At 35.3% G+C, this 505,316-nt stretch overlaps 5 protein-coding genes across 13 annotated transcripts; all 5 read right to left on the reverse strand.

Moving 5' to 3' along the window:
- Nucleotides 1-12,017: 12,017 nt before the first annotated feature.
- On the reverse strand, nucleotides 12,018-287,110 carry rut (adenylate cyclase rutabaga). Its single transcript, XM_089634981.1, has 20 exons — nucleotides 286,746-287,110; nucleotides 194,943-195,034; nucleotides 72,343-72,935; nucleotides 48,354-48,503; nucleotides 46,223-46,341; nucleotides 45,568-45,679; nucleotides 42,803-42,930; nucleotides 40,531-40,689; nucleotides 36,923-37,067; nucleotides 35,721-35,891; nucleotides 27,708-27,926; nucleotides 24,314-24,499; nucleotides 23,528-23,806; nucleotides 22,873-23,132; nucleotides 22,167-22,407; nucleotides 18,172-18,333; nucleotides 17,052-17,265; nucleotides 15,242-16,952; nucleotides 14,477-14,561; nucleotides 12,018-14,374 (listed from the first exon to the last, which is right to left on the reverse strand). The coding sequence occupies exons 3-20, from the start codon at nucleotides 72,895-72,897 to the stop codon at nucleotides 13,958-13,960; spliced, it is 5,313 nt and encodes a 1,770-aa protein (XP_089491107.1). The 5' UTR covers nucleotides 72,898-72,935; nucleotides 194,943-195,034; nucleotides 286,746-287,110; the 3' UTR covers nucleotides 12,018-13,957.
- Nucleotides 287,111-304,778: 17,668 nt separating this feature from the next.
- Nucleotides 304,779-408,976, reverse strand: Tlk (Tousled-like kinase). 9 transcript variants are annotated; one of them, XM_089634992.1, is made up of 14 exons: nucleotides 408,625-408,976; nucleotides 397,602-397,661; nucleotides 349,289-349,374; nucleotides 319,537-319,624; nucleotides 314,185-314,519; nucleotides 312,024-312,323; nucleotides 311,521-311,726; nucleotides 310,393-310,705; nucleotides 309,782-309,933; nucleotides 309,534-309,677; nucleotides 309,219-309,366; nucleotides 308,187-308,437; nucleotides 307,334-307,553; nucleotides 304,779-305,809 (listed from the first exon to the last, which is right to left on the reverse strand). In XM_089634992.1, the coding sequence occupies exons 2-14, from the start codon at nucleotides 397,627-397,629 to the stop codon at nucleotides 305,552-305,554; spliced, it is 2,529 nt and encodes an 842-aa protein (XP_089491118.1). In that variant the 5' UTR covers nucleotides 397,630-397,661; nucleotides 408,625-408,976; the 3' UTR covers nucleotides 304,779-305,551. The 9 variants fall into 9 exon arrangements, with proteins under 9 accessions (XP_089491118.1, XP_089491115.1, XP_089491113.1 ...); XM_089634989.1 differs by lacking the exons at nucleotides 397,602-397,661; nucleotides 408,625-408,976 and adding exons at nucleotides 360,470-360,851; nucleotides 363,933-364,239; XM_089634987.1 differs by lacking the exons at nucleotides 397,602-397,661; nucleotides 408,625-408,976 and adding exons at nucleotides 360,470-361,067; nucleotides 363,933-364,239.
- On the reverse strand, nucleotides 349,399-352,254 carry LOC149421667 (uncharacterized). Its single transcript, XM_089634684.1, has 3 exons — nucleotides 352,128-352,254; nucleotides 351,490-351,722; nucleotides 349,399-350,759 (listed from the first exon to the last, which is right to left on the reverse strand). Exons 1-3 carry the CDS (start codon nucleotides 352,252-352,254, stop codon nucleotides 349,737-349,739), a joined length of 1,383 nt encoding a protein of 460 aa, XP_089490810.1. The 3' UTR covers nucleotides 349,399-349,736.
- Nucleotides 408,977-410,031: 1,055 nt separating the features above from the next.
- Nucleotides 410,032-424,849, reverse strand: LOC149421668 (late secretory pathway protein AVL9 homolog). Its single transcript, XM_089634983.1, has 7 exons — nucleotides 424,690-424,849; nucleotides 421,420-421,617; nucleotides 418,746-418,962; nucleotides 415,826-416,015; nucleotides 415,026-415,741; nucleotides 414,752-414,935; nucleotides 410,032-414,087 (listed from the first exon to the last, which is right to left on the reverse strand). The coding sequence occupies exons 1-7, from the start codon at nucleotides 424,756-424,758 to the stop codon at nucleotides 413,625-413,627; spliced, it is 2,037 nt and encodes a 678-aa protein (XP_089491109.1). The 5' UTR covers nucleotides 424,759-424,849; the 3' UTR covers nucleotides 410,032-413,624.
- A 4,649-nt stretch (nucleotides 424,850-429,498) lies between these two features.
- On the reverse strand, nucleotides 429,499-463,228 carry pav (kinesin family member pavarotti). Its single transcript, XM_089634477.1, has 17 exons — nucleotides 463,082-463,228; nucleotides 461,875-462,121; nucleotides 455,340-455,448; nucleotides 451,043-451,235; nucleotides 450,641-450,796; nucleotides 450,426-450,504; nucleotides 450,226-450,345; nucleotides 448,118-448,235; nucleotides 447,339-447,562; nucleotides 442,521-442,669; nucleotides 440,440-440,615; nucleotides 439,371-439,579; nucleotides 437,101-437,247; nucleotides 436,382-436,546; nucleotides 434,631-434,795; nucleotides 434,407-434,493; nucleotides 429,499-431,892 (listed from the first exon to the last, which is right to left on the reverse strand). Exons 1-17 carry the CDS (start codon nucleotides 463,090-463,092, stop codon nucleotides 431,731-431,733), a joined length of 2,517 nt encoding a protein of 838 aa, XP_089490603.1. The 5' UTR covers nucleotides 463,093-463,228; the 3' UTR covers nucleotides 429,499-431,730.
- Nucleotides 463,229-505,316: the final 42,088 nt, after the last annotated feature.

The raw sequence follows: 505,316 nt of genomic DNA on the forward strand, positions 1-505,316 counted from the left end.
AGAATTCCATTGAACGTAATTTAGTTTACAATTCGGCATCTTTAAATAGAATACAAGGACAATACAGGTGATGCTGATTACAACAAAAACAACAAATTGAGCAACAATCGATATACCGCCATACGCGCACCTGCGAAGTGAAAGACTACAGGAATTATGAAGTTACCTACAGACTTTTTCACCGGCAAATCCCGCGGAGTAAAAGCGAACATTCCGAATATCTATGAAGGCTAACCTTGAGTAGTATTGTGATATCCTATTGTACAGAGGAATGCCACCAGATAGCGAGTAGTATCCGAATAATACGCAGTAATAGGCCAACTTATTTTTATAGAGGAATGCGTGTTTTTTGTTTAAAAATAATCTTTAATAGTTTCAAAGTACCTATAAATAATTATTATCGACATAGATTTTTTTTTACATTAACATCACACAAAAGGATTTGGGGATGCTGTGTGGAGGAAAGGAAGGAGAGGTAATGTGTCCAGGAGTGACGGACGTATGCGACTCAATTCGGCGCAAGGCTATGGAGAGTTGATGACCAGTTGGAGAGGTCAAAGGGTCTCCCCAAAACCAGCCTCTCCCGATCAGGCGATCGGCAGGCGCATCTTGAACACATCTCACCCGATGAACCCGAGCACCCCTGCTAAAACGCCAAACGTAGCGAACCACTTGGGGTGACCTATGTCAGAGGTGTCGGTTATCCAGTAAATGGCACTCGGGACGGCGGTACCCAAACCCGCCTCCCAAATTGAATATTGTTTATCGGTCATTTTGTTACAAAGACACTATTAGAATAACTGGTTTAACGGTGGGCATTAGATTTTTTGTAATGGTTAACTTTTTTAGCAATTTTTTCAACAACAAAAATAAAAACAGTGGTGCATTGAATTCTGAAAATACCCGATGGCTAAATGAAAGACCAAATTATTTATAGTAATGTCATAAGACAAGGAGTTAACCAAACTTCCTTCCCGTAGGTATCCATTTAAATAAATAATAGCATTGACTCCTTGTAGGCGACATTCGTATAATTCACACTAATGCTACAATGTGGGACAAATATCTTACAAACAGGTGCCTTTGATATATTTCGACATCCTAATAATTATTAGATATTTACATATAATCGCATGACACATCTTAAACTTTTGTGAACGTAAATGTACTTCCTTAACATAACTCCACGTAAACGTCACGTAAACATAATATCGTAAACTTAACTTGGTAGTAGGTAGTTAGGTAGGTACCAAAGTACCTACCGCTATGAAGGTAATATAACCAAGAAGTTGCCAGTCAAGTCAATAGGTACCTGCTTATAACTAATGATATGACCTATATATTATCGATTTGCAATCACATGCTCCGCTCCCGCTTAAACATCTAATATTAATGCACCGGCACCGACGTACATAATGTCGCTGCTTTCCTCTTTGATACATTTGTAGGTTTTACTAATAATATAATCAATAAAAGAAAAGTTTCTTGTCTGTACACTCGTGCCTTCCTATCTATAGAAAATACGAATAAGAGCCTCTTTCAGGGATAAAAAGGAAGCAGGTTGAAGCAGGTTCCTCGGTTGCAGTATAGGTAGAGTAGGTTAAGTATATTTACTTAATAATAATAACGTACAGAAGAATTTTACTTCATTTTCATTGAATGATAATGAATTATATAAATTAACTACGGTGACATTATTATTTTAATACTGCCATTCTTTATTAATAGTTTAAAACAGATTTGACTTGTAGATACTAAGTAGTTACATGTCATGTTAATAATTAGACTGTCAATAAATTCTACATAATGGCTACACTCTATAACCAGGAGTGGGGAACCTGTGGCCCGCCTACCGGCGTAACTTCTACTTAGGCCCGAAAGGTCCCGGCCTAGAGTCCCAACCTTGGGGTGAGGTTCCAAAGCCAGGAACCGATTTATTTAAATGTTAAATCCACACAGTAGGCCCCGAAAAAGGTTCCTTAAGGCTTACTGTTTCATCTTCGGGGATGCTGTGAAAATGGTACACGTTGAGGACACAGGACTAAAATTATGTATCAAATTTTCCATACGGCGCCAACGTCGAAGAGGCCCCGGCTAGGTTCCAAAATTATACATGTTGAGGGTTTCACATTTTTGAGTAAGTAAAAAATGTTGCGTGGTTTGAAGTCGCGACGCCTGGATGGGAATTCGATGCATTTGTCCACTCGGCTACTAGACGGTAGAAGCTGATATATTTTAAAGGTTTCCGTTATAAACAATACCAAAATATTTTCGTTTAAGAAAGTATAAAGAATTTGGGGTTTATTGGGATACCAACTGTCCGAGAAATAAAAATGGAAAGTATTTAATGGTTTGAGCTTTGCCCTAGAAATTTGTTTTTCGTAAAATTTTGCACAATTGACGTTCAAAATACGACTAAAATTACAGTATACCAGTCTACATCTGATTTCAAAAAACTCTGCATAATGCCTTAAAACATAAAGACCAAAAGCTCTACGCTCAACAAAACTCAAAGCACAAAGCTCAATGCTCAAAACTCAACAAAGCACAAAACTCTAGTGCAAAGCTCTAAACTCCAAGATCAAAGCCCAAACAAAACGTCTGCAAACGTCATCCGCTAATTGAGGAGCATTTTCACTAAGAGTAATATCTACCATAACTTTTTTTTGAATTCTTATTTCTACGAAATGGCTAATTCAGACTTTCAAAAATTACCCCATCATTTTTTTTACCTAGGTATTAATTATGCATTTTTGTACGGACGTATCAATGACAGGTGTTATATTTTTCAAAATTCGCCATTTCTGGCTACTTTTTAAATAAAAATGGTTTTTCACAAATACATTGAGTTTTCTTATTATTCGTCATGTCTAACAGTTAATTGAATTCACATTTAAGATTATCATAAAATATTAACCCCAGTGATTATTCACTTAAAGTGCCGTATGGATAAAACGTTTTTGTAGATAGAGAACTTGGTGAAAATACTCCTTAATTTTAATTTAATTTTTTTCCACATTTTATGTAATAATTCATTAGCTATTATTTTTATTTTTCAAGAAATGTTACATAGGAAACCTTGATTTATCTACCTTTATTTATTGATTAGTTGCCAACATCTAAATTCACTCAAATTGCTTTGCATGTGAAATGTATTATTACCGTATCGGTGAATGGTAGGCAATTGAAAATTACGTTTTAAATTATAACTGAATTCATTATGTTCATATCACTGGTGTTAACCCACTGAATTACAAAGCGATTAAATTAATTTTGGATGATTTTTGGCATTGTTTACATTTCCAATAATTTGTAGCCTGTATTGATGTAGCCAGAGGGGTCACGAGGGATTGTTCGGGAAGGATGGGTGAATACATCACTTGTAAATATATAATAATAGAATCACATACCTTGGTTTTCCTCGTATCTGCTGGAGGAGATGTTGGCCAGGGGCGGCAGAGCGGGGGCGGGGGAAAACGGGGTGGGGTGGTTGGGTTGCAGCCAGAAAGAGCGGGGCAAGGCGCGCAGCTTCATCGGGAGAGGCTCTGACATACAATATTATATATAAATAATGTATGTATACGGTGCCTGGAAACTCGTAGTAAACTAGTGAATCTACATACTTCACACAGATAATCCTAAAAAACGTTTCAACATCTAAAGGGTTAAAACAACTTTTGGAGCCGGTCCATAAATCTCCTTGCGACCGAATATATTTTTTTTATTGTAATACGAGTTTCCAGACACTGTGTATATATATGTAGGTACTTAGGTAGATAATTACTGAAGGTACACAGCTACGTAATGTATAGATTAAAATTTTATAGCTAATACATTTTACCAATAATAATAATAGGATAGTTTGTGTGGCGCCGTTTTCGTGAAAATAACCCCAGGTGTTAGTGTTTCACAATTTAATATGAGTTCCTAGGCTCTATCTAATTTTATGATTTACAAACAGATACAGAAAAAATTCTTACCCAACAGGTCACTTTAGATAAACCAAGCAGGGCTTAAATGTAATGAGCATCACTGCCGAAAGTACTTTTTATGTTTTAATAATGAGGGTGAACTAGATCCTCTTACCTGAAAAGCTCTAAGGCCGCTAGCATAATATTTTTTTTCCATTAATTTGGTGCTGCTTATGCCTACATATTGTATTTTTACCTAGTTAGAATGTTGAATAAAGATTCGACACCAGTGGCGGATCGTGTTTTGGGTATGATAGAGTGTTAAGTTTGAAAAATTAGATATTATTTATGTTGTTCAGTCCAAAACGATTTTATATTTATTTTCGAAAATTCAGATTTTTGCAAAAATATTTTCAGGAAATCTCATTTTTGCAGAGACGATGTCTTGAAATCATCATACCATAAACGGAATTTTCGAAAAATAACGTTTTCGGCTACAATAACATCAATAATGCCATTTTATTTAAATATTAGCACTCTAGTACACCTAAAAGTCATGAGTGACCAATCGTGACATCATTAAAATTGAATTATTATTTAAGTTTGCCAATTCCGGGTTTATTTCAAATTGTCTCAATAGTACAATAGTTTCTGTAATAGTCAATGGTTGTACTGTCACGTGGACCCATCGAAGGACTTTAAAAATATTACGGTCTCACTCTACCTACCTTTCTTATTTTTTATTTTGGTCCCCAAATCCTTCAAGTGTGGAATCTGAATTTTGATGGGCGAGAGTTTCATGATGTTTGACTGCGCGCTGTTACTTTTAAACTTCGGGCCGTTTCTTTCGCGGAAAAACTTCCCCCCTTTGCGGGAAAAATCCACCGCCACCTCATTTTCATTTCCCGCTTGCAAATTCAATACCAAATCTCGCCGGCTTCTCTTGTGTCGAACATTATTATTATTGTTACTATCAGAATCTTCATTATTTGAGTTATCAAAATAATTCGAGTTCTTAGAATCGTCGTCGTCCAAAAGTTCACAATCGGAGGTTTTCCGGGATTTGGCGGGAAAGTTCGTTTCCGACGAATCCATCGCAGCCATTTTTTTTTCGGGATTTGTTGTCTCTCGCATGTCGCTTCATATTAATTTTAAATCGATTTAGCGAGGACGATTGTTTGATGCATGTGTAGGTACTTTACACTTCGGTTAACTCGGCGGGGGAGGCCAGCGAAGACTGTCATGTTTCAAGAAGAACCGACCTGTCGATATTGAATTTATGTCGTAGTCATGGAGACGAAATGGGCAACAGGACCGGCCAATGCTATTTTATTCCAGCGGTGATAGTTTCAAGGCACTCATTGGGTCATTCGTTCATTAGGTAGGTACCTACTGCTATAATGGTACCTATATGTCCGTCAATATAAATAGGCCACTGTCACGATCCTGTTCTAATGCAACCGATACACGTTATGCAATTCCCTATTTTTATTCAAGAACAAAAAATAATGGAGGTATATTTGTATATTTTACACGGTGTTTGGAAACTAGTAGTAAAAGAAGGAAACTAGTGAATATACACCACATAGAGAAAAACTTTTTTTTCCTATTATATATAAAAAATACGAAAAAATATATCTATGTATATTTTTTTCGACAAATGGTTAAAACTTATTTTGGGAGCCGGGTCTACGCTCCGAGCCCTGAGCCAAACGACGCCTGGCGTTAGTGAAAACCTCAAGGGCGCTGGGTTTGGTTAATATCAGCGCCTTGTAAAGTTGGCGCCGATCCGATTGCGCCTGCACAGAAACGGCCCTGGGGGGGGGTGGGGGGGCAACTGCCCCAACCCCCTAGGCAAATTGATAAACAACAACAGCAAAAAAAAATTTAAAAAAAGCATAAGGAACTAAAAAGACGTTAATGGTCTCTGACATTATTCGAGATTGATGGGGCCGATAATAATAATTTTAAACTTTTTTAACAGTTTAAAAATAAAAAATAAATTATGTGAATACCGCACAAGAGTCCCAACTGCCCCCAACCGTCTGGAACCAGTGAGACAATTCAGGTATCTTTTGAGGCTGAAGGTAGTGTGGAGGGACAGGAGATGGGAAAGAGGAAGGTGGGGAAGTACCTACCTGGCTGTTCAGATATGGTCACCGTCCACCGAACACGACTAAAGTCATTTGAAGCAACATTTCACTTTTTAGTTCAGTGCCAGATACAGATGTAAGTCGTTGTCTCGGACAAGATTCACAAAATATTTCACATTTTTATTTAAGATGAACATGTTCCTTGTGCAATGATGGCGGATTTGAATTTTAAGCAATACAAAAATAATTCCGTTTAAGAAAATATTAAAGGATTTTGGTCTAAATATTGATGAAAAATAAAAATCGAAAGCCTTTATTGATTTGCTCTTTGTACAAAAATTACCTACAAAATTCTCCACATGCGGCGCTTTTACCATGTGTGTGTGAGTATAATTATTCACATTTCACTCCATTTACCCACACAACATAGATATCTACCCATCAACCAACCCAATAGGAGATACCATAGAAAAGAATTTCATCTGCGGTGCTTTTCTGTATCTTTGTGAGACTTATAACTAATTTTTCACTACCTTCGCATATCACTTACACAAGTTCTGGATGCCATAGTTCCACAAGCTCCGAGGTTATCGAGGAATTGACACTAATGTGCCATATTCGCAATTCTTCTTCGTATTCCCAATATTTTTTGCGACTTTGTACCTTTTGGTTCTAGACCATTTAGCATGTGTACTTTCTCTCTTCCACTTGCCTGAAATTGTATATTGCGTATTTGAATTTCATAATCATGGTGAATAACAGTTTTGTATTGAAATATAGGCACAAATTGGGCTTATATTTGGAGAAAAGAAAACTGATCCCATGCCCAAAAAATTTATCAAAATCCTATGTGACTTCAGCTACTCATGATGCAGGAGGAACACTTGATGTAATCATTTCCCGAGTCGGGTCTCCCACGAATAGAACTCACGTGACTGACATTGGACAATCGGATCATCGTCTCGTCACATCCGTGTTTGCCTTCGATCTTCCAAAATTGGAGTTCAAATCCTTTATCTCCAGAAATTGGAGAAAGAACTGAAAACCTCGCCGCTCAGTATAAGGAAAAGTTTTCTGAAAACCAGGTAGAAGAGTTAGTAATTCTTTATAATTCTACGCTACTGGCATTACTTGACAAAAATGCGCCTTTCACAGAGAAGTTCTGCCGCATTCGAAATGGCTGCAAATGGTTCGATGCTGAATGTCTCAAGAAGAAAAGAGAAATGCGGAAATTTGAGAGGTTTTACAGACGAAACCTGACTTTCAGCAATCGGCAACTTTGGACTGCGAAGCAAAATGCTTACAAGGAAGAAGTAACGCAGAAAAAATCTAACTTTTGGTGTGAGCAAATTGAGGCAGAAAAGGACCCTCGAAAACTGTGACAAAATATAAAAACTTTATGTGGAGAGAGCAACATCAAGGTAAAGTCGAAAAGTTTCGGGCCCTCAGTGGGGTAGGATTGCCTTCTGTAGCAGCAACAAGTCCGCTCTCTGGTAACTTTACTACTTTTGCAGCAGTAACAGAAGAAGATGTCATACGTGCTGTGAATTCTTGCAAGCAAACAAGCAATGCGCGCAAGACCCCATACCAACCTGGCTCTTGAAAAAACCGCACCTATAATTACCGCAATTATCCAGGAGTCTCTAGTAAATTCACTTGTACCGGGAACACTTAAAAAATCAATTATAACCCCAATACTAAAAAAACAAAATCTTGATACTGATAATACAGATAATCACAGGCCAATATCCAACCTACCATTCCTATCAAAACTGCTTGAGAAAATTGTTGCCAAACAATTAGTGGGGTACTTGAACTCCGCTGGTCTGTTTGCCAAAAATCAATCCGCTTATCGACGATTTCATTCAATGGAAACTGTTCTTTTGCGGGTTGTTTCAGACTTGATAATCGGGATGGAAGCAGGTATGTTGGGTTTGATATCTGTTCTTGACATGAGTGCGGCATTTGACACAGTAGATCATAGTATTTTATTAAATGTGCTTGAAACCGAATTTGGCGTTCGAGGTGATGCACTCCAATGGATGACATCGTACCTGTCTGGACGAGTAGCCTCAGTAACTTTCAATATACATCACCTGAAACTCCCATCGAGTTTGGAGTTCCCCAGGGTTCTATCCTGGGCCCCATTCTCTTCATTCTCTACACGAATCGTCTTGAACAACTCATTCACTCAGCTGGCTTTGAATCACAAGGCTACGCAGATGTTCGTTTGATTTCTAGTTTTGTTCTCCGGACGAAAAAGACGTCCTTAAAAACGAGGTGGTTAGCCTCATTAACACAGTCTCAAGTTGGATGTCTTTCAATAAACTTAAACTAAAACTGACAAAGACAGAATTTATGTGGATAGCTTTTCCTTGAATCAAGTACAATCCGTATTCAGGATACAGATATAATCCTTTCTGCAGAAATAAAATTTCTGGGTTTCACTATGGGCAATAGTCTTTCTCTTGAATCGCAAATTTCAAAATGCTATGAGTTCTGGTTTTTTCCATCTAAGGCAGATAAAATCAATCAGGAGATGCCTTCCCTCTGATGAAGTAAAGTCACTCATAAATTCTTTCCTCGTCTCACGTATGGACTATTGCAATAGTGCATATGCCGGCCTACCCCAAAAACAAATCAATAGAATCCAGTCAGTTTTTAATGCTGCGGTTAGAATGATTTTTGATGAATCTAAGTATTGTTGTATAACCCCACTTCTAAGGGATCGCCTTCACTGGCTTCGATGCCCTGAAAGAATAGAGTTTAAGATCTGCTTAATGACCTTCAAAGCGTTGCAAGGAATGGCGCCAGCCTATATATCGGAACTATGTGTCCGACAAAACTTAAGCAATAGACAGCTTACTCAAAGATCAGCAGATCTATATGTTAGTAATCGTCTAATCGAACTTTCTCGGTCAAATCGAGCCGTTTACTATGATCGCTCTTTTAGTGTAACAGCTCATCTAAAATAGACTTCTCTCAGCTCTTACTAATCTCCAGAATTTGGCTGAATTTAAACGGGCTTTAAAAACAAAATTATTTAAAAAATCTTACCATTCATAAATCTTAACTTCTTTGCAATATTTTATAATAAGCCATATTCTAAAACTTCCGGTAATTGTTTGGTTTCGGTTGCCTCCTTGTTCTACCATTTTAAAATGTCTGCTCAGAAGATTCTCATTTCAGAGGACAAACTGCCTCCTGTTTTATATTATGTTTTAGTTTTAATATTCTTGTTTTGTCCTGTCCTGCTGTTATCGTTATTCTAAGTTTTGTCATCACTTTGTATATATGTATTTAGTGCTATAATATTAGATATGTATTGGGTAACGCCCACTGTAGGAATAATTTTAAGAACATGACCACTAATACTGACTTACTGTTTTTAAGTTTGTTATAGTTAAGCGCACTTGAAGTGAAATGACACTAAAGTGCGCTATATAAATGCCATGTTATTATTATTATTATTATCACGAAACACGTCCCAAGGTACTTCTTGTGTTATTTATCTTTATTCAATGTTGAAAATAAAAGCTCAGAAAAAAAGAAATTTCACTACAAAATCGACTCCAAATGTGATGCAGTTTCCCGCCTGTAAACTGAGTTTCCGGACACAATGTATAATAGAGAATAGGCTTTATTGCAATAAACATTACGAAAACACCCAGGAGCAAATAAAAGAATCATCAATATTAAATTTGTGTAGTAGCTCCACCACGAAGTGCTAACAAAAAATAATATTGAATAGAAAGAGATAAACTTGATTTTATATAAATTTCTTTCTTATGTTTATATTTACGCATTTATAAACAATTAGATTCGTAAAAAAAACACAAAATTGTGGGTTTTTGGAAAATATTTCTATTATTCTAACCATGATTTGATATCTGCCTATCTATTTTACACCATGAAATTGTCTTTTTCTGAGTTTTATTATTCAGTTCGTCATCAGACTCCATAAATATTTATGTGTTTTTGTTAATTATTTTCAAACAACCAGATATGTAAGTAGGTACCCACTTATTTTCAAATAATTACTGACAATATTTTTTTTACATGCAATAATTGAATACATTACCTACCTTCGGTTATATTGAAATTTTAAAAGTAACAATAAGAGATACTGAAATATGTTTGTGATAAATCGGCGGGTAGTTTTATTTTTTAAACTTTATTGACAATATAAATTAGAAGTAACCGGTTGCATCTCAAAATAATCTGTTTTATGATTACGAATTCTCTGACCAAACTTTAGTGCTACATTCTGTCTGATCTAAAAGAATAATTTTAATTGTTTTTCTATCTAAATTTCAATCATAAAGGGAAATTTATTGACTGTCAGTTAAAAATCATCACAAGTGACTAACCCATATCAAATTTAAACAAATTCGTTATGGAAAAGGATTACGAGGGTAATAATGTATTATATTTATATTCCTAATGTTCTTATTGATTTTTTTTTTCTTCCTAACTTACCACCAGCATACTTCATGTTCTTCTCATTAGAATTAAAATTCAACTGGAATAATAAAATACCGGAAAGAATATACTCCAACTCATTTGATACCCTACTCTAACCTATTGATAAATTATATTGTCAAAGCAGATATTATTTAATCATAACTAGCTGATATGTACCCGGCGTTAGTGGGGGTTATCCTTACGAGATAGATATAAACCATCATTTTTCTGTAGGCCTTTTTAAAATATACAATTCCTTAGTACATTATTTGGATGTATCTCATAAGGTTTAGCCAGCGTTAGCAATGTAAGCACCCGAAAATATATATTTTTTATGACTTGATTACCAAATATTGACTTTTCTCTATTTTCTATAAATATAATATGCTTGTATTATATATATAAACCTTTCGGAAGAAATTATATAAATGATAGTGAAAACCCTATCAAAATCCTTGGCTTAGTTTAGAAGAACTAAGCGCACATACAGATGCGGATAGTGACTTTGTTTTATACTATTGAGAGATAATATTGTTTTTAAAATCTTTTTGCAGAGTATTCCGTTTCTCGGAGGGATTTGTTTGAAATCTGGCACAAGGAATGTGACAACAAACAGAAGGGTGACAGTGTATACGATTACGTGTTGAGAAAGTTTAAGCTTGAAAATAGTGACGAAGACATTAAAGTTTGCCTGAAGCAAACAACTGTACAGTTTTGTTACGACCTCATGAGAAAATGGATGTCCAGCCAAAAGGTCATCGGAATGTTTTTATTGAAAAATGACCGGTGGTTAGAACTAAATTTAGTTCTTCCAGAAAAAGTTTGCCGAGGCATCGCCGTGGAGTACGAAAAGTTGTTATCTGCCGAACGACTGAAAAGACTATCCGGGGAGAGCATTAAATTATTGCTAAAGGCCAAAACAAGCCAAGAACTGGCTTTTGGGACTGAAGTTAGTTTACAGTCATTGGCTGAAGTGAAGAAACAGTCGGAGAGGACTCAAAGCAGAATTCAATCGGTGGTTGCAGCCCCAACAGAGACGCAAAAGAGCCGTCTAGATACACTAGCCGAGGTGGCCTCTCAGTTGCGCTTGGAATCTGACGAGCCCATTTCTTACACTCCCGAGGAAGCCTACGCCCTGTGTGTGGAGGGAAACTTGACCAAGCGGCAATATCAGGGAATTCGCTACTACGCACAACAGCACAATTTGTATGTGTACCCTTCCTACCGGTTGGTGAAAGCCGCCCAAAAGAGAGCAGAATCAAAAAGTAAAGAGACTCAAAAATAATTCGGTGGTAAAAATCGTTTGTCGAGAAAATTATTGTATAGTTATTAATAAAAATAATTTGTATGTGACGTGTCATTTAATTCATAATATTTTGTATCATAATTCAATCATCTTTGTGATTTTTTTCTTTCAGGTGATAACAATTTTGACTTTATAAAACTTTAATTTGGTTTTAGTAATTTATAAACTACCATGACATAATGTATATTATTATTATTATAAATAAAATATAATGTGTTTAATAAAGACAAGGATAAAGATGGATATTGCTTTTATTATAAACAACAATATTATTTAACAGAGTTCGAATTGAATAAATAAAGATTCAATATAATAATTTTGACAGAAACATAGTATAATGATGTGGTACATTTACATAAATTGAATAAGTAAAAAAGCGAGTTGCCTAAGGTAATCTATCACAAACAAAGAATTAATTTTAATAAAACAAACTAATCTAGTTTATGCTACTCGATACTTTAATATGTAGAATGTTGTTCCTAGAACATAACAGGACAAGTTCAGTTACATTCAGAGACAACACATTTCAATATTACGTTTGGCAATATATAAATACAAAAACATAATCGAAATATAAACACCAAATAATTAACACAATACATTTATTTTGTATGCCCAGCATCGTAATCGAGAATTGCACAGTATTAAATAAATACAATATCATTTGCCATCGCAAAACCAAATATCAGACCTACGGGGTATCACAATACAGACACAGTATCGTACATTAGATGAAATACGCTTCCCAATAGATATGCACACACTATTACAATAAATATAAAAGTTCCCAAATTACCCGTCAATCCGCCTTAATCGTACAACAAAAATATATATATTATACAAATACTTTAGACAGTCGGAACAAATAGATTAATACTATGCTGCCCAGAACTGAGAACGGATTTACGGATGCCTCGTCAGAATATCATGTATCTAGTGTCTAGTAGAGTAACTACTCAATTGTTATCGTACTTCCTAATTTGTTTGATATGACTTTCTGTCAGGGATTATTTTCATGCAACAGTTTAAAAAATACTGTTTGAAGTATAGACTATTCATAAAAATTTAAAAGATCTGACAAAATAAAAACATCAATTTATTTTTAAATTGTTAGCTAAACTGTTTTAGTACAAATTAGTTTCTTGTGGCACTTTCTAGGAAAGGCGAACAATGTAATTAATATGTGAGGAAAGTGTTTGTATTCTTATTTAAACAATAATTAATATCTAAAGCACCTTATAATTGTAGAGATCACTGCAAATTTCCTCATTTTCCTTTTGTCATTCCAGTGTTGCCCTCAATTAATTCATCAACACTATGTTCATTTTAAGTATAATAAATATCCATTGGCATTAAACTAAAGAAAATGGTAATTTGAAAATACGCCATTTTAATAGGTTAAGTTGGGAGTAAATCAATGATCTCATCGTTATTAAAAGTAGTTTTTGATCTATGTAAATAAATAAATAATATAATCTCAATAAATAATAAATATATTGTAATACTTTATTTATACTGATTTTAAGTTGTTAAGTAGAGCCACAGACTGTGATGGTATTGTACATAATATTGTACATATAACTTTATTAGTCAAAGTCACCTGTCATGGTGCACATATTGACTAATATTCTCACTACTATGACCAACATAAGAAGTTCCCGTGCTTGTTGAAATTACAAGTTTTACAGTAAGATTCTATATTAATCCAATTGGTTGCAATATTAAGTACATTTGACCCCTATTACTCTCAGCCACATTTATAAATACATACCAACAATTTTTGTAAAATGTTAAACTGTGATATATTTGAGCGATAAGATTTCACTTCGAAGAATATGTTTGACAGATGACGCAAATTTAATTAAACATTTTAAATTCTTATTCAAATCACATCAATTTAGTAAAAAGGTAATAAATATTCAGTGCACTCCATCAGTCATAGTGTATGGCATCCTCGAATAACAATACATAATTAAAATACTTAACCTTTTTACACAAGAACATACGCAAGTATCTATCTACATTGCCTTCCACTGTATAACAGCCGTATGGCGGGATTCATTTATACAAGTCATCCAAAACTTCACAACAATCTTAAGTATACTTATCTACAACTGAAGCTCAGCTTAAACTATGGCGGTGAAACAGTTAAGGTCGGTGCGGAGACACGTGATCACAGCTAATTACGCATCACTGTCTCCGTCCGTGGTGTTGTGGTTGGGTTGGCCAAAGTTCCTGGTGATGGACTCACTCATGGTGCGGATATTGGCGAGGTAACGGTTGGCAGGCTCGTCAGAGTCATACAGTCCACTCAAGGACTCCAGGGAGACCAGGGCTTCAGAGTCTAGGAGGCGAGAAGAAGCTCTAGAAGACACGCTGGCATCTTCCCTGTCGAAGTAGCAAGAGTTCACATCACTGAGCGCCCCCTCTGCGTCCGTGAGGCCCGCCTCGTTCAGCATGGACACATTCTCTAGGGCCGGGTCGTCAGTGATGTAGCCCGTGCTCTCTGCGGGACCGTTGTCTCCCTCTGCCTCGGAGCAAGATGAGCTCCACTCGGACTGGCTCTCACCAAATATTACTCTGTCATTCAGCCCACCACCCTAGAGGTTTAAACCATTCATTATGAGTAAGTACATATTGGAAACTTAAAATGCAACACATCACAGTATAACTTCATTACACATTCATGATTTTTCATTTACCTGATGTCGCTGGTTGTGTGCATGGGAGTGGCAGTCTTCAATTATTTCATTGGATGACTCATTATCCGTCTTGTCACAAGAATAACTGCAAAAAAAGACAAATGTGATGAAATGAACAACAATTCATCGATACAAATAATTGAATCCTATAATTTCTATCCCCGCTATATCCGATTTTTTGACAAAATGATCTGAGTATGACATCTTGTTCACATTTTTGCGAGCAACAAGAGGAGCCTAAAATTGAGTTTCAAAACCCTCCTTATCACGACCAAAAACCATGTTAAAACTGCGAGTGAGAAACCAAATCCGCTATATCATACAGAAAGTTACTATCAAAACGCGCTATATCGGATTCAATCAATCACAAGCAGTTATTTTGCCAAAATACAATATGGCCGCCGCTCTGACGCCACGCTCGTGTGTCAAAATGATCTACGCGTGTGTTTCTAAACCCGCCATGTCAGCTCAGTTGACTTTCAAAAGACTCTATATCACGAATATATATATGAAGTGAGTATCAAAATCCGCTTTATCCATTTTATTTATCGAAATTACTTAATTATTGCTAGACATATATAGAAAAATAAATGCTTTTCGAAATTCTATTACTCCAATTCATTATATAAAAAATTGTAATGCAATTACTTATGTACGCTAGAGATGTGACAGTTTTTTGCGGTTTTCTCCAAATCAATGAAAGTTGATATAGCGGGTATAGAAATTACACGACTCAATTGTACTTTGAACAATAAAGTGGCGTACCTTCTGTGTACATTATTCAGAGTATTATCAGGTGACGGAAGAGTAACTACAACATCAGTGGGCAAGACTCCAGGGAACTCCAGGTTGGGTCTCATGGGAGACTTAACAGAACCGTTAGCCGTTATTTGACTCACTTGCCCGACAATGAGACCATTGCACGCCCCATTCCTCTGAGGACTCGTCAGTTCATCCTGCTGCCTCGCTAACTCCGTGATGGCAGCCAGACCAACTGCGTGCATGGGACTACTATTGTTATTACAATTCCTCAGTGGATCCAAGTCCAACCTTAACTCTTTCCGTTCTGGTTTTGGCGGAATATTCTTGAGTAAATTTTGATCATCTATTAATTTTTGTATTTCTCTTTCGAATGGCGGAACGAATGCGATGTCGTGAGGACTTCTCTTAATATAGTTTTCTCTACTTTCGTGGTTTAATATTTTAACATTGGCAGATGTCATAGGTGAGTGCTTATTGTTACTTCCTGAACTAGAGTAGGAGTGGGTGCGCTGAGGTTGGTGAATAGGGACAACATCTTTTTTGTCAGTTTGGCTGCACCCGTCTCTTTTTGATGACAATTCACTATGGTTCATAGTCGCTTTGGAGGAGGTGTCATCTTCTCTACTCGACGTCATGATACCATTACTGAGGAGTCTGTCATCGCAGGGGGAAGTCTTCAGCATGATGGCCTTTTGTCTCAGGCGATCATTACCATTACTGTTGGGAGCTTTGTTTTGTCGACTGATATATTCGAAGCTTGCACAACTCTCTCCACAGTTGGGGGTGGTCTCCACAGGGTCCACCATGACCCCGGCGGGGAACAGCCAGGGGGCGGGCAGGGGGGCGGCCAGAGATGCGCGAGGGGGGGAAGGAGAAGCATCAGTTGTGCGCGAGTAGCTCTCATCGGAAGAACTTATACTAGGAGAGCGAGTAAGAGAGCTCAATTCATCAGCAGATGAATGTATTCTAGGACTTCTCGAAGAAGCTCCGGGCAGACTCTCGGAGGAACGGTGTCGCTGCAGACCTCTTGGCTTAGCTCTCCTGCGGGCAGGCGAAGCGGGGGCTCGGGGAGGGGGAGGGCGGGGCTGTGGTCGGGGCCAGGGGGGCACCATGGCCCGGGGCGGAGGAGGCCAGCGAGGGCCTGGTTGGTGCGGGGGAAGAGGTGGGGGCTGAGATTCTTCATCGTACACCGGTTTCTTGTTGGTGTTTTTTCTATTCCTACTTCCTTTATTACTATTACTAAGACTGCTGGGCTTGAGTCCTGTGGGTAACAGAGGGTCATTCTCTCCATGCCCGTTTCCATTAGCTCCTTGCTGGAGAGGAGTCTCCCGTAAGGAAGGCATGCGAGGAGGAGCCGCTGCTCTCCTTCCAGCGGCCCCAGGAGGTATCATGGCTAGAGGAGTAGGGACTCCTCCGTAAGCTCCCGGAGCCCCTGGGGGTACAGTTGGACTGTGCCCCAGGCTATTATGTGCTAACCTGTCTGTTAGGAAGAATGTAGTCATTTCTCCTTTGCCTTTAACTTTGACCTTCCCCCGACAAGAGAACTGATAAGGCATATCTTTGAGCACCTGGTACACCTCCTCAGTGACCTGGGTGTGATTGGGCAACCCAGTGGAATCCATTCGAGAAGCAACATTCACTGTGTTTCCCCAAATATCATACTGCGGTTTTCTAGCTCCAATTACGCCAGCAACGACTGGTCCTACGTTAATACCTGCAAAGTTAAGTTATGTTAGCAATAAAGCTTTATACAATAATTGAATTTTTAAAGATTAATTTACATTATCAAAAGGAGAAAAATGATTATGCGCACCAACTCTCAGCATGAAATTGTTGTATGAATTATCATTAATATCCTTAAGTTTATCCCTCATGGCGAAGACAAATTCCACCAGGGTAGCTAAATACTTCTTGGAAGTAACTTCATCAGTCATGCGCTTTTCCGGCATCAAGCCAACGGCCGCCATGTACGTAGAGCCCACAGTTTTTATCTTATCTATAGCACTGAAGCGATCTTCACCCAACAGCTGTGAAACAAAAACCAAATTCATTAATAAACAATCATTTCATTACAATACTTATTCTATTGTAGTAAATCAAATCGTGTTTTCTCAAACTGAATTGAGAGATTATAATTACAATAAAGTAAGGATTGATATGATTACTGCCTAACATGTAGTTAATTGTGCAGGTGGTATCTTCATTTTGCAAATGTCATTAATTATTGGCATGATTATCATTCAAGTTGCTCTTTTTCTCCTGTACACATTCTTACTCTGCATCTGAATTTTCTCTAAAAGAGATAGTATTTAATCTATTCCGTTTTCGAGTATTTTTATAATTTGCAATAACTATAATCAATATTTATAGCCATTTTATTTTTTTCATTTGCGTTAGATTAAAAGTGGACAAGTGGACATTACATTAAAAAAATCATATAAACCAAATCATATTTAAGGATGTAAGTAAAAAAAAATCTTTTTTGAATTATTTTTAAATCTGCCTAATTACCAATTTCTTATTTTTACCGGCTTTAGTTTTTCCTCTTTATATGAAGAACTCTTCAAGACCCACACTCAAAAATCCTTTCCTGCAGCCCCTACCTGAACCTGCCTCACAACGCTGCCCAACCGGATGGGGATATTGTTCCCCTGTCTTTACACTGTACAGACAGGGATGCTCTTATGAGGTGTAACATAAAAAATTGCACATGATAATGTCCAACCACTTTAGTCAAGAGCAAATTTGATAAATCCGCTTAAATAATTTAATATGCACCTCAAATAAATCGCTATAAGTTAAGGAATATCATTTATGCAACTCGGATGCCATCACTTTTTGTTTTTAAAATTAAATAAAGTTTAAAAAAAAAATACTTGGGCCGGATGGTTTAATGAGGAACAATTTGCTATAAAAGTATCGCAATCACAAACCTCATCAAAGTCGGCAATGATCTCGTTTAGCAAACGCAGACATTCCATCCCCTGGTTGTTGCCGTCCAGCTCCATGTAGAACTCGTGGTAGTTGGTGATGGAAGCAAACACCACGCCCACCCGGCTGTAGGACTGGTGATACAGATCCTGGGACAAGGTGTTCTGTAGCCGCAGAAACAAAACAAGCAAAACACCCAATGAGCATGCACCAAACCTACGGGGTACTTAGTCACGGATGTGGATGGAACTAGGGAGATTTTAGAACAACTAACCCCACACTGTGTTACTGTTACTTGGAGCTAGCGGGAACACTGAGCTTGTTACTTGATGACTTATCGTGGCTTGATGTGGTGAACTTATTATATTGATTGTTCCTTGTAACCCATTTGTACTATTAAATATTAACCTGTTCACTTATTTTATATAATTCTTTTCTTAAGCAAATAGCAGGGATGTGCAGTCTATAGAGGTTGAAAAACCGTACATGCCCCAAAAAAATAAAAAGGAAAGTAAATTACCATAATTTTATGAAAAAAATGTGTTAATTTTCAATAAATTAACACATCTTTTTTATGAATTTATTTTCCTTCTTTTCTTGGAGCGTGCATGGTTTCACTGTATCTGCCATTAAACATAACTAAAGCCATTTCATAGCCTTACGAAAATTTTAGAAAATACTGAGAGTAAATTCCACTCTAGAATGAGGTGCTAATATGTATTTTATCCCACCTATAGAATGGAATTCCACCACGAATTATCAGTATCATAAATATAAATAGTAAAATAAAAAATATATAAAAATCAAATGTTATTTTATTTGCTTACTCAAACTCTCCTAGAGCCAAGCAACTTGCTGGTCTTCCAAGGAGCTTGTAAAATGTGTTCTGGCTAGTGGTGAATACATTCAAAGGGTCTAGTGACCCCTTTTTTATGCATAATAATTACGTTGATAAAATGCATTTCAAATTGAAATATTATCAGCAAGTTTTGGAAGTCTTAAAGAAAGTAGGCGTACAAATGGGTCGCATTAGATCTTTCATCACATGAACGATGATGAAAATTCAATAATGATTTAAATCCTTAGGTAAAAAATATGTATTATGTAATATTTACAAATGACTATGTAATGGTTTGGTGAGTATTAATAAAAACATGACATAAAGATTAAATTAATGATTAATATTATTTAGCAAAAACAATGGCATTATAAACAAGTGATCAAAATTAGATTAGTTAAAGTGAATACAATAACAACCAATGAAAAATACAATTCAAAAATAAAGAAACAATTAATGAATATTAAAAAGTATGATAAAATTTGAAGACTTGTTTTGAAAAAGTATAAAAAATGGATCTCTGATATTTTATCTACACATATGTATATCCGTCTCCTAAATAAATCTATATGTGAACTTAGAAAATACTGATGACTATTCTATCACAACAAATCAACCTATTGGTATGGTTATGTAATACTAACTATGTACAAGGCTAATACTGATGACTATTCTATCACAACAAATCAACCTATTGGTATGGTTATGTAATACTAACTATGTACAAGGCTAATACTGATGACTATTCTATCACAACAAATCAACCTATTGGTATGGTTATGTAATACTAACTACAAGGCTACTTCCCCTGCATCACGATAAGGTTTACAGCTAAAATTTTGTTGAACTAATAATCTCAATGTTTAAAATTGATCTAAAATCAAATTTTATTTAATTTACAATAATGTGATAACTGCTTATCATGAAACAATTCTACAGCCTGATATACATCTACACATTAATATATTGTAAACATTTCTAAAAAGTTGAATATATTTATCCTAAGAGATACTGATAAAACCCAATGATTCTAAAATTTATTTGATTGCGGGCCCCTATAGTGAAATAAATATGGACATTCACAGAAAAATATTCACATTAAACCTTTTTTTATTGTGGGTATACATACATCTTAATTTTTTGAAGATTATATTGCTCTTTTATAAGTTTATATTGCTCTAAAACTTTGAATGGATCAACTGGACGTTGTTTAATCAAAATTTTAGGGAATGCGACTCCTCAAAAGGTTTAAAATTAAAATAATTTTTTAGTTGTTTTACTTTGGTTTTCACCTAACTAGGTTATTAGAGAGACCTACACAACAGCATAATGTGTAGTTCGTAGAGTTTGTAAAACTGTTTTTGTGGTTTTCACCTAACTAGGTTATTAGAGAGACCTACACAACAGCATAATGTGTAGTTCGTAGAGTTTGTAAAACTGTTTTTGTGGTTTTCACCTAACTAGGTTATTAGAGAGACCTACACAACAGCATAATGTGTAGTTCGTAGAGTTTGTAAAACTGTTTTTGTGGTTTTCACCTAACTAGGTTATTAGAGAGACCTACACAACAGCATAATGTGTAGTTCGTAGAGTTTGTAAAACTGTTTTTGTGGTTTTCACCTAACTAGGTTATTAGAGAGACCTACACAACAGCATAATGTGTAGTTCGTAGAGTTTGTAAAACTGTTTTTGTCGTTTTACTTCGGTTTTCACCTAATTATGTTATTAGAGAGATCTGCACAATAGCATAATTTGTAGTCCATAGAGTTTGTAAAACTATTTAGGTTCCAAAAAGCAGAAAAATAAATTTGATGAACTTGTGAAACAAGAATGAAAACTTATGGTATAAATATGCATCTAACACATAATTTTTGGAAAAATAGTTTTACAGCCCCTATCTATTATCTGTTTTACTTTTGAGTTTTTCTTCCACCTGTCGTTGTGTTTAGGGTTCTAAGACTTTTCAATGTAACCAATTTTGTCATCATTAGCTTTGGTTGGGGTGGTTTACAGAAATTCAAATGTAACATTGTCATCAAATGGAAAATCAGCGCCATTTTATTTTTCGACATTTGAAATGCCCCAATTAAATGCACATTCTAGGTCCATTTCAGCTTTTGTTATAAGTCGTGTTGTTATACTTGAGCACGATTTGATAGAAAGCTGAAACAGACCTAGAATAGGCACTTTACGGGGAATAGCACTGATTTACCTGATGATTAACACACTTCAGCCAAGAAAAGTATTTCTACTCGTTCGGTCGATTGATGCTTAACGCCTGAAAGGGTAGTTCTACCTTTTGCGCCGGCCTCATTTCAATGACAGAAAATACGGAATTATTCAATGATTTTATATGAATGTAATATACCAATCTCTTTGTGAAGGTCCCAACTATAGGTACATAATTACCGAATCGTAATGCAAGTCTTCTATTAATATTTATCTTCGTGCCTTTCGTTTACATCGATATTTCAATAAAAGAATAGTATATTATTAGTTATTATAATAATTCGATTCCTGGAATGAGGGTTTTTATGTCCGTGAAACCTGATTTGAATCCCTTTCTCTGTTCCGCACCCACTCAACTCCTATATGCAAGCGAGCGAGAGATGTTGGGCGTATTTAAAGAAAGCAGGAATGGGCAAATACCGATAGGCGGACCGTAATAAACATTTATTTATTGTTATTAAGTTTAATTTGTAGAACTCCATTTTATTTTTATTTTTTATATATTCAATAATATTGTTATTGGGTTTATAAAAACAGTTTATTCTTAAACAAGTTCTGCTGTGTAATTATTATTACGCGTGACAGCTGTTTCGAAAAAAAAAAAAAAAAAAAAAAAGTAATAAACATATTACATGGTTAATTGAGTTGCATTTCAAATAATATTCGATTTTCGTTTAGCACTATTATAGCTTGGGTATGCTGAGTTACAGTAAAATATTTGAATCATTTTTGAAGATATATCAATTTAAAACAAATAAAAGAAATTCGCGCGGGACTATTATTTTCGCCCGAAGACAGCGTAGCGCCAGCACAACAAATCAAAAAATACCTGCCAGAAATGTGTTAATTTGATGACAATGTTGCATTTGAATTTGAGTAAAATACCGGAACCTAGAGCTATGTATTAATAATCACAATATTTAGACTAACCATGTTGGTGCGGAACTGATTGTCGAGGAAGTGCGTAGCCACATGAGCAGGAAGCAGGTTGAACAGGATGCGCTTGTTGCTGGTCTGCAGCGCATCCATGTCGCGCTTCTCCTGGCGCGCCTGCGCCTGCCACAGGAAGTCCAGGCGCGCCGTCCATTCCACCTGACGTGCGTGCAACACCACGCCTAGTGCCAGTCCTACCACTTCCACGCACGACACCACTCCCGACGGCACTATGGAGCTGGAATACATACATGGTTTGCAGTTAGATGAGAAACGTAAAAGATAAGAAATAAATAAAACGAAATAGGAAAAAGGACTCAATATTTTGGAAACTGATTGTTAAAAAAAAAAGAGTCAACAAAAAGACTGAACTATTACTTTTCATGTAAATGAAATTGGGACACTGCGTATGAAAGCCCATCCTCTTGTAGAAATCCAAATTAATAACTTCCAATGTCCAATAATCCAATGAGGAGAAAGTAACTTATATTTCTGAGCTCTTTAATCAACAACTATGCTCCTTATTAACTCATAATAGGATTGAAATGATTGTCACCGTTATTGACTGCGTGGTCCTGACATCATAACAATAACATAAGTACAAAGGTTGTAGACCAAAGGCTCGGCGGCTATTAGAAGTGCGACCATGATGTGCATTGATATTGTGTACAGAACATGAAAGTGGGCATGTTGCAAAACTAACCCCACGATCCTGTCGTAGCACTCAAAGAGGTGGTTGTGCGTGCCCTGCATCAGCACCAGGTAGCCGGTAGTCATGGCGGCCAGCAGCGCGCCCTTAATGAGGATGGGCAGGCGCAGAAACACGGCCACGCCCAGCAGGGATAGGCAGCACGACAGGGAGATGTACAGCGGGACGGGGCAGGCGCGGTGATCCGACCACGCGTACTGCTGCGATACTAGGGTGGAGTTCTGCTCGCAGGATTCCACGCGGCGACAGGTGAACTGGAAATATATTAGTAGTGTAAATTTAAAGAATAAAAGAAAGCATAATGCACCACAATGGTTTCAATACAATCCTTTCAACTCCAAGATGAGGTTCCTAACCACCAGGTTATCAAACACCTCTAATCATCATCCATTCCATTCTTCTAAACATTCGTCCACTTCATCCTTGGTGTGCCATTGGGCTGCTTTCTCTAAGGCATCCACTTGGTAATGATGTTCTGTACTCTGTCATGGAACAAATGGACAGCCCATTGCAGTCTTTGGAACCTACAGAATCTTACAATTATTTCTTGGTCAATAGGATTATTCTTATTTGGAGAGAAGGAACATATTTGGAACATACTGAAACTAGTGGAACATTTTGGAATAATGTGTAATAAGTGTCAACTCACCACATTGACCTGCGCCACCGTATAGATCAGCACTATGGTAAAAGCGGTGACGGCATGCCGCAGTGGAAAGGAGCGTCCCAAATCCCATAGCAGCCAGCGTAGACGCACGGCGAGCAGGAGGGCGAGCACGCCGGCCAGCCACGCGAAGGCAGTCAGGAACAGCAGAAGAAGGATGGTGGTGCGCGGCAGCACGGCAGCCTGCAGCAGTCCCACAGACACCAGCACCACCAGGCCGCACGACAGAGAGCCCACCCAGCCGCCGTCTATGTCCGCATGGTACTGGAAACAATGTAAACACATATAAATTTGTGAAAGGAAAAAGGGGATTAGTCAAATCATCGTAATTTGAGTTGTTTAAGTGTTCAAAATTGCCCCTTATTTGCATACTCGCTGTACTCGAAAAAATAACAAAGATTTACTCCAAATTCCCGTAATGCGTACTACTTTCAGTCTATTGATAAATTTAAAGGTCTTCAAAACTTATTTTTTATCTTTTAAAATAAGTTTGTGGTACATTTTTTTGACTAAAACATCTTTTTTCTAATAGACGATGTACTAAAGGGGTGATATGATAAAATTTTGTATTTGAAAAACACTCTAAGGACAGAAGGTTCAACATACTCATTTTATTAGAGTTATCTTCACTCATCCTCAAGCCTTCCTATCTTGTACTACAAAAGCAGCCTTCATCAACCAAGTCACTCTTTCCACAGAGCCTGTAGTAGCTTTCCCTAGCTTTAGGATATAAATATGAATTATTTTATTTTATTCTGTTGCAGTAGTTACCTGAGCCTCCTTGTTGGTATCTTTAAAGCACAGTGTTGCCAGGTTGACATGGGTGGACTTCTCTCTGTCTACGCTCCTCGCCTCGATGGCCTGAGCGAGGTATTTGTTCACTCGGTTGGAGGGCTGGTGATAAACCGACGAGTGTCTTTTCTTTAGCGGCCTCTTAAACTTTTCCGTTACCTTATTCTGTAAATCAAATGGCATCACTCTTAGACAACAGAATGAAAGGTGTAAAGAAAGGATAATCCACTGAATCGATTCATTTCATTTTAGAAATGGGTAACAAAACATTTAATTGAAAATTTGTTTCATTTCTAGGGTAGCAGCTAAACTTGTATGTCACTTATGTAAGTTATGGCAAAATTACCAATGATATGTCATTGTAAGTTACTTACCATAATTTGTAGCAACTTATAAGTTGTGAGTGGCGTGAGTTTTTGAAAGATCTAATTATGTTCGTGCGACCTTTCAGTCTTCTCACTGTTTATAAAATTAGTTTAATAAGTTGAGACGCTTACGGTAAGTTCACAATAGCGCTTAGACGCTCCGATTCTAAAAATTAAATGGCGTGTTTTCATAGGATTTTCTTTCCCATAAAAACTGTTACGTAAATCATTAATACCATTTCTTAATTAATTATTTTCCTAACTAAACTTCAACAATTTACATTTATTTAATCAACCAGCCTCGGTTAACTTGTAAATAGAAATTTAATTAATTTCTAACATCACATTTCTTAGTCTATCGGTTTGCTATCACAAATTAACTTGGATATGTAAACGCACATGTAAGTCACTTCTCAAAAACTTATGTAAGTTTTAAATTTAACTTACAAGTGTGAAGCTCAATAAAATATAATTTTCAATTATAATAAGAAAATTGTCGCAATACTCCGAAAATGAATATCCAAGTGTAAAATTAACAAGATTTATATTTGACATATTGTATTGGACATTCAAGTCTGCCGTGGTCGTCAAATGCCGTCAAATGTGGTGTTATTTGTATATAATATATACTAGTCAAATAGATATATATTTTAGAAACAAATTTGTTTTATTCCGAAAAAAATTATTTTGATTATTATTTGTTGATATACGGAAAAAAAATGACTGCATGAAAAAAAACCATTTCAGGACAGGTATGTAAAAAAAAAAGACGCAAGGCCTCACTTTTTGATTATATTTCAAGACTAATTATTGCTGGATGAAATCGCTTTGTTGGCCGGTAGTTTGGAGACCGTTTAGAATCGAACCTTTGCTTGAAATTACTTTAGCCGTGTTTGATAATCAGATCTGAATAGCCAGGTACTTCCTTACCCTCCTATATCCCATCACACTTTCAGGAATGCCGAAGTCTTGCTGGCTCCGGTTAGCATTGGAGCAGTTGAGACTCTAGTGCGATATTTACAGTTTTTTTTTTTTAAATAAACTTTTTGCAGATTTAAGTGGAAAGAATGCTAATAATACAAAAACAAGCATAATTTTGTGACATTAAGGATAATTTTTATGCTGAATGAATATGAAATACTACTGTTTTAAAATGCTATGACTTGATATGAAATAAAGTTTTAATTTTAAACAGTTTGATGTTGTGACAAGTTTTTGATCGATTCAGTAGACTCCTCCTTTACAAAGGAAACGACAAACAGATTATATGTTAGTGACAATAAAACATGCTCGTTGCCCAGTTGTGCACATTCCGTGGAATAGCTAAAACCACATCAGCTCTTAGTCAGCGCAAGCTTCTGCCCAACATGCTCAGGCAAAGACAGCCAGAAGCATTCCAACAAAACCCATGCTATTAGTAAAGATCGTTAATATTCACAAGTTTATTAGTGTTATTGACAAATGCAGCAAATATAAAGATTAAAAAGTTAGGTTACAGCTGAAAGTAAGTATAAATAACGAAATTGCATGTGAGAGAATCGTAAACCTGATGATTGTGATATAGATCATTTTTCTCACAATGATTTCATTGCTCCGCATTCGATTCCAAATTTAAACATATAAAAATGATTAGACAATAAATTCAAAATGAATAATGTATTGTAAATTACAATTTAATTTTACTACACATAAAAAGAGGTAATTATACAGAAAATAAGGACACGCTTATTTATTTTATTAAAATCGATCGTTCACTTGGCGGCCATTGATGAAAAAGTTTTACGGTTACTTCTTTTGCTTCTCTTATTTAACCCAAAATATGAATCTATGATCCCAAAATAGGTTCTTAGTTTTAGTTTAATTTAAAAAAAAAAACAACTTTATTAAAAAAAAAACTATTTTAATAATGTTAAAATATCTCAAATTATCTGTTTTTTTTAACGAAATAGCTACTAAAATGCATTATTTTCATTTATACAATCCGATACAAAGTGTTTTTAAAATAAAATGTGCGTTTTAAGTGTGTCCCTGTTTTCTGGATATTTACCAGATTAGGAACAAATAACGTTGGATAAGGAAGGAAGGGTTTTGGAAATATGATGAAATGAGAATATTTTTACAAACAGACATACAACATTTAGTTCATGTAATGGAATTGTCACTTCAACCAATTGATATGTCATATAAATAGAACAGAGACATTCAGTCAAAGCCACTGGGTCTTACGCAATTACTTATTGACAATAATTATGAACAAAACATTTAGACAACATCAACGAATTTCTCACATAAATATGTATAAAAAGCTGAAGCATTAATAGGAGATAGATGGTTTAAAAAGTCAAAACATATTGTAAAATGTACACTCATAAAGGAAACAGATTCAGGTGAAAACACAACACACGAATTTAGTAAAATAATCTCATGATTGGTCTCTTTTCTGCCCATCAAAGTGAGTGAAGAATATACTCATAATACATCTTGAAAAGAAATAAGACTATTTAAATTGTACATTGAGTCAACACAGTTTGACTAGTTAAACGGGAAACTTAGGGTACCCCTTTAATAAGAGGGAACTAAGGAATGGATATATGTAATGTATGATTGTGTATGGTGAGTCTGTGTGTGATGACTAAATGTTGTGGAATTGGCTGTGACCATTGTTGAGTAATGTGTTATTGTATATTATAAGATTAAGTTACTAAATTCATTGCTCAAGATAGAAAATTCGAAGAGATTAAGAGGCTATAATAAATTAGACGCATTTTAAAGAGGCAAAACAAAACCATAACATTTTCAAAATCGAAAATACTAGTGAGTAAAATAATTTTTGTAAATAATGTCAATATTTTATACAAAACCAGAAGTGAGAGACAAACCGCAATAAAATAAGACAAAACGAAAACCATCCCACATTCAAAACGGGAAGAAAGAATAATATTAAAAAAGTGAAATAAAAATAAAACAAATTGAATAAAACCCGACGGCGACGTTGGTTGGGTCGTTACATTTGTGGTTTGATAGTAAAGTGTCGACGATGAGTGTGCAATGGATGCGTAATTGGCCATGGTGGCATCGAAGGTGGCGGGGGCCGGGACGGAGGGCGTGCAGTCGGGGGTTGTGGGGGCGGGGCGGGGGGGCAGCAGACTCACGGCCCTCAGTTGCAGCACCGCCTCCGCACTGCCGCTGCCGGGCTCCGCATGCAGCGCCCTCTGCAGGTCCAGCACCTGCGCCGCGTCGCAACAACAACACAAGCACCGCAAGTTAAACACTGACCACTGCACCCTACCTGACCAACAAACCTGCTCGACTATGATCTAGATGGCCTTCAAGGAGAAATGTGAAACCAGGAGAATAAAGGCAAGAACACACTGGGCCGACGTTCGCAACATGAGCAACGCATTAAGACACCTGAACTACTCTATATTTTAGAAACGCACTTGTCATATGCAATGCAAACCTAGGCTCCCATCGCAACGCCGATCTGGACTCTTCAGATCGGCGTTGTATCAGCGATCGGCTTTCTACCACTGCTTACTTGCTCCAGGCGCCCTTTGCCCCAAGGCACAACTACATCAGATTCTACTTCCTTTACTACAATATCCAACTATCCAAACATTTGCCTTTGCCCAAGGTATTCTTGTCACTTAATAATAATCTTAGTAAGTCATCCTCAGATTCAATTTCAGAATCACAAGACATGACAAAGCTACGAATTGCGTCCACTGAGAAGTGAAACACATAAACATAATCTAATAAATAAATGTCAAATCAACTGACGCGCCTGCACGTCATGTACGAGAGAACTAGAGACCACTTGTCAATGGTCATACGCGTTGCGTGCACAGTACACACCTGGGAACCATTTCGCAAAAATTGCTTGCATAGGCCCAGCATCTCCTTACCTTTATATTCTGCTTACACGAGAGTGCGCATTGATGTTACTCCTTATACTGCAGGTTGAACGCGGCCAACTTTGCAAAAGATTCTATCAAATAGACAAAACATTCGTTACCACGGCAGATAATTAAATAACCCCATGCATTTATCCGTTGTAATGGATATTTTATATCTCCATTCACTATTCATATTATCCGTAGTCTAGTTTTAATAAAGTAGATCTTGGAATGAATGGAATAGAATGGTGATCGGAAAAAAAAGAACACTTTAGTAAAATTGTAAAAAGCCAGAATGGGTAAAAAAAAAACATGTTTAACTACGTTGGGTTAGGTAATAGGCTAGTTTTATCACTTTTCAGATGTGTTCTGATTTGTCACTGTTCTATTTTATCATGGATCCATTCTACCATTACAGTATCAGTATCCTCCGACAAGTAAATTTGTGTTGGCAGGTATGGTACTTGTTCCTGATATAGGAAGGACGGATTAACTCTGTCACCCCAAATGGTTACGGGTAGATTACCAGTTGACGTGACATTAAAAGATAAGTTAGCAACAATAAATTCTAGAATTCTGCTGGTTGATGGATTCTAGCTGGCTGCAGACAGCAAACACAAAAATTAACAAGCGTTCATGGTTGTATATTCATGGAAACCAACACTCTGCTTGTCACTTTTTAATTTAATAAAATCAAAACAATTTGATTCATCATTACTGAAAGTGAGAGATGTCAGTTCATTTTATAGAATGAATTATATCCTGAACATTTATACACTAACGATAATGATGCTTGAGAATACATAAATCACCGCACAAGTCATAATTAATTATATTTTCCAAAATCTGTGAATAGTCCTCATACAAAATCATTACAGTCTTTTCATCTCTCCTGGAAAGTTGTTAAAAAAGAATTGCACGTAGATGGATTCACATTAAAGGTTAGTAGTTATTTCCTATATTATTTTTGGTTACATTTTCACACTTCCCGGAGATTTCCAGAATTAAAATATTACATAATAATATTGAATAGCATACATTTGTATTTAAAAAAAAAACTAACACGCTTCAATGGCGACCTTATTGTACTAGATAAATAAAGGCGAGAAATTGAAGAAGAATTGCAATTAAAAAATTTCCCTTTTCGTTTTATAACTATAAGATCTAGAAGTTGTAGTTGTGAATAATTTATTTTCTCAAGAAATACATAAAAATTCCTAGAGAACTTCAAGGAGAATTTTCTTAACTTTTAAATTCTTGAGCTTTTTCGTGGATTGTCTGAACAACTCTCAAACATAACCTCTAGTTTATGTCTAGGTCAAGTCAGCGGGGATTGCATTGCTTTGAGGATATTATTGATAATTATTATCATTGAAGTCACAGAAGATAATAGGCTAATAATTTAGAAGTGCAAAAATATTATTCTAAAATTAAGTTACTGTAGGTTAAATTAACCAACAATTTTTCAATAATGAAATATAACAAATACATAATAGATATTACGAGTGATGCAACGATTCTTACATCGACGATTATAATCAGTGGCGATTTTCTCTAAATTGCGTTTGTGCAGTGAACTCTCGTAAGAAAATAAAATAATCTTGAATGTATTATAATTTTACCACATTTAAACAGCACGCTATTCAAATTCCGTGCTAAAAAATCCATCCGTCTGTGATAATACTGCCCGAGAGCGAGTCCGAAATTAATCCAATTACGCACGTCATGAAATCATCGACTATGGGACTTTCTGTTCTAAGAAATAGTTCATACAAAATGCACTAGTAACGCTTCAGCGGAAAACTATGCGTGTGTGCAAACCTTAGGAATTTATTTTCTGCCCGGGGGCGGAGCGACTATGAGATTTGTTAACACCAAATTTGTATGGCACAGTATTTTTTCAAGAATAAATAGATTGTTTTCTGTGATTATCGCGTTTAAGTTATTAAAATAAGATAATTACTGAAAATGTCACTTTTTATTTAAAAAAACGTACAGTTTCTTACGTAAATTGTAATTTTTGTATTTAAAACAATTTTTTATAATCAGCGACATTCCTTATCCACAGATGCCTTAATTAATCGCCTAATAATATCTTGTTAATCTCTGGTGCAGTGATATGATGGAAATTCCTTTAGATCTAGGGAGAAATGTATAATTATGGAAAAGACCAAGATAAGATTTATAGATGCTATAATTTTTTCTCCCTTTTTCAATTTCCGACTGAACTCCCAATGAATTAATTTACGAACCAAAATCAAAATGAAAAATTTTGACAATCGTAAAGATAATCAGACTAATTTTATTTATGGTTCAAAGATTCTTATAAACTACACATACGATGAATCAGAATCGCAATCGTTGCATCACTAAATATAACTACAAACACCCAGATCTGAATGGAAATACATATATTCATAATTTACGATTAAGTTGATGGGGATCAATCCCGATGATTCAGCGATCAACAAATAATTGACCGTCAAGATTTAGTAAAAAAGACTGCAGGCTATAGAACTTATTATAAATACATAGAAGTTTTTCTTCAGGATGGTCTTCACCTAATAATATAATACAATTAAGTACAAGAAGAATAATATGGTGTATGGTGCATAAAAGAATACCGTGTGAACATTGAGACAGTAATTAGTCACAGGCTTAAGAGTCTAAAGATTACGTGTGATACAACAATCAGTGCAAGTTACAAAAATAGGTAGACTTATGCTCGGAAGATAGACAACATCTTAACATCATTCTACCGGTCATCAACATCAAGCAGTCGGCAATTTCCAGAAGTGCTCCCAATTATAGGCACAGGCTTTACTGTTTTAAAATAATCCATCTATTAATATCCAGATTCTCCAAATATATAGTGCAACAATGGAGGGGTGAGAAAGTGGCATAACTCAAAATACCTCTAATGAAATAAAATATGGTTTTAGCACCACTATTTATTAATATTTTAGATGCTGACAAGGGAAAATTCGCATTCTGTAAGGATAAGAAATTATTCTTAAGGCGATGCACTACGTCGTGTAATATTTTAAGTCGAGCCGCTATCAATAACACCCCTTCCGTAGATGGCGATAAGGTTTAAATTCCCGCTTAACACCATTTGCCTGTTTTGATTTATGCAAGAAAAAAACATGGCCAAAAAGTGCCTTTTATTTTATTTTGTGGATGTTCAGGCATAATTTTTTTTTTTTTATCATTTTATAAATACCTTAATTTGCCACATTATACAATAAAATCATAACCGAAAATGGGTTCGTAAGTAGGAGATTTGAACTTTAAAGCAGTTTTCATAGGCCTTATACATTATTTTTTTCTGGGCTTTTAAAAAAGACTTATCTAAAGAATACTCGATTATTTCAAAGGCCAAGATGTATTCTCCTCGCAGTATTCAATTAAAGCATCTGAAACATTTCTAGGTGACCAAACTTTCAAACCAAAAACACATGATTTTGCATTAATACGTAGTGCATCGCCTTAACCTTCAAATTACTAACAACTTTTTAGTTAATTATGGTTCCAGTTCTCTCGGATGACAACGAAAGAGTAATTAATTTTAAGGTTAAGGACAATTCCTTATCCTTAAGTAGAACCGGAATCGCCTTTCTGATTTCACTTGTACCTATCCTTGAGATGGTCTGATGTTCTATAGGGAACCCACTTGCACAGTGCGGGTGTTAACTATGTGACCTAAATTTTAAGTTTAGAATTACAAAATTCAATATTTTGTTTGTGTGAGAGCACTATGTAACAATACACGTATCTATGCGTCATTAGAGCTGTATGATATTACGTAACTACAACCCTTGAAACCTGCTTGGCAACCACAATATTTAAGTAGTACTGTTAATGTCAAAACAAAGTTACTTTATTTCATTTATAATGTATCACCGGATATTTGCATTCTAAAATGAAAATAAAATTATTTTTGAGTTTTACAAAACATTGGAAATTTTAAATCCAGTGTAAACTTTTGTCCAATTAATTTAGACTTTTTTTTAGTTTAATATATTGTTTTAGTTTTGCTATAATATTTTTTTAGTCTCCTTCAATTAAAGAAAATTTATTTACCAACGCTGGTGTTGTTATACCTTTATTGCTGTAGTTGGTTAGGTTGTTCAAATGATAATATCATAGTTATCCATAAATAGCACAATGTTTGCCCTTGAGGTGATTTCTCACGAAAACGGCGCTATATAAATTAGCCAAATATTATGGTATAACCAAGTTGTAAAATCATTTCAATCACAGTTCACTTAAGGAAAATATTAAGTTAAATTAAAAACTATAAATTTTGAGTGGGAGTCAGTGATGTTAAAATCAAACATTTAACAGAAATACAAACTGTTGAAATTAAAAAATCCAACATTGTCAAAAATGTTTAAAATTTAACACAGCTCTTCAACTTTCAATAAGAAAAGATATTTATTTTGATTATTTGCATTGTGCCAATGGGCATAAAAAAAATAATTTTATTGAACAACGTTCCTTATGATAGATATAGAGCCATTTTTATAAGGTCCATCAAATTTAGCAACAAACATCACAACACCCAGATCCAGTAGTGCCCATAATATATTAAATGATAAATCCATGTTAATATTTAAATGTGTTGTGCGGGAATCGAATTAGCAGCCTCCCAACTCCAAGTGGAATGTGAAGACTACTGAGCTATGTAAGTCATAAGGTAAATTAGCGTGTTATTACTTTTCTGTAAAAACGGTACATCTTTTTCAGATACTAGACAGTGATTTATTGTAGTTTGTGATAGTCCAGTAGGACCAATCCTTCAAATGCGGCGTTCTTATTTTGTTGAATTAAACTGAAGAAAATTGTGTTGCTCAATATAAACCATATGTACCAAATAAAACTTAAAATACAAACATGTTGTAAAATTGGTATAACTTTTTTGAAATTCAGATGGCGGTGTCATATGAGCATGTATCCACAATAACCATTATGAAAAAAAAATGGTTATACAGTGTTCAATTTTATTAAAAAGAAACTAAAAAAAATGATAACAAAACCAAAACATAACATTTTGAATGTGAGAATTATTTCTATATTGTATGGAGATAGGAACATGATTTTTACATCATAAATTTCAGTGTAGAATTGATTTAGGTTATATTGTAGGTAAAAATAAATATTTATTATTGCCAATTAAAACAAAAAAGAGTATAATTTTGAAACAAGGAATGCAAACTAAGCAAAGTGCTACAATGCAACATTGACCCATGCTTTTAGTTTACACAGTTTTACAACATCCAACAACACTAACATCATTACAACAAAGTGCAGAAAAGAGTGGACTTGCGTAGAAAGAAAGGAAAATAAAGTTTTTTCTTACTAAAAAAATGTGACTATTTTTGCATATAAAGATAATATACCCCGTTGATAATGTTTTAAACATATGAAATTCTATAAGAACCTATAGAATACATACATGTTGACTGGTAGTTTATGGGAAATATTGAAGTTTAATATGTATATGTTAAACAAGCAAAAAAGTTAATGTGAACACGATCTTCGTTTATACAGGTGTAACAGCACGTATCCAAAGGATTTTAAACAGCGATTCCTGAGCATATTTGAAATAAAAAATGCAGACATCATTCTGCTGTCCAACGGCATTTTTTCTGAATAATTGGATACAGCCGAGCAGGCCACGGTCATGAGATATACACTCCGTGGCGATGAGTGATAGGAACATAATTTTTTGTTTTTGATTGAAAAAAATATCATTAGACAGCAAAATGACATGTACATTTTTTTCTCCAAATATGCCCGGGAATCGCTGGTTAAAATCATTCGGGTACATTCTGTTACACCCTGTATATTTGTTGGTGGAAAGATAAGTTAGGCCACCTAGGAATTGTGGAACCGGAGTTCTGAAAAGAAATGCTCAAAGTGAACCGTTTTGTAGCCAGAGGAACTTTCAATCTCCTGCTTGTCATTTGGCTTGATATAATACAGAGTAACTACGTTAGGAAAAATCATTGAAACTCACTTAACTTTTTTGCTGATGTTTGTAGGTGTGTCTATTATTAGTCCTTCAATAATACACATTTACTACCGACCCCCTTGTATTTTCTGTCTACTAAATAAATTACAGTTACACAAATATAAAATAGTATTTAATTCCTTCTCGAGTATTATTATCTAGTTATTGAGAATCCTTTTCCTATTAAAACTACCTAAAAGATTTAAAATAAGACAGTTTCATTAAAAAGGAGTAAAAACTGTTTGATAAAAATAATTATTAATATTCTGAAAACATAAAAATAAAACAATATAATTTTAAAAAAAAATTGAGAAACGATGTCCAGCTTGGTAACCTTAATAACAAGAAAATATATAACATAAATCACAAAACATAATCAGTTGTATTTACAGATATGAAGGCATTATGTAAAACTGAAGAAGACCTGCTTACTAAAATGATTAACATTTTCAAACAACTATTCTACTTACTATAATATCACCCTTCACACAATGCTTTAAAATATATATTTCAAATACTCAAAATTTGTTCCTACTACCCACACCACTAGTTTCTTGTTGATTATTACCAGAAGACGGAGGAATTTATCTGAACTGAATAAGTCTAAAAAAAGTAGTAAGGAAATGACTGAATCATATCCAACCAAGTATGAAACATGCTAAGGTTGCTTTGTTTCAACCTCCGTCATATTTCATTGATTGACCAGATCGACGATCAGTGCCATTCTGAATTTTTCACATTTGAACGGTCCCTGTTAAATGTTGATTCTCGACGCAACAAATTTTCAACACTGATCAAATTGAGATCAACCGTCGAGCACAACAGCAAGACCGTTATTATTGACGGCTGATTACAATTTTATCAAAAGCTGAAACGGGCTGAGAATCGGCATTTAACGGTGACACCGTTAAAATTTTTAAACGGCGCTGATTGTCAATCAAAATAGTTTTATATATTATTATTGTGGCTTTGAAGGAAAGTAGTATATTTATTGTAATCAAAAATAAAAAAGACAAATTTGTCACTTTTTGTTTTTAATATAATTAGTATTCTTCCGGTATCAAACAACAGAAATATAATGTGAAATGGATTGGGAAAGGATATTTTACCTTCCTAGCAGCATTGGCCTTCAAGTCCTGCGGAGAGGCGGCCATATTGGAGAAGGGCACGTCCACATTGAACTTGATTGAGTGGAGGAGCTGCACTACTACGTTGGACACATTCTTAAATGACAGTTTTCTCTTGGCAGCGTTGCCCCCCATATTACCACCCAGGCAAATCTACAAAAGAAAACAAAGTATTGTTATAATTTTTATTATTTTAATCAAAATCAAATGTCCATTTTCCATGGAATGCTTATTTTATGAATCGTAAATGTATCATATAAATGACCATGGGACTTTCATGTTTCCTTAATAAATATTCTTATATATGAATAAGAATGATTGATTAACCTTAAAAACTTATTTAACCTTTTCACAGCATTCCTGAGGTTTACAGGATAACAGTTGTATGTGGCACTTTTTATGACATTCATACATTTTCTATGAAAATTAATGCATATATACGAGGGCACAGTTTTAACACCCACATATATGTGCCCGTAGCGACGAAGAGGTAATCACTATTTCTTATTAATTGAATAAATAAATACAATTTTGTGGGGAGTGTCGCAATAATAAGAAAATTATGAAAACCTAACAAACAAAAACAACTTTCTAATACATACTAAAAAAATACCACAATTAAAATAGCCAATTTATTTTAAAACATTTGAAAGTATGTTGCAATAAACCATTTGGATTAGTTAAGTTTTATCATATGGTAAAAATTATTACCAAAATAATAAACTGTTGAAAATTTATTAAATTACAAATTTTAATTATGTACATATTGGTCAATAACCTGAAAAAGGAATTTTACAAATGGAAAAATATTTATATTTCTTGAACCTACACTGAATAGAGAAAAATACACAAGCAAAAGCAAATTTTAGGAAAAACATATTTAATAAATTTTTATTTTACTACTTTACTTTTCATTGCTAGCCATTTCAATATATGTAATCTATCCCATCTCGGTTCCATGATATTTCATCAAAATTACAATTAAACACACCCTTAAAAGGTGATATATAGTCATTAAAAGTGATGAAACAAAAACTAGGTTAAAGTTACCTATCTAACCTTTCATCACTTTTCATGACTTTATATCACTTTTTGTAGGTGTGTTGAACTATCATTTTGATGAGATACCCGGTCACCGCGACAACCACATAGATTACGTTAATGAATATTTTCTTCAGCAATACCTTTCTCCTCCTTGGCGGTGGCACTATGAAGTATGTGGTAACGCTGTGATCCCGGAGATAGGCATTCCTGGAGCCACCCTGGCCCGCCTCCACCTCGTAGGCGCCCCCCAAGTACTCCAGGGTGGCCTGCGTTATGTGCACCCTCCTGTAATAGATATACACAAACACAAGTTTGAATAAGGGAAGCATAGCTTTTTAGAGACGTGTTCCTGGTGCATTAAAGGGTGTTTGTATAGATTTATATATTTACAGTAATGTTAAGTAACATGTCGATGGCCCTCGACCAGGTAAAATGGGACAGAGATACTGGGACAGTAGTCGCGAAAGCATGATATCTATGAGACGTATTCCTGGTGCATTAAAGGGTGTTTGTATAGATTTATATATTTACAGTAATGTTAAGTAACATGTCGATGGCCCTCGACCACGTAAAATGGGACAGAGATACTGGGACAGTAGTCCCGAAAGCATGATATCTATAGTACGACAGAGATACTGGGACAGTAGTCGAGGAAGCATGATATCTATGAGACGTGTTCCTGGTGCATTAAAGGGTGTTTGTATAGATTTATATATTTACAGTAATGTTAAGTAACATGTCGATGGCCCTCGACCAGGTAAAATGGGACAGAGATACTGGGACAGTAGTCCCGAAAGCATGATATCTATAGTACGACAGAGATACTGGGACAGTAGTCGAGGAAGCATGTATCTATGGCCAAAATTGCCTAGTGTGCCTTTTGGTACACGGTACATCAAAAACTTTACGGAACAAACTAAGGAGGACTCATAAAAGTTTTTCCATATCCTTTTGTATTAAATTGAGCTATATGATTTAAACAATGTTAGAAAGTAATAAATAACAAAATTGCTCTATTTTTAAATAAAAATTAGAATATTATTAATTACATATGTCTGTGTGTAATATTAAAATCTGTAAGAGTCTTTCATGTGCTTTCAAAAAATTTATTTCATCTTCGTTCGGGAAACTTTCAAAAGGGAATCTATTGAAAAATTAAGACAAGATAATTTAGTAATATACTGACCCAGGTTCCCCTCCAGCCTCCATGTTGTTGGCCAGAGTGACATCGTTGCTCCACACGTCGTACTGCCACTTCCTCAGGCCCAGCACTCCGCACAGCACCCGGCCCGAGTGGATGCCCACACGCATGTTCAACTGCACGTCAGTTGCTTCCACCACAGAACTGATAATTTAGTAATATACCGACCCAGGTTCCCCTCCAGCCTCCATGTTGTTGGCCAGAGTGACATCGTTGCTCCACACGTCGTACTGCCACTTCCTCAGGCCCAGCACTCCGCACAGCACCCGGCCCGAGTGGATGCCCACACGCATGTTCAACTGCACGTCAGTTGCTTCCACCACAGAACTGATAATTTAGTAATATACCGACCCAGGTTCCCCTCCAGCCTCCATGTTGTTGGCCAGAGTGACATCGTTGCTCCACACGTCGTACTGCCACTTCCTCAGGCCCAGCACTCCGCACAGCACCCGGCCCGAGTGGATGCCCACACGCATGTTCAACTGCACGTCAGTTGCTTCCACCACAGAACTGATAATCTAGTAATATACCGACCCAGGTTCCCCTCCAGCCTCCATGTTGTTGGCCAGAGTGACATCGTTGCTCCACACGTCGTACTGCCACTTCCTCAGGCCCAGCACTCCGCACAGCACCCGGCCCGAGTGGATGCCCACACGCATGTTCAACTGCACGTCAGTTGCTTCCACCACAGAACTGATAATTTAGTAATATACCGACCCAGGTTCCCCTCCAGCCTCCATGTTGTTGGCCAGAGTGACATCGTTGCTCCACACGTCGTACTGCCACTTCCTCAGGCCCAGCACTCCGCACAGCACCCGGCCCGAGTGGATGCCCACACGCATGTTCAACTGCACGTCAGTTGCTTCCACCACAGAACTGATAATTTAGTAATATACCGACCCAGGTTCCCCTCCAGCCTCCATGTTGTTGGCCAGAGTGACATCGTTGCTCCACACGTCGTACTGCCACTTCCTCAGGCCCAGCACTCCGCACAGCACCCGGCCCGAGTGGATGCCCACACGCATGTTCAACTGCACGTCAGTTGCTTCCACCACAGAACTGATAATTTAGTAATATACCGACCCAGGTTCCCCTCCAGCCTCCATGTTGTTGGCCAGAGTGACATCGTTGCTCCACACGTCGTACTGCCACTTCCTCAGGCCCAGCACTCCGCACAGCACCCGGCCCGAGTGGATGCCCACACGCATGTTCAACTGCACGTCAGTTGCTTCCACCACAGAACTGATAATTTAGTAATATACCGACCCAGGTTCCCCTCCAGCCTCCATGTTGTTGGCCAGAGTGACATCGTTGCTCCACACGTCGTACTGCCACTTCCTCAGGCCCAGCACTCCGCACAGCACCCGGCCCGAGTGGATGCCCACACGCATGTTCAACTGCACGTCAGTTGCTTCCACCACAGAACTGATAATTTAGTAATATACTGACCCAGGTTCCCCTCCAGCCTCCATGTTGTTGGCCAGAGTGACATCGTTGCTCCACACGTCGTACTGCCACTTCCTCAGGCCCAGCACTCCGCACAGCACCCGGCCCGAGTGGATGCCCACACGCATGTTCAACTGCACGTCAGTTGCTTCCACCACAGAACTGATAATTTAGTAATATACTGACCCAGGTTCCCCTCCAGCCTCCATGTTGTTGGCCAGAGTGACATCGTTGCTCCACACGTCGTACTGCCACTTCCTCAGGCCCAGCACTCCGCACAGCACCCGGCCCGAGTGGATGCCCACACGCATGTTCAACTGCACGTCAGTTGCTTCCACCACAGAACTGATAATTTAGTAATATACTGACCCAGGTTCCCCTCCAGCCTCCATGTTGTTGGCCAGAGTGACATCGTTGCTCCACACGTCGTACTGCCACTTCCTCAGGCCCAGCACTCCGCACAGCACCCGGCCCGAGTGGATGCCCACACGCATGTTCAACTGCACGTCAGTTGCTTCCACCACAGAACTGATAATTTAGTAATATACTGACCCAGGTTCCCCTCCAGCCTCCATGTTGTTGGCCAGAGTGACATCGTTGCTCCACACGTCGTACTGCCACTTCCTCAGGCCCAGCACTCCGCACAGCACCCGGCCCGAGTGGATGCCCACACGCATGTTCAACTGCACGTCAGTTGCTTCCACCACAGAACTGATAATTTAGTAATATACTGACCCAGGTTCCCCTCCAGCCTCCATGTTGTTGGCCAGAGTGACATCGTTGCTCCACACGTCGTACTGCCACTTCCTCAGGCCCAGCACTCCGCACAGCACCCGGCCCGAGTGGATGCCCACACGCATGTTCAACTGCACGTCAGTTGCTTCCACCACAGAACTGATAATTTAGTAATATACTGACCCAGGTTCCCCTCCAGCCTCCATGTTGTTGGCCAGAGTGACATCGTTGCTCCACACGTCGTACTGCCACTTCCTCAGGCCCAGCACTCCGCACAGCACCCGGCCCGAGTGGATGCCCACACGCATGTTCAACTGCACGTCAGTTGCTTCCACCACAGAACTGATAATTTAGTAATATACTGACCCAGGTTCCCCTCCAGCCTCCATGTTGTTGGCCAGAGTGACATCGTTGCTCCACACGTCGTACTGCCACTTCCTCAGGCCCAGTACTCCGCACAGCACCCGGCCCGAGTGGATGCCCACACGCATGTTCAACTGCACGTCAGTTGCTTCCACCACAGAACTGAACAAAATAACGCAAAACATATTTATATATTGACAGAAAATTCACTGAGCCTTCTACTGAATTCTAATGCAACCAAAAAAATCAAAATTGGTAAGCTTAAATAAATAAATATTACGTTGAAAGCATAGAATAAAGAATAACCCAATAAGTTTACTGCAGACAAAGATTATGCCCTTCAAAAGTATTACATAATATCCTAGACGTTCAAATTGATAGACCAGCCTATCAGGGAAAAGGAAACAAAACAAATTACGCAGAGCGAAGAGGTGACGTGACCTTCTCCAATTCCGTGAATTTTTAATAAATGAATCTCACAGTATACAGGCAACTCACATTGTAATAATTACTATTTAGTCCTGGAAAATAAAATTTCCTTAAGAAATACTAGTCCTTTTTAGAATGGCGGGCAAGTTGCTGGCTGTGTAAAGAACTTGACTACAAATCCCAAATTGGGTAAACAAAAATTCGGGTTAAAATTGAATATTTTGTTACACTATTTAGTTAGACACTTTTACAAATGTGTTATAATTTACCCACCTCACTCATTTTTTAGCGGTTCAGTTAAAAACGAACATTCATATTCTGCAGAGAAAAGTCCTGCAAACCTTTGCCTTACTTTACTTCTCTGCGCGGGTCTGGTTATTTCAATGTGATCTCGTCGTTGGTTAACTTACGACTGATGTCCTAGTTTTATTCAAAGCGCCCATATTTAATGTTAGGGCAGGTCTATCAATTTGGATGTCTATGGTTACATCAAGGAAATCTTAAATATAGTTTCTACATATTCATAGCTTTAAGCTGTGAGTAGTCTATATCACTGCACCGATAAAGAAATCCCAAAAATTCCGCAAACACGTACGGGTTATTTAAATATTGTCGTAATGCAAGCACAGTATTAGCAGAAACGCTAAATAAACATTGAAAGTTTGATCAAGTAGTCTTAATTATTTTACATGTTTAAAACCTTTTAAATTTGCAAAGCAAACCAAATGAATGTGAGACACTAGCACGACCTTCTTTTTAAATGTGAATGCCGAACAAGAGTGAGAACTGTCCAGAGCCAGCAGAATTATAGGTATTTTATGTGGTTAAATGGTATGGGGAAGGGAAGGAGATGGGGTAAAGGAAGGTTGGGAAGTACGTTACTATTCAGATCTAGTCACCATACACGGCTAAAGTCATTTCAAGCAACATTTCAATTCTGAATGGTGGTCAATACTGAGGGCAATACTGAGGGCAATACTGAGGGTATATACCACTCTGGATAATCTACTGCGAATTTTCGATTTATGTATGTAACCGTGAGTGTAACAGAAATTTTCTAATGTTTACAGAAAGTCAACCTAATTGCAAGGTCAGGAATAATTCTAATTTAGACTTAAAAAAAAAGTTATCCAATATATCTTGGACAAATGAGTTTTTCTTATAAAGATCCGTTGCTTTATAATATGCTTAGTGAACATATACAAACTATAGGTACGTTCAAATTATTCAAGAAAATGGTCAAAAGCTCTATACTAGATATATATAATACGAGATATATACTATACTATACGAGAGTGGTGATTTTGGATCAAACATGTTGTCGCTTATGTCATAAACTAGCTGACATGTACCCTGTGTTGCTGGTGGTTATCTTAAGGAGGTAGATACCATCGCAGACTTTCTGTATGTCTTTTCAAGATATACAATCCCGTAGAACATTATTTTGATGTATCTCATAAGGTTTAGTGAGCGTTAGCAATGTAAACAGCCGAAAATGTATTTTTTTTAAAACATGATTGCAAAACTTCGATGTTTCTCTACTTTTTATATGTATGATATACATGTATTATATATTTATATATAAACCTTCCGGAAGAAATTCTCTAAATGATAGTGATAATTCTGTCAAAATCCATTGCGTAGTTTAAGATAGTAAAGATGTCACCAGCATGACGGATATTTCAATAAAAAATTGACTAATGACCAATGTCGTTGCATAATACGCTATACCTACCAGCATTGCATGGAATGAGTATAGTGTGGATTTAACAAATATTACAAAAGATTTTATCACTACAGCATAAAAACAAAGATATTATAATTATTGTGATTGATTGAAACTTACGCAATGGCGTCAATCATGTCGAGCCCCATCTCAACACAGCACTTGGCGTGATCAGATCTCGGCTCCGGCAGTCCGGACACGCAATAGTAACAGTCTCCCAGGATCTTTATCCTGAGACAGTGGTTATCCTGGAAAACACAGATTAAAATTCAACCCTCTAAATAATTCATGACACACAAAAGTCAAGGTATTCCTAAAATCACTTAAGGGCTCACATACCCCTGCGCACGCTGAAAATCGAGTAAATCTGTATAAATAAAAATGTTCGTTCAAAATCTTAAATCTTCAAAAGATATTCACCGATTGCTTTGAAATTTTGACACAATGTTGCATTCCAATACGCGTGTATAAACAAACCTATATTATATTGATGTCACCTGGTAAAAACATGCTTTTTTTAAAACAGCGCCATCTGTTGGACCTAAAAGTAACTCGCGCCTTTTTTCTCTCTCTGCACAGACAGACTGAGCCACAGCAACGCGTGGCGGTATTCAGATATTATTATTGATTTCACATTTTTTATTAACTTTTTAACAATAAGAATTTTTTTTTCGAGAGACACCTCCTTGTCGACATCATAAACTTCTCCAAAAATTATCCAATCTGCAAAAATAAAAAAATAATCTCAGTCTACATACGTATACGTATATAGTCTGACGGAGGGTATTTTCTTTTTTAAAATAAGGAAAAAAAATTGTGTTCAATAATTTATAAAAAAAAAACTGGGTGTGTCAAGCCTACGCAAGACAGAAGTGAAACTTCTAGTATTCCTCTCTCTCTATTTTCATTTCATCATCTCTATTTTCTCTCTTAGGTTAGTTTGAAAATTAGAGGTTAAATAATTCAACGACGAAGCATGGATTTGCTTTTTCTAATATTTTCTTATAGATGAATGACGTTCGATTAATGTATAGTTCCAAAAATTTTCAATTTATTTTTTCTGTAAATTATTACATATTATCAAAATAAATAAATTAATTAAATAAATGTAATACAATTATCATAATATACGGATTAGATAATAATTTTAATCCAACACAATAACGCAAAGCGCGCTCTAGCGGAGTAATGTTTTATCACAGTGAGATAAGTGTTTTTATTATTTTGCAATATTATTTTCTTTTAAAAAATGTTCTGACCTACTAAAAAATAAGATATTGAATGAAAAAGGCGTTAAAAACAAAAAAATAATGTGCGATGGCCGAGAATCGAACTCGGATCAACTGCTTGGAAGGCAACTATGCTGACCATTACACCACCAACGCCAGTTGTCGGGATGAGCTAAGAAGCATTTATATGTTACTTCAAAACTTTGAAAATTATTACATATTATCAAAATAAATAAATTAATTAAATAAATGTAATACAATTATCATAATATACGGATTAGATAATAATTTTAATCCAACACAATAACGCAAAGCGCGCTCTAGCGGAGTAATGTTTTATCACAGTGAGATAAGTGTTTTTATTATTTTGCAATATTATTTTCTTTTAAAAAATGTTCTGACCTACTAAAAAATAAGATATTGAATGAAAAAGGCGTTAAAAACAAAAAAATAATGTGCGATGGCCGAGAACCGAACTCGGATCAACTGCTTGGAAGGCAACTATGCTGACCATTACACCACCAACGCCAGTTGTCGAGATGAGCTAAGAAGCATTTATATGTTACTTCAAAACTTTGACTAGATCAAATGAACTTTAATCGGTGGTGGGGGTACCCGCATTTTCGTTTCGATCGTGACTCGGTTTTACTCCGTCCCCGAAAATTCATTACGCGCCTAAAGAAGTTTCACTTCAAAATTGTCCAACCAAAAAATTAAAAACAAAACCTCATCAGACTATGACTGCCATAATATTTCACAAAATTCTTTTTATTTTTGCAGTTTCGATAATTTTTGGTGAAGTTATGATGTCGCAAGGTATTCATCACTAGTCCATTTACACCAGTAAAAAAATAATGTTAATATTAAAAGATTTTTTTTCTTCTTATGGTTGAAAAGTTAATAAAAATGTGAAATCAACATTTTTTTTTGTTCTCCATATAACCTTTATAATCATTTTTAAAATTTCGGTTTTCAGCATGCGGTGGGGTATGTGAGCCCTTAAAATAGATAGGTATGTATGGAAATTTTAGATTAACATATTATTTTTAGGCAATAATTACTAGCCTGAAACCCTATATAAATTGAAAAAATACAAATGAAGTATAATATGTCTCAACGCCATCTACTAGAAGATTTAGCATTATCAATGCCTTTCTTATAAAATAGATAGGGTTGTTTTCTAGTGAAATTCTAAAAAGCAATAATTTTTTAAAGAAAAAGACCAGTACATATTGAATAATTTGGCAGGTTATGAACAAACCGACGTAGCGCATTTGGTAGAGCACCTGACCGGCAATCAGAAGGCTGTGGGTTCAATTCCCGTTGGCGGCATGTACTTTTTCTCTGAAGGTTTTTTCAATTTATGTAGGTGTTTCAGGCTAATAATTATTGCTTAAAAATAATATGTTATCCTTTGTGTTAAGCAAAAGCTATGCTTAAACATTAGTTTATCATTAAAAATTATTTTAGAATTTGGGGATTTATATTGAAAGTTAAAATAAGATTAGTTTAAAAAGACCAAAATAAAACTCATTAGCAAATCGGAAAGCATTGATTTTGACTTTGAATATTAAAATTATGTAATAAACTTGGCGGCCTATTTTAAAAATGGAGTTATGTATTCAGGCAGTGAAATAATGTGGGTGTTTAACTTACATTTGCCAGCTGGTCAAATCTACCGAACAGTTCATTTAATAATCTAACTAATTCTTGTGCACTGCATTGCGACGCCAGGACGGTGAATCCAACAATGTCCGCAAACAAAATACTGAAAATTAAAAAATGTGTATTTAATATCAAAGTTTACAGTTGAAGTCAAAAAATTAGTAGCTACAACATAATATTATGAAGGTTGGGGAGTTTGAAACTCCATTACTTTTGATTAGCGCCATCTTGAAAAGTTGACTTTTTATGTTTTATTTCTTCAGAAATTTTATTACCACATAATAATTTTGATTTATAATAGATTAGACTCTCTCCTAATAAAGCCGATGCTTGTGCTTAGGACAGGAGAACTTATATATTACAACTACTTGTGTATATTATGAGTCCCCATTAAATGCCGATCTTGGCTCATTTCAGCTTTTGATCAAATTGTGATCAGTAGTCAAGCATAATGGTAATGTTTTTATGCTTGCAAGCTGGTCACAATCGAAAGCTGAAACGGGCTGAGAATTTGTAAAAAAACTCTAAACGGCACTGAATGTCGATTTGACGGCCATCAAAATTAATGTGATGGAGTTTGAAAACTTCAACCTATACAAACAATTTTTAAATAATATTAAGTATTTCAAGTGTTGTATTTTTTTACCTGACTTGCTCGTGCTTTTGAATGTAAATTTTGTGAAATTGTCCTTCAACGGGTGAAATGATATCATTCTTCATCTCCATTGCGACATGCTGGGGCAACACCGACAGTAGTAAGCGTTCCTGAAAAACGGGAACAAATTATCAGTTGGAGGATAAAATCACAAGTGCATTCTTCTGCCCCAAGTAGAAGGGTTTAAACCAGAGGTTCCCAAACTTTTTTGCCCCGTAGACCACTTGCGATAATCATTTATTTTTTTCGTAAAAAAAATCCCTTCGCTTGCCTGCCCTACAACCGGGTGGCGATATAGTTTCTCTGTTTTTGCATTGTGCAGACAGGGGCGCCCTTGTGAGGTATTACACCAAATGAAAATGGAGCATGATAAGCAACGGGAATTTCTTTCTGTAGCTGGCCCTATATAACTGCCCCTTAAGTTCTTTGTTAGCGCTTATTCTTCGATTCCGATCAGTTCTTCTTGTCATATGATATCCGATTCTTCAACATTCCATTTCCACAGTCAAAATGTCCTCAAACTTAGTTTTTAAGTCCGTGTGAAGTACATCTAAATGTTGAACGTCAAAACAAGTTGGGGAACTAGGAAAATTCGCGGCTTCCAATGTGCAATGTTTTGGTTCAATATATTAATTCTGACGAATAAAGGAACGTAGACTCTATTTATATACCTCAATAAACAACTTTACGATATATAAACATACAAATATCAAATAAGTAATTTCTCATTATTATTCTCGTAAACTGTGTTATTTGTGTTAGGTGTAATGTGTCATTTACGGAACTACTAAATATTGAGTTGAGGTAAATGGGGGTCCGCTCGTATGTACCCCCATTTGAATCTCATGGACCCCCAAATTTTTTTCTCGCTGACATAGACCACCAGCAAGCTGATGTCGACCCCTGGGGGTCCATATAGACCACTTTGGGAACCTCTGGTTTAAACATACAAATATCTTATAAAATGGTTCTACTTTATTTAGAGGCACGTGAACATGCCTTTATGGGTTTCCATTATTTTACATTAGGGTAGGCAAAAAAATAATATTAAAACATACTAATTGTGGTCTAAGTGTAAGTGATTGTAACTCTGGTTCAATAAACTCTGATTTTATTTTGAATTTAAGAGCCATTTTCAAAATTGAAACTGATTGTGTCAATAATTCAGACAGGCGATAAAGTACCTACCTATAACATAACATTTGAACAGAAAACTATTTTAATCGTAATATTCAAAATTGGAACTGACGTGCCAAGAATTCAGGCAAGCAATAAAGTACCCACCTAAAATAATAATAATTCCTTATTTGAAATGTGTATTTCTTCTGTGTAAATTTCTTACGGTTAATCTTGACTAATAAAGTGAGATTTCGTTATTTTTCAAGGGTCTACGCTTCTTAGCTAACATGCAATTATTATCAATCCTACAATTATAACATCCCAACTTTTTTTTTACAGGTGCTAGTTGTATAATATTGATGTTATTTTTTGTAAATATTATCCAATTTTACTTCATTAATTTTTTGTTTTAAATCTTAGAGCATGGCGCAAAACTTGGAAGGGATCAGATATGATGATGTCAATGCGAAATATTAAAAAATAGTCTGCTCCAAATCAACGTACATATTCATGTGTATTGCCTATTTCAAATAAACAATAAATAACTGCTTGCGAAATTCTGCAAACGGTGCATTTAAATAGCAATTTATTGCAATAACAATGTAGTTGTACATCCTCTGACATTTCGATTTCAAGTACCATTGCAACATCCAATGTTTTGCCTGGCAATAAACATAAAGCTGGGTGTAGCAGTGGCGTAAAGAGTTTTTATTCAGGGTAGGCAAAATGAAAACTGAAATATTTGATAAATGTTGTTTTTTTTTTTAAATTCCTTCGCTACCACAGTTTCACGGGTTAAGTAATTTTGATAATTTTTTCCAATAAATCACGATTAATGAAGAATGACAATAGTTCAATCGAAAGGTAAAATTCTGATAGTCTTTTGGAAGGCAATGATCCTGAGGCAAATATTTTTTTAAACATACTTTCAGTTTTACAAAAATATCCTGTGATTCTTAACAGGTCTGCGGTAGTTATGAATAAGATATATGTGTGTAATTACCAGCTTCTCGTTCTCGTCTTCCATCTCCAGGCGGGCGGCGATGCAGTTCCGGGTGTCCAGGAAGGCCCGGCGCTGTGCGTGCTCCATGAGGTTGTGCATGAGGATGCCCACAACGTTCACGCACACGAACACCAGCACGTTGGCTACCATCTGCAATAACAATTACAACAAAATCTTGTGAACTTTCAGTGCCGTTAAAATTATTTACGAGACTATGTTTTTTTTGTGGATAATACTGGACAAATGACAAAAAAATGACTAGCTCCGCGATCGATGGGTAAAAGCTCTTGACTAGCAATCAGGAGACCGCGCGGTCAAATCCCGGCGTGCTCAAGTAAATTTTACTTGATTAATTTTTGTTATTTCACAATTTATTAATAATATAATATAAGTGGAAGATACTCTCAGTATCGCCCTGCTGTAAGACCAGCATTCAGAATTGAAACGCCGTTTAAAATGACTTTAGTCATCTTTGGTGACTAGATCTGAATAGCCCGGAGGGCACTTCCCCACCTTCCTCATCCCCGTCTCCTTCCCCACCCCTATACCCTCAACCTAACAACATACCCCTATTGGGGATGCCATAGTCTCACTGGCTCCCATCGGTTGGGACTCTTGTGCTATATTCACATAAAAATAAAATTAAATAAAAAAAATTGTGAGGCTGAATGCAGTGAGAAGATGATAGAGAAGGTTGATAAGTACCTAGATATTCAGATTTGATTACCAAACATGGCTAAAGCCATTTCAACTATATAACAAATAAACACACATATTTAAAAAGGCAAGTTATAAACTGGAAGTTTAACCTTTCAGCATATTTCTGGAAAAATTATATATAATAAAAAAAGATTTTTACTAATTATAAATTTGTAATGTGGTAGATACCTACTCTTAGTATAGTTCTGATAAAAGATAACTAGAATCGGTTAAATGGCTTTAGCTTTGTTTAGTGGCAAGCTCTGAATAGCAAGGTACTTCCCAGCTTCACCATTTCAGCCTTAAAACATAACCCAATTAGGTATGCCATAGTACTACTGGTTTCAAATGGTACTTTTGTGCGGTATTCCCAGATTTTTTAAAAAGAAAATTCTAATTTACACATGAGTAATTTTTTTTAAAATTTCAAAGAGCAAAAAAACGTTTATTGCGCAATGTTAGTGGAATGCGAAATAAGGCATTTATTTTTAATGAGACCTATAATTCTTCAGTAGACGCATTGACAAAAAAGGATATAATGAGACCTATATTTCTTCAGTAGACGCATTTGACAAAAAAGGATATAATAAGACCTATAATTCTTCAGTAGAAGGATTTGACAAAAGAGGATATAATAAGACCTACAATTCTTCAGTAGAAGCATTTGACAAAAGAGGATATAATAAGACCTATAATTCTTCAGTAGACGCATTGACAAAAAAGGATATAATAAGACCTATAATTTTTCAGTAGAAGCATTTGACAAAAGAGGATATAATAAGACCTATAATTCTTCAGTAGAAGCATTTGACAAAAGAGAATGTAAAAAGCATTTGACAAAAAACGATATAATAAGACCTATAACTCTTCAGTAGACGCATTTCACAAAAAAAGATATAATAAGACCTATAATTCTTCATTATACGCATTTGGCAAAAAAGGATATAATAAGACCTATAATTCTTCAGTAGACGCATTTCACAAAAAAAGATATAATAAGACCTATAATTCTTCATTATACGCATTTGACAAAAAAGGATATAATAAGACCTATAATTCTTCAGTGGAAGAATAGATAAAAAAAATATAATAAGACCTAGAATTCTTCAGTACATAGAAGCATTTCACAAAAAAGGATTTATTCATATACATGAATGATAGGAACATTTTCGAATTTAAGAATGAACAAAGAATTTCCTATAATTTACGTAAACGACAAGAGCTTCAAATATTTACTTAGTTTAGGGTTGCCATCTCTAAAATTTGGCAACCAGGACAAGAGGCGTGAAAACCCCGGATTTTAGAGCCCATAACCCGGACATGTCAACAGGTTTTTTTAAACACAATCAGTGTAATAAAAACAGTTTAAAATGTCATAAATCACCTTTTTATTTATTTTCAGACCTTAAAATTGAATTTTGTCACATTTTATCATAATTTTAAATGTACCTAACAAAACAGAATCTTATTTACAGTTTGTTACACATTGTTTTCATAATCAGTTAGAATTTTTTCATTCTTAAAATAATACAAAAATTGTTAATATACTGTTATGAAAACTAAGCCTTAATAAAATATTAAACTTAACAAAATTCAATTAAATTTTTAAACAAAAATCATAAAAATACTGAGACCATTTTAGTATTCAGTCTTACAATTTTTGAGGTAACTCTTTTAACTGAATAATAATTATTTTCTTTAAATTTGTATCAGCAGCCATTTACACAACAAAATACCTCTTAACATAATATGAACTAAATTCAGTCTTCTTAAATCTTAAGCAACAAAACTGACCCTTTTTAAAGTTTAGACTTACTGGAATGTAAGTTACATTATTAATTTTTTAAAACATATAATATCCAAAACTATTCTCATTTATATCACCTTAAATTTTAATCAACAGCCATATTACCTTAAGACGGGCATTAACCTGGTATGGTTGTAAAAAAAACATAACAATTTTAATTTCAAGAAATCTATGAAATAATAAAAAAATAAAATTCTACATTTCTTTTACGTAATAAAAACAATCATTACTTTAACTACAAAAATGAATAAAAATTATAGCACTTGTAAGTACGAGGCATATCCAGAAAGTAAGTGTACTGAATTTTTGTAGGTTACAATTTTCTTTAATGAAACATAAAAATTACATGGTTACCGAAGTACATATGTAAGCTATTTTTCGACATAGTAGCCATTCCTCTCAATGCAGGTGGTGAAGCGGGGTATCAAATTTTTGATGCCTTCCTCGAAGTAGTTTCCCGCCAACCCCTTCGTCCACTTTTCCACCTCCCCCTTTACCTCCTCGTCTGTTGAAAACCTTTTTCCACCCATGTACAGCTTCAGGGAGGTAAAGAGATAAAAATCTGAAGGTGCTAGGTCAGGGGAATGCGCGGGTGGTTTAGAAATCCCATTTAAACGAAGCAAGCAGTTCCTTCGTTGCGTTGGCCGTGTGTGGTCTGGCATTGTCGTGCAGCATGCTGACTCCCTTTGTCAGCATGCCTCTCCTCTTGTTTTGAATCGCCTTCCGCAATTTTTTTAGGGTCTCCCAGTATCTTGCAGAGTTGATGGTCTCCCCTTGAGGCAGATATTCAATCAAAATTATGCCTTGACAGTCCCAAAACACGGATGCCATAATTTTCTTAGCTGAAATTGTGGTTTTGAACTTTTTGGCGGAGGGTGAAGAGGTGAAAACCATTTTTAAACTTGCGATACCACTTGCACATACTCGTACGTTTCATAGCTTTATCACCATATGCAGTTTTCACCAAATTATAAACCTCAAACCGAGGTTTTCCCTTCCAAACGTGATAACGGATGACGCCGCGTATTTCGCACTTGGCGGGAGATTGTATTGACATTTTTCACGAAACGTGTTGTCGCGTCGACACTTCTCAACGTACTGACCTTGAACCGGTCTCGTTGCGGAGGGGAAGAGTCAGGCTACATGTAAGTGTAGCCAAAATGTCGAAAATAAAATTCATTCGGTCGTGAGAGCCTCAGTACACTTACTTTCTGGATACGCCTCGTACATTATTTGATAATCTAGCTATTGAAGATTTTTCCTCAGCCTCTTGCCTTTTTACTTTTCAGTTTTTTTTGTATTTATCACTCTTTCCGATAGCTTTTAGAATATCTTCCCTTTTTAAAAGGAATTTGTAGAAACCAATGCAGCTGTATTCTTGGAAATTGAATTTAATTTTAATTACTGGCGAGATTGTTTCTACATTTAGTAAATTTCTTTCTTTTGTCCATTGTTGTGAAATCAATGAGAATATTCTCTCCACATTGGCAAACCATTGGCAAACCCGGACTACAAATGAAACCCCGCCCGGATGCTCCCCGGACGCCTTCTAAACTAGGACAAATCCGGGGAAACCCGGACGGATGGCAACCCTAACTTAGTTGTGTCATATTAAAGTTCATTGTTTCAGTACAGTTTTGAAGCTTACATAATCAAATATTTATCCACCATAGAGTTTTTTGACAATACACACAAAACCGTGTTTACGTTTACCAAAATAACACTGAAAGGTTTCATTCAAGTACAGTGGGTGGCCAAATTATTAGTTACACTAGAGATTTGTCTTATTATTTAAGAATTAACAGCTCTTAATGCACATATAAAATTATTGCTAATTTTATTTATAAACTTGATAGAAAAATTAAGAGAACTAGAAACTGAGGAGAAAACCGATTCATTGCACCTCGAAATGATCGACAAATTCGTGTCATTTGCCTGGAAAACAGGATAAAATGTATCAAGAAGTCGCGCTAGTTAGGAGTGCGAAGGACGTAAATTATAAAAGAAGATTGCTAAATTGCTTAACAGGCGTCGTATCGTAGAAATGGGGTAACCATAACTGACGCCCAGGGAGGTTCTACTAAATAATACAATATTTTTCAAAACATTTTGTATTGCGCTTTCTCTCAAATACATATGATTTAAAATAAAAGAATCTATTTTTAATTGTACAAGAAATAACTAACCTAAAAAAAAAACAAATTAAGGTCCCATTATTAAAAATATTATCCTGCTTCAAACTGATAATGTAATTTTTGAACATTTTGTAAATAATAATTTGGCCACCCACTGTAGGTACCTACCTAATAAATTATGAATAATGCAATAACTAATAACCTCCGCTACCTGTCCATCGTCCACACCATAAATAATATAGACAAATGATGCTCACTAGGTGGGTTTATAATATAATATGTTTAGTTTTAATCATCTGCAATCAGCATATAAAATATGTATACATAATTATTATAGCAAGTGGAAGCAAACATTACACAGCAGGAAAATTAACACCTAATTGATGTTCAATTTAAACATGATTTACGTAAATGAACTCACTCTATTAGGTAATACCGGACAACCAATTATTACTTCAACATCGATTATAATATTTTTAAATTAATTTTATCTTCGTATTTCCATATTAAACGACGATTTCTATGATAATTGATTAAAACCAGCAACTGATACCGACATGCGGGAAAAACTGGAAAAGTTTTGTACTGAAATATCAAAACACATAGTTCTTATTAACTTCACGTCTACCGCTGCAAGTGTGCCAAATATGTGAAAATGAAATAGGTACTTTTATTTAATTGAATTAAAAGGGTATTGCTGTGATCAGTGCCAACGGTGGATTTAATGTGGGGGAGGGGGGTTCAATTCAAAAGTGCTCCTAGTCCAAAGGGTATTGCTGTGATCAGTGCCAACGGTGGATTTAATGTGGGGGAGGGGGTTGAATCCTAAAGTACTCCTAGTCCAAAATATATTGCTGTGATCAGTGCCAACGGTGGATTTAATGTGGGGGAGGGGGGTTCAATTCAAAAGTGCTCCTAGTCCAAAGGGTATTGCTGTGATCAGTGCCAACGGTGGATTTAATGTGGGGGAGGGGGTTGAATCCTAAAGTACTCCTAGTCCAAAAGGTATTGCTGTGATCAGTGCCAACGGTGGATTTAATGTGGGGGAGGGGGGTTCAATTCAAAAGTGCTCCTAGTCCAAAGGGTATTGCTGTGATCAGTGCCAACGGTGGATTTAATGTGGGGGAGGGGGTTGAATCCTAAAGTACTCCTAGTCCAAAAGATATTGCTGTGATCAGTGCCAACGGTGGATTTAATGTGGTGGAGGGGGGTTCAATTCAAAAGTGCTCCTAGTCCAAAGGGTATTGCTGTGATCAGTGCCAACGGTGGATTTAATGTGGGGGAGGGGGTTGAATCCTAAAGTGCTCCTAGTCCAAAAGGTATTGCTGTGATCAGTGCCAACAGTGAATTTAATGTGGGGGAGGGGGTTCAATCCTAAAGTACTCCTAGTCCAAAAGGTATTAGGGGGGGGTTCAATTCTAAAGTGTTCGTTAGTCCAAAAAGATTTTGTTATTATTAACTTCCAAAACTATCTTAGTAACAAAGGTATTTATAATTTTAGCATATCGTCTGAATTGGTAAAACACTTCTCGCCACATTTTTGGGAATGTTACTTTTCAGTGGTTTAATAATATAGAACAGTCTTCAATGGTAAAGTAATTCTAGTTGATTAAGGCATTTTTAATATGAGGGTAATGAATCCTAAAATCTCTCATAATTATTAAAAATAGAATTGCAATATTTTACATCAACATTTTAAAACACAAATAATCACTTTCAATTAAACTTCAAGATTTTTAATTGATTTTACGAATCCATGAACGTTGGTCTTATAGTCTCCTGTAAAGTTTTCATTTTGTGGCTTGAAGTGTTTTACCTATTTAGAGTGGATTTGATATTTTGTCGTGATCTGGGTATCTCGATCAGTCGATTGATGAATTCTCATCTTACCCGAGCATGACTGTAGATCACCAACGAATAAATAAAAGTTCACAACGACTAAGTGATCTTTATTTATTCAATGTGAACTGTTGTTTATAAGTTAGCGATCTGCAGTCATGCTCGGGAATTCCTTTCTCGATCGACCGTGCAAGATTTGAGTACATGGTAAAAAAATATGTTTAGATCTTATTTTCTCAAAAACAACTTTGATGGACTTGGTTCACTTTAAAACTGTGCCACTCATAAATTAATGACAAAACGTATGGTTCACATTTTAATAGTGTCGGCCGATAAATCTAAAGATTTTTTTCCTATCAAATCATATTACATGAGGAAATGAAAATAAATGAAATATATCTACATGAGGAAAAATAATAATACCTAAGTTATAGTTAGAGTGAAAGATACTATCAGTATCGCCCTGGTGTAAGACCATTATTCAAAATTGAAACGTAGCTTGAAATGGCTTTAGCCGTGTTAGGCGACCAGATCTGAAAAGCCACCTTCCTCTTCACCATCTCCCCCCTCTCCTCACTACTATCAGCCTCATAACAGACCCCAATTGGGGATGCCATAGTCTTACTGACTCCAAAAAGTTGGGAGCAGTTGGGACTCTTGTACGGTCTAACATAAAAACAAAAAAAGTGATCATTACCATTGGTTAGTATCCACTGGTTAGTGGCTGAGTGCTCCCAAGCATCGAGGTTTCGATCAGGTATAATGGGTTCAATATTTTGCTAGCTAAGTCCTTCATCATTACACAGGCATCAATTTTAGCTTATAATAATGACAGTAGAAGGAATTCAAACAAATTATTAGTAACCTAGAAATCTTTATATTTCTAACAAAAAGATTCACCGAAGCAAAAACAATAAAACAACACTTGTTAAATTTTAATTAAATTTAATGTAAGCAAGTACATTTTTATTAAGGTTTCTTAAATAACTGTAAATGTTTAGTAATAGATATTTACAGAAACATTAGCCTTTTCTTAAAAATTTATATTCATCAAATCAACGCAGGTCAAAATGGAAGACTTTGAGAAGGGTTTAAAAATATTCACAAGGCACGATGAAAAATATTATTACGGTAGGCAAAAACCATTATTATCATCGCGTTTAATGTATTTGGGCGCTGTAATCTTCCCTGATTAGCTGTAGTTAACCCTTAATTATGCAGAAAGGGGTAGTCAGTATTCTGCGGTACAACAATTAAATTATGCGAAATACGACACTGGAATTCAGTTCAGCCGCTTTTTTAATAATTCTTCCAAGAAATATCTACGAAGTTTACATTTTAATTATTTTTTAAGTCGATCAGAAGAAGATTGTTAAAAATCATTAACCTGATCTTCGTAAAACATTAAAATTGAAGGTAAAACTACCGTCGGAAAGTATTTACGCACCAATTATTAGATATTAACTAGCCGTTCTTGGTTGCTGTACTTGTGCTTGGTTCTTTTTAGTAGTTTGCATTTATATTTTTATTGGGTAATTTATATTTTTATTTGTATTGTACTCAAGCGAAGCGATAAGAAAACCTTCAATTTATCTAAAGGTAATTTTTTGGTATTCAAAATAGTGATTTTCGCACGGACTGGCGAAAGATCGCGTCAAATGCAGCAACAGAAATCATAGTTAATGCATTATTCATTATTTCATATGATTTTTTCATTAACTTTTTTACCAAGCAAAGCATCGTAAGCGTCAAATAAAAGAGTACATTCTTAAAATGCGTCGCGAGCTTGTTAAAAATAAATAGAAATAAGCGCAGTAAGAATTAATAAATACCTTCCAACAGAATTAAGAAATATTAAAAATATACACGGAGTTCGGAAACTCCTAGTACAAGCGTGTAAATTGTTAAATATTTTTATTTTTATTTGAGGTTTAGTTTTCTAGTAAATCGAGTCCGAAGTTGGAATTTTATTATGTTAAATTTTGAAAAAAAAAAAACGTTCGCTGGGGGGTTAATATCGACTTTTTACGGACTTTTAAAATGCTTCAAGGCGTAGATCGAAAAAAGTTTCGTTTTGATTCTATATGTGATGTAGATTCACCAGATTTCAGAAGAGGGAAAAACTGAGAGTATCTCCAGTCTATGTATTTTTCGTAAAAAAAAACTAATTTTTGATAAAAATTTTTTTTTGAAAAATTTAATTTATCTAAAAAAGGATAAGAGTTTTTTTTGTGAAAAGATTAAAATATTACATCAGAAGAACATGATGTAGAATTTCATAGCGAAGTTTATAAGTACGATTTAGCTAGCAAGGTTAAATGAAAAAAAAATCACTTTTAGCTAACCAAACAAGAGGAATACAAAGTTACAGAAGGTCCTAAACCCTCTTCATGGAGAGAGTGTGAACTCAGATTTACAGAAAGTTCTAAACACTCCTCATGGAGAGAGTGTGAACTCGGATATAAAGAAGATCCTAAACACTCTCATGGAGAGAGTGTGAACTAGGATTATACAAGAAAATATGTCTCCTATAATGAGAGCGTTTGTGATAGTGGGTCCAAAACAGCGTACTGTTTTATTTGGGGAGAAGCAGATGGAAAAAGAGGACGCAACGAAATTTGCACAGTTACATACAAGTAGGTATCTGAAAATTAATGACGCCGCAAATTTTTGTTGCATTTAACAGCGTTGTGCAGGACAAAATAGGAATAGTGCTACGCTAGCCATGATTTCCTATTTTTTGATAGTGCCCTATTTACGAGTATTAACGAAATAACTATCAATTACATTTTGCCAGAACACACAATGGTGTCGATGGGCTTGGTGCCTGCTGCAATCGAGAAATTTATTGATATATAGAATGACATAATATCAAACGCCACAACCGATTCCAAGAAATTACGATGCACGCGATGTCTCATGAAGATTTATTGGATTTGAAGTCATTTTCATCGTGTTTTCAGCAAAATTTAAGAAAATTGATTACGAAGTGCAAACATCAAAGAATCCTCAAAAATCATAATCAAGTATAGATTCTTTACTGATAGTAGGTGCAACGTAATCAACCTTGATCTTTTGAAACGATCACATGCAGGTATTTTAACGATACAAAAAAGACACAAAAGTTATTTCTACCCATGCATACGTGTTTGGAGTGAACATTTTCCACAAAACACATAAGAATATTATTATTTTTACTAGTTCGAGCTCTACAAATTATTTTATTTTAATTTTTATAAGCAATTACCTATTTGTAAATTAAATTGAATAAGAATAACAAAGGAGTAATAAATAAATATCTTAATTATTATTTAACTAATTAAAACTACTATAAAAGTCCATATCTTACTCTTATTATTATTTCCTTCAAATCTTGAAACTGTATTATTGATAAATCTTGCCTATTTCTTACTTATCCCTTTGGTTTTGCAAATATATTATTTACTTACTTACATGATTCCATATAATTGAGCTAGGATTCACTCACCAAACACAAGAGCCTCATCTCTTTATGGTGAGGAAAAGCTATTATTATTTACCTTTATAACACTGTATAATATGTATAAATTGTATATTTATTGTAAAAAACATACAAATATTAAATAAATAAATAAATAAAAAATAAAAAACTTCCTTCGAAAACTACATTAATTTGTGCCGAACAAAACATCCAAAATTATATCATAAGCATACGAAGCATTGACGTGGAACTCTAGAAGGGGCAAAAGTACTTTAAATTGAGAAAATTATCATGTTTTAACCAAATCTTATTTTATGTTAATAATTAATATAAATAAGTTTTTAATTTTAAGTTAATTTACTAAACACAAACTCAAATATTTAGAAAAAACTGCTGTAAAATGCAATTTTTACGCTTGCGATCTTATGCCGTAAAAAGCTCGATATAATAATAATCATACAATGCATTTCTTCATTACAAGCACCTGCTAAACATCCAAAGCAGTTTAAATTCAATGAATTACGTTAATAATTGTCTAAAGTTGTGATAAATCGTTTGAGTCGGCAATTTAAGCATTTCGGTTTATTAATAAACTAAAACAAGAAATCAAAACAGGGAGATATTTCATTTGATCTATAGTAGAAGTGTTAATTCAACAGAAAAGAACAACAATTGAATTGTACAGCAAAGGATGCAGTGAACTTACAAAAAATACAGCGAGGTTGAACTCAATTATTGTAAAATAAATGCTCTGATTGTCCAAGAGTCTCGACCCTCGTTGAAAATCTAGCGAGTGACTAGAGAGCGTAATAGACGTTTAACAGCTCCGGAAGATGCCATAGAAACGTAAATCGAGGCAAATCCGGAGTGAAATAAAGGCGACTGAATGCATGTGATTACGGGAGGATTACCGTGAGAAAAGCATTATTGCGTCAGAGTGTAGGAAGAAGTGCTTACATGGAACACGTTGTAAGCAATGTGAACTGGACGTTTAGAGAAAAGTGTAGTGAAGTTACGAATTCAAATTAGAAGTTTTAAGTTCAAAGCTTAAAGTTAGTCCGGGTGTTAGATAAACAGCGGCTCTTTATCAAAATAAATATTCCTCCTTCGTTAAAGTTTTACGATGATAATAATATGGAGATTTCAGAATGGGTTTGTATGTATGAGGTATTCTCGATTACTCAATACTGGATTCCCCCACAATATTTTCGAATCAGTAAGTAGCATGATTTGTATCATTGGTAGATACAACCTTATAACTATAACATACCAATATTTTCAATCCCCCGCCAAATCATTGGGTAAAGGGTGAAGGTATAGGTTGTAGATTCGTAACGTTAGAACCGTACCCTCTAATCAAGTGAGAGGGCGACTATTGTTACGTTTAATACAAATATGAATGAATTGCAAAATTACGATAATGGAAAAGAATAAATTTAAATATGTGCCTATTTTGCGGAATCATAATAAAAATCTGTCGCAATAAATAAGCTCCCATAAAATGACAAAACTGCTCTACTAGGGTAAATAAATGAGTCAGCCGTCGTAAAATTTTTAAACTACGCACACAATATAATAAAATGTCAGACATACGAAGTGGCCGTTAGGCGTCGAGTAATTTTAGTCTCCCCTCGGAGTCGCAAAATGTGTAAAGGTTAGGCAGGTATTCAATATGAAGTGCTAAATTGTGTCAACCAAGGCGACACTTATTTGTCTGGGGGTGAAAACATCCACCGCATTGACACCGCGAGGCGTAGATCGGTATTATAATGAAACAATCATTTCTCGGAATCTGTAATTTACAGTTAGTCTGAGTACCACAATGTAGACATCGACTGTAAACAATATATTTACATATCTGTCTTATTTATTTCTCATTCCGACTGATCGAAGTAATACGATACAATTATTAATTAACTGTACGGCGCGGCGGTGGCTTGAAAATGGTGTGGTAAACAGTGTGCTGAGGAGACAAAACAGAGTGGAATAACGCAGCATTACTATCTTGTATTTATGTGATGACAATTTGCGATTTGTTTGCGAATTTGGCAGCCACCTCTGGTCTGGAGCCCCAAAATACCTAAAAAATCCATGACTGTGTAGAAGCGGGCGGTCCGTTGGATAGATTCCTATCTTAACAAACGGATTGCAAACTTTAGATCACAGGCGTCAGATAGGTATTCTACCGGTATTACAATGGAAGATGATCCGATGAACTAGGGTCATTGATCCCTTCGGCACCGGTGCATAGTCGGGAAACACCCCAAACGCGCACCCGATGTATAGTACACGGTTGGAATTTGTCACATGCGAACGGGTTGTTTCTACGATGATTTGCCGGCCTCTGTGTTTCCTCTCTTGTACAACATGGGTCTATTCAAGACTCACGTTCACTATTTCCTCTCCTCAAAAAGCATCCCCAAAGATGACATAAAACATTTTTTTTTTTAAATCTATATACAATGTAGTTTTCAATTAAACATGTTTGTATCATACAAGAGAATGTGTAATGTGCTGCACGCTAGGAGTTCTCCGGTGTTGTGGAAAATTTACAAGGTAAGTTGCTTAATTTTATAGGAAATTAAATGAAAAGACTTGCTTTCCTAATTGGAATTCACATTCTAAGGAAATGGAAAATCGTTATAAATTTGTATTACCTTATGTATATTAAAACCATAGAAGTACTGGTTGATTATATTCATTTGTTCATATTAAACTCATTTGTGCTTGTTTGTTATATGAGGCTTATACTGCTTTTTACATATTTATAATTATACAATTATGTAATTTAACCAACTTATCTTTATTGTTAATTTATCATCAACATTATTCATACTGTTTACCATTGTACCATGTTATTGCAAAAATGTTGTCATTATGTACCTGCTGACAAACTACATAAGTAGTTTAGCAGGTTTTGAATGTTCATAAATAAAAAAAATGCGACAATATTAGAATTTTTATGAACACATGTTCCGACATCCTCATAAAACATTCGTGTTTTACTGATAATTTTTAAAGAAATATGTCAAATCATTCGTTAAAGGTCTGCAATCCCGTTTTTAATAAAAATTCGAATAATTTGACAAGATTTTTAATAAATTAGCAATATTTTATATCAGTAAGTTTTCTCCGTGCATGATGTATATAAGTTTTTAGTTGAATCTTTGCTAATCAAATAAATGCACGATAACTAGAAACTTCTTTGAAAGTCATACAAATCGAGAAAAAAACTTCACCTGTAAAACTGTAAGGCAGCTGAACAATGTGTTCTAAACAATGTTTTTTTTAGTTGGAAAAGAAACGTAGGAATATCGACGCTAAATGAATAAAAGTGAATTACTGACAAGTAACTAATTGTATATGAGCACGATTAAATGATTCTTAAACATCTTCATTGGTATTACTGTGAATACTAGCGCAGACCCATGAAAAATCATATCATATCCATGGATATTATAATTGAATATTTGCAGACCCTTACCACAAAATTACGAAAACTGAATTTACGTGTCAAGATTACGACCCTAAACTACAAACTTAACCTTTTCAGCCTGAGAGTAGCATTCTTCTATTACGTATAATACATCCTAATCACACTCTGATAATCCTAATCAAATCTGTCTCTTACTGAGGGACGAATCACATTTAGGAACATAAATTCTGATCAAATCCTTGTATTGTCGTATCGCCCAACATGATGTTTGCTTTTCCTCTCCTAAACACGTACATTAAAGAACATATATACATATTTTTTAAATAAATACCGTCATTAATAATGGCATTTCCAATTACATGTGAACTGATTATGTCCTTTGCGTGCGAACTGTATCTAAATTTCTCTAATAAACAATAAACAGTATTAATTTCAAGTGACCTCCCAATTAAGTATGGTCCTGTATATTATCTGCTTCTACAAAATATAAATAAATAATAATAAGATTATATATATATATATATATATACAACGCAGCATCACGTTCATTAATCAAATGCATTGTATATATAGTTCTGTTAGCCACAAGTTGGTAATAGTTTGACTGTCCATATTCAGTAATAAGAAATATCATTGTGGACATATACTACATATTTGTTTAGCGCCCTTTAGGCGCTAAAAAAATGTGCTACGTTGTACAAGTTATCCGAATATTATTATTAGTTATTATTTTAATTAAAAAGCACAGTTGGTAATTTTATTGTAAACTTAAAATTTTTCCACTTGAACACTCAATTCTTGATAAAATTTTCGGAAATAAATTATTTTCTGAAAATTCAATTTGACTTTCAATCATTCCGTTTGAGTTAATCAACAACTACATTTCCCGTCGAAACTTGGTACAAAAGAAAATCTAACTGGAAAATTTTTCGTTAATTGAAGTTGAAACAATTTTTTGTCCATAGCCCCTTTCGGTTGAAGGCCGTTATTCATTTTAAGTAATCAAATTTAAATCGTTTTTGTTTTGCGATTACTTTTAAAATTATTAATTAACTAGCGCAGACCCGTGAAAAATCACGGGATATTATAATTCCAATTTTAAAAAAAGTTTAAAATATTATACTGTAGGTAGGTTATCGCTTGTTTGAAATATTCTTCATACAATCAATTCCATTTTTGAAAATGACACTAAAATTCAAAGCAAATTTGAGTTCATTGAATGTTAATAATTTCACACAGGAATAACGCACACCACAGATAACCGAAATTATTTTGCAAACATGCTATATATTATTTTTAATGTGTTAATTGTGAAATATGATAAATTGATCAAATAAAGTGTACATGCGCTCGCCGGGATTTGACCCCGCGACTTCCCGCTTGCTGGTCGAGAGTCCTTACCCGTTGATGTCTTTCGGAATTGCACGAACGCTCGGTCTAAACATTTTCACGGGATTGAGTAAGTAATCCTTTGCAAAGGGTACATTTTTAATTAACCTGTCGTTGAGACCCCGACCCCGAGAGGCATTTTATTTTGCTGTTTTCCCGCTTTCTTCAGACATCTACCTACCTACCTATATTTAAATTATCTCTCTCTTTTTTATTATTTGCCAGGTAAAATTCAATGAACATGTTAAGGAAGCCGTGAAATCGTAGTGGAAAAGTGTGATTTTACGGCAATTGAATGCATCCAGGAGCAGTACCGCACCTTTTTTCATAGCATTGATTGCATTCATTCGTTCCCCCGCGCGGTGCATCGTACGCGTCGTGTGCAATTTGTGCATGGCGCTGTATGGCGGGTCAGCCAGCCGCTTAATGCTTGGCTCATTTAGATGTCACGCTCTAATATTCTTTTGGATACCACACTCACCCACAGTCACACGGGTATACGTATACAGGCATACGGGTGCACATGTAGTGTCAGGTGGCCAATTCCACCCCACTCACTCCCGTTAACCCCGGCAAGCTTTTCCCGTCAAATTTAACTGTTTATCAATATGAGAACTATTTTTTGACGCATTTAATCGTGCCTATAGTTATTTGTATGTAAGCTGTATACAGTGGTTTTGGCTACTGGATACATTGTTTTATGAAGTTTACTTTTTATGTTTTTAATTCGTGTAACTAACTAATGCAAAATTAATTAGGGTCATTCTATTTTTAAATCATTTTTTTGTGAAATATCATCTCTAAGGGCGATTTATAAAGCTAGAAAATAACTACAAACAGTATTTAAATTGCCTGAACAATATTTAAGCATTAGTAGATCAGGCGGGTTTTATAAAATAGATTTTTTTTATATATTTATAGTTCTGTCCAGTGGCGGCTGGTGGTCAAAATATGTGGGGGTTCACCGGATTACAACATTAAGTCATAAAATAAATTAAATAAAGGTAAATACCTATTTATAAAGAAGTTCTATTCTCTGCTCCTTTTGTTTAGCGAAGACCTCTATCAATGCTAAACACTGATAGTGAGTTCAGTCTGTCCTGGCTCAACGTGTTTAAAAAAGATTTTATTCTTTTTAACTTTGAGAAACATCTTAAGCTTTCAAATGAGGTCATTCCAAAGGTCATGAATGGTGCACAAAAGTTTTAGTAATTTCACAGTCTCGGGAAAGTCTTCTAATAAACAAGTACTATAAAAAAGTTGTAAAATTGATAAAGCGCCGTTAGCTTTTGAAAAATCGTCGCAGGCGTAAATTGCACAGAGTTCACCTTTTACTGAACTTTATTTAGGAAGTCATACGTTTTAAGCGTCACATTGAAATCATGTTCTGGGAAATTTGACCTGTATCGATTTTTATTAAATAGCTCATTATGGTGTTTAACTTAGGGACGGTAGCCTGAATCCAATTGCATTCTTATGTCAACTTTTCCTAAAACCTCTAAGACGATGCCATACGTAGTAATGCAAAATCATGTGTTTTTGGTTTGAAAATTTGGTCGCCTAGAAATGTTTCAGATGCTTTAATTAAATACTGTGAGTAGAATACATCTAGGCCTTTGAAATAATCGAGAAATTTTTAGATAAGTCATTTTATAAGCCCAGAAAAAATAAAGTAAAGGGCTTTGAAAACTGCTTTAAAGTTCAAAATCTCCTACTTACGAACCCATTTTCTTTTATGATTTTATTGTATAATGTGGTAAATTAAGTTATTTATAAAATGATCGAAGAAAAAATATATATTTATGCCTGAACATCCACAAAATAAAATAAAAGGCACTTTTTGGCCATGTTTTTTTCTTGCATAAATCAAAACAGGTGGATGGTGTTAAGCGGGAATTTAAACCTTATCGCCATCTACGTAAGGGTTGTTATTGATAGCGGCTCAATTCAAAATATTACACGACGTAGTGCATCGCCTTAAGCTCAAAACTTTTTGTAAATGTAAATGACAAGAATTATGTTTTTTGATTTTTTCAGAAAGGTGAGTTACATCAGCAACACCGCTGATTGTCCAAACTGAATCAATATCGTAAATTAAACACGGAAAATAAAATAAACTATTCAATTGATCACATGCACAGAGCTACGAAGCTTTGTTATACATTGTTTTGTTAAATGATCGAGTAAACTTCTTCGATCCAGATTTGCACTCTTGTTTTATTATCAGTTCAGGTTTTAGGTGGACCGGCATTTTTTATTATCACTTTGTTTTCAAAACTCGACCTATTGTTCTTAATGTATTCCACATTCAAACTCATTCTTAATTTATACGTTGAACAAACACAAAAGTAATCATAAATTAGTACAACCTGCAATTGATATGCCTTATTAATAATTGATATACAAGATCGATATAACCTGCAATTAAACTTCAAAACTTTCGCAGAGTAAGAAAAGTTTTAAATTCAATATACAATGCCCGGCAACTGCGAGTACTGACTAAACTGATAATAAGTAATCTGACCATCACTCATCTCTTAATGACATGTTTTATCATGTATGCTTGTATCGAAGAAGCGGAACATTCGCTGAAAAATAGCAGATGGTAAATTGAAACCACGATATCGACAATAATATCAAACATACGCGTTTTAGTTTAACTTTCTACTGAATAAACCGTTCCTTCTGATGTGGTGGTAAAACCCCGAACGCCGTCCTTGATAAGGTATTATTTGCAAAGAATAGTATGAACTGGTATATACCCACGCTTTCGACTGTTCCACAGAATATGCGACAAAGCAGTTAAATTTTGGATCGCAATCGAAAACGAACTGCTACGAACATAGGCACAAGTCAAAGTCGGTCTGCAAGTTAAGCGCGCTTTAATAAGTAGGTACCTTTTGTATGAGATATTATAACCGAACCGAGTTTCGTATTGTGATTAGCCATGTCGGAAATCTTGTTGGTTGTTCGGCGCTCGGGAGCACATATTAGCTGGCCGCCACTGGTTCTGTCACAGTACGCTATACGCAACACGCGTTTTTTGGTCGTTTCCTATATATATATAGGAAACGACCTATATCACCCTATCGCTCGCAATACAATCCCATACAGTTCTGTAAGTATATCGTGGCGATGATGATATGCCGTGATAAGCTAGGCAGGTGATATTTGAAAATGATGCCGTAGGCAGGAGAGGGGGTCAGATCAATTAGGGAGCTGCCGTGGTCAAATGATATTCCGCGGCAGCTCCTCAATTGATCTGTAGCTTCGTGTGATACTAAAACAATTACTTAAATTGTTTTGGTCCTTCCAAAAAACCTCACGATGTCACCGGAGACAACTCTAAATAATGTCAGCGATCACTGTTAAAGTAAGTCAAGTGCGTACCTTAACACCCTGTATATTAATTCGGTATACATGGATTATTAATAGTAATCATTATGTCATTATTTTTTCATTTATAATGTCGGTATTATCAGTAAGCACTCAAACAAACCCATCAGGGTTAATATCGATTAGAAACAGTCGTTCACTAATTTACGAACTTAAAGGTTTAAGTTTAACAACTAGACCATCGAAGCAAGTTATCTCGGCAGATAAATGGGAGCAGATTACTAATTAACGTACCTACTACAATCTCAGCCTTTGTTGGCGATATTTACTCCGTATTATATATACTGTTGGGGTTTTAGTACCCAATCAGACAGCATTAGAAACAATCGCTTATTAAGTGCCAAGTTCGGCCCCGGAGGTAATGCAGTGTAATACATTTGCTGATGCTGACGAGGGTTGTTAAGGGTCGTTGTTTAGGTAAATGGCAGTATCAGGTACTAATTGGCTTCATCACTGGGTGGATTTGACTTGCATACTAGATCTCATCTCTGTAGCGTATATTCAACTAGGAAGCCGTGAAAGTCGATCCTAGACTAGGATACACGGAGAAAAATGAGTATTGCTAAATTATTAATCATATTATATATAGTATATTATCACGATGTCGGAACACGTGTTCATGAAAAACTACATATTTTCGCATTTTGTCACGATATATTATCAGATTTTCGATGTCGGAATATATACGTTATTCGTAATATATTCGCAATTTTCTAAAAGTTTATCAGGAAACCTGTTAATTCATTTGTAATTCCTGCAATCCTGTTTTTAACTGGATTACCAATAATTTGAAAAGATTCTTAATAAATTAGGAATTAGGAATCACCAGTCCAATAGACGTCAATCATATCAACTTACGTTAGACGGTTAGACCTAACCTGGTTACTTGAATACTATAGAATACAACAACATTTATTTGTCTACATCAATAAGCCGTTCTTCACGCTCATACGGCGGTGGGTGGTGATTATTCATATTCATCCAAGAAAAAATCCTAATAAAGTTGAAAAAGGTCAATGAATTTATGCAACAAAAAAATTGTTGTCATTTTCTAACCAAATATTATCCTCTTTTCGCTGATTGATGAGTATTTTAAAAATATTTTATTGAGTGCGTTATTTCAAAGTTTAATGTGTATATGCATAACGAGTATGTAATTAAATGTTGAAATTTAGTAAGATCGTTAATATCGATTAGAAACAGGCTGATTATATTCTGAGGCTAATAATATTCTGAGGCTAATAATATTCTGAGGCTAATTCATAAGGCTGATTATATTCATAAGATAGAAGGTGGGGTGATTTTGTTCGAACTCTTTATCATTTAGGTTGCATTAATTTCCTTGCATGAAGGAAAATTTATATTAGCCCAGATACCAGATACAAGCAACCCGCTGCCAGGTACAGCGGGCGTGGGCGCAGGCTACGGGCTGCGGGCTACGGCTACGGGCTACGGCTACGGGCTACCGGCTACAGGTTACGGGGTATAGGCTACGGCGGCAGCGACAAAGCGTTGAGCACAAGCTTCCTGTCCAGTGGGCTGGAAAGGTACCAGGGCACAGCATCAAAGGGGGTCGATAATAATAAAATAATGTTATCAGAGCACACTTTCGCGTGCCGAACGAGCCGGACAAGGTTACGGGGTGCTTTAATTGAATACCCCCCTCCCCCGCAGTAAGAGATAAAGCGAAAAATTACCGACTAAAAAAAAATTGAGAAATTTAGATTTTAAGAAAAATATCAGATAAGCATAAGTATAATATCACGATCCGTTTGGCGAGTTTTGACGATATGTAAAAACAACATTCTGAAACATCGATTTAATTATTGAAAGCTAAGACAAGACGCCATATCATTTTTGGTAAAAATCTACTGAGGTACGTACAAAATTTGTTGGGCAAAACCGGGCAGTGAAGGTAGTTTAGTCATGAATCATTGGAAATCAGATAAACCCTAAATATTAGTTACAACGAAATTTATAACCGATACATTTTATGAATATTAATTTATTAAGAATCGTGTCAAATTATTGGCAATCCGGTTAAAACGGGATTGCAGGCCGTTTCCTGATAAACTATTAGTAAACTCGTGAAAATCGTGTTCATGTACCTGTATTTGACTTAATAATGTATAATTGTGTTTTCGAGTGGGCCATGTACATTGCATGCAGAATTGGCGAATGAGAATTGAGAATTGGCGCTGTTTTCTGAGTTGAAGTATTTTGACTTCAAACAAGACTTCAAATCAGAAAACAGAATTAGCTATATGTACATATATAAGATAACAGACAAGTTGGTTGTAGTTTTAAATTTAAAAAAATCAATTTATTACGCCCTCCCCCGTCTCTGACCGCGAACCTTCACATCGCCTCCCCTTGCACGGGTCGCGTAACAGTAACAAGCCCCTTACGAAACTATAAAATGGCTTACCAAAATGATAATGCCGAGTAACTCAATATGAATAATTTGATTTTCAGTTGAACGACTCACAACCCGCATTATCAATTATTTTGTATTGGGAAGATTTTTTCCTCAAATACCCTATTTACGGTAATCTGGGAATACAGTGTAAGCATGCAGGAATGCCAAGAATCAATAAATACCATACTTGCTTACAGTAATCTGGGAATACAGTGTAAGCATGCGGGAATGCCATAGAATCAATAAATACCATACTTACAGTAATCTGGGAATACGGTAAAGATTGCGGGAATGCCGTGGAATCAATAAATACCCTACTTACAGTAATCTGAGAATACAGTGTAAGCATGCAGGAATGCCATAGAATCAATAAATACCCTCCTTAAAGTAATCTGGGAATACGGTATAAGATTGCGGGAATGCCGTGGAATCAATAATCACCCTACTTACAGTAATCTGGGAATACGGTATAAGATTGCGGGAATGCCGTGGAATCAATAATCACCCTACTTACAGTAATCTGGGAATACGGTATGAGATTGCGGGAATGCCGTGGAATCAATAATCACCCTACTTACAGTAATCTGGGAATACGGTATAAGATTGCGGGAATGCCGTGGAATCAATAATCACCCTACTTACAGTAATCTGGGAATACGGTATAAGATTGCGGGAATGCCGTGGAATCAATAATCACCCTACTTACAGTAATCTGGGAATACAGTGTAAGTATGCGGGAATGCGATATGTGGGAATGCCATGGAATCAATAAACACCCATTTGTATGGTTCTACAACATCGATTTGACGAATAACTGTGAAACGAATAGATCCCAATGACAAGCGTGCCTTGGAATAACGTCTTCATGTCAAATCAAATTATTTAAAGTACATTCTCTTCAAGAACATTAAACGCTATCTGTCTGAGGAGTTCGTGTCGAGTGAACATATTTCCTTCCGCTGGTTATGGCTCTACTTGTGCAGCGCGAAGGTTCCCGGGCCGCTTGCCAAATTGTCTTGGCAACCAGATAAACATTTAATTGCCAATCTTCGTCTTAACGCGGGATTATTTGTGTAAAACAAACCGACTGGTCGATAATTTATGGAAATAATAAATTACTTTCTACTCTATTCAGTAAATCAAAGACAAAAATCTACTTCAAAGTGAATTATGAATGCGAACGAAATAATTATGCTTCCTACAAGCGACGGCTCGCTCTGTCGGCAGAATTCAATATTGATGTAAATAATCCTTCGGTAATCCTGTTTAGCGTCACAGGAATATACGATTCCTGCATTATATCTATATTACCGGATATAAAATTCATATTCAAAAAAATACTTATTGCACAAAAAGAGTACAAAGGGTATAACTTATAGGTTACATCCTATTTCTTCCAGCTAACCCAATATAGACCGGTCGGTGGCTAAGTTGACATCGCGTTTGGGTCCCACCCAGGCGTAGTGTGTTCAATTCATCGGCTGGCTAAGTCCTCCATCACAAAACAAGCAAATTTTTCCGATTTCTGTGGTAGTAGTAGAAGATTTTCAAACATTGTCAGGTTATTCGTAACCCGGGAATGTTTGTGTTTTCTTTTATTAAAAAAAAATTATATAGCGCTCTCATTCCATATTCTTAATTAATAATGTCGTAAATGGCTTCTAAAAACAACACAAACACGTCTCTGTTTATTAAACCGTGCTGATATAATATGTTGTTTTTCCGAGGAAAACCTCGTAATTAAGCACTCGGCTAAAAAGAAAAGTGAATGAATGGAGGTAAGACAAAAGCGACGCTTGTGAAAGCACTCGACACGCGTAAAGGTTTTCATGGCGGGCGAAAAAGAGGTTTCTTTCACCAAACAAAGAACATTGACTACAAGGGCTTTTTTTTCTACACAGAGCGTTTTTGTGTGTTTTTCTCAAGCTAAACATTTTTTATGAAATTATCGTGGCACAAATCAATAAATATGATAATTGTTACAACTGCCTTTCTGGGGTGAGAAATGTAAATAATATGTTTCAATTAATTAGTCCCGTGTAAAATAATATATATTACACAGGCAAGAGGTAATTACCTAATGAACGGGATGTGCTCAAAGCTCAAATCAATTTGAACAGAATGTGACCGAGTCAGATTACATTATGCCGTAGGGATCGATATGCGGGAAATATTATAATTAGAGAGTGTAGGTAGATAGATATTAAGGTCTGGAATGCATGTCCGATTATCTGATCAGATTATCGGATCGGACGAACAAAACACACGTCCGATTTTTTGTGGTCTCAGTCGTTTTCGATCTTTCTAGCGAAACATTACAATCAGAACAAAATATAATCTACGGTGCAATTTATTTATTCACAGACTTCCTCCCAGGCCAAGTCTTTTATTTCCTATCATGGTCTCCCTTAACATAGGCATTGATACTTGCTTATTGTTTTCAACATAAATTAATTTGTACAACTCCATTTTGATTTGTTCTTTTATATACCTATTCAATAATATTATCATACAATTTGTAAAGACATTATGAATTTTGATAATGCTTTCAGAAGACGAAATAGCTGTCACGCGTAAAAATAATTATACAGCAGAACTTGTTAATACATAAATTGAATAATAATATTATTATATAGGCATTGATATTTTTGTACTGCAGTGAGTTAGATGTGAATATTCATTTGCAAAACTAATGAGTCGGGAGAAAAAATCGTACTTGTTTCCAAGTCGGACGTCCGATTCGATAGTCGGATCGAAATCGATCGGATGTTGTATGGACGGTTTAAAACAAATGTATGACGAAAAGGCCTTCCGATAGTCTTTTATGTATACATTGTTATGGGTAAGTTGTTTATTTATTATTATTCCCGATTTTAATCCAACGTTTCACCAACATTATAATATAATCATTCATGCATTCAAAAACAAACATCTATGTAAAATCAAAAAGTGAATGAAATAAATCTACTTCAATGTGCATTGTATTGCTGTGAAATGGGGTGTTTGATCATCGTTAAGGTCAAATATATTTACTACAAGATACTATGGTCAGCATTTCAACCTTTTTTAGTTTCAACATTTCATAATGCTTGGTAGGACAGTTTTGTAAACAAAACATTACACAAGAAATGGTAAATCAAGCTAGGTGTGCCAATTTTTTTGAAATGGGTCAATAACACAACACAGCATATTAAGCTGACATAGTAACAAGTCGATTACCGAAAATAATGAACAATTATTATAAAGCTTTTACTTGCCGTGTCAGCGAATATTAGACTATATAATGATATTTCATTCAAGGAGAGGTTTAGTACGTAGTGAAATCGCCATGAATAATACAAGTAGACAAAGTTGTCCGTGCAACATCCTGATGTTTCAATCATTTTTACAACAAAGAACACTGCCTGACCTGTTGCCAAGCCAGATGTGGGAACTCCGTGGGCAGCAAGAGGAAAACGGCGGCGAGCGTGTGGCCCAGCGGCAGCAGGAAGCCGACCAAGGCGGCCAGCCAGCCGCGCAGGGGCAACATGCCGTAGGCGACGAACACGGCGAACACGACGTGCCACGCTCCCTGCGCGCCCGCCGTGCCTCGGGAGGCGCCCCCGGCGGCCACCCCGGCGGCGCAGAAGGCGGCCCCGCTCAGCACGACGCCCCGGCACGCCCAGGAGAGGCGCGAGTCGCGCGTGGGGCGGGCGTGCACGAGGGCCAGCAGGGCGGCGCAGCCAGCGCAGTGGACCGCGTAATAGATATTCTGCGCAGTGGGCGCCCGCGCGTAGGCCGCGCCCAGGGCGGACAGCGCGCCGGCGATGAGCGCAAACAGCGCCAGCGCCGTGGAGACGGAGGCGCGCTGCAGCTTGAGGGCGTAGCGCCGGTAGAGGCCCTCCAGCTCGTCGTTCTCGAAGCGCTGCCGGTCCAGCAGCCGGCCGAGCGTGCGGGACCCCATCGCCTTCACAGCGTGGTCCATGGCGCTACGGACCGCGCCCCGACCACCAACACAACATTCTGGAACAAAACAAAACGCAATTTTACCAAAGTGTTTGGAAGAAAAAAGAAAACCAATGGAACTCGCAGTCCATTATTTTTTCACCATAGCAAATTTTTACGCTGAATTTGAAATATTTTTTTCTCTCATGTTATTTTATAAAATATTTACAGCTTTTACACATTAAAAAACGTAATCACCCTTAAACTGTTTTATTTTATACAGTGAGAAATTTTCAAGTATTTCCTTATCCATTTTTATTTATGTTTTTTTTCATTATCTCCACACATTAGGCCCTGGGGACAAAATTCCCTCCTGGCCTAGGTCATCTGTGTGGAGGGTTTTTAGTGAAAGGAAGGAGAGAAAGTTCTGGGAAAGAAAAAGGTATGAGGGATGGGTAGGAATCTGGGGGTCAATGTGTCCAGGAGTGTCGGACGTATGAATCCATCCCTCCCACTGCGGTGCAAGGCGATGGGTCGAGAGAGACCGGCTGGAGAAGTCAAAAGGTCTCCCTCAACCAGTCTCTCCCGATCCGACCCGCCACGTAGTAGATGGTCAAGCGCATCCGTCGCCAAGACCTAGACAAACCTCACCTCATGAACCCGGGCATCCCTGCTCAAGTCACGAAACGTAGCGAACCACGGTTCCATGCTAACTCAACACAGTGACTATTCAACACACTTTTAAAAAGTGATATAAAGTCATTAAAAACCATAATTTTTTTTTAACCTAACCTAACCTTCTTAACCCGGTTAATAAAGTTTTTGATGTGATGAATTATCATTTTGATGATTTATGCGGTCACCGTACGCTACGTATAAACCGGATGAAATTTCCGGGAGCCGAGCTGCGAATTGTGGGAATGGAACGATGCATTTATGTATTTGTTTAATGGTACGTGGAAGGTTATTATACCTATACTTTAATATCCACGATCACTGCAGTTTGTGATTCACGTTGTACGTGACGAAAGTTTGAGTATGTTGTTCATGTTAACAGAGAGTGCTTGAATAATAAATCATCTTGCTGAGGCACGCGCGATACCCTGCAGACGAAAATTAGCAAAGAACACCACCCCTAACCTCCACACTTACACACAACTTCAAGGGTTACCAGTACCACACACAGGATAATTATATGTACATTGCTACCCTCCACTGTATTTAGTACGATAAGTAAAGTTCCATCTGCAACTAAAACCACGCGATTACACGACCAACTATACACATGAAAGTAAATTAGTAAAGTTATGTACAAATAAAGGCAACTCAAGTTACACGAGGAAGCATACTTATTAGTACAAGTGTTTTCACTTTTGCATTATAACAAGGCGTGTTTTACTTCAATACTTGTACTCAGGCGACACGTCGCGCGTCGTGTCGTTAATCTCAAACAGTCTCCCGGGAAAAGACTAACAAGGAAAATTCCGGTTTCAGAACATATAAACATAATCAACTTGTTTCTCGTTGTTTTTTTGTTAAATTTATTTAATTAGCATTGGGACTAGGTCATCAGTTTTAAAGAATGGTGTCACTGCCTGGAAAATATTATTCAATAAAAAGGAATGTTTGAACGTTTTGACGGAAAAGAGTCGAGGAGAGTATTTGCAAAATGTATTTATTCAGCTCAAATATTCGCAATATGATTAATATTCAATTGTTGTAGGAAAACTCACGCCTTTCCTAATAAACCTGTATTCAATTTTACACAACTTATAAACAACCATTTACGATACAAGTACATTAATGACTGTTTATCAGTTGTGTCAAATTTTAAACACCTTTATAATAAGTAGGGCCCTGAGATTGTAAATATGCTTTTACAATAAAATGAGTGAGGGGTTATAACTTCGAAGTTACACAGTTTATACTTTAAATTTAAATAGTTTCTCCGGGAATATATGAAAATGATAAAATTATTCGTGTATTTCGTGGCTACCGACGAGAAAATGTGACGGTTTAATTAATATTTAAGACTTTGAAAACAATTTGACGGGATCCAGTAAAAACACTTATTTTATAGGATTCCATGATCTCCCAAACAAAAGCAAAAACAAGCTACCTACTCGTAAAACCTTCGTGTCTGTTTTTGTTCTAATGTTGTTCTAAACTCAGTCAAGACTAATTATTTTATTTGCGAAAGAGCTATTTAAGTACAAAATGTAGCTAGTTAATAAGATTATAAAAGTCACATCAGTGAAGTTTCAAACGATTAAAAAAAAAAATTGTGAAAAAAATAAAATTGAAAAAATATTATTTTTTTACATTAGCTCCACACAGTAGGCCCTCAGGGAATAAAAATCCTCAGAGCCTATGACATCTTTGGGGATGCTGTGCGGAAGGTCTTTTTTGGGAAATGTAGGAGAGAAAGTTATGGGAAGGAAAAGGGTATGAGGGGTGGGTAGGAATCTAGTAGGTCCAGGAGTGACGGACGTATGAATCCATCCCGGCCACCGCGGTGCAAGGCGAAGGGTCGAGAGAGAGTCCGGCTAGAGAGGTCAAAATTTCTCCCTCAACCGCCATGCCGTAGGTGGGCAAACGCATCCGCCGCCAAGGCCTAGACAAACCTCACCCCGTGAACCCGGGCACCCCTGCTAACTCACCAAACGTAGCATACCACTTGTGGTGACCCATTGCATAGGTATATTTAATTAGAAAACAACGTGGATCAACAGTAAACGAGGAAAATAATACATATCATCCAACAATTGTTGGTCATTAAGGAGATAATATCAACAGTAAACGAGGAAAATAATAAATTTCCAATAATTAATAATTAGTCACTGAGATGTATTTTTGAGATTTTAAAACCATTAAAATTATAATATGAAATAATACCTCATAATTCAATGAGTTTAGATTGTTTAATAACATGCCATAAATAAATAAAATACTAACTTGGCTAAAATTATGATATGATTTAGAATTTGTTTATCAGGGTAGAAAAAATCAAAATTACCAGGCCTATAAAAATGCTTTCACTAATTAATTTATTAATTTACTGGACAATTTGTATAGCGCCGTTTTTGTGAGATATCACCTAAGGGGCGCTTTACAGTTGATACACAGCAGGAATTACAAAAAATATAAATATTACAAAAATAAAGTGAAGTTAAGTTAAGTAAAATGAAGAACAGGAACAGGTGACACGAAGATAGAAGATGGAAACTCTGCAGCAAGAATCCTAGGTGGTGAAGAAACTGGACCAGCTGCTGCAGCGAGAGGGTCCACCAACAGTGCCAGCACGAGGTTCGTCATCCGTCCAGGTATGCGTCTGCAGCTAATAAAGCGCTGACACAATATTTTCACATGGATACCAGACCTTGGCAGCACCGCTGTGCCGTTCGACGAAGACAAAAGATGGAGACTCTGCAGCAAAAATCCTAGGTGGTGAAGAAACTGGACCAGCTGCTGCAGCAAGAGAGTCCACCGCGTCCACCAACAGTGCCAGCACGAGGTTTGTCACCCGTCCAGGTGTGTGATCTCGGATTTATTACTCACGAAAGGGTTATCTCTAAATTTTTTATTGCATCGTCTAAAAAATGTTGTTAAAAATATATGAAAATGTAAAAAAAATTGGACCAGGGATCACAAAAAAGACAAATTGGCTTGATACGTAGAAATCATCAGTGTCTAATAAAATATCTTTGTGTTTGTGTTTATTGGATGTTCTTCAGTTAATGTCGGTCCAAGAATGGGAATATATTATCACATAGCTAAGCTAAACATAACGGGATATTTTTTTATAAAACAAGGTTTGCTCACCGTAAAAGAATATAAAGGGAAACCCGCTGTTGAAATTCTGACGAATATAAAAGAGCAACTTGCATCCCAAAGTATTTTACCTTTAGATAGCTACAACAAAATCATTGATTATGATGATTAGATGAAAAAGTTTTGGGACCGTACGTTATGTACATAGGTATCTACCGACTAAAATTAAGAATTTAATAAAATTTGCTAAAACTAGTAGGTAATATAAAAAAATGTATTCTTAAAAGTTACAACTATCTGATTTTAACAAAATTATAGAAAAACAATTTAAATTAGAAAACGCAAAAAATGTTTTATACGGTTTCATGTGTAGACGGAAATACTCATATATTGACCGTTACGGGAAAAGTACCTGCCTACGTGTAAACTCGCCGTAACAACCTAAACTCGATCGTAGCCTGCCGTAACTTAACTGTTTCCGTCCATGCGGGATCGACCTATCCGTAAATTCTAAACCTACGCGGCGGGCAGGAGCCATATGAGGTGTCAAAGTGTTAATGTCAATGCACGCTATGTGCGTAGCAGCCAGCAAACAACTAAAAATAAGCAGCTTGCCACTGGCAACCAGCAACTCGAAAATAACTAGTAACTAGAAAGAAGCAACTAGCAACTAGCGACGAGCAACTAGCAACTAGCGACGAGCAACTAGCAACTAGCAACTATCAACTAGCAACGAGCAACTAGCCACTAGAAACTAGCAAGTAGCAACCAATAACTAGCAACCACTGATTAACTAGCAACTAGCCACTAGCCTGCTAAAGGGAAGGCCTACACGTGGGGCCCGATCCACTGAGGTCATAATGGTTTTGCCTTGGTCACTGAAATGTATTAGCCACGTTACCGCGTGCAGTCTCGTGTCAACAACGGCCCATGCAGAGAAATACAGACGACATAAATTACATTGTCAGCACGTAACCAATGTGTTTATAAACGTTTTTGTAATTGTGGGCAATTTTAGTTGTTTTTATATTGTTAGCGGCAAGGGGAAAAGTATGTAGGTACCAACATTATTCATACCGCATGGTGTAAAACGAGCAACTCGTTTAATATACGTGTAAACACCCTTCAACGGGTTTATATTATCCAGAAAATGTTTTCTTGAAGGGATGCAGTTTTCCTCACTTTCAAATTTTCTGCTTTCTCGTTCATAGAGAGAAGAGTGCACCTCTTCAAAACAGTTCTTCGTCACCGCATGGGAAGCCTATAGAGCAAACTACGCCAATTCAAAAAGTTGTTACCCTCGGAAACCACATTCCCCTATCTGACATTTTTCCATCCTCAAAGATAGATCCCGATGTTTAGGCAGAGTATTGGCACATTGCTAATCATTCCAAGGAAGTCTGCTATGCCTCAATACAATACAAAGGACTATCTCATCAAAACCGCGGTTTCAACAATTCCCCCATTTTTCCGAATGAGAATTGAACATTGTTCCGCTCCTGCTCACCTTAAAAAAATTCATGTGCTAGACTCCTCAGATTGTACATTCTTGGTAACTTTAGATCACATATTTTTTGGATGTCCATCTTTAAACGAATATCTTCTCTTCTATCAAGGTATCTATTGAAGGTATCTTTGTAGGTATTGCAATGTACTACAATTGCTGAAATAAATAATTACTATTGTCCGCAATACTTGCATATAGAACAAAATGTGCCGAAAGAAAAAAAACTGCCCCGCGGATGTGCACGAAAGGGGTGTAAACGTGCCCTTATTCCCCTTGCCCTGACACGGCTCTAATCACACGAGGCAGGCAGTCAGCGGGCCAATATATCACCGATTAGTATCGAACGCCACACCGCCATCCACCGCCTCGCAATACTTTCTTTACATACTTTGTCAGCGGTGGCAAAGTTGAGCGCGGGTTTCGGACTTTAATTGAAATTTGTGGCTAAGGTCCTTCCGCTTCGCAACCGCCATGTATCGCGATTAAGTCACGCGAGTTTTTCTTATTTATCGAAAAACGTTTTTCCGACTTGTAAAAATGTTAGTATTTTGTAAGATAAAAGTATTGAAAACTGCGGTTGTTAAAAAGGTAAAGCAACAACCCTAATAATTCAAAGGCATAAAAAGTAGTATGGGTAGGTACCTAACTACTGATAAATAATTTAACTGTGAATGCAATTAGAATTATCTGAAATTTTGACGAAACAATAAAAATTATCGAATGAAACTATTCAAATAACTCAAGTAGAATTTTAACAATTCCGAAAATACATAAAATATTCTCACGTATACGGTTCGCTATTCTTCCCTGAAATTAACTTAAATTTGTGAAATTTCATAATAAGACGATTGTGAATTGAGGCGCTTCTTCCTAAAAAAACCTTTAGCTTAAAGTGCCCACATTTTACTAATCTACTCGTATTACATACGTATTCAAGTTTTTTTTATCTAGAATATATATATTTGCATATCAATATGAGAAAAGTCTCGATACAATATTCAATTACTGTTAAAGATATCTTTTAAATGAAACGGCTGCCATTCATGTAATCCGAGTATAACGCCTGGGGATAAAAAAAATAAATTTTCCATCTGCCAGCGATACAAGTATCATTCGATGCGAGAATCGAGAATACCATCTCCACAATGTAGATATTATGTACTTTCGCAGGTCATTGTTTCGTCAACATATTCCTTCAATGCCAAACAAACTCACCATAATGAATGGTTTTAGCTGTTCTATGATATAATCGGAAACTCAGAGACTTGACTATAATCGTACTAGCGGGTAGGTATTGTATCGAAACATTTCGAACAACTCTCACAAATAATAAGCTATCAACACAAATTGATTAGTTTTCAAGAGTTTCTCGATGTCTTTTGAGAGCTGATGGCTGGCGTGTACTTGAAACTTGAAACGTCAGGTTTCGCACAATAAAAAGGCAGCCACAGTAATAATAACAAAGAATGCTTCATCCAGGCTTATCTCATAAAAAACTACACTATTGCATATTATTCCTCAGTTGTATAAAGTATACAGCCACAGAAATGGATTGAAAGATAATAATATTTATGTTGCGACAATCATTGGGATTTGAATAGTGATAAAACATGTAGGATAACGAATTCAATTGTTATCAAATGACCGTCAAAGCTTTCATGACAAAATTGATAATTCAATTAAAAAGAAAACGATTAAAATAATACTCAACACGGTGGGTACTTACTTCACAACACCGAAGTTTAAAATCAATAAACTTTAAAAGGAACATTTTCCTGAAATGTTTTATCGTCAACAAGAAAAAAATACACTTCGAAGCACAGACGTTCAAAATTTACTCGCCGACATTGATCAGGATTGCCTTTATTTCGGGTGTTTTACTGATAGAAATCAAAAAGCCCGATAATATCCGATTTAGAATGTCGATGTCAATTCGTTTGGAATAGATTAAAAGCGAAATGGCAATATTTAGCGTAAAAACACAGAGACGAAGGGTGGTGGCTCTCCGTGACACGAGTTAGTTCACTCTAAGTCGTATGGGAACTGGGTAGTGGGTACTGTGATGAACGCAAATCGCAGGTTCAGTGGCTATAAACATTTAGGAGACCAGTGAACCAGTAAATCGGTACCACATACGGCACAAATAGGCCGTGTAATCTGAACGGTACGGAGAAGGAAGCCGCGCAAGATTTATCACACATACGGATCGATTTTATGGGAAACACCACTGAATAGATGATAATACACAGACCTTTAATTAGAAATGTGTTCCATAGATTTAAATGAAAACAAATGTCACCGTTTACATAGGTAACGTACTCACTTTTGACAATTATATCGAGACAGTCAGGGTCAGCCCAATCCAGATGCAGTTGGAACAGACCGCTCTGAGCGCCGACTTGCCAAGGCGCCAAGGAGTCAAAAAGTAAAGTCGGTGATATTAGGTATAACAACTATACTAACCACAGCATCCTTGAGGGTTTTATTAGCGCAGGGCGCCGTTTAGCTCGGTCCCGGCCACAGACGGTTAATGAACATTGCGTTCTAATTCTCTCTTACACTGCCTGATATCGTTTTAGAAGTTCTATTTCGTTTTGAACTTGTACAGAGAGACCTGAAAATTTGACATTTAAAAGAAGATTGGTCTGAATTTTGAACGCCCATATCGCATATCTTGCGTTCTTCTTTATCATCTGAGAAACACTAGATTATCTAAAGAGCGGTCAGGGAAGGCTTGTAATCATGAAAGAGAAAAGTGAACATGGGTCAAGTTAATGGAGCAAATTAAATGTAATTTCGTGAGTTATTTCCTATTGGCAGTGTCCCGCTTTATATCCGAAATTCAGTTTATTTTGAAATAAAGGAAAGTGTAGATTATAAATAATACATAATTACTAAATGCGACAAACAACGGCAACCACCAAATGCGACGGCGTCAGTTTCGGGTAGCTGTCAGGATTACCCAGATTAGAGCAAACCTCCCGAGAGGAGAGGGTACCAGGAAATTTGATGCAGAATAAGCACAATTCATAGAACTCAACATTTTTTTTTATTTTTATATTTACTCCACACAGGAGGCCCTGAAGAAAATAATTTCCCTCAGGGCCTATGTCATCTTTGGGGATGCTGTGTGGAGGGTCTTTTTGTGGAGAGGAAGGAGTGAACATGGGTCTTGAAGAGTCCCATGTTGTAGGAGGGAGGAAACACAGAGGCCGGCAGTTCGTTCCACAGCCGAGCTGTTGAACTTAAGAACGAATCGTAGAAGCGACCCGTTCTCATGTGACAAGTGTCAACTGTGTACAAATGTTGGGCGCGCGTTTGGCGTGTATCCCGACTACGCACCGGTGCCGAAGGGATCAATGACGCTAGTTCTTCAGAGCATCTTCCATTGTAATACCGATAGAACAAGGACAGCATACCTACCTGACGCCTGTGCTCTAAAGATTGCAGTCCGTTTGTTAAGATTGGGGAATCTATCAAACGGACCGCCCGTTTCTGCACAGAGTCAAGGGTTTTTTTCAGGTATTTTGGGGCTCCAGACCAGAGATGGCTGCCAAATTCGACAGTAGGGCGCACTTGCGATTTGTACAGGGTGAGCAGTTGTGTACTATTAAAGTATCTGCGGGCCCTGTACAGTACGCCCAGCTTCTGAGAGGCCAACTTTACTCTAGCTTCGATGGAGCCCCCGTACCTGAGCTGGTCACTTATAGTTACACCAAGCATATCAATGGAAGGCCTGTTCGGAAGATTGCTTCCGTTGAAGGAGACTAGATTATCATTTGGATCCCTTTTAGACGTAATCAGACAGGATTGGGTCTTTGAAACATTAAATTCGACGAGATTATTTTTACCCCAGGAGGAAATACTCTCGAGATAACCGTCCATTCTCTGCTTCAAAGCCCTCCGAGCCGTTGGAGTTTGTGTGCCCTTTGGGGGCTTGTCAAACAAAAAGCTATCATGAACTGTACTGTCATCCGCGTAACAATGAATCGGTGCACATGTCAAAAGGTCATTGATGTGCAACAAAAACAAAGTTGGAGACAGAACCGATCCCTGTGGGACGCCAGCATTTATGGAGTGCGAGGAAGAGCAACCGCCTGAATCGACCTATCCCTTAAAAAGTCAGCAATCCACGTACACAGGGATGCGGGAAGTCCGTAAGAATGCAATTTGTTGACAAGTCCTCGGTGCCAGACCCGGTCAAAGGCCTTGGATATGTCTAGTGCGACCGTTTGGGTCTCACCGTGACGTTCCAGGCACCGCCCCCAAACATGCGTCACATACGCGAGAAGATCACCGCACGAGCGGTTCCGCCGGAATCCGTATTGACGGTCGTTGATAATTTTGTTCTTCTCGAGGTATGTGAGCAGTTTGTCGTTGATCACACGTTCCATCACTTTGGACAGAACTGATGTGATCGCTATGGGGCGGTAGTTGGCCGGGTTGGAGCGGTCACCTTTCTTGGGAATAGGGTGAATTACCGCTTTTTTCCAACCAGAGGGCACAGTGCCACACTTCAGGGACATTTTGAAGAGCTTTGTCAAAACTGGAACTATTTCCGCAGCACACCTCTGCAATACCAGGGCAGGTATTCCATCAGGTCCACTAGCTTTGTTAACATCGAGCCCCCGTATGACGTGGAGTACATCCCGATGCCGGATCCTCAGCTTTTTCATATAGAAGCCGCAGTGAGGAACCGACGGCGGAACAGCACCCCCGTCGTCGAGGGTCGAGTTTTCCGCAAACATTTTCCCTAAAAGGTTTGCCTTTTCGGTGGCGGTGTTTGCTAGTGAGCCGTCAGGTCTGGTAAGAGGTGGCAAACTGGGTTTGCAAAAATTTCGACCTATTGAGCCCGCAAGCGACCAGAATGCTCTGCTGCCATGCGGGCAGGCAGCCAGCTTTTTGCTGATCTGCAGGTGGTGTTCGAATTTTGACCTATTGATGATTCTCTTGCATTCCTTTGCCGATTTGTTGTATGCTGATCTGCTTTCGGGCGTTCGAGATGTGTTGTAGGCTCGGTAAGCCGCGTTTTTTCGTCGAACTGCTTCGGAGCATTGTCGACTGAACCACGGCTTTGAGCCCACACCAGTTTCTTTAGTAGTCGATTGTATGAAGCCATCCATCGCCGAATTGATGACTTCACCAATCTCCTGGGCACATCTTGAAGGGTCCGAAGTCCGAAAACAAACAGCTGACCACGGAAAAGCATTGAAATGGGCCCGCATACCGAACCAATCTGCTGACCTATAGTGCCACACTTTTCTCATCAGCCTCTCATTGGTTGGTCTGAGGCTAACGGGGATTGATGTCGTCACTAGGCAGTGGTCAGATGATCCCAGAGGCGCTGTGACGTCAATCTTATAACCGTGTGGCACAGTAGTTAAGAATAGGTCTAACAGATTGGAGCGGTGAGTCTGGAAATCAGGAACCCTTGTAGGCTCCTGAACCAATTGCTCTAATCCGTAGCAAATGGCAAAGGATTCCGCCTGTCGGCCAGCCGAGTCCGTTGGGCCTGAGAACTTCAACCATGGTTCGTTATGAACGTTGAAGTCCCCCAGAACAACAAACTCGGCCGAAGGATAGCGGGGCAAGAGATCATCAATAGTATCGCTCAAATGTTTGAAGAGCTCGGAAGTGTCTGATTCGCTATGGTTCGGTGAGCGGTATAGACATGCGTAGAATCTTGCCGTACTGGCAAGATTGACGCGCACCCACATTACGTCGAATCTGGAGTTTTCCAGACTCAATAGTCGCACACAGTTGACGTCAGCTCGACTATAGAGGCAGACTCCTCCTTTCAGTCGGAATTTGCTTGCGAGGGTAAAGCCCGGGCAGTCCAGATAGGAGGAGTCTGGCGGCTCGGCTATCTGAGTTTCGGATAGGAAAAGAAGGTTGGGACGTTGGGACAAAAGATGGTGATGGACGGAATTTAAATTTGTGTGCAGGCCGCGAATGTTGGCAAAATTTACCAACAGTTTTGGCCCGCACCGGGGACGCCTGCTACTCGCCGCTGTAAAGATGTTAAGTTTGTTTTTATGTATATTCATGATTTTAATTTTTTTTTTTTTTTTTTTTTTTTAAGGGTATGAAGTGAAAGGAAGGTCTGGAATGGAAAGGTATGAGGGGTGGGTAGGAATATGGGGTTCAGGATGTCCAGGAGTGATGAGCGTTTGGTTCCAGCCCACCCACTGCGGTGCTAGGCGATAGGCTGGGAGAGTCCGGCTGGAGAGGCGTTCCAATGCGCCCCAAACGCTGCTGCTGGGTCCCCTCCGGTCACAAACCGGCACAACAGCAGTGGCGGGGTTTTTTCACTCGCTGATGGGGCAGCCCACCCTTAGTCGTGAGCCTGAGGGTCGGGCCCCTGTACTATCGAGCGGCCCGGACAGCGGTAACCGGTTGTAAAGGGTCTCCCTCAACCAGCATCTCCCAACCGGCCCGCCACGCAGAAGGTGGGCCGACGCACCCGCCACCAAGACCTGGGCAAACCTTAGCCCATGAACCCGGGCACCCCTGCTAAGTCACCAAACGTAGCGAACCACTTGGGGTGACCTGTGGCAGAGGTGTTGGTCATCCAATAAATGGTTCCCAGGGCGGCGGTACCCATTCCCGCCTACCAAATTGAGAACATGCTCTGTTAAACGCTATTATGAACCGCATATGATATAGTCGTGACTGATACAGGGCAGTTCCGGGGTGCTGCCTGGGTTAACCAGATCATAGCAAACCTCACATAGGAGAGGAGAGGGTACCAGAAGAAGATTTGATGCAGAATAAGCATCATTCATAAAATTAGAAATTATGGACACATTACATAATTTCAAGAGAAAGTTTCGTCATAAAACTACCCTTGAATGTTGGCATTTCGTGCAGTAAAGCAGGGGCGTGTTGCCGAGAGAGCGCGGGCCCGGGCGGTGCTGCCATGCAAGGTAACGAGTGGCGTACCAGCCGGGGGCGGATTCGATTATTCCAATGGCGCTTGCATTTCAGGATCGAGCTATTTTATCGCCGACATCATCTGCACTCAAACCAACGAGGGAAGGTTAGATTATTATTTAGAGGCACAAGATTTGAAATAGTTCACGGTCTCGCGGGCAATGAAATTACGGAGCACGTCTCCATAAAGAGTTAAGGTTAATAGAAATACGATTTTAGACTCACGAATTCAATTTCACACTTAACATAAAATGGATATAAAATATGTAAAGTTCAACGAGGAAAGCAAACAGAAACATATCATGTTTGTATAATAATGAAATATTGGGCAATTAATACATATGATAACAATTTAAGGTAAACCAGAGACTCCATTATATTATTTTACGAACGGGCTTTCTCTCGGGGTCATCTCCATTATCGGGAAATAACAATAACTACCCCAATGAAATTCTGGGATGGTTCTTTGATAATTAACTTATAATGATGAAAGTAAATTATTTACCAAAAACATACATTATACTTTCTATAATTTTTATGCTATCCGCTGTTTAATACTGTTTTTTCTCTCGTTTTAGAAATATTATAATATATGCTTAAATGCACTTTTATACCTACCACGTATCATATTCATTTTTGTTATATAAACATTTAAAACTTTTTATCGTTCTCTGTATGCACTAAATCACGTAAACGGTAAAATTATTGTTCACTGTATGAACTAAATCATGTAAACTGTAAAAGTATTGTTCTCTGTATGCACTAAATCATGTTAACTATAAAAGTATTGTTCTCTGTATGCACTAAGCCACGTAAACTGTAAAAGTATTGTTCTCTATATGCACTAAATCATGTAAACTATAAAAGTATTGTTCTCTGTATGCACTAAACCATGTAAACTGTAAAAGTATTGTTCTCTGTATGCACTAAATCATGTAAACTGTAAAAGTATTGTTCTCTGTATGCACTAAATCATGTAAACTGTAAAAGTATGTAAAATGCCATAAGGGCATTGATGATTGTTAATAATAATAAATAATAATACGGGAATATTTGCAACTTGTACAAGTAATATATCACTTGAAATGGCTTTAGCTGTGTTAAGTATCAGATATGAATAGCCAAAATTATATGCTTGCTTCCTATTATTATTATTTTGTATGTGAGTTTTATTGTATCATTTTTGTAATTTTCTTTTATTTGCCCTTTTTCTTATTGTATAATTTAATGCAAATATTGGAATGATTTCATCAATATAAATTCAATTAATTCCCGCTAAATTCAACTATTCTAATCGTTTACTATCAATCCTTCTAACTAGTAACGTAGGCAAGGTACACGCTAGAACACACCGACTTTATCCTGCCACAAAATATGGATTATTAGTTAAGTATTATTGCTATAAAAAGGCAACCTTTATGAAGCCAGGTATTGACAACTGGCCTGGAAATAATTGGCACTTCTTTGAGACGACAGATTGGCCATTACGGTAGTTTAACAAATAGCTTGTCACTGTCACTGTCAGATGCTTATCTAAGTGGCAACAGAGAATTTCGATACAAAAACAGGCGCCGCTTGACTCTATTCGGAAAATACGGAAATCGTCAGGGTGTTCGTTTTTTCCAGTTTCTGTAGTCTCAACGCTATTTCTGAAATACATATACAGGGTGTCCGGAAACTCGTAGTACAAGCGGGAAACTGGTGAATCTACATCACATTTGGAGTCGATTTTGTAGTATATTTTTTTTTTTATTTGAGCTTTCGTTATCGAGTAAATCGAGTTTGAAGTTGATTTTTTTTTTTTTTTTAATCAAATTCTTATAAATTATTACTGAAGATCAAAGTACCCAACTAATTAAAACTATTTGAAAGTAAAACAAATGAAGAAACTCGGATTTGAAGCATTATTTTGAAATCACCCTTCATTTAACTCGGTGTAATCATAAAATATTTCTGCTCTGCAGGGTTAAAACATCTGTTATTCAACCCTAAACACCAGAAAAAACTTTAACCCTAAAATGGCCGAAAAATATATATATATTTTTTTTTTGAAAATGCTCAAATCAAAAAACTTTATGTTTTTTTGGGTTCCCCATGTGGTGTAGATTCTCCAGTTTCCCGCTTGTACTACGAGTTTCCGGACACCGTGTATATACTTTTATAACATGAAACCATTGTGTTATTTTTCTTACATAGTAAAATTAATATTTCGAATTTCCATAGCGCATGATGGAGGTGTTAGAGCGAACTGAAAATAGTTACGTTGACCTAAAAACTGTACCAATAATGCTAATTTCAAGACGAAAAAAATCACCGTCAGTTTTTTCAGCTTTTAAAATAAAAAGATTTACGGCTTTGGGGTAGATTTTGTTTCTAAGGGGAAGAATAACATTTTTTATTGAAAATTATGAATCTAATCAATTACAAGGAGTTAAATGAGATATCCACCTTTTTCGGGAATCATGATCATTATATTATAAGAAGGTTGCAGTTGCTAGACTTAACCATCAATGATTAGTATCAACAAACCACGAATCTAATACCTGTAGTTATTAATAAAATTCTAATTATAACTACAAAAAGATCCAACTTTGACCTTGAAAAGTAACAGAGAAGCCGGCTAATATATAAAATAAGAATATGTGCAAGTGCTGTGTGCACCCAAAACTGGACGCAAGACGATCAAAATCAACCAAAGAAGATTAAAAAAAGCAATTCCTTCATTTAATATAATCCTAAATAATTATTCGCTAAACCACTCGAGTAACCATTACTTAACCCTTCAGGCCTGGGAAGGATATTACTAGCCACAAACATTATATTCCATTAAAGCCTCTGAAGGACAGATCTAAACGGGGCGTCCACACATTTTAAAAGTATTTTAACATTTTTTTCTACATTTTAGATAGGTGATTTGTTTAATAATATAATTTGTTTTATAATATAATAATTATTCTTCTTGGTCTGTATCAAATATCTATACGTAATTACATTGACAAAAATAAATAAAAAATGCCAAAGTGCATGATTACGAATTGGCGGGATTTTTTCATTGACAGTTGAAAGTTAATTTTTTTTTTGTATGAACGGCATAAAAATTGAAGTGACAGTTTTCTTACTAATTACCCACACAAAAGGAATGTGTTTTATAAACATCAAATTCTTACAAAATTATGGACGTTCCGAGTCAAAATGTCTCGGTAAGTTTTTTGTTAACATTTTCATGTTTGATATCAAAAATATATTTCAAATATAAAAATTGCAATGGTAATTTTATCCAGTTTCTAAAATGGTATTTCTTTTAACGACAACTTCAAAAATAAGCAATGTGTAGCACATTTTAGATATCTCGGGAGCATTCCGAAATCCCATGAAATTTCACAATGTCGTTGAGACTTAAAATTATTTTAAAACCTGAAGGGTTAAGCAGGTTTCAAGCGATACGCAATACCCACGAAAAGAGGTGCATACAAAAAATCCATTCTAACATGCGACGCAGCTAATAGGTACAGCGACATTATACACGTTACGTATAGGGGATACATAAGTTATGTAGATATGAGAAGTGAAGCCTATAAAGCCTGAACATAGGTTGTAGATGGCACTTCATGCAATGTTAGGCGAACGATCCTTTTCCGCTGACAGTGCCAGTTAGGGGGTTTCAAGGTAGCGTACTTCTCTCTGCTAACTGGGGAAAATATTTATAACGAGAGGCTAGCGTAGATGCCGAAAGCTTTATTCCCCGATCAAAGTAGGCACTTCAATATAAAACTTTTAATAAAATATTTGTGTGTGTTAAACAGAAAACCAAGTGTTGATAAATCAGATGATTTTTTGATTTGGTTACATTGCACAACTACATAGTATTATTGTGTGTGTATTTTTTTATATAGACTCTTTTGTTACCGAAATAAGATATTTGAAGATACTTGGTGATCTGCGAGATACTACATATGTGAAATGCGAAAACAACAATATTACTACGCTAAAGTATTATGCAAACAAAACGTTCAATGTGAAAGGACATCCTCGAATTTATTATACGAAATAAGGGTAGAATAGGTATACAAGAGTTTTTATCTGAAATAACAATATTTCCGCAAACATCCGTAGTATGTAGGAACAATGCTCGGCACAATAACAATATCATATTATAAAGGCAGAAAGGTTATGCGTTACCACGAGACGATCAATGTCAAACATCCGTAGTATGTAGGAACAATGCTCGGCACAATAACAATATCATATTATAAAGGCAGAAAGGTTATGCGTTACCACGAGACGATCAATGTCAAACATCCGTAATATGTAGGAACAATGCTCGGCACAATAACAATATCATATTATAAAGGCAGAAAGGTTATGCGTTACCACGAGACGATCAATGTCAAACATCCGTAGTATGTAGGAACAATGCTCGGCACAATAACAATTTCATATTATAAAGGCAGAAAGGTTATGCGTTACCACGAGACGATCAATGTCAAACATCCGTAGTATGTAGGAACAATACTCGGCACAATAACAATATCATATTATAAAGGCAGAAAGGTTATGCGTTACCACGAGACGATCAATGTCAACATCCGCAGTATGTAGGAACAATACTCGGCACAATAACAATATCATATTATAAAGGCAGATAGGTAAGGCGTTACCCCGAGACGATCAATTTTAATGGTCGAAAGTGCAAAATAAAGTTTATGAAATCGTTTATAACTATTAATAATATATCTAGCGCTTGGACTGACGAAAATATTGACACATCAATTGAAAACTTCGTTTACAGAGCGCATAAGGCCGAAGTCACAGGCAAATTAGCAATGACAAATCCTGTAATCGTGATTAATTACAAAACAACAAACTAAGAACAAAATCAAGTGTTCGATCTAGAATAAAAACTACTAAAGAGCGCTTTTAAATTTATAATTTGTGAAAATCTAAAAGTATTTCTATAAAAAGTAGGACGTAAAATGATCACACATTAAGTAAATCGATTATTGAATGTATGTTAAATTCCCGATAAAGATGAGAGATGAACAAAGAACATTAAAATCTCCCTGAAGGACAATGTGTAAGTGTGAACTATGAACCTGAAACCTGAACTAACCTACGCAAGCTTACACTGAAAACGTACAAACAAATAAGTATTTATCTAACACCTAACTAAGCCGAATAAAGTAGGCTTCATAAGGCAAAACATATTTAAACGAGGAGTTAATCCGATACTTGATTCGAGTTGGCAAAAACAATGACGCCTTGTAAATAATTTAACACACATAAGTACGAATAAAGTACTTAACCCTTTAGAAGCCTCCCTTTGTTTAATTTCTTATATGCTGCTATTCTTGAGTGCCGTGAAACTGTGACCGCATGAAAATCGTAGAAAAGTTGTAAAATAGCGGAGATTCGCAATAGCTTGTAAATAAATACATAATACAATGGCGGCACGCCAATTTAATATGTTTTGTTACATTGTGGATCAGAAAACTGATATGCAATTTAATATATAATATAGATAAACTTAAACAGTGAATCGTTGAAGTGTTTCGTTTTGTTATCTAACGTTGTTGTCGAAAAATTAGCTTTTACTAGTTTAAATATTCTTAATGAAAATCTAATGGACTAGTGCCCCTCCAAAATAATAATGATTATTCATACGTGTCATGTATGTGTATGTGTATGTCGTGTAGTCTAATTACGATAGGTATACATAATAATCTTCCGATGAATTATTCAGGATACCTGCAAAAACATACTTAAAAATATACATCGGTAAACAAATTATGGGATTTCATACAGTGATCGTTGTTTTCATTTCTGGCCCAAATTGTGGAGAACGATAGATCGTTGTTCGACAGCCAAAGGGTTAAAAAGGCTAAGACAAAGTTGTCTAGCCAAATGTGCGCAGGATAATAAATTATGTTCAAGGGAAGGTTTGTCCCCTCCCCATGCCACAGTAATCTGCTTACCTACCCCTTAACCAGCCTTCAGAGCCCTGCTATGCCTGAGGGGGTTGTGGTAATGATTAACTCGCATTCTGGCGTATTACCATCGTTTAGCCGGAAAACCCGGCACATATGCGTAAACTGTCTGAACGCGAGGTAAGAATCACAAACTGCGAAGCTAATTTGCCGAGATCAACAATTTGCGAATAGAGGTGTTTTATTGTCTTTTAAAAAATTATTAAGAAAGCTATACACGAGGAGAATTTATTTTATATTTACCAAGTGAATGATTATTAATTATGACAGAAAAAAACTTTTATACCAACAAAGTTATTAACCCTTGGAATGCCAGGGATAAAATGCCAATCCCCCCCCCCCGCCTGACACTATTTTCATAGTAACTTACTTGTTTTTTGCAAAATGATTTTATTGTAAATTGTACAGACTTACCAAATAACGTGTTTATATATTTATATAAAAAATATGTATCTATACATTCCTCCGGGTTTTCCCGGAATAGCTAATTATATTCAGAAAAATGTTTTTTTTCTCTCTAATGTTATAAAAAATATAATACAGGATGTCCGGGGGTAAAGTGCGCTAACTTCGGAGGTGATTCGACATGATAGTAGAAGTAAAAAAGTTAGGGAACTTTACCCCCTGACAATCTGTGTAATGAAGACGTACGAAAAAATTCTTGAGTTTCATCATATTTTCCAGCTAAATCAGGGTTTTTTTATTTTTTTTATTTTAGGCATTTATTTAGGCACCAAAAAAAAAAAAACCCTGATTTAGCTGGAAAATATGATGAAACTCAAGAATCTTCACAATAAAAATAAGTTACATGAGGATTTCCTGTAAATAAATAAGTACGATGATATTTTAAATAGTAAATATGAAATTTGACATGGAATTTTGCAACGCGCTTTTACAGATAAAATAAACATATTTGCAAGTGACGAACATAATAATATTGAGATATATTATTTCCTTGCCAAAAATGCTAGGAGCATTTTTAAGGTTCAGAATACCATAAAATGCAAGTGCGGAGAGCTACCCACACTAGGGGTTAAGCGAATATTTCACGGTTATGAATCTTAACGATCAATAAAATATTTTCAGGTCCGAGTTTATAGTGCATAGTTATATAAAACAACAACAAAACAGACGCTTACTCCGGCGGCATTAATTTGTACTGTATCAGCAATTTTAACAACGAATGTTAACTCGTGTCTAGCGAGGGCTATTACTAAATGTTCAATAAAGAACAAAAAATAATAAAGACTCCACATAGGATATTCACGCAGGTATTTCATATTATTAAAAAAAATTGACACAAAAATGATTTGAAACTCTAGTTTCGTAATCTCGGGCTCGAAAAGTCGAAAACCAAAATATATTTGGTTACATTGATTTTTAAAAATACTGGATTTGAATTTGACCCATGATTAATATTTTATATGTAATTTTATTCATTCGCACATTTTATATATGAGGCAGATGATAACTGTTTAAGAGATATAATAAATTAAACGCGAATATGCATCCAGGTAGTATGGCAGGATTAATTCATTTTATGACTGGCTATTAAAAAATATTCTTGATAATTTTCAATCTTCTTCCACACACACGTATCATTAAAAGGAATAAAAATTTCACCAAAAAATGCCACCTGTAATAAAGGCTTTATAATTTGTACTGAACGTATTTGAAAGAGATCACATAATAAAATGACATTTTATTGATGTATTTAAATCTGGGTTCAAGTTTTTGTGAAATTTTGACAGACTTTACATTCGAAGTTATTAGCGAGAGGAATTATTGCTCACGAAACGATCGATCGGTTAAGGAATATGAATTTTAAATGATAAAAAATCAAAACCAGAAGTTTTATTTAAAGTAAGGCAAACATTCCCGGGTTACGAATAATAACAACCGCACTGAGCCAAATCCCAATTGGGGACCGACATTTATTTCGTATATTAACTGCTGTAATGTCATCCAATTTCAGAGAAATGCGCATATGTCCGCGTGTGTAAGCGTGGTCACCACCAAAAGTTGATAGAATGCATTGTCACTGTCAACGAATCTATCTGCTGAGTTTCAACTCGATCGGATGTCGGGAAGTTGGTTAAGGTTAATTTCCGCTTCCAATATTTGCATTAATTAATTACAGAAAAAATGAAATCGAATGGTGGTTGAACATTTTTAAACTCATTCGAAACATTCACAAATTTATTTAAAAAAAAATAATCGGTCCTTAAAAACTAAAAAAAAAACAACGTGAATTTGAGGTCGAAAACGTACAAAGATTTAGAAGGTCTTGCATCACTGATGAAACATGTTTAGATTGTTTGAAAATCAATTTGGCGGTAGGTACTCGAAATCGTGAAATATGTTGGTAGTTAATATTATTCGATTATTAAAATGTTTCGAAAAGGTATACCTCAATCTCGCTCATCACTGTGTGTACCTCGTTTATTTACGAATCCATTCAAATAGAATCTATGAATTTATTTGAGAATATTTACCGAAGAGAAAAAATGTTCGCATAAAATACGGTAAAATTTGTGAAGCGAAATCCTTGTATGTACATTGTACATACCTTGAAAATAAATCGTCTCTCCTTCAGAAATATTGTAGCAATGTTTGCGAAGAGAATAAATTCGTCAAAAGGATTTAAAATGAATACAACCGGTTTGATTTACCCCGTAGAGGCAGATGATAGAGGAATGTAACTCGAATCCTAAAGCAGCCCGGGAAAGTTTCCTTTCCGACGGAGAGGAACGAGATAGTGTTACTGAAACTTTGCGCATTTTCAATTGCACTGATGTGAAGCCCTAGAAAAATAGTATGACTTTATACTACGCCAACGACTGCTATCAATAGACGCTAACACTGTATTTCTGTAGTAGAGTTACAGAGTTGATAGTTGCCGTACGTGCCTCGCCCCACACGGTGGCACGCAACGCATTCAACGTTTATTCTTGTCATGCAGATATGTGCTTTTAGGTTTTATGTTATTTTTAGTCGAGTTTACATGTACGAATACGAATAAACGATTAACTTGAAAAATATGAAGATTCCGGGTTATTAATAAATAACGTGATTTTTTTTGATTTCGTCCTACTTTTCTACTCTTACAAGCGGAAATTTTGCTTCTGCTATGATGAACTTTTAGAACACCCAGCTTCTTACCGGTTATACCAACTTATATAATAATAAGTAGGTACATACCAATATAACGGTGAAATTAATTTGAACTAAATTACGAAGAATCATTAAACATTAAATTTGTAAAGTAATTAGTTATCATCTCTTTTATTGAAAAGATAACTCAATGGACACTATCTATGTTTTAACATCGCGATGCGTGCACATACGCAGAAAAGAGGAAATATAATTAGGATTATAACTTTGGTCATTATGTCAAATCCCACATGCTCCAGAATTGAGAGAGATGTACTCTCACTGACATGATAACAAAAGCCCAATTGTTTAAGTAATAATCCCTAAAAAACTGCAAAAAACAGAATGTTCTGTTGTGAAAATGCAAATAGAGATACACTGAGGGATCAAAATATTAATTTGAAAATCAGAGACACAATTACATTCAACAAAATAAAAGTATTATTTTTGTCGGTTCCATGATAACTCAACACAGCGACAATTCGACACACCTTTAAAAAGTGATATAAAGTCATTAGAAACGATTTAAACCTAACCTACATAACCCAGTTAATAAATTTTTTGTTTCTTCACTTTCCATGACTTTATATAACTTTTTAAAGATGTGATGAATTATCATTTTGATGATTTTTCCGGTCACCATTTTTGTCAACCCACAATAAACAAACATTTCAGGTAGAGCTATATTTGAAGCGATGCAATACGTAGTAATGCAAAATCATGTGTTTTTGGTTTGAAAATTTGGTCGCATAGAAATGTTTCAGATGCTTTAATTAAATACTGCGAGTAGAATACATCTTGGCCTTTGAAATAATCGAGTATTTTAGGATAAGTCAGTAAATGTATAAGGCCTATGAAAACTGCTTTAAAGTTCAAAATCTCCTACTTACGAACCCATTTTCGGTTATGATTTTATTGTATAATGTGGCAAATTAAGTTATTTATGTTAAGTTATTTATTTGAACATCCACAAAATAAAATAAAAGGCACTTTTTGGACATGTTTTTTTCTTGCATAAATCAAAACAGGCGGATGGTGTTAAGCGGGAATTTAAACCTTATCGACATCTACGTAAGGGTTATTATTGATAGCGGCTCAATTTAAAATATTACACGACGTAGTGCATCGCCTTAAGTTTCATTATTTAAAAAAAATGCAATAATCAGCTTTTCTATGTTTTTATGTAGCGCAGTAATTATATCATTTCTTCGGGGTGAATATATAAACCACTAGTTCCATGCAAAAACTTTCGGCAGATACTACGTTACTCAGATAAAAACATAATACAAAATTTTGCTGGCATAAAGCATCGTAATTGTTCGTTTCATCATTCCGAACGTGCATTTCGGTTACGGTTCAATAACAACATAATTGAAAAGTTCAGTAGCAGATGAGATAACCGTGCACACACAGAAGTAATGAGGTGTCTAGTGGAGACGATACCTGGAGGTATGGGACGTGAACGGTAAACGGAGAGCCAAGAGAGAATAAAGGGAATAAATCGAATTCCCCGTGAAAAGTTTCCTCCTCTGGGAGTTATCATATTCCTGCAGAGTGCAGAGTGAGAAGGGTATTAAATTACATCCCAGAGACTGAATCACTAAAATTAAAAGGTAATAAACTTAATCAACATTCAGGAACCGCTCCCAGGAAACATAGGATAACTTTATATCTTTAAGCTATAGGCAACTTAATAAGCGCGTTAAACCCGGAAATACAGCATCTACAGTGAAATGAACAAAAACACAGTTAAAATTTTATATAAAGCGTATCACTTGAGATCCTTTCAATTTTTTATGCTAAATAAGCCTTCACGTTAGCGTCCAGAATTTCTACAAAAGCGAACCTTTTTTAAAGTTTATAAAATATGAATTTATAATTTGTGTATCCTCAAGCACGTTAACTAAACTCCTACACTCGAAACTATAAACCTCAATGTGTGTACTCAACTGAGGGATAAGCAAAGAGCATTAAATATGACGAATTTAAAATCTAATTGAATATGCAAATTATTGAATCAATTAAAACGTATGTTCCATTAGGTTGGTGACCTAAGAGTTTATAACTTAAAATGTAATTTTATAAGTCCCCTGCGTTATAGTAATTATAATAAATCTTAATTTGATTTATCATAACACGGGCATTAGCCTAGTAGTTGAAAATTGTAATATTTAAAAATCGATAAAATAAAATAAAAGAAAAAAAAACAAAAAAAAAACATTAAAATTTCTTCAAGTATCAAAATTCTGGTTGAAGGGGTGGAAAAGGGGAATGGGGTGGTTTTTAGAAATCTCAGTGACTTTCTTCTTGTTTTGAAAGTTAAGTATGGAAAATTTAATCAATTTCGAAATAAAACTATAGATTTATATACAAAACCGTGCGAGGCGGATCGCCCGCCCTCTACGTATGCTCTTCCTTATAATAATAAATTCAGATACACGATATATACTCGTATATAGATAGATAGACATTGAGAAAAGTCATATTTAAGTATTAAATTTAATATTCTTCTTCAAAACCTGTATTTGAAGATATTCACTGACCTCTTATCATACATGCGCTCCGAGTACCCAAAATCTTACGTGATCCCATATCTGGCTTGCGTTGTGCCCAAATCCGGCCAAAATGCAAAAATGTTTATTCCGTTGCAAACACTTCATTTTTTCACATTATGTCAGAGACGGAAATCAGCTATAAGTATGTGTATAGTTACTGAATAAAAATGAAAAGTATTATTATCAATCAAATCTTAAAATGCATTATGTACCTCTGCATTGGTGTCGTACAAACATAATAACGGATTTCCAACCAAAATTCTTCCAACATAAAAATCATTATTTAAAACATGAAGCAAATGCTATTTTACAAATATTTGTGCAAGAAACTAAATATGTATAATTTTATGTTATTATTATAAAAGCTGAATTATCTCGTCAATTAATTTAGTTATACACGAGACAAGAATAATTTGAAGCGAAAAAACAGGTTTCACTTTTTTACCTCCAATTACCTCCCACACTCTAACTAAAACTACCGAATCCGGTCTACGCGCACCGCTTATCGCGTTCTAATAGTAGAACACGTTTTGACGAGACAGGTATGCAATAGGGCTTCTAATTGTATAGCTCTATGTATAATTTCAGAAAAATGTTAAACAATAAACAATTGTTATTTTTAAAATATACAGATGATTTGATATTGCTAACTGAGATTTGCTTTGATTTTCAAAATTGGAACAGTGTCAGAATTATTCAGACAAACTATAATATACCAAAATTAATAAATAATTCTATATTTGATTTGTGTCATATTTATTTGAGTTTCTATTGTTTAAATTTTTATAGAGGTCGTAATTTTTCAAGTTTACTAACGGTGTTTATTCGAAATGTAAATTTCAATACTCTAAGGTTACAAAAAAGTTGCCAAAATTTAAATTCATATTCATTAAAGTCAAATGTTTAAAAATTTATTTCTCGGTAAGTAAAAAATTGTCACCTAAAACCCTACTAAGTCATCCTTACACGTCCCACGCCGATCTGGGCAGCCCTGATCGGCGCAGCGATGAAAGCGTGAGTTTGCGTTGTGAGAAGTGTGTTTCTAAAGAAAATTTTCTGTGAATAGTCCAGATATCTTAATGCGTTGCTTACGTGGCGTACGTCGACCCAGTGTGTTTTTTTTGAAAGGCAAATATTTTTTTATAAATAATATCCCATGATATTCACGAGTCTGCGCTAAGGTATAATGTTTAATTAAAAGAAGAAAAAAACACACACACACTCCTGGCTGCTACTGGACAGAGCTGTGTAAGGATAGGTTTCATAATTATTTTAAAATAAAAACTCACCGAGAGACAACAATAATAAGTCATGTATGAAAAAAATTTTAAATCTCAAATCATATCTGTCATGTGTGTAGTTAATTTTTCGTCTGCAATGATTCTTTATATCGAAAAATAATAAGTCATGCTTCAATCGTTCCCGTAACATTTCATTTCGTTTCACAGGAGCCTGAATTACCGTTATGCCAGAGATATCGTATTTTGAAGAGATTGAATTTCATGAAGGTCACACATCACTCGACGCGTTACCTAAGCAAAGGCGAAAGACGCATCTCGATAACAAGATTGCGAATTGTGTTATGCTTCCGTGATGCGAATCGTTGATACTCCCAAATACTGGGAACATACATCCCATGGGAACAGAGAGAAGCATTGTAAAATATATGGTAGAATTATTATATAAATTAATGTGGTTCGGAGTCTCAACACTGCGCTTTCTTATTGAACAATTGAAAATATATGAAAAATAAACAATGGGGTCTAGTTTTAGAGATAAATCTTTATTAAATTTCGTTAGGAATGATTAAAATAACGCTGCAAGTTGAAAATATTTCTAACTTGAATTTCTAATTACAGACAGAAAAAACTAGGCAAATTTCATGATGCCAAAACTCTCCGTTAAAGTCTTTTTCTCTTAGATTAGCTAGTTAGTTAGTAACAGACTTTCTGCTTTATTGTTAAAATTATAATGTTGGTTATCTCTAGTATGTTTCTAGAAATATTATTTCAAAACTGAATGCTAGGGCCCATCAAAAGTACCAATAGCTATGTAGACATCACGTGACATATTCTATTTTACATTGCCTCAAAATGGTGTTTACTTTTGGAAATATTGACAAACTCAATAGAATTTATAGATATTAAATAAACCATGTTGCGTCAAAACACTAACATAAAAATATATCAAATCATGGCTAAAATACACCGAAATAGATATATTTTCCTTATAAGTCAAAAGTCGTCTGTTATAGTAGTATTTACTTACATCAGTTTTGTTTTTTTTATTTCACCAATTGAACAATATTTATGTACTTTCATAAAACTTCTTCTTTTTAAAAAAACATTAGTAGGTACCTTATTTTTATGTCTCTGTATGTTCTTTAAAACTTCCACTGTCAATGAGTAATTTTATATTATTTTTCACTGATATAATGATAATGTCAACTTTTATGTTATTTTTTGTTTTCGCTTCATTATTGTTTCTCTTTTTATAACATAATTTTATATTATTTATCTTCAAAGAAAATGTACACCTTATAATAATAATAATAATAATTGGATGACTTGTATAGCGCCGTTTTTGTGCAAAATCACCTCAAGGGCGCTGATTTCATGTTTTATTCTTGCTATGGAATTGTGATAAAAATTGAGTCTTTGCCTGTGGGATTTTTTGCTACACACTCCACTGTAATTTTATTTATATAACTGTTCATTATGGACATATGTATAAAAATATTCAATAAAATAAAGGACGGGTTGAAGGTTTGGACGGCTGACGCTTGGAAGTATAAAAATATTACATTTCAATGGGTCAAATGGCAGGCCAATTAGTTGGAATGATTAAAATGCACAAATTTTATTTCACAGGGTCAATGTTTAGTCACATAATAAAAATTATGTTGTGTTGTGTTGTAACGTTTACAGATAAGTAATATAAGATTTTTATGTAAAATTCAGCATGGCGTACGTAAAATTAAAAGACAGAAATTTTATTTTACGGAGTCATGGTTTATTTTCCAGAGAGAAAATAGCTATAAAGTATAATAAAAGTTATGTTGTGTTGTAAAGATTAAAGATAAGTTAGGATAGGGAGGGTAGTATATGTAAAACTTAACATGGCATGCGTATAAGATTAAAATGCAGAAATTTAATTTCACGGAGTCATGGTATAGTTACCGGGCGAAAAAAGCTATAAATTACAATCAAAAGTTATGTTGTGTTGTATGAATTACACATAGATTTGTGTTAAGGAGGAATTTAATGTAAAACTCAATATAGCATGTATAATGTCCCGAACTATTCACGAGCCAATGCATTCTCGCTATAGGTACATATTTCACAAAATATCATGTTCCAGCGATGCTGACCTTTAAAAAAAATAATCAGGCAGAAGGGCCGGACAAAGGATGAGGAATTGCGAGGGGTCAAAACATGGTGGATTTATTACGTAATATCATTCCGAATAAGCCTTCGCGATAACGTACTAAATTTCCGCAAGAGCGAACCCTTTGTTACCCTTTTAAGAATTTTTATGTCCACATAAACTATGAACAATTAGTTAACTCGGCTTGGGGATAAGCAAAGAGCTCTCAACGAGATATAGATCTAATATGTATGTATAATGAAATATACATATTTTTAATAATAAAACACATTTTACGTTAGTTCATGGTTGGTCTTGGTGATAAAAACCTAAAAAAGAGAATAACACTTATGTTGGGTTTTGTGAATTAAGTACAGATAAATTTGGAAAAAAAGCAAAGAGGACGATTTTTTAAAACTTAAAAGTTTTTTTTATCGAACGGTCATGAGCTACGGTCGTTAAGTTCGCATTATATTGCGGCTTACAACTAAGGTGTTTGAAAATAAATATATTCGACCTTACTTTCTTTGTAAGTATAATTTTTTTCAATTGCCGATAAGAATAAAAAAAATAAATATCGAGCGAAACAAGGTACCAAAGTAAATATTTATATTATAAACTAATAAGCAGAAAGATTTCGATGGGGTGTAGTTACTTAGGTATATACTATTTAAAGTACTATCTACAGAAAGCTGGAGGTATCAATTCTGTCCCATTTATTACGCAAATCTCAATGAAAGCAGAAAAACACTTTTTTAATTAATTCAGAAGCCCTTGGTGAAATATTAATGAATCGACTGCTTTATTCCGCATCAACATCAAAAGAAACATTTTTGTTTTCTGTAATCCAAATTAAAATGTTATAATTCAACACGGGGTGTCGCAGGATTCAAAGCTGCTTCCCAAATTCAATAAAAGGTCTTTGGAAAGGCAAATGGTATAAAGCTAGACTAGTGATGCACAACCGGCGGCCCGTGAGACCATTTCATGCGAAATAAAAATCAACACTTTACTATTATTGATTTGACCTTGGTTCTAGAAAAAAAAATCGCTTGCTCTGTGCAATCCATAATATGTTAAAAGGGTTACGTTTTATAAGAAAGTGAGTTTTGATATTTCTTACGTAATAGCTACCGTTGGGTTTTCCGGGTGCTTTAAAATATGTAACGGTTTCCTTTCTGTTGCACAAAAATACGAAAGTATTGCGACAAACTCGACATCTAAAATCAGTATCAATATCATGTAAGTATCGCGAAAAACTTATCTGTCATAAATATTTTGATCCAGCCTCACAAAATAATTACAGGCATTTTTATCTTTAAAAGTTCAGATTAATATAAATGAACAGCATTTTGTTTGACGATGATTGTGTGTGGGTACTATGATAACTGTATTAAAAGGTTTACCGTTTTACTAAATAGAAAAACAAAGATACCCGACAAAATTTTGTTTGAAAACACGGACATTTTTAAAATCTACGCTAGCGACAACACTGACTGCAAAATTAACCACGACAAGCTGTAGGTAGTAGTAACCAGAGATGTGCTTTATTTCAAATAAATGCATTTAAAATGGAAATGCAAAATGCAAAATAGGTATTTTCCATTTTGCATTTTAAATGCTTTTCTAAAAACCATTTTGCATTTTGCATTTTAAATGCTTTTTTCAATGCATTTTCCATTTTAAATGCTTTTTTGCAACATTCTTCCTACTATCTCCACTCATATTTTTTTCATAAGCCCCAAATATCAGTCGTTCCTCAGCCTCGCTATGAGAGATAATTTACATTTGTCAAGTTGCTCCCTGGTAGGAGCCCTGGCAATTGAGTGATACCATTACAAAAAATACTAATTATTATTTTTTTAGTAAACTAATGTTTAAGACAAGATTTTTTATGCATAGCATAAAGGGTAACAATTATTTTATAAGCAATAATTATTAGCCTGAAACACTCATCCACATTGAAAAATCTCCTGATAAAAGATACATGACGCCAACTATAATAAAGCCAAACCAAAATAAAGTTCTTTGTTTCATTTTTTTTTTTTTAAATAAATTTAAAATAAATCAAATTTAATAATGTTGTAATAATTATTAAATTCTGCAAGTATTTCTGTTATTTTTACAGTTCTTAATGTGACAGCTGTTTCGGCTTTTGAGGCCATTATCAAACTGTTTGATAGTGACAGTTTGATAATGGCCTCAAAAGCCGAAACAGCTGTCACATTAAAAACTGTAAAAATAACAGAAATACTTGCAGAACTTAATAATTATTATAACATTATTAAATTTGATTTATTTTAAATTTATTTAAAAAATTAAATGGAGTTCTACGAATTAAACACCAAAACAATAAATAAAATTGGTTGTTTCAGGTGAAAAAATGTAACGAGCAGTAATTGTTGAATGAAACACTAGTATATATTGAATTATTTCGCGGACAAGAGATAAGCCGCCATAGCTCAGTGGTCAGAGCTGTCGACCGGAAATCGAAAGGACACGGGTTCAAGTCCCGTTGGCGTCATGTATCTTTTATCAGGAGATTTTTCAATGTGGATGAGTGTTTCAGGCTAATAATTATTGCTTATAAAATAATTGTTATAAAAAATACTGATTCAAATACTGAACATGGGGCCATGACGCTGTAATATTAAATGTTAGATGGCAGTTTCTACGTTTTTACGTTGGCAACATTAGTCCCGCACAAATTTTTTGTGGTTTCATAATCCGTAGTCGTGGTGTTTTTGGATTTACCATCATGTAATATGTTTGTTCTACATTGATGTCCATTATTAAATGACGAAATTGTTTAAAAATTCTATAATTAATTTGATTGTTTGACCTGAGAAACCATTTTGCATTTGCAATGCATTTTGAAAATAGGTATTTTGCATTTTGCATTTTAAATGCTTTTCTAAAAACCATTTTGCATTTTGCATTTTCAAATGGAAAAGTTTTGACCCATTTCCATTTTGCATTTCAAATGGTTTTGGGTACCCATTTTGCACATCTCTGGTAGTAACCTACCACCTGCGCACCGCTAACAAATTTAACATAGATAACTGGCCCTCTAACTGAAAAGGTTATGCATCACTGAGTTAGACCTATGAAGACATTCATGGTTTAGAGCAGTCATACTCAACCTGCGGCCCGCGGGCCGCATGCGGCCCGCCGAGCTATTTTGTGCGGCCCTCAATACATTTAATATCAGGAACATTTACAAAATCTGGCATTCTATATCACGTTAATTTGAGATTAATTGCGACTTTGATGTACAGACATTGAAACCCGAAGAGGATAGTATAAGTATAATATACTATCTATATAATATTACTGCACACGCTAGATCTCTAAAAAACAAATATTTGACAGACAAATATGCGCGCAAATAATTTTGCTCGTGGCAATACATAAATTTTTGACAGTTCCAAAGCTAAATGGTTATCAGTGTTACTACCAAGGAAAATTTCTTGCGGCTAGAAATTTTCGACAATGGAATTCCGTACCTACCCCCCCCCCCCTCCATGGATCTCGAAAAATTGTTGTGGGGAATTACACATGATGTTTTTGGCTGTGCGGAATTTTTTTTTCATAGAAGTTCTGTAACAACCCCCCCCCCATGGATTTTAAATATTTTGTGGGGAGCACTCATTTTGAACTTTTATCGTGGCGAATTATTATTTTACAGAAATTCTCTAACAACCCCCCCCTCACGGATTTCAATTATATTTTGTGGGGAATTATTATGTTTTACAGAAATTCTCTAACCACCCCCCCCATGGATTTCGAATAATAAAATGGGGAATCAAGCTCACACCGTTTTGGCAACACTGATCAGTAGCGGCCCGCGTAGCTTTACAAACATATGAATGTGGCCCGCAGAAGAAAAAGGTTGAGTATCACTGGTTTAGAGACAGTTTTTTAATGTATTTTTTTTATTAATTTGTCAAGTTTAGGTTATTATTTTATTATTATTAAGTTAATATCAACGTATTAATCTTATGAGGGATATTAACCAATTAAAATATGTCCATAATGACGTTAAAAGAAAGATACCTACGTGCTTTCAACATGTTCCGCCAGTCCCAATTATCTACAAGCAACATTCTTCAGCGGTTTCACTACTAATTGGCCTAATGGAAAAAAATATTACTCCTGTGTATTTCTACTCCTACTCCTTATAATTTGCAGTAAGTAATTGAGATAGAAGCTAAAACAAATAAAAGTTGTTTCTCAGTATAAATAATAAACTGTTTTGATCGTCATTTAATTCACCAATACCTGTTTCAATAAATATCAAAGAAGTCAATGTACGGTGCTTTATCATCAATATTATATTTAAATATTGAAGACAATATTAGTGATTTCTAAACGAAAATCTGAAACAGAAAAATCAGAAAAGGAAACGGTCACATCTGGGACTCGAACCTAGGACCCTTGTCTTTCCGGGACAGTGAACCAACTGAGCTAATGGGACCCTATTCCCCTAGGTCACTTTTAACTGTATCATACTTCGAATAAGAACTACTAACATTGTCTTCATTTTTTCACCGCACATTTTTATTGGCAACTATCTTTATGTATGATCGCAAGATTCAACCAGAACTAAATGCAAACCAGACAGCGTCTTTTTAGATAAACCTATCTTATTTTTTATTTTTAATGTGCGACATCTGTTGACTTTTCTGCAAGTCTAGAATGAATATTTATTTTTCGGAATAACTTAATTGAGTAAAACCTCAAATTGTAATATTTAAGTATTGAAGACAATATTAGTGATTTCTAAACGAAAATCTGAAACAGAAAAATCAGAAAAGTTGGTAGAGCACTGTCCCGGAAAGACAAGGGTCCTGGGTTCGAGTCCCAGATGTGACCGTTTCCTTTTCTGATTTTTCTGTTTCAGATTTTCGTTTAGAAATCACTAATATTGTCTTCAATATTTAAATATTACAATTTGAGGTTTTACTCAATAAAGTTATTCCGAAAAATAAATATTATATTTTGCTACCGTGAAGTAATATCGCGTAAGTCTTTCATGAAGAAAATGAACACGGTTTAAAACGTTAAGCTGCCAAATTCTCAGAGTGAAGTGAGTTAATATTTTCTTCCCGTCATATCTGACGTCTTGACAAGAGAAGTAATATTGGGAGATAACTTTTTACTTACATTATTTTAACACAGTATCGAACTGATAACAATATAAGGGAATTCTAAAACTCGCACGCTTATTTCAAATTCAAGGGCCCTTCAAACCGCTTTATGCAAAATGAGGAAAGTTACCACATCCCTCCATCTTTCTATTTGAAAAATAAACCCTTGTTAAATTTTATCTCGCAAATATTTCAAGGCGTGTGAAACTTCGTCGTATAATATCTGCGTTGAATCGAGCAACCCACATTGTGTAACAACTTTTAGTCGTATTTTAGAGCAGATCAAAAAAATCAGATAAATTTGTAAATTCACACGCAACCAGACATCGGGTCGGCCCCAAAGGCAAGAGATCCCATCATCCATCTACGAGGCAAGTATTAAATGGATGGAAAGATCGCATCGATCATCGTCGTATGACTGTCAAAAATTTTAATACACCTCCTACAGCTAACTTTGCTCTGTCAGACGTCATCTCGTGAAAAATGTTATACATTAGAAAAAGTTACACAATACTGAAAAAACATACCTAATGGAAAATGAAGCTAATCATAAATTGTTCAAAGACCACATTGCTAAGATGAGATTGGGTAGTGAAGCTAGCCGATTCAAGGTTAAGACTATTATGAGATGTGTTCAAATACTTCCAGAGTGGGTACTTAGTAGTTAGTACGTCAGAGTAAGTCGAGAAGTAACCGATGTGCGATGTAGCAGTCATCAGCTTTGAATTATTATGGTAAAGTCCATCATTTTCGGCTTAAGAGGCCGCTGACCGGTACTCGGCATTAAATGAATGTTACGATAACTCGGAAGCCAACAATGAGCTCAACGAGTAATGACCACAATATTATAAACAATGGAGGATTTCACGAAGTCGCAAAAATGCATGTAAGAAGTTTATTAAAGTGCATGCAGCGGATTGTACCGGGGAATGTGACTTTTGAAAAACACGTTAAGCTTATTAGAATAATTATACTGGTGAATGCGGTTAATTTGACTCTTTGCCAATGCAATTAAATGAAGAGCAATGGACTCGCAATGATACAATAATGAGATCAAGACAACAAAATGATTATTGAACTTTACTCTTGTTACTATCCACCATACACATAAATGGTAAATACAGTGATTTCGTACTAGTTAGTTAATAAGTACGTTTCCAGCAGGGGTAGGTACAGAGGACGGACCGCCAAACATCTCAGTCTTGGTACACATTCCTTGCGTCATACATATTCTTCTGTTATTCCGACTCTTGAACATGGCCCGACTCGGGTGTCCCCGACTTCTTCTATCATTCACGTTCGCATCATATATTATCCTCACACTCCCTTCTTCATTCATTCGCTCTACATGTCCAAACCGTCCAAGCATCCCTTTCTTAATCTTACTCATCACGCTTACATCAGCCTTGTATTATTTGCGGATATCTCAGTTCTACAGCATTCAGTCTACTTTAGTTATTCCTCTGCCAGTTCCATGCCTCACTGCCATACATCAGGGTAGGTACCAGCACTCCATTGTGGACTGCTAGCTTTGCTTCTTTGGACAATTTTATGTTAGCGCCAACCGCTTTCAACTTATTTATATTACGATATAAAAATAATTGGCTAAATTCATTTTTTTTACATTAACTCCACTCAGGAGGCCCCGAGGAAAATTATTTTCCTCGGGGCCTGTGCCATCTTTTTTGATGCTGTATGGAGGGACTTTTTGAGGAGAGGAAGAAGTAAACGAGGGTCTTGAAGATACCCTTTTTGTAGGAGAGAGGAAACACAGAAGCCGGCAAATTGTTTCACAGCCGAGCTGTTAAACTTGGAATGAGTCGTAGAAACGACCCGTTCTCATGTGACAGATGTCAACCGTTTGGCGCGTTTCCTAACTATGCACCGGTCCCGATTGGATCAATGACTTTGAGCAATGGCGAATGGAATGGCGATAGAACAAGGACGATATTCCCACCCGACGCCTGTACTCTAAAGTTTGCAAAATCAAATGCGATGTTTTACGATGTGGTTTAACGCATCAAATTCACAATATCACATAATCGTATATAGAGTTAAAACACAAAAATTGGTCGCAAGAGCACACACAAAATCACATCATGTATAGGCCGCGGTTTACTCTCATTTTTATCGATCGCTTTCTCTAAGTTCCTTAACGTAAAATACATAATATATTGCCTACATTCATAAAGGTACGAGAGATGATATAATGTTACAATGCTAAAGGAAGTAGTTAATAAACCAGATTTTTAAGTGGAAAACTAGATTCAACCAATTGATATTATTATGGAACACTACAATTGATTGCTTAGGTACACTTAACTATTTTCTTAAGACCTAGTTATACATTTATTCACATAATAATATAATATAGATAGATAAATTACATCACTGGATGACAGAAAATGTGCTTAAGATGTAAAATGATAGGTCTGATATGAATTACATCTGATAGATTTCGTCAAGCGGAGATCTCACATCAAAGACGAGAAATTGATTAATATCGAATTCTAAGAAAATAATATTGATTTGCCTTTACCCAACGTCAATCACGTTATGAGTATTTATAATATAATATTACGGTGAACAATTATTTATTCAATTAAACTTTATCATTTCACTTTACAGAAAATCGAGGCGTTGTAAAAAACATATAGGTAATACCAAGGTTCCTACCACATCGCAAAATCAGGTAATTTTATAATTTACAACACGTTTAATTATTTAGCTAGAAGGAATCTCGTTAGCAAATCTGGAAAATGTGTCGGTTTAGAAAAGCGGTTTTTTACAACTATGAATTAATGGTTCAATACGAGAAATTTCATATATAAGTGTAGAAATTAAGTCACAAAGACGCTTCAAAAAATTTTATAAGACAAAGAACAAATAATATTTTTTAATATTTGCAAAAAATCTCTAATTACCATTTTCAATTATTCATGAATCAAAACAGAAACTTTTTACTTTAACGATTTTACAAATGTCTTAAAAGCATTAACACGATACATGGTACGATCGGTGGCCGAGTTGACATCGCGCTTGGGTCCCACCCAGGCGTAGTGCGTTCAATTCCTCGGCTGGCTAAGTCCTCCATCACAACACAAGCAAAATTTTCAGCTTACTGTGGTGGTAGTAGGAGATTTTCAAATATTGTCAGGTTATTTGTAATTTGTAACCCGGGAATGTTTGTCTTTCTTGAAAAAAAATGTGACAAACTTCTTTAATATATCTTGCTATTTAACGAATTAAACATAATCCCTTATCAAAGAAACCATAATATAGGCACATCAACGTGTCTGCTTTTCGTGGGTTAAGAATAAGTTTTAGATGTATTGTAAAGTGTCCTTTATGTAATAGAAATCAGTTAAAAAGTTTATACCAGATATAAAATGTAATTTTTTTAATAACTAAATAAAAAAAAATAAAAAAAATAGGTGGCGTCTTTCAGATGTACGAAAATTTTTCACATCTTTTTTTTTGCTCGTATTTTAAAAGTTCAACACCATAAGTTTGGTATCATGAACCCATACCCTTGAAACTAGACAATTTCACTACGAAAACATATTTTTTGTTCCCAGTTAGGACGGCTTGTTTCACAGAATTTGAATAATAATTCATCAAATTGCAAAATTAAAATTTAAGTTCTGTTATTATTTCATCATGGGCCGATTGTTTCACAGAAAGTGGATAGCAACAAAACTTAAATTTTTTTTTCATTGATGAGCTTTCGAATTCAACTACGTAATACTTAGAAGTCGGGATTTATTTCAATGCGAAAATTCTGGTCCTAACTACCATATGTATTCCTCATTGCCCAGAATAGTTAGGGAGGGAAATAATTATACCGAGTCAGTGGACATCTTTAAATTATCACTTAACAAATACAGTTTAGTTATAAATAATTAATTTGTACAGTATTATTATATAATTTTTTATTAGTCATACATAAAAGCCCCTATAAAGGGCGTTAATAAAGTAGTAAATAAATAAATAGGACTTTCACAGAACTTGAATATTAACGTTGAAATTTGTGGATTATTCAAATTCTGTGAAACAAGCCGACCTTTATATTCATTTGTAATACATTTTCATGCCAACTTATTATAAAATCAGAGTTTTTAAATGAAATGCCTACATCTGCAAAAATAACTCTCAAAATCTTAAAATGAAGAACATTTATTTTCAATTACCTAATTCATAATATAAAGCGAGGGTCTCCACAATTATTTCGTAAAGTATTTTTTTTGTACAGTAAAACGGAAAAAGTATGATCCCTTCAAAAACAGTATTGTTTAACTGAAAAGAAAACACGCGGCGAAAGAGAATTATCCCGAAATGTCGTCTATCAAACGGTTTACAGGGGAATAACTCAAATATGATTAAACAACGACGAATTATATCTCGATTCTTGTTTGAAAATGAGTACTAAATTAGCAAAGTTTACAACCGCTCCGGGAACATTAAACAAGAATTTAACGCCAGCCGTAAATTGAAGAAAAGTGACAACTTTCCCGGCGTACGAGTAGGTACAGCAGTTTAGCACAGCTAGAATCGTAAATATAACCATTTTACTAAAATTACACCTTTGAGTACAAAAACTTGTACGTTTCCTTACAATTCTGCTAGAAGTGATAACGGTGAATGGAAGGCTAGTATTTCTCCGTGTGTGCAATTGAGGTGAAGTCATGCTTATATTATTTGACGACAGAATGAAAAGAAAAATAATATTTATAACGTGTTATTTGTTATGGCACACAGTGCAGTTGTGTGTACGTGTGACGGCTATTATTCAACAAAACGAACAATATGTATAATTTCATTATTTAATACTAAGAGGCAGGGCTGAGCTGTTTTCAATAGATACGTGTGTACCTGTGCAAATAGTTGAATGTACATTATTCGTATTGTTAGTGTACGGACCGTGAACGCTTCAACGATATTCGTTGGTAAACAGAGACTAAACATACGCAAATACTGAAATGAAAACATAATAGCTTAGAGCAATTTATTGATGTGAAAAAATATGTACAAACCCAGTTTTTAAGGAGCTTAATGTGTAGGTACACTTTGGTAAATAAACGGAGCGTTTTAAACAGCAGGACCGTCGCACTTGATAATCTGTTATACCGCGCTACGGAAGATAGCAAATTTCAAGTACCTAGCGTAAACAAACAGAAAGGTAATCTCGGGGTGGCTTATGCCGGCAGAAGGGTGAAGGGCAGAGCGTCGAATGGAATAGCACTGGCCTAGTTTCGAAAAGAATGAGTATCGCCAGGTTGCAAAATATTAAGGATTTTTTTAAATTTTAGAGTTTACTTGGGGAAGTGATTCTTGTTTGAGAAGGACAAGTACCTACTTAAAGCGCGTTATTGAAATTACCTAGAACTGAACTACATGGTCCGCGAATAAAGAACCTAACTTCTTCTACGTTCATATACATGATTTTCCGATAAGAGGTGTTATTTAGATATTCAATCGTAAAAGATCAATGGTTTCGTTGCTTGTGTGGCACGTAGCGCCGACTTGTTGAAAGTAAACGTTGTCCAGAACAATACCATCCAATTCCGGCCATAAAAAATCATTAATCATCTCTCGATAGCGCAATCCATTCACCGTAACTGTTGCTCCAGCCTCATTTTCGAAAAAGTAAGGTCCAATGACTCCGCCGGACCATAAACCGCACCAAACAGTCACACGTTGAGGATAGAGAGGCTTTTCAACAATAACACTTGGGTTTTCCGAGCCCCAGATGCGACAATTTTGCTTGTTGACGAGCCACCGAGGTGGAAATGATTTGCATTTGATTCACTCAAGTGAATTTTAATAATTTTAATTTTTTTTTTTTTTTATAGTGAATACCTCACAAGAGTCCCAACTGCTCCCGTCTGGAGCCAGTGAGACTATGGCATCCCCAATTGGGGGATGTTGTGAGGCTGAAGGTAAGTGGGGAAGGGAAAGAGGAAGGTGGGGAAGTACCTGGCTATTCAGATCTAGTCACTAAACACGGCTAAAGCCATTTGGAGCAACGTTTCAATTCTGAATGGTGGTCTTACACCAGGGCGATACTGGTAGTATCTTCCACTCTGGAACGTGCCGCAAATATACTATATATTATTTTAATTAATTAATTGTGAAATAACACAAATTAATCAAATAAAATTTATTTGCGCACGCCGGGTTCGAACCCGCGACCTTCGGAATGGCAGTCCAATGCGTTACCACTGGACTATGCCGGCCGTCAAAATGTTAATGCGTTGTTGAAGCGTGTATCGTTCCATTTTTATTAATGGCGTAGTTTCTACTTGTCAAGTGTCAAAAATTGACTGCTTACCTGAAAATAACACCTCTTATTGGAAAACCCTGTAATATTTCCTTCCGTTGAATCTAATTTTGCCACTATTAAAGTGTCAGAAAATAGTATCTAGACGTAAAACAATAACTCAATCACTACTAAAATGGGTTATTTCCAAAAGATGGTTGATCGAGGACTCTGGAGCTACAGCAGAACTTTAATGAGGTTTGTACACATTGAGGTGTGTGGGTCATTGCTCTAGAATGGCGTGCCATTCCGTTGCAATGGGAATTTGCCAACAATATTATGTTGCGCGCACAAACATTTCGCGAGGACGTGAAATAGGAATAAGAGAAAACGTAAACACTACAACTGCACTGACTCGCATATTGCTGCAGCACGAAACTGCAGAGAATCATATGAGATTCACGTGGCGGAACTAGCAAGGATCCAGAAAGCCCGCTAAGTTCTAAGAGAATGCTGTAGGTACAGTAGATCCTTGTCTGAGACAAAGTTGAATGGTAAGTCAGGAACTTTCTATTACTTTCCACGATAATTGTTGCTTTTCAACCGATCACTTAATACCTACAAATTATGATTTTTTTTTCATTACTTGCTGTCCATTCAGTTCGTGTAAGGTGACTAAATACGAAACTAGACAGTTTTTAAAAAACACAAATTTAATTATTTTATATTATGCTTCGCTATTACTAATTTGTTTCTCGGGCGTCTCCGAATTCTTCCACCATTCACTAATGTATAGCACAGTATCCCTGTTTAAAAACTAAAAAATACATAATAATACATCGACTTTAATTTGATTCCGTATCTTCTCTGATATATATCGAAAGTATATATAGTACACCAAAAAATATATATTTTCAACGATATCGGTACACTAACTAATCTTCGAGTTTTGCGAGCATAAACATACGTAGGCTGATTTTTTATATATTAAGATGAAAAACACACTTCGTAATACACCACTTAAATTGAATTAATAAATGACAGCCAACCAAGTTTCACTTATCACAAGCTACGTCAGGGCATTTATTAACTAATCATAATTACGTAGATACAGAAAATATATATAAGAAAATAATACAATGATAGAATAAGACAAATAGAGAAGAAGACACTTTATTGGTGATAGAAAGAGACACAAATAGAAAAGACAAATTATTATAAGAGGGGTAGGCAAAGGGAGGGGAAAACAGTTCCAGCGGAGGTTAACGGAACAAATTAAATACGGGACTATCAGTTAAATTTATGTGATAATTAATTATGTTGAGTTATTTTTGACAGCTCTCTGAATTTCTAGGACTTTAAATTATTTAACGTATTTCTGATTTCATTTTTAGTAATATTTCAGTTCCAGAATTTTTATCCAAGGAGTGATCGGTTTATATTAAATGATTGGCGAATTCAGAAAAATCATTATTATTAAAGCATTGTAGAAGTTCTTTTACTTTTATTTTGAGGTTAATTTTTATACTAAAATATTGCATTTCACCTTTTCATGGACGGCTTTTTAATGTTTCCCTTCAGTCATGGGCGGATTTCGTTGAAAAGCTCTTGATGCATAGCCAAAGGACCGGCAAAGCGGTAAAGTTTACGTTTGAAACTTGTGTTTGCTTTTCAAGTTTCACAAGTTTGTTTGTATTAAAAATAAAAAAACAAAACCGCATTGCGGTTGGAACACCAAATGCATTTTAGAAACGTGTATGAAATTCTCATTGTGGATATTATTTAAAGCTTAGTGAAACGGCTGTCGTCTTCTTTAGAAGCCATATGAATTTAATCGATTGAATTTACTAAATGGATCTGAAGTGTGCAGGAATTCGGAAAAGAAAAAGAAAATACGTGTCCTGAAGATTTTTCAAAACGGCAACGCGAAAGCAAGGTCAAAGAAAAACTACTGAATATATCTCAACTAGGCCCAAATAAATCATGTAATGACATTTTATTACCAGTTCTGAAGAATATCTTTATAAATATAAACCTTTTACAAAACATTATAAAATATAAACATTGTAACAAACCAAAAATAAATAATGAAAAAAAAACCAACAAAATATTTTTTTTGGATTTTCAGTGGGATAGTAACAGATAAAATAAATATAGATTTTACATACATTTTTATTGTTTATTTACGTTGAAAAACAAATACGAGTAACCTAGTAAAGAAAACTTGTTCTAAAAGCATTATCTTTAACGTAGTAAGAAATTATTTCTTTAGAAAATTAAACATTGCAGTGGCAAGTTGGCCTCGTGTGGAACATAATATGAAAGATCCAAACGAACTTTCGCAGACCCTAAATGGAAAGCATGAGACATTGGAAACATGGGGAAAAGTTTCATATGACAAATATCACGATTTAAATTACTTTTTGATTATTTTTTTACAGGGAGAAAAAACTTAAGTGTCGTGTGGATTTTGTGTAACAAGCGAAAAGTAAAACTGGCTATTGGGTAGAAAAAATATACCTATGTGGCCTATTAGTATGTTCAAGTTCATGCGAAAATTCTTGCAGATAATATGTAAAAAAATAATGTTGATGAATTTGTCAGAACATTTTCATTTTAGCGCTTGTCATAAATTGACAGTAATGAGGCGGTGCTTTGGAGGATCGGTAGGGCAGGCGACTCTAGTAGACTAAAGGGAGAAAGAACTCTTTACATTGGCGGGTTACATCATAAATATAATAGAGCCGCAGAAGTGACAGCTTGTCGCTTGAATAGAAGACTTCCCGTTTCAGCGACAATCAACATGTTTCTTAAGCTTTTGTGTTGTCGGTTGCCTAAAGTGATGGAGTGACGATCTCAGTCGATTCAAAAAGGCGTTTTATTTACCCAAAGAGCGCTGTAGATTATTCAGAAAGGCAGCAAAGAAAAAACTCGAATGTTGACAATTTTATTCAATTGCTTCTAAGCGACACTTCAATAAATGTGGGAAATATATACCTACGCAAATTACCTCCATTATCTAAGATACGTACCACGAAATAAACCCTGTTACAACATGGACGCACTATTTAATTACTTAGCGTAGTTAAACAGTATTCACTAATTGAATGGGGATAATGTCTCGTTATGTACAGACTACAGACAGTCTGAATACATTCTTTTACCAAAGGCTCGCCGTATTTGCTCCATTAAATGACGTCACATTAGGGGGCGAGTGATGTGGAAGGTGTGGTTTGTTTATTTTTCAGTCATGTTTTAAAACATATCCTTTACCCAAAGAACGGAGGCAATTATCATCAAGGATAATCTCTGAAATAGAAATTCACAGCCCGAAGGTAAGAAAAACTACAGAGAAAACAGAACATATCCCTGTACATGTATCTACTCAAGTCCACAGAATAAATGTTTTTGATTTATTTTTATTACTATAAATAAAGATGCATAATTTTTAACGCTTATTAAAAATAAATGCGGTTAAAAAACATGAAGCGTAAAAAAATTTATAAAAGGATTCGTTCCACAGCAAAAAACGGTTTTAAAGTTGTAGGAAATAAATCAAGAAGGTAAGCCCACCGTTTATTTATATTCAGCTAGTTTTCAGGAAAATGTTACAGATAAAAAACGCAAAAAAAATCAATCTTTCCACTTGAAGTATTTTTAATTTCATTATGTCATATTTTTTTGTTGCGAGTTTTGTTCTTTTTTTTGTTCCCTGAAGTGAAGCTTATATGAATAATTATCTGAAAGTTCAATATAATTGTTTAACTATATAACTGCTTTCATGAAAATCTCGATGAAATATTGCGTTTATACAACATTGCTGTGTAAAATTATAACGGTATGTAAACGTTATTTAAGTTCATGAATTTTCATTGAACATTCTCTAGCGATTAAATCACATCAGCTATTCCATCTCAGAAAAGGTTTAGTGTAAAATTGCCTCATATCATTAGGGGATTAAACGTTCTTCCTTTGCATATCTAAGTTCTCCTCAATTTAAATGTCCGCTTCTTCGCTTATTCTAAGAAAATGAATGAAACAACTTAAGACTTTATAATTATAGTAAACAAAATTACTGAAGGAAATTCATTCAAAATCATAAGAGCTGAGATTTACATAATCATTAATTTACAGCACAAAGGGGCTTGAGAACTTTGAGATGTGACAAGTTTTCAGTGAGATAATTGTGTAAGCAGTTGTTAACAAAGAACAAACGCTTGCATTGAAGTAGGAAAAAACCATAAACACGAGAACAAATAATAATGTTCTGTACATCTGCCCGCGCACACAGACACCAAACGTCTGCTTCAAACAAATAGCTACTAGTGACTAATAAATCCTACTACAGCTACCATGAATTTTATGTTGTATAAAAAACTAAAGCACTCTACAGTAGCAATAAAAAATGAGAAATTTAAAACATGTACGTTAGCTTACGATGTACAGAATTGTTAAACACTCACGATTCAAGATACACAACTTCGAAGCTCTAGTATCAGAAGCTTTTGAAAAATAAAATTTAGTAAAGTAATGTAACTAGGATTAGTGTGGAATACACCCGCAGGATCCCTAATAAGATGTGGTTTTACGCTGCGGAAAGCTTGCACATTTACATGAACTAATACCTACACAGTGAAGGGATGATTTATTCAGACCATGCGTTGTTACCAACAAAAGAAATGGCTTTTGAAATGAAAAACTCATAAAATAGCGACCCAGACATATTCCTTAAACCGTCTGGGGTGGCTTGAAGAGATTTTGGGGCCGAATACTTAACAAGCTACCGGAGTTAACGTGGTCACCAATATATTTTCGTCTGAGCAATTCAAACTTTCAATAATATTAAACAATTTTACTTGACTAATATTTTTTAATAAGCACGGCAAAGTCCGATTCGAGAAGTCTTTTAAACTAATAATAGATAGATTTTTTTATGTACATTGAAGCGGTATTTATGGAAAACTGACCATTCCTATATAATAATATTATCTGAGATTACAAGATTTTTGTTTTAGTTTGTCATTTTTTGTAATATGTACTTCGTGTTTTAATTGTAATTTAATTTACATCTTTTATTTACACCACTGTTATTAGGTGGTATATATTTGTATTCTAATGTAAAAGCCAAGCAGGTTAATCATAAATAAATAATATTATTTCTAGAACTGCGTATTAAACCTCCGCGGTGTGATTGAATTATTTACGGTCATATGGACATGCAGTGACCTAAAAATTGAGCTTATAAGTTCAGCCACCCACGTGACCCAAATCTTGAGGCAGATTGAGATTAATAGAATATGAAAATCTCGTCACTGGAAAGTGGGGATGGTTTTTAATGCGACAATAAACTCTAATAACAGGGGTTTGCTCGACGCTCACATTTTAAATATTTTTGATAAACGTATTACTAAAATCTCAAATGTTTCTAGAGAAGGATTCCTATGGGTGTAAAATATTTTTTATTTGAAATTAATAAAACAGGACCTTAATCTTTAAATATTTTATGTACAACGGTTTGAAAATTTTATAAAACGTTTTTCAACTATAAAATTAGCGGTGAGCACCAGATTTAATTTTTCTAGACGATGAATTAGTAACCTGCCGAGGGATCCCTCTAGAAACATTTAAAGATTATAGTAATACGTTAATCAGAAAAAATTAAAATAAACCCTACGGGAAGATCGATTTTCTAGGCCTGCCTTCTAGGTATGCCTTCTAGGGCAAAGTCGACCGTAGGTCCGTCCATTAAACCGGGCCGCGCCTCGAATATTGTTTTTACATGACTTCATAACTTATGTAGTTAAGATTCCCACTATATTTTAGAGATTTGATAGGATAAATTCAACAGCAGGTCTGTCCAATATACCAGGGCCGCGTGTCGCATATTTTTGTGCACTGCTGCTTCACTTACGTCGCGTCGCACAGTGGGCTGAAAATCGCCTTTCATAGACATAGAGACTTGAATTTTCAAGGGTATTTTTTTGGCTAGATTTCGTACGAAGCAATTGCGTGTACAAATGAAGGAGTTATCAATTTTTTAAGAAAAAATTGTATGGCACTGACATTAAAAATGAGGCTATCTCTGGAATCATAAGGTTGGCCATTCTATCCTTACACACAGATATACTACTATTTATTTGTAATTTTTTGACATACTTCGTATTGTGGCGCAACGTGCGATTTTTTTTAAAAAAATCCTCAAGTTGAAAAAAAAACTTTTTTATGTTGATGATTCATTTTAATGCTTAAATGCTTTACATATGAGTAGGCTTGCAGTGTTAAAATATTGTTAACTAGACAAATCATACAAGATGCATTTAAGCATTACATGTGACCATAATCAAGTAGATACGATAAATACGCACATGACTCGCGTAACTAAAAAAGAAGTATTGCAAAGGCTTTACAAATTTTTACAGTAAAAGATAATATCGAAACACGTAGATGAACAGATTTTGTAAATTGTAAGTTGTATTATAATTTATGAAGCATTGTCAAATTCAGATAACTATAAAAAAACGTAATAATTTTGTTTGTTCCGTAATTTTCAATTGTTCAATAAGGAAAAGTGTGTTGAAAGACACTGAACGAGAAAAATACTAGTCCTGGTAAAACTGGTCAGACATGCGTACCGTGATTAGAACATTTGAACGGCTTCATCAATAAATATTAAATTACGAAAGTTTAATTCGTCTCAAAATATGTATTATCTACACCGGAAAGCAGAAAAAAATCGCAAACTCTCTTGCGGTCACAATAAAATAAATTATTCAAAACAAACACATCATAGCTCCCGGATACGGGACTGAACATCAACACGCCTTGAATAAAATCACTATTAGCACTGTCAGCGATTTACTATCTAAACATTAGCTTTAATCAGTATATGTGTAAGGACATATAAATGCGCAGATTAACTGCTGGGTTACTGATAAATATTATAAATGCTGTGATATATGTTAAGGCAGAACTTAGTATTTAAGAATTCTTGATTTTTAATGAAACAAAGAAAGGGTAAACATATCTATCTTAATTAGTGACGCCAGAACTTTTAGTATTAACTCTACGCAGGAGGCTCTGGGGGAGAAATTCTCCATCGGGACCTGTATCATCTTTGCTAATGCTGTGTGGAGAAAAATAAGCATGTGGTGGTTATTTTAAATTGCAGATAATCTCGGAAGCTTTGCTAGGTAATAGGTATAATGTTTTAGTATCATAATAAATATAATTATATACATCTAATGCGATATTTTTTAAGTTCTGCTGTTAACGTGTGACAACTGTTTCGCAATCAGAAAGCGTTATCAAACAGACAATGTCTTCGGGTTACCCGAAGACATCGTATTCACGGGCATTTCAATATATAGTGAAAATGTAAATATATATTATTAAATATGATGTACGTAGGTATACATTTAAAGACGCGTATTCCAAAATCGGTGGACAAGAGCGGAACTTGTTCGCAGTTTATATCGACAGTATTATGCTACGTATACGTACGGGAGCTGAACTGCCGAACTGAACATCAACTTATGGAAAACTCCTTTCCCGTAATTAGTGGCCAGGTTCGCGTTTAAGTTCGCAAATGTATACGTACCATAAGAACGAGTTGTTTTTCCGGCGTGTTCTCTTTGTGGAATAATCTGCCGGTCTACCGGCATTCGCCTTTTCCCTGATTTAATCCAACCCTCTCAAAGACACGCATTAAAAACCGCTTCCCTAACTCGTCTTACAATCGGGGGTCGATATATTTATGAGTTATCCCATAAAAAAGGTCAAGGAAATAAAAAAGGTTCATATTTTCTAAAAGTACCAAACAAAAACAAGCTGTGTAGACTTCGGAAGCTAACAACTATTCATAGAGTAAATAGAATGTGGAGATAAAACTGTTGAGGCAATATAACTTTTTAAGTTTTAGAGTGACATAAACACTAAATAATATAACTTACAAAAATAATAAGTGAACATTCATGAACTCTTGTTTTAATCATTAAAATCACAAAATAAAGAATAATAATAGAAGTGCCCTCCATACAAATTTATCCGTGGCCGATGGAACACCAAAAACTTTGTGGCCCCGGCCCAATGTTATTGTTTTTGTCCGATGTTTTGAAAACATTTGGTCACTGAAGACCCGACTTGCCTGACATCGTAGATCTCCGTCGCATTTGAATTCCGTAAACACAGTTTTGGAATAGGCAAATATTTGGACGAAATACAAGAAACGCTTCTTGTGTTATTCTTTAAAGTACGATTATAACCAACTATTTTAATAATTCAATAACTTCGAACATATCTAATGCATAGATGTTTTTAAAGTGAATACCGCACAAGAATACCAGCCAACCCTGCTAACCGGAGCCCAGTGAGACTATGACATCCCCAATTGCGGTAAGTTGAGAGGCCATAGAGCAGGGGGAAGGGAAGGAGGTAGGATGGAGAGGAAGGTGGGAAGTACCTGAATATTCAGATCTGTTCATCAAGCTAAACGACTTAAGCCATTTCAATTCTGAACGGTGGTCATTCACTGAAATACTGAGAGTATCTACCACTCTGGAACGTGTCGCAAGTTATATATTAATTTATTTGAATATAACCTAGCTTAAATGTGAAATAACAAAATTTAATTGAATTAAATTTACTTGCACGCGCCGGGATTTGAAATCGCACAACTTCCATTGTTCGGATTCATAGTCCAGGATCTTACCCCTCGACCACGGAGGCCTTTAATATATACAGGGTGTATCGGCACGTACCCGACAAACTTTAACCAGCTATTCCTTAGCACATTTGGAGTAAAAAATGTTATGGGCACTTTGCTGTCCGGTAACATTTTTTTTTAATAAAAAATTTACTATTCATATTTTCACCACATGTCACCAATGTTTTATCCTTTGTCAAAGTTTGAAAACCCGTCTGGCAATATTTTGTTCGAGTTTCGTTGAATAATGTACGTACGTACCTACGTTGGCGCGCTTTTACAATCACAACGAAATGGCACGGCACCATTCGTCTCATTTTTAACTATTATTATTTAGTGTGTACGAAAGAGCGAGGACACTTTTTGACACACTTGCTAATAACAGCTGTTGAACCCGAGAAACAATTCCAATGACAGTGACGGAGTGTGGATTTTTGATTTTATTATTGTTTTTATTTGAAAAAAAAAGTTACCGGACAGCAAAGTGCCCATAACATTTTTTACTCCAAATGTGCTAAGGAATACCTGGTTAAAGTTTGTCGGGTACGTGCCGATACACCCTGTATATATATATACATCTGACGTACACTTCACATTTAGGCGCCAAATATATGGTGTAACTATATACAATCATTAATAGTCTTAAGAATTCGCCGGCTAATAAATGGCTTATAATGAATAGCTTAAGCGGCGATTAATAACGACACAATAAGACGTACCTACTTTTTGGCTGTCAGTTGGACACGTTTATTACCAGACGATAGATAATATCTAAACGATACACTTACTCATATCCCTCGCCAAGAAAAACTAGCACAAAACTTCGACAAGAAAAGAGCTTTTGAATAATGCTGTTATAAAAGTTGTCTAGCTAAGCAGGGAGGGATGTTATTGGATACTTATTCAAGTTTTTGTGATGGTAACACGAAAGATGAACGATAGATTCATAATAAATTGCAGAAAAGAAATTCTCTCAAATGAAAATCTTCGAGGAATAATTTATAGAATGTGACAAACGTGGACCTGAACATTCGAATTTTAAGTTTTAAAGTTCTTTATCGGAGAATAAAATATAAGCAAACATTAATGGCGTGTGAATATATTTGATGTCTTGTTGCTCGTAATTTATACCGTGAATAATAATACTTCGAGAACGAATCGGGGTAGAGAGAATCATAATTATATTAAAGAACTGAAAAAAGCGCAATCATTCATGAAGGTGAAGTGATATGCAAATGGCAGGTGTCAGCAACAGGCACTCGACCGAACGTGGTGCGGCATAATGCATTTTGGCAGCCGCAACCCGCAGAGGTGTCGACCCGAAACGAGAACAAACACACAAAAGGGCAAGTTGAAGAGAGGCTTCACACAAAAAGTAACAGCTTCTTAATCAAAACTGAAAGAAAAATCATGAAATAAAATACTTTTACTATAAAATCCAACTTAAAGTTATGAAAAATTGAGCGGTATACATGCCAAAATGTTTCATTGAGAAATGCTCGCAATTATAAAGAAGGAAAACTCATCTACACTTTAGTTTCCCATGAATAAAATTAACGTTTCTTAAGAGGAAGCTACAAGCCAAAAATATGTATATTCTTGGTATACCTTATATTGTAGGTAATAGGCATTAAAATCGCTTGACAAACGGAATCTGGAACCGTTTGATTTCAAGCCTAAAACTGGTTTTTATTTATTTTGTAAATAATTTTATAAGAAAGCAAAAAAGTTAATCAATCACAGATAATCTTAGCTATAATACTGTATTTCTTTAAAGTTGTTTCCTTTACGCGTTCATAAATTTCTATTGAAGAAATATTCTTTTTAGTAGTTTACATTTATATTTTTTATTGAGTAACTTATTTTTTTTATTTGTATCGATAAGCGAAACGATAGTAAATCCTTCAATTTATCTAAAGCATATTTTTGGTATTCATTATATACACCAATTCGTCATAAAGATTAATGAAAATAGTGATTTAGCATTAAGCGTAATGAATTCGTAACATAATGAATGAAGAATGGATTAAGTCGGGTTATGGCAAGACGAAGCGATGCGGAAAAGCGAGGCGAGGGGAGGAGCAGAAAAGTCGTTAAACATTTACGACCTAAAGAAACTATCGTTCCTCCAGCAACAGACACACATGTGAACTGACTCAACTGACCAAAGATTAAACTTTAACGATATTGGGTGTATCCACAATCCACAATCCACATTGAGACATTTCAATTTAAGTGATCGGATAAAAGTTTTTTTTCGCTGAAAACTTTTATCTGCCGAGATATATAAATAATAAATACCTGGAAGGAGAAAAATACTTTTCGGAGATTACGTGAGATGAATGAACACTGGAGCCTGTGCGAAAGTTTGGAGCAGTTGCCGGAGGAGTACTTACCTGTTAACAAAGAGAAATACATTACAACAATTTATTTTATTTGGGACATTAACAAAAATAACACAAGTATAACTTTTTTACTATCTTCCGATCTCGATACAAACATGTTGTGCTATAAATTAACAATAACAGGTAAATGATAAGGAAAACATATGAAACAATCATAATAAGTTAATAACATATGAACCGCAGTATTTTTGTGAAAACAAATATCAAGGGCGCTTCACAACTTAGTTAAATGAACCAAATAAACTAGACGTTCTAACCCAAAAAAAGTTACAACCGTCCGCCCATAAATGAAAGATTACAGAGACAATACAACAATGTACATGTAGTTATCTAATGACCAAAGCTGAACAAATCTCTTCCGATATTGATATACGTAATATATGTATATAGAGTCCACATTTACGCGAACTTCACCACTGCCTGAATTTTTTTGAAATTTATAAATTTATTCGATTTTTTTATTATTTGTAAATTTCTTTTTTGCATGTATTGAATGTAATTTCTTAAATGTACTAAATTTTAAGTTTGTAGTGTATTAAAATTTATTAAAAAAATATCATTAGATATTAATGATAACATTTTATGAATGCATTATGATTAAGCCTTGCATTTGTGCCCGTAAGAATGATATATTTTCTTAGTAATATAAATCTTAAGTTTTGATTGATTAAACAGGTTGCTTACCTAATAAATAACTTGTCTTAATTTACAACTTATGAATTACATATTACGTAAGCAAGTAATAACGTTTTCAAAAGCTGATTTACTAAAAATATAATTTACACCTAACAATCTGCATATCCCTCAGATTGGTAGCAATACATTTTCGTGAAACTGCACAGACCGAGTACAGTACAAAATACTTAAAATTTATTCGAACGGGGACCTTGGGTCATCATATAAATAAAATATTATACCAAAAGTTGAGTCAATCAGTACGGTGAATTTGGTTCCCTCGATTCCAGCTCTGACAAGAATCTGGGGGTTTTGGGAGTGAAATGAAGCGGCCAACGATTAAATAATTACAGAGAATATACTGTTTTGGACCAACGGATACGGCGATATACCCCGATAGCACGACCAGTGATATCTCCATTCGCCTTTAGACCGAGACTGTTCGTCTAATCGATACGCCGAATCGAGATCTGCTGACCTCAAAGTAAGATGTTTATCGCTTACCCATTCATTCCCAGCAATTATTGGAATTTAATTTAACAACTGATGGATGGCAATCCCTTTAGAAATAACTGAGTTATTTAACTTCATTTAAATTTTACTTATGAGAAACGCCAACAAAAACCTTTTGTTATTTGTAGTTAAATATGAAAAACGGCAAAAAAGTTCAACTTTAATGTTAGGAGCCAATAAAACTATAGCAACCCCGTTTGGAGGGTTGAAGTTATAGGAGGTGGGGGTGGATAGGAGAAATGGTGAAGGGAAGTGTACCCGGCTATACAGTTCGGTCATAAAAAATAGCTAAAGCCTTTTCCGAAACCTTTTAGTTCTGAAGGACGAAGTATCGTTCACTGCGATAAGATAAGATGCAATAAGATGCAAAATCACAATAATATTATTTAATTTACCGTAAAAACATTTGTTTTCCATACACCAGCTTTCGAACCAATAAATAGTCGAAGAGCTTACCGCTCTTCCATGAAATAGTCTTCAGTTGGAAGAAAAATGATACACAAAATAAATTTAAAAAAAACCTACGTAACAATTTCAGCTAAATTCTTTTCCATTGTAATGCTAGAACTTGATCGTATAGTTTTTATGGTTTGTGTAATGCCAGGGCTACAAGAGAGAGAAGTTCTGCCGTAAGCGATTGAATAAACACGGGGTACTATAATACCACAAAATCGGGCTGATATCAGGCCAAGACATCCCTTGACCGACTAATCGATAATACCCTCAAAACCTTCTTGAGAAACGTCACTCATAATCAGTGGCGGTTTTCTCTAAAGTGCGTTTGTGCGGCGAACCCCCATTAAAAAGATGAGAAAATAAAACAAACTTGTTTTATAATAATATAAGCACATTATAGATAGCACGCAATTAAAATTTCGCCTTCAAAACCAGCGCCACCGAAAAATACGATACATATTCCAAGTTTGTGCGAGTTAAAATCCGCGCCAAACTCTTCATACAAAAGAATTTTAGCCGGTACAGACTCTATGACGGTGACTTATACAAAATTTGGTCTTTCTTTGCAAAAATAAGACAAATTGTGTGCGTCGATCACGCGGTGTGATATCACGTGACCTCCGAACATTGACGAATGTAACCGAAGAAACCCGAGAACTTCGCGGAATGACTGGCTGACGTTTGACCTTTGAACCATAGGGAAGCAAGTGTTATTTTTTATGTTATATTATTATGTTATATTTATGGTATTTAACTTTGTAGTCATTTTTGTACATATTTTTGTTTTCTTGTTTCTGCATTTCTCCAACCGTTTGCTTATGGCATTTTTAAATCTACTACCTATTGAAGTAGACCGATTTTGATTTCTGTTTTCGTATTTTTTTTTTTAGATAAGTCGTTATATTCCGCGAAAGTTTCGGAAAACGCCCCATTGTCGTCGCTAGTTATGCAATTTTGTGTTTTGTCTTCTCCAGTATTCTTTCGGATTTCAAATTGAAAGCGTTTGCGTATATGTTTATTTATGCGTTTGCGTTTATTGATTGTCGCGAATATTTTGTCATAATTTTTTTATACAATGGCGGAATACAGTGTTGTCTATATAAAAAATAATGCCAATACTTATGAAAAAAGGTTGGAAATTAAAAATAAAGGGCCTCCGCGTCCTTACCTCTCATTAAAGCAGGTTTGTGCCGCGAAAAGCGAGAAATTCACTCGAGTTTTTAAACGTGAGTGGTACGCGAGGTGTACTTGGGTATGTGGTTGCGAGGAAACCAATCGGTTATTTTGCTTCCCCTGTTTAGTTTTTGGAGGCGACCCATCGTGGTGTAAAATTGGAGTAAACGATCTTTCCTTTATTAATAATTATAAATATAATTTAATTCCTATAAAACTTTTCTCATTATCTAATAATTGTCTAGTGTAAAGTGATTTAAAAACAATAATATGTAGGTACCCCTCCCACTAACTTTATTTATGTTGTGTGACTGCTGCCGTATTCGACTATTTGACGAAGGACAACAGTAAGTAAATTTTAATTAGATATGTTTATCTTCTCTTGAATTTCTGAACCCCCTGTTAAAAAGACCACGAACCGCCACTGCTCATAATATCTAATGGTTTCTAAAAATAAATGGGCTCAAGTTTTAGGATGGCCAAACTGAGACTAGAATATGATATTCATACAAAAGGTAATGTAATAAATTGAATAATTTTATTTAGGACCAGATTATGGAGAAGCTATTGAAAATTATAAAGTCGGGGACGTCCGAGGAAGACAAGGCATGATCAAGTAAATCAATCGCTTGAGTCGGATCATTTCAAGAGTCAGAATGTCAGAAGAGTATGCGTGAGATGCTGTATGAATGTGAATGTAGCAAGGAGTGTGTTCCGAGACAGAGTTGTGTGGCAGCATATCCTCTCTGCCAAGATACGGCGATGGTTAGTTATGAACACTGAATATTGCTAATTTATTAAAAATCTCGGAACACGTGTTCAAGCAACTGCATTTGCCTTGATAATATACAGTGACGAAATGTGGAAATATTAGGATTTTTACGAAGAGAAATACGAATGTTGCTAATAAAATATAAGTACTTTCAGAATATATCGAAACACGTGTTGGCCCTCTTGCGTAAATATAACGATTTTTATGAACACGTGTTCCAACGTCGCGTGAATATCTACATTCCCTTTTTAATAAAAGTTTAACATGAAACCTATCAATACATTCCTTTAGGGCCTGCACTCCCGTTTTTAACGAGATAACGGGTAATTTGAAGAGATTTTTAATAAATTAGCAATATTTTGTATCACCAAGTTTTCTCCGTGTACGAACACGTGTTCCAAAATTGTGATAACACATACGTATTTTACTAAAAATTTTACTAGGGAAACTACCCGATAGTTCGAAAGATTTTTTTAATCGTAAATTAAAAATAAATAAAATTCTAACAAAAGAATCTCATAATTCGTAAGGCGTTTTGCTTTTAATTTGAAATTATTTACAATATACTGTAACGACCGTAGGTCTGAGACTATGGAATAATAGAGAACGTAAGCCCGTGATGAGTACGACGTATGATATAAAAGCCAGTACGTGACAGTTAGCCCGTCGGTAAGACTCTGCGCAAAATTAAGCTCGCTATAGTAAGGTAACAGTCTGCAGCGCAATTCAGTGTGGGAATATTGCGCAACATTCGGTTTATATCAATTGCTTATCGACCCGTGGGACGACGGGCTTCATTCTCTACCATTTTGACCGTGATACCAGTTATACTATATATAACTATTATAAGCTGTAGTACCCTTAGATTAAATATACCATTCCTAAGAGAAAGTCCAGTTATATTCAATTTTTCAATTAAGTCCTAAATCCTGTATCTAAATTTCGCCAATAAACAATTAGATAATATTAATTAAGCGTTAATCTCAAGTGACCTACCAGGTAAGTATTGTATTGTATATTTTCTCCATAAATATATAGTAATAACATAGATCACTGTAGAAATGTATTATAAGTTTGTACAGCGCCCTTGAGGTGATTTTGCACAAAAACGGCGCTATACAAGTCATCCAATTATTATTATTATTATACTTTAAATACAATATCTTATCGTCTCAGAGCCTAATAGAATTTATTTTACTTTCAATGTACAAAAGCACATCACCATACATACTAGTAGGAACTAAGTAACAAATAAAGTTAGATGAAAGAAGTGTGTATAAAAAGATTGAAAAAAAAATAACCGGGAATACTAATTAGGACGGGTTATTTCATAGAATTTGAAAAATTCAAATTTCGTAGCTGATTTTCAAGTTTTTAAAGGTTCTATTCAAGATCTGTTATTATATCGTTTCTAGCCAGATGTTTCATAAAACGAAAATAATAACAGAACTTGAATTGAACCCTCACAAAAATAGAAAATTGACTTTGAAATTTGATGAAATGTTTAAATTCTACGAAAAAACCCGTCCTTATTTTTACTAAAGTCATAAAAAGTTTAAATAAATCATATTATTAACACAAAGCAGAAAATCTATGCGCTGAAGCAGTAAAAAGTCTCGAACGGTGAACCACGGGGGCAATGAAATTTATACAGCTTTGTCTGGAATTTCCTGGTAGCAAATTGGAAATTTATTTTTAGCTCTCAACGTTATTTCGATAGAGCTTTGAAATATCCTTTTAAATATTTTAAGAAAATAGCCATAATTTTCAATTATTAAATAAGAAAAAAATCGTTGAAACTCGAACGAAGCCGGAAAAATATGAATATCTCAAAAAAGTAAAGCGTATTCAATTGTACATTGATCTCAAACAGCTGCTTAGCCGTTTTTAATGATTAAATCAATCTCGAAGATTCTGCTAAAACAGCTTTTGATTAATTATTGCTACCTAGTGATAAATACAATTAATATTGAAGCATTCAGTCGTTTACGGATACTTGGATAAGTTTATGAAAATCAATTTAAAATTTTCCTCATTGAACTGATGTTGCCCGTCTCTATTTACATCATTGAACTGATGTTGCCCGTCTCTATTTACCTCATTCAACTGATGTTGCCCATCTCTATTTACGTCATTGAACTGATGTTGTTCATCTCTATTTATCTCATTGAACTGATGTTGTCCGTCTCTATTTACCTCATTGAACTAATAATGCCAGTCTTTATTTACCTCATTGTACTGATAATGCCCATCTCTATTTACCTAATTGAACTTGTATCATACGTATCCAGAATATCCAGCATTTTTCAATGAAATTCATATTTACGTAAAAACTGCAAAAACACTCAAACCCCGAAACCGCTTGATACCGTATCGCCGACACAATTAAAAATCTTTACATCGCAATTACTCTATCAAATGATATGCTATATGTGATTAATCAAGAGAATTACATAGTGATATAGTAGCAGATCTTGAAACACATCAGAAAATAAACATCCACCACCTCACTCGGAGCCACCACCAGTCAACGAAATGACCACCGCTAAGGAACCGACTCAGTATTTACGTTGATCCCCCTCCACTACCACCAGAGGGAATTCCAAGATGGCCGACGCCTCCAACCAATCACAGCACAGCATAGTTCATTGATATTTTAATCAAACAATGATTACAAATTCAAAAGTGACAATTTGTGAAAACATCGGACTCAATTTACTGGAAAATGGTCGTAAATATAACCACGGAACAAATATCAACATCAATAAATGATTATATGCTAACATAACAAGATGAAAAATCACACCTTAATATATTTATTGCTCTTTGGGAAATGTTCGAACCAAAGATATCTAACTTCAAACCCAATATGAAAATTTGTATATTTTGTTATAAAATAAATAAACTAGACTTGAGGTGATGGTTTAGGTAAATTGAACTGACTTGGTTAAAGGTATCACATCACAATATGTATTACATTCCTCTCAGCAAGCTAACTACTGAGAGGAAAAATACCTAACCAATTTACTCCTCACTAAAGAGGAGAACCTCCTCCGGGAGGGCCCGATTTGAATTTGTTCTATAAATAGAGAACCGAATTCTATGCAAAGTCAGTTCAACAACAACTACCTCTGAAAGGGAATCCTCTCTACTGAAGAACCATCACCAAGTCTCCAAGAAATATTTTCAAGTGTTTTACTTAGTACTAAATTCAGTTTTGCCAGTAATAAATTCTTTTCTTCAGCTCAGATTTGGAAATACATTCCTTTCTGAACTCGGCTTCAAACTTCACTCCAAACTTTCACCACACTCGCCGAGACGGAAACGTTGACAAGTGTACCCGGCCTCCTATGCATATACAGTAATTGTACGGACGGTTAATTGTCTCGTACAGAACTGATGTTGCCCGTCTCTATTTACCTCATTGAACTGATGTTGCCCGTCTCTATTAACCTCATTGAATTGATGTTACCCGTCTCTATTTACCTGAATGAACTGATGTTGCCCGTCTCTATTAACCTCATTGAATTGATGTTACCCGTCTCTATTTACCTGAATGAACTGATGTTGCCCGTCTCTATTTACCTCATTGAACTGATGTTGCCCGCCTCTATTCAAATATCTACTGGATCTCCCCAGTGGGACAGGTACAGTAAATAAAACAGTGTAATAATTACAAAAACTAATCACTAATGGCCTTACTAATTAAGGCTTTTAAATTTTATTAGTAAGGGGTAATTATTTATCATTGTGTATGCACGGACTACATATTTGAATAAGTTTTTCAATCCATTCATACATCATGAATTTTGCAATTAGTAAAGTTATCATTCAAAAACCATAATAAGGTGTGCCCATTGAGGATAGCGAACACAAATGATACTATTGTCCTGACTTTCCTGTCTCCGTCAATCCGATCTACATATCTAAACCGCCTAAGCGACATTTATACAACAATAAATATCACTGACAGCTGTCGAGTTTTTTCTGTGTCTTACTAGAAACTTATAAATAGAACAAAAAAAAACAGTGTTTTTAAACAAGTTTCAGTATACTGCAACATAATTTAGTGCACTACGTTTATTTATTAATAATCATTTCGAAATCATCGTAAATATTCACCATTATTATAAAATTTATAAATCAATTTGTTTAATAATCAATTGTGCACAGTGTTCCCTACGTCTCGCTCTAACAAGTAACAGGATAAGGTATTCTCTCCCTCGCACTTACTGGATAACACTTGTGGACGCTCCCGCTACCTACTTGAGTTAATTACCTGTACATTGCGAGCAGGGTTGTCACTCATATTATTTTCTTATAAAAAAAAAAATTTAAATTTAACTTTCGAAATGAATAATAATGAAGCAATTGCTTTCCTAAACAAAGCTAAGGAGGAGATTAATAGCATCCACAATGCCATTACCGATCCTGTCTTAAAAATAACAAAAGACCAAATGGCAAAAATACTCAGTAAACTTTCTAATCTATCTGGAACTATGCAAGACCTAGGAGTAACTGTTGGAGTTCTTGAAGGAAAAGTTATGACATTCGAAAAAATCATTGAAAAGAAAGTATTACCACAGGAAACAACGCCAATTTGTGAGGTGCTCGCTGAGATAGAGGAACGCAAGACCCGCTCGAAGAACATAATTTTACTCAACGTCCCCGAGTGTAATTCGAACTCAACTACAGTGAGCGTCTTGGAGGATGGAAAAAAGGTATTAGCAGCTATTAGTGAAATTAATAGCGAGTTCAATCTAGAAGATGTGAAAATTTACAGGCTCGGAAGTAAAATTCCAAACAAAACCAGGCCAATTAAATTAGAATTTGATGAAGTCAAACAGGCGAAACTAATACTCTTTAACAAAACTACTCTGTCCAATGGAATTATAATCAAACCTGACAGGACACTACAACAAAGAAATCACTTAACTGACCTCTGGAAGGAATTAGAAGAGAGGAAAGAAAAGGGCGAAGTCGATTTACGAATCAAACATTTCAACGGAATTCCCAAAATCATCAAAACCCAAGCAAAAAACTAAAAAACAAACAGAACAGATTTTCTAGACTTACAGGATATTATCAAAATGTACGGGGAATGCGTACAAAATTGCACCAACTTAAAACTAACTCCCCAATCTTCTCACACGATATTCTGTTTTTAACTGAAACATGGTTAAATGCTGATATCAGCTCGTCAGAATTAGGCCTACATCAATATACCACATATCGTTCTGATCGAAATTCTATTACGAGCAAAAAGTCTAACGGAGGAGGTGTGATGCTGTGCGTATCCAAGAATATATCATCTACTAAATTACCGGTAAAACACAAAAGTGTTGAACAAATTTTTGTATTGCTCAATATACCTAATGGAAAAATTATTATTGGCTGTGTCTATATCCCACCTGCATCGGATTTGCAAACGTATAAAAATCACAATGAGGACATAGAAGTACTCAAATTCAAATATCCTAAAGCAAAATTCATTATTGCTGGTGATTATAACCTTCCTAACTGGACCAGCCAAGATGACAACGGACCTGCTACAAACCAAGCCGATTTACAGTGTGCTAAATGTAGTGAAATTCGTGATATGTCTTTATTTTTGGGACTAACTCAATCAAACAAGATTTTCAACTTTAACAATCGAATGTTGGATTTAGTGTTTTCAAGTGATTCGAAAATAGTGGTTGAGCTATCCGACGAATTATTATTACCATTAGATCAACACCACCCACCGTTGGACATTATCATAACAAATAGGCCTTTAACATCTTCAAAAAAAACAAGTGTCCCATCGTATAACTTTTCCAAAGCTGAATACCATCATATTACGGAGTACCTTGCCCAAACAGATTGGTCCTTTTTAGATGAGGAAAATAATATAAATGATCAATTAGAATACTTTTACTCGATTTTAAATACCTCTATAGAACAATTTGTTCCCAAGGTTAGCTTTACATCATCTAATTATCCGAAATGGTTTACAAGGGAACTAACTAATTTAATTAATAAAAAAAAAATGTATCCACAGAAAATATAAACATACCAGAAATTCTAACGATTATATAGCATTTACTAAACTACGAAAACAATGTAAAGAATTATCAATAAAGTGCTATAGTGACTATGTTAACGTAATTGAAAATGAGGTACATCATCACAATGTGAAAAAATTCTGGAATTTTACTAAATCTCAACGAAAAGACAACTGTGGATATCCTAATAGCATGTTCTTTAAAGAAAAATGTGCCGACAGTATTGAGGGTATAGTTAATCTTTTTGCTGACTCATTTAAAAGTGTCTACGACAAAGATATTCCCATCAAAGCAGTCTCCAGTACGTCAGTGGAAGAGTCATTAAACCTAAGTCAATGTTTCATAAAATTAGATTCCATAGAAAGAAGCATAAAAGCACTAGATAGTAATAAATCTGCTGGACCGGATGGTATTCCTCCCATATTTTTAATAACTTGCATTGATAGTTTGATATATCCCTTACATAAACTTTTTAACAAATCCTTAGCGTCTGGCTGTTTTCCGGCTCTGTGGAAAAAGAGTTATTTAACGCCCATTCATAAAAAAGGCGACAAAAGCGATATATCTAACTACAGACCTATTTGTATTATGTCTGCTTTACCCAAACTTTTCGAGTCATTAGTATTAGATACCATTGTAAAACCTATCAACAATATTATTGTTCCTAACCAACATGGCTTTATCAGAGGTCGATCTACCTTAAGTAATTTAACTATCTACAATAATTACATATCTGAATCGCTCAGTCTGAAACAACAAGTGGATTCTATATACACCGATTTCAGTAAAGCATTTGATAAGGTTCGACATCATATTCTTATATCCAAACTCCGACTGTTAGGCATCAAAGGTAGTTTATTGACATGGATTATTAGTTACCTCAGTAATAGAGTTCTTTGTGTCAGGATTAATTTTATAGAATCCTATGTATTCGAGGCCACAAGTGGTGTCCCGCAAGGGTCCCACCTTGGCCCAATATTATTCTTAATATTCATTAATGACATTGTAAACATATTTAAAGATGTACAAGTCCTACTTTTTGCAGATGATCTAAAATTGTTTAAAAGAATACGAAATATATATGATTGCCTAATTTTACAAGCTAATTTAGATAAATTTTTTAAATGGTGCGAACAAAATATGTTATTTTTGAACATTGAGAAATGTCAAGTAATACGATTTTCCAGAACTCATTCTCATATCTTACATGAATATAATTTAAATAATGTTAAATTAACACCAGTATCACAAATTCGTGACTTGGGAGTTATATTCGAATCAAACTTAACATTCACAGCGCATATAGATGATATAACTAATAAGGCTTTAAAGATTCTTGGCTTCCTTTGTAGAACCCTAACTGATTTTAAGTCATTGGATTGCATGAAAACACTCTACATTTCACTAGTTAGAAGCCAAGTGGAATATAATTCACCTATTTGGTCTCCTTTCTATAAAGTACACTCTAACAAATTAGAACGGGTTCAACACAAATTTCTTAGGTACTTAAATTTCAAGCTTAAAATTCCAATAGAAAACATTAATTATGTAAATTTGATGAATGGACTTAATTTAATTACGCTGTCTGACAGAAGAACCATTTCAGACCTAATTTTATTATACAGAGTCATGAACAACCTTATTGACAGCCCTGCCATCGTTGCTGCTATTAAACTCTATGTACCGACAAGAAATACTAGACAAAATACAACATTCTTTTGCGACACATATAAAACCAACTATCAGTCAAACTCACTTACCAATAGGATGCATGATTTGGGCAACAAGTTTGGTGGTATTATAGATATATTCCATGATTCCCTTTATAATCTTAAATTCAAATTAAACCAACACTTTGTGGAATCATACAAATTATTGTAATAGATTTAACGATTAGATATGTTATTGTAATGTTTTATATTATATTTTGTTCTTTGTTATTGTTAAATATTATGTTGTTTAAAATGTTTCTTTACGCCATATTCTTCAAAAACTACTTGTATATTTTTTTAAATTTCTTCACTTTTATAACTCTTAGTATAAATTCTAACTCGATAACTTATGTAAAACTTATTTATAATCTATGTAAAAGCCCCTATGGGCGTATAACAACAACAATAAACAATTTCTTAATCTTATTCACTACGCTAACATCGGCCTATCGAATTTCCACATTTTTTGTAATACAGTCTTACATCGTTTTACCACAGATACAAGATATTCATCTTAAATAACAATAATAATTTGATGATTTGTATAGCGCCGTTTTTGTAAAAAAAATCACCTCAAGGGCGCTGAACTCTAAGGACGGGTTGTTTCGGAGAATTTGAACAATTCATCAAATTTCAACGTTCATTTTCGGATTCTGTGAAAGACTTATTCAAGTTCTGTTTTTATATCATTGTAGGCTAGTTGCTTGACAAAACTGAAATAAAAACAGGACTTTGAAAAATCTTTCACAGAACTTGAAAATAAACGTTGAAATTTGATGAATTGTTCAGATTCTCCGAAACAACCCGTCCTTAGTGTCAAAACAATATGAACAGTGAGAAATAATATAATTATGTACCTACTTTACCACTTCCAGCGTTGTCATTTTTGCGGAAGTTGAATTTAAGTTTTTCAATGAGACATTTAGTCAGAGACATCTAAATTGCATAAAATAACGCGATAATTGCGCGTTCGCCGCGGGGGGCGGGACGATTTTGGCGTAGAAATAAAAAATTTTAGGTTGTCCTGCGTCTTTATCTCTTTTTTTAAATTTATTTAATATATCACGTGGTAAAAACATCCCTATTTTGTAAAATAATAATCTGGCAACGCTGGTGCACTTCAGTTGAAATGCAAGTTCGTCGAGGTTGAATGCGTCTCGAATCCCGTGAAACGGATTACCTTAACTGCGAGTAGATCTCCATCTAGATTCTATTCGCCGATGCACACTCGGATATTTCCCGGGAACAAAACAATGGGTTAGAGACATTGTCTACTCAAATGGCGATATATTATTCTACAGAAACCTTTCCTATATTGAAAATTAAACTCTGTTGTTAAATAATCACTTTGAGAGTAGAGAGAGCTTTCATAAACCAGTGAAGAGCCAAAAAAACAAGTTGGTTCACAAAACCTCGCGGAGTAAAAATTAGACAAACTCCTACGTAAAAAAACTCAAGAAATCGAAATTCGAGACCAATGTTTTCAGAGAATCATATCCATAAATAAATAATAAAGTTGACACTTAAGCTGGCCACAGACAGCTGCGCACGGTAAAGCAAGTCCACGGCCACGATTGACATGAGAGCTACGTGGCTTGATACAGCGAAGTTGCCCACAAATTGCTAGCTGAACTACGCCACGAAAACGCCCAGTTTCATCTCAGCAGTCAAGGCGGGAGCGGTGTGCGGGGGGAGAAAAATGCCTGTCGTAACCGGCGAGGCCGCCGTGGGCTTCGCTCGACCGACGCATCCGCTGTATCCTACGCGTATGCATATGACGTCACATACCCACGTAGCCGTGCGTAGCGTGCGCGTGGCCCGATATATGTGGATATGTATGGCAGCTCATAGTGAACGAAGCTAAAGCCACGTGTGAAACGTAGCTGTGCGTACCTGTCTGTGGCCTGCCTTATTCCAGGCCTCGCCAGTCGAACCAAAAATGAAGCATATTATTTTATTAAATTTTCGTGATGTCTTCTGTGACTTTTAGATTTTTATTAGTTTTCACTTTTTAGACAGTTTTAATCACATTCATAAATAAATAATACAGTAGAAACCCTTTTACAGATAACTCGCAGTAGGTACCTATATGCATTCTGTGACAATAACACAAATTCAAATACTCTGTATCCAACATAAACCCTTGCATGATCAGCCACGGGAAATCTGTAAATACCAGATTATTATTAGGTCACCAACAGATCAGTATAAGGTATACATATTATTAATTTCGCTCCTTTGCATCTGTCCATGGAAAGATTTGCATGATTGAAATTATTTTTCGTCAAACAGTGTCAATTTGCTTTTTACGAAACACAGTATAAGAATTTCATCGTGGTCGCAGCGTGGTATTTCCCGGAAAGCACAAACGATTGATGGCACTTGTCATTGGAGAGAGAGAGAGAGAGAAAGCGAGCTTTCAGCGTGCTGCTCTTTTAGTGCAATGGACGAACTTTGTTCCCCCTGATTGAGCTTTGTGAGTGACTTTATATCGCTTGCTATAAAATTGGCGTTCCACCAATTGTATTGTGAATACCAACAGGTATTTTTATGACTCTCTAATTTTTGTAAGCTCATGGCAAAATGCATTAATGGCACATTATGATAGCATGTTTAATTTTAATTGAAAAATTCGTTTGTGTAACTTTCACGATTTACCCACAAACGCAGTAATTTTTATCATCTTAAATTCACAGGAAAAACACGTCTGTGAATATATTGGCTGGCACAATAAATGTTTTTTTGTGAGTGATACCTATCATAAAAGCGCCCAAGAGGTGATTTTTCACAAAAACGGAGCTAGGAAATTTATCAAAATATTATTATTATTAATCTTCCCACTGTCCGGTGCCTTATGGTACCAGCAATAGGGTAATGCTCTGAGGTGGTATAATAGAGGGAAGATAAATGTAAATGGTGGTTACTCAGCAGGGCGACACTGAAATTATAAGTTTATACAAAATTCTACATACACTCAAATTGTGTATATAATAAGCGAAAAACCTTGGTAAAATATACAAATCTACACTTCGCACGGTATTGAAGTCGTAACCTCTGGTACGAGACACGTTTCTTGTTTGAATTAGGCAACTCCTTAAAAGATATTATATTTTATTAAAATAAAAACTAAGAAAAACTTTAATTTCATTACATCGTTGCTCCTCCTAGTTTGGTCTTAACGAAACATCCCCACGGGACGGAAACACGAGTACATCCTTATAATAATATTTCCGAGAAACATGAAAGCAAAGCAATGAAGATAATTAAGTCGTGAACATAAAAGTAAACGGAAAAAAGAGCCTGTCGGGATAAATCTGTAAAAGTTTGCCAACATGAGCCGACATTAATTGAGCTGAGCGCTTTATGATCAGCAATAATTCTGCCCCAATGTATCAACCAATAATAATAGAGACAGCTGCGATCCGCAAACAGATAGACGCCATTTATCTGTTCAAAAGAAATACCACTAATCATGCGGGTGCGTGGTTTATCTCTTGCTGCGGCTTCATTCACCGGCAGTAGGCAGTAGGCAGTATGCATCCAGACCTGTAACCCTGGCCGTGGCCAATGTGAGAGGCCAGCGCCTAGGGCCAACGGAACTGCGAAGATAAATAATAATACAAATCAATTCCGAGTTATCCCGCCCGGGTGGTACTTGCCACTCTGAAATTGCAAATATCACAGCAGAAATGAAATATAAATATAAACTAAATACGAGTGTTTATTTTAACCGAATGTTCGAGTTTCAATATTTCGTGGAATTATTCTCAGGCTGCTGCCCTTTGTGCTCGTGAAATATACAAGGCATGACATTTCCTTTCATTCGAACTGTGAATATAAATAATTGTTCATGGCTTGTTTCGCGTAACCTTTCCCTTTACAAAATCGGAATAATTGAAATGGAGTAAACTGGCAGTGCGAACATAATATTAGAAACTTCATTTAAACAATTATTGAATTTCAAAGAAAATTCTATTACAAAATTGTTAGTTAATTCACAAACTTTAAGAATATGTTTTAAATACAATAATTTCAGTTTTACATTGCCATATTATTTGCCTTGATTAAGTTCCAGTGCGAACATTACCTTTGGTGATGTAGGTATATTATTTATTATTTTTTGGTAAACTAATGTTTAAGACAAGATTTTTTATGTATAGCACGAAGGGTAACAATTATTTTACAAGCAATAATTATTCGGCTGAAACACTCATCCACATTGAAAAATCTCCTGTACTAGTGTTTCATTCAACAATTACTGCTTGTTACATCATGGTGAAAAAATGTAACAAGCAGTAATTGTTGAATGAAACACTAGTATATATTGAATTATTTCGCGGATAAGAGATAAGCCGCCATAGCTCAGTGGTCAGAGCTGTCGACCGGAAATCGAAGGGACACGGGTTCGAGTCCCGTTGGCGTCATGTATCTTTTATCAGGAGATTTTTCAATGTGGATGAGTGTTTCAGGCGAATAATTATTGCTTGTAAAATAATTGTTAGGTATATTATGTTAAGTAACTGAGCAAAAATAGATAGGTAAGACAAAGATTAAAAGACAAAACTGTAAGACAAACGATTAAAAAAACAAATCAAAAACTGGCTTAAAGGAATCAAAAGATCAGGAAATTACAACATTTAGAAAAAATGGCATTGGATCTAAAAGAGACAGTATTTAAATTAGATAAACAATATTAATATACAAAAAAATTATAAAAAGCACTTTCAACTTAATTAATACAAGAAAAAACTATACATGCCGTGGGAGATGGTAAAAATGCATTAAAGTTCCATTTTTTTTCAATCAAAGTTAAGTTTGCAGGTTAGGAAATACGCATAAATTGTTAAAATAACCCAAACTAACACCATAAAAACCTATTTTGTGCATATTTACTTAATCCCCCGACTTACATAGTTGTCTCCATTGGATATTTAAGTGTTTTTAAAGAGTATCTTATCAGTGGTGGTCGGTGACTTTTTGTAGAAGGGATGCTGGACATCAAATGTTTATACTCGTACTTACTACATACTTGGTATCAAATATGCACATCTAGACGCTAGCCAACGAACAATATACAATTAAGTACAGTCTAAAATTATCTCCATAAATCCATTAAGCTCCATAACTCAATATTTCCAGTATCCAGAATAAGTTTTTTTTTGCAAATGGCCGAGACACAAAACTTTTTCGCATTAATGATTCAATTATACAAACACACAATTCACTATTATCAGTTAGAACACGTTGGCGAAGTAATAATAATAATAATAAAAACATTTATTTGCCAATAGATAAATTTAACATATTTTTTAACATAAATTCTATTGACAAAAAGGTCACTGCTCAGCTATGCATTCCGGATCTCTCCGGGAATGCAGCTGGTATCCATCTTATTTTGGGTATTAATTTTATTTATTAAAATTATGATTAAAAAGTAAATCGCAGGTTAATAATATTCAATAAGGATTCGACTACAGTATTCACGCTCAAAGCAAATTGTCAAAGCAGGGCGCGCATACAATCCAATGGATTAGTAATAGAGTATACGATTCTGTGCATTATACATATGAGCATTAAAGACGGTTTTTGTATTTTTTAATTTTTTTTTTTTAAATAAATTTAAAACAACTCAAATTTAATAATGTTATAATAATTATTAAGTTCTGCAAGTATTTCTGTTATTTTTACAGTTTTTAATGTGACAGCTGTTTCGGCTTTTGAGGCCATTTGATAATTTGATAATTATCAAATTATCAAAAGATAATTATAATTATAAGATAATTTGATAATTATCAAATTATCAAAAGATAATTATCAAATGGCCTCAAAAGCCGAAACAGCTGTCACATTAAAAACTGTAAAAATAACAGAAATACTTGCAGAACTTAATAATTATTATAACATTATTAAATTTGAGTTATTTTAAATTTATTTAAAAAAAAATAAATGGAGTTCTACAAATTAAACACCAAAACAATAAATAAACGGTTTTTGTACGTTGGATGCTGTCATTGATATCGTATAAAGTTGACGAAGATATTGGCTTGCGGGTCTCAGTGCGCATGCGCAGAAAGAACGTATGTACTAGCATTCTTGGATACGGTTTACAGATCACACCACAGTATTATTGCTTGTATACGTGTGTGGGCCTGTTCACACTTCCGTTTTAAAAACGGAGGCGGGTCCCGTTTTAAAATCGGATGCCCTAGCGGCTGTAGTGGATGTATGGAGCTGTTCACACTTGTCCGACACGATTTTAAAACGGATCCGGCATTTTTTGTCGGATGGATCGCCAGCGCAACGCGTCCGTTTTAAAATCGTGTCGGAACTCGCTCGTTCATAGTTTTGTATGGAGCTGTTCACACTTGCTGCCTAGTCGTTCCGGCAGAGTCCCCACCACACCCCGACCCCTCACTGCCCGCTCCCAGTCGCAAGGAAGCAGGCACGCTACGTGGTTGTATTTGGTTATTTTGTTATGTAAATAAATTAAAACTATAATAATGGATAAGGAAATAAATCGCGAAAATTTAATCCCACTGGTCGAAGAAAGAGTTGTGCTGTGGGATAAAACGACAGAAGGGTTTAAAAATAATTCATTAAAATTATCTGACTTGGCGAGAAGTGTGCTGTTTCTTCATGCCGGATTTTGATAAATTAGAAGAAAAACAAAGAAAAGATTTTGGTAAATTATCAATTTGTTTCAAAATATATATATTTTTTATTTTTTAAAGTTTGCACACTGCATAGAAGAGCGTATTAGTTTAATAATCACATAATAAAAAATATTTGAGTTGTTATTGTTTTCTTACCTTAAAAATATCGATAGAATTTCTTCAGGACAAATGCACTCTCTCAATTTTATATTTTGATATGTTAAGCTCTGTGAAACTTGTTCCAGTAGATGGTTAAAGGAAGTGAAAGACATTCTAAAATAATTAAAGAACTTTAGTTCATCACTTCTCAACTCATCAATCAACACTTGGAAAGTTCCTACAGAAAATCTTTCAGCTATGATTGGGTGAACCCAAAATTTTCTTTTAACTTTTTTCTTTCTTTTTAATAAATACCACATGACAACAAGAGCTTCATCGTCGTCCATTGCGCACGATTGTCTATTGAAGAATGAGCAAATAAAACTTTTTGGTTGAATCGACAATTATTTTTTTTCGTAGAGTAGGATTCGATTTAAACGGATCCGTTTTTTAAACGGAGGTGTGAACAGGGCCATATGGCCAGAGATATGCAAAATGGGTACCCAAAACCATTTGAAATGCAAAATAGAAATGGGTCAAAAGTTTTCCATTTGAAAATGCAAAATGCAAAATGCAAAATACCTATTTTCAAAATGCATTGAAAATGCAAAATGGTTTCTCAGGTCAAACAATTAAAATAATTATACAATTTTTAAACATTTCATTTTCAATTCATTTAATAATGGACATCGATGTAGAACAAACATATCATGATGGTAAATCCAAAAACACCACGACTACAGATTATGAAACAACAAAAAAATCGCGCGGTACTAATGTTGCCAACGTAAAAACATAGAAACTGCTATCTAACATTTAATATTATAGTGTCATGGCTCCATGTTCAGTATTTGAATCAGTATTTTTTGTAATGGTATCACTCAATTGCCGGCTCCTACCAAGGAGCAACTTGACAAATGTAAATTATCTCTTATAGCGAGGTTGAGGACCGACTGATATTTGGGGCTTATGAAAAAAAAATGAGTGGAGAAAGTAGGAAGAATGTTGCAAAAAAGCATTTAAAATGCAAAATGGTTTTTAGACAAGCATTTAAAATGCAAAATGGCAAATAACCATTTTGCATTTTGCATTTCCATTTAAAATGAATTTATTTGAAATAAAGCACATCTCTGCATCCGATTTTAAAACGGGACCGACGGGAAGTGGGAATGGGCTCGTACGCGTTTCACAGTATTTGAGAATGTCTGTGTATTTAGACTCGCCCGCGCTGTTTGTATCGTGTCGTTCGTTGTGCGTAATATGCACGTATATCATCATACAATATACATGATATTTGTATGATTTTTTACAGCCCCGTTTTTGTAAAAAAAATCACATTAAGGTCGCTGTAGAAATATTAAAATATTTAAATTGCAGTATTACTATTTACGGCTAGAAGTCCAAATCTTTTTACTATAAAATACAAGGGACATCCAAAGCATGTATGGACGGACGGCGCCTGTATCTTACATTACCTTACCTTAATTAAACGTACTCCGCCTCACCACAGGACCCCTAGTGAGGAGAACTAAGAAAAACATTAAGAATTATCTTTTATCCTAATAATTTGTAAATATGTAACAAAAAATACACACATGTGTATCGATATTAAATTTAAAGAAAATCTACATGAATTTCAGCGTCCATATACAATTTTGGAACAGAGATACGGTAATGTATATCATTAAAATCGCAAATCTTTCTAAGAATTATTTTTTAACAAAGAAATTCATAAAATATTTCAAAAACATTTACGGTTAAAAGTCGGAAATTGGGTAAACAAAAGTAAAAACAACATAAAATAAAATTACACTCAATTGTGTGAAACTCGAATGTTCTCCGAGAATAATAAACACGTGCAACAAGAAACAAGAACATCGGTAAACTCATAAAAGGCATTCACACAATCAAAGCAGGAATCTAAAAGAAAATCTGTATTTAATTTCGCTGTTTTTACAATGAAAACATAACAGACACTGTCCCTTTCCACGAATTAATCAAGATCATCCCATTGTGTTAGAGAATGTTTCAGCACGCGAACCATGAATCAAAAGAATTATTGCCGAAATAAAACAGTGTCTGCAATAAAAACACATGGTCGGTCGCTTCCCGAAATCTATGTGGTCAAAGTTGACCAGTGAAAAACACTCTCACTTTTCATTTAGCAATCATTTAGATAATTACGTTCATTGTTTAAGACACTATATACAAAATATCACATATTTATGTCATGTTTGGTTTATCTGCGGATGTTAAATAAGAGAGTAATCGAGTAAAAGGATAGTGACAAGATACCTTCATAATTAATAACGTACCTGAGTATACATTGGTTTGCCTGGCTCGCGGCCAGGGGCAAACCCATCCCGGCAGTATGTAAAACGTGGGTACCAACGAAAGGCAACATAAAGTACAAGTTATTTTCAACCCTTTTCCACAGCGTTCAAAGAACTCCTTTGACTTCATAAGTTGGGTACATTCTCATACAAAAATGTTATCAACGCAAAATTCTACTAGGAGACACACACCCGTCTGACGAACAGATTTCATTTTCAACCTAAGAGAAATTTAATTTAAGTCGATTTTTCATTAAAAAGGGTCAAGTTTTGTAATGCACTTCCTATCCTATTGATTATTCACGGAGAGATTGTAGTTTAGAGCAGTCGCCCCGACGGTAGAAGGTCCCGAGTTTAAATTTCGGTAGCTGCGATAATTTGTAGTTATTGATGGTTTTTAAAATGGGCATACTTTAATAATTTTAGTACACAGATATGTATGAATATCAGAGATGTGCTTTATTTCAAATAAATCCATTTCAAATGGAAAAGCAAAATGCAAAATGGGTATTTTCCATTTTGCATTTTAAATGCTTTTCTCAATGCATTTTCCATTTTAAATGCTTTTTTGCCACATTCTTCGTGCTATCTCCACTCATTTTTTTTTTCATAAGCCCCAAATATCAGTCGGTCCTTAACCTCGCTATGAGAGATAATTTACATTTGTCACGTTGCTCCCTGGTAGGAGCCCTGGAAATTGAGTGATACCATTACAAAAAATACTGATTCAAATACTGAACATGGGGCCATGACGCTGTAATATTAAATGTTAGATAGCAGTTTCTATGTTTTTACGTTGGCAACATTAGTCCCGCGCAAATTTTTTGTGGTTCATAATCTGTAATCGTGGCATTTTTTGATTTACCATCATGTAATATGTTTGTTCTACATTGATGTCCATTATTAAATGACGAAACTGTTTAAAAATTCTATAATTATTTTAATTGTTTGACCTGAGAAACCATTTTGCATTTTGAAAATAGGTATTTTGCATTTGAAATGCTTTTCTAAAAACCATTTTGCATTTTGCATTTTCAAATGGAAAAGTTTTGACCCATTTCCATTTTGCATTTCAAATGGTTTTGGGTACCCATTTTGCACATCTCTGATGAATATTTTATGAATTTATGTTGTCATTCAAAAATATTGCTATCGATAATATTGCATGTAGATATTTTTCAAATTTAATTTAATAAATATTTTTGTAGCCACAAGACAAATAAGGGTATTTATAAATTTATGTATTATCCCCTACGTTGTAAAACATCTCAGGAAAGCGTTTGAAAACCATTGGCGAAATTCCGCAACGTGGATATAAGATAACAATATGCCCCCAAAGCCACGCAGGAGGAAAGAATGAAAAATGGAAATAGTTTTAATGGCAGAGCGGGAGATAAGGACGGGAGGGGTGGAGGAAGACAGGAAAGAAGAGGACCGCACGGGCCGCTCACGACCATGGAGAGTCGTGCGCATAGGCTGCGGAGACGCCGCTACGAGACTGGTAGGACTAAAACCACCCCAAGCCAGGCCAGGACACTGATTTAAATCACCATCTTATTTATGTTTTAACGAAGCAGGTATACATGGTAGAATGGCTTATAACTGGTTTTAACATTATTCGCATTAGGAGGATCTTACAGAAATTAGAGGAAGCATTTGGTTTGAATTCCGATATAAAAAATTGGCTGGTATCCTATTTATCCAATCGCTTACAAGCCGTGAGGGTTGGAAATAAATTGTCCAACTTCGCAACACTTTCTTCAGGGGTACCCCAGGGATCCGTTTTGGGTCCACTTCTCTTCATCCTTTTTACAAATGATGTCGCCAAAATAATCGAGTCATTTGATCTCTTGTCTCACTGCTACGCAGAAGATCAGCAAGTTTATTTTTACTGCGCTACAAATTAAATCAACAGTCTCAAGATCCGTATAACTGAATTTCTAGAAGCAATAACTCGTTGGATGTCTTCAAACAAGCTGAAGCTCAATCCATCTAAGACTGAGTTTCTCTGGGCAGCCACAAACAAACGTCAACATTTCATAGACAATTCACCTATTACCATTTCCAGCAGCGATATCATCCCAAAAACAACAGTCAAACTTCTCGGTGTCAATTTAGATTCAGACTTTTCGTTTAAAAGTCAAATAAATAGGACTGTAAGCACCGGTTTTTTTCACCTAAGACAACTCAAGTCTGTCCGAAGAAACCTTCCTTCAGAAGCAACAAAACTACTTATCAACTCTTACGTAGTCTCACGTCTCGATTACTGCAACGGCATTTATGCCAGCCTTCCAAAATATCAAATTGACAAACTTCAATCAGTGTTTAATGCAGCAGCACGGCTTATAACCGGGGTTTCAAAATATTCGCACATTTCAGAACACCTTCGTAACCTTCACTGGCTCAAGTGCCCTGAAAGAATCCAGTACAAACTGTGCTGGATGGTGTTTAAATCCATCAATGAAATGGCCCCACCCTACATCTCTGAACTATGCTTCCCGGAAAACACTGGTCTGAGGCAGTCAACGCTTAGATCAGCAACATCAGCAGCTGTAGGCAGACTGATAGAACCTATGCGCAATCCAAATACTAAGTTTGGTGATCGCGCTTTCGGAGTATCTGGGCCGAAGGCTTGGAATAAACTCCCTCCGGAACTAAGATCCATAACAAGTCCAACAGAAATCAGGTCTAAACTAAAAACTTACCTTTTTAAGCTGTCGTACCCTTAAATTAAATATACCAATCCTAGGAGAAAGTCCAGTTATATTCAATTTTTCAATTAAGTCCTAAATCCTGTATCTAAATTTCGCCAATAAACAATTAGATAATGTTAATTAAGTGTTAATCTCAAGTGACCTACCAGGTAAGTATTGTACTGTATATTTTCTCCATAAATAGTTAAGTAATTACATAGATCACTGTAGAAATGTATTATAAGTTTGTACAGCGCCCTTGAGGTGTTTTTGCACAAAAACGGCGCTATACAAGTCATCCAAGTATTATTATTATTATTATTAAATAAGAGGCCAATTTTATTCCGTATCCTGGCCTGGCTTGAGGTGGTTTCGACGGGACTAGATATCAAGCTGCATTCGTGCCGAGAATCATGTCCAATAATTGCAACACAGGACATCATCGCATACAAGAAATGGAAATTAGAAAAGGATTTAAGACCTTAACGACGTAAGTGAAGAAGCCAAGCACGAATATGTGAATTGGGCCTGGTGTATTGGACAGACCTGCGGTTGAATTTGCCCAAGAAAATCTCTAAAATAAAGTGTGAATCTTAAGGCGATGCCATACGTAGTAATGCAAAATCATGTGTTTTTGGTTTGAAAATTTGGTCGCCTAGAAATTTTTCAGATGCTTTAATTAAATACTGCGTGTAGAATTTTAGATAAATCTTTTTATAAGCCCATAAAAAAATAATGTAAAGGCCTATGAAAACTGCTTTAAAGTTCAAAATCTCCTACTTACGAACGAACCCATTTTCGGTTATGATTTTATTGTAGAATGTGGAAAAATAAGTTATTTATAAAATTATATAAAAAAATAAATATTTATGCCTGAACATCCACAAAATAAAATAAAAGGCACTTTTAGGCCAAGTTTTTTTCTTGCATAATTCAAAACAGGCGGATGGCGTTAAGCGGGAATTTAAACCTTATCTCATCTTGTTATTGATAGCGGCTCAATTTAAAATATTACACGACGTAGTGCATCGCCTTAACGACATAATGCTTGAATAACACCTGCCGAGTGCTTGGCCGAGACAGTTCTTTCGGCCGAACGCTAGGCTGATCAGTAGCCAGTACTCGGTCTAGTAACGGGCGCGTAATTCAGGCGGATAGAAACGGGGCCCAATGACTCGGTCGAGTGAGAACCCCCTCCACCTGTATACTCAACTCGGCACTTTACTCACTCTCCACTCGGTCAGTGTGATCGGCGAGAGTGAGTCAGTGAAAGAAGGAAAAATATTAATATTTTGAATTTTTTTAGGAATGTTTGATGTGTTGTTCCTACGGCCGAATTGTCCTAGCAAGCCTAGAAAATTGATCTTTCCGTAGAGTTTATTTCTGATTAACGTATTACTAAAATCTCAGATGTCTCTAGAGAGATCCCTCGGGAAATTACTAATTCAACGTCTAGAAAAATTAAAATTTTGAGCTTACCTCTAATTTTATAGTTTAACTTAATCATAGACATATGAATATTAGTAGACCTGCCCTAAGTGATTAAAAGCGTATTATCCCCACTCCCCATACCGTTTCCATTGGAGCCGGCTGTGCTCACGTATGGCCTCAAGTGAAATTTGAAAACGTGACGTCATCATTCTTGTGCGAACTATGGTCGAGGCATCATCGGTTCATTTTACGAAATAACACGGCAAAATGTTGACTTGTGCTATGAAAACTTGTAAAAATAGATGTGAAAAAGAGAATAAACCCAATTGTCGTATTACATTCCATATATAAGCATTATTTTACTTTATTTTAAGCATATTCACATCGTATAATATGGATCAGTTGTAGAAACATATACTATCACATCGAGAAACGTCTGGACGCGAAACACAAAGCTGGTTGGTTGCTGGGAAGTAAATTATGAACATTTATAAAAGTGTCTTAACTAAATACTTAAACGAAATATTCGACTCTGAAAATAGAACCGAAATTTTTTGCCGAATTTGGACTTCGCAAATTTGTTCATAACGTGGCGAGTAATTTGCGCTCCCATGTAAAATTGTCTATTCATTCAAAAGCAGATTTTACTTTTAAGAACTAAATGGTGATATTATAATGCGAGATGCCTATTTACTGTCAGATTGATTTATTGACGAATCACAGTCAGCTTTACCCCCTTCGTTCTTCAACAGTTGATTTTACCCCTCCCCATTATCTTCTCGTCTATTAATTCCTATGTCTGTGAACTTAATAAAATTTTCAAACCGTTTTACATAAAATATGTTAATGTTAAAGTTCTGTTTTTTATTTCTTCGCAGGGGTAAGCAGTGGGGATAGACCGCCACGCTACTCTGTCTTGGCACACGTTCCCTGTTTCATTCTCATTCACAGACACCTAGATACCATTATTCCATAACTACTCAAGTACGTTTATGATTCACTTGATCGTATCATGTATTCATTTATCTTCTTCTTCTTTAATTAAATTAATCGTCATATTTTCTCCATTCTACATTCTCTGTTCAACAACAAAAAATGCTGTAATTAAAGCTGCCAACTGGCGAACTGTTATGTTGTGAGATATTTTTTCTTTTAATGCTTACTCAGCACTTATTCAGAAACGCGAGGAAAAACCTATATTGTGAATACAATTCCAGTTTCACATCATAATATTGTACTTGTTTATAATATCCAGGGAAAAAGTGACACTTTATATCCTGTATACGTTAGCAAAACGAAACAGAGATAAACGTGGTAAATAAAAATAATAATAAAAAAAAAAAACTCCCATCATGTGGCTTCACAGCCAGTCAACGTACCACGACCTTAATAAAGAAATTAATCCCTGTTAATCTATCACAACACCTACCATATTACCACCATTCGTACGATGATTTTTTTAAAGTATTATTATGTAAAAGATCGACCTCCCACGATGCTGCTTAACCTCTCAGACCTCTGGCATATTGAGCGTTATATTTGATAATAATATGCTGTTAAAAAGTCGGAGAATTTGTGTGTATTTCAGTTTCTCAATAAAATCTAAAAAAATGTGATATTTCTAAAGATTTCCGAAAACCAAAAACTGTTTTTGAAAGGTACTTCTATACGTGAATATAAAGCGTGTTTTCTCTTTCTCGCACCGTTTAGATTATATTTTTAACCATAACAGTAAGGGAGACACAAAGATTTCTATGAGATCATAAGAGCTGTTCAAAAATCACTTCGCAATCAACATAAAGACTGCAAAAGTTTAGATTCGAGTTGGTACTGATAAAAAATATCTTTAACTGGGCTACTAAAGAACCGGCAACGTTGCATTTCAATCGACTGACACGTGAAATACACGTTAGAGGTATTTCAGAAATATACTATGAAAGTGATTTTTTTTTTAAACATAAATGTTTTACGTACATGCAGGTAAACATAAATTGCGTCCTTGAGGTGATTTTTCACCAAAACGGAGCTATAAAAATTATCCATTATTATAGAAATCATCGTTTATATGGCGCTAAAATCTGCTTCAAAGTATCATTTTTAAGGTTGTTATTCTCTGGGAATTATTATATAAACGAGATAAACAGTAAAGTGACAGGTTTCTTTCAGATTCCCCAAATAAGAGGAAGGTGTTTTCAAAATGTTGCATTCAGTACAATTTTTCGACGTTTGGAGTAAAAATATTTGTGTGTTTTTATCAATTTTATTCTTGTTTCAAATTAAAATATTCCAATTTATAAATATCAAAGTATATTTCAAATACAAAAATCTATAATATAATTTTATCTAGTTTCTTAAAATGGCATTTGATTTTACGACTCTTCAAAGAGAATAAATAAATAGCACAATTAAAATACTTAGGAAATACTCCGAAATTCGATGAGAATTTCAAGTTTATACAATACGAAAACAACCCTCTTTGGCTTTGTAAACAATGCGTATTTTTTTCCATGAACTATTTTATGTCAGTTTCTATATTAGTAATGTTTTCACATACACGGTCGTTCATCAATTGAATAAAATGCGTATGATAAAATAAAAATATGATGTGTTTTATTAATTATCACAACGCTAGGAATAAAAAGTGGGTGTGTCAAGCCTACGCAAGACAGAAGTGAAACTTCTAGTTTCAGCTGATGCTTGGCGTGGCGCAGTTCGCTGGTGTCTGAGAGAGAGGAAAGAAGAGAAGAGAGAGAACGTTCGTGAGCGGCTCCCCCACCTCAACAAGGTTTCACTTCAAAAATGCCACAGCCGAGAATCGAACCTCGCTTAACTGATTGAAAGCCAACCACGCTGAGCACCAACTGTAAGCAAAGCCGCATAAATTGATTATATTATGTAGGTTCTGAAAATATGAGAGCTTGTTATGTTTTATAATGTTACCTACATCACACCCAAAATATAATATATTTTTAAAAATAATGTACAATGTACAGAAATAGAATCCCACACAAGATCGCGTAGTGCGCTCTAGCGAACGGATATTTTATCAGAGGGAGATAGTTTTAATTTTTTTTTCTGTAAATTATTACATATTATCAAAATAAATAAATTAATTAAATAAATGTAATACAATTATCATAATATACGGATTAGATAATAATTTTAATCCAACACAATAACGCAAAGCGCGCTCTAGCGGAGTAATGTTTTATCACAGTGAGATAAGTGTTTTTATTATTTTGCAATATTATTTTCTTTTAAAAAATGTTCTGACCTACTAAAAAATAAGATATTGAATGAAAAAGGCGTTAAAAACAAAAAAATAATGTGCGATGGCCGAGAATCGAACTCGGATCAACTGCTTGGAAGGCAACTATGCTGACCATTACACCACCAACGCCAGTTGTCGGGATGAGCTAAGAAGCATTTATATGTTACTTCAAAACTTTGACTAGATCAAATGAACTTTAATCGGTGGTGGGGGTACCCGCATTTTCGTTTCGGTCATGAGTCGGTTTTACTCCGGTCCTCGAAATTGCATGACGCGCGTAAAGAAGTTTCACTTCAATATGTTATGCAGGACCGGCATGAAATCAAACGAAAAAAAGGAAACAAATTGCACATAATACATCAAAAAAATTAGTAGAGGGAGCAATACCTTTGTTGTTTTACACACTTATAATGGCTCCTTATTACTTATGCATTTAATTTATCATGCTATAGTAGATAATCTAATATATCATGCTATAGTATATGTCTTGTACTATAAGTTATATTTTATAAAAGCCGAAAGTCGTTAATGATACAAATAATACTTCAAGTAAATAGTACAAATAATACAAAATAAATACTTAAAAAAGTTTAAGAAGCAAACAGCACAGAAATTAATTGGCCGATAAAAATGCGAAGCAACTTTGTGATATAAAAAGAAAGGTGAGATGTAATGACACATGAGTTTATTCCGTTCAGATTAAACCTCTAATCAATAAGTTCAAAAAGTACAAAATTTCTTATATATATATATATATACATACATATATATATGAGACTTATAATAACAGAAAGTAATCACCAAAATCAGAATGGCCATAATTTCACTCTTCATAGGCACATAAACCCACATTTACAGGAATATTCAAAATACGTCAAAGCTTTGTTTGAACTTTTACTTAATTGTACTTGTACTTGTATCCGCCGTATTTGCGAGTCATTCTCAACGTTTATTTATAATTAGTTTGCTTTGGATGATTGACACGGAAAGAAAATTAGCAAAATCGTAAGAATTACAGACAAACTTCTGTTTTTTATTGGTTTAATATTTTTACGAGAAAAACTTTTTTTTATATTTGCTCGAACCGTTACAAATTACTTTTAGTATTTGATATATTCAATGATGGCAACAAATCATATTTCGACGAAATGGCCCGAGGCATCGGACTTTTAAAAATGTATTCTTATGTAATTTATTTTCACCGTTCCGAAATTGGAGTGAGCACGCACAAAAAAGTCGGGAAAAAATGGAACACCGAAAGCTAAAAGTGTTTAGGGTGTTACATAAAGGTCATCCCGCGAGAGCGCGAGGAGACACTGGGAGTACATGCTGCAGACTGGGACAGAGACCGCCAGCCGGATCAATCTAACAATCTACTAAACTAACTATGTCTGGAGGAAAACTACCGGTTTTATTGGACCCTTGTATATACGTTGATAGGGTAAATACAGATGAAAAGCTATAGCACCGCTTCGAGGAATATGGAATAAATCTCCGGATAAACTAAACAAAGAAATGTCAAGCGAAAATTAATCACAAAACCTCCAGATAAAGATATTTATTTCTTGAACTTCAACGCTGAACCAAAGTAGAAATGTATGGTTTCAAACCGCAAATAGAATAGCGTCTATTGAAGTGTTAGTAGTTAACACCCTAATTAAGCACAGCGCTAACTGCGGCCACCATGCTCGCAACACGCAACGAATCACAAACAGATGAAAGAGTCTCGTGTAAGCAAAGCCATCGCAGGCTTCAGGGGTATTATTAAATCAGCCCGCATTATCAGGATTAAGGACTGTCAGAGGCTTTGCAGGAGTGGATTCCCAGTAGCTATAGATGGCGGAATACGAATGTGCATTAGCTGAAAGCAGATAGTCAGGAAACGTTAACGACGGGAGACAGCGGAGGGCAAGCCATAATAATTAATGGCGGTTCAATGCGGCAAGAGGCTGCAATATTAACTTTCAAACCATTACGACAAAGTTGCTTAGTATTGACTGAACTTGCATATAAATGTAGAACATTATTTAGTCAAATTTCCGTACTATCTATACTTCTAAATACGCTCAAATCATCGAAATAACGCACCGTTTCAACATAATTAGTACAAGAAACAACTCTTTAAGTAGTGGGAGATGAAAAAAACATACACAAAGTAGGTTCTTAGTTGGGGTTATTTAAACCTGCAGGCATTTAAATATTTTAACCCATATTATTTTAACGACGGTGAAATTTCTCATGTTTTTTATTTTTCATTTTTCATTATTTTATATTTTTGAAGTTGTAAAAATAAAAACTAGATACAATTAACTTTCATATATTTGTATTTGAAGTAAACATTAATACTTCTAAATAATTTTAATATGAAACATGAAATGTTAACAGAAAACATACCGAAAGCATTTGACGTCCATAATTTTGAAAGAATTCGATATTTAAGAAAACAAATTCCTTTTGTGTAGGGAATTAGTATGAAAACCGTCATTTCACTTTTTATGCCGTTTAAACAATAAAAAATATATAATTAATTATCAAACTCTTAACGAAAAAATCCCGCCAATTTGTAATCATACAAGTTTTAGGATGTTGTCGATGGAATCAAGAATAAAGATTTGAGGCACACTGATAAGAATAATTATTTCTCTTTCCAACGACGAATAAATCACATATCTGCGCATTATAGCTGAAAATATTTAAAAAAAAAAAAACTTTTTTGTAAGATCATTCCTTCAGAGGCTCTGATGGAATATTATGTTTGTGGATAGTAATGAACTTCCAAAGCTTGAAGGATTAAATAATAAGAATAATCTATTCCAAAAAGTATGCAGGGGTAGTTAAATGCAACACATCCCATATTTTAGAGTAATGAAATAGACAATAATCAAATAATTTGTGCGCTTTTAAATTTAAATGGAATTTTCGGCAAACTTCAACAAAGCGTCAAAACACAAGAAATTAGAAATTTAATACATCTTTTAGCATCTTCCCCGACGTAAATTGTTTCTTGTAGTAATTAAATTGAAGTGTTATTTTAATAATTTGTTTGTAAATTATGTGTAAGCGGAGTAAAGAAATTTTACTCATCATTTATACCGTGTAATCCAAGTTTATTTTTACACACAATGTAAATGAATGCGTTTTACTTCGAATCACAAGGTTACCGCCAGGAGAAGTAACTATTCATATTGAATGATCAAATTAAAGTAGGTACACATAGTCACAATGTTACCTACAATGTAGGGTTTGATCGATGGTCAACAGTCAAGATTGATCACTTACTCACGGTTGATGGTAAAAGCAATGTCTACAATAATGTACACACATTATGTGCATAATGAATCCAATAAATCATTATCATTTATCTCAATCAAGGATCACGAGCTCAGCACTTACACCCTTTGGCCAATCGTGATCTATTCTGTACGATTTAATTCCTCGTTATGATTTAATTCAAAACTGCATTCCTCTATAATGTCCAAAATAAATAGTAAGCAGTTTACAGTGCACACTTGAAGGGTTTAAAATAATTTATTCAAAATACATATTTGCTATGTTAGCTTAGAATCTATCGAACTTTATAGGTCGTTTACTATGATCGCTCTTTTCGTGTAACAGGCCAGCTCATCTGGAAGACTTCCCTCAGCTCTTACTAATCTCCAGAATTTGGCTGAATTTAAACGGGCTTTGAAAACAAAATTATTTAAAAAATCTTACCATTCATAAATCTTCACTTCTTTTCAATATTTTATAATAAGCCATATTTTAAAACTTATGGTAATTGTTTTGTTTCGTTTGCCTCCTTATTGTACCTTTATAAAATGTCTGTTCAGAAGATTCTCATTTCTGAGCACAAACTGCCTAATGTTTTATATTATGTTTTAGTTTTAATGTTCTTGTTTTGTCCTGTCCTGCTGTTATTGTTATTCTAAGTCTTTTCATCACTTTGTATAAATAGTATATAATATATAATATTAGATCTGTATTGGGTAAGGCACGCTGTAGGAATAATTTAAAGAACATGACCACTAATAATAAAATTACCGTTTTTAAGTTTGTTATAGTAAAGCGCACTTGAAGTGAAATGACACTAAACTGCGCTATATAAAGGCCATGTTATTATTATTATCTACTTGAACCCTATGACCTATCATGATCTATTCTGTACCATTCAGGGCCTCGTTATATTTAGACAATACAAAACTGAATTCCTCTACAATTTCCGAAAGAAGTGCTCAGCAAACATTCATACTGCAGACCGGATGGATTTTTGAAGGAAATTATTAGCTTAACACATTCGCTCCCAGGAGTTTTCGTTATCATTAAAATTACATATGGTTGCATCCATGAGAATGATTGGCACTGAACCAGTTAACCCTTTGGCATATCATGATAGGTATATTCTGTACCATTCCTTTGCAGCTTCTAAAACAATTAAATAGTGAACCTTCAGCGGAGACTTGATGAATTTCAAATTATATGAAGTGAGTTTAATAGAAATTCATGTAATGGTAATATACCCTTTTGCCTATCATGGTATATTCTATACTACTCCAGGACCTTACTACCATTCATAAATACATAGAAAGCTGCATTTATTTACACTGAAAACTTTCACTATGAAAACTTGATGGATTTCAAATAACATGAATTGCAAGAAATGCAAGTTTAATCATGCTAGGCAGCGGGCTTACCAGACAGAGTTAAAATGCCAGAGCGCGTTTCCTTTTGAAGGGGGGCATCAGTATGCAAGCCGTGAAGCTTGAAATTTTAGAGTTTATTAATAATTCGCAATCACCGTGCACATCCTGTTGCTAGTGAACACTGAGCAATGCAGTGGCGTCTTGGGGCCGCGGCCGGCGGACCCGTAGTCCCCAGTCTGCACACCCAATTACTGGTCACTGGCTCGTGTCACGGTCCGGCTTGAATGGGCCAATACAAGTCGGGATCAAGATACGTTGTCGTGTTAGCTTAGTGGTACACACAGATACGTGCTGTTATAAATCTGTGTTCAAACGACATTGATTTAATTACGGAACTATTTGTATAAAAGTAGGTGCATTTGACGGCCTCGAATATGTTTACGGATTTGACTTGCAGTCGGGATCGCTGCCGCAGTGTAAAAATATTACATTGATAGGATTTTTTAAATTTACTTATAAAGATTCCGCAATACGCCGCTACAGCGTTTCATATAGTTATACGAGGAAGAGGGTCTATTTTGATTAGGTTAAAATTTGTTCCAAACCTTAAAAACACTATTAATTTCATATTTCGCGTTTTGTTGTTAACTTCGCGTTTCTTCAGATGACATTTGTAATGTCATTGACCCGGTCTGTTTTGAATTATATCGAAATCCGACCAATCCGATTATGCGTTCGGTATTTCGTTTGGTAAACCGATATTTTGATTTATTTATTTATTTTTTTATTGTTTATTTGCAAAAACAGTATGAACCAGAACATTGCAATATCGATAATTAACATTTACAAAAAAGTGAATAACAAATAGGTACATTTACAAGTGGGACAAAGAAAAAAGTTTCAAATTTAGATTTACAATTTTAAGTATTGAATAATAATATTTCACGTTTAAATACGTTGTAGGACATGTGGAAAATATCCACATTTCCTGCGAGGCAGTTAATTAACCTAGTGATTCTTCCCAAGGGCATCACCATTGGTAAGTTAGTTCTGCACCTAGGAAGAATCAAAAGCCTGTGTTGGCGGCCTCGCGCGAAATTATCCGGGACATAAAATCCTATTTTAGCCAGAATGTCTGGTATTGATACTAAACCGTTTAGTAGCTTATACGCCATCAGGAGTAATGCAACATCCCTTCTGGAACTAAGGCTGCATATACCCAGCATTCCCGAGATAAATGCTGTTGGAAACAGCCATGGGTAATAACCAAACTCTCTCATGTAGAGGTATCGTAAAAACTTTTTTTGTATCTTCTCGACCATTAGTACATAGACAGTGTCCTCTGGCCCCCATACCTGAGATCCATTCTCGAGAATGCTACGCACTAAGCTAAAGTAAAGCAGCCTTATTACTGCAAGGTTGGTCAAGTCTTTCGAATTGTGTATGACAAAACCCAACATCTTAGTGGCTGATTTACAGATCTTTTCAATATGAGCGTGAAATGTTAAGCGAATGTCGTACACAATTCCCAAGTCCTTGCAAGTCACCATGTGCTTCAGTGACGTATCTTTCATTTTGTAATTAAAATATATGGTCTTGTGTGCCCTTGTAAAGCACATCACTGAACATTTTTGGAAGTTGAACCCAAGTTTGTTATCAATACTCCAGTCAATAATTGCATCGATATCTTCCTGGAGCTTTCTACAGTCTTCTATCGATCTTATTCTCAGAAAGAGTTTGATGTCATCGGCAAAAAGTAGAAAACGGACGAATTTAATCTTTCCCTGAATATTGTTTATAAAAATTAAAAACAATAGGGGTCCTAAATTGGATCCCTGCGGCACACCAGAATTTGTAGGATATGCATTAGAGTTGAACTCACCATAGGACACGAATTGTTCTCTTTCACTCAAATAGTTACAAAAGAGTTTCAATAAGTTTTCCGAAAAACCAATTTCTTCGAGCCTATTTAGAAGCACTAAGTGATCAACTCTATCGAAAGCCTTTGCAAAGTCATGGTAAGATGCGTCAACTTGCTCGTTGTTATCGAGTGCTCTCGACAAGTAATCTGTAAATACCATTAAATTTGTAGTGGTTGATCGGCCATGTCTAAATCCATGTTGTTGTTCGATCAAGAATGGTTCAACTTTGGTATAAACATATTTATGGATAATTATTTCCAATAGTTTAGCAGGTGCGGAGAGAATCGCTATAGGACGGTAGTTGGTTGTTTGATACTTGTCGCCATCTTTGTGTAAAGGGGTGACTTTCGACAGCTTCCATAATTTAGGAAAAATTCCGTTTTTAACCGTAAGATTAAATATATATAGAAGTGGCTTACATAATGGTTCAGAACATCCCTTAATAATAAAGGGTGGAATGAAATCAGGACCATACGATGTTTTTGGTTTCAATTTCTTTCGATTTAAAATATTCCTCTGATAGTGCAAATGGATTTAATGCTTTTTTACATTTTCCCTGCGCGACCGATCGATAGTTGTCAAATCAACCAGATTATTAACAAAGTACGCAATCTCCGTTTTACTACGTCGTAATACGTTCCCATACCTGGGGGTCGGGCGGACTACTAATAATGCCGTACAAGGGCAGTACACATGCGCTTAATTATGAGTAATGTTTTCTACCAACCCGTTTTATCCCTCCGTACTATCTATTATGAAAAAGACGGAATATATTCGAATATATGCGCTCAGCCTAGGAGAAGTTATGAGATGTGTAAATTGATTGATAAATAAATAATAAAAATCAAAAGAAAAATAAATATTTTTAAAGGCTTCCGCCAGACAGGCAAGCAACGGGCAATCTGTACGTGATCTGAGATATTTAATATTGTAGAACACTCTACTTTAGGAGAAATATTTGCATATTAATGACATGTATATATTGCATAATAATGATAACGGAATGGGATACTTCCGTTTTTGCAAGTGATAAAATGGTAGCTTAATATTAGCATACTGCCAATCCCTGCGGCAAAACCAATACAAACACGTTCGCGTTCAATTATGGAGAGCTATTTCTAAGTAACGCATTTCTTTCGTGTATTATCATTACCACTTGACAAAGACATAAAAAATAAATAAAACCAAAATATACCGATTACACAAAACACAACATTACAAAACAGAAAGGTGACTTTTAAATTATCGTCAGAATTCAGCGCTTTCACAAAACGTTACTACTAACGAGTACGGTGTTATTTAAGATATGATTAGGGACATCAACAACAAAGCAAATAGGATGTCTTATTGATTTAACACGAGATAGATATATGCGTGGGAAAATCCTCTATTCAAATGTAATCAGGATCGCGGTTTGAACTCAATTAACTTTCATCAATCAATACCCCACGCACCAATCACAAGCAAATCCGATCAATTCTGTTATTGGATTAGATGTAATAAATATGCCATAATAAAACACAAATAACCCCATCAGGCACTCATTGATAAACACTAATTTACAATAAATTCCCAACATCAGCAATAAATCAAACAAACTTAACGGAGCAATACAATAAAAATAAAACATTTACATGCGAGTGTCCTTTGATTAATCTTTGTATATAAATTATTGATGACTCGCTATCGAGGAAGCTGTGTATATTTTAAAGCTGAAAAACTGCACTAAACAAAAAACATTAGTCGCGTCTCACTCTTTATGGGAAGTTAACACGTCCAGTGCTGAGCCCGTAGCAGGTACGGGCGATACAAAGTTCGCGGGATGCGCTGCCCGTACAAGGTACGGGCATCTTATAACTTAGAGAAATGATAATAAAAAAAAAACGTTAGCACAAACGGATTGTGTATATAATACCCTCAGCATGTAGGATAACATCAGTATACATCTATATGTTGCGCGGGTCGGTCGCTATTGTTTTTTTTTCTACCGTAGTACCGTTGTGGCGAGTTTACACGCGACTTTTTCTATATGTTTCACACAACTACAGTGAATTATATGTGTGTGCGGTAATTGTGATTGTTATTGACTTTATACAAAGTGTCTCCTTGTTTATAAGTATTTTTTATTAGACTTTTCGTTATTATTTTTTGTGTGTTCGGACTTTTGAATCAAAATATTGTGTTTTAGACTACAAGTAATTTATATTGAATTCATTTACTATAAAGTGTTTTTATTATTATTTTTGTGTTGGACTTTTGATATTTTTTTGTGTTATACATACCTTGAAATATGGATCAGCCATCAACATCCAAAAGAGCTAGGCTAGATGACGACTTTAGCGACACCGATAGTGATTTTGACGATTCGGGAAGCGACTTAGAGATCTTCCCCGAATCGGATGAAGATGACTTGGAAGACATGGATAACGATGAATCGGATGAAGATGACATTATCCAGCCAGTACCGGAAGCATCACCACTGCCTCCAAACCAACCATCAATGTCCGAACCAAGACAGTGGTCAAATTCACCCAAACCATCACATCACATCCCATTTACCGGTCTATCTGGCATAAATTTTATGGAAGCTGGAAGAAAACCGATCAACTTTTTCAATGAGATGGTCATCAAACAAACAAACGATTATGCGGTAGAGGTGTTATCAAAGTCGAAAGGTGATAAAAGCCGAATCACAAGGTGGAGGGACCTAACAATCGAGGAGTTCAGGAAGTTTTTAGGGCTTATTTTCCACATGGGAACTATTAGGATGAATCGCCTAAACGACTATTGGAAGAAAAATCATTTATTCAACCTGCCGACATTTTCTCAATACATGGCTCGAGATAGGTTTCTACTTATCCTTAGAGTGCTTCACTTCAATAGTAATGAGGAAGAATCAACAAGTTTAGGAAAAATTCAGCCACTCATCGATTTTTTCAATGATAGGATGGAGATTATATATACTCCTAGTAAAAATCTTTCCATCGATGAATCGCTGGTGCTCTGGAGAGGGAGACTATTGATCCGTCAATACATGAAAGGGAAAAAAGCGAAATATGGCATAAAACTGTATATGTTGGGTCAGTCAAATGGATTGGCCCTAAAATAATTGTTTATGGTGGTGCAGCAGACATCGAACTCGGTGGTAAAGACCACACCAACAAAGTGGTGAAGAAATTGATGGAAGGAAAGACTGGAGTCGGGCACAGTTTATACATGGACAATTTCTATAATAGCGTTCCATTGACGGAGCATTTATTAGAAAACAAAACATTTGTTACTGGGACCCTCAGATCAAACCGGAAGGACACACCGAAGGAAGTTACTGAAAAAAAATTAAAAACCGGAGAGTCTACCAACATGTTTACAAATAAAGGGATATGCGTCACAAAATGGAAGGATCGACGTGAAATTGTGACGATATCTTCCGAATTCGATGGGCAATTGACGAAAACTACCAATCGTCGAGGAAAGGAGGTTTGTAAGCCAAAAATGATTATTGAATACAACAAACACATGAGCGGCGTAGATTTTCACGACCAAATGCTTGTCTACTACCCATGTCGTCGAAAAACTTTGAGGTGGTATAAGAAACTGGGAATTCACATTTTCCAATCAATGCTAATAAATGCTTACTATCTGTACAATGCACAAAGTGAGCGTAAGAAAAGTCTATATGATTTTAGACTGGAAGTAATCGATAATTTACTTGGTCCTCTTTCTGCCATTCCTCGTCCACTAGTGTCAAATATAAGACATTTGCCAGCCCTATGCGAAAGAAACGACAAAGGAAAAGTAAAAAAAAGGCAATGCAAATATTGCTGGGAAAAAAATCGAAAACGGAACGATTCTAATTATTGCTGCAAGGAATGTCCACAGATGCCTGGATTTTGTATCGAACCCTGCTTTAGGAATTACCATGATGAAAATAATCTATAAAAACCCCATTGTTTCATTTCAAACCGATAATTACCTGTCCATTGCTTTAGGAATTACCATGATTAAAATAATCTATAAAAACCCTATTGTTTCATTTCAAACCGATAATTACCTGTTCACTGCTTCAGGAATTACCATGATGAAAATTATCTAGAAAAACCCCATTGTTTCATTTCAAACCGATAATTACCTGTTCACGATGGTTTTGCCTGCACTTTCTCTTTTTATAACAATACTATATAATTACCCTTTTTAGGCGGTCAAAATCAATTACCTGTTCACTGCTTTAGGAATTACCATGATGAAAATAATCTAGAAAAACCCCATTGTTTCATTTCAAACCGATAATTACCTGTTCACGATGGTTTTGCCTGCACTTTCTCTTTTTATAACAAATTTTAATTTCTCTGTTATAACAATACTATATAATTACCCTTTTTAGGCGGTCAAAATCAATTTGTTATAACTATACTATATATGACAAACTGCATGAACGTGGTGAAATCAAAGATTGTGTGTAAGGACAGGGTAGTCTGGCGTTCTGTTTTCCCTGTTTACCCCCGTAGTAGTAGTAAAAAAATCAATCTTGAGTTTACTAATAATTTATAAAAATATAATTTCTTGATGAGTAAATAAATAATAATACAGTAAGTGTCTCGTGTAAACTCACCATTACGCAATGTCGCCTACTATTTTGTCCTGCCAATTACATAACAACTGGAGAGTATGTAGCGCTGTCAGGCAGTGGAATTGGTAGGTGTGATCCCCAATAATAAACAAAACATGCAAAAGTCCCAATTTTTTTCGGATTAGGGAAGTAGTCCCGTTATGAAAATTTCGTATTTTATCAGCACAGTTGGTTTACGCCATATTAAAATAACGCAGTGAAAGTGTTAATACATTATTATAATTTATAGACTTCATTCACACACGGAGGTCGGCGTAAGTACAATGTCGAAAACGCGCTAAGTTGTTTAAACTTCAAGCCGAATTGCGAGAATAAATAATTTAAAATAATAATTTAGGTGGTTTCTCTGTTCAATGATTTCTAGAGCTGGGATTTGCTTTTAATTTCCAAAATTGTAACTGACTGTGGGAACGATTCAGACAAGCGATAAAGCAGGTTAAGTAGTTAATTCATAATTTAATATCTGAAACGTGTATTTATTTTGTTTAAATTATTTAGAGATGTTGTAATTTTTCAAGTTAACTAACGGTGTTCATGCGAAAGGTAAATTTCTGATCGTCTCATCTTCTGAAGGGCAATGATCCTGAGGGTATTATTTTTTTATAAATAAATTGAGCTTCACAAATTCTACGCAGTATTCTATATTTTATTTTATTATTATTTATGTACATAGCGGGAGGGTGGCGTGGATCTGACGTTTATACAAATATACAGTTTTATTCCGAGATTGATGAAATTTTACTTGACCTACAAAAAAAAGAGGAAGGTCACTGTCAATATGATATTTAAAAACTCAGCGTAAAGGACTTGAGCTAATAATTAATAATTCACATTATTTACACTTTGAATAGATCGAACATTGTGGTTTATTATGATGACAGTTTCGGATAGGATTATTCTGGCAAACTTAGCCCGTAAAGTAAAGATACCCGCTAACTTTAAAGCCAAAAGTATCGGTAATTCCGAGTTCAGAAGGACCAGGGGGTAAGTTTTCCTATAGTGAGGCTAAACGTGCTCATCCGAAAGGTCAAACAGTTTTGAGCAACATTTAGCCACACTCGCAGAGCCTACAATAGGTCACCATAAAGGACACCAGTTTACATAAGAACGACTTGGCCGAAACTAATTGCTCGCGAATTAGGTACGCCCGGAAACGAGAGATTCTAAAACTTTAGTCGTTAAATAGTAGTATAGAATAAAGCAGGTCGGCCTGCCAACAGTTCGATTAGATAACTGAACTTCCCAATTTGCCCACTATGTCAGTTAAGAAGTTTGAAGTGACTCCCACTAGGAAATGGTTTTAAACAGAGTGCTAAATTTGGTAAGGTGAAGATATAGGTCAGATCCAATTCACCCAAAGAGTAAAATACGTTCTACAAAAAACCCAATTCACTCCGCGAAAATGTTACAAGTGCCATTCTAACTGTTTTCTGGAAACCCTTTACCACTAAAAGTAGTTGAAAACATAAAGGGGGTTCACTCTTCATCTATTAATAATTGTATTCTATAATATTGTACGAGTTCCTACAAATTAATAAATGGTTAATCTTTTTTTTCTATGCATGTATTTGCGCAGTACCCTAATATGTATTAATTATGGTTTCATGATAACTCAACACAGTGACAATTCAACATACAGGTGATATTTCGGACGAGGATTCGGACAATTCTGAAGAATACTTTAGATCTGGGAAAGAAGCTCTAAGCGATGTCCAGATGGCGCTGGAGGAATTGCAGGACACTTTAGCTGAAAAGCAATGTAAGGTAAGCAAGGAGCAGCAACTAAAAATTGCCAGAAACATAACCTACGTAATTGGTGCTGTATCACAACTTACATTGGACAGAGAAAAACTGAGAGCTGATCTGACTACTGCCCAGGCTGGTTTGAAAGTGGCCCAGGCGGAAAAACGTTCGGTTGAGGACTGCAACCGTCACCTCGCGGAGAAAATTCAGCAGCTAGAGGCGGACCTAGGACCTGTGATGCGACGTGTCGCTGAAGCTACTGAGGCGACCATGTCATTTGCGGACATCACCAAAATAAAAACTAAAGATGCGACTCCATTGCCGATCACTCGTACAGGACAAGCAGTAGGACCTACAAAGCCTACTATATGCGTTTTTCCTAAGCTGGATAGCATTAAAGACAGCGAGGAAACAAAACAAAATGTAAGAAAAACTTTAAAGCCCTCAGCTTTAGGTGTCCGAGTAACCGGCATGAGAAACATACGAAATAAGGGAGTAGCGATTCATACTGCCAGTGTTGAAGACCAACAAAAATTATTAATTGCGCTCACTAATACGAATTCAAGTACTTTAAGCGCACGACTACCAGCAAAAAGACATCCCAAGGTAATATTTTTCAATGTACCTAGAGAGTTATCCGATGAGAGCTTCCTGAATAGCGCTTTAGCTGGAATTCCAAACATGGAGCAAATGGACACTGGAGAGATGATTTCGAATTGCCGACTCAGCCATTTGGCTGGCGCTCGATCTGGCTCAACCTGTCATCGAGTGTATGAGGTTCCGGCTAAGCTACGTCATCTGTTAGTAGAACAGGAACGGGTATTCGTGGATTGGACGGTGTGCCGTGTACGAGATTTTATAGGGCTTACTGTGTGCTCTAATTGCCAGATGACTGGACATTCATTCAAATTTTGTAAGGAAAAACCAAGATGCGCTCACTGCGCCAAGGAAGGACACGGACGTGAATCGTGCCCAAGCGCTGAAGCCAAGCCGGTATGTGCAACATGCACGAGGTTCGGTAAGGCCGCGGACCACCCGACGGGAGACAAGGAATGCCCAGCTTATCAAGCAGCACTATCCAGGGACTTGGCAACCATCGACTATGGCTTTAAATAATTATATAGAAGATGACTGTGAAGTGGACTTTATAAGAACAAACAATTTGAATCAATGGGTAAAAATGAAACGTAAAAGTGAGATAGGAGATTTAATTTGCATCCAAGTTAATATTAGATCAATATGTAAATATTGGGATGTATTACATGTATACTTAAATAGTTGCTGGGAGTTTGTAGACATTTTAATGCTATGCGAAACTTCCATACAAACTGACCTTATTGATTTATATGAGATACCGGGCTACACATGCTATAACTATTGCCGCACTAACAAGTCAGGTGGGGGCATTCTACTATATGTTCGGAATAATATTGTATTCAAACAAAAACAACTAGAATCGTTTTATTTTGAAAATGTATTCGGTGTAATTACTCTTCCAAATAAAGAAAATATTAGTATTTTAGCAATATATCGACCGCCGAATCTTAGCAAACAATCATTTATTGGGGAAATAACATCTGTTTTGACAAGTTTCATAGATCCTCTCGATAATGTTTTGTTCTTTGGGGATGTTAATCTAAATTTGATGAATTACCAAGATCCTGCTGTAATCTCATATGAAAATATTCTAGCTAGCAATTACTTAATCAAGTGTATAGACGGCGTGACTAGAGAAGCAATTGTAGACGGACGCGTTACACGCTCATGCATCGATCACATTTATGTTAGGTACAATAACGGGCATAAACAAGTGGACGCGTTATCAGCGTGCGTATGCGAGATTGCTATAGCAGATCATTACATGGTCGCAGTTAATATTAAATATGACGAGCAAAAGGAACCTTTAAACATTGCGAAGGAGATTATTGTTTTGTCCCAAAAACGTATAGACAGCCAAATACATAAAATAAATTGGAATTCCTTACTTGATGAACAAGACAGTATTACACTGTACCAAAAAATTAAAAACAATTTTATTAACCTATACGAAAAATGCACAGTATCATTCCTGAAAAAACCGAATAAAAGACCAAACAGGATCAAAAATTGGATAACTACTGATATTTTAGAGAAAATTAAAAAAAGAGATTTGCTATTTCGAAGGTGGAAGAATTCACCAACCAATAAAAATTACGAAAATGAATACAAGGCCTTTCGAAATAATGTTAACAAACTAATTACTAAACAAAAATCATATTTTTTTAAAGATAAATTTAAAACATGTTTCAATAATACTAAAAAAACGTGGGATGAGATAAATAAAATTTTAGGAAGAAAAACTAAAAGCAATTGTGATGAAGTCATCTCGCGATATGTGATAAAAGATCAGACAGTGGAAAGTGTAACTAACCAATATGTGAATTATTTTTCAGATACTATATGTCATATGTTGCACAAGTGTGATTTTAAAGCATCTAATATTGATACAGTAGAATTACCTCACAGTATGTACCTACCTAAAGCAACTATCACGGAGATAACAAATATTGTTAAAAAAATTAAAAACTCAAAAACTGCTGCAATGGATAGTATAAGAATGCACGACATAAAAAAACATATAAATATTTTAGCCCCAATTATTACGCACTTAGTAAATAGACTTATTATTCAAGCAGAAATACCTGATGATCTAAAGTGTGCTATAATTAGACCTATTTACAAAGGTGGAGTACACTCAGAGATAGGAAACTATCGACCTATCAGTATCTTGCCTGCACTTGAAAAAATCTTTGAAAAATATATTTCTTTAAAATTAAACAAATACTTACAGAAATTTTCCATTATAGACAAAAATCAATATGGCTTTCAAAAGAAAAAGAGTACTGAAATATTATTACAGGATTTCTCGAATTATGTAAATAATGAATTAAATAAAAAAAATGCATGTTTTAGTATTATTTATCGATAATTCCAAGGCGTTTGACACAATTAATCCGCAAAAATTATTAAATATTCTAGAAGCAATAGGAATCAGAGGAAATCTACTAAATTTATTTAAAAATTATCTATCTAATAGACATATCTGTGTAAAAATATTTGAAAAACTGAGTGGGAAAAAAAAATGTACGCCGGTGTCCCGCAGGGGTCAATTTTGGGACCCACCCTCTATATAATATTTGTATCAATAATGAGTAAACTATTCTCACATGTTAAACACTTTGTATATGCTGACGACACGGCACTGGTCATATCGGATGAACAATTATATATTGCGATTAAATATATGCAAGAAGACTTTATATCTCTGATTAAATGGTGTCATGACGTAGGATTAATTATAAATACAAAAAAAACTAAACTCATGCACATAAGATCTCCACATGCAAAAGTTTCCATCATGCCTGAAATAATTTCTCATAACTTTACCTGCATCCATCAAAATATTGTGCAGCCCTGCTCATGCGAAACGATTGAGCTAGTAAACGAATATGTTTATTTGGGCGTGACTGTTGATTGCTACTTTAAATGGGACATACAAATACACAAAATTTGTAAACGGCTGCGGGCGATAGTGGGTAGAATATACAAATTGAAGTGTTTCGTTCCTGTGAATACCTTAAGAATTATTTACATGTCACTCGCGGAATCAACTTTAAGATATGGAATAACCACTTGGGGACATTCTTGCAAAACAAATTTAAATTACGCACAATCAATACAAAATTCTATCGTTAAATTACTAGTTAAAAAAAATATTTTTTCGCAAAGACGAAACATTTCACTTTTGTATCAAAATTTAACAGTTTTGCCGGTGCAGGCCTTATTGTGGTATAAAATATTAATTCAGCACATATCTGACTCTGAGTATAAGAGGAAAGTTGAACATGGGCACAATACTAGGTTCACAAAGAATGAAGGCATGCTTGTACCTAAACATAATAATAAATACGGACAGCGAACCCTTGAGTATAATGTGCCTAAAATATATAATATGCTACCTGGTAATATTAAGAAATGCGAATTTCCAAATAGAGTCAGATATTTGCTGAAAACGTGGCTACTAAGTAGAAATAATTTGTATTAGGCGATTTAATGTGTAAGTTTATTGTTATTGTATAAATTAAGGTCTAAGTTGTAATCTGTAAAAAGTTGTAATAAAAATCCTGTTTGACAAACTACTTAACTGTAGTTTAACGGGATATATATGAAATAAATAAAAAAAAAAAAAAAAAAAAAAAAAAACTTTTAAAAAGTGATTATAAGTCATTATAAACGATGATTTTTTTTTAACCTAACCTAACCTAACCTACTTAACCAAGATAATAAAGTTTTTGTTTCATGACTTTCCATGACTTTATATAACATCTTAAAGATGTGATGAATTATCATTGTGATGATTTATCCGGTCACCATTAATTATATAAAGAAAAGTGGAATAGTTTTATTCCGACATTGATGAAATTTTGCACACTCAAAACAGAAATAAGGTCATTGTCTACATGAGATTTCTAAAAACCACCACTTTCTAACTCCTTAAGAGTATACACTATACAAGCCAAAAATGTGTATAATCACTAAAATAGGTAATAGGAATAAAACGGACGGAGGCATAACGGAGTCTAGAAATGGTAGATTTTAGCGAAAAAGTGATTTTTATTCATTTTGTAAAAAGTTTTCCAAGAAAGAAAAAAGTAAATCAAGGGAAACTGTCACAGATATTCATTCTTAGCCATAAAATTGTATTTTGGTTGTAAGTGGTTTCTCATATGCGTTCATACATTTCTAATGAAAAAATGCATGTTTTAATATTTTATATTTTTTTATAAAGAAATAAACAATATTATTTTTATTTTACTCAAGCGAAATGATAGAAAAGCTTTAATTTATTCAAAGCATATTTTTTGGTATTCATAATGTAAACCGATTCTTGGTAAAGTTTAATCAAAATTAGTGACTTCACATTAAGCTTCGGCTTAAAGCAGGTTTTTTATAATACTTAATAAAATTTTGGACAGTTGGCGTTCAAAATAAGAGTAGTATTACTGTCTACGAGTGATTTCGAATTGTGTGAACCCCGGGCAACGCCAGGGACTTCAGCTAGTATATAAATAATTATATATATATAGGTATACCATAAACTACATAGGCCGGAATAAAATCCCTATTATTACAAATGTTTTATCAACCTTTTACGAATGATTTTTAAGATACACACATGATACCGGAATAAGGGATTAACTAAAGAAAGTGTACAGAATTACTAGATTTACAACGTACAGAGATAAGAAAACAGAGGTTCTAATATACATTTTCCAACGAAGTTAGTTACCCTTCACAGCTTTAATACTGTAATGAATCCATAAATAATAAATTAGAGAAAACTCGGCAAATTGCACCATTAATCTTGCCGGTTAAGGTATTAACGAAATCTGTAAGAAGACATTACGCCCTAAGGAAATCGGGGATTAGGACTTCCACTAGAAATTCATAAAGCATTAATAGTAATTAAAACACAGAAATAACCATCATTCCAAATATCTACTTCATTACGAGCATAAAAAATTATTTTTATTCCCGACTGTATTTAACATATTTATAACAACCAAATTCTCAGTAATATAAAGGTCAATTTTGTGGCAACGTATAAAACACGGAGATATAGTTTTACTGTATGACTTCGATTAGTTTCAGTGCCGGCAACCCGGGCATTTTTAATATTTATTATTACAAGGTTTTCTTTAGCCGCCTCACTAGACAAAGTCTGTTTTGAGGTGGGTAGACAAAACTTCATTTGTAAATGCCAATGAAATAATATCATAATAACAACTTTATTACTTTAAAACCCAACATATATTAATTAGCCTGGTTTGAAAGCTATCTTACTGGAAGACAACAAATTTTTAGAATAAAATCCTGCCTGTCGGAAAAAATTAATGCAACAAGTGGAGTTCCACAGGGTTCACACCTTAGACCAATCTTATTTATCTTGTTTATAAATGATCTTGCAAAAAATTTCTTGATTATTACTTTTTGCTGATGACCTCAAAATTATAGAACTATTCAAAATATTTACCATTGCAACATTCTTTAATATCAAGAAATTATTAATTTGGTGTAATGAAAATAGACTTTACTTAAGGCGAAGCTTAATCACTATTTTGATCAATCTTTATGACGAGTTGTACATTATGAATACCAAAAAATATGCTTCAGATAAACTGAAGGTTTTCCTATCGTTTCGGTTGGGTATAATACAAATAAAAAAATATTACTCAATAAAAAATTTAAATGTAAATCACAAAAATAATTTTTTTCAATAGAAATGTATGAACGCGAAAAGGAAACAACTTTAAAAAAAAACAGTATTATAGCTAAGATTATCTGTTACAGTTTCACTTAGTTTCGCTTATATGTAGCTAAGATTATCTGTTACTGATTAACTTTTTCGCTTTCTTATAAAATTATTTACAAAATAAATAAAAACCAGTTTTGTGCTTGAAATCGAACGTTTCTAGACTCCGTTTGTCAAGCGATTTTAATGCCTATTACCTACAATATAAGGCATACCAAGAATATACATATTTTTGGCTTGTAGCTTTCTCTTAAATATCTCAAAATGTCAAATAGTTAGATTTTCTTGAGTAAAAAATCCAGTGATTTTTGGTTAAAACATAGATAACACTGCTCTTTTCAGTCAAATCTTTCATTTGTTAACCACATAACAGAAATCTCTAATAAGGGTTTTAAAATGTTGTGATTTATAACTAGGCTAACCAAAAATTTTAACAGTATAAAGTGTATTAAATTGTTATATTTTGCCTATGTAAGAAGTGAACTTGAGTACAATTTTCCTGTCTGGAACCCACATTATAATATACATGTAAAAGCTGTAGAAAGAATACAAACCAATTCTTACGTTTTATAAATTTTATAAAATGGGTATTCCAGCAATTATGTTGAACTACAACACTCTGTCAAATTATATGAATATGCTCAATTTGTCAGACAGAAGAAATTTCACTGACTTGGTATTTCTATATAAAATTCTAAATGATTTAGTTGATAGTCCGGTATTGCTAGAATTGATAAGCTTTCGGATTCCACAACGTAATACTAGAAGTCAGTATTTATTTCAGTGCAGAAATTCCGGGACTCACTACCATATGTATTCCTCTTTTCCCAGAATACTAATGGACGGAAACAATTATACCAAGTCAGTGGACATCTTCAATTTATCTTAAAACAAATATAAAATGTTGTTAATGAAGCAATTCAGTTATGTACAATAAATAATGTATATTTCTTAATATTCATATGTAAAAGCCCCAAAAAAGGGCGTAATTAATAAATATTTATGCATGTAATATCACTATCATCGTCACTATAGTCTGAATCTTCTTCAAAAACAATTAGCGATATTTGTAATCACATTTTAACTCTGCCGTTGATGAATAAAAAAATATTTATTTCCAATCCAGTGCCACCAAGCGCATTAGTAGTGATGCAGCATTTCTCAAGTATTCCACTATTTTCTTCAAAGCCTTGGAAGCGTTTTTTCGTCAATTTTGCAATTTTTGATGTCATTTCATTTTTGATCTAGCCATAAATTCTCAACGAATTTTCACGTCGATTGTAAGACGCCATTAATTATATATAAGATGCACCGAGAATTCTGATACACAAAACCGATGCAATACAGTATTTTAGTAAAGTTAAATTTTCATTCCCACTTTGTTTGTATATAACTTCGCTTCGTTTATTGCTTCTTGTCTTCGAATCGCTCGGCAGGTGGGAAGTCATTACTCAATCTGCACTCAGCCAGAATAATCAAGGTAAGTACTGTAAAATCTCAAATTGTTGATTACTTCGGAATTCCTGTAATATACAAATAATCCAATCATTATTATTATGTGCGTGTGCTGTAATAATTAAAGTAAACGCTGCCCACAACATGACACTAAGTATTAATTATCAACACAATTGGCTCAATTAACTGCAGCTTAGTTATTATTTCTATTTGCGCCAGTTAAGGACAGCAATTTCATTTGTCGATAGCAGTAGAGCTTTTTCGGTTTACGATACTACTTAAAGATAAGTAATTTAAAATCCCTACGGAACAAAATGATATCCATTCGGTGTCGAAAAAACTTGTCGGCGAAATATTGTCTACCTCTCGGGTAATTTGACTCGACTTTGTCATTATATCGAATGATGTCTGCCTTCTTAAACACTTTCGGAATATTGGATTTCTCTCTAAAGTCGATTATTGGAAGACTTCCAAATGGATTTTTAAATCTTGCTTTGAAGGAAAGACGAGAGATAAGTTTCCGATTTAGTGATAACAAACGAGGATGGCAAACCCGTGTTGTAATATGAAAGCATTGGGACGTTTCAGTCGCTGAGCACAGGTTTCAGTCAGGAGAGAGCTGAAAAACTTGTAAAAAGATCTCGCGAATACCTTCGAGTGATTGGATTTTTTCTTTTTCGACACAGTTTTCCACTTTTACACGCACTCGCAAATATAATAAGCCTGAAACAAGTTGTTTACCATGAATTTAAAAAAAAACAATACTGCTAGTAGATCTTGGAACTCTCAACGGGGAAACGTGTATTGGTAAACAAAATTGTTTATGAAAGTATAAACACAAAAAACTCTACCATCTGAGCAGTGGCGACTGAGGACAAGTGACATTTTTGAGCTAGAGGAAAGCTAATATTGAAGAAAACGTCATAATTAATATCGTTACCTAAAACCAACAAAAAAATATTTTTGAAGCAAGGCACAGGATTCCTCAGAATTTTTATAAAAAATGAACCGTTTAAAACAACAACGGAAATAGATCGTGAGACTGCACACGAATATTTATCGTTTAGAGTCAATTTTTTATAGATGGCCGCTAATTTTTGGAAAAACATCTCGTAAATCAATATCAGTAACATTCGATCTTGTTGATGAATGGTGTTAATAGTGAAATGACAGCAATGAAAGTCAGAGTCAAACAATTATCTTAATGAGCGATACGCGTAAAAGAGGTGCGTTAAATTTCATCTAAATTATAATTCATAGCATTTTCCAGCCACCGGTGATTTGGGGCCCGAGGTGAGCGCGACCATTAGGAGATTGATAAGCCCGGTGTCTCCTCACTCCTCAGTCACGGTGGCAAGGGGAGAGGGTTGCTTGTGAAATTAATAAAGGCGAGGATAGCCCAAGGGTGGCCGAGGGCCGGGGGTTGGCGAGACACATTTAAAATATCACATTACGTCGTACGTAATTCAATTACCCAAAGTGAATAATTTTGTCATAATACTGGCAGTGATCAAATAACACAATAAATACAAGCGATAAGTCGCTTAATGAACATCATATGTGTTGATGCCTGATGGCAGAACTCAAATGATACGATTAAAATCTGCACTTCGAGAATATGTAATTGGATTGCGTAACTCTCCAAATCCAATAAAATTGTTGCCAGTAGGTCCTTCCTTAATTAATTGAGCTTGGAAATGATTTATCCCGTACTACCACTGAATAGATAATATACACTAGAAATGCCTTCCAAGTAGATTTGTTGTATAGAAACCATGTTCGAGTCCATTTAGCACGAGCTCTGTCTGCCTTACTTACCTGACATCGTATATCGCCATTCCATTTGAAATTTAAATTTCATTATGCTGAAGGAACGAACAAATTTATTTAAGCTTTAAGCAAAGAATAGACAGACTCTTGTATAACGAAACACGACCACATCACATTTCTTGTGTATTATTTTTTTTTTTTTTATTAATTTTATTTTAGTAATTTATACATTAAAGTTTACAAATGACTAATTAATTTTTACATATTAATATTCTATGTTTTTTCTTGTTTTATTATATGAGGAAGTACTAGGCTAAAGCAAAGGCTAATGCTATTATAGTTATTTAGATGTGCGTACATTAAACATTCGGTTGTCTGTGATGATGTGCGTGATGTAAAATATTCCTGCGTTTAATTATTCACGTTGAATGAACTTTTAATTTACAAACTGATTGAGTAGGTACCAAAATTATTTTATTTCATGAATATTTGAAATGCGTATTTGTTTTGTTTAAAATTTTGACAGATCTGAATCACTAATGATTATTAAAGTTCACTAACTCATTTGATAGGTAAATTTCGGATAGTCTCTGTAATTATTTTCTTAATGATGGGCCATGATTCTGAGGGTGACCGGATAAATCATAAAAATGATAATTCATCACATTTTTAAAAAGTTATATAAAGTCATGGAAAGTGATGAAAAAAAACTTTATTATCTGGATTAAGTAGGTTAGGTTAGGTTAACTTTTTTTTGTTCATCGTTTCTAATTACTTTATATCACTTTTTAAATGTGTGTTGAATTGTCACTGTGTTGAGTTATCATGGAACCAATTCTGAGGCAAATATTTTTTTAAATACTTCACAAATTCTACAATCCGTGATTTTTCATGAGTCTGCGCTGCTCTTATATAATTTAGGTACCTATTCAACCAGTTTGTAAATTAAAAGTTCATTGAACGTGAATAATGCACATTTAGGAGGGGTTAATTCGGAGAAATTGAACAATTCATCAAATTTCAACGTTCATTTTCGGGTTCTGTGAAAGTCTTATTCAAGTTCTGTTATTATATAACTATAGGCTAATAGCTTGAAAGAATTGAAATTATAACAGAAGTTGGAGAAATCTTTCACAGAACTTGAAAATTAACTTTGAAATTTTAAGATTTTTCAAATTCTCCGAAACAACCCGTCGTTAATTTACAAGTTCATTATTCACGTTCAATTGAGTAGGTACCAAAATTATATAAGAGCAGGGCAGACTCATAACGACATTGTTTTGTAAGCAATGCCGTTTTATCTTATTTTGTAGGCAAAATTGATTAGCTTATTATTTTGTAGGCAAAATTTATAAGATAAGATCGTTATGAATCTGTGCTGCTCTTATATAATTTGCTACGCACGTGCGAGAATCTTTATACGTAACGGTATGTGACATAATGACATTATTTTGTAGGCAAAATTGATAAGCTAAGTAGTTTTATCTTAGAGGTTCTAGTCACAATGATGTGAAGAGAAGACAAAGAGGAGATTAATGACGCCTGAAATGTTAAAGTTACTTTACGTCATTAGTAAGGAGAATACTGCGAGACAGGTGGTACCGCAGCCTCCCACTCCCGGCTCCCAAAGCCACCCCCCCCCCCCCCTACAGTTACGAGAGGTTTTTCATGGAGAACAATAGAAGAATTAGATCGCATAACAGTCGCGTATGAAGAAGCCTTCATTGGTTTAGCAGTAATCCAGCATAATGATTATTGTTTTAAATCCTCAGGTCTCGGCAATATTTTGACAGAAGGTCGGACAATTTCCGCTTGTAATAAATTCCATGTAATGGAATATTTCTGAACGTATCCGAAAACAAAAAAAACTGTTTTTGAAAGGTGATAAAATACGCTTTCAAATATTATTATTTGTTTTTTTCAAATTGCATTCGGAATCTTTGGTTTCATAGGGGTGAACATTTTTAATCTTCTGTGGTTAACTTCTAGATTTGAATATATAGCGTGGTGTTCTCTTTATAATTCTGTTTAGATTATATTTCTCACCATGACAATAAGGAAGATAAAACGATTTCTGTGAGACCATGTGAGTTGTTCCCAAAAGCGAAACAATTAGCTGAATATTGTCTACAATGCCCAAAATATATATTTTCCCGAAATGGTCTATTTACAAAAAAATAGCTTTATGTATAAAATAATTGATCTACTTGACGATCCTCTCAGCAAAACTAGGCTTGCACAGAGACATGATTTTTTCATTGCATCAAAAATTTATAATTCACTATCCAAGTCCAAAGAAATGAAAAGTGTAAAAATATGTCGACATAAAGAACATAAAAAAATGTTATGAAAACGTGGATTACAACCAATGATACTAATATTTACCTGCTGTAACTTCCGTAGGTACAAATTATTAATCTTTAATTTAACATGTTTTTTATGGTAATTCTGTAAATACGATATCTATTTTATTCTTCTAATATTATAATGTACATTTAAATAAAGCCAATATGCATATGTGTATATCTTAATATATAAAAAAATCACGTGTCACTGCGTTCGCACACGCTAATCTGCGAAACCGCCCAATCGATTTCGATGAAATTTTGTGAGTGTGTATGGTTGGTTTCAGCTTGAAACATAGGATAGTTTTGGATATGTGGCGCTATTGTCGAGATCTAGAGCTATCAGTTTTCTTATCAAAAAATACAGACAACCACAAATTTAACTTCGCTACATAGAAGGCGATCTGTGGCAGGACAACATCTGCCAGGGCTCACTAGTATTTAAATAATGCACATCCTCATATATAATATAATAGGCCTTAACTATTCCAGGTTTATCCACGCATTGGCATTGCCTTTATGGGATTTTTTGTTAACTAACTATAAACATATTCTTTGTCAAGTAATTTTTTTTTCTCTCCATAGTAATTTTTTTTTGTTTTAAAGTTCACTGCGGGATGCAGCGCAGCTATTCTGGGAAGGGTTTCCGCTTTTTGTCAATTCGGTACCGAATGTAATATTTACGGCGAAAATGGCAAAATGTCAGCAATGCAAAATTAATCGATACAATCACAATACTTCGCCAAACATACTGGTAGTTAATATTTAAATATACAAAGTACCACATCAGTATTTAGAAAAAAGATTTTTAAAAATGAAAAACCATTTTTACATTTTACAAGTTTACCGGTTGCGGGCTATGAAAAGGATCAGATTGAATAGTGAAATAAAAATGAGCAAATTTTCACAATAATGCAGAAATAAAATATTATAATAGAGAATGAATGTACTACGAGTTGGCTCTGAGAAAGGTTTTCTTTATAATTTATTTTCGAATATGACTTTCTGAAGAGATGAGAAACACAAAAGTTTACTCTATATTTCTCTAGGGATGCCTGACTTAACATTGATAAATGAAGCAACAACTTTTTTCCAATATTTAATTTATACACCGGATAGGCGAGTTCGGGAAATGGTGCTGGTGGTTTCGAATTCCCCGAACTAGAAGGAGAGGCCAACAAATGTATTATCAAAATAAAAGGTCGAATATGTGCTTAGACGAAGTCAATTTATTTTTCGTGCTGACTGTTTGAACACGAGCCGAGATCGTCGCATCAGTGGATATGGATAACGTTACGGGAAAATAAAATGAAAGGGATCGCCGAAACGGGGTGAAGATCAGATAAAAGGGTTCATTAGAGTCAAGCTAACCTTCGAGCAGAAATACTGACGGCCTCCGTTGTCGAGTGGTAATTCTAAAAATTAATTAATTAAAAATAATATATGGTAATATATTTGCAGCACGTTCCAGAGTGGAAAAGGCTCTAATTGTCGTCCTGGTGAAAATTGAAAAATCATATAAATCTGAATACCTTAACTGTATTTCATCCCATTATTATTAGCAACTTGAGTAACAGCAAATATGGGAATGATCGTAGAAGTTCCGGATAAGGTGAAAAAATAAAGCGTGAAAAGGTTATAGCATAGTGATCCCTGTCAGGGAAAGTTCTCGGGAAGCTTTACTAAAACTTCCCCAAAGAGCTCTCCTGTCAGAAGAAGACGGAACTATAGATCTCAGTCCGGAAATAGATGCTAATCGCGTTGCTCATAATGCTCATTCAAGAAGAAGCACTCCATTTCATTTAACTTCGTCTAAATACAGAAAACGTAATAAGAACGTTGTGAATACAACAATATTAAGTTAGAGATGCGTTCAACGTATCTGTTATAATTGTGCACGGAGAAATATATTTATTATTAGCTAATTTATTAAGAATCTCTTCAATTTATCAATTTTTGATAATCCGGTTAAAAACTGGATTGCAGACCTTTAACGAATGTATTAAGAGGTTTGCTGATATTTTATAGTAAATTTCGAATATATTATCACGATGCCGGAAAACGTGTTCGAAGACGTTCGAATTAGAAGTTAGGTCTATAATTAGAGAATTAAAAAGGAAGGTGTTTACCAGATGTGTTACCAGAAAACAAACCTATTAAAGTTTCTATTCTCATTAATTTTTATTATATGTTTATCCTGACGAAGAAACCATTGGTTTAGAAACATGTCAATTATTTTGATTAAATAGTGGTGAATACAAAGTTAATTATTTCGCCTAAATTAAAATGACGCCACAAAGTGAATTTGTAATAATTGAAAAAAATGCTCTTGTTTATTGCGAATTGCGTGTGATCTGGGGTTCATTAATTGAAATAAACAATGTAGTGATTTAAACGAGAGAAATCATTTTAGAAAAACTAAAAGCCTCTCGGATTCACCCGGTCAAGATTTGCAAATTAAAAAAATAAATCATAAAACATTAAAAAACGAAGTTACAATAACATTAATTCGTACTACGTTTGTCTAACTAAATATGTTTATTTTAGTTAAATTAGATAAATAAAATTTATAAAAAATAAAACTTATTGTTTTTAAATTGCATGTACGTCTGTCTGTAATAAGTCTTTCATCTGCTTTCAACAACAGCATTTCATATTTGATAACTTGATAAGATTGTGTTAAGAACATTTTACTTTTTTAAATCTTATAGTGATTTTTCAATAATTATATTTTTTTAAAAGAAAGACAAAAATTCTCGGGCTACGAATAACCTGACAATATTTTAAAATCTCCTATTACGAACAAAGTAAGCGGAAACTGTTAAAGTTGTTAAACTGTCAAACTGTCAAAGTAAGCGGAAACTGACAGTTTGATAATGCCTTCAGAGGGCGAAACAGCTGTCACGCGTAATAATAATTACACAGCAGAACTTGTTTAAAAATAAACTGTTTTTATAAACCCAATAACAAAATTATTGAATATGGAGGACTTAGCCAGTTGAGGAATTGAACACACTACGCCTGGGTGGGAGCCTAACGCGATGTTAACTCAGCCACCGAGCGGTATGTTTAAATATTTCATATTATAGTTTATAACTATTATTTCAAGGGAGTTTGCTTTTATTATACTCAGATTTTGTAAATAATCAGATTTTAAAAGCAGAAAAGCACACCAATACGCATCATGGGATTCCTGAGCAATATTTCTATAACCATTTCATCAAAGACATGTTCTTAAATCTAATATAACCAAGATAGGAAGACAAAATGTCTCCAGGCGATATCGTATCTAATATATTCCATGTAAAAACGTAGTTTCAGCTGGGAAACGGTGAACCGGTGAACGTAGCAAAATTCTCGAGAATTAGTTACATAAATCATAAGGACTTTGTTTTGAAACAAAATATTTCCGGAAACCGAAAAATGAACCTCATATCGTTGAAAATCCTTATATCAACGACCTTTTAAAAAATATGCTCCGAATGGTACATTTAACGACAACTGAGGAAATCCGCATCGAAAGCAGGCTTTGACAATTTGCACAATGAGTTCTTAAGTTGAGAACAGTTATTGCATTATTTCTTCTCTCCAAATAATAATCTATTCGAGCTTTAAATTGGTTTATATTAGTAGCACATACGACAAAATGTGGAAGTTTGTTCCATGAATCCAATATTTTATTTGCAAGCGTTTCCCAGGATTGGAAGCAAAAAGTGTTTTGTTAAGTTTGTTTCATGAATCGACTATTCCATTTGTAAGCAAGTGTTTCCCAGGATTGGAAGCAAAAGGTGTTTTGTAAAGTTTGTTCTATGAATCCACTATTCCATTTGTAAGCAAGTGTTTCCCAGTATTGGAAGCAAAAGGTGTTTTGTAAAGTTTGTTCCATGAATCCACTATTCTATTTGTAATCAAGTGGCAGGATTGGAAGCAAAAGGTGTTTTGTAAAGTTTGTTCCATGAATCCACTATTCCATTTGTAAGCAAGTGTTTCCTAGGATTGGAAGCAAAAGGTGTTTTGTAAAATTCGTTCCATGAATCCACTATTCCATTTGTAAGCAAGTGTTTCCCAGGATTGGAAGCAAAAGGTGTCTTGTGAATATTTTTGGGTGTCCACAGAGATTTATATTTTGGTTGGTGGTGAAGATTCCTTGGGTGCCAGGGCAACTATGTCCAGATAAAATTTTGAAAGTCTCGATCATGCCACCCCTTTCGCTTCTCTCTTCTAACGTTGGTAATCTTACTTAGTTCCTTGTGTCTATCTTCATATTGCCTTTGAAAGCTCTTGGTGTTTTTGTAAATCGTCCACATATAAATTTCATATTTGAAAAGCATATTCGATGGATAAAATCCAATGGCATGTATTCAAGAAATAATAGTGACGTAAAGAAACGGCGAAATTACAAAACGTCCAAAATACCGCACAAGTGGGAATATAAAGTCGGCTGGCTGTCTGGCTGGCAGGCTGACTAGGAGTTTATTCGCAAACACGATGGTGGCAAGGTAAACACCAATAACCGAAGTGAACTCGCGCTCCACGGAGCTGGAAGCGGGCGAGAGAGGAAAGAAAAGCGGAGGTTTCACGTTGGGACCTTACTTAATTTTCACAGGCCTTTTTTTTAAAGAAAATCTGCAGAACTTTAAATTGATCATGTTTGTGTAACCAATATTCATTCTGCGCTCAATTATAATGTGAAAAACCATGTGTGTTTTCTTTTATAAAATATATGTTAAAAAACGTTAAGTGATACATTTTTTTTATTTTTGCAATCAAAATTTTAATATTTAAAAAACTATATGTTTTTTCTAATAATAAAATATGAAAGCGTATCATCTTTCAAAAACAACAAAAGTAACTAAAATTAATGATAAGAGAAAAATAATTGGACAAATGTTTTACAAACGTTATTGTCAACTCGCTTTTTTGTCGTTTCATATAAAGTTTCATCAGATTTTTTCAAATTGTGGTGCTTTTTAAAATATCCAAAAACTTTGAATATAAACATTATTTGTAGAAGTTTCATGTACACGCACGAACATTTAGGTTCTGCATGTACAAGTAGTTTTTGTAGACGAGTACCGTGTACTTATTTGATCCCCGCCGGCGTAACATCTATGTGTAAGTTTTAGATTACGGACATTACTTACGGAGAGCGGAGATCTGGGCGTGAGAAGAAGCTGTGACAAATGGGATTATTTTCACACCAGAGCGGAGCGCAGGACGAGAGGAGACGAAATTATCAACCCCTTCACACTTTACATGGCAGGTCGATTGAAATTCATGGTCACGGCTACTGAAGCTATACAAATAAATATATTTAAAAAAAAACTGATAATGATTTATATTGTTTACTAAGATATTTATTACAAATCCAGAAAGAGTCTACTTCAAATAATATAATATATCTAACTAACATCCACGGTTCTGAGATTCTGTGTTAATTTAAGCTTGAACTCTAAAATGGTTTATGGTGGATAAATTTTGTGTAAGTATAGAAATGAAAAAAAAAACTGCTAACCGACCGTCCATTACCTTTTTTTAAAAATAAAGACAAACTTTCCGTGGTTACGAATAACCTGACAATATTATATATTATATTGTCGAACTATCTTGTAGGTAAATGGCACTTGTGCCGTTAATTTTAAATAAATAAATATTTGAAAACTACAATTATCACACTAAAGAGCTAAAGCTTAAATTTTGCTTGTGTCGTGGTGGAGATCACAGCCAGGCGATGAATTGAACTCATGACGCAGACGTCTAGGTTCCCAAGCCGGCGCATTTGCCAACTCAGCCACTGGACCGATCATTATTGCAGTAACGTCGATAATTGAAGCCTTGAATGTACTTATTAAGTTTCAAACTGTAATATGTTTTTAACTATATTTCAATTCGATGGGAATGATACCCAAATCCCTCGGGTCAGAAGTCGAGCAATCAAATTGAAATTTAATTAGTTAAGTTAAGTGATACAAAGTTACCTCACCAAAGTTAATTTGCAAATATCATTTGAATGACGTCCGAGGGGTATTCAAAGTTTTCATTCCAACTCGGAAGTTTTGTTTTCTGAAGATTTCTAAAAAGAACATCTCAGAGAAGTGCTTGTGTAAACATTTTTCAAGAAACACGCGCAAAGGGTTTGCTTTTATAAGTAGAAAATTAATATCCGGTACGATTTGATACACGCTGAAGTAAAATTAATAACCGGAATATTGTGGAAATGGGAAAAACGTCTGGATCTGAAAATCTGAAATATTTTTCAGGCAAATTGTTGACGTTAAAAATCAAATTAAGATTAAACTCAGGGAAAACTTAATAGAAATATTTAATACCCCGACATAAAGCATTTTTAAAATTTAGAAAACTTCAAAGCGCCAATCGTCCGATAATTCAACCCGATGTTTTAGTGTTTCGTTCTTATAATTTTAAGAATCTAAAACTACATTACGCCCGACTAAAAATGATGAAATTCGTAAAAAAAACGTGAAAGGATAACTATTCACAAATTAAAACGAGTCCCGTGAAATGCACACATCGACCCTAGTCCTCCCTAGGATCCTAAGTCCTCCGATGCCATAAAATGTTCAAATGTTACCAAACGCAATAAAAAAAATAATTATCCCATGTTATGTAAGTTTTTAGATTCTCACGGCCAAAAGCATTTTTGTTGTTTGTTTTTGGGGTGTTATGCCGTGTTGCGCTAACTCCTTCTTTAGCCGACGTTTCGGACAGCGTTGCAGTGTCCATCATCAGGGCAGATCCGGTAGATCCGAAGATGTGTCACACATCTTCGGATCTACCGGATCTGCCCTGATGATGGACACTGCAACGCTGTCCGAAACGTCGGCTAAAGAAGGAGTTAGCGCAACACGGCATAACACCCCAAAAACAAACAACAAAAATCCCATGTTATGTTTAAAAGAAGTATTGCCACTAAACTCATTTCAACTCTTAACCAGTTCCGGAAAAACCATTCCTTCGTCAGAACAAGAGTATCAATAAATGAAGACGAATTGTTTCTGTTTTTATAATTGTTGTGCAATCTAATAAAGTTAAGAGTTAATCATATTTCAAATTACTTAATGCCTTTTACGAACATAACATTTACTTTACAAAGCTTTGAATTAAATTCATTATTGTTTATCGTAATCTTTAATGTCAACGCTCAGACAAGTTTTGGAGGCAAATTTTTACCATTATAATAACAATATTATCTTGGACGAAATCTCGATTCAAATAATTACATTTTCTTTTTCCTCTTCATATTTAATGAAGTAGTTGCACCTTTCAATGAACGTGCTCTTAGTGCGATCAATCTAAAATAAACAATTATCTTTTGTAGAAGCGTCATAATTAAGTTAAACATGTTCTAGTACCTTTCTTTCTATATCAACCTCATAAATCTTCATCACCATCTTAATCATATGTTGTTGTTGACTCTACAAATTATACCACCGAGGATTAAAATAAGTGTTGATGCTAATATAAAACGAATTTAACGAGCAAACAGGTATTTCAGTACAGTTTTATTTCGGGACGACTATTTGGGAACCGGCATTGGGCCAACTTAAACAGATTGTGATGTACGTTGATCTGTCGGTACGAGATAATGAAAATAAATCAACGAGTACGCCTTCCTTAGAGACAGATAGCGTAATGAATGTTATAAAATGCGATTGACGTGTAAACAGAGCGTCGGAACTAGTAATGAACACATTGAATGAAAGCAAATGGTATTAGAGCAGAGAAAATCTTATTATTAAATTAATGTCATCGTCCAACGATAACGATGTCGCGACTTCCATTCACTGGGTTGTTTCCAACGGAGAGATTTAAGAGTGTTATTGTGTGAACAACGTTTAACAGAAATAAACTCTTTATCGATTTTAAAAACTTATCCATCATGTGTGACAACCACGTTTTAAAATTACTATGCACGGATATTTTTTTGTTTTAAACCCAGCGAAATTATTTCCCTCAAAGCTTTTAATATCATCTTTGTTGCCGTGTAGGGTAAATGTGCATGTTCAATGTGGGCCAACAATAAGATCCTGCATTCATGTCTCCATGTATGAAATTGAGGTCCTTAGTTAGGATGGTCCTATATTGTTTGCAGGGCCTCCGATATGGAGAAACCTTTATTACTTGTTACAAAAGTAACTCAATTTCATAGAGGGGATCGTCCCCACGACCTGTTTTGCGAGCTTCGCAAGAAACCGGGGTTTATTCACCAAGTAGTGAACAAAGTGTTTTAAGCAGGCCTCAGTGAGTATAATCTCGAAACCGAGTTATAAAGTAGTAATAGTTTTAAGGGCTGTTGAGGTAATATCATTTGACGCCAACCCCACATATCGAAAGAGTGTTCTTTCATTCCCATTTTCTATTACAGTGTCCATGTCTCCACGCCATACAGTAAGACAGAGAAAACCAAACAGAATGTCTTTCGCGTAGTCGCTTGTCATAATCCCTTAGAGCGTTTGTTAGAGTGAGATATTGTCGTCTTAGTTATGTTGAAGTTTCAGACACTCTTATTTAACATGGTCGATGGGTATTGCCATGCCTACCTCGTTATTTGCTAAGGTGTCTTTCTTATTTTTGTAGGTTGACTATTACGGAGCCGCCAATATAAATACATAAACGATAAAGTGAGACGGTAGGCAAATAAACAAGATTTATAGAAATCTATTCGATTTCATGATAGTATCATTTGTATGAGAGCTTTTTGTGGAAACAAAGTTATTGGCGAGTTACAATAAAACAATTAAATTAGAAATTTCCTGAAATGTTTCTTGTATGAAATGACCGAACTAACAATGGCGATGGGCGGAAACTGGAAAGTCGGGAGGCCATCCACACAAAGGCGCCGCCTTCACTACAAGTCACTGGACCACCGAGAGGAACCCGCTAAGACCCAGACGGGGCCATGTGTGAAATAATACTCAATCACTGACGAACGTTGGTACAGCAGTACAATCCAAATGTATCTATTTATAGATCTACCACGAACGGATGTGTATTATGTAACTATAGATTATAATAAATTAGAAGGTGCAGGAGGGGTACTGTAATGCAGAACCATTCAACTTACATTACATTGGGGATATTACAAATCTGAAAAATAAAATTACCCTCAAGAGAGAAAAAAAGTTCAATTCAAAGACTAATGTTAGTTCGATTTAAAAATCTTTTTCTAAAGTGTTTCCGGAGAGATCGTATCGTTTCTCGAAGATGGGCCGAAAAGATGTGCGACAACCTAAACAAAAATAAAACTACAGTATTATCTTAATGGTATTCAAAGAAGATGGGAATATGTGAACTGTTTGCGTGGTCACGTAAAAAGTAAAAGCTTCGGCATTTGAAAATTCTCGGTATTTCACCGATTACTTCCAAGTAATATTTCATTAGAATATAGTTGGATGATCAAAGCCGAATCTTCTGAAGGTATAAGCAGAAAGTGAATGTAATCTGTCTAATGATCTTAATACACAATATAGTAGAATACCTTGAAGCGAAAGAGTAATTTACATACATGTAGGGCGTGCCTTGGAGCCTTTCCAATACGAAGTTTTCTAACATCGTTGTACCGCTAATGAACTTGTTAAAATTTTCAGTAGTCATTCCATTATCAAGGAAAACACGGAAAGAGCCAAAGGGTGAATTAAGTAAAACCATTATTTTTGTACAAACATAATTTTATAAAAAATATACATGCAATATGCTTCATGATATCAACTTCATTAAAGTTTATTTTTTAAATCAAAAACTCTTATTCACATGTTATATCGGATTTAAGAAAACTCTATCGCCATACTGCTAACATGGAATGCTATATATATCATACATCAACCACCATTATTGCCTTTGTAATCATGCCTGTGATTTGATTTAGTGTCACGTCCTGAAGTTATAATACCCTAAACATCTAATACTATGAAAATGAGGGATGGGTCAGCGGAAATTGAATGAATGATTCAATACACACGTATATATGCTTTACATAATATAAACTTCATATAATATATACTTCATATAATATGTACTTCGTATGTACACGGAGAAAAACGATCCTGTTAAAAAAGTGATAGCATGCTAATTTCTTGAAAAAATATTAGTCATTTAGAATATATCGAGAACACGTGTTCTTTTTCTAATAAATATCATGTATATCAGTATGTCAACATTTGTTTTAAACTGATACTTTGTTAGAAACTCTGTCAATTTATTCGTTAAAGGCGTGCAGCCCAGTTATTAACAGGTAAACGAAAAATTTGACGAGATTTTGAATAAATTAACAGTATTTCATATCAGTAAGTTTTCTCTGTGTATATTTCTTAGTGGAAATCGAACTGAGTTGTACGAGCCTTTATTTAAATCGGATACAGTTTGGGTACAAACAATGAATGCCTTTTTATTGGAAAGTCTATTATATATACTTGTACGTATTTATAATAACGCTCTATTTTAATTAATTACTTGTGCTCTATAACACGCCGCTCATCATTAAAACCGTAACTGATTAACCAAATAATTAGAACCTAAAATGACTTAACCGCATTATACAGAGAAAACATGAAACCATGTTTATTATTTACTCGCCTCAAAATTGCTACATCTACTACTTCGATTACAATGAAACTAGCCGGGGATTTATTATTACATAATGTTAATTATGAATTTGCACAAAAATCAATTATCAAAATTTTGTACAATAACATCAAAAGTTACCCCTACAAACAATTGTTTCAAGAAAGTGCTATTTTGGACCTAATGGTAAGTATACATTTGCGAACTGAAACGGGAACCGAGCCACGTATTACAGAAAAGGAACGAAGCAACTGCAAGCGGCGTTTCGCGTCATGTGCGGTTGCTTCGTTCCTTTCCCGTAAGTTGAGGTTCAGTTCGGCAGTTCGGCTCGTGTATACGTAGCATTAGACAAACCTTTAACATTCAATGTCTAAAAAATATTTACACGCGTCCAAACAATTTCACAAAAGTTCTAGCCAAAGACATGGCACTTGTGCTTATGCAGTACCCCGTTGCAAAACCAGATAAGCCCAGAGGCATATTAATTTGACTACCCCTAAAATATACAACACACTGATTACAATTTTTGATGAAACCAAAACAATAAAAAATAAGAAACATATCAAATCTTGGTTAAAATGTACCGGAATAGATACGTTTTTTTCTTAAAAATTAAGTCAAAATAATTAATTAGTCATTTGTATTCTTACTTTTTGTTTAAAACTTCTACTGAAAATATGATTTTTTTCTTTAGATTTAATCTGTCATTTTATGTTTTGATAACTCATTTTTTTTATATTTATCTTCAAGAAAATGTACACTTTAATTTTATGCTTCATGCTTAAACCATGAAATGTTATAATAACTGCTATAATACCCACGCGTATACCCTTTGTAGGATTTTTTAGAGGACGTACTACTTTGTATTGTTATTTGTATAACTATTCCAATGTTGTATTAAAACATTCAATAAAAAATCTATTCCTAGTTTGGGAAAATGATAACCTTTTGTGAAAAGATACTTTTCAATAAAGTGGAAGACTCGATCGAGGTGGTTAAAACGTGGCAACTGCCTCGCGACTCCAACTCACACCTGACCACTCACCGCTCACCACTCACCACCACACCCACTTGAAAACACGGTGCAGATTCCGCACATTCAATGGGAATTAATTACATAAATTAATATAAGAAATACGAAAAAAAAATAGCCAACTTACGTTACGTAAATCCCCTCGGTATAGCTACAGTGAAGCTTTCACGGAAACAACGTACACATCATTCGTGTACGATGATAATAGAAACATAATTATATAAGCAGGGTGTAAAAAAGAAGTGATCGAATGAATAATAAATCTTAGATGAAAATAGCACAGCTGTTTGCCCCAGTGGCCGAAAGCTTTTAGAATATTTTTATGATGAGAAAGAAATAAAAGTATGCATTATATTTACTAATATTGTAGTAGCGTCAAATGCAGGTTTTCCGATAGACAAGGTCCATAACATAACAGTAAAAGATTTAGCTCGGGTTTTGTAAATAAAAATAAACAAGTTGATTTGAGTTACATTACATACATTATAATATACAAATACGGATTTAATAAATAAAATTCAGAAATTTTTTATGATTCGGAGTGGAATATTATTTCATTATTCTCAGATGAGAGATCACAAATTAGAATCAACGATCTAAATAATGAGGTTCAATCTCCCAACCTAATTGCTCTTCCTAATTTACCTGTCACCCCTCATTTCCTTTGACCACACAACTTTCCCCAAATGGGGGATGCCATAGTTCCACTAGAACTAGACTCTTATGTAGTCATTATAAAAACACAACATTGATGATGACTATTTCAAAGGCCTTTCTCGTATCTGACCCTAGCGAGAGAATCGGTTCCCACTGCTCCGTAAATACAAGTCCTTCTATCAATAGAATTGGATCGATGGCTCCGGTAGGCGGTGTGTGATTGTGCCGCCATTCACGCATTCCTTCAGGTGAAGTTCACAGGGCAGAGCCTGTGTAATGCGCAAGTAAGAAAGACTGATCATGGTCAACACTAATGTTCCATGGATGCGTTGGTTTTTTCTCTCCTCACTGTAATACTTTATGTACAAACATAAATTTTATTTATTATTATGAAAATGTTGATTGTTTGCCATCTGTTTTTTTTTTTAAACTTTTTTATTGCTTTTGCTACTTACCTTTTTATTATTTGGTGTGAGAATAATAATTACTAATTTTTAAAAGTGTTTTTAATCTTATATTATATGTATAGAGAATATAGCTTCTTTTCATTCTAGGTGTTTTTATTTATAAATTTTAGGATTGTTATATTGTTAAAGACGAGGCAGTTGACTGTGAACTTATATATTTTGTGCCGTATAGTGGGAAATCAAGATCACATATTTTTTGTTGCTAACCCTCTCTGAACAAATATCCTCTCTTCTATCAAGCTTTATCTAAAATAGCCCCACCACCGTTCAACATCTTATTTATTCTAAGTCTGAATTCGACTCTAATATTACATATAATGTTGAAATTTGCCAATTTAAATTAATATATAAATTCACCTTCCCTCTCATGATAGCCTAGAACACTATATAAGGGTGAAACCCAGATACATTTAAAAATAAAATCCTGCGTAGAGGGTGGCAAGATCCTCGAGCCTGCACCACCTGCAGTTACTTATATACTGTAGTTACTTGTAATAAAATATCCACTGTTGTTTTATTTATCCGTCACTGATAGATGTATTACGCTACGTATAAACAGGACAACATTATGGCGGTGACCGGATAAATCATCAAAATAATAATTCATCACATCTTTAAAAAGTTATATAAAGTCATGGAAAGTTATGAAACAAAAACTTTATTAACTGGGTAGGTTAAAGTAGGTTAGGTTAGGTTAAAAAAATAATTTTTCCACCGTTTTCAATGACTTTATATCACTTTTTAAAAGTGTGTTGAATAGTCACCGTGTTGAGTTAGCATGGAACCCATTTCAGCGTGTCAAGTCAATTCAAGTCTAGGCTCGCGGAAATTTTGTCCTGTTTATACGCACCCTTATACATTTGTGCTATATCTTACTAAATTTATATTTTCAGTTATCATCAATCAAGTCTTACCTTTATTTTTCATCATTGCTCATACATGTACAAATACTATTTAACCTTCAATATTGTGATACTAATTCTTGCTGTGCAGGGACAATCGAGGATCCTAGATTCGTTCAATATAAATGTAGTTTCGTTTAGTAAAAAAATTATAGTCCTTGTGAGAGCTCTGAAGAAGTAACTATCAGTTACTTATAACGGGCGGGAATGCGGTGGCTCTCCTCGAGGGCGGAGCCCGGGGCCCTAGACTTTCTCAGAGATCACGACATAAATTATTAAAATTTCTTCAATAATTGTAAAATTACTTTGGCACCATTTTATTATAAATAATAATAAATCATCCAGTTTTTAATATATCCACATGTTTCTAAATAAATGGTCCCGAAATAGTTGGTAGGTATACCTACTAAAATTAAAATGACATAGGTATAAGTATGGACAGAAACAAAACGGTTAAAATAAAGGGTGGGAGAGGATTAGAGGGAGGGGGTGTATCAATGTGAAAACAAAATTAGGAGGTGGCTATTGGCAAAAAGAAATTTGATTATTAGTAACATTTAATTTGCTGCTAACACTTTTTTTCTAAATTTTCTAATTTAGACATATAATTGTAATTTAACTATCTGATATTTATCTAACTGGTTTTTGAAATGTTAAATTATTAACTCTTATTTATAGTAAAATCATGATTTTTTTCCACATGGTGATTGGCGAATCCATTTGTTATAAGGGTCCCTACAGCCATTGGTTCCGAACCATGTTGATATATTATAAAGAGTGGTTAAAAAAATGTGTTTCGTTATTATTTGTATCATATTTCCCCCAGCATATGAAATAAGAAGAACACAACGTATTTAAAAAAAATCGAAATAATTTATACATTATTATCGGCTCTGCAAGATCTACAACGTTTTGTGATGTTTATTATTAAGTTTAATGGACCTTACAAAATGGCTCGACAGCCGTGCGATAAGGAATGTTGATAAGGAAATGAATAAGTGCCAAACTGTTCAGATCTACTAGAGCTACTCACTATGCACGCCTTTTCCAGTAAAGTTTCGTTTCCGAATAGTGATATCTCAGTGATAAAAATGAGAACATCTTCCACTCTGACGTAAATTCGTACCTACGTAGGTAAGTATCATTATTGGACTATTTTCGAGTAAACCATTACCTAAGTAATCGGTTACACAAAAAATAATATGACTAGCTGACCTGTAGTCGGCGTTGCTTGACTTTTCTCTAATTTCTATAAATATAAAATGCATGTTTTATATATACAGGGTGTCCGGAAACTCGTAGTACAAGCGGGAAACTGGTGAATCTACATCACATTTGGAGTCGATTTTGTAGTATTTTTTTTTATTTGAGCTTTCGTTATCGAGTAAATCGAGTTTGAAGTTGATTTTTTTTTTTTAATCAAATTCTTATAAATTATTACTGAAGATCAAAGTACCCAACTATTTAAAACTATTTGAAAGTAAAACAAATGAAGAAACTCGGATTTGAAGCATTATTTTGAAATCACCCTTCATTTAACCCGGTGTAATCATAAAATATTTCTGCTCTGCAGGGTTAAAACATCTGTTATTCAACCCTAAACACCAGAAAAAACTTTAACCCTAAAATAGCCGAAAAGTATTTTTTTTTTGTTTTTTTTTTTTTTGAAAATGCTCAAATCAAAAAACTTTATGTTTTTTTGGGTTCCCCATGTGGTGTAGATTCTCCAGTTTCCCGCTTGTACTACGAGTTTCCGGACACCGTGTATAAATCTTCCGGAAGACATTATCAATATGGATAACACATGAAGCACTTTTTCGCAGGGTCCTGGAATATAGATACATTATTTAGGCCCCTTCTGAACAAAACCATATCCTAGACATATAACTAATAATATACAAGTAATACATACTATCCATTCCTGGATCGACTCTTATTTTTAACAGGAGTGTTTGATTTCAACACCTTAAAAGCCACCGAAAAATAGTTTAAGAGGAAGCTACAAGCCAAAAATATGTATATTCTTGGTATACCTTATATCGTAGGTAATAGGCATTAAAATCGCTTGAAAAACGGAGTCTAGAAACGTTCGATTTCAAGCACAAAACTGGTTTTTATTGTAAATAATTTTATAAGAAAGCAAAAAGTTAATCAAGTGAAACTGTCACAGATAATCTTAGATAGAATACAGTATTTTTTTAAAGTTGTTTCCTTTACGCCTTCATACATTTCTATTGAAAAAATATTTTTTTAGTAGTTTAAATTCATATTTTTTATTTGTATTCTACTCAAGCGAAACGATAGGAAAACCTTCAATTTATCTAAAGCATACTTTTTGGTATTCATAATGTACACCAATTAGTTATAAAGATTAATCAAAATAATGATTTGGCATTAAGCTTCGCCTTAAAACGTTTTTTTTAAGTTAATCTCAGGAAGTATTTTGAAAGAGGTTAGCTATTATGTGTCTGACCAGTACACTCGTGGGAGATCCCAGGCACTTGTTTTGATGCTCCGAAAGCGAGAACTTCTGTCTACCAGAACGCACCAATAAACAGAGCGACTCAACTGCTTAACGATTCTGCATTGATCCTCAACATTTTCAAAGTCACTTACAGACAGTTCAGCAACTATCTTTTAAAGCAGGTCACAAAATAAACCTGCCCCAACGATATTTTTATAGTAATATGTATAACCGTTTTATGGAAAATGTGAAGAAATGAATCAATAAATGTCTTAGATTTATCATTCTGATATTTAGGTACATATTACAAAAAAGCTTGAATTTTTGGGTGGCTGGCTCAAAACATTGAAGACAATTGAAGATTTAAATTTGTCGCGACTATCCGAATATCCTAAAGTATTCTTTTTTAAAACAGAGCGGAAACAATTAAATATTACGATTATAGAATCACTTCTGATGCTGATTGTTTGATTGTTGATTTGTCGGACGAGTCATTGAAAATATTTTTTTGAACCGAGAAATGAATCCAATTAGAGATTTACTATATTTAAAAAGTTTTCCCTTACACTTTTTGTCAAAATCTTTAGGTTTGATAGTGACAGGCTAAGATGATATTATTCCTTTGCCACTAACAATACCCTGTTCACACATCATCGTATTTTTTACGTATTCAATGAAAAAAAATTTGGTAAGTTTCTGTAAGGTTATAAAGTAAAAATAAACATGAGGTAAATAGAAGTACAAAGCATTTCGTTTGTGGGTATATATTAATATTGACGTTTTAAATTTTGTTTTCAATACCCTATTAAAGTATTTTCACTATTTTAAAATACCTAACGATAAAAACGAAATAATGAATGCGCGATCGACTCTGTAATACGTAATCGATCGATCGTTTGGACAACCCTGCTGTAGAGTGTAGTGGTATTTTAATGTGAGAGTTCTCCCACCTCCAACTACAGGCAAAAGTTGCCGGAATGATAATATTAGTTCTAGTAAACGGGTAAGCATCAAATAGACTGGATGATACTAGACAAAACCAATGGAATTTGCATATCTTACTAGAGGTTGGGCCGAACAAGAACTAACCGGATAATCCCATTTAAGATGTCAACACAATAAATACACTTGGGTTCATCATTATTAAAGGAATTTGAAAAAAAATTGGTACCGCCGCCCCAGAAACCATTTATTGGATAACCAACACCCCTGTTCAAAGGTCACCCGAAGTGGATTGCTACGAAAAGATGGCCGGGTTCATGAGGTGAGGTTTGTCTGGATCTTGACGGCGGATGCGTTTGCCCACCTACTGCGTGGCGGGTCGGATCGGGAGACTGGTTTAGGGAGACCTTTTAACCTCTCTATCCGGTCTCTCTGTCGACCCATCGCTTTGCACCGCAGTGGGAGGGATGGATTCATACGTCCAACATTCCTGAACACATTAACCCTCAGATTCCTACCCATCCCTCATACCTTTTTCCTTCCCAGAACTTTCTCTCCTTCCTTTCCCTGAAAAGACGAAAGATGACATAGGCCCTGAGGAAATACGTAGGTACCCATAAACATTATTTCGATGCATCACGCATCATAAATCAGATAAAATGAAAAATCCGTAGTAAAAACAGTAAAAAAATATAATAAAAACACATAAATTTGTTTTTGACCACGATAGTTTTATTTTCACTCTACCGGTTTCGGAAGATCCCTTCCTTCGTCAGGAGAATATTTAAAACTGATCTACGCTCTGTTCCCGTCCAGTCCAGTATCTATCGTAAACAGGGAACAGAGCGTAGATCAGTTTTAAATATTCTCCTGACGAAGGAAGGGATCTTCCGAAACCGGTAGAGTGAAAATAAAACTATCGTGGTCAAAAACAAATTTATGTGTTTTTATTATAAATTATGATGAGCCACAAAGTGAATGCTTTTTACAATTAAGTAAAAAAATATCTCTGGCTAAAATGTTAATCCCAAAAAGATGAACTAACATTCACTCTGTCGTACAATGTCTTTCTGAGGCTACAGCGACTTCTTGTACCATTCACGTTTGCGTCATATTTTCTCTTTTCTTTGTTCATCCTAACTACACGCCATAAAAAGATGACTAGAATATTTGGAACAGTAACTCTATTTTCTGAAAAAAATAAAATGAGGGCGTCGATGTAAACAAAATGACAATTACACGTATACAAAACATACCAGATCTCAAAATATCAATTTGACCTAAAATAATAATAATAATAATAATGTATTAGATATGTGAATTTATTCATAAAAATACAAAAATCAGTCATTTAAAATACATGTAGGATTAAGAAAGATTTTTTAAATATTTATATTGAGGGATCAGTAGGATTTATAGGTCCAATTAGCTAAGCGCCCTTGAGGCGATTTTCTCACGAAAACAGCGCTATATAAATAATCCAATCATTATTATTAGAAGTTCTACCGAGCCGAACCCTCTGATATGAAAATATCTGGGGTTGGTGAATTATTTTCCTATTTGATCTCCGGTGAGTTGACGTGTTGTTCTTGTATTGTTTTGTATTTATTATGCTTATATAATGCACATGCATAATGTGGATTGACTAGATGATCATTTGTGGAAAAGTGTGTGGAAGGGTTTAGTTTTTCCTGTGGGGAAGATTTAACCCGGACATAAAGTCGGAAAAATATAAAAATAAAATATTGCTATATGTGATACATATTTGGATTCTACGCCACAGTTATACACTATTGACTAATAATGTAATATTACTATACGTGATTCATATTTGTATTCCACGCTACAATTATACACTATTGACTAATAATGTAATATTACTATACGTGATTCATATTTGTATTCCACGCCACAGTCATACACTACTTACTAATAATGTAATATTACTATACGTGATTCTATTTGTATTCCTATTTGTATTCCACGTCACAGTTATACACTATTTACTAATAATGTAATATTACTATACGTGATTCCTATTTGTATTCCACGTCACAGTTATACACTATTTACTAATAATGTAATATTACTATACGTGATTCCTATTTGTATTCCACGTCACAGTTATACACTATTTACTAATAATGTAATATTACTATACGTGATGCATATTTGTATAACACGCCATAGATATACACTATTTACTCGTTAAAAACGAATAGAATTAGAGTTATACAGCACAGAATAGAGCAAACGAAACATAGAAGCCCATCAAACCTTGAAACGACAACATAAAATCTCGAAAGCATTTTAAAATTGCACTCGCGAGTCCCACTAACAATCTTCATTCAACACAACGGCTGTCGTTATTTTCTTCCAAAGCGATTCTGAAATAGGATTGCTCGACTAAATTTTCTACTTGCTTTTATTTCTTTCTTTTGCTAAACAACAAACAATAATAATTATCGTATTCGGTGTTTGAGAAAATAAAGTACCTATGTCGTATTTATATTCCGAAATCGAAAAACGTTGAATTCTTAGAAGGAAAACAAGCAGTAATAATATTATGTACTTACAATATTTTTGGTACGCCAGCCGCGCCACTCCCGGAGCCAGGGGGGTGAGGTCAGATTAGGGTGATTGTTTTACACCGCCTTACACGATCAACCTGAAAAAAACTAATTCACTTAGTCCTTGTACATTCATTGTGGAATTTATACAAACGTCGAATAACCCTGTCAAAATCTGGGAATATATCTATCGTTAAATTAAGAAGAACATTCAAACATGAAAGTTTTTCCTAGAGATGAATAGAGATAACTTGATTAGTTTCCATTAGGTTTGTTTATACGTTTTGGCTTGGGCAAGGAACTAGAATCACAATGAAAAACAGTCTCCTTGAAGTATGCTTTTTTAATGAGTTCTCAGTAGGGAGCCGATTTATCTCCCTACTAGAGTCGATTTAAATTAAGACAATTTAGCGGTTGCTATTTTAACCCTTCCCCCATCACTCGTTTCGTATTTTTGTACGTGTACATTAAAATCAACATGATATCTCAGGCTGCATATAAACAGGACAAAAATCCGCGACCCTAACCACGAATTATTCGCGCGGTTGGCGGTTGCTTCGTTCCATTCCCATATTTGGTGGTTGGACTCGCGCATTTTTTCACCTATTTATACGCAGCCTAACGCGATTACAAATATATTGGTACAGATCTGACTTAATAGGATATTCGAAGACTTTCCGAGGAGAACGAGAGATGTAAACGTTTTGAGAGAGACAAAAATTCAAAATTCAAAAAAATATTTATTGCACAAAAATACAGAGTACAAAGGGTGTAGCTTATAGGTTACATCATATTTCTTCCAGCTAACCCAACAAATACACATTATATTACATAACCCAACAATTAGATGTTAACAAATGTATGTTAATAAAAAATAAAAATAAAACAGAGGTATTTAATTTATCTAAGGTATTCCTTTAAAGTGTAGTGACATTTGTTTAAAAGAAATGTTTTTAGGGATGATTTAAATTTAAGTATGTCAGTTATTTGTTTGATGCTACGTGGAAGGTTGTTATATACTTTAATGGCCATGTAGTGTGGTCCTTTTTGAAATATAGTTTTGTTTGCTTTTGGGATTAATAAGTTTTCTGTGAAAGTGTGGAAAAAATGTTAACATTACACTCGTAAGATAAATAAGAAAGGGTACCTACTGATTGTCGGAAAAAAAACAGTAATAATATTTATTTATGAAACATGAAAATCTCGACTACAGAAAACTTTGATCCAGAGAATAAAAGATAAAAAATACATACTTGGTGAAATCCTTTTATTTTATAGCAATAATACATAATCGCCGATGTGTTAAAACTCGTTTTGGCGACATTCAACGAAAGGTTGTTTTATGTACGTAGATAGGTTGGTACATGCCTACGTTTACTTAATTGAACAATCAAAGCATTATTAGCAATGTAACTAACGAAAGGCCAATCGCGCCACGATTATATGTATTATTTACAAAACGGATTAACGAGTTCATATTCATTACTAATGCAAAAATACCGGGACATTAAAATTATCATTACCAACACCAATTACTATTTCTTACTTTAATTGCAAACCACACAGAATAGGACCATTGCAGAATCAGATTAATGAGCGGATAATTTTATGGTAAAACGGTTTAAGCGTTCATTATTGAACTTGTTTGAGATTATAATACAGAAGAAGCGACTAGAAGTCGTAAGGAAATATTTTTTGTCAAAAGCCTTTCTTAGTTTCAAATAAATAGTAACACGGTAGAAATAAAACAATTCGTTCTTTCGGACATGCTTTGAGATTTGCAAGTCCAAAATATTATTATAATAGTGATTTTATTTTATTTTTGAGGTATTATTCGATTGAGGTCATTACTTTGGATTTGTTCCTGAAGACTTGCGAAGACCCAAAACGCATAGAGCATGCTTGATTACGGATTTGTTTCTGAATTTATGGGAAGACCGAAAAACTTCATTACAGAGGCAATATTACTATTATGGCTGAATGATTTAGATGTTGAAACACTGTTTATATAATTTCTTTGAAAACTTTCATGTTTCATTTTTCACTACTGCATTACCATTACTTCAAAATTACTTGTATACCTACTTATTATTATATTTAAAATAAAAATAAAAATTTAATCAGAAAACTTTATGTTTAATTTCTTAAGGCGAAGCTTAATGCTAAATCACTATTTTCATTAATATTTATAACGAATTGGTGTACATTATGAATATCGAAAAAAATGCATTACATAAATTGAAGGTTTTCCTATCGTCTCGCTTGAGTAGAAAACAAATAAAATAATAAATTACTCAATAAAATGTAAACTATTAAAAAATATATTTTTTCAATAGAAATGTATAGGTAGGTACTATGAACCGAGAAACCTGGTCCGTCATCAATAGGTGAAGGTTCTCCCATAGCCGCTGTGCCCACATGATGCACAGATGGGGACTTAAAGAGTCGGCGATGTGTGAATGTGGTACGGTGCCGACCACCGAACATGTGGTCAACGAATGCCCGCTCCATTCATTCCCCGGCGGGATTGATGTGGTTCACATGGCCTCTATTCATATTCTAGGGCCTGAGGCCCTAGAATAGCTCGCAGACCTAGATGTCCCCCTCTAGGGAAAGAAGAAGACAGAGAAACCATTAAAAAAATGATTGAAATAAACTTCGCCTTCATCCAATCCAATATGTTGGTCGACTACTTAACTTCATAATTTATTAAATTCCCTCTTCCCTTTATACAAGGAAAAAAACATATTATATTTATAAATCCCGTCCCAGCTTTTAAGTGAAAGTAGTTCCAATAAAACACTAAAATAAAATATTACCAGAAATATTTGAAAAAACTAGCCCGATTGATAGTTTAATATTTGAAAAAAAAAGGTTATATAAATCAGACATAGGCACTAAAACGACAATAATTGAACTGGTGTTACATACACGAATCATATCTTAATAATTTTTTTTGTATATTCAAAATTTAAACCCAAATAATTGTTGTTTTTAGGTGATTAATTTCGACTTCACATCAGGGGGCTTACTCTGTATCTTTCGGGTTAACAAACCAGTAAGTTCGTGGTTTAACCTTTCCTTGCCGGTGCTGTCAACTGAGTGAACATCGTCTCTAATTAATTAAATATCTCTCTAAATATACTAAACACAGAGTTCAAATTTTATTTATTCCTCCGCAATACATTTATGTAGTGCATTAAGTAATTACAATAAATAAATATTTACCGAGTATATAGCACCGGACGACAAGGGTTAATACGCGTTTGTGACGTAGCTAAACCGGCGGCAGGAAAGTTTCGAAAGATACAGAGTACGCCCCATGGTAGGTACATGATTTTATTACTTTCGTTCAGTTAAGGTTTACGTAAAATGAATATAATATAAAATTATGTACATTGGCTAATTTTTTACCTGACATTTGAAAACATAACCTCATAAACAAGGGTTGCGACATTGAAAAAAAAATTTAATCGAGGTGGAAATGGTTGTATTTTTACACTTTCGTACACTTTAAATTAAAAGCGAATAAATTTAAGAGTAAATTAAGTCTCATTTTAATAAATTTTAAATTAAATATCCCTGTCGAAGACTTAAAATACTATTTCTTATTAAATACTCTAAAAATACATACATTAGAAGATAGACGTAAAATAAACGATTTAACGTTCTTATTCAAAATACTTAACTCTAAATTCGACTGTTGTGAACTCCTGCAACTTATAAACATACATACACCCACAGTAACAACACGACAAAATACAATATTCTACAGCAGCACACATAAGCGTAACTACATTGCCCAGTCTCCGATACAACGACTTCACACCATGGGAAATCATTACTTGGGTGATGTTGACATATTCAATATCAACTTGGCAAGTTTTGTGGATCATTTAAAACATTTATTTCATCAATACTCCTAAACACATCATGTAAACCTACAAATAGCTGTAATTTTCTGTTTTTGTTTCTTGTGTTTGTATGACTTGTTGCATAGCTTTTATCAAATGTAATATATATATTTTTTTTTTGTAACTTTTAAAGTGTCTGTCAAATTAAAATTATGTATACTACCAACCATGTAAAAGCCCTCTGGGCGTTAAATAAATAAATAAATAAAAAGTCTCGATTTTCCCATACAAAATCCACTACTACACAGACTACTGACCTGTAAAAAGTCAAAATTCATTCTATATGACGTCACACCCGACACGCGATACATTTCGTGCTTCTTGGCAGGCTTTTAAAAATTAAAATCCATGTTAATTAATTTAACTACAAATTCTTAATTTATAAACGAGATAAGTATAACAGATGAGGACCATTGCAATGCAAATGAAAAACAATTATGTATACAAGTTTTAATCGTTAGTGCAATTAAGTATATTCTTGTCCTCCTCGACTCAACAGCGTACATTAAATTCAACTGTGAGCGACATAATTTACAAAGAACATGATGCCTGAACGTTGTACGGCAGTTCCCAGTGCAAAGAAAATTTTGCCTATATATTAAAACGGATATTTAACAAACATCGCCATTGGGACGTGCCTTATTTAAAACAGCTCTGCGTTGTGTAAATACAATAGAACACGGTGTTGTCACTGCTAAGATTGTTCGTCCCTATGAGGTCACTGTGTGAGTAGGTATGTAAATGTTACTGTAAATGCCAGAAATTTGGTCAATATTGAGTTTGCCGTAATATAAAATGGAAGTGTTTAAAAGTTTTAACTATGTATGATACATGCTAGTACAGGAAGGTGCCCACAATCTTCTTGTTTTTAAGACGAATAAAATGATTTTAATTTTATTCTTGCATGGTGAAAAAATATAATTTGAAGATGTGAATCATGCAATCAAAACATCTGTAAGGTAATCCCCACCGTTCTCTATACACTGCTGCAAACGATTTCTGAAGCTCCTCTCTATATCTTTATTGTATTATCTATTACGACATAATATCATTATTCTGTAAAACTCATAGGTTCTACATACTCGTATTTGCATTAGCTAAATTTACTTCATGATTAGTGTTGCACTATATTATCATATCATTACTACGTGAAAGCTCTTGCATATAATATTGTATATAATATTGTATATAAATGATTTTAAAATTAAATTACGTTCTTTCATAAACCAAAAATTAATTTGTCTATCAGCAATGCTTAAGAAAAATTATTCGCCTTGAAAAAAAGTAAATTTCTATGCCGCTTAACTATTTGGGATGTTGATAAAAGCATTTCGGTAAATATAGAATTTACCGTTAAAACCTTCTACAGCAACCAAGGACAGAATAATCATCAGCAGATACAATTTTGATGTGAATCAATAGGGGCCCAAAGATAATCTTAACGTAACTATTTCGGTTAATTGTTAGGATTTTCCGGTAAAACCATACATTTACCAATATTTGACCTTTTGCAGTATCATAACGTACCTACACAAAAACCACAAACCGCTTTATCAGCAGATACAATTTTATCGTGTCCCAGAGATAATCATTACGTTACATAACAATTAAGGTAAATTTTAGGATTTTTAGCTTTTACAGTTAATTAAACGTATACCTATACACACGCCACTAAGTGTGTTCCAAAGATAACTCACCCTTAGCATTTCGGACTTTCACACAACCATTTCAAAAACCTATGATATACCAATATTCGGGCTTTTGCAGTAACATAAACACAAACCACGGACTAATTCATCAGCAGATACAAACAACTTTAGCGTGTCCCAAAGATAGCTCGGGCCGTGTTAAAAAAGTACATCTATATTAATCGCCATATTATAATGACACCGCTGGCATACCAGAAACCAGAATATGAAATAAATTTGGCTTAACACCAAGACGCCAGGTGGTCTGAAAACGTTCTACTATATTTGTAAGATGGCAACTGAAACTCAGACTTTTAACTTGTAAAGTTGGGGTATTTAATCCTCTGTCACATTGTATTATGAGTTTTAATTTAAAGCATATTTAATTGGATGCCTATCTTGAGTTTTACAACCACCTTCAAATCTGATTTCAGTGAGACTATGGAATCTCCAATATGGGGTATACCGCGAGGATGGAGGGTGAAAAATGGAAAGATATCGACGCAAATCATTCTTAACCTTTTACATATAAGTCTTTTTTCTTGGCTGTTTAGATCCGGTCACCAACCACTGCCAGTGCCATTTCAAGCAACGTTCTATTCTGAATGGTGGTCGGTCACCTGGGCCTCGATTCTTGACGAAGTCATTCCACTCGTTGTTAGTGGCGTATAGATTCAAGAATAAGAATGTCGACCAATGTACTTTCTTATGAGGGTGATTGCGAGCGGCCTGGATTGGGGAATCGATACCCAGGGCGGGTACTGAGAGTCGCTAACACTCTTTAAATCAAATTGTTAACAGTTCTAAAGCTGTTGAAGCATGTACATTAGACTTGACAGTTGATCAACATTCATCAAACGTTGAATACGGCCGAGAATCGCCATTTAAGGGGAACCGTTCAAATTTAAAACAAAAATCTAAATGACGCTGATCGTCAATTGAATGAACACGGAGAATAATGAGTATTGCTAAATTATTAAAAAATCTCTTCAAATTATTGGTAATCCGGTTAAAAACGGGATTTCAGACCGCTTCCTGATAAACTTTTAGTAAATTCTCAATGAAGAAATGCGAAAATGTATTTTACTAAAGTTTATTAGAAAACATATCAATTCATTCGTTAAGGGGCTGCAATCCCATTTTATACAGATTAAGAACAATTTGAAGAGATTCTTAATAAATTATCATTATTATCAATATTCAATATAAGTCATTTTTCTCCGTGTCGAATGCAGTAATCTGACCATAACAAGCGCCGACGTTAGTGTGATATGGCGGGTTTAGCTCCGACACTGCAAAGTGTGCGACGTACGATATGAACAAGTGCAGGCAAGTATTAGGCTGGCCGCATAAATACGTTTTTCGTATTCGATTTCCGAATTCGTTTTCCGTATTCGGACATCCGAATGCACGGAATCAGTAGAAAATACATTAACTGCCGCACACGTTCGTTTTAGTTCCGAACGGAACAAATTCCTTACGCACGTTCCGAATGCGAGCCGGCGCGTTCGGAGAAACCGAATGGAAAAAACCTAATGACGTCATGTGGAACGCAGCTATTGCATACAGTTTGTTTGTGCCGACGCAAACGCACGGAAATTTCCGTTCGCAATACAGTGTTGCCAACGGATCTTATTGTTGTTGTTATTGTTGTTGTTATACGCCCATAGGGGCTTTTACATAGATTATAAATAAGTTTTACATAAGTTATCGAGTTAGAATTTATACTAAGAGTTATAAAAGTGAAGAATTTTAAAAAAATATACAAGTAGTTTTTGAAGAATATGGCGTAAAGAAACATTTTAAACAACATAATATTTAACAATAACAAAGAACAAAATATAATATAAAACATTACAATAACATATCTAATCGTTAAATCTATTACAATAATTTGTATGATTCCACAAAGTGTTGGTTTAATTTGAATTTAAGATTATAAAGGGAATCATGGAATATATCTATAATACCACCAAACTTGTTGCCCAAATCATGCATCCTATTGGTAAGTGAGTTTGACTGATAGTTGGTTTTATATGTGTCGCAAAAGAATGTTGTATTTTGTCTAGTATTTCTTGTCGGTACATAGAGTTTAATAGCAGCAACGATGGCAGGGCTGTCAATAAGGTTGTTCATGACTCTGTATAATAAAATTAGGTCTGAAATGGTTCTTCTGTCAGACAGCGTAATTAAATTAAGTCCATTCATCAAATTTACATAATTAATGTTTTCTATTGGAATTTTAAGCTTGAAATTTAAGTACCTAAGAAATTTGTGTTGAACCCGTTCTAATTTGTTAGAGTGTACTTTATAGAAAGGAGACCAAATAGGTGAATTATATTCCACTTGGCTTCTAACTAGTGAAATGTAGAGTGTTTTCATGCAATCCAATGACTTAAAATCAGTTAGGGTTCTACAAAGGAAGCCAAGAATCTTTAAAGCCTTATTAGTTATATCATCTATATGCGCTGTGAATGTTAAGTTTGATTCGAATATAACTCCCAAGTCACGAATTTGTGATACTGGTGTTAATTTAACATTATTTAAATTATATTCATGTAAGATATGAGAATGAGTTCTGGAAAATCGTATTACTTGACATTTCTCAATGTTCAAAAATAACATATTTTGTTCGCACCATTTAAAAAATTTATCTAAATTAGCTTGTAAAATTAGGCAATCATATATATTTCGTATTCTTTTAAACAATTTTAGATCATCTGCAAAAAGTAGGACTTGTACATCTTTAAATATGTTTACAATGTCATTAATGAATATTAAGAATAATATTGGGCCAAGGTGGGACCCTTGCGGGACACCACTTGTGGCCTCGAATACATAGGATTCTATAAAATTAATCCTGACACAAAGAACTCTATTACTGAGGTAACTAATAATCCATGTCAATAAACTACCTTTGATGCCTAACAGTCGGAGTTTGGATATAAGAATATGATGTCGAACCTTATCAAATGCTTTACTGAAATCGGTGTATATAGAATCCACTTGTTGTTTCAGACTGAGCGATTCAGATATGTAATTATTGTAGATAGTTAAATTACTTAAGGTAGATCGACCTCTGATAAAGCCATGTTGGTTAGGAACAATAATATTGTTGATAGGTTTTACAATGGTATCTAATACTAATGACTCGAAAAGTTTGGGTAAAGCAGACATAATACAAATAGGTCTGTAGTTAGATATATCGCTTTTGTCGCCTTTTTATGAATGGGCGTTAAATAACTCTTTTTCCACAGAGCCGGAAAACAGCCAGACGCTAAGGATTTGTTAAAAAGTTTATGTAAGGGATATATCAAACTATCAATGCAAGTTATTAAAAATATGGGAGGAATACCATCCGGTCCAGCAGATTTATTACTATCTAGTGCTTTTATGCTTCTTTCTATGGAATCTAATTTTATGAAACATTGACTTAGGTTTAATGACTCTTCCACTGACGTACTGGAGACTGCTTTGATGGGAATATCTTTGTCGTAGACACTTTTAAATGAGTCAGCAAAAAGATTAACTATACCCTCAATACTGTCGGCACATTTTTCTTTAAAGAACATGCTATTAGGATATCCACAGTTGTCTTTTCGTTGAGATTTAGTAAAATTCCAGAATTTTTTCACATTGTGATGATGTACCTCATTTTCAATTACGTTAACATAGTCACTATAGCACTTTATTGATAATTCTTTACATTGTTTTCGTAGTTTAGTAAATGCTATATAATCGTTAGAATTTCTGGTATGTTTATATTTTCTGTGGATACATTTTTTTTTATTGATTAAATTAGTTAGTTCCCTTGTAAACCATTTCGGATAATTAGATGATGTAAAGCTAACCTTGGGAACAAATTGTTCTATAGAGGTATTTAAAATCGAGTAAAAGTATTCTAATTGATCATTTATATTATTTTCCTCATCTAAAAAGGACCAATCTGTTTGGGCAAGGTACTCCGTAATATGATGGTATTCAGCTTTGGAAAAGTTATACGATGGGACACTTGTTTTTTTTGAAGATGTTAAAGGCCTATTTGTTATGATAATGTCCAACGGTGGGTGGTGTTGATCTAATGGTAATAATAATTCGTCGGATAGCTCAACCACTATTTTCGAATCACTTGAAAACACTAAATCCAACATTCGATTGTTAAAGTTGAAAATCTTGTTTGATTGAGTTAGTCCCAAAAATAAAGACATATCACGAATTTCACTACATTTAGCACACTGTAAATCGGCTTGGTTTGTAGCAGGTCCGTTGTCATCTTGGCTGGTCCAGTTAGGAAGGTTATAATCACCAGCAATAATGAATTTTGCTTTAGGATATTTGAATTTGAGTACTTCTATGTCCTCATTGTGATTTTTATACGTTTGCAAATCCGATGCAGGTGGGATATAGACACAGCCAATAATAATTTTTCCATTAGGTATATTGAGCAATACAAAAATTTGTTCAACACTTTTGTGTTTTACCGGTAATTTAGTAGATGATATATTCTTGGATACGCACAGCATCACACCTCCTCCGTTAGACTTTTTGCTCGTAATAGAATTTCGATCAGAACGATATGTGGTATATTGATGTAGGCCTAATTCTGACGAGCTGATATCAGCATTTAACCATGTTTCAGTTAAAAACAGAATATCGTGTGAGAAGATTGGGGAGTTAGTTTTAAGTTGGTGCAATTTTGTACGCATTCCCCGTACATTTTGATAATATCCTGTAAGTCTAGAAAATCTGTTCTGTTTGTTTTTTAGTTTTTTGCTTGGGTTTTGATGATTTTGGGAATTCCGTTGAAATGTTTGATTCGTAAATCGACTTCGCCCTTTTCTTTCCTCTCTTCTAATTCCTTCCAGAGGTCAGTTAAGTGATTTCTTTGTTGTAGTGTCCTGTCAGGTTTGATTATAATTCCATTGGACAGAGTAGTTTTGTTAAAGAGTATTAGTTTCGCCTGTTTGACTTCATCAAATTCTAATTTAATTGGCCTGGTTTTGTTTGGAATTTTACTTCCGAGCCTGTAAATTTTCACATCTTCTAGATTGAACTCGCTATTAATTTCACTAATAGCTGCTAATACCTTTTTTCCATCCTCCAAGACGCTCACTGTAGTTGAGTTCGAATTACACTCGGGGACGTTGAGTAAAATTATGTTCTTCGAGCGGGTCTTGCGTTCCTCTATCTCAGCGAGCACCTCACAAATTGGCGTTGTTTCCTGTGGTAATACTTTCTTTTCAATGATTTTTTCGAATGTCATAACTTTTCCTTCAAGAACTCCAACAGTTACTCCTAGGTCTTGCATAGTTCCAGATAGATTAGAAAGTTTACTGAGTATTTTTGCCATTTGGTCTTTTGTTATTTTTAAGACAGGATCGGTAATGGCATTGTGGATGCTATTAATCTCCTCCTTAGCTTTGTTTAGGAAAGCAATTGCTTCATTATTATTCATTTCGAAAGTTAAATTTAAATTTTTTTTTTTATAAGAAAATAATATGAGTGACAACCCTGCTCGCAATGTACAGGTAATTAACTCAAGTAGGTAGCGGGAGCGTCCACAGGTGTTATCCAGTAAGTGCGAGGGAGAGAATACCTTATCCTGTTACTTGTTAGAGCGAGACGTAGGGAACACTGTGCACAATTGATTATTAAACAAATTGATTTATAAATTTTATAATAATGGTGAATATTTACGATGATTTCGAAATGATTATTAATAAATAAACGTAGTGCACTAAATTATGTTGCAGTATACTGAAACTTGTTTAAAAACACTGTTTTTTTTTGTTCTATTTATAAGTTTCTAGTAAGACACAGAAAAAACTCGACAGCTGTCAGTGATATTTATTGTTGTATATTTATTGTTGTATATTTATTGTTGTATATCTTGACCTAATATCGCCGTTTCTCATACATAAGGTAGCGTAAAGTAGCCGAATTTGCTGTTAGGTGGGACATGTTTAAAATTGATGTTTTTTAGCTTAATTGGCGACCAGTCGCCTTTTAGATTTTTTCGGCGCCGATTCTCGCTCTGAGTAGCCTAAATGGCGATATATCGCCGTTGTTGGCAACACTGGTACTGACGTTTATACATTCCGAATGAAGAAAAACGAACGTTTGCGCTAGTCTCACGGAATTCCGAATACGGAAAACGAATTCGGAAATCGAATACGAAAAACGTATGTATGCGGCCAGCCTTAAGAATTACTATTACGGTGACAAAAATTGATTTCGTTAAACCTTTAATTTTTTAGTTGGCTGGGAACCGCCAAAGCGCGGTGTGTGGACACTGCTTGGACAGGACTTGACGTTTGACCTAGAGCCACTATTGTTGGGTAACGCACGTGATATCATTGCTCATTAATTTTATCAATTTGATTCACAAAAGCCGGTTCTATAGTTTTTTTAACCTCACATACTACAAACGGTGCAACAATGTGAAACACTGGTTTATTTTGGAGAAAGTTATCAAACACGGGGGCCAAAATAATAAATTATCTATATCAGGTATTCAAGTCGCCATAGTTATCATTCTAAATGCGACTAACAACGAAAAACATAAAATTTTAACTACCAAACCCCATGAAATATATATTAATTTATTTATTCACGCCTTAAGACTCTTACATGTATACATTTTTATAGATGAGTTGTTCAGGATTACAATAAGAAGTGTGTAGTACATAACGTAATAAGCTGAGTATGAACAATATAAGCAGGTACAATACAAGTTACCATAGAGAGTTAAGTTGTACAAAAGATTTCAGTAATCTTACTATATAAAATTTCAGCCCGCGTATGTTTGTGTTCGCAAAACTCGAAAAGTGGTCGACCGATTTCGCTGAAAATTTTGTACTTATTAGTGCCTGGAGTGTTGAGAGATTGGTTTGAATGGTAGAAGAAGTAGGGGACGCCCTAGGAATACTTAACTCAATATCTTACGCACCTTAATGAGAAGATACGCAGTCGAATTAAAGACGATGTAATGAAGTTTTTCAATAACATTGTGGTATACAGAAGCGAATGGTGGAAAAAGTCGGAAATACCCGAGAAAGATGTGAGCAATAGCGAAGCATTGCGGGGTTTACTAGTTGGCTGTTTTACAGAACATAGCTTTTTTTTTTTTTTATAGTGAATACCTCACAAGAGTCCCAACTGCTCCCGTCTGGAGCCAGTGAGACTATGGCATCCCCAATTGGGGGATGTTGTGAGGCTGAAGGTAAGTGGGGAAGGGAAAGAGGAAGGTGGGGAAGTACCTGGCTATTCAGATCTAGTCACTAAACACGGCTAAAGCCATTTGGAGCAACGTTTCAATTCTGAATGGTGGTCTTACACCAGGGCAATACTGGTAGTATTTTCCACTCTGGAACGTGCCGCAAATAATAATAATAGCTAAATTAATAAAGCGATAAAAGGTGCACATGAGGAAGTATGAGAGATATAATTATGTATCGAAAGTTGTAAAATGGAGTTTGATAAGTGTATAATAGAATAGTAATTTAATGGTTTATCAAAAGTTGTAAAATGGAGTTTGATAAGTGTATAATAGAATAGTGATATAATGGTGTATCGAAAGTAGTAAAATGGAGTTTTATAAGTTTATAATAGAATAGTAATATAATGGTATATCGAAAGTTATAATATGTAGTTTGATAAGTGTATAATAGAATAGTAATATAATGGTGTATCGAAAGTAGTAAAATGGAGTTTTATAAGTTCATAATAGAATAGTAATATAATGGTATATCGAAAGTTATAATATGTAGTTTGATAAGTGTATAATAGAATAGTAATATAATGGTGTATCGAAAGTTGTAAAATGGAGTTTATAATAGAATAGTAATATAATAACGTAGTTAAAGTAAGTTTGTAATTTAAAGGCATATAATATAATTTGTTCATAGTGCACGTTCCTAAAACCATTTTTCACAAAATAAATCCTACCGACAATTTGACAAAATAAGGTAGGTAACACAATAAAAGGTGCCGATCGGTTAATATTGTTTATTTAAATCTAAGCGTAACAAGTCCTTACTTTAGTCACAACAGATATTGATTTTGGAGGGCGAAACGAATAAAAATAATTTCAAAAGCAAATTTTCTTTTTCGGATGCGTTCAGAAATATTCCATTTATTTGGATTTTATTGCAAAGCGGAAATACTCCGACCTTCTAACAGAATATGCCAGAGGCGTGAGGGTGAAATTTGATTAAATGTCACATTAGGTACGATGTTAAATAAAATACATAATTCTGCAAAATGAACCTAAAAACTATAAATACATCTTACTATATGAATGAACGGAAGTTAATTGCACCCCGTGAATGCAGTTACAAGATACGTGCTGGAAACCTTGAACAAAGCAATTAACTTAAACCAAGAGCCATATAAAAGCTTCTCGAATATTCTCGATAGACGGAATTTGGACGGAATTGAGTGCATTGTTAATTAATCCAATAATATGCACCCCCATCCGAGATGAAAAGGCTCGAGATAAAGCAGATCTCGGGAGCGGAGAACAAATTTATTCACCGCTTATATTATTATAATTGAATTCCTCGGAGCACTCACGGAGATTTGTGTCGGCGCTGAGGCTTCAACATTTCGGCACGGAGACCAGGCAGACACAAACTACAAGGTGGCTTCCTACAGAATATTCCAGAAGCAATCTGTTGTTCCAAGCCCAACACTGAACGGAGAATTTACATAGATTAGCCGATTAATTCATCTCAACTCCAGCTTTACGCGTCATTAAATCAACTCGACAAATAAAACAAACAGATTAGAAATAAATAAATGATTAGTGACCTACAAAAATAAACTATATATTTATGGTTGTATTTATATGAAAAGTCAATAACATTAATGTGTGAGTTATGTAATCTGTTTGAATAGCAAAAGGTTGGATCCATAGACATCCAAATTGATAGACTTGCCCTAACATAAAATCTGAGTATCATTTCGACGAGCTAAAGGCAAACCATGTGAACATATCGTTGGCACCAGCAGGGTTCGAAAGTACTTTCAATAAACTACGACATTAGTCGTACGTTGATCGCCGCAGAACGCACATTGAAATAACCGCACCCTGCGCAGAAAAGTAAAGTTAGTTAAAGTAACGACTTGCAGAGTATTGTTAAAATTTTCTGCGCAGGATCTGAATGTTCATTTTTAACCGAACCACCTAGCGAAGCCACTCTAAAAATAAGTAAGGTGGATAAATTATAACACATTCACAAAATTAGTACATGAATTAAGAAAGATGGCTACCTACAGACATTTGACATATTTTTACACTTTTGCTGTCTGAATTCGAGCTATTGATTTTATGCAACCATATTGACTTTGTGAGATTGGGCTTGCGACATGTCTTCAGCAGAAATATTTTAGGCATTTATAGAATACAGTTCCTTTAAATTTGAATACTCGATGTGTTAGAAAATTTATCACATGTTTAATAAAATGAGATATAGTTGCGAAGAAAAAAACAATGATGACGTTTTTTGCCAGGTTTAAATATGAGAGAAAAAATCTTATATTTTCTACGAATCTCTTTTATAACAACAGATTAAGAATGGCGTTCGAAAAATCGCGTACGAGTGACAGCAACGCTTTTCTCTGTGGACCCATGTAGCTGGCACCGGTAATTAAAATAACACTCTCGTCACCAATGAAAAATAAACGTTATTTTCACAAATGTGAATAATAAAATATTCATAAAATTCAAAGCTCACTCGTTTGTAATTCTTTAAAAAAATCTCGCTAAAAACACAATTAGCGCGAGAGAGAGAGAGAGAGAGAGAGAGAGAGAGGGGACAAAATTGTACTTACATAATATAATACGATACTATTAGTTACAGATAATAGATATTAAAAAATCTTCGTTTCTTTGTCAAAAAGAAATTATTGTAAGCCATTACAATGAGATAGGCGACACGTTACCCTTTACGCATCATGGCTTGGCCTATTTCAGCAAATCGCTCGCCATACACTACCAATGGGTATGTATGGCGAGCGATTTGCTGAAACAGGCTAAGCCACGAAACTATAAAGCGCTCATAGCGTGGTCTGTCACAGGCTTAAAGCACATGTCCACTAACCATATACTGCCACGGTTATAAAAAGTTTATATGTTTCATATCTACGCAGACTACTTGTAGAATATTGTACGAGTATTTTGCCTTTTGCTTTATTAATAAACTGGCTGTACTCCGCTACACGTTTCTGTGGCTTAGACTGTCTGTGCAGATAGAGAAACAATGGCGCGTGTTGCTTTTATGTCGTGAAGGAATATTTAGACATTTCAAACATTTTTATTTTTAAAATATTTTAGGCTAATAAATGTGGTAGGCTCCGGATGAGAATTATATTGTCTATATTCGCACCACTTTTGAGTTTCTTCTATCCTCGTGTGACTATCTAGTGTGTAACGTAGAACAATTGCACGCCAAAAAATTGTCTAAATATTAGCATATCTATGGTCAAATAGTAGACCAATTTGTTTCATACAAAAGCCCGAAGTTATCGATCTAATGAATGGTTTATGTATGGTCCAACGTACAGGTAGGCATCTATATGATATATGTTCAACTTTGGTTATTTTAAAAGGGACGAGCTTTCTTAAAAGAATACATTAGTTCCTAACACTATTTAAGGCGATGCACTACGTAGTAATGCAAAATCATGTGTTTTTCGTTTGAAAATTTGGTCTCCTAGAAATGTTTCAGATGCTTTAATTAAATACTGCGAGTAGAATACATCTTGGCCTTTGAAATAAGAGAGTATTTTTTAGATAAATCTTTTAATAAGCCCAGAAAAAAATAATGTATAAGGCCTGTGAAAACTCCTTTAAAGTTCAAAATCTCCTACTTACGAACTCATTTTCGGTTATGGTTTTATTGTATAATGTGGCAAATTAAGATATTTATAAAATTATCGGAAAAAATTGAATATTTATGCCTGAACATCCATAAAATAAAATAAAAGACAGTTTTTGGCCATGTTTTTTTCTTGCATAAATCAAAACAAGCGGATGGTGTTAAGCGGGAATTTAAACCTTATCGCCATCTACGTAAGGGGTGTTATTGATAGCGGCTTGATTTAAAATAATACACGACGTAGTGCATCGCCTTAAAAGAAGGTTTTCACTATATCGTTTATTTTTTTATATCGCTAAATTCAATTACGACAATGTGACCGTAAATAGGTACATTTATAGATAAGTGCGTGCCACGATTAACCTGTGTTTAAAGAAAGAAAAAAATGGTATAATTTTGTTCGTATTTAAATCTAACTTTTAATATTTTTATTTCTATTTTCTAAAATATCTTTTCATCAATCAGTTTACTCTTTATTTTTTATTTCTAATATGTTTCTAGAATAATACGAGTATCTATTTTTTGTCTTTTTTACCATAACATGTACTTTTCCCTTACGTTTTATTATTTGTTCTACAAAATATTATTTTGTTATTCTTACATAAATCATGTACGACTACCACGATACCAGCATGAGCCTAAAATGGTAGTTGATAAAATTGACCAAAATTGTAATATTTTAAAGTTTATAAAAAAAATTAATAAAACAAATGTGTATTCGAATGCAAAGTTATATCAAAATAAAACAAATGTGTATTCGAATGCAAAGTTATATCAAAATAAAACAAATGTGTATTCGAATGCAAAGTTATATCAAAATAAAACAAATGTGTATTCGAATGCAAAGTTATATCAAAATAAAACAAATGTGTATTCGAATGCAAAGTTATATCAAAATAAAACAAATGTGTATTCGAATGCAAAGTTATATAAAATAAAACAAATGTGTATTCGAATGCAAAGTTATATCAAAATAAAACAAATGTGTATTCGAATGCAAAGTTTTATCAAAATTTCAAAGCAATCGGTGAAGAACTTTAGTAGTTTAAGATTTTGAACAAACGCTCATTTACATTTTTATTTATATTATAGTGTCCGGGGGTAAAGTGAGCTAACTTCGGGAGGTGATTCTACATGATGGTAGAAGCTTTTTTCCGAAAACTTTTTTCGAAATTCCAATGATCATTTTCCTGCACAAAAATATTTTTCCATAGAAGAATATTTATTTTCACATACAAAAAAATCATCTTTTTTACATATAAACTTCCTTAAAACATTAGAATTTCGAAAAAAGTTAACTGTCTTTTTTACTTCTAAAATCACGAAGAAAGCGCACTCAACATAGAAGAAAAATTTACGAAGAATTTTTTCTTTTAGAATGGTAAAAAAAATTGTTTCACACAATTGGCTATATTACAAATATTTTATAAACCCCGGTACGTTTTTTTACTGTTAAATTCCTGATGGTTTGTTTGTAGCGAAATCAACGTGTGTATAATTATTTAAATAGCAAACATCATTATGCGATAAATAGCGTCAACATTAATTAGGATCTGATCAGGAAATACATATTATTTAACAGATTGAAATTCAACGGTTTTAAATCAAGTTTAAATTAAAACACAAATAATACGGAGGACTGGCTTGCAAACAATTTGGACATCAAATACTAAAAATGTGATGAATATCGTACTGATTTTTTTTTTTAAGTCAAACATTCCCGGGTTACGAATAACCTGACAATATTTGAAAATCTCATACTACCACCACACTAAGCGGAAAATGTTGCTTGTATTATGATGGAGGACTTAGCCAGCCGAGGAATTGAACACACTACGCCTAAGTAGGACACAAACGCGATGTCAACTCAGCCACCGACCGGTCAAAACTAAAACTAAAGATTGAAACGTAAATAGAAACTGACAAAATGGTCCATGGAAAGATACATACATTGCTTATCCATATGATTGTTTATCTGTTGTAAAAAACTGGAAATAATAATAATTTCAAATCGAATTTTGGAATTTTTCCAAGGTATTTTAAAGGTTATATACAAAAATTTCTATACTTGGAAGATGTCGTAAAAACAAATACCATTTTAGAAACTAGATAAATTTACCTTTTAAATTTGAAATATAAGTCAACATTTAAAAATTGCTGTATTTTATTTTCAAACATACCAAAATTGGAATAAAGGCTTATCACAATCATTTTTTTAATTAACACGTCGAAAAATTTCAGAGAATTATACATTCCAAAATAACAGTCATTTTAATTAAGGAATTTTCAATAAAACTGGATCTTCACTTTTTATCTCGTTCATACAAGTAAAAATAATAATAATTACCAGAGGATAACAAAAAAATCAGACATTTTGGATTCATTTTGGCACAATATTTAAATAGATTAAAAAAAATGTATTTTCACACGTACGAAAATATGCATTTGTCATTTATGTTATTAAAAAAATCACTTTCATGAACAACAGTAACAATCAAGTAAAAAAACCTGGCTTTTTCCGATAACATGAACTAAATTCACAAATTGACATAATTGATGGATTAAAACTCATAAAAATAATAGTAAATATATTGAATTACAGTAATATAATAGTGATTTGGTCATTAGAATCATATTATAATTATAAATTAAAACATGCTTTGAATCACATATATCAAACCACAAAGCAAAACTGTCATATTGCTCATTCTCGGAAAAATACGCCGGTCTGCTAATTCTAATATAGAAATTTTTTATTAGTTTTAAGCTATAGATATGAATAAAAATGTAAATGTTGGTTTGTTCAAAATCTTAAATTTCCGAAAGTTATTATATAGATGTCACCTGTAACAGGTAAAAAACATAAATTTTTAAAATTTTTAAACAGCGCCATCCATTGGACGCAAAAGCAACACGCGCTACTGTTTCTCTATCTGCACAGACAGACTGAGACAAGCAACGCGCGGCGGGGTACAGCTAGTTCGAAATAGAAATTGTACAGTCTTTGTACAATGTACAATGTGTAAAAAAAACACCGTTTGACTGTTGTGAAGTGCTTTTTTTAATAGTAAGCTTGCTTATCTCTTATTTTAAAATTGTAGAAAAGGATTAAAAATTGCGCATTTTTCAAGAAATCAAGAAATGTTATGATTAAATAACTATTCCTAAAAAAATATATAAAATAACGAAAATAAAACACGAAACTACGAAAATAAAACACGAAAACTAATTTCAATTAATTTTCGCACACTATTAAAAACGATTGCTTACATAAGCAGGAGATTTATTTATCAGATTTTAATTAACGCAAAATTAACAATCCGTTGACAGAATTTTAATTGAAATCTACGCAACCCTTTTAACGAGGAGTTTTTAGACTCTCGGCAAATGCTGCCAAAAGCATCGGTTACAAACACATTGCTTTTGAGTTGCATTCAGAAAAAAAATAAAGATTTTTATTGAACCGGAATATCACAAGGGGCTTTTTCTTCAAGGCAAGAACTCATTTGGCAAAAGCGTTAATTAATTTTGTGAAACGATAAGGAAACGTTAAATAAATTGCGTAAATCATTCAGGGAAGACAATACATTTAAAATGAATGACATTTCAAACAAAATAATACTAATATAAATAAAAATGTAAATCTTTGTTTGTTTAAAATCTTAAATCTTAGAAAGTTTTTCACCGATTGCTTTGAAATTTTGACACAACATTGCATTCGAATACGCATTTGTTTATAGCTAGATGTCACCTAAGACAGGTAAAATAATGATTTTAAAAAAAACAGCGCCGTCTGTGAGAGGTAAAGGTAAAAAGCGCTATTGTTTCTCTATCTGCACGGACAGATTGCGTCACAGTAACGCGTGGCGAGGTATTGCTAGTAATACTAATACATAAATTAGCTTCCTTCTAAGAAAGATTATGCGATAAACTTAAGCTAATATTATTCCGAAAATATAGTCTAAATGAAGAGAATAATAATATACATGTTTGAAATCATAAAAAACATCTTCTCACCAGGCGATATTAATGGTAAGATTTCCAGAAAATAATGCACATAGGTTCAACAACATGTGTTCCTTTCAGTAAGCTGCGCACTTAACACACAGAAGGAGAAAATGAAACTGAAATAGCATCAACAGCTTGTTCGGATGGTATCGTAAAATTAAACGAGACAGACGCGAATAATTGTTCAATTGAATTAGGTGATACACGTTTACAATAAAATAAAGACAAAATTATTTCTCTTATGAAACGCTAACGCAAACGCTATCAGCAAGCTGAATTTGCAAAAAAATAAAAACAGAACGTCATCTGCAAAGAAAATGTACTAAATAAAGGCAGTAGCACTACGTGCCGTCTCCACAAACCATCAGGTACCGGTGCGATGTATTCAAAGTACACAGACTTCCAATTGAATAAGAAATATTATTTTTCAACGAGAACAAACACCCACTCAGACGGAATGTAAGAGTTTACACGGGGAAAAGTTCAACTCAATTTCAATTTTACGTTTTCTATCGGCGGATATGGAAAACATTATCGGGTGAGTGAGTTACAGGGTAGATGTAAGTGCGGGCTCTTTGGTTTCCCTCGGGAAAATCAAAGACGGGGAATGGCCGGCAGCTATTTGTCATGAGTGATGGCAAATATATCCACAGTTTCCCACCTGGCCGTTCCGCAGAGATTGACATTCACACCGGCCTATCGGTAACATAATAATATACCGTGGAGTTGAACGGAATATGTTCGCGTGTCAAAAGAAAACGCAGATATAGAATAAAAAGTAGTGAGACGGGTGGCTCTAAAATGACAAATAAAAATAGATATGAAACCCTAAATCAAAAGTATCACACTCTCAAAAAAATGCTCTTTGTAGTAATAACTTGATGTCATTTAGGCGAAACCTTAAAAGTCTTATTTCCTAACAGTTTTCAAATACGAAATAAAACCTCAATTCACAGATTCATCAAATTTAAAAGTAAATTTTCAAGTTATGTGAAAATCCTATTCACGTTCTGTCTGTAAAACATCTTAAATTTCTTAGTCCAAATGTAGTTATTGTTTTGGGCTTCAGTAGGTTCTTCTTATTTTGATTTATGTCGCGTGTTTTCTGTGTTTTGAGTATTTTCGTAATATTTGCTGATTTTGTTTTTAAAGAGGTTTGTTTTAGCGTAAATTTGTCGAACATTTAGTACTTAGAGTTTGTTACACTCGGATGAAGGGTAATATTTGAAAATGTTCATGATATTCGACGTTTTGGTGTCGAGCTTGATATAATAATATTATTTAAAGGTACACAAGGCTGATACATTACATTGGATATTCACCGTTTCAAATTCCTTTCAAACGTTTTGGCTCCGACAAGGCCTCGGTACGGACTAACGCCTAGTTCTACACAATGTCGCTGTGCCAGATGGATGTTCTCAGAGGATACATAAGGAATGGAATCTATTGATTTGTTGCCTCTGTCTAAGACACCGAGAACGAGAGGTCGGAGGAAACAATGGCCCGTAAATCAGTCACATCTCGCCGTGGGTTAAACACGCTACACATGTTTCCATTTATATAAATATCAAACTTGCCATTGTTTGATATTCGCAATGTAATGCGTTCAGCCTTAAATAGTCCATTAAATTCGCTACATGGGAAGTCTTATATTGCCGGTAAAGATTTATTGCTCGATTAAGCTTGCTCTAATTAATCAATTACCCAAATACTAATACTAACGTGCGATGTAGTTGTTTTGAGGGTACTTAACTAAACATTTAACACCACAGGTCTCGGGCGTATTCTGTCAGAAGGTTGGAGTATTTCCGCTTTGCAATAAAATCAAAATAAATGGAATATTTCCGAAAACTGAAAACTGTTTTGGAAAGTGATAAAATAAGTTTTCAAATTTTGTTATTAGAAATAAATGTTACATTTTTGAAATATTAAAATTTATAATGCAAACATAAAAAAAAAATTAAATGGCAGACTTAATGATTTTTTAACTAAAATTACTGATTAATTAAAAAATATATAAAAACTCAATTATTTTTTTAGACAAGTGTATAACAAACGTTAGTGTTTCCCTTTCTGTCGTTTAATATATAAGGAGTTGAAAAAAAAACTTTCTCTTTCTGGACCGTTTAGATCATTTTTCTCACCACAACCGTAAGGAAGACAGAACGATTTTTGTGAACAATGTGAGTTGTTCCCAAAAGCCAAGAAATTAGTTTGAAGAATTAAGGCTATTTTGACATGATCTCCCCCAAACCAGCGGCAATGATCCTAAGATGGTAATTAGGAAATCATCGCAATCGTTACTAAGACGAAAGAGCATCAGGAGGAGGAGGACTGCCGATATGATTTGTGTAATGTACTTGGCCAGTTTGGGGAGTTTGGCAAAAAGCCGATGGGGGCGGGGGCACGGAGCGCCATACTACACCTACATAATATGTATTACTGCTGCTGCATACTCCACGTACATTGTATAACAAACACCCACTGCCTGCTGTTGGCAAACAGGTAAATTATTTGACATATTCTTTAAATAGTAAACTTTAAGAACTATGTCATTGAACGTTTACAGGTATTTTATTGCGCTACATGGCGGCGATCGTGTGTTTATAGTGATAAACAGCTATGCCTCGTTATCGAAACTTTTCAAATAATGGATGATATGATAAAAAGGGTTATGATTTTATGATTCTTAAAAAACTTCACAAACAGCATATTATTAAAAACGACATAGGTTACAGGTTGTTCGGGGGTAAAGTGGACACATTTCGGGAGGTGATTCTACAAGATAGTACAAGTAAAGGTACAAAAGTTGAATTGTTTGTATGGAGAAAATAATATTATTTTTGTATGGGAAAAAACAAAAGAATTTCGAAAAAGTCATTTATCTTTTTTATTTCTACCTTCATATAGAAACACCTCTCGAAGCTCGTGCTCTTTACCCTTGGACACCCTGTATAGAATAGAAAATTGCCCTACATAAATGACTTCTGCCTTACAGCAAAAATTTAGGTAAAATCTACCATTAACGATATATTTTTTACTTTTTTTTTTAACATTCCTTTCTTTGTAAAATATATTTGTATACAGTATGTTACATGCTTTTCGACTACCACACTAGACACATGTCCGTATTACTATTCATTATTAAATAGGTAAGTAATAATATAGGGTATATTTATAGGGTCTACGCGTGTTCGACATTTAATGCCCTTTCCCGAATGCATGCTTTGCAGTTACCATCCATAACATTTGAAATATCCATCCATAAAGGTTAAACTGTGAACTGATTTTTACGTCAATTTTTGTCGATGTCATATTTTAACTCAGAATTGACAATATCATCTTTAACCAATCTTCCTTTCTATTTTGTGTGATTACTAACTTCTACGCGAATGTATTTGTAACCTAGATAGTGTTCAGGATTATATAGTTTATTATACTAAGCTTAGTTACTAGGCTATAATATAATTATTTTTTTAAAGGATTTGGTCACAAAAATTATAATCTGCAAAATCGCCAGTGAAGGGTGTGAATTTTCTGTCAAGTGTGAAGAGTTAATCAATAAATATGAATAATTGTTTAAATATTACAATTACATTCATGGGGATTTAAAGTTTTTGTTTTTGTTTATGTTTTTTGTTTCAGATGACACACGTACACTTCACTTTGACTTTGGTTCAAGATTTTGTTTATGATAGCCTGCGATAAGCGAGCCCTATAGGTTTGAGACAGAGGTATGAAATCGTCGGATCACGACAATAGAAAATATTGTAATTTTTTTTTTGTAAGATGGACAATAAGTAACGTTGTAGGTACCTACTAGAAAATAAATGGTTTCATAGGAACTCATACTTTTTATTTTAAAATATATCAAAGTATATCAAGAATTCTACAAACTAATGAAAAATCAATTTATTACACCTGATTTTAAACAACACAAATGCAAAACCATTATATTTACCAAGCCATAAAACAAATCAATCATCTCCTTTCTGAATTAGAATAAATAAATTAAATTTAACAATTTTTCAAAAAAAACATTACATTAAGGACGGGTTGTTTCGGAGAATCTGACTAATTCATCAAATTTCAACGTTCATTTTCAAGTTCTGTGAAAGATTTTTTCATGTTCTGTTTTTATTTCAGTTTTATCAAGCAACTAACCTACAATGATATAAAAACAGAACTTGAATAAGTCTTTCACAGAACCCGAAAATGAACGTTGAAATTTGATGAATTGTTCAGATTCTCCGAAACAACCCGTCCTAAGAAAAATATATTTCATTTTATAATATACAAGCAAAGTAAGATTCGTGGCTCCATTATCTGGAACAAGAGTTTCTCTTTTCTGATAAGGTATACATGACAAAATATGACTTAATAATATTTTGTAAACTATATGTGTACAATGTAACTGTGGCGGCAAGCTACCAGAATAATTCGTGGTGCAACTTAGAACGTTCGAGAATTTCAGTATGGGCAGCACGCACTGCACCTGGAACGTTCTAGACTCGCATCGAAGGCGCACCGATCTACCTATGACTGCTGAAACATTCTCGGCTCTAGCAAGCGTGCGTTTCTATAGAAACGAGCCACTCGGTCTACAACAACCCAACGACTCCGCGGTCCATCTACAGGTTTGCGCGCAGGTTTGCCTGTCTACCGCGTCCGCCGTCGAGAACCGAACATCGATCACTGGAGCATCAGGAAGACCCGTGGTCTTCACCACCAGTGATGAACATCACCCGCTTAGCCTAGTCTCCGCTTGCGCAGCGTCGTTCTACCGACTACATCGCCACGACCACACTCCACCATCATTCACCTCAGCTTCTACGGTGTTGAGATCGGCCTAGTGGAGTCGCCATCGATTATCCCCTCCTCCACGGTGTCGAGTAATCGGCTTGGAGGATTGGCCATCGATTATCCCCACCTCCGCGGTGTCGAGCAATCGACCTGGAGGAGTTCATCATCCGGTCTCTCCGTTGAGGACGGATTCAAATCCCACCGTGACGTGACCTATATGTATCCCGTCGTGATGCACACCGGCACAATTACACTGGCTACTTTAATAAAGACACTGTGATACCAACCACACCTTTCATTTGTCTCTACCTACCGTCATCCACGTAACACATGTTCTTTTTATTGTAATAAAACAATTTAAAAAAAACATACATTAGTAAACCACAGGTTCGCCTAGTGAAACAGGTTAAATGCAACTTAAATATTACAATATTAATTAAAATAAAGAGACAATACTACTCTTTACTTATTTTGCCAAAAGAACACAATTTATAAAATAAAAATAAAATTACATACGTACAGAATGTTAAAAAAAGTTAAATAAAGAGAACCCACAAAGGCACTGCCTGTGCGTATTGTCCAAAATTAATAAACAAATAAAATATTAAAATACAACATCAAGTTGTAATTACTGTGCCATTATACTTTTTTCTATTACTGTTCTTATATATCTAATTTTACCTTAAATAGTATTATGTATAAATATAATCCTGTTATGTTTGTGATGATAAATAAATAAAATGTGTAAAAAAATACGAGATAGCAAAATTGTGATTTTTATTTCATTTTATTTATGTTACCTTAAAAGCACCATTTGCCTAATGATACTTCTTAATGTATGAACGTTGGAAGAACAAAACACAATAGTCAAATTTTCCAAAAAGCTGCTTTGTTCATAAGGAGTTACAACCATTAGATGCATAAAATATGTGAGGTGAAGATATACCTCTTCTAACGACATTATAAATTCATTACGTTTACCCTATCTTCTCTCCGGATGTTCTACGGTCTTTATTCACCCATATTTGCATACCTCGAATAAAACCTAAGCTTAACGTTTACATATATTAACACCTTAACAAGCATTACGAAAGCATGGTTATCAATACATATAAAAGTAACGAGGATTAAATAAGAGTACACGTGCTTATGCAGCTTCTATTGATCTTTGCTTCTTAGTAAACCATCTACCGAAACTCCAAGTTAGACGACAGGCTCGTCAAAATTGTGAAACTAACTCATTTGGTTTAATTTGTTTTGTACGTAAAGTTGTAGACCTTTCAAATTGTAATAGTTCGAGCTACGTGTCATAGACGGCGACGGCTATAGAGCGACAGATTGTAGAGGCTATAGAGTTATCCGACAGGTGTCGGCAAAGATATTAGAAGAACGAGATATGCTATGTTGGCCGCCGGACCGTAGCCGGAGTACTACCTAATTAGGGTACTTTGAACGGTATCGGGACGTGTACGCACAGAAATCTGTTCTATGTATTAGTGCGGATACCTTAGCGCAAGCGAAGGTGTGCAGTAGTATTGGTGAACAAAACCGGCGACACTCGGCAAAACAATTCCACTCAGTACGAACTGCTCATAGCACATCTCGTTCTTCTAATATCTTTGGGTGTCGGTAATATAGGGTCGCTCCTCAAGAGTGGGTACCAAGGTAAGAGGAGCCTTTAGGTTTCGAGAATCAGAGATTTGGGAGCATTATAGAGAGAATTTTGACCTCCAGGCCATCCTACACACTCGTTTTTGGTTATAAGAAATTTTAGTCTAAATTAAAGACACAGCATTTTGTTGCGAAAGAGTTATTATTTGAAGAACCATACACAACAATATTATCCAACCCCTTATATCACCGACATGAAGGTAATTTGATGGGACCCACCCTTTCCCAACGGCTGTGTAAGGAAACTGATTGTTTAACCTTCTTAGTCGCACACGTCAGGACTCTAATTTTTTTTTTTGTAAAAAGAAGCAAAATTTATTTTAAAACGATTCTAGACCCTCCAATGTCCCTGCATGCATGATTGTTAGTACGAAATAATGTATGCATACTTACATTAATAGTAACACAAAATAAGAACTCATCTGAAATGTGTTCGCCTTGTAGTTTGGCATCTAAAATTAAATAATAAAGAAGGAGAATGAAGGTAAGAAGATTAAAAACCTCCCGGTAACGGAAATCTTTCTGCGGAGCTCTTCGGCTTTTGCATCCTGTGTGTGTCATCTAGCGTTTCCGCCATACGATAAAACAATATTTATACCTAAGCGCAACGGATGAAAAGAAGAATGTCCGTAAAGAATGTCCGTAGTTCCGTAAACACTAAAAACATGCGCTGAAAGCATTATTATAGTGCGAACTGTGTGTAAACCGTAACGTCAGTGTTAACAGAGCAATTTTGTTTACTTGTAGTGTATCGTTAGAGAAAGCAATGGGCTCTTGACCAATATCATTATATACAAAAGGTCAATTGTGAACGGAGGAGAATGCAAGTAATAATAGAATTGTAAACAGATATTTATGAATTAGAAAATGCATAAATAAAGCGATACCTTTCATAAATAAGAGATATTTCGTCTTTAGTCAGTAACCTTTTAAGGAATGCAAAACCGACGTTTATTCTATTAGCATAATCTACTTAGACCGACAATTTACCAACAAAGCAAGAAAACTTTAAAAAGGCGCACTCTTAATAAGATTATAACTTCTGTGAAATTTTCCAATCCGTTACATCTTAAAGTCAACGAAAATCGAACAAAAAGCCAACTACACTGAAGCAAATACGTGCATGTTCTTCTTCAATTATCGCGCTCGATAACAGGTACCTATGTATCGAGAAAATTAAAAAAAAAAAACAATGGACCTAGACTAATAGTTACATTAACATTTAAACACCAACGGAAAATGCTTTTTTTTGTCGTAAAGTCAAACATAACAAGATTGAAAGCGTATGTGAAAATGTTTTGCGCAGGAAATGTGGAAGGTTTCACTGAAATATTTATTTAAAACTGACTTGAAAATCACAACACATCGCAACAGTTTTTACGTTCGCATGTGAGTTATAGCTTTAATTATATAAAAATCAAGATACATACCTGAATGATTTTATCCACAGATTTGTATGCGAATATAAAAATTACATTGTTCTTATTACCACTCGTTCGGAACTGTGTAAAATTTCGTAACTATCCGGTGTTCCTATCGCTTCACGAGAGAACGCCCGGGGATTCTTTCGTGCCGGTCTGCGGCACTCGTTACCAGTCTCTGGCCAACGCGTCTTATCTTATCTCGAGACGAATAAAATCTCAGCGAGGGCGGGGCGCCACAAAAGGAGTTCCACAAGGGCGGTATTCGGGACCACGAGACACGGTGGTTAGTGGCAACACGCCCTGCACCGCCAGACAAAGGTAGTCAAGAGTGTCCATACAAACAGAGGGTAGTCAACATGTGTGGGCGGTGGAGAGAGTAAAACAGGTGGAAAGTCACGGTCAATTACGTTTATGACTCCCTTCGAAAGGGCGAGCAATCCAAAATATCTTCAATATGTAAACATGCCCTTTCTTTCCGATATTATTTTAGTAACATTTGTTCGGTATACAAACATTTCTATTTCGTGCAAGTAAAGCGTTTTTAATTATTATCAATATAAACGAATGGCAAACCGCACCAGGATCGTTATATTATTTACAAAACGGATTAACGAGTTCATACTCACTCATTAGTCAATTCATTACAGTCATTACCTAAGCCAAAGAACATGCCTGCACAGTATAAATATTACATATGCTGTGATATTCAACGTACGTTATAGCAATTTAGATCCAACGATCTATTGTTTGCACCTATGTTTAAAAAATATTTCCATAGCAAAAATACCTTCCGAAATCATAATATTACTAGCGCAGACATGTAAAATTCACGGTATATTATACTTAGGACCGGTTGTTTCGGAGAATTTGATCAATTCATCAAATTTCAACGTTAATTTGCGAGTTCTGTGAAAGTCCTATTCAAGTTCTGATATTATATCATTATAGGCTAGTTGCTTGACAGAACTGAAATAATAACAGAACTAGAAAATATCTTTCACAGAACTCGCAAATTAACGTTGAAATTTGAAGAATTGTTCAAATTTTCCGAAACAACCCGTCCTTAGAAATTTGTGAAGCTGAAAGTATTCATTAAGATTGTATTTGCCTCGGGATCATTACGAAAAAACACGCCATTTTGAATGAATTGATAAAATAATTTCGGTTAGTTTGAATTGTTCCCACAATCAATTCCAATTTTGAAAATCAAAGTAAATCCCACTTCTAAAGCACCCACTACCACTACCCGTGTTGAATATAGACACGGAGACACCACCGAATTTCTTATTTATAAATCACATAAATATGGTCACACACGTTATTAATACATCAAAGGCCTTACTTAAAAAAAACATTAACTTTACACAACAATAAACGCTCATTAATGTATAGTTTATCAACTGTGTAAAATTTAAAACAAGTTTATTAGTTAGAAGGCAAACGTTTTAAGCCGTTAATGAGTACGAACATTTATCCAAAAAGTATTACCAGTTCTGCATTTCGGAATAAGTATATCCCCACGCGCTGTAGTAAAGTTATCAGGCATATATGAAAGGTTTTTTCTAAACATCAAGCGGAAAATTTCGATATTTGTGAGAGAGAATTAAATATATTTTAGCCCACGTGCTCTGGAAATGAATTTTTAAATTAAATAAATTTAAGTAATAAAATATTTCACTGTCACTAATGTTTCCCACAGAGGTCTCACGTTGAGCCTTGGTACAAAGTTCAGGCTGAACATATGTCAAAGTTTCCATTTGAATAATTGAAAAGACAGGTGCAGCAATGAAGCCTGTCTAATTCTGTGTAGCAAACGGAAACCTTGCATGGAAAATGAAAATTTCATGTCCATCAAACGCCCTTATACGACATAGGGAAATAATTTGTTGCTACAGGGTTGATTTTCCGTGACCCCGGATATGAAGGACACCAATGGTAAAACGATAATAATGTACAATATCATCTAACCATCTAGTAATCACGCAGATTCGATCTCGAATGCTTTCTCATTCCCACATCGCTTCGGCTCTTACCAATTAGGACGAGAGATGCTACTAGGCTTATAGATGTGATCCCTGGAAGGATGTCACAGCTGTGATGACCGATAAGAGGACATGTTTTTTGCGCTAGCTACCTAATTTATGCCACCTCTGGCAGGTCTGACCCTAGCGATAATTAGTAAACAGTCAACTTTGGGAGTTAAGTTAATCTAGAGGGAGAAAATACTCATTGAAACAATTTTGGTAAAACAAAGGGTTAAGAGAACGTATGACGTTCCTTTGGAAGGAACGATGCAGGTATGATCTGTTTCCTCAGTGAACCCATATAAAGTAGTTGTAAGTTTAAAATAATCCTATCATCTTAGTTTATTTTATTGTTTTTTATTATAATCATGCGAAAACTGTATTACTACTAACTGTCTTTAATTGTTTTGTAACATTTTGTAATTCCTTATAATGTTTATTTTTTTATATTTCTTTGACATTTATAAATGTATTGTATAGGTGAAAATATTGAATCAACGACTAGAAGTAATGGAATATTATTGGTCTAATATTGTAAATAATTGCTGTTTATGCTAAATATATAAATGACTGTTTGTATCCTAAAAAAAACTATATTTATAGCTATATTACAAGTTATATGAAAAAATCCACAGTGTATCCTTAAATATATTTAATATATAAAATGTTATTTAATATATAAATTTCTATAACATATTAAATAACAGAATAAAACGGGTTTTGAATAATTTTCGGAGCTTACTTTGCGATTTTTTTTCTATCGAGGGAATTTCATATAATTACCGTTTCGGCATTACAAATATATAAATACTTTCTTGAAAAACCACACTTTTTTGGAACATAAAGAGTTAACGAGAATATTGTTAGAAATCGGTAGAAAATGGGTATGCGGGAGCTACTCCAATAATAAGCAATGTATCGTAAATAATTCTATTCAGTCCCTACATAAATAACAAAGCGGAAAAAATGAATGAATTATGATCCTGTATAAAAAAATAATGAAGTTTATATTATTTATGTGATTGTAGAACCTTTAAATTATTGATGTGATTGTAGAACATTTAATTATTGATGTGATTGTAGAACATTTAAATTCATTTTTAAAGCTTTTCAGCTGCGTACTAAGATTCATGAAAGAACTTTTTTAACAAGCTTATATTTTACATACTTCACTTTAAAATAATATTTCCCACAAGTTGAAATACATTTCGAAGGTACTACTATAGTAGGTAGTAGTTTATTCATATGAAGAAGAAACTTTGTGATGTGACATTATAGTTTAAAATAAAACAATAATCTTTTATACATATAGCAGACCAGGTTTAGCAAATTAGTTTTATCGGGGCAGTATAAAACTAAAATAAATAGTAGTTACTCCTTACAATAAAACAAATAGCTAAAAACAATGGATATGACTCTGATTTAATTGATAAAATTCTTATAATGACTCACCAACTATTATTAATAATAATAATTTAAATTCCCAATGACGCAGAGTTTTGTTTTTAAGTAAATTCTCTTACCTTTGCACAACTAAACTTCCTTCAGAAATAAGGCCGGCCTTCTATACTAATAATAAGTTATCAAAACTTTTAATTAATTGTAAAGATAAAGAAGATATATTAAGCCACTCTGGTATCTAAAAACTTAATTGCAACGATTGCCCGGCAATATATACTGGGAAAACTGCGCATAACATAAATATTAGAGTAAAAGAACACGTCAGGTGTTTAACAAGTACTGGTTATTCAGAATTTACTGCACATTTAATTAATACTAACCATACTTTTGATAAAAATACAGGAGTCAAAATTATACGTAAAAATAAAATCGGAATACGCCTTAATCATTTAGAAGCTTTAGAAGTAGTAAAATCAAATAAAAGTATTTGCCCAATTTTAAATAAACAGTTAAAACTATTCAGCAGTCCGATTTTAAAGTTGTTCCCTTTCTCCCTATGTAACCCCCACTCTTCCCTTACCCCTCTACCTACTTGTCTCTGATTCCCCCCACCCCTTCTCTCAAATGCTTTCTCTTTCTGTTTTTCGTTTACCTCATAAAATTCCTCTGTACTGTAATTTAGTGTATATATTTATTGACCTGAAGAAGGTTGGGAATAACCGAAACCGGTCAACGCATATAATAAAATAAAGTGGTTTAAAACAAAAAACTTTTTTATTTCGTAGTAGTTTTTCCTTCAAAAAATTCAGCCACGCTATTTAATCGTGAATTACATTTATATCTTTATTAAATTTACTGGAACTAAGAAATTTACACGAACTAAATTATAGAACTAAAATTTAAGGGATCTAGAAAATTTGTAATTTCCAAATTGTGTGTATTTTATACACACATGTTCAAAACAAATGAATCAACATAGTAAACATAGAGTTTCAACAGCTTTCAAGAATTTTGCAATAAAACTTTTTAGGTATTTATGTTCAATTTTGAGCTAGTAAAAATTTTAGTACCTAGGAACATATTTCTATAAAAATGAATTGGAAAGTTTTCCGGATATAGTCAAGATGAAAATATTTCAATAAATCCAACCTGAAACTAAATCACGCCCACTTCTTTAAATTATTGGGTCAAAACTTAGGTAATAATTTCTAACATGCCCTTGATTTGAGGACATTATAATTAATTTTTACCATGTAACTACGAGTCGCTATAAATTCTAGTAGGTATGCCCTTGATTTGAGGACATTGTAATTAAGTTTTACCATGTAACTACGAGTCGCTATAAATTCTAGTAGGTATGCCCTTGATTTAAGGACATTGTAATTAAGTTTTACCATGTAACTACGAGTCGCTATAAATTCCCTTGGGCATTCCATTGTCCCATTTGACAACCGGCCGAATTAAGAAATTTCCAAGTCTATAACTCGCTCCCGCCGCCTCTGGAAATAGCCCACCCGTATCCAAGAATAGCCATTCTGAGCGGGCTCCATGTGCGTATCTTCTAACAGACGCTTCCTGATGTTTTGTTTACCTAAGCACAAATCTAATCAGTGTGATTACTACACATAAACATTTTCCACAAGATTATACAATATTAGAAAAGCTGCAAAAAGAGACAAACATTTTTAAAAAATGAAAGAGAGAAAGAAGCGTCAGATGTTGAAATTCTATTCAAAAGTAAATAACATGGATCAGATGAAATTAATAAACAAAGATATTTTTATAGAAACAAAAACTGCTAATCTTAAATAAAAATCAGCTGGAATTCAAAAGATTAACACCACAGCAATAATATTGAATAAGAACATCGAAGTGTATCGTAGAACTATTGAGGGGTAAGGGGGACTGCGGGCGGGTGTTCAAAACTAATTGCAAACAAGTTTGAACCCACTGCACAAATACATTAAAAAATCTTCAATTCAATGGGAATCTTGCTAAACAAGATTCATATTAGAGCCAAAAATAACTATCACATGGAAATAAAAACTGTCAGTCTTCCTTGAAAAATCTCCGGCATGGAAAAATTCTTAGTTCTTACACAAATAATGGGAGTACAAAAGCAACATAATTTTCCAAGAAATTTTAATAATCTCGAAATAGGCACTGCCCGCAAATAGCTGATTATTCTGCCTAAGAAAAATTGAGCCTAACGTGCAATTTCTAAAGTTATTCTTCTTCTTGTGTCCACAGTTTAGCGGAACAAGTTAACTAACTAACTAACTAACCATCACGCCGTTTCCCCGCAGGGGCAGAGAAAACGGACCGCCAAACAACTCGGTCATGGCACACACTCCTTGCCTCATTCACATTCATACATCGTCTCACACATACTCTTCTATTGTTCTAACTCTTGACATGGCCCGACTCAAGTATCTGATTCACTTGGTCGTGTCATGTCTTCCTCGGGCGTCCCCGACTTCTGCTACCATTCACATTTGCATCGTATATTCTGCTTACACTCCTTTCTTCGCCCATTCGCTCTACATGCCCAAACCATCTAAGCGTCCCTTTCTTGATCTTACTCATTACGCTTACATCAGCCTTGCACTCTTTGCGGATCTCCACATTCCTCACACGATCACACATGGTTTTACCACACATACGCCTCAGGGATCTCATTTCAACAGCATTCAATCTACTTTCATCCTTTCTTTGCCAGTTCCATGCCTCACTTCCATACATCAAGGTAGGTACCAGCACTCCATTGTGGACTGCTAACTTCGCTTCTTTGGGCAATTTTTTGCTAGCGCCAACTGCGTTCAGTCCTCCAAAAATAAAATAATAGTAAAAAATAGGCAATTAATTTAAAGAAAAGAAGAAATAAACAACAAGAAAGAAAAAAACAAAGATATACAATAAGCATTAACCCATGGAAGGAATTTACAAAAAAAAAGTGGGTGTGTCAAGCCTACGCAAGACAGAAGTGAAACTTCTAGTATTCCTCTCTCTCTATTTTCATTTCATCATCTCTATTTTCTCTCTTAGGTTAGTTTGAAAATTAGAGGTTAAATAATTCAACGACGAAGCATGGATTTGCTTTTTCTAATATTTTCTTATAGATGAATGACGTTCGATTAATGTATAGTTCCAAAAATTTTCAATTTATTCACAAGTATACAATATTACATAAATAACAATATTACAATTAAAAATTACAAAGAAATTACAATGACAATTTACCAATCATGTGCCATTTTCATTGTCAATTTCATGAATATCATTTCCTAATGTCGTGATAATTGGGTTATGGTAACTAAAGTGCGAGATATATACATGAGCACTTAAATCCTTAATGAATCGTGCAAAAACTGCATCGATTGTTGTCCCGTGTCGGGAGAGAACGTTCGTGAGCGGCTCCCCCACCTCAACAAGCGCATATGGTGAGAGAGGGACAGTGAACGGTGAGCGGTGGTGGGGGTACCCGCATTTTCGTGTCGATCCTGACTCGGTTTTACTCCGTCCCCGAATTACGCGCCTAAAGAAGTTTCACTTCAAAAATACAAAATTTGTTGAAAAGCACATGCAGCATGGATGTATTTTTTCAAGTAACGAGATTAGTAGAAGAACGGGTAATCATATTATATTATAAAGTAACCGTTTATACATACTTACGTAAAAAAAAATGTGTGCAAAAGTAGTTCTATTATTTTTACGGGAATAACGCACAAGAGTCCCAAAAGCTAGCAACCTCCTGGAGCCAGTGAGACTATGGCATCCCCAATTGGGGTATGTTGTGAGGATGAAGGTATTGGGGAGGGGAAGGAGATGGGGAAGATGAAGGTGGGGAGTATCTGGCTATTCAGATCTGGTTACCAATCACGGCTAAAGCCATTTTTTTATTAATTTTTTTTATTGGCAATTTTTTTGAAACATACAGGCACATATATAATTATACAAAACATAAGACAGTAACAAAAAAAATCCCACAAAGGTGAAGCCTGTGCGTGGGCATTATAAGTTATATATTCAAAACAGTGGTGGTTACATTATCTATGGTTTAAATGAAAAAAAAAATATGAATAAAGAAAAAAAAATATAGTTAGATTAATATGATTTTATTGGAGTTTTTGCGTATTTAATAAAAAAACAGTTAAAAGAAGTTAACTTTTTTTTAATCTAGATGAAAATAGCATCTTTTAGGTATCATATTAGTAGTATAAATTATTGAAAAATTCTCTCACTTCAAGATACTTTTTTACCCAGCTTTTGACATTTATTTTATACGAGTTTAGGTTTTGGCACATCTTGATGGAACTCGGCAAGGAATTAAACAATTTTTGGCCAATATAGTTAATGTGTCTTTGGGCTAGCCTAGTTTTGCAGTGAGGCACTGTGTACAAGCATATGTTGTGTCTCTGGCTAGAACGATTTGGATTTTTACAGAAATTATAAGGAACGTTATAATGTCTGCTGTTAAACTGTATATTATATTTAATTAATCAATTGCGAAATACCAGGAATTCATTGAGTAAAATTTTCTTGCGCACGCCGGGATGAACCCGCGACCTTCGAATTGCTAGCAGAGAGCCTTACCGCTCGACCACGGAGGCCGTCAAAATGAATTGTATTAATATTATTTGAACTGATTCTATACCTAACCGAATTCATAATAATTAGAAGAAGCTATCTAAATTATAGATCGGCCTCTTCTGTGGTGATTCTCTTTAGTATGGAGCACAAAAAACGAGAACAATGTAAGACATATTACAAGGCAAAATTAATAAGTAGGGCTGAACAAATTTGTGATTCGTATTTCGCAGGGTTGCGTTTCGGAAATAATATGTGGTAACATTTTATTGCCAGTCATGCTGACCGAGGCTCTTGACCGAGACCAGTAGTAAAAGAAGGCCCCCTTCAAGTTGACTATTGATCGAGGGGATCAATTAGAGCCTTGGATATATGTAAACATTTTGCCGACAACCAACGTAGATATGGGGAGATAGGGCGCATTACTAGACAATAACAAGGATTAAAGAAGCTCTGTTGCAAGCTTACTGTGAAAAACAGTTTTGTCTTCACTAGGGAGAAGGTGTGATTCTAGGCAGATTAACTAAAACTTGAAACAGTAGTGTAATTTAAAATAAAAATCGCATAACTTGCAATGTAATTTCGACAATGTGTACAATTGTAATTTCGACAATTTAATTAAAAAGAATAATTTCGGTGGTGTGTCTCAGTGTACAGGTTCAGTGACCGTAGAAATGGGATTGATTTTTAAAATTGCAATTAATTATGGGAACGATTCAGAAAACTAGATATCAAATTATTAAATCAATTAATAAATCTTTATCTGAAATGTGTATTTCTTTTGTTAAAATATTTGACAGACATCATTTTTCATGCTTACTAAAGGCGTTCATTCTAAAGATAAATCCTGATCGTCTTAAGAAAAACGATGATCTTGAAGCAAATATTTTATTTATAAATAATTTCAGCTTCACAAATCCTACAATAACAATATCCCGTGATTTTTCAAGGGTCTGCAAGAAAAAAAGTAATAATATTGATATATCTGAAATCGGTACTGTTTATTTTTTTATATTTATGCTGAAATTTTATTATTACTCGTACGTTACATTCTAAGAAGAGTTAGAATGTAACGTACGAGTAATGTAACCAGGGAAGAATGAGAATGTAACTACAATTACATGTACAATTCTGTAGATGTGGGTATAATACCTACCACCAACAGAATAAAAAGAATATTTTATAAACAACGCACGTAAAACCAGAAAAAACGATAGCTTTACAAAGACGAAAGAGACAATGAGATTTCAAAATTCTTCGAAAACAGGATCAGAAAATCTTTTCTAGTCGTGGAATACTAATTTTTAAGTTTATAAAACATGGCGAATATTATACTGTTGGTTGTTACTTAACTAAAAAGTTGAAGGGTGTAAAGCCAGAAAAGTTGGTCTTCTCCGCCCGCGTGTCGAAAGTTCTTCCGGGGTTAGAACTTTTTGTTCCGCCGCAGAACTTGGAGAATGTTGGGACGTTAGCCGACGGCTTTCCCGCTCCAGCAACAGGAAGGAGAAGGGGAGGAGACGGGACAACAACAGCAATAACAGTAGAAGAAATAACATGACTAGAGGTTCCTAACGGGTGATGATGCTCGGCCACAGTATTGTGTACAAAGAAACCTGCCGAAGAAGACAAGACACTGATTAAAACAATAGAGTTAGTCAAAGCAGGTGAACTGAAAAGAAACTACATGCCAAGCAACCTGTTCCTCCAACGGTTCGACAAGCAAATGACTCGGTACAAAGACTTGTGTTTGCGCCTTTGCAATCTAAATCGATGTTTTTAGAAAACCACGATTGAAGGTATTTAAAAATATATTTTGTCGAGAATTTATAACTTTTACATTTACATGAACCTTTTTATAATTTATCTTTTAAATGTTGGTATGTATATAATTTAAAATAATTTAATTAGGTATTTATAATTATTGTCAGAATACACAGTTTGACTCACATGTTATATATTGTCTACAAATCTACACTTTCTAGTTCTACAGTATTGCGAAAAGTTATATTTCTTCATTTAACCATAATAAAATCTTTTTGATCACAAACTTGATTAAATGGTAACTGCATAGGTAACTCCGAGCAATCGTAACTCTTATACAAATAATGCCAAGAGTTTTATTTCTTATCTTAGGATTAATTAGATACCTACCTATAATGGGCCTTATTAATAAACGTGTTTTAAATTTAAATATCCATTATTGTACAGTAAATTTTTGTTTATCAGTTGGGTAAAATTTAAAACAAGTTTATTGGTAAGGGGTCTAAGTTTAATCTGTTTAAATAACATTGATACCAGATGTTTCATTTCAAATTGTTTTAAGGGAGAAAAAATATATTGGTAGAAAACAGTCACATCGTGGCTTCACATATGAATTAAATGACGTTAATAACTTTGTAGATAACTACGAATATATTTGATTTATTATGACCGACCGGTTTCGCTTAGTACCACCATCAAGCAGGGTACAGAATTAAACTAATAATGAAATACATAGTAATTTTATATATGAAGAAGATGCTATGTAATTTTATTAGTTTATTTTTGTACCTCGATAATTAGCGCATTTACTTATTGAAAAGGTTCTTTTGTAAGGGTCATAGAAATAAAAATAAGTATTATAAACAAAAGGGTATTCAATCGTGGAGCGAAAGCGATCTTGGGAAGTATAAACAACATTAACGACGTCAAAACAATTCAAAATTTCTCAGAAAATTGCGTGAGATAAAACTTTTCTAATTATATGCGAAACAATACATAAACAAGTACGTTGACTATAAACAAAAGCAGCATTATTTGTATTCCAAAACTTTCTTGGACTTTTCTGCGACGTAACTTGGAAGATGTCATGTTAGACGTAAATAAATCAAAAGGTGAGAAAACTTTTATTAATCGAAGCGACACAATGATTAGGTAGAAAACAGGTATTTGTTACTCAATATATATAATATACAAGATTCTATAAACATAAAATAATATTTAAATATTGAAGACAATATTAGTGATTTCTAAACGAAAATCTGAAACAGAAAAATCAGAAAAGGAAACGGTCACATCTGGGACTCGAACCCAGGACCCTTGTCTTTCCGGGACAGTGCTCTACCGACTGAGCTAATGGGACCCTATTCCCCTCGGTCACTTTTAACTGTATCATACTTCGAATAAGAACCACTAACATTGTCTTCATTTTTTCCACCGCACATTTTTATTGGCAACTATCTTTATGTATGATCGCAAGATTCAACCCGAACTAAATGCAATCCAGACAGCGTCTTTTTAGATAAACCTATCTTATTTTTTTATTTTTAATGTGCGACATCTGTTGACTTTTCTGCAAGTCTAGAATAAATATTTATTTTTCGGAATAACTTTATTGAGTAAAACCTCAAATTGTAATATTTAAATATTGAAGACAATATTAGTGATTTCTAAACGAAAATCTGAAACAGAAAAATCAGAAAAGGAAACGGTCACATCTGGGACTCGATGTGACCGTTCCAGATGTGACCGTTTCCTTTTCTGATTTTTCTGTTTCAGATTTTCGTTTAGAAATCACTAATATTGTCTTCAATATTTAAATATTACAATTTGAGGTTTTACTCAATAAAGTTATTCCGAAAAATAAATAAAATAATATGTATATACATATTATGTGAATACCGCACAACAGTCCCAAACTGCTCCCAACCGCTTGGAACCAGTAAGACTGTGGCACTAACATAACTAACTGTATGAAACAATAAATAAATAAAAAGAAATTGCGCTAAAATCGACCGTTTCTAAACTCCATTTGGGAAGCGATTTTTATGTCTATTACCTATATTCGTGGTGATATAAGGCACACTAAAAATATACACATTTTTGGCTTGTGTGTTCCCTTTAAAAATAAATCCTATCTTGTCAAACACTTACAAAAGCTCTTATAACTCCAGCTATTTGGTGTACCTAACCTATTTCCCATTTTGACTGCTTGTATGTGTATAATAAATATGTGTAATATGTATAATAAATGGAGATACTTCCGTAAAGCAATCGCTAAACCGGTCCAAGTTCAAACACATCCAAGCGCATAAATAAATCGAGATGATAACTCAAATTTATCAGACGAATTCCGCGAGACGACATTAAAATATGAAACGAGGTGGAGATTATAAATGGAAGGCCAGTGGTCGTGGTGTCCGCCGTTACTAACTTCTCCCTTCTCGTACAAATGCATTTCAGACATTTCAGAGTGTTACTTATAAAAGTTCTCAGTTATTTCAGGACCGAGTTCCGTTTTAAGACTAGAGTAGTGAGCGCTAGATTTGCGCCAAGACGTCATATGTAAAGTCTTACATCAGAGATTAAGGAAAATCCTTGGCAGCGCGAATAAAAATAGCACGTCACTTGCTAAAAGTTACAATCTAAGAAATCTCTCCTCCCCATACCCACCAGACCAAGTCACCAGTATCTTCTCAGCTTCATTAGCCTGCCGTCAAGTGTCACTACGGGAGAAAGATTAGAATAACCCATTTTACGCCTTCATTTGTCGCTACTTGTTATTTTGAAAACTATGTGAAATACTTAAATCTCTCGCATCTAGGATAAAGGAAGAAATGTATACAGAATTAAGTAAGTCTGAAGTGATGGTATTTGAAAGAGATAATATTTAAAAAAAAACTGTTTTATAGATGGGAGCAGTCAATGTTTGGAGTAAGTAGACAAATTTATGTACATTGGAATCATGTTCACAAGAAACGGGAAAGCCAATAAGGACATCGATAGAAGGGTTAAATGCAGGAAGTTCAATTAACGAAGGAGTGAATGCAGTAGACGCTAATGAAGTTGTCAAAGGCAGCGAGGATTGTTGTTCACAATGAAGATATGAAACCTTATGTATTATGTGAGGGGAGAGAAGGACGAAGAAAGACTGAATCCAGCAGATCTGAGATCCCTTATGATAGGTTTATGAGAGAAAAACATGAGCGTCTGTACGAAGGCCGTTGTTATCCTTATTATAATTTAAAAGGGATGAGATTAGGATTAGATGATTTGGAGATGTCGAACGGAAGGAAGGAAAAGGGAGTGCCGGGAGAAAATATGATGCACAAGTTAATGGAAGGAAATGTCAAAGACGATACGTATACATGGTATCAAAATAATCAAATAGGTACAGGATGCAGAAGTCATGTCAATGATATCAAATTAATCAAATATGTATAGGTCATCCATTTCCAAATAAAATATTAGTCTATTCAGAATATATCGGAACACGCGTTGATGCAATCGTGCTTAATATTTATATAAGACGAAATGCGACAGTATTATTATTTTATGAACGTTCCGCCGTCCTCATAACACATTCGTGTACTGATATTGTGTACTGAATGAAGCAACGAGTGTACCAATGTCAAGACAGAGTTGTCTGGCGTTCCATCCTCTGCATAACCATATAGATAAATGGTTTGGTGATTAGTAAGTATAAAAAAGAAACATTCGCTTGCAGCATTTTGTTAAATTGAAGGTTCCTTGTCGACAGAGATAACCGATAGAGGCAGACGAAAACACTATTTGCTAAACAAGATAAGGTACTGGTGGCACTTAATTTAGTTTTTACACAACGAATATTTGATACAGTTTGTAAATAAAACGATTCATAAGTTTCAGAATGAAACATAAACGAAGCAAGCACAAAAACCGGCGGGGTTTTTATTATGCTTCGCTTAAGGATTCTATTAGAATGAATTCGCGTGCCAAAATACACAATGGGAAGTACGTGAGTTCTGGCTGCAGTTTGCATGAAAGCCACAGTGTAAAAGCGCATCGTGGGCTACCAGCTGTACTAACTAAACAACGCACCTGCAGCTGAGTGGGAGCGGCTAACGCTACACCACGACGCGTTATCGGAAAACTCACTTATTTACCTGCATTAGGCCACTTATGGGTGTTTCAACATCCGGCCTGTAACATTCTTTCACGAGTAATAGTTTCAGACTTGTAACCGAATAACGTTTGTTGTTTACCGAGATTTGAATGCACAATAATGTATGCCTAGGTGAATAATGATTGAAGTGAAGAATGAAGAACCAAAAAACTAAAGCATTATAATATAATATTATCTTTTCATTTTTATTCCATGGCGTGGTGTATGCAGGTTTATCTCAGATAGTAATTGGATAATTTGCAATTTCAAGGGCGCTGTACAACTTATTATGAGTTCCTAGGCTCTACCTAATTACATTATGTACATACAGATACAGAAAACATACCTACCTGGCAGGTCATTTCCGATAAACACACTTGTTTTATAAAGTTGAAGCTCGCAGAGCACACTATATTAAAAACACTGAATATTACATGATTAGATCGTTGGCTATTTTACCCTCCATTACTATTGATATTAAATTTATTAGAATATTAGTGGTAAAAGTAGCGTTTTTATTTTATTTAGCGGACGGGAGAATTTTTATGAAATGACAATAAAAAGCTGACATATTCTTAGTCGTTACCCTTTAGTTATTCACAATGTCGCGGGCTGTGAAGGTGAAAGGTTTTTGACTTAATGGATATATATGGCTGTCTGAAAAGGACAGTTTTAAGTTTAGCTCTAAATTCTGTCGAGTCTGTGATCATTCTTAAATCATGTGGCAGGCCATACATGTAGGTCCTGACACTTTGAAAGTACGCTTACCGAAAGTATCCGATGTCCGCTTTGGTTCCACCTTCCGATAACTGATGATGCTGCTGACCTAAGAGTTGACTGTCGCGAATTGACATTTTTTGGCAGGATAGAGGAAGACGAAATGTTATTTTATATTTTCATATAAAAGCTATTTTTGTTTGAAAAATTTCATCAATTTGATCTTAGCGCTCTAGCATAAAAAGTCCCCAGTAAAGTTGCCACGGAAACTAAGAGCAGAGATCATCGGAGAATAGAAAAATAACAATGAGAATTTATTTTGTCTTTGTCTTCTTTTTTGGGTGTCGTATTCATAATCATTCACCGATATGATGTTCATACAATGGAAAAGAAAACGAGCGTGAAATCGTTCCTAAAATAAATCCTGTATGTATTACTAAACCAAAAATCTTGGGCGCGAGCAAAAACAATAATCGGATTTACATTTAAATCGCTAAATTACGGTGGTCCGCAAAAAACAAATTCGCATGATGATTTCGAACGAGTGTTCGAGTCGCTGCATCAAGGCCAATTGGCAATATTCATATGTATTATTGCGTGGAGTAGTGACCCACAATATGGCCCGGGCTAACATTGGACTTGAAAATCGTGATTCGAGCGAGTGTTCGAGTGCTTCGAGTGTTCCGCCGCCAAAGCAAATGCATTACCGATCAGCCAACGCATGGACGTGTGACGAGCATTCAGCTATTTCGCCGTAAACTGTAGCGAATGTACTCTTCACTGTTCGCTGTTCATATAGCCAGATAGTATTGTTACATTGGCAGTATTCTCGAAGGGTTACTACAATCGAATGTTTAAAGGGCGAGGTTAAGGGGAACGGCTGAGCGGTATTTTTCATACGAAACTTGTTAAGGTCAAAATACTCAACCAAAAGATTTTTCTATCAAAAGGTATAGAAAATATTGTGTTTTAAATTATAAAATGTAGGCCATTACAGAAATCATTTTTTCATGATTTAAGAGGCAACTTTGGAAATTATTTGTGAGTTAATGACTAATTATAAAGAAAATATGTTGTACTCCATTTACTATACGAATAGGATGAAATATAAATTTGAGGGGCGTAAATTTATATTACAAATGATCGATTTACGTTGTTACACAAATTTGTCTTATACAAATGATAATTTAAAAAACTTTTTACGGTTTTATTTTTTTTAAATAGTAGGAAGGGAAGTTTTTAATAATTGGAATTAACTCACAAAAAAAGCAAAAGTTAAATCTAAAATCGTGCAAAATTAAATTCTACAAAAATATAGAATTTAATAATTAATTAATTTCAAAGACAAATAAATAAAATATCACATATACGTACTAGATATATCCTATACCTTTTGATTGAAAGAAAAATCGGTTTGGTTTCGGTCTCAAATCAAATTTAAGTTTTGTGTGAAAAAGCCCCTGCAGCCGGAGAATTTGTTTTGTAAATAAATATTGGTTAACCTCAAATCTGGATTTTAAAAATGAACAAAAACATAATTATGTAAGAAACTTGAGTAAACCAACCTACCTACTTGAATGAAACTCTGGTAATATTCTTCGTGTCCATCTGACGAAAAAAATATTCATCTCACGAAGGCCGGCACCGTGGTGATCTATACCAGTGCTCCGCAACCGGTGTGCCGTGGCACACTGGTGTGCCGTGAGCCGGACACAGGTGTGCCGCGGTCAAATTCAATGTATTTGACATTTTACAATATATCATTACGTATTTAATACACAATGACAAAATATTTTCTATTTTTGATTGTCTGCCGATACTCTTAAAAGACGTATTCACAATATATTAGGAACACTGATTAGAAAACTGTTATTGGCTGAAAAATTTGCGCTTCAGATCGAAACAACCGATATTAAAAATAAAGCACAGTTGATAGCTATTATATGTTTCGTTGACGAGGACTTTATTGAAAAACATTATTTTTTTGTAAGGAGGTTCAAAACGAACTACCGGTGAAAAAATTTTTCAAGTAACCGATGATTTCTTCAAAATGTATAATTTAAATAGAGCAATTGCATTGCTGTTTGCACGGATGGCGCTGCGGCAATGACGGGTAGTAAAAAGGGTTTTGTCCCTCGTGTAAAACAAAAAATCCAACGTTACAATTTACACACTGCTGCATACATCGCGAAGCATTGATGGTCAAAAATTTACCAGAGGAAATTTTGAACACGATGATTGAATGCATTAAAATCGTAGACATAATTAAATCAAGATCCCTAAACTCGCGAATCTTTGGAATACTCTCTGCAGAAATGGGAGCCGAATATGAATCCTTATTGTTTTATACTGAAATTCGTTGGCTATCCCGAGGCAAAGTTTTGGCTAGATTGTTTGAGCTTCATCACGAGGTGTGTGAGTTCCTTTTAAATCAAAATATGCCCAAACTATATCAGCAGCTCAATGATAATTACTGGATAGCCAAACTTGCATACATGGCTGATATATTCGAGCATTTGATGAACTTAATAACGAACTTTGGCAGAAAGAGTTGCAAAAAGGATGTTTGGAAATGTACCAAAGGACCAACATAGTACGCCCCTGAGGTGATAACTCACAAAAGCGGCGCTATAAAAATTGTCCAATATTTATTTATTTACAATTGAAAACAAACAATTAACTGTGGATCTGGCCCAAAAACATTTAAATATGCTTCAGCAGAAATTTGGTCAGTATTTTTATTCCATTATTACGGAAAAATACGATTGGATTCGAAATCCTTTTGCAACCAATGCAATAAATTCTACAGAAGCACTGCCTCTGCAAATTCGAGAGGAATTTACAGATTGAAATAATGACATGATATAAAAACTCCACTTCTCCGAAGATCCATTAGATGTTTTCTGGATTTATGTTAAAAAAGAATATCCTTGCATTTCCGTCAAAGCATTCTTAGCACTACTTCCATTTTCAACGACATATTTATGTGAGCAAATTTTTTCAACGCTTGTATTAATTAAAAATGATAAGCGGTCATGCTTAAAAGGTCTTGACCAAGAACTTCGGGTTGCGCTGTCAAAAATCGAGCCGAATATAAAACTTTTGTGTTCATTGAAACAAGCGCAGGTTAATTTAACAATTAATCGCTCATTAATTTATTATTATTTTATAATAATTATTAAGATTGCGTAAAAATAAATATGTTATAGTTATATGTGTGTATGTATACCTTTCAAATAAAAAAACAAGAGTTTATTGTAAAATTTGTGTATCAATTTCACACCTATATATTTTAGCTTTCGGTGTGCCGCGGAATTCTAGGAAGAAATTTGGTGTGTCGTAGGTGAGAAAAGGTTGCGGAGCACTGATCTATACTACGGATATATGTATTTTCGACGAATAGGACAGTATCCTGATATTTTTTATCTCATTTACAAAAAATAACAAAGCCACAAATTTTAAAAATAGAATTCTAAAAAATTGAAACAATGTTTTTTGTACATAGATGTTTTCTGTGAATTTGAAATCATTGCATTGAGAGAGCAAAGAAGATAAGTATAAAGATAAGCTGGAAATAGAGAGAGTAGAGTTCCGAGTGAGCGTCTATTTGGAACTCAACTTGTTATTAGACTGGTGAATGTCCAATCCAGAAAACACAGTTTATTACCACCTTATATTACCGCATCACCAAGTCAACAACCCTGGTTAGGGTCATAAAGTACAGAAGATTAACTCCAACATTTGAAACAGGGTTCTGTACTTTTACTATGAAGAGGAAATGAAGCAAATAATATTATGTAATATATTTACCACCCCCCAGTTTTCTGGAAACAAGTTATTGAACCAAGAGGGATCATGATTTACGGGCAATTTGCAGAAGCCTGAAAGGAAGTCTGTAATAGTTAGCCATATTCTATTACACGTCCTGAATATCAGAGGATTATTCAATTAATAGATCCCTAATAATTAATACAATTTAGCTTATCCTTGCATCAAAATTTCTATCTTGCACGGCTACATATTTTAGATTTCAGCGCTGGATAGGGAAGATATTTTATACAGCATTAATTTATGCCCAAAGGCAGACACGATAATTAGTTGGTTACCATGATAATAGATTGCTGAATATATGAAAAGGTATGCTAATGAGAAATACGCTGAAAATAGACTTTCGTGCGTAATCCGTCAGAGTAACACTTACGGTAATAAATATACTGTCAAATGTGTAAACACAATCCTTGCAAAAGATAATATTATCAGAAATTACAATGAGTCAAGGGTTCAAATAGACGGTTTCCACTAATAAATACAGCACGTGATGCTTTATCTCGTGTATCGAATAGATTCAAAATTAATACTAAATTCCTAATTTTACCCAGCTTTAAAGATAATTAAGTAATATAAGTCAAGTTTAAATGGTAATGTATGCAACTTGAAAAATAAACAAAAGTTTTACATAAATTTTATGTAAAAATTAAAAATTCATTCTTCCACCTTTCTTAGTATACGTAATCGAGGACAGTTAGAGATACAGAGAGAAAAAACATAAAACTGTAATAATATAAAGAGATTTTAATTAGGTCGGCGTGTTGGCTGCATAGTTAACAGGTCTAGATTTCGATGACGCTTCGTGAATTCGTGACATGCATTCAACCCTGAATAAAAAACGTCCGCTGTATTTGGGCAGTATTAGTTTTACCTGTAATTAATGGAGACTTGTCGGGACGAAGATCCATAACTCCAGGAAGGAAAACCATTATAATTATTCCGTCGTAGCTGTCAGCCGCGATATTCCATTGTTATGCCAACTGTCTTTTTAGATTAGCGGCCCACTTTCTTACCGTGACACACAATGGTTACAAGTTACAATAATAATAACTTAACTCGATCCAAAGATAAAATGCACTTAGGATTGTGTTCAAACACGAATCAGATTTCTTCACTGTTCAAACAATAAATAATTATATGCGGGCGCGACTTGTGAGTCGAATTGTGTAACACACAAATAGTGATATGAACTTAAAAATATACAGAGAATATTCATTTTCAACAATAAGAAAAATATACTTTGGATCAAATTTTCACATTGCGAACGAAAAACTTCTAAGTTGGCAGGTATAATTGCTACTACCAAAGGAATACAATATATTATGTACCCTCGAGAGCAGTCCGTAACAACTCATAAGAACTGCGCTCCACACGTAACGAAAGTTTCGAAGCCATGCGGTAAAAGGAGAGCATATATCTACCTTCACTAATCTTACACTGATTGGTTAACTTTAGTAAAGGGACCTTCTATTTGGCGCCCACAAATTATTTTTTACTGTGAATACCGCACAAGAGTTCCAACAATTTGGGAGCAATCACAGTATAGGTACGGCCGCCTCGGGAACCATTTATTGGTTAGCCAACACCTCCGTCATAGGTCACCCAAAGTGGTTCGCTATGGGCCGGATCGGAGAGACTGGTTGATGGAGACCTTTAGACCTCTCCAGAAAGACTCTCTCGACCCGTCGCCTTGCACCGCAGTTGGAGGGATGGATGCATACATCCATCACTCCTAGACACACTGACCCCCAGATTCTACCAACCCATCATACCTTCTTCCTTCCCACAACTTCTTCTCCTTCATTTCCCTAAAAAAAACCTCCACACAGCATCCACAAACATGACTCCTGTATAGAGCTAATGTGAAAAAAAACTGCCTGGAGCCGGTAGGACAATGGCCTCCTGAATTTGGGTATGTTATTATTGTACAGTAAACAAAACATAGTGACACAGAAAGCACATTCAATTTTACGCTCAACATTATTCTTCAGTTAAAAGTGTATTTAACAAGTGAAACTTACAATATAACAAGACATTAGGTGGATACAAGTTCTAATACAAATTTACAAGTTTTTAAAACTAAAACTAATCGAACATTGTTAATATTAATACTAGTTTGAAATTGATTTAAATTATTGTCGCCCAAGCTATTACCTACCGCGCGATTCGGCTGCTAGTACCAAGTACTTCAATTTAACTCTACCATAAATCCAGGCTGACCCATCTTCCACTTTTAAAAAAAAAAATTATATTTATATATAAACATTAAATATTATCATGGATTCTCAGGATTACATAAGTCTAGCGAGAAACGCAGTAGAGGCTTTAACAGAATTAATAATTGACCCAAGTACCAAACTAAACAAGGAGCAAATTGCCAAAATGGTTCCCAAAACCAACGCCATTCTAGGAACCATTGCACAGATGGCTGCTAAAATGGCTACTCTTGAGGGTGAACTCACAGCCAATAAAACATTAATAAACAAACCAAACTTTGAGTTCAATTCAATAGTTTCTACATGTGAAGCGGCCGACGAGCTCGAAGAGAGAAAAAACAGAGCTAAAAACCTTATAATAATAAATGTACCAGAAAGCTCAAAAGCAAACCAAATTGATAAAATCAAGGATGATAATCTACAAATAACTAAAATTCTGAACAAAATAGATAACAACATTGAATCAAACTCCATTAACACTTTCCGTCTTGGAGCACTGAGGCCTGATAAATCAAGACCCATAAAAGTTATCTTAAGAAGTTCGTCAGAGGCAATGAATATTCTCCGTAAAAAAAACTTTTGTTTAACCAACTCCCCTATCAAAATTTTTTCCGATCAAACACCAAACCAAAGGAAATACTTGTCGGACCTACGCCAAACAATGGAAAGTCGGATACAGGAGGGTGAAGTCGGGCTAACAATAAAATTTATCAATAACAAGCCGACAATAGTGAAGATTTATCCAAAAAACTCAAACCCATCAAAGGATACGGCCAAAACATCAGAGGCTGCCGTACCAAACTCTTAGAATTGCAAACTACTCTTCCATTACTCCAAAACATTGATGTATTTCTTCTAACTGAAACCTGGCTTGATCCTGATATTCATACTGAGGAACTTGGATTTTCATCTTACAACACCTACCGCCTTGATAGAAATCCAGCAACTAGTACCAAAACCAGAGGAGGAGGAGTTCTCATATCCATTTCAAAATCAATGCCATCCACTCGATTACTATGTAAACATTTAGACGTGGAACAGGTATTCGTATTATTAAAAAATAAATCAAGTAAAATTCTTCTGGGATGTGTCTACATTCCTCCTGGATCCAACATTACAGTCTACAGAAACCACATTGATGACGTCGAAACCTTTAAAAATAAATATCCGGATGCCAGAACAATTTTATTTGGCGACTATAATACCCCTAGCATTGATTGGACGAATAAAGACTCTTGTAACAACTTTAGCCTGCCAGAAAACGCTCGCGAATTAATTGATATGACAAACTTACTCTCGCTACATCAAGTCAATAAAGTCTACAATAACAATAATCGACTGTTGGATTTAGTGTTCTCCAGTGATCTCTCAATTCATGTTGTTAAATCAGTTGACGAGCTCCTCCCCCTAGACTGCCACCACCCCGCTGTAAGCATAAACATTATGACAAGTAACTCACTAGACGACACAACTATTCTGCCTAACCTTACTTATAATTTTTCTAAGGCTGACTATCCTAACATGAAACATTATCTTGCTAATGAAGACTGGTCATTTCTTCACCTCAACAATAACAATAATATTAATCACAATATGGAATTGTTTTACACAATTATTAATAGGGCCATTGAAAAATATGTACCACTTTCACACTTCAAAGAAGCAAAGTTCCCAAAATGGTTCACTGGAGAGTTAATTAACTTAGTAATATGTAAAAAAATTGCCCACAAAAACTTTAAAGAATCGAAATCCCTAAGCGACTACAAGATATTTCAGAACTATAGATCTCAATGTAAAAAAATGTCTAAAATATCGTATATTAAATACATAAATGGAATCGAAAATTCTATACCTTCCAACATTCAGAACTTTTTTAATCATGTTAACTCTCTAAGAAAAAACAAACAAGGCTTACCCATCTCAATGCATTTCAAAGAACAGAGTAGTACTGATATGAAAGTAAAGGTTAACTATTTTGCTGACTATTTCAAAAGTGTTTATGACGAAGATATCCCAGACAATTACATCCCACCTTCATCCATTAACGAGACCATACATATCCCTGCCATACATATCAATATAAACGACGTTAAAACTAAGATTAAATCCCTAGACAAAAACAAGAAGGCCGGACCTGATAATGTGCATCCCAGTATCCTTATAAATTGTATTGATTTACTGGCTGAGCCGATTTGCTTATTGTTTAATCATTCCCTTGATACAGGTTGCTTCCCTAACATTTGGAAACGTTGTTATCTGACACCTATATTCAAAAAGGGCAATAAATGTGATATAACCAACTATAGACCAATATGTAAGCTATCCGTAATACCGAAACTTTTTGAAAAACTATTACTTGATAAAATTTCACCTTATATTAACCACCTCATTGTTCCGAATCAACATGGATTTTTGTCGGGCAGATCAACTTTGACAAATCTCTCATTATATGAAAACTATATATCCAACGCATTAGCTAATAGAACTCAAGTCGATTCCATATATACGGACTTTATTAAGGCATTTGACAAAGTTTGCCATAAAATTCTCCTCGTCAAACTATGTAAGCTCGGTATCGATGGAAAACTTTTAGACTGGTTCGCAAGCTATCTAACTGATAGAGTTCTACTAGTAAAAATCAATTCATTCCTTTCCAACCAATTTATAGCTACAAGTGGTGTACCGCAGGGGTCTCATTTAGGCCCAATATTGTTTTTACTGTTTATAAACGATATTGTTAATATATTTGATAACGATATAAATGTATTACTTTTTGCAGACGATTTAAAAATATTTAAAAAAGTAAAAACCGTAGAAGATTGTATCAGTCTACAAAATAACTTAAACAGGTTAGTTAATTGGTGCACTCTAAATAAACTATATCTCAATATAAATAAGTGCCATTCAATAAGATTTTACAAAATAAGTCAACCAATTATTTATTCATATGAACTTAATAACTCAACCCTTACCTTTGTTGAAGAAATTAATGACCTGGGCATCATTTTCGACTCTAAGTTAAACTTTATATCTCACATAAACTCAATTAACAATAAGGGAATGAAAATGCTTGGATTCATTCTTCGAAACTCCAGAGGCTTCAGAAATATTTCAACCTTGAAAATTTTGTATACATCTTTAGTTCGAAGTCAAGTCGAATATAACTCCTCGATCTGGTCCCCACATTATAAAATACATTCAGATTCAATAGAAAAAATTCAACACAAATTCCTAAGACACATTAACTTTAAACTCGGTATTCCCATTGAAATTATAAACTATAATTACTTAATGAAAAAATTAAATTTATTAAAACTCTCAGATCGAAGAATTATATCCGACTTAATATTTATGTTCAAAATTGTAAATGGTAGTGTAGACAGCCTTGATTTAATTAACCTCATTGAATTTCATGTACCCGAGCTACTCGCTCTAAAACCCTCTTTAATTGTAACAATTCTAAGACTGAACATTTCAAACACTCGCTTGTACCTAGATTACATGAAATTAGTAATAGGTACGCAGATGTAGCGGATCTGTTTAACTGCACAGAAGCTAGGTACAAAAAAGTCTTAATATCATATCTTTTAAATCATGGCCAATAAAATGTAAGTCTACTCATACTTACGTAAAAAGTCAAATAAATATGTATATAAATGAACTGTCTGGGGCAACTGAGGAAACTTGGGTCAATAAAAATAGTCAATAAGGTGAACCAACGGCTTGATTGGCACTTAACTACTTTCAACCAAAACCTGAATATAAATGCAAACATTTTAGCTATTGTAATATATTATATCATGTATCTATACTATCATATATTTCAATCAATACTAATCTAACCTAGTCTACCTATAAGTTTTGCATGTACTTGTGTCTCTAACTTTTTATATCCATCTAGAGTTTCTGTTAATTGTATATTTTCTGATGTCACTGTTTATAATCTACTGTATATGGTATATTTTATACCGTTGATATTAAAATAAATAAATGTTGTTAGGCAGAAAGAACTGGGAAGGAGAAATAGAGGGGGAGAGAAAGATTGAGAAGTACCTGGAGATTCGCAACGTTTCGATTCTGACCATCGGACGAAGAGGGTTATTATTAGTCACAGTGTACAGAATATTTTGAGGATTAGCCTATTATAGATCCCCATTTCAAAATCTTGGTCGTGACTGTGCTAGCGTACATGCTACAGCTTTACATTCCAAACCTAAGAATGAAGAAAACATAACAGCGATCCTCTGTAGTTTTAGGTCTTTATTTTAACAGACACTAATTAAATTTGCTAAGCATTATTTGCATTGCAGTAGCATCAATCAAAGAAGGAGCAGAATGACGATGCAGAAGACAAGTATGGTTTGGCCATTGAGGGCGATCCCAAACACAAGAACTACATTCTACCTGATTACTACTGTAGGTGATGCGGAGATGTTTGAGTTCGTATGAAACAGTCGCAGCCGATGCTGTGTGTAGCTGACTAGCATTTGCACGTCAAACTGGTTTAATCCCACAGAGATTGCCATCGAAGCCTACATCGGGCTTCTGAAATGATCGATCTGAATATGTGGATATCGTCAAATTGTTATTAGCACTTTACTAGCGTAATTGCGAAAACACAGGGTGGAACACTTGGGTTTGGTTAGATACATGTATTTAAAGATGAACCATGACCGATTTAGTTCTTTTATACAAATAAGTTATGATGCACCTGACTTAACATAATGTTCCGAGTATCAACTCGTAACACGAGACTTCAAGAGTTGTTATTTGTTAATTCGTCAAAACTACATACTTCATACCCCAGTCCAAAGGCTAAGGCTTGGGAATAAATTTAGTTATTTCAGACTGTGTGCCAACAATAATAATCTGAATATCTAATAAGTAGCAACAACATTGTGTATATTTATAATTAGTATTAATATTATATTTACATATTTAAATTGTAATTGAACATGTAAATTCTGTTGGCAAACTGCTTAATTATGGTTTAACGGAAAGAAACTTTAAAGAACAATAAAAAAATCGATGTTTATTTATTCCATTTAGAAATTAGTTACATTTTTTTCAGTTCAATGATAACTTAATACAATGACAATTCAACACACTTTGAAAAGGTGATATAAAGTCATAAGAGCGACGAAAAAACTAACATATAAACCTAACTTACATAACTAATTAACCTGGTTTTTGGTTTATAACCTGTTCGTGGCTTTTTAAAGGTGTTAAATTGTCATTTTGATGAGTTATACCGTTTTTTCACTAGCAATAATAATTAATATAACTCACATTTTAAGTTGATTTTCACGCTTTACTTTACTTTTAATGATGATTTTTACATATGCAAACATACATTATAATACACGAATATAATTAACACTAAATATGTAAAATTTAAAAGAGCGTAAATAAAACAGAATGCGAGAGGTTTAATTGCTATCTCGCGAATAGTCTCCAGCTGGACAACTCAACACACTTTTTATAAGTGATATAAAATCATGAAAAGTGATGAAAAAATGTTCAATAGGTTAAAATGTTAATTTTGTCATCGCTTTTAATGAATTTATATCACTTTTCAAAGTTATATTGATTTGTCACTGTGTTGAGTTGTCATGATAATAAATTATGTACTAAATATCAAATATTTTTTAGTGTAATTCACAATCTTCAAAATAATGCCATTAATAAACATGAAATAATAAAAATCTACCCGTAATAAAATATCGTTATACTTATATTCCCTCACTACCGTGTTAGAAACCAATGAGAATCAAGGTATTGAGTAAAAATCAAAATAATAATTTGTATAGCGCCGTTTTTGTGAAAATTCACCTCAAGGATCATCTACCTGGTAAGACTAGAGATAAAGGAAGAAGAAGAAAAGTGCGGTTAAGATTACGGTAGCTCTTCAATTTAAAGTATAGAGTAAGTTTTTCCATTGAAGAAAAATGATAGTAGAGATTTCGAGCAGTTTAAAAAACTGCCATATTATGAAAACAACACTAAATGTAATTAAGGTCCTACAATGGAACCGGAAAATTCAGAAGGCATTGTGCTATGTACATTGTGTACGGGTCTGGAAACGACTCCACGGCATAGGTCCTCTAATTATGCAATTCACGGGATGTCGACTAGCCTTTTTACTAGCTGCTAAATTTATAATTATGCAATTCAGAAAGCAGCGAAAAATGCAGCAAATATGAAGTAATGTAATTGAAATTTAAATACGTGGTTTGAACCAACCTTCATCGAAGCTCAAGCAGATAATATGCAAGTTTTTTTCTTTTTTTTTCTTCTTATTTTTGATCATTATTTCCGTCGTGTTTTTATACTATCATTAATGTATTCAAATACATGTCTACACATCTCACTATCACCGAATTAGTCACAAGCACATTATGTAAAAACATATCATAAACACATCAAACGCAAAAGAAAAATCAACGGCAAGCCTTGGCCATTGAAATTTGAACAGGCTGTTTATTTAGCGAATCATTTATCAGTCATTTATTGAGAGAAGAAAGGAGTGTAAGAACGATATATGATGCAAATTCGAATGGTAGCAGAAGTCGGGGACGCCCGAGGAAGACATGGCACGATCAAGTCAATCATACACTCGAGTCGGGCAATGTCAATAACAGAAGAGTATGTATGAATGTGAATGAGGCAAGAAGTGTGTGCCAAGACCGAGTTGTTTGACGGTCCGCCCTCTCTGCCTACCCCTGCGGATAAACGGCGTGATGATTAGTTATTTATGTCTATGTAATATTATGATGTAGGTACTTTAACTGCTGCACTAACCTAATTTGTATACAATACTGCCGCAAGGTGTTGCGAAAGGTAAATAAATATAAAAGGTAGATCAACTGGGTGTTATTTTAAGGTGGAAATAATATTATTGTTAGGAATTAATTTACACACAAATATTAAAATGTATATAATATCAGGTGAATAACCTACTAACGTCCCGAATCCCGGGGGGTGCAAGTTCCTTCTAAACTTGTCCAATACGTCTAACAAACTGAGCAAAACTCGTGTCGATATCATGTTAATCGAATGGAAAACTAATCGCGGAGAGAAATTATTAGGCTAATGTGTGCAGAGGCGTGATGGAGCGAGGCTTGGTACTTTGTTTACATTTAGGGTTCGAAATTCAGTTAGGACAAAACTTCCTCGAAGGGTTTCGAAGGCAAACTGGCATTAGTAAATGAAAGCATAAAAAATACTACGAGTACCTTGTTGCAATGTGCATTTTGTCCATTACCTCAGAATGCTTTTATTTATTATCTTGCAATGGAGATGAATATAGTGCATTTATCTATGGTGATAAAAGGTGGAAAAACATTTTGATCTTTCATTTTTCCTGGTGCCTTCTCACTACTATTCTCCCGTCGTCCTGGGTCTCTAGCTCCTTCAGAGGGCGAAAACACCCACTTTAAGAATTCTAGATCTAAACCTCAGATCATGAAAACAGAACAGAGTGGAAGGTACTTAAAATATCGGCTTAATGAAAGACCGCCATTCGGAATCAAAACGTTGCTTTAAATGGCTCTAGCCATGTTTGGTGACCAAATCTTCCCAACCTTCCTCTTTCCGTACTTTCCCTCCTCAGCCTCTCAACATATCGCAATTAGGGATGCTATAGTCCCACTGGATGTAAAAGTGAGAAGCAGTTGGGATTCCTGTGCGTTATTTACATTGTAAAAATCTGTGAAGTATATCGGTCAAAAATAGTCATGAATAAAATTAGAGACTTGTGACTTGCGGTACACGATGTACGAGAAAAAAACAATGACGACATGTCCTAATAATGGGAGCAAAATAATTATTAATATTCACGTACAGTCCAGTATTCTTCCGAGCAATGACTATCAAATTAATCAATGAGAGAGGCTGGCTTTTCGCTATGAATATCAATAGGTACCCTGAAGGTTTTCCAGATGACCTTCAATATATATTCTTGACATGCCATCATCATAACTGACGCACTTCGAGGTGTACAGTTACATGACTAATTACAGTATTTATTGCGACAGTAAATACACTCCCAAAATGTATCTGCTCCGCTTGAATAAAATCCAATTTGTCGATATCTAGTGGGTTTTTGAGGGTAAACGGGTAAACACAGAACGACATGTATGTAATTAGTGATTTGACACCACATCGTCATTTGCTGGAAAGTGCAGACTGCCGAACCCGTTGGTATTTGAATATTATTAATGTTTACCCTGTTTGTCAATGTGTCGGATTAGATAAGTTATCAATCCAGCGAAAATAACGTTGAGAGTATTATTTCGTAAGTTACAAAAAAAACTTGGTATCTACATATTATGTTGATGGTAAAACCCAGCAAAAAATACACAGGAAACTTGTCAAGCTCACTGTAATAATACAGTTATATCATTAGTTATGCCAGTAGTTATCCGAATTTAATCGTTGAAATATTTATTTTAGTCTATTGAGGGGTTTATTAAACGTGGTAATCCGTTAACAAATTATAAAATAATACAAAAAAAAAACAGAAACAAATAAGCAACAGACTAACTTTCTTACACTATCAAAATCTGAATGTTGTACTAATGAAACTTAACTCACAAGACTGACTTATTTAGAGCTTAGTAAATTCCACTAATAATTTCCAGCGACGCTACCACGCAACTCCTTCCTTTCAAGAGAAATGATAGTAGACTATTCGCAACGGTTTATATTTCAGTTTAATAATAAAGATCATATTAAACACAGACTACGTTTTTAGGATAATATAATTTTTCGTGAGTGTATACGAATGACGCAATCAGTAAAAAAATGTGCGAAATATCTCTTGTTTCTAATGTTTCCGACTCATAAGATAATGTATGGAAAATAAAATAGTGATAGGGGATAATAATTCATTTTGTCTGTCGCTTTCAGAATTGGGACTGTAGTCACAAAGGAAACTCGAAGTTTTAAATTCAAAAAGCTCGACTCCCATTCGGTCGGAAGATAGTAATGAAATGTGTCACATAGCAATAATTGGCAATCGTCTTTGGCACGGAAACAAACAATATCTATTTGCTCGTGAAAGCTCGAGTCCGTGAGATTAGGAGAAAACGTTCAACGTGTTGCGATCATCCGTTTATTATATAGCCTGCCCATGTAGCCGTACAACTGAAGCATGTCTGGAAATTTATTACTAAATGTATGTAACGCAAATAGTACAAGTAGAGAACACATTACTTTCTACGAAACCCACAGCAAATTAGAAGTAGTTACGGACACTATCATTAGTTTAAATTAAAATATAACAAAATACACTCATGGGCCGTCAATGGGTGGAATTTTTTCCTTTTTAAATATCATTCTCTCAGAAATGTCCAACGTTTCACATAACTTCAATGTTAGATTTCAAATTCAATAACACTTTTAGTCCTCTACCGAGGTTCGAAATTCTGAAGTTTGAAGTTGCTGTACATATCATTTTCCCCCGACTGCACAGATAAGAATGATCTGTAATCAGCTCACCACAGTAGCAAAACCGAGGACTCGATCACACGTGACACAATGAAAGACATGAAAAATATTACAATGTTTATTGATTTTGGAATTATCAAGAATATTTCTTATTTTCTCAATAAATTCTAGACAACGGAAAATCTTCTCACATCGAGATGTGAGAAGATTTTAGATTTTATCGAGATAAGCATGTTGAATACTATGTAAAAGATGATTCCCAGAGAAGTGACAAAGAATAAGGAACTGATTTATTTGCGAATCTCATTGGAATAAGTCCCAGAGCAAGACGTGGGATGGTAGTAAATAAAATCCGCTTAAATTTAACGACAGCTCCGTTATTAATATTTCATTCGTAAAAGCGATATATATTGGTTTCCCGGGCGGCGTAATCAAATATTAAGTTTACGATCATTGAAAATGTATTATAATTTAAACGATTCATAATAATCCGCTACACACGCTTTTACCTCGAAATCTGGTTCTTATAATGATGACTTATTGTGACATTCGGGTCCAATAATCCAATTCACTTAAAAGTAATAAATTTATTTATGCAAGTGTTTATTTATGTGATGATGTGCTTTACGACAACAGGTGTGTTCGGTCATTTTAGTCAGAGAGAAATATAGCAGTAAAAATATTCTCCACAAGCGACCACAACGACATAGAAAAACCGTATAACATTTTCTACGTGAACACGCTTATACACGTAGTTCGAAAACTGGTAGTGACTACAACAGATAACGTGAACATCTGCAGCGCTTACAGGATACAAATAATCATACGAAACTTGGAATTGAGCATTTGTACTTTTAAAAAACAAATCAAACACCACGCTAACGAAAACAAAACACGTTAAATGTTAGTTATAAGATGTAAGTGGTTGAGTTGGCATCGCGTTTTAGTCCCATCCAGGCGTCGTGAGTACAATTCCTCGTCTGGCTAAGTCCTCCATCACGATACAAGCAAAACATTTTCGGCTTACTGCGGTGGTAAAAGGATATTTTAAAATATTGTTTGGTTATTCGTAACCGGGAATGTTAATTTCTTTAAAAAAGACCCCACAGAAAAAAGACCCCTGAAAAGAAGAGTGATCTAAACCGATTTGGAACAAAAATGATTTGGCCAATTTACATGCGACCTTTCAACTTCTAGGCCTCAGACAGCTTAACGAAATCGAATATCAATCTATTCAATAAAGAATTGAGATTAATTATATTAAAATTTTATCGATTTCAACAAGTAAGTAAAACTAAAGCTTACTTCGGGCACATGGACTCTCCCACAACACTTGTCTCTTCGGTGCGATGGGGTAATGTGTCAAACTATTTCCCGTTTGTCGGTCATCACGCGGCTTTCATACAAATGCTGGGAGTTTTGCGACAAAAGTGCACAAACGCCAACGCTAAAAGAGTGCCGCACCGTTAATGCGCGCCAGCACTTATCAAAGGAGAAACATTCATGACAAAACATTTCATAGCGGCATGCGACCATTTCCGGTAAGATTCTTCACGGGTCAGAAAATGTGACCCATAACAAGGATAACACGCAAAACAAAAATTCAATTTAGGTAACAGATTTAAAAAAAAACATTATTTTAATGTAATAAATCTGATTTATCATGAATATATATTGATTTACGGTATCGTAACGTCGATGTATAAATGTTGTTGAATTATTATTTATCGATATTGGCATTTATGTTCTGTCACAATCATATGACTTTGATTGATTGATCATCACAATATAGGGATGTGGAAATTGCTCGGCATGCAGTTGCAAGGAATTCCTTCCATTCATAGTTGACATTTGAGAATTAAAGTATCTTGAAAGCGAATTCGCATCAATAAATAATTTCATAAGAGATCCATGGAAAGACTATACCAGAATGCATACCGCACGATGTTCTAACTTCCTTAGGTACCGCAGTGCCTCCTCTTATGTTCACGGGAGGGTAAGTTCCTGGATTTGCAACTCTTAAGAACCAGGGTGGCAGAACTGAAAGAAAGCATCAACAACTCCAGAAATATTCTTATCATTGAGTCCCGTCTGACTTCAGGATCGAGTATCGAAGAACATTGAAGAAAGATATTGGCCACACCAATCTTCTATCCGATGTACTAATAACGCTAGCATATAGCTCATTAGATACTTTTTTAGATAATAATATTTTTATATCTTTATTATTCTCTTATGATACTACATTCTCTCTATCTACGAGTATGATCTTACTGTAATTATGTATGTATTTATTATATTCTATATGGCCTATGGGATGTGTGGGGATGCACTAACCTCTCCACATTCCGGAATAAAGACCATTATTATTTATAAATTGATAAATCATGGAATTTTGTGAATTGTCTTGTAAAATTATTATTACAGTGATTGCGCCTATAAAGGACGTTGTGTATTTTCGTTCGACTGTATTCTTATGGGCAGTACCACCAATCCCAATCGGTTTACAATTTCCAAGAAGCTTTTAAGGAAAGGGATGTCGGTAAAATGTTTATTTATTTGCAGTTCTTTCAAATAGTAATACTTGGATTAAAAAAACAATATTTAGAACTCTTTTTATGTAACATTTTACACACAACACTCTAAATTTCCACTAGGTTTCATTTATGTATGTGGAAATTCTCTCAATGTGTAATTTCGTCCATGTGTAATTCCGTCCGCGTGTAATTCTGGCAGTGTAATTTAGTCCTGAAATATTAAACGTGTGCATATAATATTGTGTTACCGGTGAATGTTTATAAAAGAAATGATAGACAATGAAATCAAAGTTCGAAGCGGAAAAATAAACTTGATTTTATATTTTGCTGGTTGATTTAGGTTTTAGGTTGATTTAGATTTTAATCCTTATATCGCTTATTCAATAGAATATATATTACACCTTGGTAAGTATAAATTTAAAATCATAAATCACATAATATGTAGATTGCAATTGAAGAATAAGCTTATTTAACACATAACGGGAGATATCTTCGTCTTTGACACGATGGATGTCAAGAATTATTTGTGTTGGGAAGTTGTCAACAAAATGTTTTGAAAGATGATTTTGCATATTGTTCTTAGACTGCTTACTCACACTGGACCTTCAGGAAGCAGTCGTTCCTCTGCTGCATTCACAATAATCACGGCTTGATTACTTCACTGGCATCTGCCCAACTCTTTCCTCAACTAAATTCGGGATTAACTGAAGAAGGTTTTCACGTTTATCACAGAAGAAGATCCTTTGATTGTCCTATCCATTTATATTTTTTTGGTAGGTACTTTATTCACGTCTTCTACGTTTATACAATGGCGTTATACGAATGAAGCGATCCAGTGGGAAGAATAATTAATAGATAAGAAGAAAACTAAGGAAACGCTATCATGAAGGATGAATTTACCGAGCTACGTGACAATCGGCAGCATGGCATAAGAGTACAGCTTATCCCAAGCAGATGAGAAGGCATCTTGCAGCGGATGGACAATGCAGACTGTCTGATGATGAAATCGGAATTGCTATTTGCCCAAACACGGCGCGCAATACCAATGCAAACAAGTCTTCATAAAAACTGGCCCAACAACAACAAACATAAGCAATGACTAAGTCGCACAACATACGGCGGAGATTCAAAACAGTTTTTGTTGTTGTTTCTATTACATTAATGAGGTTTTATTTTTGTAGGCGGTTCTATAATTAAAAATAAAGATATTTTTACGCTCATTTAGAATATACGAGTATAATACAGTGTCCGCGGGTAAAGCGCGCTAACTTCGGGAGGTGATTCTACATGATGGTACAAATAAAAAAGATTTATAACTTAGAAATTCCAACGTTTTAAGGTACTCCTAGGAAGTGGCGGATCGTGACTTTTGGGCGTACTAGAGTGTTGTTGTAGCTGAAAACGATTTTATTATTTTTTTTTCGAAAATTCGATTTTTTGTATTAAAATTTTCTTGAAATTTCAGTTTGGCCGCACGGATTAGAACACCTAAAACCTACGAGCCGCTACTGCTCCTAGGTTTTAGGTAAAAAAGTTCCATTTTTTTGTATGGGAAAATAAATATTCTTCTATGGAAAAACATTTTTGTATGGGAATTTAGAAACCTCCCGAAAATAGCGCACTTTACCCCCGGACACCTGTATATAATTACATAATTTTTAAAATACCAATGGTTCCTTAGTAGTTTTCCTTCCTAAACTTTCGCATTCCTTTCTATCAAAACAACACTTGTGCTTTTTACATTTTAGGGTAAACCTACCGCGAATGTGCCTAATCATTATCGTTATAAAATATTCCAAATTCCTGTTTATCACTTATGAGTAATTAATACGTGACAATATTAAATGTCTCAGCGTTTAGCACAACAAAGGGGGTAAATATAACATAATATTATAATGGCTCAGTAAACTGTACCTTAAATTATTAAGTTTAAGATAGTTAAGCAGACTTAGTTCTATTGTTACTTTTTGGGGAAATCTGCCCATTATATTTCGACGATTTATTACAAACAGACCCAGTTTGTTCAGATCTTGTGGTACAGTTTGACGCGCGCTGGGAGGCCGTGTTCCGCTCTCTGCCTGATCCTATCCTCATTTCACCATCACGTCTGAGGAACCACCGCCGTTACAGCTATCGGAGATAGCAACATCATAGCAATAAACGTAAAAGGAAATACAACCATTACTTTGTCTATGTACAAATTCATAGTAAGTCTGCCAACGAGAGAGAGGTCTCATATCAATGCTCACCTTTGTTGAGCTATACAACCAACACATCTTTTGATACTTCTTAGATCCTTTCCAGTAATTCCGTCTAAACAGTGATTCCTTGGCGCATTACTGCCTTTTTTAAACTTGGTTTAGCTATTAGAAGACAACGGTAATATTACATCGTAGTCCTTTATATTATAATTAATAGTTTTACAAAAAGCTCTAAAAGAATCAATGATTGCGAACAAGTATGATTTACGTGATAACAGCCTAAATTTTTTTTATAATTCCAAAAAATATCCTAAAAACAGTATTTTATACAGACAACAAACGCACAGAAATAGAACCTAACTTCCTTATTTGCACTTAGATAAGATTGGACCATGTTTGTAATCATTGGAATAAGGCATTAAGAAATATCTATAATAATATATCTTGAATATCTCCAACCAGATTTGTAAACGGATAATAACCGTTCTATTTCATTTACTTCGAGAAGAAATGCGGAAAAAGGGAACAAGTTTTGGAAATACATACGTATGGAAATATATTATATAAAAAGGGGTGATTCTTTATTCAATGGGGACATATCCCCTTTATTACCACGTACGTCCCATATCCGTATGAATCAACTGAGTTGTTTTTGTCGGTCATGGGAAGAAAACATCGCATTAGGAGAAAGATATGGTGTAGTCCAGGTGTGGCGAACCTAGGGCACGCGTGCCCGAGATGGCACGTTTGATCATTTGGATGGCACACTAACGATTTAAGTTAATTTTTTTTTTTAATTTTTAAGTTTAAAAAATATTTTTTTTTGATTTGACCAGTTGTTTCAAAAATATCTGAACAATCGTTCATATTCTTCTTTTCTTTTCAAATGTAACAGTCATTCTGTTGATTTTTTTCAAACCAGAATTGGGTTGTTTCAACTCAAATTTATGTTACGTTACATTTGAAAATTCCATTCAATGTTCCCCGCCGAAACTGACAATTTTTCCAGAGAAATCGATAGGAATATTTTTTTTACGCTTGCAACTTGATTGGTTTATTTATGAGATTGAATGATTTGTTGAGTGTTTGGAAGAATTTAGACTTTTTTTAATAAATGAGAATCTCATTGAAAAATATAATGAGTTACTAGGCCTCGAATAGCTTTCAAAATTAATGTTTTTTACTGATTTGTGCTTACATTTAAATGAATTAAATTGCAAGGCGTTAACAAAACAATTATTGTTATGTTTGATTTAATCAAAGCATTTCAAGCTAAATTACAAATTTTTGGTCGTGGCGTTGTATCTAACACCTTCAAATATTTCCCAAACACAAAAAAACTTTTTGCAGAAGAAAAGCCAGATCAAATCAAATTAACACAAGAATTTTATGTAGTTATTCAATCGATATTCAACTAGTTTTCTTCAAGATTCAAACAGATCAGGAGATTTGAAAAGATATCAAAATTTATTTTATATCCGGATACACTATCAGCAGATGACCTCAATTTGGAGATTTTCGAGTGGCTAAATCTAGAATATTTTGAGTTCGCTATGGAAACAAAAAATTGTTGATTTGAGAAATGATTTGGAAATAATTGAAAGCGATCGATTAACGAACATAAATAATAAAAATGCAGAAGAAGAAATAATGAGAACTTGGAAAGCTATTCCAGAAATATTTAGCGATTTAAAAAAACTAGCGAGAGCAATATTATCAATTTTCTCTTCTACATATTTTTGTGAGTCATTATATTCAGAAATGAATTTCATAAAATGTGATTCAAGAACGAGAATGACTGATGAATCCAGTTGGTCGTGTGTGTTACTAAAAGTGACGAAATATGATCCAGAAATTAAGAATTTGTCATCGAATGTACAACAGCAAAAATCTCATTGATAAATAACTAATATGTACATTTATTGATTATGACTTTATTTTTATGAAACTCTATTGTAATTTTTAAGCTTATTAATAAAAATATTTATTATTTTTATTTTATCTATTTGGTTAATTTTTTTTACAGCTTGGGCACGCCACACAATCTAGAAATAATATTTGAGGATTTTTGGCACGCGGGCCCAAAAAGGTTCGCCACACCTGGTGTAGTCGATTCTTGACAGGAAAACAAAGCAAAAATAATTATTACCAAAATCAAAACGACCATAGATAGAATTAACGTATCTCTGATTATCAATAAAATAACATATCGTCGCATTAATTCGTAGAATGCGTAACTCCCAAATGTAAAATTTTACAGGAGGCACAAAAAACCTCGTAGTGAAAAAAAATGGAAGACGGCTTATTCTTTTTATTTATGTTTCGAACATATAATATATTTGGAAATTTATTTTCAATCATTAAACTTTTGTAAGTTAAGGCTTTCTATTTCAAATCGGAGTTAGGAAGTTTACGTAAAAACCGAGAATGGAGATACGCATTTTACAAAAGATACATACTTTTCTGCGAACAGTTTTATGAACAACCTAGCGGAAAATTTGGGAGATAGGAATTTTACATTTACAAAATAAAACACAACAATGTATGTGAATGTCGAGGCAGTCTATTTAGATGCATTTTAATGATTTTAATGATGCGGAACGTTATCGTTAAAGGAGTGGTAAATCCTTTTCTAATGTCTGTTTTAAGTCTGTAAATGCTGGTACTTTTCCTTCCTTAAGGGATTAAATCTGACTCTCAAGTGAAATCTTCAAACTCTGGAGATCATTACAGATTCGGCGACGGTTTTGTGCTGGGTGAGATCTACACTGACCGGGAGTAGTCGTGTCAGAGATTATCGTTAAGTGACGCTTGGAGTTGATGAAGGAGATTGTAGAAGAATTTGATCTGACATTGTCGATCACCCTTGTTGTCCTGTAGAAATAAAACTGATGTACTTACTAGGGTTTGCAAGACCCGGGCAAAGAGTAGCCATGACAGGAAACGTTGTGAAAGAGACTCCTCAGAGTGTGAAGATAGGTGGGAGAGACTTGAAAGTGGAACTGGTGAGCAAAAATGTGCTTTAAGCGTAGAAACTCTTCATGCTCAGCATCACTTTGGAGTAAAGTGAACGCTTCATCTTGCCCGGCTGGTCGATCCCGAGGCGAGAAGAAAGGACGTCGATAGATGCGTGCGTTCCTGCGTACAATGCAGGACAATTGACCCTCCACCATCATCCCATGAAGCGGGTAATCTTAATGTTGTGACAACCTGGAGTCGCTTGGCAGTTGATGTTACTCATTTCGGTAGGAAATGTTTACTCACATTTATCGATTGCGGTCCAAGTAGATTTGCCGTGTGGCGGGAAATCGAGTCAGATAATGCACCTTCGATTATCAGACATTTGGAAGAAGTGTTTCGGGAAAGAGGCCCGACCAAAGTAGTTCTCATGGACAATGGTACTGCATTTTGTTCCTACAGTGTTACAGATAAGTGTAAGAGATGGAATGTTCGTCAAAGATTTTGCGCGGCATACCGACCAGGTGGAAACGGTATAGTTGAACGACATCATCAAACAATAAAGAGAACTGCAGCCAGAAGTGGAAGCGATCCCCTGCAGGCAGTGTTTCGGTACAATCTTTGGCTGCAAAAAGTCAGGATGATCGAGGTATTGCGCTGTCTAGTATAGTTCACACTTCACACTCGTGGAGACACCCTTCTGCGCAAGTGAATATAGAAGAGGAAGTATTGACTGAGCTCTAAGTGGGCGATCTTCTTGCGGTTAAACCAGTAGATGGGAGATGCACATCGTGCATGGAAGGGTGACAGGACTTACTTCAGTCAACAACATCGAAGTAGATGGCATACCAAGACATGTGCTTGACCCGCGGAAGATGCCTGACAGAGAACGGACTGTGTCTGAGGAGAGACGAGATGGAATTGCCGCACGTTCCACCGTAAATATTTTGGGTTTGTTTGAAGAGGACAGTGAAGAACCGGATTCGGATATGCATCAGGAGGAGATCCACTTGCAAAGAGATGGTGACCTTGAAGAAGAGATAATCACAGAACAAGGACCTATTAGGTATTTACGAAACCGCAGAGGCACATAAAACAAGAGAGCTACGGCAGAGCGTCACACGGTGCAGAAGACGTCAGTTTAGACTACAGATACAAAACACTATTCGTGACTTCACAATTAAAATTAAGGTTATAAAATGTTCAAAATTGATTAATCAACTTATCTCAGTTAATTTCACGGTAAAACTATTACACCGTAAATAAATTTCCTCAGTCAAAAAGACAACAAGCGTGCACGGCTCACCGGCCAATACTGAATTAAGGAGTTACGAAGTATTCGCGAGTAAAAATGGCACCATAATTTTACGCAGTTTTCTACTTTGTGTTTATCTAAAAGGTTAATTTTTTTTGAAATTTTCGAGTTTTACTAGTCGATGCGGGTCTAATTTTAACACCAGATGGCATTAAAAACGTATTTTCGAAAAATTTGGAGTTACGCAGTCTACGAATTAATGCGACGATATATCATTATCGGCCAGTTGTTTCACTCAACTGAAACCATAAACTTTAATAGAATCTTTATAGAACTTGAAAATTAACTTTGATGAATTGTTAAAATTCCGTGTAACAACGTAACAACCCGCCCTAAATATTTATGAATCTCAGTTACTCTAAGCATTTTAAATCATCACTCAGTTATCAACATGAAATTAATCATATTTCATCCAAGAGTTCATTATTGAATTAAAAATCTACATGAATTAATTGAATTTGCACACATTTATGACAGTAATAGCTTCAGCAATGTGTCCCTCCTACGCAAAATAAATAATAGCTGGTGTAATAATATCTGGCAGATCGGCCTGATAGGAAGTATCACATCGCCAAATAATTACCAGCGTATAATCTGCGTAGCGTATCTCCATTCATTCAGACAACAGCGATTTACCATAATGTGTATGGAGTATGGAGACAATATTAACAATACAGATTGATCAGATTAGAATAGCTTGTATTCAGTACGAGACATGATGTGGGTCTGAAATAGGCGATCCATTCATCGTGTCTTTATCTGTAACATTGCATTACTGTCTTCTACATTCAATTCTATATTTTATCTTATAAAAGGGTTCTGAAATATCTATCGCTCGTAAGAAGACAATAATTATTGTTTAGGTTTTCCAGTACAATTACAATCAGAGTGAAGAACTACTTCTGAATTCAAAATACTTACTATATAACTATTAAAATTCCGACATCCCATTTCTACGCGATTATAACTTTTACGTTCGGCACAAAAAAAAATCACAGTTTAGAAATTGCTAACGCCAGAAATGCTATGAATGGTTTATCTGTAAATTAAATACGGGTGTAGTTAGGAAAATTTACAAGGTTTCCAGTAGAAAAGTTCCTAAGGCTGTAGGCTTATAAGTCCCATATGAAATACGTACTGGAATTTTAGGTAAAACGTTCAAAAAGCTTTCACTGATTTTCGAAATGAACATTACATTTTGGTACGTATTTCAAAGAATTTAAAAGATTTCAGTTTCTGATTTTGATTTTTGGAAACCTTATAAATTTTCCTTACTACCCGACTACAAAGTGATCTGTTCGGGGCCATTTTTAATGGTTTGACAGGTTACATAATTTGATTGTATTAGTTAGTATTTGCTTATGAAGCAACAACGCATGGCCATTTTTAGTGCTTTGATAGGTTACATAATTTGATTCTATTAGTTAGTACTTGCTTATGAAGCAACAACGCAGGACCATTTTTAGTGCTTTGTGATAGGTTATATAATTTGATTTTATTAGTTAGTACTTAGTTAAAACAACGCAGGGGCATTTTTAGTGATTTGATAGGTTATATAATTTGATTCTATTAGTTAGTACTTGCTTATGAAGCAACAACGCAGGACCATTTTTAGTGCTTTGTGATAGGTTATATAATTTGATTTTATTAGTTAGTACTTAGTTACAACAACGCAGGGGCATTTTTAGTAATTTGATAGGTTATATAATTTGATTCTATTAGTTAGTACTTGCTTATGAAGCAACAACGCAGGACCATTTTCAGTGCTTTGTGATAGGTTATATAATTTGATTGTATTAGTTAGTACTTAGTTACAACAACGCAGGGGCATTTTTAGTACTTTGATAGGTTATATAATTTGATTGTATTAGTTATTATTTAGTTACAACAACGCAGGGTCATTATTAGTGATTTGATAGGTTATATAATTTGATTACATTATTACTTATTATTTGCTCATGAAGCAACAATATACGTAGGTATAGGTAAGCGTTTAGGTATAAAATGAAAGAAATAACTCGCATTCCAGGTAATTTATCAACCAGGTAAATAAAACTGTTGATCAACAAACAAAGTTGACTAATAGGTCAGTTACCCTGTTACAGTGCGAAAAATAATTATATATAAGTTCTTATTGGTGGTAAGTTGAAAGAAAATTTTGTATATTTTTTTGTAATTTTACTAATTATTGTAAAGCGCCATCGCGGTAATTATTCACAAAGACAGCGCAATATTAGTAATTCATTGATTGTTTCAATAATTCCTATAATCAATACGAATTTGCAATATATCCGAGATGTATGACTTATTCTACATAAGTGGGCACACCTGCAACAATCTCAAGTATCGATATGATGTGGCTAGCTTCATCTACATATTATCATAATGTAGTTTAATTTCTACTATAAAACCTAGAATCGCGTAGGACGATGATTTTATACGGCAGAACGAGTTATCGTGAATTATTGGCAGGCCGAAGAAATCACAATAGCAGGTTTACCCAAAGCCATACTGATCAGTTGTAACCTCTCCCTCTTTCTTATAAACAAATGTGGAACAGAGAGAGAGGGGTTGAGGGTTTAAGTTTTGAGAGGCAGGTAATATCTCTGACAATGTAGGTAATATAAATGTTATAATATGTAACAGCAGAGGGACATTTAAAAAGCGGTATAATAAGCGGAATTGGGCGGCAGTTTCAATTCTTTATGACAAAACCGACACACTTTACACGTGGTGCTGTTACATAAATGCTACGTGTTTATAGTACAGCATGTGACATGTGACAGAACCTATACGAGTACAACCTATAAGACATGATGGTTCGACAGACGCCATTCGCATTCCGGTAGGTAATTCATTGTTCTGTGTATTTTGTTAGAACGCATTGTTATTTTTTTAACACCGCGCAAGAGTTGAAACTGCTCCGAACCGCCTGGAGCCAGTGAGACTATGGCATCCCCATTGGGTATGGGTATGCTGTGTGGTTGAAGGTGGTGGAGAGGGGGGGGAGGAGATTGTGGAGGTAGGGAAGTGGCTGGCTATTTGGATCAGGTCACCAGACACGGCCAAAGTTGTTATATTATTCGTATGAAATTTATCAACAGCGAGGCGTAAATTTTCCTGTTTTAAATTATATCATCTTTACTATCCGGCTTCATCCTATATTTGGATTGAAAAATACCACGTTTACATTACAAATGAAATGGCTGCGAGGTGAAAACAGTTGCGTTGACTAAGGGGGCAAATTTCATGACGCCAGAGCTCACCGTTCTAGAGATTTTGCTGTATCATACAAATAGATGTTCGTGCTTTGGTTACGATCTTGTTTCGCGTTCAGCGATATTTTTTTACCAAAGTCACCAGTGCAAGGCTGACGTAAGCTTAATGAGTAAGATCAAGAAAGGGACGCTTAGATGGTTTGGGCATGTAGAGTGAATGAGCGAAGAAAGGACTGTGAAAAGGAGAATATACGATGCAAATGTGAATGGTAGCAGAAGTCTGGGACGCCCGAGGAAGACATGGCACGACCAAGTGAATCAGATATTTGAGTCGGGCCATGTCAAGAGTCAGAATAGTAGAAGAGTATAAATGAGACGAAGTATGAATGTGAATGAGGCAAGGAGTGTGTGTCAAGACCGAGTTGTTTGGCGGTCCTTCCTCTCTGCCTACCCCTGCGGAGAAACGGCGATCATTGCAAAATTTGTATTGCAAGGGTAATTTTTTTAAATTAATTAAAACAATTTTAGGTATATTATTACTATTAAAAGAAAAATCAAAAAAATAACCGCACGACATACCGCGAGCGTAGTGTTGTTAAATCGCCGGGAACAAAACACTCTGTCTCACCCCTCAGAGCTGCGCGGGGTTTAGGGCGGCGCCGGGTAAGTCCTTTGTGGACATTGCAATCACAGACCCCTCCCCCCTCCTCACCATAACTGCTCTAGCTAAATAAAACTTTCCGGACTAGTGTTGTGTGTGCTAGCTTAGAACTATGGAGCTGAGAACTGAGAGAGTGCTAATTATTAAGAATATAAAGAGCTATTACCCCAAAATGGCAACACTCGAATGTTGGTCAAGCTGGAGATGAAATGGTTTAAATAAACATAAAACAGATTTTTTTGAAATTACACTTCTTACGGCGGATTTGCGAAACTTTGTCGATGTCAATTTATGTTAGAAAAAGCAAAGTTTTACTAAAAATTTTACTGACGAGTGCCTTAAAGTAAATTTTTTATTGTAAATCGATTTTACAGAAAGCACTACTAATTACATTCATTACAAAAGGGGTTGTTACTAAATTCAGTTAATTATAACGTTATTTTCATCATTTTTTATCGTTTTCTATTCTTTCCAGCTGTAGGCATTACTTTTTTCTTAAAACTAGCGACTCGTATGCTTGGTGCACAAAATTTGTAAGTATATCCGTGTACGAATGGCCTTAAACTCTTTAATTTCCTACTTGTACTCATTTTTCATAACTTCAACTTGTGTTTTTAAAGTCTGCGAATGATGTTTTCTAGAAACTGAATTGTAAAAACGTCTGTGAAAACTTTTTTCCGAGAAGTTGCAGGAGTTCCGATAGTAATGATACTGATAACCGCGGATTTGGATGTTGTGTCATGATTGTTTAATAAAAGTCATTCGTAATTTATTACTTAAAGAAAAAGAAATGAAAGAGCAAAATGTGACAGTATTTACAAACAAGACTATTATTGCAATAGGTTATTATAAATGTTATATTATATAAAATTACGTGTGTCTTCTATCTTCTTGATTTTAACACTGACTCCACTACACAGGAGGCCTTGAGATTTTTCACAGGACCTGCATCATATTTAGGGATGCTGAACGGAGGATCTCTTTAAGAAGCGGAAAATCAAAATCAGGCACGTTTTCATAGTCGAGTTATACACTTTTGCTGTACAGCACGAAAACGACATTTTCTTTAGCGGAAAAATATGAACCGTATACAAAAACGTGTTTTTAACCAGTCCATCGGTTTCAAATGAATTAAGAACCCTCCTCATTTTACTCCTCCATAAATTCACCAATTAATTATCAGCTCGAAGATATCGGTAGCTTTTAAAACTTCATATCTCAAGAACTGTTGAGGTGATATTTTACAAAAATGGATCAATATCATAGACATATTAATTCCTATGTCTGTGATCAATATAAACAAATCAAGTATTCAAAATAATAAACATTGTATTAACAACTTTTTATACTTTATCGGAGTTTATTTAAAACTAAATCAAAGTCTGATGAGGTGATCATAGCTCACAATACTGTTGTATCTAAACAATACAAAATGGGTAAAACGAAGTGTTTGTTATTTTTAATTAAATATGTGCGCCCCAGTGGGCTTTTATATGAAATTAATGTATTAGACAGTTGTGTTAACTATTTGTTGTACATAGTAGGTAACATTGGTATAGCGAGTACATGATTTATATAATTAGTAAAGTTACGAAGTGTGACGCATGCATTAAAAACATGTGAAATAATAATATATAAAACGAACTTCTTTAAAATAAGATTAGCAAAACAAATTAAAGAAACAACCTGTGTAAAATTTAAAATAAATTATGAAACGGTATATATTATAGGGAAACATTCAGATATATTCACTACGGTACGGAGTGATAAACTCGTACTTTTCAGAAAAGTATTTATGAAGATGCGTTTAATCTCTAATACGGAATTTATAAATATTTCGACAATATTCCCAAATCCATTGTTATAGGCGTGTGAGCCTGATACTTTATTTTGAAATTGTCACAGAAGAAGGTAGCATTTTCTATTGTATTTCTGGTCCATACAGCTATACCAAATAGGCGAAATATACTCTACCTGGCTTCTTACTAAAAAAGTGTTAAAGTAAACACTTAATTAAAAGTCGACTAATGCAATACCCTCTCTGATTATTTCATCTCCGGTCCTGGGCTTTGGGTACATGGCGGTGGTAGTGGCTGTGGGGCGAAGGAAGGAAGTCATTAGAAGTCTCTCACTGACGATATCTCGCGCATCCTCTGATGTGGGAAATGGAAGAGAACCACTCCATCCGAGCCATTCATGATTTTATTTTTAAAATCTCAAGAGCTGAAACCTTTACAATAGAATCCTCACTTAATCTAATCGTTATTAAGCCCTTCAACACGAACAACCCTGAAATACGACCTAGACTTCTTTCTTTGAAATCTTAAAAAGAGATAATTCACATATAATATAATTATAAAATATTATCTTTACGCTTGTAAAATAATTATATACAAATGTTCATAATATAAATCTATGTACCTACACGATGAGAAGAAGCAAAGATACAAAAAAATAATAATTGGACAAACAAAACATGTGGTTAGTAAATGTTGTCGAATTATTAAAGATACAATTTATTTTGAATCAAATTTTCAACGAGTTTTTTATCAATTTTCTTTTACCTGCCTCGTACTTTCCTCATTGAATATTCATATGAATTCTTCGAAAATTCTAAATATCCCTTAGAGAATATTTGAAGCATTACATTTCAAGAGATAAAATATGAATGGTAATCTAAAGCTTCCTCACATTTTAAATTCGAACGAGACTCTGCTTGGATTCCGAGAAGAATAAAATATAAAGTTCTCAAATTTCCGACAAACTGAGGGGAAAAGCGTGTTACCGGGAGAACGATATCAAATACTGATGATGACGAATAAATTATACAATCATTATTTAAAGGAGCTTTAAATGTTTATAATTTATTACACGATAAGGTTTATACATAGCGTTGGATGAAAAAAATTAAACGATATTACTGTTGTAATTCAATTTATTTGATATTGAATTGTTTTCCTTTCGCGCTGGAGTTAATTAAGTCCATAATTATTATTAAAAGTTACATCCGAAAAAAAAAATGCAAGAGCCACGAACTTAATCCAAATTAGTCACCGAAGCAGTAGATATGGAGTTAATACAATAACACTAATTATTTACTTAAGAATTGCAAGGCGCTGAGCTATTTACCTCACAGTCAAATAATCAAATAATAAGGCTATAAAACTATACAATTCACTTCCAACACAATATAAAACATCTAATCTTACGAAATAAAAATAAAAAAGGAACTGGCTACAATCCTTTTAATATTTAATTTTGTTATATTTCACAGTTGTTTTTGTTAAAACTATGTAAAAATCGATGTTATATTTTAATTTTTAGTAACCAACTCCACTGTATTGTTAATATTATATAACTTTACAATTGAAAAAGTCCTCCACAACACAGGTGAACTACTAGCGTGGAGGACAATATACTATATCTTTGTAATACTAATATATTTAAGAGGTAATTTTTTTTTTAAATTTACATACTGATTGACAAGACAAGTATTGTATGCCGAATATTAAATTATCTCCATTAAATTCGTCACTAGAATAAACAGATTTACTGTATGATAAAATAGTGGGTTAATCCCCCGCGAGGGTAAACGAATTATTTTAGTTCTTGAAATGATATCTGTTTAGATTTAATTTCTTAACACATATTGGAAAACTGCTGCGGTGGCTCTAAGATTTAAATATTGGGTATGAATTTCGAAAACATATTCTTAATCAAGCCAACTAGCCAAAAACACATTGGGCACACGTGTAAAATGGTTACATGACGAAATTAACAATATTACACTGTCAAAATTAGACTTGGACGAAATTAAACATGGAGAGAATTCCTCCTGCTGAAATCACACAAGTCAAAAAAAATAATGGCCTGACTAGCATCCGGCATCGTACTGCTTTATTCAGTTTTCTTTAAAAGAAGCCAGGTCAGCTTGCCACATGATAAGGACCAGTCTAGCTTACGATGTCATACGGCCTTGCTCAGTTTTCTTTAAAAGAAGCCAGGTCAGCTTGCCACATGATAAGGACCAGTCTAGCTTACGATGTCATACGGCCTTGCTCAGTTTTCTTGGTATCAAGCTCTTCCCCGTCTGATAAGGTTACATGTTATAAGGGCCTGACTAGCTCTCGACATTTTAAAGCCTTACCCAGCTTTCTTAATAAAAAAAAGCTCTTTCCCGCTGTTTTAGGGGTCAGATCAGCTCACATATAATAAGGGACTGTCAAACTTACGGATTCCCTAATAATCTTCATGACTATTGCCTACATTATGAAGCTATGGCCAGCTTGGAGTGTTAAAAAGCCCTGATTAGACAAATCGTCAACCTTAATTCTGTGCCAAACAATAAAACATGTCATTGTTACCAGATGTGTTTGTGATACAGTGTGTGTAGGTATAGTAAATGTGATGTGTACAAGTAATTAATACTGGCGATTCGAGCAATAAAAGCTCCGGCATCTTGTTGACGGCTCGTATAATAAATAATATAAAAATATGCTCAGCCAACTCGCGAAGCAATCAAAACTATTATTAAATACATTTAACATAAAATGGTGCGTTATCTATGAGAAAGTTACACAAAACCAAAATGTTGTGTAAAATCCAACAAAAAACAATTCTATTTACAATTAGTATCCTTGCATATTTTCAAACATTGTTGGGTTATTCGTAACCCGGGAATGTTTGTCTTTCTTTTTAAAAAATTAATTAAAAAAAAAAAAAAAATTAATTAAAAAATTAATATAGCGACATGATGATTGAAATGGGAGACTTTATCAAAAGTCAACTCGTAAATGCTGCCTTTCAGCGTTATTGGCATTTTGAAAGATCACGACATAGGCTCACGTTGACAGTAGAGAGCATAGATATACCACTCACATAGACAGTAGTTTGGTTTTACAACGAAAAAAGAAGCACTTTCCTCTATTAAAGCTACTGACAATAGTGTAATATTGGTGATATCTAGGATAATAAATAAATAAATAAATTCTTTATTCCAGGATGTGGGGAAGTTAGTCCAATCCCACACATCCCATAGAGGATATAAGAACAGATAGTATTTACATATAGGTAGTAAAATAAATAAAAAGAGATTAAAAAAAAAAAATTAAATTGAATTAATAAATAATAATTGGATAACAATTTATATACGGATTATGTTCCAAGCCGCGCAAAGCTCGACCTTCCAACAAAACCGAGCTTAAAATCACCCTTAAGGTGATTTTACACAAAAAACGGCGCTATACAAATCATCCAAATATTATTATTACTACATATCGGGCCTGTGTCAAATTCAACAGCGAACCATACCTCACTAACACGCTTACACATATTATTATTATTATTCTCGGCTTATTCTCGAACGTGGGCTAAGAATGTTGAAAATGATACGGATGAACAGAATAATATACTAGGAGGAATTCATCGAGTGAATTGTCTCAAAGGCAATAGTAAAAGGCAACCCGGCGGAATAGTTACATTCAATGGAAATGGAAGGGAAAAAGGTAAACCAAAGTTAAAATAGGAATATTAATGATCATTATGACTTATGACTTATGAAATATTGGCATACAGAGCTCCGGGCCAAAAAGGCCCCTTTCTCTTTCATCGTGATTTTAAATATTGGTTGTAGGATAATTTTAGTTTAATTTTGATTGTTTTTTTAAAATATTTTTGCAAGGAAACATGGCTACAATATGGGGGATTTAAGGTTTACGGAGGATTTGTTTGGGTTTTTTAAAGAAACGGCGTAGTAGTGGATTAGTAGGAAAATCTTAACTATTGAGTTTTTTTAGTGTAATCTTATTTTATTACCTACTCGAAACCAAATGTTGACAAAATCTATGTTAGTATAATATAAGATTATTTATAAAGCAAAAACTGTACATTTTATAGTGTCACGATAGTGATCATTGGAATCAAGAAATTGACAACTTTCCGATTTACAATTTCAAGGTCAACGAGTTAAGCGACGTCATCCCCGCCATGAGCTATGAAGCTTTGAAATATCAATTTAATCAAAAAATAATACAAGATGCCAAATTATTCCAATAATTACGGCCTCCCGTAAGGCTCTCGACTAGCAAGCCGGAGGTCGCGGTTCAAATTTTATTAATTTTTGTTATTTCGCAATTTACTCATTTAAAATCAAGAGTGGAAGATACTCCCAGTATCGCCTTGGTAAGACCTCAGTAAGACCAAGATTCATAGTTGAAACGCTGCTTGAAATGGCTTTGGCCGTGTTTGGTGATCAGATCAGAATAGCCAGGTACTTCCCCACCTTCATCCTCCCCATCTCCTCCCCCTCCCCACTATCTTCAGCCGCACAACATACTCCGATTTGGGATGCCGTAGTATCACTGGCTCCAGACGGTTGGGAGCAGCTATGTGACTCTTGTATGACAAATATTTAACATAGCATTACATAAAAATATAAATAAAAAATAATAATAAAAAGTTGACACTAATAATTGTGAAGTCGGGTTGTAACTACCTGTATCGTATAATCTTAACACGAAAATGTATAAAACTTCAGGTCGGGTGTGAAAACAGTTAATTTGGTAAAAAAAAAACTATATTTTGCTAAGGAAGGTGAGAATCCAAGGTTTTTGTGCACAGAAAGCTGTTAACAAATATATATTTTTTGTTTTCCTACATCGGTTGTTAGGTATGAAAACATTGAAAGAACCACAACTATAAATTTGAATTTTTTGACTTTTCTGTCTTCTCAACCAGACCTACGAATTATAAACAGATGTTATGTTTTACCTACTTTAAGCTCTCAAAGAAAATATCACTTACAGACAACAAAGGCAGTTTCAAGTAGAGCGCATTGTTTTGAGCTTCTAATTAACGTTTAAATGGCTTAGCTCCCATCAGCCTTGCAACAAATTGAATAGCTACAAAAAACAAGCACTTACGACTTACGACCGTACTAACGATTTGATGCTAGGTGCAAAAAACTATTAGCAGTTGGTACGATGAGAAGTTGAACGTATTTTGGTTTTGCAAGTTACCGTTTAATAAGCTCGCATGAATCGCTGATGTCGAATAGAAAACCGGGAGCTTCGGTTTCGCTATTTGCGGCTTGATAATCCCATGGACTTACAATCAATCGATACAGAGCTTCTCTGCCTTGTGCTCAAAACACCGTACAATAATGTTTATCAAAGGCTAACTTTGGCTCGGCACAAGTCGGCTCGAAATACGTGGTTTAATTAAATGCACACTGAGATTTCAGAATTAATCAGAATACGATGACAATGTGTACCAACGGATTCCATACTTCCCCTTGTGTTGCTAAGTTCAATAGTTCTTGGTATCCGATAATAAATCTAATGGCTACATCAAGGCAAAAATACATCTTAAATTATAGTGTAGGTATTACCAGCTATCAGAGGATTGGAGTTGGCGACACGGTATCACATCTACACACATAATCACACACTTCACAATCTTTACACATCTGCACTGATGATGGACACTGTAATGCTGTACGAAACGTTTATTGGCTACGGCATAATACTGTCTACACCTGTTTTCGAAAAACTCTGCGGAAGTACAAAGATTTCTTATAAATCAAAATCTGCTTTGACGGTAGAAATTTTCACCGCATAGGTGTTTTTCAATTTTCAATCGCATAAATACAATATTTGAAATCGACCCGCTAACAATAACACTCCTTATGTATATGGCGATAAGGTTTAAATTCCCGTTTAACACACGCCGCTACCGATTTTGATTTACACAAGAAAAAAACATCGTCAAAAAGTACGTTTATTTTATTTTGCGAAGTACAGGCACAAATATTTAAATATTTTACGATAATTTTCTTATGAAATTATTTTACCATATTATACAATAAAACCATAAACGAAAAGGGGTTCGTAAGAAGGAGATTTTAAACTTTAGAGCATTTTTGTAGGTCTGATACTTTTTTTCTGGGCTTATTAAAAGACTCAAGAAAATTCTTTGAATGGCAAAGATGTGTTCTACTCGAAATATTTAATTAAAGCATCTAAATATTTCTAAGCGACCAAAATTTTCAAACCAAAAACACATGATTTTGCAATTACTTAGTAGTGGTTCGCCATAAGACGCTATGTACATTGTGCAACATAAAAACATATTTGGACCAAACAGCATATTATATCAGCGTCGCCAGCGACACGAACGAGAATAGGATTCCGGATGCTTTTACTGTGCGGGGGAACTATTCGTTGCGAGGAAATATCGCGCTGATAATATGACATTAACAATATTGAAATTGTGCGTCTACATCCAAAGAAAGATTAAGATACAGTTTATTTCTATTTACGTTTGGTAACAGTATATAAAGGTAGTGTTATTCGTTTATTGCCTGATTTTGTTAAACCAACATAGTATAAAAACATAAATGCTTAAAAATATAATGTTGTGTTTCCATAACCAAAATATAATAAGTAAAATTAAATATTTATACACGTTTTTCAAGAATTATCCAACAAAACATACACTCACATAGAAATGTGTGTTTGCATGTTTGTGTCTGTGAAAAAAATAAAATAAAACTAACTTTCTACTGCAACACATAAATACTTGTTACACTTAATCACAAACACGTTAACACCTCAGCACAGGTTCTCCTAGTGAGGTGTTCACGTAACATACAATATTACCCACACACAGTTTTACCTCATCAATCTATTTTTTGTACTTTTTTTTCTGTACTACAATATAAACCACTGTATTCATTTGTAAAATGTGTATTCAAGAATAAACATAAATAAATAAAGAGCACCCGCATATCGAAGGGTAACTCATAGCTTGACAGTTAATTGCGAATGAAGATTGTACTGCGAATGAAAGATGAATGCTACTGGGTGAGAATTTCAATGGGTGTCTTTTTTATATGAATGCGGCACAAGAGACCCAACCGCTCCCAACCATCTGGAGCCAATGAGACTATGGCATCCCCAATTGGGGTATTTTGTGAGCTTGAAGGTAGGGGGGAGAGGAAGGAAATGGGGGAGGAAGGTGGAAAGTACCTGGCTATTCAAGTCTGGTCATCAAAGACGGCTAAAGCCAATTCAAGAAACTTGTCAATTCTGAATGGACTTACATCAGGGCGTCACTGAGAGTATCTTCCACTCTGGAACGTGTAAATATACTATAATATATTTATGTATTATTTTAAATAAAGAAATTGTGAATTAATACAAATTAATCAAACAAAATTTACTTGCGCACGTCGGGATTTGAACTTGCGACCTCCGGATTGCTAGTCGAGAGGCTTACTATACCTCGACCGCGAAGGCCGTCAAAAGGCCGTCTGTCTCCGTGCTAAATGTAACTAAAACTAAGTTCATGGTGTTAGGTAAAAAAACTAAACGAACTTGTTACCCTAAACAGACTATCAAAATATTCAAGAAGTAAAAGAAATTATTTTTTTGGGAATTATAATCAATAAAAAATTTAAACTGAAACGTTAAGGCGATGCACCACGTCGTGTAATACTTCAAATTGAGCCGCTATCAATAACAACCCTTACGTAGATGGCGATAAGGTTTAAATTCCCGCTTAACACCATCCGCCTGTTTTGATTTGTGCAAGAAAAAAACATGGTCAAAAAGTGCTTTTTATTTTATTTTGTGGATGTATAAGCATAAATATTTTTTTTTTTTTTATCAATTTATAAATAACTTAATTTGCCACATTATACAATAAAATCATAACCGAAAATGGGTTCGTAAGTAGGAGATTTTGAACTTTAAAGCAGTTTTCATAGGCCTTTACATTCTTTTTTTCTGGGCTTATAAAAAGACTTATCTAATAAATACTCGATTATTTCAAATGCCAAGATGTACCTATTATACTCGCAGTATTTAATTAAAGCATCTGAAACATTTCTAGGCGACCAAATTTTCAAACTAAAAACACATGATTTTGCATTACTACGTATGGCATCGCCTTAAAAAAAATTGGAAAAAAAGTTAACTTCTTAAGTATAAAGGGAATATTAGAAATTAGACCTTAAAACAAGATAATTGGTCTACAAAACCATTGTAGCATTGAATTACTGCACAAGTGTCATTAAACTTTAATTAGTAGAAGTTTCTATTTATAATTTCAAATTAAAAATATAAAATTGGAGTTTATAAGAAAATTGTTCGAAAGATTATTATCAGGACGGATGTGAACGGAACCGAATGAATGAGCGAAAATAGAGTACAAATCAGACGTTGAATTGGAAGTCACGCGAGCTTTCGTCAGGACGGCGAGATGAAATATTAGTTCACTTATAATAAAATGGCCATTGACCATAAACAATCCACCGCGCCTTACAAGACGGCACGCGGCAGGCAGCGGCGGCGGCAATGGTGCACACTTTAATCCGGACCAACAAATGACCAATGCGCCACAGGCTATCGATGTAAAATCGATCGAATATCGTGTTTTAGCCAAAAGTCTAAACTACAGTCATGTATGTCCCTATGCGGGAAACGATTCGAAACAAAGCGGCAAATAAGCGGAGCATAAACTGGTAAATATTCACCGTCAAAAGCATATAACCCAATCCAGCTGGATCAAAACCAATTTATCGGTTCTCTGGATTAAAAGCGTACCTTTTCCGAAATGCAATGGTTTGGCTTCATCTAATACCAATCGCCGTGAAACAACTAATCACAGAGACCATATTATTTATTGGCAATAAAACGTATCAAACACAAAAGTTAAATTTTCCGCCTGATCTAAGCCTGATTAGCGAGCGAGCAAATAGTAATATGTGATAAAGGTTCTCAGTTCGTACGTACTACGGCTTTTCCGTGGAACCTTCGCCCTCCTCCCTGTGACACATCCATATTGACCCGAATTGCACAGGGATTGGTTCAACCTTAAAGGTCCCTGGGCTATAAATCAACCGGAACGCTGTCACCAAACAATGTCCCATTCCCTGTTTGAATTATTCTCCTATAGGAGTATAATACACGGAGGAAGTTGATTCAGACTATTGTAGCACTAAATAACTTAATTCTCTTCTGAAACTGACATTCAAAACCAAAAGTATCCTACCTATTTTAAGTACAAAAGCAAAAACGGCAACGGATTTTTTTACCTTCGTAATATAAAATATATTATTTTGTTAAATACATTATTAAATACGCATTTGAAAAGTTCCGGTATGATCAGTTATCCATATTATCCGTGATGAGTCAGAAAAATAAATATACTTGTGAATAAAACATGTTCTATAGCGAGACAATTCAATTTGTCGTGGTAGTAATTTCTTTAAAATTTTTCCGGTTCGTTTCAAAGAAAACCTCCGACCAAAATCAGATGACGAACGGAAGATAAAGAGAACGAGCCGACCTCCGGATAATTGCATTCTCAGGCCCAGACAGAATCTTAAAAATGCTCATGCTAACACTTTTCCTGGGAAAACGGAAATATGTTATTTCGAGACTCCCCGCATCCTGACAATGTATATTTTTTTAAATAAATTGTATCTGCTATGAAACATAAAACTTAAGGTGATGGGTAAGTTATTGAAAGTTTCCACTATTTGCTGATGAATACAGAATCTATGAAGGCGCCTACTATCTACGGCGGAAATGAGATAGTAGATGCAAATATAAAAAAATTGCATTATAAAAAAGATCTCGGTTTATGGCCTCTATTCAACAACGAATCGTCAAATAAAGACGAAGGTCATAAAACAGATGATACGCATACCATACCTATTCATTATCCTAAAAATTACTACCTTTATCGTCTCGGTTTTTCAAGTGGACGAAGAGGCTGATTACAAACCGAGAAACATCTAGGTCAACGAACTTGCAGTTAGCGACCAAATAAAATTATTCTAGTTACCAAGCAGGAACAGTTCGCATGGAAATACGAAATACGAATCACGCGTGTGATAACAGGTCTTTGAATTCAATAATTAATTGATTGATGACCGAATCGGGATTAAAAATGACTCCATTCAACACAATTTTCCAAATCGACCTGGTTTCTCTGGCACCATGGCCAGTGGCCACGTGCTCAAGTGATGTAATAATGCACAATTACACAATATCGCCAGTTCTGGATGCAAATATTAAACCGAGCAAGAAAACTCAGTTAGATCCCTCGGCAATGATCATATCCCGTAAAGCTTAAGGTTCGTTTCTACTAAGTTCTGTTAAATTTATTGGCGTGTTTTGATCACGGCTTAGCTCCCTTTTGACACCGTATTTGTTACAATTGGAGATGGACACGACGGCGACGCGGCGCTGACATGAATACAAAAACAGTTTTATTGACTAGTTGCATACAGCATTAATCATGCGAGCCCAAGGCGATTCGTTTGTCGCCGAGTTAACGTAATGCTACACCTGAAAATGTTGCCGATTTGTAATCAATGCAACAATAGTAAGAAGTAATAATGTGATATACATATGCAACAACTGTGAACATTGTGTATGTTAACCAGTTACGGAGACAATATCAATAATTATTATCGCTGTTGACTGGCTAATAAATTTATTCAAACAATTGATTAAATTCGTATTAACTAGTAATGCGTAAATAATGAACTAATCAACATCTCAGAGGTAGATTTTCACACAGCCAAGTTTATTTATATGAACTTTATTCACGTATTAAAGCGATGTTGTTAAGTGACTCATAATATATTTAGTTTGACATTGAAAAATACACGAATATTCATAGAAAAATAATAAAAACACAAGTGATACTCAGGAGAAAAGAACAGGTTACTAAAAACAGTGCAAAAAATACATTATTTATAGGCGCCTACCGATAAATAATTTGCATCAAATAAACGTGTCGTAATATTATTAGTATCAGTTGCTTCAACTTGTAGTGTTATGTTTTCGTTTTGATATAGACTAGAAAACGCATTTACAAATAATATGAAATAGCATAACTAGAAAAGTTGGTGATAATATTCTACTTTATCTTATCAGATAATTTCAATTAATTTGCGAGGAGTGTTAAGAAAGCCATTGATAAAACTAATTTTGAAGTTATCATGACTTAATAAATGTAGTAAAATCCTTCGCAACGCCAATATAAAGAGAAGATAACCTTCAACTTCTCGCTAATGAAATAGTACTGTATTCTGTATAAATGTATGTAATTATTAATGAAAGCGCATGCTAAGAATGCTATGTTTTGTGGATAAAATCATACCTCTGTGGCCGAACCCAATCTGTACAAGCGGGCGGTAAAAACTCTCCCTACGTGACCCTGACTTCTGGAGTCCCCCAGGGTTCAGTCTTGGGGCCCCTAATTTTTATTCTGTTCATCAACGATGTTGCCAAAATTATAGATTCATTCGGACTTCTTTCCCATTGCTATGCTGACGATCAGCAAATCTATTTCTACTGTGCACCGAATGAGAAAGACAAATTAAAAGATATTACTGTTAAATGCATTGGTGCCATAACAGAGTGGATGTCTTCGAACAAACTTAGACTAAATCCATCCAAAACAGAATTTCTCTGGACAGCAACAAAAAAGCGCCAGTCAATGTTAGACAAAACTCCTCTCATTACTTCTGGCTGCAACATCATCCCTAAAAATGGCATTAAACTCCTAGGTGTTCATCTAGACTATTGCAGCATATTTTGGGAGGTCACTGCCCAAATGACCCTCATAGAATAGCCGCCACTGCTCCCAGTACTGCTTGATTAGAAACTAAAATAAAAATTACATAAATTAATTAAATAAATTACCCTAATTGCCATATTACCACTGGCTTCGGGCAACTGAAGATTTCATATGGTATTCACATATAAATGTAGAAAGTTGTGCTTTGAGGCGTCACTTACAAGGAACGAATTATAGTTAGGTACAGTCACGGTGCAGCCACATTCGATGTGCGTGTATGATTCACAAAAAATCCATAAAAGGTTTTTTGCCCTGGTACAATGTGAAGGAGGTGTGACAAACAACCGCATTTTGTCTCTGTAGCATCGCAGTGCAAACTGCACAGTGACATTGGGCCAGTGTTTGCGGTCCGTGATACGAGCGAGCAGGGAATCGATTCTACAATCCAAGCCGCTCGCAATCGCCGTCGAAAGTACATAAACTGCTCGAAGTTCTTAATTTTGAGTCTCTTTGAAGGCATACGCCAAACGTCAAAAGTCATTCCACTCAAACAACAATCGGAATGACGTCGTAGAGAATCGAGGCCCAGATAAGCGCGGCTACTGCACAGCTCTGCTTTGCGGTGAGATTACCCGGGAAGCGGACAGAACATTTGCACTTCCGCGGAAAAGTGAATGATCAACGAGGGATTTTTTATTGATACTTGGTATATGATTTCCTGCTTTTTTCTTGTAATATAAATATAGACATAGAAAATCGAGACAACTTAACCTAGCCTGAAAATTTGACATTTTAATTCTAAAAACGCTTTTTCACGCGAATAACGCGAAATTTCGTATTATTCACGGAATTTTCTGGAATTTTAGAATAAGGAAGTAATAATATATCACACATTCTAAATATATCTATCTATGTCTACGGTTTTGACATGATTGAAAATATTTTTTTAATGTGAATGCCGCCCAAGAGTCCCAACTGCTCGCAAGCATCTGGAGTCAGTGAGACTATGGCATCCTCAATTGGGGTATGTTTTGAGGCTGAAGGGGAAGGGAAGGAGATGGTGAAGAGGTTGGTGGGGAAGTACCTACTTTGTATTCTGTTGTCGTGTCAGTTTTTTTTTAAATAGATATCAATGCGGATTATTTAACGTCGATATTCTGTTTAAATCTTCTCTGCCTACGCTCTCCGTTAAAACTTTAATTTCAACCGAGGCGAAGTCAGTTAAAAAGTTAAAACCTTCGAAAACAGATTTGGTAAGTTTGGCCTTGGGATTTGGGGATTATTTTGAACTTTTTAATATCGATACTAAACAACATTAGATAACTAATAATACACAGGATACAACTTAGTAAGTAATTTGGGAGGCGGGTTTGGGTACGGCCGCCCCTGGAACCATTTACTGGATAACCAACACCTCTGCCATGGGCCACCCCAAGTGGCAAGCTACGTTTGGTGTTTTAGCAGGGGAGCCCAACTTGATCGGGTGAGCTGTGTTCAGTATGCGCTTGCACACCCGGTGGGTGGCGGGCCAGATCGGGAGAGGCTGGTTTTGGGAGACCCTTTGACCTCTCCAGCTGGTATCTCGACCCATCGCCTTGCGCCGCAGTGGGAGAGATATATTCATACGTCCGTCGCTCCTGGACACACTGATCCCTAGATTCCTACCCAACCCTCGTACCTTTTACCTTCCCAGAACTTCTCTCCTTCCTTTCATCAAAAAGACCCGCCACACAGCATCCCCAAAGATGACATAGACTCTGTGAATGAAATTATTTCCCTCGGGGCCTCCTGTGAGCGGTTAATGTACAAAAAACCCAGTCTGAACGTTTCGGAATATCATAATTAGGTAGGTTTGTTACCGTAAGGTGCTTTTTACGGATTTTTATTACCGATCGACATTACGATTCGATATAAATCTAATCCGGATCGACGAAGGTTTAGGACGGGTTGTTTCGGAGAATTTGAACAATTCATCAAATTTCAACGTTCATTTTCGGGTTCTGCGAAAGTTCTATCCAAGTTCTGTTATTGTATAATTATATGCTAGTTGCTTGACAGAACTGAAATAAAAACAGAATTTGAAAATGAACGTTGAAATTTGATGAATTGTTCAAATACTCCGAAACAACCCGCCCTTAATGTGCATCCCTTTATAACACATTATTATAAATATTATGTTACGTGGTGTTTAGGTTCTAGTTCTAGCGACTACAAAAATAGGTTCAGTATAATAATATTTAAGCTGATTTTTAATTGCGCAGTTCATTTCAAGACAAACGGCCCTAATTAACGTACCAAAGCAAACATAAAATATGTAAAATGAATTAAAAAACTCGGTGCAGTAAGACATAAGGTGAGGATGTAGTGTCTGTTTTACCGGTATTTCAATTACACAGCTGGGAAACACGTCAAACTCGCGCCCAACATTTTAAATAAAAATTAATTGGAATTAATGGCGAGTTTATTAAGAATGTCTTATATTATATTGATATTTGGTCGATGGATCTCTCTGATAGATTCATTACACATCACTATTTTGGGCGGAAAGAAATGGCACAACGGAGCTCTAAGTGACAGAACTATACTTCTGCCAAAGCGTATTTTAAGAGATTGATTATTGAGGCTCACATTTTAAATCAATCCGACGAATAACTGTAATATCTTTTTGATAGCAATACCCACGGATGTGAGTTTATATTTAAGATGAATAAAAAAGTACTTTACCATTGAAATATTTTACGTCAAATGGTTTGAAAATTTTATAAAACGTTTTCAAACTCAAAAATTAGCGGTAAGCACCAATTTTTTTCTGGGCGATGAATTAGTAACTTCCCGAGGTATTTAATTAGGAACGACAGAGATTTTAGTAACACTTTTATCAGAATTAATTAAAATGAATCCCGCGGAAAGATTAATTTTCTAGGCTTGCTTAGGCAAATTCGACCGTAGGTCAGTCCAATACGTCGGGCCGCGCGCCGAATATTTTTGTACATGACTTCTTCACTTACGTTGATAAGATTCCCATTCTATATTAGAGTATTTGCTAGAGCAAAATCGACCGTAGGTCCGTCCGATGCGCTAGAGCCGTGTGTCGCATATTTTTGTACACGCCTTCTTCACTTACGTCGTTATGTCATCTTAACCGATGCAACGTTGTATCTTCACACCACTCCGACGCGGCTACAATACCTCGACACCTCACGTAATGCGGAAGGGTAGGGGGCAGGCATCCGAGGAGGTAACGCGTGGCCGCGTCTCACCATAGCGTGGTGTAATATCCCATACGTGTATGAGGGAGGCTTGAGTACAGGGCGGGATATGCACTGTGCAGACAGAAGACAGACTATCCCAGTATTCACTGTAGGCCAAACAAAAACAAAACGTTCGCCAGACGGAGAGCCGAAACAGGTTTCCGATAGGCAGAGATGCCCGACCGCAATCAAAATAGGTTTTAGAATAATGCTGACCGACCATGGTGGCTGTTGGCGGGGGGGGGGAGGTGACCAGACGTTTCGATCCAGACAGAACAAGGAACTGCTATATTGAGCTCTATTGTATTTTTTTCTAGAGGATTTTTGATTTTTTCTGCGGTCGATAACGATTCGCACCAACAATATTATATGCACCCACATTCCACAATACTTCCGAGTTAAACTCAGATATAGAGCAGTTTCTGCTTTCAGGAAAATTTGCGATATTTGCTGAATATATATTTACATTTTTTCTTGATTAATATTTTGTGACACTGATTTTTGCTACGAGTGTATTTAAGAAAATAGTGAGCCAAGCCGGGTCTCCTGCGATATTCTTCGCTCAAACATTGAACAAATGTTTGAGCAAACATTAAAAATTAGGGCGTTGCCATAAACATTTAATTTGTGTATTTATACACAATGTTTTTGCTCACCGAGGTCGATGGAAAACATTTTATTAATTTTTAACATTTGTTCAATGTTCTGAAAACATTTTGTCGGAGGAGACCCGGCTATACACCAAACCAATCACGACATCAAGGTTTTTATTTTTTTATTTCTATTTTATTTACAGTTAAAGTATTACAAATACATACAAAATTAATATAAAAAATTCCTTATAGATATACGTAAGTAGATTTTACATAAGTAATGTTATATTAAATTAAGAATGATGTACAGTGTAATAAAATATTATATTGTTTCTGCTTTTGCAGGTAGTATTGTTGTGCATTGATTGTATTATTAGGTTTAATAATGTTATAAGATAAAAAAAATACAGATTGATGGTGTATGCAAATGACTAAAATGTTTTTTTTTAACAAATTGCTTTACCTATTTTTATGGATATTCACACACCTAAATGAAATGCTTTTAATTTTATTCTACGTTAATGCCAGTTGGCAGCGGGGCGCAACGGGTCACGGTCAATAAATAAGGAATAAAATTAAGAAGTGCTTTATTATACGCAAGTACTTTATAAAGTAGGTACCTAATTAAACCACGAAATTTCAGTTCCTACCATGAGTTTCAAAATTAACGAAAACAGTGTTCTATAGGTACAAATGAACGTAGGTGTGCCCGGGAAAAAAGATCCGAACAATATATTTTTTTAGTGATTATTATATTAAAATAGTAAATACGAGTGAAGATGTTATATAATGTTATGTACTTATACATTATATTTATTGTAATAAACTAATTTCTTCAGAGAATCATCTCCATAAATGGTACCTACGTAACTGTAAGTTGCAGTTACAATGCAGGGTTTGCAGTTCCCACCTTTCCCACACTTTCCCAACAAAACAGACAGTGCAGTTTTGAAGTGCCATTAAAAACGGCGCAACTTACAGAAAAGGAGTTTATTATATTTTATTCGGTACATCATATCATGCCGTTTTATGCATCAGGTCCTGAAGATGACATCAGAAAGCGATATATTGATGAAGGCAATTTCTGAAGTTTTCGGACACATTTTGGCACATCTCGACGGCTATGGCGACGATTTCCTCCCGAATTCGATCCTTGAGTTCTTCCAAGGTATGGGGCCGATGTTTAAAAACATTTTCCTTCAGGTAGCCTTACAGGGAGAAGTCGCAAATTGCAGCAGGAAGGCCCGCTGGGTGGCGACGAAAGTACGACAACGTGCGGACGGCGAATCCGGGCCAAACCATGGTAACGACTGAAAATGGCACGACCCTCCCGACACAATGAAACCCCTCCCAGGTTAATACCCCCACCATACGGGATGTACCGGCCCTTCACAACTGCACTGTCTGTTTTGCTGCACCGTGTATATTCTATAGTCTATTTCATAGACTCATAGTCGAAGTCGATTCAACTTTGGTGTTCTATCGCATAAAAAGCCTGTTGTCACTGCTGGAATCGCAGCTTAATTTAAATCAAATACCTACCTAGCTGGTTTGTAGGTACTCACCTTCCTAAAGTCGCTTACAAAATAATGCATTACTATATCATGAATAGTGCGCAAATGCGTCATCTATTGGAACACAAAACATCTGAAACTTTTCAGTCAGTTTTCACATTATAACTAAATAATATTATATCGACAGTTTTCAGGAAAAAACCTTCAAAATAAAAATTTTACAGGAGAAAAGAAAAACTACTTTCAAAAGTGAGCCTCCTTGTTGAGTTTCCTTGCTAAATCATCTCACCTTTTACGCTCTTTTTATACGTAGGTACATATTTTATGTTTATTTTTTTTTTTAATAGAAAAATCTATGTAAAACGACAAAGAATGATGAGACTGCGTTACCGCCTTTATCCTAAACACAGTCGATATTATATGTTTGTGTGTAAATCATTATTGATAAATTCAGGTTCAGTAACTACAGGTAAGTGTGTTTCCGTACATGTATTTAATAAGATAAAGTCTAGTAAGTAAACCTAGTCAATAAAATTTGTACTGCGCCCTTTTCACAAAAATCGAATATGCAATAGTTCCAGTGTGAAAGATACTCTCAGGATCGCCCTGGTGTAAGACCACCGTTCAGAATTGAAACGTTTCCTGAAATGGCTTTAGCCGTATTTGGTGACCAAATTTGAATAACCAGGTACTCCCCCACCTTCCTCTTCCCCATCCCACTACCTTCAGCCTTACAACATACCCCAATTGGGAATGCCATAGTCTCACTGGCTCCAGACGGTTGGGAGCAGTTGGGACTCTTCTGCGGTATTCATATTAAAAAAAATATTAAGTAATAATGATTTATTGAATACACCTACCTAGATAAATAAATATTTAACAAAAACAAAGCATAGATTTATATGGGTACTATAAATTTCAAATCTGAAAAAAATGAATACCTCGTTGAAAAAATAACTATTATTCTCGAATTTACATGAAGTAAAATAGATGCAAGTTAAGGCGATGTAAATTATTACACGGGTAAGAAACGTAACTGCCCGTATCCATAATATTGGTAAACAAACCTGAAAATTTGCACGGATCACGACACATTTCATGTTTTTATAAAGAAAAAATAAGTTATTGCAAATAACCTATAATAAAATATATTATACGTACTACATATTTACTTTACAGCGTGAATAACAGATAATATATGTACATTCATATTTTAGTTAGAATCTGAAAATAATAATAAAAGGCAAAAAATCGATAAGTAACCCGAGCAAATAAAATAGTGGTTAACAATAATAATACGAAGCGTTTTTAACTTTTCAAATCAACCTAAATAATGAAATACAATACATCATAAATTTCGGATAATAACAGACCACTCACCAAATTGATCAAACAAAACAAAGCAATGGAGAACATACAGTTATAAAATCAAATTTCTATTATAATACTTACGGTTGGTTTAAAACGAGTAACGTAGAGCTCTGTCGCCAAGATCCTTTATTTTTTTGTAAATAAGTTTAATAATATCACTCACAACACAATTAAATAAATAACTCCAAAATGTAACCTCAGAACTGAAATGCTTTTCGGTACACAACACCCATCGATGTATTCTATGTTGACACAAAATGTCAAACGACCAAAATAAATTATATTATATATTATCCTAAACACTACACAAAAACTTACAACTAAGATACGTTTTTGTGAAGTTATTGGTCAAAATGAAGTATGTTTTCTTTTAAAAATATCACTTGAAATTGTGAATACAATTTTTCTACCAACGAATAAGAAATCATCAACCTCCCGCCGTTCAATGCTCGATCTTAATAACCATAGATTTAAGTTTCTCGTAGATAGAAAATCTACATGCATAGACGACCATCAGATGTAGACAGTAAAAAATAACTGAAAGTTAGGAACTCATCTTTTATAAGGTAGGAACTTGCTCTTCGATAATTATTATTTACTAAACAGCATTGCCACTCCCTGTAAAACTAAAGGGAAATACGTATAAATTGTTAAAATGAGCTTTCAAATCTGAAAACTAATGTAAAAACTAATGTAAAAACTCGGTCTTGGCACACACTTCTTGTCTCATTCACATTCATACCTCGTATCATGCATTCTCTTCTATTATTCTGACTCTTGACATGACCCGACTCAAGTATCTGATTTACTTGATCGTATAATGATATAATCGATGGCGAATTCACCAGGCCGATGCTCAACAACGTAGAAACGGAGATGAACGGAAGTCGAGTGTGGTAATGGCGATGAAATCGGTAGCTCGACGCCAAGCGGGCGGAGACCAGACTGAGAGATGATGTTCATCACTGAAGCACTTGAAGACCACGGGTCTTCTTGATGCTCCAGTGAAATGATGTTCGGTTCTCGGTGTCGGACGTTGAGAGCACGGTGGGCTCGTGGCGCGGCTGACGACGCACGTATTTGCTATTGTAGCTCATCATTGTTGCAGCTGAACATGCGCTTTGTAAAGCCAGTAGATCGGTACGCCTTCATTGTTAATCTAGGTTCAAGGTGAGATGCGCACTGCACACGTAGAGGCTGGTTTGGGTCGACCCTTAACCTCTCCAACTGGTCTCTCGAATTATTCTTGTAGCTTGTCACAACACAAACAATTATCTGTGTATAGAAACCACAGTGACATTATGTAGCCTTGCTTAAAACGTTTTCTAAAGTCAAACCACCCCGTAAAACCTCTGTTGCTTACGGAGACGCAATTACCTGTGTGAGATTCGCATTTATTCCATACTTAGACAACACCTTCCATAACTTTTTACTGTTTACTCGGTTGTATGCTTTTTGTAGATGTACAAAGGCACAGAAAAGTTTCTGGTTTTTTGCCAGAAACTTCTCAGTGAGCATACGCAATGAGAAAATCTGGTACATTCGCCCCCTTCCACTCATAAAAGCACCTTGCACATCCCATATTTTATCTTTTGTTAACATTCTTACCCTTTCAACCAACATTCTACCATATTTGCTTGCTAACTGAATTTAGCAGGCTAATAGCCCTATGATTCCCACATTCACCTTTACCTTTGTATAAGGCGTTAACCCTCCTACAAACATTAGAGAGAGTTTTACGGCTATCGTATTGTCGAAAACAACTGCCTTACCATTCTTCATATATGCTGATTTCGATAACATTCAACCCAGTAATCTGAAAGTATGTTGCCTGTTGTATGCTGATGATGCGGTGCTGATTGCTAATAGTATGGATGATCTAAAGTCTCTCGTGTCTAGGATGAAAGAAGTATGCATGAAGAATGAGTTAATGATGAATGTAAGTAAGACTAAAGTAATGGTGTTTAAAAGAGAGAGTACGAAAACAGTGTGCAATATAGTTGTGAATGAGGAATACTTGGAGCAGGTGGATGAGTTTGTGTATTTAGGAAGTATGTTTACGAGAGATGGGAAGGCTGACAGAGATATTGATAGAAGGGTAAATGCAGGTAACTCCATTAATGGAGGACTAAACGCAGTTGGCGCTAACAAAAAATTGTCCAATGAAGCGAAGTTAGCAGTCCACAATGGAGTTCTGGTACCTACCCTGATGTATGGAAGTGAGGCATGGAACTGGCAAAGAAATAATGAAAGTAGATTGAATGCTGTTGAAATGAGATCCCTGAGGCGTATGTGTGATAAAACCACGTATGATTGTGTGAGAAATGTGGAGATCCGCAAAGAGTTCAAGGCTGATGTAAGCGTAATGAGTAAGATTAAGAAAGGGACGCATAGATGGTTTGGGAATGTGGAGTCGGGGACGCCCGAGGAAGACATGGCAAGATCAAGTGAATCAGATACTCAAGTCATGCCATGTCTAGAGTCAGCATAATAGAAGAGTTTATACGAGACGATGTATGAATGTGAATGAGGCAAGAAGTGTGTGCCAAGACCGAGTTGTTTGGCGGTCTGTCCTCTCTGCCTACCCCTGTGGAGAAACGGCGTGATCTTTATTTAGTTAGTTTCACCCCATCCTCATTTATACCTGATTAACCGCTGGAATCACTGTCACTTGGGTCACTTTCGAAAACTTCCTCAAAATATTTCATCCATCTCTCTTTTATTTCTTCCTCATTCGTCTACATTTTTCCATCTTTTGATTTTATCACTATCATTCTTCCGTTTTCTGGACCACTCTGAACCATTTGACCCCCTTCCAAAACAGTTTAATGTTTTCTTCGAAATGGTCTGTCATTTTGATTCCCTCTTCCTCTTTCAGGCGTTTCTTTCGTTCTTTCACTCCAACTCTTACTCTTTTCTTGCATCCCTCATACACTTCCATTGCTGAATCCCTCTCCTTGCTAGAAGCACTGCCGGCTGCTATCAGACATAAACATGCTTTTTTCTTCTCCAGTGCTTTAATCTTCATCCCACTATGCATCACCTTTCTTCGTACCTTGCGTACTTATTCGACACACCTCTCTATTTGTTCTTCGATTCAATGTTTCGTCTATGCTTAGACCGTCCATTTCCTTCTCATTCAATCTCATATCTTCACAATTCACATTCCTTCTACTTACTACATACATACTCTACATACTTACTTCTCATATTATCGTTTTCTAGTTTCTATATTTTGCCTCTTGTTGGAGTTTTGACTGTCTTTACTTCAGAGTGCCAACGTCGAAAGAGGTTTACTCTCGACACTACCAACATAATAACAATTAATAGGCAAACAAGACACAAGGATGTTTCTCAGTTACGCTTCGCAAGGGAATTGTCAAGATATATAGGTGTACACATATTTATGCATATGTGTATACCTCTGAGTCCAACTGCACCCTACTTACATTAGCCGGTGAGTCTTTGGCATCCCCCAAATGATGTGTGTTGTTAGGCTGGAGGGTATGGGAAGGGGAAGGAGATGGGAGAGAGGAAGGAGGAGGAGTACCTCGTAACGTTTTCACATATTCCCATCAATTTACTATTGATCTGTGGAGGAATGAAATAAAAAGATAATTACAAATTAAGCTTTTTATTAACAAAGGTGAAACATACTTGTGTTTTAAAACTGAGACACTTCGTAAACAAGACTCTATATTTGATTAAATGAATCTAGCTCAGGGCGTGTACAAGGTTCCGAGAATCGCTTGTAAGTTGATGACTTCACTTCGTGACATGTGACATTATTAACGTGAAGTACTAACCTTAAAAGAAATAGTCGGGCGTCATGTGTGTCATATGATTGACATCACAGTAAGAGTAAATATAACATAGAATTAAGATAACAGTAAAATGAAACTAGATAACTCCTTTTATGTGTCGACTGAAGATTCACCCATCCGTCCTTCTCTGCAATCAATTCTTCTGTTGTTTGTCCGCTGAGCACTGCTTGCTTCAGTTGCCGGCTGATGGTGCTGCTCTCTTTCCTTTCATACGAGCGGCTACACTCTCGCTAAAGCAAGGCGCTCGATGAGGTCAACATCCAGTATAAGTAATTATTAAAATCAACATTCAAATTACCGGGATTGCAAATATAACTGCTACAACCTGGCTATTCAGATCTGGTATCCAAACATGGCTAAAGCCATTTCAAGAAACGTTTCGATTCTGAAAGGTGGTCTTTTACCAAGTCGATACTGAGAGTATCTACCACTCCGAATCGTGCTGCAAGTATAATAATACTATATTATGTTATTTTTCTATGACTAAATCTATATATAAAAATATAAGAATTTAAGTTTACAAATTAAATTTACTTACGCATGTGAGGTTTCGAACCCACGACCTCTGGATTCGTAGTCGAGGAACTTCCCCCTTGGTAAGGTCTGTAAACATATGCACTAATACATACAGTCCTATGTTGGTCAACTCAAATTTTGCTGGCTTATGTTATCAAACTGTCTGATTTGTATCAATGTTTATTGATAGCTAGGAAACTATAAACACCTAATAATCATATAAATACTTGAATATTCCCGAGAATGGATATGTAAAAACTGGCAAACTGGAAACATTTGAAAAACATTGATTGTTAGGAAACTATAAACACCTCAATAAACATCTAAATACTTGAATATACCCGAGAATGTGAATATAAAAACTGGCAACAAATGTTTTATCACAACATAAGTGCATAGTGGGAAAAAGGATTTTGTTCATTCAATATATAAGGACTTATGCATATATTATATATAGTATTATGGTGACAAAGGAGGAATCATTAAATAATTTGCTCAAACAAATAGAACCAATGGACCTTTTGAAATTCCCATGGTAACGTCACGGCAACGATACAAAAAGCCTAAAATGTACAGTAATGTAATCCTTTGCATAGAGCCCAGCAGCATTTGCTGAAATGCTGACCGTTAGATCCGCCCCTGGGGGTCAGTGTGTCCAGGAGTGATGGGTGTATGAATCAATGCGAGGCAATGGGTCTAGTCTCTTTCTCAACCGGCCTCCTCCGATCCACCCTACCACACAGGTTGGTCCTGGAAGACCTGGAACAACCTCACCCCATGAATCCAGGCACCCCTGCTAAGGCACCGAATTTGATAGTCTAATTCCTCCATTAGTCCTCTGTTTTGTTTGCTCTTTGGGTGGTTAAATTCAATCTAATTCATCAACGGTAACAAATCAACAAAAAAATATAGTAAGTCAGTATTATATTATTATACATGTAATAATCATGGTTTACCTATAGGCATACTAATTTTTATTTGTGACATCTGTGCATACTAGAAAAGGATGATTATGATAACTGTGCAGTATTGCACCCCATAATCAGCAATCCATTATGCCATCTCTAAATAGTATAAACCAAAGTCACTATCAGTATGTTCGCTTCGTTCTTTTAAATTACAGATTGTATTTTGATAGGGTTTTCACTATCATTTAGAGAATTTCTTCCAGAAGGAAGAATATTATATTTGTAAAAAGTAGAGAAAAGTCTCCGAGCAAAGCTGGGTACACTTTAGCTGGTTATGAAATAAGATAGGTGGGGAGTTACCACACAACATAAATACATTTAAAAATAAAAAATTTAGCGTTCTAGCGATCAAAAAATAAATATTCAAGAACTGCACAAAGTTGGAATTTAGTTTTTAATTTCAAACACTTTTCATTAAAAAATAAAGCTATTATATTAAAGGATACTAACTAAGGCGCCCTATAGTTGATTTTCCCACGAAAATGGCACTATATTAATGATCCAATAATAATAATTATTATTTAGTCAATCATTGTAACTGTTTTATTTTATTTTTTCTTCAATAATTGAAAAATCACTTTGTGCCTTCATTTTAATTATCTGAAAATAGAGTACTTTGTGTACACTACTATAATCATAAAGGATCGACATGTTTTAAAACCAATGGTTTCTTAGTCGGGATAAACATATAATTTCGACATTATAGTGACTTGTTTTTTGGAGTATTATGCAGTGTTACGCTAACTCCTTCTTTAGCCAACGTTTCGGACAGCATTACAGTGTCCATCATCAGGGCAGATGTGTAAAGATTGTGGTGAAGTGTGTGCTTATGTAGGTGTCTAACCGTGTCGCTAACTCCAATCCTCTAAGAGCTGGTAATACATTATAATTCAAGATGGTTTTGGAGTATTATGCAGTGTTACGCTAATTCCTTCTTTAGCCAACGTTTCGGACAGCATTACAGTGTCCATCATCAGGGCAGATGTGTAAAGATTGTGGTGAAGTGTGTGCTTATGTAGGTGTCTAACCGTGTCGCTAACTCCAATCCTCTAAGAGCTGGTAATACATTATAATTCAAGATGGTTTTGGAGTATTATGCAGTGTTACGCTAACTCCTTCTTTAGCCAACGTTTCGGACAGCATTACAGTGTCCATCATCAGGGCAGATGTGTAAAGATTGTGGTGAAGTGTGTGCTTATGTAGGTGTCTAACCGTGTCGCTAACTCCAATCCTCTAAGAGCTGGTAATACATTATAATTCAAGATGGTTTTGGAGTATTATGCAGTGTTACGCTAATTCCTTCTTTAGCCAACGTTTCGGACAGCATTACAGTGTCCATCATCAGGGCAGATGTGTAAAGATTGTGGTGAAGTGTGTGCTTATGTAGGTGTCTAACCGTGTCGCTAACTCCAATCCTCTAAGAGCTGGTAATACATTATAATTCAAGATGGTTTTGGAGTATTATGCAGTGTTACGCTAACTCCTTCTTTAGCCAACGTTTCGGACAGCATTACAGTGTCCATCATCAGGGCAGATGTGTAAAGATTGTGGTGAAGTGTGTGCTTATGTAGGTGTCTAACCGTGTCGCTAACTCCAATCCTCTAAGAGCTGGTAATACATTATAATTCAAGATGGTTTTGGCTTTTACTTTTTTGAAGCCCTTAATTATCGGATACCAAGAACGATTGAGCCTCGTCGGATTTATTGATATTAATGGAATTTTTATGAATTTCAATCGCCTCCATAATTAGGCGTGCTCTATGTGTTTTGTGTCTTCCCAGGATTTCAGAAATAAATTCAAAGTTTCAATTATATTAAAGGATACTAAACAGATGTTTTAGCTCAGACATGATACAATTATTATCTAAAATTATGCTTTGCACATACCTACATGTATTATTTTGTATATTTAAAAACTAGAGAAATTATTTTTCTCTACTGGCGAGTCCATGTTTTTGCTATGCGAATCCCGGTCCTACTAAGTATCATATACATGGAAACAATTTAATTAAAACCAATCCAAATTAAAGCAAACGCTTTAACTTCTCAAATGCCAAAAGTTGTATCCGTTGAGCATCGGCATATCCAATTGGTAATTTTCAAACAATACTTTCTGTTTCTGAGATTTTTACCTTTGGCACACTTCGGAGGCATTAGATCGCAGGAGCTTGGCATTTCCAAGTGTGAATGGCATTTTGAACATATTAGTAAAAATGAATAAAGAAACCCCCAATATTAATTAATTTTAAAAGATAGACAAAATTCCCGGCTAAAAATAACCTGACAATATTGAAATAATCGAAACAGCCATTTTTTAGTTGTTAAATCAAAATAAAACTAAATCTAATACCAGAAAAAATTTAATATTATATTTCATGACCCGCAAAACAATTGTTTTCGATGCAAACTTTAGATCAAAGGTTCTCAAACTTTTTTGCCCCGTAGACCACTTGCCAAATTTTTTTTTTTCCATAGACTCACCTGCTGAATATTGAATTTTCCTAAAACTATTAACGTCCCATGTGATAATCACTTATTTTTTTTGTAAAAAGATTCCCTTCCCTTGCCTGCCCTACAACCGGGTGGCGATATAGTTCCTCTGTTTTTGCATTGTGCAGACAGGGGCGCCCTTGTGAGGTATTACACCAAATGAAAATGGAGCAGGATAAGCAACAGGAATTTCTTTCTGTAGCTGGCCCTACAGAACTGCCCCTTAAGTTCTTTGTTAGCGCTTATTCCGATCTGTTCTTCTTGTCATATGATATACGATTCTTCAACTTTCTATTTCCACAGTCAAAATGTCCTCAAACTTAGTTTTGAAGTCTGTATGAAGTACATCTAAATGTTGAACGTCATTATTACCCTGGAAGTTTTTCAAAAACAATTTGGGGAACTAGGAATATTCGCGGCTTCCAATGTGCTATGTTTTGGGATAATCAATATATTAATTCTGACGAGAAAAGGAACGTAGACTCTATTTATATACCTCAATAAACTACTTTACGATATATAAACATACAAATATCAAATAAGTAATTTCTCAGTCTATTATTAGTATTACGTAAACTATGTTATTTGTGTTAGGTGTATTGTGTCATTTACGGAACTCCTAAATATTGAGTTGAGGTAAATGGGGGTCCGCTCGTATGTACCCCCATTTGAATCTCGTGAACCCCCAAATTTTTTTCTCGCTGACATAGACCCCCAGCGAGCCGATATCGACACCTGGGGGTCCATATAGACCACTTTGGGAACCTCTGCTTTAGATGATTTCTATTTTATTTATCACAAAAAAAAATATGTTTTAAATAAATAATATATTTTCTGTAAAATAATAAATAATATTGTTACAATGTTTAAAAAAATTGCATAAAAAATATTTACAGTACCTGTAAAAATTGCTTAAAGTTCGATTATATCCTTTATTATTAATGGATACTAACACCCCGCCTCCTCTAGCTTTATTACATTCATTTCTATCATTTCTGTATACGCTCGAATTTTAATAATCTTCTGACGCCCTAATATATATATAGACCACTACCGTAGTAAGTTGAAACTATGAAGAAGATTTTCCGGTGCCACCATGATTTTGATGGGAGACTATAATCTACCTAATGTTGTATGGGACCCAGATACCAACAAAACTTATTGCACGGACAACATCAATCAAAGTTCTCACAAAAAAATCGAGATGTAAAATTTTTTAAGTCTCCGGCAGTTAAACTATGTATACAACGTTAACTCTCGTCTTCTCAATCTAGTATTTATCAATTCTTCTTCTGTAAAAGTATCCGCATATGCTGATACTATTCTTCCAATCGATAAGTATCACCCCCCACTAACAATTGAATGTTACAGCTGAATAACAATAAAAAATCCATCTTCATCAACAACATTTAACTTTTTCAAAGCAGATTTTCATCAAATTACTAATCTTTTATCTTCTGGTGATTGGAGCTTTTTGGATCTTGGAAAAAACATCAATGAAATGGTAGATAAATTTTACTTAATCTAAACAATGATGTTGATATGTTTGTAACCATTTCTAAAATCACAGAGCATAACCCAAAATGGTTTTGTAAAGATATTATCAAAATAATCAGAGATAAAAAAATTGCTCATAAAGTGTACAAATCATCACGCGATCCTAAATATGACGCTAAATTATGTGAAGTAAGAACAACTACTAAAAAGATGTCTAAGTTATGTTACCTAAAGTGCATTGAAAACTGCAAAGAAATGGCGGCTGCTAATCTTCAGAACATTTACAAATTTTCAAAAATGCTCAATAGTAATGAATCTGGCATTCCCTCTAACGTGTATTTAGATAATAAAATGACCGATAATCCCCAAGAAGTTGTTGATCTCTTCATAGATTTCTTCAGTAAAGTCTATGAAACTGCAAATAATAATGATATTCGCATATGCATATGAAGAAAGTGATATTAGAACTAAATTAAAATCCCTTGATCTTAACAAATCGGCTGGTCCTGATAACATTCCTCCAATTTCCGCAAAAATGGAAAACAAGCTTCTTGTCTCCAATCTTTAAAAAAGGTAATAAATCGGATATCTCTAACTATAGACCTAAATGTATGCAGTCGTCAATCCAGAAATTATTTGAATCTGCTCTGCACTCTAAACTCTCGCCTGAGATTAATTAAATAATTTCGCACCGTCAACATGGTTTCACGGCAAATAGATCTACTCTAACGAACCTTCTGATTTACCAGGAATATTTGTTTAGTACAATGAACAAACGTCTTCAAACAGACGTAGTGTACACTGACTTTAGCAAGGCTTTTGATAAAGTCTCAAAAATTAAAAACGCTTGGAATATTTTGAGATGGTTTGAAAGTTATCTGCACCAAATAAAAATATCAATTCACACTTTTCACACCAGTTTGAAGTCTTCACCGGCTATCCACAGGGGTCTCATTTGGAACCAATATTGTTTTCCTTGTTTATCAACAAAACAACTACTGTTTTTGATGGAGTTATGATAGTCCTATTTGCTGATGATCTTAAAATTTACACAACTATTACTAATCTCAGTGAATGTTATGTATTACAATTAAATATTACAAGGTTACAAGAGTGGTGCACCCGTAATGAACTATTCCTAAATATTGAAAAATGTCAAATGTTAACTTTTGCCCGTATCAAAAATCCCATCATGCATCAATATACCATCAATAACATTATCGAGCAAATTAAGGACCTTGGAATTATTTTTGATAGCAAAATTAACTTTTGTTCCTCAAGGTCATGAAATGTTAGGGGTTTATTTTGAGAACGGTGAAAGATTTTAAATTAATTCATTCATTTAAATTACTATTCACTGGGTTGGTGAGAAGCAATCTAGAGTATAATTTGACAATCTGGGCCCCATTGTATAAGATTCACTAACTAAAAATCGAGAGAGTGCAGCATAAATTTCTAAGATTTATTATTAAAAAATTAGGAATTCCAGTCTATGATTTTAATTACACCTATTTAATGGACTTACTAAACTTAACCGACTTATCATCAAGGCGCACAATGACTGATTTAGTACGTCGAAAATAGCGAATGGCAGATTAGACGCCATGGATTTAACGAACCTTATTACTTTTCGTGTACCCAAGACAAGACAGACCGCTCTCTATAATGTTGCAAAGTCTGCTAACAATTATTTCGAAAATTCGCCCATTCAGAAGCTACACAGACTAGGTAATAATTATAGTTAATCGATGTTTACCGCCACCAATCAGTGACCAAACTAAAAAACCAATATATTAGAATATTTGTAACTGATCCATAACAATTCTTTTTTCTTACACATTTACTTTATCTTTATTTAAATTTTTCTATGTTCCATAAAACACCCAATCGGGCATAATAAATGTTTGTTGATTACATATTTGCTTTACAACAAACTGTTCATGTTTATTCCTGTACTATTGCTAAGCTGTGTTCTGTTTAATGCCCAATCTGGCATTATAAAGGTTTGCTAAATACTAACTTGCCAATACACATTTCATATTTATTTTACTAACATCAACATTGATATTAAATATTGTTCCGCTACTACTCTCATAGTACCTTAAGTACCTATCTTATACTCTTATTATTATTTATTAAACAACTACTACTTGAATGTACAACAACTCTCAACGATAACTAGTATTGTGCCTGCTTATATTCACCCTCCCCAATAAAGACTCCATTGAAATGCTTATAGTAAGTATATCAGACCGGCTCAAATATCGGGGCTCTAGTGAAGCCCAACTAAATCTGGCTTCAAAGAAACTGTCGTCTTGTATAGAGCTAGCAGATTCTTCAATAGTAACCAGCTGCTAACCTTATACAAATCTCAAGTACACCCAACAATTGAATATGGGAGCCACCTCTGGGCTGGAGCTCCACAATACATGATAAACCTATTTGATTCTGTGCAAAGGAGGGCGGTCCATCTGATTGACAATCCATTGTCAACAGACCGATTGCCATCTCTAATGGACAGATGCAATGTGGGCATGCTGAGTCTGTTCTACAGGTATTTTATTGGAGCCTGCTCAAAGGAGCTAGCAGCATAATATAATAATGATAAGTGTTTTATTATCTCTTTTTTTTCTAACAAAAAGATATGTATAATGATATCCTCCCTGTGATCTCCTGTGCTGATGATTTCATTTACATATGATTAAAATTTAGTAGTATGGATAATATAAAGTAATTATAAATGTATTGAATATGTAGTGTTTTTTCTGAAATAATATTAAATATTTTACACGGTTCAGTTGAGTGGTTTCAGTTTCAGTCTGTATTTGATGTCAGTATATTTTCTATTTCTGATCTCCTTATGTTTTGTATTCTGCTTTTTATTTGAGATTGAAGGCTGCTGCCACACGCAAAGCTCACATCAAAAGTTAATGTACAGCGCATCATCTTTTCTACCGACACACGACGCTATCAAATATTTATTCCTATGGTAGGAGAGGGGGTCAGTTGAATTCGAGAGCGGCCGAGGAACATAATTTCATCTGTCAAAGTGACAACTTTACTTACTGACAGCTTGAGCGCGTTTTCGAAATGGATGATACTTGTCGCCTATTGCTGGATCTGTTGGACAGCTCATCCTCAGATGATGATGCCGCCAACTATATAATTATAAATGCTATTTATAAACTTTTTAGATTTTAAACAATCTGCGCATAAATAGCGCATTTTCACATAACCTGACATAACCTCTCCGTCGAATCAGGAAATTCGCAGTTCGCACGCCAATCGACGAAAGCGACATATAATAAATTATTGTAAAATAAGTTCACGTCGATTTCCAAAAATGTCGAAGGCAAAGGCGGCAAGGACCAACACCAGGGCAGGGAATGAGAAGAGAGCACGAGAGCTGACGAGAGCAAACCAGATTACCCAGGAAAACAATTGAAAACAATCAACAAACGAACAAACTAGAAGCTTCTCTATGTAGGTATCAGGCCGTCCAACTTTATCAAAAAACCGAATGATATTACCATATAAACATACTGAGATTAAAAATATGATTAATTTTGAAAGGGCGAAAATTTGTTTACTTCAAATTCAAATATTGATTATATTTATATTTTAAATATATGTGAAGTATGTTTGCCAAATAAAGTTTTTTTTTTGTTTCTAAATTTACTAGCACACATGACGATATGAGCTAACATAATAAATAAGAAATACATTATTAGGCTGCTTATATCATGGCTGTCAAAGGGAACACGGAACTTAGTTGGTAGCTCCGTAATTAAAATGACCCCCTCTCCTTTTTACGGCGGAGAGGGGGACGCATAACTTTTCAAATATCGCGTCGGGAGCGGTTACGTAAAATAAATTCGGTTAGCGAAGTTCAGAACCACACTTATAGCGCGTTATCTTTTTACGTGTGTCGGGTCTGTATGGGATTGTATGGCGAGCGCTATTGTGCTTTATATTATCTGTTGATGTGAGCTTTGCGTGTGGCAGCACCATAAATGTTAAAATATTGTTGTGAGTTTTGAATAAGAGTGGGATTTTGTTGTAGAGTTTAGTTTTTTCTGCCCGAATGTTGTATTTGCTTGTTGGATATGTTTTTGACCCTGAGATCTAGTGTTTCTAATGTGTTAGTTGTTATTTCTTGTGTTTTGTATTTATGAATGTAAAGGAGTATTGTTTTAGAATAGAGTTGTTTGTGATGATGTTAAATTTGTTGAAGTTTTCGTCAGTGGGTCTTACAGTCAGGGTCTTACGATGTCAGTGCATCTTACAGGGACTTTCAGAATAATTTTCATTATGGCTTTTTGGGTTTTAATTAGTGATTTTAAGAAATTGTAATTTGCACTTCCCCATAGGATAATACCATATTCTAAGAGCGATTGGTAAAGAACTATTTAGATCTTTATTATATCTTTTTACTAAGGACATTCCTGATAGTTTTGAAGAAACAACTTAGTTTTTTAATTTTATTATTTAAATAGTTAATATGTTCAGTCCATTTTAAATTTTGATCTATTTTCCCATGTTGTTGAATCCAATTGATCCTCGGTTCACTGGTGCACGTGCGTGAGGGGAACACCCGTTCATAGTTGATGTTGGCTTCATGAGAACGGGCCGCTTCTTCCACTCGTTTTTGTATAAGACGGCTCATATGTGGAACGAGTTACCGGCATATATTTTTCCTCCGTCATAATCAGGGCCTCTTCAATACCCGCATAAATTCCTTCCTACAGCCCCTACCTTAACCCGCCTCACAACACTACCCAACTGGGTGGTGACATAGTTCCCCTGCCTTTACACTGTACAGACAGAGGTGACCTCAGACAGTGAAAAAAACAACAACAACATCAACGATGTCCAAACTTTTCGTAAACGTGTAGGCAGACCAGAAAAAAGTCATATTAACGGTTAGTGGTCACATTATTTTTTTACAACATCCACTGAGTCCTAGAACCAAAGGCGTAAAATATTATGGTCCACCTTAACCAGAATCGTGTTCCTATGAACGTTTTGAGATACGTTTTGTCATACATATCCACGCAGCTCGTCTTTCCATATAGATTCGTTAAGGAAAATAGGACTTTTCATACTTATTTTAATGGGCAGATCTGGTCACCAAACATGGCTAAAGCCATTTCAAGCAACGTTTCAATTCTGAATAGTGGTCTTACACCAGGGGGAAACTGGAAGTATCTTCCACTGTGGAACGTGCCGCAAAATTCTATATTATTTTAAATGAATAAATTGTGGAATAACACAAATTAATCAAACAAAATTTATTTGAGTAAGACGGGATTTTAACCCTCGACCTCCGGATTGCTAGTTGAGAGCCTTACCCCTCTACCACGGAGGTCGTCATACAATAGGTATACCGGTTAGAGTAATTACGGGACGGGGTACTGAGAGAAAACCCACTCCACGAGTTGCAATTTGCCTATCAACCAGGTAAGTCGGTCGACGCGGCACTGCACAGGTTGGTGTACAAACTGGAGTAGGAGCATGCGACCGGGGAACTGGCAGTAGGACTCTTTCTGGAAATAGAGGGAGCATTCAACTGCACCACTTTCAAATCCATCGATGAAGCGGCAGAAAGGCTTGGACTCGATAAAACCAACAGGGGGTTGCTGAAGAACATGCTCTTAGGCCGGATACTTGCAGTGACAGGGTGAGGTGAACATCAGAGTATTTGTGACACGATGGTGACCACAAGGAGGGGTTTTATCATCCTTGCTGTGGAGCCTAGTGGTGGATAACCTCATCCTAAACTCAACAATAGGGGCCTGCATACACAAGGGTATGCGGATGACATCGCGACCATAATAAGGTGTTGGGATGCAGACACAATCAGAGGCCTTATACAGTCAACACTGGCAACAGTGAAAGAGTGGTGTGAATAAACAAGGCTGTCAGTCAACCCAGACAAGACAGAACTGGTAATCTTTACTCGCAAAAGGAAATTAGAGGGATGGAGCAATCCAACCTTCAATGGAAAGGAGCTAGAACCCTCAGACACGGTTAAATACCTCAGCGTCGTCATAGATGCCAAACTAAGCTGGAAAAACCAGGTGGAAACTGTAGGCAAAAAGACCTGTGCTTTAATGTGGACAACTAAGCGAATCTACGGCAGAATGGGGTCTCGAACCTAAAACAATGCAACCAAGGATCGTGCATGCAGCCTTGAATGAGGCAGAACGCCAAACAAGCCGAATACTTCTTCAGACAACAATTTAGAGTGATCAAGACACCTCGTATAATGGTCAACATTTATAGCACCATAGGAAAAATAGAAAAAAAAACTACGATAACACTATTATGTGGTCAACTTGTATCTCAACAACAGTAGACCTCGCGTCCAACAAGCTATTTTTCCAAATTTTTCTTATTTAACCACTCAGAACATTAGAACGTCAAAAGACGTAAATATGATAATAGCGGTCAAGACATTAGAACGTCTTTTCACGTAAACGCGCGAGATTTTACAAAAATCGATTTATTTCCATCATTAGTATACGGATTGCCATGATTTAAAAAACAGAGTATCGATAATGAATAACGCTACGCGTCTGTATTCTAGAATATCTATGGAACGTAGAAGTGCATTATCTAAGCCGATTGAATCTGTCATCTTGTTCGTTCATAATTTATTGTGTTTCTAAATAATTTATTAAAAATATTTTAGTTTGGACGGTTAATATTTTGAGGTGACTAATAGTTTTTAATTATATTTCTTCAATATATAAAGTGTTATTTCTTTATGATACTCAGAAAAAAGTAAATTTTTCACAGCTTTGAAATAATGGTAAGCGATTCTTACATATTTTTGACGTTTTCATAAAATGTATATTTAGAAACGCAAATATTTACGTATAACAACACAATGCGATAGTGGATTTCATAATCTTTCCAAAACATTTTTTAGAATGAGGCTACGTTTCCCAAAACGTGAGTTATGAAGCTTTTAGCAAAACTCGTAAATAACACAAAAATTATCACGTTTTGACAGTTCTCAAAGGAACACATAGTAAATAAATGTCTTTGTCTGAGAGGTTAATAAATCAAAACTAAATTTCCTCTGAAAAGATTTGTATGTAGGTACATAAATACCTGCCTATACACCAAACATTTTATGTAACATTTTTATTTCAAAGAAGGTATTTGGACAATTTGTCCATTGTCGATTTTGTGGCGATACACCAATTACATTTGGAAAAAATAATGAACAAATAGAAAACATCATTATTTTAGTCTTTTCCATTACATACTAGAGGGTACAATCAATAATATATCTTTCTTAGTTCACACGTCGGAAGTATGCTTTGTGCTTCCCCATCACCTATGAAATATTATTTCAATCTTTGTGTCAAGTTGTGTGTGTTGTTTTCCTTTATTTGTTTAAAACCAAATGTCAATCTCGAATGAGAAGAGATTGACATTAAAGACAAAGTGAGCTTGTTGTTGCCATGTAATGAAATTTTTTAGTACCAATTGAATAAATTTCTAGAATATTACGCACCAAGCTGTATTCCATACCATCCATAAATCTTGATCCAGCTAACAAAGTGAGATGCAGTTCGTTAGCAAATATGTACAGAATTTGATAGAAGGCGAGTAGATTATTATTTCACTTTGAAATCTCTACAAGTTCTGTTTCCAAGCTATTAAATACCTTGTACCCCTCATCCTTCAGGGCAAATATATAAATGCATACATTCTGTGTGCACTTCACCTTGATTTTCAGTCCATTTTTAATCTAGTTTTTAGTTTCAGCAATAAAAATTCATAAGTCTAAGGTCATAATCAGACTAGTGCAGGCTAACCATGTGTTCCTTCACATAAACTAAAGTTTTTTTGTTCTTATATATTTAAATTATTCATTAGACCAGTTAGTGGCTGAGGTGGCAAATGCTTCAGGTTCTCATCCAGGCTTCATGGGTTCGATTCCTCCGCTAGAAAAGACCTCCACCATTGCGCAAGCAACATCTCTAGGAGTTTTTGAAACATTTTCAAGCTATTCTTAATCCAGGAATATTTGAAGTGTGGTGACGCAATATGAATGCACAGGGGTTGTTTTTTTAAACATGATTTATTTTATGTTCTTTCGATATCTTATGTACATTCAGCATGCTTGTTAAAAATTATTCAGAGTCTGATATTAATAAATTAAAATTATTAGGTACTTAAAATGGAAAAAAAAAATTATAATTTTTGTTTTTCCTAGATTGAGATGAACATGGGATGTATTTGCATTGTAACAAGAGATTTAATGTATCTTTGAGAAAACAGCAAATCAATTTAAAAGAGGGAAAGAAAGGAATAAATAATCAAAGTAATATTAATTTAATAGTATTTGATTCAATTTTCTTTCAAATTAGTTATAACGGGAAATATCATATATATATATATATGTATAATATATAAAACAATATATAGTGACAATACAGACCGAGTTCAAGATGATAACAAGAGAAGTGATTGTTCAAGGCTATGGATTAAAAAGTTTAAAACCTTCCCACAAAAGTAGTAGCCAATGTACTCGAAGACATAATGGAGAATTTACAATGTAAAAGAAACAACAGAATCCGTCATAATGAAATGAATAGTTTCATATGAAGATGATTGATTGATTCAGACAGCGCAAGTATCAGCGATGGGAGCTTCTTGTTGCGTTAGTACAATTCCTACTTTTTACATAATTTATATAATTGTAAATGTAATGTAAGGGATCTTACTATCTGTTAATATTTTGTATAACATTCAACAAAAAAAGATAATTTATTAAGTGCAAAATAAAATAAAAAGACACATTCTCTGATCAGACTTATATATTCTTAAAACACCGAAGCTGTAACAACGATGGATTGGCTTATATAACAACTGGGCCTGTGAGAAGCAGGCCATCCGTACAACAGTTACAGTTACTGTCTAACCAGCTCTTCTGCTCTTCTTAGCCCAAATTAATAAAATAACACACTACTATGATACAAAGCAAGGTCACTTCATAAAATAACTTATCAGTTTCTACTCATATGTAAAATTATACATATCCGTAAACATATACATTCACACGCCGGTGTCCATGTATACATGTACAATACATATTTTATAGGGTAAGATATTACGATTACACGAGTCTATTCGCACACGAGAGCCGTTTCCGGATGGCGACTTTAATGAGAACTGATTCCACCAGCGGCGGGCAGTCAAGCGGGAAGCAGCCAAGAGAAAACTGGTAATGAGGAAAGGAGATAGGAATATTTGACTTGGACTTAAAACTATCTATGTACACCTCTCGAGGAACTAAACACTGCCGCTCGTCGACGAGTCCGCGAAACTATCACAATTCACATAACTATCCCAGCACTTGGTTGTCTTCTAGCAAACAGTACAGTACACAGGTCCCAACTAACATTCCGAGCAAAACAAACTAGTCCAACCAAAGTACATCAGTCTGTCGGCACACTGCGGAAATATCCAACAAATAGTCAACAACGGTCAACGGGAGACCGAGAGAAGGACCGGGGGGGTCCAATCAACAGGTGCGCGGCAGAAAGGGCGGGGGCGGCCGCCGCCGTCGGTTCTAGGAGCTGCTGGAGGCGTTCATTCCCGAGCCAAACATGGCGGCGTTGAAGCTCTGCGGGTTGTGCTGCGCCGGCGTGTGGTGCGAGGGCTGCGCGTGGTGCTGCGCGTGGTGCGGGCCCGCGCCCCCTCCTGCCGCTCCGCCCACGCCCCCGCGACCGTGCTTGGGCACGGGCGGCTGCAGGTACTCGTGGCGGGCCAGGCTGAACACGTCAATGCGTTCCTCCTTGCGGTATGCTAGACATGCGCGGATGAAGCTCTGCAAATATTCAACAAACAAGCATTGTTACTTTATTTTATCAACCTTATTTAAGGGACTGTTTCATATAATTCATCAGCGGCTATCCCTGCATGCTGATGTCTCACAATATATGATCCATATAGTTCTCTACTTAAACAAATAAATTTTGACTGTGGTAAAGATTGCATTGATATGTTGAAAGGGTTAAGGAAAAAATTTTGCAGTCATGACTTGTAGTATGAAAATGAAAAAAATCCAGCTGAATAAATCCTTTAGTGGTAGTGTAACAACATTAACATAGTTATTTTAATAAATATATAAAATCTTCATTCAGGTTATGAATGCCCTGAAACTATGTCACCCAATGCCCAGTGAAGTCCATACAACTTAATAATAACATAAATAAATTTGATTTAGGGGGTATTTCACCTTCCTCTTTTTTATTATTATTTTATTTATTAAGTCCGTATAACAATAATATCAGATAAGTGAGCAGAGTTTTCTACTATCCTTTTTTTATTAAAAGAAAGGCAGAACAGAATATGTTGCTTGTGTTGTGATGGAGGACGCGATCCCAACTTAGCCATCGACCAGTCAAATACCTATTGCGAGTATTTATTTGTTTATTTATTAACCTATCACGCAGCAAGAGTTACTCATGAAAATTGCGACACGGCGCTCTGCATGTTTTAGTGTGCTTTTGTCAGTCATTGGGAGACTGCATTGAGTGCGGTGTATTTCATTAGGCCCGTGTCTTGATATTTATTGTTTATCATGTTAAAATAAATACACCCTAAAGTGAATCGACATTTTACACCATGTCGGATATTAGTTCTACTGCGGACGATATATCAAATGACAGCGACACTACGAACGACGAGACCTAAGAAAGATTTTACAAATTTTTTTTGACAAAAGTTTTTAAAAAAACATGTCACAATATTTTTGAAATTCCTGGACTTAAGAAGAGCTCCTTCTTCTGATACAAAACCAAGAGCCGATTTAAAAATTATTTTTCCTTTTGCTACTTCTTGAAAATATTGTTGTAAGAAACCGATCATTATGCTGCACAATTTTTTGAACACAGGAATTTGAAACCGAATTCACGGGCGAAAAAGTGGACACCAACTACTGTGAATGAAATAAAAGCATTCATTGCCGTCTTACTGGAAATGGGCATAGCAAGACGAGCCACAATTCAACCTCATATGTACTCGCTATAAAAAGGGACTGCATGGACTTGCGCGGGTAAACACCATTGCGAAGAGACATCATTTTATATTTTATGTAGTTGTAAATTGGTAGTTCTTTACTTGTTTAATAACAAAAAGAAACACGAAAATTTGTTGATATTTGTAATTTAATACCATACTTTTTAATCTAAAAACTGTAACAATTTAAAAACATACTTGCAAAATAATAATAGCATTTAAACGGTTAATGTATGTTATCTTATGGATAAACTATCAAGAGGATGGTGAAGTACTCTCATTTAGAGAAATGAAATACAATAAATAAAAAGTTGTATGAGTAGTATCTTACCTTAGCTTCATTACTAACGGTGGGTTTATTAGCAAATTGTACTTCGGTGGCTTTGAGAATGGTATTTTCTTCCAGAATGGTAGCCTGGCTCTGATTGTGACCAAAAGGCTTCTTGCCGTAGAGGCATTGGTAGAATATGACACCTACGCTCCAGACATCCACCTTGCTGCTGATCTTAGGGGGGTTCTTACCAACCACAAAACATTCAGGTGGGAGGTACCTGAAACCAAAACAACAAACAAACAAACATTAACTTTACTCATTTATTCACATTCACATTCATAGGTGTGGATGTCAACCATACTCACAACTTGTTGTATGAAAAAATAATATGATTAAATTGGTTATGTGGCTTTTCACATTCCCAGTCCCAATTGCCCAGAACCAGTGGGGAATTTGACTGCACATCTAATTTGGGATATAATGTGGAAGGAAGATTGACAAGTATCAGGCTATTCAGACCTGGTTTCTAAATACATACTTGAAACATTGCTTGAAATGACAATACCCATGTTAAAGTCCCTATCCCCAATTGGGTGCCAGTCACATTGCTGCAAGCAAGAAACTTTACGAAACACTACAAATTCCGAGGTCATGGGTTCAAATCCCGGTGAGCCAGTAAATTTTATTTAATTAATTTGTGTTGCTTCAGAATGAATTCATTCAAAATAAAATATACAATATTTGCTACACATTCTTGAGAGGAAAATATTATATAAGTTTCGCTCTGGTGAATGACCAGATCTGAATAATCAGGTACTTACTTCCCCATCTCAGCACAGTTGGGACTCTTGTGAGATATTCACGCTAAATAAATTAAAAATGAAATCAGTTATACACAAAGTATCTTTACCAGTAAGTTCCCGCTCCTTGACTTGTTAGATCCATGCCGTGATCAGGATTGTAATTCTCTTCGTCCATTACTTTGCTAAGACCAAAGTCGGTTATTTTGATTTCCCCGCAGACATTTCCCTCAGTAAGGAGAATGTTGCCCGGTTTCAGGTCGTAATGGATCACAGGAGGTTTGATTTCATTTAAATATTTCAAGGCCGAAACTACTTGCATAACAATAGAGCGCGCTTCTCTCTCGGGAATAGTCTTATGCTGAAATTAAAGAAACGGTTTCATTACAAAGAAGATTCTTCCAACAAAGCCCGGTCCTTGTATGGGTCTATCAACCTTCATCGACTTCATCACAGTACTCACACAGATACATAACTAACATAAAGCGTGTTTCGTTTAGACTTTAGAATTATTTTGGCATGCTGAATATTGTTTTATTTCATTGTTATTAAAATAGTTTATCTGAATGAGATAATCTTTAGGACTGAATTCAAATGCGTAATAAACAATGACAAGGTATGAGCTCATAAAATATTCTAACACAGTGAACATATAAACTTGCTGACCCTTTTCCGCTAGTCACAATAAGTAGGCGTAAACGAGACAAAGGACATCGCTCATAACTATTGAAAACATATCTATACTGACATATGTGCATGTATTATCAGCATCAGCCATTGTATATATCCTATATTTATTAGTAGTCACATAGTCCAATGAATAAAAGAGATGGAAAGTAAAATAAACAAATAAATCTATTAATAACAATGTGAACTTAAAATAATGAAAACAGATTATTTCACTTGTGATATCATGCACCTGATCGAACTGGAACTATATGAACACAACACACTGTAAGCTTCCTAACAATATTCTTGTACAAGCAGCGTACACACTTTTTTTCCTCTTCTGCTAGTGACAGTAAGCAGGTGTAAACAAGATAAAGGGCTGTTCAATGCTAAGCTTTTTTATTGCAGTCAAATCTCGCTGCGTTACCTAAACAGATCATTAGTTGATGATTGAAACAATAAAACATACATACCTGTTTCAAATAGAAGTCAAGATCATGTCCGTCACAGTATTCTAGTACTGTACAAAAAGAATTGGCATCTATTTCAAATACATCGTACAACTTCACTACCCGCGGATGATCTAGGGCTTTATGAATGTTATACTCCCTAAGTGCATGCCTGGAAGAAGAAACATCATACATTTTAATAAACCAGTACTCAATTTCACCAAGTTCAAACAACCAGTTTGTTATTTCAGAAAACGAATCTTATGATTTATGACAATTTAGTTTTGTAGGCTGTTAGTCAGATGGCTATTACAGCAAATAGATAGCAGAGAAACATACTTGATATAATTGGCTTTCTTATCTTCTTTCCAATCTTTATTTAACTGATGAACCTTGCAGGCAGTGTACCGTTGTTCCCGCAAGTCAAAAGCTTTGTGAACCTCACTAAACCCTCCCTTCCCTAGGAGCATTAGCAAAAGATATCTGGAAATACAATATACATTAATGATGGATTCTTGGTCACAGGACATAATCGGTGAGATATCTTTGTTGTTATTAGTGAAAAGTATGAACAATCAATGACTTGCCTATCAGATAAGACTGGGTGAGCACTGAATCTACTTTGGTCCTCATTGTGGATGCGCTTCAGTTCTCGGATATGCAAATTTCTTTCTCTTTCTAGTTTTTCCATCTCTAGTTGTAGGTCGGCATCCTCTTTCTTTAAAGCACTTTGCCGAAGCTAGAACACAAATAATAAGTCGGTAACAGGTGTCGATTGAAGTGTGAATTTGCCACTTGTGCGCTAATGAGCACGGTAAAGTGATATTCCATGTGCGAATAGAGAAATAAATATGTCACTTTGTTGGAAGATGGTTTGTTCTAACCAAACAAGTCTTTTATGCAATGTTTTTAATAAATACTTTTCATCTTTTCTGCATGCTACAACTATTTACTGAAGTGTAACTTTAAAGGCTGGAAGGTGAAGTTGATTTTCTTAAAGAGGTGTTTAAGGTTAATTTATATGAAAATACTGAATTTAAAAGCGAATTATGTTTTATTTATAGTTTAGTTTATTTCTTTCTTAGTACAACGTTCAAGCTGTTGATTTTGGAACAAATTTAGCAGTGGAAGAATTTACCGGATCTACCACCCGGTACCACTAAGTGGGAGAGTGAGTTATAGAAGCAAGTAGGCTCACCTTGAGTATTTCATCAGCCTCGTAATACTCCTGCCAGGAGAAGGTGGGTAACGGGTCAGGCTTGAGGAAGGTGGGGGGCTCGGTGCCATTGTGCAACGTGGGCTGCTGCGTGGTGGCCCCGCCGGCACCCACGACCCCTGCCCCCGTTCCCCCGGCGGCGCCTCCGCCTACCGTGGTGGCCCCCCCGGCCCCCGTGCTGTTGTTCCGCTTGCCCCGCCCTGTGCCACCCTCGGCATTCGATGGCCTCTTCTTTACTAATAACTTTTTCTGTCTATCAATTTCTTCCTTCTCAGCTGTTATCTCTTCTTGTCTCCTGGAAACATAAGTAACAAATTATTTAGCATTACAATCCTTTTTAGAGGTAACCTTTAAAGTCACATATTGTTTGACATTTTCAAACATTGACACAGTTGTGTACTGACATTGTGAATTTGATATAATAGAGTCATAAAGTTTCAAATTTATGGAGAACATAATATTACGAACATTATACCCATCAATGTAACTTATCATTGAAGAAGAAGATAATACTTATAAATGCAAATGAAATATGAAACAGAACAAGACACAAAAAAATAAAAAGGTAACGATAATGAGAATCAAACCCTTGATCTCTGTCATACCGGGACAAGGCGAGTTAAAAACAAGTGGTTAGAGGCATTCGACCGGTCGGTGGCTGAGTTGACATCGCGTTTGGGTCCCACTCAAGCATAGTGTGTTCAATTCCTCAGCTGGCTAAATCTTCTTTCCACTTACTGTTGTGGTAGTAGAAGATTTTCAAAAATTGTCAGGTTATTCGTAACCTCTTAAGTAACGTATTTCTTTTAAATAAATTTTAAAATTTCATTTAAATTTATTAGCATTATCTTCGTCTTCAACGATATATTATAAGAAATGTTTATGAGTTTATCTAGAGAAATCAAAAGGTTAAATAATATTAGTACGATAAAAGTACATAATGCCCTTGAGGTGATTTTCTCACAAAAAGGGCACTATTTTTATTACATAAAGATTATGGATTGCCAACCTCGATGAAATCAAAATGCATTAATATAACAAGTTTTGTTTGTAACGTTGAGATGATTGAAAGTGGGAGAAATATTACTAGATATTGCCACGAAAGCCTACCTCGTCAATTCTTGAAATGCATATCCATCAGTCCAATTTTCTTGAAATGTAGCCCCAACTCGTTGCGTAACAAACTGTCCTAATCGTAACCTATTCTGCATACACCTCTGCCGTGCTTCTTTTTTCTCTATTGTACTTTTTTCATTTAATAACTTCTTTACAACATCGATGCATTTGTTGATGTGAGACTTGTGTTGTTCTATTACCTGAAAGATAACAAAAAAAAAATCAAACAGTGATACAGATATATCTCCTAGAAACACTTGAAGACAGGACAATAAAAGATAGAGAGAGATCCTCAAAAGAGATATAGAACTGATAGATTCTGGATGTAAAAATACAAGGCAGGAGGTCTACATAATCCATGGTGCTCTATTGGTCAGTGAAATGAATGCTCGAGTAGGTAACATTCAATTGCTGCATGTTTATTCACATCTCTCCATTAGGTAAATGTGGCCACCTATGTATATTATGTGGAATATTGAATGTTTGAGAAGACTTACTTTCTGCTGTGAAGAGACCTGATGCCTCAGCTCTTCGGATGCGCGGTTCAACTCGTCTATCTTATTGTTCCGCACCTCCAGGTCCGAGGAGGCCTGCGTCTCAAACTCCTGTATCCTCTGACACGTAAGTTCCGTCTGGGAGAACTTGTGCACCGTGGAGGTAGAGAGGCCCCGCACTAGGGTGCCCCCGGAACCGCCCAAAGAGCCCACTCCCACCACGCCCCCTCCTACGGTGGAGTTGCCCTTGAAGAACTCGCTGCCACCTCCCGTGGGCATAAGGCTGGAGGGAGAAGGAGGATACTGAAGAAGAAAAAGAGAAACTAAGTTGTAAATATTACATCATTCATTTATTGAAATTGTTATTAAAACCGATGCCAGATTACTGGAATGTATGGAAAACCATCAAATAAAATCATGAAAATATGTAATTATTACTGCGCTTTTAAATAAGATTATAGTATTATGTATTTCGAATACCTACATATTTAAAAACAAAAAAAAAAAGTTTAATGAGTAGAAGCAAAATAATGTTTTTTCCAAACACATTATTTGTTGTTTACCAAAATAATCTCATACTGATAATTTCGATCTAAAATTTAAACCTTATTGATCAGACAGTGCTGGATTAGTGAGAATCTACCATATACAGGGTGTAACAGCATGTACCCGAAGGATTTTAACCAGAGATTCCTGAGCTTATTTGAAATAAAAAAGTATATGCCATTTTGCCTTCCGATGATATTTATTTTCGAATAAAAACAAAAAAAAAGCTTCTATCACATGTCGCCACTGATCACACTGCTACTAGGGAATGCAATCTCATTCTCGCGAGATCTCGGCCTTTTTTAGCGAGATTGATCTCGGACGAAAAAAGGGCAAGATCTCGCGAGTTTAACGAGATTGCACTCGAGCATAAAAACGTCTTATTCGAAGCGCGACTGAGGGCTCGTACACGTTAACACGATACGAAGTCGTATCGTGCTACGGAGAGAGACAGAGCTAGTGCTAGACACGGACGGAGTTGCGATCCAGGTAGCAATCGCGGGACGAGGTGTCTCTCAGATTCGTTCGTGCGTGCGATTGGTCGAAAATTAAGCCGGGCGGCGCCGTGCAGACTGCAGCGTTATCAGCGCGCACTTGTTTACTTGTTTTGTTTACAGTTGTTGCTATCTAACGTGTTACGTGTTTGAGTTTGATTTCATTCGAGTATTTTTTTAGTTATTTATGCAAAAAATGTTTCTTACGTGATTTACGAGTGGAATGACGAACGATGTCGGCGAATATAGTTTATAAAGACGCAAGAGTATTTCATTGCAAGAAGAACTTCAGGAAACATTGACTGCTGCGTTCAAAAAACCTAGATACAGAAAACTAACTACGAATTCTCTGGAGGCATTGATCAAAAAGGAAATGAATTTATACGAGTCCGGGGGGTCAAAAGGCGAACTTTTACAGTTGGTGGATAACTGCCTGAGATCTGTGGTTCCAACTAGCGTTGAATCCGAAAGGGCCTTCTCAGCGGCTGGTTATCTGGCCAACAAAATAAGAAGCCGTTTAGCAGACGATTCTTTGGACATTTTGTGCTTCTTAAGGAGCTATTTTCAAAATAATTCGTAATAATGGCTTGTGATTTGAACTGAACAAATTTTTCATTTGATTGGTATATTCTGTTAATTGATGTGTAATTTCTAATAGTCTATTCGTGAAAATAAATGTTTATCTTATAATACTTATAGTTTTTATTATTTTTTTCCTAATTTATTCAAATATTGTGATTATTTGCAAAAATAAACACACAAGACTGCCAATCTCGCGAGATCTCGAAATTGCCGAGATCTCGCGGTACTAGATTCATAAACTCGCGGGATCTCGCTTGAGCCCCAATCTCGCGAGATTTGCATTCCCTAACTGCCACACCTCATGACAGGATCACTTGATAGGCGGTCTCTCTTCTCTATTACAGTGAAGCTGGAACATCAAGCAAAATGTCATCTAAATTTGTTACTCTAAGTAAGCTCAGGAATCGCTGGTTAAAATCCTATGTGTAAAAATATATGTATGTACACCCTGTACAGGTTCATTGATTAAAATCTTTTGAAGCTAAACAAATAGTGCAATAGGGAATAGATAGTACAATAGGTATGGAAGACATTAGTCTCACCATTGGGTAATTTCCTTGCTGCGGCGAGGGGCTCTTGGCACCCCCGTGCCGCACGGGGCTGCTGGAAGGGTGCTTGTTAAAGTAGTCGCGGATCTTGCCGCCGTCGGCCGCGGCGCCGGAGGTGTTGACCCTCGGCTTGGTGGGCCCCCCGGGTGTGCCGCCACCACTCTCTTCCCCTTTCCGCTTGCGCTTCCTATCTGGGGGCAGCCCCACCATAGTTGGCGCGCCGCCCGTAAGGGGCGCCCCAGGGGCCCCGCTGGCGCCCACACTGCCTGACCGCAGCACCCCTTTCTCAGGTGTCAGAGAATCCACTTCCTTGTCACTGTGGGAGGAACCTGGAATTATACAAAGACAAAACTTAGTAACATAACTAGCTAACCATCACATCATTTCTCCGCAGGGGTAGGCAGATAGAATAGACTTCACTCAACTCTTTCTTGGCACACACACTTTTTTATATTCACATTCATACATACTCTTGTTATTCTGACAGACACAGCTCAAGTATTTAATTCAGTTGATTGTGTCATGTTTTCCTCAGCGTCCTTGACATCTTCTACTATTCAATTCACCTTTTACGACTTTCTCCGTTCGTTCACTTTACATGTCCAAACCATTCACATAGTATTATTAAATAATTCATGCAAAGTCAAATCTGCAATATCCTTGATATTGGTGTAAGAGCTCTCTCATAGGTGGCACTAGATATTAGCCTATTAGGTTACCCATAAATGGCATTTAGCAGTCTATATTGTAGAGACCGAGACCGATAATAAATAAGGGTCGGGGTCCACATCATTCCAACCGCCTGCTAAATAAGATATCAGACCCCATTATCAATCTATCACATTTAAGTTCCAAGTGTTTTGTTGGGCCGGAGTTTTATTTAATAAAAGGGTTTGTGAGAAAATTCGGAGATAAAACAAAATCATTGAAAGAAATTTATTCTCAACTGATAATTCGAGCAAAGTTAAATCAATGAATTATGTATAACTTTTTTTACATAAAAAAATGTAAGAAAGTTGTAAAGGTGTTTCAATCCATAAAAAGTCACATTAAAATGGAATTCCACCATGAATTAAAGGTTTCAAAATTAGAAATAATAAAATCATTCAAATATGCCTAACCCTAGCTTGCTTTATGAATGCAGAATATTGAATATTCTGATTAGCACAATCAAGATTTAGTCGAGCTGAAGACAAGTACAAATATGCCTAACCCTAGCTTGCTTTATGAATGCAGAATATTGAATATTCTGATTAGCACAATCAGGATTTAGTCGAGCTGAAGACAAGTACAAATATGCCTAACCCTAGCTTGCTTTATGAATGCAGAATATTGAATATTCTGATTAGCACAATCAGGATTTAGTCGAGCTGAAGACAAGTACAAATCAGTGGCGGCCAGCTAATATGTGCTCCCGAGCGCCGAACAACCAACAAGATTTCCGACATGACTAATCACAATACGAAACTCGGTTCGGTTATAATATCTCATTCAAAAGGTACCTACTTATTAAGCGCGCTTAACTTGCAGACCGACTTTGACTTGTTCCTATGTTCGTAGCAGTTCGTTTTCGCTTGCGATCCAAAATTTAACTGCTTTGTCGCATATTCTGTGGAACAGTCGAAAGCGTGGGTATATACCAGTTCATACTATTCTTTGCAAATAATACCATATCTTGGACGGCGTTCGGGGTTTTACCACCACATCAGAAGGAACGGTTTATTCAGTAGAAAGTTAAACTAAAACGCGTATGTTTAATGTTATTGTCGATATCGTGGTTTCAATTTACCATCTGCTATTTTCAGCGAATGTTTCGCTTCTTCGATACAAGCATTTAAGATAAAATTTGTCATTAAGAGATGAGTGATGGTCAGATTACTTATTATCAGTTTAGTCAGTACTCGCCGTTGCCGGGCACGGTCTGTTGAATTAAAAAAAATTCTTACTCTGTGAAAGTTTTTAAGTTTAATTGCAGGTTATATCGATCTTGTATATCAATTATTAATAAGGTATATCAATTGCAGGTTATACTAATTTATGATTACTTTTGTGTTTGTTCAAAGTATAAATTAAGAATGTGAAATACATTAAGAACAATAGGTCGAGTTTTGAAAACAAAGTGACAATAAAAAATGCCGGTCCACCTAAAATCTGAACTGATAATAAAACAAGAGTGAAAATCTGGATCGAAGAAGTTTACTCGATCATTTGACAAAACAATGTATAACAAAGCTACGTAGCTCTGTGCATGTGATCAATTGAATAGTTTATTTTGTTTTACGTGTTTAATTTACGATGTCGATTCAGTTTGGACAATCAGCGGTGTTACTGATGTAACTCACCTTTCTTAAAAAATCTAAAAACATAATTCTTGTCATTTACATTTACAAAAAGTTTTGAGCTTAAAGGTTTTAGGAAAAGTTGACATCAGAATGCAATTGAATTCAGGCTACCGTGCCTAAGTTAAACACCATAATGAGCTATTTAATAAAAATCGATACAGGTCAAATTTCCCAGAACATGATTTCAATGTGACGTTTAAAACGTATGACTTCCTAAATAAAGTTCAGTAAAAGTGAACTCTGTGCAATTTACGCCCGCGACGATTTTTCAAAAGCTAACGGCGCTTTATCAATTTTACAAATTTTTTATAGTACTTGTTTATTAGAAGACTTTCCCGAGACTGTGAAATTACTAAAACTTTTGTGCACCATTCATGACCTTTGGAATGACCTCAGTTGAAAGCTAAAGATGTTTCTCAACGTTAAAAAGAATAAAATCTTTTTTAAACACGTTGAGCCAGGACAGACTGAACGCACTATCAGTGTTAAGCATTGATAGAGGTCTTCGCTAAACAAAAGGAGCAGAGAATAGAACTTCTTTATAAATAGGTACGTACCTTTATTTAATTTATTTTATGACTTAATGTTGTAATCCGGTGAACCCCCATATATTTTGACCACCGGCCGCCACTGGTACAAATATGCCTAACCCTAGCTTGCTTTATGAATGGAGAATGTTGAATATTCTGATTAGCACAATCAGGATTTAGTCGAGCTGAAGACAAGTACAAATATGCCTAACCCTAGCTTGCTTTATGAATGCAGAATGTTGAATATTCTGATTAGCACAATCAGGATTTAGTCGAGCTGAAGACAAGTACAAATATGCCTAACCCTAGCTTGCTTTATGAATGGAGAATGTTGAATATTCTGATTAGCACAATCAGGATTTAGTCGAGCTGAAGACAAGTACAAATATGCCTAACCCTAGCTTGCTTTATGAATGGAGAATGTTGAATATTCTGATTAGCACAATCAGGATTTAGTCGAGCTGAAGACAAGTACAAATATGCCTAACCCTAGCTTGCTTTATGAATGCAGAATATTGAATATTCTGATTAGCACAATCATCAATTCCCCTTACACACAGCAAAAACATGGCGTTTAAACATTTTATATTGTGTTGTAGGCTGTACCTGTCGACCACATTCACATTATTTCGATGGCTGTCAGTTTAATAGTCTTGTAATTATTAGTTTTATTACTACACTATTAACTTTGCTAATGCATCGTAAAATAAGGCAGAAAAATCTCGATTGCATAAAATGTTATGTAAATGTAATCCTTTAAATTCAAAATTTTTAAATACATTGTCATATTTCTCTTTTGTTATTTACTCATTTATGCTCGTTATACATACATTTACATAATTTATATAATATACTCATAAACAGCGCAATACATAAGTATGACTGACACAAACATATTTAAAATTATTGTACAAGAAAAAATTTAATTTAATAGGCAGTAACATAAAAGTAGCAATACAATTTGACACCTTCAACCATTGGCCTAACACTCATTTGCACATCCAGATTTAAACAAAATCAGCTATACTAGAAGAAAAAAAACGTATTACATCAACAACATTTGAGTACACTGGACTCCGTTTTTATTCGGTGGATACATACCATGTAATACCGTGTAAAAAAAGTATACCAAAATAAAAAAATAATGGTGGATAGGTTTCCTTGTTAAAAATAAAATAATTATTTTAATTTTTGAAAACTTAATAATACACTTTAAGTTAAAAATAGAGGTAGTCCAGCAAAGCTGCCACAGCGCTGCTTGTCTGCCAGTTCTCCCTTAACATTTTGTCTTGTCATTAATTAAAGTGTTTTGTTCTGTTTCATGTTTCCTTTAGATTTATTAGTATTATCTTATTCTTTAATGATATAAAATTAATTTTTGTTCTATCTTTTTCTTCATTTTATTTAAGAAATTACTTTATAAAAATCGTAATCGTAAGATTATTCACTATCACTATAAGATAATAGACAAACGTGTTCACACATTTGATACAACATCGTTTTCATCACTCGAAATATCCTGAGCCTGTGGATTATTTCTTTTAAAATTTTCGGGTTTACTGGATTTAAACAAAAATTCCGTTATCGATTGTTGTGACTGTTTTTTGCGAGTTCTTTGTATGACTCTTAGTAACGAACGGTACAAGAGGTCAAATCACATTGAAACTGTAGAGCTCGTTCTACGTTGTGATCTTTTGTTATAAAATGATTTCAAAGTTTATTAACCAGTTGCAGGTTTTCAGTTGCTATTTGCGCCTCGCTTTCCGCATAACGGCTCTTAATAAGCACGAGTCATGCCCATCACTTGTCATCACCCAACTATAAGATAATCTTCCTAAATGTTCCTATTAAGCTTATATGTTCAATATTTAAAGAAAATAACCCTGACTATGGGTCGGCATTTCAGTATACCTACTGAGGATTGTTATGAGTCAGATTGCGTTGTCAGAGAACACACTCGACTAATGTAAATATCACTTCTAAGCAGAGCATAAAAATCAACTGAAATACCGGCCCTATGTTCGATAAGTACAAGCTACAATGTGAAGTATAATCTTCCTCAACTCTGTGACCACTGTTTATAAAGCTCATTTTTGAGTGTTGAGTTAGGATGTAGCAAATTGAATAAAAATATCCTTAGCGTTTGGATATTTTAAAACAATAATAGAATTACGAAACAAACCCACCCATGGGACGCGAACAAATCGCAAATGTAACACAGATAATAGTATAATGTAAAAAAATGATGACAGTTGTTGTTTTGACACGCGCGCCATACTTTCCATCCCCACGAGTCTGACAGTTGGTAGTGGTGGTAGTAGCTAGTAGGCAGCGCGCTGCGGCCGGACAAAGAAACAAGATGGCGCCACCGGCGCGGTGGCGACCGGTAACAGGGCAGGGACCGCCAACCAACTAACTCGCAATAACTGGATTATTTATTATTATTATTAGTAAACGCTAAATAAATGTCTTACCGGTGCTCATATTAGAGTCTTGGCTATGAATCGGCTGAGCTGCGTTGACTGTCGCCTGGGGTGCCATCTGCAAGGCTCCAGCTGCCATCTGAAATAAACAAAAAATATTATTATTACGTTTTCGCAAATCAAAACATGCACGGAATAGGTAAGAGGCTTTGCTAATTTTAGCAAGGGGGATAAAACAATGGAATCGCGAACGTACCAAAGCCGACTGAAGTACGAATGTTATCGACAGTTTACGGTGATTCACGAGGTTGCCACCGTAAAATTGTGCCGATTTTAGCTGCGCCATGTATAGCCGGACTGTCAGGCTATCGCGGAGCCCGGGCGAGCCGGAGGAGATAAGCCGTAAACGATAATTTTATGAATTGAGCCATTGCGCCTGAACCTGCCCCTGTCCCGTCACCGCAGCACGCCGGCGTATTTGCAAAAAGCGGGCCTTTCGGCCGTCGCTGCCTGCGCGGACGCTCCGTTCAAGGTCGCGTCGCGGGGAGGAAGGCATTCGGCACCCGCCACTCGGCACTCGGCAGTCGAGGATACTTCTCGAGTCCGCACTGAAAATGGCGGAGTTAAGTTTCACCTCTGGATTGGTACATTGCAATAGGCGTGATGCGGATGCGGGGTTCACACGAGAAGTCGCGGCCAGAGGTAGTGGTGGTAGTGACTGCATAGTATAGTATAGCATAGCTCCAGCACACCGACACCGGCCAGTATATTGGTGGATGATCACCAGCCGAGGACCGCGAGGAGTATGGAAAGGAGAAGGAGAGGGGCAGGGGGCACATTACGCGATAAATTAAATCGTCCAGTGGTAACTATTTGAGAGCGTCGCGGCATTGTTAGCAGAGGAGCTCCGCCGAGCTGTGATTCTCTCTCGGACGGGGGTCAATGATCACGACTGTATTACAATGGAAACAGAATCGGCACATTCCGATGCTCTGCGGCGTTTGTTCTCTGTTCACTGTCGATCGACTTATACACTTCATTTCAAACAATAATTATATACGTAATATTTTATAAATCACTTATTTTTTAAGCGAAAATTAAATGTTCGACGTAATCAAAACCTGTCCTTGACAAATCATATGTTAATAATATTTTATTGTGACGATCATTTTGCGAATATTTGGACATAAACATGCATAACCCTGGATAATTTTTATTATCATTACGTGAGTGCATCGACAAAAATATTCACTGGCAGCATTTTAAAAGCATTCATATAGGGAAGGAAAAAATAATAAATGCCTTTACGTGGGCAGCTCCGATAGAACATAAGAACTAACATTAAAATCGACGTGATATTTAGCTTAGGAAGGCTTTGGCAGTCGCAAACATTGACCGAGGAAATCGGAGCTAAAGTAGAATGGGTGAGTCGAGAGGCATAACGGGCTCAAGCTCAGTCTCACACGGGGTTCACAGCGGGTCAACAGCCCGAGAGGCTGTAGTACTTGTACTTGTACTTGGTACTTGTGTACTCGCCGTAGTCTACAGACACCAGTACCACAGGCCACAGGAGGACTGACACAGCACAGCAAGGCACAGGTGGCAGGCGTTAGCGACAGGCCTCTCCCTACACCCACACCTACTTCGCTCGCTCCCTAGTCACCAATCACTAACGCTACTTGGAACGCGTTACGTTACAGGACTAAATCCTAGGACATTTTACAGGATGGTCAGATCCCAAAATTACATAACAATATCAAACTTATCCAGAGCAGCTCTGACCGCGAATACACGGAACATTCTACTTCGCCCACACGATTGAACTTCATTTTTCATAGAATTTTATTTGGATTACTTCTTACTACCTTCCGGGAAAAATTAGTACAAAACGAAATGTGGAATTAAATTCAAGAGGAGAATGACTAGGGCTACCAGTTTATTTCTAGGAAATTATACCAATAAAATATCATTCCTGGTATCATTCCTGATATCATTCCAGGTTTTTATTGGTTTTCCCGGTTTGCGGCCTCCCTGTTATAACACCGAGCAAGGAAAGTGTCACAGTATAGTCTTCCCGTGTCTATAGAAGAGTAAATCGAAAAGTAAAAGATATTAAAACCAATATTATTAATTTCCTGGCGCAATTATTAATTGCTTTTTTATAACGGAGAATTTAAATTTGACTCTTTCAATTATCCGTTATAAAAAATATCGTAACGGAGATAATAAAATAAAAATATGATAATTAATATTATTGTAGACAATAATCACTATATCCAAATATCGTCAAATTCCTTTATTACAAAATTAGCTTTACGCCGCCATGCTTTGTTGTGGTTCAGTCAAATATTCCTGTGTTACGAATAACCTGACAATCATTTGAAAATCTCCTCACAGTAAGCGGAAATTGTTGCTTGTGTCGTGATGGAGGGCTTAACCAGCCGAGTAATTAAACACGCTTGGGTGAGACCCAGACGCGATGTCAACTCAGCCACTGACCTTTCTACATAGAATACATGCGCAAGTCACATCCAACGTAGATATTGTTTTGACGTTCCATTTGATATCGATCATTTCAGCAGATTGTGATTGTTCTGTACGATAGAAAATAAGGGGAAAATAAAATGTGACCGGTTCCGTTCTATACTATTTAAACTGCCTTGAAGTATGTCTTTTACAGTTTGACAGATTGCCGTACGAATACGATACGTAGAAATTTCATGTTTTATTAAACTCAAATTCAAGGGTAATAAATAAAATGAAAATTCTTAATTGACTTTTTAAAAAAAATGTTATAAATGAGGTAGATAACGATTGATTCTTAAGTGTAAACAATATTGTTATTTTAAATTATAGTAATGATTTCTAATTCAATGTAGTGCGATTTTATATTTTAAATATAAAATAACATTTTCAACAATACTTTTTGTCAATCCGTCTTGCCAATATGAATACATAAAGCTTACACAACTTAAAAATGAATTACGACCCTTTTTTCCTATAAACAAACCCTAAAATCGTATTAAAAAAAAATTGAGAGGGGGTGTAGAGTAATTAAAATATTGTGGTTGTATGTGTTTTTGGATGTGAAAGCTGAACAAAAAAATGATAAATCGTTGAAAAAATAAATAATAATTTAGATCTCGACAACAGAGCCACCTATCGGGTCCAAAACTATCCGATGTTTCAAGCTGGAACCAAACACATACAATCACAAAATTTAATTGAAATCGGATGGGCGGTTTCGGATATTAGCGTGTACGAACAAAGTGACAGGAGATTTTTATATATGATGTATAGATTATTTATCAAAAAGATTATAACTGTTCCATGGGATAATCCAAAACACCATGGATATACCAGGTACTAATGTCGTTTGACACATAACAAAAGACTAGATCATTAGATTCTACATTACAATTGTAATGTATAAGGATACGTAAAAACTCTTCAAGAAGCGAGCCATGACATGAGCTAGAGAAATGAGGCAGTTAGGTGGATGGATGGATTTCCTATTGATCAAATGAAACGTAACGAAGTAAAAAAAAAAACAAGGCATACAAATTCCCACACGCTAACGTTTGATTAGAGTGAGTTCCTACTGGGTAATGGGTACCGGTCTGGCGAAGAAAGGCAACACTGCCGCGGACATGGACACAGTTCCTCTCAGCGGCTTAGCAATCGCGCTGAAAAATTGCGACAAGTGAAAATGGTGCGCGGGGAAACGGCGCATAATGTGGCGGTTGTTGGATGCGACACCGCCACTGCCTGTGTCTGTTGTGCCTGTACCTCTACTGCCTGTGCCTACGCCTGCACTCGACCATCTCCAATCTCCACCGCTGTGGACAGGCACTCGTTCTAGGTTTTCTGCTCTACATTCACTCCAATAGAGCAAGCTAACTGCTGCACAAAATGGCGGCCCGCCGAGATATGCCGATGGATTGACGGACTGTCCCGCCCAGCCGACAATATCCTGCCAAACGCCAGACCGAATGCATCCATCGCGTGCTCCGTGCTCGGCTCATTATAGGTACATTAACATAAAACAATTCAAGCTGCTAATGCCGAACTGCTGAGCCGATTGCGAACTCGGCCCGAACGTTCACTAAACTAAATTCTATATTATTCGATAGACTAGACCGAATCGCAAGCTGAATCACATTGCGTGAAATTTAGATCATAAACAACTGGAAAATAAAATGACTAGGTAAACGATGGCAAATAGAAAGTCGATCGAGAGGCACGTGGCATATCAATTAGAATAAATCGGCTACGAAAGATTTTCAAACGATCACGTTGATCGATTCAAGTCCGAGCGAGAAGAAAATCAATACGAATTGGGCGTTGGAATGTGTAAGTAGGTAGGTATTCAGATTACCATAAATAGTAAATGAGCCGTTAGTTGGGTGTTACTGTGTGCGCGATATACATATATTTATTATAGTAGACTGGCGAAGGTAAATGTTACGTGTTATATATGTATACTAGATAGTTGGTGTGTTGGATATGCGACGCGTGGAAAAGAAGAGGCTGTCCGGGGAATTGAACGAAAGGGTACTGGTACTCCATATTGATTATTCTCTGGTTGGCAGCCGACAGTGCCGACACCCCGCCCGCCGAGTGGCTAAGGCCTGCTTCGCAATTTCCTATTCGCCTCGCAGGACCCCGCTACTTCACTACTTCACGTTCCACTGCTTTGTGCCTTGTGCCTTGTAGCTTGCTCGCGCTCGGTACTCGGTATCGGAACAGCCAGCAAGCATTCCCTGTTCCCTGTTCCCTGCGCTTCCTTACTTCAATCCGAGCGTATTATTTATTATGTGGAAAGCCCAGACGAATAATAAATTTAAAAAAAAAAATTATAAATAAATACAACATTTATACACCACACGGTTATTTTAGAAAAGACGAAAGATATCTAGGTAAATTTCTAAATGTTATACAGATTAACAAATATTGACAAGAATTTTTTTGTGTTATTGACAAAATATTTATGTTTATTAGCTTGAAAAAAACAACATCACTATTGAACGTTCTTGAAAAGAGAATGTATCGGAGGCTCTCTACTAACCCATGACCTATGAACGACGCGGCATTTCGAGTAAATACGCGAAAGCGAACAAAAACAACCTCACAAACAATAACAATAATAACGTAACTGAAAGTTCGGAGTACCTAGTACGATTTCAAAGTAAAAGTTAGAAAACACCAAGTGATAAATTTACACACCAACCAGCGATCATATATTGTTATGACACTTAGGAAAGAGTCCCGGCCAGGTATAGGTGGGATGTAGATGTGTAGGTGGGCAACTCACCTTCATTATACATACGGGCGATCGGATTTACAAAACATTCAGCAAACGGCGAAACGCGCCTGTCAACCAGTTTCCTAGGGCACGGAATGAGCATACTTCGCGGTCGGATGCGTCCTCCGCCATTGTGGGCTTTATTACAAGTGGCGGAGGCTGCTGGTTGCTTTCATCCAGTGCACATTGCACATTGCTTTGCAGTCTGCCCGGCCAGGTATAAAATAATTGGCCTACCCTAAACATCGGCCGGGGACCATTCCCGATAACTAATGCGATCACGAAGCGGCGAACTTACGACGCGCTATTCATTACAAACAGGTCTGGGCACAATGCATTTGCAGTGCGTTTTGTGTAACGAGACAGCTTCGGAAATTTGATTGCAGACCTTGGAATCTTTATTGAATTAAAAACAGAAGTCTGCGACAAAAAGTGAAAGATTTTAAGCCATTTATATTTATACATATATTTTATTTGGGGGTGCGAACGGAACAGGGGTTTAGTCAAACCTAGCTGACGTGCACCCGGTGTTGCTCGCCTTTTCTCCAGAGGCGGTCCCTGCCTTAGTGCATTTGTGCACTGCACTGCCAAACATCGATATACGTCAGAAATGTAAAATCGTATATCCACTTACGAAGAATTCCCGCCAGATCATTATAATATTCTTACCAATCAAAGTTTGTACTAGACTCCCGCGCATGCGAAAAACAATGTAATATAGGTATCAACCCGTGCATATTTCGCTTTGCCGAGGCATGCCATGTACCTTCTATAGGCACTATCTCTAGAGGCCGGAACCGTGAAATGAGCGAGACAGGTAGAGACCCATAACGGCTGTTGATGTGTTAGAGCAGTGGAGATAGAAGGTGGTCGGTGCATTATCGGCGCATGCGCCGAAATATCCTGATCTTTATCAAATACCTTAAACATGCGTAAAACGTTTGGAATGCATTAGTTAGGATTGACAGATTTCGAACTAATTAACAATGTTATAATATTCTAGCGTTACCGGCGCGATCTACATATCTGCAAACTTGACAGTATTCAGTTTTGGCGATTGACGCGGCGTTTTAACGGTTTTTGCGAGTTTTGCTCTGCAAAAAGCTTTTTAAAAATGAGTGCTGATGAAAACATTTCGGTTAACATTGATTTTATCAAAAGTAACCAAAGTTCATTTACTCCCAACAAACTAGAGATGATTTTGCGAATGCTGACGGAGCAATATCAATTTTACAATTATTTCACAAGTGTAACTTGGTGGAGTGTTTTAATAGTGAAACTGTTAAAAATAATTTGTACTATTCCGATGACAAAACTGTCGAGTGCGAAAGGTGTTTTTCTACGTTGAAACGTGTAAAAACATTTCTGAGGAATACTATGTCCCAAGATCGTCTCAATGATGATCTCGTCTATACCAGACTTTAATAATCTTGTACCTAATTGAAGAATTTTCTCAAATGAAAGAGCGACGAATGGATTTTCTCTACAAATGAAGTATTTGTACTGGGTATGTAGTTCCCTTTAAATCACTTTATTTTCCTATTTTACATGTTACCATTATTTGTGAAATGCACTGCTGGCAAATTCTGTCACGAGCCGCCTCTGCTTTTCTCTACTTTCTTTAAATATTTATAATATGCATGTATACATGGTGTATCGGCAAGTACCCGACAAACCTTAACCAGCTATTCCTCAGCACATTTGGAGTAAAAATTTTTATGGGCGCTTTGCTGTCCGGTAACATTTTTTTTCCATTAAAAACAAAAAATAAATAAAAAAATCCACACTCCGTCACTGTCATTTGCCTTGTTTCTCGCGTTCAACAGCTGTTATTAGCAAGTGCGTCAAAAAGTGTCCTCGCTCTTTCGTACACACTAAATAATAATAGTTAAAAATGAGACGAATGGTGCTGTGCCATTTCGTTGTGATTATAAAAGCGCGCCAACGTAGGTACGTACGTACATTATTCAACGAAACACGAACAAAATATTGCCAGACGGGTTTTCAAACTTTGACAAAGGATAAAACATTGGTGACATGTGGTGAAAATATATAAATTAATTTTTTGAAATAATTTAAATAATTTTTGAATAATAAATTTTTTATAAATAAAGTGCCCACAACATTTTTTACTCCAAATGTGCTAAGGAATAGCTGGTTAAAGTTTGTCGGGTACGTGCCGATACACCCTGTATTGTATATAATCCTTCCGGAAGAAATTCTCTAGATGGTAGTGAAAACCCCATCAAAATCCGTCGCGTACACAGACATATGAATATATAGACTAGAAATTAAAGGTGAGGGGTAAAATCAACTGTTGAAGAACGAAGGGGGTAAAGCTGACTGTGATTCGTCAATAAATCAATCTGACAGTATATAGGCATCTCGCATTATAATATCACCATTTAGTTCTTAAAAGTAAAATCTGCTTTTGAATGAATAGACATTTTTACATGGGAGCGCAAATTACTCGCCACGTTATGAACAAATTTGCGAAGTCCAAATTCGGCAAAGTAAGGCAGCTTCTGTATTCAGAGTCGTAGTTAGTTTCAGAGTATTTAGTTAAGACACTTTTATAAATGTTCATAATTTACTTCCCAGCAACCAACCAGCTTTGTGTTTCGCGTCCAGACGTTTCTCGATGTGATAGTAACAACTGATTCATATTATACGATGTGAATATGCTTAAAATAAAATAAAATAATGCTTATATATGGAATGTAATACGACAATTGGGTTTATTCTCTTTTTTCGCATCTATTTTTACCAGTTTTCATAGCACAAACCACTATTTTGCCGTGTTATTTCATAAAATGCCTCGACCATAGCTCGACGCTAGTTCGAACAAGAATGATGACGTCACATTCTCAAGATTCACGGGAAGCCATACGCGAGCCCAGCCGGCTCCAATGGAACCAGTATAGGGAGTGGGGAATAATACGCTTTTAATCACTTAGGGCAGGTCTACAAATATTCATATGTCTATGGTCGCGTAGTTTAAAAGAACTAAGCGCACAAACAGACGGATATATATATTACACAAATTAAAGAATAACTTTGTTTTAAACCACTTTATTACATTTATAGACGTCGACCGGTTTCGGTTGAACTCAACCTTCATCAGGACAGTACAAATATAAACTAAAATATAATACAGAGGAAGATTATTAGGTAAACAATAAAGAAAGAGAAAGTATATAAATGTGAGGGAGAGAGCATCAGGGCAGCGGAGTAGGTAGTGGGGTCGGGGAGGGGTGGGAATTACCCAGGGAGAAAGGAAACATCTTTAAAATAGGGCTTTTAGTGAGTTCTATCTGTTTGTTTAAAATTGGGTAATTATTTTTATTTTTACTTGCTTTTGAGATTTCCAATGATTCTAGATTATTGAGACGTATTCCTATTTTATTTTTATGTAGTATTTGAACTCCTGTCGTTCTATTAAATGTATGATTAGTGTTAATTAGGTGTTCGGCGAATTCTGAAAAACCGGTATTATTTAAACACCTGACATGTTCTTTTACTCGAATATTTACATTACGCGCGGTTTTACCAATATATATTGCCGGGCAATCGTTGCAATTAAGTTTGTAGATCCCAGAGTGGCTAAACGTATCTTCTTTATCTTTACAATTATTTAAAAATTTGGCTAAGTTATTATTAGTATAGAAGGCCGGCCTAATTTCTGATGGAAGTTTAGATGTGCAAAGGGAAGAGAATTTACTTATGAACAAAATTCTACGCCATTGGGTAGTTAAATTATTATTATTAATAGTTGGTAGAGCATTATATAGAAATTTATTTGTTGCGATTCGGCGAAGTTTTTTTGAAAGGATTTTATCAATAAGATCAGAGTGATAACCGTTGTTATTAGCTATTTGTTTTATTGTAAGGAGTTCGTTAGAAAAATTATTATTAGATAATGGGATGGTTACTAGCCGGTGGATCATGCTGTGAAAGGAGGAATGTTTATGTGAGATAGGGTGGTTGGAGGTGTTATGGATTACGGTGTCCGTAAATGTAGGTTTTCTAAAAATGTTGAAGTTAATTCTATTTTTAACGATAGACAAAGAAAGATCGAGAAAGTTTAAGCTGGAATTTATGCCCATCTCTAATGTGAACTGGATTTGTGAGTGGAAGGAATTAAGGAGTGTCAGGAAAGTGTTTAACTGGCGCTCTGTGCCCGTCCAAATACAAAAAATGTCATCCACATAACGTTTCCACAAGAGAATATTTTTTAATAATGGGGATTTACATGCAAATATTTTATTTTCTATATTATCCATAAAGATATCAGCTAGTACAGGGCTAGTAGGAGCGCCCATTGGTAGACCAGATCGTTGTTGGAAAACAACATCATTAAATTTAAAGTAATTTTGGTTTAAACACAGGTTAAAAAGGCGAGTAAGATCGTTAGAGAAGTCATTAGGTAAATTGGAACTATTTAGTAAGTTAGCTATTAAAGATTTACATTCTATTATAGGTATATTAGGGAACAAATTGACAACATCAAAAGAAATAAGTTTAGAATTAGCTGGGAGTACTAGATCCTTCAAATCGTTCACTAGTTCCATAGAGTTCTTAATTGTGTATTTGGGGAAAAACACATTGGCATTATTGAATACATTGGTTACAAATGAGGCTAATTTAAAAGTAGGGGAATTACAGCAGGAAACAACGGGTCTAATGGGGCTATTGTGTTTATGAATTTTTAGGAATCCATATAGTCTAGGTATTTTAGGATTTTTAGTCTGAAATTTAACTTGATCATATGATGAATCCACGAATATTGGGTTTTTACAGTCTTTTAAAGCATTTTTCACATTTTGTTGGAATTTATTAGTGGGGTCAGAAGGCAATATTTCAAAAGCATCATTATTTAAAAAATCTTCAATTTTGCAGTTATATTCTGCTCTGGGCATAATTATTACAGTATTGCCTTTATCTGCCCTTGTTATCACTAGGTTATCATTCTTTAACTTATTTCGAACAGCTCTTGCGTGGAGGGTTTCCGAATTAAAAGAAGGGAGATTTGTGGGTATCAATTCCTTTAGCCTTTCTGCACTTTTGTATAGGAATGTACTTGGAGCCTTATGTAGCGCGGTTTCGACATCTACTGCAACATTTTCAATGGCGTCATTATAGTCACGTTTGGTATAGTGAAGGTTGTATTTCAATCCCTTTGCCAAGAGAGACATCTCCTGTGGGTGAAACTGTGTGGACGAAAGATTTTTTACGCGGTCGTAAAATTTTTTTGGTGGTATTAATACAGTTGTTTTATTTATAGATTTTTTTTGGTCACAAAGAGTTTTTAATTTCTTTTCTAGGTTTATACGTTTTTCAAAACCTTTACTAGACACATAATTTCTCACTTTATCGTCAAATAAGTCCCATTCCACTGGGTGTAAATCATGTACTAGTTCACTATGTAGGATTTTTATTTTTAGTTTAATATTATTACGGTGTTTGTAGGCACTTTTTAAATCTTCTTTCAACCATGCCATTTTGGCTTGGTATATGGAAGACGAATCGATGGAAGTTTTATTAGAACCATTTTTAAAATTTGAATTTAAGTAATTAGGAAAAACTTTTAACTTGATGCACTGTTGGTAAAAATTGATATTAATAGATAATACTCTGTACTTAATAGAATATATTTTATACAATTTTGCTTTTTCAGTCGTACTCACTGATATTAAATTATTGAAGGAAGCAAACACTTTGTGGCTTGACATTATTACACAAATTAAAGAATAACTTTGTTTTAAACCACTTTATTAAGGATATATATATATTTTTTTTTATGTGACACCTCACAAGAGTGTCCCTGCCTGTGCAGTGTACAGACAGGGGAACTATGTCACCACCCGGTTGGGCGGCGTTGTGAGGCGGAATAAGGTAGGGGCTGTAGGAAGGGATTTGTTAATGCGGGCCTTGAAGAGGCTCCACATACGAGCCGACTTACACAAAAACGAGTCGTAAAAACGGCCCGTTCTCATGAAGCCAACGTCAACCGTGAACGGGTGTTCAGTTCGTGTCCGTCGAGTTTCGCGCACGTGCACCGGTGCATCAGGAATCAATGCTGCTAGCTCCTTGGAGCAGGCTCCATTGAAATACCTGTAGAACAGACACAGCATGCCTACATTGCGTCTATGCATTAGAGAAGGCAATCGGTCTGTTAACAACGGATTGTCAATCAGACGGATCGCTCTCCTTTGCACAGATTCAAGCAGGTTTATCAAGTATTTTGGGGCACCAGCCCAAAGGTGGCTCCCAAATTCAATAGTTGGGCGGACTTGAGACTTGTACAGGGTCAGCAGCTGGTCACTGTTGAAGAATCTCCTAGCCCTGTACAAGACGCCCAACTTTTTGGAGGCCTGATTTACTCGGGCTTCTATGGATCCCCGATACTTGAGCTGGTCTGATATAGTAACTCCAAGCATTTCAATGGAGTCTTTATTGGGGAGAGTGCTCCCATCAAATTGCACCAGACAGTCATTGATCTCCCTCATTGCCGAAATCAGACACGCTTGGGTTTTTGAGACGTTGAAACTGACCAAGTTGGCCTTACCCCAGGCACGAATCATCTCGAGGTGGTGGTCAATTTTTTGCTTCAAAACTTCCCGAGCTGTTCGGACATCATAGGTGGAAGGGGGCCTGTCAAAAAGATAATCCTCGTGAACGGTGCTGTCATCAGCGTAGCAGTGAATTGGTGCACATTCAACGAGATCGTTGATGTGCAATAAAAACAGCGTCGGAGACAGCACAGATCCTTGTGGCACCCCCGGATTGATTTGGTGCGGTGAGGAAGAAGAGCCGTCAACCACGGTTTGAATTGTTCTTCCCCTCAGAAAGTCCGCAATCCAACTATGCAGGGTTGGGTGGATCCCAATACGATGGTAACTTCCTGATAAGCGCCCGGTGCCAGACTCTGTCAAAGGCTTTGGAGATATTCAACCCAACGGTTTGAGTTTCACCAAAACGTTCCATGTACCGCCCCCAAATATGCGTCACATATCCGAGTAGATCGCCACACGATCGGTTTCGACGAAATCCATATTGTCGATCGCTTAGGATATTGTTATTCTCGAGACATGTGAGCAATTTGTTGTTAACCACCCTTTCTAATATCTTCGAGAGTATGGAAGTGATGGCTATGGGGCGGTAGTTAGAAGGGTCGGAGCGGTCCCCCTTTTTTGGGATTGGGTGGACGATTGCCTTTTTCCAAAGATCTGGCACCTTTCCACATTTGAGAGAGAGCCTAAATAATTTCGCGAGCACTGGAGTCATTTCTGCAGAACACCTCTTGAGGACCAAGGCAGGTATTCCGTCCGGCCCACTGGCTTTGTCGACTTTCAGCTCGTTCAAGACTCGGAGAACCTCTCTGTTCCGGATCTTCGGTTCCTCCATTTGAAAACCGCAGTGCGGAATGGAAGGGGGAGTCTCTCCGTTATCCTGAAGAGTTGAGTTTTCCGCGAAAATTTTGCCTAATAATTCAGCTTTCTCGCGGGCCGAGTTAGCCAGCCGACCATCAGGCTTGGTCAGAGGTGGGAAAGTGGTTCTGCAGAAATTTCTTCCAATCGAGCTAGCGAGTGACCAGAAAGCACGGCTACCAGTGGATAGCAACTTTATTTTAGTACTAGCTAACGTGTACCCAGCTTTGCTGGGGGGTTATCTTTAGGAGATAGACATATACCATCGCGTAATTTTCTGTAGGCCTTTTTAAGATATACAATTCTGTAGTACATTATTTGGATGTATCTCATAAGGTTTAGCCAGCGTTAGCAATATAAGCCGCCCGAAAATATGTTTTTACGACTCGATTAAAATAACATCGACTTTTCTCTACTTTCTATAAATACAATATGCGCGTATTGTTTATACAAACCTTCAGTAAGAAACTCTCTAAATTATGAAATCCCAATCAAAATACGTTGCGTAGTTTAGAAGAACTAAGCGCACAAGCAGACAGAAGCGGATACCGACTTTATTTTATACTATTTAGAGACTAGCTGTACCCCGCCACACGTTGGTGTAGCTCAGTCTGTCTGTGCAGATAGAGAAACAATAGCTATATGTATAAAAAGACACGCCTATCCGAATGCAAAGTTGTGTCAAAATTTCAAAGCAATCGGTGAAAAACTAAGGATTAGTTAGGATTTTGAACAAACGAACATTTACATTTTTTATTTATATAGATAGATAGATAATAGATAAGTTAACGAAATGATTAATTCATAACATAATGTGGACTCGACCTTTAGTCATTGCTCCATGTTTTCAAATTAAGGCGATGCCATACCTAGTAAAGCAAAATCATGCGTTTTTGGTTTGAAAATTTTGTCGCCTAGAAATGTTTCAGATGATTTAATTAAATACTGCGAGTAGAATACATCTTGGCCTTTGAAATAATCGAGTATTTTTTTAAATAAGTCTTTTTATAAGCCCAGAAAAAAATAATGTAAAGGCCTATGAAAACTGCTTTAAAGACCAAAATCTCTTCCTTACGAACCCCTTTTCGGTTATGATTTTATTGTATAATGTGGAAAATTAAGTTATTTATAAAATGATCGAAAAAAATTAAATATTTATGCCTGAACATCCACAAAATAAAATAAAAGGCACTTTTTGGCCATGTTTTTTTTCTTGCATAAATCAAAACAGGCGGATGGTGTTAAGCGGGAATTTAAACCTTATCGCCATCTACGTAAGGGTTGTTATTGATGGCGGCTCAATTTAAAATATTACACGACGTAGTGCATCGCCTTAAATAATATTTATGTTATATAATTTTAATATGTATATACTGTAAGTATGTGTATACCGTTTATGTTACATCTGATTTATCATTGAAACTGAAAATATTGCTAATTTATTAAAAATCAGGTCAAATTTTTCGTTTTCCTGTTAAAAACAGAACTCTTAACGAATTTATTGACAGCTTTCCTAACTAAGTATTAGTAAAACGCAAATGTGTTAATGAGGACGGCGGAACACGAGTTCGTGAAAATATAAATATTGTCGTATTTCCTTATTATATTTATCAGGAAAAGAAAAGCTGCATGAACACGTGTTCCGATATATTCTGAATGGACCAATATTTTATCATAAAATGGATTAACATCACGTTTTTAACAGGATTTCAATAAATCAGCAAATACTCATTGTTCTGAGTGTAGCTCAAAACATTTTTTAGAAATCATGCCAATTTTACTTTAACACAGAGATATATATTATTGTGGAGAGCATTATACAGTAATGATTACATTATTTATGGAGGGGTTCAATTATTCATAAATATGTTAAATCAATATTACCAGGCATGGATTAACAGCTTATGTTTGTAACACCAACTGCTTATTAAAAGACACCTTTGGACCCATTTTATTACCGTCAATAAAATATTAATTATTGAAATTATTAAATTCACGTATTGTGAAGAATAAAATGATTTATATTAGTTAAATAAATAAAAGTACAAAATATTTACAATAGCTATTAGCAAGCAGAGAGACAATATTGGTTTTAGCTGATCCATCGTTTTTAGATCATATCAAAAGATTGACAACATTTAATAATAATAATGTAATATTTTGAAAGATTTTTAAAGCGCCATTTTTGTGAAAAAAAAACACCTGAAGGGTGCTATACAAATATATAAAATATTTCGACAATGCTCCATCTTATCATTCCAAGTGTAATTATTGATTATTATTAGGATAAGATAGCATTATTCCTTCTACCTAATTAGGAGAGAGGTGATTTGTCAACTTCCAGCAGACAAAGAAAAAATATTCAATTATTATGATGATTTGAGCACATTGGGGTACGTATACATTTGCGAACCGTACCACGAATTACGGGAAAGGAACAAAGCTACTGCAAGCGGTGTTTCACGCCATTTACGGTTGCTCAATTTCTTTCTCATAAGTTGAGGTTCAGTTCGGCAGTTCGGCTCGCGGACGTATACGTAGCATTAAGTGAACCAGATTCTTGGGTCGGGCCATGTCAGAATAATAGATGATGTATGAATGAGTATGAAACGATGGGAATGAGGCAAGGAGTGTTTGCCGAGAACAAGTTGTTTGGCGGTCCGTCCTCTCTGCTCACCCCTGCGGAAACGGCGTGATGGTTAGTTAGTTAGTCACTACAGATACCAGGCCATTAAGCTTTACAATTCACTTCCTTCACATCCAAAACATCTACACTTGCACAGTACAAAATACACATATTATGGAACTGGTTGCAATCCTCCTAAAAAATTCGCATTTTATTTTATATATTTTTTACTGTGTTGGAAGTTCCTTAAATTACTACAATATATTTATTTTTTTATAATATTAAACACACATGTCCTATTTTAAATTTTAATTGTACCTACATAAATTATTAATGCAAGTCTTCCTCGTTAAAATTAACCAAATGTCCTCCACAACACAGATGAACTGCTGGCGTGGAGGACATTATAATACTACCTTGCAAAATAAAATGTCCTTCCACATCGCAGATGAGCTCCTGGAGTGGAGGACATTATAATATTATACTACCTTGAAAAATAATAACATGAAATGAAATAATTATATGATAAACGTATCTCAAATAGTAATTACAAAATAAACACAATGAAAATTAAAGCATTGAATCTATTATTTATGATAAAATAGGTAGCAGAAGTGAGGCAACATCGCAATCACCTCCACGGCCGTCATCAGCTATCAGCTGCATCTACTAATAATAATATTTAAAGTACGATCAATAATAATTCCTACATTTATGGGAACATGCAATAGATACTCGTATATCGTATATAGACATGATACAGCTTACATTGTTATCGCATACGAACATTGTCGGAACTCGAAACCAGTAATGATAACGATAATTCATGCATAATATTTTCATATTTTTGTAAGAATTTTATCAACTATGTTTTAAGATAGCATCATTTATTATTATTGCGAAATGTTTACCTAATTTGGCGATTACACGATAATATTGATAATATGTATTTAATATTACATATTGTCTAATATTACATATTCTCGACACATCAGTTCCAATTTTGAAAATGACAATAATTAAAATAATTTTCTGTTAAAATATTATATTACATGAAGTACTTTATCAGTTCCAATTTTGAAAATGACACTTAAATTCAAAGAAAATCCGAGTTTATTGAACCAGAAAAAATAAAAATAAAAATATTGTTATTGAAATACATGTTTGAATGTAAATTTTAATTTCGCAATGCATGGCTACCCCACGAGAAACTGTGGAGATTTTAGACTTCTAAAAACACATTTGTCGGGAACCCGAAATAATCTCTATTTTAAAGGATTTAAGATATTTAATGAACTACCAACAGATGTTAAAGAAGCTAAAAGTCTTGCTGCTTTTCATGGATTATGCCTAAATAATAAAAAGAATAAGTTTTAATGAGTAAGTGTCCTTAATGTCGCAGAAATAAGTTGTTAAAAGGTTTATACCAAATATAAAAATGTAATTCTTTATAACTAAATAAAAAAACATTAAAAAAAGAGTTAGACATACACAAAAGTGAAATAAGTACTTTTGATGATGACGCAGAAATGTAGAAATTATTTACAACTAGCATTTACCCGCGACTTCATTGGCGCTGTTGGGGAGAAATTAATGAACAAAGAATTTTCGCACAGGAATTAACGTTTTTCCGGAATGAAAAGTAGCTTAAATATTCCCAGTCCTCCAACCACCCAATGCAAAAAATATGTCACTTCCCAGTCCTTCAACCACCCAATGCAAAAATATGTCACTTCCCAGTCCTTCAACCACCCAATGCAAAAATATGTCACTTCCCAGTCCTTCAACCACCCAATGCAAAAAATATGTCACTTCCCAGTCGTTCAACCACCCAATGCAAAAATATGTCACTTCCCAGTCCTTCAACCACCCAATGAAAAAATATGTCACTTCCCAGTCCTTCAACCACCCAATGCAAAAATATGTCACTTCCCAGTCCTTCAACCACCCAATGCAAAAAATCACATCGGCGTGAAAGAAGAACGGACAAACACTTTTATGTAATAATAATAATCTTCGTATATATTTATTTATTTATACATTTTAGGAAAAGTTGACAGCAAATCTTTAATTATACAATGATACAATAATAATATAATTAATTATGCCAATTATGAACTTTCCACTGATAAATAGTTAATGGTAAGGTGTACAATGTCATAGAGATGTTCTCTTAAATTAATTTCTTGATTAGTTAGAAAATATTAAAATAAAGGAGGGTGGGGGGGAGGAGGGAGATATAGGATAAGGATTAAGAGGCAAAGGACGGAAATATATAGGAATTGAACTTCTAGTTTGAGTTTTGTTGATTATTGAGTTTTTGTTTTATGTCGCATAAAGTCGAGTTAAAAATGTCAATATGGTAATAATTTAAGTAAAATGAATGTGTGGATCTGTAGATAAATGAGTTTTGTTTGGAATTGGTCTTACAATGAGGGAGATTAAAATAGATTAAGATATAAATCGGTTCCATGATAACTCAACACAGTGACAATTCAACACACTTTTAAAAAGTGATGTCATTAGAAACGATGAAAAAAATTTTTTTTTAACCTAACCTACTTAATAAAGTTTTTGTTTCATCACTTTCCATGACTTTATATAACTTTTTAAAGATGTGATGATTTATCCGGTCACCATATAAATCACGTGTCACTGTGTTCGTACACGCTAATCTAAGATACCGCCCAACCGATTTCAATGAAATTTTGTGAATGTGTATGGTTGGTTCCAGCTTGAAATATAGGATTTTTTGGACCAAAAGAAATTTTTTTTTTTCTTTTCAGTTTTCTCATACAAAAATACAACAACCACCTATTTTAACTTCCCTACATAGGAGGCGGTCTGTAGCAGGACAACGTCTTATATAATATAAAATGTATTCCAAATGGTTGAGTTAAAACTGTTTTGTAATCTATAGAAAAATTCAGTCTGCGTATGTAGTAGTCAACCGATATCGCTGAAAATGTTAAAGTTTGTTGTTATGTGCTAGGAGTGTTTAGAGATGTTTGAATGGTAGACGCCCGAGGAATAATTTAACGCAATATCTCTGCACCATAATGAGAGATATGGAGTCGAATTTTAGTCGATGTAATGTAGTTTTTAACAGTAAAATTATGGTATACAGTAGTGAATGGTGGAACAAGACATTATCAACAGCGAATGATTGCGGGGAACCACTGTATATATAATGTACAATGCCCTATCTTAATACTAACTATAGACTAGAAAAACTATTATAACAACTTATAGTAACAGATTACTTTCGTCCACCGGTTCGTCGATCACTAATACAAGTCTGTACAATAAGTTTGACCAATGAACGTGAAGCTGCATTAAAACTTACCTATATTTGATATTTTACTATTTATTTTTAATTCTGTACAGGCAAATAATATGTATATACTATAGGACCATACTAACCTGGGAGGTCACTTGAGATTAACACTGTTTATTGTTTATTAGAAAAAAAAGATACAGTTCGTAGGCAGAAGGCACAATCTAGCACACGTGTTATTGGTAATTCTATTATTTAATCCTGGTATTTATTTTTTGTATATATAATGAACGTGTTCCAGAAAGGAAAAGCAAATTTTAAGATAGTCGATACAAGGATTTTATTAGAATCATCTTCCTAAAGTGATTAGTACCTCGGTAAGAGCAGATTTAGATGTATAATGTTAATCCAATAAGAAAAGTGTGATTAATATATATTATAGGCAATAAAAGATTTAATTCAAATTATAGGTACTCTCCGGTAGGTATAATTAATTTAAGGTTATGAGAGCCTAAAAAGTTTTTTAGTTTGGAATTTTGTTGGGCTTGTTATGCACCTTAGTTCAGGAGGGAGATTCCAAGCTTTACGGTCGTTGTGCCCAAATTTTAGATCGATCAATCTGAGGCTCAATTAAGCCAAGCCATTTTATTCAGTAACGCTCGATTCGCTTGTTTCCAAACATCTTTATCGTTGATAATCTTAATTGGCCCCGCCCACTTACATAGACAATAAAATTAAAATTAAAAAAAGACATCAAAGTAAAAACTTTCAATGTTAAATTAATACAGAGGAGTGAATTTTTACTTATTATTAATACAGATAATTTGTTTTCAGTACCGGAATACATAAACCTACTTTACATATTTTTAACAAACGCATGTATATTAAAAATAAAACATTATCTTGACTTTTACTAATGCTGCGAAAGCGCGAAAATACATTAGTACAAATTTGAAGATTGATGTTTCTCCTCCGTGTGTTAACATGAAACTAAGCAACTTGGACAAAATAAAAACCAAAAAGTAGCAAGAACTTCACGCAGAATGGGAAAATTCATATTATGGAGTTTAAACATCATCCGGCATTTTTGACAATCGTTGTCATTCAATTTTGGCTGTCGCCGCCTGTGTAACTCGATATTATCGTTCATTACGTTCATCCATTCCGCAATATCTATTATAAATATTATCATTAATATCTTCATCTTCACTGTCCATATTAATTGGATACTAAAAAAAATAATAAAATTGGCAATACGAAAAAAAATGCGTGAACCAAATGACGTTCGACATTTCGCTGTCATTTTTAACTCTTTTAACACTTTTACTGAGCCAGAGGTTAATCCAGCTGTTTGGTTCCTCTAGCTTGATGAGAGAGTTGCACTGGGAAGAGCGTAATTGTGCATTTGAGGAATGTTGAGCCAAAATTTTGGTTCAACAGTTGATCAGTATGATTGGGAACAACGGCCGTTAGTCCCAGATACTAAAGATACTAATCTCCCTACATCGAATTTGGCTTGCGCATGGGTTCCACCAGTCTGCCTATAGCTGATGATGGATCAATCAATCAACAATCCAGCATAATTTATACTGGATTCTTTCAGGGCACTTGATCCAGTGAAGGTTGCGAAGGTGTGCAAATATGTGCGAATATTCGATATTTTGGAAGGCTGGCGGCGTCAGTATGTAATCATAGACAGTTAAAGCGTAAAATAAGAGTTGATTAGAAGTCTTGTTACCTCTATGGAAATGTTTCTTCGGACCGACTTGAATTGTCTTAGGGAAACAAAAACCGGTGCTCCCAGTCCAATTTATTGGACTTTTAAGCGAGAAGTCAGAATCTAGATTAACACAAGTTAGCATAAAATAACACAAGATAAGCATAAAATAAAGTCGCAAAGGGGATTCTCCAAGTAAAGATGCAATATCCGTGATCGTTGTAACAAGTTTGACCGTAGATAAATAATACTGAATGTGGTGCATTATGAACCGGTTTGAACAACTGGCTGACTGGCTGAGCGCTGCGCTCAACCTTATCAGTAAAGTTAGCTTAATGTACACACATTTTAACAATGATAACAACCAGCTGTCGAAAGATTGTATCGTTACTGTGAAATAATTATCGCGTGCATCCTTTATGTTACAAACAAATTTAAATATATGTCCGTGATAAAAGGCTAATAATAATAAAAATCTAAAAATTCCAGATATCAGGGAAAATTTATAAGAATACCAGTTTATTGAACAATTCCAAATAATACGCAATGTCTTCATTGTGTTCAAAATCTGAACACAAATAAAAAATGCACAATAAGGCAATTTTTAAATTTATGCAAAGTGATATTTTACAAAAAATGTGAAATTATTGACAGAACGAATTTTTCCACCAAAATACAAAAAAAAAACATTTTGCAAGATTTCTACATTATTACAACCAAAAAGTGCAATCATTGTCGTTGTATGTTTGGAGAACATTTTCAAAGTACATTTTTTGTTAATAACTGTTGGCCGTTAGAAAAAAAACTCTGTTTGGCTTTATTATTTTGTCTCTAGAGAGATATTTTTTCATGATAATTTAAACCATATTTGTGATTCCTTAAGGCGAAGCTTAATGCCAAATCACTATTTTGATTAATCTTTATAACGAATTGGTGTACATTATGAATACTAAAAAATATGCTTTAGATAAATTGAAGGTTTTCCTGTCGTTTCGCTTGGGTAGAATACAAATAAACAAATAATTATCTCAATAAAAAATATAAATGTAAACTTCTAAAAAAAAATTTTTTCAATAGAAATGTATGAACACATAAAGAAAACAACTTTTAAAAAATACAGTACCTATTATAGATAAGATTATCTGTGATAGTTTCACTTAATTAACTTTTTTGATTTCTTATAAAATTATTTACAAAATAAATAAAAACCAGTTTTGTGCTTGAAATCGAACGTTTCTAGACTCCGTTTGTCAAGCGATTTGAATGCCTATTACCTACAATATAAGGTATACCAAGAATATACACATTTTTGGCTTGTAGCTTCCTCTTAAAAAATGTATATCACTTTTGATTATATTACTTCGGATATCAATTCGATATTTTCAAACCCTGGTTGAAGTGTTATTTTTATCCCCGGATCGCAGTGATTCTATTTACTGTGCCCTTTCACAACCACTACCACTGCATCGGCGTCAAGCCGCCTCGTTTTGTAATTGTTGATATTTAAAAAATATGTATAGAAGTGATTTCGTTTTATTATCAGCAGGCAGCATTTTAAAAGAGCACATTCAAAAAATTAAAATAATAAATTGTATATAATAATAAATAGACGGACGCTAATAACATGTTATATATTTATTTTATATTATATTAATAATAATCTTCATTTATTATCCCAGCTTTGTATTAAAAAAAATACTAGAACAAAAAGCAATCACAGACAGTTCTGACTAAAATAATAGTGTTAATCCTTGACATAATATTTGACGTGCGTAGGTGGTTTTAAAAAGATATTACTGACCAGCATCATTGATTCTAAATATAAAACATCTCGCATAATATTTCAAGCAAGTAACAAAAATCGAGCGCTGAAAATGTGCCGCGCAGAGGCGAAAGTTCGAGCGTCGGGAAAAGGGAGAGATTTTCCGAAGAAGTTAAAGCAAGCGACGCGCGAAGGCGGATCGCTTAAAAATCAATGGGGCCTTCGGGCGGGCGGCACTGGGTCAGCCGGGCGGGCGAGGGGGCGAGTGGCGCGGAGGGCGGCCCCGAGCGGACCTTGCAATGCCACACACTCACGAGGGGCCATCGCACCGCCGCCACACCACCGCCCCCCGCCCGCTCAGCTGGTGCGCTGTTGCCGCTCTACTCCCTCTGTCTCGTCCCTCCGTCCCGCGCCCCGCACCCGCACCGCTCTCCGGCATTAGAGTGCGAGATTCGGGGCGAGGTGGACGCGTACGCCGAGCCGCTCCGCCCGCGTTGACGGCTCTGCGTATTCAGTTACGAAACCCGTGCGGAAAATGCGACGTACAAGAATCGCTACAAATTGAGCGGTCGTATTTTATGAATGCTTAATGCCAGTTATCTGCAGAGATGATTGGTCAATAGTAAATAGTGTCATTCGGCTGGATTATGCGCCGCGGAGAGAGCAGCAACGACGGAGGGCGGTGAGCGGCAGCAGTGAGCAGGTACTGGGTACTGACTACTGAGGCGGGAAGATCGCCGAGTCCTCGAGCCCGTGTTACGATGAGTTCCGTGTCGGTTTAGTTGCTCGGCTCAGTTCCGATTACTAGAAAGTTTTGTTCGGGTAAACCGAGGTGCTTGCTTGCTGCACGGATGATGATAGTGTGCCGAGTATTGATCCGGCGGTATGGAAATTACACGGCGGAATGAAAGGATTGTGCGTTACAAGTTACAATGTTGCTGTTCAAAATGGTCACCGGTGGTATGTCTGTGGAAAAGCATTATAATGATGTAATTACCTCGTTGCGTTTCTTTGCGTGTAAATAAATGAGTCCGCCACCATTCGAAGTGTTCCGTTTTTTTTCTTCATATTAACATGTTATTTTTATAATATAAATATGTTGTTTTGATCTTGGTTCATTTTAAATTTAAAGTTACACCATGATCACTTCCATTATAGTACGATGAAACCAATTAAACATGTTTACTGATGCAATTTGAATATCGTTAGCGGTAACGATGTGCATTGTTCACGACTGTAATCGACGTAGTGATGTTACTCCCGGTCGGTTAAGGCTGGTACCTCCAGTTCCAGGTCGGGGTGCAGGAGTGACGGGACAGGGGGCCTCGGGTGCCGGGAGCCCTTGGGGCCGGGAGCCCTTGGGGCCGGGGGAACACATGGCGCACACATCGCGCACAACTCGCACAACCCAACCGCTGCACCCACCTACTTACTAGTTCGATCACCTCCTAGCCCTGTTTCCGTTCGCGCTCAATAACTACATCCAACAAACAGTGTACCTACATTCAATAGCCATTACGTAAATACCATCGCGAAAAAAACGGCAACAAACGCGAGTGGCGCGCGAACTGCTTCGGCGTTAATAGTAAATTTTATTACCGCCATAATAACCCGCGGATTCGCTTACAGGTTAACCGCTCGAGCAATAGTGCCGGGAAACGTCGCTAAGTGCTCTCGCGATAGATAATATTTGGTGACGACACGATTTAAAATTTTCCTGTTTGCTACTACTAGATGGTGTATTGTGTGCGACAGGCGATAGGGCCGCGAATCTGAAATCCGAGATCTGGCATCGCCGCGACTCGCGGTTGTGAACCCCAACAGTAATACCGTTCATTGCCAGCGGTGTAATATCTTTCCGCGAACAGAACGAGCGAGCGTTCTGTTTTACTTTTCTGCGGTCATTTCAGTTTGTTTTACGAGCGCATTAATATGTGTACGGGCACAGATTGTGTTGAGCATTGAGCACTTGGCTGTGCTGTGCTGTGCGAAAGTGCTCGACAAACTAACTTCACCACCTTACTACTCTAACTGCTCACTGCCCCGGGGCTTATCTGTGTGACCCGACACAGCACTCGCTACGTCGCTACATTCTCTACACGGATAAGATGGCGTGCCTTGCTGAATTCAATACTTTAAATTCACGCTAAAGATTGTATCAATTAAATATCAAAGCGTACTGCCAATATCAGTCAACACAGAGAAACAATGACGACGACGTTCATTGTTTATTATGACCAGTATAATATAATACCTTTCTATAATGTTTTTATTTATTTATTAAAACTCAGGACCGAGGAGTTTTGTCTTCTTGAGGAATCACAACAAACGAAAACGATTTCACTACAGGCTTTTTTGTTTGTTTAGTACATAGATGTATTGAATGATAAGCGTCTGCTTGTATTGGAAGGTGATCGAAAAAATTATAAAAGAACAAGGTAAAATCACGAAAATAAATGTGACACTCAAGGTTATTCAATTTAAAAAAAACCTGTTATGTACATAATCGATAATTGGTGTTTATTTTGCGGAATATTTGTATTGCTAGTTGACGACAGTATTAAGCATACTATTAGATCCAGGCACTTTGTACGTTTTGTTGACAACAATTTATATTAATATTGTGAGTGTTATCTGTTAAGCGAAGCATTCCGAGATAGTAGTGCGTTATTTTCGTATCAATAAAGATGTGAATACTGCTTTGTCAATAGAAATAATCAAACCAATTCATTGTAATCCGCCAACGTAATAATTACACTATCTGAAAGTCTATGAGCGAGTTCTCAATGCGTGACGTGACAAAACTTCAAAAACAAGATTACCACATTCTTTATCAAACTTGCAGAAAAACAATACGAAGGTTACAAAACGCAAACTTGTCAGCTCGGTCAAACTAAAAACAAATAGTCGCATTGGACAACCATCCAGTCTCTTCAACTCCATGCCCAACACATACTACTCCAGACAAATATTAGCATAATATTAATTAGTTTTTTTTTCTATATATGTTTACTACTGATATTATTTTTCTTCATTTTTCAATTCTTCTCTTTTATAACATTCAGTTTTACAGGTTTGCAACAAACATGAATAATTGTAGGCATATACGAATGTACATACTTACTTTTATATTTGAAGCTTTGCTTTATATACAATATCAGGTGTTATTATTTGGATTTGATGTTAATCATAGTATTAGTATTTGAATGATTTTTTAAAATATAGTATGCTATTATCCATGTATCCTGTTACACTCACATACATAAATAGACAATTCCTTGTAAAAGCCAGATAGGGCGTTAATGAATAATGAATAATGAATAATAAATAAATATAATATTATTGTTTAAAATACACTATGAACATTGTGACCACTATTGTGCCTTATTCTGTAATAAGAGTGCGACCAAGACAAAAAAGCTACTATGCATAATATTATTATTTATTGTGTGTTCGGGCAACGCGAAAACCGCAAAGTTGAACGTGTGTCATTATGTACGAATGTGCGAGTTGTTGGTTGGTTGCCGTTCACTTGAATTGTTCGATTACAAACAGACACACTTGTAAGGATAGTCTGTGTGGCATGTAGAAATTGATTTAATGAGCTGTGTCGATTGAGACCAAAATAGCCCGTGGAGAGCTGTTAGAGGAGTGTGGCACCGCCAAACTCAACAACTTGAAGGATTCTTTTTTTGGTAGAGGAAGATGTTACTGAATTGGGAGCGGTGTCCAACAATCTCTGTGACTGCTATTTTAAGGTTAAACGCAACGCTCGTTGTATTCTACGTGTTCACAGATGGCGTTAATTAATTAATTTTGTTTAAATACGCTTTTGCAAGGTATTGCTTTACAGTATTAAGACAAATTATTTGTTTGCGCCCTCATATACGCAATATGAATATGAATAAATAGTTTTGTCCATATAAAAACTCAATTCTATCGAGAAAGGCATACAAATACAATATTGGATTGAATCATCGGTAAAATATTGTATTTGTGTGCCTTTCTCGAAAGAATTAAGTCTTTAAACGAACAAAACCATTGATTCATATTCATATTGCGTATATACGGGCGCAAACAAATGATTTGTCTTAATATTGTAAAGCAATACCTTGCAAAAGCGTATTTAAACAAAATTAATTTATTAACGCCATCTGTGAACACGTAGAATACAACGAGCGTTGCGTTTAACCTTAAACAAAGATCGGTATTATGTTAAAAAAAAGTTTAGTTTTTTTAATCTCAAAGTAATGCTCGTAATCTATAAAATGATTGCTTATCGGAAAATAAAAGAGCTAGTGCGTTAAAACTTTAAGGAAAAATAACAACAAAATTTACAGGGCCAGAGGAATTTGGTTTTACAAATACTATTTTTTTGTATCATCTACGAGTTTCTAAGCAAAATGAGTATGCTTCAGAGACTATTAGAAGCACATACCATTTTATTATTAGTAGTGGTAGTTGGTTAGAGATCTGATGCTCACCCGTATCTTGTTCAATGTGAGGTGAAACTGGTTAATAAGACCAAGTTAATCGGAAGAATATCGTTGATTTTATTCCGAGCATGAAATTGGAGAGTCTACCTCCGAGAGGCAACGGCGGCATTCCGTCTCCCTCTGTCTTATCAACAATGGCAACTGTGTATATTGAGGAGCACGAGAATACCGACTTCATAGTAGGCACATAACTGGCGTGTATATTCTTAGGTCCACTTTGTATCGATGTAGGCTATTGCACTCGGCATGTTCACTGTTCACGTCGCCGAGCATTGATAGCGAGGAACTGGTGCATTCCAAACGTTTAAAACTCACTTTTCTCTCGGTCGGCGTATGTTCAAGCCTGTCTGGTCTGTTTCATTTTGTATCATTACATTAATATAATAATAAGAAACACGTCGAATACTAAATACACTTTTCACGTGGGAAGTAATAAATATGCATTTTTTTATATTTTAGGTGCACTGTACATTTACATGTTATATCCGACCGCATCAATTAATAAGGGATTATTAAAATTGAATGAAGTTTCTACATATTTTATACAAGTCATAGATATTACGTGCGCATTGAATTCTATGCCAGTCTTCGTCCTCGGTCGAGTGAAAGAGGACGAGGAGCAAATGAGCCGTTCCATGTTCCATTGTGGCCTGCAATGTGTGCGGTGTCCTGTTCCTGCTCACGTTCCCTGGCAGCCAGGCGGATGGCGGTTTGTTTTCTCCTCGGGTCCGTTCGCACCCGGCGGCAACGCTGCGCCGTCGGACATCTTCGCGAATGGAAAATTTCACCCTATCGATCGCGGAAACTCCGAGGCCCGTCTCCGCTGCATGCCATTTTGGAACGCTGCGCGACCAAATAAAACAATTGCCGACTGCAAAAACATCGCGTGCACACTCATGTCATATTATACACAGGCGAACATTACAAGGCGTTGCATTCATTTCATGTGGCAGAGAACAACCATATTATTATTGCTCGTCAATTCACATCACATTCGTAGTACACCGCCGTTCGGGTAAGAGGTAAAACAAACATTTAAATATCAGTCGATTCGAATACCGCCAAATATGCATTGATTACGAAAAATTACAAGTAAATTAATAATAGAATGTTAGAGGGGCTAAAGTGACTTGCATTACCATTATATTACCAGCTTGCGTCGAATTCAGTAGTATTATTATTGGATATCAATAAACGGCACATAGTTGAACTGAAACCAGTGTTCGAAACTGGTTAGAGGTTAGATAGACAGGTTTTCTACCTTAGTTGTACGAAATACTATACCTCCGCCGAACACAACCTATTTGCTTCGCTCTGCACCAAGCCAAATATGCATCACGTAAAAAACACTCGTAACATGCAAATTAATTCACACAAGGCTATTCGAATATTATTTTTAAATGGTATCAAACAGAGCGATAAAATAATTGGATAGGTGCGTAGTATTTTATTTAGAACTAATTCGGCTTGGTATTTATTCGTCACCCTACATTAACAAATCAATATCTCTGAAACAATATAATTTTCAGATATCTCAAAATAAATTTTGTACGTTGTGAAACCAAATAGGTAGATGATAAAAAAGTTGAAAAGGAACGCAAATCTTAGGGCAATATATGGCAAATATTGGGTACGACGAAAGATACTATGATAAGTTTTACATATATTATATATAATAATAAAATACATATAATATATAAAAAAATTATATTATATTATATTACATATAATAATATTAGGCTAATTTATATAGCACCGCTTTCGTGAAAAACCAATACATATGTGTATATATATATATATTACATATGATAAATATATGTATATTATCTTTGGGTACGAGCGTCGAATGACGTCAGGAAATAGTTTCCTAGGTGATTAAAATAATAATATTCATGAAATTTGCCTTCGAACGTTTTTTGTGTATTTTTTAGTTCATATAAACCAATAAAGTCATGTTGTCAGAATACATAACGTAGGAAAAGAGGTCCAGGGTATATATTTAATTACCTCCGCAACACTTCCTAAAAATAAAACCAAGGTTATAATAGTTTCGACAAAAAAGATGAGGGTCGGAAGCCGGAATGAAAGAAAGAATGTTCACAAGAAAATAATGAATACTGAGTGCTCCGACAAATAATATTATTATTCAAGTTTAACATGTTGACAGCAGCAAATAAACTCATCGAGTAGGTGCTATAAATATTTAATGTCGTTTACGAAATTACCGGATGGGAGATTGAAGCGCTATCCGACAATACAAATAATTTATATTTATTTTGGCAAACAGTCTGCAAAGAAGCTGGCACGTGATCTATGGCAGTCTTATCTTTTATTTACATCTACAAACTCTTACCTGCAAATCCGGCAGTGTAATGAATGAAGGATGAATGGATAGCAATAATAATTTAAGGACCCTTCTAGAAAAGTTAGCTAACGCCGGGTTTGTTACCTGCCCACCACCTGCGCGGAATCAGACAAAGGGAATTTTACGGTGGGACGGTATTTTGTGAGTGCGAAGCGAGAGGGAATACGTAAAAAACACGGTCAACAAGGGTACATCAGAAACCGATGTTTTAATCCTAAAATAAAGTGATCATTCTAAAAGCAACTGCCTCGCAGTGTTAGCAAGCACGCCGTGTATTTTAGGAACACAAACTCTGAAACACGACGAATCTGGTTAGTCGGAAGCTTGCGTGTATTGCTGCACGGCAACTGATGATTATGCATCTCTTAATCTTGTATTAGGATAAGGGACCGATGAAGAAATAATGCGTTCCGAGTGTCAAATGGATGATCTAATACTTACACTCCTCGTCAAGCTCTTTGTTATGGATCGTCAAATGAGTAATCGATAGTTTATTTAATTAACACAAATAATAATTAATTATTACACGCTGACGTCAAATTATTTCACATCCGGATGATTCACGACGTAAAAATATTGTTTAAGAATGGATGAATTTGATGGCGTTTGATTTGACTCTCAGTGCATCTGAGCTCGGTATTTTGTACGGCCAACTGCTGCAGAGGAAACGGAAATGAGGGATATGATCATGAACATTAATCAAATGGGGTTGCTCACAAAGTTTGTATAGGTCGTGCTGGCTGGGAATTGGGAGGGAACGAATGAAATGCATATGAAAGATAGCACAATGGCTGTATGTGTGTAAGGGAGTGAGTGTTGTCTGACCTTGGCTCCGAGGAAGCGCGCCTCCAGCAACTCCTGCTTGCGGGGGTCGATCGCCGTCTGGAAGTGCTCCATCTTGACTCCAGCGCCTGCAACCAACCAACATTCACAACTGTCAATCGCTGTTGCCAAATGGATCGTCTTAAACCATATAGAACTAAGTCAAAAAACTTACATTTGAGAAAACGATGGTTTTGCGTTTGGTAATGCTGTGTAAATACCACCATCACTATGGAACTAAATTGTGACCTAAATTTAAGATAAAGGCTTAGATTGAGTTTTGAACATATATTTATTATTCCAGCATATTTAACATATCAATTAAAAATCATTTAAAAAAGTTAGTTCACTCTGGTTGAATACTTCGGTAAGTTAGTTCAAAGTTAGTGCACTCTGGCTGGTTATATTATGTGACTAATCTCTTCCATTGCATACATTAAGTGAACTAAGTTCATTCTTCGAAAAACTCGTCGTCTGAAGCAAGTTCTAGGCCATCAACATCTTCATCACTTGCATTTCCTGATTCTTCTTTTGTACGCAATGCTTCAAAAAATGGGTGATGAATCGGTGGAACATACTTTAATAGTGACATTATGTCATTCTTCTTTGCTTGTGCGATTCGATTTCCTGCAGGGTACAGTTGGGTTAAAACTACCTTGCTAACATTGAATGGTTTTCCCCGGAGTCGCTTATTGAGGTTCACTTCATAGAATTCAACTGCATCGTTGAGAGTGTACTTGAACTTCAAAATGCCTGGTCTTGATTTCACAACACATATTAAACGCATTTTTAACCATTCTACTTTCATTTTTTTGTTAGCGACAGTGGTTTTTTTCCTGTTTGTGAGAAATGATAAAATCGGTTTGGTAGAGACAAAATTTTCAGGGATCATCGTCGAGACTTCAAAGGATTGCTTTCGTGGTCGACATTCACGAATAATAGCGTTGTAATCTTCCACGGAATACACATTTTTGTGATACTTTAGATGTTTTTCAATGTCCCCAAAATCGCTGTCGTTAGGAAGGAAGCTATGTCCTGGCACTGGAAATTTGTGTTCTATAATGTCGATTGGGTTGTCATCTCTCTGAACAATGTACATTATTGCTGCTGCCATCTTGATGTTCCGGTTTTGTCCACCGCAAGAGTCGGACCAGAGCACAAGGTGGTTGGAATTAATTTCGTTAGATGCTAAGTATTTTAGAAGACATGATGCAATTTCGTTTGGCCCACGAGAAGCAAGTCCTTCGTGCCAAACATGCATAGTAGCCTTATCATTCTTGCATTCATGCATTCCTAGGTTATAAACTGAGAGCTGACGCTTATAATATGCTTCACCTGTAGATATCTTGGGTATTGGCAAAGTTTTCTGTAGGTCGAAAGTCAGCATTTCAATTTCTCCTTTTTTTGCAAGCACTATATCATTTTTTTTTGGAAGTCTGCGTAGCTTCAACACGGGCGTGGTGAAGAGCAAGGTCTGCTTTCAACTTGTTCATTTTGTCTTTGTCTTTGTCTTGTTCTGACAAAGGTTTTCCTTCTTCTGCCCTTATTTGCACATTAAGGCTATCACAAGTCTTGCATGTATCCTTCTGTGGTGTCTTGAACTTGAGATTAAAAGATCTACGAAAAACTCTCTCGTATGATGATTGACTTACTGGCTTATTGTTTTTGAATTTGCAATCATCGCAATACAACCTGTACATCATGCATAGGTTTAACCCTGGCTGCAGATACTTGCAATTGGGGTTTTTGATACGCGTGTAGTGACTGATGTAGCGAGGAAAGCTTTTAATGTGGTCGTGAACGAGTTTTTCAGTGGCAGCATCAAGTTTATTTCCTGGCACATGGCGCCCCCTGTTATCGGTTAACTTTCCGGATCTACCTTTTACAAGAGCTCGATGCACACGAGCACTGTCAATCCGTAAGGTATTCAAAAACATCAGTTTGCACACCTGAATGTCCTTTTGGTCCCCCTTTAAATAATACGCCCTTGACTCTTGTCTTCTAGATGCCAATCCTTTCACACCAACTCGTTGTTTCACACTGGTAGTCTTCACAGAACCAGCAAGAAATGCAGTTTGGGAATCCCAAGACCCGTGCACATAAAATCTGTCATAACATGCCTTTTTGTTGGCAGTACTTAGAAAATTGTAGCACTTACGTCTACAAGTGCATTTATAATCGATAAAAGGTTTGCCCGTCATAACCTTTCCTTTGGATGAAGTGTATTCTTCTGCCGAATTTCGGTGCTTTTTCCTTAAATTTTTTCGCCACTGCGCAGCATCAGCATACTTGCTTTTCACTTTTTTTGCCCCTTCGTGTAAAACGGCATTAGTTGGCAGTGGCAATGCGTTTCCCTCCGGGGAAGAAGTCTCACTATTTTCCGCATTTTCGGTGAGTTCACGTTCCGCATGAGGAGAATTTTCAGCGCAAATGCGATCTGAAAAACAAAATAATTATTATGAATGGCGAATTTCACTTATTTTAGTCTTTAATTCAACCCTACACTATCTCTAACCATCAAATACAGCAGCCTTCTGTATCATGTTGCTTCAAGTTTCCCCTACATTGATTCAACCATACTGAACTAACTTTTAAAGTGTGAATTTTATTGCACTTAACCTGAGCTTTCCAAAATTATTATTCAACTTATAAATGCTTAATAATAAACACAATCTGCAGTACTCAACAAAAACATGATTTTTTATTTATTTATCAAAATATTGAAAGTTATCATGATTTTGCTACTTAGTTTACTTTGGTTGAAGACTGGAGTGGCTAAGAACGATCCCAGTTCAAAATAACATTTATTTCCAAATACTAGTAATTATTCAAATAGACTTACCTTCTGAATCACTAGGAACATAAGTTTTATCATTGTCATCTGACAATTCACTGAAATCTGACATGGAACACTCTGAAAAGTCATCATTTCTGCTGACCGACGCGCGACCTGTCATGTAGGAAGCCATGTTGGATACTGAGTTAGTTTAGTGTGGCTTGAGAACTAATGGAAGAATGCTCGTTTCTGATTGGTTCACCGTGCTAAAAAACTATCTATGATTGGTCAATCAACATGGTTCTCTCTGGCAAAGGTAGATTATGATTTGGAGCCCTCATTTCAAGCACTAACTCAAAAACTGCAAAAAGTGAGTTAGTTCACTATGGTTTCAGACGATCCAAATGTGGTCTTACGTCTTACGGTGAGCGTGAGGGATGACTCATCCATCCACTCACTCAAGTTCGTACCTGCCCATTGGTTCATTCGGGACCATATCAAAATAATCTAAAAGACAACATTGCTTAATAATAACATCTAATAATTACAGGACAATGAAGGACACACCAATTTACTAACATAAATATAGTTCATTAGACCCAATTCTGACGCATACGGTGTAGAAGAAAGCAATTAGGATAAAGATTACTAGGAATTGATCGCTAGCACAAGCCAGACGGTTATGGCGTCCGTGTACGCACTTTCGCTGATTCTCCCTAGCGGCACATCGCCGCCCATACATCCTAGCCGCCCACCCGCCTTTACCCGACTTCAGCCATTTGCAAACTGTAATAACATAAGCACTGTACAACAAACAGTTTACACTGGGTATGGGTCGTACAGTACAGAACAAGAGTAGTCTTGTATGCGTATGCATATTGTAGGTACACATACACGTATAGCTCTCCGTCTGGTATTGGTTGCTAGTATGCTTGCCGGAGCTGAGTACTTGGTGTTGGTTTGGTTCCTACTTAACTTCAGTGCGGCGCTCTCCGACCGCCCGTTTCTCGCCGCTCATATGATATTGTAACACATCGATTTTTGCTTACACAAGTGGAGAGATGTTGTTACTTGAATGGCTTCGTTTAATTATTATCAATATTTTTAGTGTTATACTAAGGCTCGGGTAGCGTCTAATATAATAATCCAACTTATTACAATACCATACCATTCGACTACCATAATACTGACATGTGTCTAGTGTGGTAGTCTAAAAGCATGTAAAAACTGTATTCAATATATTTTATGAATAAAGAAAAAAAAAAGCTTGTTTACTAAGCGGTAAAGCGCAGCGATTGGTGTTTGCGTACATTTATCTTTCAATTAAAGATAAATAAATGGTGACATTGGCGATCGCCAAATAATATAACCTTGGGGGTTTATACGTCACGAATAGCTGGAGATAAACAAGGTTTACGTATAATATGGAGTTGTAAGAACGACACAATTAACATGTAGAAACAATAAATAAATCTTACCTTTGATAATAGTCATTGTTACACTCGTGTTTGACATTCAACTACGGGATATATTTTTGCACAACTTTGAACACACAAGACCGGCACCACAGCGCATATATCGGAATGTTACAACACAGAGACATCTGAAGGTTTCGACGAAAGCGAGCTATGTGGATTGTGGATACAAACAAACAAGAGATGGAGTCATGTAAATAAATGATTATTATTCGAGTTACTATACGTGGGCAGTGATAAACTGATCGAGAAAACACCTACGGAGAACGCGCTATCGCTGCCGGCCGTCAATCCGTCTCACTCTCGGCGCGTACGGTGCACGGCTACAGCTACAAAGTACAGGCGGATAATATACCGACTAGTAAGTGACTACTAATTCACTACTGGCTACTGTCGAGGCGGTTATACCATTTTCCATTCCATTGTATACGCAAAGAGGTACCTACCGAAGTGTTCGGCGAATCGAAAATAAGCTCGGAATTAATTTTAGATCGCCAACATAACATTTAGCTATCTGTGGAAATGCAGCGCAACTATGTGAAGCGAATTAATTAAATGCGAGATACACATGGCAACGTCGATGGAATGACGCCTGGCTCGTTTGTTGGGCGGATTGACGTATTCAAAGTTTTCTTCAAAGCGGTTGAGGTCAGGTAAATTTTACGGAAATTTGGGGTCAGCTGGCTACTGGCTACTGCCTACAAAAAGCGACCGGTTGTTTTAAAAGCGGCCGACATGTTGTTTCCCACTCGCCGTGACGTTTCATGACGAGGACGATGCAAACATCTATATTTAAGTGATGATTAACACTGACTGGAACGTGGCAAAAGCGGATAAACTCATGGCACACGGCAGTAACATAATGCCGTTTCACCGACCATCCAACAACACCGAGTGGTTGTGGATATATCGAGACAGACAAAATGGGGTTACTCTGTCTCTTCTCCATTGAAGAATTCTTCCAACTAAAACAAATACATTCGATAAAGCATTATGAATTTCTAATGTACTTTTTAAGATTATAAATGCTAAGGTATTAAGTTAACACTCTTAAGATAAGATAATTAATTAAATTGGGTTTTTGTCACATACAATCTAAAATGTTCTTCAAGGTTCTGCGATTCAATTCACTAAAATAATTATTTGGGTTAGTGTCTATCTCACAGTGGATATTATTCCACCATATCACTTGCAGCAATTTGTTAACTTTCTTCGAGTGATCTCAAGGCCATTTCAATGTGTGTTTGGTCTATGACTTATCTACTACAGTCCGTATTTTAGCTAGTTGCTTGGAACAATGGTTCTTCCAACCTCATTTCGAATGCATTAATCATTAAATTTACCCTTTGGAATATTCGCTGGCCTAAAAAAGCAGCCACTCTACGTTAAATACCTAAATCCCGGTCACTTGCTCAAAGCCAAAACATTAAAATATAATACAAATTAAAAGGTGAATTTATTTACTAGCGCTGAACAGGAATCGAACCCGCAACCCCATGACTCGATGTTAAATGCGAGGACGACTACAGTATGAAAGCAATGGCCGAAAAGTGGCGGTATTAGCGAGTACATCCATTCGTAATATGTAAACGTACTAACGAACGGATCATTACTACAGTATACAATAACTTAATACAATACTTCGTGCGATTGAATATAAAGGATAATATCGCAATTTGCAAAATGACAACAGGTTTAAAGAGTAAAGTCCTCGTGTGTTCACAAAGAAAATAGCGAACGACAAAAGACATACTAGATCCACCCCCTCCCCCCTTCTCCATAAACAAAACTTATAACTTAATTTTATAATCACTAATAATTCAGACACTTCGAGTGAAACCTTTTATTGATTCAGTTTGTATATATATTTACCATAGCTTAAAAAATTGTTAACTGTTGATTTTCAAAAAAAATTGTTTCAGGTGCCATTTGACTCGGATCCGGGGCTAGTTTGTCTATTTTACAAGAGCAATCTTGCATTTTTAGCATCAATGAAGCTGCCTTTAAAAGGCAAGCTCTATTATTACAAGTATAGTTGATGTACCCACTGTTTATATTTATGTAAGAATTTTTATGAACAAATGTATTTTTAAAACGAATTAAAATGAACAATTTTGTAATGTTTTTAAAATGAATAAATTAAATTATTGATAATGATAAGATTGATAAGTTTTGATTCGTGTGGCTGAAGTGTTTTTTTCAATAAACGTTTTGGTTTTGCAATAGTCAATGACAATGGCGGATGTACCACATCCGCCAAATATGAATTAGCTCTCCGTGGGTATTTGGTTACCAGTGAAATAGCATGAATATTGCAAAGCCACTGATATCGCACTATCGTTCTTCTATCACTTTTATTATAGTATATTTGAATGGCGTTGGTCATATTATTATATTGTTGTTGTGTCGAGTTACTGATAATAGTATTTATTTATAGAATAATGTACAAGTCAGGACGCTAAGTTGGTATAACATAATAATGTAAACATGTTTCATTATTTAAGTTTCCCATTGTATCCATATACAGGGTTTTCCAATAAGAGGTGTTATTTTGATATAAAAAAAATAATAATTAAATAATTAAAAAAATTCCATCGTAAAAGATCAATGGTTTCGTTGCTTGTGTGGCACGTAGCGCCGTCTTGTTGAAAGTAAACGTTGTCCAGTTCAATACCATCCAATTCCGGCCATAAAAAATCATTAATTATCTCTCGATAGCGCAATCCATTCACCGTAACTGTTGCTCCAGCCTCATTTTCGAAAAAGTAAGGTCCAATGACTCCGCCGGACCATAAACCGCAGCAAACAGTCACACGTTAAGGATAGAGAGGCTGTTCAACAATAACTCTTGGGTTTTCCGAGCCCCAGATGCGACAATTTTGCCTGTTGACGAAGCCACCGAGGTGGAAATGGGCCTCATTACTCAAGATGATTTGCATTTGAAGCTGCTGCCACACGCAAAGCTCACATCAAAAGTTAATGTACAGCGCATCATCTTTTCTACCGACACACGACGCTATCAAATATTTCTTCCTATGGTAGGAGAGGGGGTCAGTTGAATTCGAGAGCGGCCGAGGAACATAATTTCATCTGTCAAAGTGACAACTTTACTTACTGACAGCTTGAGCACGTTTTCGAAATGGATGATACTTGTCGCCTATTGCTGGATCTGTTGGACAGCTCATCCTCAGATGATGATGCCGCCAACTATATAATTATAAATGCTATTTATAAACTTTTTAGATTTTAAACAATCTGCGCGTAAATAGCGCATTTTCACATAAACTGACATAACCTCTCCGTCGAATCAGGAAATTCGCAGTTCGCACGCCGATCGACGAAAGCGACATATAATAAATTATTGTAAAATAAGCTCAACTTTCGTTCAAGCCGTCCAACTTTTATCAAAAAACCGAATGATATTACCATATAAACATACTGAGATTAAAAATATGATTAATTTTGAAAGGGCGAAAATTTGTTTACTTCAAATTCAAATATTGATTATATTTATATTTTAAATATATGTTAAGTATGTTTGCCAAATAAAGTTTATTTTTATGTTTCTAAATTTACTAGCACACATGACGATATGAGCTAACATAATTAAATAAGAAATGCATTATTAGGCTGCTTATGTCATGGCTGTCAAAGGGAACACGGAACTTAGTTGGTAGCTCCGTAATTAAAATGACCCCCTCTCCTTTTTACGGCGGAGAGGGGGACGCATAACTTTTCAAATATCGCGTCGGGAGCGGTTACGTAAAATAAATTCGGTTAGCGAAGTTCAGAACCACACTTATAGCGCGTTATCTTTTTACGTGTGTCGGGTCTGTATGGGATTGTATGGCGAGCGCTATTGTGCTTTATATTATCTGTTGATGTGAGCTTTGCGTGTGGCAGCAGCTTGATTCACTCAAGTGAATTTTAATAATTTCAATGCGTTGTTGAAGCGTGTATCGTTCCATTTTTATTAATGGCGTAGTTTCTACTTGTCAAATGTCAAAAAATGACAGCTTCAAAAGTAACATCTACCGAAATAGCGGGCTATTCAAAATAACACCTCTTATTGGAAAACCCTGTACATTACAGTTTGACTGCTGTAATGTTATTGAATTTCGGAGAAATACGTGTGTCCGCGTGGGTATGTGCGTGATTGCCACCAACTTGATAATAATATATTTTAATAAATTTCAGTATGTAAAGAAATAATAAATGTCAGCGTCCCACAAGGATCGGTTCTGCAAGCAGCGTTGTTTTTGTTACATTTTTTTAGTACAGCGCCCTTGAGGTGATTTTGCACAAAAACGGCGCTATACAAGTCATCCAAATATTATTATTAATAACCCGCATCAAGGCATAATAATAATTGTGAAATTAAGAAGTTCACGAACAGAAAACGGCATTATCCAGAGAAAGCTGACAATACTGAATATTATTGACTTTATTTTATAGATGCCGACCTATTTAAGCAGCCGCATTTCCAATTTCTACCGATTTATAACAAGTTTCTCTTTAACCCTATGTTTTCAAGTTGCAAAAAAGGTATTTTTTAGATAATATCTACACGTTTGTTATGCCGAAACGTTAATTATATGAAAATCCCTCGATAGTAAAAAATCTCAAAGTAAGCTACGAAAATTATTAAAAACAAGTTTTGTTCTGTTATTTAATATGTTATAGGCATGAAAAATTACCAGTGTATCTTTGAATGCAACTAAAGCATTTGTCGATAGATCTAACTATTTGAAACGAGTCGTGTTTTATAAAATATTTTCACCATTTTCGCTTAACCTTTAACTATGGACGTCGGGTCTCAGAGGCCCAACCCTTTCTTCAATTTCTCGGAATAAACACCTTCCCCGCGAGTGCCATCCCCGCGCGTATCAGTAGCTTCAGTTTTAGTTGTATTATGACCAAGGAGGGAGAAGGTCGCGTCGTCCGGCACTTATTACGTGAGTAATAATCATTTAAAATTTGATCAGGGCCTGGGAGACCCGTTGACTATAATTTCCATACAAATATACTCGGGCCTATGTGACCCGTCTACTATAATTTTCTTACATTTTAGTATTATAATCTTTTTTAATTTGTTCTAGATTTAAGTGGAGTAAATGCTTAGGTCTTGTTCAATCAGGAACAGGAAAAGAAAATAGAAAGAGGTGATTTTTTGAAAACTTTAGCGCGGTCTCTAGTCCTGCCACATGCTCAAAGACGAGTTTTATGCACAAAGTTGCCTAGAGAATTGAGGTTGACAATTACTTGAATATTAGGTGCAGATGTGCCCCCAGCGGCAATACAGGCTGAAGAAGTTGGTCCTAAAAATCGTAAAAGATGTAGATTTTGCCCATCAAAGCTCTCTAGAAAGACAACCCATGCCTGTATTAACTGCAAGAAGCCAGTTTGTCTTCAGTGTTCCAAGCCTCTATGTTCTGAGTGCCAGTAATTTTACATAAGTTTTATCCTTGTGAGAATTTTTATTTTATTTCTTTCAGAAGTTTTTTTTGTGACTTTTTGTTACTGTTTCTTTTATTAGCTAGGAAAAATTATTGGTTTTGATTTTTGTAATACCTACTATAATTAAGGAGCCTTAATATGATCTCAAGTCAATTAAGACTGAAAACTGACTAGGTTTGTTAAATTTGGAGATAATTATTAAAATATGAATAAAAGTTGATTATTTTTATTACTCGATCTTTTATTTATAAATACTTTATACATATAAACTCCTTGCTAAAGTCAGATTGGTCCAGGTTTGAAAATTAGAAGAATTTTATGAAGGGGTCTGTGTGACCCGACGTCCATGGGAGTGTGATTTTTTTTTCACGTCCATAGTTAAAGGTTAAGTATTATCGATTTTTAATATTTCCGCGCTCCCTCTAACATTCGCATTTACACATCTCCCTTTCAAACCATCTTTGAACGCTTACTACGGGGCCTTAACTGGGCATAGCGAAGTCCTATTTTAACTAGACCATTTGGCATTTCATCTATCTGTAATTTTTTTGTTACGTTCCGGTTCTGGTTCGATACTATCCTTTTCTCCATCCAGTATTGTATTGAATGATTGTGGTTTCTACTAAGAGCTGTCATATCGGAATAACCAATATCATAGTACCTACCAGCCGTAACAACTTTTGAAAAAGAGATTTTTGATTACAAAGGTTTCGATTACAATAAAATAAGATAAGATTAGAAACATACTTTTTGGTCTACTTAACTGTTCACAGAACCACGAGTTTGATTAGTCACGAATAAATAGTCATTTCTCTACCCAGCTTCACTCGGGTTTCAATATATAATACGGGCTTATGTTATGTAAAATTATGTACAAAACATAATATTATGAATAAAGAAAAAAAAACTATTTTTATTATTGAACAATTTAAAAATATATGATAAGTTGTAGATGTATAGGTTCATCGTATAGAAATAAATATTCTGCTTTATTATTCTATATTGCGCATACACAATTATTCTGCCGCGGTAAGCAAAAACACAGTGTCTCCCTTGAAACTCTTGAGGAAACACTGTATTAATATCATTTCGCTGATAAAGCTTTCGGTCGAATATCAAGTCTCTAATCGATCATTCGAGTCAGTATATTATTAAATGAATACATTCGAAGTAATGTGCGATAAGATATTGTCTTATACTGCTTATAAAAAAAAAATAAAAACCTATGTAGGTAGGTACTTAACTGATGTTTTCTAGTGTGTATATCTATTTTAGGCCGAATACAGTAACCGGTCGCACCTCTACTAACGACAAAATATGGGAATCTTCATTATAGTAGGCAATTGGTGACCATGGAATATTTGGAATGCAGCAGTGTAATTAGTTGATTGTCTCTAGGCTCTACATAAAGGAGTGATGACCGCAAAGAGAGTAGAGAATGAATGCAAGCAGTTAACAGAAGGAAAGTGTCCGTACCTCGGTCCACCGCGCCGAGGGCGGGCCGGCGGCGCAGCGCGAGGTGCATGGCGCGCGGCGAGGGCGGGGGCGGGGGCGCCGGGCCGGCGGGGGCGCGCTGCAGCCGCCGGCCGCCCTCGCCCGTCACCGCCTGACCGCCACCGCCCGAGCTGGGGACGACCGCGATGGCTGCCGGGCTGCCGAGGGCGGGCACTCCGACGGCCGCCGAGAGGACCCACACACCACCAACACCCACACCCGCACAACCACCGCTCAGCAGGAGAAGAATGTCTACGGTAATCGTCAAACACTAAACCCGTTCGTCACAACCACAACTCACTAAGATAACAACACACACTTGATTCCTTTGTTGGAATCAAACCAGTTTGAGGCTATCCGGAATCTATAGAGAAAAGGCCATTAGTTTAGTCTTTATGTTCACTGTTTAATGTTGCCCCGCAGCCCATTCACCGCTCTAAGCCGAGTCACGTCTCTAGGGACTAATGTTGACTGTTGTTGAGCGTACAATTGAGCCGACAGAGTTGACGTACGGTATCGTATATTTTTCACATATTAGACAGGCATCGAGCTGGCAATGCTGTAATGGCGAATAGAGATACTGAAACAAACGATAAAAAGTATAACAGGCCGCTTTCACGTACGTCCGTTCCGCCTATTGTGTATTTCTTAATGTCTATTTGTACGATATTTTAATATACAGAAAAAGCGCATCGTCGAAGGCCTGGAGACTCCATGATATAGCTATTTTAAGTGTCGTCATAGGTTAAATATGGCAGGGCGAACAAAACCAAAAGATTAAGGCTAAGTATTTCAGTTCTCATCGACGTGGCCTGACGGTTCAAATTTGATTGCACGGATTGCGCTAACCGACTATCAGGTTTAGTAGCAGTGCTCGCTACTCGCTACATTCATGCCGTAGCCTTATCGACTGTAAACAAACCAGAGGGGGGGCGAGGGGGGGTGTGGCGGCCCCCGCGCGCCATCCCGCGGCGAGGCGGAGAAGCGCATCAGCTGTTCGGGGCGTTACACACTGACAACACCGATACACACACCGTGGACGCGGACCGTAGCCGTCACCGGCCCGTCATCCACCGTCTCCGTCCCGACAGCCGATAAGGCAGGAAACCGTGACAGCTCGGCACAAGGTGTGCTACAAACTTAACTGTCGTGTTCTTCTCCAAACAAGAATAGAAAATAAAACTTTATGAAGTCTCGGAATCACTAACCAGTCTAATTAAACTATTTTAAATTTAGTTTCAATATATATATATTTTATGAAAACGATTACCAAGTTTTTAGAAAATTAATTAACTTTGTCGCAGTAATTATACTACAGTGTGTCGGGCGGATTAGATTTGGATTTAGTAGATTTTGTTGAAAGACCTAATAACATTGTAAAAAATAAATACTTGCAGCATTGCTGAGTTCGGCCCGATGATTAAACAATAAAGCACTATATTAACTGTATATTAAGAATCTTGAACAAATTTAATAATGCTTAACAACCATTAGACAAATAGATTTAGAAATCGACTCACTTTGAAACGCTTCGCAATTTGAAACAAAATTGATTGCAGAAGATTCATAAATTATGAAATAGATTGCAATGTTCTGTTTAACAATAAAGAAAAAACCCGGAAAACAAATTAAACCATCTTAAATTACGACAACGGAATTTGAGAGGCTTTTATGGGAGCTATAAATCGGTACATAACACAGAACTGTATTTGTTTTAAAGCGTGAATTTTAAAAATACGGCTTTGAGAAGAAAGAAAAACACTAAACACATAAGCTGTATGCACAACGATTGTAAGAACACAGTGCTTCGGCCGGGCGCGAACGGTCTAGGTAGAAATACGCCCTTATAAACCTTACATAAAGATACATGCACAGTTCTATACACACAATGCACACACTGCAGCCCACTCTACATGCAGTTTGTATCATCCGAATCAAATATTGATCCGGTGCACTACAAAGATCACAGTTTCTTCCTCCTTTATGGCTGATGCTGCATGCAACAGGTAATATGCCGGATATTTTACGAGATCGTTAAATTTATATGCGAACATTAAACCGGTCATCAAACTACAGCGGAACGTCAACAATTTGTGTACTAAACGACTTTCAATTAATTTTGAGTTTACAATCAATAAAACAAAAACACTAATTTGGTTTTACAGGAACAGTTGCTCCGCTTTCTACGTACAATGTACAATGGTAACCATACATGTCCAACTTGCAAAAACAAATGAAATGACTGCACAACACCCGTGTTCATTGCGTCCGCACTCGACCACTTCGCTGTGTTGTCAAATACATTAGGGAAATAATTGATACCTATTCAAAGTCCTCGCAAAATAGACGTAACTGGCAACAAAGCTAAATGTTTAAAATTAAATAATTGAAGATGTCCTTTGAAAAAACTGTTTTCTGGGTCTACATTGCATTGCGTTCTTTTTTGTGTGAAACTGGTTGCACTCAGCCAAAATTTCTTCAGAAAACAATAAGATTGCAGAACAAGACTTTTGATATTGAATATAATAAGCCTAATCTGTAGCAATATGCACATTTACAAACTATCAGATGAGTCTTAAATATAAAATGTAACATTCAACCACGTGAAAATGGAGTGTTAATATTACTTTTATAATATAAAAACGATGAAGGCGAACTAGTGAACTTCAAGGGACACCTTCAATGATAGTACGCAACAATTGCAGTAGAGTAGGATGAACTAATTTAAGAGCGTGCAAAGGTAGAGTGGTTTATTTATGGTCAGAACTCGGAAGGAAGTCAATCGGAACACTCGTTATACAAAGCACTACCCTTGAAACAATACAAATAAACGTCATTGAATGAGAGGTGCAAGGCGCAACGAGTGGGTTGGGGCGTAGTGAGGAGAGCTAAATAATGCAGTAACACTTAGTTGCTAACTCGCAGCGGAATCGACAAAAATATTGATCGTATCACTTCACATTCGCGCTAGTTCGCGCGGGATTATGTTGGTAAGGGGTCGGAATAAGAACAAAAACCCGGCGCGGAACCGGTTCTGGTGCATCGCGGGCCCGTTTAGTGGCACTTGACCGCGCTTAACGAGCTGCACTCTCTGGTCATTCCGGCACTCTGAACCAACCAACTCGCATTCCCCATTCCCGCCATTTACAGCCAGACTAAGATTACACTCATGCTTTCATTGTTACTTTATAACTCTATTGAGTGAACAGTTTGAACAGGCTTTCACACCTACATGAGGAATAATCGGCAGTTAATACTAAAAATATATATTTTGGGGTATTTATTATGAATGAAACTTAATTGCTCTGGGAATTTTTCACAATACGTTAATCACTGAAAAAAAAAATACTTTCATCAAATTTAAAATAAGTATGTACCATGAAAAACGTCAAAACACATCTGTATGTAAACGAAGATATTGCGTAATCGAAAAGATTTACTATACTTTTTTCTTTCACCCGACTTTTAAAACAAACTTGCGATTTCACTGTGGCAACAATAATACCAAATGAAACTGTTTTTATATATGTTGTCAATTAAAATGATATTTTATTATAGGGTGTCGAATGGGAGAAACAATGTGCGTCGCGTCACAGATCCGCATAGTTCACATAGGATTTAGTAAATCACAGGCGGTTCGGGATGATCGCTCGGCGTGAATGTCTGTCTGTTGATAGCAGACTCGAACGCGGACCACGGGCACGGGACGGAACACGACACGACACGACGCGGACTCAATGCACACGGGCTGCGCGGCGGGCGGACGGCGCCGCACTGTGGATGTAGCGGCTATAGGGCGGGGGGAGGTGTGGGAGGGCGGCCGCCCACCGCCGGCGGGGAGGCGCACGCCGCCTCGGATGTGAAGCGGCGGCGGCGGCGTTTTATCAGGTGGCCGCCATAGGAGACGCGCGAAATGTTTGCAAACCGCCCGTCGTTGTCAGGGTTTGCAAAAATCAGAAAGCATGTTTTAATTTAAAATATATATATTTCCCGGCTTCTTAATTTCCTTTGTAGCTATGCAGATAGAAGTACAGCTTCTTCTAGTGAAGTGATATGAGAAGTAAAATAAATAATAGGTAATCTTCGTGAGAAAAACGCGTGCACGAAGTCCATTGGGAGGGAGAAATATGAGACGAGATGACGAGAGGAGAGACCCCGTTATGTGTCTTTGAAAAAAAATGTGTATAAAAATTATTGAAGGTCTAAAACTACCCCTGTAGGCAAGATTATTTCATCCTAGGGAGCATTGATTTAACCAAAACTTATTGATAATAGGCCAATTGCATCACATAAAAAAAAACGGTTCAGGAAAAAAATATTTTAAGACCCGTGTCTTAATTTAATTTTTATTATTAACGTACTTTTAAACTATTTTGAAATTTCAATCCGCGAAATCGGGCCATTTTTTATAAACCGGAAGGAATTAACATATTTTTTATGGATGCGAATAAAATAATTAATTACCAAAAAATCATTTAAAAAAAATTACGAATTCCAAACGACCGGCAGAGAGGAATAACGAGGCGTACCAAAAATACTACAACTCTTAAAATTATTTTTTTCCTCGATCATTATAATTTTCAACGTCATTTTTAGACATTACTTGATTAACTTAACGATTTTACTTAATCCAAATATTTTACAGTGAAATCAACTTGTCAATCATTAAAAAAATACTTTCTGCCCAAGACAGAAAAGAGAAAATTTGGGCATAGTCGGAATTTTTTAAATCTCCTCCAAAGTTACCTAGCCGATAGATACTGCCTTGTCGATATTAGAGAGAACCTAAGCGGCTTTGGACAAAGCACTCGTGGAGTGCCACAGGGCTCGATTCTTGGGCCTCTACTTTTCTTACTGTATACATCAATGATATAACTAAATATGGCATCTCAAAAACTTCAATTTTACGCTGATGATATTGTGATTTACTATGGTTAAAATCTGAGGTAATTGAAGCTCTAATAAATAAAGATATCGCAAAGCTAGTTAAATGGCTGTGAATAAATAAATTAGGTCACCATGTTTCGGGGAAAAGATAACATGAGCATGAATATCATACTTGGAAATGAAAAGCTACAAAATATTGAAGTAACGGGTTACTTGTTAACTCTAACCTGTCGTGGAACTAACCATGTTGAGTACGTAAAATCCAAAATTCCCCGACAACCGGTGTACTCTATCGAATTCAAGATGTGCTCCCCACATTTCTACTGCGTGCCACATATTATGGTATGATTCACAATCAACACCCACCTGAGTGTTATATAGTTAGTATCTGAGGCACCATTACCAAGAAACCAATTTCTAAAATACACGTTATCCTAAATAGAGCCGTAAGGAGTATATATCATCTACCATGGGATACACATGTCAAAGAAACTCGCAGACACAAATACTTTCTTCTACGATTCTGCCAAAATATAACATCACAACTTCTAAATATAATTCAACAGTCTTCACGCACAAACACCAAACCAACATTTAATTCCGACATACACCAGCACAAAACACGATCACAAAATCAAATACACATCATCTACTTACACGACTAAATTTGGAATTAACTCCTTATATCGCATATACGCAGTATAACGCATTACTATCTAGTAACTTCCAGTAACAAACAAAAAATATTGGCAAAAGCTCTAAAAAGATATTTCCTAAGCAGCTTTATCGACCAATGACCCAATCTTCCTTTGGAACTCCTGTATTTCTTCCATTGTATTTATGAAACATTTTTCTATGAACTGTGTTTCTGCCGAGTCCGTTTTAAAATGTATGTACACTCTTTATTGAACTCCCATTTAAATTTGTATTGCTAAGAATTTTATGGGAAACTGTATCAAAGGCTAAAATTAACTTTTTTTTTCTTTAAAAGCGTTAGTTGTAAAATTTTCATAGATAATTAAATTGGAAAAAGTACTCCTACCTGACATAAATCCAAACTGATGAGGAGATATTACAGGCTTTATTTGTGTAATTAGTTTGTCCAGTATAAAGATTTCAGAGAGTTTAGGTAGGGTGGATTGAATACATATCGGTCTGTAAATACAGAAATCACTTTTGTCATCCTTTTTTAAAATTGGAGTCAATTAACTGATTTGTTTTAAGGGGATTATTAAATGAATATGCAATTTTAACGGTGAACAGAATTAGTCTTTATTTCTAAGTATGATTCTTTTCATAGCACTTCAACAATAGTAAGACAATGTAATAAACTTTAACAATCACTTAATGAGTTCACTGAGGAAGGATGAACTTTGGGTGAAACGTAATACGTTCCTTTAACTCTTTGTTTTACCAAAAGGGATTATTAAAAAAAAAAAAAAATTAAAAGATAGACAAACATTCCCGGGTTACGAATAACCTGACAATATTTGAAAATCTCCTACTACCACCACAGAAAGCGGAAAATGTTGCTTGTGTTGTGATGGAGGACTTAGCCAGCCGAGGAATTGAACACGCTACGCCTGGGTGGGACCCAAGCGCGATGTCAACTCGGCCACCGACCGGTTGATTCGAAAAGCATTTTCTCTCTAAGGGTTAGCTGAACTCTTGATGTCGACATTTTAAGCAGCGTCGCTTGGGTCGGACCTACCAGACGTGGCCGAAGTTCGGTAACTTGTTCCCCACAATAGTTTCAATGAGTATATTATACGAGTAGTATAGGTAAGCTGAACTCCGAAACACAGTTTACGAAGCGTCTCTTGGGTCAGACATGTCAGAGGTTCATTGAAGTAGCGCATTACATTTACATAATAATAATAATAATTGGATGACTTGTATAGCGCCGTTTTTGTGCAAAATCACCTCAAGGGCGCTGTACAAATTTATAATACATTTCTACAGTAATCCATGTTATTAATAACTATTTATGGAGATACAGTACAATACTTACCTGGTAGGTCACTTAAGATTAACACTTAATTAACATTATCTAATGGTTTATTAGCGAAATTTAGATACAGGATTTAGGACATAATTGGAAAATTGAATATAACTGGACTTTCTCTTAGGAATGGTATATTTAATTAAAGGGTATGACACCTTAAAAAGGTAAGTTTTTAGTTTAGACCTGAATTATGTTGGACTTGTTATGGATCTCTGTTCCGGAGGGAGTTTATTCCAAGCCTTCGGCCCAGATACTCCGAAAGCGCGATCACCAAACTTAGTATTTGGCTTGCACTTAGGTTCTATCAGTCTGCCTACAGCTTCTGATCTAAGAGTTGACTGCCTCAGACCAGTGTTTTCCGGAACGCATAGTTCAAAGATGTGGTGGGGCCATTTCATTGATGGATTTAAACACCATGCAGCACAGTTTGTACTGGATTCTTTCAGGGCACTTGAGCCAGTGAAGGTTACGCAGGTGTTCTGAAATGTGCGAATATTTTGAAACCCCGGTTGCTGCTGCATTAAACACTGATTGAAGTTTGTCAATTTGATATTTTGGAAGGCTGGCATAAATGCCGTTGCAGTCATCGAGACGTGAGACTACGTAAGAGTTAATGAGTAGTTGTGTTGCTTCTGTAGGAAGGTTTCTTCGGACAGACTTGAGTTGTCTTAGGTGAAAAAAACCGGTGCTTACAGTCCTATTTATTTGACTTTTAAACGTAAAGTCTGAATCTAAATTGACACCGAAAAGTTTGACTGTTGTTTTTGGGATGATATCGCTGCCAGAAATAGTAATAGGTGAATCGTCTATGAAATGTTGACGTTTGTTTGTGGCCGCCCAGAGAAACTCAGTCTGATGGATTAAGCTTCAGCTTGTTTGAGACATTTTTTTTTCTTTAAAAGAAAGACAAACATTCCCGGGTTACGAATAACTTGACAATATTTAAAAATCTCCTACTCCCACCACAGAAAGCTGAAAATGTTGCTTGTGTTGTGATGCAGGACTTAGCCAGCCGAGGAATTGAACACACTACGCCTGGGTGGGACCCAAGCGCGATGTCAACTCGGCCACCGACCGGTCCAACGAGTTATCCAATGAGTCATCCAACGAGTTATTGCTTCTAGACATTCAGTTATACGTATCTTGAGACTATTGATTTCGTTTGGAGCGCAGTAAAAATAAACTAGCTGATCGTCAGCGTAGCAGTGAGGCAAGAGATCAAATGACTCGATTATTTTGGCGACATCATTTGTAAAAAGGATGAAGAGAAGTGGACCCAAAACGGATCCCTGGGGTACCCCTGAAGAAAGTGTTGCGAAGTTGGACAATTTATTTCCAACCCTCACGGCTTGTAAGCGATTGGATAAATAGGATACCAGCCAATTTTTGATGTCGGAATTCAAACCAAATGTTTCCTCTAATCTCCTACATATATAATAATATTCTACTGCTAGTTTGCTACTTTATTTATCTCTTTTACATATACAAAAAAGAGTGCCCGGTGTAGGTATGTGCGTTTTATTTCAAAAAAATCTACAGTTGTATTCCAAGATTGATGAAATTTGCACACTTGACTTTCAAAACAGAAGGAAGGTAAGGAAGAAAAAAACCACCCCACCGCATTTTCGACACAGCATTGTAATATTTCTTGGTGAAATTTTGCACACCTGATGTTCAAAATAATTGATTTGTGATTTTCACGGCCAAAATATTATCGTGGTTATTTTGTGGATTTAGCTTTAGGATGTAACGACTTCGCCTTCGGTGGAAAAAAGTGGTGATTTAGTTTAAGTTTTTTTTTGTTGTTGATAAAAAACATTTTTAAAATTATCTAAAAATTTTTGTTTTACAATAAATTATAAATGACATGTTTAAAATTAAAAAAATACAACAACTGAAGTGATTTATTTAAGAAAATATTGACATTAACAGAACAGGTTTGTATTTATCGATCCTACGCAATTACTGAGAAAAATATCCCCCGCAAAACTAAAAAAATAATCGATCAATATGCCATTATAAATATTATAGAAATAATCCATGCATAACTACATAATTATAATATGTTTTATTTATTTGTTTCGTATTATCTGGAGAAAGACAAATCTCAAGTTACGTTCAGATGTATAAAATTTATTTAATTTAGTTAATTTATTTATTTATTGAGACGCGGCAACCCTGCACGAGATGCAAGCAGCAAGAAGCGAGCAGGGGTAGTTCACGGAACAGTGGCGCTGCAACGGCTGTACGGCAGTAGGCGAGTACTGACTGGGGTGGCTAGGTGGCTGGGTGGCTGGGCGGCTGGGCGGCTGGAGGCGGTGTAGGGTTGGGGGGCGGGGGGTGAAGGACGAACCACTCAGACCTGGGATATTCCACTCGGGCCGAAGGCGGCGACAGATCTACCCACCGAGCGGGAGCGCCGATCATCGAATCACTGCGGATAATATGCCAGACCTCTGCTTGTTCGGGGAGAATTGAATACATATTGATTTAAGCTACTTAGCTCGCTGGAAAAGCCAGAAGGGTTACTAATTCCGATCAATGTGTATTTTAGACCATCCACGAACAGAAAAAAAAGTTTTTACAACTCTATTTCAAAAATAAAAGGTGGAAACCAAATCGAATAAAGAAACTGAACAAAAACTTCTCCCATGAATGTATTCCTTAGCATTAGCATTCCTTAATCGCTAACGTAGTAGGTTTGTGCAAAGTAAGTTATCGATTACTCTGCTAATAACGTGGGTTTTACCAGATGAAATGGGCAAATACTGACTGTGGAAGTCTGAATAAATCAGAAAGAGACAAACGCAACACGCCAGGGAAACGTAACAGAAAGAATAGCGAGTACAATAATAATATAATCGATGAAGAGTTAGTTGTATGAACACGCTAGCACAACCTGTTCGCGGCCGTATACCGTCTCAGAATACCGGTGCACGCGAAGCAACGCGAACAAAAATAAATCGCACCTAGTAAAAGGACCTATTTTTTAACAAATTTGTAAAACCAACGCAAATAGTTAAGGGCCTACTGTTCTACTCGAAGGCATGACGAACAAAAAGAGTCGCGTGCAAGCGGTTTTAACGGAGGCCGTTGGTAGCGTGGCACCCAGTGCGCAGGGTGGGTGTGAGTACTTATTTACACTCTTTATATTTTTAGAACATACGGAAAAGCACAACATTATTTTGAAAATATTATGGGAGTTTCTTTGATTTGCGGTTAATTTAAGCGTCGTTCGTAGATAGTGTGCCAATGTAAATACTTAGACAACACAACAAAGGGATATAATAGTGGCGGTTGTAGAAAATAATCTATATTCAAAATCTATTACAAGATGTACATAATTAATCGCATCTTAGAGAGGGTATGGTAAAATCAAATAAAATATATGATTCGGTCGTATTCCTGGCGGGTGAGCACCATTAGGCGTGAATGTGCAATAAGCAGTATCGGAATTAGGCGGAAAATGTTTTAGGGCGGTTCCCCGCCCATCGCCCCTGCGACCGCGCCGGGGGGGTGTAGTTTTGCGTGAGGAGGTGAGAACGCGGCGGTCGGCGGCTGTCGGCTGTCGGCTGGCCGGGTATCGATTTCGCCCGAGGATTGTGTAGGCGAAAAGCTCCGGCAGGAGTCAAATATTTACGGAACAGACATGCAACGGCGGGGGGTGCGGCGGGCTCGATTAATGTAGGCAGCGAAGGGCGAGAAGGGCTCGCGAGCCAACTACGTCTTACTTAACAAGAGTAATCAACAACTGTTACTTCATTAGCTTCTGTTACTAACTGCATTTATCTATTCGTGAGTTTATTTTTTTATGTGTCGTTCATTTTCTCTTTAGAGCAAGGGTTGGGAACCTTTTCGCCGTCGGGGGGCATTTGGATGTTTCTTATATCACTCGCGATCCGCACTTAAATTTTAGTGGCGGGGGTGCGAAATCCTCGATATATTATTATAACCTCAATTTACGAAGTACCGATTTCATCTAATTTTTATATGAGAAGAATTCTTTGAATAAAAAAATGGAAAATGCATGACAAAACGTTATGTTCACAAATGAGCCCGCTGCTAGAAATTTATAACTGGACTCAGAATGCTAGAATGGTTTCCCTGAGTTGCTTTAATAGATCGAATTTTAAGTTGCGTTCTAAACACAAGACTGGTTTAAACAACAATAATTAGACCTAACCACCGAGCATGCGATATATGCATTGACAAAAAAAATATATATATACATATCTATCGATAAAAAAAGAAATGTCTTGCCTAGATTTAAGAAAAGCTTTCGACATCGTAAATCATAATTTACTCATTAAAAAAATAACTCGACTGGGCTTCAAAAAAGACACACTAAAACTACTCTCAAACTATCTTAAAGACAGAACACAAAAAAATGGGAATAATTATAGTTCAGAGACACAGATAGAAAATGGAGTTCCGCAGGGAACTGATCTTGGCCCGATTTCATTCTTAATTTTTTTTTATTGTTGATACATTATTTTACAATATTTCATATTCTAATTCAGTAATGTTGGCCTCACTGGGTTGTTTACCCGTGCTGAGGCGCCCATTTTATAATATAAGAATTTATACATTTAAAAAAAAAAAAAAACAACATTAAAATAAAGATAAATTTAAACTAAAAATAAAGATTAAAAATTAAAATATTATTATCACACTAAAAGAAAAATATTAAAAGAGAATGGAAATCGGCATTTATAATGATTTATGTGTTTGTGCGTGTTGCGTGTTTTATATATTTTTTTGTGTTGCGTGTATATGTTTTATTCTTTTATGTTATAGAATTTTGATAATATTGTCTTTTTTGTTCTTTAATCCATTTTTTTTATTTTGTGTTTGAATTTATTTTTATTTTCCTCAATTTTTGTTTCAAGTGGAAGACTGTTGAATGCTTTAATAGCGTGGTATTTATGGTGTCTTTGTCCAAAGGTAGTGTTTACCGTCGGAGTTTTTATGTTTTCTTTGTACGCTTGTCTGACCGGTCTATTAGTGATATTTTGTGTTTGTTGGGGTTTGTCTTTTTGGTCGAAAATGTAGTTTAGTAGTGTTTTAACATATAATTGGCGTATATCAAGTACGTCATAGCTTTTAAATATTTGGTCTGTGTCGGTTAGTTTATGTTTTTTTAGTATTACCTTTAAGATCGTTTTCTGTGCGATTTCTATATGAGCGATAGCTGCGTTTGTTGCTCCTCCCCAAGCAATTATTCCATATTCTATTATTAATTGGCATAGTGCAAAATATATTGTTTTCAATTGTTTTATTTTATATATGTTTCTTATATTTAGGAAAATGTGTATTGTTCTGAGGAGTCTATTTGTGATTTGTTTGATGTGATGTGTCCATCTAAGATTATGGTCAATTACGATTCCTAGATACTTTATTTGTTCTGTTTTTTCTAGAGGGGGGCAATCGCAGATGTTGGTGTTTATGCATTCGTGTATTTTTATGGTGTTTGTATTGTTTTTTGGCTGTCCTGTGTTAGTTATGTTGTACGTTGTGAATTTTGCTTTCGATATGTTTAGTGTAAGTGTATTTGAGTCCAACCATTTTTTCACTTGTGTGATTCCTAGATTCGCTATGTTATATACCTTATTCCAATCCTTAGATTTAAATGGTAAAACTGTGTCGTCTGCGTAACTAATTATTTCTCCATCTATTTCCATGCTGCAAAGTTCATTTATGTAAATTGTGAAAAGAACGGGCCCTAGTATGCTTCCTTGTGGAACTCCGTGTGTAATCGGCAGTGGTTTGCTAGTATAGTTATTGATTTTGACTTGTTGTGTTCTGTCGCTCATGTAACTTTTCAATAGTTGGAGTTCTTTGTCTTTGATACCCATATTTTCTAATTTTTTAAAAAGTGTTTTGTGGTAGATTGAATCAAATAGCCAAATCTAGATATATCGCTCTGCATTTAAACCCTTGATCTAAGTTGCTATGTATATAATCTATTGTACTTGCCAAAGCTTCTTTTGTGCTTCTTTTTTCTCTAAATCCATATTGTTTGTCCGAGATTTATTTGTTTTCTTTCAGGTATTTTATTATTTGGTTTTTTAATAGTCTTTCGAAAATCTTTGATAGTGAGTTTAACAAAGTGATTGGTCTATAGTTAGTTATTACCATTTTATCTCTGGATTTATAAATAGGGATTACCAGTCCTTTTTTAAGAGTATTAGGAAAGCAGGCATGTGTTATGCTAAGGTTGAATAGGTGTGTTATAAGTTTTAATATTTCATTTTTTATTATTTTAATGCAATCCGTTGTTATCTCATCTAATCCAGGAGCAATCCGGTTTTTTAATGTATTTATTATTTTGTTAATTTCCATTTCCGAAGTTGTTTTTAATATAAATCTGTGTTGTGTTGGTTGAGTATCGATGTTTGATCTGTTTGTTTGTGTTAGTGTGTTTGTGCTGTGTTTTTTACGATTCGCTAAAACTTTCCCTATAGTTGCAAAAAAGTTATTGACGTGGTTTGCCATAATTTCTATATTTGTTTTGGCATCTATTTTTTTCGAGTTAATATTTAGATGTTCGATAGTATTTTTTTGTTTGTATTTTTGTGTGTATGTAACTTCCTTTAATATTCTTCATATTTCCTTTGGGTAATTGTTTTCTTTTTTAAGTTTTTCTCTGTAGTACAACTCCTTAGCTACTCTAATAATTTTCGTGCATATGTTTCTATATCTTTTATAGTAATTAAGTTGTTCCATGTCATACGGTGTTTGTTTAATTTGTTTGTGAATTTTGTCTCGTTTACGAATACAGTTTAATATTCCTTGTGTTATCCATAGTTTATTTTTTTTGCTTTGTGTGTAAGTTTTACTTGTTTTATTGTAGTGTAATTATTTATTTCTTGCGTTAACGTATTTGTAAATGTATTCCAGGCTTCCTCGACATTATTTATTTGGTATATTGTATTCCAGTCTATTTTTCGAGTTTTTCTTTTAAGTTTGAGTAGTCAATTATTTTTTTTGTAAATATTTTATGTTGGTTCGAAATAATGTTTTCGGTGTCTATTGCTATCATATTCATGTAGTGATCAGTGATTGTGCTTTCAAGTACTACTATTTTGGGTTTTAGTTTTGTCTTGATCATTACAGATTATGATCTATACAGCTTTTAGTGTTTTGTGTGACTCGTGTTGGGACATTTATTATTGGCTCCAGTCCATGCTGTGCTAGTATTGCTAGGTATTCTATGTTTTGTGGGTGTCCGTTTTGTAGAGTGTTTATATTAAGGTCTCCTATGATGATGATATTTTTGTATTTGTTGAGATCATTTAATGTATTGTTAAGTTCAGTTAAGAAATTTGTGATGTTGTTTTTGGATGGAGATCTGTACATAGCTAGGATACATTTTTCTTTTTCATATGTAATTTGTATGCAGTTGGAGTCTATGATGTTTATTTCTTGAATGGTTGTGTTATTTTTATCACTGATGTATATAACTATACCATCATTTTGGTTTTTGTGTATTCTTGTAAGGTGTGTATTATAGTTTTTTATTGTTTTTGGTATATAGTTGTCATTCAACCAGCATTCTGTCAGCACAATGACATCAAAATTATTATCAAGCTGTTGGAGGTATATAAAAAATTCATCAAAATTTTTATTGATCGATCTAATGTTTTGGTGTAATATTTTGATACTATGTTTTTCTTTTGTGAAGTTGGTCCAGAGGTTACTATCATTTGTACTTTCACAGTAGTGTTGATTGTCCGAGTCTATATATTCCATGTAATCTGCCATGTTGGAGTGTATTTGTGTAAGTATATGATGTGAGGTTGTGTTAGATGTACAGTAGTGTTTATGTCAGTTTATTAGATATATCGTTTAGGTGTTTTATTTCCACAACCTTTGAGTCTTTGGATTTTCTGACAAGAATTTTTCCCGATTTTACCCAAACATATTTGTAGTCTTTTTCTTGGGCTCTTTTTCTGGTGTTCCAGTGCAGATTTTTGTAATATTGGGTTAATGCCGCATTAAGATAAACATATTTGACTTCTTCTCCGTTGAATTTTTTTATCGGGTCACTGTGTTTGGATGCTAACATGGTTTGTGCTTTTGTGGTATCCTTAAAATTAATCGTTATTTTTGTTTGTTGTGACTTTGTATGTATCCTCTGGGGACATCGTAACGTCTGCGAGTTCAGCGATCCGTGTAACAGCGTGGACTGGGGATATGTTGTCCTGTAATTTTAGGCCGTTTATCTCTATGGTGTTCAGCAGGGCTGCTTGTTCTATATCCGCCAGGTGGATTTATACCGTAGACAATATGTTTTCTTTATCCGCCAGTTCCTCCTTGATTTTGTTGACGGTGTTTTGAATGTCCATGATTTGTTGAAGTTTTTGTATAATGTCATCATATTTGTCATTGATGAAGTTCGTGAAGTTTTTTATTTCTTGCAGCTCTGTTTCAATTTTATTGAGCATTACTGTCTTCATTTCCTCGAATTTCATATTGATGAATTCAAATATTGACTCACAGTCTATATTAATCATAGATTGATGTGTCGCCGACCGTGTGTCCATGGTGCCAGTTTGTGGTGAAGATGTGGTTTTCTTCGCGCTGGAGAATTTACTGCGAGATTTACCCTCTCTAGTTTATATTAATGGTTTAAGTAATTTTGTAATCCCTGGTAAAATTGTTTCTTACGCCGACGACACGGCAATATTAGTGGATGGTAATAATTGGACAGAAACTTTTTCGAAAGCAACTGAATGTATTTCACTTGTTTCTTCATGGTTAAAATACAACAAACTCGTTTTTAACGACAGCAAAATATTTTAATTACCTTTTTATAAAAACATTAAAAAAAACCTAAAGACAACCTTAAAATTAGAATCCATAATACAAGTTGCAATCAAGAAATGTGCTTCCTGTGCAACGAACTCTAAAAATATAAAATATTTAGGAGTATCAATAGATATAAATCTTAATTGGAAATCACACAGTAATCAAACCACTTCTTAACTATGATATCTTACCTACATATTTTCTAGACTGAAGGAAATTCTAAACATTGAAAAATTGAAAATGATCTACTTTTCCCTGGTGCAATCTTCAATCACTTATGGCATAATAGGATGGGGTGGTGCACCTGATACATTTATTAAGCCTTTACAAATAACTCAAAAATACATAATTAAAGTCATATATAACAAAAATAAAACATTCTCGACCGACTTATTATACAAATAATCTAAATTATTTAATATTCTTAAATTATTTGTATTACAAACTATGAAATATATATTTAAAAACAAATTAATTTCAAAATAAACAAAAACATAATGAGCAAAAGAACAAATAATATATTTTACACCCCCCAAACCAATACTTAATTAATGCAGACACAAAGCAGTTTCAAAGGTCCTCGTACATTTAACCATCTACCCCTACAAACTCAAATGATAAAATATAAATGTATCTATCCTTCTACAACTCACTAGCTGAAACATTCTAAACTGTAGTACATTATGTTTTCTCTTTACTTTTTATAATAACTAAAAAAAAAAAAACTTCTTCACTTATTTTACTTATGTATTTTATACTTTAGGTACTTGGGAATATAGTAATCGTTTTTAAAAATTACCCACACTCAGGCAGTGCCTTAGTGGGTTTTCATTTCTTGTTTATACTATTTGTTATTATATATTATGTGTGTAAAGAAATGAGAATAAATGTTCGTTACATGCGGAACAAGCACAAATGTTTTCCTCGGAATATTGCGGTATATGGTCTGAAACTAGAATTTAAACTCTATCTAAACCATTTTGGCGACCATCCTACGAGGACTGGCACGATGTTTTGGAATTTATCAAGAATATCATTAGAAAAGAATGTTTTAAACCTAACTTTTTCCTTCCTGAAAACATATTTATTACACTTAACACGGCTTTCTACGTTACTACAATAATAAATTGATGGTGTACAATGAAGTTTCAACCCTTCCTTCCTGAAACATATTTATTACACTTAGCACAGGTTTCAACACTACTACAATAATGAATAGTGTTCGTTGTTGTGAAGAGTTCAGCGAAAAAAGTTTTTATTTTAATAAGTCTGCAAAAATGCGTATTGAAAATGTTCCGCTCCCCTCTGCGGAAGGACTCGGGCGCTTTATACCCGATTAAATAATCGTCAAGTGGTGATGCTGTCTCCACTCACGCGCAACTGTGAAGAGGGACGGAATATAAACTGCATTCTGCTTTTCGATGCACATTTACACTGGCCAATAATAAGCCGACTAGCGACTACCGAGTATTTATTTTTAACAAATAGACGATGCACATTGCAGCAACGCCAAACAATGAAAAAGGTGATCAATATGGAGAGACATGCTAATTGGTTAACATAGAGCTGAGATAAAGCAGTCAAGCATCTGCTTTATAGTACCTACCAATTAACGTTGTTAGGTTGTCGGCTGGTAGCATTACAGGGAGAAGAAAAGAGTAGGCTAAATAAAGAATCATCAAAGTTCATGAAAACCTAATAATACGAGTGAAAGGCATTGTCATCACTGAAAACAAAATAAAATAGCCCAGGGAAAAGCACTTTAAGAATGTCTATAGTGTAGATTTAAAAAGATACATATATTTATATATAGATACAGTGTCGATCTACCTAAGTAGAATTCTAATAATTGTGACGATGTAAAATTGAATTTACAGCCGTGATATGTGTAGGCAGTATTGCTTTCCTGCGACGATATTAAAATGAAATATATTAAATACGCCATACATGTGCAAAATCTGTATTTGAATAAAATATATAATGTACATGCTTTAGGGCGGTTCCCGCCGCTGTAGGCAGTGGTGAAGGGAAGTTTGGCGCGAGGAGCCAGAATTAGAAATATGCAAGGCAGTAGCAGTAGAAGTGGGATTATGTAATACGGAGAGTCCTCTATAGTTTTATTGAGTAACCCGAGCAAGTGGATAATATAGTTAGGTATCAATATCCAATGGACAGCAACTCTGGTCCTGGGAACGAGGCTGGATTGACCTTCGTGAGCAAGATGGCGTGTGGTGTGTGGCGTGTGGCGTGGGGTGTGCGGTACCGCAAACAAAACTAGTGTAGTACAGTACGTATGTTGTGAGCTGCGCTGCGAGTCCCGCCATGAATGCACTTCGCGGTCAGAACACTTCAACTGGTTTGAAACGGGTTGAATGCGCGCGGTCACTCGATATTAATACACAGATTATGAGGCTTTGAACAATATCCAAGATTGGTTTGTAAACAACTCGCAACATGGCGCTTTGTTTGGGTGTTTGTATTTAACATTGGCTTGTCTACCAAATATTATATTCACATCATTCTACGATTGTATTGATGCGAGCAATGTTACCGAGCGGGTGTATTATTACGCAACTACTTTTCAAGTTCAACATGTTCACTTGTAAGAAACCAGAAAACCTTGAAACGTAGTCCCTAATAAGAAAATATTTTAAAACACGTACCGTGTGTTTTGGAGATGTCCTGGTGTACATAGATGGAAATAATAAAATGGCGGCTTGGGGAGGGGGCGGGAGAGGGGAGGGACAACCAACAGAACGAGTCGAGAACAGAGGACCTTAAGAAGGTTTGGCGACAAAGGGATAATCGATAAAGTTAGGCGCGCCTGCGGGACCACGTGACTGCTACTTCTCCCCTCGCGAGGACACTATCAACTCCACTTACTTCGCCATGTGTCGGAATGTTTCCGAGTAACCACACAAAAATCTATTTTCGTTACATTACACAAATCATATGAAATAAATAATAAGATAACAATGCAAATAAGGTAAATCTGAAAAAAAGGCAATGGCCACACAAGACACAATTCATTGCATTCAACATGTTACATTTTATATAAAATAGACAAAGACAAAAATCAATGTAGGAGTGAACTCGTTTCGCGTGCCCTAGCAACTCGTAATCAAGCGACGCATCTGACGGAATTAATTGATCCGTTGTACAATATTATAATTGGGTATTAAAAACAATCAAAATACATTACCATGGCAAGACAACATAAGTGAGCAGTTGCGAAAAAACCCGCTAGGAAGACGACAACACTAAACAGCACCGATCTCAGCCAGTCGACTGCACGGCGCACGGGGAAGAGAAAAGTGCGATTGGTGGTGACGCGAAAACGCGCGAGAAGTCACTAGAGGTCAAGGGACTCGAGCGACGAGCATCATAGACTCGGACTCCCAGTTTCACGGCAACGGCAGACTGCAGAGTGGACTGTGAGATGGCGAGAACCGGCCGGGAGCGCAGAAGGCTGAAAGGGAACGCGCTTTACTAATACGGCCACTAAACCGCTACAGCGCCGGGACAAAAAACCGTCTGGCGAGGGTCTCTCGAATTCCAGCGGTTAACAGGGCTGACTGCACCGACTGCACCAACTGCACGCGTAGCACACTCTCGCGTACCCTGCTGCAGTCAGTCACACCTGCGGCACTCAATACTAACTCTGAAACATCGCAGGTTTAAATTATCGACGTTTGGGGATGCACTTTGTTGCCGTAAACAAACAAGATGGCTGTGTAAATTATAGAACAAGAAAAAATATCCTCGCACGCTATACACAGAGAAAAGTATGGCTGATTTATTGAAATCCTGTTGAAAACGTAGACATTCAGAACATATCGGAACACTTGTTCATACAGCTATGCTTTTCCTGATAAATATAATGCGACAATTTTAGAATTTTTATGGACACGTGTTTCGACATTCTAATAATATATTGGTTTTTACCGACAGTTAGGAAATCTGTCAATTCATTCGTTAAAGGCCTGCATTCCCGTTTTTAACAGGAATACGAATTATTTAACCAGATTTTTAATAAATTAGCTAATATTTTATATCACCAAGTTTTTTCTGTGTATATAAGGTGGCATTGTATTACTTAAACATGATCTTAATTTGCTTTGTTATTTATTTTTTATATAAATATTTATTTTTATTTATTTATTTTTTTATTATTTATACCCGCTAAACTGCCGAAGCAGTTTGTCAGCAGGTCAGTTTAACAATATTAATATATTACTAAATCATACAAATAACGAGAAATCACAACATTTAAAATAGATACAGAAGAATTTAAATAAGAACTTAAATAACTACAAAACAGAGCAATATATATAAAAAAAAATAGAATAACTTTTAATTTACTACAACACAAAAGAATAAAATACAAAGACAGTCAGTTGTAACACAGGCAAATTACTCATATTTATATATATACATATGAATTTTTTAATTTATTTGTAAAATGCCGAAAGGCGTTAATTATATATAAATAAAGTCAAGAAAAGTGATGAAACAAAAACTACGTCGGAGGGGTTGATATGTTTTTTTCATCTTTTTTAATGTCTTTATATCACTTTTTAAAAGTGTGTTGAGTTATCATGGAATGGAATTAAGGTGGGGTGCTCATGATAACAAATATTATGTCGGCAAACGTAATAAAAATAATACACAATGACAACCCAGCAGGCAAACAGCAACAAACCTGTTTTGAGTGCCAACGAAAAGTAAAAAAAAAATGATAATTCATAAAATATAAAACAAACTAGAATGTGCTATTATAAGTGAAATAATATACAATTTTTTTCAACACTGTGTGTTTACATTGATTAAGGGTGCGGGCGCGTTTGTGTTCATACTTTTAATCCGGCATATATCGCGCACACGTCACACGAAAAACATACAGAAAAAAGTGAAGTGGACAAGATAGGTCTAAGGAGGAAGAAGGTAGAATGCAGCCCCGAGGTTCGGAAGTGGCGGGCACGTAGGTACGCCAGGTCTAGTCACCCCAGTGCACGGAGGCCGCGCTTCCCCACCCCCCTCTCGAAAGCAGGTTGAATAATCAAAATATTGTAAAAGTGAAGTGGACAAGATAGGTCTAAGGAGGAAGAAGGTAGAATGCAGCCCCGAGGTTCGGAAGTGGCGGGCACGTAGGTACGCCAGGTCTAGTCACCCCGGTGCACGGAGGCCGCGCTTCCCCACCCCCCTCTCGAAAGCAAGTTGAATAATCAAAATATTGTAAAAGTGAAGTGGACAAGATAGGCCTAAGAAGGAAGGAAGAAGGTAAATGCAGCCCCGAGGTTTGGAAGCGGCGGGCACGTAGGTACACTAGGTCCAGTCACCCCGGTGCACAGAGGCCGCGCTTGCCCACCCCCCTCTCGAAAGCAGGTTGACTAATAATAATATACTAAAAACCTGTCGAGTACCTAACAGAATCACTATTCGCTACACATTCTCACTTATTTGCGCTTCAGCGACAGGTTATAAGCGCCCCGATCACCGTTTGCATGAAGATTATTAAGCTTACAATGTGGCAGAGTTCATCATGAAAAATAAATAATTGCTATGAAACTTGTTCCTACGAGATTGAATCGTAATCCAAGAAAGTTCCTTACCAAAAACATGAATGCGATTTTCTTCTTATCAATAAAAGGTTACAGACACTCCACTAAAGAATAATCCGAACTCCGAAATGTCAGTGCCGATAAATTGGGGTTTATTGAGATATTGTTTTAACGGTTTCATATAATTTAACAATATAAGTATAATCTAAGATAATTTGCTACAAAGTTTAATTTATCTTACTTGTTACATTTTATTGATCTTCCCTTCTTGCTACGATAGTTGGGCCGTATCGTAGCAAGTAGTCTACGACTTCATTCTGAGTATGATAAAGATAGAAAATTAAACGTGTATATTATTATTAAAACATATTAAATATGTAGATAAAAGCATAAGTGTCTTATCAGAACCTAACAACGGTATTCTTTCAAAGACAACATAAGTTTGGTGTAGAATGTGTTAGTCCACGACATCAAGTCGCCAATTAGAAATTAAAAGACAACATATCAAAAAACCACCTGGCGATTAAATTATAATCTCGCGCTTGAAGAAACAAAAAAATCCCACGGGCCATGGAAACAGCTTCTGTGTATTTAGTCCTCCGTTTCTTTGTCCTAATTTTCCCTTAGTTCGGTGCTCCGCGGGTCTGAAAGCCCCAGAGCTTAACAATAGCGTATCACCACCGCCGCTAATAAGACGGCTCCTTCGCGCCCGTATTGATCTGCTGTGTACGACTGTGCACTGTGCCCACTTTACAGTGTACTCACTTCACAGGAACACGGACACGGGACGGGGATAGCGGGGAATGTTATAATGTACTATGAATAGTTCATTATTCGCTCCGAAAAATAAAAATACATTTTTATTAGATCACAACTTCCATAGTAAAATACTGATCACTGAAAAATATTACAAAAAAAAATAACATTATTGCAGACGAATAACGTGAAATGGTATTTATTAACGTTTTATGGTAGATACTGCACATAGTAATACATCATATTATTGGCGGGCTAAAGTTTTGCATGACGGAAATTTTTACAAACCAACCGCTTTATTCAACGGGTAGTGGATTCATTACATTATTTTATTTCATTAATCTACATTATTTCGATAATTTTAGTAGTAGGTACGTACCTATATTGTGTAATATAAAAGGCACAGTGCGGGACATTCGTGGTCATGCAAGTAAGTTGATCTTAGTTCACGTGATCGATTTATTCTATTCCTAGGTTTCGTGATTGTAGGGTTAAACGGCGCAACTTCGTGGAAAAGAACTTTAACCGATAAAGGATAATGGGAAAGCTTTTCAACTTGAGAACTCCTACACGGTATTGGGGATCTAACTTTTGAACTTATTCTGGTAGTTTTGAGTGCATTACTAATTATTTGCATAGTTGCTTATCCCGATGATCTACAAAAAACTCTTTGGATGTGGAAAGCATTTAACTTGCAACGTCTTGCAAGTCTGGGTGTTGCTATTCTATGTCAACCAGAGGATAATATGCAAAATACAGGGTACACCGAATGTACAGTTTATATATACCATTAATACCTTAATCCTAATTGATGGATGGCTAAAACTTAAGTGGGAAGATTATGGGTTGCCTAATATACAACCCCTATATCAGCCTGAGCTGGAAGAATTTCGTACATGAGCCCGTGGATAATAATTATTATTTGATGGTAGGCTCTAAAGAACGTAAAGTAATGCATTATGGAAACCTAATTACAACTCACTGACTGAGTCGCTAAAATATTACTAAGAAAACATGCATAATTTGAAAATTAAAAATATCAGTAGTGATTTTAGAATACAGGCAGATATTGCAAATTAATAAATGCACCTTGTACCTCCTGCAGTGGAACGTATCTGCTATAAAATTAGTTTCTCAACACGTATTTTATCCCAAAGGATATTTCGTTCTGAAAGATATCCGGAATTGATCAAAACGTATTTGTGCGCTCGGTAAAGGCATTTCTGAAAATGGGTTGTTCAGCAATGTACAGCCCGTTTTTCTACATATCTAGGAGCGGTATCTGTTACAGCAGAATACTATGACTTCGTAGTTGGCAAATCACATGTAGTACTCTTTTTCATAGAATGTAGATATGAGCTTTTAAATATTTTCTTGTGAAGATGATGAGAATGAAAAGAAGTTTGACGGCAGAAAAGTCGTTCTTCGAATAGATAGCTGTTGCTGGATTCACCTGTTCGGCATGGCAACCAACATCAGATATCACCATTTGGAAACAATAGACGCAGAGATAAGCGCGCAAGACGGCGAAATGGCGGATCGGATGGAATCACACCCAACATCCGGCGGGGGTTTTGTGAAATTCTGGAAAGGTGGGAGGGGGATTGTCGAGTTGGTGATGGTGGTGATGGGGAGGGGGTTACCTCCTTCATCCTTCACCCCCTGCTGCCCCCCCCCCCCCCCCTCCCAGTCACCCACCGGTGGGAGAGGAAATCAATACGCGGGGCAAATGTGGCCGGCCGTATGTACACACATTCCGGCGGACGGGTGAACTATGGGGAGGGGTAGGGCGACACCACTAGCAGGGTTGGCCAATCACCACAATTCAAACGAACAAGAGGTTGCCAAAAATGATTCATTAATATCATAACCTATAAAGGATAAAAAAAAAGCGTCAAAACAGATTCTTACCTGCCCTATCATGATAATGTATCTAGAAAAGATGCAAGGCTTAGATTAGTATTCAATGTATAAAAACCTTATCATTTGAAGTACATTCGTAATATCTTAAAAAAAACGTTACACAAAATTCATTGACCAAAAAATGTGGATCCATACATTTTGAAACCAAGGTCACATTATTCAATGAAATTGGAATGAGATTTTATGTATGTTCCAGTGTTAATCTTGGAAATGCTCCGTCGGGGAGCTGTGATGTCATCAACGTCGTAATTAGCATAACACGGAAAACATGAACTATAAATAAATATTAGCCACGTTCAAATTTAATCAAATACTCGGTTAATGTTGAAAATTTTACAATACAGGAAAAGAGGAGTAGAGGCACGGTTTGGACTTCATTCGAACTATAAAATCACGTCACAAAACGAATACCTACAAGATATAGACAGGTACAAGACTATCCAAAGTCCAAAATATTCAAAAAAGAGATTATTTGTATACAGAAACAAAACAAAAAATCCTGATCGTGAAAGAAAGATCGTAACTCTGTGTTAATATAATTATTATTTTTTATTAATTTTGCGTACTAATTTTCCATACAATATAACATCACACGAATGGAAAACACAAAGACTGCGAAAGGAGAGCACACGTGCATGAATATTTCCTATAGGCTACAGGATTTTACTTACAATAGTCAAACCCAACGTTTTTCTTCAAACATTCTAATGCAAAAGTATCCCGCAACCTTCTCGATAGTCCAATGCGTCAACCACTACCTCCAGAAGAATGTCATAAAGAGGAACTCTAATATTTTTCGATTATATCACCAAAGAGTGTTTGACATAATTTTATAAATTCTATGAATAATTGTATTTCAAGTTTCTAGAAATAATTCTGAACCTGAGGGACCCAACCCAAGAAGTAAAAAAATCTTTGCATTTTTTTTAAGACCTTCTGTTTTTTTTATCCAGATATTCATAACGATTATTTTTTATAACATACATAAATAATTCAGCTTTTTCCGAAAAACACTAATTTTATGGTAGTATTCATTTGACATGACTTAACTATATCAGTAGTGGCAGCCCTGATGGACGGCCGCGTAATGGGTGCCTGCATCTCCCGCAAGGGCGAACATCTCATAATGGGAGGGCGCAGGGGGTGGGGCGCCGCGGATGGAGCGGGGAGAGGCGGTGCAGGGGAGGGGGGTTAGGGAGGCAAATGAGCGCGAACCAGGAAGGAGGGACATTTTTCTCGCAGCGCAATAAACACACGGAAGGAAACATCGTGGGTGGAAAAATACTCAAATGGAATAGAGCCATTTAACGGACGGCGCATTTTTGAGTGTTGCTAACACGAAATAAATCATACCTACTAAAAGTTTTTTGAACGGTTTTATTATATTTATCCTTCTTGGTACACCATCAAAATAAAAACAACTGAAATCCAAGAATTTTAAGCAAAATAAGGTTTTCACACTAGATTTTTTCCATTTTACAATTGTTGGGGATGGTTGTTTCATGTTGATTTTTCCAGTTGTAGTGAGTATCTGCACCGGCGTGCCTCTAAAGGGGCGATGCTCGAAACAAATGCGTTTCTTGACACACGCCGTCATAAGAGAACTTTGATCTGAGAGACAAAAGGTGAAAGAAAGGGCGGCGGAGAAGAGTGTGCAAAGTACACAGAATGTTTGAGGATAGGGGAGGCGGCGGGGGAATCAATGCCGCCCTACATTCAGCTGAGGCGACTCGCCTCCCCAAGCACTATCTCACTGTACCCTCTACCCACCCCGTCCCTGTTCCCTGTAGTCAGCCTGTAGCCTGCCTGTACTCTGTACCCAACAACGATGATATTAAGCAAAGCGTATGTCTGCAACACAAGCGCTACAAAACACACCCAAAAGAAAGATGGCGAAAATTCTTGACGATTTTCTCTTTGCTCGTGTGAAAATATCATCGCATAATTAAAAAAAAAAATTGCAATGAATTTTCTTTTGAAATATTTTAAAACTTATCAATTTTCAAGGAGTTGGGTGTATGAAGCCATGTATACATTAAATAACTTTATAGTTAAATTTATTGTTAAATTTAAACTCACACATGCTTTATCAAGGAGCATACAAGGAGATAATTTACTGGTAAAAATTTTGCTAATTTACTAATATCTTTAAATTATTCGTAATTCGGTTAAAAATGGGAATACAGGCCATCAACGCATCAATTGATAGGTTTCCTGATAAAACTTTTAGTAAAATACCTATGCATTGTCACGATGTCGGAACACGTGTTCATAAAAAACGCAGATGCATTTCAGATAATATCAAAAGTTTATTAGGAAACGGCCCGCAGTTATGTTTTTAACCGGATTATCAATAATTTGAAGAGATTCTTAATAAATTAACATTTCTGTCATTTTTTATTACTCGTTTTTCTTCGTGTAATATTTATATAGTAAAGACTTTCGTTGAAGGAGCATTAGTTTCATTTACATATCATATGATTTATCAGTGACTTCATACAGCGGTTTTCATGATTGGTTGCTATGCCGCGGTTTTTCGATCAATAGCACGATGCACTTTTCGGTTCTCAGAAACAGTTATGTGTGGTAGAAAAAAAAACAAATATCGTAATCAAAACTACAATTAAATAGTTTCAAAATATTCAGTGGTGTAAATGGCGATTCTTTGTCCTACAACGGCCGACATGTTTACATTTCGCACATCGGTAGTGGGTACCTCGCAGCCCCGTTTCCCTGAAAAGGTCAACTCTTGATGAAAATGCGCATGACTATTTTAGCAACGATACGATTATCCGACCCAGTCATACTTTATTGATTTCCTTAGAATGCACCGGCAACACACTACACGACCACATTGCCTTTGCGTGCTGGTTGATTAACTTAGCAAACCGTACACCGAATAAGGATAGAACGAAATCCCGCCCATCTCAAGCAAAACTGGTGTCAACTGCTTGTACAAAAATAATGGCGAACAGAATTATACTGACTCCCAGCTTTCGTCCATCGGAGTATTTTGACGGTTCAATAGTTCATTATATTATTCTGAGCGATGAAAACGGTTAAAAATAGAAACAGAGGGAGAAATAACCACAAACATCGCACAACACACCATAGTTAAACGTAGCTAAAACTCAACATATATCCGTCCGTCATTTCAAATAACAAATGTTGTTGCTCCATTCGTGCGGCACCTTTTATGAAATTTTGATACAATTGTAAAAATGTAACTCAATACCAACCATAATAAACTATTATTTTTTTGGAAACAAATCGAACTTAACGAAGTTGAAAATTTACTTGTTTTTCGATTTTTAAAAAACAAATAAATCCTATTATTCGAGCACAATATCATGAGAATTATCTTAATCGTATAATTCGAGCACAATCATAAGCATTATTTTAATCGTACAATTCGAGCACAATATCATGAGAATTATCTTAATTCTATAATTCGAGCACAGTATCATAAGAAAAACATATAAATCCTATAATTCGAGCACAATATCATAAGAATTATGTTACAATATAGTTAACTAGGAGATTTCTTTCAGGGTCTGTACTATCGGATGCATATTCTGACGAAAAATCAGTTGGTGTTGCATCCCTCGTCCGTAGCATGTTACCCCATCCCCTACCCCTTATTTGGTCTTCTAGGGAAATTCTCCACCGAGTGTTACATAACATTGGTAATAGTTCGCAATGGGGATAGCTGACATATTTTACAGCGATGCACCAATACAGAAAAAATCTAATAAAACATCTAAAAATTCCTCGGTTACAGAAGCACTGGCGAGTGCCAAGCCTGGTGGATGTTTTGGTAAAGTAATCCGCATCGATACAGTTTGTTGTGTGTTGGGCCTAACGAGCAAATGCTACAATATGAATGCCGGAGCGGCGCTATAAATAGGTGGACTGTGACGACAATCAAGAGATAGCACGTAACAAATAAATAAAATCGCAACAAGTATTTACTGCCACGTCCGACAGTTTAGCGGAACCAACTCCTCGTTGAACAGGCCGGACACCCGACGACTAGCGCTCTGCTCCGGACTGTCCGGCCACACGGGGCACTCCGCCTGTCCCTCTCCCTGGCCATTGGCTACTCGCAACATCACAAGATGGAGGCAGGCATATCGTACATATACCCCACTTCTCACTTCTCAGCTTTTCATATTCAATACGGTGCACTGTTTTAAGATGGCTGCGGCTGCTGGTTCATACGACCTAATGCATAATCAAATCTTGGGTAAGTAACTATGCAGCAATAATGCAACTTACGTTGCGAAATGATTTTGTGAGGTTTTAATTTCGTTCTACATTTAAGCTCACTTAATAATAATAATATTTTATTCCAGGATGTGGGGAGGTTAGTGCAATCCCACACGTCCCATATATATGTATAAGTGTACATATAATAAATAAGTACACAGGTAATAAGAATATGCGATTTACGAAACAATAAATAATGGGAGCATCACAACATAAATAGGATTTATTCCCAGAAAACAAAATGAACCATTGAAAAAATAAACTCAAGAAAAAAATCACAAAAATGAATGCTTTTATTATATGTTCTAAGCGCATTAAATTTACCTATATAAAATAAAGTAAAATATCAACTAGACCAGTGCTGACCAGTGCTTCGAATCACGACAGAGGGTTTTATGATGGCCTCAGGGATATCGAAGGGCAATATGTTGGAGCAATGGCAATAACAAGTGTTGAAAAAAAATTGATTCACTAAATTTGGGAAACTCTGTAATGAGGCTACCAAAAATTATTCGCCAATTAGAAACATATTTCAGAAATCGCTGGAGAACCTTAAAAGGATCGCCTTCATGAACTAGATTTATAATTCGTTCATTCGAAATAATATTTTTTTTATGATAATAAACTGTGGGAAGAGGTATCGTAAAATTTTAAAACTATAATAATATCTAAGAAATTTTATTTGAATAAATTTCGTAAAATTAACAAATAATAATAATTGCTGAGCAATTTTATTTGAATAAATTTTGTAAAAATTATGAGTAGTAATAATAATTGATGAGCAATTTTATTTTAATAAATTTCGTAAAATTAATGAACAATAATAATTGCTGAGCAATTTTATTTGAATAAATTTCGATCCTTTTAAGATTCGAGTGAAGATCGCACACCACCAACTACACGACTGTAAGACAAAATATGTCAAATTGAGATAAATATATGTATAGAGACTTTAGAAGTTTTGCGTCATTAAAAAATAATTATTTATGTTTTCCAATTTTAAATAATGAATTATAATGTTTTGCCTAGAGTTTTCAACTCTAAATTACAGGTTACTGTAACGTAACAGCTTAGCAAATTCAATGTTAGAATAAATCTATAAAAATACTTTTTAGATAAAAAAAAATAAAAAGGTGGTAACTTAATACATTATAAATATCCGATTTTTTACTTAACGGCAGTGTAGTTGCGGAAGTGTGATAATATATCGCTCGCAAAGCAAACATAAAAAATAAGTACAATAATCGCCATGTTTTAGACAAGAAAAGTTTTTACTTTTATTTTATGTTAACTCCACACATGGGCCCTGAGGAAAATATTTTCCCTCAGGGCATATGTCATCTTTGGGGATGATTATTGAGGGTGTTTTTGAGGAAATGAAGTAGTTTTCTGGGTCTTGAAAAGACCCACGTTGTAGGAGAGAATGTATTAGTTAACTTTCTTATTTGGATAAAAATACGACAGAAGCTATATCAAATTAGCCATGCACATATATAAGAGACAAATATTATAATTTAATAAGAATAATTAAATATAGGGGTGCGATCTACCGATAATAACATTATATAATCCTTAGGGCGGATCAAGTGGTGTAGCGACCAATCCTCAGGGCTTCTAGCTAAACTTTTGAACGAATTCCAACACTTTACATTGAACGCGAGTATAAATATACAATAGATTGGAAATTAGTACATCACTAGCGAAGACCCATGAAAATCACGGCATATTGTAATTATAATTGAAATAAATTTCTGATAAAAAAATATACCTTTGCTACCATTTATATGCGACACTTCCCAAGAGCGCCCCTGTCTGTACAGTGTAGAGGCAGTGAAGCAGTAGGAAGGGATGTAGTAATGCGGGTCTTGAAGAGGCCCGGATTTTATGAGGGAAAACAGATACGGGGGCGCGTTCCACATACGAGTCGTCTAACGCAAAAACGAGTAGAAGAAGCGGCCCGTTCTCATGAAGCCAACATCAACTCTGAACGTGGTGTACGTCGAGTTTCACGCACGTGCACGTACAACTACATACTTTATCGCGTGTTAATGACACTTAAATTTAATCAGATTTGAGATCATTTAACATTTCACGCAAGTATAACTAACACACATCAAATCAAAGACAACAGAAATGAGTATGTTCGATAACTTTCATCACATTATTTCTACACAACTGATCGTCAACTGATTTCGGACTTACTTTCGCCAGGGCTGGATTAATTTATATCTTCCCTGGCGAATAATAACGGTTTTAAAAAATAAATCATTAATTACATTAAGAAGAATTACATAACAAAGGAATGATGCTAAAAACGTATACAGGGTGATAAGGGACGTACATGACTTGCATCGAGCTGGTAAGACGTGGACTATAGACACTTTCAACATGTTTTTTAACAAGTCGTATTTCCGCAACTAATCGAAATACTAATATCTAATCTACTACAAAATCTACAAAAAACTGACATAAGTTACAAAAACGCCTGACTTGAGTGGTATTAGATCAATCAACAATCAAACTGAACAATATTAAGAGTATAAACACACGTTTCACATTGTAAAATATAACTGTGGAAAAAAACTGAATGAAAATGTTTAAGGCGATGCACTACGTAGTAATATAAAATCATGTGTTTTTGGTTTGAAAATTTTGTCGCCTAGAAATGTTTCAGATGCTTTAATTAAATACTACGAGTAGAATAAATCCTGGCCTTTGAAATAATCGAGTCTTTTTTAGATAAGTCTTTTTGTAAGCCCAAAAAAAATAGTATATAGGCCTATGAAAACTGCTTTAAAGTTCAAAATCTCCTACTTACGAACCCATTTTCGGTTATGGTTTTATGGTATAATGTGGCAAATTAAGTTATTTATAAAATCTAAAAACATTTAAATATTTGTGCCTGAACATCCATAAAATAAAATAAAAGGCACGTTTTGGCCATGTTTTCTTCTTGCATAAATCAAAACATGTGGATGGTGTGAAGCGGGAATTTAAGCCTTATCGCCATCTACGTAAGGTGTGTTATTGATAGCGGCTCGATTCAAAATATTACACGACGTAGTGCATTGCCTTAAATTAAAAAGTAGCACGTTTGGCAGCGTACCTTTCAAATGCTAATCTCAAACTTATCGAAATGATTTTGATTTTTTCCTAGCGTCTAAATATACTAAACTGTCGCAGTAAAAAAGTTAGAGCTCTAAATACTAGAAAACCCATTCAAGTAAAAAAAAAGATTAATGATAATATTTATAAATACAATATAGTATTACGGTGCCCACAGTGAAGATGTAAAATTTCATTCCAGTCCACTATCTCAGTTTGGTATGTATCTTGAATTTTGATATACGGCAGTTTAACCGCGGGAGTGCATGTAATACGTGCAAAAAAATGAGGAATTCGCCGCAGGCAAAACTAATTTTAATTTTCGTTCGTCTTTAAAATACTTAAATCCATCTCACTTAAAAAAATCAGGCTAGTTTAAAGTAACCGCAACAGGTTTTTTTTCTTAGTATTATTGATAATTTTTGTCCATTTGGAATGTTCAGGTGTTGGAGTCAACTAGGCAGGGGCTGCCGGGCGGTTGCAACTCCCTTGGGAGGATCAACAAGAGGGGCAGAAATGAACGCAGAAAAAATACCACGCCGATGTGTCATAAGAAATTGAATAGCGGTCATGGGAATATTATACGCATTTACGTAAAATATCATTATGGTTTTATGAGTGACGACATTACATTATAATAGACTGTGATGACGTTGACTGTGTAGCTAGACTTACTGTGTGTACGTCATATAATAAAATATTAAATTGGACGCAATCTGCGCATTCATTGAATTTTTATATGGTCAAATTAGAACCTGTATGCTTGCCTCGCATTATTACGTTATACGTATAGGTGTGCTTTCTGATGCGGAAATCGTCAATATTGTAAACTGGATAAAATAAAATAATCGGCATTATTTGATTTTTGCCAAAAAAACATTATTTTTATTTCTTGCTAGAGCAATCCCGATGAGTTATAAAACTCATTGTAGGACGGGAGGAATTACAATACATAGGTGGGAGTTAATGGGTACAACATATCATTGGTATTTTGATATCAAAATTATAAGTTTCACATACAAAATTAGAAAAAGGGGGGTAAGTAAAACAAACAAGAAACAACAAAATATTAGGTTCTTATTATAATTATTTAAATATAGTAAATAAGTAGTATATACGGGTAAAATGTGTCCCTCTAAATTCAAACGTTATAATAATGAGACAATCATATTTAATTGTCACAGGTAGCAATCACGTTGTGGTAATTTATAATTTTAATTATGATAAAATATACTTAGTTCAAAAACCACTTTATTGAGTATACAAACAAATATAAAACAAAAACCGATTTCAGTTCAGCTTGAACCTTCCTCAAGGTTATGTAAATACATATTACCCGATATCTACATACACGTATTTATACAGCCCTAAGGAAGGCTGAACCGAAACCGGTTAGTGTTTTATACTTGTTTGTATACTCAATAAAGTGGTTTTCAAACCAAGTATTTTTTATAAGAATTAAAATTATATTTACTTAAGCAACAAAACTCATTATGTAGTATTAGTTAACTTAATTAAATACGTATTTGAAAAAAAATTAAATATTTGACTAACGTGAAATTATAAAATATATAGTTCAAACTCCTCAAAATAAAAACTCAGGGTCCAACTAACTAACTAACTAACTAACTAACCATCACGCCGTTTCCCCGCAGGGGTAGGCAGAGAGGACGGACCGCCAAACAACTCGGTCTTGGCACACACTCCTTGCCTCATTCACATTCATACATCGTCTCTCAGGGTCCATCTTCCAATAATTAAAACGAAGACATTAATTTTATAAACTAAATTATTTTATTTTATTGATTCAAGACAATCATTACTTTGATTTCGTGACGTTTGGCAATTTCTTTAGATTTGGAATAATTCCTGAAAATATGTTTCATCTCAACTCAGTTATCCTACTTTAAAAATAAACATTATTTTAATGGTGGCAAATCTGCCTAACATATTATATACTACATACGGAAGTAAACACCGCCATATTGCTGTCAATTTTAGACAATTCTAGCCAAATTAGGACCTAAAACCTTCCTGGGTCATTCCATTCTCTGTTATCTGTTAATCGACGTGAAAGTTTAGACGGATCTGCTTTCTTACTATGTTTGCATTGAATAAATAACTATTAACAATACCAACCTAGTTTACAATTAACGACGCACGTTTTAATTCAGTTCAATTACACATAATTTGTTAAGTGTGTTTTCTCAACTCCGTTAACAATTTACTTACATTTTTAGAAACCCTTTCCGATCCTTCGTGAGAATGACCCACACGGTGTTACTGTTGATATAACGAGGAAGTCTGTAATGTTTTTTTTTCAAATAATTAATATTTTGCACAAATTTAAAAAGGAGCTTTATGTGAGTATTTAAAAAAAAATGATGAATAAATTAAATATTCACGATAGGAACGACGTACATAATAAAATGCGATCGTACTGATGTAACATATTAACACAATCAAATGATAATAACACAAACAACATAAATAATACTATATTTATATATTGGTTTTCAACTCTGGTAATCAAAGTGTGGTTATTAAAAACACAATAACAACCTGCGGTAGTGGATTGATCAAATATGAAAAAGGTCGTATTTATCAAAAAATAAATTAATCTTAACGATAGGAATTAGATCATAATGTTATCAACTAAAACCGCATAAAATAGATAAAAATCTTACAATATTGTCCATCGATCGGAAAGTTCACAAATGAAATGACTGTTTGGACATTACATTGTTGGCATATAATTTAGAAAAAAACTATTGAGATGTTTTTGTAATGTTTTTGGAGGTTAGTTACCAACACATTAACCAACTAACTAACCATCACGCCGTTTCACCGCAGGGGTAGGCAGAGAGGACGGACCGCCAAACAACTAGATCTTGGCACACACTCCTTGCCTCATCCACATTCATACATCGTCTCATACATACTCTTCTATTATTCTGGCTCTTGACATGGCCCGACTCAAGTATTTGATTCATCTGGTCGTGCCATGTCTTCTTCGGGCGTCTCCGACTTCTGCTACCATTCACATTTGCATCGTATATTCTCCTTACACTCCTTTCTTCGCTCATTCGCACTACATGCCCAAACCGGTGACCGGATAAATCATCACAATGATAATTCATCACATTTTTTTTTTTAAACTTTAAAACTTTTCACAACTTTAAAAAGTTATATAAAGTCATGGAAAGTGATGAAACAAAAACTTTATTAACTGGATTACGTTGTTTAGGTTAGGTTAGGTTAAAAAAAAATTTCATCGTTTCTAATGACTTTATATCACTTTTTAAAATTTTGTTGAATTGTCACTGTGTTGAGTTATCATGGAACCGCCCAAACCATCTAAGCGTCCCTTTCTTGATCTTACTCATTAAACTTACATCAGCCTTGCACTCTTTGCGGATCTCCACATTTCTCACACGATCATACATGGTTTAACATTTTGGTTTTACCACATACGCCTCAGGGATCTCATTTCTACAGCACATTTTATTAATTGAATTGCCTTTCAAATGTATTCAATATGCACAGCAGTTAACATTATTTTTTCTGTTCACTGAAAACATTACCGATATTAATAATAATATAGTAGTGCATTAAAGAGTGTTTTAAACGATCTTTTCAAAACCGAAATTCTTCGATTGCACATACTGAAATAATCGATAATTTCAAAATGCATACTTAAAAATTATTATACCTATAACTATACTGACTGCGCAATACTACATATACATATAAATTCAGTAAGCGCTTGACATTTGTATACACTTGTAAAACAACGACAACCCACCAAAATTCAGGATATATTTCATACAAATATAAGAACACCCCCCCCCCTCGACCGTCCACAATATGAAAGAGCACTACTTAAATTTTCAGGAGGAATTTTCCCTAAAATAAATATGCAATGAGGATCCGGAGAAACAATTCCAGCGGACTCGAAAGCAACTCAACCTGAAGGCGGAAATAATTCCAAGCCCTCGTCTATTATTGATCAACACTCTGAAGCACAAATTCCTGTTCCTACATCCGAATCCTTTATTCAGCCCTATACTTTTCTCGGAAATTTAATTTGGTTTCATATGCGAAATGTTGAATAACTCATTAGCTCAAATAAAAGACCTCTGCGGACTAACAGAGAGAGCGCTGATTTCGGATCAGGAGGTTGCCCGTTCAATCCTGGTCTATGAATGAAAGTAAATTGACGTTTTTTGTTGTAATTTCATTTTAAGCTCAATCCACAATGGCTGCTGAAGAGATTAAAAAAAATAGAATTTGACAGAAAATTATTTCGATTTAGTCCATGAACCAATCGGTAGCAACAAATATGCCGGACACAGAAAATAATATGGATTTTTCGCTAACTGAAGGTGAGAGAATTTTTTGCATTTTTTGCGGAAGAAATTAATTGCAGACGCGTATTCGGATATAGATAGGACACATTTTAAAGTAAGCCTTCAGTTACAGAACAAGTCGCAAAAAGGTTCATCAATAAGAAGACATCTACACTAGAAAACTACACAAATGTTAGCTGATAAAATAATCAATATTTCAAAAAAAAGGTTTGTTTACTATCATTGTTATTTAAAAACGTATAAGGAGCATAGCATAGACATATGAATATTAGTAGACCTGCCCTAAGTGATTAAAAGCGTATTATCCCCACTCCCCATACCGGTTCCATTGAGCCGGCTGGGCTCGCGTACGGCCTCAAGTGATATTTGAAAACGTGACGTCATCATTCTTGTGCGAACTATGGTCGAGGCATCATCGGTTCATTTTACGAAATAACACGGCAAAATGTTTACTTGTACTATGAAAACTGGTAAAAATAGATGCGAAAAAAGAGAATAAACCCAATTGTCGTATTACATTCCATATATAAGCATTATTTTATTTTAGGCATATTCACATCGTATAATATGAATCAGTTGTTACTATCACATCGAGAAACGTCTGGACGCGAAGCACAAAGCTGGTTGGTTGCTGGGAAGTAAATTATGAACATTTATAAAAGTGTCTTAACTAAATACTCTGAAACTAACTACGACTCTGAATATAGAAGCTGCCTTACTTTGCCGAATTTGGACTTCGCAAATTTGTTCATAACGTGGCGAGTAATTTGCGCTCCCATGTAAAAATGTCTATTCATTCAAAGCAGATTTTACTTTTAAGAAGTAAATGGTGATATTATAATGCGAGATGCCTATTTACTGTCAGATTGATTTATTGACGAATCACAGTCATCTTCACTCCCTTCGTTCTTCAACAGTTGATTTTACCCCTCGCCTTTATCTTCTCGTCTATTAATTCCTACGTCTGTGGAGCATAGTAAATAATATGCAGATCTGAATAAAATGAAAAAAACCTATACTACGATGAATTAAAAAAAAGATTGAATCAATTACGTACCATCAAAATAGAAACAACACGATTAACTATGCACCATCACTGTAATACATTCACAGGTTAATAAATTATTATAACTATGAGAACCAATTTATATAATTGAGCTACAAATCCCTCACCAAACATCAAAGCCTTGTCTCTCTACGAAGAAGAAAGGCTATTTTAAGTGGATACAACGATTTTATATAAAATAGATTTTTTGTTAAATCCGCAAATGTAACCGCCTAAATTAAAAGTGTGTACATATATTTAGTCATATAGCCTAGCGTACTTTTGTCTTTTATTGTATAGACTATTTAGTAGATTATTGGTAGGCGGCTTGGGAGAGGAAACAAAGAGAAAGCAGTCAGTCATAAGTATTGAAGGAACTTACCTCCACCGGAAAAATGCCTCTCCGTCATGCCTTCGGCACTTGCCAGTTCCCCATCGAAATCTACAAGGAAAACAAATACATTTAGCACTATAAATTAGCTTTAAAATAGGTTTTCAATGGTCACTAAAATAAAGACAATAGTATACATTATTGCAAAGCGATCCTAAGATGATTTTTCACGAAAAACGAAGTTATAAAAATTATCAAAGTATTGTCAATTATCATTTATATTTCATAGATTATTTCCTTTCAACAAGATTTAATAAATATATACATATATACGTAGATATGTATATATTTCTAGAAACGCGTTTTCTATCCTTCCTCAAACAGTTAATAATAGAAATCAATTTGAAGTTTTTAAATACATATACTGATTTAATATAAATCTACCTCGGAATTGGAAGTAACCTAAATCCATAAAAGTTTTTCCTATCCGATATACATATTTATCTCAATCAGTAAAAATAAATGCACCGGGGAAAAAGGGTACCTAATATAATATTATTAATTATACAATACCTACCACTTATAACAGGGTGATTCGTTTAATGGTACGCATACAATTTCGAACCTAAACGCGAGTCACGAATTACGGGAAAGGAACGAAGCAACTGCAAGCTTCGTTTCGCGCCATTTGCGGTTGCTTCGTTTCTTTCCCACAAGTTGAGGTTCAGGTATGCATACTAATTAGAGATGTTCCGACTAGTCGGCGACTAGTCGGTAAAGCCGACTATCCGGCCACTATTGTAGTCGTCGATTAGTCGGCGACTAATCGGCAAAGAGCGCCGACTATCCGGCTTCTTACGTTGTATGTATTTCTCAATAATATGAATGCGGGGAACTACATGAAATAAAAACCTTGATTATATATTTTTTTTATTTTATAATCAGTCTTATACATTAAAAAAATGTAAAGCAATCTTTCTTTTGGTAATCAGTTTTTAAAATTACTTGCTTGTAAAGAAAACATAATTATGACATTTATTGAACAAAATTAGTACCTATCCTAATTAACATAAAAAACAACATAATATCTTCTTATCTTCAATGAACATTTATAAGTATTTCTTATTATTAAAATAAAAAGTAGATTTTTTAAGTTAACAAACTCAGTTATATGTATTAAAGCAAGATTGTATGTACAAGATGCACAGTAATATTAGTAGTATATATTATATATATATCCAAAAATTCTAAACATGAACTGTTTGATAAAAACAAAAAAAATGAAAAAAAACATATTTCTTATAACCATACCTACATAATCTAATCATATCAAAGTCACAATTGTGACAACCAAAAATATCATAATCTCCTTATATTTTTTATAACTTACTTATATTTTTTAATTAAGGGTAAATTATGATGTAAGAAGACTAAAGCTTCTGCTTCAAACCGTAATCGGCTTAGCCGACTAGTCGGCCGACTAGTCGGTCTTATTACAACCGACTAATCGGCTAGTCGGCTAGTCGGCGAAAGTCATAATCGGCACATCTCTAATACTAATGCAACATTTCAAAGTTAAAAAGGGCACCCTCCCATTTACTTGAAATAAGAAAGTTTGTAAACAAAAACCACCAATTCTTCGGAAATAAATTAAGTTTACGATGGGAGAAGAAGTGAGTTTTCGAGAAATTGCATTCTTACAATTACACCTACCAGCCTACCAGTGATAAACGGGTAGGCGACAAACTGATCTGTATAAAAATGTTCCTATGACATTTCGAAAATACGCCAATTCAAAGGTTATGCTGCGTATACATTGGCGAGCCGAAACCCGAGCCTCGCCTCGAATTATGGGAAAGGAACCAAGCAACCGCAAGCGGCGTTTCGCGCCATTTGCTGTTGCTTCGTTTCTTTCCCAAATTGGCGGCTTGGCTCGCGTTTCGGTTCGCAAATGTATCCGTACCTTTATATAATATACACTTCTCTTTGTAAAATTACCTATAATAATGTATCGACATGAATAAGCCTTCAAGACGTGAATTTATAAATAAAAAAATAAAGGATTGGACTATTCTGCCGCAGTGACTAAAAACACAGTTTCTTCCTGGAGACTCAAGGAATACATTGTATTTAAAAAAATTACAACGGCAGTGTTCTCCAATTATGTAAAACACTTAACCCCTCCAGCGTTTGAGGGTCATATATGACCGGGGTCCATATTTCATAAAACTATTTTATCTTTTTTTCTATTATGCGGAAATACTTAATTTTTGTTGATGTTAGAAAGAAAGTTAATACCTTTTCCAGTTTTCCTCAAATATTTATACTGGAATCCAGTAATAAAATCCTAAAAATAGCCAAAATTAATAATTCATATTTCGCGCCGCCATCATAACAATCGGTTTAACTTTAAAAAATATTTTTTCAAGTTTTCCTCAAATATTTATACTGGAATCCATTAATAAAATCCTAAAAATAGCCAAAATTAATAATTCATATTTCGCGCCGCCATCGTAACAATCGGTTTAACTTTAAAAAATATTTTTTTTATTATATGAACGAGATAAAAGTGAATGTCCAGTTTTCTTACAAATTCCCCAATTAAAAAAAGTTCTCTTAATTTTTTAATGATTGGAGTAAAACATTACGTAAAAATGTGGTTGGCATTGTTGACAACATTTTATTATTTAGAAATAGTAATGTTTATTTTAAATGCATACACCGGAAATATAATTTTATCTAATTAGAAAAACAGTATTTGTTTTTAGGGAAAATTAAAAAATAAGATGTATATAGCGCATTTTAAATACACAGAAAACATTACAAACTGTACAAAAGTGATGAAAGTACAGAAAGGTTAAACGGTGACCCATTATTGATTAGGAAAAAATTCGGAAGGTTAAAATCAACGTAGGGAATTATCAGTGGACGTGGATTATCAGGAAATTTGTGGACGAAGATTATTAATGTTTATAAATCAAGTAATATGAGGGTTGTAGAAGAAACAAGGAATAATAACAATTAACAAAAGTAGATACAGCACTTTTCGTTAATGAAATAATGTAGTTCCCCAAACAAAACAAAAAACATCACAGTTTCATATTCTTATAAATTCACGTTTTATCTTTTTACCAAGGGCCGCTATTTCAGTTATATTTAGTAATGGAATCAACAGCCGGCATATAGAGAAGATGTAATTCTGGGAGTGACATTGCATTCAAATGATTAAGACACTTTTTAAAAATAAGAACTACTATATGTTGTACACACCTCATTAGAACTAATAAATAAATAAAACATATTTATACACAACCAATCATCACAATTATGGGAGTAATTAACTATAAAAATACGTAAAGACAGGGATAATTATACTTTTTAAGCCCTCGTATTCCCAATTTCTACCGATTTATAAAAAGTTTCTCTTTAAGTTTTTAAGATCTAAAAAAATATATGTTATTTTTGAAGATAATAAATATCTGTACATTTGTTATGGCGAAGCGTTAATTATTTGAAATTCCCTCTATAGAAAAAATCTAAAAATAAGCTCCGAAAATGATTTAAAACATGTTTTATTCTGTTATTTAATATGTTATAGCCATGAAAAAATTCACAGTGTATCTTTAACTGCAACTAAAGCATTTGTCGAGAAATTTTTGCTCTATTTCAAAAGTACCGCGTTATTAAATATTTTCACTATCATCGCTTAATTGTTATCGTTTTTCAATATTAGCCCCCTCCCTCTAACATTAATATTTAAATATCTCCCTTTCAAACCATCTTTAAACGCTTACTACGGGGCCTTAATAACAGTGGGCACAACAAAAGCATTAATTACTACTCATTAAAGCATTTAACAATATGCTGTTCCCTCGATAAAACATATTCAACAGTACTTAAATCAGAAAATCTAAGTGCTGAACAAAAAAAAACTCCACGGAGAAAACTTGTTAATATAAAATATTGATAATTTATAAAAAATCTCTTCTTATTATTCGTATTCCGGTTAAAAATGGGACTTCAGACTTTTAACCAATGAATTGATGAGTTTCCTAATAAACTATCTGTAAAACACGATTGTGTTATGGCGATGTCAGAAAACGTGTTCATAATTTTTTTTAATATTTTTGCATTTCGTCATTGCGTACCTACTATAATGACAAACGCAGGTGCATGAACACGTGTTCCAATATATTATGAATAAACTTAAGTTTATTAGGAAAGTGAATGCTATCCCGTTTGTAACAGTACTGATTTTTCTCCGTGTCGAAAGGTGATCGTGATCTCTGGCATCATGAAAATTGAATAGCATTTCTGACTATATTTTTTAGAGTAACGTAAGCTGGTAAAGTCATTCCCATAAATAGCTATCCAAAAATATGGCGTATTGTTCAATATGAAAACTAAAGTTGAAATTCGGATGAAGCAGGTAGTTAGTTAGTTAGTGGGGGTTCGTGTCCTATCTCTCATCAGGAGTTCAATCGAAGATTAAAACAGGGAGAAAAAAAATTCAGATAAATGTAAAAAATCCTATGTTGATCTTTTGCATACTGTACAATAATATTGTAAATGCAAATATTTTTCCCTAGATCTAAGAGAATTTCATCACATCACCGCACCAGAGATTAGCGACGTAGCTACAAGATAGAATTTGACTATTCATTAAAATTATTAATACGTCTGTGTCTGTAGCCACAGACATTCCTCAATTGTAATGTATATAGTTAAAAAATATAATGTCGTAGATTAGAAAAATAGTTTTAAATACAAAAATCATAGTCGACATAAAAGGTAATATCTTCAGTAATTAACTTTTTTTAATAATAACTGAAAACATCTCAGAAAAATATTGTTTTCGCTAAATGCAATTCAGTACAAATTTGGTGTTAACCCTTCAGTACTTTCATCACATTTGTTCAGCTTGCAATATTTTCAAATGCGCTATACACGGTGTCCGGAAACTCGTAGTACAAGCGGAAAACTGGAGAATCTACACCACATGGGGAACCCAAAAAAACATAAAGTTTTTTGATTTGAGCATTTTCAAAAAAAAAAAAAAAAACCAAAAAAATATTTTTTTCGGCTATTTTAGGGTTAAAGTTTTTTCTGGTGTTTAGGGTTGAATAACAGATGTTTTAACCCTGCAGAGCAGAAATATTTTATGATTACACCGGGTTAAATGAAGGTTGATTTCAAAATAATGCTTCAAATCCGAGTTTCTTCATTTGTTTTACTTTCAAATAGTTTTAATTAGTTGGGTACTTTGATCTTCAGTAATAATTTATAAGAATTTGATTAAAAAAAAAAAAAAAAAAATCAACTTCAAACTCGATTTACTCGATAACGAAAGCTCAAATAAAAAAAAAATATACTACAAAATCGACTCCAAATGTGATGTAGATTCACCAGTTTCCCGCTTGTACTACGAGTTTCCGGACACCCTGTATACATCTTATTTTTTTTAATTTTGCGTAAAACAAATAATGTTTTAGAAACTAGATACAATTATCTTTCCGGTGTATGCATTTTAAATAAATATTACTATTTATAAATAATAAACTTTTAATATTAAACGTGAAAATATTGTCAAAAACGCTAACCATATTTTTACTCCAATCATAGAAAAATCGAGAGAACACAATATTTCGAAAACACGTTCGTTTTGTACCTTCACTGTTATCTCGTTCATATAATAAAAATAAGATATAATTTTTAAAGTTAAACCGATTGTTACGATAACAGCGCGAAAAACGAATTATTCATTTTGGCAATTATTAGGATTTTATTTATGGATTCTAGTTTAAATATTTGAGGCATCTAGAAAGGATTATTATTTTCTTTCTAATGCCAAAAAAAATATGTATTTCCTCATGATAGAAAAAAATATAAAAATACTTTTATAAAATATGGACGACTGGTCATATATGACCCTCAAACGCTGGAGGGGTTAACAAATCCGCAGGTTCTGCTCTGCCCGCGCTGCCGCCACTATTATGTTTTTGTATGAACCTAAGAAACATGACAGACGGTCCCATTTGGAGATCCATGATCTGAGGTGCTGATATTCATAACACACATATAGGATTAGTAGGTACTAGTATCATTCGGAGGGGACTATTTTTAGCACGGAATTTGAATGGCGCTGTGTTTAAAATTTGGTGGTTTGATTTATTTATTTTCTTATATTTTTATAATTGTTAATTGCACAAACGCACTTCCGAGAAAATCGCAACGACTAGTCAAATTATGAAGCCAACAGAATAACTCGAGCTAAGATAAAGATCTTGAAACCCTGGGGTTAGCCATGACACGACTAGTCCAGAGGCCAGGCCGACTATAGTACAGGCCATGGCGGGTGGCGGATTTTTAAGTATCACGTGACCAAGTAAGTGTCAGCGAAAACGACAGTTTGCAAATGGCGGCGATTGTTGTTGATACTCGCCGATTTGTGTGTTGTTTTACCGCAAGCATATTCAAATAAACAGAGGATTAGACTATTTTAGACAGTGAAGTTTACTTAGCGACAGCACTAGCACAACCATGTCTGTAATCTAGTAGGCCTAGTCTAGGTGCATCCCAACAACACTCTTTCCTAACACCTTCCCCCACAACATACCCCGATTGGGGATGCCATAGAACCATTGGCTTCGAGCAGACATTCACATTAAAAAAATGGTTAAAAATTCACGAAAGAATGATGTCACGATGTTGATTATATTAAATTGAATGAGGATATAAATCCTAAAATGTGTATAAATGAGGAAGTTTGGTATTTTCGTATGTAAACATCGAAAGAGGAATTATTATAATATCTAGATTCATCATCTGCAGACCGTTGTGCAGAATTGGCGGAGGTTCACCAGATAATTACTACACTGGAGCTAGAGAGAGAGCGTGGGAATACCACCGGCGCTTACCGGAGTGATTGCTTTTGTCGTATCAACAGTGTTGAGCTCTTCTTTATAAGTAATGTATCAACAAACAGATAATTAGCTATGAATTTTCGGCGTCATTGTTTGGGTATAGAGTTATGTTAAAAAAAAAATGATATTTTCCCGTCAGTTAATAATAATTAACGACAACCTAATTACAATCATTGTAAAAACATTGGATTTTAAATAAGTATGCGATAATCGAGGCGCCCCCTAAATAAATAAAAAGATCAACAGTTGAAATAAAATAATAAATCTAAAATGATATACATAGGACTTCAAAGTAAATCTAACAATGTATTTATTTGCGTTATAAACCGTCTTTAAGCGTTCATATTTTACAAAGTTGGGAATTTTTATATCACTGACCAATAAAATAAGGACATCTAAAATTTAAGAGCATATTAAAAAAAAATCATACCAATACAATATATGTAGTTTTGATGAACTACTGAAAGGTACAAAAAGTGTATTTTTTTAAAATATTTTCTAGGTTTAAATTTAAACATGGAATGGATTATCAGTAAATAACAATGAGAGAAAGTGGTGTTATTAAATTAAAACTGCTGTTATTCTGCTATTCAAACTTATTTTATTCAATTCAAACTGCTGTTATTCAAACTTATTTCATTCAATTCAAAATGAAAGCAAAACAGGAAAAAAAGGAAATGTGATGAAAAAAAACAATAAAATAATAAGTTTTCTGACATATTCGATGGAATGCAATGATGGTGGTCGAGTTGTAGGGGTAGTGTGTTCAATTCCTCGGCTGGCTAAGTCCTCCATCACAACACAAGCAACATTTTCAGCTTACTGTGGTGGTAGTAGGAGATTTTAAAATATTGTCAGGTTATTCGTAATCCGGGAATGTTTGTCTTTCTTAAAAAAAAATGTTATTTTCTTAAGAATATTATGAATTTAGCGGGGTTCATGTTAAAAAAACCGATGTCTGTGCATAAACTATTAAATTAGCTTCAGCTTTTTTTTATACATACATTTACGAGATAATAAATATATTGCTTACATTTGAAATTAATATTATACATATAATACGTACGAGCTATCAATAAAATTATGAATTATCTTATAAATCATTAATTACTATGTCTCTAATAACTCGGCTTTGATCAAGAGTTTTTGAGGTTCATGGAGACATCGTTTTCATCATTTCGCATGCGATAAGAAACGTGTATGAAAAACTTTTTTGATCTCTTTATGTTTGTTTTATATGTAGAACAATGAGGGTTCCCCACTATTGAAGCGTACTCCAGGTGACTTCAGACGAATGGTATACATATACCTACGTACCCTACGTCTCTTAGATCGAGAATCTTAAATGTTTGTGGATTTTTGAAAACTGAACTTACTTACGAAGTATAAATCCTAGCTAGTTCAAAGCCTTCGACTTATATACCTAAGACTTCAAAGTAAATCTAACAAGGTATACCGAGGACTTTAAAGTAAATTCCCAGATGTAAAGTAAGCCTAGGCATTCAAATATTGTATTTTTCTCTTTATAAAAAATATACTTTTTTTTAAATAATACAAAAATAACGATACTTTTTATAAAATACAAATGACGCATCCGCGATGGCAACAAAATCAGTTACGGTTCATTGATTGGACCACTTGATGGAAATTTCTGTTTTCTTAAAGGTAACAGAAAAATAAACAATTAGCTAAATAACAAATAAAATTTATTATATTAGAAAAAAGGCTCCGGTCACTGGAACTTACGGAGAAAGTCATTCTGTTACAGAAACCTTACAATCGTTTTGTACATTTCATTTATAACTAATGTATTTTGTGGCTAAAGAAGGAGGTAGCGCGACGCCTCATAATATAAGTTAGTTTTATCATAACTCAAAAATTGATCACATAACGTGCTAATTTTGGTTATATTACCCACACACAGGCAGTGCCTTAATGGATTCCCATTACATATTTAATTTTGTTTTCTATTTTATATTTATAATATCTGTATGTATTTTTTTTAAATGTACTTAATATTTTATCTGTGTAAAAATAATAGGAAAAAATCAGAAACCATCACCGGCACTGGTGCAGTCTATCGGTGAAAACCAAAGATATTAGAAGAATATTTCTTCTAATATCTTTGGTGAAAACAAATTAACCACTTCATAAGAATTAAGAACCAATTCAGGGTTCAATGAAAGATCCATTGCAAACCGCTGGTCTACATTTGTGTGATTTATTCAAAATAATATTATACTCTTCATCACCAATATTACCAGAAAAATTTAATTTTCAAAAACATGTTTTTCATTGTCGATGTTGTGATCCGATCACAACAAGGCAGCTATTTTAATTTTTTTTATTTATTGTTTTGTGTTTAATTCTGTGTTTAATTCTTTATTTATTGTTTTTGTGTTTAATTCAGCTATTTTAACCTTGGGCAAAATTATTTTATTTATTTAGACTTGAGGCATTCGTATTATAATAATGTAGTTACTTATGTCCTTATATTGTGGTAGGATCAATTTAGAGGTTGTTGGTTTGTTATCCACACCTTATCCCCATGTTCCCGGCTGCGGCTCCCGGACTGTGAGAGGCGGATGTGAACAAAGTGAAGGCATGCTTGTTTGAATTGAGAACGGTGTGGCCAGTAAAGGTATGATGATGGATTCGCCCCCCTTCAAATATTACCGAAGGGTAAACGGAGAACGTACCGAACTTTACATTTTATATTTTTTTCAATGCAGCTGTAAACTAGACAAACGTATAGTGTGGCCATCCAGTCAAGTTCAGTTTTGTAGGTTATATTTACGGCTTCTTCCATGCGTACCCCTTTGCAAGATTTTAACTTTTTACAAAAAAAAGTTGTATTTATGTAAAGTGTACATTTATAAAGGTAGTTTTGCAAGTTCGGGTATGAATTGCATAAATATTTGAAAATGACAATTTTACTATCATTTTCCGCTGATTGTTGTGGCCAACTGATAATAAATTGGGCGTACAAGTTCGTAGAAAAAAACATTTAATCAGAAATTGGTCGAATTTTTTGAATTATACTATTTATTTTTTTGGTTCGCTTTTCTTGGGGTAGGCACAGATTTTCAGCATTTGTGGACTGCATCACTGGAATAGTTATATAGGCATTGAGACAAAAGGAAAACAAGGTTTGTGTCAAATGACGATTTATTATTTTACCGATTGTGAAGTCTACGTCACATGCAGAGAAAATATTTTTTAGTTAGTATTGAATTAAAATAACGATTATTAGTAAAAGAGAAATTTAACTATCTGTACATAAATAGAATAAATATAAATCGAGTAAAGTAAACTCGTTGGGATACACCCTTCGCTCCATTGTATAATCACAACACGACATATTTGAATGCCGTTAAATACTATGAGCTGTGAGCAGGTAAAACTATTCGATAAAAAACAGCGTTTCGTTGCAGTACAAATACATAATACATGGCGGATCTATATCTGACGACGTGTAACTTACAATTCGATAAACAGTAATGTTGTCGAAATTAAAGTGATGTTCGGTAAGTTTGCACGAGCGAGAGAAATTAATGTCGTGACATGTCAACAACGGAGCTAACAGCTAACCTAAGATACTTTAGTTAATAAACGCTTGACCATTAGCTGTTTTCATAAGAACCTCGATGTAAAAAAATACATCGATCACAATGCTCAATGTTGTATCTAAATATGGTAATCTTGCCACATCCTTCGAGCCAATAATAAGATTTTAGCGAATGTTAATGCACTTGACGTGTAAACTTTGGAAGATAAATAAGTATTCGGCGATAAATACTAGGCGATCAACAATACATAAAATGATCATCATTCCGGCATTGAAATAGAATACTCGGAGTGGGCAAAACGATGAATGTATTTAAATTTGTCAATTGAGCAAACAATAAGCAAGCACTAACTTTTCTAATGCGGATACGGAATGTCGGAAAAATCAAAGATTTTTATGGAAATCACCACCCTAATCACCAAACTGACATGTGCGTAAAGTAATTACACATAAATCATGATACCTATGTTATATTTGTGTTAACAATATTACACAGAATACAAAAATTGTACACTGAAATTAATTCCCATCGTACTAAATGAAAAGTTCAGAGAATGGTCCCGTTTAGATAAAAATATCTTACCTTTCAGACGTCTTAAGGCCGCCAATGTAACTTGAATCGATTACACATTAACATTGGAACTTCACAGTAATATTTTGCTAATTATTGAACACTTTAAATAATCAAATTGTGACAAGAACTAGAAAACCCATCTCGAAGATGGCGACCGCCCGCTACTGCAGATTTAACATTTTCGATCTGTCACTTCCCTAAATCATCCAATTATTGTGCACTTTTGATATCACGTTACACTTTTAAAACACTAAAGAGTAATAAATATTATAAATCTTCACTTATAGACCTACCACAATATAAAACGTAACAAATATTTATTGTAAATAGTTTACTACATGCTTTTGATATACATTTTTGTTTTGCAAAGGTGAAGAGACTGACGTCAGGCGAAGAAGCAGGCTGCAGGGTTGACAATATACCGGTAACATGTGCTGTTAATCCGACACTACTGTAGATAGGTAGGCGCGTAGTACCTTCAACACCGTGATAAGGTTAGCTTACTACTAAAGCGGCATATTTATTCAATTCTGGCTTTTCAATTTAAAATACATCTATTTAGCTATAGCCGCCATTTACTTAACAACAAACGTGCGATGGCGTTACATTGACAATAAAGTAATGCTTCAAGAATAAGTTTGTAATTGGCGGGCTAATACATATATTGACACAGTACGATTATTGTTCAGTTGTCACTGCCATGTTACTATATTATTTTTTATCAAATTGGAATTCTGCCCACCCTGATTATAATACTTTGCGAGACGAATTTCATAATTCGTTTATAAAATAAAAGGGATATGAAAAATTGTAGATGAAACACAATTTCAACGATGTTATGTCGCATGGCAAATGCTACTGGGACAGTTTTTTTTACATGATGAATTACCAGTTTTGATAATTTTTTTGAACTTATACAAGGTGTCCGGTAAAGTGCGCTAACTTCGGGAGGTGATTCTACGTGATGGTAGAAGTAAAAAAGATTAACAACTCTTTTTGAAATTCCAATGTTTATTTTCCCATACAAACAATTCAACTTTTTTTACCTAAAAACGTTGGAATTTCAAAAAAGGAAATTATATTTTTTACTTGTACTACCGTGTAGAATCGCTCACCATAGTTAGCGCACTTTACCCCCGGACACCTATATCCATAGGTTACAATTAGTCCGTTGACTGACTGTCCCTGCATCTTCTTTGTTTTTTTTTTAAATGAAAAAGAATAATTGCTGACAAATCATTTGGTAATAAAAAGTTCCACACATGCTTAGAGTTATTCATGTAAAAAGACAAAAAAGATAGTAATAAAAAAATTCTTGTTGTAGTAAAAAACCCAAATCATGTGGAATTAATGAAAAACACAAACCAATATGTCAAAAGTTTTATTTTCCAATAATACAGTTGTTGATAGAGATATTACAGTTTCAATAATATAGTTGTATTGTGTTACATGAAACCTTATGCAATATTTCATTATTACCTTCATAATACCTAATTAATTTAAAAACAGGCAAGACTTTGAAAAGGAATAACATAAAAATAAAGTATAGAACAAACTTATAATAGAAAAAACTTAAATAAAAATCGAGACAGGTTTAAAAAAACAATTTATATTAATAAATAGTACCTAACTGAATAATATATTACTATATTTTTAGGTAGTTCAGTGAGTTGGTGATTGGGTAGGGTGAATTCTCGTAAAAAGTAATAATATATTTGCCTGATTCAATAAATGATATAGGCACTGAAAATCAATTCACAAAACATTATTTTTGCGATGTTTTACTTACTGCGCACCGAATAGATAAAACTAGAAATGCGTATTTAAATGGAAACTGGTGCGCTCTGTCTCTTACACTGCCTGACATCGCATATCGCCATTCTATTTGATCGAAATGAAAATATCACAATGATGATAATACAATTTTTTATATTAGAAATTTAAGCAAAGAATGGTCATACTTTTGGAGCAAGAAACCAGCCCACATTGCATTTCTTGTGTTCTTCTTTATTCTACGTTGCTGCAATAAAAATGATGAAATATTAAATACCTCCTTAATCTTCTAAACAAAACTGGCAAACTGAAAATTCATCATATATTTAAATCTTCACCCAGTCACATGTATTTGGATGGTTCGATAAGTTAAGTTGAAAATTCTTAAGACCAGGTCATCAATCACCATAACCAACATAATTTAGTTTTATTAGACTTGAACATTAGACTAGACTACGATAAAAAAATATTTTTTTAACATAAATAGGTTTTAAACTCTCCGCCTATAAGTCAGTATATTATGTAATATTAACTCTTTAAAAGCGTGACGTTTTGATGCTAGGTACCCCTGTACGCGGCACTTATTCAATGATACGTATTCGCAAGTTATTTGTCGAGACATTCACATACAGGGCACGGCCACTCGCAACTCAACTGTAGCGACATCCGTGTAGAACAGGTTAAGTATTGACAGTGCCGTGTTTCTGGGCAGGCCTTTGCACATATGCCCTTCTGATCTAATCGTGTCTATAAGTCGGTTTTGTTATAATAGTGGCCTTGTGCAAAATAATAAACAAAACAAAAATATAAAAATCAATTAAGAAACAAAACATTTGGTACAGCATACCAACTTTTGTAAACAAGTCAATAAACATGTGCGAAGACAGATGTTTCTTTTAAAATTACAATGAGATGTGAACCTAAATTAAAATAATGTGAAAATAAATATTTTGATATCACAAATTTAAGTTGTACTGCTAAATAAAAACACAATAAAAAGGAGCAAAAAATTATTTAAACCCTGTTTAAATTTACAATCTCAAATATAAAATCTACATAGCATTAACTTTTTCATAATTTACTCTTTTATAATTCTATGGCTAGTCAAGTTATAATAATAAATAAATAATATAATCACCGTGAAAAACATATAATCCTGCAAAAATTGCACATTAACTTCAGACCTTGCTTTGTTAATATACAGGGAGTATAAAGTCAGATAGAGCTAAAACAATATTTTACAGTTTGATGATAAAAAAAGGCTGATAATAATAACACTAATCGTAATAGTAACAGATTTACCCACAGACTAAAGCCTTAGACACATTATGCTATATTATGCGTGCATAATTTGGGCGTGGCATGTACGTTTTATATGTTGGGGTGACACACTATGCTATAATCTCACTCAGGAGAAGGGGTCAGATCAATTGGGGAACTGTCGTGGAATATTATTTCTTTGTATGGGATCTGTCACTTTGACAGATGACAGCTGCGTAATTACGGCACTCCGTAAATTGTTTTGATCCCTTCTACTGCGGTAGGTAGGAGACGGGGTTGCGTAATTTTCAAATGTCGCCTGGCTAACAGATCACAACGCTCATCGTCATAACGCCAACACTTACAACACATCATCTTTTTAGGTGTGACAGGTCTATATGGGATTGTATGGCGAGCAATATGGAGTTATATAAAAACACTTTGAACTTATAGCGTAATCTGTCACCCCCTTTAAACTAAAATAAATCTTATTTTGATGGATTAAGATGCAAAATAGATGTCGAATGACAGCTTCTTTCGTATCTGAAAATATTTTCAATTAGGGGTCCGGGGGTAAAGTGCACTAACTTTGATTTTAGAAAAAGAAAAGATAAATAACTTTTTTCGATATTCCAAGGTTTTAAGGTTAAAAGTAAAAAAGGGAAATTAAATTAAAATGGGAAAATAAATATCCTTCTATGAAAAAATATTTTAGTATGGGTAAAAAAAGTTGGAATTTCGAAAAAAAAAATTTCTTTTTTACTTCTACCATCGTGTAGAATCACCTCCCGAAGTTAGTGGCCCCGGACACCCTGTATAAAGTAGCAGTAATAACAAATAATCGAAGTAAGTATGTAACATGTGTGTATTGATGATTTAAACAATGAGTAGTCTGTATCAAATGCGTTAAATTACATACATTAATTATATCAGTTGCGATGCAGCCTCGTGTTAAAACAAATACTTATTGTAATCTTGAATTCATTGACTTTTGACTGAAATAAGTTGATTTAGAAGCGTGGTCATTCTCCCCAAAGGCACGATCATTGGTAGGTTTATCCTGCCTCTTGGAAAAATTAAAAGCCTGTGCTGCCTAGCTCTGGCGAAGTTACCGGGGACGTAAAACGTATTGCTTTCCAGAACATCAGGATTGCAAATGTGTCCATTAACCAGTTTATGTACCATTGCAACAAACAAACACCAAACTCTCGCATGTAAAGGTATTGCATAATTTTTTTTTGCACCTTTTCTGTATAAATTCTTGAATGATTTAATGTATTTTTCTTCTTTTAGCAACGTTTTAAAGTGTAACAGAATTTAATATCTGCAGAAAAGAATTATGAACCTGCACGTGAAAACGACCCCTAAGTAGTTTATTTTTAAACCCTTGAAGAACCTTACAAGAGAGTTCCACTGTGTGTATAAAAATGCTTTCGTAAAGAGAGGATGGCTAGGGAAAAATTGACTGGTGGCCATAATAATTAATAATTTACATAAACTTATGTATGAAGCTAATTTATATTTCCTTAGAACACTACTTCTCGAACACAGAAAGTCGAAACATGTTGGTTGCACATCAACAAAAAATTAATGTACCTAATCTTGGTAGAAATAACTGTATCAACTTAATGTATGTAACCCGAATGACAAAGCATAATTTTAGCAAATTGTATAACAGTGTTTAACCCTTTGCCAATATTTTCTATCCTTATTAAAGTTAGACTAAAATGCAGTAGAAAATTAGTATTCTGATATTATTACATATTATATCAGTATGCATGTAGAAAGTTTAAGATAAATCATGAATGGAGAATTATTCTACGTCTACTGAAATATTGGAAATCTCAATTGATTAACATCAGTAAGAACTAATTTTTAATAGTTAACATTATTTACCTAATGCCTATGTATAAAAAAATCACAAAAGTCACTTGACAAGTCAAATTATATAATTGTAATACCACAAAATAAGATCACTATTTAAGAGTGGCTATATTGACTGTATCAGAAATGGGTTTATTTCCTATTCTGATTGTATCTGCCTGATTAGAATTTAAATTACTCAGCATATTTTCAACGGCTTCCTCAGCATCAGATTCTACGACATCAGCAGCACAATGAATTGTAATAGTTTCTGCCTTTTCATTAACTAACTTGTTGCAATTACTGGCAACAGAGAGAGATTCCACATTATTAACAGCATCTTCAATGGTTTTATTCTCTTGGGGGACAGCTTCTAAGACTTCAAAATCTGGATCGGTTGAAGGAGGATTTTCTCCGACAGGGGACGGTGTAGTGAGAGTGCTCCACCAGACAGACAGGGCTCCCTTGGCCTGGGAAAGGGCCCCGCCTACTACTCGAGAGGTGGATGCGACGGCACGCCCGGTACTAACCACAGCTTGGGTTACTTTCCTGCCACTCTCCGTACTGGACATAGTGCTGTAAAGACAAATAAAACCTAAATAAAAATACTTACTAACATACTCTTCGATCAAGATTGGATTTAAAAATCTTTTAACCATTCAAGCGTTAACACATTTAAAAAAAAAACCACAGAGCATGAGGGATTTCAAAACGTTTGGTCTGTTCAGTCGTCTCATTCTCAAATCATACCTTCAAATATGTATTAATTTAATGGAAACATATAAACTGCTTGATGTGGTTTAAAACCAATCGATCCACCTACATTTCACCATCTATCCCATATAAATAAAAAAATTTAAAATCATTAAATTTATAAAAGCGTGAATTCTGTATGTTCCCTACATTTTATGTACTTATTTAGGGCAATATTGTATAATTCTATTTCTGTATAATCTATGGTCTATTGGAACTTCTCAGACAGATTAAAAAATGCAATTTTTACATGTAAACAGAGAGTTCAATTTTAGTTTAAAAAAATATTTTTAAATTTATGTTCTTGGATTGGTCCACATTGGTAAACGGTTACACGGGAAGAACATTAGTGGCATCTTTCCATGAAAATCTTCTATCTACAGATACCCAAATTTTGGATACTGTAAATTTGGCACTCGAGTGGTTATAGATCATTGCAGAAAAGCATTTAAGTAAATGATTAAATCTGTCAAAATTTTGTACTCACTGCGCTAATCGTAGTTTCATATCGGTAACCGAGAGTTGGCCAGCAAAGGGATGTCCTGCGGGCATATTAGTGAAGAGATCATCAACTCCCCGTTCTGCAGTCACTACCCAGTCTTGATACGCCTCTGTAGCTTTGAAAGCACTCAAAAATGAAGCATTGAAGTTATCTATTTCTCTGCTCCCCTCTGTGAATACAATCAATAATATTATTGACATACATACATTGAAATCAAAAGTATCATTTTTAATAGACAGGGAAGTGATTGTTTGTTTACCCGGTAGAAGAGAAGTTCTCAATAGACAAAGAACATATCCTGCAAATTGATCACGTATCCAAGCATCCCCCTGCAATGCTGCATGCCTCACTAAATGATCAGCAAATCTCAGATCTTCTGTACTCAGCTGTAGTTGTCTCCTTAGAGCAAAGTCGGCTGTTTCAATTCTCAAATCACTTGTTTCAACTAAAACATCAAACAGTTGTCTCTTTTGCTTAAAAAGAACATTGGATGCGCCAATCAGGAATCCTTTAACTGCCGGGTCTGATAAAAGATCCATGTATTGAAGGGAGAGGTAGGGAAGGCAGAGATAACCCTCGGAAAATAATTTCAGAGGGAGACCGAATTCAGAAAACTCTGCATCACCCGCTAAGTGAGCCAAACCATTGACGCTCATTTCTCTAACCATGGAAGGAGTGGAATGTGACTCTGGAATAGTCTTAACAGGCTTGTATTTCTCTCCAACGCTGTGACTCTTTTCTCTTTCTCCCACTATTATTGAATCGTCTACATTTAACCTCTCATCTATTCTGTCGATCAATAGGTCGTTGCAATTGTCTCCTTCCATGCATAATTCTTCTTTTCCAAAAAATATTTGCTCAATTTCGAGAAAGCTACCATTCTCTTGCACTTCAATTTCATTGACTTGAGCGTTTGAAGTCAGAGTTTCATTGGCTGGAATGGACAAAGGAGCTGGAGACATGGGCCGAGAAAGTCTGAAAAAACAAATGCATTTTTAAATTTAGGATGTGAAATGTTTTTACCGAAATATAGAATTTTACAATGATTTGAAGACTTACATGATGTTGGCAGACTGATATAAACCTTTTTGTATACAATCAGGATGGAGAGAGAGTAGAGTGAGGAGGGACGAGCTGACAGGTCCCGCAGGGGAGCCGTGTAAGACTACCTTTCTTTGCAGTAATAACAGTTTGAATAGGAGAACAGCTTTATGTCTCCAAGTTTCTACTAAATTTGTTACAGATAAACCTGGAAATACAACATCTAGTTCATAACAACACACATAAGAACATATTAAAAAAAATAATAATAATAAAATCGAATCATTTTAACTAAGCGAATTTATACTGCCATCAATAAATTCACATTATGACTAAAATATCAGAGTTATGGAGTTCAATTTTTTCAACAAAATTTTAAATGATTTTTTTATTATTTTTAACTTCACCTAAACCATAAATCACTTAGGCGGTTATTGTCTAGTGCTGATAGTTTTGCTGTGATTACAGTTGAAAGTTGATTAACATCGCAATGTATAACCCTTTTTAAAAACAGTTAACCCTCTCGAACATGAATTATGCTTAAATAGGTAGAGAAGTTGCGAAATATTTTTACCATTATTACAAAGTGGTATATGGGCCCCATTTGAGGCTTAGTGATCAAATGGTACAGGAGGTTATAACTTTGCCATACAAAATAATTTAATGTAACTTTCAAGTAAATAACATATTTGAGGATCTAAATTCTTTATGATTTTTTTTAAGGTAAAGGCGTATTTAAGAAATGGAATAAAAAAAATTTCATACACAAAAAAATTTTCGTGTGAAATCGTGCATGAAAATCTTCAAAACACTAGGGAAAAAGATATATTTTCTTCTTTTGCAACACTTTAGATCATATTTGAAAGCATAGTATAGCTTGTCAGTTTTTTTCAGCCGATGAGCCCCTCTATCTTGTCTAAGCTGAACTTTTTCAGTGAGCCTATATTCTCACTCTTTTCTTGCCACCTATTTATTGGGCTGAAGGATGTTGGATTACCTTTTTTGACTGAATGACTGCATCCAGTGTATGTGAGAGATGAAACAAGAGATAATTTGAATTCTAATAGTCTAACAGCTCGTTATTGCAGTTCATTTGCCATAAAATCTAATAGTTTACTATTGCCACATTGAGAAGGTGTTATCTTTTGGTCCATCAGATTAACTCCTCCCATGTTTTTGTTATATATTTCAACATAAAATGGCCTATATATGCCTATCTTAGCCATACCTTGCGTGGACCACCTCTTAACTTTAGAGATTGACTGACAAGATTACTGTCAATCCATCGAGTCACTGTTACATTGGATCGGGACATTGCCAGAGAAATTTAAGAACCTCGATGTATTCACTTAATTTATTTAGTTTAATTTAATTTAGTGGCCGCACCACGTAACCTGTTTGTGCGTATTATAGCTGACGCTTGCATATGAAATCACTCTGCAAATTTTCGATGGTGGTGAAAAAATGAAAGTAAAAAAGACAATTTTTTTGTGCACTATTTCACATAGGTTTTCCGGTACAGAAAAATTTTCATCATCAGAACCATCAGGAAGAGATTGGATTTTCATCGAGATTACAATCCTTACAAATTCAAAAACTAATTTTAGAACTGTATTGTAGAAATTATTTAGAATATAATTAAAAATAAGTTATCCTCAAATATTTATCAATTCTACATCAAAATACTATAAACGAAATAAGTTTATACACAAAGGCCACTGCATATTATTGGTTGATGTTGGCATTCCTTGGAAAACATAGCCCTCGTATGAGGCTGAATGGTTTTTGCAAAGATATCAATATAAAACCAAAAAAAAAAATAATGGCCTAATAGTTTCACACATAAGACGCAAATAGAGAGAACATAAATATATTTAGTTACAGTTAACAATGGTCGAATTTCAATACTTTACTGTATGTTGATAAAAAGGATAAACAGAAATCGAAGAAAAAACATCAAAAACTTTGACAATGACATTTAAAATCAAATTGGGATAATTTTTTCATACAGTGGTGAGTTTTTGAAATATCAATGAATCTCAAGCAAGGTCTAAAGTGGTCTATGGCACAGTTGTTTTTGAAAATATCATTGGAATTATGAAATGGCAACTTGTCAAAGATGACTGATTTTGGGGCCTCATATGAGTATCTCGTGTTCGAGAGGGTTAAAAATTTAAAATGTAAGTTAGACAATGAATATTGTAAAAAGAATATAATAAAAGAAGTTGACTGGAGTTTCTCACTATAAACGTAAATATAAAATAAATGTCTTCAAGCAGGATGTGAAAGGGAAGGGATTAAAGTGAGACAATAAAAAAAAAAGAAACAAAAGAATATTTTAATTTTGGTCTTGAAAATAGGCCTTGAGGGAGCATTCCGTACGTCGGAGGGCAACTCGTTCCAGAGATAAAATGCTTGAAGTGTAAAGAAATATGTGAATGTACATAGATTAGTGGATGGGGATTTCAAGGGTTCTATCATCTCTTGAGCTAAGAGAGGGATAAATTTGCTCTTAAGAGCACTAATTCGTACCAATGATAGTTTGACCTTTGTATGTAGGAAGTCTTAGGACGGGTTGTTTCGGAGAATTTGAACAATTCATCAAATTTCAACATTCATTATAGGGTTCTGTGAAAGTCCTATTCAAATTCTGTTATTATATAATTATAGGCTAGTTGCTTGACAGAACTGAAATAAAAACAGAACTTAAAAATATCTTTCACAGAACTTGAAAATTAACTTTGAAATTTGAAGAATTGTTCAAGTTCTCCGAAACAACCCGTCCTTAGTCTCCTAAGGGAAAGCACTGCCAAACAGCTTAAGTCAGTACTCCTAAATTTGATTCAATATTCAACGGTAATTACAAAAAAAATAGACATCAAAGTGATTTATGTCAACCAGTAGCAATAATTTTGGAATAAAAGCATGTAGCACTGACCTTCTAATACTTGTTCAGTAAGAGCTGGACATCCGTTAAGATGTTTGTAAGTATCTTCCAATAGTTGAGTACTACAAAAATCCCCTCGTCTGAACCAGGCTCTCGCTACAAGTTCCAGCTTTACGGCAAGGCGTCCAAAGAGAGGTTCGCGTGATATCACACAGACACTCTTTTGGACAGAGCTGCGCGTCATGTCTGATGTACGTTGCGTTACTTGCTGAAACAGACATTTTAGTCAAAAGATTCAATATTAAATAAATTATCTACTCATATTATGGGTTGAAAATCTATTCTATCAAAGTATGAAAGTTATATTTTATTAATCGTTTTAGACTCATATATATATAATTTATTCCATAAATAAAATTGCCTCCCCTCCATTCAACATTTTATCTCTTCTGAGACTGGAAGCAACTCCAATTTTCCATATAATATAATTTATTCCATTAATAAAATTGCCTCCACTCCATTTAATTTAATTTTACTGTCGTATGTGTGGTGAAACCATGTATGATCGTGTGAGAAATGTGGAGATCCGCAAGAGTGCAAGGCTGATGTAAGCGTAAAGAGTAAGATTAAGAAAGGGACGCTTAAATGGTTTGGGCATGTTGAGCGAATGAGCGAAGACAGGAGTGTAAGGAGGGTATATGATGCAAATGTGAATGGTAGCAGAAGTTGGGGACGGCCGAGGAAGACATGGCACGATCAAGTGAATCAGATACTCAAGTCGGGCCTTATTAAGAGTAAGAATAATAGAAAAGTATGTATGAGACGATGTATGAAGCAAGAAGTATGTGCCAAGACCGAGTTGTTTGGCTGTCCGTCCTCTCTGCCTACCTCTGCGGGGAAAAGGCGTGATGGTTAGTTAGTTAGTTTTTTTAAGAGTGAATGCAACTCCAATCTTCCATTTAATATAATTTATTCCATAAATAAAATATCCTCCCCTCCGTTCAACATTTTATCTCTTCTAAGATAGAAAGCAACTCCAATCTTCCATATAATATAATTTATTCCATAAATAAAATTTATATACAAATTCTCCTTCCAGCTTCATAATCTAATATTAAATGTAAATCATAATATTTCTCTGTAGTCAAAATACTTGACCTAGGCATCATTTTTTACAAAAAACTCTGCTTTCTATCTCATATAACTTTTATTTCTAACAGGGCTATGAAAATGTTGGGTTTTATATTAAGGATTTCCCACAATTTAAAAAATATTCACAAAAATTCTGTACACATCTATCGTTAGAAGCATTCTAGAATATAACTCTATAATTTGGTCACCTATCTTTTTCATATTAATATCATTGAAAGAGTCCAATGCAAAACTTTGAGATTATTTATTTTAGACTAAGAATTCCTTTAGAATCAATAGATTTTTTATTACATTCATTGAAATTGTTGAAGTTAAGTGACAGAAGAATTTTTTTAATATAAAATTTTAAATTATCAGTTTGATAGCCCTGATATATTATTGTTGATTCACTTTCATGTTCCAACCATTAAATCAAGTTTTCCTAGTATGCATTATTGTAGCAATCATAGCTGATGTTTTTAATATCCCTCTATTGAAATATAAAACTGTACTGATTAAAAATTTTAGCAGTGCATATATTAATGAGATCACTGCATAACCAGTTTATTTTTGTTTCTTTTAATAACTTTGTACTGATGTGTATTCTTTTTTCTTGTTAACTTCTTCTTCTTTCGTATGGTGGGGGGGTCAGAGAGGGACATCTAGGTCTGCGAGCCATACTAGGGCGTCAGGCGTCGCCATGTGAACCTCATCAATCCCGCCGGGGAATGAATGAAGCGGGCATTCGTTGACCACATGTTAACTAATATAATCTTATATTTTTTCCTTTCATTCCATTATGACTATCAATAACTTTCATGTGTGTAAATGGCACTTGTGCCATTAATTTAAAATAAATAAATTATTTTAAATGATACCTTGACACTTGAAGTAATAATTGAAAAAAAAAACTACAACAACTTTTGTCATTTAAATAAATCCAATTGTGATTCATGTCTGAGATTGATAAAATAATTTCAAATATTGAAATATTTTCTTTAACAGATAAGAAGTCAATTCTATTGGCTTGTCTGAGGTCCAGGATTCGAAAAGTGTTATGTAAATGGGAGACATTGGTTTTCTTTCAAATCAGTATGGATGGTTGTAGAGTGTTTTTAATCTATCTTAGTAGTTGCATGGCTTGTTACAGATAAAGATGTATATGCCGAGTGACTAATAATATATTGCATTATGACATAGTAATGCAGAAAAGGGTGTGGGTGGTGGTAGCCTGATTAGAAAGCACGTAGTCAACCGCTTTATCCATTCCTCAACAGAATTGATGAAGTCTAAAGGCGACACTTGGCGAAAACAGCTCAGGGACCTTGATGTTCAACTTTGACACAATATCACAGTCTGGTGCAGACCTGCCTACAGACTAGTGATTTCATCCGTACTAGCTGAAGCAATCACATCGGAAAGCTCTGCCGTCCGATACCCTTTCCTTAAGTCAGGCCCAATGTTTGTTTGATCCGTTCAATTTGTTTTCCTCAAATTGGTTCTGGCTTCCCCTGAAGACTTATCTAATGGAGTAAATATTAAAATTTTTATTTTAAAATATGTTTATTCAGTTCAGCAATCAGTTTAATCTCACCTCTAAAGGTATTTGCCTGAAGCATGACACAGCGAAAACTGTATGTGCCGGTTGAGTTAATCCGGGAAGGTGGAAGTAGACGGTGTCACTGTGGAAGTTGTGGGATCCATCAGGTAGGGCCAGGGCGGGCAGGTGGCGCCATGCCGAAGGAAGCTCGTGAGGATTGACCGGCGATAGCTCCGGGTAGGCATACTCTATCTGAGAACATTATGTTAAAATCTAGACATCTGCGTCATTTTCATAGAGTTTTGCCAGGCGCGCACGGGTGACATGTCATGGCAACAGAACTGTTTCAAAATGCGTAAAAAGTCATCCTAATCGTCACATCGCCACATGTGGGATTTTGAAATAGTGACGAAACTGTTGCCTTGATACCCGTGTGCGCCTGGCCTTAATTCAATACCACGTTGCAATTTCCTATTTTTAATTATATATTATTTAATCAATCTCTCGAGGGCAGTGCTTCCCAAATGGTGGGTCGCCACCCGACAACGAAATTAAGTTGTCGGGTTGCACAAAAAACTGTAAGAATGGAGGTTTTTAAGTTTGTAATTTCACAATGATAAATGATTTGCTATCAGAACATTTTTGTTAAAATGAAAACTCTATTACTTTGTGCAAGTTTTCGTGTTTTTAATAAAACTTTACATACAACAACTAGTCTCACCACTACCCGTGTCGTTATCAGGATACAGAAAATAAAAATAATTTTAAATCTGAAATGTAAGGTTGTTGTTTACAAAATATAAGAAATAATTAATCAATCTGCATTTGGGAAATTTCTAATTTTTGAAACATTCTAATTTTAATAATATAATTATGTAAAATGAACATTCGCTTTCGTTATACGGGATTGTATGGGATCAGGGCCGCCGACAGCTAATCTGGGCCCAAAGTCTAGTAGACTATACCGGGCCCCCTCCCAACAACTTACCGGGGGGGGGGGTGAGATAACAATTAATAAGTTCATGCTTACCTGCTACTGCTAGGAATACTACTTCATTACCTTTTCTTATACCATTATACCAATCATTCGAATTTAGCATAATTATTCAATGGAAATGTTTAAAAAGTTATGGTGAATACTCAAAATAAAATACTTGTGTTTCTTGTTTGTGTGTATTTACATATTCTTCGTTAATCAAGATATCTTGAGGCTAAATTAAATTATTATATTTGAAAGACAGAAAACAGGTAACAAAAATAAATAATCAATTTTCAAATCCAATGGAAAATAAATTAGGAGTACCGCAGTGATCGATCCTTGGCCCCCTATTGTTCATGCTCTATAAGTCTATATTAATGACATGGTGAAAATATTTTCAAAATGCAAAGTACGACTATTTGCCGATGATACACTTATATACTTAATTGGAGATAACTATAAAGAACTAATAAATATTTTAAATAATGAACTAGATGATGTATCAAGATGGCTATAAATAAATAAGCTTAAATTAAAAACAAAATGTATGGTGATTGGAAATAAGAAGACATTCAGTGAAAGCAAAATTAAAATTGATGGTGAAATTATTGAAAATGTTACTGAAATCAAATACTTAGGAGTTATATTAGATTCCAAACTAAACTTCAATAGACATGCCGAATATACCCAAAAGAAAATTGGCAAAAAGATATCTTTTTTGGGAAGAATCCGGCCTAAAATTTCCAGAAAAATCGCCATCACCATTTACAATTCAGGCCACTTGCATGGATTTCATAACGACTTGGTAAAAATCGTGTGGATAGATCTTTTTACTAAGATTACGAAAATGTTAGTAAAATTTTGTAGAAATGTACATTTATTTTTATTTTTAAATAAATAAATCCATTATTTGGGCTCGTGTCGTCACTACATGAAAATGTCCCGTCTACTAAAAATGTTCCTATTAATTTTGTAAAATTCCACACTGATTCAATTTTTTTATATGGCATCACTTTGATTTCAGGCGAATTTTTGAATTAGTTCACTAGATTTATTGTTTGTTCTCTGCGAACTTTTCATTTGGTTTGAATTTTTGACAGATGTGAAGAGAACCCCGTACAATTTAGATGTCGGTACGTGTTTTAGAGGTATAATGGTTATGGTGCTGATTTTATCAAAATCAAATTTTATAATATTCTTATTATTATTATAATTTACAAGTACAAGTACAGGGTCTGCCATCTAACTTTTTACATTGGATTTATTGGAATTACATTGGAATTACATTGGATTTATTAATATAGACGTTGTACATTATAATGATTTATGATCAATAAGATGGATCAAGGAAAAAAATATTTATGAGATGTAATATTTTTGGTATGCCTCGTTATTCGGTTGTGTCATTCGTGTGGAAAACGTTCTTTTTTTTAAAAATGATTTTCGGCTATGTAATCATTGTTTTTTCTCACCTATAAAATTATGTCCCATCTTTCCGGTTTATAAAAAAAGTACTGATTTTTCGGAACACGCTCTGACAGTTGGGCCTACGGAGCGTGCGGGCCTGGGCGCCCGGCCCACGTCCGTTCCTAGTGTCATTGGCATTTTTTAGTAAAATATCCGGGCCCCGTCCCGGGCCCCCCTTAGGCCCGGGCCCCAAGTTTCGGACTTGGCTAACGTGCCCTCTCGGCGGCCCTGTATGGGATGACAGCCAAAATAATTTCTGTTGAAGACATTTTCTTATGTTGGTATACCTAAAATTTTGTAAAATCCGGATATTTTCCTTTTATAGTAAAAGGTGAATCAAAAGGTTTAATTTAAACAAAAAATCGTATTATGCTTGGCCAGCGATCCCAAATAATTAACTTTCTTTGAATAACTTTAACTTTCTTTCTTATATTTTATAAACAACAAACTTATATTTCAGATTATTTTTATTATCTGTATCCAGGGGTAGTGGCAAAACTAGTTGTCGTTTGTAAAGATTAAAAAAAAAATATAGAAAACAAAGTAATAGAGTTTTCAATTTCAGATACATATTTTACGCCTGAGAACATACAGTAAATATTATTGTAATTTCTTGAGTAAACAACTATTATTATACTTCAACGCAGTTCAATAATAATGAACATAACCCCCCATAATAAACAGAATCGAAGCCTGTTGAGTCATGGTGGAATGTTTTACGTAGGTATTTGCGATATTTCTCTTTGTAACTTATTTCATACACTGCTTATGGTCTGATATTTTGTTAGTGCAAATATAATATTAATTGAAAGAATGGGTCATGTAGAAAATGGCATTTTGGTGCTATCGATTATTTAGTAGAACTTTTGATTTCTCACCTGACAGCCCTTTTTATGATGGAAACCAACAACTATTATGTTAAGAATAGGCTGCGATATTGTACTCATGTTTCCATTTATATCTTTTTACGAAAATACAAACAAATTTATGTCTGGTATCATTATTTTAACAAACACGACAATACTGACTCTGACTGCTGACAGCTGACAATTATTAGTTTTTCTTTGCTTTGTTTTCCACAGAAGCCAACAAATAAAAAATATTGATCAACTACATTTTATGGCTGTCAAAAGAGATTTTTTGAAGACGGGGTAAATTTGAACCATAGTAATAAAAGCTGATCCAAAACCCCCCTACAGACTCAACTGTTGAGTGTTGTGTATAGACGACACGATGGTTGGTTCAATTTTGTCAGTTGGTACTTTAAGGAACACACGCAACATACCTCCCACTGTATAAAAAATACAAACATTTGTAACCCCTCTAGTTCTAGTAACATCGTTCACGAAAATAAAAAGACAAACATGAGTAAAAAAATTAAACGAGAAAAAAAGTGATTTACGTTTTTCATCTCAATTTTGTCAGTTGGTACTTTAAGGAACACACGCAACATACCTCCCACTGTATAAAAAATACAAACATTTGTAACCCCTCTAGTTCTAGTAACATCATTCACGAAAATAAAAAGACAAACATGAGTAAAAAAATTAAACGAGAAAAAAAGTGATTTACGTTTTTCATCTCCCTTTGATAAGCAATACTCATAATTGACAATATCGAGGACTGTCTTACACTTCAATCAAATATTAATAGCTTTTACGATTGGTGTCATAAAAACAAATTAACTCTTAGTGTAAAAAAATGTCAACTTATGAGATTCCACAGAAAAAATACCCATTGTTGTTTACCTACTTTCTCAATAATTACACCTTATTATCTGTTGATGAAATAAGAGACCTTGGTATAACATTTGACACTAAATTAACATTCATTAAACATATTAATAATATAACCAGTAAAGCAATACAAATGTTAGGATTTGTCTTACGGATTTCAAAGGATTTTAAAAATTGAAAAACTGTCAAATTACTTTACACTTCACTTGTTAGAAGCCAACTAGAATTTAACACCACCATTTGGAGTCCTTACTACAGTGTACATGAGAATTCCCTTGAGCGAGTCCAACATAAATTTTTACGTTATATTAATTTTAAATTGGGAATATTCATCGAAAACATTAGTTACCCCTCTCTGTTACAATTATTGGGACTCGATACATTAAAAGAAAGAAGAATTTGTTCAGACCTATTTTATTTATTTAAAATCGTTACCAACCTGTTGAACTCCCCTGAACTTCTTTCGTTAATATGTTTCCATGTACCTAGTCGATCAGTTCATTTCAAATTACCCTATCATTGCAACAATACAGGATCTAACGCAGAACTCAATTCCTTAATGAATTGCCTGCCTGTACTTGGAAATAAATATGTTTTGGATGAACCTATAAACATTGCTAGTTTAACCTCATACAAACACTAATTAATTAAAACTGTCTATCAGCGCTTCTCAGATTGACTATAATCAAATACAGTTTTAAAGTATTAATTTCTTAACACTCATTACATAATATACGGGATTTATAATATGTTGTATTGTATTTATAATAACCTACTCATTGTACTGTTTTATGTTGATACTACTATTTCTATTGTTCTATTTTATGTATTTTATATTTATATATTTTTTTATCTATGTGTTTATTTATTTATTGGACAATTTGTATAGCGCCGCTTTTGTGAGATATCACCTCAGGGGCGCATTCTGTATTCATTATTCTGTATTCATGTAAAACAATTGTTATTCTTTTGTAAAAGCCGCTATAATCGGCGTTAATAAATAAAAATAAATAATATATTTTTTTGTTTTTTACAGTTTTAATCTTTATCCTTTTCAATACATTTTAACTGCTCCAAAAGAATCACAAAAGCTTAATTCCTGGCATCTCCATCAGAGTACATCTTGCTTGTAGTATCCCACAAGCAAGTTAAATCCTTATACAATGTCAAAAATTCGTGTCTTTCGTGTGATTTTACAATTTTCACAACTGAGTAAAGTTGGTTCAACCGCGCTACAGACGATTCAACTGGTTGGACAGTTGAATGGCGGTTGCATGCTCTGGCGGTACCAGGGCCGGTCACCTATGTGTTCGGTTCCACCTATGCAGGTGGAATTGGAGCAGTCTGACTTGGCATGTCAGCTTCGGGCGTGACTTGCCAAAGAGCTGAGGCTCTGATCAGTGGCGGCCGGTGGTCAAAATATATGGGGGTTCACCGGATTACAACATTAAGTCATAAAATAAATTAAATAAAGGTACATACCTATTTATAAAGAAGTTCTATTCTCTGCTCCTTTTGTTTAGCGAAGACCTCTACCAATGCTTAACACTGATAGTGCGATCAGTCTGTCCTGGCTCAACGTGTTTAAAAAAGATTTTATTCTTTTTAACGTTAAGAAACATCTTTAGCTTTCAACTGAGGTCATTCCAAAGGTCATGAATGATGCACAAAAGTTTTAGTAATTTCACAGTCTCGGGAAAGTCTTCTAATAAACAAGTACTATAAAAAAATTGTAAAATTGATAAAGGGCCGTTAGCTTTTGAAAAATCGTCGCGGGCGTAAATTCTACAGAGTTCACTTTTACTGAACTTTATTTAGGAAGTCATACGTTTTAAACGTAACATTGAAATCATGTTCTGGGAAATTTGACCTGTATCGATTTTTATTAAATAGCTCATTATGGTGTTTAACTTAGGCACGGTAGCCAGAATCCAATTGCATTCTGATGTCAACTTTTCCTAAAACCTTTAAGCTCAAAACTTTTTGTAAATGTAAATGACAAGAATTATGTTTTTTGTTTTTTTAAGAAAGGTGAGTTACATCAGTAACACCGCTGATTGTCCAAACTGAATCAACATCGTAAATTAAACACGTAAAACAAAATAAACTATTCAATTGATCACATGCACAGAGCTACGAAGCTTTGTTATACATTGTTTTGTTAAATGATCGAGTAAACTTCTTCGATCCAGATTTTCACTCTTGTTTTATTATCAGTTCAGATTTTAGGTGGACAGGCATTTTTTATTATCACTTTGTTTTCAAAACTCGACCTATTGTTCTTAATGTATTCCACATTCAAACTCATTCTTAATTTATACTTTGAACAAACACAAAAGTAATCATAAATTAGTATAACCTGCAATTGATAACCCTATTAATAATTGATATACAAGATCGATATAACCTGCAATTAAACTTTAAAACTTTCGCAGAGTAAGAACATTTTTTAATTCAACAGACCGTGCCCGGCAACGGCGAGTACTGACTAAACTGATAATAAGTAATCTGACCATCACTCATCTCTTAATGACATGTTTTATCTAAAATGCTTGTATCCAAGAAGCGAAACATTCGCTGAAAATAGCAGGTGGTAAATTGAAACCACGATATCGACAATAACATTAAACATACGCGTTTTAGTTTAACTTTCTACTGAATAAACCGTTCCTTCTGATGTGGTGGTAAAACCCCGAACGCCGTCCATGATATGGTATTATTTGCAAAGAATAGTATGAACTGGTATGTACCCACGCTTTCGACTGTTCCACAGAATATGCGACAAAGCAGTTAAATTTTGGATCGCAAACGAAAACGAACTGCTACGAACATAGGCACAAGTCAAATTCGGTCTGCAAGTTAAGCGCGCTTAATAAGTAGGTACCTTTTGAATGAGATATTATAACCGAACCGAGTTTCGTATTGTGATTAGTCATGTCGGAAATCTTGTTGGTTGTTCGGCGCTCGGGAGCACATATTAGCTGGCCGCCACTGGCTCTGATAATACCTAAAACAGTGCCCTTGAGGTTTTTACTAACGCCATGGGTCGTTTTGTTAAGGGCCATCACTGGGCAGTGCAACCATTCAAGTTGACAGCTACACCCTCTACAATATACCTACAACACATCAATCTGTACAGGGTTCAACTTTATGTTAAACTCTATATTGATTGATATTAAACCATATTGATACAACCGCTCAACCAAATTGAGTCATCTGTGGGGCCCTTAACGATCTAGGTGGTTTCGTTTTAACAAAACTGCACAGAAAAGTTAAGTTTGCAAAAAAAATGTTAAGTAAGGCAAAAGTTTGCAACGTAGTCCATTCTGGGTTTTTTCTGCATAGTATCTGGATGTTCGTTTTTAAACAAACCGCCTGGCGTAGCGAAGCTAAAATTGAGTGAAGTGAGTAAATTATAACACATTTGTAAAAGTGTCTATCTAAATAGTGTAACAAAATATTAATTTTTGGAAACAAGCTCAAACTTTTGTTTACCGGATTTGGGATTTGCAGTTAAGTTTTTTGATAAAAAGCGTTCACACCAAGAAAATTTCGCCAGAGCCCACAAGAAGAATGAGCATTCTCTTGTTTGGTCTAAACCCAAGAGATGATTAAAATGAAGAAAAAAAGTTTTTTTATTCAGCTTTAGAAAAAACTGACAAAACTGGGCATAAATGAAATTTACATAGTGAGTGAGGGATGGGGAAGTGTAATAAAAAATAAAAGAATTGGTGGGTTGGCTAATTTTATTATTTTTATTTTCTCAAAAATTATTGTAAGTTCTATAGCATTTTAATATAATGAAATACAAATAAAGGGTTATTATATTAATATTTTATCTACATATAGATAGTCATTAAATATTATTATTTTATTTAGACATACATAATGTTATAAGGTAAAGTTTTGTTCAAATATTACACGTTCATTTTCTGTTACAAAAAGAGGGCAACTGAGAAGCATACATCAAAAAATAAAATAAAGTAAATATTAATTGCAACCATTCTTCAAAAAATAATATTTAATTTACTAACAAAAGAATTTTTTAATGAACTTAGTTTAAAAAAAATGTGAATATTTCCTACCATAGGGATATTTAAATGCATGGAATTATTGGCAACATTAAACATAATTTCTCTACATAATATAGGGGATGAAGGAGCAAGACAGGGTGGAATACATGTTGATGATGAATAAATAGTGGTTTTTAAATTAATCTTCAATAAAATAATCTGGCTATTCCACTGTAACTTCACATACACGAAACACAAATTTCCAGGGGGGGAAAGTAACATCTCATCCCTCAACCCGTCTTGACCTGCCCTTCCCTACTATGAACGGTATATATCCACACAAGCTTAAGCAAAAAGATAGATATTTATACAAAATTCTAATAAATAATAAAATTATAATAGATACATTATGTACTATATTTACAAATACATACTAACAAGTAAACAAAAATGTAACTTTTTACATATTATTAAGTACACTGTACCACAAATAAATCACATAGAAGAAATATTATTACAATATAACTTTTTAAAAATGTTTGTACGTGTTATAGAAATTGAGAGTAAACAATTATTACATAGCAAGAAGTATTTATGCAGATTCTGCAAGGTTGAGAATTCGTTATTGCGATAAAAAATATTACTAATCAAAAAGAAATTACATTTTGGACAAGTCTAACATATTGATTTCTTAAGTTGCTAACAGACTGCTTTTTGACTATTCATATTTTTAATGAAATACCATTCAAAATATAACCAATATCAGTTGTCTGGTATTGCAGATGTTTCGCTGTGTGCGATGTCTAGTGGTATGTAGTATTATGAATGGGCATACAGACAGCTGGAATTCGCTTCTCTATCGAATTTAATAAAAGAGTGATTTTTAGACTGTATTGTTTCATCGTCGACGATAAGATAATAAATTACAAGAATCCTATAGGTAATAAGAAAAATTTATGCCCTGTTCAAGGATGCACAATTAATTTTATTAATGCCGAGACAATTTAATATGACTTTCTTCGAAGCTTAGATTGATTTATTTGTAGCTAGTTTCTCACCGTGAGGGATCGATACTCTCATGCACAGTTTTTCTCTAATTCTGTTTGAAATAACATTCAATATTCATTCATGCATCATATAACCACTCTTACAGTAGCCACGAAAGCATGATATTTATTGCGAAAACTGCCCGTCAGCCGGTGAACCTATCTCGTTGAAAGAACTGGCCGGTCCCAGCCCAGCACCCGGCACCAGTCTGCTAGCGCGCTTAGTATTTCCTTTAACCCGTCAGGTCACATAGTGCCGTATTCGTCACGAAACATGAATAGCCTTTGAATCACGTTGTGCCGTATGTGTCACCAAATGCAAGTTCTGATAAAACTCGTTCTATCTTATTTTCTATTACAGTCAGCCATAATTTAAATAGTTTTAGAAAGAGAGAATTCTGAGAGAGAGAAAAAACTTTTTCTTTTTGCATTTATAAGTTAACCAAATACAAATACGTCAAAAATTTTTAAAATCATATATGAAGATGGAAAATTTCAGACAGATTTTGTAACTAACGTGATACCAAATTGTATAGACTCGAGGGGTTTTAAAGAAGACAGAAATGCTTGTTAGGACATTCAGAAAAATAAATTCTTATACTAGGTACAAGTCTATAATTGGAGAGACTAATGTAAATTCGTAGAAGTCTATTCCACCACTCATTTAATGAATGTGTAACAACACAAATGCACAACCTTAAAATAGTATTTGACCTGAACTCACTTCAACTCATAGAATTCAGCAGCTATCAGACTAAGCCTAAAAATGATATAGGTCCTAGGGGAAATTATTTTCCTCAGGGCCTCCTTTGTGGAGTTGTAAAAAAAAAAGAAAGGCCGGTTTGTTTCATCCGTATTATAATTAAGTCATAGTTTTAGAAAAATTGGTTCCTTTTTAACCACATTCCAACGTTAAAAACTTTCAATTTGAATGGTTTGGAAAGTTTTGAGCGATTCCACGTTGAAGCTATGATATTTCCACCACAACTTAAGCCTATGGATGAAATAACATGACTAAAGATCAAATTCGCGAAAACATATTATACACATAAACAGATTAATTAATATTAACGAAAAATATTATTTACTTGCAAGGAATGGTAAAAGGAGCAAATCTATATATTCTAAACCCTTGGCTTTTTGTTTTCATTGCCTATCCTCTTGAAGGGAGTTTCTCCCCCCTCCCTCTTGATGCCGGAGGGGGTGGATGGATCCATTATCTTCAGCATCTCCACATCGCTGAAGATCACCTGCGCTCCTCCACCAGAGGTCGGGACCACATCACCCTATGCAAACAATTAACATCAGAACAGATTGATCCACAACAAACAATTATTATTTATTGAAGCATTTGGTGGAAAAGATGCATTATCACTAAAATTGAATTCTAAGGACGGGTTGTTCCACGGAATTTGAACAATTGATCAAATTTCAAAATTGATTTTCAAGTTCTGTCAAGGTTCTAATCAAGTTCTATTATTATATCATTATTGGCCAGGGGCTTCACAGAACTTTAATAGAACCTTCACAGAACTTCTTTATCGACTTTAAAATTTGTTGAATTGTTCCAATTCTGTAAAACATCTCGTCCTAAGATAATGGCATTCAAAGTTATTAGCAGATTATATTTTGATGAATCTTTATGTTAGATGATCGAAAATGATTACAAAACGAGGGCAAACTAAACCCTTTAAGCCACAAAATTTTTAAACCCTTAAGCCACACTTGACATGAGACAATAAAAACGAATACATATTATAAATTCGTGAAACTAATTAAAAATCCAGAAGTTATATAAAAGTGGCTATTTGTTTTTCAAAAAAGTGATGTAAAATATTGCAATTCTATTAAAATTAAAAAAAAATGAGAGTTGAGTAATTTCATCCATGATTTTCTCAAAATAACCTAAAAAAACAAATTACGCATCAATTTAGTTTTTAGTACTAAAAAATCCAATTTGCAAAAATTACAATACCATATTGTACTTTGAAAACCATTCTATATGAAACCACTGCAAAGTAACATTTCCAAAAAATGGTTTTACCAAAACACATTCGTTACATATAGTAAAAAAAGGAAATATCTGCATAAATATTTACAAAATGCATTTTATTGCACATGGGTTACTAGGCCCTTTTTCCAACCATTGAGCAAATTTAATGATGTTGTAAGTAAAGACAGTGTTTAGCACATAGACATACAAATTGATAGACTTGTCCTAACATGTAGTCTGGGTATCATTTCGACGAGCTCTAGGCAAACCATGGAACCATATTTATGGCACGAGGAGGGTTTTAGAATGCTTTGAATAAACTATGTCATCAGTAGTACATTGACCACCGAAGAGTGCACATTGAAATAACCAGACAACCACAGTCTCTGAATGTTTGTTCTGAAACGAATCGGCTGGCGTGAAAATGAGTGATTTGGGTAAATTATAACTAAATAGTATGACAAAATATAAAATTCTGGAAACAAGCCTGAACTTTTGTTTGCCCGATTTGGAACATGTAGCTAAGTTTTTTACACAGCCAGCAGTTTGCATGCCATTGTAAAAAGGACTAGTAATTCGTAGTATTGCAATCAATGCAAGTTGCCTGTATATTATCAGACCACGCCGCCTCCCGTGCTCCGGGCAAGTTGGTTTGTTCCCCTTTCCCTGATTGGCTCATTTATTAATTTGAACGTCCATGATTTAGCGACTCGAGCGATGGAGATTTCCAGGTGTTTGGTATTGGAGTCTGCCATTCGATTTAATGAATATCGTACCTCCAAATATTAGTACCGAAATGTATGAACTGCTTATTGCAGTTTAAAGCCAATGAAACCACCTAGATTTCACCATTTATCTCATTTTTTAAATATTAGAAATTTTTTTCCAAAAAATTATAAAAATTAATCAGCTAAACTATTGCGCGAGTGGTTACTTAATAGAAATAATATTACTTTAATATAATGAAAAACAAAGAAGTGCACGTAGGTACAACATACATAAATAAACATTAACATAAAAATTTTAATTGAAAATTCAGGAAATATTATTTTTTTGGTTTAAAAACAACAAGGCAAGAAATGTCAACAGAATATTGACAGCGCACAGCCTGACGGAAGTTTTGAGATGGACCAGGTGGATGGAGGAACGATTTACGACACTAGTCGATTTAAATGAGCACAGAGACATCTGTGTATGTCAGATTGAAATGAGTTTTTGTCAGGCGCTAAAAGAGCGAACAGAGTATCAGGTAAGTTTTTAGATTTTCACGGCCAAAAGCATTTTTGTTGTTTGTTTTTGGGGTGTTATGCCGTGTTGCGCTAACTCCTTCTTTAGCCGACGTTTCGGACATCGTTGCAGTGTCCATCATCAGGGCAGATCCGGATCTACCGGATCTACCCTGATGATGGACACTGCAACGATGTCCGAAACGTCGGCTAAAGAAGGAGTTAGCGTAACACGGCATAACACCCCAAAAACAAACAACAAGAACAGAGTATCGTTTGAGCTGATAACAGAATAAACAAGGTTATCGTCTTTTTTCCACCCAATACTTCAATTACCAGAGATTTGGAAACAATGTATAATGCAAATTCGTAATAATAAAAATGAGATCATAAAATTTATATTGTGCCATTTATGTGAAAAAAAAATCTCATCTCACAGATTTCAACAAAAACATAAAGTGAAAGAGCAATATATGAGGTTATAAATGCAAGTTATTTATTTAATATTAACAGGTTTAATATGTCATACTGATGGTTAAAAGGAAAAAGAGAAGCGTGTTAAATTAATGAAGAAAAGTTACCTTGTACAATTTTGTTTCCAATTCACCGTCTGTGTCTTGCTCTTGAGATATCAGACAGTAATTTGAAGTCTTGGAATTGGTAATATCCTGAAAGATACATATTAATGAGAAAGAGGTACAATGAAGCGAGTTTCCTTCACCATAAAATTAAGGGTGAACAAATAGGAATGGTTGTGGAAGGCATTCAAAAAGACAAAACTACTTAATTTGATTTATTAGGTTACCTTCATGTTTATCAGTTTGGTAACAGACTTCCGCTTAGGAAATTTGGGCTGCATCACAGTTCCTGATGGAACGAGGGGTTTGGGCATGTGTTGCAGCCAGCGATCTGACCCTCCCGCGTCAGCTGACAGGGACCTTCTATGGCGAGGATTTGATACTGCAAAGCCCTAGAAACATGAAATGATGCATTCAAACACCGACCAATGTAAATTGGATTCAAATTATACAAGCTGAAATGAAATCTAGGTGGGCACTACGCTGAAAGTTGTACAGAAAAACCTAACATATTTACAGATTACAGACAGTTAGGTGTAGTTGCGGAAGTACATCCAGAGTAAGAGAAATATATACATTACAGTATGTAAATAAAGGAATGAAGAATGCTTACATAAACTTACCAGTTGACGTTTGGAAAGTGGTTTGGGAGACTGGGTATATGTATTAGTGGGAGTATTCCTGATGTCACAGGTAATAACGGGAGGTTCTTCAGTTAGATCGATTGAAGGGAAGGGCTCAGGGTGCAACACAGTCACATTATTCATGTTCTGGAATTTGGATAGGAATGTATTAATAAATTCACACAAGAGGTAGTACAGAAAATAAAAAACATGATTTATGCACATACATACCAAAGTTTGAATGACTTTATACATATTCATAAGAAAAATGGACGTCAAAGTGTTATCATAACATTGAGGCGGGGTCGAAACGGAAAACGCGCTACTCAAATATCCTTGCTGTAACGGCTCTTACACATTAATTGAGAAAGGTAGTTCAGTTTTATGGTGTTGTCTCTTGACATCTCATCCTAGGTTCTTACGTCAATAACTGTTGAACATCGTACCCCCAACACATTCTCATGGAACCATTAAGTACGGTTGTGCTTGTGTTGTTAGTAGGTAAGTAGGTCCATGACCGTGTTTGGGTAACGAGCCGCCCTAGGAAAAAAAAATGCCACCCCCCAACCCGCCTTAGCCAATAGCCGCAGCAATTATTTTTAAGTAACAAATGGTGAATAAAAATTAACTCACTTGAAGAAAGTAGGCCTAAAGCCTATGTGACACAAGTCATAAAAAACTTTTCCAAGATTGTCTATTGTCAAATTGCTGCATAATACTCACAAACATTGAGGACTTAAGCAGAGATAAGTTTGCATGACTTAAAATAGGTATTATTTGTTTCCTTATGACTGCTCAACATTCAATAGGTACACAATAATTGATACCAAGTCTATTGAGCTACTGGAAGAGTCCGTATTTATTTATTTATTTTATTTATTTATATAATTTGTACATTTATTTATAACAATTACATGTAATAAAGCCTAAGACGTTATAATTGTACCATTTATGCAGTGTATATGCAATGCCAAAAATCTCACAAATGCGCTATAGGACACAAAAAATAAATCTATTTTTTTATCTACCGCATTCAAAAAGCACGTAGCTCTCCCCACAGGTGAGTTCATAAATAAATTAGTGCGGCTTGCTCTACTATATAGAAGATTGTGATGACGTCCATGAGTATATGAGTTGGCACCATCCCTATTTGAAACAACACGAAGAAACTGCTCACCTTTATTGAAATATTATTTAATTTTTGTAGATTTGTGCAAAATATAATAATTATATGAAATGCCGCCCCCCCCAAAATTGCCGTCCTAGGTTGCCTAGGACGAAATACGGCATCAAATAGGTCTGGCTGCGAGTGAAAGGTCATCCAAGCAAATAACAGTAAAGAATAGCGCTCTCACCCTTTTGGAGTTAGGGGAAGTAACCTTGGGTGGCTGCGTGCTGTCGGCTGACTTCTCTGCTTCGCTGCCGTTGTCCCGTTCTTCTCTGACTACCGTGTTGTTTTCCTCCGATGTTAGAATTTGCTTTACAAGTTCGATCTTGGCAACTTTCTCATTGATGGTTTTCTGGAAATAATACATTCTTATCTTTAGAAATAATAAGAGCACAGAAAAAACTCGCATAAATATTATCAGATTCATTCATTCTTACATATTTATGAATAAATTAATGAATTAACAACAGAATGAATGAATAAATGGATGAACGAACAAATGAAATGGAATCATGGAAGTGGAAATTAACCCACTTCCCGTCATCCAATCCAGCTGAAACTCGGCAGATAATCGTTGTCGATGACAATGAATTCTATCAACTTTTGGTGGTACTCATGTACACACATAATAAATAAAAATTTACAGCAGTTAATATATGAGATAAATGTCAGTATTATCCAATTGGGATTTGGCTTAGGTGCTAGCGTTGTTGACTCCAGTTCCTGGGGAGGAAAATCCTCAGTCAAACCAAAAAAAAAATAATTTTGTACATCTACTAATAAAAATAGATGTATGATTTTTATTTAGTATTGTAATTGATTTTTTTTATTTAAGATTTAAAATCTATTAGTTCTACCAAAAGGAAGAACCGTTTTATCAGATATTAGATTATGTGATAACCTCACCTTCAACTTTTCTCTTTGCAATTTGAGTTTAATATCCAACTCTTTGCTCATCTTATCGTGTTCGGTGGCCATTTTGTGGGTGAATTTCCTTTTCTGCTGTTCTTTTTCAATGACTTTTTGGCTGAGTTTCATATCCTTATCGTCCAGCTAGAGAAAATATCAAAATAAATTAATTCATAACAGACATTAAACTGGTAACGGTGTAATGAAATTACACTATAACAATAAAAATGATAAAAATTAACCAACAAACTTTGACGTCTAATCCTAAATAATTGTGATACCCCGTGTTTGCATTAGAGGGGGGCGTTTCGGATTATTTTTCAAAATAATCGAAACCATTATGGTTTCCCAAAATGGCTTTTTCAAAACTGTTTAAAAAGAATATAATATATACATTCGATAACAAAAAAAATCTTAACATTAATATACCTAACTATGTTGTTCGTTCATTGCAATCATTGCTTTTAAAAAAGTAACTGTAAAAGTCTAAAAAAAGATAAAAATAAATCATTTAGTTTATAACATAAATTGGTCCCGTGTTTACACGTTTGTGTAAACTGTAATATGTATAAACTAAATCCCAACCGAAAGAAGCAAGGACGATTGTAACATAGACTTAACTCATATTTCCATAGACGCTGTTTCTCGGTCCGTTTCAGCTTTTGATCAAATTCTGATTAGCTGTCAAGAGTAATGGCCATTTTGTTATGCTCGTCAGCTGATCAATTTGATCAAAAGCTAAAAGCGGTTAAGGCTCTTCGTCCACAGAAATACTTACAAGCTACGACTGTGATGCAACCACAAGTCGCATACCGATGTGCTACTCTTTAACTCTTTGCACGCGGCCGTATCAACTGTTGTTACGGCAAAAAGTCTATACTCACACGCGGCTGTATCAACAGTTGATACGGCAACTTTGACGGCCGATATTCCCGCTCTCTTTCGTCATAAATGTATTTCTTGCTCACTTGGACATTTGTAGAACTATCACGATGCTGACATCTACAAGAATTTCTCAAAAATAAAATTGTATTTCATAAAAAAAGATCGATAACCAAGTGCGCCTCTTCGCGCCTTTTAGTCCTTTAGTTTACATTTTTGTCAACGGATGGCGTTAGTACTAGTTTGTCATTCACAACTTTTCATAACTAAGAATGATAAGTGATCATGGTGTCCCACTTGTGTCTATAAACACAGTGGCCTAAGTACACACACACCGAGAGTGGTTTATTTATGACGCCGAGTGAATGGCGGGACCACATTCAAAAGATACGGTACGTCTTTGTATGAAATTTTATGTTTTTGTTTTTATAAACATCTAAGAGTGTTGACACACGAGGATTTGTTTTCATATTGTGGAGAATAATCTGTTCTGTCTATATAGTCCAATAAATCATGCAACAATGCTATAATTTGACATTTAATTGCATGCATAGGTATTTGAAAATATGTACCGCGTACGGGTATAGATAAAACGGAGCAAATTAACGCGTTCAAAAGGTTAAAGGTGGTTTCCGTGCACGACGCTACCTGAATTATATTGAACTTGATCATTTTTTCATGGAGCTAATACGATATCAAGTGACTCAAGCGATGAAGACAGTATTGTTCTTCTCTGTCTTTATTATGAGGAAAAAAAATGATCTAAAAGATGATTTTGGGTTCACCTGCACAACAAAATAAATATTAATTGTAATGCATTCGTCGCCGCGTTTTTTTTTTTTTTTTTATTTATCATAGCTACTATTTAAACATTGAATATACAAAATATGATAGTGAATATATGTATAGTAAATTGTATTTCTTAGTCCTCCTCACTAGGGGGACCTGTGCTTTTAATTTTTTTTCACTATATGAGAATAATGTTAAATTGAATTTTTTCCAAACATAATCCACAAAGTCTCCGCTAAATACTTTCTCACATATTCCGGTAAATTACATGAACATAGATATATATTTTCCCAACTTCAAAACAAATTTAACATTCAAATAATGCTCGGATACCATTTCTGTCAAAAGAGTAGTAGATACGTATAGAACTGGCATAGCGTGCTACCAGCACTATCAGTAGAGTGCAACTGACGTCAAAAGTGTTGTGTACGAACAATAACAAAATAGAATGGCGGATACGCTCGAGCAATGCATATGCTACGCGGACAAAACTCTAGCTTGTGAGTATCTCCGTGTACGAACGACCTAACGTGGACAGTTCCAAAGTAAGGAAGTGTTTCTTGTTTTGCCTGGAAAAAAGATAGTGAATTAGCAACCTGTTGCTTGAGAAGATCTCCATGTTGCATGGCTGCCGCCAGCTTACGGCCCATCTGCGCCACATTCTCCTCGCTGGTGACAAGGCGCTGCTCGAGGGCACGGGCACGGTGACGCTCTTGCTCCAGCTGACTGCGCAGAGCCGAAGCCTCTGTGTTGGCCAGCACTGTTGACTTCACCAACTCCTCCAGCTGGGCTCGGAACCTCTCGTCTGTTCAATAACATCAATACATATTAGATTGGAAGCTAACATCTCTCCGTCAAAACAGCTGTGGGAGCACCTCATTGTGTTGATGGAGGATCAAGGTTGTCTCTCGGTGTAGTCATGTATGAGATGGGCATTCCTCACGTCAGCCAACTGGCCCCCAAATTCCAAATGTCTTTTGGAGTTGGAGTTAGCCAGACGAGTCTCTCTCCTTCAATCCTGAAGGATTTTCGGAGCCAGTGAATAATAATAATATATTTTTAATTAATTTTCTTACAAACTTTAAATTTAATATGGGTAAGAAATTATTTATAATATTAAAATAAAATAAAAATACAAGAAAAAAAAAATTCTAAATATTTACAAATAATGTTAAAAGGTCACGACAATGCGGAAGGACTCTTTCAAGAATCATTAGGATTTCACTTTTGAATTTCTGCTCTCTGAAGATATATCGGAAGAGATTAGGTTTAGGAGCAATATACATACTAACTATGGTATCCCCAATCGGGGTATGTTGTGAGGCTGAATGTAATGGAGGGGAAGAAGATAGGGTATATAAAGGTGGAATATTCAGATCTGATCAAAGCCATTTCATTTCTGAATGGTAATCTTTCACCAGGGCGATTCTGTATTATCTTTTACTCTGGAATGTGCCGCAAATATACTATATATTATTTTTAATTAATTAAATGTGAAGCAACACAAATGAAATTAAAATATACTTACCTTTTTAACTAAATTTTTGCTAACCGCGACCTCAGGATTCATTGACGAGAGCCTTACCCCTCGACCACTGATGCTATCAAATTGTATTCCCTCAGTGTTACAATCTCTCAATAATTAGAAGGTTGCTATAATCTAACCTCGTACGCCCTTATCCCGCAGCAAAGCTCGTCTCCGCTGCAGCCTCATCTCCAGATGCTCCGTCAGCTGGCGGATCAGCTCCTCGCACCGCATGCCACCTAGCTCCAGGGTCGGAAAATCTCCGCCCAGACTATACACCAGGGCCAGGTCCACGTCCAGCTGGTTGCCATCACCCCTGGAAGGGAAAATATGCAAACAACAGTGATTAAATTATGAGAGCTTAGGATCACAAGGGGCTGTAATTCTAAAATGCCGATTCCTCACAAAATGTATACAAAACAGCTAGTCAACTGAGAGTGAAATTTGAAGGAATTCGAAGGAGTGTAAAAGCAAGAAGTGGATGCCAAGACAGGGTTGTATGGCGGTTTATCCTCTTTGCCTACCACTGTGGTAAAAGAGCGTGATAGTTAGTTAGTAAAAAGGGTTAGTTACACTGAGCTTACTTCAAGCGAGACAGTAAAATATGAGGAAAGTGAATGGTAGAAATTGGGTTGATCTCAAAAGTGGACAAAAAAATGTTTGTTCAGTTATTTAAAAACTGAATGCAGTAGAATATGTGTATAATAGAATGATGAGATTTGTGAGGTTAATTTAAGTAAATGATTAAGTATTTTTTATTTTTTACATTAACTCCACTCAGGAGGCCATCAGGAAAAAAATTTCCCTCGGGGCCTATGTCATCTTCAGGAATGATGTGAGGAAGGAATATTTAAGAAATGGAAGAGTAGTAAGCTGTGGAAAGGATAAAGGTGGGAGGGGTGGGTAGGAATCTGGGGATCAGTGTGTCCAGGGTGACGTATGAATCCATCGCTCCCACTGCGGTGTGATGCGATGGTACGCGAATCAGCCTCACGATCCGGCCCGCCGCACAGATGGCGGGCAGACGCATCCGTAGTCCAGATCCAGACAAATCTTACCCCATGAACCCGGGCACCCATGCTAAGTCACCAAACGTAGCAAACCACTTAGGGTGACCTATGGCAGAGGAGTTGTTTATCCAATGAATGGTTCCCAGGGCGGCGGTACTCACATTCCCCTCCAAAATCCCAAGTTTAAGAAAAGCGCTCTTCGGTAGTTTCAACATGTATAGCAGTTGAATGGAAAAATGATTTTGCACAAAAACGGTGCTATATAAATCATCCTAATATTATTATTATTATTAATGCTGAGCGAGTGAATGAAAAAGGATAATAATGACGTAGAAGTGAATTAAAAAGATGCGAGGAAAGTCTTAGGATCATAAAGCACAATCCGGTGAATTCTTGAGTCAGAATAATAGAGGAATTTGAATGAGAAGATGAATAAGGTGTTCCACTGTCACAATTAAGGAGAAATTGCAGTAACAGTCAATTATTGTTAAGCTGAACACACATGGCAGAGCCAGTGAACCACGTAGCACTGTGCCGAGCCCAAAAACATAGTATGTGGGGAAATTCAGGTGGCTTAGCTTGGATCGACAGCCACTGCTTGATATTGCCAAAAGACCTTGGCTAGATTCGGCCGTATGTGGCAAATACCCAAGCCAATGGCTCGTAAGTGTGGCCCCTTAATTCGCACCATGTCCAAATGGATTCAGCCAAATGGTTCAGGGCAAAATGGTTGTGTGTATGTCCAGCTTAAGTTACAGAGAACCCCACTTTTAAGAAAACTTATTATAAAAAAAGTTTTCATGCTTCAGAAGTTTGTGTTTTTTTGGTCCCTTGGAAAACCCTGTAAGAGAGTTTCACTGTATTAGAATAACTGCCACAGAATAAAGAAGAACACAAGAAATATCATGCGGGCGGTGGTTGTGTTTCCTGGTCCAAGAGTCTGAGGATTCTCTGCTTAAATTTCATATGCAGAACTATGTTTTACCATTATGAAATTCAAATGGCATGGCGACATACAATGTCAGGCAAGTTAAAGAGGGAAAGAGAGTGTGTTAAATGGGCTACAACCAAAAGGTCAGTGGCGACATTGGTTTCCATTCGAATCTATAGTACGGAAGGTATTTCCAGTGTACTTCTTTATTCAAAGGTATTATTAGTCTTGTTACTAAGAAATTGAAGACTGGAATTGCAGCCATAGGTATTGTACTAACATCTCATCGGTCAAAACCTTGGCCCTGGCCTGCTTGAAGATCATGTTGGCCTTGCGCCTTCCCGGGGTCATGCCGGCCCCCAGGTCAGGTAGGTTCCGGGGCTTGGCCACTTCCACTTCCATGGCCACTTCAGCAAAGCGCATCACTTGCTGCAATCAAAATTAATACTATTTTATATAACTTCAGTGACACTTTTTAATTCACATCTGATTATTCCATGCCCCTGGAAGAAAGTGGAGTGAACAAGGATATTAGCCATAAGAATTATTTACTTAGGTGGGGGTATTTAAAACTTTCTTATATCTGAGACTCAATGTTTTATGTTTGATGCATATTAATTGAGCCCTTATGTGGAAAAATAGCATTATCGAAATAAAACTGTTTTTCTGTAGATCCATTTAAATTACATGTATCATGTAACCGCAGACGAGAGTACAAGGCCTATGGAGATAAAGTTATATTTCTGCAGTGTTACTTGTTAATATGTAAGTAACAAGTCTGGAATTTTTAATTTTCAAATTTTACGGAAATTTTTGTTAGCTAAGAAAATATTGATACATTTATGGAAAAATGGTTTTATATTTTTATTTTACATGTATTGTACTTAAAACTTATCCATTCAAACGTTTTTTGGCAAGTTTGCAAAACGTGTTGAGGGATCGCTTGCCATAATGTGCCAAATGTATCTACCTTTTTTCAAAACTTCTCGCCATCTGCAGTTTGCATTAGTTAAAGATATTACATAGTGGTAAATTTATTAAATATTTTAATTTATTGCATTAAATTTTGACAGTCCGCGAACCCAATTTCTATAAAATATTTATTCAACAGCCGTTTACGATTGAAAATTAAGTTGTCTAATATATATTTGTATCTGTGATTATTAAGTAGGTCATAGACAACATACAGAAGTAGAAAATATTCAATGTTGACCTGAACAAGTACCATGCACAGCAATTTCAAAGGAACTAACATGCAGAATTCACATGTTTATAAAGTTTACGATTTTTAAATTTTTGTTTTATAAATTCTAAAAAATATGGGGTAAATAATAAAAAAATAGGGGGATTCATTGGCTATATAGCACTATAATCAGTTTATATGTCTGCAAATTATAGGGGGATTAATTGGCTATATAGCAGTATAATCAGTTTACATATCTGCAAATTAAATAATAGGGGGATTCATTGGCTGTATAGCAATATAATCAGTTTATATTTTTGCAAATTAAATAATAGGGCGATTCATTGGCTATATAGCACTATAATCAGTATATATGTCTGCAAATTAAAATTCGAAGGTATGATTTTTTTAATGAGGGTGTGAAATTTCCAAATCGAAAGTTCAGAAATCCCGGTCACTGGACTCGTCTTTCAATTATTAATTGATTAAAATACATAAAATGTGTTGTATATTAATTACATATAAATCTATAATACCTTATTACTAGACATCGGATTATATGCATTTGCATATTTGCATATGCAAATGCATATAACTCTCTAATTACGACGTTAATGCATATTTCAGCGTTTTTTTCCAAATCGTGCATATTTCGTTTAATAGCGGGAGGTATCATCTACGTATAGGGAGCTAGGTGACGATGACACATAGGGCACGAGTGCGGTAGGGATTGTTATGCATAAATCACCTTACAAAGATATACCGATTCAGTCACCTACGCGCTTCGTTACTCTATCTGTTTCTGTGAGGGTGTGACTGTAATTCGCTGGCCCGACTGAATGGCGGTAGGGATTGGAAATACGCGCTCGGGTCGCTCGGGTCAGTCAGTTCTCAGTTCAATCAGCCACCGCACTCGTGCCCTACGCGTAAGTGTCACCTAGCTCCCTAGAATAATTCAATCACCTGCTTAAAACACAAGTGTTTAGTTACGAAAGTTTTAACAATGCCATCAGTAAAAAAGAATAATCTAACTTTAATGGAATCTTGGATTAAAGGTTACCCCGGTCAGTTCACGATTGATGACAATGTGATTTTCTGCAAGACTTGTGACAAACGTATACCTTGTTCGAAAAAATATCAGATCGACCAACACGTAAATACTACAACCCACATAGCAACAAGAAATAAACCATCAACAAGTCACCAGCAACTGCTGACACAAATTATGCCTTCAACTTCGGACTGTGCAAAGAAGACGGCGTTTAATAAAGATCTATGTGAGTTTTTTGTTGCTTGCAATATTCCATTTCATCAACTGAATAACCAAGTATGCCAAAAATTCCTCAAGAAATATTGCACGAACCAGATAGTCCCTGAAGAGTCTACGATTCGAAAAAACAACCTGTCCGCTATCCACAAAGACGTATTAAGTGAAATTCGTGCAGATCTGCAGAACAATTTATTCTGGATATCAGCTGACGAAACTACGGATTCATGTGGACAATATATAGCGAATTTGATAGTTGGAAAACTAATAAAGGAGCCCTCTAATCCCCACTTGGTTGCCTGTAAAATTCTAGAAAAAACAAATCATTCAACTGTTGCTCGTTTCATAAATGATTTCATAAGATCTTTGTTTCCCGATTGTTCTGTGGATGAAAAAATCTGCATGTTTGTTTCTGATGCTGCGCCATACATGGTGAAAGCTGGCCAAGCCTTGCAAACTTTTTATCCAAATTTACTACACATTACCTGCTTAGCTCACGGGTTTCATCGCCTTGCAGAAGAGATACGGCAAGAGTATGGGAATGTTAATAAATTGATTTCCTCTACAAAAAAAGTGTTTTTAAAAGCACCGTCGCGTGTGCAGTCTTATAAAGAGCAATTGCCAAATCTAGCATTGCCGCCAGAACCCATAATTACTCGATGGGGTACTTGGCTAAAGGCATTATTATTCTATGCTGAACATTTTGAGGCCGTAAAACAAGTAGTTGGGCAATTTGACAGTTCTGAGGCCATTGCAATTCATTCAAGCAAGCTAGCATTTGAAGACGCATCCATTAAACAGAATATCGCCCTCATCTCATCACATTTCCACAAATTACCAGATACCATAAAAAAATTGGAAACAAAAAACCTTCCTCTAATTAAAGCAATAGAAATACTGGAAACAATGATCGAACTCGCCAACGCCCTTCCTAATTCAATATCAGAAAAGATTCGTAAAAAGTTAGACTCTATTTTGCTTAAAAACCCGAGTCTTGAAGATATGAAGAACATTAATGCCTACATCAACGGCACAGGTCATACCCTGCCTAAACATATATCTCCAGAAATGGCGCCAAATTTTAAATTTTGTCCAATGACGTCAGTTGACGTTGAGAGGTCGTTTTCGGGGTACAAATTAATACTGGGTGACAAACGTCACAAATTTGAGCACGAAAATTTAGAAAAATACTTAGTTGTATAGTCACAAAAACTATGCATAATTTTAAGAATATTTCGCTGTTTTTGTACGGTCTTTAATTAAAATATAAATGGTTTTTTGATTTTGCATTGTGCATATTTTGGGCAAATCAAGAGTTTTTAGTGAATATTTCGGCCTTTTTTAGTGCATATTTGCATGCATATTTTGGCACTTTGTTAGTGCATATAATCCGATGTCTACTTATTACATATAAATCTATTTGACTTTTAATGCGTAATATGCTCACTACAGTCAAATTAAATGTTAAACAGCCAATATCTCAAAACTAACGTTTTCATATATGGCTGTTTATTTCCCAAAAGGGCTCAATTATTGTGTTTGAGTATCTAAGTCACTGAACAGATATTTCCAAGAGGTGTGATCTATACCGATTTGAAAGAAAATTGTTGTCGCCAGTTTATACAGGGTTTTCCAATAAGAGGTGTTATTTTGTTGTAGAAAAGTGTTTAGGTGTAGAAACTACGCCATTAATAAAAATGGAACGATACACGCTTCAACAACGCATTGAAATTATTAAAATTCACTTGAGTGAATCAAATGCAAATCATCTTGAGTCATGAGGCCCATTTCCACCTCGGTGGCTTCGTCAACAAGCATAATTGTCGCATCTGGGGCTCGGAAAACCCAAGAATTATTGTTGAAAAGCCTCTCTATCCTCAATGTGTGACTGTTTGGTGCGGTTTATGGTCCGGCGGAGTCATTGGACCTTACTTTTTCGAAAATGAGGCTGGAGCAACAGTTACGGTGAATGGAGTGCGCTATCGAGAGATGATTAATGATTTTTTATGGCCGGAATTGGATGGTATTGATCTGGACAACGTTTACTTTCAACAAGACGGCGCTACGTGCCACACAAGCAACGAAACCATTGATCTTTTACGATTGAATATCAAAATAACTAATTATTGGAAAACCCTGTATAAGACATTTCACTCCTAGGTCCCAATGAAGTCAAGCCGATAATAACTGTTGATAATAACTGTTGATAATAACTGTTGATAATAACTGTTGAAGAAGTTCAATATTCAAAGATGATTGCTCAATGTCACCAGAAGAAAGGTGTAATATCCTTGACATTAGTGTAAGAGCTTACCCATAGATGGCGCTAGTAGTAATCTATTAGGTGATGGCGTTTACCTGTCGAATATTGCAGAGACCGAGTGTATAATAAAAAAGGTGGTTCCTCTTTGTTCCAACCGCCTGCTAAATAAGATATTAGAGCTATAGTCAAATGATCACATTAAAAGTCCAAGTGTTTTGATAATAATAGAGTTTGTGAGAAAATCCTGAGATACAACATAAGGAATAACTGATCTTACTTCCAGCACACAGACCCGTCCACAAGACGCTTTTATCAGTTATTCTCTTTAGTGCACAAATCACATTGAAAGCAGCCCTGAAGACTGTACGATACCTATTTAACTCACCAATGTTTCATCGAAATCTTCACAACTCGGATTGACGCACACGACCATCCTGACGTGGCCCTCCCCGTCGAAGAAGTTCTTGAAGAGGTGGGTGATCTTGGCGTCTCTATACGGCACCACCCGTACGGGCTGCTGCACCTGCTGGTTCTCCCGCAGCGCTTCCAGGCAGGCGCGCAGCGTCATCAGCGAGTTGTTGATGTTGCCCGCTTCCCGGAGGCGGCGGCCTGGACAAACAAACGTAATACCTTATTAACGACTCCCGATGAAGACATGGCACCAAGTGAATCAAATACCTGAGTTGGGTCATGTCAAGAGTCAGAATAACGGGAAAGTATGAATGAAACGATGTATGAATGTGAATTAAACAAGGAGTGTATGCCGAGATGTAGCGGTAGAGTGTGGAGGTCTATCCTCCATGCCTACCCCTGCGGAGAAACAGGGTGATGGTTAGTTATGTTCACAATGTGTTGCTAAGTTTGGAGACAGCATTCAACGAGCTGGGTACACATTTTGGTAAGGCCTGCCATTTTAGTCCTCGAATCCCAACTTTCCGGAGTCAGCCGGACTGGAATCACAAATTGGGGAATGTTGTGAGGCTGAAGTGTTATATTTGGGGATGCTGCATGGAGGGTCTTTTTAAGGAGAAGAAGGAGTGAAGTATTATAGGAGGGAGGAAACACAGAGGTCGGCGAAACGTTTCACATCCGAGGTATTAAGGTCATGAACAAGTGGTAGAATCTACCGCTTGTGCTAGCTGAAAAGAGTGTAAGAATTAATACCTGTATTGTTAGTTCTGCTTGTCCTCTCACTTCCCGCTAAGTCCACGAGACTCAGCTGCCCAACGCTGATCAGGTTTCTGTCCTGCACCACACTCTCTCCCATACTGTCGATAGGTGCCTGCCAAATACATAATTCATTTTATTTAATCACATTCGTACTGAAAATGTTACTACACTGATATTTTAAAAACATTTTCGCAGTCAGAATTCATAGGCAAAAGATTGAAAAATATCTTAACAATCCCATCACAGTGCATGTATTTCCTATTTGGCCACAGCTTTCAAATGGGTTGTTTCACAGAATTTGAACAATTCATCAAATTTCAAAGAGAAAGAAACAAGATTTTTATTATACTTAATGTACGTTTACATAGGACGGGTTGTTTCGGAGAATTTGAACAATTCTTCAATATTCAACGTTAATTTGCGAGTTCTGTGAAAGATATTTTCTAGTACAATGATATAATATCAGAACTTGAATAGGACTTTCACAGAACTCGCAAATTAACGTTGAAATTTGATGAATTGTTCAAATTCTCCGAAACAACCGGTCCTTAATCTATACTATCCAACATTTAATTTTGGTTATACAGTAGAACACTGATAATTTGAAAAAATGCATAATTCGAAATTTTCGCCAAAAAAATATCTACAGAAATTTTTTTAGAAATGGTTTTTTAATTCGAAATTTGTTAGTTCGTAATTCGAAATTTATTTACACGCGAAAATTTGTTGAAAAATTGTAATTCGAAAAAATTCGATTTTTGTGAAAATAAATCATAAAATTTCGTAAATCTGAATCTAATGACGGTAAAATGCCGAAAAGTGTATTTTTACGTGGTTATATATCGTCCAAATTAGAATCATTATTTTGTAAATCGAAATCGATTTAAACTGGAATGTCGTATTTTTTCCAATTTATTTCGAATATCCGAGTTTGAAGGGCCGAGAAATATCTGAATTTAGGGTCGGCCGTGACGGAAATCGGCTGCGAAATCTTGATTTACTCGGAAATATATAGAATTTTTTCGAATATCTCAATTTGAAGAGTAGGCCGCAACCGAAATCGGAATTGAAAATTTCAGTTTAAGCATAAATATATCGTATTTTTACGAATATCCGAATTCAAAGGGCCAACCGCGACGGTAATCAACTGCAAAAATTCGATTTAAACAGGAATAATTCATATTAATATGAATGTGCTCCATAGATACTACCCGAATTTGAAGGGGCGGCCGAGGAACTCGATTTTCGGCGTTTTTTTTCGATTTTTTTTTCGATTTTTTTTTCATAAAATTTCGAATTACGTGGGAATTCGTTAATTCGAATTTGATGTCCCGTGGATTTCGAATTAACGAGGTTCTACAATATTTGAAAACCTCCTACTACCATCACAGAAAAATGCAGAAGCGGAAAATGTTGCTTGTGTTGTGTTGTCATTTTCTTTTTAATTTTTATTGGAGAAACAAACAGTACATAATTGCATAGAGGACAAACGTTACAAAGTTTAACAAGTTAATACAATAATTTTTACCAATGACATGTCGCTGACATATATACATATGTGGTATATTATATATTTTACTTAAGTTAAGTTAGTCAGTGTGTTAGGAGAGGAGAGAGGTGTGTGGGAGTGTTTGTGTGTATATGTGGACGTGTGCGTGTGTGGATGTGTGTGTTATGTGTGCAAATTCAGTGTGCTAAAAAAATGTGATGGAGAACTTAACCAGCCGAGGAATTGAACACACTACGCCTGGGTGGGACCCAAACGCAATGTCAACTCAGTCACCGACCGGTCCATCGTATCGATTATATAATTTGAAATCTTGGATTATTTTGCAATAAACAAATATTTGAGTTCTGTGAAGTATCAGGCCCATAGTAAAATATCAACGGAATTTGAATAGAACTTTCACAGAGCTTGAAAATGAACTTTAAAATTTGATCAATTGTTCAAATTCTATGAAACAACCCATCCTTAGAGTGATTATTATTGTTGTAATTATCAAATATGTAGAGCTATGTATTGATAAATAATATCTTCTAGAACAAGGCTGGGAGGCTGGGGGACATTAGTAGGTTATATTGATAGAAATTGATTAGGTTACCTGCACAAGTCTTATGGTGAATACAGAGTGACTTCGGCTAGACTCTGAATTAAGAGTGGTGTGGGCCATTCTCTTTCTCTTGAGACCCTTGTAGAAGGCATCCAGTGCCTCTTCTCTTGTCTGTTCAGCAAACAAATTAAATTTATTAATAATACATTATCAAAGATAACAAATATTGTATAAAAAAGAAGTCAACCTACTTTTACTTCCACTTCTGTGACTCCGTGGACATACATGTTGTGAGATGAATCCTCGCGTATAATTTTTGTCAATGGACTTCTGCAAAATAAAAAGTTTTACATTATATCTAAATTATTATATATCACGAACGAAGACTTTTTTTATTTTGGTACAATATTTTACATTTCTTAGTACTGAGGACTTTATAAAATACACATTCATTCATATTACGTACCTCCTTCCCAAGGAGCCTTCTTCTAGGAGATCATAAACTATATTGTTGTATATTTCAATATAAGTGACAAACACAGCATACAGATTGTCTTCATCTACACCATTTATTTTGAAAACCTCAGAAGAACTTAGGGCTAAATCTGGGTTAGAGTTGTTTCTGAAAGAGAAAAAAACCATAATATATATCATTTTAACACATAGGTATAATACCATATTTGCTTGCAAAGATAAGAACGGCAATTCTAATTAATTAATGGTAATTTTTCAGTGAAAAAAAATTATGTTCACAAACTCGGAAATCATATTCCCAAAAAACAGATCAATGATTTTTTAATTAAAATTTTCATTTGTGGATAGTATATTAAAAAATTAAATAAGAATTATGAATGAAAAAAGTTGTTACTTTCTGGCAGATTTGGGCACAGCTGTTTTGTGTAGGACTTGCTGTCTTTGAAACGCTGCATCCGCATCCCCTTGGATTTCAAAGCCATTGGCCCTGTCAGGCCGGAATACAAAACGGCGCGCCTGCACATTGTCTATGCTGTTGAAGATGACATCGAGGCAACGGGGCATTATTCCAGCATTTTGAGGCTCCCCTACAGATAAAAATAAAATTATGAAAAATATTTTATTTTTATTGAAAGTTTTTGATACATTTCATTGGAACAGTTATTACAAAAATAACAATTAAGAAAAAAATCCGCAAAGGCAGAGCATGTGCATGTGTGTTACGATAATAATAATTATTATAAAACCTTTAATAAAAACATTGTAACAAATAAAAAGAATATTCCAAAGAGTTCTATTTAGTACAGAGCGGCACGCCAATTTGGTTTTTGGAAAGGGCAACCTGAAGGCGGAGGGGGTGGCGAGGGATAGTTTCGGTAGAAGGGGACAGATGAGAAATTTTTATCACAATGGTTTTCTGTCGCAAATATGCAGTGGTGTCGGTGACAGAGCGCACTTTTTCAGTAGAGGCCTACTATTCACACGCATGCTCGATCGTCGCTGTGCAGCGGGCTTTCTGTTTCAGGCTCGCAGTTTGCAAGTATGCGGTAATGGAGTGAAGCGAATCCCAGAGAACTTCATCAAAGACCCCTTCACTCGGACAGTCACAGTATGGTGAGCCATATCAAGGATACGGATCATCGACCCTTACTTTTTCAGTAGAGGCCTACTATTCACACGCATGCTCGATCGTCGCTGTGCAGCGGGCTTTCTGTTTCAGGGTCGCAGTTTGCAAGTATGCGGTAATGGAGTGAAGCGAATCCCAGAGAACTTCATCAAAGACCCCTTCACTCGGACAGTCACAGTATGGTGAGCCATATCAAGAATACGGATCATCGACCCTTACTTTTCTGAAAAGACCATGATCCAGGATTTTTTTATGCCGGCTTTCGAAGCTATGGAACTAGAGGATCCGCAGTTTCAACAAGGTGGGCCACAGCCCACACAACCGTCAATGGAGTTTTGAGAGAAACCTTCCCCGGGCGGCTCATCTCTCTGAGGATGGATCTCAACTGGTCTGTGCGCTCTCCTGAAATAGCCCCTTTTGATTTTTCCTGTGGGTTTACCTGAAGTTTCTTGTTTACAAAAATCGTACTCAGCCCCTGGAGATCCTACAGGACAATATTGGGGCTCAAATTGCCAATATACCCGTCACCATGCTTGAAGAGAATGCAAGAAAACTTCCGAAAAAGGCTTCTCGAGTGTGTGGACCATGGAGGACGACATTTGCCTAATACCCTTTTCATAACCATGTAATATCAAATTTCCCATGTTATGTGAAACATAAAAAATAAAATAAAAATGGATATTTTAAAACGTAATTTATATTTAACACACAAATGCCGCATGCCAAACCGGAGTGTGTGCTTTTTAAATACATCTATTTGCATTTCACTTTCGTTTTTGGGAATGAATGAATGCAAATCTTGGAAGCGGAAATTAACCCACTTCCTCGATCGAGCTGAAACTCGACTCATTGTCGATGACAATGCATTATTTCGACTTTTCAACATTTCTCTGAAATCGGTGACATTACAGCAGTTAACATACAAAATAAATGTCGGTCCTACCAGATCGGCATTTGGCAAACTTGGTAGAGTTGTTGACTACGGTTCCTAGGTAGGAAGGTTCAGTCAAACCAAATATTTTTGAAAGCCAAGAAAAATTGAAAACCTGCAGCACAAACACGCACATGAAACGAGTAAAATAAATGAAATAAGACTCCTCTTCAGAAAAAAAAACCCAAAAAGAGTTGAAAGTCTTTGCTAAGAGATATTTGGCGAATTACCGAAGGAAATAAAATTAGCAGAAATATAAACAAATTTATACTTAAATTGCATAAATATGTGATTTGATTCACACTAAAGAATTAAAAGAAATGTATATACGAGGGAACGTTTTTAAGTTCGCGGAATGGAGGGTAAGGAGTGGGAATAAAAATCCAAATTTATTTTTCCTTTTCAATATATTCACCAGCTACCCTAATACATTTTTCGGATCTTTCAATTAACTTATGTGTACCCTCAAAAAAAAAAGATTTGTCTTTGTCTAAAAAATATGCTGAAACTGCAACCTTCACTCTTCATCACTTGAAAATTTTTGCCCACAAAGTTCTTTTTTCAAGTTTGGAAAAAGGTAATAATCACTGGGAGCCAGGTCAGGACTGTAGGGTGGATGTGGCAAAATTTCGAAGCCCATCTTCTGCAGGGCAGCCATCGAAACACGGCATTTGTGAACAGGCGCGTTGTTGTGCAGAAGGAGGACACCTTTGGTCAATTTTTCCCTTCTTTTCTCCTTGATGGCTTCCTTTAATTTCTCTAGAATTGAAGCATATTTAACTCCGGTTATGGAAACACCTTTATCTTTGTAATCGATCAACAGGATTCTTTCTGAGTCCCAAAAGACTGTCGCCATGATTTTCCCAGCCGATGGTGACACCTTAAACTTCTTGGGTGGTGGTGTGCCTTTCTTGTGCCACTGCATAGAGTCCTGTTTAGACTCAGGTTCATAATGATGAACCCAAGTTTCATCACCAGGCACAATTTGAGCCAACACTCCATCTTTGTATTCCCTACAGAGATTCAAAAATGCATGAGAACACGCACTGTTGTTTTTGAGGCGGCGTGAGCATTCTCGGCACCCATCTTGCGCTGACTTTAGTCATGCCAAGATGGTCGTGAAGAATTTTGAAAATGATTGTATCTGATACTCCAACCATTTCTGCGAGCTGTTTCTTCTTTAGTCGGGCATCTTCTGTTATTAATATTTGGATTATTTGAATAATTTCCGGAGTGGTCACCTCGATAGGCATTCCTGGCCGTGGGTCGTCCTTAAGCGACTCCCTGCCTTGTTTAAAGAGGGTATGCCACTTGTAAACCATAGTTTTACTTGGACAAGAGTCCCCGTAAACGGATGACATCTCTTCCAGTATGATCTGAACTGATTTTCTTTGCTTGGTAAGGAATTTTATAACAGCGCGGAACTCGATTTTCTCCATATTCACAATTCTCCCCTTGATTGACTTGTTTGGTCGACGATAGCTCAAAGACCAATGACCTAATTACGATAAAACCCGGTATTTATACTAATAATGAGTTGGTCAATTAGTACCTAATTCTGCGACACCCCCACTAATCACCATTCTGCGAACTTAATTACGCCCCCTCGTATATATGTGTAAATATTGATTGTATATAAATAAATATTGTACTGGGAGATAGGTAACTTTTTAGGGGATCAGGTAGTGAGGCACGAAATAAAAGGCGTGTGGTGAAGGTCACTGTGTTAATTGGTGAGTCAGTTTGAGCCGTGACGAGGAGATGATGTAGGACAGATGTAGAATATTCCGGTTGCTGCGATGATGTGCTGGTCAGGCGCGGGTCAGTGAGTCGACGCCGGGCGCTGGTGACCGGGACTCGATGACTGTCAGGAACTGGCGATCTGGGGAATCAATACTCCAGTGCTGACGGAGGCCGAAGGTGCGGCGGACCTTGTAGGCAGTTGAACGGGAGCGGCGTAGACCAGTGAGGATGCTGCGTGTCCTCGTGGTGGTCATGGTGGCGTGGAAGAAGCGCTGGTCAGAGACACTGGAACCAGGGCGCTTGTAATCCGAGTAGCGCTTGCCAGGAACGGCGATCTGGACAAGGCGCTATGATGATGTCCCAATAGAGTCCATGATGGTACGGGCGAAGCCGGGTACGTTGTCCTTCGCGCTAGTAAGAGGAGCGCGATTTATCACTCGTTGAGATTTGTCCACGGACGGCAGATTGATGACTGACTGACTGACTCGCTGCGTCGGGCTTATTTATACCACACGGCCGACGGCAACGGTAGGTAGATGGATGGCAACTAAATCCTAGGCACTCGCATAGTCTGTGTGTCTCACGAAGTTTCGACGGCGCGGCAATTATGCCTAGGCGGTAGACTCGAACCTTCTGGCGAGTTCTCGTAATGTGAAAGACGGACTTGCAATATTATTGTCGTCAATAGACAAGTAGGTGCTTGTAGTACGTAGGCTGCTTTGTTTACGATGCGATTTGGACTGCAGGTACATAATTCGGGAGTAGGTACTAAGTAGGTCGAGCGGTTTATTATTAATTAGTTAATCTAGATTTTTCTCGATGCCACAACTTTGTAAAACTATTTAAAAACCCCAAATAAATAAAGAATTTGATATTGTGCTATGGTTTTACCTGTCATACTGTAGGTTTTTCCGCTGCCTGTCACGCCATAAGCAAATAGGAGACCATTCTTTCCATTGATCAGATTCTCAACCAGAGGCATGGCGATTTTAGAAAACACCTGAAATGTAGTAGATAATAGTAATAAGTAATTGTCATATATATCATAAAATGTTGGGAATGTGTAAAAGAGATACGACACTGGAAAGGATAAAATGGCTAAAGGGCGGGTGCCATTTGGCGCTTTAGCCATTTATCTTATCCAGCGTCGATAATAAAGTGCTAGGGTGCCATATGGCGCTTTAGCCATTTATCTTATCCAGCGTCGATAATAAAGTGCTAGGGTGCCATATGGCGCTTTAGCCATTTATCTTATCCAGCGTCGATAATAAAGTGCTAGGGGCCATATGGCGCTTTAGCCATTTATCTTATCCAGCGTCGATAATGAAGTGCTAGGGTGCCATATGGCGCTTTAGCCATTTATCTTATCCAGCGTCGATAATATCGTCGGTATTCTTTGAAAAACAGTGATACAAAAAACATTGAAGACCAAATTTGAAGTTTTGAGAAAACCGTAATAGGGAACTCCAGTGAAAAATCTTACAGCTTAAAAAATATACATTCATACAGATCAACAAACGCTGATTCTGAATATATAAGTTATACTAGCTGTACCCTGCCACGCATTTCTGTGGCTCAGTCTGTCTATGCAGATAGAGAAACAATAGAGCGTTTTACTTTTACGTCCAACAGATGGCGATGTTTTAAAAAAAAAACATGTTTTGTCTCTACCACGTGACATCTATATAATATAGGTATATAAAAACACATGCATATTCGAATGCAACGTTGTGTCAAAATTTCAAAGCAATCGGCAAAGAACTTTCGGACATTTAACATTTTGAAAAAACCATTATATAGATTTAATATTATTACATGTAGAATTTGTAAATCGTCGTTTAAAAACTAATAAAACACACCATTCGATTGGTATGACTGAATCTGTGATCCATCACAACCAGTCTGCGTGAGTAATATATCTATGGTATAAATATTTAAAATCACATCAGGGTTGACAATTCGTCAAGAATTCTCCAAATTGTGGGAAATTTCTAAGATTTTTCAAGAATTGGATTGTTGAATTGGAGAACCTTTTTGTGGAGAAAATGCGGGGATTCTGGGCATTTCTTGATTATACAACCATATTGAAAAATAATATTTACAATAAATGTGAAAATGAAATATATTTTCTTTTGTTAAAGCCTGATTGAAAGAGAAAATCCGAAAAGGACCAGATAATAAATAAAAAAAAAAAATACTGCCCAACATAAATACACAACCAGGGCAAAAAGCGAAAATATCCTGATTACTCCCAATTTGAACACATCCTTTGGACAGAGAAATAATAAATTCCATGCTATAAAATTGTTCAATGCTCTACCAAATGAAACCAAAAAAATAAACGAAATGAGTATATTTAAAACAAAAGTCAAAACATGGCTTAGAGATCAAAGTAATAATCAACTTACAAACATTATGAAGACAATGTAAAGACAATTCAAAACTAAATACAAAAATTTAAAAAAAACTACAGGCCGCCTCAGAACAGGAAACCCTAGTGAGGAGGACTGTGAAAAAAATACAAAAAATATACTTATATTATACTTTAAACCTACATAATGTACAAATTTTGCTATTGATATTAATAAAAAAAAATAAATAAATAAATAAATAAAAAATAAATGCTAATTTTAATAGAATTTTTTTTTAATGTTGCAGGTAAAGGAGTGGGGATTTTGAATATCTCTACATATCATGTGGGTATTTTAGAACATGCATTGGCAACCCTGGTCCACATTCACATTAGAACGCAGTGATGAAATGCAGTATTTTAAATACCGGTAAATTGTTTTTCAGTTGCGGTCATGCGTGTATTTTGGCACTTTGGTTCAATACAATAACATTAGTGACGAGATGCTAACATTTTACCTTGCGTTCTTCACTGTTAAAAGTGGGTAGTCTTAAAAATAAAAAAAACGTCTTGACTCCCATACAAAATATAGAACCGGTTGAAAAAAAATCGAATGCTTTTTGAATCTGGTGACATCACTGGTCAGGTCCATAGATTTGGAGACCCGAAAAATTAAAACTGAAAATTGTTTGAACTTTTAAAAATAACAATTTAAAAAAATACTGGTATTTAAGTTAGAAGATGATAAAAAAATAAATTTAAAGGTGGACTGGAGTTCTGAATTTTAAATATGAGATCGACAAATTTGACGTTTAATAAATATGTCCCAATGGTCATGTTGGTTAAGACGCCTGTCCTGGTAAGACAAGAGATTCTGGGTTTCGATTCCTAGGTGTGACTGTTATCTTTTTTTTCCCTGTCTTGTATGTTTCATGTTTCGTTTAGATTTACAAGTATTATCTTATTCTTCAATAAATTGTAACTTTTATTTATGAGGAAAATTAAAAACAAAAGTGCTTTCAACACAAACGATAATTAACACAAAATAAAATAAACCTAACACACTTTGGAAAAATGGACTTAACTGTTTTTAAAAATACTGACTACATAATTATTAATCCAAGCAGTAGCTATACTATAAGATTTATTAAAGAAATAAGGTAAGTACATATAAAATAGTATTTACATTTTGTTTGTACATATTGTGAGATTTGAATACTACTCTTCCATGGAAGCGTTAGATTGTGGTTCGAAGAGGAGTGCACAGTACATAATTGTAGTTATTTATAAGTAACAAGCTGCACCCCGCCACGCGTTGTTGTGGCTTCTTCCAGAACTTTTAAGAGCATTCTCGAACTTTCCAGAACCTTCTAGACTCACCAACACACTTCGCCACTCAGTTTGGAACCTTATTCAACTTTTTCCTTCCAGAACCTTCTAGAGCATTCGAGAACCTTCATGAACTTTCTGGAACCTTCCAGAATCAGTGTTCAAAGTTTGGATTTTGTAATTAACCAGTTCAGTTTTGAAAAAGTGTAAGGCGAGTTATTTTTTTTTTTTAATTTTAATATTTCTAAAATTATGTGTTCATTTGTAATAATAAAATTTAAACGTCTATTATATCACTTTTCCAAAAAAATTTTTAGTTTTCGGATACGTTCAGAAATATCCCCTTTATTCGGATTTTATTTAGAAGCAGAAATAGACACAAATTTTCCGTCTTTCCGACAGCTAAGAAATATAACGGTCAATATGTCGGAGGCCTGAAAGGTATGTGTTTCTAATTTCTTCCGGTAGTCGATTGAAAAAAGTTCTTGCTTGGTAGGTATAATAATTTTGTGCAAATGAAGTATTTAATTTTGGGCATGGAAAAATATATTTAAGTCGAGTACGGCTTTCAGTTAAATATTGCTTCTGGTCTTTTTTCTTTTGCGATTTAAATTATTGAATTTTAAATGTACAGATCTTTAAATTTAGGTACTTGAAATTCTTCGAATAAGTGATCTGTTGGGTAGTAGCTGGGTTTTTTCATACTTCCGATTTTATGTCCGGGTTAAATCTTCCCCATAGGAAAAACTAAACCCTTCCACTCACTTTTCCACAAATGATCATCTAGTCAATCATTTTGATTTTTAATTTTTAAATGATTTTTACTATTATTCTCTGTACGACTTCTATTTTTAGATGTGCGGATTCCCAACCAATGACAGCAAATTGAAAAGGTGATTGGACTAAGGCGTAGTATTTTAAATATAGATTTTTTTTCACAAAAATTTCTGAATCTTAATTCTAATTTTTTTTACTAGATACTATATATGTTTGGTCCTTCCATTTAAGTTTTATATTGATAATTATTCCTAGATACAATGATTTTTATTGTGAGTTTTGGAATTGTCATGTATGATAATGTCAAAGTTTTTAGATGTACCATTTATGTGTATTGCAAATGGAACTATAAATGTTTTTTTATTATCTCTTTACCTCCCTGAAGCTGTACATGGGTGGAAAAAAGTTTTTAACCGACGAGGAGGTAAAGGAGGAGGTGGAAAAGTGGACGAAGGTGTTGGCGGGAAACTACTTCGAGGAAGGCATCAAAAAGTTGATCCCCCGCTTCACCACCTGCATTGAGAGGAATGGCGACTATGTCGAAAAATAGCTTACATATGTACTACGGTAACCATGTAATTTTTTTGTTTAAACAAAAAGATTTGTAACCTACAAAAATTCAGTACACTTACTTTCTGGATACGCCTCGTATAATATTAAAAATTATATTTGAAATAATTGACAGGCATCTACAATGTCAACGTTTTACATAGGTATTTTCATGGACAATATTGAAATGCGTTTAAAACTTCGAAAACCTAGCTCTATACATTGCACATTGCAGAACAACCTGAAGGTAGTCATGATTTCACTGAACTGCTGTCGTATCCTAAGGGTCAAAGTGTTGATGTCTTCAGTGGTTTTTAATTTTTCGTTTTCTCAAGTATTTTCATTTATTATTATTACTGTATAATACTGGATTATGAAGTAATTTATCCAAATAGTGTTTGAAAGAAAATGTCATTAACATATATGGTAAAAAGAATTGGTCCAAGCACTGTACCTTGTGGGATTCCAAATTCTGACATTTCTTTATCGCTATTAACCTGATTGAATTTTACTACTTGCAGGTGATTTTTTAAGTAATTGGAAATCCATTTAATCGCATTATCTTTTATGCAAATATTGTTCAATTTTCTCAGTAGAATTTCATGGGATATGCTATCAAAAGCCTTTCTGAGATCGATAAATATACCTGCAGTAGAATTTCATGGGGTATGCTATCAAAAGCCTTTATGAGAACAATAAATATACCTGCAGTAGAATTTCATGAGGTATGCTATCAAAAGCCTTTATGAGAACAATAAATATACCTGCAGTAGAATTTCATGAGGTATGCTATCAAAAGCCTTTATGAGATCAATAAATGTATCTGCTGTAGAATTTCATGAGATATGCTATCAAAAGCCCTTCTGAGATCAATACCTGCAAATCTTTTACACTTATCTAATGATTCGTAAATGTCTGATGTTACATTAGCAATAGCATCTTGTGTGCTGAGTGATTTTATAAAACCAAACTGGTTTTGGGTAGAATTTTATTATTTTCTAAGAAATTGACCAGATTGTTTTATCACAAATTTTTCCTATGTTTGAAATTAGACAGATTGGGCGATAATTAATTATGTACTTGTTATGTATTTCCAGATATGGAAATATTCCCTTTTTTAAACTTAAGATTATCAAATGAGTAATAGGTTTTATCAAATTAAGTTTCACAAATTTAAGAATATGTACCGTAATATAATCCGGGAGATGAACCTCCTTTCATGCTTTCCATTATTCAATATTTTTGGATTCTGTAAATTTTCTATTACTTGTTTTTTCAGGTAAGGGTTTATGCATATTTTTCGCAAGATTTTTTCCAACATTGGCGAAAAAAGAATTAAAGATACTATCGTGGTCAAAAACAAATTTATGTGTTTTTATTATAGAATTAAAGATGTTTGAACATTGTTTAGGTTGGATATAAGCATCTATGATTTAATGTACTTTATGTTCAGTGTTTTTTTAGTATTGTCTATGGGCAAATTAACTGTTTTCCATATCTTTTTATGGTATTGTCCAAAGAGCGTATTTTATTTCTTAAAAATTCCTATTTACTTTTTTTAATACAGGTTGTTAATTTTTTTTAATGAAAAAATGTACGTCTTTTCTTTATGGGTGTTTTTTTAATGTTGATTTATAAAGTTTTTCTTTGTTTCTGATTGATATAATATATTTCAGTAGACAATTTTTTTATTTGCCGAGACAATAAGTTGTTTGAACAAGTTTTGGTATCATCACTTTTTAAAACATTGTTCCACTGCTCATTTTGAAGTTTTTCCAATAGAACAGTCATATTTGTAGTGGATTCTTGGGTTAAATTATATTTTTTAGGTTGAATTTTGTTATCTGCATGAATGGTGATCAGTTTTATATGTTTCCAAATAATTGATTTTACTTTTTGAAGATATTTAATATTGTGTCTGTGGTAATAAGTTTTTAACTGCAGAAGCGTATGAAATTATTGCTTTATTTTGTGATTTCGATTGCCATATGTGAAATTATTTCCATGTTAGTTGTTTCTTTCAACTTATTTGACTTAGTTTATTTTGTGAGTTTGGTTTCATTTTTTACTACAATTAAAAGAAGGTCTGTTATATTTTGTTTCGCCTTTGTTATGTATGCCACTTCCTCTATCTTCAAATGTTGTTTTTTTTTCACTATAATATTTGATTTTACTTGTATTGTGATTTGAAGGTGTTATTTTTTGCCACCTCTCACTCACATCAATCGCCGCTCTAGAGCTAGGCAACACTGAAATATGCTCAAATATAGTTTTCAAATAGTTTCAATAATATACCTATGCAATAAAAAGATGTCCATTCATTGCTTAAGTTTGCATATTTTCTTTATATTATTATTATAGCTATTGCTCTCTTTTTTATTTTTGTACTGCATTGTATGATTATATATATTTTATAATTACCTCATTTTGCGTGGCCTCCTGAGTGAATACCTCCTTGAAGGAATACTGGTAGGCATGCCCGTTGCCCCGTACCGAGTCGGAGGGCGGGGTGAGGCGCACCGAAGTGGGGGACACCACACGCAAGCACGGCTCCGGACCCTGGCCGCTAAGCGCCACGCGCCGGATGCGGCAGTAAACGCTGACAGGGGCCCGGATGATGCTATCCTTCGAGGAGGACTTTTGCAGCTTGCCCGGTGTCTTGGGGCGCCTTAAATATACATTCAATATGATGTATCAATATTAACATTTTTAAGGCACTCTATTCCAACATGCTTTTAATTTATTGTTTTTTTTTTAATGTTACATCTCACAAGAGCACCCTTGCCTGGACAGTGTAAAGAACCGTTGTAAAGATATGTTGCAAAGACCCGCCTCACAAAGCAGCGTTGTGAGGCGGGTGAAGATATGGGCTGTAGGAAGGGATTGATTAATGCGGTTCTTGAAGAACAGCCACCTAACCGCTACAGCTTGTCATAATTTTGAAGGTTTTCGGGCCATGAATTTGTCTAATCCACTGCAGCAATTTAACACAATGCCCAGCAGTACCATTACCGGGCAAGACAATGCAAGACATGCATTCAGCAATGGGTAATTTATCTTGCTAGTTTATGGGCAACTTTAAATGTTTCTAAGAATATGGTAAGGATGCTCTAATGTAAAAAACACACATCCTATAAAAAAGGATATTATTTTAAGCTGTGACTGTAAGAACACAACGACTACTGTATCTGATAAAGGGTTATCGAGCAGGCGGGCCGCGGCCCGGATCCACATTTATCGGAGGAATATTGTTGCTAAAATTAGTATTGTTGTACATAGATTCGTAACATTATCACAAAGGAAAAGCTACCATTTTCTTTCGTCAAATAATTCAAAATAAAGATGAGGGTTTTTCAGTCAGCAAAGGGCAACTACCATGGTCAAACTCCAATAAGTTACACCCCAAAACAAACATTTTTTCGGTTGGAAAAGCCAGAAGATCAACAAACAAACAAAATAATGCTGGCGAAAAACTGTATATTTGCATGTCAAATTAATACAAAACAATCTCTACCCATTCAAATCAAATATGTAACCAATTTTACGTATAAAGATTTGAATTTTGTGTAGTAAAATACAGAAATAGACGTCATACACATTTGATAAATTAATAATATTGTAAACTTACATGGGTTTCATTGCGTTGATTTGATTTATAACTGTCACAAACTATTTAATGTTTATCATATGTAACTAGGAAACTAGTTGAATTTGTTAACTATTTTAATAAATTCCGAAAAATATCAACGGTTAGAAAACAGACAATATTTTTGACAGTTTTATTTGAAACTTCCTTAAAACTGCTTCAAACCGTTGAACCATCAGTGTTGCCAACTTGATTTTTAAAATAAAGCCAGCCGTCTCCCAAAAAGGAGCTGAAAAAGAGCTAAAACCTTGTACATTTTCAAATGATGATTCCCCATAATTTTTTCCAATTTCAGAGAAAACTTATTCTCCACATTGTTTGAAATCCATTCCCCACAATTAACTAATTTCAGAGTTTCCCTAGATTTTTGTGCTTTTCCCTAAAAACTATTTTTCCTTTATAAAAAATGGAGCTAGATTAAATCTAGCTCTAAAGAAGCTGAGTTGGCAATAAAGTGAACTATAGATATAATGGGACTTGGACACGGTCAAGCGGCTTGATCGCAAGCACGTAGTTTATTGTCTATGGCACTTTGTGTCAAGCATTTTGACCGTGTACCGAAGCTGGCTTGCAAGCATTGCGCAATTCTACGTGCTTGCGGCGAGGCTTGATGCGAATTTATATTTTTGTGGGAATAGACAAACGACAATAGACAAATAAATATCACGTATCATAAACAATGATATAAATTGAATAAAATTGTTATAAAATAGGTACTTAGTTATTGTTTTTGTGTTCAATTTGTAGAAATCCATCCGGAGCATTAGCAGTCCAGAACTAGTTAAGTCCCCAAGACAAACCCGAGCCGAAAGCAGAAAAGTTATGGACAAACGACAAAAGAAGGAAATTAAGACTAATAAACAAGCGTCAATCCCCACTAACACCAACTCTGCTCTTTCTACCACCACCGCAACAACATTCTCCTCTACTACAAGATCCTCACCAATAACACACGAGTCCAGTCCAGCGCTTCCATCTATCAACGAAGACAAAATTCCTCCTCTCAAAACCAAACCGATTCTGCCTTCTGTTAAAATCCCCCAATATATTTCTCTCCAGAAAACGAAACAGTCCGAGACAGCCATGAATATTGTTCAAATTGCCACTCTGGCACTGAAAGCAGCCGAGCCTCTCAAAAATAACATAACCAAAGAAGTCCGCGACACAATAATCTCATCTTTGCTGGAGATAATTGAGAAAGGAGCCACACTGGGAAAACAACTTCATGCTCTGGAAGTCGAATTACTTGAAACCAAGGTGCAGAATGCAGAATGTCAACTGAAGATGGAAGAAAGACACTGTAGGGAAATGTCAGCTTTCTGCGCCAACTCTCAAAAAGAGCCCGTACTCAGTTACGCCTCGGCAGTAGGGAATCGAGGAGATCGCACCAGACATGCCGTAATAGTGTCGTCATCAGACCAAGAAGCGACGTCAGAATCCATCACCTCAACAATAAAGGATACTATCAAGCCAGCCGACCTCAGAGTGGGTGTCAGTGGTATGTCAAAGGCCAAAAATAACAAGGTCATAATTACCTGCCCTAAAAAGTCAGATGCACAGAAGATCCTAACAGCAATTCCAGGGCTGACCAATGGTAACTTGGTTGCTCATGAGGGCAAACGTCTTAGACCTAATGTTATCTTGAAGGGGATCGAAAAAGAAACACAAGATTCCGAAATATTAGACATGATTGTGCAACAAAATGATACTATCTACGAAGCCACTGGAAATGATAAGGAAGCTATTAAAATTCTAAGATTCACAAACAACAGGAAAAATGATAGGCTACGAAACGTTATTCTGATCGTCAAAAAAGAAGTACACTCAGCTATGTTAAAACAAGAAAGAATAAATATAGGTTTCCAACGAGTCCGAGTCGAAGACAGCTGCCCAATCATGCAGTGCTATAAATGCATGGGATACGGTCACTCCGCCGCGAGATGTACTGAATCAAAAGATCGTTGTCTACACTGTGCTGGTGAACACAAATCATCTGAATGCTCAAAAAAGGAACAAAAAGAAGAATTCCGTTGCTGGAACTGCTTTAAAATGGCCAAAGGCAAAATTGAGGCACCAAAACACAGATCAAACGATAGGGACTGCCCCTACCGTGCCATAATGATGTCACGCACAATGGAGAGAGTTGACTATGGCTAACTCAACTGTAACTACAGCATCCGGGACCCAGGCCAGTATAAATGAATACAAATATGAGAAAATTGAAGACTATAAGCCAATAAAAAATAGCCTTCGAATAATGTATCTTAACGCGAGAAGTATCAGAAATAAAATTGACGAGATTGAAGAAACTTTAAAGAGCATCAAACCCACTGTACACGTACTTGCAATATCCGAAACCTGGTTGGAAGATGGTGAGGAGTGCTTCTTCAACATCGACGGCTACCAAAGTACATTCGCGTCTCGCACCAATGAAAGAGGAGGAGGGGTGATTCTCTACACACACCATTCACTAAATGCTACAACTATCGAAAAACATTGTAGTGAAAATTCTTTCTTAGGAATTAATATCCGTAATAGAAATTTTAAACCGTTAAATATTTATGTTATATACAGAAAGCCTACCTCAAACATTAACGAATTCTTAATGTATCTTGAATCTATTTTAAATAACTGTAGAAATGATACCCTAATCTTTGGTGACTTCAACATTGACATTCTTCAAAAAAATAATACATCTCTTAAGTACATCAACACGCTAGACTCATACAACTGTTTCATATGTAACACTTCCTATCCTACACGAGTAACAGATACCTCTACTTCTCTAATAGACCATATCATCTCAAACAGACAAAATATTTCCTCAACTACTGCAAATATAGATGCCTACCTAAGTGATCATAACATTTTGATATTAGATTACCAAAACAGCTTGAAACATCACACTAATAATAGAATACATTCTTTTTCAAACAACACCAAAACCGATAAAAACATGTTAAAAACATATTTAGAATCCCACAACTTTCCACACGAAACCACCAGTAATGCCAATGAAAACTATAATAATTTTAATGAATACATCAAAACAGCAATAAAATCATCCCAACATAAATCTGAGTTACGCATAGGAGACCAACGGAGGGGTAATACTCCATGGTTTGATGCAAAATTAAATGCACTTATCAAACAGCGCAACAATGCGTTTAAACTCTGGAAAAAAAATCAGCAAAGTGATATATTCACAGCACTGAGAAATAAAACAAGAAATCAAGTTACCAACTATAGAAGATATGCTAAAACCAAATACTACACGACTATATTTAAAGAAAACCTGCGTAATCCGCGACAGACATGGAAAATAATAAATGCAATTCTAACAAATAGCTCGACACCCCAGAAAGATGAAATTGAATGTCTTCTCATTAAGAATGAAGAAATAACATGCCCAACACAGATAGCTTCAACTTTTAACAACTTCTTTATATCAGTTGGGGAAAACTTAGCAGCCACAATTGCATCATATCCAGATGATTCTATCACTATAAACACGGATCAAAAAGCAATCCAGTCCTTATACATGGCCAAAACAAATAAAACAGAAGTTCTCAGTATCATCTTTCAACTAAAGTCTAATGCATCTCCAGGTTTAGATGGAATTACACCAGTGTACCTGAACTTTTGCAAAGATATATTAGCTGACCACCTTGTTTTTCTTATTAATCAATCCCTGGATAGTGGAATCTTCCCAGATCAACTAAAGATAGCAAAAATAATTCCGATTTACAAAGATGATTGCAAAAAAAATCCTTCTAATTATCGTCCTATATCCATCCTATCTGTCGTCTCTAAAGTTTTTGAAAAGGTTATTAAGCTTAGGCTCACTAAATATCTCTTATCAAACAATTTACTCGCATCCCAACAGTATGGATTCAGAAACCAATCTAACACAAAATGTGCTGCCTTCGATTTTGTATACGCCCTCCAAAAGCATATAGACCAGGGTAAGCATGCTGCAGGCTTATTTATAGATTTAAAAAAGGCATTCGATACGGTTGACCATGGGATACTACTAAAGAAGCTAGAACACCTAGGCATAGTAGGCACTCCCCTGAAGTTACTGTGTAGCTACCTCTCTAATCGACACTGTCAGACCTTTGTTGGAAAAGGGACAAGCAACATGGGAACGATAAAATGTGGCGTGCCTCAGGGCTCCGTACTTGGACCATTGCTATTTTTAATATACATTAATGATATTGCTAAATGGGGACTTAAGGGTACAATACAACTCTATGCAGATGACACAGTGATTCTTTATCACAATAATGATTTAAACGAACTTGAAAAGGAAATGGAAAGGGATATAGCTTGCCTGGCAAACTGGCTGCGATTAAACAAACTTAGCCTAAACATAAAAAAAACACATTACATACTGTTTGCAAATAAAAAAAATGTAAGTCTTAATATAAGTCTTGATAATAACCGCCTTGAAAGGGTTGATGTTACAAAATATCTTGGCCTTTTCATTGATTCACAACTCACATGGAATCACCAATTTAAACATGTTCTATCCAAAATTACTCCTATAACTGGTGTTTTATATAGACTTCGCGGGTTACTTCCTCCCTCTCTATTAAAATCGATTTACCATGCTATGATTCACTCACATCTAATATATCTCGCCGGAATCTGGGGATTTGCTACAAAAAAAATGATTTCAGAAATCCAAGTCGTCCAAAATAGAGCCCTGCGAAATATTTTCAGTCTACCTTGGGACACACATGTCAAAGACATCTACAGAAACACCCAAATACTTCCTTTTAATACCATTCCCACTTTTGAAATAACGAAAACTATAATACAAGTAATTCAACACTCGGCACATTCCAACACTACACTCTATTACAATTGCGACGTACACCAACACAACACAAGAAATCACAACAAACTTCATATACCAAAAATCAAATCAACAAAATATGGACTAAGATCCCTAGAATACATAGCTCACACAAAATATAATCAACTACCCAACGAGATCAAATGTGCAAGTCAATGTAAAAAGATCCAAACTAACATGCTCAAACTTCAACTTATTAATGACTATCTGAAATAATAATGTTGTGTATGTCCCATCATATGTCCATTTAATACATACAACTATATGTTTCATGTAATGCGTATCATTCCCGCAATGAGTTTATTAACTCCTGGGAGTACGATGCTTTATATAATATACTATATTCTGTATTGTATACTTTTAATAAATAAAAAAAAAAAATAATAATAATTTAAAATTTTTGGAAGTATTTTAGTATTTTTTAATAATTATGACAGCGGTTTTCAAGGTCATTAATAATCAAACTGTAGAATAAATAATTTTCTGAATTTTCAATGGAGAAAACATATTTTTTGTATGAATACCGCACAAGATATTCATACAAAAAATAGCTGTAGCCTGTAATACACTTTGCAAATGCTCATGGGTAAAGCGGTACCTTAACTTGTACCATTCTTGACACCAAATTCGTTTCTTTTTATTATTTTATTCAAACGTAAAGCTAACGTAAGAGCCAAGAACGCTTTGTCTTTGACAGATTCCATTTTGCCGCGAGTCACGAAATGACAGGAAGGCATAGAAGTACATATACATAGACCACCACGAAATCACAGGAAGGCGTGGCCATGCTTGACGGAGAGGCTTAAATTCGCATCAAGCCTCGCCGCAAGCACGTAGAATTGCGCAATGCTTGCAAGCCAGCTTCGGTACACGGTCAAAATGCTTGACACAAAGCGCCATAGACAATAAACTACGTGCTTGCGATCAAGCCGCTTGACCGTGTCCAAGTCCCATAACATTCACCGTTGAACGCAGGGCAGCCAACAGTGTTTTGTCCATTTTTATAATAAAGACCGCCCGAAAAGGAGCTAAAAAAGCTTGCGCAGAGCACAGAGCATAAGTGCGGTTTTGTGGGAATGGTTTTGAAGTCGAATCTCATGGTCCTAAAAAGCCCTGGACAAAGCATTAGTGCGAAATGATTTGTATACAAAGTGGTGCATAATGAACTATTTTCATTTTATTTTTGTGTTTTTAAAGGAGTTATAACGGCTTAAGACATTTTGTGGGTATTTGATGACACAAAGAATGGGATAAGTCATTAAAAACTTGTAGGTTTTGGCATTTTGATACAACTTCCCCCTCTCCTCGAGGCTTCAAATTGTTCTCGAATTGTATAATAAAAAGGGGCTTAAATCTTTAAATGGCTATTCAAGCTTGTCAAAACAATACTACGTAGACATATTTATAACGTACCTACTTTCTTATAATACTAGAATATCACGAATTGAATCGAAAATTTCGAATTTCAAGTCATTATAATTTACAAAAAAAAACTTTAAGGGTCGATAACTTACATTGTAAGTGTTAATAATATCTACCAATTTTGCGCGAGAATATTATATAAGTTATTTAAAACTGTACAATACGGAATTTTATGTCCTTTTAGAAATTTACTGTCATCCCCATCTTTTAAGTTTAATGTACAACTTGGTATGACCATAAATAAACCACTCTCTAGATCGATATCTTCGGGCTTTTTGTATGGCCCCATTTTGTCACCCCCTTAACCACAGACGACCACAGATAAAACGGTCGTTTGGTCCAGACAGGTAAATATATTGTGGACCATAAAGAAATCTCAAGGCCATTTAAAAAAGTGTAAACATAGACAATATAACTGCACCCAGCTAACATCGTTCATTCACTAGCCCAAAAAAATTATATTTAAAAAAAAAAAATATTGGAATGCAGGAAAAGTAAAATAAAAAAACCCACAGCTATGCACAGATCAAAATACTTTTTATTTTCAAAAAGACAATGGACAGTAATACAAAACAGGGTCAGTACAACCGATGTATTGAGCATTGATTTATCATTGAAGTAGAAGATAATACTAATATATCTAAACAAAACACGAAACAGAACAAGACACAGAAAAATAAAAAGTAACGGTCTCAACTAGGAATCGAACTCAGGATTTCTGTCTTACTGCAACAACTTAATAGGATTTAATTTGACCTTGCACAAAAATACAAGAATATATACACAAAATACATATTCAACGTGTTGAAAGATATTCATTATGTCAAGTAATAAAAAAAAAGAATAAGAGGCAGGGCCGACCCTGTGCGGGCGCAATTAGAGCAGTCCACTTCGGGCGCTGAATTTCCAAGGGTGATAATACCTAAACTAACGTAAGATTATCTTTCATAAAAACCACGCTACGCATACATACAAATCATCAAAATATAATTGATTACAGTGATCGCCTATCTACTACCTAGGGCCTAGGCATCTACTGGTTTTGACAAGGAGCGCTAAAATTTTACTTGTGCCATGCGCCATTTGGCTCAGGGCCGACCCTGACTAGACGAACAACGATAGTAACGCCTTTTGACTTTTACATGGTATAATTTAAATCATAATACATAAACCATAATATAAGAAATAAAAATCGTGTACATAATAAAAGCTTGTAAAGAAATATAGCTTGTAAAACAACAAAAGATATTATGAAATAGAAGTTAAGAACATGTAATTAATATTTCTATTTTGGATACTGACAATTCGTGGTGGAATCCATTATCTATAAAGGTTTTCAGCATCATTTAGAGAATTTATTCCGGAAGGTTTAGATAAATAACACATGCATTGACACATATTGATAAAAAGCAGAGAAAAGTCGATATAAAGATTATTTTTGGCCGCTTACATTGCTAACGCTGGCGAGACCTTATGAGAATATCAAAATAATGTACTACGGAATTTTATACCTTAAAAAGGCCTACAGAAAAGTCTGTTATATATATATATATGTTATACATATCGCAGTTGCCGTCTGGTCTCCAAAATCTCCAAGTGCGTCTTCTGTTTCCTGGGAGAAAGGGCTGCCGTCGGACCAATGCAGCTCAAAATGACCTTCGTCTTACCTAGAAAAAGACAAAATTTGAGACCAATGATTACACTATTCTAGTATTGTACACATATTTAATAAATTTCATGGATAAAATTAATTAAAAATATTTAAAGAAAAAGGGGACATGGTGATGGATTAATTCACTGCTGAACTTTTGAACTTTCTTGTATGGGAAAAAATAGCGTTTTATGCAGTTTCTGCAGAATTTGTAGGGAGCGAAAACAAAACTTCTTGAGCGAGTTTCACTGCAATATAAATTAGGTGTATACCTTCAGAATATTCCTTCAAATGAGGATTCCACACTGTTCAAGCGTACTGTAGGTGACTTACATCTTATAAATATTAGAAGAGTAACAAATTTAAGTGTTAATTATTATTGCCACAGCACTAGAAGTCATTAAATTCTCCTGCAAGGGTTTCATATAATTTCCACAGCTTTATCGTCAGCAAACATTATGGAAAATGCTGGTTAAATCTGAATACTTACATGATGCAATTCTGGAGAGGTTTAAATGACCTTGTTTGATGTAATCGTGGCTTTGTTTAGCAGTTTTAGCATCCTAATACGTGGTATAGTATCGCGTCGGAATACGGATAGGTCTGAAAAGGAAAATTAATTAAATTACTAGCCAATGAAGTACATCCAGGAATCAGGAACACTGTATCAATGAACGAGAGGTTAGTACCTGTATTTAACAACGGGTTCGGGTCCTTCTTTCAGTTGGTGGAGATAGACAGGATATTATATGATGACTGGAAGATTAAGCGTTGCCAAGCATTCTTTTTTAATCCCAAAAGTACCGTATTTTTGCTTTGAATTGCGAAATGATACCCACAAACAAACGTATTTCTTGCTGCTTCTTGCTAGCACTGGATTATCGAATCCGTCTGAGCAACCTTTAACACAACACGACATTAATTTATCACCTTGAAGAATTCTAGCACGCAAAATTATTTTTAGATGGGTTAGACGATTTTCAAAATTCAAAATATTTACGCTAATGGCGTCTTGGAAATTACCGTTAATTTTTATCGCAGCATAACACATGCTTAGCTTCTCTTTCTGTAACACAAGTCGCTATGGTAGAGAGCGAGAGATCAAACTACAATTTTTGCTCTGAGCTTTCAGCCACAACAGCTTTGTCTATAAGAATTTGGGTAAAGGATAACTCCTCCCATCAGGGTTACAAGGTCATGCGGGAGTTATACGCCCCTGTGTATGACTAAATCATTTAAACAATTATCCATGGAATTTATTCGTGTTCTCGACAAGAGGCGAGAAGAGCGACAGCGCCTCTGGCGGCAGATAAGCGAATCAGACGTCTTTGGGGATCAGGAGAGAGGCACGAAATGAAAGAAAGTTGTGAAAGTCACATGTGTTTATTCGTGAGTCAGTTGCCGTGACGAGGAGATGATGTAGGACAAATGTTGAATATTCCGGTTGCTGCGATGATGTGGTGGTCGAGCGCGGGTCAGTGAGTCGACGCCGGGCGCTGGTGACCGGGACTCGATGACTGTCAGGCACTGGCGATCTGTGGAATCAATACTCCAGTGCTGACGGAAGGCCGAAGGTGCGGCGGACCTTGTAGGCGGTTGAGCGGGCACGATGTAGACCAGTGAGGATGCTGCGTGTCCTCGTGGTGGTCATGGTAGCGTGGAAGAAGCGCTGGTCAGAGACACTGGAACCAGGGCGTTTGTAATCCGAGTAGCGCTGGCCATGGACGTGGCCGAGGCGCTATGAAGGTGTCCCGATAGAGTCCATGATGGTACTGGCGAAGCCGGGAATATGGTCCTTTGCGCTAGTAAGAGTAGCGCGGGTTATCACTCGCTGAGCCTTGTAGACTGACGGCGGAATGATGACTGACTGACTGACTGACTCGCTGCGTCGGGCTTATTTATACTACACGGCCGATGGCGACAGTAGGTAGTAAATTGCAATTAAATCGAGACCACTCGCTCGGACTGTGTGTTTCGGGAACCTTCGACATTGCGGCGATTATGCATAGGCCGTAGACTCGAACCTTCTGGCGAGTTCTCGTAGTATCCCAGACGGACTGCAGTATTATTGTCGTCGATAGACAGGTAGGTACTTGAAGTACGTAGGTTGCTCTGTTTACGATGCGATGCAGGTACATAATTCGGGAGTAGGTACTAAGTAGGTCGAGCGGTTTATTATTAATTATTTAATGTAGATTTTTCTCGACGCTAAACGTCCATGGCGGCAATATTCAAATTTCAAATACATCTAACAATACATATAGTAATACTCAGTTTCTTTGTTTTTTTTCGGGGGCATTTAGGCGAAAAGCGACCACTCTCCCCCTCAAGTCGATACGACTCGAGGTTCGTTTCGGAAAAAAGTTGCCTTTCATTTGTTTCGGGCTTCAGGCGAAAAGCGACCGAGACGCCTCGCTGTCGGCACAGAAGCCGAGGTTCAATTCGGCGTGCAAAAACAGAAAAAGCAAGTCAGTGGAAAATCGCAGTAACTCGACCGGATTCGTTCGGGGCTCGATGTCGACAAAAATTTGAGGAACCTCTGGCGGCAGAAACTGGAAGCGCTCGAGGCGCGCCATACTGAGGCGCCTCAATGCGCTTTCCTGCCGCCAGGATGGCCCCACTCTGGCAAAAAGTTGATTTGCGGCCGTTTAATTGTCAGAGCTTCCCGATTGGGAATCGACGTTTCCCGGCGAGAAATCACGAGTGTTGCCACACGCACGGTTTTGAAACGGCCAAATTTTGGTGCATTTTCGCAATGTTTCGTTTTAATCGATCGGGATGATCTGTAAAAATTTTTCTCCTTCACCGTTTATATTTTTATTCAATTTCGAACGCACCCCGAACGCGAAATGATTCAATTTTTTTTCGTGCGCCTCTCTCGCTCGAAAATGTTTCGTTTTTCGCATTACTCTAACGTAAATTAAAAACACGATTGATTTTGATCGAGCGTCGGGTCTGATTTAATCAGGTATCGTTGTTTTTTTTTAATTTCACCCAAAATTTATGAAATTTCCCCTGTTTCAGGGAAAGAGGTTTAATTTAAGTGAAAATGTTTTTCTTTGCATAATGGTATCATTGGAAAAAAATAGTCATGTGGTCACGCAAAACCACGTGGTATGCTTTTTTTATAAAATCTACACGGTCAACCTGATGATTGAATTCCGTCAATAAGGCGCAGTCTACGGTTAAAATATTCGAAAAAAATCATCGTCGAAGGTTTAGGAACGTTAATCGGCCGTCCTACAAATGGCGCTCGGTTCAAAATGTCTCACAATAACCGGCTAAAGTTTTGACATTTGCGATTTGAACCGAAAACGGGCTTTTGGCCAATCAGAAATCAGCCAATAATAGACTAGCAGCGAAATGTTGTGAATTCAAAGAAACAATAAAATCTGTGTAGGTACTTACTTTGGCAGTATATTTTTTTTAAATCGATAAATTTGAACGAAATAAAATAAGGTTAGATAAAAATAATTTAGCATGGGTACCGTCGCCCCGTAGTGAAAAACAACATCAATAGCGTCACGCAAATTTATAAATTGTACCAGGAGCGCAGAAGTTGGGTAAGGTTAGCCTGGGAGCCATTCATATTTAAAGTTTTAATCCCTTTATTTTTTAACGAGTAGGTACCTAATTGCGTTATGAAAATATTTTTTCAGTATTTTTTTTTTTTAATTAAATTAAGTTTGTAATGATAACTTTTTTCCTCCATAATGATAATTCTTATAAAGCCATTTCTGCCAAAAATTACTTTGAGGACGCTGTAATCTACCAGGAGCACAGAAGTTTGGGAAAGTTATTTACTATTCAAAACGGATTATTTAATTATTTTTTTTTTAATATAATTTTTTCCAATAAAAGTTTTTAAATATTGCGTGTGTGTAGAGCGATGTTTTTTTCAAAAATAAAACTCGCTGGGACTTTTGAAGAATGTCGGTGACAAAAACCGTACATACGATATGGGTATCAAATTACGCGTCTCGACCTACACAACCCGAAAGGCTCGGTGAAAAAATGATCAGTAAGCTCCTTGGCACTTTTTTTTCTCAAAATATCCATTTCTTTCTAAACATACATATATTTTAATACATTTGTGGTCACACACTCATTGTTTCATTTATATGCCAAATTACATATTACATTTTTAAAAGTTTAAAAATTGTGCGTGTTAATTGAGCAATTCTTTTTCCAAAATAACAACTTTTGAAGAATGTCGGTGACAAAAACCGTACACTTACGGACTTACAGAATCCGAACGGCTCGGTGAAAAAATGATCAGTAAGCTCCTTGGCTCTTTTTTTTCTCAAAATATTCATTTCTTTCTAAACACACATATTTTTTTATACATTTGTGGTCACACATTCATTGCTTCATTCACATGCAAACATACATATTACATTTTTAAAAGTTTTAAAATTTTGCGTGTTTTGAGGTTAGGTTAGGTTAGAACATGGGAAAAGGTATTAGAATTAAATCACAAACCAGTCTATACAAACCTAGCGTAGCCCACAAACTACTTGAAAACTGGGATATAACTCTAAGGGGGACGCGAGCAGGCGTTATTAAAGGGGCATTTTTTGTTATAGAAAATCAGTTAGATTAGGTTAGGTTATGTATTATATTAATTTAATATTTTCAAGATTTTATTTTCTTTAACTGAATTAGTTCGTAGGTAGGTACTGTACCTAACCCGCACATTGGCTAGGTAAACGACGCCGCATACTAATTGACATATCGCGTAAGTGACTTAATAAACGAAATTAAAATTAAAAGTGGGTATTTTTCCATCTGCCCCGACGTAATAAATCATGTTTTGGATTAATAAAGCTAAATCCATTTATTTGAAACTGAAATATTGCGTTTTACCGTGAAGCGGAATTCGTAACCTTTACCACATTTTTTAATTTAATTTTTTTTAAATTTTGCGTGTTTATAGAGCAATGCTTTTTTCAAAATAAAATTCCCTGGGACTATTCAAGAGTGTCGGTGACAAAAACCGTACATACGATATGGGTATCAAATTACACGTCTCGACCTACACAAACCGAACGGCTCGGTGAAAAAATGATCACTAAGCTCCTTGGCACTTTTTTTTCGTAAAATATCTATTTCTTGTAAGTTTTTAGGTAAGTTTTTAGATTCTCACGGCCAAAAGCATTTTTGTTGTTTGTTTTTGGGGTGTTATGCCGTGTTGCGCTAACTCCTTCTATCTATTTCTTTTTTAAAAATTTGTAGTCCCACACTCCTGGCTTTATTCACATTCAAACATTAAATCAAATATTTACCCACTAGTTTCGGGCAAAAAGAAAAAGTGTCGAAACACACTCTTTGCTTCATCCACATTCAACACAAAAATACATGTAATTTTTTATTTTTTACATCCACTTACTCAAATAATTTTTACCCATTAGTTGCCTGCAACGGGCGAAAAGCTAGTAGTTTATAATGTACAATTTTATGTACCTACTTTCACATTCGGAAAACTCTAATTTTAATGTCATTCGAACTTTTACAGTTGAAGAACTCTTTTGTCTTTTTTCCGTTCGAATACGAAAAAATCTAATTTTATTGCCTTTTTTCGGTTAAAACTATATTTTTTTGTCCTCTTTGAGTGCCTTTATTGCTGACCAAGTCCAGTTAGTGTTATTTTATATTAATTTACATTACTTTTGCCCCAATGGCATTTGCCATGGGGAAGAAACCATCAGATCCCGTCCCCCCTAATCCTGACCCTGTTAATTTTGAATAATTCCTGTTAATTTTGAAAATGACATTGCTAGCGAGGTTGAAATAGTGACTGATTCCTCTACTCCCAAAAAAAGAAGTCCTTCTGAAAAAGGAATCTTCTCAGGTTACAGTTCCTGTATAGACTGTCGCTCCTCCACTCGCTTCACTGTACCCGACTTCAGCAAAAGCCCCCTTCATCGTGTATGTGCAAAACAACACACAAGACCACTCACTGCATCCCCTTGATTTCGGTAAATTTGTAGGAAAAAAACCACTTGGCATTTCCCCAGGTGGTATCAGATCGGAGGGAAGATTCCGCATTTGTGTAGAGTTCACAACTGCACTCAATGCCAATAAATTTACAAATTCCATTGACTACCTCTCTGCCAAAAAATACAAGGCTTACATCCCTTCATTTAATGTCACACGCATGGGTCTAGTGAGAGGTATCCCCACAGACCTATCTGAGGAAGAACTCATCACGGAACTTATTATCCCAGCATCTTCGGGGAAAGTTTTAAAGATTAGGCGGCTGAATTATAAAGATAGGACTTCCGATTCTATAGTTTTAAAACTCTCCCAAACTGTAGTTCTTACATTTGAAGGCCAATCTCTTCCCTCACATGTGTACCTTTTCCACAACTCTATCCCAGTGGAAATTTATTCATACCCAACTGTACTGGACACCTACGCCAGTGACATTGCCGGTTTCCTCTGGGGGTACCTTGGGTAAGGATTTGAATAGAAACACAACTTGCGAAAGTCGTCGGACAACTGAATGGTTGGGCCGGTTGTTTGCGTATTTATTGGGTTCGAATTCAAGAATTTCTACACGTGTTAATGTGGAGCAATTATTCTTAAATCTAAACAGAAATATGATAAGCGTCACAGCGCCGAATTAATTACTAAGGTCCCACGGTGTGTCGTGCGAGTAATTTATCCTTGAACTGGCGATATGACACGTGTGCAGTGATTAAAAATCTTATCATCGTACGAGACAAGCCTCAAAGGAGTCGGCATCGTAAAATGTGTGACATCAGACAAATATTAATTTTCTTGATTATTTAATAATTATTTAGGTATATCCATCTGCTGTCCGGTACACCCCTAACGTGAAAAAGTATTTTTCACCAAATAGTTTCCTCGGACAGCAAGGTATCTTAAGGGGTTGAACACGTTGGTTTTTACGGAAGGTGTGTTGGTCTCTTCCAAGTGTAGATATTCTTTGAAGTTTCTGTCGTTGCTATGTTGTCGAAAAAGTCGATTAAAAATCCATATCTTCTTCACGGTATCAAGTGATCGTTAAAGTAATCGGCCTGAATATTTCAGAAGAATGAATGAACATCTCTTGTTAAGTAACGGGCGGCCTTCAGGCCCTCCAACCCATTAACGAGTTATGTGACCCACATGTCAAGTGTTTACATGTGCGGTATTTGTTTATAATAAACAAATCTTTCGTTTGTAGTTCAAGTTCGTGAATCAGTGTTATTGTTATTACTGTCTTTTATGTGACTCTTTATCTAGTTCCTTATTATTTAATCCAATTTTTATTTAAACGTTATCACGCCTTGTGCGTTTTTATTCCTCGGCTTAGAGCAGGGGGGTATAACTCCGATACTTTTTTTGGTTTTTAATGACGTCACTACAGCCCTGACCAATGAAAAGCCGTCGTGGTTTGATCTCTCACTCTCTCTAGCATAAGACCCGTGCCACAGAAAGAGAGGCTACGCTCCACCATTGCTCCACCTTCCTCGCAAACCATGTGACCACATGTGACCAGTTGATTTATGCATGTGACCAGGGGCATTTCTCTCAGCTTTGGCCTTGAAACTCATTTGAAACCGCCACGCCCACCTCCTTATTCTTATAGAAAATGAATAATATGGCTGAAAGCTCAGATCTCATTGGTTAGAGCAGAAGGATTGGTTTGATCTCTCGCTCTCTACCATAATGACTCGTGTAACAGAAAGAGGTGATGGAATTTTGTCGTTAGACTTTTTTCAAATCATTCCAACAAAATGAGAGTGGTTTATTTATACACGCGGGTTGTCATTTGCTGCCGAAATACTATCATTTGGCGTCGAAAATATTGCGTGATAAAGTTGTTCGTGATAAAAATACAATATAAGCCAGTATAGTGTTAGCGAGTTACAAACATATATTCAACCTACCTACGTAAGTTCAAGTTTAAAGTGAATTGACAGTTTTTAGGTTATTCGTTCGGTTTTTTGTTAAACAATGCTTCATACTTGGCATATGTCTTCCTCCACAACGTATAAATGTTATTTATTATATCGACCAACTTATTCATGTTATTGATTAGTGTTATCCTGTATTAACTTATTGTTTTGGTGAAATTAAAGATTTTTTAACATATGTAACCATGAGTTCAAAATAGGCAGAAAAATGTCTGAATTCTTCGTCGTACTGTCGGACAATCATGTTTTGGAAATTTTCTTCAGTGTTTTTGCAAATTTCTTGTCATTTTGGGTTTCTTCTTCTCAGATTAACAAGTTTCATCTTAAGGAAATGCACTGTAAAAGTTTATTTTCTTAGTCAGATGAACCTTGCCCTTGGAAAACATTTCGTCATTTTTTGCTTCAAGGACATTTTTATTTTTAAAATATTTTTTTTGGGCTAGTGAATGAATGGAGTAGGCCGAGAGCAATTATATTGTCTATGGTTGCGTCTTATTTTTAGATGACCTTGAGTTTTTTCTACCTTGTCTACTGCTCTTTTCCGCACGGTAAATACTGCTTGTATATCTGTGGTTAAGTACTGTATAATTCTGTTCGATACAAAAAGCCCGAAGATATCGATCTAGAGAGTGGTATATTTATGCATGTGACGCATGTGACTGCATGTGATATATTTATGCATGTGACGATGTGACGCCATCTTGACAGTTCATATTGTTGTTTTGAGTTGTTGTTTAGTTATGTGAAAATGTCTGAAAGTAAAGTTATCAAGCCGTGTTGTGTGAAGGGCTGTACTGACAGACAATCGACTCGACATAAATATCCAAAACACGGAAGCTTTGAGGAGCGCAGGTTCGGCGAATGGGCCTGTAGAATCGACAGAATCGAATTCGTATCTTAACCTATATTCGTTTGTGCCTGCCATTTCTCCATCAGAAACAAAAAGGCGAATGGATCACTTCGAAGTTCCGCAGTGCCGACTTTAAATCTTCCCGGCATTGGTAGTTATCCGGATTTACGACAATATCGGACCCGTTGTGACGAAAATACAGGTGCAAATCATGTTCCGCCAGGACCCTACATTACAGGACCGTGTGATGTCACCAAAGACCATATTACGTCTTGCGAGATATAAATCCTTCTTCCAAAAGGATTAAGGAAGATTATGAAGGTAAACATCTGTTCTATGTTACTTGAAAATATTCGAAAATGTCTTCATCCATTATGCAGATCTTTTAATTCCTTTCCTCGACCTAAAAGATAATTTTTTTTCAGATTTTAGTGTTCCTGAAGTGACCCAGCGGTAGTAATTCAGTCGCCACACGAAAAAAACGATGCTCCCTTGTGTAAGAATATTTATAGTTTCTTGTTTGATAATCATTATTTTTTTTCATTTGTTTTGAATAATGTAATCATTGGCTTGAAATATTTAGTGAAATATTGTAAATCATCTTGCATTGATGATCCATATGATCCCATGAATTCTTAAATTTTATCGCTTGAATATAGTGTTACATTACAGAGAGACTACCTTAATTACCCGACTAAAAACTTTTCTATCAATGCTCTGGAAATTCATTATGTTGTTGAGTATAATAAGGAAGTTGAGTCCATTTTTAAAATTTTTTTTTTATCAATGTTCGCATTCAAACTTAAATACGAGTATTTTTTTTTTTTTTAAGTTTGTTTTCATAGTTAAATTAATTCTCAAAGTTTGAATTTTATTAAGCCCGCCAAAACGAGCGGAATCCGAGCGGTAAGAGGCGGGGTGTGGTGTGACGTCATTCAAACTGTAAAAACCACGTCGCTTAAAGATTTTGTATGGAAAAAAAATTAATTCTTCAATAAGGAATTCCAGTAATTCCAGTAATTTACCAATGTTAACCGTCTATTAGAATTGATGTTATTAAAAAAAAAAGAAAATTGATCAAGATTTCATAGTTAAATTAATATTTTAAGTTAGATCCACCAATATACGTGGGAAAGAGGAAATGAGAGGTCAATTATTGATTTTGTAGTAATTGACTCTAGGTTGAGAGCTGTTACCGAGGACACAAGAGTTTTCAGAGGGGCTGAGGTCGAAACTGACCACTTTCTTGTAGTGTCGAGAGTAAACCTCTTTCGCGGTTGGCGCTCTAAAGTGAAAACGGTACCAGCTCCGACAAGAGTCAAAATAGAAAAACTGCAAAACGATAATGTGAGAAGTAAGTATGTGAATTGTGCAGAGATAAGATTGAATGCGAAGGAAATGGATGGTCTAAGCATAGACGAAACATGGAACCACATAAAAGTGTGTCTTTGTGAATCTGCTAGGGAGGTTTGTGGAATAAGTACGCAAGGTAGGAAGAAAGGTGATGCATGGTGGGATGATGAGATTAAAGCACTGGTCTCAGAAAAGAAGAAAGCATGGTTGTGTCTGATTGCGGCTGGCAGTGCTTCCAGCGAAGAGAAGTATCGAGCGAAAGAAGTATATAAGGAATGTAAGAAAAAAGTAAGAGTTGGAGTGAAAGAACGAAAGAAACGCCTGGAAGAGGAAGAAGGAATGAAAATGACAAACCATTTCCAAGAAAACATTAAGTTGTTTTGGAAAGAAGTCAAAAGGTCCCGGAGTGGCCCAGAAAACGGAAGCATGAAAGTGATAAAATCAAAAGATGGAAAAATGTTGACGAATGAGGAAAAAATAAAAGAGAGATGGATGAATTATTTCGAGGAAGTCTTCGAAAGCGAAGTGAATGACAGTGATTCCAGTGGCGAATCAGATATGAATGACGATGGAGTGAATGTTACCGAAATTAGCATGGATGAGATAGAAAGCTCGATTAAATGTATGAAGAATGGTAAGGCTGTTGGGTTTGACAATATTGCTGCTGAATATTTTAAAGGAGGTAGCCGTGTAATTCTCACATGGTTGTGCAATCTTTTTAACCAATGTTTAAAGGAAGGTTACACGCCTTTAGATTGGAGAAGGGCTGTGATCATGCCATTATACAAAGGTAAAGGGTCACGTATGGAATGTGGGAATCATAGGGCTATTAGCCTGCTTAGTTCAGTTGGCAAGCTGTATGGTAGAATTTTGATTGAAAGAGTAAGAAAGGAAACAAAGGATAAAATATGGGATGTGCAAGGTGCTTTCATGAGTGGAAGGGGGTGCATGGACCAGATATTCTCATTGCGTATGCTCACTGAGAAGTTTCTGGCAAAAAACCAGAAACTTTTCTGTGCCTTTGTAGATTTACAAAAAGCATACGACCGAGTCGACAGGAAAAAGCTATGGAAGGTGTTGTCCAAGTATGGAGTGAATACGAATCTGATTCAGGCAATTGCGTCTCTGTATGAGGGAAGCGTTGCATGTGTTAGGGTAAACGGTGGTTTTACGGGGTGGTTTGATATCACAAAAGGTGTTAAACAAGGCTGCGTAATGTCACCGTGGTTATTCAATCTATACATGGATAATTGTATGCAAGAATTGAAAGAGGTGGGATTGGGCGCGAATTTGAATAATTTGAAAGTATGTTGCCTGTTGTATGCTGATGATGCGGTGCTGATTGCTAATAGTATAGATGATCTACAGTCTCTCGTGTCTAGGATGAACGAAGTATGCATGAAGAATGAGTTAATGATGAATGTAAGTAAGTCTAAAGTAATGGTGTTTGAAAGAGAGAGTACGAAAACAGTGTGCAATATAATTGTGAATGGGGAATACTTGGAGCAGGTGGATGAGTTTGTGTATTTAGGAAGTATGTTTACGAGAGATGGGAAGGCTGACAGAGATATCGAAAGAAGGGTAAATGCAGGTAATTCCGTTAATGGAGGACTAAACGCCGTAGGCGCTAACAAAAAATTGTCCAAAGAAGCGAAGTTAGCAGTCCACAACGGAGTGCTGGTACCTACCTTGATGTATGGAAGTGAGGCATGGAACTGGCAAAGAAAGGATGAAAGTAGATTAAATGCTGTTGAAATGAGATCCCTGAGGCGTATGTGTGGTAAAACCGTGTTTGATCGTGTGAGGAATGTGGAGATCCGCAAAGAGTGCAAGGCTGATGTAAGCGTAATGAGTAAGATTAAGAAAGGGACGCTTAGATGGTTTGGGCATGTAGAGCGAATGAGCGAAGATAGGAGTGTAAGGAGGATATATGATGCAAATGTGAATGGTAGCAGAAGTCGGGGACGCCCGAGGAAGACATGGCACGATCAAGTGAATCAGATACTCGAGTCGGGCCATGTCAAGAGTCAGAATAATAGAAGAGTATGTATGAGACGATGTATGAATGTGAATGAGGCAAGGAGTGTGTGCCAAGACCGAGTTGTTTGGCGGTCCGTCCTCTCTGCCTACCCCTGCGGGGAAACGGCGTGATGGTTAGTTAGTTAGTTAGTTTAAGTTAGAATATTTGCTTTTCCCGCCCGGTACGGTATTGCCTCGCTATTTTTTGACTTGCCCCGCGCGAATTCAGGACCACCGAGCAGAAAAGTAAAGACCAAAAGTAAAATAACGGTTTACAGCCCAGTTCACTGTGAGACTTTTCTGGGCGGCCGGCGGCCTGAAGTGTATCACATGTTATGTGACATGTATAATAATAAAAACTTGTAAGTTATGCAATAAACAACATATTATTATAAAGCACTATACGAATATGTATCTTTAGAAATCCATTTCATATAATAATAACAACAAATACGTACATATATTTGACAAACCCAAATAAACGTTTTCCCTATACACCTCTCTCATCTAAACCGACCATCTCTCATGTAATAGAAAGAGATGCACCATAGGTGATCCGTTGTACGTACAAGTCACGACACATGTGACGTCAGAATTCTTTCGACCAATCGTGGAGCGTATACAGTCGATTGCTATTGAATGCTTTTTCAAGAACGTTTAACTAATTCTAAGAATAATAATATAGAAATATATTTATACAGGGTGTCCGGAAACTCGTAGTACAAGCGGGAAACTGGTGAATCTACATCACATTTGGAGTCGATTTTGTAGTATATATTTTTTTTATTTGAGCTTTCGTTATCGAGTAAATCGAGTTTGAAGTTGATTTTTTTTTTTTTTTTTTTTTTTTTTTTTTTAATCAAATTCTTATAAATTATTACTGAAGATCAAAGTACCCAACTAATTAAAACTATTTGAAAGTAAAACAAATGAAGAAACTCGGATTTGAAGCATTAATCATAAAATATTTCTGCTCTGCAGGGTTAAAACATCTGTTATTCAACCCTAAACACCAGAAAAAATTTTAACCCTAAAATAGCCGAAAAATATTTTTTTTTGGTTTTTTTTTTTTTTGAAAATGCTCAAATCAAAAAACTTTATGTTTTTTTGGGTTCCCCATGTGGTGTAGATTCTCCAGTTTCCCGCTTGTACTACGAGTTTCCGGACACCGTGTATATTTAGAATCGATATTTTTTGATCTACATGAACATATTTTTTATAAGTCAAAATATTTTTCACTCAACTTCCTTATTGTGAAAAATTAAATCTTGTCCGCTTAACGAAACTATTGCAAAAATGTGTGTTTTGATTGGATTAATTGTAGGACACAAAACAAAAATTGGTCGATGCAGTTATTAAATTCACTGTGCCCGTCATCAGTAATTCTTGGTGTGTAGATATCAATAAAAAAAATGTGGCAAAAACAAAAGACCGTAAAATGGACCGGACACAATGAGGATAATGGCCATTCTACGTCATTTAAAATACTCTAAATATAGAAAGAAATGGCTGTCTTAATTATTTTGTTTGTCATAATTATAATAGTCTGCAAGTGTCTATAAGTGTCTCCTCAGAAAATTCTCATTTCTGAGCATAAACTGCCTCCTGTTTTATATTATGTTTTAGTTTTAATATTCGTGATTTGTCCTGTCCTGCTGTTATTGTTATTCTAAGTTTTGTCATCACTTTGTATAAACAGTGTATTTAATGTTATAATATTAGATCTGTATTTGGGTAAGGCACACTGTAGGAATAATTTTAAGAACCACTAATACTGAATTACCTTTTTTTAAAATTTTATTATACGAGTAGTTAAGCGCACTTGAAGTGAAAAGACACTAAACTGCGCTATATAAATGCCATCTTATTATTATTATATTGTTTTTTTTTTTAATTAATTACTCTTCGTCCTAATGAATGTCTTTCAACGCCTTCTTTAAAATGTATTTTGTTCTTCAATATTATTGTATTTCTTGTTCTGTGTTCTATATTGTCTTGGCACACATTTGAAATGTGTTTTGTGCTTATATATCCCAGCATTTCCTGTTTCTGCGATATTCACATTATTTTTGGATTAACTTATTGACTAAAACCTCAAATTGAAATATTTAATCATTTAAAACAATATTAGCGACTCGAATGAATATTTAAACCAGAAATAGATTCGGTTGTAGACTTGGTACACACTTAAAATATGTTTTGTGCTCGTGAATGCTGCATTCATATTATTTTTTGAATAACTTGTAACTGTTTTCTCCTTAAATAAAAAATAAATAAAAAAAAAATAAAAATAAAAACTTTATGACTAAAACCTCAAATTGAAATATTTAATCATTTAGAACAATATTAGCGACTCAAATGAATATTTAAACCAGAAATAGATTCGGTTGTAGACTTGGTACACACAAAATATGTTTTGTGCTCATGAATGCTGCATTCATATTATTTTTTGAATAACTTTATGACTAAAACCTCAAATTGAAATATTTAATCATTTAGAACAATATTAGCGACTCAAATGAATATTTAAACCAGAAATAGATTCGGTTGTAGACTTGGTTTACATTTAAAATGTGTTTTGTGCTTATAAATTTATTTGTGTTTCTTGTTTCTGTCATATTAGTGAAATAAAATAAAAATACTTCACATGTAACAAAGTTTTTCATTTTTCTGATAAACAGAGAAATGTTAACATTCAACACTGTCGTAGAAAAGCACAATCATTGTTTGAAAATGTTTTTCCTTTTAAAGTAAAGGAATTCAAATTACAAGTAATTTGAAGCTATTTTTACGACGGCCTCGGGACGACAGATTTTCAACTTACAAAGCGCCGTCCTGAGTAAATGTGCCGTAAGGAAAGATACCTTATAGCTCATTTTTTCAGGACCGCACTTTGCGAGTTGGAACCTCGTGGTCCTGAGAGAATTTGTTAACATTTCTAACATTTATTTTTAAAATAATATTTTAGGCTGATGAATGGCACTATATGATCTTTCCTAGGTGCCTACCTAGGAAAGATCATATTGTCTATGGCCGCGCCTTTTTTTTATTGTTTCGGCTACCTTGTCTGTGAAATCAAAGGCTGTAATGACGTCATCGGTTAAAAAATAGTGGACAAAATTTCCCCCTACAAAAGCTCGGAGTTATCAATCTAGTGATTGGTTTATTTATGGCTTAGAGGATGAGGCTAGCAGCTTGTACAGCAATAACCTTTTTCTTAAATGATTTCCACTCTCGTGCCATTTGGATAACTTTAACAATATTTTTAGAGGCGAAGTAGTGGGAAGTACCAATGATTCTCTCATTATCTGCAATGGTGTGAGGATATTTACTTTTTCCGTATTGCGCGTCAATAAACTTCGATTTCGTCATATTCTATCTGTATGGTTTTTCCAGGTGATTCTCCCCCGGCAGAAAAAACCTTTTCTGGTATTCTATTTTCATTTCCATCTGGAGAAATATTTCTTTCATGTTTGCAGCAACGGCAATTCTTTGTCCCGTATCCAGGAACCGAGTTGATTCTCTCCATTGGAGCGCCGTGATGGGCGCAACATAAACATTATATTTATTATTTTCTCGTGTAACAAAGCTGTCACCATTATCTCGTTCGATAAATATTTTTAGTGGATTCACTTCTTGTGCCGCTAGTGTTCCGATTTCACATGAATTAATTCGCTGATAAGTATCACTCGGCAGATTTATAAATTTCAGAATTTTCAAAGATTTCACGATTTTCACAGATTTTACTATTTTTACAAATCTTGAATCGTCCTCGTGAATGGTGTTTCCGGGGCACCATACACCTCCAGATGATAGTGCAGCATAATTTATTTTACTTTCTATCAGCGCCATATTATGTGGCTGGTTGTTGACCCCTTCCGTTGTGAGTCGTTTCTTTTCGCTTACATTACTTAGTGACAATGTGTTTTCAAAATATTCTTCATTTTTATGAAGCTGCCGCACAAAGGTTGTCTCCGGTATGTCTTCAGTCAGTAGTGTGAAGGTGGACTTCCAGCCACCCTGACGAGTGTGCATTTTCATTTTTATGAAGCAGCCGCACAGGGGTTAACGGTAGCTGTGGCTTTTCTATCACAGCCGTGGAATCCTCTGGCGGATCCTGAGGCGAGACCGGTGTCTTCGGTATATCCTCAGGCAGTAGTGCGAGGGTGGTCTTCCAGCCACCCTGGCAAGTTGCACTGTGTGCATTTTCATTTTCTTCATTTTTATGAAGCATCTGCTCAGAAGATGACGGTAACTGTGGAATGTCCATCACAGCCGTGGATCCATCTGGCGTAATCTGCTGAGGTGAGAACGAAGTCTGCCGTTTTTCCTCAGATGGTATTAAGTGGGGGAACAACGGGATGCTACAAAGGTAAGCTGCCATTACTGCACCCATTTTCTGTGCAGCCTCGTCTTGTTGATTATGGAAGCGCCGTGTAGACTCTTCTTGTAGACGCCGGAAGCGCCGTTTGCACTCTTCTTGCTCATCTTGATTAAGCCGAAAGCGCCGAGTAGATTCTTCTAGTAGGCAGTGGAAACGTCGTGCAGCCTCTTCTTGCCCACAATAGAATGACCTCTCTTGTCTCCGAAGCTCTGCCCCCAACGGTCTAGCGATTTCCTCTATAAATGTTGAGTTGTCATGTGACGTCACTAATCCTTCCCTGGATGTAGGTGCTAAGTCGCCTTTCCAGGAGCGCAGTGATGGTGTACAGTCTTTTTCCCGCCTCGGTAAGTACCGAATCTCTTCCTGTTGACGTTGTAAGCGCCAATCCTCTTCTAATTGGCGTTGTAAGGGCCAATTCTCCTCCTGTAGTGCTCTAACTGTTTCCCAAGAAGAGCGTGAGTTGCCGCTGTCTTCGGGTGCCGGCACTAATCCTCTCCTGGAAGCAGGTGCTTCGGCACCTTTCCAGAAGCGCAGTGACGGTGTCATGTTTCCTGATTGAGGAAGATCCGGCTCGAAGGACCATAAATGTACTGGACACCTACGCCAGTGACATTGACTGTAAATGCCGGTTTCCTCTGGGAGTACCTTGGGTAAGGATTTGAATAGAAACACAACTTGCGAAAGTCGTCGGACAACTGACTGGTTGGGCCAGTTGTTTGCGTATTTATTGGGTTCGAATTCAACAATTTCTACATGTGTTAATGTGGAGCAATTATTCTTAAATCTAAACAGAAATATGATAAGCGTCACAGCGCCGAATTAATTACTAAGGTCCCACGGTGTGTCGTGCGAGTAATTCATCCTTGAACTGGCGATATGACACGTGTGCAGTGATTAAAAATCTTATCATCGTACGAGACAAGCCTCAAAGGAGTCGGCATCGTAAAATGTGTGACATCAGACAAATATTAATTTTCTTGATTATTTAATAATTATTTAGGTATATCCATCTGCTGTCCGGTACACCCAACAATTCAGTGCTTTAACTGTTGTCGGTTCGGCCATTCCAAACAATCATGTCGTTCTTCTCCTCGCTGCTTTAAATGTGCAGAAAGTCATTTAGCAGAGCAATGCCCCTCCACTTCCAATCCCCCTACTTGCATCAACTGCTCAGGCTCTCACACAGCCATAAATCCATCCTGCCCCGAACTTTTACGCCAAAAAAACATTAAAAGTTATATGGCTTCCAATAGCGTATCATACTTCCACGCTTCTAAAATAATAGCACCCTCTAAAAAATCTTTTGCTGAAGTCGCCTCTCAACCCCAGTTATCTCAAAACATTATTCCTCCTAACTCATCATACAGGAAGACTGTAATGACAAAATCTGCTTCTCGTCCTCTTAAAACCCCCGGATATGATCATCTTCGCCATAACTCCCAGCTCTTGTTCCCAAATGGTAACATCAGCTCCCCATTTCCACAAAAAATGAAGTAATGCGTACGATCGATTATTAATATGAGAGTATGGAATGTATCGGGAGCATCTCCTATCCTCTTCCTATTTTCCTCTTCCTCTCCCCTTCCTTTAACACCAAATTAATTTTAAGATATTAAAACTTCATTTCTAATGAACTTTAACATAAGAAACTTCTGTGGCTTGACTTCAGTTAACTTGTATATTTATATCTATCTGTACTGGACGGGAGTCCGCACAAGACTGTAGATTTGGGCGCCGGTTCCAAACCGTGTCTTCAACCGATGAAAATGCTCCTTTACGGCCGATGATGATGATAGTGGTACAAATTATGAGCAATCTGCCTCCCACACCCGGTGCTCGGTGATTGTTGGGCACTGGGTGTGCTTTCGTCTCTACTCGCTTCTGGCGTTGGCGGTTTTCCTGAGTAGGGCCGGCTGGTCTTGATGAGGTAACGCCAGAAGGTTTGGAGCAGAAGACTTGGCGAGGTGAGGCAGTTGATGGGCAGGAGTCACTTGTTGATAATAAAACGCTTGTTTTGGGGTAAAGATGAACTGATTTTTATATTTTTATGTTGCTGCTTATATGCAATAAGCTTGACTCGCAGCCGACATTGGGCTGTGAGTCAAAAAGTGGTGGGGATTCTATCCGCGCCAGTAATGTGTTTATATGCCCCGGCAAAATGTCGCATATTCATTTTGCCGGTGGTATAGCCGAAGGTAGACGCTTAAATTTGTGAGTTTGTAAAGATTTTGCAGGCTCGCCTGAATAACAATAGGCCAGTGCAATTAGCGCCAAAAAGGGGGTCGCGATCGAAGTAATTCCGGTAGTCCCAATTTTTTTATATGTTATATAAACTGATCCCCTGATGTAAAATCTGAGTTTCCGACCTTGGCGCACCTGTGCTCGCGCCGCCATTTTGAAAAAACTGGCCGAAATCGGGCAAAAATCTAGCTTTTCCCAAATATCTCATTTCCAATGCAAATTTCGGCTAAAGTATTTTAACAAGTATAATAGAACATAAAATAACCTACAACTTTTGTAAAAACAAATTTCTTCTATCTCTAATAGGTACCGAGGTAGAAAGTCGTAAAGGTGCGTATATTTTTGAAAAAATAAGTTTTTTGCGCGACTAGGTTTGGTTTTTATAAATACCTCGTTTCCAGTGGAATTTCACGAAAATTTTACTGATACCAATTATGTAGAACATAAAATTTCAAAAAAAGCTGTGCAGTTTTTATGTTTATATAGTTTTTTTTACCGATATAAAGAATAAACAAATCTAGGTAGGTACGCACAGAAATTCTATCACGGTTTATTATCACGTTATTAGATTTTTGTTTGCATTTTTAAATACATTCATCTATAAATTTACTAGAGGGCACTTCGGTATGGGGGGGGGGGGCTACCCCCCCACCCTTCTACTCCTCCCCTCCGGTTCCCTTCACAGACAGTTCCATCCTTCGTTAGACTGTTGGATTCGTTTATCTGCATAACATTTGTGAGGGTATCGAGTCATTCCGTGGGATTGAATCAGGAACGTCAGAGCAACATGTAGAGATGAGGCCTACAAGAATTAAGAGGGACGATCGAGACGTTCAAACTCTCATTGATTGGTTTGCTTGCCATGAACCATTTCCTAAAACAAACGTGATTATGTCTATTAGCAGTGGCACAATCGGGGATAGCAAAGTCACTTGTCACATGGCTGAAAAGATGGGGAAATTAGCTATGTCTAAAGTTATCAACCAGAACTTTGGAAACCTACACTTAAAACGTAATGATGCGATAGTTTCTCTTGCGGCGGTGACCAGCAGTGTCAAAAATTAGGGTGTGACTATGGCAATAGATCCATTAATGCTATTCAATATGAACTCTCTCCTGTACCATTGTCTCTTTTCTCAGAGGAAGGCATGCGCAAAGGAACGAAGTCTATATTTTATTCATCATTCAACCCTCTACCAAATAATACAGAACTGGGAAGCAGTAAAATACACGTAATTGATGGAGGATATTTACTGCACAAAGTTGTATGGGGTCGTGCTCAACCCTTTTCAGTAATTTTCCAGCAATATGTCAGGTATGTACAAAATCATTATGGATCCAATGCAGTAGTGGTATTCGATGGATACCCAGATTCTATGGAAAAGAAAAGCACTAAAGGGGTGGAAAGAGCACGGCGTGCCAGTTACAACTTCTGCTGAAGTTTTGTTTTTTGAAAGCATGCACCCACAAGTGCCACATGAAAAGTTTCTGGGAAATGAGAAGAACAAGTCTCGTTTTATTTCCCTGCTCAGAACCTCATTTGCACGATCCCACATAACGTCAGTACAAGCTGAAGAGGATGCTGACGTTCTCACAGTGAACACAACAAATTCGTTGTCATCTCAACATGATGTAGTCATAATCGTTGGTCAGGATATTGATCTGCTGGTACTCCTCACAGCTCTCTCACCTACCAACGTATATTACCAAAAAGTTGGAAAAGGTAAATCACCTAACGTGTTGTACTCTAAAAATGTTTTAAACACATTGAAATAATTGAAAACATTTTATTCCTTCATGCCATAAGTGGTTGTGATACAACTGGAGCTCCGTTCGGTCAAGGCAAACACAAATTTTGTAATATTCTTCTCAAGAACCACTCAGTGAATGAACTTGTTCGTGTATTTCAAGACCCAAAAGCAAAGACAGAAACAATCACTTTGGCTGCCGAACAACTATTTTCACTTTTGTATGGCGGCAACGAGAAATCAAATTTGGAAAATTTAAGGTACCTACATCGTTTTTGTCAAAGGAGTAAAAAAGAACAAATTCAATTTATCCAGGCTACCACCCACCAAAGATGCAGTCCAGCAACACGCTTCAAGAACATACTTGCAAGTGCAGACTTGGCTTGGTCACGATAAAGATCCGACTGAATGGGGGTGGAAAAAGGATGCTGTTGGGTTACTTACTCCAGTAACAATGTTGAAGGAAGCTGCACCTCAGGCCTTGCTGAACTTCATATCATGTCAATGCAAAAAAGGTTGCGCTGGAAAGTGCACCTGCAGAAAGTCGGGTTTGAAATGTTCCCTACTTTGCATTAATTGCAATGGCAACTCCTGCGAGAATGCTGTAGAAGCCTTCGTTGATGACGATGACGAGGAATATGATGACCCAGTCGCCACAAATTTGGGTGATGAGACAGATGAAGAAGCTATTCAGGGCCAGAAGTAAGAAACTATAGTCAAGGGCTCGTACTTCTGTCTAAACTGATCAACCATTAATTTTATTTTTTGTTATGCTGACAACTTAACTAACTTTTAGAGGTCTCATTATACACGAATTCAAAATTCAGACGTATAAAACCTTGGATCACTTGTGGCCTAATAAAATCTATCAGAGAAAAAGAAAGGCTATATAAAAATACAATTAAAAATCCACACGATGAAAATGCTAAGATAGTTCTCAAAAAATATAGAAATAAATTAACAGCTTTAATTAAAAAAAGTAAAGACGACTACTTTAAAAAAATAATCTCTACTTCAGAAAACAATCTAAAAGTTATTTGGAAAACGGTTAATTATGCAATTGAAAATAAGAAAAAAAATAATTCTATAAAATATTTAAAACATGAAAATAATATCATAGATGTATCCAAAGACCCAAAACTAACAGCAAACATTTTTAATTCTTACTTCTCTAAAGTAGGAAACAATCTCGCTGATAAAATCACTAAATCTGTACACACACCAAAAACTATAACAACTAATACCCAAAAACAAAATACACTATCCACTTTTAAAAAAACTACCGAAACTGAAATACAACTTGTAATAGAAAGCATGAAAGACGGATCCTCTCCAGGTTTTGACCACATTTCTGTGAAAATTCTTAAAGAAATGAAAATGTATCTACTGAAACCACTAAACCACCTTATCAATCTCAGTCTGACTAAAGGCATATTCTCAACAAATTATAAAAAATCTATAATATCCCCTATCTTTAAAACCGGCGACCCGCAAAATGTTTCAAATTATCGACCGATATCACTAATATCGAATATAGCAAAAATATTTGAAAAGATTGTGAAAAAAAGGGTTGTTGATTTTCTAGAAAACAATAAAATATTACATTCCAATCAATTCGGATTCTTAAAAACAAAAAGCACACAAGATGCAATAGCAAATGTAACATCATTTATATACTCTGCACTTGATGAAGGAAATAAATGCGCAGGAATATTCATAGACCTAAGAAAAGCATTCGATAGTATCTCACACGCAAAGCTTATCAAAAAACTGAAATTAAATAACATCAATGATAAAGCCGTCCAATGGATAGAAAGTTATTTGAACAATCGTGCACAATTTGTTAAAATAAATGACCAAACTAGCGACCAAGAAACATCAAATTTTGGTATCCCACAGGGCACCGTGCTTGGACCAATATTGTTCATTTTGTATGTAAACGACATATTTATTCAACCATTGCATGGCCAAATTATCTCTTACGCTGATGATACAGTCCTTATAATAAAAGAAAAAACTTGGGAAAAAATTAATCTAAAAGCTACAGAAGACATAAATAATCTAAAAATATGGTTTGACAATAACCTCTTGTCGTTAAATAGTGATAAAACATATGTCATTCCTTTCGAAATTAACACTAACATTGTACCTCCAAATCTTCAAATATTCTTACATAATCATTCTCTCGCACAACACGATACTAATCACTGCCAACAAAAATGTTCACTTCTGAAAATAGCGGATAAAATTACATATCTTGGAATAATCATAGATAAAAACCTAAAATGGAAAGATCACATCGACCATACAATAAAAAGAGTTAGGAAGTTAATTCATATATTCTTACGGATACGAAACTTTTTATCAACGAAAAACCTATACTCAATATACTACGCATTAGTACAGTCTATTCTTCAGTATGCCATTATCAGTTGGGGAGCAGCTTACAAAACTAATCTGACCCCCATAGAAATTGTTCAAAAACTAATAATAAAAATTATACTAAAAAAACCTCCAGACTTCCCAACTGACAGCATATTCGAAGAATTCAAAGTTTCAACATTTAAAAACTTATTTATAAAAAATTCAATTATACAAATTATAAAAGAAAAAGATAAATACGCATTTATAACTGAAAATCGTACTAGACTTAAACATGTATTTGTGTGCCCCAAATTAAACACTTCTTTTGCACAACACCATTATACTCACCAAGGAAAATTCTTTTTCAATAACCTACCAATAGAAATCAGAAGCATTAGGAACAAAATTCAATTGTTGAACTCCATCAAAAAGTATTTTAGAGAATGTCACACTAAAAATCTTACTTGTTTTTCTTCTTACTGAATACATATATGTTTACATATTTTAGTTAACGGGTCTGATTGCCATGTGTCTATATTACCTACACATACATATATATTGAAATACATGATTATAGTAAATAGTAATTATAATTACAGTGAAACCTCTATCTATCGTTCCTCGAATAATCGTTTTCCCGGATGTATCATTTATTTCTTCTAGTCCGAAATCATTTCATACAAAAATAGATTGCATCGATCGTTTCTATGTCCACCATTTTCCCGCATTCATCGTAGGAATTACGTCGCGTATTTGATATATTTTGTCTATGTTTAAACGGCGCCAGACGGCACTCGTTACGATGCGCGAAACTTTTGAGAGAGAAAGAGAAAGAATAACAGTTTGTCACCGCCATCAGTCGCTAGTTGTCGTCAGTTGTCGCTAGATACCCGAACTTAGTGGAGTGTTTGCAGTTATCCTTTTTGAGCTTTTAAACTATCTTCGAAATGAGCCGTTTGATGAAAAAAGTACGTTCTCTTACGTACGAAAAAAACCCCGCTGAAAAACGCGTCGATATAGCCAAGCGTTTAGGAATCGCGGCATCCACGTTAAATTCTAATTTCTTGAAAAAAAACGAAATTCGGGAGCAAATTCAAAAGTGCGGAAAATCTTCGAAAACTAGAAAAACCAGTAAAGAATCAAAGTTTAGCGAACTGGAGAAAATTCTTATCTCTTGGTACCAAATTTGAAAAATTTTAACAATTTTGTTACTTTCGACGACAATATTCTAACTTGTGGGATAGAAACTATCGAAAGCATGTGTGACGCAAGATTGACGGAGACAACAGAAGAGGTCAATATTGATGAAGAGGAGCCGCTGCCTGTACCTTCATTTTCAGAAGCATGCACACTCTTTGAAAGATTGAAAACTTTCTACTACGCACACTCAATATCTGATGCCGAAAAAAATATCATTTGCAAAGCTGAAAATATACTGTTGACTTGCGGAAATAAAACAGTAAAAAAAACAAATGTCGATGAAAGATTATGTAATTACAATGCAATAAATTTAAAAAAAAAATGGTTCTGTTTAGCTTTGTATTTTTTTAAATAAATACATTTATTTACATCTAAAACTTATTTTCTTCTTATAATTTTAATCTACCAACGGTTATGCAGATTGGGAGGACGGTAACTTTACTGGATCGTATCTCCTTGTGTTTTGTCCTCTTAATCCCGCATTCATTGTTTTCCCGCATTCATCGTTTATTTCGATAGGTCCCTTTAAAACCAATAGATAGAGGTTTCACTGTATATGAAATGTATTAACTGTATTAACTGCATTGTATTAACTGTACACGTGACTTTATTTGTACATAATATGTGAAATGTTAACTCTTCTTCCATCCACAAGCTAAGGCTTTTAATGGAAGACCAGTAAAATTATAATATAAAAAATGTAACTAACTAAAAAAATAATAAAAAATAAAAAAATCAAAATATGAATAAAAAAAAAATAAAAAAAATTACGTATGCAGATTTTCCATTAATCTGTGTGTTAAAATAATATTATAATAAATACGGAGATTTACTTTGATACAGGAAAAAAAAAAAAAAATAAATAAAAAAAAAAATAAAGAAAAGAATGTCAATAAATGTTAATTTTTCGAAAATACCAATTGTTTATCTTTTTTATGTACCTTATCATCTTAATTGTATTAATAATCTTACATGTATGTTGTGATTACGTTGATAGGCATGTCAGACCAAGCTGCGAGCACAAATGTAGTGGCTTGGCCAATTTTAGTGGTCTTCCCATTAGGAATGTATGGCGACCGATATGCTGAAATAGTCTATCTACTATATTTATAGCTAGGTCTGACACAGGCATGACGATTGTTGTCAACGTATATGTTCTTAGAACAATAATTGTTAAATAAAAATAAAATCAAGGAATGCCAAGTTTAAAACACCTAACCTCTGTTTCAATATTTGACCTGGTTTTGGTGGATTAGAGTTTGGATACGTAATAGAGATAAAAAATATAAATTATATACCTATTTCTTTAACGAAATTTTATTTCTACAATATTATTATCAATAAATTTTTCACAAAATTGTACTGGAAATGAGGTATTTATAAAAAACCAAACCTAGTCGCGCAAAAAACTTGTTTTTTCAAAAATATATGCACCTTTACGACTTTCTACCTCGGTACCTATTAGAGATAGAAGAAATTTGTTTTTACAAAATTTGTAGGTTATTTTATGTTCTATTATATTTGTTAAAAATACTTTAGCCGAAATTTGCATTGGAAATGAGATATTTGGGAAAAGCTAGATTTTTGCCCGATTTCGGCCAGTTTTTTCAAAATGGCGGCGCGAGCACAGGTGCGCCAAGGTCGGAAACTCAGATTTTACATCAGGGGATCAGTTCATATAACATATAAAAAAATTGGGACTACCGGAATTACTTCGATCGCGAATCGCTAATTGCACTGGCCTACAAGTACATAGTTTAATTACATAGCAGTTATAAGAATGTGTATCTTGACAACTACATTTTTAGTTCGCCAAGATACGACAGAAAATAAGAAAAGTTTGTAAATAAAAGTGTAAAAATGATCTTGAAGCGATCAAATTTGTAAATATGGTTATGTTAGTATTTTTCACAGGTCCCCCGTAACATAGCGCTCAGAAAGAGAAAAGATTCACTATGCTACGAGGTTCCTGGATTTTTGTACAGGCAAAAAAGGTAAAAAAAATTGTACAAAAATGGTTATACAAATATGTTAAAAACAGCATTTTTAATATATCCTCAGTGGTAGCACATAGCAAATAGTGTTTATTTAACTACCGCCGAGGAGATGTACAAGTAAAATATAGACATTTGCAACATTTAATAAATTGATATTTCTTAGTAAATTGTACATTTCATAGTAAAATTTGATCATCGTTCCGCTCGGAAGAGGTAGGTGCGCGATGTGGTATCTATGCCTTTCGGAGTCAAAGTTTTCAGGCCGCCTTGGCCGAAAACGGGAACAAAATGACCAGTGGCGGGGAGTGATGATTTCGCCAGTGGCGTGGGGTAGGCACATTTTATAAATGTAACATATTTTGATGAAAATAAATAATGTGGCCAACGACGTCCGTTACACTATCATTGTATATTATATAAAAGCTGTTTGTTTCTTACAAAATAAATAAATAAATAAAAATACCGTCTTTCCTAACAGCAATACTTTGAACTGCAATTCCTTTATCCCTGATTCAAATGGCAATTCTTTAAACAACATCATTTTTAATGACAATTCTAATATTATTCAAACTCTCATCATGTTACTTATCTCTATAATTAATAACAATAATTCCCTACCGTCCAACGCTGCCTCTTTACTCTCCTCCTTAAATTCTCTTATTTCCAATGGCTGCCCTGACAGCAGGAATTCTTCAGTGGAATAGTAGAAGCGCCTTCTCCAATAAGGCTGACCTCATCCGCCTTCTACAATTACACACAATTTCTATTGCTGCCATCTCTGAGACTTGGTTTAAACCGTCTCAGCCCTTCAAGGTGAGTGGCTACCAATGTCTGCGGGACGACCGCATTGATGGGAAGGGTGGTGCAGCCCTTCTAATCAAAAACTCCCTGTCCTTCACCCCCATTTCCATTAAACCCCCAGATTCATCCTTCCAATTAGTGGCAGCTACTGTCTCTAATATTACATTTGTATCCCTCTACATTCCCCCTTCTACCCCATTTGACATTTCGAAAAATATCTTCTTCCCTGATCATTCTGGGTGACTTCAATGCCCACTCCCCTCTCTGGGGTTCTTCATCAACGGATCCCTCAGGAATCAAAATAATTGACCTTATGGACTCCTTGAACATGTGCCTTCTAAATGACGGATCCCCAACAAGGTTAAGTCTACCTGGGCAGAGCCCTAGTGCGGTGGATATAACTCTTTGTTTCCCAAGTATATATCCAATAATTTCCTGGAGAACTTCATCAGACCCTATGGCAGTGACCACTATCCAATTATTCTAAATCTGGCTCAAGGGTTAAATACTAACATATTTAAAAGAAAGCCAAAATTTATCACAAAAAAAACCGACTGGTGCCATTTTAGAGAATCTGTCCAAGGTCACACCCTTTCCCTGCCTACCCCTTCTTCAGATAACTGCACCTCCTCTTACAAATCTTGGTCTGATTCCACTCTAAAATCTGCAGACAAGTCTATTCCCAAATCATCCCCTGTAGGCACGAAGGCTCACCCTCCCCCCTGGTGGGATGAAGAATGCCTTCGAGTGCTGAAGGAGAGGAAAGCGGCCAATAAGACATACTGCCAACAGATGACAATGGAAAATTTCTTTAAAGCCAAGAATGCCCAAGCTGTTGCTAAACGTACATTCCGTTTAAAAAAAAAAACAGCTGGCGTAATTTCTGCACTAATATATCCCCTGCTACTCCGGCGGGGGAGGTTTGGTCCATGATTCGCAGGTTTAGGTCTTCCTTTTCCCTGCCGAAGTCATCTCACAATTCTGGTATTTGGATTTCTGACTTTCTTAACAAAATTGCTCCCCCTTATGTACCTAATCTTGACGAAGTGCCTGTTTTATCTTACTCCCCAAATTCTTCTTCTTGGTTAGATGCTCCATTTTCCATAGACGAGTTAAAAAGAGCCACGCCAGACCTAAAAGACTCAGCTCCGGGCAATGACGAAATCTTGAACATATTCATCCGCCACACTGATAACGATTCCCTTTCCTACTTTCTCTCTCTCATCAATATCTTCCTAGACTCTGGTATTATTCCCCCGGACTGGAAAATTCAAAAAATTATTCCCATTTGCAAAAGTACCAAAGATAGGCTCAAGTTACAGACCGATTGCTCTCTCTTCAACACTTTGCAAAGTAGCTGAAAGAATGATTAATAATAGATTAGACTGGTTTGTAGAGAAAAATCATATTGTTCCCCCTTCCCAGCTTGGATTTAGAAAGGGTAAAAGTACCCTTGACAACCTTTCCTCTCTTGTTACAGATGTCAAATTAGCGTTATCTAAAAACGAATATTGTATTGCAGTATTTTTTAGACATCTGTGGAGCATACGACAATGTAAATATACCTATTCTTAAAGAAAAGTTACTGGCGATTGGTATTCCTCCTAAATTAGTTCAATTCATTATCAATTTGCTCTCAGAGAGAACTGTTATTGTAGATGGATCTGAATCCTCTCCCCACATAAGACAAATATTCAAAGGACTCCCGCAAGGGTCTGTCTTAAGCCTGATACTGTATAATATTTACCCATACGATCTGGAAAAATCTATTAATTTCATATGCAACATACTCCAATATGCTGACGACTTAACGTTTTACAAAATATCCGCCAATCTTTTCATCGCAGCATCAGCAATTAACAACGCTCTTAGAAAACTCTTGGCGTGGTTAAATAGTAATGGTCTTGAACTTTCCCCTACCAAAAGCAAATTTGTCATCTTCACTCGTCGACGAAAGCTTCCGGATATTCCGGATTTGGCGATGAAGTGATCCTTATCTTGAAGGAAGTTAAGTTCCTTGGAATGTTTTTGGACTCCAAGCTTACTTGGAACTCTCATATAAATCACGTTGTTACAAAATGTGAAAGCAACATCAATCCCCTTAGATTTCTAGCCGGAGTGTGGTGGGGATCCCACCCAGCTTCTTTAAAACTTCTATACAATGCCCTCATCCGAAGCCATCTCGATTACGGATCTTGTCTGTTTGATCCAATGTCCACTTCAAATTCTCATAAATTAGATAAAATCCAGTCAAAATCTCTTCGCCTTGTCTTAGGGGCCATGAAATCTTCTCCAATCAACGCAATGCAAGTGGAATGTTGTGAACCTCCCTTACATATAAGAAGGCGATGCCTAGCAGATAAATATGTTTACAAAATATTTTCAATAACATCCCATCCCTTGATTCCTATACTTCAATCCTTAAAGTATGAGGTTAATTCAAATCACTTTTGGAAAAATCATTCCCCTCCCCTTTTTTATGATTGCTACAACTCTTTCCTGGATTTATCTTCAAACACCTATCTCAATGAATCTCTTCCCTTATACTCATGCCCCTATGACAGCCTTACTTTCTATCCGAAGGTCCATCAATTTATAGGAATAAGTAAAAAAAACATTAAAAACTCAACTCAATTAAATAATGCAGAATTTAACAAAATTATTGAAAACAACTGGCCAAATTACATAAAAATTTTCACAGATGGTTCCAAACTCAGTCAGGACTCCCATTGCGGGGCCAGTGTCTATGTTCCCCACAGAAAATTGTGTTTCCCACACAAACTTCCCAAAGAATGCTCCATTTTCTCTGCTGAATGCATAGCTATCATAGAAGCTCTTCAATTCGTCAAATCATTAAATATTAAAAATGCACTCATTCTTTCAGACTCGCTTAGCTCACTACAAAAAATAAGCGCATCCCCACTCAATTCCAGTAGCGACTCTCTAATCTGCTCGATCAGGGACCTACTGCATTCCATGTCACTGGTTCATGCATCAGTGGTCCTAGCCTGGATACCGGGACACCTCGGTATTGCTGGAAATGACATGGCTGATTATATTGCTAAGGAAGCCACTGCCCATGGTCCGTTAAGTGATATCCCTATTCCGGTTAGAGACCATTTCCCTATTCTAAAAACTAAGTACCAACTTCAATGGTCTTCTGAATGGAAAAAAACCTCTCTGATAAAAGGTCACCAGTACTCATTAATTCAACCTTCTATTCCTGTTAAGCCCTGGTTTCACAAATACACTACCATGCCTAAAAAATATATTTCTTCCATAACCCGAATGCGGCTGGGTCACACTTGCTGTTTTAGCCATCTTGTCAGGTTCCACATAGTCAGTTCGCCGTACTGTGATTGTGGGTCAGAGGATACTCTGGACCATAATTTTTTTGAGTGTCCTATCAATGACCAATTTCCAAACTTCATGCATGAATTGGTAAAACTTGATTAAATTCCCTACCAGTATACCCTGCCTTCTTAGTCTAAACACTCCTGAAATTTACCATTTGTTGGCAAAATTTATTTATAAAAATGGCCTTGATATATCTGACCATAATAATAAATATAAACCAAATTTCTTTCACTTTCATTTGTTCAGGTTCCTATTTTCATCTATTTTTACTAATCCCAACTATGCATATTTTGACTGAGTTAAAACACTATTCTTTATGCATTTGTATATTTTTCTGGATTATTTTATTGTATTTGTTAATATTTATTTCATAGTACTGTTTTTAAAAAAATAATGCTTCTAATTTTGGAAAAATCTGTTCTTAAATAACAAAAAACGCCCACTACTATTGTGCACAGGTTCCTATTTTTATAATTTTGTAATTACCTATTATTACCAGCTCTGTATTGTTTTTGTTAAGTTATGTTTATGTTATACCTATGTTATGTTTATTGTAGGTTTATGTTTATGATATGTTATGTTCATGTTATGTGTATGTTACGTTATGTTCATGGTATGTTTTTGTTATGTTTATCTTTATGTTTTATAATCACATTTGTTTACTCCCATATGCTATGTTTGTTTATAAGATTGCCAATTTCATAGTTCTGTTTAAAAAAAACTCTACTAATTTTAGAAAAATCTTTGGTTAAATAACGAAAAGCGCCCACTTATATTGTACACAGGTTCCTATTTTTATAATTTTGTGATAACCTACTGTTACCAGCTCTGTACCGTTTATGTTAAGTATGTTATGTTATGTTTGGTTTATTTATGTTATGTTATGTTATGTTTATGATGTGTAATCAATTTTATTCTGTAATTTGTTGTCTAATGGGTGAAAGCCAAAATAAAGAATAGTAAAAAAAAAATAATAATTTCCGAGTACAATTAATTTAATTGATCAAATATCGTGGTTTTAATACATTAAATCTTTTGGAATACAGTCATACTGATTTATAACATTATACAGGGGCAGGGAAAAACTTCCTACCTGGGATATACTATATATGTACTGGGTAATTTGTCATATTTTCAAGGTAAACGAAACTCTGTTAGCATGAAACTTCCTATTTAGGAAAATAAATTAGTGATAGAGCAGGAATAATATTGACTAACCTCCAATTAACTTAAACTATTAAAAAACTCTCTTAATTTAAAAAAAAAAAATTACTTCTCTTCACATATCCAAAATTTCAGTCCGTTCGGTGATACAGATCATAAGAAAAGAGCTTTCAAAGGTCTAACACAAGCCTCGCATTTATGCCCATAAGAATGAGATTTTGTCGATGATTCCACTTCAGACTATTCTTAGATACGTATCCAAAATTTCATTCAGGTCGGCGCCATAGTTCTTTTCAAAGTTCGAACCCAAGCCTTGCATTTATGCCTGTAAGAACGATGATGTTTCCACAAATGCAGCAGGCAGCACATTCTGTTGATACACAGTAATTGAGTTTTTTTTTTAATTTTAAATAACTGAGTTCTTTGAAAGTATTTTAATATTGCCGGTCTTTTAAAGTTCTTGGAATTTTTGTAAATCGTCTCTGTACTCTCTATTATATGTATATCTTTCCCAAAATATGGACTCCATATTTCAGGAGAGGTCGCACATATTTATTTTATTTGTTTATTTGGTACAATATTTTTTACATTTTAAGTTTTCCAGTAATGTAGGCCTCACTGGGTGGCTTGCCCGTGCTGAGGCCTTTATTTTATAATATGAAAATATAATCTACATAATACATTTAAAGAGAAAATAATACATTTAAAATACATAATAATAATATATTTAAAATTAAAAAATAATACATTGAAAATAATCTTGTGTGTTTGTGAGTGATGTGTGTTTATATTGGTTTTGTGTGTTACGTGTAGGTTTTATTTTTATTTTATGCTATGAAATTTTGGTAATATTGTCTATGTTTTATATATTTTTGACATCAAGTCCTGTGTTAGGTCAAGAAAGTCTTTCCTGGTTAAATATGTTGTCGAGTTTGCTCTTTTGACAATCCCAGAGACATGGTTCCCATTTCAACTCTTCTGATATGGTAACTCCTAGATCTTGTTGTAACGTTATGCTTTCAGAGGTGTTCTGTTAAGTTTGTATGCAAGCTTAGGGTTAGTTTTTCCAACATGTAGGACAGTGTATTTTTTGACATTGAGTTTCAGAAGCCAATCCTTTGTCCATTGATACACTTCATCTCTACGAAACAGCTGGAATCCGATATAATTATATTATGCAGATCTGTGATGTACAAAATAAACAGAACTGGACCCAGAACTGATCCTTGAGGGACACCACTGGTCACATTTCGCTGTTGATAGCTAGCCAATTCGAACATGTAATTTTCTGTCAGTGACGAAGAATTATGCCTAGTAATTTAAGTTTAACCAACAGTCTATTGGTTGGAACTGTTTTGTAACGCCATTGGTTCACAATAGCTTCGTTCTGTTCCCCGCCAATCACAGAGCCAGGATTCAAACCTGTACTTTTGGATCCGCGCATTGTTGTACGAATTGCTAATGTGCGGCAACAAGTCTGTAAAGGGCTTCAGCCTTATCACGATCATTGTAAGTGTTGATCGCCGTGTGCTTGTTCAGTGATTAGTGCTTGTGATCCAATTATCTAATATCATCAGAGTGCGGGCCCGGGATGGACAATTCCCGAATCAAGGGAATTTCTAAGATTTATGTTTTTTGCAGGGAGAGCCTTTTTGTGGGGAAAATGCAGGGATTCTGGTCATTTATTGACTATCCAACCATATTGTAAAATAATATTTACAATAATTGTGAGAACGCACTATATTTTGTTTTTGTTCGCAGCAAATTTTCAAAAAAACCTTAAATTTTTAAAGCCTGAATGAAAGAAAAAATCCGAAAATGACTAGATTAGCAGATTTGTGCAACGGAAGTTCACTGGGCCATAACCTGTTCATATTATGATATTAATTAGGATCTGAATAAAAAGGTGGCATTAGAGACTAAGTACCTAAAGACATAGTATGTAGTTGTTATACTATAAAACAATTTTAATTTTAATAGAATTTTGGAAGTAAAGGAACTTGTTGGGATTTTGTGAGGAATTTGAACATCTCTTCATCCCTTGTGTGTAATTTGGAACATATGCATTCAGGGCCGGCCCTAAACCAAACGGCGCCTGGCGCGAATAAAATTTGGGCACCCTTTGTCAAAACCAGGCAGGTGATCACTGTAATCAATAATATTTGGATGATTTCTATTTTTGTGTAGTGCGGTTTTTATGAAAAATAATCTTAAGGCCATGTGTTAGGTTAGGTATTATTAGCGCTTTACAAATTCGCCACCTGGAGCGGACTGCTCCATTTGCGCCTGCATAGAGCCGGACCTGTATGCTTTGGCAACCCTGGTTCACATTCACATTAGAACCGATGAAAATTTTGTAATGCAGGCTTTTAAATACTGGTAAATTGTTTATCAGGTGCGGTCTTGGATGTATTTTTGCACTTTGGTTCAAAACATTTTGGATAACATTAATGACGAGACTAGTTACTTGAGTTACCTAGTGTTCTTCAATGTTAAAAGTGGGTAACCTTAAGAATAAAAAACGTCTTAACTCCCGCTGGTTGAAAAAAAAACCTAGGCTTTTCGAGACTGGTTTTTTGATCACTTTTTGGTGACTCACATTTGGTGAATTTTCGTCAGAAAAATTAAAAATTTCCCAATAAATTAAAACTTTGAAAATTAACTATAATAATAATAAAATATCCTACAAAGTAAAATATGTACTGGAGTCCCGTATTGCGTGCTTAAGGCTTAGTTGGTTTTATTAGGAAAATGTTTTATTTTATTTTTATTTCTTCTGACTCCCATTTTAGCCCTTCTCTGCCCCCTTGGAGCGTTTGTCCATTTCATTTGCCGTCGAGTCCACCGAGGATTTCAAAAACCCCCTGAAAAATTGTCTCA

Source organism: Hesperophylax consimilis, chromosome 8 (genome assembly GCF_061612785.1).
Source record: "Hesperophylax consimilis isolate HC1 chromosome 8, BYU_Hcon_1.0, whole genome shotgun sequence".
In the NCBI taxonomy this organism is placed as follows: Eukaryota; Metazoa; Arthropoda; class Insecta; order Trichoptera; family Limnephilidae; genus Hesperophylax; species Hesperophylax consimilis.

Bases quoted from the DNA above. Each gene is read 5' to 3' on its own strand.
- rut (XM_089634981.1), bottom strand. From the start codon at position 72,897: ATGGACCACGCTGTGAAGGCGATGGGGTCCCGCACGCTCGGCCGGCTG. The intron at 24,500-27,707 runs GTAACGACCCAA...TTTGATTTACAG, and splicing joins TTTACTATCAAACCACAAAT to AATAAGGTAACGGAAAAGTT. The intron at 14,375-14,476 runs GTAAATGAAAAA...TTAAACCTCTAG, and splicing joins CACACAACCAGCGACATCAG to GGTGGTGGGCTGAATGACAG.
- LOC149421667 (XM_089634684.1), bottom strand. From the start codon at position 352,254: ATGGCTTCCTACATGACAGGTCGCGCGTCGGTCAGCAGAAATGATGAC. The intron at 351,723-352,127 runs GTAAGTCTATTT...TTTGTTTTTCAG, and splicing joins TGTTCCTAGTGATTCAGAAG to ATCGCATTTGCGCTGAAAAT. The intron at 350,760-351,489 runs GTTATGACGGGC...AGTTGAAAGCAG, and splicing joins ACACTTCATCCAAAGGAAAG to ACCTTGCTCTTCACCACGCC.
- Tlk (XM_089634984.1), bottom strand. From the start codon at position 352,953: ATGTGTACCTACAATATGCATACGCATACAAGACTACTCTTGTTCTGT. The intron at 349,375-352,640 runs GTTAGTAAATTG...GGTTGGTTGCAG, and splicing joins GTCTAATGAACTATATTTAT to GCGCTGGAGTCAAGATGGAG. The intron at 309,934-310,392 runs GTGAGCCTACTT...TTTGTGTTCTAG, and splicing joins AGGCTGATGAAATACTCAAG to CTTCGGCAAAGTGCTTTAAA.
- LOC149421668 (XM_089634983.1), bottom strand. From the start codon at position 424,758: ATGAGTACAATATCGCAGCCTATTCTTAACATAATAGTTGTTGGTTTC. The intron at 418,963-421,419 runs GTGAGATTAAAC...TGTCTGTTTCAG, and splicing joins TCAGGCAAATACCTTTAGAG to CAAGTAACGCAACGTACATC. The intron at 414,936-415,025 runs GTAAACAAACAA...TTGTATTCACAG, and splicing joins GAGAACTTCTCTTCTACCGG to AGGGGAGCAGAGAAATAGAT.
- pav (XM_089634477.1), bottom strand. The intron at 455,449-461,874 runs GTAATTATAAAA...ACTACATTTCAG, and splicing joins AGGAGGCCACGCAAAATGAG to GTGTTTTCTAAAATCGCCAT. The intron at 451,236-455,339 runs GTAAAACCATAG...TTTTATCTGTAG, and splicing joins AAAAACCTACAGTATGACAG to GGGAGCCTCAAAATGCTGGA.